This window comes from Anser anser (genome assembly GCF_964211835.1).
Source record: "Anser anser genome assembly, chromosome: 5".
NCBI lineage: Eukaryota > Metazoa > Chordata > Aves > Anseriformes > Anatidae > Anser > Anser anser.
Window position 1 is genome coordinate 45,494,286 of NC_139725.1, and position 576,716 is coordinate 46,071,001.

Genomic DNA, 576,716 nt, shown 5'->3' on the forward strand with positions numbered 1-576,716 from the left:
GTGAAAAACAGAAGTGCCACTGCAGCCTCTCTTTGCTTAGCCTGCCTACTAACAAAGGCAACTTGTTATATTGGTGAATGTCATTGTTAGTGCAGATAAAGAACTTTACCTATAAATACTGTAAGATTACTGCAGAGCTACAGCAAGGAGACTTGGGACCAGGACTCTTCCTGGTTTAGCCACAAGCTTGCATCTTTACTTTGGCCAAGACACTTCATATATGTGAAAATTTAGCCAAAAGTTAAAAGTGGATATCCCTCCTTACCTACCACATGAGAAAAAAGAGGGCAGATTTAATTACTACTTTAACATGTAGGAAGAAAACCTGCAGAAACAGTATGAACAGTAAAATACTTTGCAGAAGTACCAGCTCACTGAAGTTATTCGTAGTAAGCCAGGGCCAATTTTTAGAAGATTATTGTTGCTCATAATACTAATTATTTTATTTATCAACCATCTCCATGCATACTCAGTATTTGGCATGCAGCATTAAAAGTATAATAAATAATAATTAAAATTTCATCAAGCACACAATAGAGAAGACAAGCAAACGTTAAACAGAGTAATAAAGCATTGAAAAGTAGGCTTTTACATCTCATCCCCTATGTAGCTTCCAGCACCATGCTGGGACATTGTTTCGGTACTGACACAGATGGAAGAGCAACCCCTGTTGAGTCACCCACATCAGTCCTTCTGGCACCACGGAGAATACTGCTGTCAGCACCGACTTGAGTAAAGAACAGCTCCTCCCTACAACACCCTCTCTGCTGCCCATAGCATAGATACTGCTAGCGGCAGGCCAAGACTCTGGTGGTCATAGCAATTGTTAAGGAAGAACACTCCTATACTCCACAAAACAATGGACTTCCCCCAGAATTACCAACTTGGAACAAAACTTGCACTCTTCAGGGTCAGACAAGATGAAAACACTTCCAGACGGGCAGGGATCAGAACTGATTTAAGAGCCCAGTTATACGCAGCAGTGGTTGCTATTTTGCAGATTAAGTTTTGTGTATGCTTGAACAGAATGTGTTACAGGTTTACCTGCACAGAGCAGCATCTCACAAAGGGAAGTTCTTTCCACTTTACAGCAGTCTGCTGGGATCCCACGAAGATAACACGGGCTTTGAATGCCAGTATAAAACAACAATTGAATATAAAACATCAATTGTCTACTGTTTCATAAAAAGATGCAGTTGCAGTCACATACCTGACTAGTCTAGGCCATTCATCCCCACCTTCATTCAGAAAAGCCACTTTGAAGAAAATAGTTTTGCTAGGTTCCAAATGTCTTCTGTCCATTCGTTCTGTTCCAGCTTCTAAAACAGCTAGTCTCATTTGTTTTATTAGCTGACCTTATCTGTTCAGCACAGCAGCCCCAGTTCCTCAGTAAAAAGAAGAAAAAAAAAAAAAAAAGATACTTTCTCAAGAAGGTGGACCTGTCACTTTGAGACATCTCAGTCATCAGAGATCATGGAATGTCTGGTTCATATGTTGTCTTTCAAGTGCTGCAGAATAAAGCCAGAAGGGTCTAACCTCCCTCTACTAACTAATCACTCTATTAAAAACTCATCCTTGTTAAAAAATCCCCATCCAGATGGGATCCTTGCTGCTGAAGCACTTCTAATACTGAGCAGCAACCACAGAGGCTGACCAGGAAAAATATAACTTGTATATTTTATTTTCTATGTTAATTTTAGAAGAGCAAATTTTAGGATACAAGAAGGATCTTCAGGAGAAAAAAAATAATCTATTTTACTCTATTAAGAATTATATCATTTGAATTAGAAACTTGCAGAATGCAAGGGTGACAACACCCACACTGCATGGTCAAGTAGCAAAGCTCTGCTGAAGAATCTTATGGATGTTATAAATTGATACAGATTCAAAATGTTTCAGCACAAATTCATGGAAGAATGAAGAAACCCTGAGGCTGTTATTAAATAAAAAGTTATCACCACCGGTTCAGGAACTCCATGAAACAAAAATTGTTGGTTGCTAGGAAAATACCCTGAAAAAAAAAACCCACGATGTATTTGCACAGTTCTTGGTATTGTTCCTTGATATCCTGAGACAGGATTCTAGAGTAGATGAAACTTTTGCTTAAAATTGTACCACTGTTCTTGTGGTTTACATTCCTGAAAGAGTATTTATTGCCTTACTTTGCATTCAGGTACTTTTTCTTTCTAACAGAGTGTTTAAAATCTTGAGTGGTTTGCTCCAAGCTCATTTCTTGCCAATAAATGTATGATGAAAGCTGGATAAATCAGGGGTTACTGCCAGCAAGTGCCAAGAGTAGCCATAGCATGATGGTACAAGCAGGCAGTGATTGAACACGTGGAATAGCTAGAATCGGGCAAGAAGGGTTTACGATCGTGAATCTAACCAGAAAAAATCTGAAAAGAGCTGGGATATGTAACATTCCCTGGATTACCCAGAAACTTCCCTACCAGAGGGATCACGTGAACATTAAGTAATGATGTGACAGAAAGAAGAAAAAAAATCTCTAATCAACTTGTGACTAGTTAATTGACTGCTGGTGGAAGAAGAGGAGCTGGCTCCACCAAGGTCAGAGGCTGCAGCTGAGAACAGGAGGCAGGGAAGAGAATTGGGGGACAGACTAGAATGGCTGACAAATAACAAACAGGAACAAGAGAATGAACAGACACAGACAGGCACATGCAGATAATCCAGTTGAGCTGGAGACTTGTGTACTCAGACCCTGAGGTAAAGAGTAATTAGCAGTGCAGGAGTTTACCTGCTCTGAAAGGAAATGGAATTTTGAAAAAGAGCTTGAAGAGACAGCATGATGGGGCCCAGACACAACCAGGGATGTCTTGTGGACCACTGTGAACCCTCAACTTAGAGCCAATTCCTCCCTCAAAGACTATGAAGGTTTGAAGCAAGAAAAAAAAAAAAAAAACGGTTAGAATAGGTTAGAATAACTATCCTTTCTAAAAAAAATAAAAAATAATAAAAAAATCTTAAAACCTTTAGGTAAAATGGAGTAAGATTGATAGTATCTACAAATTTCCTCCTGCCCACAAATGAGTCCGTTCTTTTAGGCATGGTCTCAGACCAGCGTCATGGCAATTTTCTGAGCTGCAGCAAATGCTGCACAGTCCCTCCTTCTAAGTCCCCAGGAATGTTTATTTCTATCACCTCTTCAGCTTGGCAGTGTCTCTTCCATGCTTCTCTCTGCAATGTCCTACTTTTGCCTCTTGCTGAGCTCTCCCTCTCTGAAAACCCCACCCCACGTTCTGAAAACTCTCCCTGAGCGCATTCACTTACTCCTTGGGGAGAAGTCTTCCTGCCTTTCTCCAAAGGTTCCTGACCCCATCAGTCTCTTTTTAAAGAAGCATGTCATATAAACTCAAACAAACAAATCAAATACGACCCATTGTACAAGGATTACAAGACAAAAAGTTTTAGGAAATGGAAAGTTGCATGTGCCCTGAGGTAAGATCAACAGATGAAATGCCAAGAGAGCAACTCAGGAACTCTGAAAAGATGACCCAAAACCTAGCCATGAAATCTGAAAAACTATTCTCCTAACTTCATTTACGCTGGTAAGATTTATTATATCTGTATTTGGTGGATGTCCTAATGGTTTTTATTCAACAATTTCTACTACAAAACAGAACTTACATTAGGCCAAGAGGAATAATACTGCTTTTCTAGACAGGGTGGATGTGGGTTGAATTTTTGGGAACAACTCTAGTAAAGCCAGATTTAGCTTGTTCTGTCTCTATTGCTGTTGTTGGTTGCAGCAGTCTGTGCTAAGTGCTGCAGTATGTTTTATCATTGCCTTTTGGAAGTCATCACAAAATTGACATTTAACTGATTTTCACATTGCTCCAGAGCAATTCTCAGATTCCAAGATAAAACCCAAATTTTAATTTTCAGCACTTCTTATTGTTCTCATTTCACATCTCCCAGGAACCTTTTGTAGACCCAGTCTTGTACTCTGGTTTAGTTCCTAACTGAATTTGAGGCACCAGGAGGTAGACAGGGGCAGGTCAGGAAGAAATACCGCTTCATACTTCAGTGGCATCCTCAACCACAAAACAAGCATAAGGTGAGACCCACACTATTGACCTACAGCTAGATGGAGCTTCTGAAAAGGTAACAAATGTAATTTCCTGATACTACCACTGAAATGTTTCACTCTTTCTATCAACCTACCTTCCTTATGCATTGAAAAATCTTGTGTGAGCTGTAATGCAGCGTGCAAGTGCATCAGACATACTGACTTGGCCTCATAGTCATCCTGTTCTGTGGAGATCATTTAAGTTTCGTTTTTCAGTTGGCCTTTTCCAGACAGTGTTTGCTAGTGTTTTTTTTTTTCAGTTCTACCTAATGATCACTTTATTAAGGTATTCAAAAGGAGACTAGAATAAACTTCTTGTTTTAAATTTGTAAAGAGGCCTGCAGGTTATTTGTCTGCTTCGAGAGCTGTATTGTCAGAGGATAGATCTCAGGCTGAAGCCTCCATTAGCAGCTGTAGCCTGCTGCCTCCTTCAGAGGCAAAGAAGAGAGATCTCATTACCGCAGGACAGTTTATGAGGCCAGTACACAATTCTACAAACCAGGCACACAAGAATGCCTCACTTAAAGCTGATCTGCATCCAAAACTGCCAGCAGTTCTGACTACCTTCCTTCCATGCCTATTGCTAACGGGGAGAATTCTACAACCCATTCTTTAGAGCAGGTGAACTGAAACAAACTAATACAAAGCTTGGCTACCCATTCCTACTTTTGGAAGTTTTTAAAAGACAGCTATAGTAAACTTTCTTCTCTTTGTGGCATTTAGCACAATGGGATCCAGGAGTTAGGCCAGTTCCTATGTGATATAATAATGCAAACACTCTATAGGATGTTCCTGGCCTTTCTTTTCTTTCTTTTTTTTTCCCTTGTGGATCCTACACTACTTATTATTCTTTTGGTAACCGTTTCTTCTTATAAAGTGCCATCAAAATTACAATATGTTCTCCCTGGAGTACCTGTGACTTCAACTAACAATTGGCCTTAAAAAGCATTTAAAAATTTAACGTAACTGCTTTGTGCTGAATATGTTCACTAGAAGCTGCAGATAGAAATAAGGAACACTCTAGTTGATTTGTACATGCCTGAAACATCGACTGGAATTAAACACCACAAAGAAATGAATAAAAGCAAAGTAAATATGCCATATTTAAGCAGTTGCAGTGTATATACATTGTATATACAGCCACATGCAACACTCGCAGCTCCTTCTCCATGTTGGTACTACTGCAAGACCATATAATTTATATATAAGCAATGTGATTAAAAATGTGGACCAAAACATATAATGACATATTTTATTATAGATTATACATATTACATAGATATAATACCATTATAGTTTTATAACCAGATCAATGGCCCTGTGCACCAGAAATCAGCTCTGAGAGACAGAAAATTTATATACCTATGTCAGGTATAGAGGATGTAGGATAGGACAGGTCTAAGTTCATATCACAAAGATTCTGTTTCTTTTCCCTGCCCTTATCACTTTAGACTACTCTATCCTTCCTCCCAGAGAAAACAGGAGTGCAAAAAATGTAACATTGATACAAAAAAAGAACTCCATATCTCAGTGAAGTGCTAGAGGGGAGACAAAGTGTATGTAGCAAATTAAACCGGAATTTGGCAAGAGCTTCCAGGTTAAATCTTGGATGCTGGTGAAGACTGTAAGTAATCTCAGCTGACAGTTATTCTAGCTCATTAGCCTTTAGGCCAACCCACCTCTAGAACCCCATAAAATTAGCAGTGGGGTAGCAGGAGCTGGAGCCAAAAATCACTTTTTAAAATCCAATTACAACATACTACTAGTTAATGTCAGTTACTGTTCATTTGAAACATCATTTTGAATGCAAGAATGTGTTTAAAATATATTGCTGTAAAATAGCATCTCTCTGCTCTTATAACATCTAAAATAGTCACAGTAAAATTTGTTCTTGATGCTGTTGCTGTGGCGTCTGTGATTACTCCTATGGCTTTACTGCTTGTGTGTATGAAATCTTGTAAATTCATGATTTCAGTTGACATCACTACAGGACACCATCAAGTAACAACTCCTTTCTCAACCTTGCTGACTGTAGTTTTACAGGTAACACTAGAATTTACCTGCTGATGATAGAGAAAAAAATAGTCTGAGAAGGAAAAAAGATGCTTGCCATAAAAACAAAACAAAACACAACTACAACAACAACAACAACAAAAACCACCTGCAGATCATGTAACTATGTAAAAGACAAGCAAAAACTCTTAACTGCAAGAGGAAAGGGAATACATAATTGAGGAGAACTGAATTAATAAAGTAATTACAGGCTTTCAACGAGCAATTTCTCCTGATATAAAGAAAGTGTAGCTTGGCCATCAGTCAGTCAGTCAAGAGAAACCAGAATGAGAAAATATCTTTATATGGAACAATGCAATGTGTATGCAATACACTGCAATGCATATCATCTTATTTTTGGTTTTACTTTGTATTTGAAAATATAATGCAAGGCTTTGCTTTTCCATGAAATGCTTCCATAGAAATTTAGATCTACAGAACTTTTCAGCAACGATTTTTTTTCCCCATTAAATACTGTAATAGCTCAATCATTTTGAAAGTTTAAATGCATCCAGTCCCACTGATTTCAGTGATCTTTTGTTTAAGGCAATAAAGGACTTACCATGGAATCCAGAAGAAACACTCATGGAGAGACCCCACTGTGCAGGTGGACACAGTGAACCCCACCTGATTTAAGTGCCTATGCAAGCCTATGCATTGAAAGTAGCTGTCTGGTTTCCCTTTTTCTCCCCCAATGGAGATCTAGTGAACACAGTTAGTGCAGGTGGCTGCAATTCATTTGATCAAGCCTTAGGTATTTCCTTTGGGGCAAGATGAATCATGCCATAGGTCCTGGGTACTCTGCTAACTGCAAAGGTAGGTTTGTTTAAACAGAGGCATGTATTCTGTACAAACCCAAGTTTAGTCAAATGAATTTCATTTACACTTGGTATGAGGCTTGTCCCATTCAAGGACACCTCTGAAAAAACATGGTGATTCACGGCCAATGTAAACACCCACCCCTATTGTAAGACTACATGTTGCCAAATTTATTTTTTGTACCATAATGGCTTATAAATCTTTTATCTAAATAAATGTTTTAAACACACCCTTCTAAAGAAAAATATTGTCTCACCTCAAAACTACCATCTTAGTTTTTAAGCAAATTTTACAGTAGACAAAAGAAAACAAATCAAAAATCCAAGAGCATTTTGTTGTTCTCAGAAGCAGGCTAAAAAACAAAATCAGACAAAATAAATCCACATCAAGCATATAGATTTCATCAAAACAAACAAACAAAAAAAAACAATTACATAAAACAGGTTTTTACATGAATTTGGCAGTGTTAGGCAAATGAATACAGATGCTATGTGCTGCTTGGAAAAATAATTTATTTTGTTAGCTTACAAAAATGACAATTCATGTTACACTTTAAATTATGAGTAAAGCTAGCAACTTTGAACCTGCAAAGGCACTAACAGTCTCCTGAGATGCGATAAACACTTGTGATCTTGCTTTCAGAAACATCTTGGTGTAAGTCCAAGTCAGCAAATAGTAATAAAGATTGATATTTTTGTTATTATCTCATTGGCTAACATTTTACATTCTGATTGCAGAAAGTAGGTACAAATGTTGATGTTACATTACCATACGAACTTTCTTGGTAGAGTCATAACCAAACTTATACATAAACATACCTGCAGATCCTATGTCAAGCCACCAATTTACAGCAGCATACTCAAAGCACAATATAAGGCTTTCTTATACTTTGAAATGTCATCTACATGATCTCACCACTTAGTATTCTGCCTGGTACTTTATTTAAAGCGAGATTTGATTCTCGCTGCATGTTGATATAAATTAGGCATAGGCATACTGAAGTCAGTGCAACCATACAACAATAAAACTGGTACGCTGATGTGACACGAGTCAGACCTCATGCATGTAACCGAGCACTGCAAACTTCGCAGGCTGACAAGGACACATGCTTAGAAATAACACAGAATGAAATTTCTCCTTTTATACTTCCACAATCATTTGTTCCTAAATACATGAGAGGTGTTCTGAAAATGCGAATTGTAGATTTAATTGTACATGCATCCATGCAATTCACAAAAATAATAGCCAAGAAGTAATTTAATTCATTATGTAGTTTTTAGCACTGCTGAGATGATTTTTTTCCATCCTAAAAGATGGTAGCTAATGAAAAAAAAAAAAAACACCAAAAAAAAAAAAAGATGAAAATATCTTGGAAAGCAACCTGGTATCAAAGCTATCATATAGCCAAATGTTGAAAGACTTACTGCAGAAGTTAGAGAATATCTGAAAAATAGACAAAATTGTTTTTATTTCAGAAGTCTCTTTTTCAAAATAAAGAAATAAAGGTATAGCAATAATGTTGCTCTTTAGATGTAAGATATAATTAGTTTCTGCCTACATATATGAAAATTTTAACTTTAGGTACTTTTTGAAGTACTGTTTTTTGTTGAAAAACTGATGTGAAACAAAACGTAGTGGTGAGTGTTGTGAAATATAGCTGATACATCTTAAAGAGATGAACTATCCCTCCTTTAAGGTTTAATTATTATTTCGAAAAAGCTGTAGTAACCCACAATAACAACAAACATTTTTCTGAATTTCTCAAATTTCATAATTTTATATTAAGGGCATTTAGAAGTACAGTGGTTTTCATTATATAATTGAATTTTAGTCTTCTTGAAAAATAAAAGTACTTATATGAGAGCCCAATTGAACCCCAAATCTTATTTCTGAGATTTTTTTTTTGAGAAAAATTCTAGTTTAGAAAAAAGTGATAGTGTGTAATTTTTCCAAATACTTACAGTCTGCTAAGAAGATATTTTGATAAGATATGGATTTTTTAGTATGTATTTGTTTGCTCACTGGACCAACACATATAGTGGACTTGGAGACCTCCAAAATGCAGTGAAATATAGGTTGAGAATATTTTTCCTTCTCCTTTCTTCAAGCTAACTCCAGTGATATTAGTGACAAGGCCTCTGCTAACTTCAGTGAGGTCTGGATTTCAAAGCACAAAGGATTAGTTTTCTTTTAGGCCAATAAAATTTTACAGTGTATGATCATAAATGTTTATGCATGTCTATGACTGTAAGCTATGTAATTATGTGAACAGGACTATACTTGATGTCTACGCAGCTATTGCAAGTCTCAACACACCTTTACACTTTGGAAATCAAATATGGAAGAAACTGGTTACTTCAGCAATGTCAGATTCACTAAGCTGCCTCTCTACTACGTTTTAGAGGAATGAAAAGTAACTGTAAGTTTATACAGATGCACAGAATCAATTCTATGAGACAGAATAAATAGGATATAAATTTAACAAAGACAAGACATACACATTTTTTTACAGAGGTTTTCCTAATACTCTGCTGAGAGTTGAATTTATACAGGAACGTGGTCAGGTAGCCTTTTATATTAAATCAGGAGCTGGAATCCTCCTTGCTGAACTACTACTGGCAATGGTCTTTCAAGGACTTTATGTCAGGGAACAATTGCTTGCCAAGGAATTTCATTCCAGTATGCCTATCACCATTACATTAACAGGTAGGAGGTTTAGAGGTATCTAACAGACCTTTCTGACTTTATACCAGTACAGAGCACCCTGCACACATCTAGTTCAGTGGAATTCCGAGATTTTGTGCAGTCATTTTACAGCATACTGCAGCAGCAACACTAGGATGTGTGGACTAGAAAATGGGGACTAGAAAATGTGATGTAACATGTCCACTGTCACATGTGTTGGATGCTTGGGCAACCTGAGTTTGAGAATTTCCTAACAGAAATGCCAAATCACAAGATTCATTTTATTTCACTTTTAGAATACTAAATATGAAAAGCATTGTATTTTATTTGAATTAAATAAAAACAAAAGATCTGAATGAAAATTACTCATGCAGCAATTAACTTAATTAGGAGAGCCTGTTATGTGGTATTGGGATTAGCTGCTTTTTTATTTATCCCTAAATTAAACAGGAACTGGCAGCATAAAACGATAAAACATTCCAGAACCGAAAAATGACTGTTTTTTTTTTTCTTCTCACATATTCCCAGGGGAAAACAAACAAACAATACCCAAAAAAAAAAAAAGCATTTGCTAATAAGCAAATATATAAATTTCAGCTTCAAAAGTGATTCACCTTCAAAAACAGTGTTACACAGCATGAACACTCTTGCGTTACCTGCTGTCTAAATGCCTATTTGTCACTTTTTTCCAGCGCACCTCATATAAGAGAATTGCCCAAAGTATAATCAAGTCTAAGACAATGTAAGTGAGTCTCTAACAGTAAAAGATGATATGAGATGGGACTGATGCCTATTGATTAATATATTCAGGGGCTAGAAAGGTAGTCTATAAAAGGCAGTCACTCCAACTTAAGAAATGACTTGCATTGCGGAAAAACGAAGTGTTTCTTGACTTTGAGACTTCCTTTTTCTGCTTTCACAAAGATATTTTTATTTTACAAGAAAAATCCACCCCACTTTTTTTTTTTCTTAAAACTTTTCTGATCAGTGCTTCATTAACATATGGATCTCTAATCACACAGTGGACAGCATGCTAACAGATCCAAATTCCATGGCTGGAGAGCCTGCTGATGTATCTCACACTGACTATGGATTCTGTGCTTTTTAGCTTTATGACTTCACCAGAGACCTCTCTGGTGAAGACAAAACAAACAACTCCATGGTTTCTGATGGATTTACTGACATTCTCTTAGTCAAAACATACAACAAAAATTCTGCCAGCTACATGATGTCTTCATGGTTGCAGCTGTTTGGATGAGATTGTGTTGTCAGTGTTGGACCCGGCAGCGAAGGCCTCGCTAAAAATGGTGCACTCACTGAGCTGCATATACAAAATAGGTTATTCCACAGATGCAAACTGTTCTCTCGGCCAGTAGTAAAATACAGCTCATCTTCATCATTTTCCACAGTAAGTCCAAAACTGGGTCACTGGCGGTTTCTGTGAATAGCCTAATGCCAGTACATAAATTAGGCTGACTTCCCAGCTTGCTTAACAATGTGAGTGACACAGAAATGTACATTTGCAGAATGATACTGTGTGATCTCCTTTAGCAAATTTTAGTATTGCTTCTCAAAAATATTTTAGATATCAGCAACTGTTTCTACTGAGAGTACTGAAGGTCAGTAATAATACTGACATACTGAAGAAAAATTCTTTGTAATATGAGATTTTGTGGTTCTACACTGTTCATAGGCAGATCTCCTGCATTAGTCTGTAGGCCTTTTTAGGCCTTTTTTCTGCCTGGAATTAATAATATTTCAGGATTACCACAGTAATGTTTATCTTCCGCTATTTTCCACTACAGACTGACAGTAAAATGAATGATAACATTTAGAAAAATCTCAGCAAACCTAGTAAGATAAATTTCCTTTTGCCTGTGGGATAAACTCTAAAATTAGACTTGTGATCTGATAATAGTTTACCAAGTAAGCTTTATTCTGGCAAACAGATAAAAGTGGCAGAATTTACAGGAAAAAAGATGTTATAGGCAACAAGTGCCTTCATAATTACTGTCATTCCCTGGGCATATCAACTACCAAATTATTAATGTGGAGTAAGTGCAGAAATTATGATATGTATTCTGACATACTAGTGCAATGTAGATGACAGATGAGAAAAACAGTCCAAGATAAAAACAATTCTGGTCTGACAACAGATGAAAATAAAACAAAGGAAAAATTCCTGACTTATTCAAGCAAAACACCAACTAAGGAGCCATTTGCCTAAATAAAGATAGCAGAATTAATCCTAATAGAGGTTTATTTATACAGTTCCTGTACTTAAATATAATATTTTAATGAAAGCATGTTATAATCAGATTCCAAGATTATTTAGTTTGAAATAGTACCACACAGGTGCTTAAATAAAATGATGAGAAATTAAAAAAAAAATTGTCACTGCATATTTTCTGATGGCATATGATATTTCAGATCTTACCACTATTATGGCAAGAAAAAAAAAGGCTCATTCCTACAGGCTAAGTAATGGCAGATTTGCAACTCCAGCTTTGGAAACATGACTGCTATTGTTGTTAGTACAAATGATAAATGCTGGAAGTTGCTGTATTTTAACCACAGTAACCTCTTTCATTTTTGTTGTCAATGTTCCCAGAGGCATTATGTTCAGATTTTTTGAAAGACCAAGGTTATCAGATTCTGCCCTGCTGTACTTCTGTATACAGTACTAATATGTTTTTCAGATTTAAAATCTAATTTAGTTCTTTATATAGTAAAGAAATAAAGCTCCTAACAGCTCCTAATGCTTATGGTAAGAGGTTGAGATGAGTTGTGCTAGAGTGGAAAATATTTTAATATGTAAAGAAAATAATTCATCCAAGATGGGTTCTTACTTAGGGATTGCTTTTATACAGATGCAGATGCCAGTTCTAAAGCAGTTCTTAAATTAAAACACCAAGAACAAAAGTGTTCTGAAATTCAAATCATAAGCTGCTTCCCATTCCTTGTACTACTAGGTTTTCTCTGTATCTGCTTCTAAATTCTTCAATTAGATCAAAAATCTGGAATGTGTGTTATATTCTCCTGCAACCTCAGATACTGACCTGCAGCTCTCACTAGCTTCAGTATCAATTACTTCTGTGAGGTGAAGGCAGGGCTTAGAGAGACTTAAATGTGTTACTAATGCAGTTTTACAGAACCATGGTAAAATTTCACTGTAACAAGCAGTCTACAGAAGTGTATGAATGAATTCTTCTGTATATTATAGGTATGAGAATGTATTCAGGTCTTAAACTACTAACTTGCAGCAATAAAAATGGTATCTGTATTACAAAAATACACAGTTCTTTACTGTAATAGTAACATCAGCATTTTCATTTATGAAAAATCCATTCAGTGCTATACAGTGCAGACGCTATGCCTTGTAAGCCAGAGATGAACTGATATGCAGATTCCTTAGCTCAAAAAAATGGACTTTAGAGAATATAAGAATAGTATTTCCTTTGTTCTAAGGAATTTTATCTTCTTTATTGACATTGGTGAGATAGCTGAAACAAAACTAGTAATGTGGCTGAGGTCTGATTATTCAAGTACTTTCACCATCACTGAACATTGGCTTCTATGAAAATTTTGAGACATGTAAGAAAATTGCTTTGTTTTATATCATAATTTAGTCCTGCTCCACTTCACTCCACAAGGGACAGACACTGCCTCCTTCTACTTTTATTATGAAGTTTTTTCTTAGGATAACAATTACATAATTACTAAATATTTAAAAGAATTTATTTTTATTATCTTCTCAAAAGTAATTAAAAATAAGTACTCTTAAGTCCACTGTACATCACTAAAGAACTGAAAGACATTACAAAATTTAAAGGTTACTGTAGTGACAATTATTTGATGCTGAAATGAAGGTCCAGTGCATTTCTGAAAGCCTTATATTGAACCACTGTATTCCAGGACAGCATTAAACAACACAGATGCCTTCTATTAGCTTGTCATATCCACTAATTAGTACATATATACAACGTTACCTCGTTTACCAAATACTGACCAGAATAAAAATAAAACACCAATTTAGGTGGGGTTACCACATGTTTTCATTATCAAAAATTACTGCTTTAGGCAAGAATGAAGGAACAGGTCATTAGAGGGTTAAAATCAATTCTGATGACCAGAAAGGACAATAATTTTTAAGATACGAAATATAAATATGCTTTATACAAAAATGATCTGGTTTTCTACTTTAAAAAACTGAAACTGGTCAGAGGAATATTATTTCAGTCCAATATGGAAAAAATATTATTTCTTAAACCACAAAGGGACAGTTTCATATAATGTCATGAATGGAACTTCAGCCTTCAGTAAAAAGGAAACAAAATTCACTTCGTAATATGAACCTCTATCAAAGGTGGAAGAGAGACAAATATTACATGCTATCTGGATTGCCAGGCCAAGAGGGTAAATTTAAGAAACAATTTCCTGGCTTTGGAAACTATAAGCTTACTCATTAAAAATTCCTCTTTGTGTGTGTGTGTGTGTGTGTGTGTGTGTGTGTTTGTGTGGTTTGGTTTCTTCCCTTCTATTCCATTTAGAAATTTTTTTTAAAAAGGAAAGAAAACTCTACTGTAAACCCAGTCACACAGCTACAGGCAAATATACTGAGCACTGAACATACCGAATTTATTCGCCTAGCAGTCATTTCTGTCCTGCATTGTTAAAAAAATGATTTAATACTTTATGCAGTAGTGAGGGAGTGCAGAATGCTTATCCATAGTTGTCAAACACTACAAAGTAGTAGTGATACTAACAGTTTTAAGGGAAGATATTTCAGATTTGTGAGTTACAAGTGAGGAAAAAATGTATAAATACATAAAATGGTAAGAGCAATGAATATCCAGATTTTTTACAAATTACTTAAGAAAAAGAGAGGATGCTATTTTTCATATTGCTTCTCGTCTGAGACTCTTAGACCATCATTCATTTACCAACAGGTGCTTTAGTTCAAAATCTATTTCAGCTTCAGTAAAGTGGGTTGGGCATACACTTAATCCATCAGCAATCCACGCATCAGACTCATTTGAACATGATGTAATTTGAGAACATGATTTACTGTTGTATAATATATTTAAAAATTACCTTTCTATATTTTTTGCCATATTTTTTAGGTACCATAAAGTCTGGAAGCTGGAGACATTTTATTTTGCAATTTTCTAATATTTTACCAAACCAGTTAAAATATTTTAAACAGTCTATTTCCAGCTGTGCTCTGATCTAATTAAAAAAAGAATAAATTACACATGTTGGACACACTTAAAGTAAGTTTAGTTTATGGTAACTGTGGCCTGAGTTAAGCACTGCTTCATGACTTCCACACTCTTTGTCGACCATGACACAAACAGGTTTCTGTTTGTCTTGCCTTCTCCAAAATAGATTATTTGTTTTTATTTTTGTCCTGGCCTTGTCATTGCTGTTGAGATCAGAAAAGATGAATGTGCCTGTTTTGCTTTCCTGACCTTCAATTAACAGATGTGCCAGAAGTCTGCAAAAAGCCAATGCCAGCACTACTATGCATAGCATTATACACATACAGAAGGTAAAATGTTTTAAAAACCATGTTAGAAAAAAAAAATTGTATAGAAAACAAAAGCAAAATTAATTCAATATTTTCTTATTTTCTTGTCCAATTTTGTTGTTCCCAGCAAGAAGTTCTGTTTGAAACAGGCTGAATACATATACATTCTGACAAGCCCACAGAACCCAGAGGGACTTCAGAACACTTCTTCAGAAACTTAAAAAAGATAAAAAGGTCCTATTTCCAGGTGGCACATAATGACCTGAGCATCTACAGTGCTAAAAAATATAGTTTTTCAGAGAAACACTTCTTAAGTATGAAAAAGCATACAAAACAGAATTGTTGTAATGGTGTTCATGTCGCTACAGTACTCTGATAGATTTGGCAGGGTTTTTTTAAGGCACATCAGTAGTTATTCAACCAGAAGCACTGGAGAAGGGAAATAAAACCAGGACCATCAAAAACACTAGCATTTCTTCTGACAGCAAAAGATTCTGCTGCAATGTGCTGTTTGAGATCACAGTAATCCAGAATTGTACCTTATTTGTTTAAAATAGAGACATCCACATGAATACAACCATGCAGTATTGTATTTCCATAACATTTTAAATTCATTATGACATCTCTTCTAATAGAGAAGAAAACAGAATAAATAAGTGATCGTTAAATGTTGCTATTAAAATTTTCACAGCCACATGGCAGTGCCCTTCAACGTGCTTCATACAGACGGGTGAAATGCTGGTGCTGTTAAATGCCTTACCACAGGTTCCACAAGGTCAGATTTGCCAAACCTAACAAAATTATTCTGATCAGAAGAATAGCACTAAAAACCTTACAAGTGACAGACATATGCTGAACCTGAGAGCATCATATCAATTTCCACTGATTTTGAGGAAATTTGGTTTTGTTCAATATTTATTGCTTCTTCCTTAAACGATTGTTGCAAATTGAAGAACCTGAAATCATAAATGTGTCTATACAACACTGCATAATGACTCTTTTAATAAATATTAGGACAAAGTAATTTCTGAATATTTTTTGATTATTAATAGTGTTATTAAATCTTATCAAAAAACAAATGTCCACACTATTCCTGTGTAGGGGTAAATACGCTCATAGCAAAGATTAACATCACAGTTCTTTCATTTCATAATATTTCAGGGATACAATAAAATTAGTCTAGGACTGCAGAAACAAATGTAAGAGGATACCATAGTCCCAAAACCACTTTGGTGCACAAGTTACATAAATTATCACAGGAGCTCATTAGACTTGTTCCTGGGGCTGTTCCACTTTGGCAGGGTTTGGCAATTGCTGAGTCATTAAGAGTATATCCTCCTACAGCAGATGAAATTACGACTGCTCAAAAAGAGTGAGAGTGAGATGGAATTTACCACAGAGAAAGCTTTTGTATTTTTGTACAATGTTCTACTGCTTCCCTCTTTCTGCTTGCAGCTTCGTTTCATTAACAGCAACGTTAATGGAATCTTCCTTTGTGGCACTTGTATCAAAAGGAACCATTCTTTTCAAATGTGCTAAAAATAAGAGTCAGACAAAAAAAGTAATTAAACATCTTTAGAAAAACACATATTCTCCTTTCTGAGCATGTATATGTTTATTTGAAATATGTTTCATGATGTAATATTATCCTTTACACAGCTATAATATGGTATTAATAAATATTCAATATTAATAATGGTATGAATTGAGAAACAAATTTATTTTTCTAGAGGAATATATTTTAATGCTATTTTCAATCACAGAATAAAGCGGGGTTGGAACAGACCTTAAAGATCACCTTGATCCAACCACCCTGCCATGGTCCTACCACACCAGGTTGCTCAAAGCCCCATCCAGCCTGGCCTTGGACATTTCCATGGATGGGGCATCCACAACTTATCTGGGCAACCTGTTCCAGTGCCTCACCACCCTCATACTAAAGAATTTCTTCGTAATACCTAATCTAAATGTACCCTCTTAGTTTAAAGCTGTTACCCCTTGTCCTATCACTCCACTCTCTAACAAAGAGTCCCTCCCCAGCTTTCCTGTAGGCCTCCTTTAGGCACTGGAAGGCCACTGGAAGGTCTCCCTGGAGCCTCCTCTAAATGAATTTGCATTTTGCAATTTCCAATTATTCCAGGTTCTTACCACTGTGCAACACTGGAAGGTTTTGTTCTAGAATGGCGTCTTACAGCATTATGGCATTATGTCTTCTTAATTTTAATTAAGTTAGTTATTTATAAATGTCAATTCAAACTGTCTTAAGAGCTTATGAAAAAGTATGCATAGAGGGATAAAGAGAGACATCAGCATACATTGTGGGAGTTAATTGTCATGACAATAAAAATCAACATTTACAGCAACTTGTTTTTATTCAGCCATGATATCATTCCTACTATATACCATGTTGAAACAAGAGTGTTGTTTATCACTAGGTCCAAAGTGTCAGAGAAGACTGTGATCCTAGATACAGAAGTCTGGAAAACTGGTGGCTATTTTCTTCTCCATAAAGTCACAGCTTATGAAGCCCTGGAACATAAATTCCCAACAACACCAGAAAGCCAGAAAGCCATATGGCTGCTGGGAAAAGATCCATGTTAAAACCTTGAAGTGATGAACTGTACAAAGAGAGAGAGGAACCAATTCACAAAGCTAATGTAAAGCATCTGTAACTCTTGGGACCTTTGTGCTATAAAACTGAAGAAAAGCACAGTGGCCATGAAAAACAATTTCTGAGGATTATTCTTTAGATAACAACAAATAGTAAAATTTTAGACTAACCATTTGGTCTGATAATAACGTAGACTGCAAACCATGTCTAATGAACAATTCATTGTATAAATTATGTCAGTTAAATATTGTGCTTTCTAAGAACTACTTCTATAAACATGAAGACCAGACATAAAACTGTACTAACTACTCTTCCTTTCACCTTTGTGCTGATTGGCAACTTTATGTTAAATGGATGCAGACTGTTTTTTCTAATTATTCTTTCATATTTTCTTCCCTTTCTTCAACCAATTTGGAACTTAGATCTCAGGTTTCCCCTTGAAGATAAATTAAAGTATATTAAATGCATCTGCTCTCTCCAAGTCATATGAGACACACATTGGGAAGAGACTTTCTAATACTGCCTATTGACTCTATAATCTGTAAGGTTTTATGAGTCTAAGAGAGATGTAGTGGAGATACACTAAATCACAAAGGCTTGCAAACCGCTCTGGAAACTGAATTTAAAAAAAAAAAAAAAAGTCTTCTATTTCTGAAGGAGTAAGGAGATGAATTAGTCACAGCAAATAGGTGATGACACTTACAGGTAGATTTATTAAAAGCTACAGGAGGCTAGAAGCAAAAGACCTCAAATTAGACTTCACTGTCAAAGCCTAAAATTATAACTAATTAATATCATTACTGAAATTAAAAGTTCATGGAGTTTATGTGAGTAAGATGAGTGAAGTAGCTGATTTTATCATTTGCTGTTCAGTGCCAGTTACAAGAAAAGCTTCTTGTAACATTAATATCACTGCAGAACTTTCACTCGAGAACTATTGCAACAACTTTAAAATACACTTTAAAATTTGAATGGTGGAGTACAGGGTCAGCATAAAACATTCAGTCACTAACTAATGTCTATGGATTCATTCAAATGCCTTAAAGTATCACAAACATCCACAAAGGGATTCAAAAGATGTGATGGGACTTATGGGAAATCTGTGCCTTCCTGCAAAGACACCTAGACAGATATACTAGAACTTATAAAATACATAAGATATCTTCAACAGGCACCTGACTTGCTCTCCTACTTAAAAATTGAGCACAAAGAACATACAATAGCACTTAGGTGAAAAGAATCATCAAAGTGAGAAATTAAAAACCTTTATCCTATCACAGTCAAATAAAATCAGAAATAGAAAAAAAATATCTTAAGACTACTTCCTTGTTTTAGCCTCAGAAAATCTGACAAATGGATTTGTAATAGAATGCAATTAAGGAACTAAAACTCCAAAGATTTATTTTTTTTTTTATATAACCAGTTCCTTTCCCTTAAAAATGAATAGGAAAAAGTAAAAACAAACAAACACCTCAGCACCACTCTGGGATTTGGAAAATATTGGAAAATATGAAATATGAAGATCTGCTTCACTTGTGATGTGGAAAATACCTTCCTGAAAGTTTTAGACAAGAAAAAAGTCCCTTAGCCATGACTGAATGCAGTTTCAAACAAAGCCTTCCTCAAATGCTTAAGACTTTGCAAATATTTCAGAATGATCAACATTGAATCACTACTGTCTTTCACTCACCCCTTGTCTTTTAAATCTGGAAAGCTAAGTGTTGGTAAAAACCTCTCCCAACTGAATTAGAGAAAAAAATGGTTTGTCAGGTTGGTATTCTGGTTCCCCACACACAAACTCTGCTGTACCTTGGGCTCTCCTCTTTCTTCCCACAAATTAGAAATGTTAGAAAATATCTCTTTCAAGGGCTTGTTCAGTTTATGTCTTTGTTAAGAATGCCCATCAAGTACTGGAACATTAAGAGGATAGAGTTTGATAAGAGCATCTTTTCCACAGGAAATAGAGAGAATGATTCATATTTACTACCACTACTCAGAATAAGCTACTGAAATAAAGGAGTTTTAATCCTACTATCAGGCTCCTAACGTAGCATTAAATCCAACTAATGCTATAAGCAATGTGTGTAACTGTGATTACTCTTAATGTTTAAAAGAAAATAATATTTAACCAAAATAATAATGAATTGACTACATACACTTCAGTGTTCAACCCAAAGAAACATCCCTGTTCCTGATAATAATATTCTTTCCTGTATCAAGGAAGCCCCTATGAAAGATATTATATTTTTATGCAAATAGCAATACAATCCTGTTTCAGTTTCGAAACTATAATCCACCAACATTATGTCACTCCTTTGTGAGGCTGATCACCTTTAGCATTTGTAAGTCACCGTATTTCATAGAATCATGGAATCATTCAGGTTGGAAAAGACCTCTAAGATCATCTAGAAAAGACCGTCCAAGATCATCTTTAACCAGTCCACCAACTTATTCTATCAAATTCAGTGCTCTTTGCTGGTAGAAAAAACAGAATAGAATAGCTTCAGTTGAAATGGAAATTATTTCCCATTATTCAATTTATCTCATTAACTGATCAGCTATATAAAAATAAAGTCTACTTTTCTAACACCACTATTCCATAATTGCCTCATTTGACCACATCAGAAAAATGTTGCAAGGACATGACAGCACCTTATCAGGCACTTCATCCAGCAAGTTTTTGCAGCAGGTTTACAGAATCAGGGAGGTACTGAGGTGGAATGGACCTCTTGGAGATCATAGGATCATAGAATGGCTTGGGTTGGAAGGGACCTTAAAATCATCTAATTCCACCCACCCTGCCATGGGCAGGGATGCCACCCATTAGATCATGTTGCCCAGGGCCTCGTCCAACCTGACCTTGAACACTTCCAGGGATGGGGCAACCAAAGCTTCTCTGTGCAACCTGTTCCAGTGCCTCACCATCTGAATTACGAATTTCCTCCTAACCTCCAATCTAAATCTCCTTTCTTTAACTTAAAACCATTCCCCTTTGTCCTATTGTTATCTGATTAAGCAAAAAGTCGCTCTCTATCTTTTTTTATAAGCCCCCTTTAAGTACTAAAAAGCCACAATGAGGTCACCCTCAAGCCTTCCCTTCTTCAGGCAGAACAACCCCAGCTTCTCAGCCTTTCTTTGTAGGACAGGTGATCCAGCCCCTTGATTATCTTCATGGCCCTCCTCTGGACCTGTTCTAACAGTCCAACTTGCCTGTAAGGTATGGTTTGTATATTTTTTTTCTATACCCCTACCAGGCTGAGCTGCACTTTAACTTGGATGACAATATTATTGACAGGGATGATATCAAGGAAAATGGAAAAATAACTCTGAGTTGGGGGAAACTGTTCCTGGAGTACAGAAGAGACTGAGGCTTTCACTCATATGCTTTGTTGCTATTTTTATTATTTAATATAGTCTGCAAAAAGATATTAATCACAACCTACAGATTTTGAGAGGAAAAGAAACCAATTAGCTTTAACCTCATCAGATCAACTCAAGATTTATTGCTGATGACTAGTAGTGTACAGTAGCGTACTCATTCCATGACAAAGAGGTTTGGAAGTGCAATGAAGCCTGAAATAGGACTTTCCATGACATAGAATGGAACTGGTTCCACTCACAAGGTTGCCAGAATGCAAACTGGCTATATTGAAAATAAATGGAAGGTGATATCCTTCTGAAGAAAAGTTTTTCATATCCATGTGCTGATATCTGGTGCGCTGAAAAAAAATATTCAAGAAATTTTTCCTAAGTCAGTAACGACACTCACGGAAGGATGTTCCTGCACCTGAGAAAGATCTAGTATGTCCTATCTTTTACTGAGCAGTTCCTAGCTGTATCAGAGATCCTGTAACCTTTTATGACCAAGTTATATGTACACTAAGGGACAGAAAGAATAGTTAAAAACAAATTTTGAAGTACAAGCAGAATTAGTGAATTCAACTCTTACTGTTAAACTGCTTCAGAAACATAAGATTAACCAGTACAAATGAAAAATGTGGGAAAGAACTTTTTGGCTGAGGATGTGTCTTTGGAACCTGAAAAGATACACGACTTACATGTGTATGATTGTTCATGCAGAGATTCAGAAAACAAGTGCAGCCTTTTTATTTGGGCTAGGTTTGGATGACAAACAGAAAATATTTTGTTACCCAGTTAAAAAAAAAAAAAGTATCACTGTGATGTAAAGTATTTCCTAGACAAAGACACCCATCTGGTATCTAATACTGAAATACAGCAGGACTCTTAAGATGGTTCTTGCATTTTTTGTCAAAAAGTAGAATGTCTTGCTCTTGCAAGTAAAACAGCATTAAAAGAGGAAATACATTACTTGTGATTTTTTTTTCCTCTGAAACAATACTTACAACCTGATTCTGAGAGCAGCGAGGTGGACAAAAAACTGTTTTGAGTTCGCCAACTAGAAGAGGGAGCAGCCATTTGTATATCAGAAATGTCAGCATCCATTTCCACATCCTATGGAAGCCAAATAAAAATAAACAAACCTCTTTATATTAAACAGCTGTAATCTTTAACAAAATGCATACGGTAATACATGGGTATATGCTGTGATTTCACACATCCTGGAAAACACTGTTTTGAATTCTCAGACTAAGTATTGCAGTTAGGATCAAATTAATTTGCTCATGAGTTTCATGCCTGTTCCATCACTACAAAAATCTTAGCACAAACTGCTTTGCCTTGAGAAAAGCATTGGGAGCACTGCAAGTCTTTGTTAATATAATAATTTGTTGCAAGAACATTCTCTTCTCTGTTTACATAACATCCACAGTGCAGGGCATATTGGCATGGCAAACATCAGGAAATAATGAATTTTTCATCAATGAATAGTCTACATTAATTTACTGAAATTCAACCAGTAAATAATAACAAAACTTAAATACATTTTGCCCACCACTGAAGAAACTAACTTCACTGATTTTTCATAACAATATACCTCAAGATGTTTTTTTCATTTTTTTCTTTTAGACATTAAATAAAGTTTGAATCACAACATTAGTATTTACATCTAGACCCATACAACACAGCTTTTTGGTGAGCAAAGTCATTTGGTCTATAAGCTAGAAAAAGAAGATAATTTTTAAAAGGCCATTTAAACAAAAATCTCTGTAAATCTTTATCAACAATACAGCAAGCAGTCCACAGTTGCATTACCTTCCAAAATAAGATTAAAAGCTTGGCTTGGTATCCAAATTACTCAGTTTCTTGAAATGAGAAGACATAATAATGCACAAATGCATCAGTACATAAAACATGCTATTTTGCTACTGAATTCTTATCATAAACACCCTTGGAGAATTTTGTTAAAACATCGTGCAATTTATTATCCTACTGATACTAAGATTTGAAAACCAAACAGAAAACAAAAATTCAACATTAATTTAGAGATACAATGAGCTTTTGTCCCATCAATGAAGAGGGATTTACTTCTATTAAGACTAATGGGAATTATACATATTAATCCCCTTACGTGCCGATGAGAGACTTAATACCTAAAATGTACATAACACAATAACAATTTCAGAAGAATAAAAAAAAAAATTAGTCTTTTCATTCAGCTTCCAGAAATGCTATGTTAAAGTAGAGCTTTTTTTTTTTTTTTAAAAAAAAGGCACTTCTACCAGCATCCACAATACACAATGCCTTTCTCATTACAGAAATTTCAACTTTCATAATCCACCTTTTCTCACACATTTTATTCACATTTAGGTGTGTTTGACTAGATCATAGAACAGTTTATGTTATATGGACCTTAAATATCACCTAGTTCCAACACCCTGCCATGGGCAGGGACACCTCCCACTAGATCAGGTTGCCCAGGGCCCCATCCAGCCTGACCTTGAACACCTCCAGGGATGGGGCATCCACAGCTTCTCTGGGCAACCTGTTCCAGTACCTCACCACCATCTGAGTAAACAACATCTTCCTAATGTCTAATCTAAATTTACCCTTTTTTAGTTTAAAGCCACTCCCCATTGATAGTTGTTGGTCAGATGTTTATAGCAGGGAAACTGTCCTAAAATATTTAAATCTATCCATCATAACATTTATCTTTTGGTTTCTTCTCACTTTTTATTTTGATTTTGCTTTAGTTGGTATTCTTTATTATTTATTTTATTATTACTGTTTATGTTTACCTTCTTTTTCCCCAATTTCTTCTTTAGCTACTATCCTTTCTTTGTTGAAAATCACTGTCAGCCTCCGGCCCCCATTATTAGAGGAAATATTACATTTTAACCTATACAAATAGCAATTATGATTTTCCCAGGCTTCTAAGCAACAGGTATTTCATGGACATCTGACAAGGCTATAGCAAACTGGAAAGACTGAGGGGTAACAAATCAAATCATAAGGAAGGAAGAATAATAACTGTTTTTAGGAGAACTTTCACATTGGTTTCATTTTTGCTCCTTAAAATGAAAGAGGCTAGGACATGCGATTAGTTAATATCTGTCTGAGATTAGTGCTTGCAAGCAAGCTGAATGAAGTGTGTTACAAGAAAGGTTAGGAAGAAGATCATATCTGAGGAGAAAGTTTAACAATTCTGGATAAATTAGTTGTGGAATTAATGTAAAATATTTTACAAAAAACTCCCTTTCTTAACACATATATTTTCTTATTTACCAAACATATTTGTCAGCTTTATACAGCAGAAGCTCTACATTGTGTATAGAGCATGAAACAAAACCATCAGAAAGAACGAACTTTGATGTCCTTGACTATACACTTCTACCAATCAACTTTAGAGACTCCTTACTGACAAATCATCAACATTTTAAAAACATGAAACAACAATGCATTTGAATTAGTTCCAAGGGAGGGTAAGAAAGGCTAGCATTAAAAAGGGATTTTTTAGACTAAGCCAGCCTGATCACTGAAATCAGATTAGCACCCGTCTGTTACTTGTTTTTGAACATTCTGTTCTATTTGTAACAGCTGTGACAGCAAAGAAGACTGTATGTCATGCAAAAACCCAATTAGGCCTGACTAAAAGAAAGGCATTAAATGCTCCCTCTTGTCTAAAGAAAGAGGAAATATTGTTTTGAAATCAGCCTTTTACGGATTCTGAACATAGAGTTCAAATCACACGATTCGTAAGCTCAGTCAGCTTAGTGCAATACTATATTCTAACTCTCAGCTGATTGCATTCCACTTAGATTTTCAATATTTTCCAAATTTCAGTGGCTATTGAATTAGTAACTCTTGTGTGAAGGCAACACAAATTCCAGAAATTGAAGATTATCAGTAGCAATAGTCTGAAAGAGAATCTGCTTTGTTTCTTGCTTTCTTACTGAAGAACAACATGGCTATCTCAAGTAGCTCAATACTTTCTTACAGCAGCAACTCACTAAGCTAAAATACACTGTCTTCGTTTTACCTTTTCTAGTTTTTAGAAGACCTACTGCTAAGTAGGTCAACATTTCACAGATCAAAGACTGCTGCAAAGGAGGTGGGGAACACAAACAGCTTGAAGTTTTTCGAAACATGGTGCTTGATCCTAGACTTTGAGCTCAGCTGCTTAGAGACACACCTGAAAATACATTGCTAATGAATCTTGATTCATTGCAGTAGCAGAAACACTAGCACAATTCTTCAGTTCTGGTCATTTATTTGAATCACTGCCTAGTTCTGTACCATAAGAAAATGTAGTTGTCCTAAAGTAAGGTGCTATCATAAGGACATGCAGTAATATGAAGTAATATGATAAGGAACAAGCTAATATGAACAGAAAGAAAGCATGTTAACAACTGGAAAGGTGGACTTGTTCCAGGCAATGGTTCTAAATTAAGAGCCCTGGATTTGTATTTCAGGGAGTCAGGAAATTATGCTTAACCCTGCTATTAGTCAGATGAGCGACCTTTAGCAAATCACTTCGTTGTTTGCCTCAGTTTTGTTTACGTATGAAACAGACATGATCATTTGTAAATCATGCAAAAATGAACTAGTGAAAAATCATTATATGTAATCTACAAATTAATATTCCCTTTAATGTTGGAAACAGGTTTCAATATTTACCTTCTACATGAAAGGAAAAGCGAAAAGTGAACAAACCAAGTCAAAAATTGCTGTAGAAGAAATTTAACAAAGCAATGGCATAAGTAAACACTTGAAAATAGTAAGACACAGGATAGCTTTTCCATGGAATTTTTAAGATTTTTTTTTTGGAAATTTTCACTTGGTAATGAAGACACTTCTGTCACCAAATTTTACACCAGCCATAGTAGCTACATAAAATTCTGCCACTCCAGGACAAAGCAACATTCATGTATGATTTATTCTGTGTTAATACTATGAGATAATATTACATTAAGTAAGCTCAGACTGCTGAGTGAAAGTAATCACAAAACAAAAGTGGAGTACACACACATACCTTGAACTGTTGGACTCTTTGTTTTGAATCTTCCAGCTGCTGCCGCAGAGAACTCACAATTTCTTTATACTTTGTATACCTTTCCTCAATCATTTCCCTTCGGCAGTGGGACTCCTAGAAATGCATCGAAACATCTAAATGATTTTGTAATGTGAAAAACAGTTAGTAAATGTTGGCTGGCTATTGTAAATACAGGTATCACCCAGAATTTTCCATACAGCAATGAACAAATGAATCACTAACTTTTAGAGGCTGAAATACAGGGACCATATGAAAGCATGATGTTCTGTACAGAAGAGTAATGCTAAAATGAATACAGGTTAAAATGTGAACATTTTAACGCCTCATCCTTAACGGGTAAATGATATCTTGTAACTCTTTCTAAAACTGATTAGTATCATAGCTTCTAACAAAGAATTGTGTAATGGAGAAAAATTAATTACAATTCTTTAGAAACAGATGGTTCAAGAATAAAGTCCAAGGATATGGACTAAAGCAGTATTTCAGAACAAGAAAACCTAATGCTTCTCGTAAGTAGCTAAGGATTCACTTCAATGAATACAGCTATCCCACAACTGGTGAGGCATTATCAGATGAAGATTTACTTTGTTTCCTTACACTTACAGTGAAAAAAATAAGGGAACATCTTGCTAACTCTGGAAAGTCATGAATGGCTTTGAAATACTTTATTCATGCATACCACTTGAGAATAAAACATGCTAGATATGTATCATACTACCATAGGACATTGTTATATAGCTCTTTGGCAGGATCTAGAACACTTCCTATTGTACAAAATATTCCAATGCATTACTTCAAATAGAAGAATTAATGGAAGCTCAAAACTGACATAATTCTCACAACTAAGGTATAAAACTTACTTTCCTTGAATAATAAATGCATAAATGATAAATTACTTACTAAACAACATACACTTGTTGGCAGGGTCTCACGTTAAGAAAGCAGTCTTTAGAAAACTTAAAAGTACATGGGAGAGGAACAGAGCTCAAATTAAAACAAAGGATTGTGGTTCCAATCTCATAAATGCTGGCTAAGTGATAACTAAGGCGAACTAGAAAACGACAACATAATTTCATAGTAACTTCAAGTAAAGAGTGAAACTGCGAAGGAGATCGTAGGAACTCCACATTCACGCTTCTGTTTTGCCCAGCTTAGAGCAGAATTTTTGCTACAGCTAAGTAGAACCATCAGAAACAGAAGACAGATGTCAACCTCTGTCAGAGCAAAAGCTCTTCTGGGGATACTTGGAAACATGAAATTGAAGTTATACATCCCAACAATATTTTTCTATTAAAAAAAATCAATTAGCATTTTTGTTCCTAACTCTATTGATAATGACATCAATATCACACCATAAAACAAGGTCTGAATCTGCTCTAGTATGTCTTAACACATGACCTCATGCAAGAGCATTTTGAATAAACAATGTTCCAAACAAGTATGTTTTGAAAGGTTTGTGAATATGTGAGGAGGAGAAACAACAAATGAAATGCGAAATGTTACGCATTTATCTATGATTTAATACTGATTTAAAATTTATTTTGTCCAGTGAGAACCCAAATTCTCTTTTAGCAAACCACTGACTTCATTCATGGGAAGCAATGATAATGCAGTGGTTAAGCCACCCAGCCACTAATTTAAGGCTATATGTTCTTGACAGTACCTCACTGCTACTGTCAAAAAGTTCCACCGACAGTGATAGTGAGAGAGAAGATTTGACAATTGTAAACAAAAAATATGTTTTAAAATAATAATAAAAAAACCATCTGTAAAGCTCCTCTATTTTCACTCATTAGTTTAAATGTTGAAAAAAACTGGTAGAATGTATTTTATTACAGTATTTTGAATGTTAAACAATGAATATCAGAATTCAACACTCAACACACATACTCTGAGTCAGTAATTAGGCCCTGACCTTTTACACTCAGTACTCAATGTTTGCTTACTATATGGAACACCCCAGCAGTGGTACTAACCAGGACTAAATTAATGACATCAATAAAGCTATATTAACAACAACAACAAAAAAGGTTTACCGTATGGTTTTTTCATATGTAATTTTATATATCTCATTAACTGATTTATCTATAGATATGGGGAGGACATTAACTAACCAAAATAATTTAGAACTACTGAAAAAGAGTTAAGTAAAATATTTCTCACTCCAGTATCTTTGAAATCTTCTAACAGGCTTAGTTTCTCAGGAACAGACTCCAGATGGTCTAAAGCAACTCGAGTACTCTAAGGAAGAGAAAACAAGAGAAAACATTAAAAAAAAAAAAAAAAGAGAAAATAAAAAAACAAGTAAATCAAAGAATCATACAGTTTTTCCTCATACAGTTGAAGTTTCATGCCTTTGATCATTCTTATGTCAGATACACCATCAATTTAGAAGCAATTACATTGTCTGTCTTGTTGTATGTTTCTTTCCTAAAAATTCCTAACATTGTTTTTAAGGTTGTAAGAGATACGCTTCCTATTAAAAAGGAAGATCAAGTTTCAGACCAAATGGGATTCATTTGCACCTCACAAAAATGAACCTGAAACCAATATTCAGGCCCAATAGACCAAATTGGCTAGTGAACATGAGACAGTGATTTCTCTGCTTCTCTAATTATTTAGTTTAATTAGGAAAAAAATGTACTGGCAGACAATGATATTAGGATCTATTCCTATAAAACAATCACTTGGTTAACAATTAACAACCACCTTGCTCTCATCCCACTTCTAAATTCTGCACTAGGAATGGAAGATTCAGTAGGACAAAAAACAGACATACACCTGGCTTATCTTTAGATGAAGTCTAAAATACGGCTCTGTTTTCTGAATAACTTCTGCTCTTCACACAATGTACAATGAAGCAGGAAAACATTCCAGTCAATGGTGCTTGAAGAATAAGAACATTGTCACCACAGGTAAGAGGAAAGAATTTTGAGAGATGGTTAAACAAGAAGCTCTTGAAACTTGCTGCTTTGAGAGCAATAGGAAGAGTAAGTGGAGAGCCTACAAAATGGGGGAAAAAGGATTGGCCAGCAAGGATATTTTACATTTGAGGAAGCACAGGAAGAGTTGTCAAAAGTGAAACAGAGTAAAACAAAGATGCCTTAGTCATTTAATGAGAACAAGAAAATAGAAATGAGACATGGAAAATAAAGTGGAGATAATCTAGGTATAAAGCTAAAACATGAAGCACTTTTCTTTTATACTAAAGCATTAATTTTGTTAGATTTAAAATCTTAATTTTAAAAATAGTACAGGAATTATGTAAGACTGCATATACGGAGATATGCCTGGATGACAAGTAAACCACTTCCTGCCCTGGGAAGCATTGAGGACACCCAGTACGAACAAGTCCTTAATTGCAAGGTTGACATCTGACGATGACTAATGCTGACAAAATCCTGTAAGGACAGGAAGGTGCATACTTGGGCTGATCTCCAGTGAAGAAAGTAACTCCAATCAGTTTCGCAAAATTCAGTCAGAACTAATAAAGTTTTTTGACTTGTAACAAGAAAATAGTACATTCTGTCTCAACAGCTGCATGAGGTGTTAGTAGATTTTGCATTTGGCTAGCTGTGGTTAGACCAAACTAAAATTTATCATCATAAGAAATCTTGTATTTTAATGTGCAATTTAATTTGCTGTCAAGCTTTTTTTTTAACTTACAAAACTCATCTACAAAGATTTATTAAGAGAAAAGTATTATTTTTCCTGTAACATATATGGCTGTTTACCAGAAAAGAATTATAGAACTTGCAGATATACGTTAATAATGAATGTATAAAATGGATTCTTCTTCATATTTCCAGCGTGCAGTCAGCCAGGAGGCCTACATATAGTGTTTAAAGTGTTTTTCACAGATTATAACATAGAATTTTTTTTATAGCTATAAAATACTTTTTTTTTTTTTTCCAAATGTGACTATACCTCTCCACTTCAAAATGCCTAGAGGTATCTATCACTCACTAATGTTTCCCTCTTCTAAGTATCAACCATTTCACTTTTACCACAGTAAAGCCGTAGTCATTCATATTTCATGCTTCATTTACAGTGGCCTTATCTTCATCAAAGCATTGATTTTCCACTACACTAATTTATGATGAATTGTAACGTTTGCTGCTTCTTTCCTGAGTAACCCCTGGTCTGCATGCATGCTTCTGAGGCTGAGAAATATATGAGAGACAATAGACTCTAAGCAATCAAATCTCTACCTGGTCTCATGAAATGCAAACTTAACTATATGTGAATCAATATATTGATTCACAACATTCAGCAATCATCCTGCTATCATACAGATACATGTCCATGAAGTTTTTGATTCTGAAGAGCAAAATTCTCCCACCCCTTCAGAAACAAACTCCTTCCTCATGGAAACAATCCAAGAATTGTAACAAAACACCATCTCTTTTCTTGGTCCAGCACCAAATTAAACTATAACTACTTTATGCTTATGGTATATATTACCTAACACATTTGCTGAAGGAGTGAACTGCTGGAAAACAGACATTTGAGATGTCATACAGAATTGAAATAAAGCTGTAGGGGACGCAAGATAAATTTAACATAGTGGCTCCTCATGATGCTATGAAGTATATTCAATTTATAGCAGTTTTCTAACTACAAAGATTTTTTATTCTTTTTTAATAAAGACCTGTAATCTTTTCTCATCATAAAAGGAACTCAGGTACTAAGTGTATGCCCACGCCTTAAGCCATCCCACTTGTCAATTCCTTCTCTAAATTCCAGTGACAAGACCTTATGTCAACACACACTGTAAATGAAGGAAGGTGCTCATCATTTCTCCTCTCCAAGTATCTCCTAAACATATCCCATCTATTTCACATACTACTTGTGAAAAATTTTAGCTGTGCCTCAGCTTGTGTCGTTTAAAGCTACTGTTACGTTATTAAATGTCATCTTGACAGCAGAAGACCAACCTTTGGGTTATATGCATACTCAGTCCTTAGTTTCTGGGTCTTATCAAAATCATGTGGATAAGGGTTGATATAGGCTTCTTGGATTTCTGACAGTTTTTTTGGCTTCAAGAAATGTAATCCTAACTTCACACACAAAATGATGGGTTCTGAGCTAACAATTACTGAGCAGGAATGAGATCATGAGGTAAACTACACGCAGTTCCAAGAATCTGCTAATTCAGTGTTCAATAACAGTTAGAAAAGCTAAATCAACACAGGACATAATTACGAAAGGAAAAAAGCAAGCCAGAGAACATAACTATTCTGAAGTATGACTCCACAGCAAGCTCGCATCTTGCCTACTGAGTGCAGCAGTGGGAAGCTGATACGAAGAGAAACAGTTAGAATGGGGAAAGCTCAGAGAAGAGCAAGAAGATCAGCCAAAGCCATGGAACGCTTCTTCCACATGAGGAATGATTAAATACAATCATTCAATGGAGTAGGACTCTTCAGAAAAGACAACGGATGCCTGAGGGGAGAAATGACCAATTTGCTTAAAAAAATCACAAGTCACACAATGAGAGAAAATTTTATATGGGTTTAAGCAGAATTCGGGTCAGTTCATGAATGAGAAATCTCAGGAAATGATTCCAAATGCATAGAAACTACATCTACGTCCGGAAGTCTCTGAGCTTTGAATGGCTGGAATCTGACCAAATGAATGAATGGGAAACAAAATATTTGCCTATCCTGTAACATACACTCTTCCCTAAGCTTTATATTTGGGTCATTGTTGTAATTTGGTTGCTTTTACATTCTAAAATTGTCTTTAGTTTTCTGAGCAGTTTGTGAAGTGATTTGAATAGGACAACCAGCATATTCAGAGACAGAAATGTGTGGCAATGGCCACAAGATAGAGCACAGGAAGTTCCGCATCAGCATGCGAAAGAACTTCACGGTGAGGGTGACAGAGCACTGGAACAGGCTGCCTAGTGAGGTTGTGGAGTCTCCCTCTCTGGAGATATTCAAGGCACGTCTGGACGCCTACCTGGGCAGCCTGCTCTAAGGAGCTTGCTTTGGCAGGGGGCTTGGACCCGATGATCTTTGGAGGTCCCTTCCAACCCCTTCGATTCTGTGATTCTGTAATGTGTTCCCTTTTCATAAAACCAACCAAGAAAATTGTGATGTACAAATAAAAACAGAAAAAATAAAAAGCAAAGTTTCCTAGGGAAACATCAATAAAGAAGAAGGAAAGAAAATAGTATGTTGAAAAACGTGAGAGAAAGGTGATGAAAAAGCTTTTAGCTGCCCCACAGAAATTGGTCTGGTAATTTAGTGAAATGCACAGCAACCTCTACAACATGGATCAAATGCCACACTTGTATCATTAATGACTTGTATCATTAATTCTATTAAGAGAGATGGATTTAGCCACACAAGATAAAATATGAAAAAGGATGTTGGAAGCACCTGAAACAGAGGGCATTTAAGTACTGTTAACTTTTTTCCAAGAAACCGGAAAGCTATATGCCATAATGCATACAAATAATCCTAAAGAGAGCAATCACATCTGTCTGCTCATTATTTAACAGGGAACAGAAGGTACTGATGGAACTGATAAGAGGAAGAAACACCAATTGTACTGAGTGAAGCTGTATTCATAGTATTTTGCTTAACAGCAGACTCCTCCATAGAGTGAGTGCTATTAATCTTCATGTTTTTAAAATAAAGACTATTTATTTTGAATAGGGGCGTTTTACGTTTTCAGAGAATGATAAAACAAATTACTCATTTTCCACAACTTCATACAAACATTTTGATGTTCAAACTGCATGTGAACAGTTAATCCTCCTATACTGATGTATTCTTGTTGATAGACTGTTTCACACTATCTCGAGGGACAGGTCTAAACTGAGATCACATACACATATTGTTTTTAGTCTTGAAGCTTCAATGCTAAATTCACAGAAATCAAAGCAGGTTTGTGTATAGTTCTCTTAAATTTTGTCTTTATATTCAACAGACTGAAAACATAAAAGAAAACAAACTTCACTGACTTTCACATATGGTGCTCTTTTCTGAGGTAGGTAAAAACAAATGACTATCTGTATAGCACAGATATTTCTGAATATTAGAGCTGACTTAAGTAACCGTTAGCTAATCCCCAAAGAATATCCATAAAAAGACTAAATGCAACTATAAATTTAACTGACTGCGATGCATTTCATCAGGGAGTTACACATAATTCAGACGAAGGATGTAATCTTAAAGGTGACTTATGATGACTTATTTTTAAATTGACTTAGCATGTTGTATACCTAAATAGCAAGAATAGGATGTATCTGGCACTTTTAAAAGTATCTTTTGCTTTCCCTGTTAATCTCTGCAAAACTGTGCATTATCAGCTTCCATCTCCAGAACTAGACTGATGCATGTTAAGCTCTTCTTTTAACAGTGTGTGGTTCTATTTAAGAAGCCTGAGTTTGTTTGTTGACCTTCATATACCAGGCAAATTCCACTCTCAATGGGACATTCTGTGACCCAGTACATCTTCCATATGGAGGGAACTTTAAGAGAAAACAATATAAATATTGTATATCATTATATTCCACTTATACCACTTCTCAATTATACCATTGTTTTGATGATTTCAGCATATTAAGAAATCAATTTACGTTTATGAAATAAACAATAGATATAAATCTGAGTTACACAACATAAAAGTTCAATGGACTTTTATTAAACAATATTGTTTCATTGATGTTCAAGCTAGCAAGACTTTTTTTTAAGCAAAAATTGCACTTGTACTAATGAAAAACAGCAAACCTTTGCTAACAAAGCATTGCAAATGTCAAACTAACTGAACTTTTAATCCAGACTCCAGATGATTTTGTATAGGGTGGACAACATTTTAATTAACAGAGCTTCATGGATGCTTAATTTAACATTCACAGTGACACGGACCATCTCTTTTCTCATTCATTATCACTTAACATCCCTATGGTAACTACAGGAATTGTTTATAGGGAAAAACATTAGATAAGTGTTTCACAAATTTTCAGTTGTTTGATGCATACTAGTAGCTGGAAATGTGGAGGAGGTAGTAAAGTCTTCTGGCAAGCCAGCTGTCTGTGAATCATCAGCTAGTGCTCTTAGTACTACAGGGGTACACAGAACTAAATTTTAAGAATCTGTTCTTTATCATTTACTAAGATTTTGATCAAAGATATCCAGAAATAATTACAGGATATTAAAAGAAATATAACATATGAGGCAGAGTGCGTAATATAAAGTTAGTGGGCACAGATTCTTAAAAGGTAAAAAGACTTCCTTGTCATTCATAATGCTAACATCAAATTTCAGAAGCTTTGCAGACTAAAAATCTTTACATGTAATTTACATTAACTTTTTTTTGTACACTAACAGTATTCATTAAGCCTTTCAAGAAAACATTACCAAAATTAATTCACAGTCTCCATGGACAAAAAATATTGTTCAAATTTATAGCTGAAAAAAATCTGAATGCAAAGAGAAGTGATTTAACCAAGGTTTCAGAGCAAATTAGTGTCAGAGTAGGAAAAAAATTAGGAATTTAACTCATAGATTTCCCCACTTTAATCAAAACTTGCATGACATTGAAAAAGTAAAAAACACTACAGTAGCATTAATAGTTCTAACTAATTTCTGTGTTTCTAAGGTTATAATTTGACAGAATATAAAATTTAAATCTAAAATGAAGGCTTTGCAGTACATTAGAAACATTCTAATAAACAAGACAATTTGTTGTCAAACAATTTTAACTTTTATGATAAATTAAGTGAGAAAATGCATGCTATAGCACATATATTTTTATCTTATCACACTATAAGCATACTATATTCTGTGAAAGAATTCACAGATGCACCCTCCCTCGATGAAAGGTCAACATTTTTAAGTGGAAGAAACAGGACTCCACTTTAAAATTACACTTACATGCATATATATTCACACTACATTAAAAAAAATCTTTGGTGATGACCATTGTATATTAATATTCCTGGGTAAACTAAGAAATAACTTATGATATCTAAAAAAATTAGTCTCTTGTAATAAAGATTTATACTGAGATTTCTACTTTCTCTAACAGAAAAGCAGGATTATTTTGGTTTATCAAAATCTGGCAAAAATGTTCAATATTTGCAACTTGTAGAACATGTTATACTATCTTCACAATACCAAAAGGAGCTTTCTGCCTAGAGAATCTACGGGCTGTTAGGAGGAGCATTGCCAGCAGGTCAAAGGATGGGATGGAATGGGAGTCATTTAGGTTGGAGAAGACCTTCAAAATCAGCAAGTTCAACCATCAACCTGACCTACTCAGTCCCACCACTAAACAATGTCCTTTAGTGCCATGTTCACATACCTCTTAAATAAAGGAGGTGACCCTTCCCCTATACTCAAGGCTGTTGAGACACATCTGCAGTGCTGGGTCCAGTTCTGGGCTTCCCAGAACAAAAGAGACATGGACATACTGGAGAGTCCAATGAAGAGCAACTAACATTGTTTAAAGGACTGAACCATCTCTCTTATTAGGAAAGGCTGAGAGAACTGGGATTGTTCAGCCTGGAGAAGAGAAGGCTCAGGAGGGATCTCATCAATGTGTATAAATACCTGATGGGAGGTTGTAAAGAAAACAAAATTAGGCTCTCTTCAGTGGTGCTCAGTGACAGGACAAGAGGCAATGGGCATAAACTGAAACACTGGGGGTTTCATCTGGACATCAAGAAATGCTTTCTCACTGCAGACACTGCACTGATGCTGCAGACAGCAGCAAGGAAGAAAAGGAAGGTGAGTGCCAGGAGAAAAAAAACACCTGGCTATGAGTGCTATCAGGCAGCAAAAGTTACTTGATGGGAGTGAGCAGAAGAAGGAATTGGGGAACCTTGGGAACGTTCTCTACCCTCAGAAAAAGGAAGTGACACACTGGGCTACTGATGAAAGGAAAGGAAAGGGAGAGGCAGGCAGGATGGAGGATCTCAGAGTGCTGCTCCTCTCCCAGGCGTTTGTATAAGATCAAAGAGCTGCTGTATTCTGGGAGGACCAGAAGGCCTTTGATGTAATGGTAGTCTTGGCAAGACACTACAGAAGCAAACCAAGAACAGAAGAAAGTATTAACCCTTAGATTTAAAATGTCCTAAACATTCACGCATGCAAAGTGTGACAACCATGAAATAGTCACAAGAGCAAATTGCATGGTGTGCTTATTGATGGAAGGCGCATTGAGAGAGAGAGAGAGAGAGAGAGAGAGAGAACAAAAAAGAAAGAGAGCCCTAACATGAAGAGCGTCAGGCAGTCCACAATCTCTGTGTGAGATGCACTGGGGACAGCCAGCCTTCCTGTTCTTCTTTTAAAATGGGTGATAAATCAGAAAACTGATGCAACACTGAGCCTGTTACTACAGTAGAAGAATCTGGTAGCTTTCACATTTCTGAGTGTGTCCAGACAAATTTCTTTTTACTGATATTCAAAACCTTATTTTCATGAATATAAAACACAAGTTAAACTAAAACACACAAATGTTCATACTGGAAAGGAAATTTATATTAAGAAAACAATATTGCAGAATACTTAGAAAATTACTGGAGTTGTCCTAAATTTATGACTTTAACAAAAAGCTGAATAATGTCCAGAAAAGTCTGATCCAAATAGTTTATGCAAGTGGTATCCTCAGTTCTGGGTTCTCTACCAAAAATGCAAGCTGTCTTACTGATCAAAGAATACATAATGCATATGTTCCTTGGAATAACTGGTTGATTTCAAATTCAATTTCCCAGTATTTTTAGTACTACTAAGGCAGAGGAATCTGATTTGCAGTTTATTCTCACAAAGACTCTGATGTAGAAACCCACCAAAGTCAAAAGCACCACACAGTAGCAGTGTGTTAATTATGAGGAGTAGATACACTTCCCATTGCAGCTATACCTGAGAACGCAATACAGACTTTTTTTTCCAGGAAAATCATATAGCTTTATATGTAAATAACATAGGACTAAATTCTATACGTAAGAACGAAGCGACACCCAGGAAGATACACTTTACTAAACTACACTTTACCTATAGAGAAATCATACTCATTCTTGCAAAATGCCAGACTACATACTGATTACCAAAGTAATCAGGAAAATTACTCATTAATAGCTATGTAATATTTAAATCCAATGAATTGAACAGTATTTAAAAAATCCGAACAAAACACAAGTGATTTGCCTGGCATAATAAAGGAACTTTACAGCAAAAGTAAAATCAGTGCCTTGGGAGCATTCAACAGCCTTAGGGACAATCATACCTTTCTTGCCTGAAGTCTCAGTGTTTAACATTACACATCTTCCTATGTCAGCAATAATGAAAGAATTGTTTGACTTCAAGTGCTAGGATTTAGTATTAAAAACCTGCACTCAGATGTTACCTCTCAGTTTGCAATATGAAAATGATATTTTACTGATAATAATCCTCTACCTCTTCTATATGAACGATAACTTGAAACAAACAAAAATATCAGGAAGATTTAGAACTAAATGGAGGAGATTAAAAGTATTAAAAAAAAAAGAAAGACTTCAGAAAAAAGTAGAAACAAACATCATCACCAAACACACATTGAATTTGCATGAAATTTTGCTATTTGCAAGCAATTACCCTCTGCCTGTGCCAAAACTGGGCTTTAGGAGCAGAAAGTACATGGCATTTGCAGGCAGCTTGACTCATGGTTCGTGAGAAATGGATGGCAGTGGATACATGACTGACTAGTTGTCATGAAAGCAAACCATGATTAAGAGATGCTTCTGAACAGAACTAATGTCCTGGCAACAATTTACATTCACACAGCACTATGCAAAGTGCCAGGCCTCTGACTTTGAGCATTAATTCCCTATTCCTACAAGGCAGGAGTTCCAACACTGCACTCTGATTTACAAAGGGCCTTTTATGTGTGAATGCAAGTTGTTTGTTTGTTTGTTTGTTGTTTTGTTTTGTTTTTTAACATATTCAATACATTTTAAATATATTTTTGAAATCTGAAGCAGTTTTCAAAGACAACAGTTATCAAGGAGGATGAAATAATTAGCACTAGCAAATTTTAGAAGTCTATATTTGCAGACTTACACTGTCTCATTACTGGTTTCTTTACATGAAATTTTCTGAGTTTCCAATAAAAAGAAACTATAGTTCTTACAGATACTATTGTATGATGTCTTATTGGAGTTGCCTATAAAAGAAAAAAAAAGCAGACCCATCCCAGCTAGTCCGCCTGGTAGACTTACTAGCTTGAGTCATGCGGATAATTGATCCAGCTGCATTCATGGCACGTACATACATTAAGGTTTTTGTCCTTCAAACTTATTATCTTAAAATGGTATTCCTCCATGCTTTTGGTTCCAGTGCTAATGTGGGCAGATAACTGATTCTGTCTGCACATCCAGTGAAATGCACACACACAAGTCACTGGAGTGATTATATCTAACACATATACCTCAACTATTTGGCAAATAGTTTAATTTCTCAACTATGTTGAAGAAAAGCATCCTCAGTATGGCTCAAATCTACCATATTTCTCTTCCTAGGGATGTGGACTGAACTGCACAGAAAAATACAACCTTACATTTCATTTGATATAGCTGGTGTTCATATAGCAGTGAAAATACTGTAGTGAAAACCTCCACAGGAAGGTGCAGTATAAAACTACCATGTGTCTTCATCTTCTTAAAATGACAGTTAAAAACCCAGATGGCACCTTTTTTTTTAAAAAAAAAAAAAAGTACATAAAAATCACATTTTTGATCATCAGTAATCTCGCTGTGATTGGTTTGAAAAAGAATTTAAGAAACTTACCATTTCTAAGGACATAATCCGCTCCTACAAATAAAGTACAAGTCGTGGTTAGAAAGTAAAGAATATAAATGCAACATAAGGTGAACAAGCATGAAATGTTTCATTTTGGTTTTTTTTTGCAGTTTGTATGATGTGTAATGATTTTGTTAAAATGTCACTTAAAAGGAACTGCTGTACCTGATTGGACCTCTGACCCACTTATCAAACTAACTCACTTTGAAATTTGCTCTGAAGTAAAAGAAACATCCTAGAAACCAAGAATTTAAAAACATATTTACTCCAATATATATTTTTTTCAAATAGTACTGTTAGATCTTCAATATTGTTAATTTTACTCATGTATCCCAAAGTTTTCCTTCCCTTTTTGATGATCTGTGGCTGTAAATCTAGCATACTTTGGAGTTTATGTCATGTTAGCATCTGTTTTAATTTTCTTTTAGGCATTTATTTAGAAAACTAAAGTATAAATTCCATAGCATTATTCTGTTATCCAGAAATAGCTCTGAAGAACAACTAACGTCATCTCATTATTAATAAAACAGTGGCTAACGTCAGACAGAAATAAAATGCAAGTAAAATAAACTTGTGTCAGTTTTAATTCAGTACAAAATACAGGAAACATAGAACTTGTATATATTTTAACATTCAGTTTTCCATTTTAAATTATCTTTATGAAAAAGACGGAGCTAGTAAAATCAAGATAATGTACTCTGGCACTATGTCCTGACTGGACATAGTATTTTAAGGAATTTGAGAAAACGTACATTTAAGTGTTTAGCTGAGCCCACCTGACCATTCAGACAAGGATTCACAAGAATTCTTAATTTGATCACATATTATCTTTTAGAATGTGTGGGATAGAATAGGTTTTTTTGTTTGTTTTCTCCTCCTTTCTGGTTAGATTAAGCTAAGAATCCTTACACTTTTTCCTGTTCTTTTCATCCCTAACAGTTAAAAATGATTGTAATAATCTGGATTTATTCTAGCAACATCCAAAGACAAAATCCTGAACTGGCTTCACTAATTTGGAAACATTTTCTTAGACCAATGGAAGAAAGTGGGAGCCAGAAGCAGATCCTGTTTGCAAGAATGTGAAAGTAATTTTCTTTTTTTAAGCCTAGGTGAAAATGAGCTACAAAGACTCTTCAAGAGTTATTACTGTCTCAGAAAACTGTAAAAGAATGGTTATGTTCACTAAATGAACAGGTGTGTAAAACCAACATTTACATATTGTGTATTTACTTATTTGTGTAAAACCAGCATCACTTGGAGTACTGAAAAGCTAACTTTTATTCATGTAATCTTTTGAAGAAAACACACAGTTCACCCTAGTGAAATGTTTAAAGTTCATTCATTGAATGATCTCTGGGGTACGAATGATTTTAGTTTTCAGCATCAGCTTACAGAAGTTTTGCCTTTGATTACAACAATAAACCATGGGCAGAAAGAGTGAGAAAACATACTGTAGGAAAAACAACTGTAGTAAGTGAGGATGAAAAATATAAAGTAGTATCTGGAAAAGACTGATTAGTTTTGAAGATGTGCTAAAAATAACAAGCAAGACTGTTCATGAAAATATGTAGGTGGAAATATATAAAGGGAAAACAGCAATGCACACACAAACAAGTTTGATGGAAATCTAGTACACTATTAAATACAACTGTTTAAAAAAAATACTGACATTTTGCCAGTAAAATGTGGATGACTTATAGTGGATCACTAAACTGGCTGATACTGGAACTACATGGACACTGACATTAGTGTGTCACTAATTCCACAGTAGATGAAAATGGTTTGCAGTTGTTTTCACAGAGAACATACATGCAGTTGAATATTCCTATTATCATGCACAGTATACTATTTTCATTAAAGCCATCTTTTGTACCATGAAACAGTTTTCGCAAAAAGAAAGGTGAAAACATTCAGAGGCTTTTTCTTCCAATGAGGTAAGAAAAGAAGTGAGGTTATATTCTTGGAGCAGCCACGGAAAAGCACATAGAAAATGTTCCAGACTCCTCACAAGCTAAATATTATATGATTATGTATATGACTGCACATGTAACAACAGAGTAAGCATATATGTAATGAGAACATACTGTCTAGAATATATCTAAGAGTTTGTGTTACAACTATATAAACTCTCATAAATTTGTGTATAACATAGAGATTCTAGGCAAAAAAAAAATGAAAGAAATTGAAGATGCAAAACCAAGAGTACAGTGATGTCACCCAAAGCATCAGTCTCCTAGCTCCTAAAAAGCCCTGTATCAAAGACCAGCATATAGGTTCCATCTCCACCACATAGTATAAGAAAACAGTCAGGTCCACGCAGTCCAACTTATTACCTAAGCAGAGGAAGACATGAAAACTATGTGCCCAACATTTCCTTGAACAATCTTCATAAAATTGCTCTTTTCTCTCTGTTAGCTGATGGCATTGCAGAGGCAATGATTTTACTCATCTATATCTGAATGAGGAATACCGGTTATTTTCTGAATCTTTGTTTGGGTAACTGTAAACACATCACTTCCTAAAAGGGAAATTTCCACTGGGGGCAAAATAAAATCTATTTAGTTAGAACCTATTAAGCCTCATTCAAATTATTTTTTAAAAAGGTGATGTTTGCCTCCCCTCAAAAAATGAGCAAATGAAAAATACAATAAAACACACATCCCTAGCTCTGGGGAATGCTCTTGCTACTTGATGAGAAAGAACCTCAAAGTATCCCCACAGTCACCATTTCTCCACGGCAATACATGGATTTCTGATAGATTTCCTTTCTTCTCTAGCTTTTCTAAAACTATGATTGGCATTCATGGCTTAAGTGTCAAGAAGTAACTCCCTCAGCCATGATAACCTGGCTGCTTTCAATCGTTTGCCAGCAGTCTAAAACATAGGCTTTCTGCCCACCTGTTTCCTGAACGTGCTTTATACATACATTCTATTTAGATGCAAAGAAAATGCATCAAGGATTGACTTAATACACACAATTCTCTGTACATATACAATGTTTATTAAAACAGGACCCCAGGAACTGTAGACAAACTGTTTACAACAATCAATATCACCTGTTGTCCATTGAATCAAGGACTTACTGAGCAGGCCCTAACACCCAAGAAATCCTATTTAAGGCCTTATGGACAAAGAGTATTATTTTATACGCTAGTGGTCATTAATAAGAAATAATTAAGTTATAGCAATCTACTTCAATGAAAGCATTCATACATCAGCAATCCATACATGTGCTTTGCTGAACTGGGGCTCAGAAGTAACAAATGCTCCATGTCAACTGGTTAAAAAGGGTGAGAGTTTCGGTTCTATGAAATGTCACAGTTAAAAAAACTCTCACCTTCCTCTTACTTCCTATGCTTTATATATTGAGATGCAACAGCATGGGGATGTTCAGTTGCAACTACATGAGCTGTTTTTTACACCTATTTTCTAGCAAAGTTTTATATATTCAGCCACTGAAAGATTAGAATAAAACATTACAATAACAGAGCAAGAACAGAGCATCCCAGACTGGGACCATTTTGAAACATATGGACCATAGTGGACAATTATTATCTAGAAAAGTAATTGATGTTCTTGCTGAGTACTTCAACTGTGAAAGCACATGCATCTGAAGAAGTAAAAAAAAAAAAGAAAAACAACAACAACAACAACAACAAAAACAAACAGCTATCAAGCACTTGAATACAAATACAGCAGTCAGAGCAGTACAAGTCACATGCTTACACAGAACGGTCAGTTAGGGAAGGGCATAGAGTAATTCAATCAGGAACTGGTCAGACCTTCAGAAATACACACAAGTACATACACACACACATATATATATGCACACAAGACACTAATTTGACACAACTTTTCTCCTGCATAATATTCCTCATTCAGTCAGAAGGAACATCATTAGAACAATTTGTCAACTATAGTGCTTCACAGGAAAGCAGATACTGAATTTCTTCACATGAAAGGAGATCTTTTTACATTGATGTAACTAGATATGCACCTGTGTAAACTGCTTGCGCAGACAAGCTCTCAGCCTTGTTGAACTTGAGCTGCCAGAAAGCTAGGCCAAGATTTTTGTTTGAACAGGAAACAGCTGGATTGGTGTGTTGTGTAATTTTTGGGTCTTGCAACTTGTCTCTTCTTACTGGATCAAACTGTTTCTACACTAACTGTTTGATACTTCTAGCCCTCAAAATGCATTATATTTACTATATGAGCAGAGTCAGCATACCTTCAAACAAAATTCTTATGGTCAAAAATAAAGATAAACAAAATTACTTTTCTGACCTAACAGCTTTAGGGTCATCAATTGCCTCATAAATGTTCTGCTTCCAGTACAGTTACAAAATCCTGTTCCACTGATACATTATTCTTGTTGTATCTATGCTTTTTTATATTCATGTTGGGCATTACTTGCTGCGATTTTTTGTTAAAAATTTCTTTTTTTCACTCTGTATTCTGAAGAATACATGCACTACCATCATAACTTCCCAAACCTCACTGTTTAGATATTCCAGCTTGGTTTTGCGTTCCTAGCCATTTTCATTTCAAAGGAGCACATGTTTTCTTTGACTGTAATGCTTAAATATTATTCCAGAGCTGAGTCTAGGGTAACTCTCACTTTCTAAGCACAAATGTAAAGAGCTTAACACTAGCAGCTTTACTGCTAGATGCCATACAGTGAGGATTTACTTACGTTGTATCAAGTCCTAGCATATATCAGCTGGTCCTTTCTTCCTCAGGATGGTGATAATGGTAATGACATTTAACATTTCAGAAATTTGAAGCACTTACTTCAAATCTTTTTCATTTTTTTCCCAAGGTACAGAAGAAAGCAACATACTCCAGAAAATCTATCACAACCAATGAAGTAGAATTTAAAGCATCTCTGCAGTTCTGAACTCAGATTTACACCACCTCTATTCCCATACAGTGAAGCCAGCAGTAAGACATACGACAACAACTTCAGTATATACTGTGACTTGAAAGAAGCATTCTTTTCACTAAAGAACTAGATTTATTGACTCATTGGAGAATGCTAACTACTTTAATCTTCTCTAATGTGCAACTTAATCAAAGGGCAGAAACTCAACAGTGAGTCTTACTAGCTATCAAGTCTGTATTTGGCTGCATATATTTCCAAAGCTGAATTCAAGACACAAGCAAGTTCAGAAATTTGTAATGCTCTAATACAATTTAATAATTTCAAGTATTAACAAATTAATAACAAAAAGTGTAGCTAGTTAATAATACAGAAAGTATACCTGGAGAGCTCCCATTTCTTCCTCTCTTCTGAGAGTCTTCTCTAATAGCTCTGTAAAATGAAAAATGGAACGAGTAAATTCACCTTCTTGCCTTGCAGCCTCACAGAAAAAATACTGTGTAAAATAGTCTGAGGTTTTTTATTTTACAGCTTACACAGCATTCCTTTTGACATAATTAAACTAATTGCTGAAATGTGTAAGTGATACAATTGTTTCCAAGCACAGGCTCTTGAGGACATTAAGTTAGAAGACAACAGTTTGATTCAGTAATTACAGGACAAACCTCCTTATGCTTAAATCAATATTTAAGTGTGGTTTTAGATTTGAATGAAAGAAAGAAGCAGAGATTCACTCTGAAAATTGACTAAAACAGCAATACATCATCAAAGCAATGCAATTATTTATCAACATTTACTCTAGACTGCTTTTTCATCAACAAAGTTAAATCCTCTGGGGAAAACAGTGTGAACAATCTTGATTATTGTCAAGATTATCAATATATCCTCTCACTAAAATGGAGTAAAACAATTGTGATGACAGAAATAGCCAGTTCACTGCAACAAAGATTAGAAGAGTTTTTGCATTTTTAGTAGTCTTTATACCATAAAATCCCGCTAATTTATATTCATAGCAAATATATAGATAGGCACATACGTATCAGTTCATGTTAGAAATTAATTTCTGTTTGAGTTCTGTGGAATATGTCACATGAACTCCTTTCCTATTTTGTTTCATTCACATACTTTTATGATTACCATTATGTTTCTGATCAAGTGCATTGTATTTAGAATTCTGGGAATCCTTAAAGTTAAAACCCAATGGAGAGCAGAAAAAAAAAAAAAAACCACCAACCTGCTGCAGGCTTATTACTACTTTAACTATCAGAAAGTTTCTTAAAATCTTTGCATGAAATGAACACTGCTGTAACTAAGCCAGTGACTGAATCAAGATGTGCTGCAGTTTCCTAGCAATTAGGAGAGTTATGAGATTACAACATTGCCTTAACTACCCTCAGAGGACTGAATTCTGACTGTTAATTCCTTCAGCATCCAAAGACACAATACAGCTAACTGAAAGTACCTGTGTACACCTAAGAAATAATGATTGAAAATTAATACACATAGTTCAGTTATCAAAGATAAACTCAAATGATGTACAATAAATACTACTTAAAATATTCTACCAACAAATATTTGCCTTCTTCAAATTTTCTTCTTTTTTTTCCTTCTTCTGTTTTACTTCTCTTCTCTTTACTTTTCGTTCTCCTTTCTCATTATGATATCTCCTCTTGATTTCCCTAACCTGTTATGTTTATTCCTGTATTTCATCACCCATTTCTGATTACATGCAGGTTACCTGAGACTTGTTTTTGGACACTAGTCCTTTCAAAGGAATATAGATAACATACATAAAATTTTAATTATTTCATTCACAAGCAGACATATTGACTTGCTGTTCTTCCTTCCTAGTTTCTACACAGTTTTTTCAATTCTTTTCTTTAATAAAATAACTGTTTCTTCACTTTCTTTTGGCATGTTCATATGTTTCTGTATTATCCTTTTGTATGCTTTTCAGTACAATGATTCAACTGCCATGTAAATTACTGTAGCCAAATGTGCTGCCATCACCATTAGTTACTAAGAGATTTGGGTTTGGAAAGTGGCTGCCTTGTATGTTTTCCTTGGGTATACTCCAGTATTGTAACTGACTTGGTAAAAGTTAGTATTGTAGTACTAAATTTAAAAAAAAGGAAATGAGGAGGGAGGACTAAATCTACGAGACAGGGATGGGAAATGGAAGATTCTTCCCTGCATTCCATCTGATCAAAAAAAAGATTTCTATACTCAGCATTGCTTTATTTTAATTATAACGCAACACTTGACTTTCCATTGTACTGATATTACTGTTCTAAGTGAAAAGGATGTTACTACAAGGTTCTTTTCAAAGGAGTTTTATAAATGTAATGCAAACTGATCTGATTTCTGCTCTAGATTTGAAAGTTCTGTATCTGAAAGTAGCGATCTCAAGAATTCATTTTCTTTACTGTACCACTGCCTAAATTGGCTGCCCTGCAGGACGCTTCACAAAACTTTGCCCCAGAAGAGTAGGTAGTTATTAAAGTGATGTTATTTAAATGATAACATATTCATACTTTACGGACTTGCCCTCTATGACCATATATTTAAGAATCAAATTCTGTACCAAAACTGATGATTCTGCTTAACATTTCATCTAAGAAAGCAAAGCTGAAGCAAAAGAAAAAAAAAAAAAAGAAAAAAGAAATTAAAGCAATACATATGAAACAAAAAACTTTACAAAAAAGTCCACTAAAAATGCAGCACATCGCATCATTCTTTTAAACATGGCTATTCATCATGACAGAATATCTTTGCCTACTTGATCTAAAAAGCTCTGTTGATTTATTTTACAATCGATAAAACATATCCTGTATTTAAATTCCTATGCAAACATATTTTAAATGTTCAGTGCCAAAAAATAACATTACAGTAAAATATAGAGAATGCATCATGTCTGCAATATAACAAAGACGGTCACTGGCCCTAGTGAAGGCTCCTTCCATTCATCCAGTGAACATTCTCTTGAGTTCCTCTAACAATACCTTTCTTCTTAAAGGAAGTTGCACTGTGCCATGAGTTTCTGCGTCTAACAACAATCCCGCTATGACCATCTTTTAAGGTCTAATGCAACCACAGGATTCTTGGTTTTTTGTAAGCAATATATCTTCATTTTCATGGAGCACAGAACACATCGATTTATAGATTGTCTAGAAGAATCAGCAATAATGAAAAAGCATTACAAAGGCAGCTTCAGTCATCAATGGTTCTTCTCAAAATATGTCTCATACATGGAAAAAGACAAGAGAAATTACTTTTATAAATAAAGGTATTAATCAAAATATTTCCCTTTTTTATTTTTAGCTCAGTAAGAAGCATATAATCCTATAATGAGCAATAAGCTAAAACCATTCAAAAAATCAAATATGTTTCAGTTGTTTTAGTAACACTTAAAATCAAGAGCTAATTCAGGATATTGTGTGGAAAATTAGGGATCATACTTTGTGTAGTTTTACCAAAAAAAATATTAAAAATGGTTAAACAACAAACCATCTAAGGTTTATATCACATTTAGCTTATGAACACCAGTAAGCACAGCTGAATTCCTTGATGTTATACCACAGCATTTTAGATTTGTCTGATCAAAATTCCAGGAAATACACAGGTTACAATTTAAAACATTCCATCATAACTTTAAATAAATGACCAAAAAAAAATATGCAGAACTAATTCTAAAATGTTAAAAAGTAGCTCAACTCCGTTATATCTATGCTGGGAGCAACAAGCTGGGAAACAAGACATTGACTCTGCACAAACTGGAGCAACTTCCTAAAAATTTGAATTAAAAATCAGAGATTTGTTTCAGAAAGGAGACTGAACTGCCTTCATTCTTTATTAAGTAGTAGGAACTGGTTTTAAACACTGCATGACCTCCCATTTTAAGAAACTAAAGACAGTGAATAACTACATTCTGCTTCATATTCTCTGTGAAGATTAAAGTGTCAGAGAAAAGTCAACAAATCAGATAAACACCAGATTTGTACATATACCACAACACATTATAATTTGGTATCTTTAAATTCCTAACTTGTCCTAGCAAAGGCAAATGCCCAAATACAGATGTGTACACAGAATTAGTTCTTACAGTCACAGGTATCTAGTTGTAGAGTCCAAGGACTCTAAAACATATAAAATTTATGAAAAAAATAAAAATAAAATAAAACAAAAGTTGACATTTGCACTTGAATTCAGTTCCCCATACACAGCTAAGATACCATAAACTACGCAAGTTATCTGCATGCTGAAAGCGGATTAGACGCAGGACTCTCACCCCTCTTAAACAGCTACAGATTACACAGGAAACTGTACGTCAACCCACACAACACTAAACATCTGTCTGTGGGCCACTGGGGTTGGCAGAATAGCTGCCTAAGCTCCGCTGACTATGACTAGGTCTCGACTGACTGTAACAGGAATTCAGCCAACTAGTTTAATGTAGCCACCTGCAAATAGATGTCAATTTCAAAATGAGTCCCACCACTAACTTCCCTGAGTGAAATTTATCTCTAATGTAATACTAATAGGAATTAGTATTAATGAGAATACATTGGAATCAGTATATTGGCAATATACTAATACTCGTTTGGTTTTCTGTTAGTTCTTCCACCTGTAAAATGGAAAGTATGTAGTTAGCTACCTTACGCCTACTAATGAAACTATATTTGGAAGTTATTTATTTTTCAAAGAAAACAGTAAGCATTATTAGCAAACCGTAGATTTAAAAGAACACAACTGCACGTTTAAATGAAACAGACTTCAACATTAGTTGGGGTCAGTCAATAAGGAAGGCTGCTATGCAGGCTCTGCATAACCATGTTGTGGCACTCAAAGAAAGGGCAATCTCAATACTTCTGCCATGTGGTGGTAAAACAAGAAATCCAGGCTATTGCCAGAGAATAACAGCAGTTTGGAGAAAAGCATCAACATATTTATCTCATCATGCTAAAACCTGTTCTTCTCCAAGACACAAGTCAGGAATTTCAGTTATACATTAGTAAAATTATTTTTGATTTCCCCAGGTTTGCAATCTTGGAAATTTGTATTTTATGTTATACAAGCATACAGGCAAGCTCTTGAGAAATCACTTAATTAGGTATGCTGATAATTTCATCCTTAAATTTACTTTGATCGAAAATTGCTGTGGATTTATTTCAAGTCTTCCATATCATTTTGACTTCAAATATACATGCTATGGCTTTCAATCATCATATGGATATATTGCCCAGAAAGCCACTGAACAGATACTGCAGCATTCTTGTAGATGCACTAGGCAGCCAAGCAGGTTTCCATAAAGCGTGAGGGAATTTTCAAACAGCTGAACAAACCAGTTTCTCCCAGATATAAATTACTTATCTCGCATATGCCTGCAGAGCAAAGTTGAATCATATATTATGCTACTTACAAATTCTTTCCTTCACACAATGACTCTGACATTAAGGCCCTGTTTTGGGGGGATGAATTAAGCTGTTTCTAAATGAATCATTTTAAGCTAAACGTTTCACAATGCATACGCTCATGGCTATTCCAAACAGAAGAACTGCTGTTTTGCACTGTATCTATGTTGGTATGGTTTTGGTGAATGGCTTCACAATATCCTGACACAGGTCCAGAAACACTGGATACTGGAAGATGATTCAGTGAGTCTGGACCTTTGTACAGTTGTGCTGGACACTACAAATAACCTGAGCATTATATACAACCGAGACAAAAAACAGTATTGGGACTTGCTTTGAACAAGTAATTGAAACTGTGCTTGCCATCCATGTAAACCATTAAGAGAATTTCTATATATTTTATCTTAGAAGAGCTCTAGAGAAATAGGTATTTCTTAGAAACTTAATTTTTACTAGTGTAGAACAAGACCGATAAATTATCAATACAAGAACATTTCTAATAATCCCAAGCAAGATATTTTTCAAAATGTGAAATTATAATTTGGACATAAAATACTGAATATTTCTATCCTGCCACTTTCATCCTTACCATATGCATAGGTTTAGAACACAATATGCAGAAAATAGTATAAATATGAAAATAAAAGGATAACTGAATGAAAATCACTTACTAGATTGTCTAGATTCTCTGCATCCCCTGACTACAGGCTGTGCAGTCTTCAGATCATAAATTACTTTAGCATGCCTGCAGTACATATTACAGTAATAATAAATTTTAAAATATATTTCTTAAACTGCAAATGAATTTACAACAGATTTCCAACTGCACACTGTTCATGAACATAAAGATTTTTTACTATACTAATCCCCTTTTATTAATGAACTTTCTTCTTTTAAGCACTAAAAATTTATAAAAACATTGAAATGATGAACAAAAAAACACAGTGAAATATTTTTCAACTAGTCAAAGAAAATAAAGCAGGGAAAAACCTCAAAAAAGTATTTTCAAGTTATTTCCTTTGGAATTATATTCAGATGGTCAATGTTTGTCATAGCCAAACTCAATGGTCACCGTGGGTTTTTTTTGTTTGCTTTTTATTTGTAGCTCTGCTAAACTTAAAAATTCTCAAATGATTTTTAATACTCATTACAGCTTACTCGTTCATTAGCAACTTTTTATATTTGCATTGAGCACCTTACACAATCTTTAAAGATTGTAATTTGGTTACTACCACTGCAATCACTGCAGTGCTCATCACCAACAAGAGTAAATCAGCTGTTTATCTGAATCTAAATCAATAGTTTCCTTATCAACATGTAGAAAGACCTCCAACCTCAAAGGAGTACCATTTTTTAAAACGGAATTTGTTTTTGCTGAATTCTTTGCCTCAACAAACTCTTAAACTCTAGCAATATATTAGCTGCTGTAGTCTTTAATAACATAATATCTGGAAAGGAATATAGTTTACACAAACTTTTTTGTTGTTTTAAACAAATTCAGTTTTGTGAAACCTTTTTGGTATACACTGTTATTTTCACTATGGAACTTGAAAACAGATTCTTAAATCTACAGTGGTGTGTTTGTTCACATAAACCTGAAGTAGCACCCATGATCATAACATAAAAAAGAAAAAAAAAGGCATCTGAAGCTGAGAGAGAAGTTTAGTGTTCAGATTCCCCACGAAAGAGACTTATTGCTATGCAGAAAATTGTACGCGCTGTGCTTTCTTTCCACTCCCTGAGGCTTTGAAAAATATTTCCCTATCTTCACAGAGCTGATGTGAGACTTAAAGTGCACTGAACTCCATGCAAAAGATATCATTATCACTGTAAAAGGTGATAACAGCGCAATCATTTTGTCTTAGCAATTGCCTAACTTATCAGCCGAGGAAGATGTTAAACTACATTGACTGTAGTTATTTTGAACCATATTCATTCTAAAATGAGAGCTAGTGCAGAAGGAGCAAGAGGGAGGGCTGTGAACAGGAATATACATATATATGTATATGTGTCCATCTTAAAGAACAGCTATAGGTAAGCAAATTTTCATGACTTTTCTGTACCAACAGACAAGCTGCAGAGGATTCCAAGCAGCACCTGAGGGACCTTAGTTAAATAATGACTGAAGAAAACTTCACAAAGAAAGCATCACTTCCTAGATACTTCACTATGCTTGAGGAAGAAACTCTTGAAATATGTTCACATTTTTCCACGGACATGGAAAAATCAGAGGGCTAACCCAGAAGTGAAAAATAAAAAGGTTGCCTTATTCTCAAAGACCATTATGAAAACACGATCAAGGTTTAGAATAATGGGGGTCTCCATGCATCAGTGGTCTCAAAGTGGGGCGCACACACCTCAGGTGGGCGTACCATTGACAAATACAAAATATTTGAAGTGTTTACTTTAACTTTATCTCATCTCTTTTTAATTTTTGTTTTGTGTATGTTTTATAACATATTTATTAGTACAGCAATACCTATATATAATGAGATACATGAGAATGCATTACAGACTTTCCTGTTTTATCAGGCATAAAATGATACCACCATAGATTTTTCTTATCTGAAGCCTTCATAAAATCATGAGTCTACTGACACAGAAAACAACAATGGGTTAATATTATCTTTAGACATCTATTTAATGACTTATAACATTTTAGTCATATATATATTTCTCAATTTTTTCAACAGGAAAAAAATAAATTGTCTAAAAACAATAATTAGAGATGTTAAGTATAGTAGAATGGAACAAAACCTGAACAAATACATTTAAAATTGATTCAGTAAAGCAAAAGTTTATCACAAATGCATCACTTCTGCCATGATAATTAAAAGATGACACAACAGACACAGTTGCCAAAATTAATTTTGTATCACTGTTTTTTAACTAGTGTCTTGGCTGACTGTTTTGAAAACTGTTTAGAGTTCCAGGATGTTGTTTCACAATTACAAATTAAAAATCTACTTCTGAAAAATACATCCATAAATCTGTAGTAAACACGTTACTGTGAAGATTAAATATAAGTCATACAATCATTGGTTGAACCTATCCTCAAATCAATGATTTAAAACATATAAAATGTGCAGTAATAATTGTGAACCACTCCCATCTTGGGACATTCTTTATGGCCTGTACAAATTTAGATCCATCAACAATTATTGTAGTAACCTAATAAAGACGCCAGTGAATAAAATAATCAGAAATCCACAGTGTCAGTGTCACATTATTTTCCATTTAACACACTCAAGGTTGTAAAATTGATGGAACATAGCAGGAAAAATCAGTATTGCTACTGCTTGTGCCCTTCTCTCACGTGACCATTAACTTAGAGCATTGTCCTGTAACCGCACTTCAACACTTTTTATCAACTCAAAATCCAAATCTGAAACATTATGGTAAAATTCTGGGCTACGTCTTTTACTCACAAGTAAAAAGACAGGTTTGTTTGTTTGTTTTAAGTGTAAGATGAACATTTTTCATGGGAAACAAAATTCTTAGCACTATTAACTGCAGTAATTAACATACTATTTAAATTTCAGTACCAGGGAATACAGGTGGTACTTCATCTTGCTTATTGTCGGAGATACATAATCCATAAGAGAACATACATTAACATGCATACATACATTTGAAAAGAAACATGATTTGGAGTAAGCTGCAATGCTTTTCTTATCACTCTTTACTGAAAAACATATCAAAATATAAAAGTAGAGACTACTACTCTTCCTTTTACTATCCTTAGGTTGGCATGTATTGACCACAGTCACAGAAGTCTCTCTTCACTTAAAACTATGCAGAGCTTCTCATGAAGAAAAAGCAAGATAAAGAACACTAAAAAGAAAGATAATTGAGGGAGACAAAGAAGGTCATTGAAGTCAACTGAATTTAGACTTATTTTGACATTTGAGAAACTTAAAGGCAACATAAGTCACCTTGAAAATGTCAAAGTGGGGAAAAAAATACTTAATTTACTTTTTGCAACCATCTACCAGAAGATTGTGAAGGTTAGGTGAAGATGCTGTAAATCAAGTTATTAAATAGTTGTTAGAGACCATACTGATATTATCAACTCTACAAAAGACTAATAAATAGCTGTTTTTTCCTCTACAGGTTTACAGAATCTGACAGTATATAAGAAGCAGAATCTCCACTAAATGATGAGATGAAAAAGATCAGTCAAGATAACCATGGGAACTTCATGAAAACTCCCTATCTTTATATTTCATTTTGGTATCTTGAACAGCATCAACCAAAATGATTTCAAGCTTCTTCTTGAGAAGGTATAGATGCTCATTTTAAAACAGATTTTATCACAAGTTGTATACAATTCTATCATCTGTCCTGGGGTAAATATGATCTTCCATATACCACATAAGGGTCCAGTGCAGGGGATGTAAATAAACATGTCACCTTTCCACACTGCATACTCTTGTTGACTTGTGAATCATTCAATTTTAAGTAGATGCAGATACCAGCTCCTTGCTGAATTACTGCCATTATTTTGGGAATTTTTTTTTGTGAATATTATCAATGCTTCTAAAGCCCCAATGCCAGTGTTTCATTAATGACTTGACTTGATTCTATTGTGTAGAACAGAAGCTAGTGCAACCCCAGCTGACGTGCTGGTACTAAATGCTCCAGTTCCAGAAGATGTGGTCAGGTCACATCACACACTGCATTTGCTAAAAGGTATGGAGGTCTTCTTGCTCCCTGCTTCTGCTCATGTACTGCTCTGGCATGCTTAGTCCTGGCTCTAATGGTCACTGAACCTTCAACAGGGATGACTGAGTTTATTACAATAAGAATAGTCTATACTGGCACAAAAAAAAAAAAAAAAAAAAAAAAAACACAGATAGCCGTACATGGTTAAGAATGAGAAAAAAATGGTTACAGAGGGGTCCAATGATGAGAAGACAAAAAAAAATGGGGGGGGGAAAGGAGTAAATGCCACGAATGGGAGTGATAAGGAAGCAAAAATTTAGCCTTTCGTCTGCAATAAGAAATTAAACAGCTCAGCTAAATGTGAAACTATAGTCTGACCCTCTAACTCCTGATCTAGTGGAGGGTATCTCTGCCCATGGCAGTGGGGTTAGAACTACACAACCTTTAAGGTCCCTTCCAAGCCAAACCATTCTATGATTCTAACTCATGATTATTTTGGATTTGAGTATGCGAGCTGTAATCACGCTTCTGGATATAGTGCAGTGCTATCCAGGCTAACTGATCAATGGCTCCCCTATCTCCCCCCCGCCACACACACACTTTTGATTAGAAAACATATTGAATAACCTGGGGAAAAAAAATCATTACATAAAACAAATTAAATATAATAGGAAATGTTCTCAAAGTCAGGTCTTCAGAATAGTTTATATTTTAAACAGAAAATATAGATGAACATCCTGTTTTGTTATTGCATACAATATAGAATTGAATTTTTACAATTCTCTCCTAAATGGAGAAACATTTCCTTTCTGCTGATGAATAAAACCTCCCAGAAGTACAGAGAAAGAAATTGAAACTTAATTTGTTTTCATTCACCAAGTGCAAGTGTGAAAAGATAATTTGTCATTTCTTGTTTTAGAAAATTATGTTGATATGTTTATGGGCATAGTGGCTACATAAAAATTATGGTATGGCATATATAAATGACAAAACAGGAAATTGAATGCCACTTTCTTGACTGAGATCTCTGACTTAATATCTTATGTTTTTCTTTTTCTCATGTTTATTATCCCAAACATATTTATGCATATCAGCAGATTTCCTTTTGGCTACATCTGAAAAACAGCTGTGTATCTTAATACCCAAAAGTACAGAGAACTGATCTTGGACCTAACAGCTAAGGACAAGCCAAAGATTAAGGATAACAAGTTTTCTGAAGCAGCTAGTACAACTCATTCAAATTGTAGTAACTGGGAATACTGAGGAAGGCTATCAGCTGCGACATGGAAAGTTTTTCTAGCAAAGGACACTTGTTACTTGAGCTGAACAATTGTTTGGAGCTTAGAAGTGTATTTTTAAGCAGTCCATTTGAAGATCAGAGTGAAACAAGCCCTGCAATGTTTTCAGCAAAGGACAGCAGGAAAAATAGAAGGCTGAAAGGTGCTAGTCCTTAACATTTTTTCCCTACCTATGTCAGGAAAAAAGGGATCTTTCAGCTGCTTGGGCATGTTAATAAACAGGCAAAAGTAAAGCATGCAACAAAAGTTAGCTTTGTGGGTTTCAGTCCTTGATAAATACCATACGCAAGCTTTTAATTCTACCTGGTTTCCCTATGTATCACTAAGACCCAAAGATCTTCTAACAAAACACTTCAAACAAACATATGCACACAGAGGCCACTGTGTCCCATCACAATACAGACAACTTCCAAAAATTCACATTAGTTCCTACTAATTAGATAGCTATTAGCAACTGCAGTTAATACAACAAGCAGTTATGTTAACTATCTGTCAACTTGTGCTTTAGAGAAAGAAACTGTAATTGTTTATCCCATTCTCCCACCACTGCATAATTTCTACAGATAGACAGATATTCAATTAACGTTTAGCAAAGAGGTGGTAAACAGTTCATCACAATCCCACAAAAAAGCCAATATAAAAGGGAGAACACTGTATAACCCACACACCTAATTCTTGTATTTATTTACAACATAGTTACATTATGTCTATTAAATCCCTCCAAAATGCTGGAATGAACTGAATTTTGCAAAGCTGATAAAATGTTTGATATGATTTTATGATAAAGGCCTCTTAAAACACACTTTGTAATGTATATTGACAAACAGAAACCTAGAAAGTGACTTTAATAGCGGGGGCATCATCCCCTAGATTAGGGATGAATTCTCAACAGTATCAGGAAAGGAGAGAAACACCAAGCAAACATTAAGTGTTCTCCACTGGGTATCTCCTTAAAGCGTGCAACTTATTACACATACATTAAAATACGCATTTACCTGCTCTTGCCAACTGAGAACTTTCTACAGGAAGTTAGTCTCTGAAAATATGCACTCAGTGTTGAAAAGTCATACTATTTTCATACCCCTTAGCAATCTTAATAAACTGCTAAATTTGTCTTTCCTCATGTTTTTTATGTTGTATGAGATAAAATACAATAACAACATATTAAAGGTCCTGAGCCTAAAAGTAAAGGTTTACAATAATGTTTTGCACTGTGATTCTATTATTTCAACAACTGGACAATTTACATAAGTTAAAATGATATGTTTACAACCAGAACTTGAGTGAAGATCAAAGCTTTACTGTGTAGTTTATAAAGTGAGCAATGAAGGTCACTTCATTGGTATACGCTTTTCAGAAAACTAGTAAAATTTTCATTAGCTAGAACAGATTAGCTAACTCCAAATCAAAAGGATCCGAACACATGGGGTAAGAAGCATGCATATAGAGGGCAAAGCTAATGACAGTTCAGTAAGGTGTTATATGTCCATAGCTTTTACAGAAATATTTACTTGTCTCCAATACCGTTTGTATTTATTTGTGAAGTCTTTAGTAATGCATTAGGAAATGATCCAGCTCTCTGAAAAAGAGCATTTAAAAATCACATTGCTGTGGGTATTGAACACCATATAGAACTCTGCTAATAGCTGCCCAAATGGTATCTGTAATTTTGACATCCTAATTTAAAAGGGAGTGCACGTTGCAGTCAATAGCTGTATCAGCCAACTGCAGATCAACATTCTGTTCCTAGAACAGCTCTGCTAGTGAGTTTATTTCAGACTTGTAATTCAAACTTCTATGAGTTATGAAACTTAAGAAAAAATATGGTTATAAACTTTTTCAGAAAACAAGAAAATAAACAAAACAAAGTAGGCTTTGCTTTTCAGAAACTGTATTATGCCTCTTACCCAAGAGACTGTATCCTTTTCTGTGGATTCCTAGCATAATTTCATGTTGATGTGACATTACATTTTTGCTGCCAGCATACTTATTCCAAAATGTCTTTTATGCAACATAAGGAACAGATATTTTTTTCTGTATGACACAACAAACAATGAAAATAAGATACAAATCATGATAGACAACTTTTAGTTTCAAAATAATCTTGGAATTTAATCATGCTATATTTATCTGACTATATCAAGTTTTCTGACAGCCTCTTTTCCAGCTCTATTCTTTACTCATAGCATAATTTCTCAGTGCAGCACATAACTGGGCTTCTCCTGAACACATTTGACCCACAAAGTTCATTTCTCCTCATTTCTTCCAAAGAACTAACTTTATCTATTACTGAGATTTTTCCCACTGAATAACAACTATTTTATATTGTAAATGTCTGTCTTATAGCTGTCTTTATGTGTATTTTATCAAACTTAGGCTGAAGGACAACAGTATCAGAACCTCTCCTGGAACAAAACCTGCTTCTGTCAGGTCTCCTTTGCTATGCTGAGAAAGTGCAAAGATGACTTTAAAGCCAGCTACTTAATTGAAGAAAACAAATATTTTCTTCTACAGGCCTCAGATTAAGAGCAAGGCTCATGAAAAAGAATAATGTGAGATACGCAACTTGAAGCCCATCGACACATGCACTACACCACAAGAGTACAGAACATATGCAACCAAGTTTAATGTATGAAAAACCTGATACAGCTTTGTCTCGACTCAGTGACTTAGAATTGTACAGTTGTATCAGTGATTCAGATTAAGTAAGAAGCTACACAACTTTTGATGACCACATATTTCTTATGCAGCTCAGTAAACATGCCCCAGAACTGACCATAATTGGTGGCCTTTCTTCTAAACCCAGGTGCAGCATGAGTGGTTCCTGGATCTGTCCAGTACCATAATAGTACAACTCACGTAAATTTGATTAATAGAAGCCAGCAAATCAAAGTGCACTGTTTGATTCCTAAATTAATCAATAAAAAGAAAACAAAAGGAGTAAGTTTCAAAAACTAGACAAGTAGCAGAAAATAAAATGTGCACCAAATTATACCTTACTTCCATATAGTACATTTTGAAGAAATATGAAACTACAAATTTGTGAAGTAAAAATATTTGTGAAGTAAATTTGTGAAGTAAAAATATTTCACATCAACATATATCAGGTCAGCATATGAAAAATTCATAACCATGTTACTGAATGAGCTGTACAGACATACCATTGATTCTCAATCACAGTGAGGATGAAAAATTTTCATCATTACACAATAATAATAGTAGTTTTATTGTAAATGATTCTATAGAAATCATAATTTCCTTCCATACAACAAGCATAATACGTTGATTACAGCAAGACTACATAAGAATTATTTTTATTTAATCAATATATTTTAGAAAGCAGAATCCAAAATGTTTTAAGATCAGATCAGAATAAGCATTCATGTTGCACTGTAAACATACTGAATTTAAAAACATGGTCATTCTCCTCACAATGAAAACATCTATTATGTCAAAAGTCAGTTTGAAGATGTTATGCTATATACGCACTATATACAAAATCCACATATAAGGAAGGATAGAAAAATTTGGTATCTCCAAAACTATTTCAAATTTGAAAGTTAGAAATAGTCCAAGCTTAAAGATCAGGTCTTAATCCTATGCTGTTGTTTATTTTCTAGCAGCACATTTCACTGTAATACATACAACATCCACAGTACCTCATTAAACCAGTTCTGTGTGCGTAAATCTCATTGTGCAACAACAAAGAATTGAAAAATATAGCATCTCCAGCTTTTAAGTAGAAAAAGCACACACAAAATATTTATATTCCACTCTTACTTAAGAAGCTGCTTTAATAATAAAACATAACCCAGCATAATCCCTTTAATGCTCTTGAAATGCATCAGCTCAACAGCCTTGGAAAAGGAAGTCCCTTCTTAGTCTAAAACAGACGATGTGAAGCTACACAATGCAAACTTCCTCCAAGTTCCATCACACATCTCATGCCTTGACAGAAGCAAAATAAGTTCAGAATCTAAAGAAACTAAGCCCTTTGTCAATTTAAACAGGTACCTTGTAAAAGTAGCAATTAGTAATATTCTTTTAGAAGTGAATAGGGAAACCATGGATCACCAAAAAAGCTAAGATCATGACAGAACCCACTTCCTTCCTTAGCCTGATTTGGACAAGAATTAAATGACTTGAAAGACAATAAGACTTTGGTCAAAGACTACCCTCTGACAGCTGGAATTGCTAATCCCACTACATCTCTCCTAGCTATGCATTTGCTAATGTATCCTTAGATGTGTTCAAGGAAAAATAGAAGGATAGAGACCTACATGAAGCTACTCAGTTTAACGTTTCTTCATGCAATTAAATGCCTGTGTTGATTGACAGAATCAGACTGATACAGCAATTCAGTAACGGAGTCCACATTTTCTGAAATAAATTACCTACTTTATTTTTTCTAGTGTAAACTAAGCTTTAAATTTACTTCATTGCTTTATAAGCAAAAAAAAAAAAGTACAGTTAGATTTTTTCCTTCAAAATTCTTTGAACCTTGGAATTAGTCTTTCAGACTATTTTCAGTTCTAAACAATCTCTGGACAGAAGAAATTTATAAGGAATGAGATTCTAAAGGGGGCAAAAAGCCAGACACAAGAAAACTCTTTAAACTAATGTCATTTTTCAGCATGGATTAAATATTTACAAATGCCTCAAAAGATAAAGAAAGTCAATCTAAGAAAACAAGAAAGACATGAAAAAATATATAAATATATTACGTATGATATATTTATTTAAAATTATGCTTTTCTATTGAATTCTATTCAAAATAAGAAGCATGATCTTTGGATCTTAGGTTTTCACCTTTATTTGGTACTACTTCAGACATCCAACATAAAAAGGACATGGACCTGTTGGAGCAAGTCCATAGGAGGGCCATGAAGAAGATCCAAGGGCTGGAGCACCTCTCCTATGAAGAGAGGCTAAGAGAGTTTGAGTTACCTTATAGTAGCTTTCCAGTACCTAAAGGGGGCCTACAGGAAAGCTGGGGAAAGACAGCTTCAGGGAGCTTCAGCTATCAGGGAGTGTTGTGACATGACAAAGGCTAACAGTTCTAAACTAAAGGAGTTTAGATTAGATACTAGGAAGAAATTCTTCCTGGAACAGGTTTCCCAGAGAAGTTGTGGATGCCCCATTCCTAGATGTGTTCAAGGCCAGGTTTGATGGGGTTTTGAGCAACCTAGTCTAGTGGAAGTTTATTGGACAGGTGTATTACTTGTCCATGGCAGAGGAGCTGGAACTAAGTGATCTTTAAGGTCACCCAAGCCATTCTACGATTCCCTGATCTCACCACTAGACCTTTGCTAAAATCTGTAAAGCATACTTTTATTGACAGCATCTTTAGAGTGTAGTATTTTGAGAGGTGGGTGCTTCCACTCAAGGCCTCCGAAAACCACCGCTGCTTGAGCCAAAAGCCACCATAATGCCTTCTCAAGAAGTGAACCAAAATTCAGCTTTTTTGTTTTTTGCAAAGTATATATTTGATTGTGCATGCTACTGCCTTCTTGACATTGTCCTATGTCAAAATGGAGATAAAAGAAACATTCTGAACTCAACTTCCTTAAAAGTCACAGCATTTCTTAACCAGAGAGCCAAATGGGAGCCAAAATATGATGAAGAAGAAAGTGTTTGAAGGGCATAATAACAATAACTGAACAACAAGTGCTACTGCTCTTGATAGCACACATTGCTACCGAGGGACAAAAGTTTGGGAAGAAGAGAAAGTTTCTATTACACGTTTTAAAACAGTAACATCTTCAGTTTCTGATTCTGAAATTATTTTTTAAAAATGGCCATTTTATAATCTTTGCATTATACGCAAGATTGTGTTAATTTTCCTTTCAGCTCTTCTCTAATTAAAAAGATGCTCCATGAATTCCAAGTGTATTACAGTAAAATAAATTGCTTTCATTAGGGTTTGTTGTTTGATATAGTATCTTGCAAGATGGCATACTCTCTAGTCATTTTACTTTGCAAATGGAAACATTTCTCCTTAAGTACACCATTTAACCATTCTTTTCAGAAAACGCTATTCTTAGAGCTTCAGAACAATCAAGAAAGTAGCATTTTATGGGCAAAAAGTTTGATTAACATCAGAGAAACTTTTTATTTGGGCTGCTGAATTATGTGCAGCATATGTTGATGAAGTATGTACGTATGAATGAAGTGCATATATCTTTCAAAGAGTGCATTTTCTTGGGCTTGTACTTCTTTTATCTTTCTGTATCTGAATTTACTAGCCATGCTTAAAACAAACATCAAAATCATATAATTGTGAAATAATGATTAACATGATGAATAATTTTTAATTTTAAATGTTTTCTGTCGAACAGAGATTGAGATACCGGTAGTATATAATGTTGCCCAAAGCTGCTGGTCAAATACCAGAAAATGAGGACTGCAATATAAAAATTTTTATTTAAATAAATAAAATCCTCTTAATAAATTAGACTGAGAAATAGGATACACAGCTTTATCCTCAGTTCTACTTTGTTTTTATTACATAACTGCGACCAAGCACATTATCTTTATGACTCAGATGTTGTACTGGTCCAGCAAGAAAACAGTATCATACAGCAACAATGTGTTAAATAACAGAGTTTAATAATCAGCAAACAGACTTCTTTATAATATAGGCAAAAGTATGCAAATCATGTACAAGACTATGTTATCGCCTAATATTAATGGCGATAACACACCCAGACAAAAAAAATGCTGTGACTCTTGGTCCCCCAGTAAAAAACAGAAGGTTCAAATATAAGTGCCCATTACTACAAGTGGATTTTAAATGAATAACTGAGACACACTATTTCAAAAGAAACACTTTATAGATTTTTGTTCAAATCATTGATAGTATATGAACTATACAGTTAATTTGTTTCCCTTACTTGGCTCAAAAGCCAAAATCCTTAAAATTGCTTTTAATTCAAGTTTTAAATGCTTTAAAGATTTTGTAAAGTACAGTTCCCACTTTGTAAAAACTCAAACCAAGGAGACTCAGTCAAAACAGTAAAGGAAACAAAAGCTGAATTTCAGATACAGCTCACTATTACCTTGAAGTTACTAATCAGAGTTCATTAAATTGATTAGAATACAGCACTTTATCATATTTAAACCATTAGATGGAAAACAATGCAAAACACTTAATTAAACACTTGTATTATATTAAAAAAAACACAGCAGCTTGTTTTCCCTTTTACAAGGATTCACTTATAATGTCTGTTCTGTAATCAAAACTATTTTGTTGTTTACAGTCAACATTAAGAGAAGGCTTTACTGGTGTCTAAAGCTCTTCTCAAAGAATTTTCTTGGTACTGAAATAGAACTGAAACTTCAGTTCTCTGAACACAATATCATTAATACTAACTCTAGGAAATAAAGGGTTTTAAATAGCATGTCATCTGAAGACAAAAGCTGTTGAACTTATCAATGAACTACACTGAACTACAGGAGTTTTGTTATATTAAAAATCGTACATGCTCAGCAAGTTTGTTTTCATTTCTGCTCAAATTTCCAACATGATTCACCTGTCTTTTAGATGAAAATGACTTGACTATGGCAATAGGTGGGAGGACCACAGAACCCTTGGTTCAGATTCATTTCCTGTAAGACAGTGTATTATTTAATTAAAACAAGCATCTTATCATATATCAGTTTCCTGGGAATGTTATTTCTACCTAATGAAGACTGAGTGACATATAGCATATTTCTGTTATGTAACTTTCAGGAAATTATTCAAGACAAGTTTGAAAGCACCTATATTTCTTTTTTAATAGTTGTAAATCAATGATACTTGTTATATTATTTCTTCAGTACTGAAGAGTATGACCTGAAAACCTGATGAAGCCTTCCAGAATAACACGATTTCTAATCAAGCTGTACAGCTGCTTACAAGATTCTCTTTTTCATGTAGTGTTAAAGCAGCATTACTGTATCCCTGTGATGATACACACTCTTATGCCATCAATTCAACAGCTGGAGGGGTAAAAAGCACAATATAGCAGTTCTTAGAACACCAGCTCTTTAGCCTGGTTTAAAGAAAGAATAATTCACAACAGGAAAAAGAGAGGATTAAATAATATATTCTACCTATTTAATATGCATTAAATCCACATTCCCCACGTTACTTTTGTTAATTTTGATTTAGGTTCCAGTATATATAAGTAAAATTAAGAGGTAAAACTAATGATTTTAGCATCTTAATGTCCATTACAAACTCAGCAATTTAATATTTAAAGGACACATCATGCTTCTTAAACTATAAACCTGTACATGAGTTTCAAACAAGCATTTAAAGTATGTGATTGAGAAACAAAAAATCAAAAGAAATCTTAAAACATCTCAGCTACAGTTTGATCCCATGTCTTACCTTCACTTTTTCACAATGGCAGCCATATTTTTATGATTGCATAAAAACATAATGGCAAATAAAAACAGTTGCATAAAATATTAAATAGTTAGAGCAGTGGATATCCAGACTGTTATTTCCAGATTTTCAATACAAAGAAACACAGAATAAGATTTCCAAATGATTTAGGTTTACTTCCATTCCTCTAAGACTCTGAATGCAGGTTCATTTTGGCAAAGTTTAAAATAACTTAGAAGTCCTCCCTCCTCCTTCCCCCATCACATTAAAAAAACCAAACATTACTTAAAGGGCAAGAACACTATTAAGAAGAAATTAATTATTTGAATAGTAATTGTATTTCAACTTAATGCATTTTCAAGCTCACCATAAAAAATATGGAGAGTTTCTCTGAAACCCTTCTGATTCTTTCCTTTATGAATGCTTAGAAAGACTTTTCTTTACCTGATGGTACCATTCACTAGTCGATAAGGAATGACATTAAAACACTATGTGATGTTTCTTGTTGCCACAGAAAAAATTGTGTTGTCATACAAGGACAATATGAGATAACAAGGAAAAAAATAAAACTAATGGGAAAGAAACAAGGCTGAAAACAAGGTTAAAAGGTAAATAAACAGTATATGCACTTCTCTATTCAGAAACAGTGGTTCATAAGAGAAAGATTTTGCAGTATTTTTATTTTCACTGATATTCTACTATTTTCTACTTTTACTTTTCTCAGCTTAAGCAACAGAGATTGTTCATTGTCAATATATTTGCACTGAATGGACTGCATGCATACAGTCTATATTTTGAATTGCTTATACTTTCTGCTTTAGTGTTCCACGTTTAAACAAAAATTAGACTTACTGACTTCAAAAAGACAATAATAATAATTTGAAGGACAAAATTTTGTCCAAGCAAAGTTTTATCTAAATTTAGAATCTGCTTTAAGATAATAGCCTCTTTGAATCTCCATCTTCCACTGCAATTAAATCAAAAATCATCCTGGCTGGACATAAATAAATAAATGTAATCCCAAAACATTAAAATGGATGCTTTGCTTCAGAGACCATTTAAATTATTCAAAATCATTGTAAATATAACTTGATCTTCACAGATGATGAAACTAGTAGCTAACTGTATGATTAACACAGATGACATTGCCACTTACAAGCAGCCAAAAATGTAAGAGTCTCTTCTGAAATTCTATTTTCTATGCTCAAATCTAAGACAATGCGTAGAAAAAATAATTCTTGTGACTCTGGATTATAGTGAATGTAATTAGAATGAGAACAGAATGAATAGTTAACATAAAGCATAAATGCATAAATCATAACACCTGACTTGCCTGGTATAGTTTTATGCATGTGACAAAACCATGCAACATAAACCTATCCTAATTCAGGACTACAATCATTATACTTCCTAGGCCTTACTTAATAAGTATAATTTGGATCAGAACAATTCTAAAAATGCAGTACTTTAGATGTGAATATAGACTGTACATGCTAAAAAGTCATACAGAATATGCCTGACATCACCTGGGACATTACATAAAGTGTTTGCATTACATAAAGAGTGTTTGCAGAATATTTATACTATGTCTTTGTGATAAATTGCATCAGTATAAGGTCTGCGTATTAGAGCAATTCACCAGCTCTACTTACATCACTATTGCTTCACTAACTTTACTTTATAAAAAAATAGACAGAGCCTTGCCAACCATATCAGGCCTCATTTTGCTAAACAAAGTCTCTTTGTTGACCATACATGTCTTTATTGAGTAACAGTGTATTATCCTGAAACAAAAGAGTTATGCAAACAGAATAACAATTTTCTTTTTCCTATGCCATATCTAACTTCTATATATTTCATTACATTCCAAGATTGATTTTCTTGGAAGGACTGTGTTCCAAAATTTCTTTATATCATTTATATCTATTCATACCTTTCCTCTCTGTACTCATTCCCATAGTATACATGAGCCTTAGTGTAACACGATAATAGTATTGTTGTATGGAAGAGGTTACATATTTATTTGTGTAATATCTGTTACTTAAAATCACATACTCTTAACACCTTTAAATAAACAGTTATGCCAATATTACATTACCTGTAACATTTTAAAGGGAATTAGGCAATAACAGAAAAGGATCACTGCAGCTTAATGTTGCTTTTTCTTTTAATCAGCAACTTGAACAACACTATGCATACAGGATTAGCTGTCAAGAGACTAAATTTGAGATTATAAATACTCCAGCACACTGACAAATATGGATAAAGTTAGTGAAAGCTCACAAAGCAAAGATGGCAAGATCACAAAAGAAGAGAGAAAGCTATCCATCTGAGCTAAGGCTAGCAAAATACATTGCTAAAAACATTCATAATCAGAAATTAAGAATTTCAGACAAACAAAATGAGAATAAATTACAATCGTGTATACATAAATAATAGTTTAGAAGGAATGAATGAAGATGGTGAAAGATTTAAGGAGTTTGGGTATGTTTTCCAAGGAAGATAATGTTCTGCCCTTGATGAACACATAAAACTAATACATTCTTTTGACTAAACCAACCAGTAACTGAAGCAGATCTAAGTCTGTAAAACCAATGGATGCTCCAAGGCTCAAATATCAGCTCTAACCAATTTGGTATGTTAAGCTTTTCACACTACCTAAACTAGTTAGATCATATAAATTTGGGTAAACAAAATAAATTTGGGTCAAGTTTTGGGTGTGATTCATGAAGACAGCATTTTTCCTACCTACAAACATTTCTCTGTTATAACAATAAGATCCCTGTAGCTTGAACTAATTTCGAAATACAGTTGTAAGAACACCTCCCCATACTCAGTCATCCCACAAGTCAAATGAAAGTTAGATAGGAAAACAGAATTTATATATTGTCTTTCCTCAGACACTTTCAACTTTGTTAAAATACTGAATACCTAGTGCAATGCTCTTAAAAATGAATTTGAACTGAGTTTGAACTCCTAATCAATAAGAGAAAACTAAGAAAATTTAATTTCTGTCCAATTATTCATTTATTCATAGAAATCATGTTAAGTGGGATGCTAGATAAATAACTTTAGTTAACTGTATCCAAACGGCAAACCCACTAACTTGAAAACAGTATGCATATCACCTTCAGTTCTTAGGTATTCAGAAATATTGCTGGTCCTCTGAATTTCTCAGCTCTCCAAGATGGTATGATCATCAAGACAGGAGGACAACCAAAGCCAATCTCAATACATCACCACAGAGCTATGGAACTTAGGGTACTCAGCAAACACTCTTGAGATTCTATACTACATTATTGTATTTTCCTTCATTTACTATTTTCCTTTTCAGGAACCTTGCTTTTATTTGTCAGGATTATAATATTTAGACGGTCAGTTTAAATAATAACGCTTCTACAGAATCATGGAATGGTTTGGATTGGAAGGGAGCTTAAAGATCATCAAGTTCCAATCCCCCCTGCCATGGGCAGGGACACCTTCCACTAGAACAGGTTGCTCACCATGACCCAGCAATGTGCACTTGCAGCCCAGAAAGCCAACCATACCCTGGGCTGCATCAAAAGAAGTGTGGCCAGCAGGTCAAGGGAGGGGATTCTCCCCCTCTCTTGTGAGACCCCCCCTGGAATACTGTGTTCAGCTCTGGGGTCCCCAGCACAACAAGGACACAGAAGTATTAGAACGAGTCCAGAGGAGAGCCAAGAGAACGATCGAAGGGCCAACGCACCTCTCCTATGAGGACAGGCTGAGGGAGTTGGGGTGGTTCAGCCTGGAGAAGAGAAAGCTGCAGGGAGACTTCATTGCAGCCTTCCGGTACCTAAAGAGGGCCACCAAAAGCCTAAAATCAAGAAAGCTCCTAGGTATTTGCATATGCTTCAGTGAAGAAAGGAAAAGGCAAAAGACTATGTATTTAAAATAGTTTTAAGAGACTTATTAAAGTTCATAAAACTTCCTGAATCATGTTTGTCAATAAAGCAGTTTAAATAATCATCCTACCTACTGTATGTCCACAATAAATCTCTTTTTATTTCCCATGAAATCAAACACAAACAAGCTGTAATATAAGATCCATAGAACGAAACATCAACAAATTATTTTTTCAGGTACACAATTTGTCTTGTTTTTATAATTTTTTATTTAAATTCATGAAGTATTTTTTGACTACATTAAGTACTCAGACAAGTGTTTTGTGTTACGCTGTTAGTAGAGGCATTCAACCACATCCATGGATATTCACAGAGTTGGTCTTGTAAACTTTTCATCTAAAATTGAAATCATTCCAAATGCAGAAGAGAATAGTTTTAGCCATTTGCACAAAATATGACTGAAAATCCATTTTATTAAGAGGTACTGTCAACTATACTTTGGTATCCAAAATGAAAAGAGTGGGGTGGCCTTCTTAACAATTAGAGAAAATCCATTCTGCCTTCATTTGCTTTATTCCTGCATCTGGGATTTACCCATGTCACCACTGATTGTCTTTATGTTCTGTAAGAATGATTTCATCCATTATTTTATCTTCAAGCAACAAAAGTCAAACAACATCCTGTCTCCTTCATTTGGATTCTCTATCACTGTTGCATTGTTTTCTCCTTTCAGCTTAACATCTTTTCTATGCTATTAGTAGTGTTCTCCTTTTCCTTTGGGAAAATATCTTTTCCAATTTTCTTTTCCAAGTCACTTATACATTAAACTATTAACAAGTTTACATTCTATTAGTTGCATCACAGTTAAAAACTGGGCTTTTATGTAAGAGTATTTGCCATTTAAATAGCCATAATTTGTCCTGGAACATTATATAAAGGGGAAGAAAATTATAAACATTTAAATGCATCACTTTATGAATAAATTCAAAATTGGTATAAATAATGGTACAAAGAAATTATAAATTTAACTTCCTTCTTTGGCACCAGGTAAAAGCAATTAAGCAATCCCATGATCCACTTTCTCTGTGTATTAACAAAGCCAACGAATTTTCTAAGGCTTCAAGTGTTATCATCATATTCCTTACTCTCTATACTAAGCTAACTGATGAAGAAAAGTGAGTACACAGAGATCTATAAAACAGTATTAAATAACCCCTTCACTAACTACCCATCTGTCCCTCAGAGTAGCACGTTCATTAATCTAATTTATAGTTCTTATATTTAATTATTTCCTACACGGTCCCACATAGGAAGGGAAGGCTATACAGGCTACGTACTATGGCATGCTATGTGTTCCGCTACAGTTATCAGCTAGTTGGTAACTACCAGCTGTCTTACCAAATGAAAGAAATACCAGGATGCTGGGCTTAGATTACCTGTAGTAAATCTCTGTCATTTTATTTCCATGTTTCTAATTATTCATTCTATAAAAGTTTGTTCTAAAGCCTTGAATACTATTAAGAGTGGAGGACCCACTGTTGGAAAGCCTGTGACACCACAGCATCTAAAGCTAAATAAATTCATTGCTACAAGGCAAAATTGTATCTTCACCTGCATCCATGAAACCTGTCGCCTATGAGACCTAATCAAATTAGAATGTGATTAATCAAATTTTCACTCATGAAGACTATGCTTAATTGTGTACATAATTAATTAGCTTTGTAGATGGAACTGCCTGCCTTCTTTCTCCAATCCTCCAACACTGTTTTTGCAGCATTGTCCAAAAAACAAAACAAACCACAAAATCAACATTTTAGAACTTAAAAAAAAAAATCATACACAACCTGGTTTCAAATTACATCTCTAGAAAACAAGTGTAATGAATTAATAAAGTGCTTGGTATGTACCTGCAAACCAACCTACATATTCTTGACCATTTCGCTATAAACAAAATTACCAAACTTATAACACTCCATCACTAATTTAAGTAAGAAATTTTTTAAAAATCTTTTAGGAATACTTCTAAGTGAAGACTGCGAGGGGTATGTTTTGGGAAAATCTATCAATAGTAGTCAAAGCTAGTTAGTTCATCTGATCTCTCCTCAGTTCAGACTTGATTAGCAGTTTCTGGATCATCAACACCCTTTCAGCTCGACCACAGTATTGGCAATGCTTTGCAAGAGTAGAAGTTATAACTATAGCAACGTATGTGGCTACTTAAAACTGAAGCCTTTGATTGTTGCTCCAAGTATGTCAGCTGGTATTCCTGGTTCCCAATATTTTTATCTTTGGTTGCTAACCTCAAATTGGCTGTAAAGCTAATGCTGAGCTGCAGGGTCTGCATCCTGTGACCTTTCAGAAAACTATTTCTTATACTGTATTTGTTGGAATTTTAAAGCATGTTTACTGTTTTGTGTTACATAGGAAACTAATGACTATGTAACTGCATTTTAAAAAGTATTACTTCCTTTTTCTTAGCTACTTATAACCAGCATGTTCCTATAGAAGTAAACAGAAAAAAACATTTTTTCTTAAAATTACAAAAATTATCACGTCAAGTAATGTGCAAATGTGCATGTAATTGTGCATATTTGTAGGGAACAAATGAATGCTCTTTACAAATAAAAGGCATAAGATTATATACTATCTTTTGTGCTCTGTGAATAGATGATTAATTTTCACCACTCTTTTCCATATAATATTTAGCCATAACTTTGCCTATAGCTTGAAATTAAAATGCAGGCTGAGAATTTTTGAGAAAGCCTGAACCAGATCAGATATAATAGAATTAAAAACTAAGTAAGTTTTGCTTTATGTTCCTATGCACTTAAATTAAAAATGGTGAATAAGGCCTCAGGGAGATCAGCTTAGCAGATAATTACTCACTATTAATATACCAGGGTCTTGGTGCTATCATTTTAATCAAATAAAGGATAAAAATAGAAATGTTCAAGCCTGAAAGATCAAAGCATGTTCTCTTTCAATGTTCTTTATAAGTGGAGGTAGAAAATCCTGACAGGATCTTACTGTTCTTGTAAAACAAATAATCTGTATTGTTCTACGAAATATTTACGATAACACTTTGCTTTTATTTGTTATTGCTAATGTTGTTTTGTTATTGTTTTACTTTTGTTACAATATTTCACAAAACATTTTTAATAATAAAGTCAGCCACCAGAAGCTATAACTAAACTTAAAAGCTTTCTCTCATCTAATCTGAGTCTACATCAAATCTAAATACAAAATGACTAACCAAACAATTAAAATATAGTACTTACTCTGTCTGACAATAATTGGCCCATAATTATCAGTACTGAGTCTTGAATGAAAGCCAGAACAAAGTTTTTAAAGAAAACATATGAAAAGAACACCTTATAGGTAATGTGTTCTGCTAAAACTGAGGGAATAGAATCAAATGAAAGATTTATTCAGGTACGAAATAGGTTTAGATCTTGAGATATTCAAATACTAGTCTAAAATATTGCACAAAGACACAAAATAGATGACAAGTCAGTCCTATTTATAGACTATATCAACTCATAAGGCATGTTAATAGTTCTCAAGGTTTATCTACATGATAACTTTCAGTAGAAGTACTTTATTCTCCTCCATAGGTCAGGTTAGCTCCATCCATTTGTAGATGTCAAAATACAGTCTTCTCACCATGTAGCCCTTCATTTTTCAGGCTTAGTTAGATCCTCTATCAAAAATTTGTATGAAAGAGGTGGAACCAAAGAATCTACTTCAATATGGAAATTATGATGACTATAAAATCATTCATTTTAATCAGATCCAAAGCTTGTCTTACTCCATTTGACAACACAGAAGAAAGGATTGGAAAAAAATTCTTTGTACATACGATGGAAGCAAAAGAGAGTAACTGCAAAGGACTATGAAGTGCTTTGGGCTCTTTCATTCTGACAGATAAAAGCAGCATTACCAGTGCTGCCTCAGAAGTTTCTGTAACTTCTCCCTAGGTCATGGAATGTCTCAGGCAGTACAACTGAAAAATAACTGCTGCATCCACTGCCTATGTTGCATTGTATTATTCAGCCTGTATTGGGTTGAAATGCAGTTGTTGACCAAAAAATAAAAGGCAAATGTAACAAATAGAAAACAAACAAAAAATAATTGGGTTTTTTTTGGTTATCACTAGCAAGTCACCAAATCAGAGTTTGCAATAATTAGTTGATAAAATACATCTGAATGCATAGGAATTATAACTATTATTTTTTAAAATCGTTCTTTCATTAACAAAAGGGAAGCAGCAACATACCTCTCTTCTCTCTGTGAACTTCTTCCAAAAGTCGTTCTTGCTTTTTTATCTGTTTAAAGAGAGACTGATGTTCAGACTCCTTCATCTGTGTAAAGTGCTTAAGCTGTTCTCGGCTCTGCAATAAGTAGCATCGCAGCTTTTTTTCCTTACTTTCTCTCTCCTTCACCTCCTCACACAGCCACTGAAGTTTAGTCTACATTAAAAAATTGGGACAATAAAAGAATTCTAATAAAAATATTAGGACATAAATGTTAATTGAGCAAATTACCTTTGGAATTACAGCTTATTTATTTATAGCCATTACTGCATAACAATAATAAAAGGGAACATTAGGATATATTACAAGGATGTATCTTGAGCCTTGAAGAATCTCTAAAGAGATATATTTTGGCTGATAACTGTATGTGAAGATGAAATACACAGATTTTATTTTTTTAATCAGGAGCAAGAATTTGCTGGTGTGGGTAAGGAAATTCAAATTTAATTAGGGTATGTATATAGACACCAAGAGGTACTCCCTCCTTTCCCAGCTGCATTAAAAATTAAATGACATCAATCCCTTCAGGTCAGCAAAAGACAACATTTAAGGTTCATATAGAGGAAAAAGAAAAGAGAGCTTATAGATAAGATAGATAATGGTCAGGGTGAATCTAAAAGCAATAGAAGACCATGTATAAATACATAAATGGCCCAACTCTTTGATCAGAAAAGGGCAAACTTAAATAATATATTGCTCTGGACTCAGAAGAACATAAAAAGTTATCCTTATCTTTTACCTGTAGAACTTAAGACACACAAAAAATGAGACATATTCTTCTCTCTGGTAACCAGTAAATAGGACCCATGGGAATGGCATGAAACTGCAACTAAGGAGGTTCAGACCGAATACTGAGAAAAGGTTCTTCACTGAGAGGGTGGCTGGACACTGGAACAGGCTTGCCAGGGAAGTGGCCACACCAGCAAGCCTGATGGAGCTCAAGAAGTGTTTGGACAACACTCTCAGATACACGGTTTGATTTTTGGGTGATCCTGGTTGGAGCCAGGAGCTGGACTTTATCCTTGTGAGTCCCTTCCAACACAGGGTATTTTATTATTCTATTATATTCAAATTATTAACTATAGACCTACATTACTTTCTTTCCATACTAGGAAACAAATTTTTCCCCTAAATTTTTTCAAATTCATGCAACTTGAAAATACATGTAACAGATCTGAACAGTACAAGACAGTAGAGGAGATTCAGCATACAGTCACATGGACAATGTACTCCTGAAAGTGTGGCAGTCAGCAGCATCATGAATAGTGATGCATATTTTCCCCTTAAAAATTTATGCCTAAAAGTACTTGCAAGATCTACACAACTTTTATGAACGGGGAGAGGGTATAAGGCACAGAAGATGGAAATGGGCAGGATCATTAGCACTATCAACTGGATGAGATGCTGATTTATCATCAGAGGACTTGAGAGAACAAGTCACCGCTGAAAGAACTCAAACACTTACTTCTTCATCTATGAGACTGAATGCTTATTGTGTAACCTTTATTCAAAGTGTTCTCACTCTCTTTCTTGCTGACTAAATTTCTGTTACCATCAAAGAATCAGTCAAATCAACCAAGACAGAATTGGAGTTTCAAATCTCATACACAGAGTAGGCGGGGTGTATCAGGATCCATTCAAAACAGCCAGCATCTCCTCTAGTTAATGACTGGCTCTGCTCTGGTACCTCCGTTTCCATGTCGCATTTACATTCTATATATTTCAAAAGTCCCAGAATGTACCATGTTATATTAACTCCTACTGGGAAGATGTTTTGCTTTTTGTCAAATTCAGCCACTTAAGAAAACAGGAGAAAGAGTCAAACAAAACTCAGAATTTGAGGACAGAGAAGCAATGACTAGCATGACATTTATGTACAAATGCTGGTTATAAGCTACTGGCAACAATTATTTGATTTGAAGTCAAACTGATTGACCTTTCTATGTCAGTAAAAGCCTATAGGTTTGAAAGTGCTCTGCAATGTAAATTTGTTAATTGGTTAGATGAAGTGTTGATCAGTAAAAAAGAAATCTTCCTTCTGTCTTAGATAAACATTCTTTTTAGATAATACCAAAATACAGTAATCATAATAAAATATACTGTCATCTCTAATTTCTATCCTGATTTTAGCAGTGAAATATTAACACAATTTCTTTTTGATAAAAAGAACTTTTTTTCTTTATATCAAAGTTTTCTTTTTGATTTCCAGAACTCAAAAAAAAAAAAAAAGAGGGGGGGAGGGGGCAGGGCAGAGGAGCAGTTTAAGAGGAATGAGGAAGAAGACAAAATCTGCAGAAATTCTAAAGGCAAGCTAACCTGAGTAAAGGGAAATGTGCAAGTAGTATGGTGAAACGTAACACAGCAAACATTTTGAAAGTAAGGGTATCCCATAAAGACAAAATCCTTTTTTTCACTTGTTCTGCTTCCAAACCTCATACTGAAACCTAGGAATCCTGCCAGGAACTGATATACTATATCCTAAATTCATCGCCAATTCATATGTCTTTAAAATACATGAAGAATCTTTCCAAAGAATGAGTTGGAGCTACCTAATTTCAAACATTAGTTCTAAAAAAGGCACTGCAGGACATTAAATATCTCACAGCTCTAATCCCCTTTTTTTGTAATGTAACATACCACAGACAATAATAGAGCATCTTATAGCTGGTGTTCCCATACCTTCTGTGGCAGTAAGTACTGTATCTGAAACACCTGTTGTCGAGAATAAGCCTTTACCACAAATTCTTAGTATAATCTCTGCAGAAATACACAATGAGATTCCTCCATAATGAATTGCAATTATCATACTGGGATATTATAAATATGGGATTTTCTTCTGTAATTTTTACAGTGTACTTCTACATTTTAAAAAGCCAGAAATTCGTATCAGAATTCCTATTTTCAATCAGTAAAAAATATTAGTTCACAAACATGAGGAAATTAATGAACTTTCTGAAAGGCTAAATAATCTTTTATTTTAGACCAAAACTTCATATTATTTCTCAGAACAGTAGTAACCTTAGAACTTCCAAAGATTCTTAATTTAGACTTGATTTCATTTAAAGAACATAATGGAAACAAAAGGCATCAGAAAAAAAAAAGTTTAACTTTGACATGGATCAGGAGCTGTCATAACTGCAGAAGGGAGCATCTCTCCTCCCCAGCTATTTAAATTAATCTCTTTAAAGCTGCAGGTTTTGGTACTGCAAAAGTACAGCACTTTTCTAAAGTGGTAGTTGTTATAGCCTCAATGCACAAGCAGTATTCCCTCACACAAACTGAAATTTCTACAACACTATTAATATACTCTACAGTTCGTTCCCATAAACTTTTCTTCAGTGGAAGCACTCAGCACTAGAAACATACACAGCACTTAAGGTTGATGTGGAAAATGTTACGAAAAATGCAGGGACCAAAATGCATATTTAACACTAAAGTTCAGAAGTTGTGTCTCAAAAACATTTGCATGTGAAGCAAGTTTTTTCCTTCTATTGACTGCAGTAGCTGAGAGGAAAGTCAAAAGACAGAAGAGAAGAAAACCAACTCTTAAAAAGGGATGATTTGTAAATACTTCTAACTACAGAAGTATCTGAAAAAGTGTGCACAATAATTATACTACAGAAAAAAAATCAGTACTGAGGCCATTATTATTACATACAAATTTTGCCACTCCTTGGACATGATGTAAACAATTTCACTTTTAGGAATTTAGGAGAAAATCAAAAGACTTCAGGTTTTGAATACCTATCAGCAGTTGCAATAACCCAGAAATAGAAATGTGGTTAACTATTATGGCAAGATATTCCCAGATTCACATTATTTTTTTTTCATTTTTAATGAATACTTTCACTGCTTATTTCAACCAATAAAAGAAAGGGTGACACCAAGTTTTTCATTCATTCTAGACTTTCCTATGGTAGCTAAAGAAACGTACATGAGAAATGCATGCAAATAATTATTAGTTGTACTTTAAAAGGTCTTTTTAATATGTCATTGTCACTTTTTAAAGTAATGAAAATGCTTTCTGCGTAACATTTCTTTTTTGATTCATTTTATCTTTGTTATTTATACTGGCAATCTTTCTTGGTCTACAATAAACCATACATCAACAATAACCTCATGGTTCTTACATGGAGACAGTTGCAACTTCTCCTTAAGTTAATTCTCCTGTGGCAGTCCACATGAAGAAGAAATTTTCATGTATTCCACTAAGCTTAGTCCTTTTAAAAGATACTGGAAGTGAGTCTGTGTGTGTGTACTGGGGGGAAAGGAGGGAAGCAGCAGAATGAAAAACAATGGTTTTAAGTTACTAGTCATCATTACTGAGAAGTTTTGAAGCGTGTATGCACCTGCATTATAGAATTCAGAAGCTTTAAGCAACGGTGGAAGGAAAGATCATTTTCCAGAAATCCAATCTAAAAACCTTTTGATTCAATAAAAAACAGCCTTATTTCAAATTATTACTTGCCTTATTATATATCATCCTGTAAAACAGTTGACTACATTCTCATGTTTTTCTTGTCTCAAAATAATTTATACAGTGGGAAATTCAGATCTAAAGGCTATCACTGCAGATACTTCAATGCACTTTTTTGGTATAATTGCTATTTATTTGCCTATAGAGATATTTATTTCTTGTTGATAGGAAAATCTATAAAATTATTTTATCAGTTGAAATAGTCTGATAATATCATAACTGCTTCCAAAGGAATGGTTTTGTGTTTCTTCCCCTTTAACTACCTTTTCAAACACACTTTCTACTGAATGATTATGAATGTTGGATATTACATTATTCAGTAAGATTTCAAAAGACTTGACTATTACCTTTGTTTCTGCTAACCAGCGATGAGGATCATTCAGCACCGTTGGTGTAAGTGATATTGCCTATGGAGTAGTGAGGGAGAAAGAAATATGCATAAAAAGGGTATTAGACACAAAAAGGAGAAACACTTTCCAGCTTACTGAAAAATCATCAACTAAATATTCTCTGCTAAAAAAAACAGTTTGGAAATCATATCTGTAAAATGGTTTAATAGAACTGTAACTATAAATTAGCCACAATTAAAAGCAAAATAAACAAACTCATTGACTTCTTTCTGCCTCAAGGTGTATAGTCTCAGTTTGAACCTATGTGTGTTTTTTTTTTTGAAAAAATTATAACATTTCCAACTTAACAGCAATTCAATTGTATAAACCAAACAGTATAAACCAAAAGTAGCATAACCAATTGTTAGTCATTGAATTGTTACCAGTATATCTACAGAAATGCTACATGCAGCATGGTAAATGACTGGTCACAAAGTGAAAAAGGGCAAACCACAAAAATCTTAAAATATTTATGTTTCACGGTGATGGCCTTAGTGTTTTCATGAAAAAGAAATCACTTGCTTGGAATATTTCATAGGTATAAAAAGAAAAATTATAAATTTAACTAAGTTGATAAAAAAAGAAGAAACTTGCACTGGCATACTTCATTAATGCTCCAAACAACAAGAAAATGTGATATGCCTTTTTTCTGCAAAGTGAATGTTGTTAAATGTTTCCAAAAAGGTACTATTACACGTTTTCTATATTACTTACTAAAAAAGTGGTGATAATGGATTTTTTTCATTGTTGTAGTTTGCAGATAAGGGAAAAAATGTCTTATACACATCTCTCTCAATTGAAACCTATTTAAAATGAAGCTGACTATTAACCTTATGTCTAGCTCATACTTTATCTTATCTGGCCCTATCTCATGATTGCCTTGTGCCTTTCTCTAATTCAAGCAGGATTTTTTTGTTTGGTTGTTGGGTTTGTTTGGTTGTTTTTTAGGCTTTTTCCCCCATTTGTTTTTTAGCACATTTTGAAATTCAGTGTGTATTTATGTACTTTTTGGACCAGGGCTGATAATTTTTATAACAAGCATATTTCTTTAACAGGTATTTACAAGGGCTTTATTAAACACCAAGACCAAAGAAGCCTAAGAAGTACCAGTTGATTACAGACTTCCATGTTTTATATGAAAATTATCACCACAGAAGGACACAGCTGAAAAAAAGAAAGATTTATCAGGCATGTTGACCACAACGAAAACAATGCATAACCACCACTTGTGACTTCCATGGCAGCAAACATGATTCTTTGCCACAACATTCAAACAAGGAAATATACAGTTCATAGTTTAAGCATGACTGGTGTAGTTATTCCAAGTGTAAGATTTCTTATAACAAGAATACTGGTTGGAAAAGTAAATCTGAGCAATATATGTAGAATTATTTATATTCTTTGTTTAGAACACCAGTATATGGTGATTTTAAAAATTCCTAAATTCCGGTTTATTTTAATTCAGGGAAGATTAAGCCAGGTGTTTATTTTACAAGTGTTTATCCACTCCTTCACTGCTCACCTCAGTTGCAGTGGCAAATCCTCCCTGAAGTAAAGAACTTGTCTGAAACCTTGACAATAACTAAGTACTGGGGAGAGGAACAAAGGGAATTTCTCACCTTTTTTTTTTCCTAATTTATTTCTCAGACCAGACACCACAAAGCTGTGTAACATTTCTATTCACATGTCTAGTCAAAAATTCAATTTCAAATCTTTTAAGTTTGCCAATAAGGCAAATAGGGGCATATAAAAGGCAATAATGAAACTAGATAAATTATGAGAATTATGAAAAAAGGAACAGCAAAGCTTTATCCAGAAAACAAAAAGTCTGCAGGAGGTGGGAAGCAAGTCCAAAAAGGCATGGTCTGATGTTCAAGAATATATCAGATCACAAAGGCTTAGTAAGTAATAACAGATCTATAAGGACACAGAGGAGAAAGCTTGTTTGTCAACTAGAAAGATAAACTTCAGATAGAAAACAAAAAAATATTAAAAAGATAATGGATTTTCAGTGTCAATGCAGAAAAATGTCTATTTCAAAGGCAGCCCAGCCAAGTGACCATGGACACCAGATCAGAAAGCATGCTCTGATTAAATGGCAAGACAAGAACGGGGTAATCTGAGTGTACTCTACGGTTACAGCCAAAACCAGTAGGTCACATGTTGCAAGTGACCATAATGCCAATGGGTACAGGAATAGTCTGAGTAGGACTATCCATTTTTATTCTCAACTATGTATAATGTTAATTCAAGAGGATCAGTCAAATATTGCACCCGGAGGAAGAAAAAGAGGGTTCTGTACCTTGGAAAATGCTCAGGGGAAAAAAGTTAATGGGAGAAAAGGGTTGCAGGAAAATATGTGAAACAGAGTGGAAAAAAAAGTACAGCAAGTTAAAAGTTTGTTGAAAATCAGAGCTTGAGTTTTGGAAACAAGGACCTGCTCCACAAAATGGAGGATATAAACTCTTTTCACTTCCAACATTTAATTCTCTACATTAAAAAAAAAAAAAAAAAAAAAAAAGGTATCTAAATTAATTTTAAGGGGGTTTTGTTTGGTTGGTTTGTTGGTTTTTTTTGTTAGGCCTTTCTGGGTGACTTTCCTGTAAGGACGATATCTAGGAAAACCTGTCCCGAAACTCTGGCTGACAGAAAGTGATTTTAGACAAGCACACAATGAGAACTATTGCTCACAAAAAGAATGTAATTCACAGAATGTAATTCACAGTAATGAATAACACATGGACAGATCTTCACAGTATCTCATTCTAATACCTAGTAACCTGTACCTACATCAGCTAAATATCCCTAATCCTACTGTCCCTAAATTATCTACACCAAATGGGTGATATGTGATAACAGTGCACACAAATTCTGCTACAATCACCCATTAAGAAAACAACAAAATCTGCAGCATAGTTAAAAACTTAGAATTACTTTGAATTTCTCCATGGAATCCCGAGAAAAAATTTCACAAGCAGCATCAATTTCACTTCCTATCATGGTGAGAATGGATTTCTGTTCCATTTCTAAGTGATGCAGTTGATCCTTAAACTGCAATCTGACTTCATCCATCCTTCTCAAATGATCTTCTTCATAACTGATCTGTTTATTCTGCAGTCAAAGGTGAAAAAAAAACAAATTGTTGCATTAATATCATAACATGCATAAATAGCAATATATCTTTCAAACTTATAATCACACTGTACTCAGGCACTGAGTTCAGTTCTTTGCCATGGAATATAATACATTCTCACAGGACACAAAATCTTCTACTGATTCTTCTTATTCACCTGGAAGTCTCCTAATTGAAACCACACCAAATCCAAACCCAACAATCGCAGACCTCAATTTCAGAGTCAAAACTGGACATTCTCTCATGAAACTTTTTTTCATGAGTAGAAAAAGAGCCCACAATAAATACTCCTTTCATTTCCTAATCCTAGTACTCCTTTTGACACTAAGGTCATGACCCTAATACACCTTTTCATTTCCTGAACATTTCTCACATCCCCTTCTGACAACCCACACTCAACACAAGGAAATGGAACGCATTGCTACTACTTTATCTGCATTTACTTACAAAGGCTTCTTTGCTTAAAAATGATTCTGTCCTTAAAAGCTTCTCCATTCTTTTTCACGTTAAGCATAAAAGACCACCCCAGTCTAAAAGATGTATTTTTCTAGTACTACAAAAGTTGGAACTAGTTTTCAACTGACTGCAAAAGACTTCTACAGACACATTTCCTTAACAATAAATAGTATAGTGCTAAAATCCCAACGTAGACAAAACATATTTTGAATTGGAGTACTTTTTATTAGCCTGAAAAGTTGAACTTTTAAAGAACTTCCTGTTAGTTTAACAAAAGCAAGCTAAGAGAAAGGCCAGATTTCATATTCATGTCCTGTAAGTCTTGGAAGCACTATTTGAAAATTATATGAAAATAATTATTGTAATAATAGAAAAGTAATACGGTCTTTTGAATTCATAGGAAAATCTAATTTTAAAAAAAATAATTCATAACTGATCCTAAATATTTGCAGAAAAAGGAAAATGCAGGAGGTTGGAATATTACAGTAATTCAGTTAAACTTCTGTTCCAATATTTTTTAATCCATAGGCATTTCACTAGCAAACTATGAAAATAATAACTTATACAACAGATTTTGTACCCTGAACAGTTCTACCTAAACAAAATACACTAAATTTTGGGAATACAGTTATCACAACCAAAGAGTTGATGCAGCTAATAATACTAATGTACAGCAAAACCAGCAGCCTTCCTCACTGTTTTTAAAGGCTTTTAAGCAGCATTTCAGCATATAAATTAATGTAGTCAAATTCAGCATTTAATTCAGCAGGTTATCAATAAATTTAAAAAGTCTGATATCCTTCTCAGACTAGAAGTAAAAATTGGCAGAGAGCAAACTAAATTATGTCAAGAGTGTTTCATTCCATTCTTTCAAAAAAGAAGAAAACATTTTTTTCTCAGGGCCAATATTCACAACAAACAGTCATTATATGCTGAAGATAGAAGAAATATGACAAAAGGAGTTAACAGCATTTTGGAATAATCCCTTTACCTAAACTATACTCAAAATGAACTCATTAGATTTTAAGCTCAACTTCTAGGTGGTTTTTGTACACTTCGTTTATAGTAACAAAATATGAGTTGAAAATTAAATTGAAAAACCTGAACAGCCATAAGGGACCTACAATATCAATAGGCAACTGTTACCAGATTTAAATAGTTTGGAACTATTAACCCAATGAAACTTACACGTGCAATGGATGAATAAACCTCTTGTATCATTTTAAGATAAACACTTATATCACAGAATTAAATGTCACACAGATGAAAAAATAGTAATCTGACACAGAAGAATAAGCAGCTAGAGGCTCCATTTTTATTTTTTTTTATTTTTAATGAGGATAGAGTGCACAAAATATGTATATGTAAGCAATTTCCTGCAGAATGCTTTTTTTCTTTAATATTTTCTTGAATTTTAATTTAGGAAATGAACTTAAAACTGTCAAAGATGAGAAATAATCAATGCTGTCTTAATATGAATTAATCAAATACTGACAGATACTTTATACTGGAGAAGGTAAAACTTCATCCATGCACAGAAATACTCATCTGAGATCACAACATTGCAGAAAAAAATAAGATATAAAAATTGCATAAGGTAAAATACATTTGTGTTAAGAAAAACATTAAAAAGCAATGTTGTAGAACCAATCATGGAAACAAACAAACAAACAAAAAAAGAACTCAAGAAAGCAGTAAAAGGAGTTACAACATATAATGACTTCAGCAACTCTGAATTTATCACTAGATTTATTAAAAAAAGAAAAGCTGACAATTGCAGGTAGTGAAACTGCAAATTTATATTTGATAGTAATTATTAATAATAAGAACATTAAGCAACAAGAATGGCTTGCAGAGAGCATCCATCTCTAGAAATACAATGCCAGGATAAGAGAAGAATGTATATTTCCCTAAAAGCTTGCTGTGTTTAAAATATTCAAGCAGGAAATAATTTTTATCAAGATATTTAGAATTTATTTTACAGTGATTATCTGGCCTATCTAATTCAAATTTGCTCTAAATTATTCGTAACTTAACTGCAACTCCAGAGAATGTGACAAAAACTGGAAGAACTTAAATATTTGTTAGTTGCCCGTGTTAGAAGTATAGTATCACAGAATCACAGAATCATCTAGGTTGGAAGAGACCTCCAAGATCACCTAGTCCAACCTCTGACCTAACATTAACAAGTCCTCCACTAAACCATACCACTAAGTTCAACATCTAAACATCTTAAAGACCTCCAGGGATGGTGACTCAACCACTTCCCGGGGCAGCCCATTCCAATGCCTAACAACCCTTTCGATAAAGAAGTCCTTCCTAATATCCAGCCTAGGTACTTAAAATAGTACCTATATTCCTACTCTGATAAATTATTGATATAACTCACTGATAAATAGTATCAGGGTGTCTCTGGAGGGATACAATTCATGACTCAACCAAAGCACTTTTGCCTTGTTTGATTTGTGTGGAAACTTTGTACTACAGTATGACTGCATATATTCTTGAATGTGTATATGTATTCTTTGCATTTTAGATTCATCGCCTAATTCTTTAGTTCACAGTTTATTTTAGATATTTATCCTAAAGTTTAAATAAAGCTGAGAGACTGATGAATTATGTTTACCTTTTTCTCCAGTTCTTGTTTTACAAACTCACATTTTCGCCTGAGTTTTATATTTTCTTCTTCACTTTGGGTTAATTCTTCTGTCAATTTATCACATTCATTTTTTATCTTCTCCAGTTGTCGACATTGAGTCTTGACTATGCTTTTCTCTTCTACAAGTTCCATCTGGTGGTAACAGATGAACAGATGACAAAGTCACTACTATATGGGTTATTTTAAAATATTCCCAGACATTAGAGCTTTAAAACCACAGAACATGATCATGGAAGAATAATTATCTTTAATTTTTTACATTTAAGTTATATTAAATGCAATCACTTATCTGAACATGGAAAACATGTATCAAAAAATTTGAAGATAATGATCAACTCAAGAACACATAATGAAAATAAAATTATTGTACAGTGACTTAATATCACTTATTACTTGTTATTATTATGATTTATTAGTGCTGAGACAGAAGTTAAATGATATGGACTTTCCCTTTAAAGTGTAGAGCTTTCCCACATTTTACTAATAATGCAAATTTAGCTGCAAAACCAGATCAATCAGCTTAGAAGAATGTTGATGCTTGCCAGGTATGTTGTAAATTTCTGCAAGACACTGCAGCACCATACATCTTTTTAAAAGCAGTAAATAGAAATCTCAGATTCTGCATTTCAACTCTGCTACATTCATCAGCTGACATCACCTTAAAAAGTTCAGTATTTATGCAACTTTTCCATTACTGATATAATTTGGAATCAGAAACTCCAAAACTCATTTAATTGCAGGACCTAATACTAAATTTATATCTGCATGGAAATAACTTTAAAGATTTGGTTATTTTTTCATATCTAGAATTGCATGGGTTTAACGCTATTTATGAAGATATTACAGGTGAGAATGAAAAAAAAAAAAAAAAACTTCTAAGGGTCCTAAGAGCCCTAAGTAGTTAAGTGAACAAAACATTGGTTTCCAGTGGAAAACACGAGACCTGTCTTTCTAATTAAGAGGTTTGCTGCTCATTCAACTTACTGAAGCTGACAGATTTGAGAAATTCTCCAGAATATCTACAAAATACAAAAAAGTAAACAAAGCTAAGAAGAAAATTATACACACATAATATCATTATCCAAAACCAGCTTCGTATAAGGTGAATTGCAGATGCAGTTACACACAAAAATAAACCTGCAAAGTAAATTCCTTCTTGAGGAAAATCAAAAATTCTGTTCTTCTGATTAGACTATAAATAAGACTATACATATATATTTTATGGTGAAGAAGCATAAGAAAAGTTTTACAAGTTAATTTAGACTTAGGACACAAACACAAGCCTGCAGTGCTCAAAATATTTTCTGTGAATAAGTTTATAAAATCCTCTTTTCAGTTCCTACTAAAGATAGGCATATAATAAAATTTATACAGATGGAAACAATCCAAGAAACGGATTCCTCCTGTATATTATCTTTGAGACATAATGGTGAAAATTGTTATTAATTTCTAATATGGACAAGGCAAATGTGATCATAATTTAATTGATCTAGTTTTAAACCAATTTCCACTTCTGATTATTTTCAGGAAAAATAAAACTACACTCACTTGTTGAATTTTAGAAAAGTTAATTCAAAAAGAAAGACATATATATACACAATTTTATACGTATCTCTACATAATCATACACTAAATACGTAACTTGAAATTGCTGTCAGCCATGGGTAAATTTTATATTTCCTTATTCTAAAAATACATGGATGTTTTTAAAAGTAAATGAGGGCAGTTAGTAAAATTAGGGGACAGATTCAGGGCTTCTGAATGCACAGTGTTTGGGAACCACTAAGCAAACTACTTCATTTTCTCTACCTAGTTTACCTATCATTTTGAAAAAATTATAGACACTGTGACTCCTGTAGGAGTTCTAGCAGAAAGAGAAGTAAAAACTTTAGCACCAGAATCTCAGTACTGAGACAGTAAGATCCTTCTCAACACTGACATCTCATACGAAATGCTGAGTGCTTCTCCAGTTCTGCAGCGACATGCAATATCCCTATGCTACTGCCCCATTACATAAAAAATCCTTAACTACCCTATATTTTTTCTTTCTTTTCTTTTTTTTTCTGACTTTCTTGCAGAAGAGACAAGAGAGGGAAGAACTATAAAGGATCAAAAGGCACTTTCAACATCAAAATTCCTTCTCTAGTTCAGATTAGGCTTTGAGTCTTAAGAAATGTGTTCAATTTGCCCTTACCCCTACTACATGCCTCCCAACTGACTTTTATCTTTAAGACTTTGCCATTAACAACCTTTGGACAGGGTTATGTATATTTTTTCACAAAGACAGTTACAAGGGTCAGAGAAGGCTGACGTGTAAATAAAGTCAAGATTACCTATGTAACAGACAGTTGCTCACTGGGCATAAAAAACAGATGAAACTTTCTTTTAAATTTCCCTAAACTCTAATCCTAAAATCATAGTATTTAAATATACTTTGATAACTACCATGCAAAATTTACCTTAACTTGGAAGACAACTCTATCCATAAAACTGAAACCCAGTTTGGATTGTGAAACAGAGAAACAGGAGGAGGGCATACAGGTCTATCAACCTGCAGTCTTTCCATCGTCCAATGGAGTTGTTGGCATTTTGACTACTAGTGTTGTCCAAAGCTTGCCAGAGGGATGGTATTTGCAATTAAATGATGAGTTCAGACAAAAAGAAAGTCACCTGTACGACATATTCTTAACAGATTTTCCCAGGCAAGAGTGACTAGATATTTCATTGCTCTTACAATGTTTGAATCAAGAGACTATTTTGAATTATCACTGTGTACTTCTAAAAAAATAAAGTCGCCTACCCAAGTTATCTTATAAAATTCATTCCCCTTAATCCCTCCATTCCTCTGTTTCAGAGAGATGAAGCTGTAAAAAAAATGCATGTATATTAAGGATTCTGGTTAAGTCACAACTCTGTAAATGAAACAAGGAAGTGAATTCTCTAAAGATTCTGTTTAGGTACAAAAACCAGTATCAATATCAAGGTCCATCCTATACGACTGACTTTGCCTTCTATGCGGAACACATAGTCACAGTCAACTCATTTTTTGATTACTATCATCTAGAACATATTCCCCTTCCCTCCCCTTGACATTAAATGTACAGTCTTAATTGCATTTTCATTGTCAAAGAAAATTAATCATATTTGGATAGATCACTTAAATAACAATACTAGACACATTACAAATTAAGTCCCTAAAATGTTAAGCATTGCTGTCAAAATATTTTCTATTTTTAATGATCCTTCCACTAACAGCTACCTAGATTTTTTTACTATCTTCATTAAATGCAGTGCTTATGAAATATTATCAATTATATTATGATTGATATAATAACTAACCATCCCTTTCTAAGTAACATTAATTCATAATTGCCAAGATGCAGAAAATATGCATTTTGACTGACTCTGCATATTCGTGTGAAAAGAAATAGACTTGTTTATTTTACCTACGATGAAGTATACCATGAATCACTGAAGTTTTGATTAAGGATTTTATAGCTTTTTATGATTAAATTGGCAGAATTTTGATATGAGCAAATTTTAATTAAAAATATCTGATGGGACTGAGGGAGAAAGTGCATTTATACTGCTTCCGAAGCACATTCAAATTATATTGGTAATTTACAGCCTATCTGGAAAACTACTGCCTCCACTAATATGTCCTAATAATAATTTGTATATTCATAAAAAATACTATCTTACATATATATTTAATCATGCAATCAAACTGCTTCAATAACAGTGCAATGTTTAGCTTATACACAAGTTTTCATACAAGTGTTGACAATTAACTGTGCTATTTAGAGTGTCCATTTCAACTTAACTTCTTCAATTCTCTTTAGACCACTTAAGACACTGAAATACTTGTTTTCTTTCAAATGCAATAGCCTTGAATTATTAGCAAAGGATGTGAACTAAAGACATGAACTTGTTTCTTAATGAATAAAATGCTACACTTTCATAACTTACTGCACATGTAGTCACTTCCTTGAGGAATTATACAGAAATTAGAAATTCTAAAAAGCCTTCAAAATAGAAGGAGCTACAAAAATTTATCTTAACGAGATATATTATCACTGTTCACATTCTGAAAGTTCTTCCAGGTACACCAGCATTATGCAATTTAAACATTTACAAAAATGCACTATCCCTGAAATAATACAAGTTCTATAGTAGAACCATGAAAATAACTTGTTAAAACAGTAGTTTAAGAAGAAAGGATCAAATAATGTTAAAACTACAGCCTTACACATCTCCTCCTGTTCTGATCACTGACATACCTACTGTCATTACTTCCAAACTAATAGCTTTTTCCCTTAAACTATTATGAGATTACATTTTCGACCACTAATTTTAAACTTTTATGATAACCTGCAATAAAGTGTGTGTGTGTGTGTGTTAAATGTTTTACAGCCCATATTTCATTACTTTCATCACTCTATAGGAAGAAAATAGCTTACTTTTGGAATTATTCAGAATAAGTACCTTTAGCATTCTAATCTGAGCATCTGCATCATCCTTTTCTTGTTTAAGGAGTTTCATGAGCTCTTGAATGTTTCGTTCATGTTTGATTTTAACATTCTGTAACTCTGATCGAAGATCTGCTAACTCCTGTTGGTGAACTTCTCTTTCCATCTTCAACTGCCTGTTAGCTGAAGTCATCTCTTCATGCTTAGAGTCCTGTTGTTTCTGGAGATCTGAGAGGCTCTTATGTAATTCTTTTTTGACTTTCTCTTCTTCTGCTACTCTGTTTGTTAGTTCCACACGTATGGCACTCAGGTTTTTTACATCTGCTTGCATTTCTAAGAGTCTTTCCTGGTCTTTTTCATGAATTGAGTTGCTAGTTGCAAGTTCTTGCTCCAAGTGTTCCTTCTCAGCTTGCATTTGATTTTGTATACAGACTTGCTTTTTCAATTCATTCTCCAATTTATTTACAGTACCTTGAACTTCTTTAATCTCTTCTTCAAGGCACAACTGTTGCGATTTCATTTCATTCAGTTTTACTTCTTTGCAATGAAGTTGTTCTTCCTGCTGGGCCCTCTTTGTAAGTACCTCATTCAGCTCTTTCTGAAGGTTTTCTATTTGGTGTATAGCAGAGAGAAGTTGACTTCTGAGGTCATCCTTTTCTTTGAGGATCTAGGAAATACAAAAAATAAATCCAATGCCACCTAAAGTAATTAAAGAAAATTGTTGGAAACTAACATCTAAGGAACATGTAGGATACTCTGTTCTGCAAAAACACAATTCAAATTGCTTCAAATGAGCTCAGTTATTCAGTATATTAAATTTAGGTGCAGTACATTTATGATCTCAAAGTATACCTGTCCTTAAACATCCAAGATGCCTAAGCAGGGATGCTTTGGGTTAATACCCAGTTTCTCCCATCCTCTTGTCTGACTTAGATAGTCTTATTTGCAAATTTTTCAAGTAGCAGTACGGAACGAGAAAGGCAATACAGTAATGAAGAACAACATAAGGAAAACTACTGGCCATATATACCTTACCTATAGGTCTATTTTATAGCCTGGCTTGTTTTGCTTATTTTCTAAAATATTACATAATATTTTATTGCCTTTAAACTCTGAAACTACACTCTGAAGAGTTCATATGAAAGCTAAGGAATGAAGACTTTAAAATGAAAATCAGACACATTTAATAAAAACACTGCTGTTTTCCTAAAGAGCTTAATGGTGTGAGGTTTTGTGGTTTTTTTCCCCTCAACATTGATATCTCAGGTTTAAAAAAAATCTAGAAAATACTTGGATGGAAATATTTCACATTGCAAGTGCATGAGTTACTAAATCATAGAATCATATAAATTTAACAGAATGTGGTATTCTATGATTCTGTTGCACTCACCATTCCTGATTCTTACTTATCTCAATTTAACATGTAATTTTTTAAACACTGTCTACAGTACATTTACCACAAGTAACACAATTGCTACTACAGGGAAAAAAAAGGTAACGAGATCTTCCTGATGTATCATACACTACTGTATAAAAACATATTTAAAAGAAAAATTATTTATAAAAATAAATGGTAAGGTTACAAATAAGAGTCAATCTTACCTGATTATTCTTGTCCATCAGTTCATTGATAGTTTCATTTTGTTTTTCCACCTCACAATCTAGTTTCTTACATTTCAGCTTCCATTGTCGGATGGTTTCCTGTGCTCTCACCTTCAAATCTTCTCTTTTTTTCTCAGTCTCTAGCCTGAGTGCCTCTGAATGCCTGAATTCAGCGAGGTACCGTTCTGCTTCCTTGGTACTCTCTTCAGCTTGTTGAGCTAACTCAGCCAACTGGAGTTCAGTTTGCCTACGTCCATTCTCACATGCCTTGTAGCAACTCTGTATTTCCTTTAGTTGGTCTAGCATTTTTTGCTGTTGCTTCTCCCTGTTTTCCAGGTCAGATGTTAACACCTAGAATCATCAGAGCAAAATATGAAAATTTCATCCCTAAAGATATACGGTATGAAACCTTACTAAACTACATACAGCAATGCTTACATCACTTTTCTATCTAAAATATGAAGAGAGTAAAAGATCTCTGACTATCATGTTAGTACACAGAATCTCCTGCTCTGCGATGGTAAAGAATTTCACCTCTGGATATAAAATACATCAACATTAGCAAATATGCACGAGGGGAAAAAAATAACCTTGACATGACTATGCAAATATAAATGTGAATTTTAAGGTTTTATGTTTACTATTAACAAAAATAAGATTGATCTTTTCTAACAGGTTGCCCTTCATTCAGAAAAGGTAAGCAAGCACGGACCCAAAGCAGTTGAGGTAAGCTGAAAAATCGCAGCACACCAACTTTTCATGAAGCCTTCCCTACAAAACAAGGGGGATAGAGAAAGAGCAGGTCTCTACCCCCTTTACTTTCATATTTTCATAACTGGAATCCCAAATGCACCTGTACTTTTGAATTCCTATTGTGACATATGATATTTATATGTATATCTGTATGTTAACCTGCATGCAGTTGTCAAAATTCTGTCTGATCTATAAGAGTATTTAAAACATTAAATAAACAACTTTTCAGATACAGACTGCCGTGAAAAAAGGGAAAAAAACACCTTTTATTAAACTATATTTATAGTTTAACATAATCACAGAATCTTTAGGCGGGAAAAGACGTATAAGATCATCGGGTCCAACCATTAACCTAGTACTGCCAAGCCTACTGCTAAACCATGTGATCAGGTTACCAATAATTTTCCCAAACCTCCCTCAAGATGTGGTGCATGTGTTTATTCATACTGTGGGAACAGACATAAACAAGCACTATTTGTTGGAGGTGGTTTTTCTTCAGCATCTATAGTAACACATCTCAAACTTCACTGTCCACATATGCTGTGCTTAAGGGTCAATAAAAAGGACAGGCTGTGGTCCGGCCTTTTGGTTCCTTGGCAAATCCCAACACAACATTAGTTTCTAGGCATTCATTGAAAAGAAGGAGGAGAATTGATGGCAAGCACAGTTTTAGATAATACTTCTAACAGAACAGTTACAGGTAAGTAATGTCTTTGACATTTGTCATTATCTGTCTGCACACATCAGTGCTGATTTGAAGCAACCTTCCACTGCAACAAACATCTGTAAGTCCGAAAAATCCCTATGAAAGATAGGGCTTGACTGAATGACTTAATAATTTGTATGTCCCCCTATGTGCTCCGAAATAGATATAGAGGAAGATATATCATAGCCTATAGCTTTGTGTTCTAAGCTAATTTTAATGCCAGAATTATCCTACATGAGTTAACTTGAACATATTAATAGCTTTCTAGCAGCGCCTAATGTTTTCTTAAGGAATAATGTGGGGTTTTTTATCCTTAATCCTTAAGTATTTAAAAGTAGTTAAATAAGATTTTTTTTTTACTTTACATTTATTTCAAAAATTAAGATTTAAAGTTCTGAGTTAAGGTTAAAACATACCGTTAGATCTCCAAAATAAATACCAAATATTCCACATTTTTAAAATTGATATGCCAAGAGCAAATGCACCTTCTTCAAACTCTGATAGTTCGGTAACAAATGGTTACATTGGTACTTTAACATCCATACCATCATTTAATGAAAACTGTCCTGTAAGATGGTTCTGATTGGAAATAACAATCAAAAGGGCCAGTAGAGCATGCCTTGCTAAAGATGATACCCCTTTCAGACAACCACTGCTCAGAAAATGATTACTACTTTTTTGTGGAACTATACTACCAGCAGACAGTATATGGTTAATACAACACATCTAAAGTTCCATTAAACAAGCTAAACTATTATGAAATTTTAAAAGCCGAATTTTGATTTTATGGGAACGAAGATTGTTTTGATAGTAAGGAGTGATTATGTAAATTACTGTTGTCATTGGAAGAACATTGTACTTGGCAGTGGTAAGCTGTGAAAGCATGACCATACAGTTTCAATTCATAAGCATGACATTAGAACCTTAGCTTTTAGTTGTAAAGGTTGTTTAGAAGGAAATGAAAAGTAGTTGATAATTAAGCTGGATACATAGCATCACATTTTTCAATTTCAGGTTATTTTCAAAAACCATTAGATTTCATATTTAAAATTCAGAGTGCTGGAGCACCTCTCCTATGAAAAAAGGCTGAGAGAGCTGGGCATGTTCAGCCTGAAAAAGAGAAGGCTCCAGGGAGACCTCATTGCAGCCTTTCAGTAATCAAATGGGACTTGTAAAAAAGATGGAGATCAACTTTTTACATGGGCAGACAGTGATAGGACAAGGGGGAATGGTTTTAACCTAAAAGAGGGGAGATTTAGATTAGATGTTAGGAGGAAATTCTTCATGCAGAGGGTCATGAGGCACTGGAACACATTGCCCAGAGAAGCTGTGGATGCCCCATCCCTGGAGGTGTTCAAGGCCAGGTTGGATGGCAACTACAGCAACCTGATCTTAGGGGTGGCATACCAACCCAAGCCATTCTATTTTTTTTTAATAAATAGCATTTGCCTATTTTTCATAAGTTTGTCAAGTTCTTCAGTCCTGAAAGACATCCATTTTCACTTCAAATACAAAAACAAAATATCTTGCATAGAAGGTTTATATCTACATCCTACTGTGGAAGCACACACGGTCAGTCTCAACTATTCTCAACTATTAATAGCTGGAGTAAATAGGTGCCCCCTACTTCCCATCATGTTTAATATTTGCATAAAAACATCTGTAGGAGTCTCATTCCACAGTTTCCCTTCATCCTTCCTATCCTCAGTTTCCTTCCAGCCTTGGTTGCAGGGACACGAATACAATACATCACAAAATGCTGTCCTTAGTGTAAGGCACAGAGCTTGACTATTTGCTTTGCACAGCTGGTTTTGTGCACATTCTATGGCAGCTGTGGCCAGAGCAGTACTAAGTTCAGCATAGCCTGAAACCCAGATAGTGGCTGGTTCAAACACTTTGAGGACATTCTTGTATTATAATCGAGTGTGACACCACAGGATTTTCTTGCTGTGTTTTTGTTTGTTTAGGAGGTTGGATTTTTGTTGTTGTTGTTGTTGCACTGAGGGTGAAATACTGTGTTATCTGTGGGAAAGAAGCAGTCCTATGATACCACAACATCCAGAAGCTAAAGAAATTCATCCTTCAGAGCTGTGGGATTTGAAGGAACCAGTCAAAGAGAAAAAAAAAATCAGCCCTTACCACAGACCACACCTTAACATAACTCCTGGGTCCATTTAGATTTACAATGCCCAGAAACCTATTTGAGCTAGTCAAGTTACAGTTACAATAGATCTCATTTTCCACCTTTACTTTAGTAATATAAGGTTTATACGGTTTAATAAGGCTTAGCTCTTGAAGTCAGCAGGCTCATGTCCAAAGGAAGATGTCTGAAAATATCCTTGAGTTGTGTTACTGAGGCCTGGACAATGCCTCAGCATCACAGTCATGTGTGCATAGTGACAGGGGTTCTACCAGGCATGGCCATCTGCCTGAGCCTTGCATACTGCCTTTTTACTAGGGCATAAGAAGTTGGCAAAGTAATATTTACTTAACCCTTATAGACTATATCAAACTTTCACATTCCTGTCTTCCTTACCCTTGTAGGTAATTTAGAAATTAAATATTTTAAGGATTTGCACAAGACGGAAATATAGAGATGTGATTTATTTATTTAATATTCACCCAGCTTTCTCTCCCTCGTTTGTGACTGCAGCAAACAAGACTTAGATCATCTAAGAGAAAGGACAACAAATATCAGGAGGTTGCACTTACTGGAGAAAAAAAACAAAACACATTCCTTGGACATCTGAGTTTCTCTTCCAAGTAAATTACTAATTCTGTGATCCACAAAAACTTCTAGACAGATGAGAAATGCTGCCTTTATAGAATAGGGCCTCATATTCCAAGGAGTACCCCGTATCTTTGATGGCTCAAGGTTGGTCAACAGGAGACCTCAGTGCTCTGAATGTAATAGAAGCATGACCATGTTCCATGGCATGTATGGAGGTTCTCTTGACAGGAGCAGCCCATGGTATTTAGAACAGTTGCTTGTTAAATGTGTTCTGAAGATCTGTACAGGTTTGTTGTTCTGTTTTGCTTTTAAGTGTTTTCAGCATTGCTCTTACTATAGAAAAGCCTGATTTGGGCACATTATTGCTTCTCAGTCCTTACACAAAACAATTCTGGGTCCCAATTTTTCTAAGTTGACTAAATTTATTTCTGCATTTTCATTGATCTACTGCTTACAGAAGCAAGGGGAAAGTATTAGAATACTCATGTTAACACATTTGCCACCAAAATAATATCAAATAACCTCCCACCAGCACTAATATCTAAGGATTTTTATAAAAGGGAATTATTTCCCTGGAACACTTAAAAATTCATTACATTTAATTAATTGATCCTGGGGGTACAGCAAGTTAATGCTCTAGAGATCTGAATGCAAGCATTATTTTCAAAACTGATGAAACTTTGTATCATCCCTCAGATTGCAGCAGCACCATGAACACTTCAGTTGACAGACTCCGTCTAGAGATGATTCAGAAGAGAGGTGATCAACAAACTCAAAGATAGATGCAACATTTGCCCTGAGTAAAACAGTTGTGCTTAGTACTTCTAATTTACTGCATAACCAACATCCAAATATATAATCCATCTTTCAACTTTCACAAGAAATTGAAGGCAGCAGAGAAAGAGATCAACATTTTCCAGTTAGAACTAGTTATTTATCCAAAATGTAAACTAATCAACATAAGCTCTAAACACATGATTAGTGCAGTTCAAATTTCCAGTCCCTAGCTTGACTACATATATTGTATTTTTGACCTGCATTTTCAACAGCTCATTTAAAAATAATCACCACAAACTGCAAAAGAAATTCCAGTCTAGGTAAAGAAAATAAATCACATCACATATTCAGTGTAACATTCCTTAAAACTTTCATGAATACTTAAAATACAATTAAGGATCATTCATTTCGTACAATTTGCCGTAATTCAAGTTAATGCCTTAGACGAGTTATGATGTGCAAACATTCTATAATGATAATACAATAAAACACATTTCACCCCAACCGCACTAATTATGTTGATCACCTAAAGTAGATCCATATATAGTGTTCTCTTTTTCTATAATGGGTCTCAGCAGTACAGTCACCAGTTTCTAACACTACGTAATCATACTGCTTGTCATTCGTATTGTTTTCAACAATGTTATCTAAATCGTGCACCTAATTATTTCTCTTACCAATTTTTTACAGAATACAGGGCTCAAATATTTCTTCACAATCTGATCTGCATCTCTTACTAAAACATAATGTATCTGACCATGAAGAATCATTGATCCAGGAGGTTTAGATCTTTTATACAAACACCAGTTCTATGAATTGAAAAATCAAAGATGCATATGGTCAATCAGTCTAGAAATGTATTCTTTCAGTAAAAGGTATATTGTACAAAATCAACTGGTTAAAGAGGTACCTTTTCCATACGTTCCCTAAGTATGAACTGCTACTGATTCTGATCGTTAATAGTTTATATAAAGATACAGCTGAAACATCTTAAATTTTTAGGTTGATTTGTGATTTTGAATCAATTTTTAAAAGTACATATGCTAGTCACTTTTAATAAAGTTTCTGTAGCACTACTTCAATGTTTAAAAACCATTTGACACAGCAATACAGGCTAGTCTATGCCAAAGGTATGGATTTCTCATATTTTGTGAGAATTTCTGTTTGAGTTTATAAAAGTGGGTTATGCTTATTGGTTTCAGGTATCTTAGCTGACCTGTAAAATTAAAATTGGCTAATAGTGTCATCTTCAGTGAAAGAAAAGCCATAAAAGAAATTTTAATAAGGCTAAGAATTTATATCAATCTTCATAAGATTAGAAGATTTCTATTATTCATATCTTAATTAAACAAATCAATGTTTCTCCCTCAGAAAACTTGAAATATTTTTAACAAACTGACTGCCTGCTGTTACACTCTACTGGACAATACTGGAAGACTCCATTGACCCAATTAGAATTAGAGAAATCTTCAGTAAATCAAAGGATTTCACAAGCATAAAGAGTCCATATAAGCTTATGGAGAAACTAGCTTATTGTATCTTTACAATTTGCATACACTGTTTAATTCTTATCCATAATAGTCAAGTTGAACCAAGTTCTCTGTTAGTTCCATACAGAAAAATATATTTAAAATAATGACATACATTTCCAAGTTCTTACAGAAGGATCCTCAGGTACACTACAATAATTGAAATTTAAATTTTCTCTATTAAATTTAGAAAACTAAAGATTGAACTCACTTCTAAACATGAAATTATAATCACATTCTTAAACTTTCTCATCCAGTCCATTTTATATCATATTGTGATTTTATGGCAACAGGGACTAAGTGTACAGCACAACTCAAATTCTTTAAAACAATAACATTTAAATAAATCAAAAGAAATTTCTAATATCACATGTACACCAGAGGCAAATACAGTCACATCCTCCCCACTAACCAAAGATAAGTTACACTCAATTCAAACATGACTAGTCACTTCCAACTGGGAATCAGACTATCTGATAGGAGCAGCTGTTAGAACGGACTTGACAAAATGCTTTGTTAGTACATAAGTTTAGAAATTCACATCCTTGTATTCCTTGATGTTTCATTAAAAGAAAAAAACCTAGCTATTTTCCTGTTGCTGCCTCTGTAGGAGAGTGGCAGTGGGAAGCAGATAAGAAGTACAAAGTATTTTCTGTTGAGATAATCAGGGAAGTCTGATTTCTAACTTGCAGCAATGACAATGACCCTGACTTAGCCCTCTTCCATCAGTATTTTCACAGAGCAGGAAATTAGTATTAGAACATCATTCAGACTCTTAAAAAACCATGTTTTACAAACAGAATTTAAAAGATGTTTTTCTATTTGTTTGTATCCTACTAACTCCCCCCACCCAAGTAACTGGAATTTCTCAGACCATAGAAATTTTTTTAAATATTTAAAAATAAAAACCAAATTTAAAAAAATTAAAATAAAGATAATAAAAATTAATTTAAAAAAATTAAAAATCAGCATGCTTCACATTAGTGAAGGTACATTAGAGGTATATTGGTCAGCCAGAACACAAATGCTGAGGGGCATCAGAAATGCATTCTGATTGCTGTTTTCTCTTGGGGGCAGCCTAGATCTTCTGAAAGCCTTTTTAACAGCCAACTTACACAAAGTGTGTAAGAACTTATTTTGAGACTAAATTTTTTTCCTAACACAACTTGAGGTATTTGTTTGATTTAAATTAGTACAGAAGTTGACAACAGAACGGTAGAAAACCAGCCAAAAGTAAACGGAATAGTGTAGGCCTGTAAATCTATGATAACGCACAAAAAGTAGCTCCCACTTTTGAATTTCCAAAGTGATACAACATTATTTCAAAGAGCAATACCTTCATTAGAAAAATATACACAAAATACAATACCTCTGGGTTACTAAATACCTCAATACAACAAACATTAAGTGCTCAACTACTGAAATTCCTCATTGGGTTCTAAAAATATCCTCATTTTTTCTGACAATCACTAAAAGACAGTAGAGAACACTTACTGTCCAGGGATTTCACTACAATAACAAATCTAGACAGGAACCAAAACCACAGAAATGTCCTGTCTTATAAAGGCTGCCACCTCTTACATCTTAATGTTTAAGTTAACAGTCTCCCAACTGAATTCCGGTGACATAGACGCTGTTATTCTTTGTACAAAGAAGAAGAGAGACATTTGGGTTGAAAGGGGACCTTTAAAGATCACCTAGCTCCAACACCCCTGTCCTCATCCCTAGGTAGGGACACCTTCCACTAGGTCAGGTTGTTCAAAGTCTTGTCAAACCTGACTTTGAACATTTCTAGTGAAGAGCATCCATTCTGGGCAACCTGTTCCAGGTATCTAACCATCCTCACAGTAAAGAATTTCTTCCTAATGTCTAATCAAAATCTACCCTCTTTCTTTAAAACCATCAACCCTTGTACTATCACTACATATCCTTATAAAGAGATTCTCCCCATCCTGAAACCCCAAGAGTAGTTCCCCTTTATGTATTGGAAGGCTGCAATAAGGTTTCCATAGAACTTTCTCTTCTCTAGACTAAACAACTCCAACTCTCTTAGCTTCTCATCACATAGGAGATGTGCTCCAGCCCTCTGATCATTTTTGTGGTCCTCCTCTGGTCTCGCTCCAACAGGTCCATGTCTCTCGTGTTGGAGGCCCAAGAGCTGTATGCAGTACTCCAGGTGGGGTTTCATGAGAGCAGAGCAGAGGAGGAGAATTACCTCCCTCAACTTGCTGGTCACACTTGATGCAGCACAGGATATGCATGATTTCTAGGCTTCAAACACACATTGCCAACTCATCCACCAGTACCCCCAAGTCTTCTGCAGGGCTGTTTTCAATTCATTTACCACCCAGACTGTATCTGTGCTTAGGATTGCCTCAACCAAGTTACAGGACCTTGCACTTGGCCTTGTTGAAGTGCATGAGTCTCACAAGGGCCCAACTCTTGAGCCTGTGAAGGTCCCTCTGGATGGCATCCCTTCCCTCCAGTTTGCCAACTGCACCACTCAGCTTGGTGCCATCTACAAACTTGCTGAGGGTGCACTCAGTCCACGTCACTGATGAAGATATTAAACAGTACTGGTCCCAGAACAGACCCTTGAGGGACATCACTCATCACTGGTCTCCAACATGGACATTAAGCTGTTGATCCCAACTCTTTGGATGTGGTCATCCAGCCAATTCCTTGTCCAGCAAATGGTCCATCCATCATACCCATGTCCGAACAATTTAGAGGAAAGGATGTTATGTGAGACCATATCAAATCACAGTCACGGAACGGTTTCAGTTGGAAGGGACCTTTAAAGATCACCTAATTCCAACCCCCCTGACATTGAAAAGGATACCTTCCACTAAATCAGGTTGCTGAAGTCCCCATCCAACCTGACCTTGAACACTTCCAGGGAGGGGGCATCCACAACCTCTCTGGACAACCACCCCCAAACATTGTGTGTGTTTGCCATAAATAAGTATGCTAATAATTATTACTATCACTGCATCACATCTAATAGTGAAAAAAGAGAAGTTACAAACTGTTTTTTTTTACTGTACTTCACCATTTCATAGAACAAGGGATTCCAGTTTGTTTGGAATTACTCTTGATAGAATGGAGGCTAAGCAAGTAAAAACTAATTTATGAAACTAATTCCACAAACCACTATTAATGGCAACTGATGACAAAATCAGATCACCTTTATTTGGACATCATAAAAAGACAAATAATACAAACCATGAATTCAGGGGCAACAGTAAATACTTTCTTTCTTTGGTTTATTAAAGAGGTGGGAGAAAAAAAACTTCTGCAAGCTCAGATCACCTTTCAATGTTATTCATAGAATAAACTCAATAGGGCATGACAGTCACTCAATTTTAAAGGTTGCTCCCTAATCTGGTATATCACATATCTTAAAGATATGGGAAATGACTTACAAAGAAAACTTACCTCTATGCGTGTTAGAAGCTGTGCCTTCTCCTTGTCCTTATGCTCTATGCATCTCTTTAACTCTTCTACCTCTGACATTACCGCATTATGATTCAGCTTTGCTTTAAGCTCCAAAATATGTTTCTCCAGTTCTTGCTTTTCTTTCTCATATCTTTCAGCAACTATAAAACAGTGGGAACAGAACAATATGCCCAGCAGAAATACGAACTTCTGGAAAATTACTTTTTTCACTCATTTCTCTTTTGGCAATTTTCTTCTTTACATGCGACTATTATACAGCTACTGATTTTATTTGAAGTATCTGTGAAAAATGGCTATAGTTATATCATAACCTTCCACTGAATGACACAGTATTTTTGGGCCTTATTATTATCCAGTTATTTTAGAGGGGTTCCCTCCCATATCCCCCCTGCCTTTTACTGGAGAAAAAAAAAGGAAGAAACTACTGGGGATGTTCAGGTGAAAATGAAAATTTTCCACAAATTTCAAGGCCAAGGTTTTATCCCATCAATGTGACTTCCAAGTCAGGAGGTGTTACTATCTGTGAATTATATGTTTCAATACTACAGAAGAAGTTCCTGATGAGAATAAGCTGTAAATATCCTCAGCCAGAAATTCAAAGGTTAGTAGTTGTTTATGGCTAAAGGAGGCAAAAAAAAGTCTGTATTCTTTGCATGCGTCTTTAAAGAAAAAGAAATAATGCAGTAAGGAAAAACAATTGCTTTAATTTTCATTTCTTGCGTGTATCTCTTAATAACTCCAAGTACATATTTTTTCATGTTTTTACACAGCACTTTTTATAAAACAAACGGAAAAATAAAATATGCTTTCAAGACAAGCTAAACAAGAAAAACAGTTACAAATAAATTTCCTTTTAAGCAGATACACTAACATCCAAGTGACTGAACAGAAGAAACTATTAAAATGACTATCCTGTATTACAGCTCTGAACCTAAGCCACATACCATTTTCCAGGACTCTGGATGAGATTTGTTAAAAAAGGGAGTCAGAGTCCTGTTTTAATAATCAAGATAATTCAATAGCTGAAGTCATTAACCAAACCAATTAAACAATTAAACCACTAAGACACTGTACTAGTGCTACTCAAGATAATAGAGGAATACTGACTCCATTTCCTTGTTAATGAGGAGAAAGACAAAGAGGTTCTCCAATGCATTTTGATTACATTTGAAAAGTTTAAATACAGATAGATATCTAATAATATAGTCCTCATTAAAGCTGTAATTTAATTCACCATTACATGCTGAAATTTTTTAATGAATTTTTCTTCTAAATATCATGGTTCCATCTCTAAAATTCTCACAAACTGCAATTAGAAGCCCTGGACTGAACAATACTTGCATTTATAAATACTCTGGAATATGTTGTTACTCATTAGAAATTCTACCAGAAGTTCAGCAGCTTGTCTATAACCAGCTACGTAATCGACTTCTGTTATGATTTTCAAGATGTCAGGATTTAAACTGCAAATGGACTGAAACATAGAATTTCAGAAAAATTAGTATTTAGAAATTGTGTAAACATACCATCCACTCTCCTTTAATTCTCTGTAATACACTTCATTTGTTTTAACCACACAAATCAAGGTATTTCATCCTAAATTTTAACTGTCATTGATATTTATTTGTTAAATATTCAGGCACCGGTACTTATTAACTTAAAGCTGAGAACTTCATCAGCTATTTTAGTTGAAACAGTAAAGGAACTGAAACTTCAATGACAGAATTAATGTCCAGGTTAACTAATTTGCAGGCATCTAGTGCAAAATTTGAGAGCTGTACCTGTTCTAACTCTCCTTTCATCTTCTTGCACATCCTGGGAGCTCTGGCGGTGCACAGCAACATGTGAAATTTGACGTTGCAACTCTACACGATCTTCTTCTGCTCTCAGAAGTTGGGAACGAAGATCCTCAATCTAAAACACATGTAGAAATATCAATTTTTTAACAAAAAACAGAGTGAAGGAGTAAACAGGATATTTTTATTAAATTGTAAAAGAAAAGAGACTGTACAAATAATATTTACAAATAAATTTCAAGAGTGCTGCAGATGGTAAACGATAGACAAATGACGTAGTTCCTAGCTATAGGCCAGAAAGTGTTTATTCAATCAAAACGAATGATTTTAGTCTTTTATGTTGACCATGGCTGAGCATCAATTTCTTTAGATTAAAAATAATAATACCATTTTATGTGTTTCAGTTGACTTTCTACACTGTTAGTGAAGATATCTATGTAAGTGTAATAAGTAATATACTTTATGTAAATTCTTCTCATTAAAAATACATTATTGATATTCTCAGGAAACATACAGGGGGGTTACATATTTATTTTTTATTATATACAGTCTAATACTTGCAACAATTACATTGCATATGGGAAAATAAAGGAAACAGACACAATTTAGCATGAATTGAAGGAAAATAACTCATATTACCCGTATGTGTTACAGTATGTATGTATGTCATGCACAATGAGTTAAATTCAAAACAGTAATATAGCCATCTCAATTTTTTTCTAAATACACAAGTGAAACAACTATTTCTAACAGGTAAGTACACAACTTGCTCCTTCCCTATCTATTTCAATATTCTTCTTCAGCTCCTCTGAAAGAAGGATGGGCTAGAAACATTTAGGAAAAAGGACATTTTTCTAATGCTATAATCCAAGTTCCTGCATCTTCTAAATTCAATCATATGTGCATTAGTAGGTATTGTTTAGAATACATTTTTGATTGTTTTCCCGATGTTTGTCTTCCCCGCCCCCCCCCCCCCATATGAGAGCACGCAATACATCTATGTCACTGGTTTATCTGAAGTCATGCAATTTGTATAATAATAATAATTACTAATACAGGAGTTGTTTTAAAGCACACTCTGAAGGGTATTTACAAATACTGTTTATGTATGTAAGAAGTACCATAACTGCTACTACTGTTCTTATTATTAATACATGAACATATATGCAAGAAGGTCTGGAAAAGAGAAAAAGTATCAAGAGCAATCAGTCTCAGTCTCTTTTAGACTCAAACCTTTCTTTCTGTATCTCCTTCTCAAAGCAATGTTATCAGAATATGAAAAAGGAAGATTAATCAAAAAGACTATGACATAGCCAAATACGAAGACTTTAGGATTTCCACCACACCAAAGCAGTTACCTGATGCAAAAGAGCTTCTCTACTGCCTTCTGATTGATTTAACTTTTTCCGGGACTGCTCCAATTCTTGCTCAAGCTTTCATTACAGAAAAATGATGAAGAAAGAAAATTGAAGTATGCATCAACAGAAAAAAAAATATACCTTAACTAGTTAATTCTGGTGCAAATTAATCAGTATAAGCAGCTGCTTAAATTAAGATATAATATTCACCATATTTTAATTTGTCCAAAACTCTAAAGCAAGCTTTCACTTGTACTGAATCTCTGCTATATTTATTTAAATTAGACAAGGAAAATTTAACTTACAGTCTATAATTTTTATATATTTTTCTATAACACGTGAAGATTCAAAGTGATGTATATACTCCAAAACGAAACAAAAAAGCATGAAAGCAACTTTTTACTAGGTTAAAAAAAATAAAAAAATAAACTTTTAAAAACTGTCCCAGGGTTTGTGCCATGCATTCAAATTTGGATAAACATTGAGAATGAGTTAACATTTGAAGCCTTTGTTATACAGTTTATTCATAAAAATGTTAAAGATGACACTTATTGGTACAACTGGTAATTAATAAATTCTGTTTTTCCGTGTTGTGCAAGAAGATGATATAATTATTCTGGAAACAAGACGACTCAAAAATTGAAGTGCCAGGACTTTCAGACAATTAGAATTTTCCCCAAAATATAATAAAGGGAATTTAAAAGCATGTAAACAGAAATAGTCAAACTGATTACCATTTCCAAAAACAAAAACGTTATGAAATATTTTGTGAATTCTGCCACAAATAGCTGAAAGATTGCAAAGATGCACATAGAAATAAAAATAGTTTTGAAAGCGGAAATTGTTATTGCAGAGATAACATCCTCTTTGTGATTACTAAGAGGCTGGCAAACAGGCAAAGTAAATAGGACTAGAAGTAATGGAATGAAGAGGGTAACAATACATAGATTGCTTAGAATAAAAGCTTTAGCATAAACTTTGGAAGTATTGACAAAAAGGTTAAACTTTATATAAGTGGGGAAAAAAGCCAGCAAAAGTGCAACATTGCACTAGCAATCTGCAGGAACAGAAATATAAGGAATTTTTTTTCCTACAAACAGGATGAAAGCAATATGTCAACAGATACGTCAGTAAAAAAAGTGTTTAATAGTCACCAGGTTTCAAAGATACCAAAACACGCATTAACTGCTGGGACAAAGAAAAGCTGCCATAAATACATGACGGCAGACTGCATCTGTTTGTCTTTTCAACAACAAATCAAAAAAGAAATCAATGATAATCTACAAGTTATAAGTTTGTTTATCTGGCAGGATGGAGTAGTTTTTAGAATAAACACAATATAACTAAAAAGCTTTGCAGGAAAGACAAGTTCAATATAGTTGCATTCACTGCATGTCTGATACAACAGAAACCGCCATGTCATCTTAAAGGATAAAGAAAGTTTTATCTTGCTGCTTTCTCTGAAAGAAGAAGCATATACTACAACATACATTTAAATAAAAAAAGAAAATTAAGACTTACTCGGTTCTTTTCACTTTCATATTTCTCAAGTTTACTTTTCATGAGCTCTTCTGTTTCAGCTGTTTTAGCATCTCGTTTCTTTAAAGCCTTTAAAGTGAAAAATATAATGTGAACGTTATTACAAAAGTTACAGAAGTCTTCCTTATAAGTATGTTAAAAGAAAACAATCTACTCACACGTATAAGAAAAGATCTAGACAAGTGCTGACTTTGTCTAATATTTCTAGGTGAAGCCAATGTACATTGTTATGAAAAGATAAATACAAGTCCATGCATAAACACACCCATGCACAGAACTGGGCCAAATACAAAGTCAAAATTAGCATTAACATCCTTCCGATGTATAGATTCCCAGATGCTCAAGACTGACCCTAAACATTGTGAGATGAAGGACTGAGAAGCTGAAGAGAACCCCTACAGACAAACAAAAAAAATTTATTTTTATCTGAATCTTGACAGATGCTTAGATGTGCAGTGTTAAGGCAGGATCAACTGAAACATTCCTGATCTAAAGTTACTGACACTGTCATGCCTTATTCCAAAAATAAATAAAGAAACCAACCAACCACAGGGACTGTCCCCTTTCTAACTGAAGAGTCTAAAACCAGCTACATATATTTTCTAAAGCATCTTATAAAAATAGTTACCTTGAACATCAAATTTGAAACCTCTTGCTTCTTTAAACCAACATTTTTTGCTGAGCATATACCATAACTTGGAAAGGAATGTAGCAGATATCAAAGATATGAATGACACATTAAATTTGCAACATAAATAACTCAAACTTGGGCATGCCAAGCCATAACACTGCCATTGGCTTATCATAAATACCAGGTAGAAACACAAGGTGATGTCACTAGCCATGCTGACATAATTTGCTCTGAATTTGAGGAATTGCGTCAAACATGTTTGCTGTCAACACCACCAAGCAGTTTTCACTCTAGAATTTCATTCACACTTTGATTAGAGATCCTTAGACCTTTTATTTTCAAACCAGTATCGCACAGCATAAGTACATCTGGCCTTTCCACCATTACTTGGTGAAACTGCAGCCAAACAACAAAAACACAGCCTGTCCAGAACGAAATGCCTTTTTTCCAGTCTATTCTTTTTGAGCAGCATTTTTATTTTCATTTTAAAGGAGTATCTCCTTAAACAGATACCTCTGAAACTTTTCCCTGTCATTAGTGCAATATCATTCAATTTTTGAACATTTTCTCTTCACCAAAAACTGAGGAAGGTTTTCACTTGATCAAAAATTCAGCTGTAGAAGTTTTGCTTTTATAAGTAGCTTTGTGGAGAAAATAAATGGATGTCTATACAGCCATATATCCTCATCTCATAAAACATAAGGGTTTCAGTATATTTTGGCTTCCTCTCCTGCCTGAACAGTTTATACTAGAAACTGAGATTGTGGAAGCTATTTATTATAACTATGCCACTGAAAATATTATGCTACATAAGGAATTAGGCTTTCGTCTTACTGATTCATAATCAGACACTGCAAGACTGTAACATATTTAAGGTATTTCTCTAACTACTCAGTACAGATTCAAAATCTATCTTACCAGTTAACCTATATAACTCAACACTGCACACAAACCAGATGCACCCATTTCGCTCAAAAAGACTCTATGAAGAACCCCCCCCAAAAGCTAAGCAATAGGGGTAAAAAACAAATAAACAATAAACCTAAGATCAACACTTCAGTTAATGTCATTACTGCACACAAAATTGTTGTTTTAAATAACTAGAGGTACTAGGTTGGTCTACTAGGGATGTATATATACACTAAGTGCAATTCAGCTTCATTTTTCAGCAAAATTAGAAGCTTTGTCATAAAGAGTCAACTGTATGCCAACCTTATTTTTGGTACTGAATTAGTAATTCATTGTAAAATATACATATATGCAGATTTTGTTATGGAAGTCAGCATAAAAAAAATTAAATTCAGTTTAAGAAAAATTAAGCTTTAACTGAGATGGAATTAGAAACACTGGGAAAACTTTCAAAGATGTCCCTACTAAAGGCAAAAAGTTTGTCTCAGTACCAGTAGTACATCCAAATTCATAGAATAAGCCACAGAAATCAATGTCGTTTCAACTTACCAGGATCACTGAATGATATTTAGACTATTAAGTATAAATAACATCACATAAAAAGGCAGTATTTCATATCACTGACACTAAGCAAATAACATTCACTTCTACTTTCTGTATATAGTTTAAAAAGCCCATAACAATTTCATTATTAAAACAGCTCATATATATCAGTTAAAATACTATAAAAAGAATGTGGTTTTATAATAACATTAAATATATCAAACATGCACTGCTTCAACTGTGAAATACAAGTTTTTCCACTAGGTGCTAGATAGGCCATCAGTTAAGCAATCAATATGTCATTAAGAAACAGATATTTGGTCATCTGGAACTGGACAAGCAGCAGATCTTAATAATGGTTGAGAAATTACATAGGTAAAAGTTAATTTTAAGTTTGCCCTCCTTGTTGTGTTCCTTTTTAAATAATTATCCCTAACTGGCTTTTGTCACTCTTCTTTTTCTCCATTAAAGTTTTGTCTGTGAAAGGATTCTCTTGGGAAAGGAAGGGTAAAATAAAAATAAAAATAAAAATGCCATGTAAAGAGCCAATTGATTTTATTTCATTTGTTATCTCCAGAGACTGGGGGAGTCAAAGGGTCAAACATGGGAACTAGGAACTGCAGTACTCAGCATCCCCTTCCAACACACTCCTGCCAGATGTCTTCCAAAAAGTGGGCAGGCATGGCCCAGGGGACCTCTACCTGGAAACACTGAAGCACCAAAGAATGGAAACAGGTCTACAGCCCTGTAGATTCTCCCATCAAGATCCTCCTCTTGAAGACTTTAATATCCAGGCTGCCCAGCAGATGGTTGACAAGGAGATTATGTAACTTGGTGAGGCCCTGGAAGCAGCAGGCAGGTTGGAGGACACAAGAAAGCAGAGAACATGCACACGAAGATGTCTCCATAGTATGACTTCAGGATGGGCCAGCTAGATGTTCTACATCCTGCTCAGACAGTTAGAAACAGACTATCATCTCTGACAGGCTAGACAAACTTATGATTTGACCCAGGGGAGCAATTCTTAAGGTCTTTTTACAGACTTTACTAGCACAAAATAGAATCAGAATATCAACATACATGGTGTACCCCAGCTCACCTTACCTCATCCATACATCAAACTTCATAATTTTAATAAGAAAATCATTTATTCCCTACTCTATAGAACTTTTCCTCTTATATACGGAGAAAACTGTGCAGAGGCCTCTGTAACAAAACTTCTCAATCATTTGCAACATGCAGAAATAACTTTTACTGATATTTAAGCCTACTAACTTCTCTTAGTTTGTTGTTGTTCACAGAAAATAGATTTGAAAGTAGTGCCCAGACCACAAATTGAAATCTCTTTTTACAAAGTGAGACTGATCAGAGAAATTGATTGATACTAGCCGAAATATGCTAAAAAGACCAACCTTGAGCTATGTTTTAAAATAAAACAAAAGTGTACCTCATCCTAATCTGAATTTTTTTCCCTAACCTGCCACATTAGCAGTCCATGTTACTGCTTCCTTAAATGCAATGCATTTAAAGACAGACTGCGTAGATAATTCAGTGACATATGTATGAGACCTGCTTGTGTTCCAATGCAGAGATGCGAGCCAGACAAACTACAATTAAAACAAAACACACTAGCCATAGGTGGCATAGCACAGAGTCAAGGGGAAAGTATCAACGATGCATTAAAACATCCAGATGTCTCAGAGCACAGATCAAGTTTATGTTTGTCTAAAAGGATCACAGAGAAGGTCATTCAAAAAGAGAATTTTTCAACAACATTTTTGACCAGTCTACTCCACCCTCTGTTTGAAGTTTGCCAGTATCTTGCACTTCACAGTACGTGCAGTGAGAGTCAAAGAGATCTAAGTATCCAGTTGCACTAAGAAATGAATAAGTTATTAGCTTAAGACATACTCATAGTCACTGCCTTAATACAGTCAGCGTGTTCAAAAACGTTTTACAAATATGATACTGTTCACCTAAAGTGAGTAAAGCATGAACACTGCCTCATTTTACCAAAATCCAGAAAACCAAGCATAGGAATTATTGAAGCCATCCAGGACACCCTTTGCATATAACAGCTGTTTAAAGGCTATTTTTAAGAACTATATTTGTTTTAGAAAATGGAGGCATATATGCAAACAAACAGTACAAAGTGGATGGTATCTTTATATTCAAAGCAAAGCACTGAAGAATCTCAAAGTAATCTTAATTTAGACAACAAATGTATTTTGTTAAAGCAATCCATATATACATGTCAGTAGTACTGACAAGATGAACTTATTTGTTCTCCTTTCAAAACAGAAAGGAGTTTCTATCAGGGAAACAGAAGAAAGTGAAGATGCATGACTTGCACTAATTTAAGATTTTCTTTATAAATAGCGTTTAAGCACACCTAGAATACACGTCAACTCGAGATACAAAAATGCAGTGGAAAATTTTTATCCACCTACACACAGCACATATTGAATGCAGATTCAAAAAAAACCTCAGTTTTACACAGTAAAGATGCAAAAATTATATGTCAAGCTTTCTTTATAGTCAGTTTATAACCAGATATCATCTTGGTTAATGATCAGACCATGATGATGATAATAATGAAATAAAATTAAAAAGTTTGCACATCAAGAGAAAAGCACAGACAAGTCAGACAAAAAGAAACACATGTATCATCATGTTCAGTTAGATCCTGAAAACATATAATTAAATAACTGAGATTTAGGAAGATAACTCTCTTAAGGTGGTAAAATACTGACAAGTAGTGGTCAGTTATGGACACTGCACTTTCCCTAAAGATAAGGGCTTTTAACTTTTAAGCCTCACCAGATTTCTTAATTAAAAGAACTGCTGATCAAATCCAAAAGTTAAATTTGATTTTGTTGGGTTTGAAGTGTAGTAACAGGAAAGCTAATGAAAAAAATGTTTCATTAAATAGCCACAAATGCTTTAAATAGCATTTCTTTGTAAATTATCCAGGCCATATTGAATGACAGGATTTCAGAACTCAGTCCAAACACTATCCTCCTTCCAGTAATGTTACTTGGGAAGAATCTTGGAGAAATAAAAAAGGACAAAAAGACTTTAATAGAGCATTAAATCCATGCAATGGTCACCACAAGACTGAGGCCACTGACAGAGTTAAGAGTCCATCTAACTCGTAATTCAAAGTACAAAGGACAAGAAACAGAATAACGAAGTAAAAACCTCCTTTTTACAATGATGTAGAGACATGCTTCACACAAATAACTTCAGAAAAATATTTAGCTATTTGCTTTATTCTCACTAGGGTATATGCAAAAGTACACACAGCAATGTGAGTTCAATCCTATTAAACTGTTTCTAACGATTTAGTGATTAACAACATTCAGTTCTCAAGCAATTGCTCACACACATATTTACACGGGTGAATACAAGCACCATTTGGAGTGGAGACCAAAAACATTCCAAGACCACCACTATCCAGGTTAGTGTTATTACTGAAGATGAACACCATTAAAAATGTTAGGACAATGAATCCTAAATTGTTACCACCATCTCCAAGCCTTCTTGCAGTGGACCAGCACAGATATTTACTATTGAGTTTACTGGCTTGGGTTCCATGTTTTATCCCTAAATGCATTCATGTTTCATTAGTGAAGAACATTCCTCACTTATTGGAAAGCACCTTGGCTGCTTGGTTCTAATACTGCTGATAATTCAGGCCAAATGGAAGGCAGAAGAGGAACAGCTGATCAAAAGGTCAAGCTGCAGAAAAAGCTAGGGAGCTAGCCTCTCCCTGTGTAGATTGTGTTCATTAAGAATATTTTCACCTACAATGTCCCCTAGGAATCTGAGCAAGTACAGAGTCATATCAATGTAAAAAAAAAAGATCCAAATTATTAAGTAGCTGGTCCTCGATATCATTCTGTACATCCCGTGAGAGGTCAAAGGAGTGCACAAATGAGATGTGCAAACTTGAGAAGAGCATCTGCAATAGCTGAGTTTCAAAGAAGTATCAAATGACAAATGTCACAATAAGAGAAAATCAGCAACAAATATTGCGTGAAGTTGCTGTTCTTAATGTGCAATGAAGTCTAATGAATGCACAGTGTAAAACAGTACAGAAATAAGTAAACTTCTATATTGGATTCTCTGAGAACCTCTGGTCTTGAGACTTGTCTCACCTATCAAGCAATCTTTGTGGCAAACGCTACTGTTAAGTGATGGGTAGTAATAAGAAAAAGGTAAAATGACAACATGTATTACAAACAAAAATCTAACATTTATCAGGAATTTTTTTTGTTGTTTTTGTTGCTGAATACTTACCTTGTAGGCTTTGCAAAGACTGCCTATTTAAATATAGGATATAAAAAATTGTGAGAAATAGTGTAAACTGAAGAGATCTCTAATGGTAAATTTAATATTTCTATAATACAGAAAAATAGAAAAATATCTTAGCACAATACATCAAACAATTACACTGATGCAAGCAACGAACAAATTAGCAAAAAGTCAGCTAGTATTCAGCTTAAAAATACATTGTTGACAACCTTATAAAGCTATTCATAAATTTTAAATGCTTCATAGTCACAAGTTATACTATTCACTCTATTTGGTTTGCCATACTGAATCTATTCATCTGTATCACCACATACAAAGAAAAAAAAATTAAATAGTCAAAAGATACAGCTCAAGAACTCAAATTCTTAGACTGTTTTGTTGCTGCCATACATATTTTCCTCTGCTTGTTTTAAATTCAAGATTAGATCAGTTCTAAACCTTTTGTCTCCTTAGAAACTCTCATGTTCCTATTTCTTGTACAATTCAATAAAGTAAATTTCTTCACAAAACTCACACAAAGAAGTCTCGGGATGGTGGTACACAGAGGCAACATATACAGAATTCCTATTATTTTGTTCTCAAAAAGTGTTTTCCAAAAGGTAAGGCCTTACTTGGTCTAATTTGCTTTTCTTTCAGATGTTTGTGCCAGTTACCAAAAAGGTCTAAAACAGTATCACGATTCAGAGCAACATCACAAATAACAGAGACTACTCGTCACCAAATCGAGAGGAAGTGTGTTGGATACAGTTAAAAGAACCTGCCAAATATATGAGCATTTTTGCCAGTTTGACAGGTACAAGGTCACAAATACAGAAAGATTTTAATTTAAATTATACATATACAGGAAGTTTTCATTTGCATACCTCTTGTAATTGAACAGACATCTGTCCCAGTTGGTCCTGGCGCCTTTCTACAAGCTGTCTTTCAGCATGCATTTCTTGTTCTATCTCCTGAAGTCTTCTCTCTACCCGTGCTGACACCTTCAAAAGGAAAAACAACCTGCAGGAAGTTAGGGCGCATTTTTACCACATACTGAGATACCAATGGAGAAAATAGTAAAGAGCATGGGACAGAAAGAAAGAAAAACAAAACAACTTGTATTTTGTGAAGTAAGATTTAGAATGGTATAGAAAATAACCAGAGATATAGCACTGAGTACTCAAGCAAGGAAATGACCTGCTATTTTGTTAGCAATATCCTCCTTTACATTTATGATATTTTTATTTACAGTGGTGGTTCTGATCAAGTGCTAAATATATCAAGTGTAGTGCAGGCTAAGCTGAGGCTGCAATACAAACATCTTGGCTTCTCTGCCACAGGTCTGGTTAATCTTTGGAGAGTCACTCCTGTCTGTAAAACAGACCACCATTTGCCTCCTTCTTACTCAGAAATCCATGACTGACAAGCAGTGAGATGAGCTAAGTATGAGAATGACTGTAATAGCACAAAATACTTACATCAATAAGACTTTTCCCCAATATTTTTTCAATTCACATTCAACCTAATGTAAGTAACACCAGTCAATTGCTAAAGCAATCTGGATTACAGACACAATGATTCAACTTTGAACTACAACCAGAAATACTCTATTTTTGCATTTCAAGCTGCTAGCAGAGAGCACCCTCTTGTGGGCAGCAAATTAAATTTATATCATTGAAGTTAAAAGACTTCAAGGAAAAGTTAAAGACTAACAAGGAAAATACTAATATATTGGTTTCCTCCCTACTTCAAAACTAACAGCTTTAAAGAGTCACTAGAAAGCAGTATAACTAATTACCAAATGGTATCTAGATAAAACAAAGAAAGACTTAAAAGACTTGTTCAACTACAAGTTTCTGATGTATGTGGAGGAAAGCAAGTTCTCATATGTACTTCCATCAATAAGCATGCTTTTACTAGCATTTCCACATGTGTATGGATATAGAATTTTAACAGGAACAACACAGTTGTGTAGAAACAGATACATAGTTATGGACACATTCATACTTCATGAGTACCGTAAAACATTAGGTTTAAAAGAATGAAACAGTCATTTTGTCTTGTGGTGCTTTGAAATGGTTTCTTGTTTGCACAGCCAGATGAGTAGTTGGCTCACAACTTGGAATTTTCTATTTTCTCTTAAAACCATCATAAGTTCAAAAAAATGTACTTCATCAAATCATGTTCTTTCATGTAAGTTATGAACGATCTGCAGCCATAATTAAAATAATTACTGCAAACTAATGCATAAAAAATAATGATCATGTCACAACTCATGTATTTCTATTGTGAAATCTACTACTTACTGTTACTTCTAATAATTCACAAAATAAGCTAATGATAATATCTAACAGTAACAAAAAATAACACTATCATTAAACTTGTTACATCTCTGCAGAAAATTAGGGGATTACTGCCATAATTTTCTTCATTTGTGTACTTTAAATACACCAGAAATAAAGTTGTGGTTTATGTTTTTAAAAAATCCTAGTTACACATTTCTGAAGGCAGCAGCTTTCTCAGCTCTCTTAGACATCTGCTTCAAGTAAAGTTTGCAAGGGAACGCTAACGGTATTAAGAAATAAAACGTATGATTTAGGCTTGACAAAGATTGAAAAGCAACATTACACTACCCTCAAAAACATTCAAAAGGAGAATTCAGTAACTCCCCCACCTGCCTACTTCACTGTGCACAGCAGCTCACATGACATGAAGAAGCACAAGGCAAAGCTTCGGATTCCTGCAAACTTAGATTTCATTGCCACTAAAGCAGAATGAAAAAGAAAACTTTTTGCTAACTACACGATATCAAGTGATTGCATTGCCTCTTGCTTCTTTCAAGTCCCTCCAGAAGACAATTGCCTTCTCATCTCTAACAAGGTAAAGAAAGAGATATATGTGTTGTTTTTGTCAGGTGCACGGAAATTTCAGAGTTACAGATACAATCCTCTTAAGAAAAAAAAAAACCACAGGAGTGCCACACATTTTGATGCTACTTATAACTCACTAAAAAAAAAGTCCATCAAGAAACTATAGTATATGTAGTATGTTGTTAGTTCACATTTTCTGTACTGCACAAACACATGGAAAAAGGTGGCTGGAATGGAGTTCAAAGGTTAGCAAACTTGCTGCCTGACTAGTCGCATGACTTTTTTTTTTCCTTTAAACTGCTCAAAAACATTCATAGAAAACTTCTATAGCCTCCTGGGACAGTTTATTGCATAGTCTCTAAAATAATGTTTTTCCTACAGTACAACCTTAATCTTTCTTGTTGAATTTTGCACCTATTATCCTTGTTCTACCCTCTAATCCACATCCAAGGGGGGATATTGGATTTCAGTTTTCATTTTATTTTATTTTTTTTTTTACTCATCTGAAGTCCACCTGCAAACATAATAAGCATCTCTCTCTATTACATCACCTAAACCACTAAAAAAAACTTGAGAGAATCAGATCAAGTGTGTGCCACTTGAGTGTGCACCATGAGTGCCAACACACTTCAGTAACTCATCTAATTTTAACAGTGAACAGTTTACAAGATACACAGATATCTGAACAGTCGCGTTCAGATTTTCAGAACAGTTTTGCCATGTTTTACTACAAAGCTTATTCTATTGTTAAGATTATTGAAAGACTATTCAAAAATGAAATTACATCAAGACAGAGTATTGCTTCTGCCTTTTAAGTTCATTCCATGATAGGAGAGCATAGTTTTGCTTGACAAATCAGTGTCAACTGCTGCTGAAGTTTCTTGTTTGCTCTTAGATATATTCCAGTCAAGTTCTGGACAAATAATCAGTATTTTCTCCTTTTTTCCCCCTTCATATTTTCCCATTTTCAGTATTCCAAGAACAGTTTTTCTAACCTTACACTTGCAGTTGTCTATGAATACTCCAAAATAGCCATTAGTGGTTTCAAGATCACTTCAAACAGTTATTTAAGTATCTCAGTTAATCTGCACTAGGTGAGGTCAAAATATTTTAATTTTTACTTTCCACATTCTTTTTCTTTTTTTTTGTCTTAAGTAAATTCAGAAATTCTCATTTAGCCAAATATGCATATTGCTGTACTCTACATTTCATTGTCATCTTTTTCTAAGAGGATTTGCATATAGTATTCTTGGATATTTGTCCAATTCTCATTTCCTCCAAAGACTGAAGTTTTTTCTGCACGTAATGTCATTTCATAAATACAAAGTTCGCAATCACAAACTATTCCAACTACATATGAAATAACAAAAGACATGGCAAACAAAAAACAAACCTTAGACTATACGCAAATTAATTACGTAATAACGTTTCCATCAAATTTATGTTTATTTTTATTTTTGTAAGATAGAGCTTAGCATACAGAATGGTTGACATAGTTAAAGGGGGTTATTTTAGGTTAAAGGAATAGGTAGCACATTGGTTAACATTTCTTCAGAGGGGAAAGTGTTTTCTGGGAGACAGAATGCTTATTATAAAACATTTTCATCAGCTCTGAAAAAAAGGAGGATTAAACAAAGGCAGCCTCATAGCTTGCTTTATTAAGAACAATATTTAGGAGACCAATGTCTTTCATTTCAAAACTCTTTTGAAATTGGCTAAGATTCAAATGCTCAGCAGTGCAGAGCTGTCAAATGTATTTAGACACTGAGGGTTTTCAAAAAAAAATAAGATCTTCAACACAGGTGATTTCATAAATACACCATGCAGGGAAAAATAGGGAGAATTCCACCCTTATTTGCTTTGGCTGTCAGCAAAGTGCATGCATTTAGTCTGAAACGAAGCATTTGGCTATTTAGTATTTAAAAAAATACATGTAAAAAATACATATGTTGGAAGTATAAGGAATTAAAGGTAGTGGGGAAGTCAGCATTATGGAAAGAAAGCAACATGGCATTTTGGAGGACTAGCATGGTGAGGAAGCATAATATGGGAAAAACATAGGAGTTCTTGTACAAGGATTTACATAGCTAGGATACAACAGAAGTTTTTGTAGGGTGGCACAAGTAGTCAGGGAGGAGACTAGGCAAAGAAGGAAGAGAGCACACAAGTCCACAGCAAATCAGGTTTATTATGTTGTATCTTGCAATAGTGCAAAAGAACCAAGTACTATCATTAGCAACTTCCTCTGCATTCTCTGTGACAGCTGCTGTGTCACATTCATGTCCTAGCCATGCTTAGTAATAAGACTTTCTGGAATGCAGTAAACTTACCTTTTCTGTTTTGGAAAATTTAGTATCACCACAATACCACAAACTGGGTCACTTATCACCATATTTTCTAAACTAATTATCATTTATGTTATGGAACAGCTGAACTCCAAGCACAGGTCCCTCCAGATCCAACACCAATCTTTTCACGTGTTTCTATGCTGGAGCTTTCCAGAAGCCTCTCTGGTAAAAATGGATGCTAAACAAGGAACAGATTCTGTCTCCTATCCTCTCCACAGGTGTTCTCTTCTCTGAGCATTTTTTCTCATTTAATATTTTCTCCTAGTGACACTATGGCATTAAACAGGGTTTATCAGTGTGCGTACCTTTGGAACCTCTTCGTCAAACTGTTTTTAACCTACCTTACTCCGTTTTTATATTTAGCTGATGAAGTTTATCTAACCTTTCTACTTCTATCATTTGGCTATAACTTCTAGAAGGACTTTTTACCTTGTGTAGTTCCATCAGATATCTTTTGATTTCCTTCAGACCTTCTAACGCATTAAAGTCATTATTGTAGTGTATTCCAATTTCTTCTACATTGTCTTGAACTCTTTTACCTTCCTCATTGCCTGACATTTTTCAAATAAGCTTCTTCATTTTTGTGCAACTCCCTTTTAGAAATCAGATGTTATTGTAAAAAGCTTTTTTTTTTTTTTGCTCTGGTAGGGGTGCCAAACTTATGTTTGTTGTTTTGGTGATTGTTACAAAGCGAGTCTTTCATAGATTAAAAGCCACATGCAGGACTTGGTTTATAACAAATAACTGCTTTTTCTTCTAGAATAGTTTGTGATTATTTGCTCTACAAAGTAGTTAATATACTACCTAAAAATGTAGTTCCCCCCCAACATGACAGTTACCCATCTACAGTGGTTTAGACATTATCTTCCATGAGAACTATGTTTCCTGATTTTGTAGCCTCTCTGATCTTCCTTGGATTGTCACAGAACCTGTGACATGCAACAAGAGCGATAACAACAAAAGGAAGATTAGAAGCAAAGGCAAGCAAGCAGTAAGTTGTATATGAAGAAGAGACTAAAATTCACTTCTCTTCCTCTATCCTAAATGACCCTCATTCAGGACAACATTCCTACCTGAACAGTACACATCTTGTCCCCAGATCAAAAGCCGTAGTGCAGACAAGTGATTCGCTGAAGAACAGTAACAAGGAACATGGAGGTTCTACATAATGACATGAAATGCTAAAACTAAATTATTGCATTCAGTGCATATTAGAACATGATTGAAGGATGTATTTTCAGCAACACAGCCTACCTGAACAATAATCACGACACTAAGAGCTCTATCTCTGTGTTAGGTTTTCAAGTAGCAGCAAAATCTATGAAAATGGATTGGGCTATCAAAAAGTTCTCTTATCACCAATTAAGCAAAAAGAAAAGAATGTCCTGTTTAAAACCAGGGTGACATTTAAGTCATGTAGCTAAATTTAATTCTGTGGAAGACGCTGGATGCCTAATGTACAAAAAGCAGTATCCTACTTCTTGAATTTCTCTCCTGTTTTTCAGCTTTCCACTGTTATTTCTGGTGCAGAAGTCCTGCTGACTGAAATCTATTTCAACAGATTTTTTTTGCTTTTGTTATTATCTATTTTATCATCAATGCAGACTTGAAGCAGAAGTCATAAAAACACAAAAATGGCAAAGTACTTTCACAGATTTCATTCTGAATATTGAGTTAAACATTCCCCTCATGGCAAATGCTAATGCATGAAATGCATTTTACAACAGTCACCTTTGGAAGGCCAAAAATCTCTACATCAGGTCTTCTGAAGGACAGTTACTTATCTAAAGATAACCTTGTCTCTCTGGGATATCTTAACCACATGAACTCCATGTGAGATTCATTTTACTTGACATCTCTGTCTTTTTCCACAGACACAGCCTACACTAACCTTCCAATGGCACCATCTCAACTAAGCATCTACTTACTTTGAACAACTCTGTGCTTTGGAGCAGTTGCTTTGTATGCTATTTGGGATGAGCCTTTATATGAGGAGATGGCAACAAAATATCCAAGAGGGATACCTTATATAAACATAATGTAAATAAACATTTTTTCATCAAAAAGGCTCTCAAATGATAAACCTCTAATGAATAACAAATTCTAAGGAAGTAACTCAGACCGACTGTATCAAAGAGACCTTAGACCTTTATTATCACATTTATATAGTTTATATATAAGCAATTTTCATACAGTACTGACTATTCTGAACAGTATAGCTGTAAGAATTTGGTTACAAGTCCCTACAGAAATGAAGGCTTAAGGACACTAAGCTGAAACAAATGTTCCTGCCACAAACTCTGTCAAATTATTGAGATTTCAAATTGACAATTTACAGTCAAAAACCCTAAAACAGAATGCAAATAAAAGGATGGTAATGTTGAAGATGATAAACAGCCTCTCCGAAGTGAAGTAATAAAGACATGGAGGACATAAGTTCCTGCACAACTTTTCATAAGTTATAAGAATAAAAGTATTTCTTCCTACATAACTCAGTCAACCAGACTCATCAGTGTAACAATACATCATTAAGCTTTGAACAAGGGAAAGAGTATTCAGACCCAGTTTTGGAGAGCAGAGGTAAAGCAAGCAGCACTAGCCTACTACTGCTAGCCTTTTCAAATGAGGTGGAATTGCATAGCTAAGAGTGTCGACACGTCAGAATTCTTCAGCCTGAGAAGAGGAACCCTGTGAAGAACCTTTGAATAATCTCCTCCAATGAAAACTAGACATGGAAAAGCAGATTTAAAAAAGAAATAATGAATAAATAGAAATAATAAAAACACACCACATGTGGCAGCTCTCTCCACAATATGTAATCTATCTGGATAACTTTCTAAAGGAGGAGAGGTAACATGATAAAAATATGCAATTTATAGCAAAGACTGGACAAGTTCAAAAAAAAAACACAAAAAGCAAGCAAATCCACAGAGAGATTCCTAAGTACAAAAAGTGAAAAGGTACCACTTGCAGATCAAGAAATTCCCAACTCACAAGTAAAGTAGTATTGTACAGAACTATCATTAGATGCATTTGTATCCTAGTACTGTTCCCTAGACATTTACTTTGTTACTTTTTGATCTTCCATTATACAGGGCTAGGTCTCTCCTCTTTGCATAAATCTTCTGCAAACTGAACAACAGCAATTGCTTTAACCTTCCAGAGAGGTATCTAAATGAATGACCTGCCTTCTCCATCCTCCACCCTTCTGGTTTTCCCTCCATTTTGCCCGTGTTCTTCCTACAGTTAATAAACAGCAATGAGCAGAACATCCCTGTTGAAGTCTTATTAGTCCTACCCAGAAAAACCATGTGACGGCAGCCAACTGCAGAATTTTTGTCTTCATTAAAAGTGTTTCATTAAACATTTCAGCTTTCAAAGCTTTATGGGATGATAGTTTCTCTCACAAATAAAAGACTTATTTTTTTTAACGGTAAGGGGAATATCAAAGAATACTGAAGGCTTCCTTGTTACACTACTTCTCTCATCTTTTGCTTCTCTCAGATAAAAATCGTAGCAACCAATTTCAAATCTTGAAATCCTGCTGTAGGAGGTCACAAAAACTAGTTATTTCTTTCATTTATGTAAAGACAGTGGTTGCCAGCATTCCAGAGGATTGAGGAGGAAGGATTGTTTCTCTCATTCAATGGCACAGAACAGTTGTGGCGTAGCCAGCTGCAGCAGCTGTTTTCTTGTGAACTGTCCTATTTAAAACTTAGAGCTTGCTAATTTCCTGGTACATGAGAGAGAAAAAAAAAAGTATACTGAGAAGCAGGACACAACACTCACAGAGAGTTGCAAGTATCAAAGAATTCCTTACCATATAAACAGTGCTAACATCCTAACAAGGACAGTCTGTTAAATTCTTCTACAAAGGCTGAACAGGAAAGTCTTCTTCCCCTGATGGATTCTATCATATTAAGTGTATAACTGGTCTCAATAGATCATAGCCTCTTGAATCCCTCTCTTATTTCATCTACAGTCAGGAACTTACACAAGCACAATTACTAGTTACAATTACTGTTGGTGCCAAGAAGCAGCCCTCGCCAACAATACTGATATCAATGACAAACGCATCACTAAAGCTCTTGCCAGGTCGTTTAGTACCAATTCATGCAATTTTAGGGAAGGATGATCCACCTAGGAGAAAATAACAACACTTGTTCTGAGATGTTAGCATGGCTACTGATATCACATTAGCATGTACATAAGGCATAGACTCAAGTCTTCAAGTCAAGAACTACCTACAGGATTTTCACCTCCTAACCAGTGAGGAGATTTTCAGCTTCTCTTGTGTCTATAGCAATACTGCTTTGACTTCCATCTCAAGAACTGAACTCTTCCATATTTGAGTGATATAGACTGCAGTATCTCCTTCCAGCTGATACAAGAGGCAAAAAGTAAGAGACTATCTATCATGGCTGCGCTTCCTCCTTTGATACATTTGTCAGAGCCTCCAGCAAAGAGTATAGCCAGAAGAGACATTTCCCTTTCAAAAGGCTTCACAGATAAGGACTGAAAAGGACAGGGAGAGAGGGAGGAAGAGGAATCAATATTATTACTCAGATTTCATGGTTGTTATGGAAGTTCTTCAACGTGGAAAAAACTAACATGTATATTTCAAAAGCTATCTATCACACTTTAAGTGTTAAAACCAATGTTCAAAGTTAAACAGTTTTCTCTAAAAACATGATTTCTGAGAGAGAAATTCAGTACATACACATTTGTAAAACATTCACTTTCAGTTTAAGCAAGTATCTGAGATACAGACACTTGTTTTGCTAATTTCATTATGGAAGGGTAACATTATAATCACCAATCCTAGCCTAGATAGAATCCTGTTCAGATATACGCTAATACATGGTACTAATTACCAAAACATACATTATACTAGTAGCCCACATCCTGCTTAGACTGTTAAATAAACAGACATCATCTTTTCACGTTATTCACACTCACCGTTTCTTGTCTTTGGGACTCAGTAAGCTTTTCAGACAATTCTGCTAGAGTTTTTCTCATTTCTGCATCAGTCCTTCACAGAAAAATACAGGTAAGACTTATATTCTGCAGTGCAAAAACTAAATATCAACTATGATAATTTTAAGCAACAACAATTTCATGGATTTTTAGGTTACTCCAAGTCATTCTACAGCTTCTAAAACCCTAGCATAATTAGAGACCAGCCTCAAGTGGAAAATTCATTATAGAAAGCATTTCCATTCCTCTAGTGAAGACAGAGCATCTAGGTAGAAATGCTAGGTATCAGGTCAACAAGTACAAAATTATGAACATGTCAACACAGTCCTTTTGAATAGGACTAGTTCTTACTAGGAATTAGAGTACTAATTCCTGTTATTGTGATTAGACAAAGCACCATATGTTGAGACAGCACATACTAAAAAAAAAACCACATTATGGCCTGCATAAGAGCTTATCCTCAAGAGACTCCAGTATCAAGAAAAATAAATGAACAAAGTTTTACTAAAAGAAATTCCCAAGTCCCTGTCTTTTTATCCACATATAAAAAGAGGGAGATGGCCACATATACTATACAAATTGGAATGTGTGTGCATCATTTATATGTATAAACACTGGACGAGATGATGTGTAACAAACCTTTCATAGTACTGGTTTCATCTGTACGTTGTATAATACCACTCTCCAACATTATTTTTTTAATACAAAAGAACAAAAGAATTTAAAAATTATTTATTCTCATGGAAGTTATATTCTGTTTATACCGGTTTCTTCTTGAAAGCTCCCGACTGATGTCATCTCCTAGACGAACTTGTTCACTACTGAGATCTCGAAGAGACTGGTGGAAAGAATGCAGCTGTAAATTAAAGTACAGAAATTATGCTAAAGTTTAAGGATGCTTTTATCTATGATATTCCAAAAACACATATATACACACTTTTAAAAAGAAACTATTAAATGAAGTGCAGCAGATAAAAATAATCTGGAAAATAACAAAATTGCATGAATTGAAGATCAGCCTGAATGAAGCCTGCGTGCTTCTGATTCTATCAACTCTCCAAAAAACTTGCTCATCCAGTTTAATTTCCAGTACATTATTTGCTAAACCAAGTTTCTTGACTATATTTTTTCTATCCTTCAGAGCTTGTTCATTTCAGATACCTGACATTGTACCATCTTTTTAGCTTAATGCAAGATAAATTGAAATATCTGAACAGGTGGCATCAGGACAGACGTTTCCTGTTAATAAATACTAGTATGAATGAGACAAAGTTCTGCTCAGCTACATATACTACTATAGAAACATAACATGTAAAACTGCAAGCGACCAAGTAGAACACTACAATGTTTTCAGAAACTACCAAAGCACTGAGGAATTTTATTTTATTTTGCCCAAGATTTCTATATACTATCCTAGAAAGGTTTTTTCAGAGTTGGAAAAAAAACAACAAACCACTATTTTCCTCAATAGAACATCACATTTAAATTCCTGTTTCCCTTATTTAGCAGACCACGGTTTATAGACCACGGTTTAACATTATAGTCATATAAAGTACACAATAACATTATAGTCATTATAGTCAAAGCTTTTAAGGGAGATAATAGAAAGGTAATAGGTCATCCACCCTTCATGGGAGGAAAAAAAGCAACAGTTCAACCACCAAAGTGCTGTAAACAGCCCAGAGGTTTGGGCCACCGTCTGGGAAAACTGTCACTTATAACATCTCCTTGTTCTATATCACAGAATCACAGAATCGTCTAGGTTGGAAGAGACCTCCAAGATCATCTAGTCCAACCTCAGCCCTAACACTAACAAGTCCTCCACTAAACCATATCACTAAGGGCTACATCTAAATGTCTTTTAAAGACCTCCAGGGATGGTGACTCAACCACCTCCCTGGGCAGCCCATTCCAATGCCTAACAACCCTTTCAGTAAAGAAGTTCTTCCTAACATCCAACCTAAACCTCCCCTGGCGCAACTTTCGCCCATTCCCCCTCGTCCTTTCACCAGGCACGTGGGAGAACAGACCAACCCCCACCTCTCTACAGCCTCCTTTAAGGTAACTGTAGAGAGCGATAAGGTCTCCCCTGAGACTCCTCTTCCCCAGGCTAAACAACCCCAGCTCCCTCAGCCACTCCTCGTAAGACTTGTTCTCCAGACCCCTCACCAGCTTCATTGCCCTTCTCTGGACTCTCTCGAGCACGTCCATGTCCTTCTTGTAGCAAGGGGCCCAAAACTGAACACAGTACTCAAGGTGCGGCCTCACCAGAGCCGAGTACAGGGGGACAATCACCTCCTTAGACCTGCTGGCCACACTGCTTCTTATGCAAGCCAGGATGCTGTTGGCCTTCTTGGCCACCTGAGCACGCTGCTGGCTCATATTCAGCTGCCTATCAACCAGTACTCCCAGGTCCTTCTCTGCCAGGCAGCTTTCCAGCCACTCATCTCCCAGCCTGTAGCTCTGCTTGGGGTTGTTGCGCCCCAGGTGCAGGACCCGGCACTTGGCCTTGTTGAACTTCATGCAGTTGACCTCAGCCCATCGCTCCAGCCTATCCAGATCCTCCTGCAGAGCCTTCCTTCCCTCAAGCAGATCGACACACACACCTAACTTGGTGTCATCTGCAAACTTACTGAGGGTGCACTCGATCCCCTCATCCAGGTCATTGATAAAGACATTAAAGAGGACCGGCCCCAGCACTGAGCCCTGGGGGACTCCACTAGTAACCGGCCTCCAACTGGATTTGGCTCCATTCACCACAACTCTTTGGGCCCGGCCATCCAGCCACTTTTTAACCCAACAAAGCGTATGCCAGTCCAAGCCACGAGCTTGGATATGCAAGACTTTAAACTGAATCTTCCACAGCCCAGCTGATTGCCCTCAATATTCAGGCACAGGCACCAGCCTCTCCCCTGTGACAGACCAGAAATTTCAGCCTGGCCCAGGAGACTTTCACAAACAGGATACATTTTCAGAATGTATCAGTTTGAGAAGGACAAAGATTCAAATGTGTCAAAAATCCATTTTGCTAGAAAATTACCTTCCCAGAAGCAGTCAGAACAGAAGAAAGGGACTGTGGTTATATAAATAAGAAAGAGACACAGCATTATTTGAGTAGTTTTATTGAGCTTTATTTGAGTAGTACTACTCTATCTCTGCCCCAATTTCTGCCTATGGTCATAACAAATGGCTATTTCTAGAGAGTTCAACATTCCTCAAAGCACTGTAGTTTTCTTACAAAATAGCTGATGATCCAGTAAAGCTGTATTCACTCAATGAAAAGCAAGGATAAGGAATAAACTAGCAGTCATCATCAAAAAAAAAAGAAAAAAGCTATTTATTTACACAGTCACTTAATATAAACCATTAAAGTAGTTAATTCATATTTTCTGAAGAGTCTGCAAGTAGACATGAGTGGAGAGGGCTGAAAATCACCCATGCCATACACGTCCTCTCCTCCTCACAACAACTGCCTGAAGTACTGAGTTAAATTACCCTACTCACAGGTCAGACTTCGAATTAAAACAAAGAACTAGCTGTCTAAAGATCAGTTCAGGCTACGCTGAAGTGAATGGCAAAAGCAGTAAGACCCAGTGCTATTAACTAAAGAAGAGCAATCCCCTTTATAGCCACACCAGATTTCAGCATATGCATAATGCTAATTAAATATTCAGAGATTATTTCTGCCTCATATGTTGCCCAAAAAGTTACAGAAATCATTTTCATAACTTTTGGCATCACTACCATCCACACCTTTTTATCTATACATTTGTATGAAACTTTGTGACACTGATAGATACGATAGATGACTGTCATGAAACACAGCACAGGACACTGAAAGGACACTTCACAGCTGAAACATTCTTAGTTTTATCATCAGAATAACTTCATTTGATTTAACATTAAAGAGCCTGGTAACCATGTATTGCCTGTGTGGGGAAATAGCTTCCATTACTGCTCTTACCTGGTCCAAATTATCTGCCTCATTGACAAATCGAACACTTGCAGATCTAGACCTTCGGTGTCTACTATCCTGTGAGTCTCCATAATCCCTGAGAGGAGAAGTAGGCAGGAAGTGGCGGTTCCCTTTATGAGAGAAAAGAAATAAATAAGAAAGGCAAAGCTTTGTACAGGAAACGTTTAATTTTGCTTTCAGAAAAACTTGTGTTTCACTTGCCAATATGAAATATATTATAGACAAAAGAATTACTAAAGTTATATAAAATGCACAGACACATAGTTGAAATATTTTTTGAATATTTGGATATACGGGATGGGCAAGAAAGAGAAAGAGCTTCCCTTTGTTCCTTCAAGTAGGTAGATTTTTTCTTCAAATTTTATTTGCCCAAGCAATGTTTTTTCCTCTATTTGGATCTACTACAGTTTCAAACTACATCACAGATCTTACATCAGAAAAAACAGAAAACTTTAAAAAGTTTTCTACTAAAATATATTAAATGCTATTTTTGGAAAGAATATTCCTCTCAAATACACCTTTCCCCCCCCCTCCAAAATAATGAAATTTAAGAGAGATGTAGAAGGAAAAAAACTACTTTTCTGTATATTATACATTGGTTTACTTTTTTCCTTTTCCACTAAGCCTTATAAAACCTTATACAATTTTACCTACATACCCATAACCTTATGCATTTAAAATTCATTTTTTCATTTTGCTGTGAAGCAAGCTTCAGAAGCTGCAAAACATTTTGGGTTCGACTTTCATTTACCTACAAGTCATGAAGTGGGCAAGACAGTTTTCATGTATCAATGTTTCATTTGACCTCTTGAGATATCAGCAAGAAAAAACAAAACATGCAATGGAAATCATTTACCAAATAAACAACTGCTTAGCTTAATGCAGGTGTCACAGATTTCTAAACTGAATTTCTTTTCAATAATCCATGATATCTCTTCATGCCAATACCTTTATATATTTTTTATTTCCTCATTCAATACAATGTCAATATGACATAATTTAAGTACACTCAAGTACCTTAAGTATTTTACCTGACACTGCTTCTCCATCCAGATCACTAGGGTACAAGCTTGAGAGAGAAGCACTTCTCATTCCAGAGTTTCCGTTTAATCTTTGACTCCTTAACTGACCTATAGACTGTTCCAGTGTTTCTTTTAACTGCAGAGAAATTACATTTTACTGAAACATGAACACAGCCACATATGAAAACACATATGTGAAATATTTTTCAGAAAAAATGGTCATTAAGATAATCAGAGCCCTTTTTTAGCCAAGTGTCATTATGGATTAATAACAGCTTTTCTTATTTATCTCATACTATACTACCATACTATAATATAAACTGGTTTATGCTCCAAATAGAAGCGTAATAAAGCTACAAAAATTGCTAGTTTCATTATATAACAAACTACTATAGTTTGGTTTAGACCGTTCAAATCAATATGAAAAGTTTCTGTTCATGTCTTCTTAACTCTTGATGTATTTTGCATATCGCTACCAAGTTTTAGCTATGAATGCTATTAGGTTAAAAAAAAAGATTTAAGAAGTTAAGATAAACTGAAAGTTGCTCACAGTTGCTATTGCTTCCGTTTGTTCCTTGTTGTATTCTCTGTAGTGTCCTAGTAAACGGTCAACATGTCTCAGATTTCTGTTGGTATCCTTAAAAAAAGTTTGAGGAAGGAAAGTCAAAATAGAAACTTCCAACGGTTGTCTTTACTATTCGTCATTTATGAGTACATCAATAAAACAAGTATTATTTTTGAAGGGTCTCAGCATTCCAAAATTCCAAATCCTAGTCAAGTATCACAGTATCACAGATTTCTAGGTTGGAAGAGACCTCAAGATCATCGAGTCCAACCTCCGACCTAACACTAAGTACTCCACTAAACCATATCACTAAGCTCTACATCTAAACGTCTTTTAAAGACCTCCAGGGATGGTGACTCCACCACCTCCCTGGGAAGCCCGTTCCAATGCTTAATAACCCTTTCGGTAAAGAAGTACTTCCTAACATCCAACCTAAAACTCCCCTGTCGCAACTTTCGCCCATTCCCCCTCGTCCTTTCACCAGGCACGTGGGAGAACAGACCAATCCCCCACCTCTCTACAGCCTCCATTAAGGTAACTGTAGAGAGCGATAAGGTCGCCCCTGAGCCTCCTCTTCTCCAGGCTGAACAAGCCCAGCTCCCTCAGCCGCTCCTCGTAAGACTTGTTCTCCAGACCCCTCACCAGCTTGGTCGCCCTTCTCTGGGCTCGCTCGAGCACGTCCATGTCCTTTCTGTAGCGAGGGGCCCAAAACTGAACACAGTACTCAAGGTGCGGCCTCACCAGAGCCAAGTACAGGGGCACAATCACTTCCCTAGACCTGCTGGCCACACTGCTTCTTATGCAAGCCAGGATGCTGTTGGCCTTCTTGGCCACCTGAGCACACTGCTGGCTCATATTCAGCCGACTATCAACCAATACTCCCAGGTCCTTCTCTGCCAGGCAGCTTTCCAGCCACTCATCTCCCAGCCTGTAGCGCTGCTTGGGGTTGTTGCGCCCCAGGTGCAGGACCCGGCACTTGGCCTTGTTGAACTTCATACAGTTGACCTCAGCCCATCGCTCCAGCCTATCCAGATCCTCCTGCAGAGCCTTCCTGCCCTCGAGCAGATCGACACATGCACTTAGCTTGGTGTCATCTGCAAACTTACTGAGGGTGCACTGGACGCAGTAGTCAGAACCTGAAGATGTACAGTGCAGCTAAAGGAACAAAACAGAACACTTCATATGTAAGCGAGGACTCAGGTTCAGACTTCAGGCATGTACATTTTCAGCCACTCCCCAGAAAAATATTTTTATCGAGAGATCTTAAAGTAACTTAATTCTATTTTACGGGCAGGTAAACTGAGAAATAGCAAATTTTTGAAGATGAGCATATTTAAGCTAAGGTAAGGAACTTCACCAAGCAGATAACAGAAAACAGAGCTAGAGCAGATATTCCAAAGTCACCCGTTAAAACATTCACCTCAAGAAAAAAAATTAAGAAATTATTAAGGGTGTTAGGTGACATCCCTCTGATGGCAGGAAATGGGCCTCTTAAATAGGATTTAAGAGGAAATAACTGACTATGTTAACACACTCTCTGAAAGCCACTGCAAGATAATTCAGCCCTCAAGACTACATTTGTCTGTGCCATGTACAACATTTGTCACAGCCTGTAACAAAGCACAAAAAGTATACAATAATGGAAAGGACTGCCTGGTTAAAGATAACCAAGTCAAAACATACTTATTGCATTCTTTACTGTGGGACACCTTGACCAAGTTCCATCATTTAGTTTATATAGCATAGTTTCTTAGCAGTTCAAGGCACCTTAAACCAGACTGTGACAGTCCTACCCTTCCCTTTAACATAATTTTGCCTTCTCCTCCTCTATACAAGCACGCCTGTGACCAGATGAAGAACAGAATCAGGTAGCAGATCTGCTAAAAAGCAGTACACAGAAAGCAATTAGCTTAAAATCAGATTCTTAGAAGAGCAGCTAGAAAGAGATTAGACAGGAACAGGACAACTCTGAAGACTACCTTTTAAAAAAATATTGTCAGCTTACATTCTTATTACCTCATCTCTTTCTAGCTTAACGATCATTTTCCAGACAAAAAGTTCTCAAATATAAATTAACCATTGAATATGGATTTTTCTCTTCTTGCACTGTATATATATAGGCCAAACAATAATTAAACACAAGTGATAATGCACAAGCCCTCTAAGTCCTCAGAACTGTCAGCTAGAACAGGTATTCTCACCATACAGGTTATTTTTTTTAATTTTTTTCCATACTGAAGAATGTGAATGACTTCTGAAGTGACAAATGGTGTCAAGAGAGCTAAATGTCTCCTCCCACATGCAAAACAGATTAAGAAGCCTCATCTGCTGCCTCCACTGAAGTAGCAGGAAGCAGATGAACGCTTTCCTGCTCAGGGATGAATCCATTACAAGTTTACAAGTACTGCTTCTCACTATGCTGTTCCACATCTCAAAATTATTTCAATTGTAAGCTCTATTATGAGGAATAGAGTACCTACATCTTTTCTTTAGTTAGAACTTAGAAATTTTATACAGTACAAGACAATGAAGAGGGGGCTGGAGTTTTCTAGTACAAAATTCAATGCCTCTTCTGACAATCTGAAAAGGTTAATTTTGCATTATTCATTTTGCTAGTTTTATAAACAGCATTGCCAAACACATCATTGTTTCTAACGATACTCTATTACACTTTCATACAGTTATTTCAGGCCATAGTAAGCCATCTACTTTCAGCTCAGAGGCAAAATGATCAGTTTCATAAAACCTGGTTTGCACAGAAAGCAACATTTCCCATCGCTGCAGTATTTTGCAAAACTTCAGAAGTGAAAACTAGACTCTATTTTACATGTTCTAAATATACTTTAAAACTGTGTTTTGTAAGCAACCTGTAAAGTGCTTGCTAAAGTATGTATCTTCTCTGTAACTTCTTCAGCACCATAGTTCCGAGCTCTGTTGAGGGATGCCCTCAAAGGTGGCCGCCTTCCTATTCGACCCCTAGGAAAGTCATCTGAATCACCGGATGAGTGTGCCATTAGTATCTTGAAACCTAGATAGAAAGACCAGAAAAGGTAATAAATGTTAAATCCTGATTGTAACTGAACAGATTCAACTTGCATAACATTCCCAAAGCAAGACTACTACATTAGAATCATATCATAGAATGGCTTGGGTTGGAAGACACCTTAAAGACGATCCAGTTCCACCCCCTCTGCCATAGGCAGGGATGCCACCCACTAGCTCAGGTTGCCCAGGGCCTCATCCAACCTGGCCTTGAACACCTCCAGGGATCGGGCATCCACAACTTCTCTGGACAATGTGTTCCCACGCCTCACCACTCTCTGAGTGAAGAATTTCTTCCTAACATCTAATCTAAATCTCCCCTCTTCGACTTTAAAGCCATTCCCCTTGTCCTGTTATTATCTGCCTAAGCAAAAAGTCACTGTTCATCTTTTTTATAAGCCCCCTTTAAGTATTGAAAAGCTGCCATAAGGTCACCCCTGAGTCTTTTCCAGGCTGAACAGCCCCCGCTCTCTCAGCCTTTCTTCACAGGAGAGGTGTTTTCCATTCATTAACAGGATGTACTTTTGAAGCAGGATGTACTTCTGGAGCTGATCTACCAACTGTTCCTCAGTTATTATGCTTGTTCACACCATGAAGCAGTAGCCAAGACGCAAGAAGCAGAGCCCATTAGGACAGAATTAAACTAGTAGATGCACCCTCATCACAGCCAGGTGTTCAGTATCCAGGCTAAGACCATAGCCCAAAACAAATTCTCCCTGAAAAACATACAATGAAGACATCAGAAGAGCAGAACATTTGATGACGAAGCCCTCAAGAGGCCAGGCAGTTGGACTCGATCTTTGAAGATCCCTTCCAACTGAGCTATTATATATTTATTCTAGCAGAAGCATTCCTCCTTCCCTCACACTAATTTCTAAGCTATATTCAGACTGGCTGGGCTCAACTAGAACAGTAACTCCTAATAACCAATTGTGTGAAGCAACTCTAAGAACCAATCTCTTTAAGGACTTGAGGAGAACTGGAAATACTATGGAAGGAGGCAATGCAGTGTCATTAAAAGAAGGGAAAGGAAAGAAAATCCACTTGAAGTTAGATGGAACTTTTTTCTTAAACTATTACACACTGCAGCAGTTTGCCTAGAGGTCACAGGATCACCATCAATACGATTTGTGTTGACCACGTATGTTTGGAGAGAGCCTGAATCTACTTTGGGGAAAAGGAAATAGGCCAGCAAACTTTTGAATTCCTTTTGGTCCTGTAGCAGACCAAAAAAACCACAGTAAAGGTATCATTCTTCTAACCATTAACGCAGAAGTTTCCCAGTGGAACCATGGACTAGATTCAATTCTTATGCTATATTTCTTATACATGCTGCTCAATGTTTTTTCAGAGTCATATGTTGCATTTTTACGACAAATTCCTGTCTGCCAAGCTTGTATAAAAACCGTTTGAACATGAAAGAAGAGTAAATCAACATAATCAGTTTGTGCTCAAGTACACCAATATTCCTTACAGCTGTTTTCTGAAGTGATGAATTTATCACATCTTCCCTGCCCTTATCTCACTAAAGCCCATTCTGCCTGCCCATATCAGCATTCACTGCTCCAGAACCTCTCACTCTAATCAGCTGAGATGAAGCCTAAATATGGCTGAGGAAGCACAAACATTGCATACTGGCAAAACAGTAACATGGAGTATTTTGAAAGAGAAAAAGAAAAGAAACAAACCACTGGTAGCAAAAACAACAGGTAATCATTTTCATTTTTACCATGACTTGCTAATCACTATATCAAGCTTTATTTTCCTTGTCAGTCTTTACCGGAACTTCACGTGGATATCAGTGAGATCCCCATTCTAGGGCACAAACCACAAGTATCACTGATAAGCATGAAATGAGACTTCTCTCAAACAGATCTGGCATCACCTGTTCTAGAGGAATTTTTAAGTTCTCCTATAACTGCACTGTCAGTTCTCTGGGCTAAAACATCTCTTCCTGTTCTCATCCACCATGCACAAGAAGCAGCACAATCACTCAAAACCCAATAAACAATGGCTTCAACAAACAGCTTCCTCAAAGCTTAACAAAGGTTTTCAGTTTCAAAGCATTTTTGGAAGATATTTTTAAGACACCAAGCAAAGGAAAGATGTAATTAGAGGCCACATTAACAACGAAGCACGAGATCAGCCCCATCACGGATCAGGAATTCAACCCCGAGACACCAATCCACAGGAATCCAGCCTTCACCTGTTCATGTACCTATGTACCAGCATATTTTGCCTAACCCACACTTAGAGTTGAAACACATTTAATTTTAATGATCACACCAATGGTTGATGGTCTGTGCCTGTCATATTTTTTCTCAAGTACACAGTCATAATAAATGTTGTTTTGGCAAATTAGATTCTTCAAAACTGCAATAACAGTTTCACGGGAAGCAAATTCTCTTTTCCTCCCAAACTGTGCAGAAAAGCATATGTTGGATCTACTCTATATGTAGAATATTGCACAGCAGTACCCCATGAGACCTAGAAAAGCAATCTCATACAGCTTGTCTGAGTTGAACAGTTCTAAGATTAGGCTTAACTCTTATTTCCACCATGTCACATTTATTTCTAGATCCACGAGCCCCAAAATAACATCATTTACAACATTATCAGTTTTGCATTAGCAAAACAGTGTTTTTAAGGATACCTGAGTAGAAAGAGAAATGTCAGAACACTGAAGTAGTCAGAAGTGTTTTAACTCATTTCAAGATGAAATGGTGTAAGCCAGCAGAATCCCAAAGGCTAGTTATTGCAAATCAGCTGATGGGAACTACATTCTTAAAAATTTCCCAAACTCAAAAGCAACTGAGTCTCTGAACACAATGCTACATGTACCTCTATGGAGATGAATATGGCAACTCATGTCAGAGGAGAGACAGGCACTGATAAAAAGACAATGAAAAACAATAGTTGACTGATATGCTCAAAACGTAATTCTGAGAAGTATCTCAATCATAAGAGATGCACAGAAAAGCTATGACACTGTAGGAAAAAAAAAAAAAAGGAAAATGAAGATTTACAGCAGAAGAGATCAATGTTTGTTTTCAGCTGACCAAAAACAGCTCATTAAGGTACTGGTCAAAGTACCGAAGAAAGGCTAGTGAATGAAGGAAACAGAAGAAATGCTATACACAAGGACACTTGCAGAAAACTTTCCATTTACGGTTAAGCAGCATTCCTCTTTGTTCCTGCGGGCAACCTAAGAGGAACCATAGGCAACTTTTAAGTTGGAGAAGTCTCACTTCACATAAAGCAACATCCTCATTTTAAAAGGAACTGCAGAAGTTTCATTCTAGATAAAGAATAAAACCATACAGAAGAAGAAGTCTGTACAAATATTCTGCATGGATTTTTGCTGTATTAACTTAAACCAAAAAGAAAGTATTATCACTCTTTCTAAACACCTAAACTGATTTCAGCACACAACCATACAGCCTACCTGACAGTGAGAATTATTGGTTGCTTTTTTGTCTTTTATTGTTATTTTTAGTCCACCTAGACATCTCTCGCACTAAGGAAAACATCAACGCTCAGCATCCGCCTTCCCTGTTGGAACACCGGCGTTTCAGTTTCGTGGGGACTTTCCTGATAAGAGCAAGCACGAAGGCAGCTGACAGTCTCCACAGCAACCGCTCCAGCTCAAGCGAGCAAAAGATGAACTCGGTACACACAACCTCATTACTTCTCAAGGGGTTTTATTTGTTTATCTCCACATACGCTAATCCATCGCTAGGTAACTGTGGCTAAAGCCGCGTTTGGAGCCTTACAGCTAAGGCTGAGCTTGACATAAAAACCTTTATGGCCACAGCAGAAGGGGACAACAGGACAGTCCCTTCCCTTCAGCGCTTCTGCTCGAGCCGCGAGCAGCTTGCAGGCGACAGGCAGGTCACGCAAGACGGCCACATCCCCCCCGCCGTGCTTGCAGGGACCACCGCTGCATCCTACCCTCCAGGCACGGCCCCTGCCCGACCCACACCCGGGCACGGAGGGCGACCCCTCCACACCACTCGCCCAGGTAACGCGCCGTGCCAGCCTCCCCCCGCCGTGCGCCCACCTAACCCTAACCCTACAGCCCACCCCAGCCCCGAGGGACCCCCACAGGCTCCCTCCCTTTCCCTTTATCCCCCCCCTCCCGGCGCAGCCGCCCCCTCCCCAGGCACGCGGCCCCCGCCCCGCAGCACCCCCCTCCCCTCCCCTTACCTCGCCGCTATGGCAACTTGAACTAGCCGCCTTGCCACCGGCGGCCGCGGCCGTCTTCCGGGAGCCCGGGCTCTCCCGCAAGGCTCCATGGGACGTGTAGTCCTCCAGCCGCCTGTTGGCCATGGGGGAGGCATAGCGAAGGACTTCAGCTCCCAAGAGACTTTGCGGCGCGGCCGGCTGAGCCGCGCGGCGGGCGGCGCAGGGGTGGTGACTGAAGGCCGGCCCCGCCCTGCGCGCCGGCCCTTGGCACTTCAGAGGTCGGGGAGGTTGGACTGGGGCCCTTCGCGGGCCCGGAGTGGTGTTTATAAAAGCTTGTAAAAGCTTTTACAAAATGCACGTTAACGTTTACAAACATTGACATTTGCCAAACATGATAGTTAAATAAACAAGAAGAGCCGAAACAAAAACTGTTGCTCTGTCAAAGCGGGTGTACGTGCCACACGCCACGGGCGTGAGGAGACTGACGCCTGGCTGATCCACCTCAAACAGCACACGTTTGTGACGATGATACCTCTGTCCCTCTCCCACAGCTTTTCCTGACTTGTTTCTTTAAGCCAGACATCTCCCTGGTCATAAATGTTGTATCTACTACCCGTGTGTGCAGTAAAAAGGAGCAAAATGCTATAAATTACTGTGCTAAAAATCTTTAAAGAGAGAAAAAGTGCTTTGAATGATCACAGGAAACATTGACTGTGGCTCTGAAACTTGGATGGAGCTTGCAACAGTCCTAAAGTCTTGAAATTTGTCTGCAAGTCACCTGTAAGCAAGCACTCAAGCCCAAGGTACATGCAATCTGATTTTAAACCAACGTGTGTCCATGCTGCCTTTGGAATCCACTCCAGTGAGCTACCCCAGGCCTCTAAGCACAGTCATAAAGTGTGGCTGATATCCATACCGGCTAGCTTCATTCCTGACCTGCAGGACTGTTTGTTGACTCCCCCACAAGCCTCTAATGCAGCAGGCAGGACTGCATGCTATACGATTACAGCACACTTGAGGAGTGAGACAGGCCCCACACGCTGGCAGCATCCACCAACAGCCCTGACAATTGCTGCTGGCCCCTGCTGCTGTAACTTTGATACCTGAGATGAAGGCAGGTGAGTTACTCTGGAATATAAAACAGAAATGGGCTGGTATAACTCATTTCACTGTGAGCTGAAGCATTAGTGAATAATTAGTGAAGAAATGTCATCCCTGGCTTTCAGCACGTGACCATTGCCAAGGCCTTTGCTCAGCAACCTGCAGCGTGGTCAAGTTGTGCTGGCAGACCTAAATACAGGGCAAGAGTCAGAGATTCTGCTTCTCATCTCATCTCATCTCATCTCATCTCATCTCGTCTCGTCTCGTCTCGTCTCGTCTCATCTCATCTCATCTCATCTCAACTCATCTCATCTCAACTCATCTCATCTCACTTCATCTCATCTCATAGGCTGCATATGGAGGTCTCTGGGGAACATGCCCTAAAACTTCCCAAGCTCTCTGAAAGCTTTCCTCTCCTCCCACCTTTGTACCTGGCAGTGGGCTTGCTCCTCCATAGTCTCCCAGAAGTCATCCATATGCATATTTATTTTCCTGACTCGGTAGTCTCTCAGGCAATCACAGAGTGGTTGAAGCGGTAAGGAGTGTGCCCTGGATGTGGCTGGAGCCAGGAACTAATTTTAAGATATCTATAGAGGAGAAAAATAAAATGATGAATTATTTGTTTACTTTTGTAATAAAGATATTAAATCTAAGTGCATAGGATTGCCACAGAATTTCTCTTCAATTTAGGGTATGTGTGAGAAATCAATGTTTTAACTACATTATTAAGCTACTGTACCAGGCATGTTTCTAAAGAAGTTTAACTTTTCAAGTGCAGAACACTTTCATGTTATATGAAATCAAAAATATAAATCCCAGCACTCTGTTATCTAAAGCACTGAGTTGCAAGAGTCACTTGACAATGTTTGCTTTTAGAGAGGCCAGCATTTTCTTTTTCTCCTTAAGGCTAGTGCTGCTTGTTTAATGTTGTTGTACCCCTTGACTCAGAAACTTAAGAATGAGCATCCATTTTTAATAAAAGGGAAGATTATTACAAACCAAGACTAGCCATTGGAAATCCAAGGCCTCAGAAACCAGGGGGAAAATCTGGAGCAAGAAAACCAGGAGGAAGTCTGGAGAAAGGAAGACTTATCTTTGGTGGAAAAAGATCAGATAAAGCATACTTGACAGATGTAAGTCCTTGGCCCAAATGGGATGTGCTGGGGGACCTACTGACAGGCTGAGACAACTAGGAGTATTCAGCTCCAGAGGTAACTCCAGAACAGAAGTCTCAAGGGGAATCTTATCAATCTGTATCACTATCTGAAGGGAGGGTAAAGGAGTATTTAGTCTTCAGTCAACTGAGTAGTTTTTTTTTTACAGCTTTTTCATGGCTTTTTTGTGTGTGTGTGCGTGTGTGTGAAATAAAGCAAAAGGAGAAGCACGAGAGTTCCTTAAGTCCCATAATGATAAAATTCTATTACTGTGTGTTCTTGAAGTTGGAGATAAATTGGTTATACGATGAGAATCTTCAAGAACCCAGAAAACACTCCTTCATGTGGCTAGTCAAACAGTTGGACTGATGACTAATGCTACATCAAAGCAGCATCTCTAATGTATTTTTTTGACAGAAATTATTCCAAATATCGAAATAGAAAAAGGTAGTAACTAGCATACCTTAGAAATGTCTAGAATGGCTAAATTTGTTGATTAATCGAAAAAAAAAAAATCCCAAGTCTTTATTTCACTCTTTACTGAATGATTTCCTCAGTTTGAACACTTCCTCACACAGATATTACAAGATTTAACTGTTGACATCTTGTAATCCCGTGGGGAATTTATGTAGAACAGCAATTAGAACTAATTGCTTGTTTGGAAGAACCTGTTGTGGTTTATCTGATTTGCATGTTAAACATATAATCAGTGCAAAGATACCCAAGATACTGTATCAGATCTGGCAGCAAAGAGTAATGTTATTTTTTTTTAAATTACCTCCAAAAACAAAAGGAATTCTGAGCCTTACAGTGCTTGGGATAAGTACACGATGAGTGACCATGGCTGTCACTAGAGGGAGTGTCTGTAACAGTGGAAAAATATACTTGTCAACTTTTGCCATGGTTAACATAATAGGTACTGGGGGGGGTGGAAGGTAAGCACCAGGAAAACGATTGCAATCTGCAGTTTTACAGCTGATTTCTGTATTATTTGTTCATTAGGACTGGAGCATAAGCAATATCCATTGCTTAAAACCACATCATTTTGTTCTACTCAAGGCATACGGGATTTTGAATGTCTGTTCTTAGGATGTATACATAGCTGTGTATGTACAAATGTGGGTGATACTTTTAATATGCTATGATCTTTAAGCATAAAAGAAAGGAACATTTATTAATAATCTACATGGTATGGCAAGTTGCCAGTCGATCTGAGCTGTTAAATGTCACTTTTCAGAAATGAAAACTACTGATCATTGTTCTTTTCTACCTTCTAAAATATTTGAAGTATTGCCTATGCTAAACGAAACTCTTCCATAATTCCTTCAATGCAGGTTATGTTCGTAATCCTATTTTCCTTATTTACTACCCTCTGAATAATCCTCAGTATTTTTACATTTGCCTCGGCAATTAGTGCACAAACCCAGATAAAGTATTCCAAATAACTATAAATTCAAAGTAAAGTGGAATAATTGAATGATATTCCCACTTTTCTGCCAGGCAGGAGGAGTCTTCTTGCATGTAGTTACTTGCACTTTTCTCTTCTGGATTAGAACCTGTTAAGCTACCAAAGTCATTCTAAAATCTGATCTAGACTTCACACACCTCACTAGCCTGGGGTTATAGGTAGCTTTACAACTGTACTTTTTGCTCTGCCATTCACCAGCCTGTTAAGGAAAATGTTGAACAGAAGAGACAGGAGGCGTCATGGGGAAGCTAAAGCATGGCTGCCAAGGTGTGTAGGGCAAGGACCAACAGGTAGGGCCCATACCATCGTGCCAGCCAGGAGCAGGGCAGCTGAGAGCAGCCCCAGCCCCAGGCACTAGGCACCTCCCTGGGGATGAGGGCCGGCAGAGGCCAAGCTGGGACATCAGTCCGCTATCAGGCCGGGCTCATTGAGGCCCGAGGCTAGGATGTTGGGGTCTGGAGACTGGCCTGGTGTGGCATCGCTGGACTGATATTCCATCCAGCAGAAAGGACCAGAGAGAAGATCAGAGACAATGCGACCTTCTGTATAGGTCCCAAGCACACCCAGGGAAAACAGCCAGCAGCAAGATCTGCAGGAGTCAGGCCTGGTTCAACCTTTATATAGTTCCTGCCAAGTTCAGGTGTCCAGGCCTAGGCTGGCATGGAGCCCTGGGTCCTGTGCAGAGGGTGTCTGGCAATGGGGTGGGGAGGTTGGCCAGGGGAGAGCCCTGAGAGAATGAAATAAATTCTGGTTGCAGACTCCTAGCTGGCAAGGTCCTTATACATTTCGACCTATGTGAGAAACCGCAATGTAAACAGTGTCATCTTGCTCAGAACATAACTTTTCTGAGAGCTAAGCAAGTGCCCATGGAAACACAATGCAGTTAGCAACAGCCCTTTTTCTCCCCAAACTCTTACAGTGGTCCCAGTTCTGAACATGCAAGCCAGGTCTCAAAGCCCAGGAGGCAACACACCCAGACTTGGAGCTGTCCCAAGGATGAAGTTTTGTACCTGTTTCCTTCAAGGTTATCAGGCCTTGAATTAGAGGAATCCAGTGCTTCTGTCATTCAGGTTCAAGTCCAGAAAACACATTATGGTTCTTACTCCTTTTGAAATCTACTTAGAACATCTACAACTTCAATGTCAGCTTTGCCATTTCTTTGGTCTGCAGCCTTTAATAGTTGCCATTTTGGATCTGTTAGTAATAGCTAGGGAGATATTTATTCCTTCCATTAACACTTTCTGGACTTCTGTGGCTGCCACAGAGCAGCTGACATAACAAAGTTTCTAATACCGATATCTGTGTATATGCTTTTCTTCCCACTAAATAAAATGTAATTCAAATTACTTTGCCCTCAGTGAAAGAGAATGAAACAATTTAGCCATCTTCTAGTTAAAGAGCCTGAAGCACTATTACTATGGAGTAGCTAATAGAGTAGCTTGTTAGTAAAGACAAGTAGCATAAGGATATCTTTAGTACACCAAATGAATGAGTGTGGTTGGGTTTATGAAAACCTACTGAAATGACTCAAATCTTGGGGCTACTTATCTGTCCCCCAATAAAACTATTATTCTTTTGCTTAGTTCACAAAAAGTACATAAAAAGTAGTGCTGAAATCAGAATATAAGTGAGGAAGAGGAGTTTGCAAGAGTGCACACAAGAGGTTGCAACAAATCACCCCAGCAGTGCTGTCATTAAAGAGGGGATGCACCTCCCCGCTCTCTTCCTGCTAACCAGGTCTTGCTCATTGTGAAAGGCAAGGACTCTTCTGTTGTGCTCCAAGTAGCATTGGGTCTTCAAGATCAGTTAAGAGAGGACAGAGATTAAGCTGGAAGAGGAGTTTAATGCTGGTGCTCAAGTTGACAAGCTGCCTCTGGCAGTGTCGGGCAATGTTATTTGCTGTGTGAAACAGCTATGGCTTTTACCCACTGCCTGGAAATCAAGTGTAAAATAGACTCATGACAGCTAAGAGCATTGATCCAAGAGAAGACAGATTCCTCTGGTGATCCATTTGTTTTGCTAGATGTACTCCTCTGTGTCAGCCTGTGTCATCCAAACTATTTCTTTGCCCAAGCCAAAACGTATGAGATTTTCATGTCCAATTGCTAATATGGAATACAGTGTCCCCAGGACAAGCTGGCTACTTTGGCAGTAAGAACAAGAAAACTAGCAGAGAAGTTTGATATCCTAGGAACATCCTGTAGGCTGCTGAAGCACTGTCTGAATTTTATAACCCATAGAGCATTAGATGAAACTAAGTGGTTGATTACTGTCTTTGGGTAGAGGGCCCAAGCCAAGCCTAGCTCTACTTCACTAAACTTTTCTTCTTGTTTGGTCTTTGATGTATCTGCATTTCATTTTTTAAAATTATGGCTGTGTGGCTACAACAGTATAAATCATGGAAACCATGACAGCATGGAAGGGATAAGGAGGCAAGCCCGGAAGATCCTGGCACAGTGCCTCTTTGGAGGGTGGGTGAGAGACAGCAAGCCAGAACACATTTGTAACAATCTCCAGCAACGTGATCTGCCTTTCACCATTCTCAGTCTCCCTCTCTCAGCACTGGCCAAAGTGGAGAACTGGTACAGAGCTTCATGTCTGACTTTGTGAAGCTGAATCACACCCTCTCCTTGGCTTGTGCCTCACTGGAGTGCCCAGCACACTTGTTGGTCTGCCTTGAAGTTCAGTGAGCTGCGTCTCACCTAATTTTTATCTAGATCAGTACATACACCATGAAGTGGTGGCGGATGCTGGCTTTTGGGGCGGCAGAGTGAGTTATAGACACGAGCAGTCTGCCAGAAGGACATGCCACTAGGGCACAATGCATTTGGGACAGCCAGCATTCCCAAAGGAATCACAGTCAATGCAGTGTAAGTTGCCTAGGGCACTCCAGCTGTGGAGGATGCTTCAGCTTCCCTTACCCTCACTGGGCTGTCCCAAAGAATACCCTTAACTAAAAAGGATAAATGTATCTGATGAGATGCCTCACTTAAACACGGTCTAGGTGCTAACAGGTCTGCAGGATTGGGATTTATATTTTGTTTCTTCATGGGCATGGTATTATTTCCTCACCTTAAAAATATATGCTAAGGGTATTAATTATATTTGCGGGTGAACTGACTTAAAATACTGGTAAAGAGTTACACTAAAATAACATCTGCTGTTTTGTACTCATATCTTTCTGATACTGCTGATCAGGCTGCAGGGGAACTATCTACCCAAAAACATCATTTAATTTTTTACTGTGAGTAGGTTGCCTTTTTCAGTTTCCTCCTCCCTCAGGAGTTACAAGCGTTTTTGTTGACTTTCTGTTGGCATTTTTCTTGTGCACCTACATATGCACAAGATCTGCATGAAGGAGAAAACACTGGCATTTAGATGAAAAAAAAAGTAAAATGAATTGAGGCAAATATTAGAGCTTCCTTTTTTCCTCATTGAATTCAACGATCTCTTTTTTTTTTTTTTTCCTTGTCTTTCTCTACTTTTAAATACCTGTTTTTAGGAGAAGCATCTCTTGTTTATGAAGAAACCCAGAATTAAATGAACATCACCAGATTTTTCAGCTTTCACTGTGTCTGTTGGACCCAGGTACAACTCCTGCACCGTGGGAACCTCTGTATCATGCCCATTGCGTACCAGTGTCCCTACCAGTGACCACAGGAGATTGCTGCTGGAAGGGGCAATGGTCCCACCCTGTTTCTCTCAAGGGTAGATATTCCCCCTCTCTCTTTTGGCGTAAGGATGTTATCTTTTCAGATCATTCGGGAAAAGTTATTCTTTCCGCTTTGCTCTCTTTTATCGTGTGGCTTTCAAAACCGCTCGCGGCAATTTCTAACACTGTTTTAAACTTTTGCACTTAGTCCACGGCTACCTGGCAGCTAGCGGGCTCCCACCTGGTGAGAAGCACAGCCCGGCAGAAGGGCTGTGCCTGGAGGGGCCCCTCACGGACCACCGGGACCACCCCTCCCGGGCCGCCCGTAGCGGAGCCAGCCCGGCGGTGGGCAGCCCGGCTCTCGGCCCGGCTCCCCCTCGGCAGGTGGCCCCGGGGCCCCGGGGCGGGCCGGGCGCTGGGGATGGGGCGAGGCAGAGGGATGGTGCCCCGAGGGGAGGGCGCGGGCTGCTGCCAGACCTTCCCAGACCCCGCAGAGGGCGGAGGCGGCGCTGCCCAGCCCCGCGGTGCCGCCTTTGCCGGGCGGCGCCCCCCGGCCGGGCAGCGCCGGGCGCCCCGCGGCTCGCCCGTCTCCTGGCGGCCCCTCGGAGGAGCGAGGGGCAGAGCCGGGGAGGGAGCGGGCAGCGAAGATGCTGTGCCTGCCGGTCGCCTTCCAGCTGGTGCTGGTGCTGGTGCTGGTGCTGTGCAGCCAGGGCACGGAGCGGTGCCCGTCAGCCTTCTGCGAGTGTTCCGACTGGGACGACTACAAAATCACCTGCAGGGACATCCACTTCATCCCCAGCCTGCCGGAGCACACTCAGACCCTGTGAGTTCATTGCGGTGGTTTAAGCCTGTCGTATTTGTACTTTGCAAGCAGGAGATGCTCTGAGCTAATGCCCTGGGAGAGGAGAGAGGGAAGTGGCAAGGGGGGAAGTGCTGTAACTTACCTGGGCAGCACAACATACGGGGAACGGCAGCGCACACAATCTGTGTGCGTCTAGCAGACCTAGGGAAAGTGTCCCTCAAACCGTACAGGGATGTGAAGAGATGCTTGACTTTAAAAGTTCAGGGTAGGATATGGGAAAATTAGTCACTGGACTGCTTGTGAGCAAGCTGAATGGAAGGCTGGGTTTTGTATGTCCCGTGCGTGGAGGGGACACACAAAAACAGTTTTACAATATAAAAAGAATAGGAATTGGATGTACCACGTCGCAAATAGTTTTAAAAGCTTCTGTACACTTTCAGCTGCTTTGCCAAAGCCTGACAAAAAGAATCCATGGGAACTGGGAATCCCAACATGCCATCTGGAAGACAAAGTACTTCAGGAAAACAAAAGTGCACAGTATGTGATCAGCAAATTTGGGGCTTGCCAAAGTGATAGACATTTCAGAGCCATTCAGGTACCTAAACCATAGCGTTTAGTACCATTACAGGCACTTTAGGCTATGTTGTCTGGATTCTCACTGCCAGTCCAAAAGAGTGCTACATGTCGTTCCTATCTGTCAGCTCCATACAGGTGTATGAGACAGATACTGTGGGGAAACCGAAATGGCACCAGTCAGCTTTAGCTAAGCAGCTGAATCACTCCTTGCCTTTTACTTTGTCTCCTAAGTTACAAAAAGTTTCTAGTCTCCAAGGGGAAGTTCATTTGTAGTAAATTACTTCCTGATGAAAGAAACAAACTCAAACTCATTTGACTTAACTGCAAGATAAAAACATTACGGGTTGATAGTTTTATATCTTGATAATGATTCTCAGGACTCTATTTTAAAATAAGAACCATGAAGTTTTTTGAAGTTATTTGAATGGGTTTCTCAAGATGCACTTTAACACTTAAAAGTAAAGGCTTAGCAAACTAACCAGTTGACAGAAAACTCATATGTTATTTCCATTACTTATGCATGTCTTTAGGGTTTTTTGGACAGTTAGACTGCAGATATGCAAGTGTTTCAATTGATAAGTATGATCTTAAATTAAACATTTTCTATTTTACTTTAGACTTTTGTATATAATGTTTATTAAGCTTGAAACTGCAGTAAGGTTACCATATGTAGTATATAGTACATTCTTTGAAATCTGCTACGATAAGCTAGAAAATAAAGCAGTTTCAGTTAATAGGAGAACTCCATCTCTGTACAGGCATTTAAAATAGTTAATAGAAATAATGAGATCACATAATGGAATCGGATGGTTTCTATGAAAAATGCTGGTATGACGACCGAGAAGTACCTCTCCATATACGGCTTCACAGGTAAAGCCCTGGGCTGTTGCACTTCTAATGTTTTATTCAACAATTTAAACACTAAGGGACACTAAGATCATAAGCCACTGATTAAAAATAATAATAATAATAATAATAATAATAATAATAATAATAATAATAACCTAGTGAATATCTTCTTTCCATGAAAAAGTACTTGATTCTTTTATAATTATTTGGCATTTTAATCATCTGAACCAATTGGAATTATCCTTGCAAACTGAAGAAGTATACTCCCTAACATAGCCATTACAAGACAAGAAAAAAATCAGCTAATGACAATTGTTATTTATAGTATGTACTAGAAAAGGTAGAACATGCACTGTACAGTCTGTTTGATTTGAAAATTAACAGGAAAATTCTCTAACAAAATAAGGAAAAACACATCTCTTTTCACAAAAAAAAAAAATCTTTTTTCACTTCAGTGTATAGTTTTCTCTCTGAAGAAAGTGTGTACATTCTCTGTGTTATTATCTGAACTACTGAAGTCCAGTGGACTGTGTCAAATACTGTAGTCCCTTCCTCTTAGCAAATGACTTTCTTTCCCTCCATATATTAAATGGAAGTTATAACAGTTATTTTCATCTGTTATCCATTCAGTATTTTCAGACACCTTGGAATGATTTTCACATAAAGGATAAAATACAAACCATTTTCGTGAGGAATTGTAAGATGTGTGCTGCTGCTTCTGTCGTGTTTTGCATCCTTCTGCCTTACAACTGACCACAGCTCTGAATTAGAGACAAAAGATTCTAAAATAAAGTTTCTGTTAACTGAAGCCTTCTTTTGAAGTGAAGTGCATATTTGCTCATTATATGTTGAAAATATCTAAAAATTTCCCCAAATTCAGCAGCTTTGTTAAGTCAGGTAAAGTAACTTCGCTTCTTGGTTGTTGTGTGTGAATCTCGAGATTACTGATTTTAAAACTGTCTTATGTGGCTATTCAGTTTTGTAGAATTTGTAAAGCTCAGCAGCAGTGGTGAATCTAGGAACACTTTGCCAGCTTTTGGAGACGATGAGCTCTTTTCAATGCATGGGATCTTGAAACTCCAATTAAAGTTTCATTCCAATTATTCAGTCGGGACTGTTCTCATTTCTCTGCCCTACTTTAAAAGAGCAGTGTGGGCCTTTTTTTTAACAAGCTGTGCTTATAAGAATTTGCGAAAATGTTTAATTCCAAACTCATCTACTGGAAAAGTGTCATGAACTTCAGCCAGGAATGAGTGTTTGATTTAAAGTGTTTTTAATGTATTTGTCCAAATACAGTTAATGCAGGTGCTTATCCAGAATGGCTAAGTGCATAGATAATTGCTTTTGGTGTTGCCTTTTTTCAGTACAAGATTTCTATTTATTTATTGATTTTCACCTTGTTGAGTAAACTAAGTAGAGAGAAAAAGGTTTTGTGTATTATGGGCAGAGCTTGCCTTGTTGCCTGATGTTAAGGATTACATCCCCATACCATACTATGGTAGGAGAGCAGGTCTAAATGGCGTTGAAATACAATACTAAACAATATGAAATTAGGTGTTGATAATTTTGTGATAGCTATAATATTTTTGTTCCTCTCTGCACAGCTGGCAGCCTGGCCTGGGCTGGCCCCATTTTGCCCCTTCCTGGCCCTCCTTTGCTTCTGCCTCTGCCTGTCCTGCCTCTTCCTTCAGGCAGTGGCAGTACACGCACAGCAATGATGGAACCCCTGTCCCAGCCCCACAGATGGCAGTGCTCTTCACTTTCACCAGCACAGTGCTGGAGCAGAGCAGTGGTTGGTGCTCTAACCTCTTCCCTGTTTGGTGGAACATGCCATGGGAGATCCTGGCCTTTCAATGCCAGCAGATCTACTAGGACATGGGGGTTAATGACTGCTAAGAATGACTTTAATTTACAGATCACCAAACCACCACTGAACCTTTGTCCAAATATGTGCTTGCATCATAATGCTTGGAGTGTTTTTCAAGTAATATCTTGAAAGCAATATCTTTCTTGGCATCATTATAATGAAATTCTCGGATGGTGTCTGAGTATCCCAGCATCATCTCAACAGAGTTCTGAATGCTTTTCATTTTATGAGTCTATTATTTCTTGCTGTTAGTTTTTTTCTTTGGCAATAAAACAAAGTTTTTCTTGTTTGTTTGTGCTCTAGATCACCTGCATTCACTTACTAAAATAAATTCAGCTCCTCTTCCCAGCCCCAATATTCTCAGTATCCTGGCTGGTGCACGACCATGTTTTCCTGCACTTCAGCCATACTAAATCAGTCCAATGGCCCTCATCTGATGCAATATCTCATCTCCAGGGTTTCTCTTCTCTTAATTTTCTTCAGGTGTCTGGATATAGAAAAGATAAGTGGTACTTTCTTGAATAGTGTCACAACTTTCCATTATTTTTTCCCCATGGGAACTTTCTAAAGTTAGTGTAGTTTTGACCATTGCTCTTCTGTGTACTTATTCAGTTGTCTCTTGAGCCCATTTCAACATCCATAATATCCTTTGGCAATGTGTTCCATAAGGATAACTAAACTTGCAAGAACTTACTTCTTTTTGTTTTGTTGCTGAAAATGTCACATTGTCCTCGCTTCAGCGGCTTGCATGCACATCTTCAGGCACACATTATGTCCCTTTAGCTTGCTGACAATATCTCAGCTCCTCCCCATACCTTCTACAGCAAGTCAACAGTAGTGTCCTGTATTTGCTCCCATAAATGTTTCTAAAAGCAGTCTCACCTGCCTCCTAAAACCAGTATGAATGTGACTGGACAAAAGGCAGCACCTCCTGAGGCTAGACCAGATCTGTGTGAGTGCTGAATGATTGTTCCCCACAGAATGGATAAGGGCTGGAGCCCTCCCTGCTTCCCCACCCCCCCTTTTTTAACAAAAGAGATGATAAATAGGTTTCTATCCTCTACCCAGATGCTATTTTCACATTACCACGATCAAATTTGGTAGAAATTGGACAAAATATAGCTAGGGGAGAGAATGGAGCTGCCAGATAAATAGACACAAAGACAGTACATTCTTTAGGAATATGCTTTTTACATGGGGCATTAAGCTACCATTCTGCATCTGCTCCAGGATGTTGGCCATATGCATGATACTGCTCTTTGATAAATGCAAGGTAGCTCACCCTTCAGGGACAAGGAGCCCAGATGTACCTGTTGTTTGTTATGTTGGTAAGGGTGAGCACGTGGACACCAGCATAACAAAGTGTAGTGAGTCAGTTCGTCTGTGTAGTTACCTTTGCAACTGTCAGCTTCTGATAAAAGAGATATGATAACTGTGTAACTTATTTTACACATTTACGATCTTATGTATAGAACTATTATGCCAAGTGTTCATAAATACGTATTGATAAAATGCTTTTTTGAACTGCAGAACAAAATGCGTAGGGACTTAACAGTTTTACCTGTGATAACTGCATCACTGGTACCTGCATTTTTAATAAGCTTAATGAGTAGTTCAGAACATTCTGAGCTCACAGAAGCTGCAAGTAAAATTGAAGAAGATGGTGTCTTTATTTTATATTAAAAACTAACTGATTTAAAATATATTTTTCCCAAGTCTTTGTCTTAGGAACTGTCTGAAACTCAGAGATATTGTGATTTCAGGTAATTCTATCATGATCTTTTTGTACACTTCATTACTTCAGAATTGAGTATGGAGTCTCATAAATGCAGCTTCATAAATAACCTCGCAACTTAAGCACATAATTATTACCTCTATTTTAATGATGAAGTACTGAAATTCTGAAAGAACAGGAAACACACTGACATGGTGAAATAGCTGACTGGAGGAAGCTATTAGGGCATCCTTCGGAAAACGGAAGTCCAAATAAGGGAATCTGTGGGAAATGAAAGTAATATAATACAAAAAGGGTTTTGAGGAGAAACATGTCAGATCTTAAAAACTCAATATATTTGTTCAAACACAAAAGAGAATGTCTGGAAAAACTTCTATCAAGCTTGAACTATCAGAATAAAGCTTGTTTGAAACAAACTGGGAAAAAAAAATTAAATTCCCTGAGCCAGATAGTACTAAAGTAAGAATTCCAGAAACATTAAAATACAAAATTGCTGAATTATGTACAGTAGTATGGAGCTTATTGTTAAAGTCAGCTATGGCACCAGAACAATGGAAGGTCACAAGTGTAGCATAATTCTTTAAAAAGGAACTGTTTAAGTGAAACTGCCTGTGAACAGTCACATGATAAAATATACTATGATAAAATAGTAGGTGCTTCTTTGTTAATTTCATTTGTTTTCCTTTCTTAGTAAGTTCTAGATACATAGATTTTAATGTCAGGAGGGTTCATGGGATCATCTAGTCTGACATTCTGTATGATAAAAGCATAAAACATCTCAATTGTTACAGTTACTTAGAGGTCTTTCTCTCTCTCTCTCTCTCTTTTTTTTGTTGTTGTTAGAAAAATCTTACATTGTTGGTTTTGAAGTAATATTAACAATAGTCACATACAATTCTTGACAATTTGTTCCAATGGTCAAACATCCTTGCTTCTTTCTGTGTTTGTGGTTATTGCTGTGTGGTACAAAGTGGAGAAGTGTATTTAGGCATTGAATTTATTCACTTTTAATTGCCACTCTGGAGGCACCAATCACTCTGCACTGACTCCAAGAAATTCAGACTTCTTATTTTGATGCACTGAACTGCACATAAGGACAGTGCCAGAACTACTCTGGAGTAACTAGCTGGGATAAATCCTTTCTCCCAGAAGATGGAATCTGTGCAACTGTATCTTTACACCACTAGATTTTGTGGGATCTTTACCTGTCAGATGAAAGCGTCCTGCATTCTCACAGTTAACGTTGTGATCCAATCACTCCTTTTTGTTTTGATAAATTGGGAAAGTTAAGATCTGGTATCTTACACTCTAAGGCATGTTTTTTCAATAATTTGTTTAACCCTGTGATCCTTTTACATACTGTCTGCAATATTTCTATCTCCTTTTTCAGCTATGAATATTACAATTGAACTACCCATATGTTCTATGAAACATTTTTGGGCATAGAGTGCCAATCAGTCATCAGTTGAGCATATCCCTTAAGTTTTTTTCATAGTCTTTGTTATTGAGAGTAGTGTCTGCTAAACATGTACAAAGAATTTGCAGTTCACTGTTCTTACATTTTTTTCTGCTCATCTATTTTTAGTGTATATGGTCTGCATGTGTTCAGTTTACCAAATTTACTGTTTATCCAACCACTGTTTATCAGTGTCTTGTCTTCATAATTTACAATTCACACAAAATTTGTTATCTGCTTGAGTTACATAATTCAACACCAATTCAGCACATCAGGCGTCTGTTTTCCTTTATTCTTGTATCTGACAATAGCTGCTTTTACTGTAGGGATTGCACACAATATCCTCCCCTCATCTTCTTTCTCTTTCAAACTGTTTTACTCTATTCAGCTCCTCAGATGAAAATTTTCACTTACCAACTTAATAAAAACAAGATGGTGCTTAATAAAAACAAGATGGTGCTAGTATTTAAGAATCATTTATTGACTAGAAACACTAGAGTCTAAATCTGAATATTCCTTAACAATAAAAAATATTTTAAAATCACAATCTAAAAATCTAATAATAAATGTTTACTGAAACTTTCAAATCTTCTTATCTTTGAGATAAGTTTTTCTTCTGACAAAGATAACCATTCCCTTCAACACAAAAACAGAAGATCAGTATAACAACACTGTCACTGAAAGACACTTTCACTAAGAGTTGATCACATGTCCTTTTTTCTGTCTCCTCAAATTTTCAGGTTTCCTGTCCACCTTCCTCTTGTAACTGAATTATTTGAAAAGTAGCCTATGACGTCATTAACCCATGGAAAAAATACTGTTTAAAAATACCTCAAAAGGAAATCCTTTTAAAAACAGAGGAATGGTTGTACTTGGTTGGGCCAAAAGTCCACTGTCCTGCTCCTGGTAGGGTCCATAAGTAGGTGCTAAGAAGAGTTTAAAAAAAGAGAAGTGAATATTATACTTTTCCTCTAATACTCTCTTTATCTCTAACAATAAGGGGATTCATGAGCCAGGTGTTCTTCTTGTCCCTATGCAGAATCATGTATCTTCATGTTATTTCCAGAAGATATTTTGTTCTTAAAAACATTCAGAGATGAAGTCTTTACAGGTTTCCCTCAGCAATCTTCTCCATTACTTCACTGTCTTCCTAATGCTTTTCTTTGGATTCTTTCCAAGTAATCGACAATTCTCCTGACATATGATGTTCCAACATGTATCAGTATCTGTACTGTTTAGGTACTATGAGTAGAATTGATATTGCTAGGTGTAAAATGACACATGTAGGGAGGTCAGGAAGACATATATTTTTCCTGGAAAAATAAAACAAACAAACAAACAACAACAAAAACATTTAACTATTTCTAGCTGCTATGGGATCGAATTAGCAAAAATTCCATTACTTACCTAAATAGATGTTTTTGAGTTATAGGAGTGAAGTTAGTCTTCATCCAAACCAGAAACACTGATTTATTAGGTTACAGCTATGACAGTAAGAACATAAGAATAACCCTGCTGATTGAAACCAAGGACCCATTTCACCAACTATCCTCTACTTGAGAGGGACCACAGATAGACCAGAAAGATACAAACAGGTCAAGCACATGTTAATACTTTCCCAGATTCTGAACTATTTCAACTGAGGGCATTTTCTGAGCCTGTTCATTCACAGAACCATAGAATGGTTTAGATTGGAAGGGATCTTAAAGACTATCTAATTCCAACCCCCCTGCAATGAGCAAGGACAACTCCCTCCAGACCAGGTTGCTCAAAGCCCCATCCAGCCTGGCTGTGAACACTTCCAGGGATGGGGTATCCACAGCTTCTCTGGGGAACCTGTTCCAGTTCCTCACCACCCTCACAGTGAGGAATTTCTTCCTTATATCTAATCTAAATCTACCCTTTTTCAGTTTAAAACCATTACTCCTTGTCCTATCACTACACTCCCTGAAAAAGAGTCCCTCCCAAGCTTTCCTGTAGGCCCCATTCAGGTACTGGAAAGCCACTGTATGGTCTCCCCAGTCTCCTCTAGACTAAACAACCCCAATTCCCTCATCCTGTCCATAGGAGAGGTGCTCCAGCCCTTTGATCATCCTCATTGCCCTCCTCTGGACTCATTCAAATAGGTCCATGTCCCTTTTGTGCTGGGGGCCCACAGCTGAAGGCAGTATTGCAGGTGGGAACTCATGAGAGCAGAGTAAAGGGGGAGGATCAGGCCATGCTGCTTTTGATGCAGCCCAGGATATGGTTGGTTTTCTAGGCTGCAAGCACATATTGCCAGCTCATGTTGAGCTTCTCATCAACCAACACCCCCAGGTCCTTCTCCTCACAGCTGCTCTCAATCCATTCTCTGCCCAGCCTGCATCTGTGCTTGGATTGCCCTGACCCAGATGCAGAACTCTGCACTTGGCCTTGTTGAACTTCATGAGGTTCACACAGGCCCACCTCTCAAGCCTGTCAAGCGATGGCATCCCTTACCTCCACCACTACACCGCCTCAACTGCACCGCCATTTTTTGCCTATTCATTGATTCTTAGTAGATCTCTCTTTCAACTGCATGTCCAATTTCACCTGGTGCCCATAATGTCTTTTGACAAGGAATTTCACAGGTCTACTTCCTATTGTATGATGAAAGATTTCTCTTTGGTTTTGTTGTTGTTTTTGTTTGTTTGTTTTTCCTAACTTTCTCAACTTGGTTTTCTTTGGCTTCATACATATGGCATTTTGTTCTTGTTTTTGAAGGTATTCAAAGTGCAGGCAAACCCTGCATTTCTACAGTGGCATAAGTATTTTCTCTATCCCTTTCCCAGTATTTCCTAATATTTGATTTGGTATTTCTGACTGTTCCTAAGCACTGAATCCATGTTTTCGTGGATCTAGCATAATGCCAAAACCTGTTCTGGAGTGAAAATGGTGAGCTCTGAACGTGTCATTTTTTATATATGCAACAGAAGAATTAAATTTCTCCAGTTACATCTACTGGCACCAAGTTTCATTTACCCTTTTATTTTCCGACCACTCAGTCCTATAAAAGCCTTCTGAAATTCCTCACAGTCAGCTCTTAGCATTACTACCATAACTTTCTAGTATGAGTAAACATAGTTACCTTGCTGTTTGCTCCCTTTTCTAGGTCATTTATGAATGTATCAAACAGCATAAGCCTTTATGCAAGATCCTTGTGGAACTTCATTCACTCTTATCCTTTGTTTTCTATTTTAACTAATAAGTTATTTGCAGCATGTTTATCCAAACTGTCACAATCTTGGAAATGAACTAGATTTTTTTTCTCCAAGGGGAGAACTAACTTTTCATTGTATACTAAAGTGTCTCCCTCATGAGGAGATAAATACATAAACTTGTTTTTGATATGTAAAATCCTGACATAAACATTTATGCATGATAAGAGTAACAGTTAAAGCTATTTCTTAAGGAAGATCTAAGTGAAAATAACAAAAATATATATATTTCTTTAGGAATTACTGAATATTCTCTCTTTGATTTGCCTCAAACCCTGAATCTGTTTAGCTGTATATTATCAGCCTTATCACATAATTGCAATACCATGTTTGCCATCTTTGGCTCTTCATCTAAGATTTTAATTTTGTGGATCAAACCCCTGTAACTGTAGGCATTGTACAAGGACAGGACGTAGATGGTTCCTGGCTTTGAAAATAATGGAGGACTACAGACAGATATAGACAAACATTGGGGTGAGGAGGTATGGCATCTGTAAGACAGTGGAAAGCTGTATATTTACATATATAATATATGCAGATTTCTAGAAAAGTTTTTTTTTCCTTTCCCTAAGGTAAGGCTCTGGCACTACTGTAATTTATAAATGGAAGTCCTATACACTAAGGTAATATGAAGCCAAAATTACTATTTGTGTTTGTTTTCAGCAGAAATTCAAGCAGTTCTGAAGTAACTTCCTATGTAATTTTATTTCTAAAAGACCTCTGGTGAATCTTAACAGTATCGTAACGAAAGTTTCTTTACATTTTCACATGGGCTTTTAATGTTTGTCATATGTATGAAAGAGTGGATTTGAGAGATCTTTCTGAATTTTAAAGTATTTCTGGCTGTTTATAAAGGCCTCTAAGATTTTTAAAGCCTGTTTCCTTTCTATACATATGATCTCAGCACAGAGTGGCTTTCTTTGTCTCACAAAGCCACATGTTACTTCTTTTGTTCATATGGAATTGCAGGAAGTTTCTTTACATTTGAAATTTAAAGAAAATTATTAACTAAAGCATGCTGTTCTATAATCCCTGTTCAACTGGTCAGATTCCAATCAAATTTGCTCCTTATTCCCAAATAAACCTGCAAAGATTTCTTTAAAGCTGGTCTTTGTTGGAAATACAACCCACCGTAGCATTGTCACAGTCTAGGGGGATGGCTTCTGTACTGTAACTACTTTTTAATCCATATGTCTGACTCATAGGGAAATCAAGAAAATGAACATGAAAATGAACATTTAACGAAATGAAAGCTGAAAAAATCTGTAGTATATAAAAGTGGTGAGAACGAAGGGCTAAGTAGGAAAAGAATACTTAATTCTGGTGGAGAAGATGAACATTTTCTTGTGGATCTGTAGTAAAAAACTAATGCTGTGGCACAGAGTTATGATTTTGCACTCCATATAGACACACATGTTCAAAATTATACTGGGAACAAACGTTTTGTTGTGAGCTACACAAATTTCAGAGTTGTCATCAGGATTGTCTCAGCCTTGGTTGCATCTATGGATTCACGTTCAGGTATGATAAAATATTGTAATGGAGATAGCCTTTGAAGACATCCTTGAATGATGTTTTCTTTGTAACTGAATTTACCAATAAAGGAATAAAAACATTTCTTCATAGCTGTGTTAAGCTTTAGGCTTTCATTTTTTAGCCTTTGTTCACTCTCTTTTTGACAGACACTTCCCCTTTTCCCACTTTGCATCTTGCCCTTGTCAAGGAAGGGAGAGGAATTTCGCCATTGCAGAGAAGTTCGGCAAGAAAAATTTATTTTGTATAGTTCTAGTTCGTATTACCGTTCGTGGAAACTCTGTAATTAGATGGCTAAAGACAAAACTGCATTTTTTAACACAGTCTTTTTCACTGTTTTGGTGGGCATTTCCTTTCTGACAAAGGGGTCTGAGTTGAAAGCAGCTTACGTCATTACCTCCTGTGGGACAAGTGTGTGTACTGAGTCTTTGGAGTGTCCTGGAGCAGAGAAATTTAAGAATTATTGTACTGGGGAGCTTTTTGATGTCATTGTGAGGCCACTCTTTATTACCTTTGAAAGGTCATCGTGAACATGGAAGATTCATGATGGCCGAAAAAGGCAAACATCACACACACCTTCCGTTAAGGCAAAACGGAGGATCTGGGGAAACACAGAGTTGGTGGCTCCTATGGAGTAATTTTTGTATGGAAGCCATTCTGTACTTTGGAACATCCTTTTTCAAGTGCTATATATGCTGCCTTTCCAGTTAGGATCCATACAGTGGCAAAACAATTTTATCTGTTTTGTTCTTTATTTCTGCTGTGGTAATTCCTAACATTCAGATTGCCTTTTTGACCTCTGCGGAGCAGCTGGCAGCAATTACAGGCACTTAGTGGTCCTCTGATTAGAAACAATAGTAGCCAGCAATTACAGCCTGTTCTTGCTCTCTTTCCTGTAGGAAGTGAACCTCTTCTGGCTGCTGTTTTCTGAAATTTCACAATCCCATTTGAACTTTCTTTGTAGCCATTAATAGACTTTTAGCTTGATAATTTAGAAATGCATTCAGAGTGTGCGCTCCATCCTGCACAGGTGGAGCAAGGCAATGGGCCCTTTGAGCAGTGGCCAGCAGAGGGGTCCGTATTGCCAGGTAGAGCCTCTCCAGCTTCAGTTGGCCTCAACAGGTCACCCTGGTCTTTAAAGAACGCTTGGGTGCGAGCTGAGGCTGTGAAGAGCTTTACAGCAGATCATAGTGAGCATATGCCAGTATTTTTATGAAACTGTTATTCTTATTAGTAGTTGTCAGAAATAAATCTAAGAACGAAATATTCTTCCACCTATGGGACTCTGTCTTAGATATCAGGGATAAGAGGTAACACCAGGGGAGAAATCTGCACTATTTCTGTAGTAGAAGATTGAGGTCTTCAATAGTCTTAAAACCATCATTTTTTATTCTTTTTTTTGCCATTACGCTAAAGACATTAGTAAAGAAATCTAGGGATTTTCATTAAATTAACGATTTTCATTAAGTGGCGATAGTAATTGCTGTATATATTGCCACATTAGTTTTTATTTCAAAACAAACTCAGAAGAATTCCTTAAAAATAATCTATGATGCTTTCTGTAGATCCAGGCAGATCACATGCATCTTTGAAATCAAGAGAGAACTGGTCTGATTTTAGCATGTGTCAACAGCTCATTATCATATAGAGATTTAAATTGCAACAAATTCACTATAGGTGCTTTCACTGGGTTTACTTCAGTTAGGAGCACTGGATTTTGTGGAATCCTGATTATCATTGCTTCTCATTAGCTTGGGTAGGGTACTGGGGCCCTGGCTGGATTACAGAATCTTCAGTAGAATAAAATCTCTTGACAAAAGATGGGCTTTTTGCAGATATGACCACTTTTTATTTCTCAAGTAAAACAAGGTATTTTTTGTACTCTAAAATTTTGGTTACCAATTAAGATGCATATAAGTGTGGCTGAAAGGCTGCTATGCTATTTGCAGCTTTACAACTTAATTTGTTAGATTTTTTTTGTGACTCTTTAACGTTTATCCTGTCAACATGAGGATGTGCAAGGGCTGACTCCAGCAGAACACAAAAGCACATGTTTAAAGTTAAGATTTTGAGGAACTGAGATTGTGCTACATACTTCTCATCCCTATTTTGGTAAATCAGCATTTGACAGTAGTCTATCTGTTGTACATGTGAAATTTTTCCATAATAGTTGTTGATGAAGGCAGGTCATTTATATTTCCCTAAACCACTTCCTGACAATGTCCAGTTTTCAAAATATAATCGCCTTTTTTAGACTATTTTGAGGTTCTGTAAACCCTTGTTATGGAAAATAACAAACATCTCTTGATTTTGCAGATATATAAAACATCTGCACAAATCAGATTTGTGAAAAGTTGCTTTCTTAACTGATACCAACAGAAAATATATATACTATTCTTAGCTTTTTACAAAATGCTTCGTAAACAGCTCCTTAACAGTTACAGCATTTGGTAATCTTCAAGCTTTTTCTTTCCTTTTACAGTTATATCAATAAACTCTGTTTCTCAGTTCAGAAGAAGGCTGTTGTGTGTTTCTGAAGTGGAATGGGTTGGAAATTTAAAGTCAAAAGAAAACAACATAATGAAAACTGACTGCAGCAGCAATTCAAGATTCAGTGAACTGTAACACTTATTAAATGACTCTTGAAATACTCTCCTAAGGTAGAGTTTTTAAATTGTAGTGAAAAAAAATTCTTTGCTATTGAGATGATCACAAGTAATTATCTTCATAGACACTGAAAAGACAAACATAAGTTTCTACTGCAATATCACCATTGGCTGACCTCATTGTCCATGAGGTCAGTTCCCTTCTTACCGTTCTTACCATAGATTTCTTAAAGCCTGAGTGCAGGAATAGTCCATGAGACGGCACAGTGCAACCATAGGGGTGGAGGGAGCAGATTCAAAGTTCAGGAGACAGTAAAAGGGAAGAAAGAACCATCAGACCTTGTACTCGTCCTAGAAAAAAATAATATTCAGGACTTGTACGTAAGGTGGAGTTCTTCAGTAGTCTGTTGTGAATGGAAATGATCAAGTGTAAATAAAAAGTGAGAGACTCTGGGGTAAAATCTAGTGTATGTAATAAATGATACTTTAAACTAGTTGCTACATAGTTTGTACAGTTTTCTTCCCAGGGCAGATCTGGGAAATCTAGTGCAGTACAAATGTTGAATTAATCTAATAAATATCAGAATTAAGTGAACAGTTTAATATTTGTAGTTAGTCAAATATTTCTATTTGCATTACAATGTGTATTTTCTAATGGGGCAGTATTTGGTGAATTTACATGCTTGAGTAGATGAAGGTGCTTGAAAAACAAGAGTTTTGTTTGGTTTGAGGGTTTCAGACATGCAAATTTTTAAAATACTAAAAACTAATTCTGGGTTGTTTTATCATGCAGACCAATCATTCGAGTTACCTGTAAGAATAACAAGAAGGAGAGAGTGTACATCCCTAAGGTTATCTGATCAATGACTTGTCAATTGGGATGCTAAGGCAAAAGGAAGTGATAAACAAAACATACAGAGATGCAGACCTGACAGGAATGACAAGAACAACAAAATAATGACAAGAAACCAGCCCGGGCAATCACACTAATTGATGAGCTATCAAGAAACTGCAGGCATCGCTTCAAAGAGGGGCCAACCTGGACTTCATAACTGATAAGCATGCAAACCCGGGGGTCCTGCATATTGAGGGTGGGAATTGGCGGAACCATGCAAACAGATCAGGCAATGTGCAAGGGAAGGGAGTTGGGTGGAACAAAGGAGGAAAACACAAAAAAGGGGTGTACGGTTAAGGTGTAAAATGGGGCTGGTCAGTATGTTTGTCTGACCAAGCCTAGATCACTGAAATTTGCCCTATCTACTTAATAGATAATATCATGAGGATTTACTAAGTTATATTTGATTTTGCTGAAAAATAACAACTATGTAGAATATGAAGGTCATATTTATATATGGTACAGACATTAATGACAAGTCAGTATGGATAAAATGACAAGAGGGGAAGGAAGACAGCAAATAAAAGGTTTACTTTACCATGCTTAGTTTTTCCTCTATCAGGGTGCTGGAAAGCCAAAAGGGGAGAAAGCAGAAAACTCTCACAAGTAATCATTACCTTGTGTCTATTTTGAAATATTCAACACCTACCACCTGTACATTTCATAGGATTAAGGAAGCCTGTGCTGGGATGAGGGTTCTTTAGCATTGAACTTTGCAAGAGCTCCCCATGCCCAGTGGCTTGCACACATAAGCACAGAGGATTGGCTGTGCAGGATCAGGCCGTCTCCGTCTCTCCACCTTCTGCCTGCAGCTGTGACCAGTAAAGTACGCCCCATGAAGAGTGTATGATACAAACATGCAGTGACACTGTCACAGAGTACTGCCTCAGCCTATAATAATTTGTGGTTCATGCACTTACTGAACCCAAGGTTTTGTATTCTCTACACCCAGATGTATTTTTCTTCCATTAATATGTTCAGTCAGTTTAGAATCTGGTATTTTTACCATTTCTTCTGGTACTTTGTCATCTCATAAAAGGCTGAAAGGAACATGTTTCATTTTTTCTATCACCCAGGTCCCTGGCCAGTGACTTAAGTTCATATTCATATGCTGGGCCTTATGAAGGACAGCTAAGAAGTGAACACCCAAATTCTCCATCTAGTTTTACCATTATATTGTAGAGGAACACATTTTGACTACCTTAGTTAGATCTACTTGCTAATGTGCACCAGACTCCTCTTGCAGTTTCTCCCATCTATTATTCTGCACTTAAGCGTCTAGGTTCTGCATTTACCACGGTTTTCTGTGGTTTTTTTTTTCTGGTCTGTAAACTCAGGTGATGGACATGGCTATTCATCCTGATCTGTGCTTGGTGTAGGGTACTGGAGAATGGGGGCAAGAAGTCATGGTACACGTTGTTTAAAGAAAACATGCTCTCCTGTGTCATCTATCACCACCAGGTGTTATCTATCACCAACAGGTGATAGATATGAAGGATTCCCTTCTTCTGCCCTGTATGAACAGTCTCATGCTTGGGAAACAAACAAGCCAAAAAGAGAGAAAGAGAGAGACTCTTGAGAAGCTTGTGGTTAAGTACCATTGTAAACATCTTCTAAAAAGAGCACTGTTTTTTATAGATGGCTTTTAGTGTAAGGCAATAGATATCTTACATATGCCTTTAAGCTATTGAGGGAACTTCAGCGCTGAGGGAGGATTCATCAGCAATGAGAAGTGAAGCTTCCAAGTGATTCACCAAATAAGGCAGAGAGCAGTAGAAATGTTTTCTGTTTAGATTTTCCTGTATTCTATCAGACCTAAGTCTGTAAGTCCTTCACACTCTGCCAGTATTTTGGCTACATAATGCTGTTAGTGCTACTTACCAGATGAAGAGGTGTTGTTAGAGTGATGTATACATTCTCCCGTTTTTTTTCTCTCTAACACAAGAGATTAATAAAATTGATACAGTCAAACACAAGTAGGCAGAGGCTGCAGCAGTACAAAGTTACACCCAGATTGCCTGTACCTCTCAAATGGAAAATGGCTTGATGTTTTTCCTCTGGTCCTGCTTGCTAGGTGTGTCTGATATTCACTAATCTCAATGTTTGAAAATGACCACCTGTGAGAAACAAAATACATTTCTATCAGCATTTTGAGTTTAACCTCCTTATATTCTAAACACTGACTTTTGTAAGTCATGGGCCAGTTTCTATTCTTGTGCGTGTATGCATTCAAAAGAAAACTGAGATCATCACTTGAGTTTTGCTGTAACTCCTTAGTACTAGTCTTTCTGTAACTGTATTTAGTATTTAGTGAAAAAAATCAGCTGTGCTGCAATTTTGACTTAAATGCACAAATGGAAGTGAAGAACTTCTGGCTTCTGAAATGAAACTATAGTTTTACTTAACGTTAAAGTAGAGGACTCCTAAATGGATAATCAAGAACTATAATCTGAATAGTTAGTAGTGTTTCATATGTGAGCAAAGCTTTTCTCCTACTTTTTTTTAATCTTGATTTATTAGTGGAATGTTTTTGTGAAATTATTTCTTATTTTTATTATTATTATTGCCTTGTTTTAAGCCATCTGTAAATTGCATATTTTAATGGTTCCTATTTAAATATTTTGAAAGGTACAGTGTAAAAAAAACAAAAGAAAAAATGAATGTGATACAACCAAATATACTGAGGACAATTAACATTAATTACATTGTAAGTAACACCACTTGCTTAGTTGACAGATTCATTGTCTCATGCATACCTAATGCTGCCTACTGTTATGGCTCTTAAATGATGGGACTAATTAATACAGAAATCAACAAAATATTTATTCTTAGGTAGCTCCTACCTGATGGGAACATAGGCACCAACAACAGCAAGAATAGAGTTCCTTGGTGCATTATCAGGTAGGACACTAGATTAACTGTCATAGAAGAGCAAAGCAGAAATAATAAATCAGTGCTTAGTAGTACTCAGAATGTAGTGCTTTAAAGAGATATGATATTATATACTAGATGTGTGGGTAATGCTCTGTGCATTGGTACTGTAAAGTCATTAAAATGAAGCAAATATGCTTAATTTTGAATAATTCACAGTCCTTGTACTTGTATTTCTGTTAGTCAGAAACAGGGTTGTTCCTATGCAGACATAAAAGATTCTAAAGTCTATCCATATGGTCTTACATTAAAAAACAAACATACAAACAAACAACAAAAAACATTAACATTAACACTAACACTAATTATTTTGCTTACCAGTTGTTCAGGTAGAGTGTCTTTCAGGACATAGATTCTTTCAGGAACATGCAGGGTAAACTTTTGGTGTAAATATCAAAGCAGAAAGAAAATTTAAAAACTTCAACTGACTGTCTGACCTGTGAAACTAGGAAATGCAAACTAATATCAACCTACAAAACTTAAAATGTTTTATTCAAACATTTTCTTGCCATTTTTAAAACAACTCATTTACTAAAAATGTGGTTTGTATGCTTTTGCATCTTTGCAAATCTGGATGGCAAGTTTATAATGAAAATGACCTCAGACTTTGGGTTCTTCTTTTTGAAAGATTTTATGGAATACAGTCTGAAGATTTTTTCCAGATTTAGTATTGAAGCTTTCAATCTGAATGAGAAAATAAAAGTAGAAATAAATGGAAATACTCAGGAGCAATTTTTCATTAAATGAGATTGAACATTCTAGTGTGTGTTGTCTTTGCCTTAATATAGAAAGGAAATTAAACGAGCTATTAAATGTGAGCACTTATAGTTACTTTTTTTTTTCTTTCTCGCATGGAAAAGTAATGTATATTTTGCCAGTAAAGTTTTTTCCTTCATTCGGAAAATCTTACTTTCTTAATGAAGACCCTGTGGGTGTCTAGATACTGGACTCACTTGCCAATTTGCAAATTGGAACGTTCAGGTTTAAAAACAATTTCTAATAAATTTCTAAATTTCTAAAATAAATTATAAAAAAATAAATAAAATTTCTAAAATAATATTTTATCTGTGTAAATTAAATATAATTATTATAATCTTATACTTCATGTTACAAAACAGAAAACATTAATGCTTGTTCATTTATTTTCCACTGAACTGTTCAAACAGCAGCTATGGGAAACATTTATCATTTGTTCTTGGTTACTCTTCAAACTGTTCATTGACTATGTATTTTGTAAGTGTATTCCCAGATGTACTGGAAAACCAAATATGCCCTCATCCAGCAATGACATGTTGTAACTTTAAATCTAACAGACATATTCTCATTTTCTAAAGCATTTCCTCCTTTTTTTGTTGTTGGTTTTTTTTTTTTTTTTTGAGCAGTCAGTCTGCTAGGAATTCATTCTGTTAAGAACCTGGCTGTTGATAGTGTCTCCCTTAAATATTGTCTGGTTTTCTGAAACCTCTGCAGATGGGTATGATACATATTTCTATTCTCACCTGAAGTGCAGCTTTAACTGGGCTTGTTAAAAAATGGCAATGTACTCTGCCATCCCCACATCAGATGTTTATGGAAGAACAGTGTATTTACTACAAAGCATAAAGAGAATTTTATGGAGGTAGCATCCAATTGCTCTAATTGAATTTCGGCTGGTGTACCTGAATTTCCTGCTTGGAAGCAGGGATAGGTCATCTCTGAAGAGCCTAAAATGGTTAAAAGAATGCTTATACTCTTCGTATTTCATTTACTTCAATGGACAGATACGTTTGCTACTAATGCTCCAGGTTTTTGGAAGGTCCATCATTACCACTGAATGCTGAATTCCTGGGTGAGATGATGCAGAAGGTTCTAATTTAGATTGAGAGAGGACACCAAGCAAACCACAATGCATGAAACAGGAATAATGTGAAGGTGGAAACACTGAGAAAAGGGAAGATAAAAACAGAAATATTGGAGCAGAGCTGGAGTTGTGTACGACTTTTTAATGTTAAAATGTACTTAACAGGGGATATTAACCCAAACTTTTATTTCTATAGGAGGTTTATGGAGACTCATCTAAGAACAATTCCAAGTGAAGCTTTTTCCAATCTCCCCAACATCTCTAGGATGTAAGTTCTGTTTCTAATATTATTCTATTAGCTCTTCTATTAAAAATCATGTTTCTTCCCCTCCTGTAGTACTCTTGCACATTTGCTACAGCACCACTCACATTTTAGAACTGCAGGTAATTATCCAGTTTTTTATAACCTGAACTGGCCATAGCAAGGCATGCTAGGCATTAGTGGATGAGAACTTATCTTTATTGAAATAGATGTGATAGATAAGTCTTTTATTTTTTTCATTCAAAAAATATGAGAAATGGTTTCATTCACAACAAATGGCATATTCTACTGCTGGTCCAGACTAAATTATTTTTTTTAGCTCCCAACATGATTTTTAACTCATTCTATTGAAGAATCTATGGCTTTTCTAGAATAGGAATGAATTTTCACAAAAACATTAGTACTTTTGTGATGCAATAAGGACTTCTGTTGTGTCACTTCCTTTATATGTAAACATGCAGGGATACAATCCATAAGTGGAGGCCAACAGCCTCTACACACTTGCCTCAGATCAGCTTTTGTTACAAGTTGGTACCTGCTTTTGCACTGCCCCATTCATTGATGTCAGCAGTCTTGAGGCAAAGGTGTCCCAGGTTTATTAATTCTTGCTCGTAATCCTGTGTATGGCCAGTTGATGCAGAAACTTCTCTGCCCTCTCCCAGTTCACTCCCTAGAATCATGTAATTTGGAAAGGACCTGAAGAGGCCTCTTGTCCAACCACCTGCTCAAAGTCGGGCCAATTATGAGGTCCAACCGTGTTGCTCAGAGCTTTATCCAGCCTGGTGCTCAACATTATTTGTGTCCAATGTTAACTAAATAAACCACCACCGCCAGCAAGAAGCCCACATTTTTCTTATTTCAGCCTTTTATTACTAATGTAGTAATGTGAGCCCTTCTTGTTATCCATGACATTCCTTGCAAGTCTCATCTCCAGCTCAGCATTGGCTGAATGGCTGAGATGGATTAGTAATTAAGAATTTATGAAAATGGGGAGACCTGGAGGTTTGCCTAATTATGTTTTATAATTTTACCCAACTGTATTGAAGTAATTACTTTCTGAAATCCTTAAAAATAATTGTTCTTGAATATCTGCAGCCTAATTCACCATCTCAGTTTTATCAGATAGATGGTGTATTGTTTTGGTTTTGTTGGGGGATATGTTTCTCATATGACTTACAGTATCACATGTAAATCTGATAAACTTTGTTCAAAACATGCTTTTATTAAATGTAAAAGGATGTCATCTCTGCTTTGGCTTTGAATAACACAATCTGTTGCTTAGAGGCCTTTCAGATTACAAAATTCTCAGATTGTAATAGTTATGAATTTGTAAAAGTATAGGTGTTCATTTAAAGAATTAATTGAACTCTTCTCTAAAGATGCCCAATCAATGACAACCTTTTGCCTATACTGTTCGGTAGTAATATGGTAGCAGATAACCAGCAGATAATTTAGTGAAAAGGAAAGTCACATTTGCAAAGTCCTTATGGCCTTGAATGAGATAATAGGTGCTTTTTACACACCTTGAAATAATCCGTTGACATCTATGTCAGTTTATCTGGTTGGTGATTTCAAGGCTAGCTGGGCAAACTAATGTCAGTATCTTCTTCAGAATTATTCTTCAGAGATATTAACTGAATGTAGAGTTTTACCTTCCCCCTGTTCCACATTTACGTGTAGGAAAATAACTTATCATAGAATCATACATACAAATAGCATACATACAGCATGCATACAGTTGATACAGCAATAACCTACCTAAAATTATGACCTGACATGGTAGTGTTACATTCTCTCTCCTACCTTTAGATGAAACGTGCCTGTTCTCAGTCTTCCACTTGGTGCCAGGGTGCTTCATGGTAGGAAGGAACAGAAAAACAAAGATGCTCCTCCAGAAGGCATCAGTGCTGGGCTTCTGCAGTGGAATTCTTTCTGAATTACAACATCTTCTGTTATTAATTTGTAAAAGACTGTGAAGAATAGACAAAGATTTAAATTTCAGTAACATCAATGTCCTTCTGGATTTTTCTTATAGCATGACTACGACTACAAATCATGAACTCTCACCTTCTTGTTAAAAATTTTGGGTTAAGGAATTAGTACCTATATTTTAACTACAATTCTTGTGTGTGTTTTTCTTGGCCTCTAATATACCACACACCTCATTTGGCTCTCCCAGCCCATAATTGCCATTAGTAATGAAAATTACCAGATCATTCCTTGCTTTGTAAACTCATAGAGAAAATGTTCTGAAGTTTCACTAAGATGATATAGACCATGTTTACTGTTCCAAATATACTTTGTTTTGCTACATGGTTTCTACTATACAGTTTCCACAAATAAACTTTCTTTTTTCTGAGCTGAATAAAAAATTTAGTTGGCCTCCTTATGAACCTTGTTTAAACAAGAATTTTAAAGCTACTATTCTCTTAAATTGATGTGTCTATGTACTCTTGATAGCCAGAAGTAGAGATTGTTTCCCTTTGCTACAGGAATGAAAAAAAAAAAAGCATTTAAATGAAATGCTCAAGTGCAAAGCTAATTCCTATCAGGAATGCATCAGTGCACTCAGGTACATATGCTTCATTCTGACAATAACAACACTGAGAAAAGTGTTTTATAAGGTATTCAGATGCAATAGAAATTTCTCTTTTTTTTTTTCATCTTAAAGTTGAAAAATCTTGGTAGAAAGGCTTTGCCTGGTATTTCCATCCTCTTCTGACTTAGGACAGGTGGAACATACAGTACTTTTAAGGTCAAAGGTAAAGAACTTTTTTCCTGGGCTCAGAGGGGCTGAAGAGGACATGGATGATACTTGGGGGTTACATTTGTGAGTATCTTATAGACACCTGCTGCATACCTCCCCAAGCAGTTTTCTCCACAGCTTCTCCAAACAAGGCAGCAGCCCTGCACTGCACAGCTCCCTGTGCCAGTAGCCCCACACAGAGCATAACATTTCTTCTGTGCACTGTGATTCTCCATGCAATTCCTTTTTCTTTCCAAATCTCCAGTGCCTTTTCACACCCCATATACACTGCTCCCACACTGCACAGCACCTCCCCTGCTCCCCAGTGCCAGTCCCTATGCTCCCTGAGGCACCCCACACATCATCGAGCTGCCCTCCAGCAGCACCAGATGGGAGCTGGAGCAAGTGGCAGGCAGCAACACAGCACAGGACAGGGAGCGCTGAGGCTGGAGAAAAACAAAGGAAGGTGGAGAGACAGAGAAAGAAGAACAGTGAGGGCAGGAAGAGGCCCTCGTGGCTTCTACCACAGGCTTGTTTAAAATCCTGTGCGCTCAGGCTTTTTCTCAATGGTGATTAAAGTTATTTAACTGCAAAGAGACTTTTGCCAAAAGAGAACTTGTGCACATAGTGTTTAGGTTGTGACTGTACTCATGATGGGTGTCAGAGGCATTTTGGAATCCTGCAAGTTAAACACAGCTGGTACAGAGAGACAGTGCTGAATTACCAAATGTCTTCAAACTGGGAATTTCAGCACACTTTCCCTCTCTTTCCTGTGTAACTCCTTATGGTTCTGATTGCTGGGATTTTTATTTCTTGCATTTAAATGTGTTTTATTATGTGTTCATTAGCCAAGGCACTGGTTAGTTCAGAAGCACTCTGAACACTTGGAAGTAAATATTTACGTACAATTAATACTTTTCAGTTTGATATTTCTTTCTCAGAGGAGATTGTATATTTGTGCATGTTTATCAAGTGTTGATCTAGGTGACACTAAAGCAAATAAAACTACGCATGTCATCACTGATACCGTCATTTAATTAATATACACAATTTTACTTGTTTACAAAGCAGGAGAGCGGAGGTCAACACGCAAAGAAAATAAGCCATTTCCTTCCCACTTTCATCCCGCAGCTGTAAGATGTAAAACTGTAACTCAGCCAGCTCCAAGCCAGCCAGTGTAGTAAAAATGTGACGTGCAGAGCACTGGGAAGTCACAGCTGCAGGCGTGAGGGAGGGGAGGAGGAAACACCATCACCACCCCTGCTGCTCTTCTGCCTCCTCTCATATGTGAGAAAAAGGCACTCACCTGCCTGGGGTGAGCTGACCCGTTCTGACCATGGGGCACATAAAAAGTGCTCTATAATTCCCAGCCCCAGCTGCTTGGCATGAGGTGATGTTTGCTTATTCTCTGGTTTTCATTTCATTTTCTGTCAAGCTGATTTATATACAGCTATTTGCAACACAGAACAGCTTTTTATCATCATTATTTGTCACTGATATCACCTATCTTTTGGTATGTTAAAATGTAGGCTCTGCTAAAATGGAATAATTATTTTTTCTGCTAAGACTGGAACTTCAATTTCTTGGGCAGTAGACATTTACTGCTTACAAGAAAACAAAATTAAAGCATCTCACATAAGCATCTAATTCTGCAATAATCACAGAGATACAGACTGGAAATACATTATTGTATTCCTCTTTTTTTTTTTCCTTCCTTTTGGAGGATCTGAGTAGCTTTTTAAAAGTAATGTTACCATGGAAAGAGAATCCATTGGTCATGAAATCTCCACTAGTAACTCTTCTGATATCTTTTCAAACATTGCTGACTACATCTCCAAAATAAGCAATAAGAAGTAGATCTCATGTTAGAAAAGTTAAAAACAGCTCAGGTAATATGTCTTTAGCTCCAGCATAGGCAGGACATAAATTCCCTTGAAACAGTGAGTGGTATTCCCTAACAACCAGCAGATGACTAATAAGCTGCTCACAAAGTATTGCTTCCAATTTTTAAAAACATTTCAGGTATTTTTGAAATATCCATTGAAAGAAGTTAAATTTCAACTTTCACAAAAGCTCAACAAAAGAATAAAAATCTGATCCATTCTGTCTTGCATTCTGTCAAATCTGTCTTGCATTTAAAAGCCCTCCTGAGTTAAAAGATCATATTTATATTTCTATTTAACATTGTTAGATTTTTTGCTTTGTTTTGGTTACAAAACACAACACAACCCATTTAGAATAAATGCAAAATTCCGGTTAGATAATTAAGATCTGACTCTGGGTCTTTGCAGGCCTACTAAAGAGGAGGAAAGGCATATAATACTCTGTTTATTATCATATTTTATTCAATTTTGACATTTAAAATCCACTTCTAAGTCTCTTCTGGTCAATTTAATTTAAATTTAATATTTAAAATAATGGCAAAGTTGCTCAGAGGATGTGTAAACATGCAAAATATTAAAAACTGAGTCAGTAACTTCAATTGGAACCAGGATTTTTTTTTTTAAAATCTTTTAACATTACTTTTGTAGACACATGATCACGTGACATTCAATTTAAGAAAAATGTCACATTTTTAAAAACGTAATTTTTTTTAATTTCTTTTAGTTAAGTAGCAAATTAAGTAAAGATAGTTAAATATTTTAATATAATAAATATAATGAATATGTAAGGAATTCCAATTATTTTTAAAGATATATAGATTAGAAATATATGAAATGTGATTAGAAAAGTAAATAAAATACAAGAATACATCATATAAATGCTATTCCAGTATTGATCAATTTTTAAACATTTTTAAAATTTTAAGAGATTTTGAATTGCATAATCCGAGTAGTAATGCCAATGTTACTCTGAAAATTTGCACTTGTTAGTTGTATTGCAACTTTATTCACACTTCAAAGCCTTTAACAGAGTAGTTCCAGTATTACTGTATTCCCAGTGGTGATGGAGAAACTCTGAAAGGCTATTTTCTCACCACATTCAGTAGATCACCAGCAGTATAATTGCTATTCAGTCTAAACTGTTTTGTAAATTAACATTTCTTAAGCTTGTTGTTTTGTTTTGGAGCCACATTACACCTTATACCCTTTATGACATTCACTGCATGGCTAGAGCTTCTTTCTAAATTCATGTTACAGCATATTTTTTTCCTCAGCAATTAGTAAATCATTTGCCCTGATGATAGAGAAATTGTGACAACTGTTGCAGTGATTGGCCCAAGGACCACCTTCGTCTTTCCTTTTTTTAATTCATGTATGTAGAAAAATATGCCAATTTACCTGAGAACTAGGTCTCCTTAGAAAACACTAAGGTGATCTTTGTTCCTTAGAGAACACCAAGGTGAATACCAAGTGGGAAAAGGGAAGAATACCAAGTGGGAAAAGGGAAGAAACATGATTCTAAAATGTGAAATCTGAACATTTAGTGCCTATCACATTGCTGTTTTGTTTTTTAATGGTAGTATAGTATACATCTAGAACATCAGCTCAAATCAAAGTCCTGTTAAAAGTTCCTCTGTCAGACAACGTCAGTGCCACCTCCCATGAGGTGGATGAGAAGAGAGAGGAAAAATAAAGTGGCTTGTTGGGCACTAGCCATTGCTTGCCAAGGTCAGTGACTTGTTTCTTTTTCTGTTTGCTGGTGTTTAGCTACATCTCCATAGATGAAACCCTTCAGAGTCTGGAGGCCCATTCCTTCAACAGTTTAAGTAAAGTCACTCATATGTAAGTACTGCAATTAATTAAACGTAAATAAATGAATGCAGTGGTTCAAATAAATTTGAAGATGTGTGGAGTAACTTACATGTTGATTTATGAGTTGTCATTCTCTTCTCCTCTGTAGCTAAATATTCCTTTTCTCATTTCCTTTCTCCATATTGTGGAGTCGGTCTATTTTTTTCCCTTGTGCTTTCTTTAGTTCCCTTGCTTTTCCATATCCTCCTAAGTGTAAGAAATTTAGTGAAAAATACGTAGGACTGCACTGCGAGCTCTGGCTTGATGGCAAGTTTATTTAAACTGGCAGCTAAGAATTGATTCTGTCAAGTTACTAAACATAAGTGTAAAACATTAACATAAGCATAAGTAGTAAGGCCATAGCACAGAGCAAAATGGCACTAGCAAGAGACATGAAGAGTAACAAAATCATTCTGGAAGTGCACTAACAATATAACAGAGCATTTGTCTGTTTATTAAATGGAATGGGGAATGTTATGGGTAAAGGTTTCTGACAAGTTTTCATACTTTTTGTTCTTATCAGTCCTCACCAAAAAAAAAAATCTACCATAAGTGCAACTAATATCAAGGACAAAGGGAAGAGATACAACTTAATGTTCTTTAACCTCTTCTTTCCTTATTCTTACTTATTATTTTCAGATTGTGTCAAACGAACCTAACATTAGGATGTTTAAAGTCCTGTATGAAACAAAGTCAGCTATCTTTGAGAACTTGCAGAGGATAAGTGAGATACCAGAAAAGAAAGAAAGGCAAAAACTGGGTCTGTCTTTTAAAAGAAGCTGTGATGAAAGCAGATTAACTTCAATTCCTGAAAAAAATCTGGAACCAGTAATCAAACTAATTGTGTGTAAACACAAAGAATACTATAAAATGAAATTACAAGCTACATGGATTTAAGAACAAATCAGATCAGGCTATCTAATTTCCTTCTGCAACAGGAAGGTGTCAAAATTACAGTACTATGGCTTTTGGCACTATATTGTATGACTCTACACTATAAAAAGGCTTGCAGAACAAGGCCTAACTGAAATAGTACTGGGGCAGATATAAAAGTAGCAGGATACCTGCACCCAGAGAATTCTTGTCATTCAGCATTACCTGTCAAAATGAGAAGTTAATTTACTGAATAGGGCTTCACAGGATCCATCCTGCACCTGGTTCTCAGATCCAAATGAGGGCAATGCAAAGTGTGTCAGTATCAAAAAGCTCAGATAAGCTGCAGTTTGGCACATTTTAGAGATTTTCGTGTGCAGAGACTCCACGGAAGAGCAATGCCAGTCATTAAGGGTCCAGAAAACTTTATCTGAAAGAGTTTCTTGTCCAAAACTAGAATATGACAGAGGCAGATACATCTTTTAAGCATATAAAAGGTTGCTGCAAGGGATGAAACTATTATCCATTTTTCACACTGACAAAGCAAAACTAATAATAAAATTAGATTAAGGGGCAATCTAGGAAAAGCTTTCTTATGGTTGGCATAAATAAATACTATTACTTTCCTAGGGAATTTGTTTTTGTCACTGGAGGCCTTTAAGTCTGTAATCAGAAACTTCATAGGTCTATTTAACCTTCACTCAGAGAAAAAGATTGAACTAGGTGATCTCTCAACACTGCTCTATTTTCTATACTTTTCCTTTTAATTTATACAGTATGAAACAGAAGGGTTAATAAAAATAAAGGAGAAAATATAATTACTCTTACTGTAGATAAAGAGCAACTAACGCTGGAAAATGGAAGTGCCTACCCTACAAATCCCTGGCAGATTAAGTTAAGAGTAGAGTCCAGGATCCTGAGACTTAGTTTAGTCCAATAACATGTTCCTTTAATATTCCTGAATTGGTGTCATAGAAAGCTTTGGTGTTATAACAGTACTTATCTTTGGTTTGAATTTAGCCAGTCTCTTCTTCTGTAGATGGTTTTTCCAGGCCCATGTTACTCATTCTCCCTTCCTGTTTCACAGTTGTTGTGTCTTTAGGATTTCTTGTTTAACAAAAAAGAACATTTAATGAAACACTTACTGGCATCCCATTTTATAAGTAATAAAGTATTTGGCACTACACACCTTGTGGTTCACCTTATGAGAAATTAAAGACAATAAAATACTCTCGGGCCATCTCATTTCGTTGAAGAGCTCTTCCATGCAATACCCAGGGTTGTATCATATTTAAATTACATGAATATAAAGTTTTCTTAAGGATGGCTTGAGGAAAAAATGAACTAGCTGGTTAGATAGCTACTATTATTTCTGTATTAGATTCAAAGTGAATAATGGATTAGAAATGTCTACCTCAGGATGTTAATTCATAACACAAAAAGGATCTCTTTCAAACGGTAATGTAAGCTTTTGCATATAAAAGCCACTTCCATAAAAATGTGCATCTTGAAATGTGACTAAAGGAGTGGTAGATGGAGCTATAGTGTTTTCAGTGCTGCCTCTGGCAGATGAAGGCTCCCCTAGAAACCATCCATTGCTCTACAGAATGCTTCAGCACAGAGCACCCAGCTGGCTGGCTGTAAGGCACTATATCCACACTCACTCTACAAGCCTTCTCTCCCAGAAACCAGGTCAGAGCACAACAACAAGGTTTGAAGCCACCACATTATCGCACCCATGTCAGATCCATGGCCTGCACATGCCGTCCGTGATGCTGCAGCCTGTGTAGGAGTCAGTGGAGCTCAAGGGCACCTACACCTTCTGCACCTGTGGTACAGGCTCTGGGGAGGGCATGGCGGGGAGGAGTTTTCCTCATTTGTTATAGAGGGTAATGTAAGACCCCCTATATTTCTCACAAGGCACTACCAAAAAAAAGAAAATGTACATAGACAAACTATACACATATAATTATGAAAGAACCATAAATACTTCTCAAGACAAGACACCAGAACCAGAAGCTTACTCGCAAAGGCAAAACCCCAACCTCTGCAGCTAGCCCATGAAGAAGGGCTAACTGTACTACTCAAAAGCATTTATACACTTTTAAAATCTGTTTGGAGGTAAAGCATACACATTATTTAATCAGAGAATACACAAACATCTGGCAAATTAGGCAGTTGCATATAAACTGGAAAAGAAAGCTATTTATAAATTTGACTGTTTTTCTGAATTGCTTCCATAAATCCTCTGATTTGTTAACACTTCTCATTGTTGGGTTTGATTTACTTTCCAAATAACAAGATTATTCAGGGATAAATGTATATGTTGTGCTATGCATTTGTTTAATGTTCTCCACTTACATAGTTATTTTCAAAGAATTATTGCTAAAATAATACTGGATAAAGAGTAGTATAGGATATGTTAAAAGAAGTTGAAGTTACTCTAACAGTTTTGAAAAGAAGTCATTTCAGAGAGGTTAGCTTTCATAGGTTCATTTTTTCATGGACTTTTCATAGAGCACAGTTTTATGTAAATAATCTTTTTACCCTAATTTAAACTTATATACACAGTTTAATTTTTAAAACATTTATTTTTCTACAGAGCTTCTTATGAGAAAATTTAGTGTTTATGGAAAGGAAGAACTAATTGCTCGGCCTGAGTCAAGTGCCATGTGAATAGGCATCCTGTGTTCGTCACCACTTCATGCCAAGCCTGCTAGCGTGCCTCACTTTTGATCTTCAGCACTCCATTTTCCTGGTCCTTGTTCCGTTCTGCTTCTGTGCCTCCATCTTGACTTCCTGTTCCCTCCAGACCTTAGCTGCATGTATGCAGCTAGTCCGTCTTCCCCATGAGCCATCTCTGAGCATATATCGTATTTATATGAACCTAACCCGTTTGAGTGCTGAGTAACTTCTGCAAAATGAGGTACTGATTAACTGCTGTGTTTTAATGAGATGGATCTCATTTCAGTTGTAATTAATTGCAAAATTCCCACTCTTTTAAGATTAAAATCAGGGCCAAGACTTTGTATTAATTTTTCCCCAGTGATGTTAAGTTGGTCTAACAATATTTTCTTATTCCTTATTTTTGTCATTACTGTTTCTAAGTATGTCTGCGAGACAAATTTAACATGTTTACAAATTCAGGACTGTCTTTCCCATACAGTGACAAAACTGTATTGTAGATACAAATGTGAAAGTGTCAGATTAGCAATGTCTGTGTGTGGATATCTTACTAGTGTGCTGTAGCTTGGTAGCATCAGACTTGAGAGCTTTTCGAGCTAGGTCTTTTTTCTCAGGAAAACATTTTCATGTAAGGAACTCCAGAAAAGCTTTCTTTTCCCCCTTCCCTGTGTCTCTGCTCACTCTCCTCATCTCTCCCTCACTTCTCCCCAACTCCTCCCTACTTCAAATGCTCTCTCCTCTTGAACAACCACATGAAAAGCACTTTGAGCGTATGGGAGTAGTGCCAAAGGTTGTGGTTCAAGTGGCTTGCCCTTGTATATGCAGCGTCATTTAGAGAACTTGCACGGCCTGCTCTCCATCTCTGCACTGGGCAAGCGTTGGGGCAGCTCCCCCAGGCCAACGCTGCACTTCTTGCAGCCAGCTCAGGGAGCCAGGTCATGGGATATCAGGCTGCAGAAAAGAGATGATTTTATCGAAGGGTCAGAGGCAACTGGAGAGGAAGGCTGAAGAGGGAAGAACTGGCCCTAATAGGAATCTGAATGAAGGGGACTGCTGTAAACCTGCAGCGAATTTCAGGGCACTGAAACTAGTGCTGTGTAGAAAAATCTTGTTAAAAGCTTATGTCTGGAGGTGGGGCTGAGGAAATTTTTTGGAGCTAGCAATGTGAAAGCTTGGCAGGTGTGTGCAGGTGGAATGCCACGGATAGCTGCATTTGGGGGGACAGCATCTAGGCTGCACAGGGAGAGGGAAACGTGGAAGTCTATGTACAAGTCAAAGAGGCCAGGGAAGCTATAGACAAAGTAAATCTAAGTGGAGAGGGGTCTAGTTATTACAAGAAAAATAAAACAGATGATTTAAAACATTTCAGAACTGCTGACCTAGATATCCTTATTATTCATACATGTTTCAGCACAGTAGCATTATATTGAGACTTTGCTCTGATTTGCAGTATCTGAGCTCTGGTCTTGAACAAACTCAGGGGTACATCAATATTGCAAAGCAAGTTTGAAAGATACGTCTGGTAAATGAATTTTAGAAGCCACATAAATATGTGAATGTTTTTGCTTTTTTAAATTCATGTAAGATGTGAAGTACCTTATTAATCTTTCTGGGATTTATTTTGCAAACTTGCAGCTCATTAAACCAAGTAATTCATCGACTAATATTCAAGTAATGATTATTAGTTTCAGTTTTAGATTAATTTTGATTTGGAACTAAATACTTGTGTCTGTTTATAAGTATGTTATTTATAGGTATTTGTAAGTATTATCACAGGACCTTAAGTATGCCACTAAGTAGTTTTCTTTGCACATCTGTTCCTAACTCTAAAAGGTTTTTAAAGTAATTTCTTTAAAAAGCAAAACTTAAGTGCTATTCATGGACAATAAGACTTTGGTTTGATTGTGAACCTAGCACATTTTTAATTACTAGTCTGAGGGCCAGAAGTGAAGTTTAAAACTTTGTCTTTAAATCACACATAAGCCAAGTGTACATGGTTTCACATACTTTTAAAAAGTAAAACAGAATCTGAATATTTTGTATTGTAACTTTCAGTAATTTTATAAGTGTTCCATAAATAATTCTGTTATCTTAAGGGTAGATAGCATCAGCTTTCTTTCTTATTAGCATTTCTAAGTAATTTTAGTTAGGATTGTGAAGTGAAAGATTTGTTCAGGACACCTTTCACCTCTCTGCATAAATGCTCAGCAAGGATACCTATTAAATATCTTAGTTTTTTTTAATATCTTTAAGCACTTTGCTCCCAGAAATACTCAGAATTGTTACATTGCTGCTGGGCACAGAATTTAAGCCCTGTATGCTAAGATTAAATTGTATTTATATTGTGTATCAAAGTTCCATTTCAAAAGTCGCCTAAAGTCACCTCTCACAGGCACTTATATACCAGGGAATTAGCCTACCAGACATTTTTAAGTATATACTTTGGCTGTATCTGCGTTTTAGGCAGCTAAAACTACTAATATTTTTTTCAGAGCTACTTTTAAAAGGAACCTTAAGTTTCTAAATCCGTGTGTTTCAATCTTTTCAATTCACTGATTCAGAAAAGATTACTGATAGAAGTGCAAATCCGGTCTAATGAATCTACCGATACTCAACAATCTTTTCTTAATTTTTGGAATCTTTAGAAGTAATCCTTAAACCACAAGAGTCTTTTGATTACAATTTGAAAATTGCTATCATATAGCATTTAGGCAACTTTGAATGTGTACTATTCATGATTGATTCACGTAGAATAAATTATGAAATCTATCTTGTGTTATCACTATCCTGTTAACCGATGTGATCAGAACTATTTAATATCTTTCATCCTTTCAGAATTACTTCATAGGCTGCAATACTGATGGAGCTACAGATATCCTTTATGTCTGAGATTTTAGAGAAGATTCGTTCCAGTATTGTGATATTAATGATGTTTGAGTATGCAAAACAAGGACAGTTTCATGAACAGAACTAAATTTGAAGATCTTTCTCTTTTCCATGCATATGAAATGAGAGGCCAAATATTCAGCCAGTCAAGTTCAAGAAACACATTTGACTGGACTAGAAGCAGAGAAAAATGAATTTTTCTCCTGATTTTTTTGTAAGCTTAACATGCACTTGGGTCAAATCACCTTTTCCCTTTTTATACCTCTCTAACCCACTTTCTCATCCATTTTGAGAAGAGACTTCTAGGCAACTGTTTGTCTAAAGTGCCCACAACGGGCCCTTTTTGTCCTTTCAGACTATAAGAAACCTCTATAATACAACATCTAGGATGAAATGCAATTATAAAAATGTATTATATTTCAAAGTACACTTCTTCCCTAATCCCAGCATCACCAATTCAAGGAAATGGAACAGCAAGGGCATAAACCTTTCCCCATTGTTCAATGTATATATTGATTTCCTCACTAACAGTCTTTAAGCTTTTCTCCTATTACTGTGCCAAATGTCTCATCTGGCAATTTTAAATCTTTTATTCACAGATTAACTAGTATTTCATTTTGCTCTGTTAAACAGCACTTGCCCTCTTTTGGCCTAGTTACTTAATAAAATCTGCTTGAATCTCATTCTGTTATTCTGTGCTTCCAATTTTAGTACCATCTGCAGATTTTGATTTCTTACTTTCAATACCCTCCTCCAAACTGCAGAGTACTATGAATAGCAACAAGCCAAAACTCAATGACTCTATGATAGTCCAATATATTATGCATTTCCAGACTGAATGTTGATCTGAAAACTCTTTCCCTGGAATACATTTGGTCCACAACAAAGGAATATGCAGCCAAGAAGCTCCTGACTCCAACTTTTCAAATGTAGCCAGTGATGGAAAAAACATGTCAGTTCAAGTTTATGGAGCAAATTCCACTGTTGGGAGTATGATTGCTACATAACTAATAAAATAATTTGAGAGAAGCAAGAGACTGACAATGAAGATTTCTCTTAATAACAGAAACAGTACTGTTCAAAGAAACTAACAGACATGAAGAACATTTGAATACGGTGCTATAGTAGTAGTTTTATAACTATTAACTACATCAGTTTAACATACAAGTAGAAGCTAAACCCTTGTCTACCTACAATGTAAACAGTAGAAAATGAAGGCTTGGAAGATGGAAAACTGTTTTCTCAGTAAAGCAGCATACATAGAAGATGAAGTCTTGGTATCTGTCTCCACATACTGATTTATATATTGTCTTATCTTTTCCTACTTTCATTTCTCAGATAACTTGGTTATAAAGATTTTATTATGTAAGAATGATTCCAGTGGCGGAGGTATTCTTAAAATCCAGCTTCCTGATACCCTGTGTTGTCAGGACTGATCACTGATTTGGGTTACTTGGCAGTGCTAAGGCATGCTAATTTAAATACTACTGTTTTGCACGATGTCTATGCCCACTTTTTGGACTGACCTAAAACCAGAACATCACCCACAAAACCCACACCATCATGCCACCCATTTTAACTTTCATTTTAACATTGCTGGTTTCTGTTACAATAAAGAAAGAAAGAAATGATTAATCATTAATTATCAATATAGTAATGTTCTCCTTTCTTTACAGTGAAATTCGAAATCTTAGAAACTTGGATTACATAGATCCAGATGCCTTTAAGAACCTCCCACTGTTGAAGTATCTGTAAGTACTTAGCATCTGCAAGTAGTTGGCACTTAAGCCTTACAGATAACTTTTTTTTTTACACGACAACAGTTTATTTGCATTTCATTTTGGAACTAGTTGCAATGCTTTTCCATACTTATTTTAATGACAGACCACCAGCTATAATAAGGGGTTGGAACTTTACTTTTGCAAGAAAGGAAAAGGTACACAAATTCATCAGTAATTTCACTATTCTTGTGATCCATTAAATGTCTTCAATACACAAATTTTTGCCTGACAAAATTCCACAGCTAGTATTCTGCTAATGATAGTGCTGTCATACTACATTTGTCTAGGGAATAGTGGGAAGAGAGATACAATAGAAATTACACATCTTTTCTATTTGTTGGATATTTATATAGAGTTTTAAAGAATATCCATCAGCTACATGTGACAAATAAGTCTATACCTGATTTCATATGACTCCTATGGTAGAAAGGAGTCTTGAGGGATTCTCTATATCCTAGTGAAGAGCAGCACAGAGTAACCAAACCATAGAATTATAAAATTATTGCACAGGAAAGAGAAGATAAAGAGAATATCTTATGTAATTTTTAGTAACGTTCAGAAGACTCTGGAAAGGGTTGCGTGTGTGTGGTGGGAATAGCAGCAAGGAAGAAAGATTTTCCAGATTTTTGCTGTATATCTGAAAGCGATTAAAAAAAAGGTGGGGGGGAATGTAATCAAAACTATTGAATTTCAAAGTAGTTTTAAAATTTGAGAACTATATTTCCTGAACCCTACGGAATTTCAGAAATAAGGGGAATTAACTGTATTCATGTTAGAAGACTGTTTGGAAGACAAGATTTTTCCTTTTTAGAGGTATTTCAACAGCTCTGAGCCTCAATGAAAGACAGAGGATTTGGGGCCCAGACAATAGTCTGAAGCAGCCTTAATCTCACAAATGAGCGCAAAATTGTATTTTTTTTCTCCCTACTCACTTCACAGGCTACTTCCCTCTGCATACCTACTTATCTTTTATTCTGTGTTCCCATCTTTTAGATTCTATCATTTACCATAAATTTAGTATTCTGATTTTTTTTTGTTTTTTAACTTCTTCCATCCTTGTATTTTGGACAGTTGATTATATGTGAGTTGATTGACAATAGAGAAATACTGATCCTGCACTGTTGAATAATTTAAATACACTGTATGTCTTTATTTGGTGATCCACTACATGTAATTCTTTCTCCTCTGCTTCAGTGGTATTTTTAATACTGGACTCAAAGTATTTCCTGACCTCACCAAAATCTACTCATCTGATGTGAACTTTTTACTGTAAGTATCTGTCCTCACCGTTAGAATTCTGCCATCCTCAGATCCCAAGAAAACCTACAGTAAAGGCTTACATTTTAGAGAAAAATACCAAATAAGTCTGTCAAAGTACTTTTCCTCAAGTTGTAGTTCAATGATCATTAGTATCAAATCTGGGAAATGCCAGGTCACCTAGCACTAAAAATTTGACGTAGATGAGACACACAATCTCATTTCTCTTAAGTTACAGAAAGTACATGATACGCAGTTTCTATAGGTCTTTTGCTCTTGTTTTTACGCTGGCTGTGCAATATCTGAATCAGCCTGACATCAGAATAGCATGGGACCTAGTCTAACATGCAGCCTGCTAGCATGTAGTCAGCCTGTCAACATCCTTCTAACAGATTTGTGCTGGCATGGTGAGCTTGCGGTACACATTTTTGGATACTAGCATCCATTAATGTCCCACATTATTGAATCATAACCTCAGCTGGCTATCTGCCTTCTTTCTTTTGAGCACAGACAGCTCAAGAGCAGGAGAACTGGAAAATCTTTAAAGCAATTGTTTATTGTTACATTTCTAAAAAAGGTCAGAGTTGGCCTTAACCTTAAGGAAGGTTTCACAAGAAAGAGTTTTAAGGAAACCTTCACATTTTCATGAAGGTTTATTTTACTCCAAATATGTTGCTTCATACAATTCATGTTTTAATACAGAAAACCCCAAAACAGAAAAGGAGTTTAAAAAAAGCAAATTACCAAAGGTTGGAAATAGAGTTTCTAAGTCCATAACTCAGGAGCACCTTGGTTTCATGACAATGAGGTCAGCTCAGGCTGGCACATGTGTGCATCCATGCGTGCAGCCCTAAGAGTACTTCTGAACATCCTAAATGTCTGTGCTACAGCAAATACCAAAAAGCTTTGGAAAACCTGGGAGGCCACAGCACAGCATGCTGTGCCTTAGCTAATTTGCACTGTTTCCTCAGCTTGAGCCCATCACAGGCCTCCTTTATGAGACTGAGTTCACCACATGCTGTCTGAATTCACACTGCTCTTACTACGCCAGTATAGTCACAGGCAAACACCCATAAGTTTGGGAAAAAAAAAAAACAAAAAAAAAACAGATCTGTGCTGTAGGAAACTAGTAGCAACTAACATCAGGCACAGCCACTCTTTATCCTAAGAACCTACTTGCACTGCTGAGTTTTAATTATTGTATCTCAGTGCTTCTGGACATACATTACCAGGCCTCAGACTGTGGTTGATTGTTAACGAGCTGCTAACACTAGTAAGAGCCCTGGGGCTCTGCAGGAAGAGCTAGCAGTACCTCTAGCATGACAGCAATCCTACATGTAAATTCATATCCTCAGCTGATGGACTCCATTAGTCCTGACTGTAATATCCTTATTTCATAACTGCAACAAGCACACTTCTCCCTTCCCTAACATCACAGGGCTCCTTCAGGGTCCATCACTTTTGCCCTGTGTGTATATGCCTACAGCACACTGAGGGGAATTGACAATGGATATCCATCACAAGCGGATGCAGCAACCTCCAGCATAGCCTCTTGTGTCCATAGACATTGATGTAATGCTGGTAGCACCAACACATTTCACTAGCTCAGATATTCTGAACTCCTTTCTTTCTCTACTACTTCCAGTCACTTCCCTTCCCCTTACTTTTCATACTTCTGCCCATAGTGTGATGGATAGCAAGTCTTCTTTCTGTTACCAAAACATCAGACAGCAGACTGCCAGTACCAATTCAGTCAAGGCAGAAAAGCCTTTCACCCAGAAGCCTCCTGTGAACAAAGAGCCACATCTTTCCTGGAAACTATTTGGCTTCACTGTGAGAAGACACCCTTAAGAAAGGGTGCCTACCTCCTTTCTGTCACTCACCTGGTTTCACAGTAGTTGGACGAGGTACAGGTCTTCTTTTAGAGTCACAGCATAAGCCTATATGAATAGATACCTTGCCTAAATGCTCTTGCCTAACCTTACTTGTACAGTCATATTTCAAGCACAACTCTGTTATCCCACTGAACAAGCAAAACAGGAAGAGTGATAATTCACTACTTTTAAGCAAGACCTCCTAGGTGGAGCCCTCTCTAATTATCTACAGTCCTCAGCTGGAAAGAATTGTCCTATTAGCAAGCTTCACCAATTTACTTGGGTTTGCTCACATAAAGCACTCCTACATCACACTAAAACACCTTAAAAACCATTTACTTTAGCTGAATTAAAGACCTCTTCTTCTGCCCACCTTTCACCCCTCTTCCTTCCTCTTCCCTGATGGCTTGAAGCAAATTGCAGAATGGCTTCTTGGAAAAAGGGAGTGCAAACCTGGCAGGGGTGGTGTATCTCCCACTGTAATCCTTAAAGGTATTTCAGAAACAAAGAGTACTGCTCTTAAAAGAACAGGCATTCCTTTCCATTTAGAAAGCAAACCCTATTTCTTTCTCTGTGCCCTAACCTGCAATTTGAGCCCAAATTCAGGGTTGCAATCAAGCCAAGGAGGAAGAGCAGCTCAGATGAAGACTTGCAGGCTGGTAAAAGTATCTCAGTCACTACTTAGGTGTTACAGTCTGTATATGGTAGCAGCATTCAGACAGAAGAGGCTTGACAGCTAGATGGACTAAGTAAGAAGCTATTAAAAATCAGAAGTATTATTCTAGAAGGTAACTTGCAGAGACCTGATTGGTGGAGTACCTCAGGTGTTGTTTCAGTGCTGCTAAGTGGTGTTCCTAGTCCAGTTAGAAAGAGCCCAATGTAGGGCCACCAAGGTGATGAAGGGTCTGAAGCATTTCTCTTATGAGGAAAGGCTGAGAGAACTGGGACTGTTCAGCCCGAAGAAGAGAAGGCTCAGGGTGTATCTTACCAATGTCTATAAGTACCTGAAGGGAGGGTGCAAGGAAGACTGATCCAGGCTCTTTCTAGAGGTGCCCAGTGCCAGTGCAAGAGGCAGCAGGCACAAACTGGAACACAAGAGGTTCCGACTGATCAACAGAAAACGCTATTGCTATGCAGGTGGCTAAGTACTGACACAGGTTGCCCAGAGAGGCTGTGGAGTCTCCCTCTTTGGAGCTCTTCAAAAGCCACCTGGACGTGGTCCTGGGCAACCTGTTTTAGGTGTCCCTGCTTGAGCAGGGGAAGGGTTGGACCAGATACCTCCAGAGGTCCCTGCCAACCTCAACCAGTCCATGATTCTGTGAATGGTCGTTGTCCCTGCTGTATTCATGGTCTGCCATTGGCAAGGTAACCCTCAGAACTGGAAATGCTGGCTGTTTTGCTGAAGAGTCTAGACCTGCAGTAAGCAAGATTTTACTTCCTAAGGATCTTCTGAGAGTAGAGGTAAACCTTGTGCTACCTCCTGCTCCATAATCTGAAGCTGCTACGTTTGCCTTAGCTGTAGGCCTCTAGGATGGAAATCTGAGTTAGCTAGAGCTTTGAGTGAGATATATTTAATTTGAAGAGTTACTAGGGAGATCCTCAAATATCAAATGGGCTTCAGCTTAAGCATTATTGTATTGTGAATTAAACCCTATCCTTACTATATAGAGAGAAACAAGTAAACAAGCTCTATGAAACAGAAGTAAAAGTTCATGCAACCATTGCGTCTGTGCTTCCAACTGAGTAATTTGGCCTCATGGACACTGACAGAAGTGTCCCAACAGTGCAACTTAGAAGAGCTCAGCCCTCCCAGTGACAGCAGGGTTTAACTGAAGTGTCCTGATTGCAGATGCTTTTAGCCAAGATTGAGATTATTACTTCTTGGAATGACTCTTACACTAAGTGAAAGCAGAACTGGATATCATCACTGTTTAGAAATGCCTATCTTGAAATTGCAGGTGAATGCTTTAATGAAAAATAATCTTTTCACTTCTATCATCAAGAAAAAGAACCTACTCCTGAAGAATAGTAGGTTTCGAAGTGATATATAAGGTATAGCTGGGGAAAAAGCATTTGTTATATCAGTATTCACCTTTGTGGTTGTCCTGGTTTCAGCTGGGATAATTTTCTTCCTAGTAGCCAGTATAGTGCTATGTTTTGGATTTAGGATGGAAATAATGTTGATAACACACTGATGTTTTAGTTACTGCTGACCAGTACTTGCATAGCCAAGGACATTTCTGCTTCTCACACTGCCCTGCCAGCGAGAAGGCTGGGGGTGCCCCAGGAGCTGGGATGGGACACAGCCGGTACAGCTGGCCCAGATTGACCAAAGGGAAGTCCCATATCAGATGGCATTGTGCTGAACAGTAATATGGGGGGAGTTGGCCAGGGCAGGGGGCTGCCATTGCTCAGGGACTGGCTGGGTGTTAACTGGCTGGTAGTGAGCAATTGTGTTGTACATCACTTTCTTTTTCTTTTTCTTTTTTTTTTTTCTTTTTCTTTTTTTTTCTTTTTCTTTTTTTCTTGTTTTCTCTTTCTTTTTTCTTTTTTTTTTTTCTTTTTCTTTTTTCTTTTTCTTATTAAACCATCCGTATCTCAACAATGACATCTTGCATTTTACCTGTTTTGATTCTCTCCCCCATCCCACTGGAGGGGAGTGAGCAAACGGCTGTGTAGTGCTTAGCTGCCTGCCAGGTTAAACCACAACAGTGGCCTATAAGCAACTTAAAAGTAAACACTTGTTTAGAAAAATAAAGCAATCTGAAAAATGCCAAACCAGAATAATTTGTGATGGAAAACAGCTACTGGTGAAAACTACATGGAATGAAGATGGTTGTAGTACAATTCAGTGTTAACATATAATATGCACAGGAAAGGAACAAAATTGTTCTCATCACATGAACTATTGTTAGGACTTCTCGGCTGATGTACATTATAATCTGGCCTTAATAGATCATGTCTCATCCACAAGAATGTCATCTGACAAAAATAAAAATGTGCAGAATATTTCATTTTCCAGACTGTAATATGATTCAGGAAAAAGCAGGAAAGGGACAATCAGACACTTTTGTTTCTGCCAGCTTTTTCCTCCTCTCCATTTTAGTCATAGGTTTTGTTTTTTCTTTGTCTCTTTATCACAACAAAGTTTTGCTCTGAGGATACAATTTTCTGAAGTATTTCTTTTATTAAGGTTATTTCTTTATTAAAGTATTTCTTAAGTATTTCTTAAGAGTGGGAATTAAGTATTTAAGAAATGACAGACGGTGAAACACTCATTTGGACAAGAGTTGAGAAAATTCATTAGGTTACATCACACAGTAAATTTTTATTTCACTTGTGTTAGATGCAGTTCTGTAAAGTGAAATGCCTGTCCTGAACAACGTATTATCTGATGGCTCAGCCGAGCATGGCTAAACAGCAAGATCTCAACTCTAAAGTCATTTGGGTTGACCCAATTGACATTGCAGCATTATTTACTTTGCTAATTCTTTGGCTTTTGGGAAAGTGGATCTGTCTATGCTGTTAACCATGGGAATCACACAGGCTGGCACACCTCACTAGGACTTTAAAACCCATCTACTTCACAAGCTCACTTCCTGACTACCGGAACGTGCTTGATTCTTAATCATCCCACTTGTCACTTCTGGCCGTAGGTGTAACTAAACAATTATTCTACACCTTTATCTATTATCAAGGGAGAGAAGAATTAATAATTAGACTGTTCTGGAGAAGCTCTATTAGGCAGATGTTTGACTATGATGTTTTGTCTCCTTTTCCAGTGAAATTGCAGATAATCCTTTCATGACTTCAGTGCCTGCAAATGCTTTCCATGGGCTCTGTAATGAATCTCTAACCCTGTAAGTCCTTCCAGTTTAAGACACAAGGCAATTATTTTGTCTTGGTCTCTCAAGCATATGGTAATGTTAAAAAAATAACTTGGTTCTGCTCTCTAAGTAGTTACAGAGAACAGTAGTAACAGAGAAGAATCATACGTAGTATCCGTAATCTAGTTTGCATAAATCCTCTACCGTGACAGTAATTTGAATCAAGCTGCTTTTCTTTAAACTAGCTTACTAAAGCATTCTTGCTTTTGTATGACAATGGCAAGAAATGGTTATACTGGAGAAAATCAAAGGCAAAAGCTTGTAGTTTTCCTTCTCTAAAGCTACAGCATGGTTAGAATTGTATTTAACTTTTTTGCAACCTAAGTGGCACGTACTATGAGAACTAATGGGTGGCAAGTGCCAGAAGTCCTATTTAAGAGAAAAAATGTTCAGAATTATATTTAAGAATAATAATATAAGAATTATATCTAATTCAGTTATGCAAGTCATACTCAGTGTGAGCCACAAAAAAAGGACTGAGGAGAGGGGAGAGAAAATGACTGTAATGAGTTAGGATCTCAACTAGGGAGGATAGCATTAAAAGGCAAAAGAATGAATTCTAAAGAAATTTGAAATATTCAGGCAGGTCTTATAGTAAAACAGTACAGTATATTGTATGTATTATTTCCTTAATCAGTCCTTGCAGAATTCTGTTTCCTTGTTTTTAGCTTGGGAGTGGGAAAGCTATGCCAAACCATTTTGGTCTAGTTCTGTCTTTGCTGTAAAAAGAAGTAAAAAGATAGCACACCTGCCACACGGTATTCTTAATTCAGCAAGAATGCTGCTGGGCATATGCTTGACCTTGCACTATAATTGCTACTTCTTCAAGATATTAAAATTAACTCATCCATAAATGTACTGTTGCCAAGGAAAATGATACATAAGATGACAGGTATTCAGTTATCGAAGCATCCCAAAATTCACTAATTTTTTTTTTTTTTTTTTTTGCTTGCAGCAAACTCTACAATAATGGTTTTACCAGCATCCACGGTCATGCTTTTAATGGGACAAATCTAGATGCTATGTAAGTAGCAGATCATTTTCTTCTTTCAGGGAAAAAATAAAACAACAAACAAACCACAATTAATACTGTATTCTTGCTGGAGGCTCTCAAATGCATATCTTATTCTAATTGTTTTTAAGGAGCAAAAAAAAGCATATTAATTTCAGCCAGCAATAAAAATATGGGCATTTTAATGTCTCTTGCAGTGTGCTTTGATTTGAGGTATATATATATTAATAGCTCAGAAATAAAATCACGGCAGGTAATTCCACTGTGAATTTTGTTTAACTTTCTGGCTTGAAGCTATAATAAAATAAATTATGATCAGTAAGATTTCTAAGAGTATTTCAAAGACAATTATGCTGGTTTACCTACAAGGCAGTTTATTTTAATAAGTGTAATACTGATAACGGTAGCAGCCATTTCACAGAAATCTCTTACCTGAAAAAAAAAAAAAAAAAAAAAAAAGGTGCTGGAAGCAATAGAGAAGAAACAGTCATTTGCACTAGAAATAAGGGATGTGCATGTCCAAAACATGAAGCAACCATTCCAGCTTTCCCTTCACCTTATTGTAGTTTCTGGAAAACAACTATCTAGTGATTAAATATCCGTTTTACACCGTTCCCAAAATAACCTTCATCAATCATTAACACATAACACATCTCAAAAGATTTCAGAGGCTCCGTTCAGTTTGGCAGAGCTTACTCAGCTCCTACAGAGGCTTGACTGGAATCTGGTTGGCAATCTATCTCATGAGTTAAAGAGCTTTTTTTATAGCGAGCTCTTAAGTTAACCAGAGAGGCATGAGGATACACAAGTATTGTCAGTACTTCTTTATTTTAAATAGGACTTGAATTGTATAAAAAAATTCTGTAAGACCATTTTTCACATGGTCTGAATCTTTGCAAACCACCTTTTCTTCCTTAACAGCTAGCTGGACTTCTTGAATTTTGATAAGATTCAAGTTAAACTAAAAAAATTGGGATAGGTCTTATTTTACTAACTTTAGTTCAGTTATTGACCTTTCATATGAAAAAGGGAGTTTTTCATGGTGACATAGCGTTTGTACTAGTGCCTACAAAAATCACAAGATGTAAATATGGCTAAATGCATCCAGTGTCTTGACCAAATCCCTCTAAGCTGTATATGAAATGCTTAATACCTTTCTAAGTATTAGCCAATATATGAACTGTGCAGCTCTTCCACTTTGACAGTTTGTAGATGATTTTGTAGAATTTTTTCTTTTTGCTTCTCTGGTAGTGTGTAAGGGCTATTGCTTCTGGTCTTATTGGAATTTTCCTTATTATTATCAAGTGAAAATGTAGTTTTATGTGATTCAGTGGCTGAAGCATCTGCTTTATTGAATTGGGTGGAAGTAGAAAAGGAGAAAACACGTGTCAGGTTCTGCAGATACTGCTTACTTTTTTTCAGAAAAAGTTTATACGTAGTATTTTTTCAGTGAATCTTTCCAGAGACTGGTTATGATGTGCTAGTTAAAAGCATTAAAGAAAAAAAAATATACTAAAGAATTAAAAACAGGCTTACCTTCAGGGTTTTGTCTACCAGCAGGAAAAATGGTTCATTACAACAAACGGTTTTCTCCTAATTAAATCATATGACGTTTACCTAAAGCAAAGCACTACTCCAGATTTACAAGGCAAACTACGGGGCAGAACATCAGTGATGAAGTCTTTATCTGTTTGATAAAATATATTGAAATTTCTAAACTAATTTTCTGAAGTAGTTTGATTACCATATGCCAAGATAAGGTGTAATTCTGTTGAGTGCAAGCTTGGACACTTGTTGTTTCTAACAGCAACATTAAGTTAATGCAAAAGGCAAATATTTCATTTTCTGTATTCTGACATTTCTGATTTGAACTCCTGTTTATCTAACACTGAACTGCAAAGAAAGTACCTGTTCTCCTTTGGGTCTGATGCGAGGCCCTTTGGACTAGATGTAATGAAGAGCGAAAAAGAGTAATAGAAAGAGATTTTAATGGGTTTTGAACGATGACCTCAAGGAAGAAAACAAGCAAAAAAAAAAAAGGAAAACATTGGGATTTTTTTTTTTTTGAGAAATCATTCAAAGATTCCATATACCATCCATAAATTTTAAGAAATTTGGGGTATCTCAGAGGATACCTTCTACAACGTAGCGTGTCTTTCAACCACTCTTGCAGTATTGACTTACATAATTCAAGAAGGTGAAAACAACTAACGCAGATATAGGTGTGGAGTTGTGCATAAATGATTTCCTTCATCATATTAAATAATGGTGCTACCTACTAAATCTTCTCATTCAACAAGGATTTGTGTTTTAGAGCAAGCCACAGTATATCTGTACTTGTTTTATAAAGGCAGGGAAGTAAAGGAACATGAATGAAGAGGTGAATACTTTTACTGAACAGTGTTCATCTGAAAATTGAATCCCTCGTCTAACACAACATTAACATCCAGTTTGAACTGTGTCACTTCTGCAGACTTTCTCAAAGTGGTGCTCCTGCACCAATGTTTATTTCTGCAAGGAAGGAAAGACATTCCTTAAAAATATAGTTCCAGTGAATGGCAAAATATATTTGAGATGAGCTTTTACAGAGCTAAATTACTGAAACGGAGAGTGTGCAATCTCAAAATCTAATTACAAAAATAAACTCCAAAGGAATATATTTACCTTGGTATACGCTCCCAGGAATCATTTATAATGGTTGGCTGAGCTCAGAGTCAAGATAAGCAATGGTGCGGTAAAAGCACATGATGAATCCTTAATATTGCTAATTTACCAACACACGTCTTTTGTCTGCTCGTCATTTCTTTAACCTTCATTTCATAAACCAACAATATTTAAACAGACTAACATGTTACATGTCCAGAACCCATTTAATGCTATAATGCTGCTCTGTAAATGCATGGCCAATGTTATTTTGTGGGTTTGGTTGTTTTTTGTTTTCCTCCCTGTTTGTTAAAATCTATGGGCTTACTTTAAAACCAGAAGCTGAAATGAAACTGTAACTTTAGTTGGTTTTAACTAAGTGATCCTTTGGAAGAAAATGTTGAAAAAACTCCCTTCTTCTCTAATCTGTTTATTCTTATTCCATCACTCCTTGTGCTGATAAATTGGTTGTAGGACTGCTGTAAACCTTGTCACTGAAATAATCTAGCTTAAAAAAAAAAACAGTAGAGAAAGCTGTATCCAGCTATAATATGGGGGATGGCATAAATGACCTTGGACTATGAAAGAAGAGAAATAGAAGTTTTTAAAACACTTTCTGAAAAAAGAAAGGTATGTGGAACTATGTATTACTTGAAATATCTGGTCAGTACTTTTCATTCATATCCTTAACCCCCAGAGGAAAATACATTTTTAGTAAAAATATTTTGTAAAAATATCTTTGGACCTGTTGGCATTTTTCATTTTTTCATCTCAGTTGAGGAGTTTGAATATTCAGTATTTTGGTTTTCTTTTACCATCTCATGTTCTTCCCATTTGCTCTGTATCTCCAAAATGGTATCCCTAAATAGTTCCCAGAACGCTTGCAGTAATTTAACTTTTATACCTGCTCCTTTTGTTTACTTTTAAAGAACTTTTCTCATACATATATATTTCTCCTTTTTGCAGACTCTAACTGTGGTGTATTCTTTGGCTTTTTTGGGCTGACAGAGTTGCTGATTATCAGTACCTGGTGGTTGCTCTTACAAAAGACTTTAGACAGTAACATTTTGAAACAGATCCCAAGAGCCACCCAAGTTGAAATCAAGAACTGTTTTTCCTCAGGTGGACTCTCTAACTTGTTGCTTTATGAAGCATGCATTGATAACGTCTTAATTCTCATATCTTTGTCATGCCCTGACATGACATTGTCCTATTTTACACAGCAGTTTAAATGCTCTATTACTGTCTCATGTCCTCCTAAGGTCTCTTGATGCTCCTCTGCATGCTACAGTCACATTGTCCTGATGGGGCGGTGGTAGTGCAGACTTGAAAAAATATATTTCCCACCTACCCCTGGAACCTGAGCCCATCAAGATTCAGTATTAGTCATTGGTTATTAGCTTATCATTAGCTTATTGATCTGATTTAAAAACAAAATGAACAAAACCCCTCCTTTTACTGATAGCACTATGAAACCATCCGCTTATCCTACTCTAGACTTCCTGTGTACTTAGCATCGTGATGTTGATGACATCTGATTGCCTTCCACCAATTTTCCAAAACAACTGTTATTCTAACGTCCCCACTGAGGGCAGATATTCCACTTCACCCATGTGATTTGTTAGCCTTTCAACCTTTGTCTATACACATGGGTATCACTATTGTGGTTTTCTTTTCTGCACTGCATTTAAATGACATTCTATACTATTTGGCAATGCGTAAAAGCGGAATTAAAGGAACTCTTGGAAGGAGTTATGCTGGCTGTACATAAACTTTATCAAATAACTATTCACTAGAGTCTTATTTCTTTCCATTTTTAAAGAGGTACCTATCAAAATAAAAGCTTAAACAACTGAAATCAATTAGCATCAGGAAATTGTACATTCTGATGCGCCTGACTCATCTGTGTGGAAACTGGCAGCTAACACTGTAGCCCCTCCTTGGTAACACATGGTTATGACCTTTCCATAAGTCTCCACCTGGATGTTTCTATTTGTAAGTAAGACTTTTATTGCATACGTAAATTATTATATTTGAGGTTTATCACTCACTATGGTGTTCAAATGTTGGGGAAAACCTGGCTGTATAACAATGTCTAATTATTAAAGCAGACAGGTTGTATTAAGCAGGTTTTTCTGTCCTTCAAAACTACAACCTAGATGTTGAAATCTTAAATTAATTCTTAGCTCTTGCTCTGTTTTTTATTTTTGTATTAATTTGCAGACAAAATCATGAGGAAGTTTGCAAACTGAAGCAAAAGTTCAAATCAAAGGTGACTAGGCTGTCATTTACAGAATATAAAAGTCTGAGTTCTGAGAAAGCACAAACGTAAGGTGATACTATAATGCCACATATTTTTAAAGAAGCAAAGCTTATTTCAAACACCAACAGATAAGGATAAAGAATAAGCTATTTTTCTCTCTGAGAAGCAAGGCTTTAGGCATGGGCAATGTCCAATAAGTAACATGCCAGAAATTTTATCCTGGCATGGCTCCCTAAGATTTAGTGTTGTATAACCCAGCTGAAGTGCATTTACTTCTGCTCATTTCTCACTATGGTGATCAATGTAAGCTTGTATACAACAACTGTTATGGAAAATTTGCCAATGACTTCAACTAGGATGGGATTAGAATTCTTTCTTGATTTTTTTTCCAAACCAAACAACAAGTGCTTTGACTTTGTTTTTACAGCCAAACCCCAGTTCACCTATCTGAATTTGAAAGATTCTTCCAGCACAGAGGTAAAATGGTGGTCTTCTGCATTTTCTGAGTTGACTGAAATATCTCCATAGCCACCATCTCAAATGGTGTTTTTGTTACAGATGTTAGAATTAATAAAGGTTTGAGAGGGAATATACCTCTGCCACTAACTGACACAGTGGGCACAGCATCTTCATTGACACCCTCTGAAAGCAGGTGTACAACCTTCCTTTTTTTTTTTTTTGTCTTACTAGCTACATCACAAGCTAGCTTTAAGATGTTTATAATAGTTACAGTACCCAGCATCCTGACATTTACCCTCCCTCTTCACCTTTAGTATTACTGCCTGAATCAGTAATATCAAATTCTTTACCCTTTCGTGTCATTTAATTTCTATAATAGGTCTGGTCTGGGTATCTTATCATTTCTATGCCAACAGCACTCTGAAATTTTACAAAATTTCTCTTTTTAAGATAATCGTAATTATCTTGACAATTCTGAACAATGACATTCTGAACATGACAGGTGACATTCTGAACAATGTCACCTGGCTTCACGTGGGTAAGGCTGTTTCTCGCCTCCTGCTTCTCTCTTTTTCTGTTGAACGCATCATTGGCAATCTTCTCTGCTTTTATCTACCCTTTCAAACATGACCTCCATTAGGCAGTCTGTCTGCAGTCCTTGCAAGGTTTCTGTCCTTTAGCTGGACTTAGGAGGAGCAAGATTTTACCAATCATCTGCTGTCATCTTTTTCTTCATCATTTTTGCATTGCAAGACCTCCACCAGCCCTGTGCCCTTGTTGGCAATACATCAAGGGATTCCGTCGCTTGTTTGGCCTGAGTGACCCACTGTTGTCCCACTCATGTCAGTAGGAGTTCCTCTTCCTGCTTCTGCTGAACCTGAGCTGCCTGTAATACTGCAAAAGAGGAAACCCCTTCTGAGTATAAACAGGATAGTCACAGGTGCCTAAGACACTATGTTCCTTCAGCGCCTTTATAGCACTGATCATTTTACCATCTTTTCATCAAGGGGAATCACACATTCCCCTTGGCAATTTTCTGTGTTCTCTTTAATGGATTGCACTGCACTTCTGCCCTGAAGCTCAGTCCTGCAGCTTTTCACCATCTCCACTGCTGCCTTAGTTCAAGCTTCTCTCAGAGGTCTCGACTTACCATAGTACAGAAACAAAATGCTTGGACTGTAGTGTCTCATTGCTTATGTAGTGCCCCTCGGCCAAGAGAGCTAGATGTTCGTTCATCTTTCTCCAGGGACTACTATATTTGGTAAATGACTGCCATTGTAAGACTTCAATTTCCAACTCAATTAAGTTAACAAGCACAACTAGATTTGATGCCTGCAAGCTATTTATCTTGTAAACATTGTGACAGAACTTGACTGAACTAAGTAAAAACACCATGTAGGTTTTAATCGCTAGTTGAGGGAAAGAATTATCACAGTAAGGTCCTACCTGTATCCCTACGTGTATGTGTGTGGGGTGTGTGTGTATATATGTAAATAGACACACACATGCATATTTATGTATATATCACCACCTCATCTTCAGTCTCTCTTCATTGCTCAGCAAATTCCACACATTCCTGCCTATGTTTAGAAGATCTGGCTGCCTGCAGTCCTCCTGGCTAACCAGGGGGGTAATGGGATTGGCATTGAAGTTCCACCTTGTCAAGGAAATTAGCGTGCCCATGGCGTTTTGTGAAGCACTTTTTAGCTGGACAGTTGTTCCAAAACCACATTTTTGTTCTAACTCCGTGTCAAGTAAACCCAACTCACACACAAGCTGGCACCATATGCATAAAAATAATGCTTGTTTTTCCACTTCATCATGTTCTGTATCTGCTCTTTGCAGAATATCATTAAAAAGTGCTCAAAGCCACACATCCACTGTGACTCCAGCAGAAAACTAGGATGCTGGTGCTTCTACTGCTCCTGAAGGTTTTTTATGCTTTCTTTTTGTACACCTGCAATTGTGGAGTTACAGAAACAAAATATTTCTCCCAGGTCTTTCCACAAAAACTTCATTAACTGTTTTAGGCCATTGGAAACAAAGTCTGAGATAAATATAAAGCAATTTGGAACTTGACTGAATTACCTCCAATAGTAATTCATATATTTTTAAGCTTCTCAAACTACAGTTTCAGACCATGGTAAACAGGAATTCAGCTTAAAAATATATATATATTTAAAAAATGTTCTAATCCATCATTTTAAAATGTAATCTAAAAACACAATTGAATTAAAAATTTATTGTTCCACTTGGGTTGTATTAATTTTTTGAGTTCTCAGTAGCACTGCATTACCTGCCTTCAATCATGCACCTTCAACTCAACACTGGGACAAGGTGGCCCTTTACGTATTATTTTTGTAAATCTGCTAGGCAAATAAACTGAAGATCTTTAACCCATGGATAACTATTTCCAAATACCTGTGTTTTGTCTGTTTCTGCAGCTATCTGCACAAGAACAAATACCTGAAAGTTATCAATGAAGATGCATTTCTGGGAGTGCACAGCGGACCAACTCTACTGTGAGTATGAGAAAAGGAAGGAGAGAAAGCTTTAAAAATAATACAATGTCAGTTGTACTTTCTTTCCAACTGTTATCAGCAGTAGAGCAGCAAGAGTGGGAATGGCATGTTTACAAAAAGATGATCAGCAGCGAAAGCTGTTCTTTAGGGGACTCATTTATTGTTAGAAATAGTGTTCCTACAGGTTTTTCTTCTGAAAGACTCTGTGCTACAGTCTGTCTCCTGACTATACAACTGGAGTACAATTGTAAAACTAAGGACTGTAGTAGCATGTATGTAAAGGAAATGGAAACAGATTAAAAAAAAAGGAATTTTAGACAGAATAGAGTTACTTCTGGTGCTGCCTTTTCTTCTTTCTCACATAACTCGGCTTCCAGTCTTATTTCATAATCCTCCAAAAACTCTCCAGTAAAATTAGAAATGGCAATATGGAGTGACACAAACAACTTTAAGAACTTTAAGAAGAACCATATCGTCTGACTCCGTTCATTTAGTATTTAACATAGCATGTAGAACCAATCACGGGGAGAACTGAGGTGCCAAAACTGAGATTCCCTCCTCCACTGCAAAACCAGATGGTGCTGGCAATGCTCCTTCCATGTAAGAATCAGTTTCACTTTCTGTTCTTCAGAATGGCACCTTTACATCAGCATAATGGTGCGTGGTTTCCATAAGGAATCCTAGTAATTAGCTATAGTAATGAAAAAATACAGATGTTTTTCTCCCAGAATCTTGCTGACTTCAGAAAATCAGGCTGGCTACCAGCTACATGCAGACATTTCAGATATAACCACTTTATGCTAAGGAGAGTTGTGTACCTACTGTGCAAAGTTGCAGCAGACTTTGATAGCGAGGTCATTATCAAATCTCTGATTCTCTCTGTTCCCTGCATCTAAATGCAGATGCATTGTGAGACCTGTGTATGGATGGTAGCCTGTCTTCTGCTTCAGTTGTCTAAATCACTAGGCCTTGTTGGATGAAGAGGAAAATCTGGCTGAGGGCCCACCTTTCAGGGCCACATTATTCTTCCACATCACTCTCTACCACAAGGTCCACTGGAGTTGCTAGCAGGGAACAGGGTCTGAGGCAAGCTCTGGTGAGTATCAGGTTTTCTTTTCACCAGCTTGGGGAGAGGGAGAAGCACAGACCATGCACTCCTAATTCTGAAGCAGATACTCGAAATAACTAGACACTGGAGGGGCAGTCCATAACAATCAGAGTCATTCCAACAACAAATCATGCCAAAATACTCCCGTCACACAGGGATTACATTTTGTCTGCTTCACTTTCCCAGTGGCACGTAATGCATCACCAGCTACCCCCTTTCACAGCAGATCAGAAAGAGGAAGCACCAAGCCTACAGTCATGCTCATAAGGGCGCACAAACCAACTCTTCCTCCCGTCCTCTCACTCCTTTCACTCCCCTTCCCTCTGCAAAAAGGTGCTGCAGGACTACATAGGTCAATAGGGGTAACATTATGCCACAACCTTCTCACCTCAAAGGTGGCAGCTCTATCTGCTAACTGGTGGGCCATGTCAGCCAGTGCTTCTCTCAAGGAAGCCGGCAAAGGGAGGAATCTAGTCCAACCCTTTTTATTTTAACTTGCAAAGTCCTTGGGATACAGGTAGGTATGAGAATAAGTAAAGGCAGTAACACACTGCACTGTGCTTCTCAAGATACTGCCAAAGACAGTACTTTTTTGCTTACTTTTTTTATCCTGTCACTGAATCACCTGAGGGCTAAACTTCGGTTATGCCAAGAGTGGACAAATCCTAAGACAACAACGAGGAGGTTGTGTTTTCCGACTGGTTCCTAAAAGTTACATATTCCGGCCAAAAAGAGTACAATTGAGATCAGGAATTGAGGAGGAAAACTGCCCATTTAGGCAGAGCAAAAGAGGGTACTCTGGAATCAGAAGGCAACAGATCAGGAGGGAACACTATAAAAGCTCACAAAGAGGCTGTTAAACTTCCTGCTCAGGGAACCTTGGTTGGTAGCTGTCTCCCAGAGAAGGCGATTGCTCCTCTGCCTCCCTGCTGGTTGGACTGCCTTCTACCTTCCAGGAAGGCTCAGGCCACCCACCCCTGAACTGAGGTGGTTATGGTAGTAGAACTAGCAGGGGCTGTGTTGGTGCTGAGTCAGCCACTATTTTCATTACTAGTTGGCTGATGAGGTCTTCTTCTTAATATTGCACATGGCAACAAAAAATCCCTTTCTCGTTTTGTACCTAACCAGAAATACATTTTTCATTTGACGTTACCTAGACACCATATTTTCATTATGATACTACTTTGTCACATGCAATGTACAGTCTCAAAACAAGTCGCACTCTCATGCTATGTTTGAGGTCTCATACAGCTCACTGCACATCTTCCCTCCGGGACTACAGGTGGCACAAAGGGTTGAAAAGCTCCTCCTAGGAATGGGAAAAGAAAAAAAAGGGAGGTGAGAGCTTGCAGCTGCAGATATTGACTCCTGGAGTTACTGTGGGCATTTAGAGCAGCACTGTCATTGTTATGCCAGAGAGGTGTACAAGTGATGACATGCTGCAAAGGGTCGTGGGTTAATAATATACTGTATGCTGATGTATGTAAGCTACACAAACCTCTTGTGTCAGGGGCTAGAGATCACTTCCCATGATATACAACATACGCAACTGTAGAAAACTGCCTCCTCACCCTCTCTTTTTGAGACAGATTTCGCAAGTGACTTGAAAGTTTTCTAATCTTCTGTAATTATTGTGCTAGCCCAGCTGTCACTGATCCTCCATCTCAGGGCATGTTTTACATCTGCATATCTTAACATATCTTAACATCTTAACAGCCAGTTATCTATCTCCCATTAGAATGATAGACTATAGCCACAGTACTATTTATAATTAAAGAGGGATGTGATACTACAGTGATATTATAGAATCATAGAATGGTTTGTGTCGGAAGGGACCTTAAAGATCATCTAGTTCCAACTCCATGGGCAGGGATACCTCCCACTAGATCAGGTTGCTCAAAGCCCCATTCAGCCTGGTCTTGAACACTTCCAGGGATGAGGCATTCACAGCTTCTCTGGGCAACTTGTTCCAGTGCCTCACCACCCTCTGAGTGAAGAATTTCTTCCTTATATCTAATCTAAATCTACCCTCTTTTACTTTAAAGCTGTTGCTTCTTGTCCTATCACTACACTCCCTGATTACAGAGAGAGGTATTATTCTCAAAGGCAGAAGGTATAAGATAGCATACAAGCATCAGTATATCAACAGTGATTAAAAAAGAGTATTTCGCATCACAATCTTTTGATTTACTAGTACTAAGCTAAAGATCTTATGAAAAGTGCAACAGAGTATTAATTTTTAATTTAATTTTAATGGAATTGTAGTAGCAATTTTAGAGACTTCTATTATCTGTGAATAACCAGGAATTATTCTGCATGTGTTATGCAGGAAGAGTTTGTTATAAAGCAGATATCTTCCAAAACCAATTTACAGCAGAATCCTTCCACCTCCACAGATCTCTTATTTGATATTCAGAAACTAACAGGAAAAAAGTTTCTGAAACTCCCACTTATGCGCTTCCTTAAGAAGGCTGAAGTCAAAATGGATGAGAACTGAGTGAAACACTGCGATTTATCATTGTGTCATATTGAGGGCCAGTAACATGTCCCACGGGGAACAGAAATGTGCTTGCAATCAGCACTTTATTACACAACCCCGCTGTACCATCAAGACTAACGTTAGTGAGTTATAGAGAGATGAGAGATTTGTTAACTTGCATAATAGCCTCAGAAGTCTGACCAATATGGCTGTTCCATATGCCACTTGGGTAGTGTAAATGACTTGGCTTACTTTAATAAATAAATTAAGTCATTTTTGGTTCAGGCATCTCGCTGTTGTTAGCTTCGTTAGCTGGCATGGGAATTTGTGGACATTGGATCTTCCTCAAGAAAAAAGTTCCACTTAAATACTCTTTCCTCTTGAAAAATACCTCCATGGAAAATGATTGCCAGAAGATAAATATTCCTTTTCCTGGGGCAATGAAGGGCATTGCCTACAATGGTAGCAGTATTAGAAATAAAAAATGGGAGCATCTATGGAGCTCAAAAATGAGATTGTCTTTCTGCCTTGCCTTCCTACCAAGCTGTCAGAACTCATCATCTCTGGAGTGTCTTTTATACACTCCTGAAGTGAGAGAATTTGTGGTTGATGGAATGAATATCTGTGCCACAGATCTATTGTTTACTGCTTTTTTTCCTGATCAGGATTTCAACAGCAACAGCAACTTAAAAGATCAAAATAATTACCTTGGATCTACCCTAATAGGGAAATTTTCTTCCATTTTAACTTTAAAGAAAGCCAATAGAAAATCTTTAGCCACAAAGAATTATCTTTGTTTAGATATGTTACATGAGTTTGGGCATGCTCTCAGACCACCTAGTTAGGAGGTATATTTAAGTAGATATTAAAATTTAGGTACTTTTTTCACGTATTTGCAGTTTGCAGAAGCAGAGGAAGTGAGGAGTAGGATCACTGAAGACAGAACACATGCCAGTCATTCTGATTCCTCTGTCACTGCTGTACATTCAGATGTATACATAGATTGCTGCCTTTGGAAAACTATTTTAGCAGCATAATGACACTATACTGCTCTTCACCTGAAAACAAATTCTTGGCTAGTATTCAGAGATTCAGTGGACCTGATTTACTAAAATACATCAAGAAGAGCTGCTGCCTAGAACACAAAATCAGTAAAATACAACAAAAATATAAACATACAATCAGGCTTATTGTGCAACTGGCTTTCACAAAACATGCAGCCCATATTCAAAACATTACTAACTGTCGCATAGGATACATGTGGGCAATTTATCATCTTTAGAAAGCAGGAGCATTCTTTAAAATATTACTTCCCAGTCTAGGAAACAGTCCTGCCTTTGGAGGTTCCACTCTGTTCCTGCCACTGAGCACAAGCAAGTCTCCAAGGAACGGGAACACCCTGCATTCTGCTAATCAAACAGTGCGAATTTGTCGATTCAAAGACTATTTCAGTAAACAGAAAAAATATGAGGAGTCTAAGCCCATCTGTTATATATCTTGTGCTTTTTAAACTATTATAGTACTGCAATACTCAGAAATATATGTGTGATTAGGTAAAAATTCTTAATTGTGCTACAACGTATTCAGTCTCGTTTTCTCAACCTTTTAAATTCTTCTTATCATTTGATTTCATACTACAACCACACTTCTGGCTGTGAAAAAGATTATTGAAAAAAGCTATTACCCATTACATCTAGTTCTGAACTTCATAAAGAAATAGTCCAAAAATAATAATCCAGAAAAAAATATAAGACAAATATTTAGCTGCCCAGATTTAATACTTGTATCATACATACAGTTCATTCAGAAAACATCTCCTAGGTCATAAACTATGTTTTACTCTCATATTCCTCTGAAGCTCATCCACGTCTCTGCAATGTTCAATCTAACGTGCAAATTTCATGTAAGTTAAGCAACAGCTTACCTTAGAAATGTTGAGACATTACCCAGAAATGTCTTGAGATTTATAAGAAACCATGAGGAAAAAAGAAACTGCTAACAAGCCACGGTTTTAGAAGTGGGTGAGTGCACTTTGGTTACTTTTACACTCCACAGTGCAGAGCTCTGTACTACTGAAGATCGACCACTTCCAGTTACCTGAGCAGCTCTATATCCCAGCTAAATGCTGAAGTCTGGTCCAGATCTGGGCTAGCAGGAAATTTTTCCAGCACTTCAACATAACCCTGAACATTTGGTGTCTCACATAAGGCTGCTTGGTGGTTGCTTTATTATGTATTAGCCTTTGGTGGCGGTTTGTCAAAGGCCTTGTGGAAGTCCTAAGAGACTCTAAGAGCAATTTTTTCTTACAATGCTCAGAGAGATTTCTTTCTAAAGCAGGACTTTACAAAAGCCCTTTACATGCTGACTTCCCTCAGGTATATCATATTAACCCCTATCTTCATTAACTGGACTTTTTGCTAGAATTTCTAGGAAAAAGCCCAGTGCAGACATCAGACTGACAGGCCTGTGCTTCCACTGATCTTCCCAACATTTCAAGAATTGGTGGCTCATTGGCTACCTTCCTATCCTGGGACTACACACAGCTAAGTTGGAGGCAGCACACCTCTTCTGCTAATTTGACCGTTTCCTTCCTGACTCATTATCATTCATTGTCTCAGTTTTCTTGCCCAACCTCTTCTATAGTCACTTAATTTTGTGACATATGCTCTTGCTGAGTCTAGCAGACCTCTTGTATATTCTCTTGTGTGTCTTTGAGCCAGCTACAACCTAGCAGTAGTAGCAGGATACTCTGTGTGTTGTACACATTGCTGTGTTTTAATAATGTCTTAGTTATCTATGTAAATACATATTAGTGAGGCTGTCGTAACTGCAGTCACTTCCCATTTTTCGGAGCCGCCCAGAATAAGGGCTGATCATACAGTGAAACAGAAGAAAAACATTTAAGAAAATTTGTCTTCTATATTAATACAGATACAGATTCAATTATCTGCCTGATAACTCTGACTTCTTGGATTCACATTGCTCTGAAGATTAATAGTTATGATTAAAAACCTTTCCAATCCCCCTGCTTTCTAGTTTCAAGACAGCCGCTGAGCTGTTTGAAGTTGTTAGAGAATCTGAACATATAATCTTCAATACTGGATTGGTAAGGTAAAAAAAATCTCGACCAAGCCCACATTTTTCCTCTGGCCAGTTGACACGCTCTGCTAACAAAGCGTGGGCTTAGGTAGGGTAACTACAACGTTACCTTCCACAGGAGGACAAATTATCACCAGGCTCCCAAGAGGGTTTTCCATTTGCAACAGCAGTGGTACAGACAGGTGATAAGACCTCTCGGTGGCAGACACAGTACCAGTAGTTTAGGGACTTCCCTAACTGGGGACCCAGGAAACTTCCAGACTTCTGAGCCTTCTTAATCAAGTTTCTCTATCTACTCCTTATTACTTCATAGAGGAAGTATTTGATACTTCTGATCATCCTTGCTGTGGCTTTCTATGCTTTTCTACTTTATTTACACACTGTGAAATACATGTAGTATTTACAGAACTGCATACAGTATTTAAGATGTAGTCACGTTAGATTTACAGTGATTTTTTTCTGTTCTATTTTCTCCTTCATTCCTAAAAATCCTTAGCATTCTATGGCCCTTCAACGTTACTGAAATTCACTGAGATGACATTTACAGTGAGGACTCCAAGATGTTTCCAGAGTGATAGGTAAATTAAACCTCATTGTCATCTACGTACTGTTAAGATTGCTTTTCCTAAGCACACTTTACGTTCATCAGCATTGAATCACATCTATTATTTTACCACTCGGTCACTTAGCATTACAGGATCCTTCTGCTCCTTTTCAGTCAGCTTTAGCTTTCACTACTCTCTATTATTTTGTAGCAGGAACAAACTTCATTGCTTCTACTCATTCTCTTTTCAGACTGTTTATGAATATTTCAGTATTACCAGCACTAACTTAGCTTCTGTGGGCCTCTGCTGTGATGATGTGTATATTCTGATACCAGTTCATTTTCTGTTCTTATCCTAGTATGAATACTTCTCACAAGGTACCAAGCTACTCCCGTACTTTTAAATTTTTTATTAATCCATGAGAGAGATTCCTCTTGTCACGTCACATCTTAGTTACCTCAACTGCAATTGGTATCTAACTGTCAAGGCTTTTGAGAAAAAAAAAGTTCATTGCACAAAGAGCATCACCTTTCTCCCTATGTTTGTGTGAGAATACCTTCAAAGAACTCCCAAGAGTTTGTGATGTGTCACTTCCCTTCCAAAAAGCATTAGCATTTCCCATCACATGACATTTAACCATGGTACCTTCCTGCAGTTAGCTGCCACCACCGTGAGTACTTGATAGGGGTTGCCAAACAGCCAGCTATGTCTTAGTAAGGTCTAGTCCAAGATCTGCATAAACAAGATGTTTTGCTTCAGAAGGTGGTCTACATAAAATGAGGAAACTAGTGAAGAATAAAAAGGTAAAGGTAACTAAGTTAATAAGGGATTAGAGCATCTGTCATTCATGAAAAAGGTGAGAGAGCTGGGAATGCTTAGCCTGGAGAAGACTCAAGGAAAACTTAGCAATGTCTGTAAATAGTTGGAAGGTGGGGAAGGAGCTGGGAAGATGGATCCAGACTCTCCTCAGTGGTACGCAGTAACAGGAGAAGAGGCAAAAAAACACAAACTGAAATACAGAAAAGTCCAGTTCAACATAAAAAAAAAAAAATCCTTACTGTGCAGGTAGTCAAATGCTGGAACAAGCTACCCAGAGAGGTTGTAGAGTATCCATTTCTTGAGATACTGAAAACTCAACAGGACCTAGCTCTGAGCAACTGTCTCTAGATGACCCTGCTTTGAAGATGGAGGTCAAACTGGATGATCTCTGGATTCAACAAAAGATAAAATGACAGTAGGCAGCATTCAGACTGTTCTAAGACCCATCTCAAGGGCTTAGCAGAAACATGTACAATCTACCAAAAACGATCTGAGAGAACAAAAAAGAAGTTGATGTTACTGAAATCAACTACTTGTGACATATTTGAATATGTATGATAGCAAAGAAGCTATTAGAAGTAAACAGCCCTCCTTCAAACAGTGGAAGCAATTTCTAACTTAATTATAAACAAACACTAGCAAAACCAAAGAAAAAAATAAGGCAGAGTAAAACCAAGAGATTGAGAAGTAATTTATTTAAAGAATATAATTAGTAATAATTTTCTTCTAGACACAAGAAACCAGCCAGAGTGGGTAAAAGACAGTGACAAGAACAGCACTCTTGGAAAACAATGCATAGAAAAAAGCTGAACTATTTATTAACATGGGTGTTTATGATGCAAGAGCTTAGTGTTCCTCCTACACTTTAAACTTTTTTTACTGATTTATTTCTTTACAGAGAGGTTTAGGGACAAAGCAAACAGATGAATGGAAAACACTAGCAGGATCAGCTGGCATGCACCTGGTAGTTCTAAAGGAAATCCAAAAACTGGGCAATGCAACTGCTGAGCTGAAATCAGAAAATAGAAAGCATCAAACATACTAAATTTTCTGATACACCAAGGTAGAGAAACTTAATTAAGGTTATGAAGAACATTGTTTTAGCAATTATAGTGCTATCTCTTGAAGTATCCCAATAGGTTAAAATGAGTCTAAGCCCAAAAGAAAATAGCTTTTCCAGTGGAAGATCCAGTTTCATCGAAGAATTTTTAGAACTTTGTTTTTGTACATGCATTACATGGTTGGCTCTAGAGGTGTAATTTTGAAAGTCCTAATATTTCTTCATCATGTCTATTCTCCGAGACATTAAAAATAACTTTAAAACACAGAGAAAATCATAGAAGGAATTAATTTTGTACTTGAATTTGAATGGCATCAGAACCTAGCAAAGTGATATAATAAATCTTTGAAACATACTGACAGCATGTGTACATTCCTGGAAGGTATAAACAGTATTCCTAATGAAGGAAATGGAAGCGTTCTTGTACATAAAGTTATTTATATGCTAAACTGTTAGTTGAATCTGAGCCTGTGAATTGATTGAATCAGTCCCTGGTGTCAAGTTAGGGTTTATTTAGTTCCTAAGAATATGCTGGAAAATACCCGTGCAGCTTGCTAAATCCCCACCTCCCCTGGATTTGATTTTTGCTGTAGAATTCTATGAAATTCATAAATCACTGTAAGAATCTGAAATTTCAGATCCAGTACTTAATTTTCTGAAGTTTGTCTGTTTCTTCCTTTACCTAGGGATATCTCCAGAACAGAGATTGTTAGTCTTCCAGCCAAAGGACTGGAGAGCCTTAAAGAACTAATGGCCAAAAACACGTGGACTTTAAAGAAATTACCAGCGGTAAAGATTTTTCTTCAACTAATGCGAGCTGATCTGTCCTATCCAAGTCACTGCTGTGCTTTCAAGAACTGGAAAAAAGGCAGTGGGTGAGTTTTTAAAGGAATTAAATGAAGACAATGTTTTAGTACTAATATATAGTTACATATATTGACACTTATATGAACATTTTTCTAGGTATAGAGAACATTCTTTGAAACAGAGGTTACAATTCCAAACTGAGGGAAGAAAGAATTTTTGATATAACACAATGTGTAGGACCTTTTTCTTCCTTTTGCTAAGCCTAGAAGGAAAAAAATAGGGAAAAAGAACAAACAGAATATGCTACAGCAAGGACTAGAAAAATAAGTTTTAGAGGGTTTATAACCTCATGTTTCAGATGTTTTCTAACTGAAAAGCCAAGGATATATGATATTCTGTAGTAATAATTTTAGCAGGATTTCCAGCTTCCCATCAGAAAAGGCGCTGATAGCTTCTGGAGGGAAAAAATACATTTATAGATGTCCTGATGCAACACAGCAACTCATCTGCTGCATGGGGGGGGAAGGGGAGCACATAAGAGGGAATGACTTGCTGTGGTTAGCAGCAGCATTCTACTTCAGAATTCAAATTCAGTGTAATTTTCTACAAAATTGAATAAGGTTTAGAGCCATGAACTCTTACTGAGGCCAGCCCTTGATTCAAGAAAACAGCCTCAATCTTCAGTAATGCAGTATTTGCCATTGCAGTGTATAGTATATTAAAAAATATGCTATGATAAGTGCATGAATTATTCAAGAAAAAACTCACCAATAATATTCACAGTTAAAATGGACTGGGAAAATGAGGACAATCAAATAAGACGGGAGAGAGATTCAAAACTTGGACAGGAAGAATGTGCAGAAGGAACCCAGCACAACCTAATAAAAAAACACTAAGGACATGCATGTCTATTAGAGGACATGAACATATCTCAGACTGAATTGTACGCAATCTTAAATTTTAAGCAATTTCAAATTCTAAACAAAAAAAAGATGCTGAATTGCAACTTTTTTCTACTAATAAATATAAATAAAATTTGACTACAAATGCAGGTGCATCACACCATGATGCACTGTATTCCCAACTACTATGGTACTAGTTAGCTGTAAGGAAAGTAGAGGAAATATACAGAACAGAAATGAAAGCTATGAAAATTCTGGTAGAAACTGATCTGTGAGTAAAAATGAAAAGGAAAATAACATTGCGTGTATTATTTAAGAAGTTATAAACAATCTTGTGAACTACTACCAAGAAGGAAGAGGGATTATAGATGGTGGCAGGCCAATTTACTACTGGGGATATCTGACAGCAATAGAGAAAAGAAAGATGTAGACTGAAAAAAACTAGTTATTGTGACAATGAAGTCTCCTGAGATGTTTGACCCCAGAAATGCTCAAGCTTATTTTGTTCACTTTATGTTAACAAAAATATGTCTGATTACACTTTTATAGCTACATTCTTATTCAGTGATTTGTTTTTGAAGGGTTCCCTTTGTTTACCTCAGGCTGTAAATGCCAGTGGTAATTTTCCCCTGTACTCTTTCAGAATTCTGGAGTATCTGATGTGTAACCAGACCAGCAGTCACAGCTTTCGTAAGAGAAGATCAGTCAAAGCTCTCAGAGGTCCACTTCACAAAGATTATACAGAAGAATACACAGACCACACTGATGCTACGTATGACAAAAACACTAAGTTCAGGAATTTTCATGAAAATTCCCAATATTACATTTTTTTCGAAGATCATGGGGAAGGAAATGTTGGGTTTGGCCAAGAGCTGAAGAACCCTCAAACAGAAGACATGCAGACCTTTGACAGTCATTATGACTATCCTGTCTGTGGAGGCAACGAGGACGTAATATGCACTCCAGAACCTGATGAGTTTAATCCCTGTGAGGACATAATGGGATATCAATTTCTGAGGATTGTGGTATGGTTTGTGAACCTGCTGGCCATCCTAGGTAACATTTTTGTCCTTTTCATCCTTCTGACCAGCCACTACAAATTGACTGTACCACGCTTTCTTATGTGTAACTTGGCCTTTGCTGATTTTTGCATGGGGTTATACCTTCTCCTGATTGCTTCAGTAGATCTCTACACCAGGTCAGAGTACTATAATCATGCTATAGAGTGGCAGACAGGGCCTGGTTGCAACACAGCAGGCTTTTTCACAGTCTTTGCTAGTGAACTTTCTATATACACACTCACTGTGATCACCCTGGAGCGCTGGTATGCCATCACATTTGCCATGCGCCCAGATCGGAAGATTCGCCTCCGGCATGCCTTGGTTATCATGCTGGGAGGTTGGCTCTCGTGCTTTCTTCTGGCCCTTATGCCACTGGTTGGAGTCAGCAGCTACAGCAAAGTCAGCATCTGCTTGCCTATGGACACAGAAACACCAGTGGCTGAAGCCTACATTGTCTTTGTTTTAATATGTAACATCATCGCTTTTGTCATCATTTGTGCCTGCTACATAAAAATCTACATCACTGTGCGAAACCCTCAGTACAAGTCAGGTGACAAAGACACCAAAATTGCCAAACGGATGGCTGTGTTGATTTTCACTGACTTTCTGTGCATGGCTCCCATCTCTTTCCATGCTTTATCTGCCATTATGAACAAACCATTGATAACTGTCACTAATTCAAAGATTTTGCTGGTACTCTTTTACCCACTCAATTCTTGTGCCAACCCATTTCTATATGCTATTTTCACCAAAGCTTTCCGAAGAGATGTGTTTATCCTGCTAAGCAAGTTTGGAATATGTGAGCATCAGGCTCAAGTCTACAGAGGTCAGACAATCTCAGCCAAAAACAGCAGTGGCTCTTACGGGCAGAGAATCAGCCGAGGTGTAGGTCAGATTCTTACAAGCGTTCAAGACCCGGTCAATGATTACCTTCCTGCTATGACAATGCAAAACCAAATTCTTGTGGAGGAATCCAAGCAAACTGAGCTATGACATCTCACAGTATCACAACCACAATCTGGTCAACAGCTGGCTGTGCATACAGAAAGTTGAGTGAGAAGATAACGTTTTCTCCTTATCCTTTTTTCCCTACCCTATCCTTGTGATGTCTCAAATAGCTTCTGAAAGATGAGTCTTTCACTTGAACCTTGTCTCACATTCTTATCAGTGCAGGTGACAAGATACTGTTCCAATGATGCTGCTGAAAATTCAGTCTACCCAAGTCAAGTTAATGTTGTTCGTATTTTTTTGATGGTTGAAAATTTGATTGTACTAAATTTTAATGCAACTCTACATTCTTCACCTAACTTCAGTACTGTTTAATTTGAACATCAAAAAGCTCTTTACTGTGCAGATGACCGAGCACTGGCACAGGCTGCCCAGACAGGCTGTAGTCTCTCCTCCTTGGAGATCTCCAAAAGCCACCTGGATGTGGTCCAGGGCAACTTGCTCTGGGTGGCCCTGCAGGGGGTTGGACCAGATGACTTCAGAAGTCACTTTCAACCTCAGCCATTCTGTGATTCCATGAATCTGAGCATGTTTATGTCGAACACTAAGTACTGCTCCCTTACCACTGCTGTTCCTACTTACTTCTCTCTTATGCAGCTAGAATGACTTTCCTTCTAGCGCTTGCTATGCTGAGCTGCCTCAAACCTAGACTTAGACAGAGGGTGTGGATCGTGCCTTCAGGTTACTTCATGCCCTTCGGTTACTGAATTGAAGGTCAGCTGCTGGCTCCTCCAACATGTTTTAAGAACATCTCTCCATCTCGTGGGGAGATCTGTATCTGAATGTTGTGACGTCTGCAGTACAGCCACATACACCACGTGGTTATCTTTTGGCTGGCCACTGCATGCCTGCAGCTTAGGTGCATACTCACCACACTGTGCTTAAAGAAATGCAAGCTCAGACACAAGGAACGCTGCGCAGGCTCTTGCTACAGCGAAGCACTAAAGCACCCTTCTGGCACACCAGCTGCAAAATACGGCCAAACCTTAGATCAGGCTTGGCTGTGGTAAGTTCACGCACATGCCACAATTAAATGAGCCGGGGCCTGGCTCTTTGCATCTCCTGCAGAGATCAGGACTCGGGTTAGGAGCTGCTCTGCATCAGCTTGTTAACACTTGTGCGGCATGAGTGCCTGGTTCTGACAGCAGGATCAGACCTGTTCTCTGCCAAATGTAGAGACTAGCTCTGTAGGACTGGTACTGAGAGTGCCATTGATTATTTCATCCATCTATTTGGAAGGCCTACCATGAGAACAAAGAATACTGAGTGAGTCTCTGCCTTCAGGTGTATTTTAAAGATTATTTTTGTAGTATCTATACAATTTTAATGGAGTTACAGTCTTTGGGGAATAGTGATTAAATTGAGCAGACAGCAGTCAAACCTTTTATAATGAGTAGGATCCAGACGAACATAATGGTAGAGCCCTTCCAACTACGAGCTACTACAGCCAGTAACTGCAGGATTGTGAATGCCACGTACATACTCGTTCGAACACAATTTGATTTCACATTCCTAATTATAAATAAAGGCTGCTTCAGTGAACAGAAAAAAGGGCCTACCATTCACTGACACTGCGACACGGTCTTATAAAAAAATTATTCCATCACTGTTAACTCTATCTTGGAACAGTTGCATTCAGAACGCCCTAGTCCTGTCCAAGAGTAGCATACACAGCAAGCTGCTACAGTTGCAACCCCCTGCCCTCAGATTCTGCTATCCTTCTGATACAGAAATGATCATGAAAGGGAGAAACGGTTATCCATCCATACTTTCCTGAGTGCCTTTATCACTTCATCAGAAGCAAAGACAATCAAGTTCCACGCACATACTATATATTTATGCTACAAATTCCATATGCACTAGTGTACCACTGGGGGGGGGGGGTGGGGTGGAATCCAAGCTTGAATCATATCCTTTTCAAAAAAGAGAGGAAAGACTAAATCAATTATAATTTTTAAAGTGTTCTTAGAAGTACCACAGATCACTTATTTCAAACATCTTTTCACCTTAAATGAAACCAGAAGATTCACTCCATGGAAACTACTAGGACATTGGAAGGACGTGGAGTTTTGGACCGCCTGCAGTATGATTTTGAGTTAATAAAGCTCTTTGCTGTAGATGTGCATTTACACATTATTGAACTTTATCTCCCACCACTGCATATATTTTGTCAATTGGAAAGATTCTGTGATACTGCCGTTATGAACAAAGTTAGATATTTCTGTTTTGTCTTGCATATTCCTTCTTGTGTTTATCTTGATGAAAAATATTTAAGAAGCTATGGGAAATATCCATGTAGTAGACTTCAAATAAATTATTTTTCATATGTTTATTTGTAAATAGCTGTATCCTGTAGATATTCTCTTGCATTTCTGCTCTGGTCAGTCCTTTCAGCCATTTTTGGTTTTGCATACACCCTGATGTATACTTGCTATTTTAAATGTCTCAGCAAGATGTACTATTTCTGGCAGTAAGCACTTTTTTTTTCCCTTTCTCTAGAATACTTTAGAAATAACACAGAGCATTGGAATAAAATGTTTTGTTTGAAATTTTAAGAGGCCCAGTGAGCTTTTCTGAAGGTTTTTAAATATTTTGCCTCTAAAAGAAGTTAAGACTATTTGTTAAGACTATTTCTTCTGCATTTAATTTAATTGTTCTCCTTGGCTAGCACACAGCCAAAAAAGACTGACACTATTTGACAGAGAGTTTGGTTTTTTCCCCACAACTAACAGGGAAAAGGTTGTCCTAAACAGCCATTTCAGTGCAGCAGAGATGGAAAGAGATACATCAGCATTTTACTGAGATTACTGCTGAGCTCTGGGGTTCCAAAATCATTACTGAATACATTCAAGATGGTCAGAAAAATCACCTAACAGCCATGAGATCATCTTCAAAAGACTAAATCTGGTATCTGACCTTTTTCACACTCCTTTCTAAACTTAATTTGTATGTGACAGCCACAATGATTAACAATTGGATACTTCATGAGAAAACACGCACAGTAAGAAAATTGTGTGGTAGACAGAGACTGCAGCAAGAATTCTCACATAGCTAAACAAAGTATCAGTCAAGTCTTGACATACCCTCCCTGTCCTAAAAAACTCAGTTGACTTCAGCATCTGTGCACCATGCCACATCTTGTAATTATGCTTCTCTCATGAAGCTTTACGGCTCAAGGAATCTCTTTCTCAGTTGTAGATGCTAACTGGGACAAGTAGGCTAACAAATGACCATGAATAAATAGTTCTTTCCAGGAGGCCTGTGCTGTTCAGCATGTGCATAAGGGACCTGGAATAAGGAATGAACAGTAAGGAAAGTTTGCAATAATACTAAGGTATTCAGAGAACCAAGAAGAACAGATATGACTATGAACAACTGCAGAAAGACTCCTTAAGACTGAATGACTGGCAAGAGAAATTCAGCGTAGATAAACCGATATGCAGGGCAAAAAAAAAGACAAACACACATCTTAAGCGATTTGCTCTGAGCTGAAAACCAGTTCAGGAACAAGATCTTAGGGTTACAATAGATACGTCCATGAAAGTCTCAGCACATGCTTCCTACACATCAAAAAGGCAAATCAAATGACATTATGAAGAAAAGTGCAGAACATAAAGCAAGCAATTACTGTATCACTGTATAAATCTGCATCTCATCTACACCTTGAATAATGTGCAGCTCTCATCTCTGTAACAGAAAGATGTAAGAAAACAAGATAAGTTTCCAAGTGGGGTCGCAAAGAGAACCAAAGGCTTGGAAAACTTGATAAAGTTGTGAGCAGCCTGGAGTAGCTGAGTTACTGAACTTGTCAAAGCATGCTGTGGGTAGTAGAAGTTTAGGGAGCAATTAAGAATTCATGGAAGATGAATCTGTGGAAAGATAACTTAAAAACACCGAAATTCTGTCTCACGATACTTCCAAACAGCAGTTGCATGGTAGATGGGTGCCCTTGGGAAGTGAATCATACATGCTTGCCTATTCTTTTATGCTTCCCGCACCACACCTCATTAGCAGGTAATGATCAGGATTTTGGCACAGACAGACTCTAATCTGTTCCATATCAGCCACGTGGCTCAAGTGCAAGGGCACAGTCTGGCTGTCCTCACTCAAAACCCTGCACAGAAATGGCAAGAGCCACAGTCTTCAGGACTTTGGCTGGCTCTGGGATTTTGGATGGGAGAACAAAATATAAAAATCCTGTTTCAGGGTGGCAGAAAATGCCAATATTTTTTCTACATAAACTTGTGAGATTGTATTCGCATAATTTATAGTGCCAATACATACACAATGAAAGACTTCCTCGTTCTCAGACACAAAGAAGAAAAAAGCTGTAAAGCTGAGTCGCAGACTTGGTTGTGAGACTTGGAATTTTCTGTGAGCAATTTAAGCTGGCTATAGTTGACCTGTGCCGATCTCCCTTCTCCCCACCCAAGGACAGACACGTTTTCTTGTACGAGTAGACAGATGACACTACCTGCAATGGGTCAGCTACAGTCAAAGTAAAGCACACCCTGCTATGAAATCCTGGAATCTGAAATAAGTAATAAAAGGTAAATTTCAAATCACTACCATAGCTTTTCAGCTTACAAACATAAATGAAATGCACTTCCATTTCCTTTCTTGCCAGATATTAATGCTTACAACATAGCCTGTGGAAAATTTGTATGAAAGAACTCCTTAAAGAGTGAAGCTTGATCTGAGCAGGCCTCCTATACTCATGTGTTAAAATGAGCCAACCCCTCCTTTCCAGGCTGTTCGGCAATAGCAGCGTAATCTGTATTTTTTTTTTCCTAACAGACGGAAGGCATCCTTGGTCTAAAACCGCTCCGTAATCAAATGGTTTCTGGCTTGCAATTAAAATTGGATAGGGTAAGGCACACAATTAGTTGAACACCTAATCGTGCCTTTTTGTTGTGCACTCCCCTCCTCCTTGGAAGGGATTGTGAAAACATGACACTGCACTCTGATGTAGGCTTTGTGGGCTAAGGCACAAGTTGTGAAGGGCCATTATCGTGCCCTGGAACAGAAGGCGGTTAAGAGGTCCTGGTGACGCACACTGAGACGTTCTGACAGCACTGCAGATCTAGAATTCATACTGGGCCAATAACACATCTACATCAAAACTGAAATACTTTTAAGCTGTTTAGTTTCTTCTATCTGACCGAACTTATTTTTGTGTGACTATAGTGACATGAAAGCAAACAAATGGATGCTCTAAAAGGTCCATACATGGACCATTTTATGAACAGAACCCACCAGTTTTAACCTCCTTTCCCCATCCTGTACCCAGCAAGTGCACACACGTTGGCGTGAATTGCTACAGTACTTCAGATTATCTCAGGGTCTCAGATTAGACAGAATACTAATCCCATGGATTTTTTTTTTTATTGTTTATAATTGCCAGTCCTTATTTTCCACCCTGAACATCTTGTGTCAGTATTCAAAAAAAAATGGAAAAGTCTCATCAACTGCAGCATAGGACTTGGATCTCTTTTGGGCCATAGTGAATTTACTTCTTTGAAGAGTTCACCTTCTGCTTTAATATGAATCAACCCAAGCTTACCCTATTTTTGGGTAGTAGCACTCCATGTTGTTCTGATTCTATACAATGCCAAGCCTTGTATGTGCCACCTGAAGCCACATCTTTACTGTTGTGCATCTGTGTGGTTTAGCCAAAGCTTATGGAGCTTTGTTAATGCATTAGGTGAAGAAAAGCACACTCGTTTTGGTTCTCAGACATTCACTATGCAGCTGTGGTGAGGACAAATAGAGAACCCTTTAGTTCTTTTTCTTTTTTTTTTTTTTTTTTTTGAGGAATGACATCTGCTGTGAACATCAACTTCATTCATAATATGTATATAAGAGCTCACTAAACAGTCATTACAGTGGGATAGGAATTGTTTGACTGTTCCTTGCATATATATTGTGATACTTTTTTAAAGAACTACTTTGCTGCCTCCCTGTTGCCAACACTGAGACGGTTAACTGGCTAGACTGTGAAACCATGCTGGTTGTCTTACAGCTGAAATGACAGTGGCTTTTCCTTGAAAAGGTAACAGAGGGAAAAAGACAATACTCCCTGTCTTACGTGAAGGCAAAGCTGCAACAAAAAATCCAAGCAGTAACGTGGGTTTTAACAAAAAAACTATCACTCGAATTTCTGAGGCTCTAATTGTCTGTCCTCCCCATGGCTCATTGCTGACTGGCACATATAGGATAGCACTGAAATACCAAGCAGCAAGACGATTGTATTTGTGCTGTACCTACAGTGCTGTTTGTAGGCTGACTGTAGTCAAAGAATTCCCTAAATCATAGGTGGATTACTGCTGCTGCCTAGAGGGAACTGGGGAAACAGCAGAACAATTCTTTGTAGCTAGCTGCAGACTTCCAATTAAACCCAGCAACAAGGTGTATTTTGATAAAAGAGAATTGGAATGGATGGGTGATGCACTGGCAGATGTAATTTCCCAAGAAAAGTCCTGGAAAAAACCAGTTTTTTGTTCCTTACATACACTTCTCTTTCTACCACTAAGTATGTTTGCACTCTCTCAGATTTTGTAAAAAGTCTGGCTACCTTATCCTTATCCTGTGTTCTCTCAGTTTCCTCCTTCCAGAGTCTCTTTATGACTCTTTCCCTTACCACAGCAGAAATCCTGTGCTCTGTATGATGTACTTTACATTTTCCACATACCTATTGTACAGAACTGATTTAAGCTACATGGCAACATACAAACAGCCACCTCAGGGAGAAATTATAGGAAGCTGCATACGGGTATGAACAGAACAATTCAGAACAAAAAATTAAAGCCAAAATTTATTCTATATATACACTAAGAGCAATTTGATCTCTTAAAATTAAGCGTTGCTTCACTTCCTCTCTGCTCCCTTCCAAAAACAACCTCTGATAAACGCACAAGTGGCTGCAATGTCTTCTTTAACTGAACAGCTTTTAGCATTAGCATTGCATCATCGCACTTATCAAGCAATTTGTTAACTCTCCATATACACGGGAAATTTTACTAGCTGCTGCTTTAGTGTTTTAAGATTAAAACTATTTGCTGAAATCAGACAAATTCAGGTCACAGAGAACAGTACATTAGAAATCTTATCCCCAGTACAAACCTTTTCATCTTGTTAAAAGCTCTGACAAGGTAAGCCCAGAAGGAAAGAACTTCCATCCTACGAAAATTTTCAGAGAAACAAGCAGCTCAAGACAGAACAAAATCTACAAACAGAAGTTCCGCAGGGTGAATTCTGCCATGTATCATCTTCAGAAATGCTGTACTCCCTAGAACACTATTTCTCAGAAAACATTACCTGCTCAATCAGGGCAGCCCACCTGGAGTTCACCGGTTCCTCCGAGGGGAAAGGTCTGCATGAAGTCCTCAGGCACTGGTCAGGCAGGACACGTGGAGGAGCCCTGTCTGAAGGGACCTTGCAGCAGGATCCCTAGGAGAAATGGGAACAAGCCTTTGGAAAAATCAGGAAGCAAGGTGGTTTGGTAGAACAGACTGCCTTCCTCGCTTTGATAGTCCAAACCATTTCCTCCATCATCATCCTACGCCTGATAGGTAGGAGTTTTCTTTACCTTGGCATTAAATCCTGCCAGCTCCTTCACTGACTCCTGCAGCTTGAAAAGCAGCACCCCGGCTGCTGATTCCAAACACGTCTTCTGTTCGGGTGTCTGGAGGGCTTGTCTGCAGTGCAGTTCTGCTTCATTTGGTACCTCTAGCAAAAGAAAAGCATTTCTAACATGACACAATTGTGTGTCCACACAAGTTTTTGGGTTTAAAGTGTTGTGTTTTTTTTTTAGTTTTACCATTTATCAATAGCTTTGAATTTGTTATTGAAATACACTTGTCTGAATTAAACACTGTTTTCAACAACTTTTTGTACAAAAATGAACTAGGAATAAAAACTAAAACAAGAAATTGTAAACCAAATACACCCAGCTGTAGTTTTAAAAAAGTAAGCATCACTAAAAGGCACTTTAAAATACCAGCTCACCAGTATCCATCTCCAGAGAGGGGATTTTAACTATGGAAGCTGATGGGTCACTTGGTATCACTTGGAAAGCAAAGTGTATTTTCAGCACTTTGTCTCTCTCCATGCATTACCTTGTTATTTCAGATTATCCTTCAAGTCAACCAAGTACATGCATGTTTATACCATGTAAAAAGATGTAATTGTACAGGCATTTCACATCAAAATAATTGGTAAAGTCTTCACTCTAAGGAATAATTTGTCATAAAAATACTTTTGTGATTTTTAGATATCCACAATGAAGTTAAAAAATAGTACAGTCAAATGAACTGCAGTTGAACGACAGATGTCATTACATCTGAAAGGATTAGAGTGGTGTTGGCGTAATCCCATTAGTGGTGAAAAAATACTTTGGAAAAAAAAAAAAAAGACTGACAGAGCCTGCTCTGACAATAAGCAGCAAGATTTACAGTCTTCAGCCAGGCTTCTAACAAACGAAAGCCCTACTTCAAAAAACAATGCAAAACCCAGACTCCAAAGGTAACACAGTTATAAAACAAGTAGTAAGAATGATACCTAATTGAGATCAAATGGGGATACATTAAATGCTATGCTAAGACCCCTTATCCTCTCTTATTTCAGTAGTTAAAGAATAAAGCCATAAAGAAATCAATTAGAAAAAAGCTGGTATTTTAAATACATTTCAATTGTCGAATAACCACCCTTAAAATACTTTGCTCATGCACAGCTGGGTGAGCACAGTTAACATTCACAATAGTAATGCTTCTATCTTTAAGGGATGAAAACAGCTTGGGTTTTGTTTTTTTAAACTTGAGGCTGCTACTGATTTGTCACTGTTCTGCTTCCCCCCCCTTTTTGGGGTCCTTTTGAAAATATTACGGCCAAAACTACAGGCTATTTTTCCAAGCTATTTTTTTCTTACACAGTATGCAAACTCAGACAGCAGTGGTAGGACTAAATAAATATCATAATTTCTGATACTTATTAAGAATCATCTCCATATCCTTTAGAAAATAGTAAATAAGACAAATTTTATGGGAAAAGCAGTATGGTTTTTCAGACTACCCAAAACTAAGAAGATGTCACCTGCTTACTCTAGGAAGCTATTCTGTCAATCAGTGTCACTGCTGAAACCTTTCTGATCATCCTGCTCTCCTCCAACAACTCTTTATTTGTGGTAGTCTTGCATTTTCATTTACAGGACTAATACTCCAGATCACACACCATGTTGTTCAACCAATCTTGTCTCAAGACACGAGTCTCCAATTATCATAGGGCAATAATTCTTAAATGAATACAGATGTCTGGCATCAAGATTAAAATGTGACTTTTTATGACATTCTGATTATTTTAAATAGAAAGCCTACAAAGCAAGCTCAACAAGTAGGTGACAGAGAAGTTACTCGTGTGAAAAAAATAAATTCAGAATCTTCTGTGTTATTACAGTAATAAACATTCAACATTGTGTATAAAACAAATGCACATGCAAGATAGTAAATGAAGTGGCAAACATTTTTAAATAACATCTTTAATTAAAGTTTTTGCAAAGGCAAAATATTAAACTTAAAATAGGTCTTAGTACATCAAAATACTAAGTTCTCTAATTGTATTCCAAGCATGGCCTTTGAAACATAATATCCTGTATATCACAGAGGAGCAACCTTGATCTGCAATTGTACAGAATGAATTTTACAAACATAATAAATATATTTACCCCCTTACACATAACAGTATATGTACAACAGCAGTTGACAATAGTAGCTCAGAACAGCAAAAAAGGATATTCCCCCACTCCATGTTCTATTGGTACCCTATGCACTCTGGAACATGTCTCATTGGATGACTGTACATATAGCTAACCCAAGGTAGTTCACCCTGTTAAAAAAAAAAAAAAAAACTCCTTTTGTTCCACAATGTCAAATCCACCAAATAATAATTAAAAGACACACTGCATGAACTCCCTAAAAAAAAAAGTAGACAACAGGGAAACCAATGGACTGTTTTGTTTTTTTTTTACACATTTCCCACACAATCACAGCAATGGGAAAACAAGACTTTAGATGCCAGACACCAATACAAAACAATGTGCAAGTTTCTTCGTCTTTTATAGTCATTACTCTCCAAGTCTGAGAACAACTCTAATTTCAGTTGGGTGTGTGTGGATGGGGGTGCAGCACACAACAAACCCCACAACGCTGTGTACAGCAGCCCAGTGTCAACCAGTGCGCATTATCCTAAAACCACTCTTCACCTCCTGAACGATGTTTTATTGCAATCGATTAGGAAGCTTTTGCTTTGGGAGGAATTTTAGCTTTTCTCATTTTGTTTTTAAAGGATTTTTTTTTTTAAAAAACAAGTTGAGGAGATTGAATCAAAATGAACCGTAGTTAACAAGGTCTCTAACTGCTTCACTGGAATTAAGGAATTTTCCTCTGCTAATGTTTTACGGTGACATAATTACTCCTAACTGTCAAGTGGTGGAATTATTTCACAGACAACTAAATTTACTTTTAACATTCCTATTCTGCAGCAGGAATAGAAAAACGTTTGTAAAAAACCTGTTCCATGATAAAACATGCTCTTTGCTCTTTTCTAGAAACTGTGCTTCAGAATCAGGTATCGCTCTTGGAAACTAACTCAGACCACAATTATCACTTCAAATTGTGTTTAGGAAATTGAATGATGCTCAAATGCAACTTGTGAGTACACTGAGGGAACGAGGAGTATGAAGCCTCAAAGAAATCTTGTCACTAACCAGCAACTCAGGGGGAATAAAATCACATTTTTATTTAAATAGTCCAATATAAAGTTCCTTAAGTGACTAAATTATCTATCATCTCCTTAACAGAAAACATATTTCCATTTGTTTTCAACTTAGATGTTTTTAAATGATTGCACACACTAGAACCCAACAGAATTAGAGCAAAAAAGTTGCTTTTTTGATTGAAGCACTGCAGGAAATTTACTCTCTCGGGAAACCAAAAAAAAAATAAAAATAAAAAAATATCATACTGGCAAAACAGGTATTCTGCTGAAACTGAAAAGGCACAAGACTCCAAATTTTGCCCAGTTGCTCTGCAAGTTTCCATCAGCCATCGTGGTTATAATTATGAAGTTATCTTTCCCCATTTTTTCCGTCATAAAAAGGTGCTCCATTATCTGTGCAAATTTTAACATAAGCCCTCTTGAAATCATTAATTGTTTCCATAATACTGAACTATTTGAAAGAAAAGAATCAGCAACAAAAAACTATTTCAAAGGAAAAAAAATCATTTATGAACTATGAACATGGGAATCCCTTGCCCTCTGAAAGGAATGGTTTCTGTGGAACCTAGTGAAATGGTCTGTTCAGTTACATTGTTAAAACCATGATTAAAATTCAAGTACAATAGTAAAATTAAGCAAACTACATTCTTACAGCAAGCTGCTACAATAAAATAAAATTAAAACATGCTTTTTGACTTATAAAAGGAACACTTGATGTAGCAATAAGAGCACAGTTTGGTATGTTCATGTCTGACTGGCTTTCAGAAAGCTTCACAGGTACTTGTATTTGAAGACAAAACTTATCTGAAAAGCATACCATACAATTACCTTGCAAGAGACTGTGCAAGTTCAGATAGCTTCATACACCCTTTAGAATAGTACAAGCTTAAGTTACCTGTAATGTTCTGCTATCCCTTAAAAATAAATAAAAAGGCTATGCAGCTTCTAGTATGCATATGTGGGTGAAAAAATGACTAAGATGTATGAAAATAAAGTGTTGTCCACGTAATCTGGGTTCCAGTAGCATAAACAGGTATCTATAAAAAAAAGTGATTTTTTTCCTTTTGTTGGTTTGGTTGTGCAGTCTGATGGGAATTCTTCTGAAGCCCATTACTTAAGACTCACTGGCAATAGATATGGAAGAGGCGAGGGAAGGAATTAGTTGGTAAATTATTGACTTCATTGCCGTTGTACATAGAAGTGTCAACAGTGGTAAAAATAAAATAATAAAGTATCTGCTTTGTTCAGAAGAAAGCAAACACCAGTTCGATATACCTTGAAGCCCCGAGCCAAAAATGTACTCTAAATGATGATGACATTACTTAAGAATGAATTAGAAAAAATACCAATTAACTTATCATAAAGCTTATGTATGTAGATAGCTTACTAACAACCACATGGTTCTAGACATGGTCTACAGGCAGTTTTAGTCTTTATCAATGAGAGCACAGGTGTACAAAATCACAGCAAAAAAACACTCCTTGCAATGTATTTGGAGTTTGTTTGTTTGTTTCTTTTACACACTATTGAGACTATGAATGAACATACCTGAAAGCACATAATTCAGAATGAAAATTAGGGCAGTGCTTATATACTGCCAAAATACACTTGTAACTTTGTTAAATAACGTTTAGTAAATTTCATTCTCAAGATTAAAAATAAAGTCGGAACTCATGGGTCAAATGTCTGCTTCTGTAAGTCTTCCCCAATTTATTTAAAATCGTCTTTGCTGTTCTCCATTTCATTGCCTTCCCAAGCACCCACTGAAAAGACATTTTTTTGAAATGGTGAGCCACATGAACATTCCCTCCTCAACAGTTTCTGAAGTATAATGCCCATTCCCTCTCTTCATCCAAAATTAACTGAATTTCTGAAAGCAGGGTTTACAAGAATAACCTATGCATAAAGAAAAGGTGTTCAAGTTCTCAGGAGGAGGGGAACCGGGGGAGCAACCTTGTTGCTTTTCACACACACCAAAAAAAAAAAACAACACATACCTTTGGAAAAGAGAAAGTCGCTACACAAGATTTAGTGCATCCAACTGCTCGATTTTCTGTTACCAAGTCAGTCTAAGGATGCTTTAACAAAATTTGTGTTCTCAAAAGCTGTGCAGCTCTCTTTGTGAAATTATATGCCACCTGGAAACTTTAGAGAGATTAACTGCTGCAGGTAACTTATGGCTATACTTTTCAGTAAAGCTGATCTTTGATTAACACAGTTGCAGCCGGGATGTTAGAATTTTTATGTTACTTCCTATATTAAAAATTTAGTCTTTCTTGTGTTCTGTTCAATTATTTGTGGATGTCTGGACTACAGATGTAGTAAGTAGGTAAAGGAATGCATCTATTATGTGATTATCTACACATCTGATTCAAAAGCTCTCCAAAGCATTTTTAAGAAGTCAATGAAAATTGTATTATTCGTTTCAGTTCAATGACGCTGAACCACCACCAAACAGCAAGAATATAGTTTAAAAGTTAAGCAGTCTGACTTTGGGACAGGGGGAACCCAGAGCTACAGGTGCTTAGTATTTAAAAAAAATACAGCCCCAAATGAAAGGTATCACTCACATAAAATAATTTTGAAATATAAATGATCATTTTACCATTTTATAATTGCTAGGAACAACAACTCGTTTATGGGGAACTGAACTGAAAACAACAAATAGATATTATAATTAATGAGCATATCAGAATTAAAAATATTTTCCTTATACAAGTTATTTAAAATTTAACACCTTAATTCTTACCCTTCTGTACAAAGCTTGCGCGCAGTTTAAGTAACATTCTGACCATCCTCACTACCAAAAGGAAGTGTTCAAAGCAAAGATTTGTACACACAATAAGCATTTTCAGATTAATAATCTATCAAAGGGAAGAGTTCCTTCAATCAGTGGAAGAAGTATTTTAAAATCTTAAACCAAGGGAAGAAGGGGGGACAAAGCCTTACATGCTAAATACCAGCTGTAGGTACCTGTATGTAGAATTGATAATTAAGGTATTCCTAACACACAAAACCAGCTCCCAGACAATGCTATAGCTGCTACAGTCCATGGCTTGCTCATCTGAAGTAGTGTCTTTGTTGCCACATTTTACCTTTGTTCCAATACTTTTGTTTATGCTTTATTTCTGATGTGCAGATACACATTTTGGTTGGAGTATAAGTCCAAGTCTCAACCTTTCCTGCATTTGATTTTTTTCCTTTTACAGGGAGTTTTTTTTTGTTTTGTTTGTTTTAAAAACTTCACCATTCTGCATCCCCAATGGCTTTGGAAAATACATAATCTCTTCCATTAAGATTCATGATGCCATCTTTGAGATGAAATTTCCATTTGTTTTTACTTCTATGGATCTAAAAATAGGGAAAAAAGTTGAAGTATTACTCTGCATCAGAAATGGGTAGTAATACATAAAGTACATTTTACAGGCAAGAAAAATGAAAATAACAATTAGACACACATTACTAGATTGCTATAAACATCTCGAAAAATCAATTCTGCATTTAACTATGAAAAACAAAGCCTAATGATGCATCTAGCAGCATTTTTAGCTTCCATTTTTTAAACCAGGGAAGACTCTAACAGCAACTGATGAGAAACCATGCAACCACAAAGGCATTGTAAAATCCAAAGCACATTTTCAGATATGGTTGAAAAGGAAAAATGAGAAGTATATATCCACTTCTGCTGCTTTCATATGATTAAATTATTTTTGATTGTTACATGAAACTCTACTTGAAAGTCAGATATTCTTATTTCAACCACCATAACAAAGACTAAAGTTTTAAATGAGTCCTGAAAGAGTCAACCACTAAGTTCATTCTTTGCATCTCTTGTCTAAACTCCATTTTGCTTGCAAAATGGTTTGTTTACTTTATGTACAGACAATTAACATATTCAACTTTCAACTTATAATATTAGAGTTTGACTCTGGGATTTGGAATGTTAAGTATTGGTTAAAAGGCAAGATTATTTACAAGATTTTCAGCCTGAAAACCTCTACAATAGAAAATGCACAAGATGATATAGCTGATAACACATATATGCACTAGTCTTATATTCTATACTTTTTCCTCAATGGTAGGTCATTTTATATGATTTACACTCCAATTCTCATCTCAAAGTGTCAGGTGAGGAAGGTAAGATCTCCAGATGGAGATGATGGAATGAAGCTGAATGTTCAGAAAGATTCTAGCTTCCACTTTAGACTAGTCTTTCCAGTTAAAATATTAGACATTTAAGGTGTGTATAAAAGAAATTCATAAAGAAAATTCAAAAAGAAATTCATAAAGATTATGCTGGCAGATTAGCCCAGCTATCTGCATCAGCCCAAGAAAGACTGAGATAGAAAAAAAAAATGAAGACATTCATTCCATTCCTCATCTACAGCGAGTCCCTATCATGACAGTCTGTGATATAATGGATATTCACATTATAATAAGATATTCCAATTACCATAGAATAATAGAAAGAATAAAACAACAGCTTTATTCCTGTTCGCTTTACAAAAACATCAGTGCAGAATTAACTCTTAATTTCTTCGTGCCTGTTCGCAAACCAGTAGTACCTGACTAAAGGAAACACATGACCCATGCGGTCAAGATCAGAAAACATACATGGACATGAAATAGTAGTAAGTACTACTGGTACTACTAGAAGCACTACTGCTACCAAGAGTAGCAGATTTCAATTATCTTATGCCTTCTGAGTAAAGGTCAATGTGCAGCACACTGGGGCTGTTTTAGGTACTGTGAAGTTCAGTCCTACTTCATGAAGAAGCTAATTCAGGACCCCACAGAACATAGAACCATCTTCTCGGTCCAAGACAGTGAACTGAGGGCTTCAGTCAGAAAACATTCCCAGAACTGACAACAAAGACGTAAGACAAGCATTTTCCCTGGGCTAATAAGTTGGCAATGAACACCCTACAATGCTGTATATGTAAATTTATGTTCTTATGTTTAATTTAAAACTAAAAGAAACTGACCAAAATTCAGTCTGAAGGTAGAAGAGTTTTTGTACGTTTTTTTTTTTTTTTTTTTCAAAAGAAAGCATACTGTAAACACAGAGCAGAAGATCACCAGTACGATTAAGCAGCAGGACAACCAGATATTCAAAGAAAGCAAGGATCTTTCAGAAAGCTGAAATGCTGTCCAAAAGAGAAAAGATCATTGTAAACTACACCAGATTAAACAAAAGTGTCCTTAAGCACTCTTAAAAAAAAGTTTAGGAAATTTCACAAAAGGCATATAAAAATCAAGGAAACCCCACTGAAATTTTTCCAAGTTTCATCAAGGACAATAAGTCTCATCGTTTATTATTAATGCTGTAGAACTACAGTACTCAAACAATCACTAGTACTATTATCTGCTCTGTGGTCAATTTAAGCTAAGTTACTGGAATCAGCAAATTAGCTAACTAGAAAAAGACTGTCTTATATGGCGTACTTGCACTTCCAAATGGCACTCAACACAAATCTCTCATCAGAAACTTTGGAGTTGCTGTAAGGTAAGCAGGAAGGTCCTCTGATAAATTGGTAAAAGATGAGAAACCAAGAACACTGTTACTACAGTGAAATGAGATTATTCCAAAAGATATTTGTGCTGGCTGAAGTGTGCATAGTTTAAGAATTCACTAATCATCTGGAAAATGACAAAACATCACCGATCATACAAAGAACAGTTACTGAAGAGCTGCAGAATGACGCCACTGTCCTAACTCATTGTGTAACAAAACAATGGTGACATTCAATGTATATTGAAGGCTGTATGGATGAAAAAACAATTGCACAGATAGAAAAAATGATAGGTTTGAGTGGACAGTTACAACTCAGGAATGAGATCCCAGTGTTCCAAAAGACTTTTCTATGAAAACATCAGCTTTGTGTCCAGTGGGGTCAAAAGCACACATGAAATACTACAGGACACTGTTGCTCCACTTCATAAATGGAAGGTTCAACTGTAACTGAATAGCTCTGATCCTCCCTTAGCCTTATCCACCTGTATCTAATAAGTTACAGAAGGATACAGAGGAATAAAATACCTCTGGAGAATGAAAGAAAGAGTAATCAAATGTTTGGACAGCTGTACAAGTAACAGCTATCCAAAGCATAGTTCTGATTTCAGAGACAACTGAGGAGGCATACGATGATCTATGTTACCGTATGAGGTACCAAGGATAGCGGAGTGCTCTGTGAGCATCATCGCTACCTGTTCGCCCTCATTTCACTGTTCAAGATGCACCTGCTGTGTCAGCTGATGCAGGACACAGTATGTTGTACAAGACAGCAACCTTTGTTCAGAACAACTGAGCTGTTGGTTTTATATTTTAGAAAAACAAACTGTACAACGATTGTTTGATAAGTGAAGTGTTTCCAGAGCACTAGAGGCTTCACGGTGGACACTTCCCTACTGAGTTCGAGTTCTTAACTTTGCAGAGGGTGAGTAGTTCTTGTTGCTCAGCTTTAGCAGCTCCCAACAAGCTTTTCTAACTGCTATTCGAGGTCCCTCACTGCCTTCATGAACTGCCTTGAAACTAACAATTCCAGAGTACCATCTGGAGGAGAAAGACAGCTAGGATGTAGATATTGATATTACTTTCCTCAGTCTGATGACAAGCACAAGTAGAATACAGACATAACTGAGTATTTTCTATTAAAGTCGTTCTTTGCAATGAAGGGTTTTTTCTTCAACAATCTTTTCTCTGCTTTTAAAAGGATCCTTATTCCTCACAGTGCAAGTAAACTCTCACAGGCAAAGAAAGAAAATCCATATTGAATGATCTTTCTGCATACTACTTCAATAAAGTGCTGAGAGCCTCTGGACAAATTTAAAACAATTCCAGACATAAATGTATCCTCACATATTTCAGGGCAAATATAAAGAAAGAAATTAGTCATTCAAGGGAAGACAGGACAATTCAGCGGAATTTAAAGCAAAATAAGTATAAGCATTCCATGTTGCTTTTTCAAAATAAAAAAAAGCATGGCACAGAAGGAACATCCTCCTCTGAAAACTATTTAGTCACCATGAAGAGACATTTTTAGTGATCAATAAGTAGTTTTCTAACAAGTCTAAACTTAATGACTACTACTTTCATTTGTGGCTACAAACTACAAAACTTGCAAGAGTTCACTTCTCATGAGCCCAGAGGACTAACCTTTTTTTAAAAAAATCAGTCAGACATGATAAAGAAGAAAAAAGAATTCAACCAAACTTTTCTAAGCTTTCCTCACTACCACCAAGTCTATCAAAAAACACCTTCCAGAGACCCATTTTAAAAACAGTTGTCAGTTCTTACATTAACATTCATGTTGTAATCTTCACATATCTACCTATACTTGACAGTCACACAGATATTTTTGTGTCACTTAAAAGGTATGACTTGATAGGAAGAACAGAGAAATTAGAACTCTCGCATTTATATTTTACCTTATCATACTGGCACACAACAACATTTTCTGTATCGAACAGTTCTTGTCCTTCCTCATCGCTCACATCATCTTCACTGTTAAGAGGCTCCTGGAAGAAACGTGTGAAAAGTTACTGTAAGGTTATTACTGTTACTTCCATTACTCGTATCAGGCTACAGTCTGTCTATGAGCTATGAACCTAAATAAACATCTGACACGTGAAGTATTAGGCTTCCCAGTGGAGGAATCAAGTACATTTCCTTTATCCCCTCCATGATGATTCCTCAGGAGATGTCCTTAACAATTTCAGTGCCCAACTTCAATGTTCAAGCCAGATTCTGGGCACTGTAGCCTTTTAGCACCACAAACATTCTTACTCTTTTATTGCAAGTGTTCTGGTGCTTGTCATTTGCTTTTACAAAAATCTATCACTATGCAGATTTTCATTTTTCTAAAGCCTCTAAGCAGTGGAAATGCAACATTACCCACATCACTCCCTACATGCCACTAGAAATACAAACTCCATGACTTAGTCGTGTTTGTAACAGAAACAGACCTCAACAAAAGCAGAAAGCTTTTAGGGGAGAAAAAAAAGATGTTTTTAAGATGATCTTGCATAGATACATAAAAAATAACTTCTCTAGATGTTCTACTATTTTCATGTTCCTTAAAAATTACTTTCAATTTTTTCCTCTTTCTACCAAAGGTCTCTCCACCTTTCAAATCTTTCTAAGTTGTGCCATTTCCTTTATCCTTTTACTATTTCTATTTACTACTTTACTGTGCAAGTCTTATGAAGATAACCAAATAGCTTCACAAGGATACTTACAAATATCACTACTCAACTGCAAGTCTAATTTCTTCTTTCCAGCACGGCCTTCCCACCTGTGCTTAAGAGGATTGTCTTAAAGCTCATTTCTAAACTGCATACCTCTTCCAGATCCTTCTTGCTCCTCTCCTCAAGCATCTGGCAGTTTGTATTGCCAAAACCGAATTCTGATGCACTAAGTTCTTTTCAGTATGGTGAGAATGGTACAGCTGAAGTTTGTTTCCCCCCCACGTCTCATCTAAACAGCAAATATTTTGAAAGCTTAAAACAACCACTAATAAAAGCAGAACAGCTTTTCTTAAGACTTCCGTGTAATCCTCACCTTCCCACCTGCCCCAAAATATATAAGCTATACTAGGGAAATGCTAATGAGGGAAGAAAAAGGCGTACTAGAAGTCCTAATTTCTTTCAAACTAATGTTATATTTAAGTGACTCAAAAAACTTTTAATGGACTGCTCTACTCATTAACTAGCTCCTGATAAACACAGGGAGCAAAAATAACAGGGGCCCTCTGGCATGCTGATAATAAAGCCTTAGCATATAAAAAAAATAGCACTAGCATTAAAACAATATTAAATAACACTTGATATTTAAGTATGATGACCTACACTTTTAACACATTCAGAGTGACATCTGTGCTGGTGCTTAGCTGCCTGCCGGCTTAAAGCATGGCAGTCTTCGTGTGTTATTTGAAAGAAAACTATATACCTCAGAGAATATTCCCATAATCTTGAGAATATCACTTCTATCCCTGTATTTCAGTTTATTTCCCATATTGAGGTGGTGGGATGGGTGAGAGAATCAGGAGGGGAAAAAAAAAGTAAAAGCTCATGAGTTGAAATAAAGACAGTTTAATAGGCCAGAAAAGGAGGAGAAATAATAATGATGGTAATAATGAAAAAGGTCATGTGGATTCAACTTGTAATAGAAAAATGTTGTTTGACACCACTGTAAATATATTACAGAAAAACTGATTTAACTCCTTAATAAAAAATTTAAGTTTTATCTGCATATAATATAAGAGTGATACAGATGGTGAAATGCTACAACTGCTCCTCATACTGGCATTTTAAATTATATCTTAAGATAATTGGAAAGGTTGCAGAGAACTGTGGAAGTGATCTGATAGTTCAAAATGCATTTTAGGGATAGATTTAGGAAGTGCTCCATTTGCTGTCAGAAACTGAAATAAAAGTACTTTTAGCTTATTAGGACTTTTTTTCTGTGTGGCTTTTTGGTGTAACAGAACAAAACCTGGTAAGAACCACTGGCTCAAGTTCAAAACCAAGCAAATTCAAAGTCTAAATTAAGCACAGTGTTAAGAAGGCAGCAAGTTACTAAGAACATTCACTCCTGCTCCTGACTTTATTAATCAAGGATGTGCTTTTAAGAAGGTGTTTTATAATCTGAGTTCTTGGGCTCCTTCTAGTTTAACAGAAAGCAACTAAACAGTGAGTAAGATACAGGCCAGACCACGTTACTTGTCTCCTCAGTGTATTAAAAATATGCTCTCCTTTTGTCATTCTTCCTAACATCTTGCAATTATATGCACTCAGTCCCAAAAGCAGTTGACTACTTCTGTTTGCTTGTGAAGGTTTCATGGCTGATCTTTCCACAGCATCAGAAATACTACTGAAGTTTTCAGAAGGATATTATAATTAACAGTATTTTCTGTTCCCTACACACACCAACTGCATTTCAAGGTGCTCTGCTAACAGTTTCCACAGACTCAATATGGGAAATAAAGAAATTTAAGTACAAGGATAGAAGTGATATTCTCAAGATTATGGGAATATAACATTCCTTGAGGTATATAGTTTTCTTTCAAGTAAGACTAAAAGACTGTTATGGTTTAGCCCAGCAGGCGGCTAAGCACTACAGAGCCATTCGCTTACCACCCTCACGCCCAGTGGGATGGGGGAGAGAATTGGGAGGGGAAAAAAAAGCTCACAAGTTCAAATAAAGACAGTTTAATCAGACAGAAAAGAAAGAGAAATAATAATGATAATGATAATAATAGAATATACAAAGCAAGTGATGCACAATGCAATTGCTCACCACCCACTGACTGATGCCCATCCCCGAGCAGCAGTCCCCCCAACTCCGGCCAGCCACTCCATATAATTGTTCAGCATGACACCGTATCATTATGGTATGGGATATCCCTGCAGCCAGTTTGGGTCAGCTGAGCTGGTTCTGTCCCCTCCCAGCTCCTTGCACACCCCCAGCCTCCTCACTGGAAGGGCAGTGTGAGGAGCTGAAGAGTCCTTGGCTTAGAGTAAGCACTGCTCAGCAACAACTAAAACATCAGTGTGTTATCAACATTATTTTCATTCTCAATCCAAAACACAGCACCATGCCAGCTACTAGCTGGAAAATTAACTCTAGCCCAGCTGAAACCAGGACATGGGAATATAATTTTTGAGGTATATAGTTTTCTTTGACATACTGTTGAGAAAAAAAAATAAAAGCTAAATAGATGCATACTTCAATCATCTAAATTAGGGTTAATTTTACCTCTTCAACCTGGCCATCTTCACCTCCATCTTTTTCTTTGTCCTCCTCTTCATCATCATCATAGTCTTCTTCCTCATCTTCTTCTTCTTCAGACGATGTATCTCCTGCTCCATCAACTTGGAGAACAAGCGGTGCTTGTGGTTGTGCCTGTTGCTGTTGTGGTTGCTGCTGACCAGCTGCAGGAATCTGTGCTTGAGCTGGTGTAGGGGCTGCCACTGTTGTAGGTATGACTTGTGTTTTATTTCCTGTAAACAGGATCTGCTGAGGCTGAATAATTACTCCTGTCTGCTGGGAAATCCCTCCAGGGATAGGAGCCAAAACCTGATGAAATACCATTGCAAGTACAGTGACAACAGGCTACCACACTACTTACAAAAAACGATTAAAGCACATCAGTCCAACTTGGACTAATTAGAATAACAAAAGTTACAAATACTCTACCTATATTAGATAATTTAATCTTCAATAGCAGCTTCTCTCACTACTTGGTGTTCACTTTCTGCACTTTGTGTTGCTAAACCAAAGAAAACCTACTGTCTCATTTTCCATTCTAGTAGCTAGCACTACCATAATCACCCCAAGTTCTAAGCACAGTTAAGAAATGTTTAAATTCAAATAAAAAACTATTTTTAAAGCTTCTTCATAAAACACTAAACTCTCTACATATTCTTATTCATGTCTAAACTGCTGAACTCTTGACACAACACTAAATTCAATGCCAACACATTTTGGACGCACAGTTGACCTTGTAGCTGAACAAAAATCGTGGCAAAACATACTGTATTCAGTAATAAAACGTCCGGTTTGGGGTTTTGTGCTTTTTGTGGGGGTATTTTTTTAAAGGTATTTTCTTCTGTATGTTATGTAACACAGAATCATTTTAACTGGTAAACACATTTCTGAAAGGATGCAGATTAACATTATGCACACAATATAATTGTCATCGGAGCCACATAAAAGCATTTTTAAACTAAGGCCAGTCGAAATTTTGCAAGAATAAAAATGACATTTAAAGCAACATTTCAAAATTATTAAGAACACTCCTAATGAAACTTTCTTTTTTTTTCCAATATATTATTACTGTCTTCGTACTCCATTTCAATTTGCCATCAAAAATGCAAACTTGATTAATTATTACTATCAGGTTTCTACTTTCAGGAGTATATATTATTTTTTTTCTTTACCTGCTGTATAACAGGTGCTTGTACACCACCAGGTTGCATTTGTGGTATGACCTGCTGCTGTAGAACAACTGGCTGCTGTGGCTGAATGATGTACTGAGCTCCATTTGCAGTCCTAACTACTTGGAGGATCTGGCCTGTAATAAGATAAATAATTATCAAATGAATCAAAGAGCAGAAATACCCATTTAAAACTATTGCAGTTTAGAAACTTGTTTCCTGGAAGAACACTTGTAACAATTAAAGAGCATTTGTGGTCTGTTTTCACCAGTGAAGACACTAGACTATAGCACCTGTGTCAGAAACAAAGAGCTAATAAGGCTGTTTACCACTTCTGATTATGAAGTATGCAAGCCAAAAATAATTTACGCATGCAATCCAAGACTAAACCTTTAAAGCAGCACAGTATTTCAAATATTAGTTCCTATTTATGAACATACCTTATGTTTTAAAAGATAAATTTTACAGATAGAGACAAGCAAATATATACCAAACCAAGAAGTACAGGTACTTACACCACTGAAGGTTTAGCCACTGCTAATGCTATGTTATTTCCAGGGTCTTGTCAGATGGCCCCCCATTCCCAGACTCCAACTGGAGTCCCTCCAATTACCACACTGTTAGAAATTCTTCCCTGCATAACTTTCCTTACAATATTAACACGCAGCTGCCTTTTGGAAAAGCCTGTCCTTAAAGTAATTATTCATTTCTCCTTCCTTTTCCCACAATACCCACTCCATTTCTTTAATTACCCTATAGCTTTATTACACCTGTCCTCACTTCACAAAACACAAAGACTCGCCTTCAGAGATGGCCTCCAACTCTGAAAAGAGGGAGCCAGGACATACTTCAATACACTTTTTACATTTCTATTCAGAAAGACAGGAGGAGGAGGAGGAGAAATGAAATTAGATAATCCTCAACTTCACACCTTTCCCCTCAAACAATGATTTTTTCCTGTTCTCCCTCCACAGCAAAATGTTTAATCAAACAAAAAAATGTCCTGTTTAATCAAACAGGTAAGTACATCTGGAAGAAGGAAGGAAGTACAGTTCTGCAGGCCATCCCAGTCCATTCTTCAAGAAAACACACTGCAAACAATTTTAACTGAAAAAGAAAATGACCATAACAAAAGTAACAAATATAATACTCCTGTAAAGCACAGGTGTGCTTCCTTAAAAACTGGAAGGACTTAAATTTCTAGAACAGCTACACATTTCAATTTCATTTCAACTACATATCCATTAAACATTCAGATGTTTAAAGCAGGGAGGCTAAGTCACAAGTGATTCTGAGTAGACTAAGTGAATTATTCTGGCAAGAGCACCAAGTGATTCTAGAAAATTGAGCCTTCTCAGATCTTCCTTTACTGTCAACACAGAGTCTACCTAGAATCAAGCTTATGCCATCAGCATAATACATGTACAAGTACATAAAGCATCAGTTAGGCTGTTCATAAAAATCACATTTATATTTTAAGTGTACAGCATGACAGTATTTAAACATGATAAATCTAAAATAAAATTAGCATTGCCAGCAAAATTAGAAATTCCACCGTGTGCTTAGCAGATACCCAAAACTTTAATACACTCCTCATCTGCAGTGACAGATGAAATGATCCTGATCTTTTATAACCAGTCTAGTATCTCTGCTCTGATCATGATTCATAAAATTCAGAAATATGCAAAGGGGAGAGACAGCAATGCCTGTCTTCTTGCTTCATGCACCTGTCTAAAAAGCACAGAAGACGTGCACAGAATCTAACCCAAACCGCTGTTAGGTTCATAAGACTAACCAGTTGGCGAGCAAGAGTCCAGGAGTCTAGAGAAGAGATGACACTAGTGGCTAAGGGTTGATTCCCAGATTTTGATTTTTATAGCAGGGAATAAAATCCATGATTTCTCCCTCCCAAGCACCCACAAAACCATTGTTTGACCTCAGTGTTACAACAGTTACCTGAATTTGTAAGTATCTGCTGAACAGGAGTAACGCCAGCAGGGAGAGCCAACGTAGCTGCAGTGGCTGCGGCACTCTGAAATACAGGAAAAGCTTTTTAACCACAAGTGTTATTGCCAGTGTTCCACGTCACAACATACTGCCTGAAAATACATACCTTTTTTTATATTGCTATTTACAATGTTTGCACACATACAATCGAAAAGCAGGCATTAATCAACTGTGTATTATACTACATATAAAAAAAAATTCCCTTCTTCCTTAATAGGAAGAAGACAAGTAACAATCACTAAACATCACACCTAAACCCACCTGCACAGTGTTTCTTGGTTTGTCTTTATGCTCAGCAGATTTTGTTCTCCTCTGCCCTGGCTGCTGACCTAATACAACACTGCATTGCTAGGGTGGCTATTTTACTTGCACACTTTCAAATCTGAAGGAAAACACTGTACTTAAACAAGGATCACGTTCACTTATCTTGTTTTCACAAGGAGTTTGCAATTTTCTTCATTCTACAAATGATTTGCATTTCAAGTTCCAAATAACATACCTCTTTTGTGAGAATATATGCATACAGTGTACTGACTGTTAACAGAATGACTGATATTTTCTCTCAAGACATGTGGCTAAAAGAGAAAGCCAAGGACTCTCAATGGGTAATGATTCTATCTTACAAGGAAATTGAATTCCAACACACTCACGTGAGTTCCAAACATAAAAATCCGCATTAAGTCCTTTACTCACACAGGGACATAGACTTCTCCGGAGGCTTCTCCATTTCAAGGGTCTAACTTCAATTACCTTTTGAAAAGCCTCCCTTCCCTCATCATAGAGGAACCATGGGAGATTACTGTCTGCTACAGAAAGGATTTAAACTTTGTTACTGGGTAGAGCGTATACCTCTTGTTCCTAAGAAATATGATCTCCCCTTACCAGCTGATCCATATAGTAGTTACAATTTCCGAAATAAGAGAACACCAAACAAAACTTGAAAGTGCTTTCCTGCATCCTCATCTCCCACAGGCAGATAAATAAATTCTCATTCGTCTCTGCACTCCAAGATACTCAAGGTCAAATCCAGTCTCTAATACCAACCTAAAAGTCTATTAGAAATACACAATAATTCCAAATAAATTCTGTAAAAGGGTATTTATCGAATAGTACTCTTCTGCCGTATACAATTCATCTGCATTTTGACAACAGCAGAGTTTTAAAATTCCTGCATACTCATTTTTGCCAAAAGAGATCTAGCTGAATGGAGACAGGAAAAGAAAACACAAAACATTTAACCTTTGTACTATGGAAGTTACAAATTCAATTGAAATAGTTATAAAACATTTTAGAAAAACGTAGATATTATTGTGCTCTCAGCCCCTGGGTAAATCATGCCATTTAAATAATGAAGTTCACATTCTTTTCTATAAGGTAAGCAGCTAATGGAGAACTGAAGCTTATGCAAGTTGCTGATGCTTTTTGTCTAATCATGAAACCTTGTTTCATGTGCTTTTACCATAGAAGTGGCAAAAAATATAAATATATAATTAGGATAAAAATTCACTATTACTAGCTGTTGTTTTCAAGGACCTGCAAGGGCATTTAAAGCAAGACAAACAAAATTAACCTCTTGAGATAAAAACTGAGAGAAATGGATAAATAACGAGACTGTTTTATATCCTCCTATAAAATTCATGAATCTAAATAATGAGACCAGAAAAGCTGGATCTGAGTTGCTAAATAATCTCTAATTTGCTACAAAATTAAATTTTCATAACAGTTAATGTTGTTTCCTGCATCTAGCAATACTTTTGTACCAGTTAACACAGCTGTGTTGGTATATGACAAGCATATCATCATGCATATTTTCACCAAATTTCTAACTTAAATAAAGTTTTGGTTTAACCCACTTAAAGCAGAATATCAAGGTAAGTCCTAGATTAGTTACCAAAACCACGTCCTGGGTTACTTCTCCTACACTATCATTACAGCAGCAGAACTCAAAGATGACAGACAGCTTTACCGATGTGTCCTACTTCTCTGATGACTAATACCAGATTCGTGTTTACTATTTAGTCAAAACAACTTATATAATGACAGCATATATGTGTATAAACTTTGGCTTTTCTTACCATGCCCGATGTATTCATGTGTGGTATCAGCTTGGAATCTGGCACAATAACTTGCTGCTGAGGTGCTAAAACCAGAAAAAAAAAAAGATAGCATTTCATGAAAATGATGCAGTTGGCCCAAAAAAAACATCCAAGCCAGAATAACTTGACATTACACAAACATCAACTGGGCTTCAGAACAAAAACAGCTACTGAGCAGCCTCTGACCTTAGTAAGTTTTACTGTGAAGGCAATACATAAAAGCAGCTCTGAGAGGTGGTATGGCTATTTTGGCTTTACAGATCTTATTTCAATGGCATCAGTCTGATCTGCTCTGATCCTATGTAAAGCAAAATTTAAAATATATTTCTGAAATGAAAGGTATATACGAAATTTTTATAAATTAGCTGACGTTCAGATCCAAGTTCTCCAAAAACATCAACTAACAGTGATTAACTCTTAAAACAGACTGATTGAAAGGACTGCTGCAAGGTGAAGAAGAGTATGTTAACAGGACACAGCAGTTAGCTTGAGTGGTCTAGTTAGCACACCTGTCAACACACTTGTGCTCTTCACTGGTATTTTTGATGTAGTAAATGAAAAATCATCAAACACCTGTCCCATACAACACAATAGTTTTGGTGTGCTACACAAAATAGACGGCTAAACTATGTGAACAGTCTATTGGTCATCTGTAAGTGCAAGTGTCCAGAATGCTATGGAACAGATTGTGAGTGCCACCATCAGTGACCGCAAACTGGAAAGTGACAGAACAATATGAACTAATCATCAACAAGGTATTTTCCACGCAATCCTGTAAAATCCTGTAACCTTAAGATTATTGAGGTAACAGAGTTTCTGGAAAGATTCTGGAGAGGGAAGACCCACAACACTACACCAAGATCAAAGGCCATCTTTCCAACTTTTAGGAAGCCATGACCCTGCACTAGAATCACACACTGCACAGCAGGAACGACCATGCTGACTGTCCCAGCCTCTCTCTGGGACTGCACCAAGTTGTGTAAGGAACCACTACATCAATTCACACAATCCTCCCACTGCACCACCTCCACCATGGAACAGGGAAGTCACGTAATTCGTTAAACTGCATGTATCTGTGATCAAAGAGCTTCAATATCCAAATTCATTTAGCCTCCACATTGTAATTTGGTCTTAGGACACAACATACGGCAACAATTAATCAGTTTTAAACATGTTACTGTAGGCAGGACTGTATTCTACCCTAGGAAACGAACTGGGGAACAGGGACCTCCGTATCAGTAGTGGGCAATGCAATCAGTAGCGTCACAGCTATTCATCTAAGCAGCCACTAGAGGTCTGGGTAAACAGATTCTGTAACCAGAGTTGAGACACCCAGCTCATTTCAAGATGCGTTAGGGGGTCTTAAATCTCAAAACAAATTTTATACCAGCAGTCCAAATTGATTTATTTCCAGCCAAAAACAAAGTAATATTAGAAGAAAACAAACAAAAAACAGTAACAAGTTATTTTCACATTAGGTCTTCTCTGTATTGAATAGAAACTTTTTTGGGGGTAGGGTGGAGCAGGGGAGGTCAATTTGTAGTTACCTCTTGTGCCTATGACAACATAGGTCCTGACCCATGAAACCTGATAAAAAGACTGAAGTCCCTGACTAAGACAGATAAATATTTTTAACCAACAATTGCAATAGCACACTGAAAACTCAGCTCATGCAGTTTAGGGGTAGCAGATTTGTTTATACGGCAAATTTGCAGTAGAATCCAGTACTGTTCATCTTATTTATTAAATGAAATTGTAAATGGTGAAAATGTTGTTTCTATTATTAATGGAGAATACATAAGACAATCACTACAAGAAACAATGCTCTTACAGCTAACTCAAATGTACCTTGAACCCCCACTATACAATCTGCTACAATCACATGAAAAATAGCCATTAAGCTTTTCACTTGAAACCTGTTCTAACATGAAAACATCTACTATAGATTCAGAACATTATACAGGTATTTTTCACATCCTAGCATCTACTTATGCTTAACAAACTCTTTAAATGTTTTTAAAAATAATTTGCTCCTAATGACATTACTGGCTTCGGAATAAGCTGCCAACTGCATACACATATTGTCTTGAAATTACGGAGCTGTTAATGGATTTTTGCCACAACCTGAAAGTCATGTATTTTGAAAACATATGTTAAATAGTAAGAGAAGAATTCAGCTTTTCCAAAATCTTCTGAAGAATATGACTAAAAGAAACGCAAAGATACTTTTCCAACAAGACAGCTCTCTTGACCCATTAAATAGTCAAGCAGAGGCAAAGTCTGACATAAAGACAGCTATCCACGAGATAAACATCCTTCCCCTAGACTTCAAATATGCTACAGAAGGAGTTGGTCTAATTTGAGAGTCTTTCACCAGAGATGTTAAAGAGTAAGTCTGACCTTGCTGAGACGTTGGAATAAGAACCTGTTGTGGCTGAGACTGCTGCTGCACAGTCTGCTGTGGCTGAGGTTGTGTGTGATGATGGTGGTGGTGATGCTGTTGTTGCTGCTGTTGCTGCTGCTGCTGTTGCACCTGCAACAAAAGCTGCTGCTCTTCTGAATGGAAGCCATCTACAGCCTTGGACTGCATCAGCTTGTTCTCCCACAGCTAGTTTGAGAAAGAAAAGAGAAATCTTTCTGTACCATTCTTACTCAGCAAGACTTGTAACAATATAAAGACAGTACTACATAATTGAATTTGTTTTCACTGTTTATCTTGTGCAGTCTATTTAGCCAAAAAGCCCCCAGCAAATACAGATTGAAGAGATAACTTCACATAGGTAATGTTTTAGTAAGAATTAAATAATCCCTTCAGAATCGTCAGTTCAGGCTTTAACATTCATTCTTTCTTTCTTCCGTTTGTGGAAGGATCTTAACAACCCTAACAGAAGAATGAATGAAGATCAACTGATATCTTTAAATAGTTTTCAGGTTTGCCACTTCTCTACCTTGTTTCTTTCTTTTCTCTTTCATCACAAAAATCAATTCTTTATTACAGCTTTCCCCAAGCCATTTCTTCCTGGAACTTCTCAATACAAGTTGCATGAAGACTATTACCTGATAACACGCTAACAGAAACTACCAGTGTACCTAAGATAAAGTCTCTGTACATGCACTGGAAGTTTCTACTACGGTATCAAACAGCCTCTTCAACCCTGCAGCTCGGGATGTCAGTTGAAAGCTCTCAAGAAAAGCCACAACCACCAAAGCAGCAGCTCTTGCAAAAACAGTAACATGAGTATTTTGTAACACACTGTAGTCAAGGAGACTATGGGCACCCAAGACTCCTGATCTCAAATCCTGCCCAGGACTCCCTAAGCCTTCCTTTATTTCTCTTCTCGCCACTTTCTTCATTGAATCTTTTCTGACATGATCTGCAGAACACACCTGTAACACAAATATCAGGTGCTTTTCTTAGAGCGCGCACTCTCTCTTTCCCTCAAGCCAGGTCACAGTTTCATGGAAAAGAATTCTTCAAACGTTTCCTTCTAACCAAAGTTCATACGCCACCCATTTTTTAATACTTTAAAAATACTCATGATGTAGGACATCCAGTTTATTGAAGGAAGCCTTATTCAACAGCTGAAGTAAGTAGGCACCTACTTCCTTTTACTTTATTTCTTCCCTTTTTTTCTGCCTTTTCTTTTCTCTTTTGAAAACTTCCTACTTTTGCTCAGGAAGCTTTTGGAGAACGGCATGGCAGACCCAGTACAGCTCAGGTCAACACCATGCCTTTTTTTGGCCCCTTGTTAACAATTCAAACACACTGTATATGAAGTGAATACTCTGAATCAGAGGTATTTGGAATAGTGTGACATGCACAGTGCGATTTATTGCATACCACTCCCCCAAAACAATACTTCTGCAAACCACAAACAGTATCTGCAATAATCTGGCAATGGAAACAAGTCAAAAACACCAAGCAGAACAAGCATTTTATTTTTCAGCACGGAAACCTTAGGAATTGTTTTACCTCTAAAATGAACATATTCTCCCTCCCTTTTCCTTTTTAAAGCAGTGATACAGTTTTTCAGGGACTGAAACAGTTACACTGTGAACTCAGATGCCCCTGGTAGTTTACATCAAGTTTGACATGCCAAATTAGGGAAAGTAAACAAGGTGGGCAGACCTCTTTCTAGAGCAGTATAATGCAAATGATGTGGGGATACAGACATGCACATCAATACACTGCTTTGATCATTAAAAACTAGTATTTTACTGCGTACAACAGAAGACAGATCCAAGAACTATTCCGTGCGTTGGTCTATTTAAAAAACTTTTCAGTCGCAACTTACTGTTTTGAGTTCCATAAGAACTTGTTCATCCACTCCTTCATCCAGAAAAACTTCTCTGACATCATTAATGACATCTTCAATTACAGACCTGTACAATTTAGGCTTAAAAAAAAGCAAGTAGTCAGCATTATTTTTGAAAGAAATTTAGTAGTCTAACATTAAAATAAGATTTTTTCCAAAAAAAATAAACCCTCTGAAAAGTGCACTACAGAATATGCTGCACATTTGAGTGACTAAAATATGCAAGAAAGTATAAATCAGCAAAAACAGCTCAAACAAGGTGAAAAGGGAAGGGACCGTTCACTATCTTGTGTCACAAGAGTCTTCAAGCCATGAGGAGTTTAGCTCAAAACAAGGAAAACAAGATTGTTTTCCATTTAGCAAAATTTGTTGCCTGTTTGCCAGTGTACATGCTAAATGTGTAAAATATATATATATATATATATTTGCATGTGTGCAAAATATTTAGGTTAAAGAAAGCCAGGAGTTCAAAAGAATATTAGGTAAATGCATAGAGAAGAAACTCATCAGTGCTTGCTAGCTGAACAGGAATCGATTATGGCTCAGGATGCTGCTGAGCTGAAAAATGTTGAAGCCTCAGAAAACTGGAAGCGTTCATATATGAATGTCCCGTTCTTCCTTAACACATCTATTTACAGAAACTACTGAAGACAGAATATTAGACTAGACAGACTTTTCTTTTCACTCAGTACTTATGTTTTTACACTACACACTTTTCAGGGGGCAAAACTACACATACTCATTTTCTATTACACTGATTTCATGCCTAAATTGTCATTGGCAAAGCAAACTTAATTCACTTTAGGTTGCCCAGAGAGGCTGTGAACTCCACATCCTCAGGGACGCCCAGAAGCTGCCTGGATGCAGTCGTGGGCAAGCTGCTCGAGCAGGGGGTTGGACTAGGTGACTGCCAGAGGTCCCTGCCAACCTCAGCCACTCTGTGAAGTTTAAAACACGGGTACAATTTTAAAAAGAGAATACTTAACCTTACCAATTAATGCATAACATTTAATTCATAAGACCGTAGGCTAATTGTACAATACAGTTGCTGTACCTTTTAAGCAGGTACCACTGCTTGGACCTCTCTACATGTGTAAACCTCAATGGCACTTTGGTGGGATATTTAATCCCTGCTATCTAACTGCATGGTAGAACTTGGAGGTCTGAATTAGAGTTAATCAGCCTGTGAACTGCTCAAGGCTGTTCCTTGGCTGAGTACAGGCTGTTCCTAAACTAACCTGACAGCAACTGCAAATTTCTGTTAGCTGACATCTTCCTCCACCTCACTCCCTGACTTCCTGCCAAAAATCCCAAATGATGCCACACATCAGATACGCTGCACACAAGTAAAACAATCATCCTGCACTTGTACGGTGGGTTTCACCCTCCAGGACGGCTGTCCCTCCAACGGAGGTGTAGGAAATCTGCACCGAGCGCACACAGCGAGATAGATCGGCACCGCTGGAACTACACAGATTTACTGCATGCACTCAAAACACATCTTTAATGCACGCACAGTTGCTTAATGCGTCCCAGAAGTGCTGAATCCGTTACAGATATGCTCAAGATTACACTGCACACGTTATGAAACAGAACGGTTACACCTCCGTTATGGAATAAAGGAGGAGGGAACAGCACATGATTTACCAGCCCTGAACAAAGCTGAGTAGCCAATAAGCACAAAACAAATCGAGTACCTTTGCCTTTAAATGTTTAAAAAAAAACAAAAAAACAATACCACTACCACTCTGGTCAGAAAATCCACCCCCAACATTTTGGGGAATGGCATGCTATCAGCACCCTAGTTTTTTTTCATTTCACATTTCATCAGGTTGCCCCTTTGCAGCTTCAAAACAACACCTGTCTCTGCAAAAACTTTCTGGCCCCAAGTAACAGGGGATGTTTGCCTTACCTGAAAACTACATTTACAGCACCTATGTCCAAAACTCAGTTTCTCCAGAAGAAAAAAAACCAGCAGATTTGCATTTTTTTCTCTCAAAACAGTACAGTACTGCATGCCTACATCTCTAAGTTGCAAGTACAGCATTATTTGTGCTTATAGAGACGTTTGAAACAGACTTTCAAAAGCTGACTACTCTTGTGCACTAGCATTTTAGTTCTGTGCAGTGAGGAACTTAGAAATACCAAGCATCATTAATAAGATTATTTCTCCACTTAGATTTAATGCACAGCAGATGCAAAAAGACATTGTACTTAATAACATTAAGCCCTATTATTTCTATAATTAAACAAATTGCATAAAGCTTACACAATTCAATTAGAACAGAAATGCCACTTGACCTATTCTGCATATTGTTCCTCACTGTATTAAAAGCATCTGTTTCCTAAAGACAAAACCACACTCTGCAAATAAACACGCTGATCTGTAGGCACGTGAGTTGCTTCACTTCAGTCAATGGAACTTCCTCTACGCCTGAAATCACGACCCAAATTCCTGGAGGCTGCATTTTCTCCTTCAATCATCTATTGGGTCCACTTAACTAATAAAACAGATTTTACACGAACAGGCCCTACTGACTTCCACCAGCAGTTACATCCTCCTGTCAGGCATTCCTGGAAGGTGTGCTTACAAGGCTTTCTTGGAATATAAAGCCCTAGGAAAAAATACTAATATTCAGGTACAGCAAACTGACCTTACAGCTCAACAGTCTGCTTGGAAACATTTTCTTTTTTTTTTCTTCCTGCATAATTAGGGGGAAAAGCAAATGTGAAGACCCGGATACTGCCTTCTTGAGCTAAGCACCAGTGTAGCACGAGAGCAGAAAGGCTGGCTAGGAGCACAGGTGTTGGCTCTGCCATTGACGTGGTGTCCCCCTGGGGTACCTCCAGCAACCCAGGTGAGCAGCCGAGACCTCAAGGGCACCACAGGCGTGCAGTGAGCCTGAACAAATGGGGCTCAGGAACAAGGTGGTTAACAAACCCACAAGCCGTGTGCAGATGCATGCCTCGCTTTGCATGAGCTGTACAGCACACTGGACCTGATGATGGGCCAGAATTTTGGGGCACTGGTCTGATCAGCCAGTACCACAATATGCAATACAGCCACTGTTATATGATTAGCAGAAAAAGGAAAAGAGCGCAGAAAAAGGAGAGGAGCAGAGAAAAAAGTATCCATGCTTTATGATGAGATAGTGTCTGACCCCCTACATTTCCCAATTTTACATACACATTTCCACCATACTCAGACAAATCTTGGCTTGGCTGGCTGAAAACATTTTCTGTATATGCTCGTACTGAACATGCAGTCGAGAGAGATGCAACTCCTATAAATGGAGCAGCAGTGCCTTTTTCAAAAGCCATCCATTGAGGAATTTTGAAAAATACCACAAAATGCTCTTTTGCTACTTCAACAGAAGTAAATCCAGCAAATAAAAATCACAAAACAGTCTTAAGCCCTGACCTTCAAAAGGAAGCACGCTGTATTGTTTTAGATATACACTAACTGTTGGCTTCAAGTATTATTTACAGGATGCTCAAGTTGCTTATATAAACCGCCTAAAACTCTGCAGCTGAACGACAATCTTTTTCATGCAATACTCACGCACTCAAAAACCAAACAGAGGAACACAATTACTGAGCGAGCCTACAAAGATGGGACAGCAGGTGAGCTAAGCTCTGCAATAAATTTTCACGTTCAGTCAAAGAAAGCAACGAGAACATAATAGAAACTTAAAAGATCGCTATTAAAATAATCGTGCTTTCATCTGGTTTATATTAAAGTGCCTCCCTCATAAAGAGAGCATTACTGTAAACTTCGAGCCCTTTTAAGCGCAAACATACTCAAATCACTCTTCAATAAACACTATCCCAAACACTTACCATACATGAAAGACAACAATTAAAATTCCTGATTTATTAGATATAACCGCAAACACACAGAAAAGATTTAAAATCTAGTACTTTCCCCTCTGGGAACATAGGGAAATGATTATATTTCACTTTCTCTGTACATCTTGTAAAGAAAACTCTGAGCATGGTGAGACTGCTACCCGCGCATGCACACTCTCCAAATCCGAAGAGCAAGCAGCTGGCTATTTTAAGAAATGCCACATGCCTTTGGGGGCCTACACTTCCTACATTCCACCAGTTCCGAGGGCACAAAACCTGCATCTCTTTGTCCTTGTTATCACACCACTCGGGACTCGGCAGCTTGGGTTTCCAAGAGCCAGCACATCACAAAGAAATAGGCGCTGCACGCTTTGTGCGTGTGACTGCACTTTATTCCCAGTTACTTCTGCAGATCCCCCTGCAATGCTGCCAGCCCCTTTCTCCTGGGGTGGAGATGCAGCTAGAGGCCAGCTACACCACAGCCAGAACAGCGTGCTGCAGAGGTAACTAATTTCAGCCACACTTACATCAAAGAAGAGCGTAAGAAGAATCAACATATAAAATCTACACTGTAAGTCATTAATAAAACGTGCTTTTTCTTTTAAACATTGTCGCAGACTTTTACAAGTAATTACGTTTGCCAGCTACAAAACTTTACACTGCATACAACTGTTAACATTTTATATCGGCCCTTTACTAGGAAGAACAGCTGTCTAGCAATCCAGATTTGATAGGATGCTGATGTGATACTAGTGCACACCAGGCTCCAAATCTGGCTTGCTAAAGCCATCGTCTGGCTGCAGTGCTTCCAAACGTTCCCGCTCCTCTTTGATAACCCGGAGGTAAGCACCGTTACCATTGCTACAGAGCAAGGCCTGATTTTTACCACAGATTGCGAGGTTTTACTACTTTGTTGAAATTTAGCCTAAAGCACGCCTACTGGAGTCAGGCTCATTTCAATTTTTTTCTTCTCCAATTCTGAACACCATGTTCACACACAGACACCTTCCAAGAGAGCTCTACAGAAGCAGAGGTGCAGCACTGATAAGCCTTAGAAAATGTCTGAAATAAAGTTATTTACAAGTGCTCTGAAGATTATTCTGTACATGTATTATCCTATTCGGTAATGGCTTGGTAGAAAAAGAGAAGTGAAACCTTGGATTTACTACACGGAGACAGACCCTTTTCATTCAATAGGAAAGTAAAGGCAGCGGTCTTCGAACAGGACAACTAGCAGGTTCAGATCACACGCAGTCGAAACGCATCCTGTCAGCACTGACCTGCGCGTAATGGCTGACTGCTGTCCGAAATTTTCCTGATACAAGACCTGACAGAACGCTACAAAGCAACGCCACTCCTTTTTGCAATTGCACGACCTTACTTCACAGGCAGCCTATAAAATTTTGGATTTGGAAAGGAAATCCTTGATGCTTTGCACGTGCTTTCATATAATGTTTTGTAGGATATGAAATATTGCCATTAACCCAAATATTAGTGAAAATTCCAAAGTATTTATGAAAATTCCAAAACCTTTGCCCTTTTCAGACTGCAATAAAATCTTCTCAGACTATAGCAAAATCCGCGTGCATCCATCATCTTTAGTTACCAGAAGCACGTAAAACTCATTAGGCAGTATCTGCGGCCCAGGGCCCCCAGACAAAACTTTAATATTAATGGTACTTCTGGTGCGACAGCTGTAGGCAGATGTTGGCAAAGCGCCACGCAGTAAGTACCACATCTCTCCGTGACACACCGCGGAAGAACCATTTCAATTCTACTTTCCCCATCCAGCCGAAAAGCTCGGTGGAAGACCGTGCGGGCAACACGCGACTCTGTGCTAGCTGGATGCTAGCTAGTGACCATAAAAAAAAGAAAAAAAAAAATAGGGAAGAATGAAAGAAAGGGGGGAGAGAAAGGTGAATGCTTTTGGAAGGCGGGAGAGGCTGGAGGCGAGGGGAGCGCAGCGCGGAGCCCGGCTGCTGCGCGAGGCGAGGCAGCGGCCCCGGTGCCGGTGCGGGGAGAGCCGGGGCCGGGCGGGCTCGGAGGGACAAAAAGCCCGGCTGGCAGCCGCCGCCGCGGATGCATGCACCTCCCAGCCCGCGCTCGGCGGCTCTCTCCCTATTTAAAGGCTGATGTGGTGTTTAAATGGAGAGGCGGTGACGTGGGGCTGGAAAGCACCTTCCCATCCTAGCAGAGTCTATATTAGAGAGCGGCAATAGCTCTATATAAACAGGGCAGCCACAGGGAGGAGGAACACAAGGAGCAGGCAGGCAGAAAGGCAGGGGGAAGCCATGATGGATCTGAGAGCCACAAACAAGGGGGCCGAGCCTGCAGCCGGGACGCCGGGTTTGTCTCCGCCAGCGTTTCGGGGCGGGGGTCGTGGCCGGGGGGCGGACAGCGGGGGAGAGGAGAGCGGCGCTGGGGGGGCTCGGTGGCCGCGCAGGTTGGTGTGACTGCTTATTGCGAACCTGTGTGAGCGCAAGCACAGCAGCAAGCCACCCACGAAGGTGCAGAAAGCACGAGAAGGGACACGGGGGGGAGAGGAGAGGGGAGGGGAGGAGGGGAAGAGTTTGTCTTTGTAAAATAAATACTGCCTCGCTCGCTGCAGAAAAAGTTCCGGGCTCGCGCCCGGCCGAGCCGCCCCGACCCGCGGGGCTGGGAGAAGTGCTTTTCAACCATCGTCTCCTTCGGATAAAGCAACATAAAATGGCTCCAGCGGGGCGCGGGCCGGGGCCGCCGCCGCACCGACACCGGCCGGGGGCTCCCAGCGGCGGCGGCAGCGCTCCCCCGCCGCTCGCCCCTTCCCCGGGCGGCTCCCTCCGGCGGCGGCGGCGGCGGCGCCCCCGGCCCTTCCCTTCCCTTCCTTCCCCTCCCCGCCGGACCCCGACCTCGCCGCCGCCGCCCCGCGCCCCCCTCGGCTCCCCCCCGGCTCCCCCCGGCCCCGCTCCCGCCGCCCCCGGGCTCCGCTCTCCGCCTGCCCGGCGCCGGGCGCCACAAGTTGGCTGCCCCGGGGGGCTGCCCGGTGCCGCCGCCACCCCTCCTCCTCCTCCCCTCCCCGCCGCCCCCTTCCCGCCGCCGGGCCGGGGGCAGGGGAGGGGGCCGGGGCGGCCCGAGGGCAGGCAGCGCGGGGGTAGGGGCCCCCCTCGCCCCCCGGCCCGGTCCTTACCACGGGGTTTGTGTTAGTCGAGCTCGCCATGTCCCGAGCCCCCCGGGACGCCCCCAACCGCGGTGCGGGGGGGTAGGGGGGGGAAGTCGCCCCTAAAACAATAAACCCGCCCGGCTGCCGTGCCCCCCCCCGGCCTCTACCCCCCGCCTGCAGAGAGCCCCGCGGGCCTGGCCCGGCCTCGTTCGCCGGCCCCGGGGGCTGCAGCCGCCGCCGCCAGCCGCCCGCTCTGCCCGCCGCGCCCCTTTATATAGCGAGAGCCCCGCCGCTGCGCGAGCCGACAGGGCGAGAGGGGGCCGCGGGCGGGGGGTGGGGGGGGCCGGCCCGGCACCGCGAGAGCTGCGCGCGAGAGCGCCGCCGCGTCACGTGGGCCGCCCGCCCGCCCCGCTGCTGCCGCCGCCGCCGCGCTGAGGCGGAAGTGGCCGCGCGCGCGCGCCCGGGTTTTACCGAGGCGGAAATGGCGGCGCTGCCGCCCTCAGGGGCCCGCGGCCGTGACGTCACGGGTCGCCCTGAGGGGCCCGGCGGCCCCTGGGGGTTGAGGGGCACCAGCCATAGAGATCGGCCCCGTCCTGCAGTGCCCCACCGGCCCTCACTCACGTCCAAATTCGCTTGTTTTCGCTGTTCCTTAAGAGCCCACGGCCACAGCACCTCCCAGCCGTGCAGGGAGTTGCCTGAGCCCTGCCAGTTGGCTTGACTTCCATTTTCCCCTCCTTACCGCCTTCCTTTTCCATTCCCTGTCCCCTCTCTCCATGGCAACACGTGAGATCCATGTAATACAGCAAAAATCTCCTCAACCATGAGCATTGCTCCATCAGAGTTTGCACTTCTGAATCCAGCTTAGACCTCCACCACTAAGTCGCACGTAAAAGCCCTGCTCAAGCATAAATGGAAAGCAGCACTAAATTCTGACTCAGTTCATTACATCGCTTCAGCACAAATACTGCACTACAGGCCAACCCTGTCACGTTACCTTCAACCTGAAGCCCTGCCTATCAACTAGCCCAAGTAGCAAGTTCAGAAACTCCTGTCTCGTACCCTTTGACAGGAGGGGATTTGTGCCCCTCCACTCCTTCAACATCCTTCAGTTCTGTGGTAACAAATACCTCCTCTCCCTTCTGAAGGGCTGACTTTGTATAGGGACTTGACTAATTACAACAGACCACCTGATAAATTCAGTTTATGGTGCATACTGCTGGAGCTCTGGCAGAAAAGTTACATGGGAAAGAGTCCACAAAGTTTTACTATCCTCAGCTGTCAATTCCACATTTTTGCTGGAGATTTCCACTCTCATACCCCAACCAACAGGACTCGTGAGGGGCTGCCATCTCAGCAACCATAATTCATGATCTGACTTCAGCTATATTGAATGAGCAAGGGGAATGAGGTGCTAGTATTACTTCACTCCTGATGTAGCAATAAGAAGGTAGCAATCTCTCACAGAGTATTTACAAATTGGGCCTGTAAATTGTCCAACACTCATGGCCTTCTATTTTCTACACTTTAAATAATTGCACAAACAGTCACATAAAACTCAAAGAAATTGGCAAGGGCACTCACAGGCAGAGTTCACAAATAGTTTTAGCTGCTGAAGCAACTGGCACACCACCAGGAATGAATCAGACTGCCATTCACACCCTTCCTCTTTTCAAGATGAAGCACTGGATAGATTCAGTTCCCTTCCCTGGATAGGCCAGAAACCCCACTGATTTCCAGAGTGACTTGCTGTGTAATTCAAAAATCAGCATGCGGACATGAGCAGTAACAGCTCAGTGGGGTATCGCACTCCTTTCTGCAGTTCAGCAGACTGTCCCCCAGGAACATCGGGCCTGCAGGGCATAGCCCCTCGCAGTTTCTCAGACATCACTATCAAGTTACTCTGCGGCACCGGTAACCCCCAAGCTCCTCTAAAGGATGTTGCTGCGAAACAAATCAAGCCCCCACGAGAAATGCCCTATTGAGTCAAGTCAATGGTCCATCTAATTCAGTTGCAGCTGACAGAGAGCGAGCAAGTTAGCTGGTTTCTGAAGCCTGCTCACCCTGCACTTCCCCAGCACCTCGGCTGCCCTGCTGTATTGATGTTAGTGGATTCGGCTTCAGCATTTTGTTAGGCTGGAATAACATACTTGGGTATATATACGGTATATATACACACTGCAGTAGGAGCGTTAATGATCTGGATAGTCTCAGTAGGCATGAATTACACACAGCATTACTACTACAGCTAACAGTATTTATCCTTTGTTTGCCAGTCAGTAACGGATCATATTAAGGAAAAAGACGGGATAACGCACAAGCTTAAGATTTCTACCACTGCCAACTGCCGGTGGCTTCACCAGGTATGGCAATAATGCCAGTTTTACTGTTGACATTTTAGCTTTGTACTGTCTAGACTTGAACTGCACAGTGATACATATTGTAGCACTTTCTACCCAAAGCCAAGCTGGTGATATTTAGGTACACTCCATCCTTTACTGCAAGCAAATAGTTCCAAAGAGGGAGTACTGTAGGGGGAAAAACGCGTTTCCAAAATCAAAAGCTGATCCTTGGTGTGCTGGAGGAGGAAATAAAGTTCATGCTCAATCCTAGGCAAAAGCAACTCTCTCTCTACCAAAACATTTGTGACAAAGACATACAAGTTATATTTTATAGCCAACACCATACATGTGCAGGTGTACACAGTCTACTTTCAGTGCCCTGGATGATTCTGTCCTGTTGGTACAAGATGAGTCTCTTGCTTCTCATCAGAGGAAGAAATTGATGTACTACTCAAACATTACCTTGCTAAATTAGTACAAATGTCAATGTTCTTAGTTCATCTCCTTTGTGGCCTATCAGAGAGCGACATTGTTTAGAAGAGTTTTTGTTTGTTTGGGGTTTTTTTTGTTTGTTTTTTAAAAAAACACTTGTGAGAAGGAAGCTGGGTAGCAGGGTCTATTATGAGTTTTGGGTTGATCGCAATTCCATTCTAAAGTCCTTCGCAAGTCCTAGTATATTGTTCTTAATATGTATTGCTCATGATGTTTTGCAAAAGGAGAACTGATATGTAAGTATTTGCTAATTTGGGAAGTGGGTGTGGGACACACTTGAGTCTAGAAACTGGAAGGTGCTAAGTACCTGTGATTTCCACTGAAAACCACCAGCTCGCAATTCAGCTGAAACTGAGAAGCACAATATCTTGATGCCAAGTCAAAATAGAATAAATTTATCTTAAAAAAAAAAAACTACATGAAGAGCTTTTTTTTTTGTTCATCTGAAAATATTAAAAAAATATGAAGCTACTGTTCTGTCTCCCAAGAGTATGCAATGAATACACTTAATCTCACACACCTGGAGAAACCCAGACCCAATCAGCATCAGAGCACCCTCATTTCTCTGTAAGAACATTTTAGATCATACACGGAAACAAAGAGCACTCACTGTACCAGAGTGTAAATTTATTTATAACGCGAGTTTTTATTGAAGTGTTCCTTCAGACCTGAAAAAATACTAAGTGTTTTAAACCACAACTCAAAATTTTGGGCACAGGCAGAAATTAATGGTGGATACATCACACAAAAGCTTTTCTGGATACAGCCAGCCCTCTGGAGTTGGAAGAGATGCTGACAAATAACGGAGCTTATGTAATAGTAGTTTCATTCAGTGTTCAGGTATAGTATTCTTTAATCAAAAGCTATGTAAAATCTTTTGAGTGACATTTTCCTTCTAACAGCCTGTTCCACACAATCTAAAAGCTGGAAACAAGGGACATTAAGCTTACTCCCCTTTTACCTTCAGCACTAGGTTTACACCCCCCAAAAGCAAGGCAGAAATGGAACGCAATAGGTCCTGTCAGTCTTATTCTAAGACACCTCTGATTTTCTTGATAGATTTGCTCTCGTTTCTGAAACGTGAAGCCTGGCACCACACTTCACCAAAGCACACCAACGCCAGTTTTCAGACTCCAACACAAGCACAAAGCAGCTGCCTTTACCACAGCGAGCCAAACCTTGTCATTCTAGAGTAGCAGGGTTTGTCTCCAGTGACCTCTCTAAGGGCAGGGAGTTCACAACTCCAATTGCTACTTCAGGCAAGGCCTGGCCAGGAGCTTGCTACACATTAAGCTTTTCTGTCAGGATTAAGCTGTTAGAGTGTCAGGCTTGCCCTGTTCACCAAGTGCTTACTCAAGCAAAGTAGGAAGCACAGAGAATTTTGCCTTAATACAGTTTGAGACTCTTTACCATTCAAATAGGTATAGTTGTTTGGAAGCAACTTGTATACACCTTGCTCATTAAGGCATGTCTAAACAGGACGCCAGAACCGTGCACTTAGTTATACAGCCAATGCCACACAGCTGCCTACCAACATTAGAAAGCCATCTTCCTCCAAGCAAGACACATCAGTTGCACCCTCACTGAAGCCCAAGTTAACAGAGGACCAACTACTGTAGTGACTTTGTGTGACTCTAACTCCTTCCGTCCCCACCTACCTGTGGATCTCTTTAGGTCTTTGTAGGTCTTTAAAGACTGAGGAACAATACCATCAAAGTCAGAGGCCAACGCAAAGACTTTCTGCTAAAGTTGCCACTAACCCTCTCTTTTCAACATTACAATTTCCCCTGTAGCAGAATCACAACATCCTCTCTGTTTTAGTACAAACTCCACATCAGATTTTGCAGAACTACTTGTTTTCTAGGACTGCTCTTACCACCTTTACTTTGAGTATTGATTTTCTTTAACCTCCCTCAGCCTACCCCACTCGAAAGTGGCACACCTGCCCCACGGCCTTTATAGCAGCTGTTTCTAGTGGCACAATCAGTTACAGCTGGAGGAGGCAACAAGCTCTTTTCTAGGCTGTTGCCCATAGTGTATTTATTTACACTTTAGTAGAGATTTCTGATGGCATAGAGTTGTAATCAGAGATAGTTTCCTTCATATCTCTGGTTGACAAAACTGCACTAAGTTTGTAAAGGCAAAACATAATTGAGACACTGACCCCAAACACTCCTATGACGCCAAAACACTCAGTGAGAATGTGGATTTGGGGCATTCATACCTCCTTCCCATGCCACTCTGCTTATTTCATCCCTGTGTGACTGTGCTCTGCTTTTGCAGCTGTGCCAGTTCCTTGCTGTACTTTTTTTTTTCCTGCGGCTAATTTTTAACCTGGATAGGTTTCCTGATCTGGTTCATAGGGTAACCCTACAAAAGACACGTTAGTGCAACTGCAAGAGCTGACAGGAGTAGACATAAGTGACCAGGAGAGGAAATGCTACAAAACAACATTGTTGCCAAATGCTTTGTCATGTAGAAAAGCCTTCAGGACTCCTTTCATTGAAGAAGAATTGTCCTGTGCTGAAATGCCCACCCCACTTGCTGTAGGCAAGTTGTAATGTTTGTAATAGGAAGACTGCTGGTCCTAGGGCAGAGACCACCTCTTTGTTTTTGCACGTGTATATATGTTTGCCTACTGTTTAGGTTTCTACAGAATGAATGAATCATAATTTGAATGCTGAGCACTGACTCTTAAATAGCTAAAAAAGCCCCTAAAATTCTGAAGGTTACAGCATGTCTGCAGAGGCACAAGCTAAAGGAGTGCCTTCAAGTTACACATTCTGTCTGTACTACCTTGATTAAGTACTTTTTAAGCAGTAAAATTAATCACTCAGTCTGCAACTGTTGTGAATCACAGCTACTCAGCTGTGATGAGGTTCTGACAACAGCCAAAATATTGCTGGCTCTGAGCCACGAAGCCCGGAAACAAAGAACTCAGGTAACAAAAACCCTGCACTTCAAACACCGATTGGATTCTCCCTGCACGCAGCATCCTGCGTTACTGACTCTAAAGCCAAGCGTTACCCAGCATGCTGATAAATGTTTTCACTGATTACTGCCGTATATTCCAGCTCTTGTGTGCAAAGGTCCACAGCAAAATTGAATTCACTTCAGCAAAGTTATTCCTGATTTATGCAGGCGTTGGAGAGTGAAAGATTCATAGCAAAAAATTTGCACTGAGTGATCTATAGAGTCATTTCGCGAGCCTTACATACCTCGGACTCCACGTGGTGACTTATGACAAAGTAATCACCGCAGAGTATGCCAGAATACAAACACGCCGCGTGTAACTACGGCAGGGTGCTGCTCTGCGTCGGTGATAACGCCGTGGATCGTTTGGCAGCGCGTGTGTGCAGCCCGGGCTTGTCACACTGCTGCAGGTGAGAGGCTGCACATGGGCAGCCACTGCTACGCGGTGATGTGCTGTGGTGTCTTCTACCCACTCGTTTGTCCCATGTTCATGTGTTCACGTGTCCATAAACTAAAAATGCATTTATGCAAGGCAAGTTTGCTCTACTTTGGATGCTCACTGCCTCCTAGGTAATATATCTGTTCCTCCGTGCCCAGGTGAGTGGCCTTGCAAACCACACAAAGCCTCTGATTGCTGAGGATCACTCAGAGCTGCTTTAAGGGCAAGCAGGCTACAGCTTTCATGGAAAAACATGGGTGTGCCCTACACTTTACAGCCCATTCAGAGGTGATCGTACATCCCCTCCGGGACCCAGCACCAGGGGCATCAGACAGGCAAGACAAATTTTTGCCTTTTTTTTTTTTTCCTAGATGAGTTGTAGGTTTGTTTTCCACAGGACAAGATGGAAATTTGTAGGAAACAAGTTCAGCTCGGTTTTGGCTGTGTTCAGGCTTCCTAGCGAGGAACAGTGAGCATGAAGTCAGTTGTGGCCATCCTGTGGCTTACGAGCAATTAATGTGCAGTTCCCATGCTGGGGCTAATTATCTAAATGGTAAAGCTGTTCTAGTATGAGGACTGATGGGCAGTCAGGGACCCTGGCTTTGAGAGAAAGGAAAACAGCAGGAAGGAGCCAGCCCAACTCATCTTGTAATGGAGCTAGAGGGCCCTAGGCCTATTTATTGCCACTTCCAACCTGTGACCCATTCCCAGAGTTCCTTTCCACTTGAGTCTCCATGGTAAATGGTGTGTGACCTGTGAGTCTTGGGCATATGAAGATTTTGACAGCTGCAAACATGTAAAAAAATGTGAAGCTTCCCTTACAAATCTGAGCTCATATTTTCCCTTAGCTGCTTGTTCCTACTCCCTGCCTTGCTGCTTTAGATGAAAGATTGTTTTTCCATCTTAAGCATTATCCTCCACTACAAATCTTCCTATATTTGCGATTTGACCTACTGTCATCGGCCGTCTCATTTTTCCCAGAGACAGACTCTAGGCAAATTAGCAGCCAGCATGTCTATGTCTCTATTTTCTAACATTTCTCTAACATTTGTAGTGAGGCATTCCATTGCACCCACTATACCTGCAATTTTGCTTGCTGTTTTATGGTATGGGCAGAGCACACAGTGAGCAGAAAACAATGCTTCCAGTGTAGTTTTCAGGCAGCTGTATTTGTGCTGGAAGGACTGAAACCATGCTGTGATCCATGCTGCATCTCAGTATGGCTCACTAAGACGTTCCAGAAGGGATGAGGCACAGATGGTGTGATATCTGGGAAATAATGTGGTATCTGGGAAATAACACCTTGTAGACACATGGGAAGGATGCAGTAGTGGCCTTGCAGCTGCTTCAAGCTTTGCCTGGGGTTTCCATGGGGGCTGGCTCATCTCAGCACCAAGAGGCTGGCCCCCCAAAATCGCCCCGACACAACACGCCCATCTTCTTGCCAGGCAGGCGAGTGAACACCCGCATACACTGCAGCCTGGGGAGCCAGGTGACATGGTGCTTGCCATCCCACACATGGTGTGGTGTGCTCCGGCTGATCCAGCGGAGATGCAATTGTGCCCGAGTCTGACTGAATTTGTTCTTCCAAGCGAACTGTCCAGATGCAGATGCAGTATTAATGGTTACAGAGCAAAGGGCCCACAGCGGCTGTACGAGATTCCTGGTCTGTAGGCACCAGGAATGATTTTTCCCAAGAAGTTGTAGCTGTTGCTGCAGCCAGCCCCTGGCAGTCTGCATGGGGCTGGGCTCAGCTCCCATGAATGTTTTTACTGGCTGACAGCCAAGGAGGTGCTGATGGGTATCATTTAACGTGAAGCAGATGAGAGTACGTTCAAAGCCAACGTGATAATTAATATCTCTATCCATATCACCCGGGTAGTTACATAAACGTGTGAGTGGTCAAAGCAAGTCCCTTTCACTGGTGAAACTGGAGATGAAGCTGGAGGATGCGACCAAGAAACAGTGGTGCAGAACTGCAGACTCACTTTCTTTTAGGCCTAACAAAGCAAGAAACGCAGCAGTGGTCTTTAAATGGTGCAGCTCATTCTCTTTCCATTCTCTGCAACAAGTTTCCAGGTCCCTCTTGCCCAGTTTCCAGCTATGGCTTTCAAGAAACAATTCTCATGAGTGTTGCAGTAGGCAATGTGCTGTATTGGTATCAGTGTGAATTGTTAAGGAATGAAGAATACAAGGGCACAGAGCAGAGACATTCAAGGTAAATAACACCACACGTGGTGTAAGTCTGCTAAGGACCTTGAAGGGAGAAGATGTTCTTGTGGATTAAGGAAACAATGGAGGGGCATTAGATTTGTGTTCAGTTGGGGCTCTCTCATTCCAAGGTAGCAATTTAATGCTATCATAGCTTTCTTATCATCTGAGAGGTACGGTCTTTTATTTCAGTCAGTTCTTGTGGGCTTAATTTCTTAATGTTTGGAAAGGACTATGCAATTCTTAAAGGGAATGTGATCGGGAAGGACAAAGAGATATCCTAAAATGTATAGGCCATGAGTTTTTGGAGGGTCATTGCGTCAAAGCAGTTGACTCCAAAGTTATTGTCTAGACTTTCCAGCACAGTGTGAAAACATTACATCACCTCAAATATACCGTCTTAACTCCTAGGTGGAGCTCGTACATTTGGCTAACTTGAATCTGAACATCCAGAATCAATTACAAAATGTAACCAGCATGAATTACCACTGATTTTATCAAACATGTTCAGTTGTACCCACATGAAAGTGAAAAAGAATCTCTCCCTGAGGCAGAAAAATTTTGTTTGGGATATTCCCAACATAAGGGGTCTTTTCTAGCAAAATTAAGGAGAAGGCTTGTATCAGGAGGGTAACTATCATGAACTCTGGCTGTACTGAGGTAGTTTCTTTTCCAAGTTGAGAGTAAAAACGTAGCCACAAGAGGGAGGCAGGAGAACTCCTATGCTAATATACTAACTCCAGCAGAAAACAAACAAACAAAAGTCAGAGAAACGTTTTCAAAATTTCCGTCTTCGTGCTAAAATTTTTCAATAGCACTCTCTTTGAGAGCAATGACTGTTGGCTGTGACTTCTATAAAAGTATTTTCATAATGCCCAATTTGTCAAATTATCAATGTAAATTGAAAATTGGTGACTAGTACATCTTTTGATGAAACCTAAAAAATAGCTAAGAAATTACTTTATGACAAGCTGAAACCGATTTTTGTGTGGGTGCTGTGAAAGAAAATAGCCCCCATGCTATAAGGCATTTATTTCAAAGGCGTATGGTTGTATTATTGCCAGGCTCTAATACAGAAAGACCATTTTACTTCAGGTAGGAGACTTTTTATAACAAATTACTTCTTAGAAACTACAGCAGAAGGATGTATTTAAACACTTGTATTTCCTTTGCACCTCAGTGAACAGTTAAGGTACTGTCCTCAAACGGTGCCATTACTTACCCCAAGTACTTTGAACATGCAGAAGGACTTCCAGGTTCAGCGAGCTCAGCAGAGAAAGATATGTCTGGAGGCAGAGGGCAGGTCTGGATTCTAGTTCCTGCTCCAAGGACTATTTCCATAATTTACTCAACAGCTGTAGAAATTGCAGTCGAGGCTTGACAAACCCAGCCAGCACTCTGAGCGCTCAAAGTCTTCCCTCACTCTTGTTCTGTCTTGAACTGTCTCCACCTCTGGCAGGAGCAGAGCTGCCTGTCCTCTCCTGCCAGGTAGCCTCAGACAAGGAGAAAAGGGGAGCCCAAAGCCCTTTGCTTATCTCCAGCATAGTGCCCTAACCACTGAGCAAGTTTATAATGCACGATATACATTGTCGATACAACAGCAGATGAGACCCCTCAGGAGGGAGAATGCGGGAGAACGCTTGGCTTGAAAATGCAGGTTGGCTTTCGCTATTTAGCTGTGTCAAGGCAGAGGCAGTTTGAGGCATGCACAGGAGCTGAGCTGTAGCTGCACATAGAAATCTTTCCTACAAATTTTTGAGAGCTCCTGGGAATCCTGGTACTTTCAGGCTGAGGCAGCAGCTGCTGGGGGTTTGCTGATGGGATTACTGAGCTTGGCTGCCCAGGCTCGGACCTAGTCCCACTGGTATGCATCAGGGAAGGGTGTCTGTCTTTCTGAAGAGCGCCCGGAAGATAAAAACATCGCACTGCTGGCCCTTCCACCACACAAGGCACCTCTGCCTATGTGTGCCTATACAACATACACATAATTTTGGTGTTAAATAGACAGTAGATAATAGTTATCCTTTCACAGGATATTTTTTTTTTTTTTTAGTTGGAGATATTTAAAGTGCCTTACGAGCATAAATTTAAGCTCAGTCTTTTGATAGGATTGATTCTCACTATCCCTGTTTTCCAGAACACTCGCAGGCCCCAGCTTTTGAAGTACATACTGCTAAGGCTGCTGGCAATGGCTGCTGCAGTCTGTGCTTTTAATGCCTGGCCTGACTCTGCGCATGCCTGGGCTGACAGGCAAGGGCTGCTTTGGTGAAAAGAGCCGCCAGCACCACTGAAAAATCTGTCTGTTGGCCTTTTCTCAGCTAAGCACAAAGCAGACTGAGGTACTTATACCCTGTTTTGAAAACCTGGGCCTGGCTGATTTGCGGTGTCTCACAAAGGGCCAAACTCTGCACCAGGCTCACAGTCGGAAAACCGGTGAGAGTTGCTCTTCTCTGAGGCTTCCTCCTCAGTGGGTCAGTAGTCGGTGAAGCAGGCAGCAGTGACCACCAGAGAGCAACAGTCCCTCAGCGCCCGGGCAGCGGGCTGGGCCACCGGCCCCCTCACCCTGCAGACCTGCAGGCCACGGCTGTAGGCAGGCCACGCACCACAACCCCACGGCCTGACGGGCCACAGCTCGCTCACGGTTTCAGCACCCCGTGTATTTCTGGTTCTCTGTCACGGTGCTATTTGACAACTGATTTTGACATTGTGGTTCAGTTCCAAACCCAATTATATTTATTCACAAGCCTTCCTCCCAGTCTTTCTTTCTTTTTTCTTTTTCTGACTGTTTTTTTCCTTTGTTCCCGGTATCGGTGTTTGCAAACTGCGAATCCTCAAGTCACATTTTTTTGGTAGTTCCTGACTCATCACTGGACTTTGTGAGGTATCGCTGCACATGTCTGTCTGTTGAGGTTGTAACTTCAGTATACCCTATTTTGCCACCCGCGCCCCCCTGGTTGCTACTCTCACACCGTCACCTCCTGCCTGCCAGGGACATTTCTTCCTCCTGTGCAAAGGGTGGAGAGAACAGCCTGGGGAGAAAATAAAATAATCCTGCGTACTGATGCAGTTCAAACAAGATTTTGATTCAGCTGGAGGTGGAGACAGAGGAAGCTGCCTCTATTCATCTCTTTGTTGAAAACTGGCTGCAATTTTGCTTTTGTTTCTCTTGACCAGAAGACAGAACTCCCCAACAGTTTTGCCTGCATCTGGGAGCTGACACGCAGTTTTCCCAGTTTATCCCCTTTTCATCTAAGTACTCTCTGTACTAATACAACTGCTGAACTGACTGTGCCCTAACAAGTTTCTCAGCTTCCACACAAAGAAGTAGATCTTTGCTTTTCTGTTCTGCATACAGGAAACCTCTACAAAAGAGGCTCTCCCCTTTGGAAATTACTTTCAGCTGTATTCACACTGTATTCGTCCTCTGTCTTCAGAAACTCCTTAGGCTACTTTGGTTGCTCCTGGTTTATCGGCAGCACCTGGGGCAGTAGCAGCTGAGAGCCAGCAGCAGGCTCCTGGACCAGGGAAGGACCAGCCTGCCCCAACCCCTGCACCCCAGCACGGCTGCAGGCTCTGCTACAGTCAGCCCTCTCCATCAGTCAGGATTCAAAAATACATCATTCATATTCGGTGTTTGAATATGATTCCATATGATTCCATCTACCTTTAAAAAATATATATTTATTTTTTTTGGGGGGGGGGGCGGGGGAGGGGGAGGGGTAGTTGCCTTTAGGCTTCTAATTCTGTGACCAAAAGGACAGGTGTGTTTTTTTCAGAGACTTGTGAGCTTTGTGTTTCAGGCACATCTGCTGTGACACAGAACTGTACCCAAGCTGCAGCAGGCTTCTGGATGAGAAACAATGGGCTGCTTCTTTATCTTTTGCTTTACCTCAGCTAACCTTCAGCAGGTTTTGTCCTACTCATAAATTGACAACGTATTTGAGTTAGATGCTAAGGGCAGTCATGGCAACTAAGAGCACTGAAAGAAAGCTCTGGTGCTTTTTCCCTCCAAATCGCCCTATCACACCCCAGTGATGTCTTTTGTTTAGGTACACTTCGCGCTGGTACTCTGAGGTCTCCATCTCTTTTAGGGCCATATTTTGGCTTGTCTTGAAGGACTGAATTACTGCCAAGGAACTTTGAGCTGCATGGTTTCAAACTTTGTCTTCCTTTTTTTTTTTTTTTTTATAACTCTCCCCCTTTTTATCCATTTTTTATATTATGAAGCTACGACAGTTAATCTAATCCTACCCTCCCAATTTGATACTATCATTTCCAAATGTCACTGAATATCTGAATAATAGTAAACAAACTGCTATTACTAACAGTTCCTGAACTTTCCTATTTAACTTTCTTCTTTCTTCTGGCTGATTTTCTTCTGGTTGATTTACTCTTGAATAATGAGCATGAGGAATCTTTCCTTGTGTGCCTCCAATTCTTATATTGTAAAATGATTGGCTTACTAACCATGAGTTGTACTGAGGCATGCACTATGGAGAACATATTGGGCTCAGAGCGATAATCTGAGCAGCCCTTATGACGGGTGTCTGATTTTCTTTGGTCAATGAGACTGCCCAGCTCTTCAGTCCGATTCAGGGAGTGCTTTTGAGAAAGTGAAGTTGAGAGAAGTGGAAAAATGTATGAAATGATATATGGCTTATTCAAATTTGAAAGAACACAAAGGGTCATACCAGAGGTGTTTAGACCTTATCCTTATTATTGCTTTGCAAAAAGATATTCTGATCACAAGAAGACATTGCTCTCCCACTCATGGCTTTAGCAGTGAGAGAGCAGAAATTCAAGATGAGCACTGAGCAGAGGCTCCAATTCTCAATTACTTTGACAGCTACATTCAAAGTGTTGGATTCTCTGCTATATTGCATGGTCTGTGTTACAAGGTTCATGCTCTAGGCCTGCTTCATTTTGTTTGCAGTCTATCTTTCAGTCTGGGTGATCAGATGAAATAATATCTTTTCTGTAAACAATCCTGTTACTTGTAATTTATGTCCTTCCTTATACCATTCAAAACACTTCCTCCTCTGAGTTTAAGAGGAGTTATCAGGCTATACAGCACATACTACATACAACTTCGATTTCAGATTGAAAACGTGGATATGCTGTTTCACCTTAACATTTATTTAAGTTTTCCCATAGTTCAAACAAAACATTACATCCCATTTCAACTCATAAAATAAAAAGAAAAAACAAACAAACCAATTCTACAAAGTCAGCCAGTGTATAGACTTTCTTATTTTACAAAAAAAAAAAAAAAGGTAGGAACATGTTACAAAATAATCAAACCGATCAATGTCAATAGTGCAAAGAATGAATTGCAAGTAGAGGGAGAGAGGCAGGGTAGGACGGATGGGTGGATGGATAGATGGGTAGATGGCTGAACAAAGCAAGAAGGCTAGGCACAACAACACCTGTTATCACAGAAAATTCTGTGATCTCAGAATTGTATTATATGTAACTGTTGTATCTGAGACAACGCATGAAGTAGGTTTAACTTCTTGGCAGAAGAGGGTAAGTACTTCTTCTGTAAGTGATCTGTGTTCTGCACAGACCAGTTCTGAAGATGAGTACAGCTACAGAAAGGGCTGCTAAGAGTCACAGACAGGAATTTTCAACCTCTGGAACAGAGGTCACCTATCAGGGCCTTGATTATTTTGTGCGCATTCAAGAGCTGAGGAAATTACTGAGAATTTTATGCAAGCAACAGACAGAATAATTACCTCCAGGCTGAACTTTGTACACCTTTTCTTATTGCTTTCAAGCTCTTATGCATGAAATTGTTCTCAGTCCTGGGAGTCGAATGACCAAGAGGGAGTTTTAGCAGCTACTAAGTCATTTGGACAGGTAGACCAACAGGTCTTGGATGTCGTGCCAGTATGTCAGCCAGCAACCCACCAGAAAAGGTAAACTATTTCTGTGATGTTTCTTATGATACTGCTACAACGAAGAACCTAAAATCTGTCTCCTTCATAGGATGACTAAATTTGAATCTAAATAAAATACTTTAAAAGATAAAAATATCATCAGTCAGTTACAATTATTTCTGTAACTTGTAATATCTCAAATTTACCCATTTTCCTTTGCTAGCAGAGTATCCATAGTTAATAAATGTAAGAAGAGTTCACTAAAATAAGCTCAGCTGCCTGGAGATGATGTTCATCTTTACCCCTTGTGATCAAAGACCATTTCAGTTTATTTTTCTAGGCAAAATTCCCTGCAATACCTCAAGTCTTACCACAGTACAAAGTGAATCAAAATTGTAATGAGATATAGAAGGAAGGTTCAAAGTGGGAATAAGCTTCAGGGAGTAAATGTATGCTTACCTTGAAGGCACATTTCCTGCATGGAGTGTTTGAGTACTACAAAGCTTTCAAATAAACCAAAGACGGCGATTATATCTTTATCAAAAGGAGTGTTAAACTGAAACTATTTAAAGAGATTCTTCCCCAAGATTAAAAAATAAATAAAAATAAATCACCCCCACTACAGGCCTATCTTGTATCTAAACCATCTAAACCAGTTCTGCTACTCTAAAACTGACAAAACTCTCCGTTCCTTTCCTCTCACCTCCAACAGCAGTCTGTCCAAATTACTGCTTTACCCCTGTGCATGAAGAGCATACAGTTCACATACATGAAGTTCGTACAGTGGCAGTATCTAACACCAAAGAATTGGCACTGTTTAATCAAGCAAGAACAGTGGAAGCCTCAACAAGGGCACTTAGGAGCTTAGTGTTCAAATGCTCAACGCTCATAATTGGGCTGGATGGAAAAAAGCTTTGAGTGGTGACACTTGGTAGTATCAATATTAGATTTTCTAAAGATTTTGATTGTTAGTGCTCTTTTGAAAAAATCCAACTACTGACACTAGTGCTTTGATAGGAAGTAAGATCTTTTGAAACTCTGGCTGAGGTATTCATACCTCAAAAATTCATGCTCTTGAAAATTCAGTGGCAGGAACATCACAAAGATATGTTTCAGAGATCAAAATGAATTAATATAGCTTTTTACTATACAATCCTCCAGTTTTGTCTGCGTAACCCCATTAGGCTTGGAAGAGATGCCTCTGTCATACAACTCACTATGTAAGAGAGATTAGAGTCAGGCCCATACTCTTACCTTCATTCATTAACCTTGAACTGACAAAAGAAAGAATCAGTGATGAAGAAGAGAAATGAAGCAAATCCACAAAACTCCAGTATGGTAATCCTTCAATTGTTGGGTCATGAAATAGTCTATGGTTGGAGCATGATAGAGATTGAATAGTTTGGAATTCAACAGAGATAGAAAAAGATATTCCTTTGATTTTTTTTCCCCCCGTTCATTAAGGAGTACAACATAATTTTGCTTATTTGCTATTAATTATTTGTGTTTTCAGGGTCTGAGGGAAAAAAGGCAAAAGTTCTCATACTCTGCAGATCAGAGTTGGAAATCTCATAACTGGTTCGTTCACAAAACATCTCACACTTCCTCAGCAACATCTCAGAACACATTCAGTTTTGCCTTGTTGGGTTTCTTGCCAGTCCTTTTCAGAAACTGTACACTAGGAGCAGCAGTGAAAAAACAGGAAATACACCCAAAAGTTCTTCGAATGCCTTTGAAATGTAGAGTGAATTTTGTAGAGAGGAGTTGACATGAAACTCATCACAGCTAGTGGTTGCAGAGCTGAGAATCAGTCATGAATTCACCTCTGTGCTGTCAGATATTTCGCAACCTATATACATTATTATTTAATAAATAATTCGTAGCACTTTATCAATAATTTTCATCCATGGATCTCAAAATGCTTCATAAAAGTTAATACCATTTTTCAATTTATAGAAAGACGTTACAAATACTTAGTAGTAGATGGTGTGCTCAGAGGAGCTCTCTGGGCTTCAGTAAGATTACATGCTTATGAAGAAGCCCTAGAAGGACTGAGACTTTATGTATTTACAGCAGTGTACCTTTGCCAGAGGTTGTGCAGCAACATGGCTGTGTAAATATTTATCAGTAGGTTGATCTAAGCCCGAACTTCAGGTGCATACAAAAACACATTTAGAAATTCCCTATAATATGTGTTAAATTCTCCCACTACCAGTTATAGACTCATATAGTTAATCTCACGTTTTATTTGGGACTTTAGCACTGCAGTGATTTTTACAGGAATCACAGTGAAAGTAGTAAACCAGGGGTGAATATTAATTTTCTTTCGTATGAAATGTAAAATAAAATAAACCTATAAATTTATTAAAAATGCTTTTTAATTCATTATGATTTTAAATTACTTTGCCAAGGCTTTCCAAATTTATGACTTTAAAGTCAGTAGTAATCTTTCAAAAGATAAATGTTTTAATAAATTATGTTTTTTTTTCTTCACATTTAAAATACCTTGAGACAAAATATTATGCAAGCCATGGAAACAACTACAAAAAATAGGTGTTTCAAACACTCTTTTATCTGAAAATTTTATCTGAAAAAATATATATGAATAAGTGATTTTTTCCTTCTGCATTTTTGTTTAGAAAGAAGGCTTAAAACTTGCTGCTAGTTTCAGGTAGTTGGAGATCTAAACATCTCAATTAAAAAAAAATATATTTTTGGTCTCAGTTAATGGGGATTTTATAAAGATAGCTGCACAAAAATTACTTATATTGTCAGTTAAAGATAGAACATGAAAGCAATATTGTGCTGCAAGCAAGGGCAGACTTCCAAGGAGTACTGGGAAGGCAAACAACATTGTTAAAGTAATAGCACTCTGACATTTTCAATAACCATCCACACTACCCTTTCAAGAAAACATAAAACTAAACAGAAGAAAACAAAACAAAACGAAAAAACAAACAACAATGTGTTTCCCTTAAATCTTTCTAGGCAGGAATGATCTAATTTTAGCAAAGTCCCTTCTGTATCATCTCTACTATAACACACATTCCCTGTTACTAGCAGCTGTAACCATGTTCAGTCAAGATAACAGAACAGCCCAGACTAACACTTGAAAATTTTAAGAAATTGCAGAAACTTTCTTGTAGCTTGTCCAGACCCCACAAAAATGTGCACAACAACAATGTAGTTCAGAGAACAAGGCAGGAAAGGGTGAATAGAAGAACAGCTACACGATTAGCTGTACTGTCTGTAGTTCGTCCACTTGACATTTACCATGTGTAAAATGCAGTTTGTTGATTCTCCAGAATGATGCTCAGGGTTTTCATTCTGTTGACCACTTCAGAAATGAGATTTTGTATCATTTTTCACTTGATGCTCCCTGTTTGGTTTTTTTTTTTTTTCTGGCTGTTCGGAAGGAAGTGAATCTGCTGATGACTGAGCCAAGCAGCATACAAGAAAAATAACTCATTCTGTCAATACACCAACAGTATTGGTGATTTATACTTAAATAGTTCTAGCAAAAGCCCATGGGTCCACTCCAAACAAAGCACTGGTGAGCTTCTTCTCAAAGTATGGATCATCAAGAAGAAAAACAATACTCTTCAGAGCATTATTTTAAAAGCAATATTCCATACCTTTAAAAGAAAAATACAAAAAACCTGCAAGTCCTTTCTTCCGAGTATGTTAATTTGACCACCCCTCTTGGGACTTGAAAACTGATCTTCCTTCACTGTGTGGCACATTCATTGAGATTTGCAGTATCTTCTCCCTTCAGATCCTCATTCAGGCTTTTTTTCTGCTCTATTTCTACCTGTCAGAGGAAAAAGAGGGAGAACACTGGTAATGAGAAAGAAAAACAAAAGACTGAAAAATCTTCCTTAGTGGTTACTGCTCAGGTGAAGAAACACTTGGTAAACTGAGAGGCCTGTAAAGAGAAATAGGCTGAGGAGGAAAAGCTGGATTTGATTTACTCTAAGGGTTTTAAGTCAAATCCAGACAGTTTTATGATTCAATAGTGTCATGACATCATTGTCCAGAAGAGACAATATCATGAAGAGAATTGGTCTCACGTGATTTTATATTCATCACCATCCCCAGCTGTACTTTGAATCCAAACCCAGAACCAAATCTGCAGAAGATTAGGTGGCTTTCAAAGTGACAGCAGAAGACCAGCCTCAGTTTTAAACCCTGAGAAGATCAATGCAAAGTGTTTGATAAAAGCAAAGAAATTCGTTTACAAAATGCACATTTACTTATGTGTTCTAAATTTCAATACCTCCAAAAATTCAGGGATAATACAATGTTTAATTCTTAGAAGGGATACTTACTTAGGAAGATCAAATGTCATCTCCAGGGAATTTAAGTGACTACTAAAAATGCAATTGCATTTAACATCAGAAATATTTGCCCTGAGATTTTTTTCAGTATCTCTCATCATTACTCTTAAAAAAGGCAGGTAGAATGCCAATTTCTGTGCTGAGTGATCAGCTACCATGCAGATTTGGCATACTGAGATTCTTGGCATGTATATACATCGTGCATTTTCCCATCTGCTCATCTCCTTAGGGCAGGCAGGAAAAAGCAATATTTAAGCACACAAATAATGTGATCCTTTTGTCTGCTGTAGTACTCCCACTTTAGCACTCCCACTGCAGCTACTACAAAGAGCAGCAAAACTCCATGTTCACACTCCTGGCTTATCAGCTGCTCCCCAGGAACTGAATGTCTGTCTGCATGCTCTTTCACAAAGCAACTGTAAGTAAGTTTAGTCCACCTTAACGGAGGGATAACCCACTGCTTATCTGCCATGAATCAGTAGGCTGCACGTGGGTAGCAACTGCACAGAGCCTGACAGTACCAAATTCCCACCTCATCTGCCCATGGTATTTCATTTGTCTGCCCACACTTTTCAAGACAATGTACGCAAAGTAACCATGGTGATTGTCAAATACTCATTTTTACCTTGTAACTGTAGTGTGCTGAATAGTTGACCCACTTTCTCACATCAGTCTTATCCTCAACAGAGATGGACCGAACCGTGGCTTTGGACGCAGAAGTGGTGGGCATGTCGAATTCCACATCTACGTAGCGGATAAAACTGGAAGGCACTTCCCGGTCAGAGCCAAGCTCTAGGTGACAGAAGAAGCAGTGAGGATGGCCAGAAGCTGGAAAAAGAGAGCAAACAGACATGAAAGTTGTGTTGGTTGGATCAGAAAAGACCACATCTAGGAGGAAGCAACGTCATGGAACAGCAAGAAACTGATGATCTGCCTGGGGGAACGAGTTTGTGGCAAGCGACAGTATCTTACCTGTTTCAATGCCATTGAAACTTCATACTTTGGAGTTTCCAGACCAATTAAACAAAATAAACCACTAAAGTGACTGCCAATCAGTCTAGTTTGCTTTCAGTTGGTGAAAATTCAAGACGTAAATCAAGCAGTGTAGGAAAAGGTATTACCCTTCTTCTGGTTCCCCCAGCACATTGTGGCACATCCTTCTAAAATGCCATGGATTGATAGGAAGTAAAGGTGGCTTTGGCAGATATTTCATGTTTATTTTTTGAAATTGTTATCCTCATTTATTGGGAAAGAAAACATACTGGATAAAACTAAATCACTTTCCCAGGTTCAAAAAGCTAATTTGTGCACAGCTTGGAAATAACTGCTTATTCTTTATTCTAACCTACCACAAGATGGCTAATCATTAAAGATGAAAAGGTGAGAAAGTAATCATGTTTAGCTCTGCCATCAGTAACTGATTATTTTTGCTATTATATTTTTCCCTTTGTTTTGCTGACAACAGTGATGTTTAAAAATTAAAATAGAGACTGCTAGTCAAGCTAGGTCAGTTTTATGTCTGACTGCTCTCAACTCCCTAAACTCTTGAGCAAGTCATTTAAGTTCTGTGCCTCAGTTTCTCTACCTGCAGAATGAGGACGAGAGCATTCACAGCCACCTTGGGATTTCTGATTGAAGGCATCCTACTATGTAAGTGTGTGTAAATAAAATATTGTGTAAATAAAGGAGAGGAATCCTTGTCTGCCACTAGTACAGGCTTTAGCACTTCTGACTACTTGCTCCTCAGGAAAGTTCTTCCTCATGCACACAGCTCAGCAAGGTGCACAGGAGAGAGACAAGGCAGGAAGAAGGCAGGCAGAGAACTGGGTGGGGAAAGCCTGAAAGCTCCCCATGGGAAGAGCAGGGAAACATCTCGTATGAAAGACTTGAAAGCCTGGGCTTTGAAAGGAAGTCAGCTCCTCATCCAGAGCTTAGCCCAAAGTCAGCCTCATTGAGCTGAAGCTTGAAAAGCATGATGCAGGATTTTGAGATATTACTCATCCTGACAGGATGTGAGCACTCTGAAAAGGCTTGGGCATCACAACATCCCACCTAACTTTTAAAGTAGGCTTGTGAAAAATAAATTAACCTGGTGTAAATCCTATACCTAGAATGAGCTTGGTATTTCTAAGCAGTCTAGATAGTTTCCTCACAACTGGAAGCATCAGAAACTTCTGTCTGTGCATCAAATCCAACAGCAGTCCAGCAGAGACTGCAGAAATTACCCAACATCACAGCCGCGGTCAAATTATGAATGAGTGGATGCAGTATCAGGCAGATATAAAAACTTGGGTTCTGTAAGCACTAGAACACCATTACCTGCATTTCATCAGGATGAATTATCCTAAGCAGAGCACTGACTCAGTTGCCCTGGTTCTACAGGGGGCTAGGACCTCTCTCTGACAGCACCTCACAGCTTCTTCATAGAGCACATGCTTTTTGTGGATAAAAAGCACAGCCAACCTTCAAGGTGATCCCAGTCAAAGCGGGCTAGCAGCAGCCCCCAGTGCAGCAGCTCTGCCTCTCACTGAGAACATTGTGCCCACCCACACTGCAGGGCTTTTGCTTCTGCCCAGTTCTTGAGCTCGCTTCAACCTCTGTCATGGGACAGAGGGGTGTCACTGCACGTACCTGGGAATCACTGCAGCCTGGCACTGCATAATGAAGTTGACTAAAAATTAGTCACTTCTGGCTCAACCCCCCTGTGTTCAGAATTCACTCATTGGCAACCAACTAATAGTTAGCTTTGCTGTGACGAATTAAGTCAAATATCAAGGAATATCTGAATTTATTTTCAATTCATTTAATAACGCAGTTTTTCAATAATTTAATTTCTTCCAGTAGGAGTACCCACTAACAGAAAAGACCATGCACAACACTCAGAAAAATATGGAAGTTATTCATTTAAAACAAATCAGCGTGGTAGACAACCAAGTGAACTGATTAAGAGAGCAAGTTCCACCTATAGCTCAGCTCTAGCAAAAATACTGAGCACATCAGCGTTCATCAGTGTCCTGAGTGTTAGGCACACAATGCACAACTTCTGTATTCCTTCTCTTTGCTCAACAGGCTGATTCGGTGCTCTTTCTCTAACAGACAGAGGCACTTTTCTAATAAAATCAGGAGGAAATCACCAGACTGGTTTTCTCTTGAGCCTCTTGCATCCTTGAACTACTGGCATTTCATTCTGACAATCAAGGATCTCATCATGTAATTCACAGGTACACACACTTGGGTTACTGTGATTGCAGGGAATCTGCTCCAACATCCTCTGCTGTTCCAACATGTTTGCATTACAGAATTTAATTACTCTGCTGCAGAAAGTGTAGCAGGCAGCATGCCTGGGATCCTCAGCCAAGATGGGCCAAAGTTCAAATATCCAGATCCAGACCCAGCTTAGAGGCTACAGCCCTGCCTCGTTCGAAGAGCGTTTTCCCACGATCGGCGGCTGGGTGGATGTTTTCCTAACATTCTGTTGGTGGATTGAAAAAAAATACCAACATGTGGAGCCCAGCCAGCTGCAAGTGAAGCTCTGCAAAGCCTGTAAATAGGCTTTCTTTATCAACTGCTGTGATTATATTAATTGTGAATAAGAGAAGGGCAATCAAGTTTACCAAGCTATTTTGGAAAGGATTTCAGCAATGTGCTTGGTAGAATGCAGTCCATTTGTTTCTTAGGTCAACTCATGGTCAGAGTACACACAGTTCTTCATTTGTCATATGCTTTTCCATTTCTCGTCATAAGCAGACATTTTGGCTACAAAATAATACAGACAGTGCAGATAACAATTTCCTATAGCGAGAGTGCAAAGGGCCCCATCCCATTAGAAAGCACAAAGAGAAAACATTTGGGTAAGACAGTGAAAGCACTGAAATAATTCTTACCAAGTCGGGTGCTGGGATGCTGCAATGTGACTGTGAGCATCTGGTGGGACCCGCTCTCCTCCCCAGCAGTGCTGTGGTACCAGCAGTCAGGGCAGGGCACAGCCAGGGCTGGTGGTGTCACTCGCTTCACGTCTACACACGTGCCCCAGGCCGTGCGGACAGCTCGTGTGGCCTCTGGAGGCGGGCTGGAGATGGGGACTGTGGCCGCCCGCGGCCTTCCCCCTCAGCTGTCTGCCTCCAGCTCTGGAGTGCCAGGCACCAGAGCAGCTCCTTAGCTCTGGTGCCTCTAAGGAGGAACAGGAATAAACCTCCCTAGTTCTCCCTGCTAAATCAATGGTGTCGAGTGGTTCCGTTTACATCCCTCTTTGGTTGCCATCTACTTCAAGTAAGGAAAGCTATGGAACAAGCAGAACTTTGAGAAATGTAAATAGCCCTTGAGAGGCAAGATCGGATTTAAATTACATTTAGCGTGTCCTGTCATCACCCTGGGATTCCCTCCCTCTCACATATCCTGTGTGTCCTGGCCAATACAGCGCTTGCAAGGCCTTTCCGTTCCCTGAAATTACATCTGGCCTGACCGGAGGGGTGAGGACACTCTCTTCCTCTCAGGATGTAAACAAATATTAACAGCCCTGCATTCTGCGCGGTGACACTGATGGATAGATGCTCTGTGGCAGGCCTCCAACAGCAGCGCCAAGTCTGCTTCGTTTCCCCCTGACCCAGGGTATGTATCGGCAAGCCTCACACTGGGAGAGACAACAGCGAGGAAGCGAGAGCCACAGATAAACATCTCCCTCCCGGCTGCGGTGGGTAAGGCAGCATCACCTCGTAGGATGCAACAGAGCCAGGAGTTCTGCCTCTTTTCCTGGTTTGTTCCTGGAGAGTTCTCGGGTTGTGTTAAAGTCTGAGGGCTTCGTTGTCCCAGCTGTAATGTCTATACAGTCAGTATACAGAGAGAAGATGCTACAGAAGTCCCACTTTCACAGCATCTCCTTCCCAGAGCTTATACAGATGGTGCATTGAGATTTTCCTCACAAGCATGTTATTGCTCCTACACAGCCTGAGGTTAAATTTTCACTGCAATATTTCTCAGGTTCCCAGACTTTCTCTTCTTCTGCCCTGCACTACAGAAAGCACAGACCCCTCACTTCAGTCAGTGATATCCCTCCAAATTTGTAACCTACAGTGCAACCTGGTGTCCTTGGGCTGAAACGTGATCCAAAAGATTAGAAGATTTGGATCGATGTTTTGCTACTATAGATTAAACTCAGGAAAACAAATGTCCTTAGAAAGTGGCAGATCTGGTGCAACACTGAACTTTCTTTCAGGAAACACCAAACACAGAAACCCACCCAGTCACACAGCTACATTACTACAGCATTAATACTAAAAAGTACACTTGGTTAGTAAAAAAGTAGCTTAGATCAGACAAATCAAGAAGTAGAGTTCACTATGTATAAATATAAACCTGAATTATCTAGTTTTATTGCCCAGGATGAACAAATAGTGGGGACAACCAAAGGGAACAGTAGCTTGCTCATACTACTTGAGTGTTTAATTACTAACATGTTACAAGAAATACAAAGACTTGTGGATTTAATGCTGCTATCTTCTCTTCGGGGTTAAGCTGTGCTCACCTGTCTGCACTGATTCCAGACACATAGCCACAACCTGGCATTTGCAAAACATTTTTTGTAATGGTTACACAATACCTTCTGTCCTCTTATGACTGTTCACTCTAGACACTTTACAGGGATTAGTTGCAGTATATGCGTCAAAATACATAGCACTGGCCCAGCGTGTTTGCAAGGCAATGGCAATGCAATGGATGGAAATGCATGGAAAATGAATCACATGTGCTGGCACTGCAGTAAATTATCTGGTCCTGTCATTCAGTCACATAGCATAGGGTCTTGCCTTTGCATGTTACCTGAATGAGCCCTGCTTTCAACAGCAGTGCTAAGCATATAGAAATGTTTGACACAGAAGTCCCATAGTGTACACTCATGAAAGCAGAGACAGAAGGCATATTTTTGCATCTGGAAAATCCCAAATGTTTTTATCATTAGTAATGTTTGTAGGATGTATAAACTACTGCAATTAAGGGTAAGATAAATGCTATATGCAACAAACTGATGTTGTTTGATACACTGCGAAGAATGATTTATACCTCAGCATGTTAACCCAGTACTCTGTCTTCCAAAATACATAACCCCTTTAAGCTTACTCCTGCAGAGATCGTGTGCACCACTCACCTGAGTTTTTGTCAGGCAGTCGGTTTATCCTCCACACAATGGAGTTAAAGGCATGCTCGTATTTGGCGGTTCCCAAAGTAACTCTCATGACCGGCTCAGAACCAGACAGGCTGGTTGATCCAAAACTGGCCCCCTTGTTCACCTTGGCTTTCAAAGATTTCTCCCCCAGGACGCTCTCCCTGCGGAAGTTCTTCACCCACTCATTGGGCACGGGGTAGCGGATCATCACATTTTCGCAAGGGACCTGAGTTAAAGGGTCACGGTTGGAGGAGAACCCAGTGGACATCATCAGCCAGCTCTGCACCTCCACCTCAGCACCGTTGATGCTGGCTGCTGTCCTCAGAGTAAAAGGCAAAGTTTTCTCAGCAAAGACAGTTCGGAATCGCATCAGTTCAAACCGGCAGGCATCCAAGGGGTTGAACAGGATAATACGGGAGTTATTAAAGACATCCTCATCCACACATGAATGGAACCGACAGCTGTATAACTTAATCCACTTAGTGGTAGTAGTAGGCATAATATCCTGCCTTGCAACTATTTCATTCCCTTTGACTAGGATATCGTTAAGGCCCAGTCTGCATTCTGCCAGGCCAGAGAGGAAGCTGAGAACATAGATATGGGTCAGCACACTGTGCTGGAGAATCACACTGTCTCCTTTGGCCAAGATGCCATGAAACTCATCCCTGACATCAACAGTGATTTCTTCCTCTTGATAGTTTAGTCCCACCGTGCTCAGATCTGTTGATGAGGCTGGCAAGTTCATCAGCGTGTCCTGCACAGCACTGATGAAGCTAAGGAAGTCTTCATAGTCTGTAGTCCCAAGCTTGATGATTTGCTCTCTCTCTGCTGTGTGAGCAATGGCTGGTTTAGGCTGATACTTCTTTTTCTCCTTGTAGGTTGTGCGGTCCAACCGCACGCTGTGTATCCTTCCATTCTCATCATAGTTTTGGAGTTTGCGCTCTGAAATCTCATGATTGATTTCCAGTTTGAATTCCCGGAAAGGTTTCTCCAGTCCTTTCTCATAGAAAAGCTGTAGATATCCACTGTCAGTCAGCTTGACGTATATTGGTCCCCAGTGCCTGGATGACATAATATTCTTCTTCTCTGGGATCCTGAGCATCATTGGCCATCCATCCTTTGGCTGAGATGGTGCCAGGTTAAATAAGGTGGCATCCAGATCATAGGGCATCATGGGGTCATCATCAGGCAAGGTAGGGCTGCTCACACGATCTGGATCTCCAATCTGGAGTTGCTTCAGCTGCTCTACAGCATCTGTGTGTGTTATGCTTTTGTTTGCCTCTTGGAAGCTGATGGTATCAGGTTCTTGATGGAGAATAATGAGAGATTCTCTTTGGCTTTTGCCTGGAGCACTGGAGACAGAAGAGCTTTTGGAACGCCTGTCTCGCTCCTCAAAGAATGAGCTGAACGGATTGATGGGTGAGGGCTGGACATCCCGAAGAGATTCATCCAGGAAGGGATTAGTAGCACTCCAAGGTGGTGTTTCAACAGAAGGCAACTTGGTTAAGGAGGAGAGATCGAGTTTTTGAATTTTGGAGAGATCACCCAATGTGCTTTTAGGACGTTCCCTTTTCTTAAAGGATGCAGTGAGGTTAAAGTTAACATCTGGAGTCTGTGTTTCTGCAGGTGAAGTGTCTATTTTCAAGGGAGAAAGATTCTGCGGTGAACCACTGACTTCATTGTCATCAAAAGTCACCCAGCTGGGAAAACGAACTGTGGTTGGGGTAGCAGAATGCCCATTCATGGAGGTGTTGTTCAGCTGCCAGTTGACAGCCTCCATATCTACCTCTTCATCTTCCTGGAGAGATGAGGAATTGTCTTTAAAAAAAGAGGGGAGGGGAGGAAATTTCAGCTAATTATTCTGAAGTCAGCTAGTTCTCTCCACTAAAAGAAAAGCACAATCTGCACAATAGTTTGCATGCTCAAGAAAGGCCTATTCGTACACTGGGTGAGAAAGACAGTCAAAAGACTTGGATAAAATTCTGCAGAATCAGGCAATAATTAATAAAGAAATAGATTCAGCCACTTTTAAATGGACAGTTGAACCCAGAAAAGGAAAGCAGGAAGAAATTCAGAAGGAATGACAGCAATGATTGTATCTCAGCTCTCATTCCAACATAATAACCTAAAAAAGAAACAGCCCATGTGTTGTAGTGGTATTTTTAAATTTCCTTCTCTAAACTTTCACTTTTGACTTTCTTCACCTATTTTCTGTCATTTGTCTGTTTTCCTTGTTCATCCTTGTTCATTTTTTCTTCCTTCTGTCCCCAGTACTCTGCTTTAGAGAAGAATCTAGTGGGAAGAGGGAATGAACACTGAGGAACAGCACTTCTCCACTCCATCCCCACACGCTTGTCTGCATATTTGTTATTATGACAAAAACACATGGGGATATGGTGAAGGCACCATAAAAGGTGCCTAGGTGGCATTTTTACCCTAGATGTGTTCAGCAAAGATGCTTTGTGGCTTGCACAGTGGGAAACAGTCTAACAGTCCTTGGATGTCTCTGTAAAACCCCTTGGAGAAGCTGTGATCTAGAAACTTACATTAGGATACAGTTTAGACTTGTATTGTGGAAGCTGTCCTCACCCCCTGTCAGGACATGGCACCCTTTACACTTTTCTCCTTGTCTTGGGCTCTGCCAAGACACCTCCCCAGAAGCCAGCATCATACTGTGCTATTTCAGCCTCAGCTCTTTCTGGAGGAGATAGCTGCAGCAATAATAAGGTGTTTTCCAAAATGACCATCATTTCTCAGAGTTCAGAGTTTAAAGTCTTTTTTTTCCTGTTTTCTTCCCACTGGGCTGATTAATCAAGAGTAGTCCTCAAAATGAGCAGTCTACGGGTTATTATAATTGTGAATTTTATATGAAGAAGAATGAAAACAATTTATTTTTCAAGCCACATAATAACAAAGCAATAACAAGAACAGATAGCTTCTACAGACTATCCATACATTAGAAAGCGTATTGGACAAGAAGTGGCACTATCTCAGTTTCTCAGATTTTCTTCTCAGCTCTGTCCTTTCACTCCTAGCTTTGCACAATGCCTAGCTGTAGTCCCTGCTGCTAGTTGCACCACTGGGTGTAGCACTGGGTCCTTTATTCATTACGTTTTGCCACAAGACTATAAATAGATCTGTGGGTTAAAGAAAAAAAAAAAAAAAAGATTGTCTCCACAACCACACCCTAAAGTGAGCAACAGAAAATACTAAGAAAAAACCACCAAGACTAGTCTAATGTTCTGATCCTCAGGTCCACACCAATACCTTCTATGATGTCTCATGCCTTTCCAGTGTTTTGGTCATCAAGCATGTAGTTTTCTGAAGCAAAGCAAAAGCAATAGAAGGATGTGATAAGAAAGTCACATTCTTGTTTTTTTATGGTATTTCTGGGAAAACATTAATTTCTTTTGGACTTCAAATAGTCCTGTGTTAACAACATCAGGGTTTCTAAAGAGTATTAAGAAATTCTTATTTTTTTTTTTAATTATTCAGAACCTCTTCCCTGCCTGAAGTTATAATTTTCCCCTTTCCTGTATCTTAACTTTTGAATTGCAGAAACCAAGTACAACTCCACAGAAGTATTAACACTTCAGGTAAATTTGAGAGAGGCAGAGGAGCAGACCTTCTTTAGAGTCCATATAAAAGAACACATAAAATTCACCTGAAAACATTTCTTTATAAATCAAAGAAGTTTTATAAAATAATTTTTTTGCTGTTTGTTTTGATTGAGATGCCCAGAAATACCACATTAAATGAAGATGGTTTTGTAAATGTAAGCATTTGCATAATTTTATTTTATAGAAAAATCAATAAACTGTTATTTGAATTGGTATATGGAAGTATCGAATCTGGGAACTGAAATAATCTTTCTTTCTCAAACTAAAATCAAAAGTACACTCTTCTGCTGCCAAAGAGCCATATGGTTGGGTTTACAAATATTTGAAGATTACAGAAGTGGTTCTAGAAAAGACAGTTTTTTAGCTTTGTCTGTAAGAATATGACTAATGGCAGGGACATAAAAATAATAATATCCTAATGCAGCTAAGCATCCGAAGTTCTCTCTTTGGAGGGCTAGATGAAACAGTGTGTATATCCCAAGAGAAATAGTGGAACCACTGCTGTGAAGGCAAATTATCTACCTCACGGTGAAAAATCCTGACATTGCCAGGCATTGGCTTAGACAACGATTTGAGGTTTTTCTCATCTTGACTTTTGATGAGTTCCTGAACACAGATGATAATGTTTAAAGCACAGATGTCCTTCAATCTGGCCACACACCAGTAGTTCTGTGAGAGGGCACTTCAGAAAGCAATTCCTCAGATGACCAGCTAAGCTCATTGTTTTACTGCTCTGCTTTCTTAAGTATTCTTAAAATTCCTTCCTAGAAAATAAATCAAGAAGATGGCTTGCTGACAGAGTGCAAACAGTCTTGCACCCAGAGAGTGGCTCCTAACTAAGAAGGGTTAGATCTGCATTAAAAAAAAAAAAAAAAAAGGAAGAAGTGACCAAAACAGAGCTTGTGTTTTTTCCTTCTTGATTGACCGATTTTGCTTTCCTAAGCAAATGACTTTGAAATCTATCTCCCTTTCCAGTGTGCATCTTCTATGTGTCTCTGCTTCATTCTCTCACCTATGGGGTGCCTCCAACGAGCACTGGCTGTGCCTTACTACATACGTGCCTGAACATCATTAAGACACTATTAACTAATTTGCAAACTTAAATTCCTGGAGAGCAATAAAATGCCAAGCAGCATCACAATTTTTTTTTTTGTTTGTTTTCCATCCAAAGGCCTCCTAATGTTTAGTTGGCTTTACAAGTGTTCAGTAGCAAAATGTTTAATCATTTCCATTACATAAACTGGAAAACTGTATTACGTTGTAATGAATGTCAAACATTTCACTATGATCAATCTCTTGTGACTGACTACAAGGAAAGACGGCTTTGGTTCTCTCTATTGCTTCATCTTTTCGTTTTTTTGAGGCCCACATCACCAGGTGGTATCACCTTACTTACGACTGGGGCAAAGGCATACATGCAGCTGTTAGAGGACATTGATACCTTGCAAACCGTTTGTGAGAGAAACATGCTCCAGAAGTAGGAAGATCTGAAGGCACTACAGATGTGTCAAACAAAGGCAGATAAAATTACTACTTTAAGGAATGGATTTCAGCAAACTCCTGGATTTTCAAATCTCAAAGTACTTGTCTATTCTGCCTCTTGACAGAAATTAGCTTGGAGCTTCATGGTGTGCCTATTTCTGTTACCTGAATAAATTAATTTACGTGTAACTGAGATAGCTCTATTTAACACTTCAGTCCGCAGCACAGGCATGCCCTCAGTACGGTCACTGCTTCCAATGGGTATGCTCTTTGTTAATGGAGATGACACCCTCAAACAAGGTAAGCGTTGCTAAGTTTTCTGTTGGCATAGCTCAATCTATTCTAGGACTCTTGCTGGGAAATAATGCAAACAAAGGCAGTCGTATACAGCAGACAGCACTTCAGAGTTGGCCTTTAAAGATCAGCCAGGCCAAGAGGATGCCAATTGCAAAAACTGCAATCTCTGTATCCTAAGTAATGATAGAAAAGCAGAAAGTGCAGAGAAACAGAATCTGGGAGATACTACAGTACCCAGCACATTTCTAGGACTTCCAGACACTATTGGGCATGTCACAATTTTAGTCTAGAAGGAAAAGTCCCAGTTCTTCCAATGTGCAATCATTAAACTCCTGTCTAATAACTCAAGACAATTAAAAATGGGTAGTTTATGTCCTGAAAAGGTTCACGCAAGTTTTTTCTAAAATCTAAATAAAGCACCTGTCATGCCAAATTTTGTCTGAAATGACTACGCTTACCTCACACGGCGTAAGTGTGCAAATACCACATACGTTATAAAGCTATAAATTGGTTCATCAGATATTTCTGTTTTTTCTATGCACTTGTGAAGTGTTTCAAGTTTGGCACACACTATGAACCTAGGCCTGCTTTAGCAAGCTTTCCTGTTTATCACAGCTCTGCAAATGGCAGAGAGTCAAATGTGTTACTGCTGCAGCCATCAGTCTAAATTTCTCTAGCAATGTCACTAAACAAGGCTACGGTACAAAAGCACCATGGAATTTATCTGTAAGAATCTGCAACCCAAAGCACCAAAGGTGTCTTGTCAAAGGGAAGTTACTACCTGTTGATTTGCCCAGAGGATACGATATCCCTGTGAGAATAACAGTTATTACCTCCATATGTTTCCTGTGTAACTATGCTATCAATCAGCACATGGTAACATTCAGGGAGTACTTAGAAATGTTCTCTCCCATCTTGCAGGACACTGTCGAAGAGATACACAATAGACTTTGGAGGCAGGAGAAGAGGCAATCACCCCTTCACGGGTTAGGACTACGGGGAGGGGTCAGAAAGCCTTGAACCCTTTGAGCACCAACACCCAACAGGCTGGATGGGATGTTTTGTAAATGTTTCTGCAGATTTTGGGTGTCTCTGCAAGATCTGATGTGTGGAAGAGATGAGTGCCCTCTACTGCCCTCTACTCCGTGCCCTCTACTGCTGCTGCTGAACACACCACATAGAAAATTTCACAGCAATCTGGTTCTCCAGTTTGTTAAACTGTCAATTAAAAGTCATGTTTTTAACTTGATACTTTACAGCATAGCTAAGAAGTGTTTCAAAATGATCACAGACCGAGTAACCAGCAGGTACAAGATGAAAGACCCAAGTCACAGACCTGCTCTCTATTGTTCCCTTTCTTAATTCTTCCTCCTCCCACCCGACAGGCTACTCAGATGATGTTGAATGGATTCATCCATAGATAACTTTTCAGTTCACCATACTCTGTCATATTCTATCACTACATCTGTTTGAACTTGGGTATCTAAATGTAGGCCATGTAAATTGATGGCCTGATTAAACCTAGTGTCATTCTATCCCAAATCTGCAGCAGTTCTAATCTCAAGTACTAAACGGTTTGTTCCCAGCAGTGGGTTAATGACTACTTAAATATGATTCCTCTTGCTCGGTTAACTATTGCAAATTCATCACAAGTCTTAGAAGAAGTTTAATCATTAAAAGAAGTTAAATCATCTGAAGTTACAAAGAAGCTATGTCACAGAGCTTCCAGCTCTATTTAAAATACAATGAATTTCATCTCTGCTCAATTAATTCAGCCCCATGAGTCTCTAATCTTTATATGAATTGCTATATTTCATTTTAAATGTAAGCCATCATGCAGATACTAAACTGAAGATGAAATACAAGCAGATTATGATTCAGCCTCTCACAGCTGGATTGCACCAGCCCTCATACTGCAAGGAAGCTGCTGAAAAGGACCATCTTCCATGTGCCACCCTACAGGACCCTAGAAGTCAGCATTGCTTTTATGGACTTTGTTGATACTTCGACATTTCCTTATTATTCTATATCTACAGAAACTTACAGATTTATGGGAAGGTAGGAATACTGCACTTCAGGCACTGGTGCTTGCTGTGCTTCATTGCCTTGAATTATTTGCCTCGTGTCTCCTTTGCTGACACCGGCTCTTGCTACTTAGAGAGGGAAGAGAACATCTTCCCAGCAGCTGAGCCTGACACAGCCATTGGGTCTATCTAATACCACACTACCCATAGAACAGTGGTAGTTGCAGCTGGAAGCTTCACTGCAACCAGCTGTGTGTGATGCTACCTGAGGGCCTTTTTTGTCTCACTTGTTTTCCTTTCCTCTGTTTGTCTTCACTCAATTGAAGAAATTCATTAAGCTTGAAATTCAATCAGCACCCTGTCATTATACCTTGAGTACTGAAAATGTTCAAGGTAACAAAATTAGTTTACAACTTAGAACTTTCTGGCACGATTTAATTTAACAATACTCAATATTTTCATTGTGTTATATTTATCGAGTAGTTAAACTCTGACTTATGAAACAAAGCTCAAACATTTCAGACATGGTACAGAATAACTGGAACAATATTTCAGCAACTCAAAATCTATGTACAGTTAACTCCATTTTTCCTTCTACAGATCTCTCAGGTATGCCACCTGCCCTCAGGTATCACTGGAGCTTTGTAAAAGTTTCTTACAAAGCAGCCTGCAGCCTGTACTACTCAGTAAATTAGATAACCAGAATGGATCTGTGTAGTCTTAAAACAAAACCAAGTATCTCTAACACACCTAGTGCACAGAACTGGTACATTAGATACCTACAGCAGATAGCTATAGTTAGAAAATGTGTTTTCCAAATATACTGTTCAGGTTTTAGTCTGAAAACACTTAGAATTTGTACTAACACTCTTAGAAAGAATTACATATAGTGTACAATAAACCATAACTTATCGAGAAATCACCAAAACATTGCACCAAAAATAAGATGTGTAGTTGTGAAATAAAATTGCCTGTGTGCCTGAGGCCACAGCAAGCAGAGGAAAGATGAAGTCTCCAAATAATACATTTATCACTTTAACAGTAGATTCCAAATTAGACATAGTTCATGCAGGTCACGGATAAGGTTGTTAGTGTCTTGAGGAAACTGTTAGATCTTCATGTCAGGTAGGAATTATGACTTTTTAAGCTTTGGGATTTAGTTTCTAAAATGGTGGGTCACGCCAAAGATTCTGAAAAACTGTAAAACACTTAAGTATTAACTCTGATCCTAAAGATATATTGGTATTTCTTCTCAAACAAGGTACCAGGTCAGTTCCTTCCTACAAAGGAATAAAAAGTAGATATAGATACTCACTATAAGCATTTACATTACCAAGGAAAATTCTTACTAATTTATATTGTTTATTAGCTTTAACTTTTGGGATTCACTAGAGGAAAAATGTGAAAGTAGAAGACAAAGGTGGCAAAAGGGTCTAATGCTTTGAAGAAATTAAAAAAAAAAGTATATATTATCGTTCATGAACTGAACTCATTTCAAGCGAGCACCCAACTTCTCTGAAAAGTTTTCCTTGCTTTGCATTGTTCTTCCTTCCTTACACAACACAGCACAAACAACTGCAGTTAGAGACCATCTACAAAACATTTTAAATCTTTATTGCAATCTCAATAAACATTAGCAACATTAAAGCTTCATGTAAACAATATTTATCATTATTACAGCTTTTCCCAACACATTTATATGTTTATTGATTAAGAGTTTAAAATCCTGGCTGAAGTTCATATCCAAGCCTTTTGCCTCCTGGATACATGAGAAGAACACTAGCTATTTCATTGAAGCCTGATGAAACTGTCACTGCCCAGTCCCTATAGGGCCTCTATCAGTCACTCTCAAGACTGTGGGAAGAAGAAGATAATACTGTAGTGGAAGAATTTTCTGGTATTAGAAAGCTAAACATATTTGAAAGTTCCTTAAATTAAATGTTATCAGGGAGATGAGAGCAATGCAACTAATTTAGCTACAATTTACCTCATAAAATCACAGATGACTATCGGCTATCTCAAACTACTTAGCAGCAATAAAGAATTCTAAAAGGGAACAAAACTTTTTCTAGAGATAGCTAGAAGACGTTACTTACTTTAGGAAAATGAATTATTTATCATTTGGAAGCAGGTTTCTTTTCTTTTTTTTTTTTTTTTTTTTTTTTTTATCTTTCAGTAAAAAAGGCTACTTTGTAGAGAAAGTGGAGCTCTTCTCTTACACATGCGAAACAGTGATAGGGAATGGGCCCAAAAACTCTTCCAGAAAAGAAAGCTGTTTCATTTAAACCCTTCTGAGAGCCACAGATCTGGAAAGCACACGCTTTTCCTGAAGATCAGTTCATGTGCTTCCATTAGCTGGCCAGAAGGTGGTACATTAAGACTAATATAATTAGAGGAAGTCTTTAAGATCTTTACAAGATTTAGACAAGTCAACGTCTGTTCACAGAGTTCAAGATATATATGTGGCATAATACCATGGATTTATGACTAGGAATCATTTGAGCCAAGTTATGAACAGATTTTAGATAAGTGGTGGAGAGAACATTTAAAAAAATAAATAAATTTGTTTTTCCTTAGAACTTATTTCTATTAAACAAACACAATATACTCATAAAGTAAACACATTAGCAACTAAGCATACATGCATGATTCATGAACCATTACAAAGCAACTTCATTTCCACCCTTGAAGACACAGCACGGATGCGACTTGCATATTTTTACCACTCTGTCATCTAGCTTTGTTCTCAGCAAGGTGTGCTCAGTCTAGAGGTTACCAAGACTACGACTACACCCCAGTCTTAGCCATTATTACTACTAGTGGAATACTTAGGCTCCCAGTTGGAATATGGCTAAACAAAGCCTAGCCAAATGTATATGAGGGGACAGAGCAGAACTGGGAAATACAAAGCCAAACGTGGTCCAACAGAGGGATCAATCTGAGAATGACAGGTTTTCTGGAGAAGAATGAATTACTTTACACTTTTTTTTTTTTTTAATCCAAAAGAAGAAAAAGGAACAAATGAGAACCACGGAAGACACAGGCATGACATTTTTAAAAAGCAGTTCCTTTCAAAGTATGTTGGCTAAGATAATTGACGACAGTTTGCCTTTAAGCGTACTTTGGACTTTGCTTCTACCCACAGAGGTCTACTTCCCTCTCTGAGTTCAATCTCAGCAGTGCATACACTTCAGTAGTGCAACTGGTACTGAGTGAGAACATGGAGCTTGTGGAGCAATACTCTGAGTGCTAATAAGGAAAAAGAAAGCTACTGGTAGCCCAAGAAGTTTCAGGAAGTTTGTGATATTTGTTAAGCAGAACAAATTGGTAGCCAGTCCTAAAAATGCAAAGACAATCCCACTCGATGTTGCAGGAGCTGATGGCAGCATGTGTTGAACAAGCTCTCTTTCCAAAGAGCAGTTATGTAAGTCTCTTGTATGCAGACGATAAGGCACACCATTGTGTTGTATTTTTACATGCAACATGTGATGGACTGGTAACAAAATGCAAAGGTCTGCAAACCTCTTACATTTCGTCTTCAGAGCTTGAGATAGTACCATGCAAGATAAGCCTGATATTTGCAGCGGCAGACTGCAAGCAGAAATGTGCCAGCTGATGGATCCTCTCAGAGTTTGGTGTCCCACTACACAACATAACCTCTGACTACAGTGCAACACACTGTCTCATTTATTAAGTTATGGGACCAAAAGACAGTTGCATTATTGTATAAACGTGAGTGTCTGAGTGCTTCTGTTGAACATATACAATAAATGTTTCCATACCCTTAGGAAAATCAGAGGTAGGAGACCATTATGTGCACTAGATGTCTGAAACAGGTTTGCTACTGCCAGTCCATCTGTTCAGAAACTGTCCTGGTAGCATCCACATATGGTAACACCAGTTGAGGACAACTTAGTAGTCAGTATGAAATAGCTGGCTGACCTCTGGTGTCTAGCTGGGCAGTTCCTGTATCACTGAAGCCAGGTATCTGCCCAGTACAGTGCTGATTCTCTTGCAAAAAAAGGTCAGTACATAGTCAAATAAACCTGTACCAGTGCTCAATTCATTGCTTACAAAAATGAACAGTGATGTCCAAATCTGTGCATCATTTTGGAGGAGGCAGGACAATGTAAATCAGGGAGGGAAGGGATGTGTTTTGTTTAATGACTGATATAAAATGGTACAAAAGTAAAATTTGTATTTACATACAAAGATTTCAATCTCTTAACTGCAGAGAAAAAAATGAAGGGGCAAAGAGGAGAAAAAACAGACATTTGTATTTTACATCTTCAGAATGCATTATTGCCCAATGCTTTTGGCTCCCCACAACATTTAAAAATAGTAGCACTAACTTCCTGATTCCTGCACCCAAGGCATTTCCCAGGATCGAGTTTTATATTATATCAAGTCAGCAGCTCAGATTCTGTCTGCCAGATTTGTCTACATATCTCTGGTTATCCGGGCAAGAGGTAATCTCATGTTTATACACTGCTGCTACTCTGAGCAATATCAAAATGATTTACAAATTATGCCACTGCTGTTATTATTAAAAAAAAAAAAAAGAAAAAAAGACACGTTTCCCAATTGCTAATGTAAGGCTCTGTGTAAACTTAAACTTCAGCCATGTGTTTTAATAATTTAATTACCTGATTAACTGCAAAGACAGATTTATTCCATAAACGGGGTTCTATTAAGCAACATAACCTCTGATTGCAAAGCAGCACACTCTGGTCTCATCTATATCCACAGCAACATAGCTGATACATGTAAGTTTGGGAAGTTAACAGTGCTCTACTTCTGCCTGAAGCTTATGCTAGTATTTTTCCCCCTCTAATTTATGCAAACATTTTTTTTTTGTTTGTCTGTTTTAAAGTACAGAGAAGGACATATAACTATGTGCAGGTAGCCAGCTTTGCCAGTCCTTCCTGACTGAAAGCAGGCAGGACCTCCAGGCTACAGTGCAGTTTTATGAATTAACATATGAGGTGCTCATTGCAAATGTCATAGCAGCTATAGCAAAGTCATGTGCAGGTTTTTAGTTTGTTTGTTTGTTTTTAATTCCAAGAGGGATTTTTGCCACTTAACAGAAAGGACTGAAGGAGACTAGCTGGAAATAGTGTGAGGAAACAGCCTGATCTGTCTGTAATGCCTGATCCATGTAGATGTCACTGAGGATCTACCAAAGCAACACCTCCGCCCTCAACAAATGGTGATAATTACAGGTGCGTGAGAAGCAGCATGATGCAAAGGATATGATATAGGGATGGGCTGCAAAAGGCCTAGGTGGTAATCTAACTATGTGATTGTCCAAGTGACCTTCAATAAGCAATTTATGCCTTCTGTTCTGCAAGTTTTCTCTCTGTAGCAAAGGAAAAATAATAGTATAATGGAAAGTGTTACTGGCCATTGTCAAGTTTCTTTAATGAATAGATCATAAATCATATTAAAGCTTGTGGGCTTTCTAGGTACCTTGCAGGATAAATTGAATAAGCAAGGGAACTCCTTTAGGGAATAAGATAACTGGAGACAGTAGAAGCTATAGCCCATGGCTGAGCAAAACTGAACTCATGCATGCCATGCCAAAGCATTTCCTTGTGCACTGGCTACTTGTGCACAGATATACCTACTGCGTGCAAGTAGGTGTATCTGGATGTAAGCAAATAGAAAGGTGGAGAAGCTGCAGTAAGTATATGGCTTCGGGACCAAAGGCGGGATGCTTAAGTACAGGACTGTCTGTGAACTGAAAGGAGAAATTTGCTTCCTACTTTTGTTCCTCCCTGAGGCTGAGAAGCAGAGCACTGTCCACAGTATTTACAAGCAAGAAGTATTCCACCAAAACTATGGGAGGTAAGCCAAAATGGACTCTAGTACCAGTCAGCAATACACTCTCCTGAGATACACTCTCAGCATGACAAATGCTATTTGTTTGAAGGGGAGAGAGTATATGGCATGGCTCCCTCTGCCAAGACTGACCTAATATTAACTGGGGAAAAATTGATCACAATTAGAAAGAATACCTTTTATTGGGTCTTGATGGTGATAATTTGGAAATTATCATATGAATTAGTGATTTAAAATTTAGTCATTTTTGAAAGCATCTGCCTTGCAGAATTTTGGAACAGTAGAAATCATGTTCTGGTAGACATGTTCTTATACAGCAACAAAATACAGAAAATATCCCTATCTTTTTGTTAGAAAAACCAACCAACCAACCAACCAATTTCCTGCCTGATTCTGCTTCGGGTAGACAGCAAGGAGCGGGACAAAGAAAGGCCTAAGACACTAAGATCAAGTGGTCAGGCGGATGGAGAACATTTATAAAATAGGAAGAGATTTGGGAACTTTTCCAGAATTGTGAGGTGAGCATGTGGCTGCTCCTCACCCTGTGGTGGTAAGGGCACAAGGACTGTTCACATCTGCTCTTTTAAACTGTATGCCTGAAAGACCTAAATATTTGCTGAGACAGAAATTGGGATGACAAAAGTAGGGCCTATGGAGCTGCTCAGAGATCCCCAACAAGAAAAGCTTTGCATTGAGTGAAAATACTGAGAGAAACCCTCAAGTTTCCAAGCAGTACAGAGACTTGGAAAGCAAATTCTTGCTGTATTAGTTACTGAAATGTGCTTGTTACAGTCAGATAGGTACCACTTTATTTCAGAAATAAACTACAAGTTTGTCCCCAGAATTTTTAATAAGCTTGCTTCTTGCTGAAGCAGTTGCAGGGTTGAGTAGGGCCTCTGCAGAGACAATTTTCACCTCCTGAGACCTTTAAAGATGTGTTTTGGATATATGCTGAGCACGAATGTTTTAGGGAGACAGGCCACAAGAAGAAGAAATATTCCCACTTGTGGTAACCCAACTTTACCCTCCTTTACTGTGTGTGACACTTAAAAGACTCACTCTCATTTTTTTGTCCATCCAGAAAATTTATAGTGTTATTACAAGGGCTGCCTTGGAAAGTATTTCTAACAGCATGGTTGTATCAGCAACCACAGTTCACATCTGCCCTGCCAGGCTGACAACCACACGAAGACAACCTCAGCCAACTCTGGAAACAAATGGAGCTGATCCAGCTCACCCTTCATATATGCATAATGCAAGGATTCCCAAGGATGACAGAAGATACAGGAAACAAGTCAGCACGTTCATCTAAATATATGTTAGTTAACTGCTGCTGGTGTAAGGCAGGACTCAGTTTTAGAGTCCTGTTACCATCCCGTGATACAATCAACACTTCATCTCCAACCTCGAGGCAGCTGCCGACCACTCCAGCAGGCTATTAGGAGGGAATGGCTGGTTTTGAGACGTACTGCTCTGACTGATGAGGCCATTCCCCCCTTCACACACTCACCTGGTCCAGGTCTGGGACTCCCTTAGCACAGCCTTTTCCTTCAGCCCAGGCTCCCACTATAAAGGCCCAGCTGTTGTGCAGCTACTCACAATTGCAGGAAATGAACAGAATCCAATACTGGGCTATTATCTTTCTTATGTCATCTGAAGTTTTGTTTTTCCCTTTTGTGTGTGTGGAGCCACCACAGTACATGGGGTATTTAGGGTCACGCCACAGAAGCACCAAACAGCGATGATCCAACAAGCCAGTCCTTCCACCCTCCCTCGGGCCATGCTGGTATGAGTCCAGTGAAGAGAAAGGCTTGGGCCTTACTGTTAAAGGAGAGAGTCTGACCAAAAGAGACCCAAGCAAGCAGAAGGGAAAGAAGTGGCCCATAATGTTATTGCAGCACTCTGTGGTGAGAAGTGAAAAGGAAACCCACGCTTCCTTCCTCTCTGCATGAATTTTAACTTCCCATCTTCCCATCTCTAGCAGGCATCTTCCCTCCAAGCTACAGCTCTGCCCATGGGTAAAACACACGCTAGAAAAGGCCCCAGTTCCCTTATGCTAGTCCTGCACAACTTACCAGCTCTGATGATTTCTTGTCTTACAGTTAAGTCTTAGCTTCCCTCCCCCCAGCCCCTCACACACTGTGTAGCCTGTAGCCGAAGCTGTATGTCCTCTTTCTTTCCCAAATGATGCTCCGCATTCTTTTGATGGGGGTGCAGAGGGAGGGGAATTCAGCTCTGGCTTAGCCAAGTCACCTCTTTTTCTTTGCAAGATAGAAACAAAGGGCAGAAAACATTGAAATAATCCTGTGGAGAAGTAAACAGGAGGCCTGAAATGCTCGCCATCTCAGTAAGGTATGAGAAGCGAGCCCCACACCATATGTGTGTATACACACACACACACAAACACGTATATGAGAGAACAAACTGTCAGCTTTGAAGGTGACAAACAAGGAATACTGAAAATTTGTCCTGGAGCAGTAGTTACTAGGAATCAGGCAGGGTACAGAGGCTGGATGGAACATGGCTCTGACAGCGTCAGGGCAGTTTCTGTACTCAGTATACCACAGGAAGCTCAGTGGAAAGAAACTACTGCATTCTTGAAATATGGAAGAGACCTAGCAGGTCTTCAGGGTATAGGACAAGATGAGGAAAAAAAAAAAAAAGGACAACGCGATGGGAAACCTTACTGTCTTTATCTGGCAAAGCGGAAAGTCCCTCCAGTGCTGCATAGCTGATTTGGTGGCCAGTGAGAGACAAGGACTGAGCACAGAAAGTGACGGATGGGAAGGAAAACAAAAGGGGCCCCACAGCTGCTGTGCCCTCTAAACAAAGCACGGCTTTCTGAAGCCATGTGAGATTTTGCAGAAGAGCCCTGAAAGAGTTGAGGTCTGCCAGAAGGAAACAACAGTGATTAGAGAGACGAGAAACGCGGGATAATGGGATGATAAGAGGACTTTAACTACTGAGCGTGAAAAGAAAGGTACACAGACTATAAACTGAAAAATAATTAGCAATTTATTCCTATAAAAAAAATCAAATAGGCATTCAAAAAATGAATGCCCAACAGACACTTAACACATAATGAAAGCACCCTGCAGCAGCTCTCTGTTAAGCTGTGGCACTGCCTGGTTGCACCAAAAAGAGCAACACTGCTATGGACAAGAATGACTGCCAGTGAGTGTCATATTTTAATGTTTTAAGAAATAAGTTGAGCACTGCCAAGGAAAAGGGGATTTTTTTTTTTCTTCATAAAGATAATGCTGAATTGTTTTTTTTTTTTTACATGGAAATGGGGGGGGAGGGAATTTCTTTTTTGCCCACTGGCTTACTTGGATATGGTACGGGTAAGGTGCCAGAAATAGAGGTCAGATGAAAACATACCATCAGCTGCCTTCCACTAGGTTAACAAGTGGAGAAAAAACATCTACTGGGTTTAGGAAGATGACGTAATTTGTAATCTGGGCTGCATCTCCCCAGGGGCTGCAGTTGGCAGGCTCCAGCCACACACCTAGGTCACACTGAGGACAAACGGCGGAAACAAACAGCCTGGTCCCGTGGACAAGGAGATGCACCTTACAGAAAGGTGAAATGGTATTTCTCAAAGGATTTGTTAAGGAATGTGTTTCTGACCACTTGAAACCATGGAGGAGAATTCTGCCCTTGTTGTGGCTTCATGAAAGCGTGTTTCTGCTTGGGACAGGCAAAGAGGTTGTACTGGACGGGAGTGTGTTTACTTGAACCAGAATTTCAGTGCTCTAGAAATGCTGACAGCTTGGAAGATTAAATCCTGTATTTACTAACTCAGCACTATCCTCCCCCCTAAATTTCCCCATCATCTGTGCACCACAACATAAGGGGGCGGCCTTGGAAAACAAGATACGTACCTGGCATGTGGCTAAACCCGTGGCTGAAACCCGTGGCTGACCCCTCTGACCTCGACACGAACAGAACCGTGCCTTAGCATCAACGCAGCCCATCATTTGGGATATGAAAATTGGATCACCCCTAAAGCGGGCTGAAACCCAACTCTTTGACCATAGGATCCGAGCAGCTGTCGGATGGCAGCAGCCTGACCTTGCTGGGGGAAGGACGGTGCCACAGAGCGCTGTGGGCGAGCCAGGCTCCTTGTAAAGAGTTTCATGAGGCATCAGGAAGCAATTACCGAATCCCAGCAAAACCTAATTATGCCCCCTCTCCTCCTTCAGAAACCATCATTTAGGAGAAGCCAGAATTATTTTCCTCCTCTCTCCCTTATAGTTAAAACGTAACTTAAGGATTTTTTTTTTTATTTCCCTTTAAACTTAGTCCTGTTCAGTCCCTTCTTTGTGCCGGGCCTTTTGTCCTCGGGAAGAAGCCGCTTGGCCGGGAGCTCATGGGAAGAGACCGGCGGGCAGACAATAAAGCTGTCTGCAGAGCAGACGTTTGTGAAGGGAGGCGGGATGGATGGATGGCCGGACAGAAGAATTTCCAACCTGTTGCTATAGCAGCGGGGTGAATGCCGAGGCAGCGGCACCCAGGCTGGTGGCAGGGCCACCACGGGGGCTGCTGCAGCCCACAGGCCACGCACAGAGGTTAATGAAGAGGAAGAGATGTTAACCCCTGCTTGGCCTCCACCCGCCAAGCAGAGGAGGCAGGGCTGCCATACCGGCGATCAGGGGTGTCCTCTCTAGATGGGGGAGGCAGCAGACACAGATTTCAGGCGCCAGGTTGGAGCAGGTTAGCTGTGGTGAAAGCCACCGGGGACTATTTGCTTGCAGACAAGCCTCAGCACTTGTTACAGGACTTGAAAGATCCAGATCACGAGCACCAAACAGGTTAATAGTTCCATGCCTGGAACTGGCATTCTTCTGGGTCCCCCAGAAGTAACAACAACGTGAGCGCAGAAATGCACGATGTCCTTCGTTGTTGTCATTTTCCAGGGATCTCTGGCGGATCAGGAATGCCAGCAGTGGTTTTACAGCTTAAACATATGGCAACAACTGAACCTGCGTATTTTATTTTATCTCTTCCTCCTGCACAGCATGCTACAGCGTGAAACATTAGCAAGTCGTCAATGCAAGTGGCAAACAATTCCCGAGCAAAGAATAAATATAAATAGCATCGGCAGTATTCTCCTTTGTAAATCCACGTGGAGGAGTGCGGTTACTGGAACTGCATATGGTGTAACTAACTTCTGCCTCTCTGCATCGAGGCTGTGTGCATGGGCAGCCTAGAGCAGGCACATCCGCAGATGCCACACCAAGGACTCCCTGTCCAAACTGAAAACTTCTAATTAATTTTGTGATAGTCAAGGCATTTTTAGATGATATTTGATGGGGAAAACAAAATCAATTATTATCCTCTTATTTCCCTTATTATGTATCACAATGCGAAGATACAGAAACAGAGGAAAAAAACCTGCAGCAGAGAAAAAGCAATTCCCTTTTCAGCCAGGAGCAGCCTTATTTTGTTTCAGCTGGAGGAACAAGAACTCTGCCTGCAGCAGCTGCCTACTTCAATAGCTTGTAAACTACGTTCATACAAGTACATTGAAGGCTGGCTGTTCCTTCATAACCTTTTTGGCCTCCAAAGAAGAATGAAAATCTCCTGAGAACAGGAGCTCTCCTGATAGTTTCTGAACTTCAGGTCAGGACAGAAAGTCTCCTGGATCTGCATTCCTGACAGCATTTCAGTGATTCTCCATTGGTCTCAGCTGGAACCTGTACATGCTGAGGCAGCTGCAAAGCAGACAAGCTAAGTGTGACTGAACAGTTTCCAGCTTCTGAAAAGCTCTGGAGTTCAGCTTACATTTGGGAAGGAGAAAGTTCAGGTTGATTCTTTTTGTCTGCATTACTTCATTCATTTCCTAGCAAGGGACCACCTGGAAAGTGGATTGCCATGGATGGCCAGATGCCAAGCAGATTTCACTACTCAGTAACACTCCTTGGATAGTCAGGCACTGTGCGCTTTTTAGGCTGCAGCAGATGAGATGCAAACCAGGACTCCTGTATGCTGTGAGCAGCAATTTCGCTAAGGAGCCACTCTTGCTGCACTGAGCCAACAGGAGCCACTTAGAGATGGAAATCATTTTATAAATATCATTTATTGTTGTCTCTAAATATGTTTTACACAATAGTGTGTTCAAATAGTATGTACTTAGGGACAGTGTGTGCGGATTTCACACAGGTAAGGAGGGTCAGCGGTAAGTAGGGCAGCTTTAAAGGATGGAGGGAACCTTCAGAAGCAGTGATTCTGGAAAAGGTTTGGATGATTGTCACCTGTGGTGCAACCCTAATGGTAAAAGAAATGATGTAATATTAGGATTTAGGAACAGAGAAACATGAAGCAAAACAAAAATCATTTTGCTTTGTGCACGTAGCATGGCCTGGCTCCTGGTGGAACACAATGACCTAGTCTTTCATCCAGAATTCAGGGATGTAGAAAAGATGAGGAGGACTCAGCAAAGATCTACCAGAACTATAAAGGAAAAAAAATCCTAGTAAACAGCAAAAGACAAAAGCTCATCTATTTAATCTGCTTCACAGGAGATTCAGGAACAGTCAGTCTGTAAGCACCTACACAGAAAATTGTAAAAGAAGAATCTCTTTGATCTAAAAAGTGATATGTGATAGTTGGAAGGCAACATTGAGAAACTGAGATTAGAAATCATATGCAGATTTTTAACAGCTAAAGAAACTAACTATTGAACTGATTTACCGAAAACTCTGTGAAGTCTCCGCATCACTGGAGTGCTTTAGGCAGGTTCGGAGTTGTTCTAAAGGATTATTCTTGTTCTCACGGGAACTAAATCAGGGATGTGCTATGATTTGCGATATGCAGGAGCTCCAGCTACACGATCACTTTAAAACTTTTTGACCTTTTAATCTGCAGAGTGACTAGTAAATTATAAAACAGCTGTTCTTGTAACTATGCATGAGAAAAATTATAGCAACTGTTATTTAAGGGCATTCCCCTTTCCTGATGAATTTAGAAATAGCTGGATGAATGTCAGTGCTGCTCCCTCACAGAAAAGCATTAATGTAACAAGATTAAGTATGGAGAGCTGATGTCGAGTTGAGCTCTTTGGAACGGGCCTTAAGGAGTGGAAAGTAAATGTTACAAAGAGAACCAGGACAGTATTCAGGAGGCCTAATATAACTGTATCCGTGAGGATGTCCTCACAAAACCTGAGCTCAGAGTGCTCAGACATACAAGCTCTTACACATAATGATACTGCAGTATGAGTACTATTTAAAAATAACATAAGAGGGAAAAAGAATTTGTATCAAATTATCCTTTCCTGTAGATCACAGTATACTTAGCTGAACTTTGCTTTTCACATTTCAGAACTCAGTTCCAAGTGTATACTTATTTGTCATTCCAGCTGCTTTTTCCTGCACACACGAGGGCAAAGCATTTCTTGTGTTTTCAACAAATACTGGAACACTGAAGTCCCTGAACAATGCAGCACTTGACTAATCTGAATTGCTCACTCACCCACTGAAATTCTATACAGAGCAGCTCAGAGCTGTTGGTCTCACAGCAAAACCTGCTTCCAAACCTTCACTTTTCTGAACACCTAAGTAGGCACAGACACGGATTTCCTTTACCCCTTCAGCAATATTTGGAGAAAATTAATATAGCTCTTTTTGTACGCTTCAATTTATCTTCTTATGGCACAGAGAACACCTTTTATCAACAAGGAAACAGCCTACTTTTCTTCCGTCTGATCAGAAAATAACCTCCCACAAAAGTTCATGAACCACACTGCCCTCCTCCCCCACATCCTTCTCGATTTTAAAACACAGTGCACTTGCACCAGCACAGCAGGCACTGTGAGCACAGCACAGGAGGACGTTACATGCTGGTTTAGTTGTATACATACAACTTAAAATCCCTCTTTTCAATCACTTGTTCCTGGAGGACCAAAAGTCAGCCCTCTGCCTCATCCTACCAGTTTCACAGCACCTAAGTCTTCCTGGAAATAAAACTTTCTCAAGCGAGAGGTATTGTGTCACAGGTTCCCTAGAACTCCACAGGCTGAGATTGTTCCTTCTTCCAGTCTTCTCTGTCTGTCCTTCATCCATCAGCCATCCTCCCACCTACCCACCCACCTACCCAGCCACGTATTGGCCCCTACTGTTACAGTACCTTTCTTCTAAGTGAAGTTTACACACTCCTCTTCCCACTGATGAAAAAAAAAAGATCCAGATTGCTCGGATGAATGGATTTTCCTCTCGCTGTGCTTACCCGGGGATCAGATAACTTCAGTTCTGCAGTGCCAGCCCCCGGCTGGCTGGCTGCGCGTGTGCCTGTCCATGGCTGCCTCCTGTGGGAGTTGTGTGGGGAGGTATGCACTCGGCGTGCTTGAGCAGGACCCGTGGCTCTCCGCCTGCCAATCAGCCTGTCCTGCTTGTGTGGGCAGGGCAGATATGAAAAATGTGCAGGTTACTTCCAGATCTGGCACACCCAGAAAGCAGGCGGTGGGAGAGAGACGGTACGGCTGCGATCAACAGGCTGAACGGGTGGGAAACTGCAGGTGGAACTGTGCAAGAAACTGAGCCTTTCCCCCTCTCACAGAAAAACTAACTTCTCTTTCCTTCCTTTTTTTTTTTTTTTGAAAAACCAAACCCCCAAACATTTCAGCTGATCACCTTGGGAGAGCAATCCCCAGCCTGCTCCCTGTGTCAGCAGCTGAATCACTTTCTCCAATTAACTCTTCAAGTACCAGCTGGTTTTTAGGACTGAAATTTTCTTTTTTGCTCTCAGGTGAACTGGTTTGGATTTATTCCAGATTAGGTAAATACAGAGACAACTTTTAAATGCAAAGTACTTACCATATTTTAAAGACAACCAATTTCAATCTCTAGTTTTGTACCTCTTTGTATTTTCCTATGTCTCTTTCAAAGTAAAGGGCAGAAATTAGGAAAAGGTTTCTGATTATTAAAAATAATATATACATACATTGTATACAGTAGGAATATGAAGGGCATGAAAATCCTGTTTTTTAAGACCATGCACAACAAATTTATGACCGGGAAACAGGATGCATCCATTCGTGATAGCAGGGGATTAGACTTCACGGTCCAGGAAGTTTGTTCCAGTTCTTACCATAGAAGCCACATTAAAGAAGGAAATAGAGCCTATACACCAAGCAGCCTGATTCACCAAAACCAAACATGCCATCTGCCAAATACCCCCCAAATCTTGCCAAACCTTGAGCATAGCCTCTGTTGTCTCTGTCATTGCTCTCCCCTCCCATCCCAAAAAGTTTGGACATAAGACTCAAAATAACAGGGACAAGCTGTCAGTGACCCTGAGGAACGGCCAGCATCCTTCCTCTCCATTGTGACATTTTTAGGGTTACTCATTTTTTTTTTCATATTCTCTTAATGGTTACTATGGAGAAATAAAATTTATTTGGGATTTTGTCACACTAAGGAAAACAAACAGATTGTCTGAAGGCAAGTTTATCTGGATAATTTGGAAATCATGCCAGAAAGTATCTGGCTTACCAATAAATTACTGATTTGACATCCAACCATTAAAATAAATCAGTACAGAAACCATTTTAAGTACACTGAGTTAACTGAAGAAGGTAAATGGTTTTATAGTTTGAATAGCAGTGCATGGCAGCGTGCAGAATCAACAAGGAAAGAGCAAGCTATTTTTTTATTTTTTTTTTGGTCTAACGAGGACCATGAATTAAATGATGAAAGGGGGACTAGACGATGGAATGACTATAGTGGGTAGTGTAGGGACAAGTGTTATACACAAGTCTTTCAGGTGGGAGAAATGCTGAAGAGCATGCAGCAAAGCTGGTGAGTGCCAACCTGCAGAAGAGACACGACTGCCTTACTGATGGGGTGCATTTGTTTTGGCTGGTGAGGAGGCAGTCAGTGGTTAAATGCTCCTCCTTGGAAAGAAATACAAATGAAGAGCAGCCACAAAACGTGCCCCCTTGTGCCAGCCTCTCTATCTAGGGCTTTGGGAATTTGAGCCTGAAATTAGGTAATTAATAGCATAGCCGGATCATTTGTTTTCTAACAACCCCAGCCATGAAGCCATCCCTTTTGCAACACTGTCACTGCTCACTTCCCTCCTGAGCCTTGTGTAATAGCTTTAAGTAGCAGATAGGGCTTTCTCTACCTGTGTGAAAAAAGGCACCTTTTGTTTCTGAGGCTGAAAATTCCCTGGCCTGTAGCAAGTTGAGGCTATAGCAGTATGAGATGAAGAAATCAGCCCAAGGACAAACTGCTTAAGCAAAAACTGTAAAAGGTGTAGGGCTTAAACAAACACCCTGGTTGGAAAAGATGAAAACTTGAACCTGCTCTTGTGACTTTCCAAGTGAACAACGATCCTTTCTCATTTTATCCTTCCTCTCCTCAGCCAAGTGAAACCTTTATGTAGATAATTTTGTCTACTGTTCTGTCTGTTGTCTTTCTGTGTGAAACAGCAAAGATGAACAGGGAGATGAAGTCATCTTTTCCTAGACTCTCTCTTTTGTTTCTTGTTCCCAATTAAAGTCCCTAATTAATCTGGCCACCAAGATGGAGCACTGCATGGGATTCTACGATGTTATGGCAATATTGAAGTAAACTTGTTCCTCAGGCAACAGATAATTTTTCTCTCATGTGGTATTAGTCTTTTGACCCTTTTCTGATAAAAAACTTTTAAAATACGCAGTGATTACCTGAAATTAGGAGTAGAATCAGATTTGTGGAAAGAAAATACCGCCTTCCAAAAAACCCGGGCATTAAAAAGCTGTTATCATCTCCAAGCTGAACACACCTTGAAGACTCAGCCTTTTTGAAAAATCAGAGGGATAAATTCACTCAAAATGTTTGTTAGGTTGGTGACTAAGGCTTCCTGTTTGGTTGCAGGAAATCCAGGTTCAAGTTTATTCTTGTTTACCCAAGGCAGAAGCTGGAGCTTCACGCCCCTCACCCCAGAGAAGAACCCTCCCCACAACGCTATTGCTAGTTCAGGTCCAGTCTTTCAAAGCTTAACCGTGAACCTTGATGGAGGTGCTGGAAAACCAGTACAACCACAAAACTTTTCCAACAGCCCCAGCAGAACAATTAAAACCAGCTATTGAGTTGACCCCTTCTACGACAACACGACTGCCCTTCTGACAACTAACCAGTGGTGCTTTTCCCCTTAGCGTTGAGGCCTAGTCCGGCAGCCTAATGGATCTCATCACATGAAACCACAGGCTCTCCTGGCTACCCATGATCACCAGGTCTATTTTTCATCACAGCTCATCAGGCTTTATTCATATTCACCCTTACAAAAGATGAAACCTGGATCAAAGTCTGTTTCAACTCGTTTCCTGAGGCATTTAAAGTGTAGATAACAGATAAGGATTTGCTCGTAAGCAGTATCTTGTCACTGCTGGCCCGTGCTCATCCTGCAGCAGTTGAGAGCGAGAACAAACCAAAGCCAGCCTGCACAATTCAGCTGAACACAATCCCATGCCAGCCATGTTTGTCTTGTGTTTATAACTTATTTTGCAACCAATGACTTCTGAACAGGAGCCAGAACCCTTTTCTTGGGAGGAAAAGATGGTAAAATGAAAGCTCAGTGGCCCAGAATGCATTTCTGGAGCACCATCCTGGCAGGATGGACAAGGTGGTTTGGGCCAGGATATATTCAAAGCAGAAAACAAAACAAAACAAAATAAATACGAGGAACAAAGCTTTAAGGAATGAAAGGCATCAAAATACAGTGGGAGGAAAGATTAACTGCAAGCCAGATAATCCTCAGCTATATAACACGAGGCTCAATCCAGCCACTCATCAGAGCTAAATATGGCTTCTCATGACTGAAAATATGAATAGCCAAACCCACTAATATCAGGGAGCTCTATGAGCCATGGTCTCAGATGAGTCTCTGCTTGTTACATGTTTCCACATGTTGAATCAGTGTTTTGCCAGTAAGCATTTAAGGTCTGTGAGAAAAAGACAGTATAGAGAAGTTCACAGGCCTCAGACCGATGCCCAGCTGTTCCAGTTTTTATGCTGGAAACTCTCAGAGATGCCTTCTTCGCTCCCAGCGGTGTCCTAACCATGCCATTCAAATCCACACCAAGGTTTCCATTCTTAGACAGATCCCTTTGAGTGCATCTCCTATCATATGTATCCAAACCATTCTCTAAATCCGAGTTGCAGGCAGGAGCTCTGTCCCCCTCATAGATGAGCTTGGCTCAGAAGAGTTGGAAAACAGTCTTTTCCTCACAAACTGGTGGATGACACCTAAACAGAAAATGGTCTGCCTGGTGCTGTGAAGCCATGCTTCACACCGAAGAGACCTGGATCTGTGTGTAAGAGGTATGAAGGGGGACCAGAAAGCAAGGATATTATTCGTAGCACTGTTATGAACTGCTTGATTCAATAACCACTCTGGTGGGTCTGCCTGATGCTTGCCCCTCCCTTCTGACAATAAATGCTACTTAGATTTTGTTTCATGTCATGCAAGAATCTACAAAAAAGGACATGTAGAAATGCACACACACACACACATATATATATAGAAATGCATCTAGTTATATGCATACACATACGTATGTGCACACACAAAGAGGGAGCACCCTGCCTTACCTGCTGCATGTTTCCTCTGTGTTGTGACTTTAAGGCACAGAAAAGGCAAAGGCCTCAATGCTGCGTAAGCCAGTGCCTGGGGGAAGAAACCTGAAATCTTAGCTCCTGACCATAATAAATGGAAATCATACCACTCCCTCCAATGCAGTAACGCTGAAGGGGAACAGAGACCTAATTTGAAGAAGCAGCAAAACTAGTGCCAAAGTAAATGCATCATCCCCAGGATTTATGATGAAGAAATACAATTTAAATCTCTGGCCTTTCATTCTTCTGGAGCAAAGCAAACTCCAACATGCTCAAGGAATTACATATCTGTAAAGTATCTCCTAAGGCTTTCATGACTCTTGCAAAAAGCTGTTTTATTTGGTGTTGTTTCTAATAGCTTTAACTTCAAGTGGAAGATGACTTTCCATCTAAGACTTGTGTGTAGTCTGCCATGATACATAGAAGTCATACCTGTTGTAAAAAAGTTATCTTGTTTGAAAAAAGAAGTGGTAAAGTGGTGAACATCTGGACAACAGTGCCTGGAAGTGGGGAGCAGACTCAGTCACCTCAAGGACAGACATATTGCACGACCAAGTTTGTTTATATCAATTTAGAGGAAATTTTGGCCTATGACATTTCCGAGCAGGTTGCAGGCACAGGCAGTACAGAGCGACTGTGAGAGCTGGATGTTACTGGCTTTATCCTTACGTACCATGGGACAGGGAGTTGCATGGCTAAAATCACATGGGACTGAATCACTTGACGGATGCCCCTGGCAAGTCAGTAAGAACAGTAGCTACACCGAGACACTCTGTGACCCCACCTTGCCCAAGCAGACAAGCTGCAGAGCTACTAATTGCGTAAAGAATGTGAGAAGACAAACAAAGGCCTTTCAAATCTGAGGCATTACGGTTGATTTGTCTAGGTCATGGTCTGAGCGGATGGTGGGGCTGAATAAATTCTCCAGTCCAGGAACATGAAGTTTAATGAAGACTTGTTCAGTCAGCCTTATTAGCAAAGAACTGCAGTGCCTAAGAAGGAGGGGCTGTTCTGCTTTCAATAGGACACAAAGGGTGTTAATTTTTAATCTCTGCTACATTTGATGCTCTTTAAAATTCATAGACAAATTATAAAGCATCAGAAGCTGAGAAAATCAACATGCAGCTGATAAAGGCAGCCTTTGCATTCGAACTTCTGTGGGACAAACCATAGAGAAGAACCTTATGTTGGAGGATCTTCATTGTTCCCGTCTTTCCTCTTCACAGGAATTAAAAGTGACTTTATCCTTACAGGGCTAGTAATAAAGAGAATTATCATCTGTCCTGCCGTTCATCACAGAGGACAAAGAGACAGCAAGGAACATATCATGTCTGTTTGAGTCCCAGTTCATTGCCTTAATGATTTTAGCAGTTATTCTTCCTCCTTCATCAGAACTGGTATGGCCACCATTTTGTACAGCTGCTAACTTGAAATTTACTTTAAAATAAACTATGCTAGCAGATTCGACATATGGCTTGGAGGTTTTCTTAAATATTTCTGTATTTATATATCATTTTTTTCCTCTCTTTAAACATCTTCCCTTTGGGATCTATGTAGTCAAGTGGAAATTGACTTTGTTAAACACATTGCAAAGCCAGCTCCATTTATAGAAAGAAATACAGAATACTGCATTTTCCAAACATAGCTGTGATATTCTGAGTTGAAGGGTTTTAAAAAAACAAAAAAACACTTAAGGAATATAGAGGCAGCATTAGGTTTTTAAATTTTTGAGGGAAAAACAGTGAAGAATATTTACCTCCAATGATTACTGCACAATTAGTTCCACTTTCAGATTTCTGTGAGTTGCAAAAATTATCATCACTGATGAAATTTAAATGACATTATAGGGCACTTCTGTGCAGGATTAGCTACCACTAAAACTGGTATGTATTTTTTCAAGGAGTACCATTACTTCATTACTTTGCATCAGTGCTACTGTGATTACCAAATCAATGAACAGAAGTTTAAATTCTTAAGCACATTATAACGAAATTCTTCCCCATGTAGAGGGGTCTTCTGCCAAGTAAAGGGAGGTGACAGTCCCTTTGCCCACTTTACCTTCACTGACAGAAGGCAAGATGTTCACCTGCTAAGAAGAAGCTGAAGTAACCAGTTCTGGTACGATGGTGTTTGGAGTTCATACAACAGTCTGCTGGAATGTTTGGGAAATGTCTTCAAGGGCTTTACTAAAATCTAGCAAATGAGGAAGGCTGGCACTTCTGGAGGAAAAGAATGACCTCACTTATGATTTTATCTGCACATAATAAGGCAGTTTCCAACTAAAATGATCCCAAAGCACTGCATGGACTATGCTAACTGAAGAATGAAATTTATAGCCTGAAATAAGAGTCCCCTCTGGGAAAGAATACAAGATTGCTCTAGAAGTGTACAAAGACCAGCAAGTGAAAATAGCCTTTTCTCCTTAAAACTGCAAGAACATGTAAGGAAGCAGTATCACTTACAATTATGGTACCCAAATAGAACTATCTTTCACCAGGAGGCCTTTGCTGGCTCTCTTTTTCTCTCCAAAGTACTGGGAGTCAGGAGGCTTAAGAGTTACTTTGAAACCTCTCCATAAAACAGTGGATGGGCTGGAGCATATGTATTAAAGCCATTCCCTACTTAACAGGGTAAAAAATAATTCAAACTCAGAAAAAAGGCATAGGCTACCCATGTGTCCTCATATGTCCTTGCTCCTCATTTCTTCCCTGGAAAAAGAAGCCCAGATGGCCCGAGCTGAGTTTCCAGGCACAAAAGCAGAAGCGTGCCGGGACCCAGTCACACGCTCTCTGACTTGAGATGTCCTTGGCAGCAAGCCCCCAGCAAGCAATGGGTTAACCTCAAGTGCCTTCCCGCACTGAAGGGCAGCTCCTCTGATCTGCTGGTCTCCACTGCCCCGATTTTCCTTTCATCCCGCACACAGGGAGCTACTGGCTCCGGCCAAAGCCCTCTCCCTTTCCGCCTCTCTCTTCACACCTGTTTGCTCCATTCGTTCAGCCGTGTGGTTGCCCAGTGCCCAGAGGCGTGAGACAAGCTGGTTTTGTTCTGTGGGTGCAGCTGGACTGTCAGTCTCCGCAGGGCACAGCTAGCCCTCCGCCGCAGCCCCCCGGCAGGGGTATGGAGGGCAGGGCCGAAGCCTCAGTGCAGCAACCAGGCCGGCCGAGGGACGCGCTGCCCCCGGGTGCAGGGGGCACGGCCCTGAGCGCGTCCACTGCTCTGCAGTTCTCTGTATTCCTGCAACCCTCTTGCCCTCCCAAAACATCCCCTTACCACCAGCACCATTGTCATGTGCCTCATATCTGACTCTGCTCTGTTACTGAGATGCCATCTGGTGTCGATGCCTTAGCTACTGGTGCACCGACCTCTCAGCTAACCCACCTTGAGCTTCATGGGAGCTCAGTTCGTCTGACACTGTCTGCCTCTGGACATGTACATGACTAACCAAGAAATAAAATACTTTTCAAAATGTTTTAACTATGCTGAGACTGACAGGCCGGTCCCTGTAAGTCCAGGACACAAAGCAGCCAAAGGAGCTGAAGCAGGTTTCTGAGGAAAATCAGTGAGTCCTGTAATTTCAAATTGAGCAGAGACGAAACGTGTACCTACAGGGTTTAACATCATGGAGAGGCTCTCATAATACTTGTTCAGATCTAAAGAATTTGCAGTGGCACTGATTTAAGCATAGATATGTGACCTTAGCAGAGCTCTGAGTACATACCCGTGTTGCAAATCCATGTCACTGCGTCTTCTCTGCTTTTGTGGCCCTGCCAAATCAAGCAGAAAACTGCTCATGAATGACGCAATCTTTGTTTACTTTAAGGCCAGACATACCCACAAAGCCTGAAGTCTACCATCCGCGAGGACTGACCTGTGTGTACAGAGATAACAAGTGCACAGCCCTGCTGAAACCTCTGCAGCTAGGCATAGTAGACTGCCTGGTTTCAAATACAGCCTTTAAGGCAGTGCAGGTTGGTTGTTTTACCAAGAAAATGATATTCTACTGCCTGAGATGAAGAAGCACGATGAAGACTGTGGAGTCCAGTTACAGCATTTGCCAGAGAGACACGCCAACATTCAAAAAAGGGGAACAATGTACACGCAACTGCGTCAACAGAGTGAAATGCCTTTTTGTCTCCCCCTCCTTGGTGACTAAGAATTCAAAAGGTTTGCAGAAAATCCTGCAGGTCTCCCAGGATACACCATAGTTCACACTAATAATGTGTTGCTGGAGGCAACCAAGCCTGAACAAACAAATCAATCCGGGGGAGGAGGAGTGATGGGCTCGTGAAAGCAAAGCCTCCAGTAAAGCCCCCCTATTTCTTTTGTGTAAACTTTCCCACCCAGAGCCTAATTCTGCCTGCCTAGTGAAGGGCCTGCCGCCGAGGAGGCGCAGCGAAGCACCCTGGGTGAACCTCATGTCCCACTTTCAGAGACAACTTACTGTGCTGGAGACCGAGCTCTGCAGTCCCGAAGGGTAGTGAAGCAATGAAGCTGGCATCCCGGCTGGCGTGTCAAATAAGCTAACACCCTCCAGTTGTCTGCTCTGCTGGCAAGACCCTGTGGCCAGAATACTCTCTGGACCCTGTGTGCTGTGCTCTGCTTCCGCTCAGATCCCTCCACGAGACTTGTGCCTACCATGACACATACACATGCGTGCTTAGTGGGAGGCAGGATATAGCAGGCACAACCATACAGAAATCCTTGTGCTCTTTGCACTGAGCAAACATTTCTGTTGGGCTTCTCTGGAGGAGGACCTCGCTGTATGTTTTGCTGAAGAGAATCAAGACCGTTGTTGGTGCTTATGCAAGAACATGAATTTATTTCACTTCATTCAAAACTGACAGTCTTACCACATATTTCTTGTAAGAACATGTACATCCCAGCACTACACTCACCATTATGCAACTGCATTAAAAAAATCCAAAAAAGAGGATCCATATCAAATTGGGGACATATTAAGAAAAAGCATATGCAAAATGGACTAAAGCTTGGCAGCTGCCTGTGCTAGGTACCTATCCTTTATATGGAGACACAGTTGTACAGATAGAGATTATTTTAAATACTGAAAGACCTCAGCAGTTAATGACAGTACAGCATATACCCCTACTTTTCAAAAGACTCAGATCTATCAGATCAGTCTGAAACCAGACGCAGATCTATGCTGCTCCCTCCAGCCATGCCAATGCTGCTGTGGCGGGCCATCCTCTTTATGTATTGAGCCAGAAAACCAGGACTTCTAAAGGTCTACTTTAGCATAATGTGAAACCTGGGAAAGGGGCAAGTCTAAGCTTACACCTTATCTGCATGTCAGATAATACTCAAAACAGCTACTTACTAAACACCTACTTCAACATGTCCGTTTTATATCACGAGTTACCCTTTGCTAGGAACCACTGACCTCCTTGTCCTACACTTTACTTCTCACTTTGGTATGGAGCATTGAAGACACCCAAGTGTTAATTTGTCTGCATTTATGCTGCTCAAACATTAAATTAATCCACTGCCCCAAAATCTGCCTTAGGGTGTTTCAGGAAACAGTGTGCTTTGTAATTGCTGTTCCATTACTGTGCTTGTGAAAATGATCAACTAACCCTGGGGCTGGAGCCAAGAGGTGTCTATTACAGGCACCTACCTTCTCAAGTCCTACTTACACAAAGATTTCAACCAGCAAGGAGATTCCTACAGGCAGTTGCATCCACAGAGGTCAGAGTCTCACGGCGAGCACAGTGAGTTACGCCTCTTTCAGGTGCCAGCGTGCTTGTTTGTGTGTGCAGACACAAAGACAGTGAAAAGCAAAACGTAAATGGCAGCCAAAGGTGCTGGACTGCCAGGTGTGGCAGATTGCTGGCTACCCTATGCCAGAGGCAGAGAGTGCTTGCTCTGCCTCCAACAGCTGATTCCTACCCGACAGCCCTCTGCTCCTTGCCCCAGTCCTGCCAAGTGTGTGGGCAGCTTTTCCTGCCAGCAGCAGTTCCCACACCCCTAGCAGCAGGCAGAGCAGAAAGCCTCCCACTCCTGCTCCTCTCCAGGGCAGGCAATGTGGGCCCTGTATCCTCATGCACAGTAAGGCAGAAAGCAGCAAGGAGATGGAAAAATGGTGACCACAACCACAGCTCCCGGTGACGTCGGAGCCCCCACCTGCGCACAGCCCCTCTATCCCCACACCATCAGCCACCTCTGCCCACGCTGCCCCACTTCTGGCAGCTCTCCCCACGTTCCTCACCCCCGGGACCTTCTCCACTGGCATGGTAAAACTGAACCCATGTCCAGAGCCAGCACTTTGGGTACACCAGCTAAAGTATGAGCCGGTGTAAAATAAATGTTCCTGACCACAGAGCACAGTTGTGGAGTTGTGGACAGTGGAGTTGTGCCACTGCGCTGGTATAAACACTGAAGATGCATTTCTTTCCTTCCTTCCCAAACATGAATTTAGTTATGCATGCACTAATCAGCACATAAACCTGACAGAAAGCGATCCTGCCCTAATCGTTTGATTTTCCAAGCAGGTTTAGTTTCATCTCTGGTCTAATGTCATTTAAGCAACTGAAATGAAGGATATTTTTGTTTGTGTTACCAAGTTGACTTATTTTGTCAGTATCTCCATTATGTTCTCCCCTACAACTAGAACTCTTACTGAAGATGAAAGCTCAATAGAGCCAATACAGGACTGGTCTACCTGGAAAGCTGAGGCTTAATGGGCCCTACCGTCCTCAGAAATAATCTTTGGCAGTAATGTTGTACACTGGATCTAAAGCAAACCACACAGGTGTACATATAAAGAGCAAGGAAGTGAGGCTGTGGTGATAATTAAACATTAACACACCTAGACATTGCCCCAAAGCTAATGAATACTTTGCTACTACTCTTTAATAAGAACGATGATGCAGAATGTAGTGATAAGAGCACAGGAGGCGGGATAGATAATCAGAACGAGGGAGTGGAAGAGGAAATTAACCTTAATGAGGTAAGAAAACATTTTGAAGAGGTTACTGTACTCAGATCGGGAGGTCTGATAAGCCCCATCCCTAAACTTTGCAAGAATTGACATATTACAGCTCCGATCACGAGGATTTTAAAGGAATCACTTCAGATGGGACCGGTACCACAGAAGGGGAGAACAGCACACATGGTAACTATTTGTAGGGGGTAAAAATGACTTTGGAAAACACAAGGCTGGAAATCAGACTGCAACACTATGCAAGACTTTGGAATGAAAGAGTGAAAAGTAGAAGATGAAAAAAGAGATGGAAACTAGTTTTAAAAGAAGTAGTTTGTTCCAGCTTAAGCAAACAGATTTCTTTGACAACTGATTTTCCAGACCAAAGATAGATCCGTAGGCATTAGAAAAAACATATACTGCAGTGCCACCTGGGAAAGAGTTCAAATGGAGACTGATACTAGTATTAAGACAAAAATAAGAACCCATCTAAAAGGAAGATGGCTATTACGTTATAAGAGAAATATTAGGTTAGAGCAGCTACAAGTAGAATTTCTTTAAGACAGACTACTTTTATCTGCATTTTAATTAATGATAATGGTACAGAAAAGAGCACGCTAATGGTATTTGCTGAATGCACACAATTAGGAGGAACTGGTTATATAAAGGAAGTTCTAAATACCATACAGAAAGGAGCAGTTCATCTTGAGGACTGGAGCAACAGAAATGGGATGAAACGTAATAAACAATAAAAAGTTCATAATTCGGGCATTTAAGGACAGATACATTTGTAATGATGAAGGAACTCACTAATTAGATATGAAAGAGAGTGATCTAGGATAAAGCATGTCAATCTGAATATAGTAAAAGGTACTTGCCTGATGAACTAGCATAAATTAAAATAAGATCCTGGGGTGTATCAAGGAGAGAAATCCAGAAGATAGGGAAATATTATCATGACATCAGGCTATGGTGAGACCTTAGTCTGTGCAGTTTTGAGTACCACATCCGAGAAAGATTAATTCAAACAGAAGCACCAGAGAGAAACAGGAGAAAGGAGAACCAGAATACTGAAGAGCTTGTCTTGTTCAGTACAGCAAAATAAAAACATTGAGGGATAGGATTACACTGTATAAATACATTAAAGGGACTTACATTGGAGAGGGCAAAATGCTATTTAAAAGGCAATATTGGCATGGGAACAAGTGGATAGGAAGTGGTCATGAATACATTTACAGTTGGTGTCCTGGGAAATAGCTTCCATTCCTGTGATCTTAAGTGAATCATGTTTAAAGCTCTCTGAAAACATCTACTTGTGAAAATACACCCCATTCAGTGAATTGGTGAGTAAAGTCTGCACTTAAATGGCATAACTTCTGCAAAGTCTGTAAGGGGAATGAGGGCACTGAACTACAGGATGTATGCTGAAAGGATCTCTACTATCCTTTTACCTACTAATCTAAATAGCTAGATTTGGAGAGGAGCATATTGAGCTGCAGCTATTTGAAAATTATGCCATGCCAGTATATTGGACTGCCATACATGTCCCAAAATCCAGGTTCACAATTCTCAGTCTTAGTAACCAAAATCAGAATGAACAAAGTAGCCTGAAATCTCCTCTTGTTGTTGGGTAACAAGCACAGTCATAATGCAAATATCAATTTATATCTGTTCTAAGATTAGGCAAGAGGACTTCAGTCTCATCTGCCAACACTAAGGACAATCAATCCCAAATTGCTTCTAATAACAAATGAGCAAGCTCGTTCTACACCATTTATGTCATATCTGTGCTCCAACACATTTGGTTTGATCAAGGGTAGACCAGCTAGAAAGCAGACATGTTCAAGCAGAGGCACACACCAACAATCTCCTTACAGTGCTCTCATCCAACTGTGGTCACTTCTGGCTTGAATGATCAAAAAGTGTCATTTTTTTTCCCTAACATTGGGTCCAAATAAAAGAATAAAGGAGGCAAGAGTTCTGATAAAAGTGAACATCAAAAATAATTAAGAAAAGTTTCTAAGTGGGCACAAAAGAATAAGTTGTCAACATAGAAGCTAGAGGTTTTGTTTAAATAATTCCTACATTTTTCCTGTTTTTAACAAACCTGCTTCCCATTTTATTCCACACTGAGAAGGTGACTCTGTAACTGATCCTCTAAAGGCGTTCGTCAGCACTTCTCCAATTCCTGTGCTGTCCAGTGATCCCTTGAACCTTTGTTTTAGATAATATCACAGTAAGGGAGAAACAAGCAAATCTATACATTTGGGCATAATGAAATCACTCATTCTTACTTGCTGTATGCTTCAGCCAGACTTTTCACCTGCTGTTTTACATTGCCACTTCTGTTCAGCCCCTTCTTATTCAGGCAGGAAATTCCACACAGAACTGGGACAGCACATCTCTAATTAAGAGCACATGAAACAATTTACAGCTCCTGTTAATTACTACTACTGCTGAAGCCTTGCTTATTTTTCTGCTGCTTTGAATTTACAGTGTAAAAGGTGCGTTCCCTGGTAGGTAACTTCTCTGCACTGTGAACCCAGCTACCTACCGCTTGACAATGGCAGAAGCAGTGCAGCCAGCTCCATGGGGCGCCAGGCACGTCACTGTGCAGCACGAAGAAGGTTGCCAAGAGAAGCTGTGGATGCCCCGTCCCTGGAGGTGTTCAAGGCCAGGCTGGATAGAGCCTTGGCCAACCTGATCTAGTGGGTGGCATCCCTGCCTATGGCAGGGGGTTGGAACAAGGTAATCTTTAAGGTCCCTTCCAACCCCATCCATTCTGTGGTTCTATGACTGCTGTATTGCTACAGTACTGTTTTTGGCTTCTGCCAGTGGTACAGCAGCACGCTGCCAGGAACTGAACACAAAAGGTGAGATAATGCTGTTGAAGATTGCCACTGATGTGTTCCACTTCCATACTGTACCAAAAAGCTTGGTGCTGGGAGATGCCTCCGTGCTCTTCACTCCCAGTGGCTTTAAGTTCAGAAGTAATTTAGATTGCACAAAACAAGCCTAGCTTTTCTTCTTTCAGCACAGATGGCCACTGCATGCAAGTATTCCATCTCCAATTATGCTTCAAACTGAAATGTCCTGCCCAGCTGCAAAATCTCTGAACTCCTCCAGCTTATCACACAGGCATGTGGCTTTCTGCACGGCATTAGAGAGCAACTGGAGCCAATGTAAACAGAGGGGCTGAGGAATCGTAGCACTGCAAACACAAACACAGGGCTTCGCACCACCTAGTTCGCCTCACTGGCATGAGATAAACTACAAAGCAGCTACCCACATCTATTCTCTCGGGATATTGCCCACATAAAGGGAGATCAGCAGCTCAGTCCCATGACTGGGGCTGGAATTCTGTCCGCTTCCCTTTCACTTGCTCCAGCTATGTAAAAACATCAGTGAATACGTGTGGAAATCGTGACATTCATGTAGAACAACGTGTAGGTTCAGCACTAAGTGCTTTTTTTAACAAAGTATAACTGGTACAAATTCACAGTAACCGTGGTTTGCACTTCAGAATAGCCATGAGGAAAAAAACGACTCCCAGCACCTCAACTGGGAGATGCTCCATTGGCTGTTTGCAGAACAAGGCCAACAGCACAGGTGGAGTCAGAACTGACTCTACCCTGGCAAACAGGCAAGAAAACAGTTAAACAGAAAAATGACCATATCTGTATGTTTTATATATATATGTTTTAAAACATATTTGTGTATATATGTTTTTAACTGAAATGTTCCTACACAACAATGAAAATCAGACCCAGTTCTTTCAAACCATCACTTTCTCCTCTTTTACTCTGCCTCTTCCCTCTCCTAGACCTGATGTTTTCAGGGATGCAAAGGAAGCCAGACTAATTCACAGGAGAAAGCAGGATAAGACAGCCTAGTAGGAATGAGTAGGAACAGACATTTTTGACTTTTCTTCTAACTCCTTTATTCGTATGAGAGCAATGTTATATCCTCTCCTCCTGAAACTCATCAGCATTCCTGAAGAACAAGCAAGAATCTGACAGTCCCACAGCAGCTTACACCATTCTTCTTCGGAAGGCAGGGAAACAGAGAAGATAACTAATCAGAGTTATTTTTTAGAGGACAGATGAAGCAGATACTGAACCTTTTGAGGTTAGTGGACTACTTTTAGCCTCAGCTGAGGTCACAAGGGCTGGCAGAGCTGAGCTCACCGACATCTCGATTCTGCTTTAAGTATTATCACTAGGGCAATCCTTTTTGAAACTTAAAAAGTTGCATGTTCAAAACACTTGGAGTTTTGAAGGGCTGGAAATGGCTGAACAGGGGCAAGCTTTGCTGCTGTTAATATTAATCAGAAAAATGTTACGGAGATACTTGCTCAGAATATGCAGTATCTCAGACTGTGGTTATGGGTTGGGTGCAGAAAAGACTGGGTGAGGTTCTTTGGCCTGAGATATGCAGAATATTATAGTTCTCCCTGCTGATCTTAGAAGATGACTGCAGACCAAGCCTGTTTCATAATTCTCTCAACATAATAGATAGAAATATACTTTGGCTTGTTGCAGTACTGATTCTTTCCTCATTCTAACATTTCCCTCTCTCACCTGACAGATTTCCTGTGCCTCTCCTTCCTGCCGTAAGGAAGGACAAAGACAGTGACTCCAACAATACCTTTGCAGAGGACACTGGGATATTTGGGTTCCTTAAAGCATTCGTGAAGTGTTAAAGAAGAACTTATTTCCAGTACGCAGATCTGATTTGGGATCAGAACTTCTCCACTGCTTGAATTATCTAGACTTAGCTTTCCTGTTCTACCTCACACGTGTTAAAGAAGTTAGAAATATCTTAAGAAAAATATTGGATTAAAACTGGTTTATAAAATTCCTGAATTGCTAGCTGCTGGCTAGTATTGGATGTGAGGAAGAAAAAAAAAACTTGCTTCTGGCACTGAACAAGTGCAAGAACAGATTCTGGATGCTATTTCCTCATCGTATTCCTGAGTCCCCTCCTCCCTGAAGGCAGGGTTCGATGCTCCTCTGTGCAGTCTCTCCAGCTGACTTTGGCAGGCTCTCCCACCTAGAATTTGTCCTGTGTCTGGGACTTGGAACCAAAACAAGTTGGTTAATATTTACACAGCATCGCTGAAGTGCAGTTCTGGGCAGAAGGCGGTAACTGTCAGCATATGCTATTTCCCCTCTGGCCTGGTTATTAATGTTCAGTACCTCCAGAGCTTGTAACAATGCTTGTAGCCAGTTTCTTGCATTCAATGCCAACACACTGCGCAGCTGTATAATCTATTCAAAGCTGCTTGTTTGAAACCTACAGAATACTATTCTTGCAGTCATAATACCAGGACTCAGTATCTAGCAGGCTAAAGTCAAAGAAACAGTATTTGTATGAAAACTACTGCATATAAGGCGAGGAGGAAGGTTTGAAAAGTTCAAACTTCAGCTAGTACTTGCCCTCCATCACCTTCAAGAACTAGCTGAAGCTAAGCTTGCCAGAGCTGTCATCTCCAAGTTTTAAAAAGAAAGCAGCAGAATCCCCTTAAAACACACAGTTTACTTTTAAAATAACAAAACTCTCAAAGTTAATTCCTTGTGTTATTTGTTAACTTTCTAAATGTTGAGCCATTCGGGGTCACACATGCAACCTTCTATCTCCAAACATGCAGATGTTAGAAAATAATAACGGAGTGATTCCCTCACAATCCCCAATAGTCCTGGAGTTTTAGGAGAACGCCAAACAGGACAACTGCTCAGCAAGCTGAACTGTCAACATCAAACCTGGCGTAGCTGCAGCTCTCCTTAGATACCAATCAGAGCATAAACAACAACAGAACTGGCAGTAAAACTCCTAAAATATACAGCAAACATCTACACAAGGGTGTGTGTGTATGTCTGTATATACGTGTAAACATATATCGTATATATGATAATTCTATGCCTGTATCATACAAAATCAGAGTAATATATGCCATATATAATATATATAATGCATATGATTATATATGAACTTCATGATTATATGTAATATAGACTTTATTATTCTATTAAATATTACATGTGCTAATGTATAATACATCTTATCTATTTTAGTTACATACAGATCCTACATATATTAATTTTTAATAAGTCAATATTTATTTTTAATTTATATAAATAAAATTATTTTAGAGATGAACAGTGAAGTGCGGAAATCCAAGCCAAGCTATGTAAGGGACACACTGTTCTAATGTGAAACATTTAGCTGTGAGGTAGTTGTGTGCAACTTCTGAACAGATCTCAGGGCTTCCAAATCTCAAATCATAAGGAAAACCTCTCCCTTGTTCCCCTTATGTGTAGATATTTGGTCTTTCTTTAAAAAAAATGGAGGCAGGCATCCATTTCAGAATGAATAAATACTTCAATTGTATCAGTAACAGAGATGTCCTATGTTATTTATCTTGCAGAGTAGAGCACAAATGCCAAAAGTGCTTCTCTCCATGCTCCTTGATCCAAGCTGAGCAACACAGCAATGCATGGGAGGAAGCTCTGAAGCTACAGGCCACTGCACCAAATACAGCTTCACAAACACTGTGATACCCTAGCAGTTCACAATCCCTGGCTTGTAAAGTTCTTGTTGTTATAACGGTATAAAGATGCCCGTGTTATATGGACAGTCTGAACCACATTTATTGGCTAGCTGCTGCAGGCTGGAACAGTCCCTCATATAACAAAGGTATCGTAAAAGGCTTCTTGGTGCTGGAGTTCAAACCAGCACTGGCAATAAAGCACAACATCTTCTAACTGCTCTCTGAAGAGCGAATCTTTGCTTTCAGGTCTGCTCATGCTGTATTTACCTTCACTGCTGTAAACCTCACTGTCTTTACAGGATATCACTGAGCTTATCCTGACTCCATCAGTCAGGAGGCTTTCTGTGGTCCCTCCCGTAGTGAGGGTAAACTCCCAGACTGGGATTGCTGAGGTCTCTACCATCATTCTAGGATATCTTCCAAGGTCGTATCTTACATAAACACATGCGCTAGATAAAGCTCAAGCCCATGGAATGGTTTTGCTCCTACATCTTGTGTAAATTGAGAGAAAGTTGATTGCCAGCTAGTCTTACCTGCTTATAGCCTAACAGCCCTGGACACTACAATTCTCACCACTGGGACTCAGCTCTGTGTATGCCTGCATTCAGACCTACCTCAGGCTTTCATCTGTTCCCTCGCAAAATGCTGTGCCCTGAACTTTGACATACAGTAGATGCTTAAGCATTTTGCATGCAGCATAAATTCAAGACCGGTGGTGATATGACAGTGGATCCAAGATTATCTTCTATGGTGTTTGGGCAATAAAAATTCACCATTGCTAACATAACTTTTCTCTGAGTACTGACCAGATTTTTTCAAGCTTTTCTCATCTATACATTTTTCTTACTTGAAAAAATATTGAACCTGATCTACTTGCATTGTCCTGATCATCACTAAATAGATCAAAATTTGATTTCTTGTTTTTGTTGATTTTTTTTTTTAGAGCAGCAAAGCACATCTGTTACACACATTGTTACATTCACCACCTAAAGCAAAACACATTATTAAATGTCTTACTTGTCTGAGCTATTATGGCACCAGCAAATCAATTTCCATTGAACTGGGTAGCCACTGACTGTCCTCAGACTCATCTGGATAGCTTCCAATATACTGCAGGTGCTCCAGGAATTGCCTGCTCCTGGAGCTACTTGTTTCTTTCCTTTTTGTGTTCTGACATGGCAAGCCCAAGAGGAGCTCTTTTTGTGCTCTGTGAAAGTCTGCTTTATCATGCAGGAGTTCTCATCATCCCAGCTCTGCATGACTTTGATGGCACCACTCTGCTATATTTCTCCTGCTTCAGAGGTTCTAGAATACAGCTGAGGTGCAAAGAGCTGCAATGCCACACAGCACATTTCTCTGCAGTCAGGGCATCATCTGGCATGAACAGATCACTGTAAGGTCAGCCAATATCCTTAATGGATCAAAATCTGCTGCTGAACCACCACCTGTCATCTCCTACGCTGTCTTTTTATTATTCTACAATAACAGTGCATCCAGCAGCCTAGATCTGTGTTTTGGCACTCACTGAAACTGCAGGAAGTGTGGAGACCTGGGCCTGCCTCAGCTGAACACTTTGGTGAATTAAAAACATTTCTGCACGGCAGATCAGGAAGGGCACCGGACTTCTCCCAAAGTATACTGAAAGCGAGCTCCTCATATACCAAGAGCTTAAGCTGATGTGGTATGCAAAAGAAATACTGCAGCATTTCACTGAGCTAAGTCCACCAACATGTACACAGTTGTGTTTGGCTCTTACTTTGGCAACCTGCACATATCATGGGTGTGCAAAATCCAAGTGAGATTACTTGGGGATTGGACCTTAAAAAAAAGCATTAGTTTGCCTAATCCTTGAGTTTGTTCTGCTTTGGATGCATTTCCTGTAGTTCGATTCTGAGCACAGTGTCTGAGTAACGTCAAAAAGATTGAGACAGAAACTTGAAGCTCCCCTCTTACCAGCTGAATCTGCTGCAGATGTTCCACCACTAGTCAAGTCCTCAGTATTAACTGACTGCAGATCTGTGTAGGATGGAGCGATGCTGGGGCTGCTGGTATCCTCTGAGTTGGTTGTCCAGCTGCTCTCCGATGCATGGGCATGCCTCTCAGACGAATTGGAGGAGGGGGAGGTCCAGCTGGGTGCTTTTGATGGAGACACTGGATGCAGGAAACAAACAAGCACCAGTGAGAGACTTACAAGGCTATTTATCCTCCAGAAGCAGATGATCACTGTTCCAGAGATACACTATACCTTGTACTGAGACTCTCTTAAGTATTAATTCCAACACCCACAGCAACACAGTTATTTTATAACAAACACACAACAACTTAACGAGTGCGTGGCACTGTTAGCCTCCACTGGATGGGAGCAGCACTACTCATCTGTCTGCCTTACATCCCGTACTGCTGGCAGCTATTAGTTTTCCTGTTGTTCAAGTATCGTAGAAGCAGTACCTTTTCAGAGCAGTTAGATTTCATGCTTCTGCCACTGCTGACAAGATCTGAGTATCTGTGTTGTGTGACACAGTGGAGTTCTTTTAGTACCATAGATTTTATAAAGTAGTTTTATTATATTTCATTAAGCATTCTGTACCTGTGATGCCCATTCAAATGTAGCAGTCATCTTAAGGAAGCTACATATGGGATTAGAGTATAAAAATAAAATGACCTATTGATGTGAATTAGAAATGGCTTGTGTGTCTGAATATGCAGAATGAAGTGCCCCAATCTGAATAAACTGAATAAAATTTCTGCTTAGTTTAGGCCAAAAATCCCATTCTGCTTTCTTGCCAGAGTCTACGTGTCAAGCAGTAAGTCCTGCCTAACCATCATCCAGAGCTGATAAAACAATCTTATACGTGCACTGCTATGAATTTATCTTGTATACTCTACCCACCGTATCATTCACATTAACATTTGAGTTAACAAATGGGTGACTCTAGTAAAGAGGAAAAAAAAAGATGCAGTAAAAATCTTCCTGAACTAAAGAATTTCTAATTTCTGATTTAACCTTGGCATAATAACTGTTTGCTAAATTAGTAAATCTATGTTTATCTTTTAAACCAACAAATATCTCAATGCACCTCAAATCTGCATTTATAGAACATCCTGAGATACAGAGGTTCCTGTCTCAGCATGTAACACACAACCAACCTTTATCAGGCTGACAAATACTTTGGAAGAAAATGGCAAATTAACGTTGAAGAGGATTTCTCTCTCTCTCTCTCTCCATCAGAACAGTGTGATGGGACACCTCCTCGTTATGGAAAAACATACCTTTCTGTGTGCATAGAGGTACTATGCAAACAGTGCTCCCTGCCTTGCCAGCTAAGAAGTGTAAATTTACTTTATATAGCTGTGCTGTTACCCTCAGGTAAGCAAGCACTAATCTATTTATATTTGTACAGCTGTGAGCCTATGTACTGAGCTGCTTCTGAGTAGTCATCCTGAAGGATGAGGAGCTGAAAGTAGATCTATCTCCTTATCACATCACACATACTGACAACTATGTTATAGTAACACAACCTAAAAAGCCCCACTTCTCCATTCAGTAATTCTGCACTGTGTCATGCTTGATGCCTGTCAAGAAGTGATGACAAGTACCTGATTATAGTCGGCCAGCCCCTCGGGCCTTTTGTTAAACATTGTGTGAGGTATCTGAAAAGAAAACCTTAAAACTTTACCTGAAGTTGCTTTGACAGACAATGCTCAATTGGACACAGAAGACAAGCTTAAATGCTGATCTCCATATGTGAACCAGTAACAAGACACACTTTTTCTAGGTGTGTTTGATAAAAAAAGATCTTAGCTGTAAATTTGCAGTGGTGCCTTTTTTTTGTTGTTGTTAAAGTCAGTCAGCAATATGAAAAACCGGCTAATTTAGACACCCACAGGATTTAATAATTCATGTACTTATATAATAATAGTAATTCTTTTTTGTTTGTTGCTTTCCAAACCCAAATTTTGTCTAAGGAGTGACACTGATTGGAACATCATTGCAGAATACTTCTAGGGCAAATTAATTTCACTGCAGGTAAGTTGTGCCACTTTGGAAGAATATATTTTTTCTAAATAAAGTGACTTTTATTTTGGAAAACAGTAACCATAGAGAGCTTTTCCTGTAACAAGCATTCCTTAGAATCTTACTACAGTCAGCTTCCACCTACCACTGTTAGGTTCCTGAATTTGAAACTATAAAATTTTTGCCTATACTGAGTCAAACAACTATCAATCTCAAAAAGCAAGACAAGCTGAAACAAACATCTGCACGTTTAGGCCTGTCTTCAGATGCTCCTGCTGCTCTCCAGCCTCCCGGAAGTGCTGAAACAGAAATCCTAAATGATGTAGGTTTTTTTCCAAGAAATTTGGAATTCAGCCTCCAATGTCAGTGGATGCAGAGGCAAAGCCTTCCAGTTGCAGCAGTTCTCAGAAATCTGTTTGTGTTAAAAGACCAGGGACAGAACTGTTCCGAAAATGCAAATCCCATAGCATGCAAAGAATGGTGAAAAATCAACTCCTTGTTTCCCAAAGTGTTTCCTTCTGTGCTTTCCAATGTTTCCTTCTATTTGCATTTTTATTTTTCTGCATCCATTTGTTCTTAATACATTGGCTTGGATTTTAATTAGCAGATTTACTTTCAAGCATTCGTTCCTTTTAGGTGTTTTGAGGACATATTCCTTGATCCCTGCACTGTATTCCCATAAACCTTGTTAACATAAACATTGTTTTTTTCCTATCACACAGGACCTCAGATTTTCTTGATTTTAAGACAGCATCAAAGTTGTCTGGTTTTCAGTTGCTGACCTCATGTTGCACGTACTTTCCATTTTCAGACAGAACAGCACAAAATGGTTAAACTGAGATTTGTCTCACTGTGGGACAGCCTCTCCAGGGACACAGTATGAGACCAAGTTACTTGAGCCATTTAAAACTAGACAAAGCTCTCGGGAAGAAGGAGTGGGGGTGGAACAGATGATGTAATAGATCTTGCCTCGCTCTAATTTTGGTGCTTTGCTGAATACCTTATTGAATGCAAGGGTGCAGCTAACACCGATAGAATATGAGATTGCTAGCTGAAAGCCCATTGTATAACAAATGCAAATGTTATGTCACTGGCTGGCTGTGATCATTTACTGATTATGTAACATTTGTGATAGGAACATTTGGGTGATTTCTAAACATCCCAGTTTTCATTTTTGCACTATCAGTTTGACGAGGCTGACTAGCCAGATAATAACTATGAGAAAAATCAGGTTTCTTCTTTTTCCAGCAAAAGGGAAATGTAGAAGAGGGCACCACAATGCATCATTTCTGTGACCTCACTCAAGAGCTACTGCTTCCCAGGAGAAAGCCACATGACTATGCAGCTCTCAGTCGCCTATGCATAAACGTGAAAGGCAGAAGTATTTTGAAAGTAAGAGATTTTGCTTTTCAAATGTTTCAGGCATTTATTCGGTCTGAAGCTGGTAGAATGAAGGGTTTACAAGAATGTCCTAAACAAAGGCAATTTCTACTCTAAAGCTCACAATGTATGTTTTTCATTGCTACACCTCAGCCTTTACGCTCTTTTCATCTTCTGAATTCTTTTCAGCTCTGTTTCTTGCTATCAGTCCCCCTGGTTTCTGCTCCCTCAATAATGTTTTCACTTTTACCAGAAAAAGAGTCCAGCATTAGATTTGCTTTTCTTTTAAACATATTTCTTACAGGATAACCACCACGTGGTAGCTGCCTTTTTAAAATAATTTTTCCAGATGGTGATCACTTTTGGACAGATTCTCTTTCTGAGGAACCTGTGCAGAAGTATAGTGACACTAAGGTTAGAAGAAGGTAGCAACTGTCTCTCCTAGAACCTGTCCTCTCTGCTCTTAAGGTGCTCTGGAAACATCCTTTTGTGAGCCTTTTTCAAAACGTGCTTCCAGGCAGCCTGGCCATCAGTCAGGGTAATTGTCTAGTCAGCTGTGCAGATGCTTCACTGTGGAGGGACAGACAGACCATTTCCTAAGTGCTGGAGCCCTGACAGGAACACGGCTGGGGATGCTGAGACTTCAGGACATCGCTCTTCACAGCTGCCTACACAGGAAACAGATTTCAAACATCTCCATCCTTCTCACACCAATCTGTCTGTTGATAGTCGGTGTTCCTACTTTTCCCCTCCAACTGGCTATTCACTATTGTTCTCATGTGGGCTGTTTGCTACTGGAAATGAACAATTGCTGTCACTGCAGGCTTTCCACAGACCGTGTCAGTGTATCATGGTTGTAACAGAAAGATTCTGGCTTTGCTGCTGCCCACAGAAAAAGATGTGACTGCAAATTAACCGAGAACAAGTCTGAAGTTTATCCTACTTCTGGCTGTCAAAACCCCCTCAGAGTAGACAGCCAGCAAAGAGCTGTCATCTCTCCTGCTCTGTGACCTCCCCTTTGGTGGCTGTCAGCTGTGCTGGTCTGGCCATTTAAATGATGGGGTCTTGAATAGGAGTGGGACTGCCTCATAAATATGGATTTTATACTCAGGTTATGCACATCACCTCATTTTAGAAAAAATCTCCCTAGGCTTCCTATATAGTAAATAGAGAAAAGCAGCCTCCCACACAGGGACTACAGGGAGTAACAAAGCAAGGCTCACAATATGCACGCCCCGGGAACCATCCTCCTCCATTAATCTCAGTCTGATGCTGAAAGTTAGAGTGCAAATATCCCTCCAGTGGCATGGATCACTTAGGCCAAGCCCTCACAGGGCAAAAATGGGTGCCTTCTTTAAAAACAGCCATGTTTTTGAACAGTCTTCTCTGACCACCTCTTTTGGATATCCAAGAGCTCTGCCTATGACCTGTATCCTGTGACCAAAAATACAAACCAAGAGGCACTGCTCCTGCTAAGCACAGACCTTGAAACTCAGCCACATCCCTTTAAGAACAGGAAATCAAGTAATACACCATTACATTAGTTTTATGGTTTTTTTTTTGTTTTGTTTTTTCCAGCTACCTTTCTTTAATCTGATCAAATATTTTTTGTTGTTGTTTGGTAAGAAGGTGCACTTAAGATTTTCCAGTCAACAAGGACATCACATTAGGAAGGAAATGTGGTGTAGGAGCAACCAACAGCTACATTTGAAAAAGTACGTGGCTGTATGTATCTGTGTGAATAAGAGAAAGGAGGAGGGTCTGTATTGTTTTCACCTAACTGTGAAATTAGCTAATAGAGAGGTAAAGCACCTTAGTTTTACAAATTTACAGTTGTGAGTGCTATTCTTTCTCTCCTTTTCACCAGGATCAGTAAGTATTTACAACTAAGAGCAATTAACAAACAAACATAAAGGTAAGTAGGACTTATGAAGAGCTTAACAGAAAAATCTTTGCCTGAAGATTCCCCCACCTGTCCTGCACAAAAGTCTAACCACTGTCTCAAGTGGACTAACCTGTAGGACACACAAAAAGAGCTGATGGAAAACAAAAAACTTAAAGCCCAATTCAAAGTTGCTAATCCAAGTTTTCTGACAGAAGCACTATTTACGTTGCAGGGAATATTTGATGGACTCAGTGAGCAGAATAAAACTGTAACTTTTAAAACCACTTTAATAACTAGAAGTAACCAAGTGGTATTGTTAAGAGAGTATCTCAATTTAGGCATGAAAAAGTAAACTAAATGTTTTCTTTGGGCAATTACTCAGCAGTCTCCTATAAGAAGGGACAGAAGCGTGTTCGTACAGAAAAGCTAGAAGCTTATATAGCTGTATGAGTTAATGCAAGCTGAGGAGGTAAGCCAGAAGCTTTGCATATATGTTTGAAGCACGTCAGAAAGAACTTTTATATTGGAACAAAAACATATGCAGTCCTGGAGATAGGCTCAACTTCCATTGTCTTTGTAAATCTCAAGGTGCTCGAGCATCAGAAGACAGCAAAAAGTACTGATGGAACTGGCACACCAGCAAGCAAGCTTCTGGCAAAAGCAGTGTGGGGATTTTGAGCAGATAACAACATCAAACATAGAGAGGAATCAATATTCTTTCAGTTCCAGATTACATGGGCAAATACATCTCAAACTTTTCAGATGGCTGTTCATACCTCTACATAACAAACATCACTACTACAAGTACCACTGCATTGCTTCCCCAAGAATGCATGTCAGCACTCTCCAAGGTCAAGATATAGGCTGAATGAATCACGGAAGCTTTTCATTTTTTTTCCTTGAAGAAAAGACATTGTGTTTTTGTTGCTAGTTCAATCCAGAACTATGTCATAATCCCTTTTTGAAACTCTGACAACATTAGTTGTGTTAAAATACAGTACACAGTAATCAAAATTCAACCTCTGAGAAATCAAAGAGGAAGGTAAAAATCTGGTAGGCTCTCACTGTATTTTGTTAAATTACTGGAATGGACCTTTTCATGCATGTGCCTCACCTGCTTGTGGATGGGTGGTTGGAGCACTGGTCCATGGTGCATCTTCAAACTGAACCCAAGCTCTGATAGATGATGACAGATCAGCTCTGGGACACACATGGTTCCCAAGCACGGTAGAATCCTCCTTGGGCTTGTCACCTGCATCATCTGTCTCTGTGTGGGAGAGGTCCTGAAATTCTCCATCCACATTATGGCTCTCTTCTGAGGAAGTGTCTGAAGAAGAAAAACATTTTTCCAGAGGCTCCTCAGTGCTACCTAAAATGGAGAAAAAATAGAAATATTAGTAGGAATGACCATTACTTCATTGTTTTTTATTGAGATCTCTAAAATTTGACTTTGAATGTACATGCAAAATTTTCCTTCACCTAATACAGTTTTCAACCTAACACTGGGCATAGATTTGCACTTAATTGTAATGGGTGAGATTTCCTTCGTGGTCGTATCTCTAAGGACAGACCCAAACCCTATAATAGATCTGTGCTAAGAGCTGGGAAGTGCTTTACATTTTTGGCCCCAATTCTCATATTACATCAGGGTAACAAGACATAATTCAACCCTTACTCATATCACTTCCACTTAGAAAACAAGTTATATGATCCTAAATGGTATGATAACTCGCTATGCTATGTATATGATAGTATAATTCAAACAAAAAGTCTGAAACAATTCAAAGAAAATCAGAAGTACCTTACCTCGTGGCTTAACCGGGAGGAGCAACTCATCTGCGAAGGACACCCACTCAGACTGGTTGGAGGCAATGACGCTAGTCAGAGACGTCATATTCACAGCAGGCTACTCATCTTCACTTGCTGATTATAAGGAGGAAGCAGATTGGGAGAGAGGCACAGTGAAGATAAGCCAACAGAGGGAAACTCTTCCTTTGTGCTTTCTTTTTTTTTTCAAATGCTGTTAAGAAAGGATTAAATAATGCTTTTTAGAAAATTAAATGGGAGAAACCGGTGCCAATATTTTAATAATACAGAATATTAAGACACTTTATCTATCACAGGCACAGTACTGTCAAAATGCTGCCACCCTTAAGAGAGGAATGTCACCTGTGACTAGATGAAGGCTACAGTTGAACAACTCCTTGATTAAAGCTTCCAAGGGTCTTCAAATATCCTCATGTTAAAACAGTCAGTCATCAAAAACAACAAGTCCTTACTCAGGGATCTATGTCTCTCAGAAACCCTGTAAGAGAGGTTATCAGGGAATTCCCCCCAGTCCAATGAATTTTGGTTATGATGCAACATAGCTTCAGTTCCAATGTGTTGTCATGTCCTTGTTCAGTTTGCCACTTATATCTGATCCTTCTCAAGAGCTAGCAATAAGCTGCATGCCTCATTATCAATAAAATTTAAGTATCCAGTTCTGGAACTGGGATGGATCGCCCATGACTCTCATCACAGTCTGGGCATAAAAAGATGCCCTTTCAGATAGCTGCACTTTCAACTGTGCCACTTGACTGGAATGTCAGATTTTAAGTTTAAAAAACAACGTCTTAAATCTTGCCTGGAGTTAAGCACAATTTTACGGTAGCCCAGCAAACACTTCTACAAAAACAGCAACTTTATTCAATGGGATGTACCCCACACAGATCTGTGAGTCTGCTAGAGTGGATGGGACACTGCCAAGGACTCTGCTTGTCAGCTAATAGCTGGGAAGGTCAGGCCCAGAGAGAGAAATTCTCCTTTTACAAGCACCCGTGACTGCCTCAGATTTGCAGAACACTTCAAAACTCTCAGAGGACTATTGCCTCCGTCTAGGAAAGAGTGGGAATTCTGTCCCTAATCACCTCAAGTACTGAAGCTACTGTTGCCATGGTATTTAAGTACTTGAAAATACTAAAACTCAAACTTGGTTATTTTAATGCACTTTACGAGGCATCTCTGTCTCTCACCCAAATAGCATATATATTTTGTGGTGAAATTTCATGTTGGTGTACAAGAACAGATATTTTACTGAGGCTTCTCCTTACCCTAAACATTGTTTAGGTCCAAAGGACAGAACAATATTTAAATACTTTTACTCTTGAAGCATTTTCTGCAGGAAGTAGATCATTCCATAGCTCCAGCATGATTATTCTATTCAGGGCCACAAAGTTATTGGACTGGTAAAGGCCGATCAGCAAATAAGAGCTGCCTTAAAGAGCTAAAAACTTCAGAAGTCTGAAAGTCACACAACAGCCTGACACCTAATAGAGAGAATTCATGGGTCCATATTCATTTTCTGAAGCATTCTGGTTTATGCCCACTGTCTCTTGTCCTGGCACTGGGCACCACTGAAAAGAGCCTGGCTCCATCTTCATTGCACCCTCCCTTCAGTTATGTATAGACATTGATAAGATCCCTCCTTCTCTTCTCTAGGCTGAACAGTCCCAACTCAGCCTCTCCTCACAGGCGAGGTGCCCCAGACCTCTGATCATCTTGGTGGCCCTCTACTGAACTGTTCCCAGTATGTCCATGTCTGTCTTGTGCTGGGGCCCAGAACCGGACACAGCACTCCACGTGTGGCCTCACCAGTGCTAAGTAAAGCAGAAGGACCACCTCTCTCGACGTACTTGCAATACTGTGCCTAACGCAAGCCAAGAACACTGTTAGCTTTTTCAGCAGCAATGGCACATTGCTGACTCACGTTCAGCTTGGTGCCCCCCAGAGCTCCTAGGGCCTTTTCTGCAGAGCTGCTCCCCAACTAGGTGGCCCCCAGCATATACTGCGGCCTGGGGTTGTTCCTCCCCAGGTTCATTCATGTAGTATGCAGGCCTTTCCCTGCCTCAGACTGAATTGACTTCGGGTGCTCTTAATAAAAAAACACAAAACTAAGCATAGAGGTGAGCTAAGAGAAAAAGAATAAACTGACATTTAGGGTCCCAGGGACTCCAGGTGATGGAAGGAGAGGCTGACCTTGCTATCCTGCTCTCCTCATGAGATCAATTAAGTCATCTTTTCCTAAACAACTGAGTACTGGCCTCTCCTTTCTCCTGGAAAAAACCTGACGGAAGCATGAAATGACAGGAAATGAAAAAAGAAAACAGTTTATTTTGCTTTTAATGCACACAGACGCCAGTAGAGCTTCTTTTTTTTTTTTTTAAATGTCAAGGGAAAAAAGTCATGAAACAAGGCAAGAAAATGAACTGTTTCAGCTGTGCAGGTATGTGGGAGAATTATACCATTATTTTAGCATAGATTTGCCTTTTTTTTTTTTAACCCTACTTGGGACAAGCATACTTTCTAAATCCACTCAATACCAGACAGCAAAACTTCAGTCTAGAATAGCTGGCTGGAGTTGGATTTGTTCTGTTTGGTTTTACTCCTAGGTTTTTACCAGGCACCCTCTCATTTCAGCACCACAGAAACCCTCACGTCACAGCATGAGAAATGACTGCCCCTAGCCCCAATTCCAGATCAAGCTGTTGGATGCAGTTCTGGGTCTCCACACGAATGCAGTATATACTGCAGACACACACCTTACAATAGATAGTAAGAACGAAAAACATCAGGCTACCATGAAGCGCAGCATTAAGTGCATACTCAGATTATACAATTTCCCCACTGATAGAATTTTGTACAGAATTCCCAGTTTGGTGCATGAAGGAGAAGGTTGCAGATGACACCAAGCTGGGGGGAAGTGTTGATCTGCTGGAGGGTAGGAAGGCCCTGCAGAGGGACCTGGACAGGTTGGATCGATGGGCAGAGGCCAGTGGGGTGAGGTTCAACATGGCTAAGTGCCGGGTCCTGCACTTTGGCCACAACTCCATGCAGCGCTACAGGCTTGGGGCAGAGTGGCTGGAAAGCTGTGCAGGGGAAAAGGATCTGGGGGTGTCGGTCGATACTTGCCTGAACATGAGCTGGCAGTGTGCCCAGGTGGCCAAGAAGGCCAACGGCATCCTGGCTTGTGTCAGGAATAGTGTAGCCAGCAGGAACAGGGAGGTGACTGTCCCCCTGTACTCTGCTCTGGTGAGGCTGCACCTCAAGTACTGTGTTCAGCTTTGGGCCCCTCCCTACAAGAAGGACATCGAAGCCCTGGAACTTGTCCAGAGAAGGGCTATGAATGTGGTGAAGGGCCTGGAACACAAGTCCTGTGAGGAGCGGCTGAGGGAACTGGGGTTGTTTAGTCTGGAGAAGAGGAAAGCTCAGGGGAGACCTTATTGCTCTCTACAACTATCTGAAAGAAAGGTGTGGGGAGCTGGGGGTCGGCCTCTTCTCACAGATAACTAGTGATAGGACTAGAGGGAATGGCCTCAGGTTGCGCCAGGCGAGGTTTAGGTTAGAAATTAGGAGACATTTCTTCTCAGAAAGAGCAGTCAGGCTTTGGAACAGATTGCCCAAGGAGGTGTTGGAGTCACCGCCCCTGGGGGTGTTTAAGGAAAGGTTGGACGTGGTGCTTAGGGACCTGGTTTTGTGGGTAATATTGGTAGCAGGGGGACGGTTGGACTGGATGATCTTGGAGGTCTTTTCCGACTTTAATGATTCTATGATTGTGTTGACTTAGCAGGGTTATCACAGCTTTTAGACAAGCAGTCTGGAAGCAAGGAAACACGGTCTGAGAAGATTATTGTGTCAAAGATTTTCAGAGCAGAGGCACTCTGTGGATGCGTGTTAGGATGAAAAAAATATACAACATAGAGCATTTTGCACTCTCTCAGCTTTCAGAAGAAAGCTCTAATCCCACCACCTGACCTAAATACTTGTAACAGAATTATGAATAACATGAAGCTAATTCCCATACAGATTACAAGTAATATACATAATTTCACCTCAAATTATTTTTACTTCTCTTCGCTTTCCAAAATCATCCTCAGGAAAATGCCCCAAGCCAACCCATTATGAAATGAGGAGCTTTAGCCAGCATGCTACCAATGCCACTACACATTCAGTTGCAGCCAGTTCTGCAATTTGCAGAACTACTACAGAGGTACATTTTCTTTAGGGGATCCATTTGACAATACGGACAAATCTGCATCTTTTTCTTAGCAAAACAATCAGCACCCACTACTTAAACAATGCTGAGAACACTCTATAAGATAATTTTAAAATTTTTCTCCCTATCCTTTAGACTGCCCAAACATCTATAGCTATTCCTAGAGCTATGGATTTTGGAGCCTAGATTGGGAACAGAAGGGTCCTTCTTTACTTTAAGGGAGCTACAGTTAAAGCAAAAGTTTATGCTGTGCAGCTCAAACAAAAGGAGGTAGAAACACATTTCTTGGATCAAAGTATTCCGAGGCCAGCAATACACCTCTGTACGTAAATGAAATTCACGTCGGTTTAGATTTTGTTACTTCTGGATTTGCAGTATGTGGATTAAGCTTTTGGTGCAGAATTGGAAAAAAAAAAAAAAAAAGAACTAATTTATCAGCTTTTTGTCAAAAGTTTGTGATTCAAAAATTTGTGAAGGTGTTTGACTACTACATAGTAAATATGACACAAAGCTAGATGTTATATGCGCTGATCCCAATGATCCTTACCATCAATTCCAGTGCAGCGCTTTGACCACAAGATCTCAAAACTCTAACAGGCTTAAATCTCTGCTTCAAGTTTCCGTTTTTTGCTTAACAGTTTCACACTGGGGTACGCAATTCTGAGTGACAAATGGGTGACACTTATTTCCAGTTCTCCAAATATCACAGAGCTGGAATAAAACTTATTGGCTGTGTAATCCTCCTGATGTTTTTATTGATGACTTTACATAATCCCTTTCTAATACTGATGAATGTTCATTTTAAAATGATAGACTGCTTTGATAACTAGAAACTTCTCATTTCTGATCTCCGTAAATTCAGTTTCTAGCCATTTCTTCTCGTGACACATTTACTTGTCTCTCCTTTTGTATACCTTTGCTCTAGCAACAGATAAAAGGAAATATCCTTCTCCATTTCTTTGCTAAGCCAACAATATAATATCTGAGCAAGTTATGTAATTATCTTCTTAATTATCAGGAGTGTCATACCCAGCACCTTGTACACTGAGCCTTCACTTTAATTGGAACTTTTACCACTATGTGAATACAAACACTAACAGTAGTAGCAGTTCATGGCACCACTGAGACACTTTAGAATTAGCTACAATTACGCGGTATATTTACAGAAACACTATCAGGATAAATTAACTACTCACACAGTGAGACAGCAAACTCAGACATTGATTCTCAGCACATTTCAACTGCATTCAACAGAAACAGCTTAGCGCATTTAATCATTTTAAGCACTAAGGATCATTTCTTCAACTGCTTCAAGTTACATACGTATGATGCATACTGCAGCAGGCTTTATCACCACTACCCAGAGCTCACTAGAGTACAGTTAGATGGGAAAACAGAAACAAACAAACGAAATAGAATAAAAACCTGAGATGATTAAACTCAGGTTTTGCTTTTCAAATGTAGTATCTACAGCAAGTTTCATCTAAATTTATAAAGACTAAGTATATTGTCTTACATGGCAGCAGCACTAAAAAAATCTTGTGATCCATACATGATACAATTTTTCTTGCTTATACATTCCCGTACAATCCCAAGGACCTAAACAATAACTGGTTACTGTAGTTTGCATTCAGTTATTGTAGGAGACCATGGAAGGGAAAAAAAATAAACAAGTTACGTTACAGGTAGCAGAAAAAGAAAATAAGCCACAGGGACAGCAAAGAAGAAATGACTATGACTTTGGCTGTAACAATCAAGTTTCATAAACTGCATCAAAGTCTCAAGGAAAAATACGTAATTTTATCTTGACCACGTCTGTTTGGCAAACCTCTACAGACAAAACAACTGTAATAGCATGAACTGCAGAATGATTGCTGCCTTGGGCATATTTCCAAATGAGTGAGAGCTCATGTTTTTTCCTCTCAACTTGGCGTGCAACAAGCAGCGACCATCAGCACATCATGACCTGAATAATAAACAAACTCCAAATTGGAAATCTGTTCTCAAGCCTCAAAAGAAAGTTCCAAGTACATCAGGGTGCCACAACAAAAACAAAAGCCAGTGATAAATGACAAGAAAAAAGATACCTGAAAGAAATGTAATGAAATAAAGGAACCGAATTTGAATTTTATTATTACTGAAAAATCATTACACGAACTTCTGTCTAAATGCCTGAGAAAAGATTACCTTATGAATAACCTAGATAATGACAAGAGTAAGTCATGATTATTCTACATATTTCCTGATACTGACAGTCATATTTTTTCCACGTATAAAGCTCCCCCAGATCATAAATTGCCCTAAGAAAATTTCTGGCACGTTTTAAAACTTGACCCAGTTTTACTTACTCTGGTTCATATGTGACATTACCCAAGTTCCACGATTTCAGATTTAGCTTTAGAAGTTCAGTCATTATCTGTGCATATGAGACTCATTATATGAAAGTTCTCAATAGATAGGAAGAATTAGGGCTCAAAGGGAGCCAAAACAACTCACTTGTGAAACTCCTCCAGCCTCTCTGGAAGCAGCAATGGCTTTGCCCACTACAGATTACTCCTAAGGGAACAGTAATGCGAGCCCTGATAGCACTCCATGCTCAGAGCTTGGCCAAACCCACTTTAGGCCATTACAAGGTAGGTCACTGCCACTGTCCCATGGATTGATGATACAGATGGCAATTTTAGACTGAGATGGAGCGAGGCAGAGTGTGGTACTGAAGGTAACCAAAGCCATCTGGCACAACGGATGACAGAAGAGTGGTGAGGGTCTCTCTCAGCACAGGACCTAGTGCAGCCACACTAACAGCTATACCCAATTACTCCAAAGTGATCTGCCTACATCCAGACTGCAAGTCAGTTACAGAAGCAGTGTCAAAGCTGAGGTGACCTGAAATATCCTTATTTTCCCTTGACCACAAAAACCCAACCACACATACAACCATGCCCCACAAACATACTGCTCACCTTTGCTGGAAGCTCACATTCAGTGACAGTAAGAAAAGAGAGCCTGTAGGTGACGTGCCGGTAAGAAAGCCATAAGCATCTCCCTCAGGAATACTTGTGCCAAGTCTAATATCTGAAAGGTCAACAGCTGCTGTTTTCTCTAGATCACAATTTATCTGTTGCAGAAGCTCCTCTGTTTTTCAGAGGGAACATCTAAGTTTCTCTCCTGCTACCAACACCAGGATATTTAGGCTGTTGAGAAAGCAATGGTCTCTCTTTTTCTCTGACATATACTCATTTTACCTTGTGAAAGGTTAATTTATTCTGCTTTGGGACGGCAAATTTGCAGTAGTCACAACTATTGCTCAACATAACACAGCAGGTTGAGGGAGGGGATTGTCCCCCTCTGCTCTGCCCCTGTGAGACCCCACTCGGAGTACTGCGTCCAGGTCTGGGGCCCCCAGTAGAAGAAGGATGTGGGGCTGTTGGAGCAGGCCCAGAGGAGGGCCGTGAAGACAATCAGAGGGCTGGAGCACCTCTCCTGTGAAGAAAGGATGAGAGAGCTGGGGCTGTTCAGCCTTGGGAAGAGAAGGCTTCATTACAGCCTTTCAATACTTAAAGGGAGCTTATAAAAAACATGAAGAGCAGTTACTTTTTGCTGGACAGATAATGATAGGACAAGGGGGGATGGTTTTTAACTAAAAGAGGGGGGATTTAGATTAGAGGTTAGGAGGAAATTCTTCACGCAGAGGGTGCTGAGGCACTGGCACAGGCTGCCCAGAGAAGCTGTGGATGCCCCATCCCTGGAGGTGCTCAAGGCCAGGTTGGATGAGGCCCTGGGCAACTTGATCTAGTGGGTAGTGTCTCTGCCTATGGCAGGGGGTTGGAACTTGATCTTTAAGGTCCCTTCCAACTGGAGTTGTTCTATGGTTCTACGATAATGCTATTCTAAGAGACATTCTAATCTGTAATATGGGAGGAAAATGGCTTTAAAAACTGGTTTCTTCTTTCAAACCCGATAAAGTGATTCATACAAGGAGCATATTTATCAAAAGAAAGCTCCTACTGAGCACCCTTGTTTGCACATCTGATAGACACCATCATATGTCTACATCATGTAGCCAAGCAATGCAGATATATTCCATTTACTAAATCCTCCAAAAGCTATTGTACTTTATTTGCTGCTGTAACGATTATCAAGGTGTGTTTTTTCTTTATTATTTCTCTCTCTTTTTTTAAAGTTATCTAAGTCAAATTAAAAGCAGTGTTGTACAATTAATCACCCCTGAACCAACTACGTCGTCGCAGCCTGCTATCACTGAAGACAGCTGTCATGAGGTGAGCACAGATCACAAAGCCCTGCCTGTACATATCCTTCTTCTAAACTGGGACTAATAACAAAAGAAACAGGGAAGTAAGTGATCATAAGTTTACTGAAATACAGCACTGGACGATAAACATTGTTCTAGTAAACTCCCATCCTGGCTTGCACGAAATGTCAGCCTGTTCAGCCAGATGCTAACATCTTAGCATTGCCTACAGACCTTGCAACAAATTACTGCTGTACCAGTGTTCACTGTGTATCGCCTCCGTCAGTGAAAGGAGAGCCCGTGTAATTCTTCCAGCACCTCAGGACTGGTTCCAGTCGAATTGCAACTAAGGTCATGCTGTGGTTTATGCTAGAAATTAGGTGAAAAAAATCTTTTTTAAAAATGGTGAGTATGATTAGTTGCCATCAATCGGTATTAGTTATACTTATTTTGGACTAAGGGAGCATGAAAAAAAAAAAGTCAAGCCCTCAAACACTAGTCACATTCAAGACAAGGCAGAAACCGGATTGTGTAGGCAGAGATGCTTCACTGGAGGCTGAACGCCAACATAGAGGATGGGTATTCATCTAGCTGAGCTGTCAGTATGTACAGAACAGGAGAACAGATTCTGAGTGAGCGAAAAAAACAGAATCCAACTGTGAAGCAGCAGAAAAACAAGGACCATTGAGGAAGCGATGCAGCCCTGAAAGAAAGCAAAGAAGTTTGCCTGTGCTAAATGCTGGCTGGAAAAGGGGACTAGGAATGCTGAGCCAGAAAGCCGTGTTCTGTTCAAGTTTTCTCTATATTTCCATATAATTAACTATATCAGCAAAAAAATTCTATGTAACTATACATCTATATAACATCTTTGATAACTTCAAAACAGTAGCAACAATACCTCTCAAAGGAATCAAGTTTAAAAAGGGATCTTCACTGTAAGGGAGATACCATTTGAGGCCTACGTAAAAAAGCAATCTTAAAATGTGAGGCTGTCTTCCAGTTTGAGGAATTCCCTCTTAATCATTTAAAGCCAGACAAAATACAATAATCTGGAAGAGGTATCACAGGAAACAAGCTTGCCATGGCAGAAAATTCTTTAGATGATCCAACTGGTCCTTCCTCATTTCCAATGTCTGGAGAGCCAGCTGAGATTATGCAATTTAGTATGATGCCAGGACACTGCAGTCCTTCAGGGCAACCCACAAATACCATGTTTGTTGTCACTCTCTATTTTAGACACCCTAAATATAGACCCATTAGACTTGATGGTGCTGATCATTTAGCATGACTACCCCATTTCAAGAGAAAGAAAAGCATCTCTGGAAGAAAAACATGCATGAGCAAAGGGACCCAGCATTTTATATGCCATTAGAAAAAACTATATACAAAGTATAAACAAAGATCTTGACAAGTCAAATTCATGCATGGTACAAAATAGTATGCTTGCATTACTACTGTCTAATACATTTGTGTGCAATTGTATTTGTTTAATAATGGTCAAAACATGAAATAAGAGTGTGTGGTGTATTTACCGTGTAGAACAGAGCGTATGAGAAAGCACATTGGTGTCAATAAAAATAAAACTTGTTTCAGCGGAGAAAAAAAGAACCTGTTTTGGAATATCTCTGTCAGCAGGCCCATACACAGACAGCAGGGTCAATAAGATAGCAATAGAGGTACTACTCATTCCCCAGCACTACTTACTCATCTCCTGGAAGTTCACAGGGAATAGAACACCAAAGGTTTCTTCTCCTCAGGTGCAGAAGGGCAGAGCCTTTTGCTGCATATGAAGTTCAGAATTCCCTGCTTTCAACTACCAATTCTTTGGCATCGTCCGCTTCAGCGAGCAGCAGCTGCTCATCACCCTTATGGTGCTACTCCTCTGAGAGCTAGCTGTGCTGGTGAGGCAGCATGCAGCTCCACGCATTCCAGGAAAGGAAGCCAAGATACACTGCCATGTATCCACATGAGGTCATGTAAATTCTGCAGGGGTACACGGTGAGAGGTGGACCCCTGTGGCATATGGAGGCAGCAAATCACTTTTTATTTTTTAATTACACTCAGCATTTTGCTGAGGAAGCTACAAGAGGAGCCACTGCAAGCCTGCGTAACAACAGAAGCAACAAGGACCAGTTTCAGCTCATGCTCAATAGCATCAAGTACTGCAGGACTGAGTTAATGCCAACTTTATGGTATGGCTTCCGTGAGATGCTCGTCTTTTAATCGGGTACTCATGTCCAGTTGCAAGGCATTCAGGATGGTGACACATGGGCAGTATTATGCGCTGAAATTCATGTAAGCCAGCTCCCAAAGGAATGGCTGATACTAGCCCCTGGTCTCACAGGGCTTGCAATGGCTCCGACAGTCACTGTGCCAGAACACCTGTGGGCCAGCAGTCAGCAGATCATAAAACAGAGTGATCAAGGACGAAAAAAGGGAATAGACAATGGCTACTCACTCATCAGCTAGGGCACTATCGCTCAAGAAAACTGTCAAGAAATGGAATAGCAGGGAGCACTGCATTACAGGCACGCTGACAGAGCTGCGCAGACACGTGGGGGAGAAGGTGGGCTGTGGAGCGAGCTGTTTGCTGGGGGTGCTTCTGCAGTGAGTGACTGCTGCTTCTGTGCCTGGCTATTGCCAGTGGTATACAAGCACTGCAGGTCCACGTACTCATGTGCATGATGCACAAAATATAAAATTACACAAATAATTATTCAGAGGTACAGGAAAAACTCTCCAGTTTTCAGAGAAATGGGAATGTCATTTGATCTTTCAAAATTCCACTTTTTGAGGATACAGAATACTTCAGTTGCCTATACCAAATCAATTTATCATTAAATCGTGTGAAGATGAACTGTATTAGGCGACCAGGCACTCTGTATATCTAACAAAGTATGTTTATCTATATTTTCAAATTATGCATGAGGAAACAAAAACATTTACATGGAAGTTGTGTAGTAGGACAAGTGGAGTCATGAACATATTCAGCTCTCAGCTGGACTCGGCTAATGGAGTATTTTGCCTCCCAAACTTTTAGACAAGAACTTCATTCATGTTACCTTTCTGGGTACTGTTAGACAACACGTATCCCCAAAGGTAATGATCCTTAAATAAAGGCACCAGGTCTGATTTACACACAATATGTTTTCTGATATCTCTGTGCTTAAGTAGAGCAACACAGTTAAAAAAGTAAATATAAAAAAATCCGACACCCCCTCCCTCCCAGACCCACAGAAGTTTAAGGCAGGCTTACTGTTGTCTTGAAGACTGAATTCTGCTCACAAATACAAAGCAGAAAGAACTTCGTGAAGACTTCACTCACTTCACTGAGAAATCACTGCAATGCACCACGGACATGGAGATGGCTACTGGACACTCAGGTCATACACGCAAGGCCTCTACTAGAATAGGTTTAGAATCTGAATATTGCCCTTTACGACATTGCTATCAGGTAGTGTTAACAGAAGTGATGTATGTTTGACTGCGTGGCTGCTGAGCCTGCTCTTGAAATGGAAGTAATACAGTCAGGTTACCCCACCTCCGCACCCAGCCCAACACAGCCTTAAGCAAACACGGCCATTCTGCTCCCCAGCCCATGACAAGTCTCAGTCGCACAGCATGACGATATCTGGAAGTGATATAATACACCTACCAGTCCAAGGTGATGTTAATGCAGTATTACAGCTCTTTCCAGCTCTTGGGAACCTGACTTCAGTAACTTTTTGGCAAAGACCCTCTACCCAGTGTACCAGTTTTGAAAACGGGATGCAGACAAGTAGATTTAAAAATATTTGAGATATTTACCTCCCTCTTTCACAGAGGCACAGATCCACAAAGGGACCGGGGCTCTCAGCTGCTGTTACCAGGCCTGGCAGTGACTCCCTGTAGCAGGGCTGTAAACCTGATTCCAGCTCCATTTACACAGAAAAACAAAAGCATGTTGTGAACTAGTGGAATTCAGCAGAATTAGAAGAATTTATTTTTCTTCAAGACAAAAAAAAAATCATGAAAAGAAGGGATTAAAACTTGAAAGTTAGCACCCATTTCAGTGTCACAGGAAAGTTTAGTCCAGCTGTTTGGAGCTGCAGCTCCCAAAAGACCGTGGCCACCCTCAATTTGTCTTAGCTCCAAGCATTTTCCTATCAACAGCCTGGATTGAATACAGGGAGTATTTGCAATCTTTTCTGGAAAAAAAGAAAAATAAAAAAGAAGTGAACACTGATATGCTGGTGTCAAACTCTGAGCACCCATGTAGTGTGATAAACCAATACAGCTGCCTCCTTTTGGAAATTTGGCCAATCACATTGTGGAAGTCACAGAGACGAGTTACTTATGAGGAGGGGAAAAGCCTGAATCTGCCCAGCCTATTCTACCACAGTCTATCTCCTTCAGTGACATTTGAGATTCTGGCAGTGCATACCAAAAAAACATGTACCCAGATACCTTCTGAGCTCTCATTCCTCATAATTCCTCCAGAACTATGAATACCTTATAATTTGGAATGATATGTAGGAACACACACCTGATGTTTGCCCCACATATAATTTTTACATATGGGATACAATTTTAGCCAGGCAAGTATTTAAACTTCAGTGAACTGGAAATAATACAGCAAGGATGAGAGAAGCTGGAGCATTTCTGGTGGTAAGTTTCTGTCTTCAAGGAGCAGCTAGTAATTAAACAGCAACTAATCATTAAACTTCATAGGCCAAATTCTTCTCTACAGCTGCTCCACTGAAACCACTTTATTAGAAAAATAAACTGGCCCTGTGCTATGGAGCTTGACCAGCTCAAGTTTCAGTTATGCAGCTAGTAATACTTATTCTCTTCCAAAATGCTTAGTAGGGCTATTTCCATGCGCCTCAATCATCCCCATGACCACAAAACCACCACGCAGTCCTGCAAAATGGTACCTTCTGTTCACGAGAGGCCTCTGCTTTAGACAGCAAAAAAAGAAAATTACTATATCGCATACTCACCCCCATTTTCAAGAGTAAATTAAAGATAAGTCTTTCATTTCGTCTCTCAGCTGGCAAACCCAAGAGCCCACAGCTTCTATAAATATTCACATCTACAAATGCCAGCTAGAACTTGGCCTAAAAGAGCATAATGAAACAAGAAACAACTCCAAAACCAGATCCTATTACTCCAGCACACCAGGCAGGTCTGCTGCCCGTGGACCACAGGAGCTCTGCTTTGAATCTCTGCTCCAGCATCCGCTGGCTGCTCTTTGAATACGACAACCGTTTTGGACGACTACAGCACCCTCATAGGATCTCGAAGCGTACCAGTCAATTCTATCCTCAGTTTCAAGCCAAATGGATTGTGCTGAGACATTTAGTTTGGTTACCTTAACAAACGGAGATGAATCACATTTCATTCAACTCCGGACACCCAGAGTTAGACATCTAAGAGTCATCTGATGCTCTGTTTATAGTTAACACAAGGAAGATGACACCCCCAGAGTACCCTTCGTCTGATCTATTTTAGAACAAGATGAATCCCCCTCCAGAAAGCCTAAGGCTACTAACTTAGGCTTGCATGTCTTTTGCACGCCTACATTAGGGCACCTGAAGCTCAGCCAAAAATAACGTTGTACCAATACACAACTTCAGCATGTTTTTCAACATTTTAGGAAATACTTAGTGTCAGAAAAGCATGTAAGAAGGATTTGGGGACAGGTGAGGACAAAAGCTCTTTAATTTATAGCTCCCTTTCAACAGCTGTGTAGAACTGATTTTAAGAAACCTACACATCTCAGTAACCTACTTTCTGTAAAAGTATATTCTATTAATAAAGCACTATTTGTTTGTATTGCTTTCCAAGGGACACGCGTTAATTTCATCTCTTACTTTTTTAAAACCATTATGCTTTGATGTTTTTCCCTCATATTTTTGTGTAAATATACATCAAGGATTATGTTAAATAAATAAAAAAGTGCAAACAAGCTGCTCAAGATGATATATCCAAAGCTTACATTAACCTTATCAATAGGAGCAGAGCTGTAGGGTGAAATACTTAGCATTAAGGGACAGCTTTCACATTACTTCTTAGAGGCTTTTACTTCAAATTATCTCCAGTCTGATCCTGTGGATTGAATTTGCATTAGCACTTGGAGTACATTAAATGAGCGCCTGGAGTAATACATCTTCTGGCTTCGTTTCAGCCAAAGCAAAATCAGTTGATGTACTCTGAGATGCAAAGTGAAGTGCAGTTAAGCGTGGATTATCGGGACATTCATTTCGAAAGCGTGCTCCTGTTGTAACCAATGCATTAATGTAGATGCATCCGTAGTTTTTCAGAAAGGGATGGCACTTTCTCTTTTTTTTTCCTGTCCAATCTCAGTCTATGAAATTTTACACCCTGAAGTTTTGAAAGTGATAGGATCTTCCACTCAGCTCACTTTATTTGTGCATTTAGAAGATGAACAGTGAAAATTGATAGCATAAGTAAATAGGGATTTGTAAACCCCACCTGGGTGTCTATAGATAAGATTGCTCCCTTCAGACGAAATTCTGGCCCTGGTTGAGATTCTGGCAAAACTTTCACCATCTAAAAGGAGCAAAGTCTAAATCCCCCTCTTGACAAACATCCAGATGTATGAGCTGTAACACTTGTAGCTGTGTTTCCTAGGATTCAAATTCACCAGGTCACAGTTACAGCCATACTGCTGAAGACAACATGTGCTTGTACCCACTGCATACAAAGACATACATTCCTTTCTTGAGGTTAAATGGCTGTAAAGTTATTACATCCATTAGCAGAACTCGCTATCCTTTAAGATACTATCCAGCATGGTTATGCAACCAAGAAAACATATTAAGAAATCAGAGGACAAAATACATCTGGTTTTGCCACTGAGTACCTTATAGATTTCTTTTTTTTTAAATAATACAACTAGCATTTCAGAAAAAATTCCCTGAGAAGTTCCTTCTAAAGGCTCTCCTTTCCCAGCTGACAGCAGAGCAATCCTAAGCAGTTGGCTCAGACATACCCAGCTCTTCAACTTGGCAAGATTGGGTTAGAAGATTGCTGCCACCACGTGAATCTTTATAGGTGTGGATACCTTCTTTGATGATGATGCTTTCTTCTTCTCTTTTTATTTAAGCTTTTCCATTTTCAAAGAGAAAGCTAACGTTGTTGAAAAGCTTCAGAGTGATGTTGAAGGCTTTACTTTCACAGCCTGCCTTTAGGCATAGGGCTTTTCAACAGTTTAAAATTCATTTACTCTGTTCGTCGTCTTCTGGCGGAGACCGTGATGCCTGCTTTGCACAAAGCCTCAGCGCAATACACGGGTTAAAGGCTGCAAGGGGAAGCAGGAGCAGAGCTCCAGAGCCAGGGAATCTACGAGCTGTGGTCCTTTAGCGAATGCCACCTCGGCAACCCCTTGCTGACTGGAAAAGTCATCGCTTCTGCAAGAGGGGCAACAGAAGCCTGGTAGAGCAGAACAGCTTGCGAGATTTCTAACATACATCGATACTATTTCTCAGCCTCGTTTGCTGATGCCAGACTTGAGATAGCTGAAAATTAAGGACTCTAAACACGATGTGTTTAGCCCACTCACAATATGGTTTTAACCCACACACAGTCTGGGTTTCTCAACCAGGGAACCGTACCAGCTGCTACTTCTTAACAGGGTGGTAGCTGGCAAGGTAGCACAAACAAGGGCTCCAGAGTGAAAACTGGGCACTACTGAGATGCAGCTGTCACTTTTGCACATCACATCCCTTGGACTTTTACCTAAACCAGCCGCACAACAGAACAGTAATTATGCCACCGATACAACTAGGGATCCAAGGAACTCACACGAAGGAGAAATCTGCAGTTAAAGACCAAGATGTGCTGGCAAGTTCTTAATGATAACTAAGGGTGTGAACCATAAGAGGCTGCAGCTAGTGTGAACTGAGACACGGTGCAACGTGGGAGAGAAAAGAAATTTGCCATTTCTCTTCTCGGAAAGTTTAAAGGTCATGTTCTTGATGGCTTTCATATTTTAGAACTAACTTAAAAGCTGCAAGCATAAGAAGAGCAGCGATCATTACATTTGCCAGCTGCGTTCCTATATGTAGGCAAAATGATGCATTAGCTCTTTGACTTGCTTTGTACTGGAGATCTCCTGAGGAGTTATCACGAAATAACTAACGTTTTACAGAAAACCACAAAGATTGCTAGCTGACAAAGTCATGATTATCACAGATCAAATGTAATTCATAACAAATACCACTTTAGGTTATAATCAAGCCTGAAACTTTTAGAGAAGAGATAAGCTAGCTATTTGGAAGCTAAGTGTTTAAGAAAATAACGTGCATTGCATAATCACACATAATAGAACCCACTGCAGAAGGGGGTAACTGGTCTTATTGGTGGTAACACAAACCTGATCCACTAACAAATTTGTTTAACTGGAAAATATTAAGGCAAAGTCCAGAGCTCATGTGCATATTACACAAGGTAAATTTCACTCAGCTAGGCAGAGAAAGAAAAAAAAAAAGAAACCAGAGTCACACACAACAGTTGGTGCATGTAAGCGTTTTGCAAGCATCCCATGGTTTGCAATTTACTTGCCCAAACTAGTAAGTTTACAAAACACAATTTTGCAGAAGACAAGAATGATTCACGGATGATTCACGGGTACAGAAATGCTGATGTTCGCCAAATTTTTCCTTGAAAAAACTAAAGATGCCCTCAAACCAGTACCGTGAACTTATTCTAAGGATAACTGCCATCAGAAAGCCCAAGCAAGCCCTGGAAGAAGCGAGCTGTGAAGCATCACCTGACCTCGTCAAGCTGCCCGGCGTTATTTCTTCATTTGCTTCTCTTTGTAAAGCTACGGTCACACACGCAAAAAGATCGTACCACGGGACAAAAGCTGAGCCTGGTAACAGCAAAGCAGTCAACGAAATTATTAACAGAAACCAAGGGAGCGCAGCGGGGGCAGCGAGCAGAAGGGGCGTTTCGCTCAGGGAAGCGAGGAGCGCAGGGGCTGCATTTCAGCACGAAACGGCACCGCGCGCGGAAACCTGCTGCCCGTGCCTCCCCACCCTGCCGTTCACACAGGGTACCGGAGGCAGCCCGCAGGAGAGGAGCGGCAGCGCTGCTTTCCATCGCAGCACCCCGCCATGAGGACGCCGGTCGGAGGGCAGCCCGGCTGAGCACGGCGGGACCCCGCCGCTGCCCCGGAGGGCCGGGGGCTGCCCGCCCGCCCCCCGCAGCCCCGGGGCAGGGGCTGACAGCCGGGAGCCCGGCGCTCGCCCCCCGGTGAGGGCGGAGCGGGCCCGCGCCCCCCCCCCTCCCCCGGCCTCCCCCTACCTGCGCGGGGCCGCTCTCCGGGGACACGCCGCCGCCGCGAGGCCGGGCTGGGCTCCGCCGGGCTCCGCTCGGCTCGGCCGGCGCAAGCGGCGGCGGCGGCCCCCGGCCCGCCCCGGGCCCGGCGTCGGCAGCGCGGGGCCGCCGCCATTGGGCGCTCCCCGGCGGCGCGGGGAGGGGGCGGCGGCGCCGCATTGGGCGGTGAGGGCCCGGCCCGCCCCCGGGGCGGCGGGAGGGCGCTGAGGGGCCCGGCGGCGGAGGACCGGGCGGCGTCAGGGGACGGGACGGCGGCGGGGCTCGGCTCCGTGTCCCCAGCCACCGGCAGCGAAGGCTCCCGCCCGAGGGCAGCCCCCCCCTAACGCCCCTGTGAACATAATACAGAGGGAACAGCACTTTAGGAACGTATAATAAGAATATAAAAGCGGTCTGTTTCGGGGCGTTCAACAGGAATGCTTGAATATGTCAGCACTTGTTTACAACCGGCCCTAGCCACGATTTTTTATACCAATTTCTACAGAGTAATAGGTGCCTCAAGGCTTATAGCATTAGATGGGCAGATTTCACAGCTCAGCTGTCATCCCCAGCTCCTGCATTTGTCAGGATTAATAAAATTGCAATGCCTATGAAACAGATTTTTTTTTTTTAAGTGTTGAGGTGTAGTACTACAGGCCTAATGATACAAATCTAAAGTATTCACTTTATTTCTGTCTTTAAAGATTCCAGATTCCAATGTGCATATGCAAAAGGCTGTATGGAGGCTTTCATTTTTAATCCTACTTCAACTTCAAGACTGTTAAAGAAAAGCAAGTTAAGGAAAAGGACCTGGGTACCACCCACCCCCCAGCGGGGATGCAGCTGAACCCAGCCCTTAGCAGGTTTAGGCAATTACTTCTGGGAGCTGAGGAGGTAGCATCAGAGAGCTTCCTAGAAAACTGAAGCATGCAAGCTGATAAATGTTAATAACCTTAACAGCTGCATGATGGCAGTGTTTAACAGCAGTAATTAATATCAGAGAGCGACTGAAAACACAAATCACACAAGTTTTACAAGAGATCACCTAGGGAGGAAGGCAGTGAAGCACTCCTGTAGAACACTGGGAAATGCTCAGATGACAAGACCAACAGGCTCACGCCATTAGGGTGACCACAGCATGCTTGGCTGTTGAGCGTATCTGGTTTGCCCTATCTTGCATTTGTCTTGAAAGGGCTTTCAGCAGGGCCTGAAGGTGTGCGTTACACCCCACCACCCAAAGCAAGGGCCACGCCATGGGGCAGGTGCGGGACACGATCTGGCTAGCGGGCTGACAGGAGTGCCAGCTTGAGCTGGGCAGGGGAAAACACACAGCTTGGACACTTTCGAACCGTGGCTGCAGACCCTGCACAGTCCTACCCAGCAGCATGAAGTGTTTGTTTCCCAAAGATAATCAAGAAAGGTGGATAGGAAAAGAAAGGTGGACTTCGGATGGCAGCTGTAGTCATTTACACATGTAAATATAATGACTGACTACTTTACAGCAAGGACAGAGGATGGCTGTGCCCAGGTACAGCTGCTGTCTTTGTCTCTCCTCATAAGTCATTTATGAAACAGAAGTACTATGGATTAGCAGCTCCCCTCTACATTTCACAGATTCACAGATTTCTCTAGGTTGGAAGAGACCTCAAGATCATCGAGTCCAACCTCTGACCTAACACTAAGTCCTCCACTAAACCATATCCCTAAGCTCTACATCTAAACGTCTTTTAAAGACCTCCAGGGATGGTGACTCCACCACCTCCCTGGGCAGCCCGTTCCAATGCTTAATAACCCTTTCGGTAAAGAAGTACTTCCTAACATCCAACCTAAAACTCCCCTGTCGCAACTTTAGCCCATTCCCCCTCGTCCTGTCACTAGGCACGTGGGAGAATAGACCAACCCCCACCTCTCTACAGCCTCCTTTCAGGTAACTGTAGAGAGCGATGAGGTCGCCCCTGAGCCTCCTCTTCTCCAGGCTGAACAAGCCCAGCTCCCTCAGCCGCTCCTCGTAAGACTTGTTCTCCAGACCCCTCACCAGCTTGGTCGCCCTTCTCTGGACTCGCTCGAGCACGTCCATGTCCTTCCTGTAGCGAGGGGCCCAAAACTGAACACAGTACTCGAGGTGCGGCCTCACCAGAGCCGAGTACAGGGGCACAATCACCTTCATTTCCCATGCATAGACTGGGCATTTTCCACATGGAAAGAAATTGCTCAGGTGTCCAGGCACCCTTGTTTTGCCATATAACAGCAAACCAAAGTGATCAGTAGCCACAGAGAACACTCTGTGACATGAGCAAATGAAAAGCTTGTAGGACAGTAGTACTACAAGTACTGCGTTCATTGTAGGATTCTGCAAGCGTTAAGTGCTTATAATAAAAGTGACAAGCACAGGAGGAGTTATAGACTTCGCAAACATGTACATTTATGTAATTTGAAAACTTCCTTCCCTGTAGCTGCAGGAAAATCTTTATGATTTCGCATCTAGAAATCCTGAGGAGACAATATAAATTTATGTTTTATTGTGCTTAAATAAGGAATAGTATTTTTAAATGACAGTCTACCTTTTGTCCTAGTACCTTTCACAGAGAGCTCTTAAAGAACTAATGAGATCCTAAATTTGAAATGTTACAAAGGAAGCTTATTTTTAGCTTGCAAAGTGATTTATTTTCCCCCAACTGCTCATTTTCAGTATTTACCACAGAACTTTTTCAGTTTTGAGCCAAAGGAGGAGTAAATATGAGAGCAGTATTTTATGATGCTGAATATACAGAAACATTTAAAAATAATTCCTATCAACCTATGCTTTGGAGCTGAACTAAGAACAACAAATGTAGTGAAGAGCAAACTTCTGGGGGCTTGTAAAGTCAACGTAATATTTAGGCCCCCATCAAAGAAGAAAGAAATTTAACACATACAAGACCTTTTTTTTTTTTTAGTATCTTTGTGGAGCTCTTCACTGAACATGCAAGGTATGCCAACCAGAGTAAGTGAACATCGTTAATACACCATCACATTCACTAAAACGGGTAGCTGAGACATACATTAATCAAGAACCATTTATTTCTTGTTCTTTTTTGAGGAGTTCCTACCTACTTGCACCTTTTACCTTCCACTGAATAAAAGATTAGATTCTTAGTAGAAAATCCATACAGATGTTTATTTAGCAAAGGGGCAGAAAAAGCCAACACAGCTGTGTGTAGTGAGATCACCACATTTACCTCACTGGGTTTGAATTCTTACTATAGTCACCTCCCTTCTGTGCAATGTTTCCCAGAGTTCAACAATCAAGTCAGACTCAAAATTATTTGTTTAAGATATGAAATCCTTTAATTACCCAATTGCAGATAAGCATTTAGCCTTATATTCCATTATAAAATTTATACTATTTTTTTGTGTAACAACTATTCCTAATGGACTGTCCAGAGCAATAATCAAGTTGATGAGAACCAGAGAGTAAATTAAATACTACATGAAAAAATTTAACCCAAGTCCTCTTGATCTCACAGCATCAGTAATGAAGGTAATCAACTGCTGGAAAACTCAACAAGCATATAGATTTACAGGCCTTCAGTTTTGAATTTGAAGGTGGATCCTTTTTATAATTCAAATGCATTATCTGTAGGCTGGCACATGCCAGATATTTCTTTGGTAGTTTTAACACCGGCTATAATGATGTTAAATTATATGAAATGCATTTTTTCATATATCCATTTTTAATAGCATTCATGTGAAAAATACTAATGCAAGTGAGCTTTTCCATTAAAATTGTCAATAGGTCTGGAGAAATATAAAAAAAAATATTTAAAAACACTTAAATGCCATTAATTAATGCATTTGCAATATATAGTAAACTCCAGAACCTATCAAGCTTTAAAGTAAGATTGGTGAGAAACAAGTATTTCTGTAAAGTACACATTTGAAGTTATTTGTATAGCTCAAATATTTTACCAGATGGCCTCATTAACCAAAAAAATGATTGTTAAAAAAAGATCTCCACCTGCTGCCAAACATTTTCACTTGCTTTAGTGAGAAAGAATATGCACTCTACGAAAATCTAGAGTTAACTTTGCAAAAATAGCCACTGCCCTGGAAGCTATGCCCAACTAGTCCACGTTGCATCTGCAAGTAGTATCCCAAGAGATGTTGCAGTGCAAGAGAGACTAGTACAAAGAGTTATGAAAAACTTGATGTACAGTAAGCTATGCAATCGATTTAAGGTTTTCTTTTTTGCGATTGAGTTTACAAATGGACCAGTTTCTTCTGTCTTTTAGTCTTTCTGAATTTTTCTGAAGTTAGGAAAAATATTACAAATAAAATACATTTTCTTGGCATAGTACGTAATATGCAAATATATACTGCTCAGAACATTTAGCAACATGCTACCTTTCACATTAGTGTTCATTGTAACGGTACTTACATTAAAAAGTAGACAATGAAAACAAGTTCTAACTGACAGCAACAAAAAGGAGAGTGAACATTAGAGAAAGTATTTATTGGAAGGGAGGAAAAAAGTATACAAGCTAACTTAAAGTGCAAAAAATCAAGCCTAACAAATGTTTTGTTTACATTATTAATTTTGATTAGAGGAACATTAATCGCACCATTTTTAAATTTTAAATAAAGATTTGTATAGGGAATACCTGTCCTAGAGCAGTCTGCTCTTTGTGAGTTCACCTTGTAAGTACAAAAATGTAAAGATTTTATACATAAGAATAACAAAGTTAGAGGACAGTATAGTTACAGATTATTTCTCCTCTACTGCTAAGGCTGTTGTGTGCAGTTTTAACACAGAAAAGGAGAAAAGAGCTGAAAAATACTTGAACAATATCAGACAAATGCCTGATCTATCAGGAAAATCAGCTCTTGAAATTATGGTCTCATTTTCAGATAGGTAGCGAAAGGCATCTGAGTATTTGGATTTTTAGCAGAGTTGTTAGCAGTCTAGCTATACTCCAACCACAAAATCAGGCACAACAGGTGAAGGAGAAAAGGGCTATAGTGGGAGAAGCAGCTTTCATGTGTTTTTGCATGAAAGACCAAGGAGGAAGAAAACAGAGCAAACTGAGTTAGGGAAGAGCTTAAAGACAATTATATTGGCTGATCTCTGAATGAGAAACAAAAAGATCCCTATTTGATAGGGATAGGAGAACAGATCATAGATTATGCTTCACAGACATAAGAAGCGAAAAAAAGGTTTGACTGGTTTATAGATCTGTCCAGTCAAACCCTGGACAATATTTTTGAAGAGCTTCTGTGTTTCTTTTTTTTTTCCTCCTTCTAAAATAGGTGCTATTTAATTAAGACAAAGAAAACAGACTATTTTCTTTGCAGGTATTTCCCCATCCCTCTTCAAGCACAACATGGTAACACATTCTTCTGACTTAATCATGTAGGAGAGTGAGATCTGAGGGGCATACGCTTAGATGTAAATAGTCCAGATGGAGCACTTGGTACTAGCAGGCTGACAGATAGACATATTACACAAACTTTACCAGCCCAGGAAATTTAAGTCTTCAGCAGAAGCTACAGTGACCTTTAAATTTTGACTTTTACTTATTAAAAATCAGTAGCTCAGTATGCTCAATTCTCATATTTGTAGAGCAAGTTCCTGAAGCTCCTGCAACCAAATACTTAGCTTCGTTCTCTCAATATATATACATAAACACACAAAAATCCTCCCACAACTTGACAATATCTGAAGGTGTGGAAATTACTTCTTTCCTAATCTGTGATATGCCTGAAACATTTTTCCAAGAGGTTCAAGTCATTATTTAATATCTGATGCCCCCCTGTGGCTGCAAACAAGCACCCCAGGCTTAAACATTCCTGCAGCAAAGGCAATTAAATAGAAACAATTAAAAAAAACCAAAACAATGTTAGTATGAACCTTGTACAGAAACAGAGACATACAATAGAGGAAAACCTGACTATCTAATTATACACTACAGTTTAGGCCTGTGATTAGAAAGAATGAGTATCAACAAAAATGGAAAAAATGGGACAGGAAATACAGAAAGTATTAGACAGCAGAATTGAGGAAATTTAAATATTTTGTAACAAAAAGAAATTGAATTTTTTTCAAGTCATTCTCAAAAATCTGGAATTGCAATTAGTGTTATGTGGAAAGCTCAGGAAGTTCAGCTGCACAGAAATCCAAGTGTGAACAACCAATTTCTTAGGTGAACTGCCTGAAATATCATCGCACTCAGAAAAGCTTACCAGAATAAGCAGCACTGATACCTTCAAGGTTAAAAGCATTCCCTCAGGTTTACTACAGAACCCAGCTACTGTGCTGCAGAACTTAAATCACATTTACCTCTTGCTACCTGAACTACAACTAGAGCAGTGCTCCATCTCCACTTATTTTTCTTTCCTGTAAATGAAAGAGAAGACTAGATGCTAAACTATTCACTACCTGGATAGGTGGCATTCCATCACAGCTGAGCTTTTGGAAGACATCACTTACAGTCTTCTGACTTTGTGTTAGAGGACTAGTCCTTGAGTTTTCCCACCACAGAAAGCAAGTCCATGTTGCCTACAAGCTTATCAGTCTGCAAACCAAACCCATTCCACAGCTCCCATGAGAAGTGCTTTTCAGGTAGTCAAGTAAAATAAGCTGTCTACCTCTGTCCCCACCTCACCTGAGCACATCAGCAACCATGTCTTAAAGCCATAGGTGATCCTGGAAGCCTACATCCCTAAACTTGAGCTACAAGAAGCTCAAGCAGGTTTTAGCACCAACAGTTCTATTTCCTAGCTACCTGCAACCAGTACTGTCAGCAGCTTTAACTCACTACAACCTGCTCTCCCCTGCCTCCTCCACCCCGAGCTGTATTCACATACTGGTCTCTGTCACCTCTCAGATGATATGCGAAGCCTCCAAATACTTCAGATAACTATGTAACATGGGTCGATGACTGGGAGTTTTGACTATTGATTCCTTTCACAGTAATGGTCTTGTTGCTCCATCACTCTTTGTACTTTCCTTCTCCCTGATTTTCTTCCAAATCAACAAGCACATCAGAAGGCAAGCCAGAAGAACCTATTTTGCAGGAGGACAGTCTCAACAGGTGTTGAAAGGCTCCTCAACAGATGGAGCCTGAAGGGACAAGTACATGCAAAGAGGGCTGAAAAGGAAGCGAACCTGTCAGGCTCCCTTCTCCAGTATCTGCTTCTAGTCACTGTGTTATCCACGTAGTAGTATGGAAAATGCAGTAGCAATCCGAAAGTTATTAGCTGATCTTGAGTCACACAGCAGTTCTGTCTGCTACAGACAGTGCAGATGTTGTATACACTAGAAAAAAGTGTCACACAGAGGGCAAATCTCTAGCATAGATGAAAATACAATGCATAATTTTCCATCCCCCTTTCTATGCCTCTCCTAAATTAATTATATATGTGTATGTATATATTTTTAAGAGGAATAAAAAGTGAAAGAAATGTGAGCATCCTTATAGGAAGGGAGGCATTTAGTAGTGGCAAACATCCATACATATGATTAACAATTGACATCCTCTGTTACCATAACCACTGTGAACACTGAGGGTAACCACACAGGTGGCAGCTTTATTTCACAAGATTAAAGATACAGTACAAAATGAATCTGTACATCTTTCTATTAACAGAATTTGTTTACACAATTATATTACATTTGACCAGCCTTTATACTGATTTTAAATACAAAATAAATTTACAAAAGTCCTACAAGACCCTTTAAAGAACTGCAGCTGATAAAAACAAAGGGACTATTTTTTGGGGGGGGAACCCTATTTGCCATATGCACTTGCAGTAGTTCTTAAACCAAACTAAGTTATCTTAGTTTAATATTCTCTGAAACAAAAATAGAGTTTCAATATATTGTTGCCTATCTAAAAAGGAAACAACTTCCAAAGGTGACTGTAAACCCCTGTAATATAATCCTTGTAGGTCAAAGCTAGTATATAACAGGTGGAAACAAGATAATGCATAGTCTTAGAAGTCCTTTCACAACCCATAATTTAATGTTCTTCTCAAAGAACATTTCTTTTCCCCCACTTTAAAGTTCAATAAGAGAAGATGACCAAAGTCATGGAAGATGACTAAAATGTGAATGAAGTTGTGTTTCATAAAGTCTCATTGTGATATTTATATCAAAGGCCTTAACTGTCATTACACTGTCCTATGATGGACATATAAAGCCAGGAAAACTATTTCAATAGGCTAAGCTCTGGGGCAAGCGTCAAAGGAAAGAACTAAAACTTTGTTTTCTCAACATTTCAATGTTACTTTCAAACTGCAGGAACAGCTGATGTGTTTGATTAATAATGTGAGATGCAGAACAATGTTCTCCCCCCATACCTTTCCACTGTATTCTTGTACATAGAACTCCCGCTGACACCTGTTACTGCTCTGCAGATCCATCCTCCCCTGCAGGGAGAAGAGAGCAGGTGTCTGGGAAGGTCAAATAGGCAGGCTCTGGCCTACGTTCCTACTGACAAAGAACACAGTTTTTCCATTTAAAGAACAATCACATACCTAGAAAGGCTTCTCTTAAAATCAAGTTTCTCTTCTAAAATAATTCTGCGTATAAGCTATAAGACAACCTGTGTGCTACCAAAAGGGAAGAGCACTTCACTGCAATCAACTGAGCAACCCAGTTCCTTTAGGAAAAAAAAGTTTGATAAACCAACAAGAAACATTGCTAGTAAGAGTTCAACACACTTCCCTCAGAATGCAAGTTTCAGAACAGAATAGCAAGGGATTGCCACAGAAACTGAACTGATGTTTAACAACCAATTTAGAAAGTATATTAATTTCTTTAATCCCTGAGTTAACTTATTACTCATGGTAAGTACCTTTTACTACCACTTCACTCATACAAATGTCATCTGAAAAAAGTTAGTGATAGCAATTTGATGGAAGTGGGGAAAAAAGCAGAAAGACTTCCTTATTGCTTCTGCAAAAAGCAGTTCTTAAAATGAAATAACTTACTGATCTTCAGCCATGTTTTTCTGTTGATTTCTTAGATGTAAAAATGCATCAGTTCAGTGAAAAGTGAGCTGTAAGACTCGCATGGCAGTAATGATGAGAGATTCCCATGCAAACAGAACTTTTAGAACTTAGTTCTCGTTGATTAAACAACAAAAACAATTTTAATAAAGCAGTAACAAAACTGTTAAACATCCTAAGAGACCAATGAACTAGTGGTAGTTACTGAAACATTTTCCATATAATCTTTAATTTATTCATGCTGAGCTAAGAAGAGCTATTAAGTGACAGAGGAAAAAATACTCCAGAGGAAGTGCTCAGAAGTCACAGATCTTAGAAATGCAGCTGGGGAGTTGCTATACATTTTAGACACTACATTAAGATTCAATACTGTTGCATCTGATGATGATGATCAAGGTTGAAACAAGACATTCCTCTATCACTTGCTGCAACCCTCAAACTTAAATGGGAGATTTGTCTCCATGTAACCAGCAAAGGCATTTTGAAGCATTGAAAAGCTCTACCTATATTTTAATACTAAGTCATCATGACACTTCAGTTTACAGAAGAGCGGATTTCTTATCCTCTCCCCCAAGCTACAGATATATTAATGCAATGGTCGCCTTACAAATGCATTAAATATAAAAACAGATCAAGTCTCAACTCTACAGCGTATGAATAGGTTGCTGCCAATCCACTGGAGGAAAAAAGTGTATGAAAGGAAGCTCTTAACCATTTAAATGCAGCAGATTTTGACAAAAAGGTACAACCTCATTATTCATATTTCATTCTGCTTTAAGACAGCATATTCAGAGGGTTTAATGCTAGTACAGAAACAAATATTTAACTGCCTTTGCCAAATAAGAACAGAAACATCTGTATTTGTTACACCTAAGCTATTCCCTCACTGCTTCCCACCCTCAACCCCTGAAATTATAGTTCAATGAAAAATTGTCACTAACTCAAAACTCTCCTTGCAGTCTAAAAACATCATTCCACAGGTCTTAATCTTTATACTCACTAGAAAGTCTTTGCACTGACCTGGTGGGATCAAGAGGCCATAAAACATTAGTTGTCTTTATCTTTGGATTTCCTTGTTACAAGGGATCCTCAGATGGCACAGCCATTCAGAAGTGTTGTTCTGACTTTCTCGTGTATGCCAGGTACAAGAGAGGCAGGCCATAGCCAGAGCACTGCTGTGATCTAACATATGATTTTTATCAGTCAACCAAACTTTGGAGTAGCATCGCTGGCATAAGTCCATACCCTTCTGCAGAGAGTATGCATCTCTGGGGCCCCTTCTCTGCAGATACATTAAACAGATGCACGGGTAAGATACCACATACATTTCAGCTGCAAGACCACCTTCTTGCAGTGCAGAGAACATGCAGGATTGTTGAAAATTAAACGCAAGACTCCCACTACTAAAAAATGAGTAGGCTAACTCACTGACCTTTCTGGCTCTGTCATTCCTTCAGTGTCCACTAATACTTGTGCTTTCTGCAATCTAGACTCAGTCTCTCTGCAAGAGCAAGGTTAAATTATTTAGGAACATTACCAACTTGTCCTTATGTCACTAAGGACTGCAAATTACAGTCTCCAAAAAAATTTTAGAAGGATGCAAGATCTGGGCACTGCAATAATAGCTTTCAACTAATTATCTTCACAGACCCAATCCATCCCAGCCTGCCTCCTGGGCTACAGACAGACTCCTGACAACTGCCTACTTGAAGGGTAATGGAGGAAGATACTCAAAACAAAAAAGCACAAATGCAGAGTGACATGTTTGCTAGTGTAGTTTTACAGTTTATAAATAATCCACATTAAACCATCCAGGACAGCATAAAAGACTGAAGTGTAAGAAATGAAATAAAGATTGTAGAAATACTTGGGATGCAGATCAGAATGTAAGTTCATACAGCTCTAGATTTTTTAGACTTTGAATAAAGTTCAGCTTCTTGGACTGAAATTGACCATAAAATCATTACTATTATTTTTGTTTTTATGGGGCAGCTGCTATCAGGCAGGCAAAAACCTTCCAATGCTAACCTTCTCTCTCTACAAGATGAAAAGGACTTTGAATAAAGAGGAACTAGATACAGCAGGCAACATTTTTGTAGTAGCACACTTCTGTGTTTCCATGAAAAAGCCATAGTGTTATTCCATTGGCACTGAAATAACATTCAAATCAGTTTCAAAATAATTTTCTTATCCCTGAAAAAAGGCATCATTCTAAGCAGCTTTCAGACTTTTTCCTTTATAAACTTCTTTGTGCCTCTTTTGTGGGAGGGACCGTTGATCCGAAGTCCTAAATCACAATGAAAATTGTTCCTTGTGGAAAAATCCAGTTCTTTCACTGAGGCTCTTGTTGCTATTGCGGTGGTTGATGCTCTGGTGGCGGTTCTTGTTGAGGCACAGCTGGCCGCAGTCCTGCTGGTCTGGGAATTGCCTGATGTTGCCTTTGTCTGTAAGCTATAATTGTTCCCAGAAGCAAGGTGATGATGGTCATAAGGTAAAGGTCCCACTCCGGTCCCAGCAGCTGGTCCATATCAATATGTGAGAATACCTCCCTTATCTAAGGAAAAGAAGCCCACAATCATCACATCAAAGTAATATCAGTAATCTGCATAGTAGCTTCTGTGAGCACTGCATGAATATTGGCTCAATCAATTTAGAATGTTTTGATTGTCCACTGCCAACAATTTTAGACTTAAATTCTGTCAAACCTAGCTGGATTGCCTGAACTAAATGGCAATAACTTTCCTACTATTTGAATTTATCAAGTAATCCAAAAGGCAGTTAGACAGTAGAACACAAATATTTAAGACATTATATGCAGAAAAGTCACCAAAATTCCATGTAAAGGATTTTTCAGTGCCATCATTAAGCACATATCTTAGATAGTCCAGCTATTGTGCAGAGCAACTTTTCCAACAGGAAAAAGGATTCACACAGGATTCAAACAGGACTTAAGTGTTATTGATGCAGCTGAATATAAAATTCCTTAAGAATAAAGGCTACAAAAAATTATTTTTTCTTAAGCAGTTATTACAATAATTTGCTCAACTTTGATGGCAGATGCTCATGGATAGGAGCTGTCAAACAGGTTTGAGAAATTGTCTTCAAGGGAAGAGTAACACTGAAGAGCACTGGCTGAGCACATTTTAGTTTCTCATAATTATGTAAACAAGAAGAATCATGGCTTCAGTAACTTTAATAAACAACACCAAAAAAACTATCAAGTTTTCAGATGGCTCACATGAGATTTCTACTCAAATAAGAGCTCTATTTATAAAAAAAGATTGAGTTGCAAACACATTTTTTCCTCCCTTTAATTCTACAGTACTTACATTAATTTCTCGAACATACTGCACAGAATAAATCACTCCAAGCTTGCAAAGTGCTAGGAAGACTGGAACCTGAGCATCTGGGCTTGCTTCAGCTGCCATGTCATAAAATCGTTTTGCAAGATGAATATCCTACAGTTAAGAAAATACAGAACTCAGTTCTGAAAAACTCAAAGTTGCCATAAGATCTAGAGGTTTTTCTAGAAAAAACTTACTGTCATTTGAAAATAAGTATTTATTGGAAAAAACATCCAGTAAAACCCTTCCCCTTTTTGTCCCCAAGGGATGTTCATCTCTGAAGAGGCAAGTAACGGGAATAAAGGGAAGCTTACATCTGAGGATGAAGCTAGCATAACTGATGTTGAAATTGAACCTAATAAAGAGATTAGTATCAATATATTCAACCCACGCAACGTAAACTAAAGCTTATATTTAGATCATATACAGATATACAGACTGTACTCTGGATCTGCAATGCCACACCAAGTATGAAAAGACTAAGAAAACTGAAGTCAGGTAGGAGATCATAGTGACAATTCCTCCTAGTTATACTGCAGTATGCCTGCAGCTTCCAACCATTTCCGCACGTATTCCCAAATTAGAGTCTACTTTTTATCCTAAACTGACCTAACTCACATTAATGATGGCAGTGCGCCAAAAAGCATGAGCACCAACAGCCACTTGGGGGATGCCTAAATTAGTGCTCTCTGCTGGGGAAATTGGAACAAGAAGGTGACTGTATCAAGAACAGAGGATACATGTAGCTATGTAGTTCAACTTTCCTTGAATTTTTGGCTCTGCTTCAGATACATACTGTGCAAAATTAGGATATTTGGATACAAATTGCTTATGTTCATTCACACTGATGGGAAGAATAGGCCTGTATAATGCTTACTTCTGGAAGCATGCAAGGTTGGAAATTCGAGAGAAATCTCCATGCCATATATTAATTTCATCCTGATTGTGGAATACCTTAATCATTTTCTGCTCATTGATACATCGAAGCTTAGTTTTATGACATACATGGAAACAACGGTGTGAAAATCAGTATGTGTATGAGCTGTATTAGATCACATTTTAGTATTTTAGTTCCATAGAACAACGCTTGAGTACTCCTTGAGCCTGAAAGTCTGCCTGTTCTGTAACTGTTCAAAAGAATTTCCTTATGTCCTTTGTAATATGCTAATATCAGTGTAGAAGCAGATCCTAGTCACGGCTTATTTTCACTTCTAATTCGCAAGCAATTTGTTCTGTTTATATATTCCTCACTCACTTGATACATGAGTGAAAACTGCAGGAGTCCAAGCTTTAATACACATAAACCACTGAAATATCATCCCAAATCTTACAGAGCACCATGAGAAAGTAATTTATGAAAATTATTCTTATTTTTAGCAGCATACAATTTTCATTCTGACATTGGACAACATTAAATCTACAAAAAAAGTGAGTAACAGTGTATGTGTTTGAAATTTGTGAAGAGGCTTAACATTTGGCTTTGTAATAGTACGAAAACTATCTACATATAGGAAGTGCAACACAGAGTCCTATATGTAAGAGACTATTTATTCAGTAAGTAAATAGTGAATAAGGCAAAAGCTGTTTCGAAGAAATACCATATTTACTCAGGATTCTCCCAAAAGAACAGTGACCTGAATTGAAGTCATGCAGGCCACACTCTTGGGCTGTTCTCCGTGACTTTGGGCTGCTTGCAATCTTAGTGACATGGATGTAGGTAGAGAGAAAGAAGTATACAACTCTTTCTTCAACAGTTAAAAGTCCACAGTTTGTTAGATAATGTTCACGCTAAAAATCTATATAAGACCCATCCACAGGCCCCCAGTGAAGGAACAAATTTGAGCAGTACACATTATCTGCTACATCAAGAAACATGCCTCAAGCTGCCAGTTATATAGCTATTGGAGAAGGTACTGAGAAGTGGCTATGTAGTAGTACCTACAGCTTAACTCACCTGCTTGATGCCCAGTCCCTTCTCATGCATGTAGCCCAGATTAAACATGGCTTGGGCGCTGTGCTGTTGCTCCGATGCTAGTCGATAGTGAATAAATGCGGTTTCATAATCAACATCGGTACCAAACCCATAAAAATGGTAATCTCCAAGTTTAATTCTTGCAACTGTATATCCTATAAACAGAGAAAATAGCTAGGCAAAGAATTCCTCTAGGCAAAGAAAGCCTCTTAGTTTCATATGAAGATGCACTATAGGCTCTTGTTATTAATTTCTACAGTTTGCACAAAGTTTCTATTTATCCCTCCCTCACAAATTTTTATTTATCTATTTTTTAAAGAAATACTTGACTTTAAATAATCCAAATCCAACTCTTATTTTCAGAAAAGTACTTCTCCCAGTAATCCTACCAACATTTCTATTACAATTTAGTGATATCAGTTGAAAAGCTATATACTGACATTCATAGTCACTTATAAGGAAAAACTTATTTGTTTTACGATCATTAAGGGCTACAGATTTGTTTTTAAAAGAGACAAAAACTTGAAAATTGAAGTTTCTGTTCATCATTTGTTAATTGATTTTTAACTATACTATCCCCTCAATTTCTAATTTTCCAGTAAAAGCCAACACTTTGTCTGAAAATCTTTAGGCCTACAATCTCATACTCCAATTGCATGATACCCTCTTAAGTAAAAAGAGAGAAAAGTCAAAGAATTTGCACTGAGATGCATAACCTTTAAGTTTGGTTTTGCTTATTTTACAATACGATCACAAGCATCAGTTTGAACTCTGCCTGGTTGGATAACAAGGCTACATTTTTGATCACTGAGCTTTGCTTGCTTTGAATAGCAAATTGCATTTCTTACTGATGACAAGTACCAAAATTTTCAATGGTAACTTGTATCTATTGTTCAAAGTGGATTTTTTTCTTTTAGGAAAGTCAGTAAATATCTGTTCCTCATAATACTGCTCTATAATAACATATAAAATAACAAGAGAAGCACAAGAGAAACAAACTATATTTGTATTTCATTCTTTTTACTCTTCAGGATCTCAGAATGGCTCATGACTGCAAGCATATTGCAGTAATACAGCTACCAGTGGAAAAAGAACAGCAACTAGGATCATGTAACTAATGCTGAACAGAAACAGATAAGCTTTTCCCTCCTTCCCCATTTTATAAAAAACAGAATCAGACATCAGTAGCTCTTCTAAGAATAAGCTAATTGGAACTGTGTGGTACAGACTTACCTTGAGAAGCCGCTCTATTCCAGTGAAGCAAAGCTCGAGGATACGTTTCATTTTCTCCAACTATGCTAGCTTCTTCTAGAAAAGAAATTAATAGTTAAGTGGGAACTCGGTATGCACTCGCAAGACACCCCCCTACTTATAATAAGCATGCTAAAATGAATTAAAAATTGAAATATGTGCTATTGCCCAAACAAGATTCAGCCTGTCTGAAATTAGTAAGAAAAACTTTAATTTCAAATTAACAGAACCAATCAACTCTCTTCATCACTGCTTCAAGTGTAGAACAAGTTCAAAAGCAGAAAAAAGTTGAGCATTTAGAAAAGCCATTACAAGATAAAGAACAAAGGAAACTGAACCTTGTATGCATAGCAAAGTCCAAAGGTAAAAACTAATGCTACTGCTATGTTATAGATTTAAAAACAAGATGTTAAGGCTGTGTTTAGGAAGTTTGGAGAACAGACTTTACATCACTGTACCAATTTCTAAAACATTCCCTTAAAACCCCATTTTTAAATCCCAGAAGTCAGATTTTAAATGTATTCTAACCTTTAGGCCAGGAAACTATAGAGGTGAAAAAAAGACTGCTGATTTTCCAGTGTAAAGAGCAGGAAAGGGGATAGAAGTCTCATTGAAGTGCAAACTGACCAAGAGCTACTGAAACACATCTTCAAGCACTCTGAACTCTAAAAAAACATTTCAGTACAAATTTGAGTTCTTACTCTGATCAAGTATGAAAGCAGCATTGCTTTGTGCAACTTCATAGCCTTGTTCTGCCAAAAGAAGATACTGAACAACAGCAGAATTTGAGTCACCATCTTTATAGCTGTTGTAGGCAGTCATAAGTCTTTCAGACCAGCGTCCCCGTTCGCAAACGTTCTTAAACAACTGCAGAGGAAAAGAAGGCGGGTTGTCAGGAACTTCAGAAATTGAGATTTTTTTTCTGGCAGGAGGTAAAAAAAAGGAGGTAAGCCTTGACATAAGCCTTTTTTTGTAGGAGGTAAGCCTTAACATTTGAACACCTGTTCCAAGGATTTGCATTTCACAGAAAAAGCTCAGTAGACAAACACATTACTTAAGACAAGCTTACTTTAATCAGTTACTAAGCGAACACACCAAGATTCAGGTGCTTACTCAAAATTATATTTAATGAGCTTTCTAACAGCTTTCTATTTCTCAGCTTAAATGTAATACTTGAAATCACGTCTAAACAAAGAATTCAGTACTAATAAAAATACTCATGTTTGCTTTGTACTACATCCTTCCGATTTTTTTCAAAGCTAAGGAAACTATTACCAACTCGCCATACCAGAACAAGGAAAATTAAAGATTTTTCTCATGAGATACAAAGGTTGTCATAGAATATATCACTTTTCCTTATGATAGCCCTGGCTCTGCAGCCACCAATGGATTTTAGCTAAGACAGATTTCCTATGTAAGCTGACATGGTCATATCCAATCATTTGGAAGTTAACATTTTATTTTTATTAACGGATGACCTTACCTCAACAGCAGTATGACAGGATCGCATCACTCCAGTGCCAGTAGCGTGCATCTGAGCCAGATTATAAAAAGCCAGAATATGGCCACCCTGGGAGGCCAAATTAAAATACTTCAAAGCTTGTTTATAGTCTCTCTTGACTCCAATACCATCTAAAAAAAGATTAAGTCAATGCTATTCATTTCTCCTAACAAGCAAGGTTGTATGAAATATAGTACACATTTACTCTCAAAAAAAGTTTTACAAGAAAGGTGTTGTCAAAGTGTTAGAAAAAAGCAGATAGAATAAAATATAAATGCAGTGCAGTAACAACTCCACATGCATTATGTCCGTACTTCTAATGCCACCTAGCGAACAGTTACTGAAAAGGCAGTTTATACTTGGCAAATCATCATTTTGATTGCCACTTACTGTAATACATGGAACCTAGTTGAAGTTGTCCATCAACCCATCCCTGTTCTGCAGCCTTCTGGAAATACTTCAGTGCTAGCTCATAGTTCTGCAGGAAGATTGGGTCCAGTCATTAGAGCCTTACAATACAGCACAATTTAAGTAAAGAAAGAACATATCTATGTGCAAAATGAAATATCGATAGACCTATATCATCATAATGAATAAAAGACATGCTAGACATACTGAGAAATTGAACAGGTTGCTCAGAGACTGTGGAGTCTGCCTCCTTGGAGACACTCAAAAGCTGCCTAGACATCCAGGTCCCAGGCAACCTGCTCTGGGTGCACCTGTTTGAGTGGGGGTTGGACCAGGTGACTTCAGAGGTCCCTGCCAACCACAACCATTCTGTAATCACTACTGGCTATCTGAAAGCTAGCACCCACATACAGAATTACAACAAATACAACAAATAGTTTTAATCAGCAGAACTGATGCCTTGCTCTGTTTTTAAAGCAATTAACTCCTTTCCTCAACTTCTGCTAATTCAACTGTTTGAGTATCTGTTTATATAGCTAATTATAAAACATCTGATAAAAACCCTTCACATTGGAAAAGCAACATAGCAAATGAACTAATTAAAAGTTTGAAAGTGTTTCTCCACTTTCACAAGGGAGACAAAATTGGGGCACTTAAGACCTGCTTTCTTTCACAGGAAAAATTAAAGCTAAGTATAAAACTTCAGCTAAAGATTCACTTTGCTCTGTTTTTCTAATAGCTTCAGCAATATTTTCAAACTTGTTAGAAGAAACTCAGCAAGTGTTTAATAGCTGTTAACTCCAGAGTGATTTATTTATATTACAAATTTCTTCATGAAGTTTACAGTGCAAAATAATTCTTCATAATTAAGTCTTCTACAGTATTTCCCTCCAGAGAAAAAGCTTGTAGACAACAGGAAGTTGCACAATCAGCTAGAATTAGAAAGATGACCATCAAAAGCTTACCACTGGAACACCTCTTCCATACAAGTAAGCCATTCCTAATCCACTCTGTCCAACTGGATTACCCTGAAACAGGAAAATACTTCTGAAAAGGAAGTCAGAGCCTACAGTTATATATTCCAAATTTGGTACCTTATCAGCAACAATACAAATAGTGCTGGAGAGAGGAGCAAAAATGCAAAGCCAATCTATTAAGCAATAGTTATTTAAGGAGAAAATAGCATCTTTGGTATTTTTTATTCAGTAACCACACAGGTGATTACTATGAGGAAAAAAACTTTCAATGCTCGTTATGATAGTCTGTGTACTTCCAAAGTGTTGCATGGGATGTAGAACACTTACCCACAGAAAGCTGGGGCATTAATAACTTATTCATCTTTAGTTTTTCCAAGTTTGCAGTGTTCTAGATGCTACAGAAACTCCCAAAACAACTGATTTAAGAATCTGTCTTAAGTTAAGGCAGGCTGGTGGCTGCCCTGTGGGCTGTATTATTGACTAGCACCCCTGTAGAAGTATGTACCATTGTATTCCTTCAGCATCAGGAGAGGCAATGTGGCACATCAGAAACCTTCAGTGAATGTATTAAGTGAGCAAGTGAAGAGATCCATGACCGGAGCTGGAGGCAGCCTACAGCACCTTCGACAGGCAGGATTTAGTTACAGGCTAATCTGGGACAAAAGCGCAAGTATGCACATGGAAGTGCATAAAGAAACATTTGTAGTACTGCTGAGCTTATCAAATTTTATAGTGCATTTGCCGTATTTCTAGCTAACAGATAATCATACCATATCAGCAGCTTTCTTGAAATACTGAAGAGCTGTTTCATTGCTCTGAGGTACAACATCACTTCCTTCTGAGTACATCTGAAGGAAAAAGGCATTATTGATGAACACCTGAGAAAGTCAATTCACTGTAGACATAATGAAGCATTGGAGCATTAGACAATTCTAGCTATTATTTTACAAAATAAATAAATTGCACCAAAACAGAAGACATGTCTATGCTGTAAACTTCAGATTCAGAGGGTTTAGCTTCCAATGGCAAATTAACTGCCCAGAAAAAAAAATTTGAGTGGTAATACCCTTCACTTGAGTTGTACCAGTGTGGAGTCAAGAACACAAATCAGGCAAAAAATCCTATGAGATCATTGGAAGCCAAACTGTATTAGCATTTAAAATACTACTTGCCATCAAAGAAAAAATCGTTGCAAGACCCTTATCCTAGCAGTCCAGAAAGCAGGAAACCACAAATTTTCACGTCAGGTGCCTTCACCAGCATACTACCTTCTTTTTTCATGCTCCAAGCACATGAATTTTACATCCTCTACTGCAGTGACAGCCTCAAAGAGATAAGCTAGCACTGCTACATATTGTAGCCTAACCTTAGCACGTACTAAATTGGAGTAATAAAGATTTGACTCTTAACAGGGTGAAGGTAGCTGACAACCCTTTCTGATCTCTCTACTAGAGATCAGAAAATAAGAAATACCTATTATTTTTTTCTACTGAAACAATTTGCTTACTTTTGAGAAAGCACACATCTTACCTTTCCCAGAAAGGCCATAGCATGTGAGTTACCAGCATTAGCTGCTTGATTGAAGTACTCAAATGCTCGCTGTAGAGAGGAAAATGTATTTTAGCAATCCTGACATATGATTTGAGTACCTTTTCTTGCAAATACAGCACGAATAGATGGCTTGTCAAGTTATCAAGTTGGGGACAAGAAAACACTCAATCCCAACTAATTCAATATACATAATGCAGCTCCCCACTTACATATAGTCTGAATATTGAGCAGCAATTCCTCTCAGTGTATTCCAAAAGGCAGAGGAGAAAAAAATTAAAAACAACAAAACAACAACTGCTACTACACACAAGCTACACAAGTGAATCTTACTTCCTTATTGTACCTCCAGATTCAGTTTGGAAGACAGGATATCTGGAAGTTCCTGTTCCAGTTTTACACAGACCTTGCATGTACTCATTCTGACCACTTAATGTTATCTCTGAACCCATACAGAACAGACATTTTAAGGTATTTTAAAAGTGATGGCTGTTAAGTTGTTCCTGGTTGGCAGTAATCCTCAGGCCAGCACATCCTCAGATCTCCATTTTTTCAATACATATTTAAAGAGGTTAATTATTTTAACTTCTGTAAGTAGTAGCTAGGTTAGCTTACATCAGCTGAAGTTTTATTTTCTAAGCAGATTTAATATCTTTAGTATTTAAGGTAACACTTTTGGCTACACTATTTTTACAAGTCACATGAGCAGGAATATCATCACTAACGTGTGTGCAGTCCATTATGAAGATCCTACTACATGTGCAAAAGCTCAACCAGTTTCAAATACCACTTAATGAAAAGCAGGTCTTTGTTTTTTAATTCCTCATTTCTAAAAGCATTAGTCTTTAACTATGTAAGAAAATCAGCTCCATGTACTAATCACAAAGATTAATTTTTGATGTATGGATTACGTTAAATACCTTATGGCATATCTTAAATGCTTCTGCTTCATTGTGGTCTTTGCTACATTCTTCTCCCCCCCTCCCTCCCCATGCATCAGATATACAGAAAGGCTACCTGATGATTTTGCTCTACTCCTCTTCCTCCATGCAAGTGCAATTGTCCAAGACCAACCTAAAAATAAAGTTTACAATAAGTCTGAAGTCATAGATCTGCTTCATTAACTACAGTACAGTCCTGTTTTTTTCCCATATTACTCTCAGATGAAGTGGAAATTTATCTGAGATAAAAAAAGTTATGTGATTGTCCTAGATGCAAAATAAAGATTATTCATTTAACTTATACCTAATTCTCAAGCCACATCTGACCAAGTTAAATCATGACAATTTGCCTGTTATTAGCATCCTCTCCTCCTTCTGCGTTAAGAGTTCTAGCTTGCAGCATGCAGAAGTCATGCAAAGAGAAAGAAATGTAGGTCCCCTGGCAGTGCCAGTTCTTTTGATAAAGGCATCCTCCACAACATCTCAAACTCTTAACTAGTCTGGTTTCTATCTAGTGAACACCAACATCTTTTCTAAGATACAGAAGTGGTAATATTTTGGATTTATTTTCCACAAAGAATTACATTTTTTTCTCCAAGTTGTACCTTAAACATGCTAAAATAGAAGACTTTTCTCATAAAAACTAATTTGGAAATGTAAATCAACCCAAGTGCTAAGTAACTGAAAGCTAAAGCTCCAGTATCTTTCTATATTTCGTAAAGCTATTCCTGTAATTACCCAAACCTCTGCAAACCATCAAATAACTTTAGTTGTACCTGTGCTTGTACATCTCCTTTCTCTGCTAAAAACTGGTAATATTGAATCAAGTCTTCTTCCAGCATTCCACTTGCCATTCCTGGATTTTCTACTTCATCTGCTAAGCGAATTCGCTGAACCACTGTGCCACCAGTCAATGAAATGTCACTAGCAACTGGAAAACAGATCAGTAAAATTTTCAGGCAGCTTTGTTCAATACAAATATTACACCACAACTTTAAAAAAACAACAAACAAAAACAAAGAAAACACTAATCTCTACAGAGCTTCAAACTCTTATTCAGAAATAATAAATTACCTTAGCATTCATTAAGAATTAAGTGCATTTCTATAGAGATTAAAAGGCATACAATTCAGACCCAAACAATTAACTTAGTAGCAGGAATACTTTATTTTTTGCACTTCTAATGTTGACACAAGGAGACTTTCTAGGCATTTCCATATCATTCAAAAATATTAGAGTAGTAAAAAGTTTTACCATGATTAGCTACAAGTCTGTAGTGAGTGAGAGCAGATTCACAGCTTTGAAGGACTCCTATCCCAGCCCAGTACCGGTAACCCTAGAAAGAAAATATGAAAAGTATGGGACTTATTTGACAACGCACTACTTGCCAGGTTACAAAAAATTTCACATTACTTGAGCAAGTTTTGATAGGACAACAGACAAAATGAAGGCCATTCTACCTGCATTAAAATCAGCTGACTGATACCATTAAAGGTTAAAGTGCATCCAATAAACCTCAGATATTGCTCAGAGAAAAACAGGCTGAAACTTATGAAAACTTAAAGAACGCCTTTCTACTCATACACATTGCATCATCTTAAATACCACACTGACTAAACCAGCATCTTCTGTAAATCTTTTGCAGTTTTAAGCTACAAAAATTAAAGGCTCTCAGCCTACAAAAATTAAAGCAGTTGACACGTCTGCTTTAAGTCAAAAAGGATATAAACGCAGTCAATTTAAATCCATGGTGGTATACAGCTTAAAATGAGCAGACTTTTCCTTAAATTAAGGAGGAACAATGTGAAATATACTATTGCCCACTTAATAGATGCATGATGATCTAATTTTTAAATTAAAAATTTTAAGAGTTTAAAAAGGGGAAAGAATAATGACTTTACACATACAGGAAGTTAACTGGGAAATCTTACTTACCAAGATCATATGGGCTATCAGATTTCCTCCTAAAGCTCCGAAAGTGTAATAGACCAGGGCCTTAATAAACAAACAAAAATCACTGGTTACTTAACATCTGCCTCTGAAGATAACAAGAACCTTCAGTGTGCACTCATTTTACCTTAGCTTGACTAGAATTGACTCCTAGACCAGATGCATACAGAAATCCAAGAGCCTAGAAATAAAAATAAAGTTAGTCAGCATATCCTTTGAAAATTCCAGGATTGGCTATTCCTGGCATACATAAGAATAAAGAAATACAACAATTCAAAGCTGCAGAGAACACACCAAGCTCTACCTTCACTTCGGTGTTTTCTTTATCTAGGCCCTTCCCTTCCTATTTTTGAATACAGAGTTACTAAGTTACTAGCTGCCTAAGACACTACTATAAACATCTCACCACAATTCAGTTTAGTGTACCAAACACAAGGAAGGAACTGCTACTTCCCTACATGCCTGCTGTAGATCCAGAGATACTGAACAGTAAAAACGCACCAGTTTAAAGACACCTTAACTAAAGATGAGTTACGTAGGCACCTTGTCTCTTATACACCAGTGCAAAGAAACACTAACCATGAACTTCTAGAGAAGAGTTTTGTTATTTGATTCACTGTCTGAAAGATCCTATGAATTTAATATTTTTGCATCTGTTCTGCCATGAATTAGCTGCATTTTATGACTATAAGAGTAAGCAGTTAGAGTAACAAGAGCTGCTTGGCTAAAGTTTTTTCAGAAGTTATTTTTATTCTTAAAATTTACATAAGTACTGCTCTATCTCTAACACCTGTTACAGCTGTGTGACTCAGAGAAACTAGTGGCACAGAAGATAATGCATATGAAGGTGTTCATATTGCATGATGCACTACGACTATTCTAGGCAGTTCTGAAAGCACAGAAAAAACATCTCCTGCAGACTGTATTGAATTCTAGACTGATGAAACTCAAGGTTTTATTAAGATCAAGTCTAGAAAAAAACACTTTCTACTGTAAATTGTTGCTCCAACATCAAATATGTAACAGCAAGAGACTTGAAAGTGTAAGAACTGAGAGAAATTAGGTAACTCCTAAAGAAGCTGACACTTCCAAAACAAATTCAAAGAGTAAATAAACATATGTAGATACTGATGTAAATTGACAATAGCCGTATTTTACAACATTACCTATGAACAAGTCCATATGAACAACTCCCTAACATTCAAAGGCACATGGACAATGGGAGATCTGTTCCACTAAACGGCTTCCAAGAGTCTTAGGAGTTTATTACTTCCTAGATTATAAACATCTTCCCCCACCTGCCATAAAACTGCAGATGAAAAGCTACAGTATCTGAAATCCCACACAAACCACAAATAAAAACTGACAGTTTCAGAGCAGATTTGTAGGCTAGATTCACCTGTAACTACTTAGTTTGATTTAAATCTCAAGTCTAGTCAGTCATATAACAGATAAAAAACTAAGCAGAGACCACCATAACACTATGTTACTGGTAGTTTAATACCATTTTTTAAAACTAAGAGAGAACCTGTTTCCATTTGTTTACCTTGTACTTCCATAAATATTTACTTAGTAACCATACAAACACAAGCTGTTCCTTTACACAGCTTTTGTCATTTGTTCCTTCACCCTCTGTAATGCTACCAGCATTTGGGGAACAATCTTTCAACCAAAGGAACTGATGAAATTTAAAGAGGTAAAGCCAATGAGTAGTCAGGATTGAGAAATACTTAGGCAAGCACTAGTAATAAAAAAAATATTTCCTGAATAGAACTCCAAATTTGATGTAAAACATTTGGTTTTCAAACTTAAAAAGCAGCACCCTTTTATCTTTTTTAACTAGGGAACAGGTACTGTTCATTGTTCTTATCTGATCTAGATGGAAGAACAATCTATATAACCAATTTAAAACAAGTACAATCTATAAAACAATTTATAAATCTAACAAACTTCTGTAGAATTTAAGGACATACATACCATTTGTCCTTTGGGAGAACCTTCTTCTGTTAGTTTTTCAAATAATTCTTTTGATGACTGTATGTTCTGCTTCAGATAATCCCCGAACAACAAAGCATAAGAGACTTTCTCCATTGCCTTCGTATGATTCATGTCAGCTGCTTTCAGGAGATACTGATATGCTCTAAAGGAAAAGAATCTGAGTCACCTTGAAGCAAACCAACAGGTTCCATTCATAAACCTAAAAAGATTTGGGGTGTTTTTTTTTTTTTTAAAGTCTGTTTTCTACAAATGCATCTACAGTCATTTGTTCCAGCTGTGAACTGTCTATACCATGGAACAGCTCACAATTTAGGTAATAGACAAACCGGATTTTAACATTCACTCTATTCCACATGCAAAGCAATATGCATTTCCTCCCCTGCAAGAGGCTTTAAAAGTTAAGGTCAAATCATCACATTTTTGTAGCAACAATTTTAAATCCTGTACTAGATATCTAGTAGAACTACTACTCTAACAGCTTCACAGAACACTGCAGATTAAAAGAAGCCTGAAAAAAACTATGAAGTCTCTTTTAGTGCAAAGTCACTCAGATGGAAATACTAAACATTTGGTCCAAGACAACTGCATATGTAATTACTTTTGTGATGGAACCATCATATTAACCATGAGAAAGTTCTCTGGAAACTTGTTTCTATTTCAACCTCAGAACTTAGAAAAGTAATTTCACAGCTATTTCAAACACTGTGACCTCGAACACAATATATAACATGCTTCAGTTTGATTCGTTACAGACCTTTGATAATATGCCAATATTTTTCTTTACTTCTCTTGCTTTCTATTCTGAGACTTGTTTTTTCTTCGTCTTCCCTTTCTTTAGGTACAAGCTGAGGCACACTTGGTTCCTCACATGATTTGATCTTCTAAGAAAATGCAATGTGTTCAAGAGAACTAAGACTGTTTCAAAAATTCCTATACTTTTATATAAACATTACCCTTTTCTCTCACACAATGCTAGTTATTAGATTGTTAATTATTTACTGAGAATAGGTTTAAAACTAATTTTTCTGCTGAGACCATCAGAAAGCAAGAACAAAAACAGAGCAGGATAAGAAATGCTTATCTTTCCTGTTCATTCATCTTTGAAGCAGAATGAGAAAAAGACCATAAGAAACATATGGAAAGGGGCATGTCAATTGCCTCATATCACATTCTCAGTTTCTTTCCTGGCAGTTTCCACATTTAGATTGTAGCTAGAAAACTGCAGCACCACCTTGCATTAAACTCACTGTTTTAAAAGACACCCACTCTTCAGAAATGCGTATAAATTTTTGTGTAGTTACAGGAAAGCAAACAAGTATTCTTTCTAAATGCCCTCAATCACTTAATTTTCAGTAGCATCACTGCCTAACATGATGCTAAGTTCCATAAAGTGGGTAAGTGCCAGGAAACTTCATTTAGGTTAGTTCTTAGTTAAGTCAGACTGATCAGCTATGTAGTCATGTTCTCTTTGGGGGAACGGAGAGCATGGACTTACTCTTTCTTCTGAGCCTTTTTGCTGCTTTCATTAAGGATTTTCATTCCAGTCTGATAGACATCCTCAGCTTCTTGCATTTGCCTTCTCTTATTAGACTGCTCTTCAGCTTTTAGAAACAAAAACAATAACCTCAAACATTAAGATCTCCAATTATACATCTTCAATCAAGACTATTCACTCAAAAATTCCTATTTGTTCTAAGGGTAAATACAGCCAAAATGGTGTTTCTGAATACCAATAAGCAACCCCACGTGATTAAAAAAAGCTATGTAAAGGATGCGTTGAGTATCTTGGGAGATGGTTTCCTCCCATGTGATCTCTCTCACAGGAGTTTGTTGTTAAAGTATTTCTTTCATTGCTCCCAAGCAAGATGTGCAAAGAAAGATCCTCCTTCAGGACAATGTTTGCTAGAAAAGTGTCGCCTGTGTACAACACATCAGCAAGTATAATGGGGAACACTGTCAAACCCCTATAGTTCTACAACCTCTGAAATCAAGTTTTACAGGTGCCTCCACTGCAAGATATCACAAAAGTTTTGTAAGTTCCATTTGCATTACAATATTTTCCAATATTTCCCATCACGAGAACTTTGCCTTTATAATTTCTTATACAAGGTGGCCATTAATACATGACCAGGACTTCTAGACCTCGTAACAGGGGACATAAGGAGGTATGAGAACGCTGAGTTAAGAAAGCATTCATTGGACAAGAACAAAGACATCAGGCTACTTACTTTCACAGAAGCCCCACTTTTGATCCTTCTTGTAATCGTAGGTTGTTGCGCACCAAAGCCTGCCATCTTCCCTCCCATCTGCAGTGCACTCTGCATACTCCTTCTCCATAAACAAAAAGGGGAAGCGACAAGGTTCACCATCCGCAGTGCCTCCAATAGCTGTCAAAACTGAAAATAGATACCCAGGAGTAAGACTGCTTCCCTTTATTCTATAAAGTCATCACTATAAATAGTAAAGGACTCCTGTGTCGGTATTAACTTCTGTGAAGTTAAAAACTGCATTTCATCAAGTTTTCAGTAAAGTTTCTAATTTACCAAAGCCTGAAAAAGCAGTCACTTTCCTAAAGAGCACTTCAAAAATATTACTGTTCCATTTCTTAATTGAAAGTAAGTATGCAATTTCTTCTATTCCTTATTTCTAAGCAAAGAAAATATTTTTAGAGTGTAGAATGCAGATCAGTTATATATATATTTTGCCTACCATAATAAACAGCCCTTTTACTTTCACTTCTCTGTACTCCCTTCCTCATGCAAAAGACTATCCACCGAGTGCATTCCAGTACATTTATTCATTTTAGCCATAGCGCAAGACGTAGACATTCAACAGAACTATTCACTGGACTACTGAAAATACTTGAGTATCAGCAAGGAGTACATTTAGAAAATACAACTGTAAGAAAAGACTACGAAATCACTATGAGCCCACTCACTCTTTACAGTTGCACATACTTGCATTGAAGTCTTTATTTCATTTCACCAGTTTAAGTTGCATTCAAGAGTACTTTCAGCACTCTGATTTCTCAAGCACTAGACAAAGGTTAGTGATTCCAGTATTGCAGTATTTTAAGTCAACCTTCTATAATGACTAAGAATTATCTTCAGTTTTTGAAAATGAAATTATTTCCATTAGCCTTTTATAAAGTTCTTTGTTTCGCTATGCTAAATCCAGAAGTTAGCTTCAGCTTCACCTGAAGACATCTGCAGAAACCTGCAATTGAGAATGCCAATTCCTGTTCTTTCAAATTAAGTTTCTAGTTCTTGTGGCTGTCAACAGAGCTAGTTTTTTTTCTAGAGACTATGCCATTTTCATAAGGCCTAGAGACCATACCATTTTTTAAATGAAAAATTCTCTAGAATTAGATAGCTTGCTCAAATTGCTCTTCAGAATTCGATTCCTTGGCAGATACCCTCACCCAAGTTTATTACCTCTTGACACACAGAACAGTTATTTTCAGAAACTGGAAACAAATAACATGTCTATACATTATTAGCTTTGAATCACTTCAGACATCTGTTAGCCATTGGGTAATGCCCAAACTCATGCTAAAAGTACATGCAACTACAACAGATGGGACCTCTTATCGCTATGAGCAAACTCCAGCTCCAGGATGTTAATACAACTTGGAATTTGAAACTTTACTTGTATAGAAAGTATAACACTACCTCCTGCAGTGAAAGCAATTGGACATGAACTATTTAGACAATGCTGTACATAGGAGTTAGCTGTGCACTAAAAGTTGGGAAATTATTCCAACCCAGTCCTCCCTTTTGCCTTTTTAAATTCTAAATTCAAGCATAACGCAGTTTTCCCCCCACATAGCCACAAACATTAACTCCTAAAGCAACACAACAGTGCTATTACAGGATAAAATGCTAACCACAGTTTATCATATACTTAAGGAATGATAAATACATATAATTTACATGAAGGATAATTTTTTGTCAAATTGTGCACACAAATAGGGATTTATTCAGACAGAGCAAAACAGGCGTACACATGGTGTTTTATCATGTTGTCCTTAATTATTTATATTTCATACTTTACACTGAAAGAAACCCAATATAGATTTATAAAAAATTACAAAAAAGTACTATCACTGAAAGATTCCTCCAAACAAGACGACAAATGTGGCAGGAATTGCCAGCTCTGTGCAAACTAGTGACAGTTTTCAACAAAAACTCTAACAATCCAGTTCCGTACTAACAAAAACATGGAAAATAAGAGCATGATTTTTTTTTTTTAAACTACACACTCAAGAACTCTTCACTGATTAGAAGAGAAAAGGACCCTGAAGAGGAAGAAAACTTTTCTTTAAAAGGAAAGCCTTAATAGTACTAATTCTAACTTTCTGAAGATGAAATTCTTCCCTGCTCAATAACCTCCAAAATACATGTGGAAACTTGAAAAATATTTTTCATGCAATCACCATGCACATGAGCAAAAGATGTAATGTATCTGAGGTAGACTCCTGTCCTACTCAGTTAAAAAGCCTGACAATGAAGTTTCCCTTTAGCAGTTTTTTCCCCCCCCTCTCACAGAATACAGGCATTTTTCCTTCAGAATTGCATTACAGATAAAAACAGTAATCCTTCCACCTGCACCACTAACTTACTCATAACAGGTTCAAAAGAACTGAACAGTACAAGCTCACAGTTCAATTTAAAGTCACCTGCGCACAGTATTTTGACAAGCATAGTTAAAAACCTTAGTTACAAGCAATACTCAGGAGCAAGCCATCTGGTCACAGCTTTCTCATGTACGAAAAAATTCTTAAAGTTTACTTTTGAAATAGACTGCACTGTGTAAATACGGTGCTTAGCTCACTGCTTTGTGGCAGAAAACTATTTAGTGGACTTCATATACTTTTTCCCTGTACAATACCACATCTCTCAACAGCAGTATTTAATCCTATTAGTGACTTTTTACTAACTGTATACTAGTTCTGCATCAATAAGAAACGCTTATTAGAAAATACTGAAAAACAGAAAGTAACAGAGACCCTATTCATTATTCCTGTTTTCTTTTGATATTCAAGACATGAGTTAAGAAGATAGGCAGCTTAGTATTACCATGTAACTGTACTTTTTAGTTGAAGATTTACTTTTTATGAACAGGTAAAAAAAATATTTGCTGCAAAGGCTAGAGTACTCAACTGTACCATCTAATTATCATCCACTACTAATTACAAGTCCAAAATAATCATATTAAATTCATATTACTGTAAGTAAAAAAAGATATACTAGGCTTTCCTGGTGAATTTAGACACAAGAACACAAGGTTCTACCTGTATTTGAAAACTTAATGAAGTTTACACGCAATTCAGGTGTTGCCCTATTGCTAAGAAATTTGTCATCGTATCACAATTTGTTCCCTCTGTCAACCCATTCTCCAGGCACACAGCCAGTAGGCTAAAACACTGATGCAATTTATCATTCTACAGTTACTATATACACACACAGAGTCTAGTATGTGTACCTGAGTCATATATGAAGAAATCCGTACTTTATCCATTTGATAGTTAAAGCTTTCCAGGAAGATGAAAACAATAAGAGTTATGAAAAACCTTGAAAACTAATATAAAAATGAACACTAAGACTTCAAACAGTATTTTTGAAAGCGTCATGTTACTTCCTGATAAAAAAGGCACCAATTACCATTCATTTCCGGAAAAATTCAGATGCTTGGTTTTTTAATATGTTCAAAATGACTATTTGTGTTTATCTACATCCCACAGTTACTCAGATGTCTTTCTTGCCACTTGTTCAAAAGCTTGTGAGCAGTTACCTGGACTCTGTATTTCTGCTTCTTCCAAATCCTTATTTAATAGGTTGGACATTTCTAGAGAGTTCAACTCTTCCAGTGAATTGTCTTTTTCTTCCTCTTGACTGTGAAAGTTCTCTTCATCCTCAGATTGAGAGTCTGACTTCCCTGATTCAAGGAAGATTTGACCTGCTACCACTCGAGTTCCTGTGGAATGGTCCTTTACCTGGTCCTCTGCCGCTAAAGTCTGAAAGAGAGCAGCCATGTATTTTAGATTAGAAATGGAACAGCAGCAGTTGGAAAAAAAATACTTTTTAAAGATACGACATTTAAAGAGTAGTACCAGAAGTAAATTGAGCTACTGCCACCAGCTCTCACTGATTCCCTTCTAGTTCTGTGAAAAATACACTTCAAAAGATACAGCACAACATTAATTCTTCTGTTACACAGAAGTTAATGAAAACAGTGAAAGCTACAGAGCATTTTAAAACAAGAATCAAATCGTAGTTCTGGAATTTCAGACCCTTGTTCTCACTCCGCGAGAAAAAGACAGAATGACTAGAAATGTATTTCCTTACCTTTGGCTCCAGGGATTCATCTTGATTTCCCTCTTCATCTACAAAAAGATGTTACAAGTCATTAAAAACCTTTCCCATAATTTTTTTTAAAAAAGGTATTACATTTTACTATTTTTCTGAAATATACAATTTTGTACAATATCCAAAACATTTTTTAAACCCAAAGTAATCCTCTAGATTAACCATGCAGTCTGAATTGTTCCAGTTCAGGTAAACTGCTTGAAAAAGAACATAGCAAGTGAAAACGACCTGTGGAACCTAAGGATTTGAGTTACCAAATCAGCTTTAGTATAAACAACTTCATTAGTGACCAGTCACATTAGCACCACCTCACTTAAAATGAAACATTACTCTTCACAGAAGAATACCAATTCATTTTGCCTGGCCAGCATACTCAAACCTTTGGGTAGAGGTTTCTCTTAAGAAGAGAAGCTGTGAGACATCACTTTAGCTCTAAGGTACCATTCAAGAGATGCAAGCCTTGTTTAACTGTTACCTTTCTCACCTGAAAGGGCTATCTAACTGGTTAGAAAGACTGGGAAGAGAGAAATAGTAAATAAGAAAGGCAGAAAACTACTAAAAAGCAGAAGGAATGGAGGTAAAAGGGAGGGAAAAGATCATCAGAAAAGCTTACGTATGACAGTTTTACCACCGTTTTGCAGTTGTCTCTGAATTTTAGTTCTTGTAATTTTAAAGGGCTACCCACTGCACTTCAGAGAACTTTATTTGCACTATCATCTTGATGGAAAGCCTCTAAAACTATCACAGCTGAAGCATGACTGATCCAGTCATCAGGATCTGACACCACCTCATTTAGGTAAACAAGAAACACATCAAAGAAAATGCTATAGGCCTCCCTCTCTCCTGTACACAACTCACTGAAGCAAAAAGCTAAAAACCTAAACAAGCAGCTAAGCAGAAGTGCCACTAACCCCTACTACATTTAGGAATTCCTCCCCCTGCCCTGAGATTTTGGGTTGTATAATACCTTATATAATACCCTACAGAAGTGGCCAGACGCTGATGGGCTGGAGATCTGCAGAAGTAGAAAGATTACCTGAACTGACAGCAACTACGGACTTGTACATGAGGTACACCAGTTAACATGTTATAGCTCGCTATCAAAGAATCCCCGCACAAATACTGAACATCAGCAAAACTCTACAAGTTTACAGAACTCTGATGACTCCATGTAGGCATTTGGCAGCAAGCAAAGAAAAAACTTGCATACTTTTCATCCTCATGCAAGTGACGTGTTTTACCAGAAATCAGTCATCTCTGACATGACAAGCCATGAATCACCAGTTTCATGTTTTGAAGATTGTTATCATAACGTTGCAGCTGCAGGTATTTGCAATGAAAAGGCAAATCTTGGAAGCCAGATTTCGGAGACTCATCAAATCATTTCTATTCTGTTTTTGAGGTTTAATCTTTGGTTAGAACAGGTAAGTGAAAACACGAGCATCAACTTTAAGCTGTGGGAACATAACTTAAAATGTTAAAGACTGATAAGCGAAGCTGCAAAAGTGATGCAAGAAGTAACTCAAACAGATCATAGTCTACCGAGTTTACTGAAGAGGATGCAGAGCTCAATGAGTTTGACTCCACGCAGACACAGGATTCAAAAGGGTTTAGAACAGCCTGTGTGGGTAGGCAGCTGTACTCTACAAGGCCAAAAAAGAAAGTGTGAAGAGCTCTTCAGAGAAGGTAGTGGAGACAGCACAGAGTATTCAAGATGAAACAGACCCTGCAAGCAGCAACCAGGCAACCAGCCTAAGAACAAGCACCGAGTTGGAAAAAATACCAAAACAAAAAAAACCAGGCTTAGCTACATTTTAAACAGAGATCACCATGCTTCCCAGCTTGAGGACTCTAACAGAGAAGAATGACTTTAAGTCTGAAGTCCTACCGCTGATCATTAGTACTTGAGACTACCACATAACAGTTGGTCTTTGAATACATTAAGAAGTATGTACGTATCTGGGCTATTTGCTGGTCCTCCCTGTTTGAAAGATGTTTGACAGATAGAAGTTTAACATGTTTCCCATGAATTACATTCTACTATTCTAAACAAATTTGATGTAAAGCCAAATGCCATCAATGCAATTTCAGGGTCTAGAGTCTGTCAAGAGAGTCATACATGCTTCTGCAGTGGGGAAAGAGAGGGTTAAACTACCTAGTAGACTGTATACTGCTATTAATAGGTACAAAATACTTACATGGTGCTTGTTTCTGTAGTAACAAACACGTTATTTTTAACAGTTATACCAGCTAGGGAATTTGGTTTTGTCTGGTCAAAAATAAATAAAATCAAAATCAACCTCCATGCCTGACACAGCACTGGACCGTTCTGATTTTTGGTAAAAGCTTTAGTAATTGATTTCCATTTCTGGAAGGTTGATTTCACCACAAAAGAGACATAATGACAAATATAAAAAGGGTATGTTATCCATGTACATATACCAAAGAACACTTTTATTGTGACTTCATATTCAAGGCAAAAGGATTACCAAACTGAAAGGCAAGAGACAGCTGATCCAGACCAACACAAGCTAGAGCTCACTACATCTGCTCTTCTTCCTTGAAAGCAAGTCCCCTGTTTCAGTTGTATTGCATCACCTAAATTCCCTCTGAAGGAGCCAGCGCTGTTATTGAGAAGTTGCACTTTAACAATTCGTTCCAAAATAGAACTAAAGCAACAAGCTGAGTTTAACTGTTCTTGGCTCCTAGACTTCCTCCTAAGTAAAAGAGAGAAGGTTGCAGTTATGACAGATAACGTGACTAGAGATCACTTACAGCAGTGTTTCTCCACAGGACTGCTGACTAATACGCACACGCTACCCATAGAGGTTTGTCTACCTCTAAGAAACAGTGGAGAAAACTTCTGAAAGTGTTCATGAAAGATCTGGGGAAGGTCACAGTTTGACCTAAGAACAGCTTATTAGTCAAGGCTCAACTACTGAAGAAAGCCACAGATGTTGTGTTTGCACACCTGCTTCAGAGATTACAGCTGATAGTTTAATTTGTTTTTCCACAAGCAAATCCAAAAGCAAAGGTAACAGACAGTTTTATAGAATTAGGCAACCTTGGTAACAGACCCAATTAAAAAAAACCTTCTAGGAGGAAAACTGGAAATCAATCTCACCATTTGCTAAACAAATTAGAAAGACACTAAGATGTATTAAAAGGGAAGGGTAGGCAAAAATACTTGTGCCTGAAACAGGCAGCTGATGAGATCACACAGAGCTTCGCTTACGAACAGTGCTGAACTGGAGGCACTGCTGGGTGCTCTCAGGCTCTGCTAGGATTTTAGGGCACTCCGTACAGCTAAACGCTTGCTTCAGGTATCCACCACTTCATGTATAATTAAAATCAGCTTTAACAAAATTATTTTTCTTCTATTAGAACTAGTGTTCAAGCAGCCTATTTAAATACAGCAGAAGTACTCCACCAGCTTATGCAAGATAAAAAGATCCCAACATTTGCGAGAATTGCCATTTTCAAGAGTAGTAAGGAGAGAGGGGCAGGAGTAGCAGTGCAGTGGGATTCAGAGAATGTCATTAGGTTGAAAGAGGCCAGCAGCTCCCATGTTTTGGTGCAGTAGAAGAACCGACCAACTGTCAGTCTGTGAAGCTAAAGAGCTGCTACTCCTACCAGACAACTAATACTACTGCTTTTAACACTGGACTGGTTCCTCATCTTTGGGAAATAACTAGAAATTCAGTTGCCCAAGCAGTGGGCAATCTCCCAAAGATCTGACAAATGTCCTAAGCGATCGCTGCCAGTCAGTTCCCTTCCAGTTTTTGCCAGGCTTTTCCAGTTTCCAACACTATCACAAGGCAACCAGCTAGGGGAGTACGTGTACCACAGGGGGTGTGCAGAACAAGCCTTTTTCGTACCATTAATAAAACAAAAATATAGTGTTTATGTCATCTTTACCTCATACTTTTTCATTTCTATTTCATACACATGAGGTGCATATAATCAGCACACTGTAAATATGTATATTTATTTGTAAGTTAATGGATGTTTAAAAAGTTTTTTTTTTTTTACTGATAGGAATGCATGATCAAAAGAAGTTTGGCAGCCACTATCCTAGAGATTTTCTGTGGCACTGTTACTTTTCAACATTCTTTTTGTGCCAGTGTCTAGTTAGACTCTGATACAGAACGCAAGCCCTGTTTATCCTACTTTTGCAGGAACAAGGGAAATCTTAAGATACAATTACCTAAGACTGCTCCTTATCAATTTTTCAACTGTTAAATTCAGAAAAGAGATGGACACCAGAGCCAGTTTAGCGCAGATGCTCTTCCTATAACATGAACCTCCAAAACGTGAGGTAAGTTAAGCAAAATCCTTACGTGGCATCTATTTAGCAAGACTAGTTTCAAATTATCCCTGGCAGCAAGTAAATCATACCCAGCTACAATCTTTGCAGCGTCCTCATTTTAGGGCAATTACAAGATTAAGATATAGGTCAACCCCCATCCTGAATACAAATCTTTTTTCAGTCTCCTTGCAATTGCTGGCTAGCTGTTTACAAAACTTACGCTGCAGCAGTCCCTCTGTAGGAACTGATATTCCCAAGAAGGCAACAAGTTGAAGAAATGTTTTCCAGCTACGTAAGAAAAATCAAAAGGGTCAGGAAAGCCACTGAGCTCTGACTTTTACCAGTACGGACGCAAGTATCTATTATATGCTTGTACTCAGTTGTCCTACCAGCTAATACCAGTATGAAAAAGCTCTGCCTAGCACTGACACGAGCCAAGGAATGTGCAGGGCAGCCTGAGCAAGAACCACTTCCTCTCCTCAGGCAGAATGAAGGAACTTCTGCCTCCTCAGGCCTGTGAGCAAGGCAGAATACCAAGAATCAAATAACACCTGCAATCAGAAACAAATAAGAGAAGGCTTTTTTTTTTTCCCCTAACATTCTTAATAAATGATCAACAGAAGCAGAAGGCCATCGCTGCAGTGATAAACAGCAGATTGCCACCTCTCACTGGAACAGGAACAGCTACCATTTTTAGCTCCTTTTGCCAGTGCCACACAGACTCCTTCACATTCTCTCCCAGGACCCAACTTTCAATTTCTTCATTATTTGTATAAATATTGTATCTTTAAACAAATAGCACATGTTTTTTAGGCCTGAGTTTACCTGTGTTCACCTTGAGTTTTCAAGAAATTGATTTAAACAGACAATGACTACAGATGGAATTTAAATCTACAGCTGAGTGGCTGACGAAAAAAAGTCTGTATTAAGACTGCCTTTTGAGTTAGAAAATAATAGTTCAAACATTTTTCTTTAACCTTTTTAAAATCTCTCCCTTCAATATATTTATATTCCAGATAACCATTTCCAGACACTGGCAATGACCAACTGCTCAAAGACCCAGTGAACACAGCTGCTAGGCGTGCATCAGATGCTACCAGACAAGGTGTTACTGCTACTGCAGGAAACCCAAACACCTATAAAGCAAACCTTTTTTCTGCTTTAAGAACAAAGACAAATTAGGAGCAAGAAAGGCCTTCCTGTTATAATCTAATACTCTCCTCTAACCATTTCTGGGTATTAATGAACGATTTTACCTCAGCAGCGATTTAAACCTGGCAAGAGCACCCCATCTGCCAGGCATTATCCCATGGGCTGCCCTGGGCCTATTAATTGTATTAGTTCAACTGACTCTAAACATACTTTTTTTTTCCAAGGCTGATGTGGGCTGTAAGAACCTCACACTCACAAACACAGCTACGTGATAGTGGCAAAGCAGTCAAGTCAGAAGACCCACATCCTATAAGCTACCACAGCCACAGCTGTACAGTTAACAGCCCGTGTTTTTGACACGTAGCTTCCATGTACGTAACAGATGGTTCATTTCACTTGAAGAGTCTCCTCTCATCTCAGCTTTTGCCTTTAGAGATGCTATCAGGGAGAACACATCATTCAGACAGTCTCGGTGCCTCCCCTCTCTGGCTTCACAAACCTTGTACGTGTCTTTTCCACATTCTGGGAAGTGCTCTGCTGGCTTACAGCATTACATACTAAGCTCATATAACTACGCTTGATATCCCATATGAACTGCAGTAACACAGCTTAAAAACTTAACTTCCTACTGCACTCACGAAAACAAACCCCAGACCACTGAACTTCCCTCTAGAGAAGAGGTTAGGTTACTTCTTGGCTTCTCACTGAGAGCCCAAAAGCACCCCCTGAGCAGCCCCAGACAAGGCTACATGTTAAAGGGGTTCTCACAGGACCTACAGGCGCTCTGCGCAGCTAAATGCCCCGTGTGCGCCTCCCCCCCCGGGGAGAGAGACCCGGGCAGGAAACGGTGACAACACTCCAGAAGCACCGGGCAGCAGGAGGGAGGCCCTGCAGGGCCTGGCACCACCCGTCCCGGCGCTGCCAACCGCTCGGCCACGAAGCGCACACCGGGGAGGGGGGAAAAGCCACGAAGGAGGGCGGATTTCGGCTCCCCGCGGCTGCTGCAGGCAGCGCCGGGCCCCCGGGGCAGGCCGCACCCCCCTCACCCCCCCCCAGCACGTCCCCCTGCGGCAGGCCCGGGGGCGAGGCCGCGGCCCGGCGGGGCGCAGCGACAGGGAACGGGAGGGACCGGGAGGGACAGAAGGGAGGGGAGGAGGAGCCCGGCACTCACCGGCTGCCGCCAGCGCGGCGGCCCCGAGCGCGGCGGCGCCCAGCAGCAGCAGCAGCAGCAGGCGCAGCCGCCCCATCCCGCCGCCGCCGCCTCCTCCCGGCCGCCGCCGGAGCCGGAGCCCGAGCCCGGCCCCCTGGCCCCGCCCCCCCGTCCGGCTCCACCAATCCGCTCCCCGCGCTGACGGGAGGCGAGCGGCGGCTGGCGGCGGTGCTGCACGCAGCTCGCCCGGGGAGCGGCTCGTGCTACATGGCCCGCGTTTATTGGCCGGGGGGAAGGGCGTTGAGCGGCTGTCATGCTCGCCCACCAACCAATGGGTTCGCGAAGAGGATTGCGCGTGCGCCGACCACGTGAGAGGGTCTTCCCAAATAAGGGCTTCGATTGGCTCCCGCGCCCGTTCCTACAAGGCCCATGATGAATTGCGAAGGGCGTCACCCCGCCGTCCGTCACAACGAGGCCGCGGGAGGCAGGGACTACATTACCCAGAGTGCCCCGCGCCGAGCTGTGCACGGGCCGGGGGAGGGGGGCTGGTTGCGGGCCGTATATAAAGGGCGGGGCGAGGCCACCTGTGGCTTCTGAGGGTGGCGGTTGGGGTGGGGGTAACCGTTAGGGGCGGCAGCGGGGAGAGGGGGGGAAGAAGCTGCTTGTGGTGGAAAGGAGGCGTTCGGGGCAGCCTGCGGCTGCCCTCTGAGGGGGCTCTTCCTTTGGGCTGTTGTGTGGGTGCTTGTTTTTAATAAAATAAAAATTTTTATCTTTAATTTTGTCCTTCGGTGTGTGTGTGTCCTCTGTCAGTAGGTTCCTGTATCAGCCTTTATTCTCTGAGGGGAAACAGGTGTGTGCCTTCAGTTTGTATTTAAACGTGCTGGGGTCAACTTTCAGACAACAGAACTCCAGCCAACTGAGTGCTTCCCTGCTCAGCTGTGGGGGAAGTGACAGTCAATTAAATGTATGCTAAATGAGCACAGCCGAACCATGTGGAGATTGGAAAGGCTATCATTAATTGAAGTTTATCAAAAAAGTCAGCTCTGGGAAGGATCTGAGAGCTGTGGAATGCAGCGCTTAAGTTCTTGTAGGCATCGTGTTTTCCTGTAGGCCAATAAAAGCCAACAGCAAAATAAGGGGGACCGGTGTCTGGCTGCAACAGGCTGAGACAGTTACCATGTCACAGGACTGTGCCATAATGCTGTGCTGAATTATACAATGTACTTGTCGCAGCCTGCCCAAAGCACTGAGCCCTGTCACCCTCCTGGCACCGTGGCTGTACTGTCTGCAGGGTGGGAGCAGCGAGCAGTGGTGGTGGCGGTGTGGGGCAGACTTGCAGGGCCCCCAGGACCCTAAGTACCTCCAGGGGCCACAGGCAACCCCACAGCCATCGGGCAGTGCAAGCCCTGACCCGGGCACCAGGCAGCCTTCGGCAGTTACTCCTCACAGGCCTTGTTCAAGACCAAAGCCGTGTGCGCAGGGCCAAGTGGCACGGAGGAACGAGAGAAAAAAGTCAAATGGCTTTTATTTTTTTTCCGAACTCATCAATCACATTCAAAATAAATAAATAAATCAGATAATATTGTAGACTGGGTTAGTTCCAATTAATTTAGTATATGCTGTAGTGTAATAGCACGATAAATTTATTGCCGGTTTTCCATTTACGTGTGCATCGGCCATAAAATTTCCATTACCTTTCTTAATCAGTTTTGCGTTTTTTTTCTTCTGTGAAGCTTTGAATGGATGCTTATGCATTTTTGCTATATAACTCCTATTTATTCTATGCCAAAATACGATGCTCTCTTATGTATCTTGGAAAAATCTTTTGGTTTAGATGGGGAAGTAAGTTACTGCGTCAAGTGACCACATGAATAAGGGCTCAAATTTCCTCCTTTGCTTGGTACGCTTGGTTTTAGTTTCTCAAGGTGTTATTTAATCTAAATGTTCAACAGATTTTTGAATTCTACCTATTTAAATACTACTTAGTACTTGTATAGTATGATATGGTATTATTTATTTCCCAGAGGTAAAAATGAAAGTTCTTATATGAATTAAGGTTTGAGTTATTTAGTGATACGCCTAATAACTTTCTGAGTATTTCTAATACTCCGTTGATTGTCTTCTATTTCTATAGTTTGATCACACAACTTTCTTCTTTTGAAGCAACTGTGACTTTTACATGATTTATGAAAACTTCCCAGTGTTGTTATATTTTTTTTAAATGTAAAACTGTGGAAGTGGGAGAGAGATGAAGCTTGGTACACCTGAAGATTAATTTCCTAAGAATCATCCTTGCAGAATATTCTCACATCATTTGTCAGGCTTGCTTTAAAAAAGTCAAATGTAAGAAGCTTCAGGGACCTCTGAAAGACAAATTATCTCCCAAAATGTACAGACTTACTGATGGATTTTTCTGACAAAAAGGAAATTTCTTTCCTGTTTAAGTTTTGTGCAGACTCATTTGGAAGATCCTTTTTTTGCTTTTCTTTGTGTTAGTATGTCCTTCTCAAGTTTCTGGCCATTTCCTTCTGAGGAAACAATCGCAAGGAGAATAATCTTCCCCAATCTCCAGTGTTTGTGGCTGTCAGAGTGTTATGATTGTAGCAAGGGAGGTAGAAGGAATCTGCAAAGTAAGGGACAAAATGCAAACATTAATTAAACATCCTTAGGGGGCAATGGCAAAAATGATCAATCCCCTTACTTGTGATAACCAACTGCCCAATTACAGGGAGAAAGGGGAGGAAAAGCAGTGATGGAGAGAGGAAGGAGTATTCTGCCATCTTGCTCTATCCATCTTTACGGCATGCTCTCAGTTGAACTGCCTAACCCGTTTTCAGCCTCTGATTTACCACTACCCCTTGCATCCTGTGAGAAACTGATGGCAACTAAAGAACTCTCAGGATAGAACTGAGCAGGCTTTACGTCCTGATCTGACACTCACACCTTGAATCTCATACATCCCCATTTATGCGCATCTATTTGTCCAGCTTTATGTGCACACAGCTTTACAGCACTAGAATAGACTAACACACTGAGAATATATGAATATACCAAGGACTGTACTGTGCAAGTTCAATGAGGTCAACATCCTATTCCTAGGAATGGCTTACAGAAAATGTTTAAGGAATAAAGTACTAGGAGCAGAGCTGCTTTTGGTCCTTTCCAGCTTTCCAGAATCAGAGAACTGGGGACAATTAATGGAGAAGACCAGATGCACGTCATCCACAGACCTGTTCTTTACAAGCTTCTTCACGCTTTGTCACATGAACTCATGGAAACAATTTCTGTTCTCATTCATTCCATGCGGTGTGAAAAAGGAACCTCCTCCTCGAATTTTAAACCTCTTCATCCTTTCCGTGTGTGCCTGCTGTGTTAGAAATGGTGAGTAATCATTCTCTATACCTCTTCTACATGCTACTTGTGATGTTATCTTTACATATTTGTTTTTTCAATTGCCTCTTTCCTAAGACAAAAACTTCCAGTCCATTTAGAGTCTTCATGCTGAATTGTTCCATCTTTCTGAACATCCTCAATTCCTTTGTACATTCTGTAAAGTCCTATTACACCCTTTTTGAGATATGGTGAACAGAACTCTGCAAAGAGCCTCTTTTGTCCTTTAGCCTTCTCTTTCTCTTGCATTAGATTTTTTGGTTTAAAAAAAGAAATATGCAAAATTGTCTCTCTAGCCTGAGCAGCATGCAGTGAGAATGAAGTCACTTAACCCTGTATTAGATTATATGAATTCATGAATGTCAAATTCAGTATAAATTCAAGCACAGCACACTCACAATGTGGGGTGCAGTGCTTTAAATTTCATGCACAACCCTCTCACTTTGCAGCTTACACCTGCGACTACAGGTAAACCATAAATAGGGGCAGCTAAACCGTTAGAGAAAACAGTTTTCTAACAAAACCAAATATTTTAAATAAAAAAGTCCCCCAAAAGTTCCCCAGGACAGCAGTCGCGCTTTCCTTCAAGTCTCAGATGTTTATCACAGAAATGCCTGTTAAATGGCCTCTAGTAAACAGAACAGTGATCTTCACAGCCCAAATGAAGATTAAGAAAAGCACAATGTTCTGCCAGTGCTGATTTTATTCCCATGCTCCCTACCATATGGTTTTATCACCAGCATGATGTCTGAATACTGTAAACAGGCCAGCTTGTTAGTGCAGCAGGGGCCTGACATGAGAGAGAAAGACAATGAAACTCGTAACAGAAGAAATTCAGTGTGAATCAAAGTGACAATATCATTTGGTGGCAAGGCAAGAATGGTGCAGGCTTTGCTGGAAGCAGTGAAATAGGGCTGTGCAGCTAGCCAGCAGACAAAGATTTTGATCATGTCTTTTTCAAAGTGGACATTCTGCCCGATAAGCATGAGTCTAGTCATACCACCTCACTCTTGACAGTTACACAATCCACAGTATAACAACAGCCTGATCCTGCAGTGGGGATGTTCTCCTCAAAACGCGTCCTAATATCCCTTGGCAATACCTGGGCTGGTACTCCATTTCTGGGCATCACAGCCCAACTCATGCACCTCAGTTCTAATCTCCCGTTTTTACACCCTAAGTTAGTTCTCTGCTGATGCACTCCATATAATCTTGGGTGGGCTGATTTCTATCCTAAAATATTGATTTCTTACTCTATCAAGTCTTAGTTTATTTTAGATGCAGATAAATTATTTCTACATATGTTTCTAAATATTACATATTACAGCTGATTGGTTTTTAACCATTTCCTGTTCCCAAATAACTTCAGAAAAAACAATGCCTCCCCCAGCCATGTTCATTACTTACAAGTGTGTGTTGAATCATTTTTTCTGAATAAATTACACACTGCATGAGTGCTAGGATTGTTTATTTATGATTGATAGTTTAAATCCTGTGATTCTTTTATGTTCTTCCAGCTGAATGACTCAAATTTTCTAACCAAAGAATTATGAACAGTAAACAACCATACTTACAAGCTAACATTGCAAAAGCCCCAGAAATGACAGCATTGCCACAATGCTTCTGTAAACACAGACTAGATATTCAAGAATTCACACAGGCCGAAGGGACAGTCAGTATAGCCAAACAACATTCTCAAAGATGCATTTTTTCTCTTCTTCATCTGACTTTGTTTTCCCCAGAATTACAGCTCTGTGGATGTTTCCACGATTAATGGCCAACACTACTCCCATAATGAATATCCTGTGTACATCTTTTCCTGCTCACCTCTTCATTGACCAGAGTTCTTGCTTTGGTCCTGAGCCTGCAGTCAACACAGAAAGTTTCAAGAATGGGACTCCCAAGCTTGGAAGGAAAACATCGAGTTCGGATCCCTCTTACCCCTGGAATCCATCCCCATCCTGCACTAGTTACGTTCTCTTTTACTTCAAAGCCTGTCAGTTCCTTTGAGCTTTTCTTATTTTAAAGTAATTCAGGTTACATTAGAGACTGCCATTAATACAACAGATAATGCTATGTCCGTAAGTGCAAGAAAATCCAACATATATAACATTTTTAGGCTGCAGACAGTTTTAGGAAGATGTTGGACATGTCACTGCAACAAGTTAATTTCTTTTAAACTGTTCCTTTCCTTCAATATCTGCACCACAACTCACAAGACGCCTCTCAAAATCGTGTCAAAGACATTGTACTATACCTAAATTCAAACATCTATGCAGAGGTACAGAAGAGAAGCAGAGTACCTCATGTTATTTCCAGTTACAGATCCTTAACTGTGAGACTGTGTTTCTTCTAAATGAAACTATTTTTCTTATTTTGCCCATTTTCCTTAAGTATAGGGGCTAGAAAAGAATTCTACTGATTTTTACACAGCATTTCTTCAATAATTAAAATGTTTTAAAGAGTGTGAATGTTATGTTTTCATCAAATCTGTATGTAGTTTGGCCTGATGTCACTACACTTTTTCTCTAGAGTAGGCTGGTGTTCATATGCTGTAACACACTGCAAGATTATTTGTTTGCTCTTCCTTGTCATCTAAACACAGGACCTTGAGCATATAGCCAAGCAGATAACATTATTTTTAGTGCAAGCACAACAGCTGCCCTTGCTGGAAGGTTTTCATGCTAGACATAGAGCTGAGGTTCTTGGCACAATTCAGAGACTTAAGAAATCTATAAAGGTAACTCCCGCCCCTGGGATTATAACATTACAACTCCGGTAAGCACGTAATACTCAGGTTTCATTAAATCCTGCAGGAAATCTCACTGAAGATAACTGGAGCTCTTCCCCTGCAAAAATAAGCAGTAAAGAAAAGCAAGTGATAGCAGTAACTCAATAGCAGAGTTTAAACCAGAACCAACACAAAAAGGAGCATGATTCCAGGAACTTAAATGAACAGCATCATTTTTCTTGTATGCCATCGTCGGTACAAGGAATGTAAGAGCACCTGGTCCATTAAGTTATCTGGTTAAGGACTATTCAGTGTAATAGAAATAACAAGCAACAAGAAAAGTGGTAAAGCAAATACGCACAAACCTTAGCGAATAGGTAATAAGTGAGGCAATAACAACGAGGAGAACTCAGCAGTCATTGATGGGCTGTTAAAAGAAGCTACTCAGGTGTAATCTTGACAGAGGCACCACAAAATCAAGGTTATCATGTGATTAGATATTTGAAGTGGGCTGAGCTGTGGGAATGTGTGAAAATATGGAATACTAGGAAGAACTTGTAAGGTTTTGTAAAAGTTATGGGATGTTTATGGGAAGGGACAAAGGTACGGAAAGGGAGGGATAAGGGTGGGCAGCAGGGGAACATACCCAGCACACTTTTTAACTGAGCCATGACCAGCACAGTCTGTTCCATTGTCTTACAAACTATTGAGTTTCTTTGTGACCTCAGCAAGTTCACAAACACCACCAAGTTAGGTGGGAGTGTCGGTCTGCTGGAGGGTAGGAAGACTCTGCAGAGGGACCTGGTTAGGCCGGATCAAAGGGCCGAGACCAGTTGCATGACATGCAACAGAGCTCAGTGCCAGGTACTACTGTGCTTGGGTCGTAACAACCCCGTGCTGCGGTGTAGGCCTGGGGAAGAATGGCTGGAAGGCTGCCCAGCGGGGAAGGACCTGGGGGTGCTGGTCAGCAGCCGGCTGAACATGAGCCAGCCGTGTGCCCAGGTGGCCAAGAAGGCCTGCGGCATCCTGGCCTGCATCAGAAATGGTGTAGCCAGCAGGGCTAGGGAAGGGATTGTCCCCGTGTATGTGGCACTGGTGAGACTGCACCTCAAGGATTGCATTTGGGTTTGGGCCCCTCACTACAAACAGGATATTGAGCTCAAGTGTGTTCAGAGAAGAGCAATGAAGCTGCTGAAGGGACTGGAAAACAGGACTTAGGAAGAGCAACTGAGGGAACTGTGGTGGTTTCCCCCAGCTGGGCAGCTCTACTCCACCACTCCGCAAAGGAAGGGCTTTGGGGAGAAAGTATGATGGGGGAAAAAAAGGCTTATGGGTTGAGATTAAGATAATTTAATTAAAGGAAAAAGAGGAGGAAAAAAAAAAAAAGCAAAGGCCTCACAGAAGCAAAAAGAGAGAGAGAACGATTATTCTCTACTTCCCATATGCAAAAGATATTTGGCCATGTCTTGAGGGGCCTCAATAAACAGTGGTTGTTTGAGAGGACAGCCATTTTTTATTGAGAATGCCCCTTCCCAACCTTTTATTGCTGTGTATGACACCATATGGCAGGGAATATCCCTTTGGTTGGTTGAAATCAGGAGCTCTGACCACGTCCCCTCCCCAGCTCTTGCCCCTTCCCCAGCCTCCTGTCTTTGGGGATCTGGGGGAAGGCTTGGGGAGGATCTTGATGCTGTGCCAGCACTGCTCAGCAGCAGACAAAATGCTGGTGCGATACCAGGGCTGCTCTTGCTACACATGTGGAGCAAAGCACTGTATGGGCTGCTGTGGGGAACGTTAACTCCATCCCAGCCAGACCCAGTACAATATTTGTGTTTGGACAGAGCTTCAGGAATTGTCTGTATGGAAGCTGGGATCAGCATTATAACCACATCCTGGACAATAAAATATGAAAGAATGTTAGATTTACTTTTTATTTTTGAATAAATCAGGGTGCTAACCCATGCTGTGGGCTGTGCCACAGGTGCAAAGCCTTCATTTGAGATTGCAGTAGATGTTTTTGTAACATATGGATCCCAAGCACAACCAAAGCTGGGTGTGTATGCTTTTGTTTCTCCATTCACTGGAGTGTAGACACACTTATGATTTTTTGCAGATCCTGTATGAAGTGCTCAGATTGGCTTTTGGTGAGACAAGCTACAATAAATATACAACCACAGCTTAAAAGTAATGATACTTTAAAACATAATTGTGGTGTCATTGCTACTTGCTTTTTGGTCGTGTGGAATGATTCATAATGTTTTCAAGACTTGCTTTACAGCTGCTGTGGTTAGAAACTTCAGGAAAAAATAAATCAGGATGCTACTGTCATCAAAGGCCTCCAGCAGCTGGAGATTTATGATATGCAATTAATGTCTTCAGATTCTGATATTTAAGAAGGAGCTGGAACTGGACTCTGAAATTCTGGTGAAAAAGGGGCAGGAAATTTTGAGCCAAATTATTGGGATCATGTGTCAGATATTATTTATATTTTTTTGCTAGGCAATTTAGGCATTTTTTTTTTTTTTTTTGGCAATAAAAGATGCCAGCTTACTAATACTGAGGAATAATGATGTCCTTCCAATACTTATAAAAGATATATAGGATCTTAAGTGGTGAAGCATATTGAATTGGAGGAAATGAAATTAATCTTCCTCTGTCATCAGTAACAGTTCTTGCAACTGCTGATTGCCTGATTAAGCCTAGGAGGAGCTCCTACCCTCACGATTCCCCCAGCATTCTGCAGGAATTTTTTCTTATTCTAATGTAACGCGTTCCTCCTACATCTTGGTATTAAAAGCAGTCTTGTTAGGCACAGAGGAGATCATTCTAGAAAGTGCTCATTAAGGCTAAGTGCCCTGTCTGCCACCCCACACAATCTGGACAATTTACAAATACCTTTCACACCTCAGGGAAGAAATCCAGTATCTCTGGGAGGGAGTAGGGAAAGGTTGGTTGTTTTGTGTTCACTTAATCGGCTTCTGTTGGTGTGTGAATAAGGTAAGCAATACACAGACTCCTTTGCTTACTGAAGAATCAGTGTGTCGCCTTACCAAGCACATGGGTGGAAAACATTACTGTGCCATGTGGCTGGTCCCTCCCAGAGGGACAGAGTCTCTGCACTGATCGCATTACTGCTGGCCAAGACAGACCGTGCCAGGGAACCCAGCTCATCTTGTGTATTCAGCATGTTCTGAGGGGATCAGTTACCACGTAACTATACCTAGTCTCTCCGACAACAAATTAAAGCCAACTGGCAGCTGCCTGACTGTATCATTATAATACTCTGTTCAACTTTGTAAGCATGGCCTGCAGTGAGGTCATTCTCATGTGGTTACACAGCTTTTGGCTTGTAAGTGGCTGATGTTTCAAGTGTTGCAAGTACCAGTGTTAGTTGCTGTGCCTGTAAGAGACAGTAGGGAAATAAGTTGGAATTAATCTGGCACTGCAGTTTTTTTTCCCCTCTGTGTGATTGTTAGTGTTAAATATTTGGTGTGTCAGGCTTTTCTGGCTAGATGAGGGCAATTGTGTTGGTGATTTATTTACTTCAGTCATGATCTTGGTTTTTGTCTGTGAAGCTGCTGAATAACCCACAGCACATAAACAGGAACAGGCTGCCCAGAGAAGCTGTGGATGCCCCATCCCTGGAGGTGGTCAAGACCAGGCTGGATGAAGCCCTGGGCAACCTGATCTAGTGGGTGGCATCCCTGCCCATGGTAGGGGGGGTTGGAACTGGGTGATCTTCAAGGTCCCTTCCAACCCAAGCCATTCTATGATTCTATGATAAAGCAGTTTTGATGGAACGCAATGTTCATGTTACAAACTTTAATATGCTCAGCTATAAACTGAATACATTAGAGATCCTGCTATCCAGGATCCTGCATTGTTGTGCAGGAGGAGCATTACAGTTAAGGTTTAAGAGGCATTTTCACTTGAGCACAAAGCTGTCTTTACTGTTGCTTCTGCCATATGTCGCAGTAAGATTAGTAATTGGGCATTTTTCCTCAGCAGTGCATGTTCTATACATTGAAGTAAAATCTTAGCAAATTAGAGGAACTTACTTGGGTTGTAAATTAGATTTGTACTGAGTTACAAGGGGTCAGCTCTAAGTTCTTGATTAAATTTCTTAGCATAAAAAATCCAATTCCAGATACCTCAAAGCTTCTAAAGGCTACGGAAGTGGGACACCGCAGATACAAAGCGAAGGAAAACGTGTTATTTTCATGTCTGGCATAAATTCTTTGCCACCCACTGGAGCTCGGCCAGCCTGGCTGCTCAGGCAGGATGAGTTGTCATTTGCCCCTCCAGAGCAGCTGAAAGCCCTTCTCGCTCACTAGATGGTGCTGCGGCATTAGCTTTGAACTGCCTGCAGTCTCTGCAGAGCAGGTAATGCAGCCTAGGGGAGGATGGATGTTTTGGAAATGGCTTTACAAGCAGTGGAATCGGGGAATTGCTGGAGAGAGAGGAAAGGTTCTGCAGTTCACCACAAATTCTGAAAATCTGGTGGTTTTGGAGGGGTGGGCTTTCCTTGTCTGTTGTATTATCAAGTGATAAGTATAAAAATTAACTCTGATTTTTAGTGTCTGTCTTCAGTAGTGTTCAAGGTGTCTTAAAGACTGCTGGGTTCTGTAAGCTTCAGCAAGGGGTACTGCTGCTTATGTCTTTGTACTAAAGGGCAAAACTTTTCTGGTTCAGCATCCACTTTTTGACAAGTCTTATCTTAATCTCTCAGGACTTCAGCTGCCCAACTGTGAAAGAGCATCAGTAATGCTTCCCTTCCTTACTGACCCAGAACTTGCAAGTGGAGCAGGATTCAGATACTTTAATAATAAAGCTCTTTAGGTAATCACCACAAAGCAAGGAAATGCAAGGGCAAAATTAACTGCTTCAGTACAGTAAATAACATGTAGCATTGTGCACAATCTTCCACACCAAGTTGTGAAGAAATACCTCTTTTCTTCATAATGGAGGCGAGTATGATTTGGACTTGGACATGTCAATCTCTAAGCATGATTGAACTGTCTTTATCTCACTCCTGGGACAGGGTACTATTTGTATCAGATACGAACATCTGAGTTTTGTGCTTTTGTGAGTCTGTGCTTTTTCTTTACTGTGAGTTTTTTAAATCCAGTGAGACTGACCTTCTCTAGGAACTTTGCTTTTGTTTTTGGATTCTGAGCAACTTTTGTCTTGAAACAATTTTATTTTGAAAAAAAAAATACTCTTTTCTGGCTTGGGACTGAAAATCAGATGAATGTGTGATTCTTCTTTGTTCTTTTTTTAATCACATTCCAGACTAGCTGTTGCTAAGACTTACTGTCTAATTTAAAACTGGTCTTTCAGGATTGCTGGGGATGTAGCTGAAGCTTGATGTTACAAATTCATCCAATTTCAGTTTTGTAATGATTGGGGTTCTTTGTGTCAAGTTTTCTCTTTGTGTTTGGCTGCTTATTGGCTGCTAAAGTGAGTCAGCATTTTGCAAGGGCAGGAATGGACCAGCATCTAACCTGCACTGTACCTGCTAACACTGTACCTGGCCTAGTTCTTCTACCTGCTGGCAATGGCAAAATAGTAGCACACATATAGGGTATCATAGACCTAGTTCTCCTACCTGCTTTATGTTATATGGCAAAATTATCTGTTTGTTCTGTACATTTCTTAGGGATATAGATATGTATATATATAAACAATAGATATATAAAACAGATTAACAGAAGTAGTGGTTAGAATAAGGTACCTGGCCACACTTTTTCCTATGATATCCATGGTCTAGTCATACAGACCACAATTTCAAAAAGTGGGCTCCTTTGATTGTTAGCCAAAGGATATGTTCCTTAAAAAAAAAAAAAAAAAAAAAAAAAGGAAAAAAGAAAAGTAAAAATTGTCTTTACATTCGAAGATCAAGGATCTGCGGTAGTTTCAGCTATCAATGTGGGTATAATTGTCTGACTATAGGACACCTAATTTGAAAATGTCAGTGATGTCAATGTCTCTATATGTAAAAGTTGGAACATGAATTAGGTTACGATTAGTATATTTGAAAGTCTTGTAATCTTGAATAATTTTATGGAAATATAATTATTATTTATAAAACCTCTCATGTCTTAAAAATTTCTTTATGTCTTTAGAAAAGTGAGTGTTGCTGTCAATTTTCCCCCCTGATGCTGATGTTTGTATTTTGGCCAAGAAAAAAGAAACAAACAAAAAAATACGACCTTGCAAAATAGAATGTTTGTGAATGACAAATAACCTTCCCATTAGGGCTGCTAAAAATCTTAGAAGTTTGGTATGAAAATAGTGAGTCAGATTTACCAGGGTGGAAGGTATCAAGCACTGTAACAGTTAGCACGGTGACAAAGAAGGAATGTGTGCCTTGGAGGTTTAGTAATAGGATATAGCACCTTCTAATTAGAGGTCACTGGTTTGAATCCAGCTCAGGATAATTTAATCATTTAGCATCATTTGGTTTAGAGGCCTATGTGAAATGAGTCTCAGGTCAGTATTACTGTATTTTTAATTATCTGCAACAGTATTTTTGCTGTTTTCCTTAACTACATGTATATTTTCAGCAATAATTTTATTAACTTCTCTAAACAGACAATAAAATGTTAAAATGAAAAATCTTTGTAGCTGATGGCAAGGGAGAGAAGGACTGAACTTGCATGTGATAGTCCTCTCATTCAGAGAGCTGGTGTCAGTAATATTGGATTAATGCAGAGAGTTTTATCACGCAAGAACTTAATTATTTTGATATTCTGAAGCAAACTTTAACTCTATCCTAAGCCATGTGAAGAGTCTTCTGGAAACACATTGCATAGTACGTATAAACAAAGTTGGTGTTCTGAGTGGTTTGCTGGGTCAGATTTTATGCAAAGAGGTCCATTATTAGGAAAAAACTTTATTAGATCAGAAACAAGTACAGATTATAGTGCTCTTCTTTACTTTCTCTTCTGGTTTGGGGATCCATGGTGTCTGGTGACTGATAACCTAATTCTGAGATAGACATCTGGGACAGTTTGGGAATGATAGTGTTTTTTTAATCTATCACTTGATGTAACTTTGTCATCTCTGTTCTCCAAGGTCAAATTACAGCAAATCTTTTTATTTCAGCATCTAGCATTTGAACAATGTTTAGAACTTGATTTCTACTTTGTATCTCTAACTTTATTATCTTACAGAAAAGAAAGTACGGCATTATGAAGCAGTCTGATTTGTACAGAATACCAAGTTTTATTAAGGATCACTGTATCTTAAGCTGTTCTTTACTATATGCACATTTGTATTGTCCCAGAAAATCATAGTCTTGATGTAAAAGGGATATATTTTCACTGGGACTCATTCTAGAGGAAGTGTGTGTGTGGAATCCCAAATCCTAGTGCATTTGTTTTCTTGCATGTTTTTTTGAACCTGGTCAGAACTGTGGCTTGCATCTTACTTGTTTTGAATATATAAATCTAGCACTGATGGCTTCTGTATGTTCTGTGGTCTGTTCTGCATCTGAATTTAGGGATGCTTACTGGAATCATGATTCAGTGTTACTTAATTCATAGATTCAGGTAGCTCTTATGTAGAAATATCGCTAAACTGGATGTGGTTTTGTTCTAAACTCTAGTCCAAATGAGAACTTTAGAAGCTTTCCATCACTATTTTTAGGTCAGCTTTGTTTGTTGTTTTGATTCATTCCCTATTGGCAGTTATTCCATTAGATCATACCAGATGACATATATATATGTGTGTGTGTTGTGTACTACTTGTGTTTTATATTAGATTCTTCTAGTTAACATGAACTGAAAGTTAGGGAGGGCACATTAACTGTCAACATTTTGACAAGAATGAATGCTTTGTGAGAGGATTAGAAAATATAGTTGCACAAATACATTATAGGTGCAGGAAAAATGTAGAAAGAGAGTGAATCTGAGACAGTGGTCCCCTCCTCCCTGCCAAAATAGGCAGTCACCCCACTTTCCCACAGAAAAGGATGCAGAAAGGGATCTTTTTTCCATTGTCAGATGAGAAAATTACAAGCACAAAAATGTGAGATGGAGCAATTTTCAAGTCTTTGAGTCTTTTTTCTTTTTTATTCTGCAGAATTGCAACATTCGTCTTATTAAAAAGAATGTCCAAAGCCCTTTGTATCACCTATGCACTGCCTCTTCTTTTACCTTAGTCTGACAGAAAAGTGCCTTGAGCTGTAACAGCAGTGGTATGAACTTACCTGAATACATGAAGGCCAAAGTATGTCTAATATAGTGCTCCAAGCTAGCTGGCTCCGGTAGGGTGGTTATTCTAGTGCAGCAGCACAGAGCCTGAAGTAGGTAAGTTTCTGCTCTTTCCTGACGGATGAGGCCAGTCTTTGCTGAGCTCCATGCCTATCTGATAGTTTACCACAGTATCAAAGTTAAAGCCAACTGGAGTTATTTTGTGAGAAATGCCAGGCTCTATCGGATCTGCACATTTGGAACATGTGTGTCTTAGTAAACTTATTTTCAGTTTCTCTGTTTTCTGTTGTTTTGCATGAATCTTCTCTCCCTACTTAATAAGTGTGCCTTGGGCAACAACCAATTTGGTTTCAGAAATTTTGCAGTCTGTTTCTGGAAAAGGCAATTGTGTTGATGCAGCATAAGTCTTTGAGGTCGCAGAGAAAATTGCCAAGTTCTTTCATGGCCCATTGGCTTCAGTAAGGATCAGTGAGCCTGACCTCATAGGACTGCAAGAAAAAAAAAAATCAATCTAAATATTTCTCCGTTTCTTCTTGATCAGTTTCCTAGAGTCCTGGGACATAACCCCCAATAGCTTTATTTTATTTTATTTTACTTTATTTTATTTTATTTTATTTTATTTTATTTTATTTTATTTTATTTTATTTTATTTTATTTTATTTTATTTTATTTATTTATTTTTAAAGCATAACATAAATCCTTCTAAGCTACAGCTTGGTATGAATGGAATGGGATGTTCATACAAACTACAGTGAATATATATCACATTACCTGCATCATGCCTGGTGTTTTTGGAGCTGAATGAGAAGTCTTGAAATCAAATTACATTTAGAAAATCAGCTACATGATTCTTTCACACTTGCACCTGCCTTCTAAAAAGATAAATCTTATTTAGAGAAGAGATGTTTTATATATATCTGGGTTAAGCTTTTGAGATGCTATCTCAGAAAATGAGAAATTGAATTTCAACTGGTAGAGGAAAGGGACAAAGCAGATAGGACAAAAAGGATCAATTCTACGTGTTTTATTCATCACTGTCCACTAAATTCTTCTACCACTGCCTACTTTTCTCCTGTGCTTTAAAGGAAAGTTGGAGAAATAAGTGAAACAAACAAACAAACAACAACAAAAAACCATGACTAACTTCACAGTAAAATCCTGTGGTGGCAAGTTCACATCACTTGTGAAGTATACAGAAAGAACAGATCTTTTTGTGGTAAGGTTTGTGTAGAAATAACCCCAGACCTGTATATCTCAAGACAGTACTTGCAAAAGTTTGTAGTTCTGCTAAAAGGTTAGCTTCTGTAGCTAAGCAGTAGCAGCACCAGCATCTGACTTGTCTGATCAGTCTGTGTTATCACTGCGACCTCTGAATACTTAAGCCAGCGCTTGAACTGATGCCGGTTAGAGGGAGATAGTTGTCTGGATAATTGCAAATAGCAAACATCTGTAAAAGTGGTGTGATCTTTGTGGACAGTTTGAATATTGGAAGAGCTATATACGGGGACTAAATTGTTTATTGTGAATTGCTCTCCCATCTCCTCTGGCGAGTGATTTCATTTATCAACGTTCAGTGCCCTCTCAGATAAAACGGGCTGGCTCTGTGCTGTTGCCTCAATTCCATTCACATGCTATCAAGTTTAACACCAGCATACATCTTCCTCTCCTTGGAAAATATGAGGATGGGCAGTACTTCGTTATTACATTCTTTCTCTTTCCTCCTCTTAGTTTAAGTAAAGCTACCCACACAGCACAGAGATCGTGCTTTTTTGTACTATAATTGAAAGTATCAGTTGCAGCCTTTCTTCTAAAGAATTATATCAAGAAAATTATTTTCTAGCCTTTTCTTGAGTAATACCGGTCACCACAGGAACTTATTTTGTTTATTTATTTATTTATTTATTTACATAAGGAAATTTCACAGGCTACTGATAAGAGTAGGAATGTTTAAAATCACATTTAATTTCTGAAAATAAGTGTCACATTGCTATATTCTCCTGAAGCAATCACTCTGCACTGTCACACCAAGTTACATGGTTTTGCAAAGATGAACAGATCAGAAGGCAAGGGCTGTTCAAAGATTAATCTCATAGATCCAATAGACCCATAAAGTGCTCATGGGCTGGAAGGGAGTAAGGATTATGTGGACAGCTATGGCTAGGTATACACTTTCACTTCTGAATTTGAACAGATGATTACAAATATATAAAACCTGCATCATCTAAGTAATCTGCTCTCAGTCTAGTTATCAGCAAATGTTTGAGAGGTTTGGGCAGATGGGGTTCATACTTGGTTGAAAGAGGTCAGAGTGTCTATTATTTGTAGTAATCTTGTGTAAGTATTGACTTGAATGGAGAACATACAGCATGATTTATTCTAGTGGGGCTTTGGCATAAACGTAAGGGAGAATGTGCTCCTGTATGCTTTGCTGAATCAGGGCCAATAGAAAACGTTGCTAATGATTGAAAAGTCATCAAAGACAAAAATAGTTCTGTTAATTTGAATCTTTTCATATATACTTATTACAGTCATGTGTTATATCTAAATGGTAACACAGTAGTGAAAGTCTCAGAAATCAGGTGCTTAACTTCTCACAGGGGGATCAGGAAAATTCATTATACTTACTGTGGAGTGTCTGGAGAATATAATTCTCCAGACTTTCCTTTGATCTGATCAAAATTTGATCTGTGGAGTGCTGAATCCCAAGTGGATGGTAAAATGTGTTAGACTGTGGTATAGTCTCCCAAAGGGGGAGGAGGAGGGAGAAGCTTTGTCCAGCGGGATGCTTACAACTGTGCTGTGAAACTGCTGAAGAATTAAGTTCTTAAATCATGGATTCTTCTGTAACGCAGACACAAGGAAGTAATCCTGAACCTGGCACCAAAGGTTCCCAGAAGAGCAGGGGGAGAAGCCCAGACTTTCTTCAATTGAAAATATATTGTTTTTATTGGCATAATTCAAAAAGGCTTCAATTTCTTCTTTCTTCTTTTGTGGGGAAGGAAAGAAGGGAGTGGGCTCTCCACACCAAAGACCAGGCTTTGTTGGTCCAATTGAATTTCCTTCTTAGGGTGTTTGACCACGCTGAGATGGAAACAGTGAATGAAATCTCTTGTGTGAGATGTTTGCGTAGTTATCAGAGATGCTACCTGGGAGAAGCCTGTTATCTTCAAACCACTAGCTCGGGAATGTGAATGCTCTACCACTGGTTGGGGAAAAAAATCTTTGAAGTGAAATATTTGTCTCGAAATGGGATGCATTTCAAGAGCAGTTCTTTTCAGTTCTTTTAGGTTCTCTCCGGTGTCTTACTCTGTAAAGTACTTTCATGAGGGATCAAAAGGTTTGCTAGGCTTTCCCTTCTAACTTGTAGTCGAGAATGCAAACGTTTTAGGGTGATACAGATATTGAGCTCAAGATCAGAGTTAAAATTGATCATGATAATTGGGGTAAATGACCAGACTCAATACAAAAATACAATAAACATAGAAATTAAGCCCTTTTTCATGTGTTCCTTTGCCTTTGAGCTTGCTGACTAGCTCTGACTTTCCAGGTCTGTCATGTGGCTTCGTATAGAGCATTGATGTTGTGCCACAGCATTTTCTTAGCCCATCCAGCCAGTATTCCACTCTCTAGTCTGTTCTCTACTAAGCAAAAAGGAATAATTTCTATTCTGTTTTCCATTTTGATGGATGTGACGAACATGGGGAGCCCTGTAGGGAAGGAGTTGTCAAATGTACAAATACAAAGTGGGAATTAACTGGTCAGAAGATAGATCAGATAAAGGAGTTGGGAAAAATGGCAAAAATATTTAGTCCAGAACTAAATATTGCTCACCATTTAAATAAGTTTGTTAATCTTTATAATACAGAGATCCCAGAGTAATTTGCAGGGGATTTCTAGATAGCTCACAAGGTTATTATCCACCATTAGTGCTTACTTTACTTGCTCTCATTTTTTATTTTTATTTTTTTTGTAGGATGTGCAGGCTTTCCTCTTTACCTGTTGGCATGGGAGGCCTGTGCAAATGTAGTCATCGCAATGTATTCATCTCAGGGTGCTTGGAGTAATGCCATCCAGGGAAGAGCACTTGTCTTCAAAGACTGTATTTCTTGTCTCTGATTCCTTAGTCCAAAAAAAATGGAGCAGCATGACTGCTTTAGGAAGGGTTATGCCTTCATGTGGCACCTAGTAGTCAGTCTGCCTCCCTGATGTCTATCTGCGAGGTGCAGACATAATTCAGGAGAATAACAAAGACCCTTAATTTCCTGTCCCTGGATAGGAAAAGCTGCACAAGTTGCATAGAGTTGCTTGCTGGGATTTCAGTTAAGGTGAATAACTCTTTAACTTGAACTTCTCTTTATCAACCAGATACAAAGAATTGTCTGATAAAATACAATTAACTAGCCCCCAGAAAAAAAATAAAAAAAGAAAAAAAGACTTTTTATGACAGAATATATTGAAGACATCTGCGAAGCGGGACACTGCCAGCCCCCGGGCCATATGCTTCATGTCCCTGGCATATGCACAACTAAGCACAACAGCACTGAGCATATTGGGAGAGGTATGGATGCCTCTCCACCATCTCCTCCCACTCCTCAGAGGAACAGAGCAGAAAAAAACTTCTTTTGCTTTAAGCAGAAGAAATTCACCAGCCCTTAGGCAAGAATGTAATCAAGAGAGAATCAGGACAGCTCTGTGTCTGTCCAGCTCTGGCTAACATCAGTGTCCTTTTTAATGAGCTGCAACTCGGAATATGCCTTTCATTTCATTTAGTGTTAGAAAGGGTTAGGGTGGCACAATTTGCCATCTCTTAACTCCATGTATGCCATTTCAAAACTGGAGAGTATATCAGAGAGGTTGTTATCTAAGATGTACTATTTTCTGCTTCTCTTAAATGAGGCTTTGGCCGTGTTTCTCATAGGCATCAGTTCTATTTTTACATTTTAAAACAAATGATGAACTTCTAGGTCTATGTATTTGCCTCTATCTTATCAAAAATAAGAAAATTCTCAACATTTGGAGAGTGAGTCAAGTGAAAAATATGGGAGAAGCAGTTCTCTAAGTTTGCTTGCAGTTCATTAGATTTTTTTCAAGGAAGTGCGATTTCTTCCATGCACATGGTTGCTTAGACAGTCTTACTGTATCTTTTTCCTGTGCTTTCAGGATAAAGCTGACATGAGCAAATTTCTGTGTCTAACTTAATTTAGTCTGTGTTGCTGCATTAAAGCAAGCCACAGGGAAGAAGGTGAATGGCAAAAGCTATTAGGATTAACAGTAAGGTGGCATTTTAAGTTGTTAGAAATACCTCCTCCTCCGAGCTGATTTTAAATTGGGTCAACAGATTTATTCATTGCTGAACTGAGACTAAAATTATAAATAGTGATACAGAACAGATAGAAATGTTCAGCAGCTGCTTCTGCTCTTTTTTAACCCTCCTATGGTATTATGGATAGTATAAATTTATTCACTGTGGTAGAAGTATAATATGGAGAGCATCAGATAAGAGCAACTATTTTATCACCTGTTCTGGAATCAATGTTTTATTTTTTTTTTATTTTTTATTTTAAATAAAATGTGAGTTCTCCAAGCCACTAACTGAATATTAAAGAGTTTTGGAGAATGGGAAAGCTCTGTGACAGTGTAGCATTGCCGTCAGTCCCACTATTTAAAAGTATTGTAAGGAACTATACAAAACCCAGGAGAATAGCTCCTCTCACATAAGTCTTGGCAACAGAGCAGAACAGTTTGGATGCCATCAATGAAAGGTTAGAGACAAAGAGCGTATTATTGTCAGTCAAGTTGGTTTTATGGAAATGTGTCCTGTCAAACAAAACTGTCATCACTTGACAAGATCACATCTCTGGCTGATAAAGACGGCAGAATAAATATAGTGTACTTGAATTTCTCAAAGGCATTTGTCTTAGCACTGTAACATCTTGATTGGGGGAAAAAAAAATCATAAAACTTGGAACTAAGAGGTTATGTACTAGATGGCTTAAAATCTGTCGTCTTGGCAGTTCTAAAAAAGATTGTTGGGAAGAAAGCAGGGAGTCTTTCTGACAAGATCTCAGGAACCTATTTGCTTCTATATTCAGCATTTTAACGGTGTTCTGAAACGTAAATAATTTACTGGCAAATAATACAATTAGCGCACTACTTATTACTGAAGAAGCTAGACTACTGCTGCATTATTACAGAATAATTCGAATTTACTAAATTTCACGATTGAAAATTTTATACAGACAAGTACAGCATAGTACACATAGGATTAGAACATGCTGGCTATACCTAATCAAACTTTCCAAGAAACTCCTGGAAAGGAATAACTTAGCGAAGGATTTAAAGTAGATAACCATCTTAATATCAGTCTTTATTAAAGTGATGTGCCAAAAGTATCTGATAGGAACAACGGAACTTTGAAAGGGGAGATAGCAGGTAAACAATAGCAGCAGAAGAAATTAGTCTCTCTTCTGTATACAGCACTAGTAAGGTTTCTGCAATCCTATGACCAGCTCTGGAATTTCTACTGCAAGAAAGACATGGTAATATTGGAGAAGGTCCAGAGAAGGACACAGAAATGATCTTTAGCTGGAAATGAGCATAAATACACTGATGTATTCCACCTTTCTTGAAGGAAAGTCTGCAAGTTGACTTAGGATAGCTTAATTTGGAATAAAAGATGCCTTAGTAGGGGGAAATTGTCTGTCTGTCTTCTAATAATACAATGAAATAGGCCAGTTTAATCTAAAAAAGATGCAATGTTTAAGTGAGAAGATACTTTCAGATAGTTAACTAGTGAATGTGGTGGACTCGCCATCACTTAGAAGTTTTTAATATTTTATCTTGCTAAAGAGCATGCTTTACCATTACTAGAAAGTTGTACTAAAACTGAAAGAAATCAAGCTGAATGGATCTTGCAAGTTGGAAAACCTGTGAAGACCTGGGGAAGCATGCTGGTTTAGTTGAGTAGGTCAAGGCTTTGTCTGGTGGCAACCTTCTAAATAGTTCCGAGGAAGAGGATTAGGGAAAATGAAAAGCTGCATTTTGGAGAAAGGAAGATGAAACTGAAGCAGCAAGGAGGGAGGAAGAGAATTGGTGAGATGGAAAAAAATCTAACTGGCTGGAGAAAAGGATAAGAAGAAAAGATGCTAGAGAATGACCTCTCCAAGTTTGCCCCAGTTTTAGCATGTACATATTTCATGCCTGTTAGTTACGCTTTGCTTACTGCTATACATAGTACTTTTCAAAATGGAGAAGAATAAAATGCTTCATGTGGGAGCAAGACTTCACTTAAGTTGCCACATGTGATACATTGGTCATTTCAGTAACTTGCCTTTGGTGCACATGGGACAAAGGAGAGCCTTGTTTGCCAAAGATAAGAACCCAGGGCTCACTGCTTTAACCCTCTTTATTCCTGCACTAGTGAGCATATCTTCCGGAGACTCATGAATTTCTGGACACTGCTTTTATGGTGGGACTCTCTGCATCTGAGAGCTAGCCTCATGCAAAAATCTTCAGCTGCAATTGTAGCAGTAGCTGTTTGTATTTCTTCTCATTTTTTATTTCTACTATTGCAATGAGAAGTATGTAATATGTAAAAGATTTAGCAGAAATTTTGGAGTCCAGGGCAGCCCCATGGACAGCTCACATAGCTCCTTTTCTAAGATTCTCTTTAAACCACAGTTCTGGTTGGCCATGGTTTAAAACAAACAAACAAAAAGCCCCAAACCACAAGCAAAAACCAAACAACAACAACAACAAAAAACAAAACTACCCATCCATTTTGTTTCTTGGGAATCTCATCAGCTAATTAACACTATGCCTAATTAGCAGAGCAAATTGCACCAATGGCTACAAGAAGACTTGATGGAGGTGTGTTTGCATGGCATGCCTAGCACATGCGTTTTTGTGTACAAAATTTTTAAAAGATGTGAGAGTTGTTCTGTATCAATGGTGGGGTGGGTGGATAGGTTGCAAGTGCGCACTCCTTCAAGAAAGGTTTGTCAGTTTGTATATTTCATTTATCCTTGAGTAGCTAGAACTTGTTAGAAAAAGAAACTTGAAAGACGGATCAAAATTGCATTCATATGCATGAAAGGCTTTTGAAGCAGAGTTTTTTTTTTTTTCCTAAGTTAAACCATAAAGGTTCTAACAGAGAAAGAGGAAAGCACTTTTCTTCCACGGAACTCTCCTTGTCTACTAAGATTGTTTGTGCTTTTGTAACCAGCTGCAAGCTGATGCCTGCTGTTCTGGACTGAATTGAAGTGTGCTAGGCTTTTCTTCTAATTTGAATACCTTCATGTTTTAGCAAAGGCATGTGTGGCAGGCAAAACAGTACATCTCAGGGAAATGACCAAAAGAGGTGATAGCTGCTGTGTTTCAATTCTTCACCTAATAGGTGAATGGCAAAGCCATAACCATCCTCTGGAAAAAAAAAAAAAGAAAAAAAAAGAAAAAAAAGGTCATCTGCTGATGAAAGCATCCACATAGGGCCTTTATCTGAGAGATGTCCAGGCATAAGGTTTTATTGCAACACAGGAACTGTTGCAAACAGTTTCCAAGTGCAGTTAGTTCTTGGCTTGCTTTATGTCCACATGCAAGGTCACAAAATCCCAGGAAACTTGCTTGGAAGGGACCTTTGAGGGTAATTGCATCCAGCCTCCCACTGGGATTAGGACTGTTGCTACTGCTAGACCAGGCCAGCTGCGATTTTGTCTAAATGTAGCTCAAATTCCACCATTTTGCTGGATTACCTCCTTGATGCTGCACTATCCTAGCAAAGCAACTGTTCCTAATGCTCACTGTACTTCTCAAGCTGCAAGTTGTTCCTTGCTAAGTTGCTGAACTTAAAATGTGTTCCTTGCTGTCTTTTCAGCAGCAGGAGAGCAAAAATCTCTTTCCACTGCCTCTCCAAGCACTGCCTTCTCAGATGGCTATTTATGAGCATTAATGGGCTGTTAAGTCTCCGTGGTCCATTCGTTTTGCAGGCAAGTCTTCTGGGAATGACAACAACGTGGCCAATTTTCAGTGTTAAACAATTATATAATATCTATAGGCATCAATTTGACAGGAGATTACTATTAAGAGAAATGGCTGTAATATTCTTGCCATAATCGAGCCATTGTGCCTCCACTGTTAATTTAGCTCATTTCGTGTTAGACATTCACTGAACTGGCCAAGATAACTTCAGACACTTGATCACTGCAGTGTTATTAAATAGTTGCATACTAATGCACTCAGATGACTTGTAAGCCTCATGTGATCAGAGGCTGGCTGAGCCATCGGAGCAGGTTAAAAGGAAAAGACAGTTCTCTCTTGCCTGCTATAGCTAGTTTTTATTAAAATAAACGAAGCATTTTTTTAATTTGTGGTGCGGCGGTACTAGGTTGTCAGCTCTGGGATTGATGTTCCTTGCTTCTGGCCACAGTGGAAATCGAGTCCAAGTATATGTTCTTCCCAAGGAGTCTGTGTATGTGTGTTTGTTTTGGGATGGGGTGTGGGGTGGGGTGGGATATAGGATGGTGGTAGTAGGGGAGAGGGTGACAGGAGTTGCAAAGGGAGTACTTATGGAGTATTTCTAAGCCTAGATGTTAAAGACTCACATTTCTGCTCTGGGAAGAACATAATGCTAATTAAAAAGTAACACAGGATTTTTAAAATTCTTTTTTCTTCTGTTTACTTCCAGTTTCATTTTGCATTCACTTTTTACCAAAAAAGAAAAACACCTTACTTCCTGAGCATAAGCACTTGAGCTCTGCTCTTTTTTGTGTCAGTCCACACTTAGCATGAATGTGATGCAGAACAGTTCTAGCAGCCATCCTCCTCCTGATAAATCCATTTCCAGTGCAAATAGTGCCTGTACACTTTGCATACCTTCTAAGCAGCTGCTATTCCCATACAGTACGCCAGCATATTCCTTTTAGTCGCTGATTGACGGCCTCTCCAGGTTGCTTTAATGTGGCTGGTAAGCAGAGGCGGGTATGAAGTACCTTCTTTTTCTATTTGACAAGCAAGAAATCTTGACCATTTCAGGTCGTTAAATATTCCATGGCACTTCTCCACGGAGGGAGTTGTTTTTTCAGCCCAGGTGTTCTCCAAATGTCTTGCCAGACTTCTCTTGTGATTTCAAATTAATATAGCATTTTTTTGACATACTAAAGTGTAATTTAATACAGCTCAACTGCAAAATGCAGTGTCTCAGAGATGGCTGAATTTCAATATTAAGTGAGCCTCTCACTGGTGCTTATATAACTTACAAAGCATGCTTAGATCTCTAGGGAAAGAGAATCATTAAAAACAGGGACTTTTGCTATTATTGCTATTCCTAAAAGTAATAATTACCTCTTTCTTTCTGGGAATTTTGTATGGCTTTTTGCCTGTGGGAGCTGTCCCTGTCTTGAGGTTTTTCCAGTGGCCTTTAAACTTTAATCTGGAGCCTTAGTAAACCTTTTAGGTACAGGCTGAGACAGATTTTGTTACTAAAGTAAGCCCTCCGCTGATGGAGCTGTGTGTTCGATTCTTGGCAGAGCTGTGGAAGCACTTGGCTTGGTTCACTCGCTGTTCATCTTTTTCATGTAGTCTTGTGGGAGATGTTGATAATTCTCAACTGCAGATTAAAGGAAAGAGGAGCACAGCGGATTTCAAAAATACTGCCGAAATTATTCTATTTGGTTAAAAAACCCTTTGGTTTGAGACGGTTTTTAAACACGGTGCAGTTCCTTTTAGGAGGGGGATTAAAAGATAATGTAGTCAGGCTTTTGGTGAGGTCGGTGAGATACATGTCTGCACACAGTTAAAAATGCATCTTATAAGAAATCACTTGACTGTTAGCATTTGGTTTGTACAGGGAGGCTGTCAAAATGAAGGAAATGCTATACCAGCGACTGTAGCACCAGCTTATCTTCTGTTGTTTTGTTGCACTTATGCGTTAGTCTTTAATTACTTTTTGAATGTACTGGGTGCCTGTCGGCAACCGGAAACGAAGCAGGCAGCAAACTAGTTTTGCTTCGTTATGTGATGGGCTGAAATTAGCAAAGCTCTCCTGATGTCAGTGGATTTATGTGAACTTACATCTGCCAAGGACTTGCATGCTTTCAGGTCAGTGTGTCCTGGGCCCAATGCATTTCTGCCTCACAAATATTTCTTAAATCATTGCAACTTGTGCCAAATTCTGGGCATCTAAATATGAACGTTTATCTCAGAGTAGATTCCGCCTGTTCCCTAGAAGCTGGGCTCTCTCAGGAGGCAGCAAGAGCAATGTCATTTGAGGTGTAGCTGAAAACTGTCTCGCTAATTCTGGTATGCCTGTCTCTGGACAGCGTGAGGTGATTAACCTTCTAATTTAGGCACCTAAAACCAGATGACGTGAAATCTGTATCGTAGCATACGTCCGTCGCTTTTGTGGCTGTTCTCTGAAGTGGAGCACATGCTGCCAGCATGGTTGATTTTGGCATCTCTCAAAACACCCTGCAGTATCTGAATCTGCCTTGGATGTTAATGCTCCCACGTGCTGCAGCCTGCTGCTGATGCGCTGTTAGGACGCAAACATGCTCCTGCCAAGCAGTGCTAATCGAGCAGTGTCCCTGTAGGACGTCACAGTGGCACATCACATCGTCACAATGGCACATCACATCGTCACTGGCTGTGGTCCTCTGGCACAATCCTAGGCAGGACCTTGTGGTGAGGTGCTATAATGTCACCATCAGATGCTCCTGCAGCCATCTCGTAAGAACTGAACTGTGCAGCAATTAGTAACAAGGAAGTTTGACACCAACCGATGAGGTTTTTATATTGTGAGGCTCACTCACCACCTTCCACCATATTGCTGAAGCTGCGGTTAATCATCTTGTGTGCCTCGTGCAACTAGGCCATGATCCCAAATGAAGCTTATGTATAACAAAGAGTAAGAAGGGAATAACAGTACCCATGATTTATGTCTTCCTTTCATTTGAAGCCCTGTAATTTCTGTAGAGAAACATTTAATACTCTTAAAATAGTTTTGGATCTGGGAGACAGCAGAAGAATAAAATCCAACTGCAGCAACCTCCCTGAAAATTAATTTTGTTTCATTTTAGGAGCAGTGTTGGTGCCCAGGTGGGTGGAGGAGGAACCTGGCATGTAGAAATGTGCTAGATTCATGACAGGGGACAGGTTATAATGGAAAGTCCAAAAGGCTGCACGCTGTATCAAGTAATGGGAAGAAAAGTGCTTTCTGCCTCTGTATGCATTATTAAGAATAATAACCATCTGGTGGGTGGAGAACTGGAAAAAACTTTACTTAGTGACTCTCTGCCTTTAGTACTTCATAACAAATCTTAAGGCTGAAATATTTGAAGTTAAATGAGTAGCATAAAATAGCTGGAAATCGTTTCAGCCTGGTGGTAAGTGCCCAGTTAATTTCACAGTGGAATTACGGATGGTTTGTCAGTGCTTTTTATCACTAGCATACATTCTTGTACTAAAAAATGAGGACTTTATCTTGCATTACCTGGCTGAAGGATTTCGGAGTATGAAATCTGTCTGAAGGGCAAGGGTGGGATGCCCTGCTCCAAGAATAACGGACGTCAGGGACTGCAGGTAGCATAGGGGCAGAGGGCACTTAAGACCAGAGAAACTTAAGGTTCATCCGTCCTGTTCATTGTGCTGCAGGGAAAGGAGCAGCTTTCACTGCAGGACTGCATTGGTAAGTAAATGAATTATACTCAGCTGGAAATTCTTGGAAGAATAGCAGATGTTTCCAGTATTTGCCCATGCTTTAGATCCATATCTGGATTTTGGATTGTCTTCTCCATAACCACCAAGTTTAAGGTTACTTGGATTTAAACTGTTAAGTAGAGGAGCTTATTGAGGAATTCAGGAGCAGGTTGATTTTGGTATAAGTCTGGATATTAATATTAGGTCTGGATCTCGGTTCACATCTGACATCTTTTCCCAGGCCAGTTTGTTTCTTAGGCTGTGAAGGTCTTAAGCAATGGACTGCCACTGCGGATTTTAGAGGACAGAATGCGTAGGTGGTGCTTGTTGCATTGTCACTGCTTCTTTCCCACTGAGTATTGGCATCCTCCCTTCCCAAATCTCCTATGCACTTGCTGTTAGATGCAAAACTCTTCCTCCCTCCCTTCTGGTGAGCACTTAAACTTCTACCACGTTCCACAGAGTGGGACTGGAGGGTAAAGTTATCCATTCATTAATCACACAGTTGATGTGACATATTCGACTTAAGTAAATTAATTCATGTGTCTGTCTCCTTCTAGACTGAAGTACAGCTTCATCATATTTTTGTCTTTTCTGGCCCAGTGATGCTGCTTCTTCCATTTTATCTTTTTCTGCCTTGACAATTTTTTTTCCTGCTGTTGATGAGACGTTTGGCTTTGATAAGTTACCTTTTCTACTGTCCTAAATGTAGACATTTTAGCAGTTTCTAATCGAAGTCACAGGCAAACTTCAAGAGATGCTAACAGTTGCAGCATCATCCATATCTCCTCATCACTGCTTTGTCCCTGCACCTACCTCTTACTCAGACAATTCTTCCTGGCTTTCTTTTCTTATGCATTGTTATACAGCTCAAGCAGGTAGCCTATGTGGTGTTCCTGCAGAGGGAATTGCAAATTTCTGAAATTTTTCCATTTCCCTCACCTACTGTAATGTGAGTTTTTGCCTGTCAGCCACCTCTCCTATTAAACGAAAAGGTGCTATTCTAGGGGAGTTTGGGGATTTCAGCTGCTGCAGAATCACATATAGGGCTGGGGTCTCTGAAGTTCCTTGGACCAAACTCACAATGGGATTTTAAATTCGTATAATACATGGGACAGATAATGACTGGGACAAGTCCTGATTATGCATGTCTCTGGCCAGTTTAGAAGTGTGTTATCTATGTTGGCTGGGCCCTGCTGTTAGAAGTGCTTGATGGTCTGTCAAAGGAAGAGTGTTATGCACAACTTGTTGGATAGATATTCTTGGTTTTCGGTACATTTTCCTCTGTGTGATCTTAAGTACTTAGCCAGAGCAGGTTGTCACTTTGTCCTCTAACTACCAAAGGAGATGCACACCCTCTGTTGTGTCACCTACTAGTTTTCCAGAATCATAGAAGAACGGCTCAGGAGAAGACCTTGCACTAATATAATGTGTTCCCATACTCAAATGGGGTCAAGGAGGAGGAGTAGGTCCTTTTCTTTTCAAAGACTACGATCAGGGCTCTGCCTATAGCATACTCAGAAAACCACATACGTGTGGTTATCGCCACGGGTATAGCTCCAGAGACACTTGGATCATCTCAACCTCAGTGTGTCCCAGAGAGGAGGGGCATCATGATTTACAGTGCCAGCTCCGTATGTGTAAACTGAATTATTCCCTTGCTATTATTTAAATAAAAAGGCATTTTGAAAGCATTGACCTCTGAAACTCTACTGTGCCTTTGTTGGATGTATTTACAATGGCTGAACCTTGACCTTCCAACACAGACCGTAAGAGACAGAGTGTTCTAGCCAGCCAGTTAGCATCTGCTGCAGAGAACGGCAGCACACAGCAGCATTTCTCCCAGTGCCTGCCTTCACACACAGTCTGCAGCCAGCTGCCAAAACATGAACAAGTTCCTTGGTGCCCGAGTTAATGGAAGCATACTCAGTAACATGCAAAGCAAATTTGGACTCATAGAACATAGGTGATACCATTTGATGGTGACACACTGGTTTAACAGACAGATCAATCTCATTTCCATGCCATTTATCTAAAGCCCTTGCCTGAAATTCATTGACCGGAGGCAATCAGGGGAATAAACCTTATGTTAAAAATCTCTCAAAACCTCAAAACTTCCCTGTTACCTTGGAGTTTGAATATTGAAATGACAGGATATCTTTGTCTACCCAGGAATATCCTTTCTGCTGCCCCTTCAGAGCCAGCTGTGCAGTGTTTCTGAGCTGTCTTGGGGCAGGACATTGCCCAGGGTGCTGCTGGCCAAGAATTCAGCATTGTTGGCTCTTGTGGCCCCGGTGCTACTGTTAAGGAGGAGCATTCCAGTCTGGACCCTGCTACCTTTGGGCTTCACCCTTTTTACAAGTTCTAAATTGGACTGGAATTGCCCTTTTCAGGTTAATTAAAACTACTGGCACAAGACTAGGCACCAATTTATTTTGTTTAGCCACTGGCCAAGGTTTTGTCCTTCAGCTAAGTGTGCATGACAAGAACTAGATTAACCCGACAAAGGCAAGGAGGGATACATCTGTAGTTACATGTTCCTCCTGAGCCCTGTGCACTTCTGACCAATTTTTAGGTTCATTCACAACTGGTGTTTTACTTGCTGAAGTTAACCTCCTCCTTTCTCTGGAAAATGTTTCTATGCATATAGGTCTTCAGATAATTCAGATTAATATATCACTGTCTAGTCGTGGCTTAATTTGCAGTCTGGTGACAAGCTTTTGGGGCACGTGGCATACTGCTGGCTGGTTCTGAGTCTCCTGGTGTTTGTTTATTGGGTAGAAATGCTATTCCAGTTACACAGATATCTCCACGTTACTTCTGAATTTGCTCCTAAAATATGACTATTGGAATTGGGAATTTAGAACTCTCTTCCTTTTGCTCATTTTAGTCTCTGTTCAAATATCTTCATGACCATCTTTATCCTTCTTCCTCTGCATGTTCCCCACTTGATGGCAGTACAACAACATGTATGGAAATAGGGAGTGCAGAAAAGCTTAGTTCTGAGGGTTGCACCTCAGCAGTGGTGAAAATATGTCCTTTATCGTAACTGCTTACTTAAGCTACTATGTACCTTGTTTAAGCTGGCTACATCTGTGTAAGTTCTACCTACAAGGCCCCATCTGTGAGATTTAGGTAATATATATGTGCTATTTAGCTCAGCCTTCCAGAAACTAACCTTTTAATTGCTTGTCTGTGTTTGTAGACATAGGCATTACCTTTATACAACAAGCAAGACTCTTTAACTAATAAGATGTCCCCATGTCCCCTAATTTGTGAAAGCAATGCATCTAAACCAGCAGTTAAATTTCAGAAAAAGCTGGAAACTAATCCCTAAGAGCAAAATTGGAGAAAATGCAGAGACTAAAGCCATATCAATGACCACAGCAGACCACTTCTGCTTCTGTTTGGGAAAACTCAGTGGCACATATCCAGCTGTCAACTCAGTCTAGGGGGATCTGATGCACCTTGAAAACAATCTTGTTCTGTTTCTTCAGCTGCTTTGATCTTTTGTGCTTAATTGATACTGACAATTTCTGGAGTACATATCTGAGAGGGCAATGACCTCTTCTTCCCATTTGTCTTAGTTTAAAACTGTCCCTATGTGGGATATAAGTAATAAAGCTATTTACATACTGCTTTCTGTTCCAGCGGATCACTAGGCAATTTTCAACTTCATACACTTGGCATTAATAAAAATAAAGCTACTTCTGGCATGGATGTTAGGGCTGCATTGGCTGAAGTTATAAACGCAAATCTGGACTCTATGAAAAGTGCCGGGGATCTTTTATGGATTAAGAAAGAAGACGAAGCCTCTCATCTGAGGCTTTTTTACAGAAATGGTTCTTGCTGTAGAGCATGTTGTATAGAACTGCCTACAGCTGCCTTAGAAGGGTGAAAGGTTGAGGCAGCTCTGTGAGTATTTGACACTGAGTCCAGGAATCTAATTTTGTCAAGCCTGATGATGAGACTCTTAAATCATCCCCTCTGGCCTTTTAATTAAAGCAATCGGGCACAAGGCTGGCAGCAGAACCACTGATGGAGAGCATTTCCAGCTGAGACTGAAAATTTAAGAGAAAAAGATGGTGTAGAGCATGGGAGAAACAACTCTATCTTTCTTGTGATCTTGTGATGGTAAGGAGGTAGGTTGGGTGAGAAGTGACGTTAGGGTGAGGATTCTCAAGAAATGGAAATGTTATTCTAAGAATAATCTGCAAGAGTGAAAGGTTGTCCTGCGTTCACTTTTTTCCTTCACTTTGCCTAGCTTTTCCCACTTTCCTGTCCTTCATTCTTAGATAGGCCTCCCTTCAAATCAGGATCTGATGAAGTTGGTGAAGCTGTAAACAAACAAAAAAACCAAACAAACAGAGTTGCTTACAGGACAGTACAAAGGAGAAGATTCAGTTGTTTGAAGGGAGAAGGTGTGATGACACTCGCTAATGGAGTGTCTCCTGAGGATTTGTAAGGTATAAGGTATGTATTCAGGTGGGTAAGCAGGTGGGTTTTGAAAAGCTCCAGCTTTAAAAATGTCAGGGACAAGAGCTATTCAGTGGATAGCTCTTATTTCTTGTGAAAAGCTGGATCTAAATCCAAACTTCGCAGCTGATACCATTTCTGCTTCACAGAACTGAATTGGAAGATGCAAGTTGAAACTAAAGTAGATTACAAAGGTTTGTTTATAGTTTCTGTTATTATGTAAAACTTGATGGAATTTACTTTGGTTTTAGGCTGAGTCAAACTCAAAGCCATTGCTAGCAGCTTCAGGAATTTAAAATGAGGATGCAGATTCTCTTTAATAAATGAAATGAATACTGAGATCAAAAGATGACAAAGATGCCAGTTTTTGACTTGTCTCCTTGTTTCCAGACTTTTAAGGTAATCTCTGTGATGTTTTCTGCCTTACTACTAGGACTAGAAATCTGTCTTTAGAAATATGAAAATTGGGATGTCCATCTTTCCATTTGAATCCATAAATTGCAGTTTTAAAAATATCAAATAAAAAGGAAATTCATAAAGGAAAGTAGGCAATCCAAGGTATGCAAGATATATTGGAAATTATCAACAAAGCAAAAGAGAAAAAGTTGTGGGGAAAACATTAGGCTCTTCCTAGACTTGTATACACTGGAAAGGCTGACCTCGGCCCAACTGCATCCTTGAACATTTCAAGCTAAGTAGGGACATTGACACTATGGATTTATTCTGGGGGACCTGTGCTGGTTTCTGCTGTGCAGACTCTGGCCCAGAGCAGGTATACCAGTGTTTGAATTTCTTGTGTTGTTTCATGTGGTGTTTAATTTCAGTAGAATGAAGAAACTGTCAAAGCAGAAATAATGAATAAATGTGCTCTTTATGATTATTTTTCTTCTGACTGTGGTGAGATTAATAATGTACTTGCTTGTGGCTCATGCATCATTTTTGGTTAAAAAGAAATGCAATATCACGCACTGCAATTCTCTTTTCTTTTTGCTCTTACCTTTGTTCTTTAATGGGGACCATTTTAAATGTGTTCATTTTGTGAGGAGCAATTATCTTAAGATCACACAGGAGACAGAATTCTGTATGGATCTTTTTGAAGGTGTCACAGGTGACAGAGTAAACAACAAAGCATGTTGGATCTGGATATGTGTTGTTTTTATGTTTTTTTTTTTTTTTTTTTCCCACTGAGAAGCAATGACACTAGAGCTTTTTCCCTGCTTGACTCTCTCACTTGCTTTGCTGCCCAGTCCCAATATGAAGAACAAGGCTGACTGGGTACATCAGGCAGAAAGTGCTCTCCAGAAGAGCAAGCAGCTTGAAGTTTTGGCATATAGTAATGCAAGTTTGTATAATTATGAAAATGTCTGCCTGATTTATAGACAAAGTGGTTGAAAAAAAGATTTTCCTGATCTCTGGGAGATACTCTTCAACCTACCTCATTGAGGCTTGCAAGTCTTTTTGCAAACCTGGTGAGTCTGAAACATTAACACCCTCTTTCTGGTATCTTGTTCCTTTTATTTATTTATTTTATTATTATTATTGTTTTAACTATATTTAACTCCCTCCTTAATCTCTTTAATATTTGCATTTCTTCCTCCAGGATGATAACCCTTTTAACAAAAGAAGTACAAAACGAAACAAAAGTAGATTCTGCTATTGAGTCTTATGTTCGTTTAGCTGTGGTTATCTCAATCACTAAGAAGGAACAGATTTCTGGATTAATCAGGCTTAACTTTACTACCGCTGTTAAGGTTATTCCTGGAAGCAAACTTTAAAATTTTTGAACCCCAAAGTAAGGTACTAATTTTAATGAATTCAGCAAGTTTGTTAATGGGTGACTATTTTATTAGTTCTAGTTGGAGTACACTCCAGTACCTTTCAAAGGTCACTGATGAATTATTGGCAGACCTAAGAATAAAACCCAGTTCTCATGGCTTCATTCTTGGGTTTAATATCTCTGTCCTTTTCTGTATATATGCAATCTCCTGCCTGCTCAAAATATTACTGACCTCTACAGAAATAGAATTGGGGTTGTACGGGAACACTATTTCTTATAGTGTTATTTCTATAGTTTCTTATTTCTTCATTCTATACATTGAACAAATTCTTTTGTTATAAGTATTCTGCTTTGATAGTAGGATTTGTGAAACTCATTTTCTCCTCAAATCTCAAGCAAGTATCAGTTAGTTCCTGTGAATGCTGTTAGTTTCAGGATTAAAAAGTCTCAAATATCAGGTCTGTGATCCTCTTGATGAATGTGATCAGAATCATGAGTTTGAATAAAAAACTTAAGAAGTCAGTAAATTCTATGTGATTCAGGGGTTTAAAACATATTATACAGCATCCAGCAAGCACAACAGATAATTGCTTGCAAGGAACTATCTGAAGTGGATCTGCCAGAGACTATAATTTATAACTGGTATTTCCCAGTCAGCTGTGAATAGAGCCTTAGGTAAAATATGTCTTGGCTCTTAGGTCTGGAGCCTGGTTGCTCCACAAAGCTGATCAGGATTTGGTAATGTCAGAATTTGGGATTAGGGAAAAAGGCAGCTGATCTGGTGAAAGTCCATTGGATGTAGAACATCAGACAAATTGTCCACCTCAGGCAATATACCGAATTCTTAAACTGTGGAATGAATAGTGTAAGATGCCAGGATAATGAGAGGTTTATACAGGTGTTTTCCCACTTGCCAGGTTAGTTTTAATTGCCATACGTAGAAGCCAATTTGTGTTAAAGGGAAAAAAGCAGCACGAGCCAAATTCAGAGGTGACATAAATAGCGTGTAATTTACACACGGCTACAACAGTGTACGTGCTCTGCAGACTTATGTGAGCCACAAGCTGTGGGGCACCGCAGGCAGGCTGCAGGCTGTGGGCTGTACTGATACCTGCTGCAGCCCTGCCCTGCCTTGCTTGGAGTTTAACATCATCCAGGCCATGGTGGTGCAACCGGGCGGTGCGTTTTCACTGGCAATTGGACTTCAGCTCTGAATTCACTTCATTCCTCCTCCTTTCAACTCAGGTTTTTGCCACCTGTATAGTGTGGTCCAAGAGTTGGAGAAATAATATTTGAGAGCAATTGATCATCCATATTATTTAATAACCACCTAAATGCATCCTGCATGGAAACATGCAGCAAGTCAAATACAGGCTGCCTGGTATCAAAGCTGTGATGATGAATTTCCATCTTAAACTCTGGCTACTGCTGAAAAGGCATCATAAAAGTTGCAGGTTTTTATTCAACAGGCAGTGAGATTAATTATACCCCAGTGTCCAGTTTTGTACCATCACTTAAAAATGTTGAAAATTGTAGTAGCTCATCATCAGAACAGAATGCTTCAAACGTACTTTTGCTAGATTTCGATCTTTATTTTTGTTAATTTAAATCTTGGCCTGAGGTGTAAGAGAAATTAGAACTAGGTCTCAACAGCAGCTGTCTAAAAATACTAGGATACCATCTCTTTCTTGCAATAAAACAATGAGGTAATAGTTTGGTGATTCCCCTGTTAGTGCTGTAGACCTAATACATCCATGGGACAGTGAGACAGCTGTTTTGTCATGTATACTGTAAGCTGAACTCAGCTGACCATTTGGTATTTCCTTTATTACTAATAAGAAGAGACAAGAACAGCAGCTTGAGTGGTCAGAGACAGCAGAAGTAGTTATCTGACTTAACGTCAGCACACTTGAATTGGGGTCGATGAGTCTTTGGAAGCCCCGAAGCATGTTGACCGCTGCTTTGCTGGCAGGGGCCAGTCTGAGTGCTGGCCTTGAGTATTGTAGGTGCTGGCAGCTGAGAGTTTTGAGGATGAGTGGAGGGAGGTTTCACTGATGATAGATTTCCTAAATGAATTAATGACAGCTCATTATTTCCTCCATAGAGGAGAGAAGAAAGTGTGTGTGTATGTGGTCTAGAACTTAAAGCTGTGAATCGTTCTGTAATTACCACTGGTATCTATTCACGATCTCTTTGCTTTCTCCTTCCTCACCCAAAGCTGTCTAAGCAGGAAATTCCCTGTTAAGCAGGAGCTTGCTCCTTGCTCCGGATGATTCTGGGTGAAAATTGGTGACTAGGAATCCACTGTAAAAGTCATCTCTCCTTTGTCTTCCCTCTGCATCTGTTTTAAATCATTGGCTATGGGACTCTCGCAGTATCAGTTAACATCTGGTTATAAGCAGTGCCAAGGAAGATTAGTGAGAATGTTGCTGGGGAGAAATGAAATGAAGAGTTCACTGTGTATCAGCAAGAGTAGTGGTATCACAGCCAGCTTTTGGGAGAGCTACTGAGCTTTGATTGAGGGTGGACAGGAGGAGGAGGATGAAACTTAAGGATGAGGAGAACGCTTCCCACAAGCTCTAAGCATGCTTTTGTGCCAGAGAGAAGATGAGAATGCCAAGAAGCTTGAATATGTGCTGGCAGCTTGTGCCAAAGATTAGAAAACCTATCAAAAGGAAAATTATACCACTTCTTGAAAAACAAAAAGGAAATTTTATCTTCCTTCCTGTACTACTTATTGAATAGGTTGGAAAGGAGAAGGAAGCTGTTTCACTGTATTAACAAAGCAAAAAAGAAAAGCATCTGAATTCTCACATCATTTGAAAATCTTTATTTAGTTTCAGCTGGAAAACACTTATTTTTGCTTCTAAAGATAAAATACTTTAAATGAAATAGAAAATAGTGAATGTGTCTTCATATGATGTTCCTCATTTCAGAAAAGAGGTTTAAAATGTTTAGTCAATGCTTTTGTTTAAGTTTAATCGAAAAGGCAATAATACTTGTTAAATATACTCTTCAATAAGAAAGCAAAGGGATAGATCATTGCCTGCAGAGAAGGAAATCTGACCAACACATTTGTGCTTCTCTGAAGTCTTACTTGGCTCATCCATCAATTTCTGGCGAGCAAAAGTGCCCTCACGGAACAGCTGAGGTTGGCAGGGACCTTGGGATGTATCTGGTCCAACCACCTGCTCAAGCTGGTCCACCCAGAGCAGGTTGCCCAGGACCACGTCCAGGTGGCTTTTGCAGATCTCCAAGGAGGAGACTCCACAGCCTCTCTGGGCAGCCTGTGCCAGTGCTCTGTCACCTGCACAGCAAAGAAGTGCTGCCTGGTGTTCAGATGGAGCCTCCTGCATTCCAGTCTGTGCCCACTGCCTCATTTCCTGGCACTGGGCACCACTGAAAAAAAGTGTAAAGTGTGAAAAGAGTGTAAAGACTCTGTTCTCTTTACTCTGTGCCTTCAGGTATTTGCACACATTCAGATTCCCACCCCCAGGCCATCTCTGCTCCTCTCCAGGCTGAACAGCAGTCCGAGCACTCGGCCTCTTCTCACAGGAGAGGTGCTCCTGTTCCTTAATCGTCTTCATGGCCTTTTGCTGGGCTCTCTCCAGTATGTCCTTGTCACCTGTACTTGGCGGGGACCAGAGCTGGACACAGCACTCCAGGTGTGGCCTCACCAGCGCTGAATAGAGGCAGGCTCACCTCCCTCGACCTGCTGGCAACACGCCTCCTGTTGCAGGCCAGGATACCCCGAGGTTTCTTTGCTTTAAGGGCTGGCTCATGGTCGATGTGGAGCTTCCCAGAGTGCCCAGGTCCTTTTCTGCAGAGCTGCTTCCCAGGTGGGTGGCCCCTAGCACGTACTGGGGCCTGGGGTTGTTGCAGGTGCAGGACTTTGCACTTCTCCTTGTTGAAGTTCGAGGTTTCTGTCAGCCCATCCTTGATCAACCCACTGGCCTGTCAGCCTCTGTTCCATCTCAGCTGGTGCTATGGCTGTTTGCTCAGCCAGCATCTGAGCTAGGCACTGGGTTCAAATCTCTTTGCAAGATCTTGTTACTAAACTTACCAGTTTCCCTCCAGCCTATACTAAAATAATACCAGTAATTATAAAATATACTAAAATAAACCAGTAATAACTCCTGTCTACAGTGGGAGACGTTTGTGATCGAGACTGTTATTAAATAGCAGAGAATAAAGGGTTTTGTTTTTTTGGGGGAGGCTGAGGTGGGAATAGGATTGGGAATACTGGGAATGGTCAATACTAAAGGTATTTCTTAACTCCTGGAGCAACAAACAAGTCCAATAATATCCTTATTATGCAGAAAAGCACTTAGAAGTCAGTCTCTTGACTTTGCATTTAATTTCAAGGACTTGCTGTCTGGATTCCAGTGAGCACCTGAGCAGGCATCACTGATAGACCTTTGTGTGTCCCTGGTGTGGAAGTGGTGCCAGAACTGCTGTCTGTGGGGCCAGTGGCAGCAGCACATTGGGGCAGCTTTTACTGCTCTCAGAACTGTTCATCCAGCTTTTTTATTTTATTTTATTTTATTTTATTTTATTTTATTTTATTTTATTTTATTTTATTTATTTTATTTTATTTTATTTTATTTATTTTATTTTATTTTATTTTATTTTATTTTATTTATTTTATTTTATTTTATTTTATTTTATTTTATTTTATTTTATTTATTTTATTTTATTTTTATTTTATTTGCATTTTGGCAATAATTTTGGTAACAGCTTCTGTCTTCATTCCTTTGAGCCTGACTCTAGTCACAGGAATGAGTTTTCTCACATCTGCAGTGGAGGAAAGAATGCAATCAAAACTGGTGCATTTTAATCTGAATATATTCATATGGTACAAGCAATACTGCACTTACCTAATAGCAAATGAAATAGGGTTAAAGGAATCAAATCTTGTCTTAAAAGAGGCAGATGATGGGAAGAAGATGCACTTTGTAACTTTTTATCATAACAGCAACTCTGGAGTTCTTTCAGTAGTCTGAGCAGAAATAAAGCTTTTCTTCTCTTTATGCAGAACTCTCTGAACTTGCAGAGTAATGCCCACTCCGTCCTGAATGATTACTTTGGATCTAGGGATTCATCCTTGCTCTCCGTGTTGGTGTGTGCATCACAGGCTTATGAATGTCTTGAGAGATGAAAAAGCACAAAGCTTTAGCAAAAAAACCAAAGATGGCTGGGTCCTGCATTAAATAAACATCTTGCAGCATTTGCAGTGCTAGGATAAAAGGCTTGTTTTAGTGCTCACGGAAGTGGTCAGATGTGAGTTGACTAACATGTTTGTATTGCTAAATATCTACAGAATGAAAAAATACATATAGTACAGTTTTTCTTTAATTAGAGCTTTCAAAGAGAAAGGAAATATTTTATTTTAACCTTTAGACTAACAAGTACTGCTTAAAGGAAACAGGCATACTTTTCTGAAAAGGGATACTTTTCTCTTTTGATTACCAGCTGTTTCTAAGAAGCAGATCCATTAAGTACTGGATGGCTTTGTCTGAATTTTATAATGCTTTTCTGTTACCAGAGGTGTCTTTTTCTAGGTGTTAAGTCAGCTTCATTACTACGTTTTTGAAGGCCTTGTAACCTTGAGGTAAAGCCATTCTATGCCTAACAAGTAGAGCTGTCTTGTCTCGAAAAATGACTACAGAGGAAGCAAAAAAACACACCTAGAAAGTGCTGCAGCCCGTTTCCCTACCCATTGCCTCTCCCCTCTCCTGGGTCTACGAGGACTGCAGATAGTCCTGGTTATAATTCAGAGTCATTTATCATAAAGTGTGGGGCTCCCTCGACTAGCTTTATGAAAAGTATTAATTACTGCTTGATGCTTGCACTTTCCTGGGATGAAGTCCACCCACAGCAGGCTTTTTTCCCTCTGATAATTTCCTTTGTGTGTTTGCATCATGTTCCTCTGTCTCTGTCAGTACAATTTGAAAGAACCTAGTAAAATTAATGTTTGCTGGGAATTATTTTCTTCATTGGTAGTATTGGTGCCTTGTGGAGACCAGCAGCTCAGCTTTTATCCTTAGATTGGTGTTTCTCACTTGCCAGGAGCACAACCAGGTATTCTGGTGTTGCATTGGAGGGATCGACTTCCCCACTTTGCCTTGAGGGGATTCTTGCTTTACTTGTGCTTTTGCAAAGTTACAAGGAAGGATTAAAGCAAATGAAGTTAATCCTGTGTGAAAAATAAGATTGAAACATCTCTGTCTGAAGTTTCTGTGCTAAAACTGCCACCATCAAATGTGTTATGGAATCTGTGCGTAAGAGGTATAGCTCTGGCTGCTGCTTTCAGCTTGGAGGCAAGTTACCTATTTATAATTAGCTTTATTAGTTCATTGATGTGACTTCTGTATCTTTTAAATTGGGACCTTATGCTTCCAACAATACCCAGAAAACTAAGAACACATCAGAGATTGTGCAAAATCATATTTTTTTTTTGTAGGAGACCCATTGTAATAGTTGAATCTTATTTCCTTGGTTTGGACTGAATGGATGGAGGCAGCAACTGCATTTGCAGTGAAGCATGTGGGAAGGTGTAGGTGTTCCTCAGGCTGTTGGACTCTTTAAGCCCAATACCAGTAAACACTAAGCTGGCATTAAGCAGAAATCTAAACAAAAGTTTCCTGAGAGCTATAAACTACTCAGGCCACTTCCCTATCAGATTCCCTCTCTTTGGTTACAGTCCTTAGTTCCCATGTGGTTGTTTCAGCACCTACTCTGCTTCGTGATTTTCCTCAAAACCTCATCCTGACTTTCCCTCGTCCTGACATTCCCTGTGTCCTGTCTGGCTTGCAGGCTGGTCTCTGCATTTTTTCTTTTGGACTGATCTGTGCATATTTGCTGGAATCCTGGCTTGGACTGAATGTTTGTGTTTTTCCAGTGTTGGATTGGTGCCTTCCCCTCGTCTATTTCCCGCCCTTGGCTCTGTGGTCCTGTGACCCAGACAGCTTGGTTTTGCCAAGTGCTTGCAATAGCCCTCAGACTTTCTAGTAACAAATGGCTGTACCAGACTCCAAAACTTGCTAAGGGTTGTCTGGTCTTTAAATCTATTGTAGCTTAGTTTTGGCTGTACGTACAAGAGTATTTAAACTTTTGGGCTTACAGCTTGTTCTGGAATCAGATCACTACTGTCTAAGCTGTCCCAGCTCTAGTGGCAGAATTTTCCAGTAGTAAGGTCTGTTGCCTCTCCTGTTGTTCTGAGCTTGTTTTGAGTATGTTATTACCTAATTCACTGATTTATTTTGCTTTTGTGCATTTGTGTGGTTCTTTCCCAAAAGATATCATACCATGTTGTATTGTATCATACTTTGAGCAACCTGGTGCAGTGGGAGGTGTCCCTGCCCATGGCAGGGGGGTTGGAACCAGGTCATCTTTAAGGTCCCTTCCAACCTGAACCGTTCTATGATTCTGTGATACCTTATCTACATAAGTTGTTGTGGCATGAATAACCCAGAGAACCACTAGGAAAAGCAAAAATATAACTTATTAACAAATGTAGGTTATAAACATGTAAAAGTAACTTAGAGTGGATGCAAGACCAGGGAAAAGAAAAGTCACCATAAACATTGTTGTCCTGCTAGTTGACAACTCACTGTACTTAAAAGATGAGATTATTAAAACATTAAACTAACAATAAAATATTGTTCTTGGATTTTCATAAATTATGTCCTTTTTATTGGCCATAAGGAGATTTTGTAAGTAACAGCTCTCACTGGTCTGTTGGAGTCTTATTCTTATTTACCTGGAATCCAACGCAGTGCAAACGCTCTAGGTAGAATATAAACATCCCCGCGCAGAGCCAGTACTGTGTGAGTAAATGGGCAGTTGCTTGGAGCAGCAGTGTGGGTGGTGGTAAAAGTATGGTGGTAAGCAAGGAAGGAAACACTCTTCTAGTGGTGACCAAGTCTGTGTTTGGTCTTCATCAGCTCAGGGTTGGTAACTAAGCAGCCAGAGGCACTGTCCTCTGTAAGTGGCCCTAAGTTATGAGAATGAATATGTACTTGTGAAATAAGTGACCACAGCTGTGCTGCCTGCACCATCACTGCTGGGAAGAGACCAGGCAAACACTGGGAGCTGGCTTCAGCAGCATGAGTGGTGACAGGATGATAGGGAGGGCCGGAACACTTCCCATGCCCCCTGAGTGCTACTCCTTCCTGCATGGCAGCTCTGCATTTTCCGGGCGTCACAAAGCAGGTGCCTTCAGGGCTATCAGAAACACACTGGGGGCAGAAGCTGATGGCATCCTGTAAGGGGTGGGGAACTTGCCATTTGTCTTTGGGAGAGAAGCGGTGATTTTGCTCTGTGGCATCTAAAATGCTGTGCATATAGAATATTGAGTAGAGACCTTGAAGCAGAATATAGCTGACATTATCCTATCCAGCATATTTCCATGGGGAATAAAGACAACCCCTTTAGAAAATAAAAGATATAAATAACTTAGTTTTCTTGGATTCTGTCTCAGTTTTCAGACAGAGTTGGAACATCTGAAAGGCTGTTACTGCCCACTTCAGTGGCCTGAGCAATGTTGCATGTGAGAACAAGAATACAGAGCCCCTAGAGAAAAACTGTTGCTGGAATCCCAAACTAGAGATTAGAGGATTCTCTAAATAAAACATTTTAAGAGTTCAGAGCTTGTATGTTGAATCTTTTGACTTGTATCAAGTCTCTCTCTTAAACAAAAACAAATATTTTGCTGAAAGGGATGGATTGGTCTCCTTCACCTCCTGCTTAGACTAGCTACACACTGTTGCTGTATGCTGCTTTGCAGCTAATGTGTTCTTTAAATAAGTGGCTCCACTTAAATGCACAGTGATGGAGATTTGTGTTGTGGAAGAAGATTGTAAGATTCATGAAAATGTACTTGAGAAACTTTAACAGAATGCTGAGGTTTACTGCAAGTATAGTTATTTCAGCTTAGTAGGTTCAGGGCCAAAACTGCCTTTGTTGGTCTTTACAGTGCTGTTCTACTTAGCACATGGCTGCAAGAAGGCTTCGTTAAAGGGAGGAAATCATAGCACAGTCCTTGAGCTAGCATGCCAAGATGTTTCATCTGCATGTATGCTCTCTTAAAGTCACATAAAGGAACTAGAGTTATATTTAGTTGTATCATATTTCTGATGAGATATTTTTAGCAAGTCTTTTTCATTGCCCGCATCACAAAACAGCTGGGAGCCTAAGATGCTGTTCAATGTCTTTTCATTAAGGCTTCTTCCATCTGCCAGATCATGGAGCTAATAACTGTGACCAAAGCAAATCTGCCCTCAGGCAAGGAATAATGCTGGACACGCAGCCATTCATTCTCACTTGTCTCCTTGTGAGAAAGTTGAAACTTAACTAACTTACAGCTAGAAAAGGATAAATTTATTGAGGCTGTGAAATGGTAATCAGTTGACTCTTGGCTGTGCCTAGTGGCTGGGGCTGGGGCCAGATCCTAGGCGCAGCTCTGCACCATGTCACCCTGGCTAAATTACAAGATGAATACAGAGAGGCTAAAGACTGCTGTGGTTGTTGCAATGCAATTCTGGGTAAGGAAGCCACAAGAACTCAACCACAGCACTCAGTGGCATAAAACCAGACATGTATTTACTAAGCAGGTGGGTAGCAGGAGGAAAACATTTTTGTTCAAGCAGTTTCTGTTCAAGCATGCACATGTGCTTGCTCCTTCCCTCTGTACAGAGTACATACCAGTCAAAATCTCTGTTTCATCACGTTGGCATCATGGCCTTAGGGGAGTGGGATGCTATTTCCAGCTGTTTGACATATCAGAGTCCTCACTGGGTCTCAGCTGAAGGACTGGGACTGGCAGGCATCTCAGCTACCCCGAGCAGGCTTATCTGATGTTAGAGAGATGCTGGAGGAAGGTCAGGAGAGATGAACGCAGACAATTAGGAATTTGGAGAACTACGGGAGAAAAACGTAGAAAGCTATACTGAAGATTCTCTGTGAAGGAGGGAGTGAGGTACTTAAGATGAAGGAGGGAGTGAGATACTCAAGATCCATTTTTTTGTGCAGTTGAAACAGAGGTGTTTCCTGGATGCTGGAACTTGTAGCCTTCTATCTTGAATTTCACACCTTTGCTTTAGAAGATTGGGGTGACTGTATTTGAATTCTGAGGACCTGAGAGGCTGAAGAGCACAATATGTCTTCATGATTGCATATGAACAACACAAACTAGAGAAGCAACAGAGCAGAATACTTAGAGGAACAGGCACATCACAAGTGTTTGCAAAGAATTAAAGAACTGCTGCACAGTCCTTAAATTCACAAGAGCTGAATGTCCAGGAAGGTTCATGATACAGCAGTGTTAGGAGCCTAAGGCAAGTGGATGTGAAACAAGAACTGGTTCTGCTGCTAACTTGGCGTGGTCCTAAGCAATTTGATTCTCTGCTCACACCTCAGTTTTCCACATTCGTTCATTTCACATGTGCTTCATTGATACTGCAAGGGCCTAAACCTTTTACTTTGACAGTATTTTGTGGCTCACAGAATATTATTGGGACTTTCACGATATTATTGAGACTATCTCTCTCTATATTTTTTTTCATTCACAATTTTGGCAGAGAGGTAACAACCAAAAGAATAATTTTGCTTTTTCATCTGGAGATTCAGTCCATACTGTTTTACTTCTCAGACTTAATGTCTTAGCATGCTTCAGTTCAAAATATTGTCATCAAGACAGCAGTAATTAGCGAGGTACACACAACCATTGTGTGTCAGAGCTTGGAGCAGAGTTCCTTCCTGCTCAAACACTTTTAAATAACCCTTTCTGATTTATGTGATATGCTAGTGAGTAGGAGCAAATTTCTAATTCAAATACTGCTGAATTTGGTCAAAGTTTGGTTTTGGATTTGAGTCCCTGTCTGTCAGTCTTACTGGATAGAATGTCTTTTCGAAACATCCAAAGCATCTTCTGCAAAGCCTGTTGAATCCTATTGTGATCTTGTCAGACTTTACATAGTGATTGGTGGTGGAGCCAGAGCCTCATGTTGTAATCAAGTATTCTTGTTAAATGTTGCTGCCTGATGTAACTTTGTCAGGCAGCACTACAGTGATTCTTCCCCAGATCTAGTTTGTAACATAGCTGAGGATTTGGAGGGGAAAGAAGGATCTAAGTCCCATCAGTCATGAAGTACCTTCCAGGTTTCTGATGTTACCGGGGAAAGGCTAACTTACACAGCTATTCCTGCAGCTAAACAAATCGATCATTTCAGTATACACGTCACAAACTCTTCTCATCCCTCTACATTATAAGCAGGATCTATATATTAAAATATGAGATTAAGCAACTTTTATCATGAATTTAATGAGCTTTAAAACTGGACTTACCTTGACTCTCCTGTAATTCAGTGGGAACTGAACTCACTTATGCCTGCGATGAAGTTAGTCCATTAATCAACTGACTGCTATAGCATTAGTCTTCTAAGGTGAAAAATATGATTCACATTTTATGGATAAGACCCTGGGAAAACAGATGTGATGATGTCACTTTTGTTATACTTGCACACATTTTTAAAGCTTTCCTTTACTCAGTATATTGGGTGGTTGGGATATCCCAGAAAACACAAGTCCAAACAACATATGCCTGATAGCATTTGCTGGAGACTAGATGATACTAAAAGCATTTTGGCCACACTTGTGGTGCTGTGCCCTAATTTATCATCCAGCTGGACGTGAACTGTCTCCGCGTCTGTGGCATAGGCAGCTGGTAACCTAGATAACCCAGAGAATAGATTAAGAAGAATATCACTTGGCAGGTGAGGTAGAAAACTCTGCTCTGTCTTCTAATGTACTTTCTTTAATCACAGGGCATCTCTGGCTACCTACCTGCTATGAGAGGGAAGTTAGAGAGTTTTAGAGTGTGTCACCATACCCCAGGAACATCAGAAGGGCTCAGTTTGGGTCTCATCCAGTGCAGTGTCTTCTCTGCATTCTTGAAAGGCAAGGTTGTGGCAGATGTTCTTTGCCTTTGAAAAGTGGGTCATTTAATTTGTTTCTGCTGTTGGCTTCTGAGGGCAGGGGAATCACCAGATCTGATCTGGTCTGGGTCTGTTTCATTCTCTGCTCTATTTCAGAGTCCCCAGATGGCTCAGGGGACTTTTCCATACCCAGCTGCAGACAGACAAGTGGTGTGTTCTTCCTATCCCTACCCTTCAGACTGATCTTTAGCTGCTAGCTTTGTAGTCATCCTCATCAAATAAATACTTAAACCATTCCTGCACTGTGTAAACCAGAATCCTGTTGAAATAATACCAAAGTCCTTTCAGAGCCAGGTCTCTGATATGCTTAGCACGGTGTCATCTGCCTGCCTCACAGGAGGCAAAACGGCTTGAGTGAGGTACGGAGTAAACTGGGAAGGGTGGGGGGGAATAGGGAGGAAAAAATGCAATCTGCAGCTTAGAAAAATCTAATTCTCTCAAGGTGGATTGAAGTCTGCAGAGCAGTTATCTTTCTGAGCGGCTCATAGCAACCAGCATTGTATCCTTTAATAGCCTTGGTGAGATTGAAGTTTTGGTGATTGTAGTCACGTTGTTGGCCCTCATCCTCCTTTTCTAGGGCCTTTCAGCAGTGCCCCACATCAGAGCTGTTCTTTAGCTAGATGGGAGAATGAGTGGCCTGACAGCTTTGAAGGAAACGCTTAATAAAAATTGATGGATACAGCCCGAGAAGGTCCCCTTCCATTATTCTTGCTGGGAGTAAAGTTATTAAGCTTTGATGGAGTCATGCTCTCTGCTGAAGTATTTTTTGCCTGTGATACCGGAGTTTACTGGGTTTGAAGGGAGATGGAAGAGAGGGAGATAGAGAGAGGGAGGTTGTGAAGGGAATTTGTAAGCAAAATTTGTACTGTAATTGATGGGAGGTTAGGAAATACTAGCAAAAAGAAATGCTAGCAGACTTTAAGGTGGGGGTCTCTCCTTTCCCCATAGGTATCACAGATAAATATCTGCCCTATCAATTAAGTATCCACCTTTGAGGGAGATATTGCCTATGTTGTTTTTTCTTTGTAGGCAAAGCAGGAAATGGTTCTCTGAGTGAGAAAGAAATTACACAGGCAAGAGATCATTTTTACTGTTTAGTTCTGGTGCCAGCTCTCCTGTTGCAGATTACCTCCGCTGGGTGGTGGGGAGACCGCGGGGTGCAGAACAGGCACCAGGGCGCCTTTCCCTGCGGGCATGTGGAGCCCAGAGGAACAGAGCCAGGGGCAGGTCTCAGGTGGACAGTAGACATGGCTGGGGCAGCCTGGCTCTCCAGCAAGCCTTCCTCCCCTCAACAAGCATCCTGTTCCAAGGCTGGCCTGCCCCTTGCAGCCCTTTAACAAGAGAATGAAGTAGCACTTATTTTGAATCCCCTGAAGTAGATTTCAGAGGATTGGATGCATGGCATCTCTATGGCCTGTCCCATCTCGGCTCTACCTATATACCTTTCTCCATTTGTGCCCCTCTTTTCTCAGTTTAACACTGAAAATAAAAATACATTCATGCACTTTATGTCTTGAGCAAGAGCTATGTTAGAGTCCAGCAGCAACTCTCAGTGAGAGCAACCAGTTTAACCTTCCAGTTGGTCGGTCACATCTACCCCTGCAATTCAATCTGCCACACTGAATGCTGGATTTAATAATACAGTTCTTTAGCAAGCATTCTTCTCTAACGCTTTTGTTGTTCCCAGAATGCTAAAGGAGTCTGGTTTGTATTAGCAGTACTTCAGGAGATCTAACTAAATGTCAAAGTGAGGGTTTGCAGTATATGCTGTAACATGTGAAAAAGCTTCATCGTCAGGTTTGAACATCACTTGGTCTGCCATAAAAGTACAAATTTACCTTACAATAAGTGGATGATTTGTTAGTAGTTATTAATAGGGCTGAGGTGGTCAGTAATTTCAGTAAAAAGAACAAGCTCTAGGCAAACAAAACCTCTCATCTGCATGGGCAGGAAGGTGTTCCCATCATCTTGTCAGCTGGGCAGTACTTAATAAAAAAAACTCTTTGGAGCTTATGTAGGGATGGATACATGCAAGACTAAGTCTCTTACTTCTTCCACTGAAAGTCCTGCATTTTCAAAATCTGTATTTGCATTTTGCAAGTAAGTTTATTTTTATCCTATCTTGGCTTGTTTAAGTTTTGGTTTTCAAGATTGTCTTCTGTTTATTGTGATTACCTGAGCAGGGGTACTAGCTTACTCTCACAATGTCAGGCTCTTCAATACAGAGTAACATCCAAGGATAATGTGTTTCTTGTCAGTTAGACAGGCTTAGGGGTTGGTAATATGAAAATTGGTCAGAAAGAAATGTCTTCTGATGAGTGCATGCATCTCAGTGTTTTCAGAATATGGGATTGTGCCCTGTAAACACACAGTTTTTTTCAAAGTTTTAACTTCTTGGCATCCTCAGCCTCCTGTGGAAGTGTATTCTGCCATCTGTATGCATGTTATATATGCATGTATATATAACTATTTCCCTTTTAATTTCCACCTTTCACAGTTTCACTGCACATCTCCCTGTTATGTAGTTTACGGAATGGAGAACAGAAATCCCTATCTCCCTTTACTAGTGCTGTTCCTTGTTTGATGTACTTTTATCATGTTCCCTGCTTTGTAGCCCCCTTTTTAAGGCAATCAATTGAAGCTGCTTCCATGTATCTATATGTGATCATTTCAAAGCTCTTGACCATTCTTTTCACCCTTCTGTGAACCTCTATTTCTGTGATATCATTCTTTGAGGTGGTAATACCAGAGGGCATACACAGCAACTGTATCACATTGCAGATCATAGTGACATTTGTACTCACCTGTTGTCAATATTTACCTGAAACCTCCCAGAATCATATTTAGATCTTTGGTCTTCATGTTACATTAGTATCTCATAATTATGTTGAGATTAAAGAGACACAGGTACTTACTCCTCCTTTTTGGGCCAGAATTACTAAGTTGAATGTTGAAACTAATCTTTGCGTAAATTTGCTTTTAATATGCTTGGGACTTTCACTGCCCTTTTGGAAAGACATGTTTCCCGTTAGGCATCTGCTTGCAGTTCTGATTCTAAATTTCGCTTTCTTCAGCTCATCTTACATTTTCCCATGTTCCTGCCCAGAAATCAGAGTGTGTATTGCGTTTGGGGAATTTGAGCAGCAGCAAGCTGAAAGACTTTCCAAAAATCCTTTCAAGCTTTCTGCCTGCTTCTCTTTTAATGCAATGGAATTTAGAAAGCAAAGCAGAGATCTCTTGCTGAAGTGACAGCAGTTGCCAGGTTGGTAACAGACCAATTGTTAGAAAGCTCTGGTGACAGCAAAATATTAAAGGAAACCTTTAGAGCATGAGAACCACATACTGAATATTTCAAATTAATAAAGCTCTACACTTAAGTGCTGGGCAAAGGCAAACATTATCAATAAAACAAGAGCTGCTTGCTGAATCTCATGAGTACTGCAGTGGTAATAGCTTGAGGAAATTTCTCTTAGGCTCAGGTTGTTCACCCACGCTTTCGAATCAGGCACAATTGGACTTCTGCTCCTTCTGTCATCAGGTGCTTTGGATTGTCCATAATGTCTAGTGTACAGACATCTGAAAAACACTGGCTTTGCTTGCCTTTTTTTATTTTTTTCTTTTTCCCCTAAGTGTCTAAGAAAGGTAAGCAATAAACTTGCGCTTTGTCACTATTATTTCTTCCTCCCTTCCTTTGTAGTTAAATGAGAAGAAACTCTTTCAACAAATTCCATTACTCTTCATTTACAGAAGAGGATATGAAGAGGATATGTCTCATATATTAAAAGAAGAAGAGGATATGTCTCTTACTAAACATCCTACAGTGGGAGCTTCTTGTAACAAATAAAAACATTTTTTTTCCTTTTCCTTGCAATTTTTATGAGCTAGTAAAGAAGAATTTGGCTGTAAAATGTTCTCCATCCCTTCAAGAAACAAATCCTGAAGAGTTTCTGGAACTGTTTTTAAATGTTGTATTTTGAACGAAATGTAAACTGACTGCTTATCTTTAGCTGTATGGTATAAATTTATGGGCTTGGTTTTCTGTATTTGTTTCCTGTGAAAAATTCCTGAAGCATATGTATGCTCCCATGGACTGATTTGGGAATCCTTTAAAAACAGTGTTAATGTGTACAGAGAGGGCAGGCATACAAAGAAGGCTTTGGTTGTTAAGGTGAGAGAAGAAGTGATTACTATCTTCATCTCTCAGTGAGACCATTTGCTTGCAGAGAACAGTATATTTGTTTAAATAAATGAGGATGAAATGAGTCTGCCTGATACTGCTTTACGTGTAAATTTCTGCTGTGCACTGTCTCAGAGGAACTGCCTCTGAAGTGAAGATTTGGGTAGGGCTTATTTTGTCTCTGTGTCATCTTGAATGCCCTTGATGTTGATGGATCTGGTACTTTGGGCATTGCAAGAGTTGCCTGCTTGATTGGAGTGTGATTCATTAGCCTGAAGCTGAAGTGTGGCCATGGTTGAATTTGGATATTCCCAGCAGGAATTGGATACATGATTACTATTTGTGAAGAGGGGAGGTCTGGTATGTGCCTGATCTTAAAAATGGACTTCCAGGACTCCCTGTCCACTTAGTCATTCAAGTGACAGGATTCCAGCTTGCAGGGTTACAAACCCAACAAAAACCAGCTGATCACCTTGAGCCACTACTTAGTCCTGTAAAACACTCCCACTCCAAAAAGCTAAGTGGTGGACACTAGGGGCCGGCATGTACATTGGCCTGAAATGCTGAAAATCCTTTTTAGGAGGTGTATTCGGGGCATCCTTAGGCAGTATTCTCAGTGACTTCTGTTGCACTTTTGCTGTATTAGGAATGATAGGACTGGGTTTCAGCTGTATTTTGAGGGAGTTTGCTGAGAGACTTGAGGTGGCTCTGCTAGCACGGATCTTTTCTTTGTGGAAACCACAGTTTGGGTACTTATGTGTGTCATGGGAGAAGAGTCTGGCGCTGTCCACACCATGTTGAGCAGATATGCAGTATTGCAACATTAGCAAGGCCTGGATGCAGATGTGAGCTGGGGCTGATGTGAGGGACCGAGGAAAAATTGGAATATCCTGCATGTGGCAGGTCAGAGGCAAGCACTTTGGAAAAACCATATGAGGCAAAGCTTGGATAACACTTGCCCGGATTAATGTTGGATCTAAGGCAGTCACTTACTTTCTAGAGAACTGCATTACTTTATTTTAATAATAAAAAAAAAAAAAAAAAAGTGGTCCCTCTTGTGCTATGGTAGCTACTGTAGTAGAAATGCGTTCGTTCAGTACTGAAGGCATGTTTAAACTCCCTTTGGCTTCACTGAAAAAAGACTTTGCAACAGTACAGAAACAGGTGGAAGGAATATTCTGGAATTCCATTTATTCTCTCGAGTTTGGTGGTGGTTGTCTACTACATGAGACAGCGCTAGTGGATGCTTCCCTCCCTCCTCCCAGCACGCCCTCTAGTAATTCTGTAACAAGGGGAATTTAAAACATGGTACACAGGTTTCAGAGAGACACCCTTTAACCAAAGCATTCATCCTTAGCAAAAAGGAAAAAGGCACAACTTGTAAATCCCTGGAGGAGAAAAGAGGGGAAAATACTGGAAGGGAAGGAAGAAAAAAGCACTGCCTGGTCAAAACATGGGAGCTATCAATGTCCATTAGCCTACAGCACAAGAAAGCTTGGCATCATTAGTCCTTAGTAACGTCTGCGGCTCAGTTACATTTGTTTAACTAAGAGGGAGTCCAGCTAACAGAGATGTAGCTGGAGAGCGATGGTTCCAAGTAATTCAGACGTGGCTCTCTTCTGTGACACATTATCAATACTCTGTGGCAGTCGTTTTTCCGTGGGTTTGACAGACGAGCAGCACAGCGCGCTGGGCCAGGCTGGGCCTTTGCACACAGGCAGCGTAACCGGGGCAGTCTGTGCGGGTGTGCACAGAGCTGGGGCCGCCCCAGGGAGCTTCCCCTCCTGCGGGCCCTCGGCCTGGCACACTGAGCTGCCTGCTTCTTTCTTCTGGTGGTGCCGGAGTGTGCAGCCAGCACCAGCGGCGGTACTTCTCTGTGCAGGTTTGTCTACGAGCATCTAGGATACGGCGGGGAGGAGCTTCATCCGCAGCAGGGAGGAATACATTTCTACATCAACGTTTTCTTCAGAAAGGAATTGGAGAAGTTCCAGTGACCATTGTGGGCTTAGAACTGTTCTACTACATCTTTATCTCCCATGTTACTTTTCAGAAAAGGGAACAAGCCCCAGTGTGGTAGCTTTGTGTATCGGTTTCCAAATAAAGGATAAATTGCTGGTGTTCAGGAAGGGACTAAAACTTTGAAGCCAACATCAGTTGTTTCATTTGCAGTATTTTCTGAACACTACTGAGGACCCGAGGGGAAACTTTGGGTAGTACTTTATGACAAACAAATCTGATATTAAGGATAGGACCTCACGATGGAGCTTTCAGTAGGCCGCTGTTCTCCGCTTGTGAGCGTGGGGACTCTTGGCATTAACTGAAGGACAGAACTGCCACCTGGCTGGAGGGGAAGCAGGAGCTGGGCGCTGGAACAGCAGTGGCTGCAGGGACAAGCAGTGGGAGGCTGTCACGTAGCGCCCCACCGTGAGCCACAGCACCAGGTACCAGCAGCACAGAGAGGCCTCTCCTGCAGCTCCATGGTCACTTCCCACAGGACAGGAACGGATAGACTTGCTCCACGCAGATTTTCCAGTCATAGGTGATTGTTTTTTATTTCTTCCTCCCCTGTAAATTCCTAGAGGTGATTTTAACTATAAGATGTTGACGAAATTTTAATGTAGTAAAATGTTGCAGGACACCACAAGTGTTTTTTTTTTTTTTTTTCTGACAAATGGAATACAGTACTTTTTTTTTTTTTTTTTTTTTTCAAGTGGTTAAACTTCATATACCAAGTGATTAAAGTTAGTTTAACGGGCTATCTTTAGAACTCCTTTTTAAACTTTTCCAGTAAATCTCTCATTTACTCATTTACTTTCTGCTGAGCAGTTAGTTAGTGCCTCATTAAAGTCTGGATTAGATCAACCCACGTGTTATATAGCAGGTTACCAACTGTTAATATCTTAGCAATTGCTGCCAACTTGGCTAACCAAAATCTGTGATCTCTAGTTGAAATCTGATGTTGCTTAGTAGCTTCATTTAGCAATATTTCTGACTTCAGTGTCTTCGTCACATTTCAGCATGTAACCCTACAAGGATGCACACAGGAGGATGTAAATATCAGTTTATGGTAAGATGACTGAGAAAAAAGGGAGGGAGTTATAAACTGTGAAAAAGTAGAAATGGGCATGGGCAATAAAACAGTGAGGAAGCTTACCAAGTGGCAGTCCCAGAGCTGGCTAGGACTTATCCATATCCGTGCAATACTGCAAGCCTGAAATGTCATTATTCACAGGGAGTTCTGGAGTATAATCCATCATCATTCAAAACAGACCAGCCGTTCTCTGAAAGCTATTTAGGTCATGAGATGTCACCGCACCTGACCATAAAATCCATCATGCTGGGGAAACCAATGGCCAGTGCTTGGCATTGTGAAACACTGTGAGGCAGAAGCTGTATTTATCTTTGTTAGAATTGACAGATCGCCCCTGTAGTTTCAGGTAAGCCCACGCTGACAGATCAGCACAATGTATTACAGTCCATCAGGGTGATCTCCTTTGGAAGAGACCAGCTGCAACTATAGCTTGCGGATTTCTGGTTTTGTCGGTGGATTTGAGACACTGAGAAAGTATATAAGAAAGGCCCCTTTTGAAATGCTAAACAGCTCTATTCTTTAATCCTAGCAATTGTCTCCAGTGCTGGATTGTTCCCTCCCCCAACCCTCATATATATATATTTTTTCTTGAGTCTGCAAAGGAATTTTATGCTGGTGAAAGTCTTCAGCCTGACAGCTTTGCTTCCCTTTAGGCAGTAATGCAGCACAGCCTACAGCAGTGCAATCTACATCACGCCTTCAGGGTCCCCAGAAGACTGAATAGTAAGTTCAGTGTCTGTAACTCATTCATTCCTTGGAGAGTCTTCAGAGCTCACCAGACTTCCAGCAAAAATCATTGCCTCTATGAAGAGGATGCTTGTCCATCAGCATTGCATAAACTTTACATCTGCTGCAGTATGTGTCAGACCAGAGCTGACTTAATGCAGCAGACTGACAGAGAAATCTTTGCTACACAAATGAAATAAAGAAATATTGCTTTCCTACACTAAGATTTGGCTCTTACTGATAATTATTTCTGAGGCAAAAGATGGAGCTTTCTTTCCTTTGACCTCATTGTATTACATAATTAAAAAATTACTAGGTAGTAGTAGTGGTCGATAGTGAATGCCAGAGGACTGTGTGAGCAGGCAAAACCTAGAGTATACTCCTAAGTATGGCAGAAACTACGGAGTCAGCCTGAGGCAGGCACCTGCTGTAGAAAACTTCATTCCAAGCAGTCTGAAGTTTGACAAGGTTTTTATACTGAAAAATGAATTTTACAGGAATGATTAGGCAACCTTCCTGTTGTTAGCAGTTATCAGCTCTACTTAAAATTGCAGTCTGATCCAAAAATATATGTCTGGATTTTTTTGTGACCTGCCGTACCTTATTCTTTTAGATCTTATTCTTGTGACAAGGTGCTGTTACTGTGATAGAAGCGGGACCTTAAAAGACCTTAACAGACCCTAAAAGTTGCCCAGTAAATAATAATGAGCTTGTCACTGGCAGTATTGCTAGAGGAAAGTACTCCACTAAACTGAAATAGCCCAATATGCTTCAAACTTCCTACCAGGATAGCTTATAGCCAGCTGCTCACCACCCACTTAAGTGCTGGCACAAACATTGCTGCTGCTTGAAGCATATGGTGCCACTGATGGGGGGCAAGAACAAGCTTCTGAAACCTTGTGTTTAGGAGATCTGGTACATGTGCTTGAGGAAAAGCCCTCTAAGAAGTGAATGAGTTTTACTTTTCATCCTGGTGCTGTTTATCATGTTGCCTTATCTAAGACATGAGAGGCACAATAAAAGAAATGCAACTCCAGTGCTTTCCCCAGTGCTGTGCCCAAGTGTAGCCTTATGGCTTAACAGCAGACCAGGCTTCCATGTCCTGGTATGCCACCACCTTGCTGTGTAAATGTGGATCAAGCTGTTTCACTTCTTGTGGCTTTAGTTCAGGTTTTTTCACCTGTAAACAATGACTGAACTAACGGAGATGCTGTGAAATATTGCGTATTGATATTTATTGCGTATTGATATTTATTGTGTATTGATATTTATGATCTTTGATTGTTCAATTAAATGCCTTGCAAAACTCATCTTTTTCTGGTAGATGGCTTCAGATATGATTAAGCCGAAGTTTGAAGTAGGACACACAAAAGTTTTCATCAGAGTTGAGGTTGTTTAAATTTTGATTAATTTGACCTCTTGCTAAGTAAGTACAAAGCAATACTATTCTCCGTCTGTTGCACTGAACTGAACAGATAGTGAAAATTTAATAGGGATGGAATCAACGAAAGGATGATGGAGAGAGTTCTCTTTTCAGCAGTGTTTATTTTAATTCTCTCCCTTTCCTTATTTATCTTACAGATTTTGATGAACAATCAGCTAATTCCTGGCATGTTTACTGAATTCTCTTTCAATTTTCTTTTGTAAAGATGGAACTACAATGTTATCAGTAGATGTATATAATTTTTCTTGCAAATAGAGAAAAACAGAAATGCTCCTCAAAAATTTTGAAACACTCTTTAATCAGTGATGGGAAATGGCAGTTTCGTAATACCCGGTAACAGATCTGAGTCTGGATCAGTTAGGTAGCAGCTGCAAGTGAAAGCTTCCAACATGTTTTTAATGATATATGTGAAAGGAGTCACTGGATTTTTTTTTAATAGGATATGAATACATTAGAAATACTGCCTGTTACAGTAAATGAGCAGTGTAGTTACTTTTCTTTTATGTTTCAGTAAGATTGAAAGCACTAGTATAGTTAGTGATGCACAAAGGCTTTCTCTCAAAGAGCAAACATAAGTGATAATAGCAACTATGTAGTTGTCCCAGTAGACTTTGATAATTTCCCCAAAGTGATTTCACCATCTACTGTAGATGTAGCCCTAGTGGGATGTGCACCCTTGTGGTAGGTAGCATTGTTCTGATTTGCAGACCAACTAATGTTTGTAGTTGTGGAACTGGGACTGCCCCATGGAAACTAAACTTTTCCCACAGAGATGGATTTTCCATCAGCTGGGAAGAACCGAAAGAATTCTGTCTCTCTATTTTTGTAGACATGTCAAACTCAGAGGACTAAACTATACCCACACCTAACATTAGCTCATTTAGCTTTTTATATCTTTCATGTATTTGCAGAATAAAGCCTTTTCTTTATGCTGCTTTTACTTGAATTCCTTTACTAGGGAGTCTGTGCATCTCATTCAAGCCAAAGGCAGTCTGTAGAAAGGCTCCCAGTGAATTTAACAGGATCAAAATGGAAGAAGACATATAATAATTTATGAAGAATATTAGATGTGCCAGTAAATCCCTGAAAGTCAACACGGCTTCATGGTTAATAATAAATGTTGCTGGTGTATTTCATTAATGCTGTGACCTACGCGTTGTTCTTGGAGCCTTAAGCTCAAAGAGGACAAGGGAAAGAAATTAAAAGAGTGTTCTTGTACCAGTTTGGGATTGATTTGTATTGCTACTTTCCATGTTGCAGTTTTCTTAGTATTCTTATTAATCTGGAAGATATTCAATGACTAGATAAGGTGGTGGATGTAATTATATGGTTTTTATCTGTACTTCAGCCAACCGTGATGAAAATATCGATCTGTTTATTTCTTATTCTTTGGATTAAGGTTACTCTTAAGAATGACTGCTGGAATAATTTACTGTAGTCATAACTTGTGTATGCAATGGGTATAGTGCAGCTAACTGGAAATGTGTTAAATAATTTACTAGAGCTAATAGTAATAAAGACTGAAGAATCGTTAATATATCATCTTTGGTTGCATAAAACCTCTTGTCACTAAGGGACCTAGAAAGTTGCAGCTGTTCTTTGTTACTTCCCCACGTACATTCTTAACCTCATCAGTTTTCTCTCATGTAGATATTTAAGCACTTTGCAAATAATTCATTACACCATTCCTTCTTTTACAGTTACAGTTTGGTCACTTTGTATTATTGAAATGACACTTGATTACATGCATATATAGTTCTGTAAGATACTTACATAATAAAAGTTACTTCAAAAATATTTCAGCAGAAGGTAAAGTCTCTTAATATACCTTCAGTATATGATATCCAATAGTTAAAGACAATACAGCTCTACGATGTTGTGAAATCTCCCTGTGACTTATTAATGCTGCCTGATCACTTTGTCTCAGTTCATTACCATGAGAAATTTAGCCCTTTCAGCTACCACTCCTCATTATGACATTTTTAGGCTTATTTATCTCAACTCTGCTTTGCTTATTTTGCAAGTTACAGTGAGTGATTTAATAAATTACATCACTGTTGTAGAAACCTGATACCATGAATCTTTATTATTGGTGGTGGTGTTTGATTTATATTCTTAAAACATAACAATGGGACAATGGCTTAGTCATCTCTAGAATGTTTACTGCTTCCTATAACATAGCAATTTCTATGGCAAGACCTGGAAAAGGTGGATGCCAGAGCAATCAGAGTGATGCCTTCAGATACAATAGTGCCAGCTGAACATAATAATGCACCTGAATCAGATATTGCATATGAGTCTCATCAGCTGTTATTTAACAAATTTAAAATGGAGGAATACAGTGCAGGCTGAAGGTTATAATTCAGAAAGAAGATTAATAGCAAGGTATATGATAGATACCCAGAAATGTGATTAAGTAATGGCTTTTTTTTTTTTTTTTCCTCATACAGAAAGGAATTAGAAATTAGGGAAATTTGAAAGAAAGTAAGTGGAATGCAACAACTTTTCTAATAATCTGTAGTGGGGATTGTTACATCTTCTTTCAAAGCATTTGGAAGTGTCCATGGATATTCTTGGCATTAGCAGATTTTAATGCTTAAGCATGTTGACGAGCAATGTGAGTAAATTGAAATAATTCAAAGGAGATACAAAGTGCACTGAAATCTTTAAGAATCTCAGATGGTTTTAGAGAAGGACTAGTTTAGGCAGAGAACTGAAAACTGAAGGTGCCTTTCTGGAGGTTTGACTGAAGATTGGAACTGTAGCCTCTAATGGAAAACTTAAACTTTATCTAAGAAAAAAAAAAGACTCGAGTCCTAATCATTTCCCATAACATTTTTTACTCGTCTATATGCTTAGTCAGTGTCATCATCATTCTTTTCTGTCTGCAGTTAATATCCTGAAGGAGGTGAGAAACCTTTATCTAAACATTATTATTGTAATTTTTAAGAAACTGCTTTAGAATATTACCCCCAGTGTTAATGTAGTCTATTATACTTGTAACTAATATCCAGTGTGAATCAAAGGGATGATGTTGCAAGCTTATGAAATATTGCTTAGTTTATAGGGTATGCCAGATATCAGCAAAATTGTTCTGCAAGAAGCTTAGTTCTTCACTTACATGGAGAAATATAAAAGAGCTAACAGAGAATGGATTTATTGTACAGGCAGTGCATAAGAATAACCGTACTAGGTCAAATCAACGAATCACCTGTCTCAAGTCTGTTTTGACAATATCCATCAGCACTTGTCCAGAAAAATATGCAAGGACAAAAGAAATTGCCCCCAAATACTCACCTAGCTTTCAGAACTTTAAAGGTTTTGAATCTTTCAGTGGATTAGTCTTCCAAAAATATGTTCAGAAACTTGCTTTTCTGAAGCTACCTACATCTATTTAGTTAGCTAATTAGTTAGTTGGTTTTCTGCAGGCTTATAAAATAAAATTGAGGACTTGATTAGGTATCTGGCAAACAAAATGGTGGGCAGAAAAAAAGGGTGAACTGGAGATCTTGATCGAAGGAGAGACAGAATTGTTGATATTGCATTTGGGAGTTTGAAGTGGGAGGCAGGCTATTTAGGGAGACTGAACGCTGGAATAGTGCCTTTCCCTGTGTGCTGCCTTTTCAGAGGCAGTGCACCAGCTGAGCTGCTGAAAAGCTGAGCAGGCTACCTGGTAGGAAGCAAGAAGGGAGGTTTCAAAGCTGGAAATGACAAGAAAGGTCCTGTCAGAACTTCTTCAAAAACTGAACTCTTTGTATCATGTCTTCAAAGGACCAGGAACAGACTGACGGGTGACAAACAGAACAAACAAACAAAAAACAACATCAAAGCAAACAAACAAGAAAAAACAGTGTGGGTATTTTTCTGGGTCTGCATTTTTTTTTTATGATCTTTAAATGCCCCAAAATGCACTCATGAAATCTTGTACTTTCTGTCTCAGCTGAGCCAGGGCTTTCAAGGTAGCCAGCTCTGGAACATACCTTTCCAAACTCATCATTGTTGTTGGCAGTCAGTAAATCCAGCGTGCCATCTCTTTGAGTCAGAGACTTTGTTTCCTGGGCCATGGTGATTTTTGTTATGTTCTCCATGTCCTCACTCAGACAACATGCACCGAACAGCAGCAAAGTCCCTGTCAAAAAGGTGGCGTATTGCCTTCAGTGGAGTAGAGCACATTTCAGCAGTAAAGATCCTGTTTTCATATAAATATTCTTCATTTAGAAAGTGGAACACACACACAGAATGCAGAAATAGTATGTTATGGGAAGCTTTTATTTATTTGTTTTTATGAGACCCTGAGGCACTTCTAGCTCTTCAAATTGTTATTAACCAGCAAGACCCTTTTACTTTCATATGCAGAAGTAAAGAGCTGTGTAGTTGTTTTTTTTTTTCTCCTATTATTTATTTTATTTTTAAACAAAGCAACCTAGAGAGATAAAGATTTGTTTCCTTCCTTTAGAGACCAATGGTTGTTTTCTACTCAGGTCACGCCAGAGATTGAGGGTAAAAAGAAAAAAAAAAGAATTTTTAATAGTGCTGAATTGACTATTTTTGTTCATTTTACAGTATCATGCTTCTCTGACATGTTTACTTTACAAATGCTTCAGCTCATGGCCATGACTTATTTTGAATGGTAAAGTATATAATTAATGTCAAGGTGAAAGGCGATTATGCTTGTGAACACTCCTCTATGCCCTCCAGAAACCACTTATGAAGCCAATTTAGGTCACACATGGTTCAGTCTCTCGGAAATCTTTCTTAGTAAAGCCCCGAGGCACTCTCTTTTACTGAGCAATTAACAGAAAGCCAGCTCCTTGTGCTATTGTGGGGAAATGATAATTTGTGGAGAAGGGGGAAGGACTGTCTAAGACACACAAATGTTTCTTCATATAGCTCTCTTGAAAGCTGAAAATGCAATTTAAATGGGCAGTTAAGGTAGAGAGCAACAAACGTCCAAAATGCCAGAATGAAAGTGCTTATTTGTTAAATACAGTATTTTGAGGCTTTCCATCACCTTCTGTTAAATTTTTCCTGGCTATTTGAACAGATGTTTCTGAAGAAACCCCCTCGGCAAGCCACGCTGCAAAGGAATAGTTCCCAGATCTTGGCATATCTGGATGTACTGCTGCACCCTGAAACCTCTGTGCAGGTATGTGCTGACAAGCTTAGAACAGCAAAATGGCAATGAGCATTAGACTCAGTTTTGCAGTTGTCATTTTTCAAAAGCCAGTTTGAGTCACCCTAATGATACGGTAGTTAGTTACTAAAACTTGGTTCTTGCCAGTGTAAACAGAAACAAGCTATATATGATAAGACTGTGCAATATCTGTGTGTAATAACCATGTCTTATCATGTGGTACTGGAGCATTTGTTATCAACTAAATACATTTGGATTTCAGCTTGGGTTTCTCAAGCTGGCCAGAGCGGACTTTTCCATGAAACATCTGCATGGTGTTTCTGCCAAAATGTGGATTTGTCAGTTATTAGCTGCTGAAGACTCTGGACAAAGAAAATTCCTAGTAGTACGCTTATTAGTCAGAATCAATTATATTAGTCTCATAATCAGACACAACTGAGTAAGTACCCCGCTTTTTAAACTCTTCAAGATGCAGATAAGTGCTGTGACTGAGCCAAGGCCTGATTGTTCACATTTAGTCATGGTACTGGTGTAGTCAGCATTCATGAGGAAAGAAACAAAGATTTACTGTAGTTGTGGGATTAATTATATTTCTGCTGTTTATTATGGTATCAATTTGTATGACAATTTCATTTGTATATAGGTATGTAAACCTATTCACACAAGATGACCAAAGCTTGCAGTCGAATAGGAGTTTGAAAGTCTGTGGTTACTCTTGTGTTATACACAGAGTTTAATTCGCTGAGGTTGTTGGGTACAAGGCAAAGCTGTTGCAACAGTGCCTAATGTCAGAAGGGAATACAATTCACTGTACTGATGTGATCAGAAGGACTGCAAAATAATTTGTGATTTATTTTTATTTATTAAAAAATAGGAATCCATTGGCCATGTAGAACAAAAGGCAGAGTTAAATACCCTCTACTAGAAGGCAGAAAACAGGAGTTGATTACTGTGAGCTGTTCCCTTTGGGCTTATCATTTACCTCTTGTGTCCCTCCCGAGCTCTCCTCTGAACACACAGCAGCAGTGGATGTCAGGCTGGGGCTCAGCAGGAGCCTTCACCCTGTCATGAAGTTGAGAAGCAGAAGTGGAGAGCTCTGGCGTCCTCCTGCACTGACTCCTCTAGCTGATCCCTGGTGCCAGCTCCCTTTGGCCTCTCTGCAGCAAAAAGGGGGCAGTGCTGGCCTCCCTCCCAGCGCGGCCGGAGGACTGTAACACATAGTACCTGTCATTGCTAGGTGCAGGTGGGCAGGTGACGTGGCTTTAGACTGTCTGAACTACTTTCTCTACGCAGCAGCTGCTCTGAAGTTCGGATGGTCAGTCTCACAGCCTGTGGCATAAGCAAGGTGGGAAAGTAAGGGTTGATTCATGAGATGCCAAGCTGGTAGTTTTCAGTGCAGTCTCCAGCTAGAAATACTGCCTGCGAAGCTTCCTTCTGCTAGTGGTGCAGAGGAGGTACCTAGATACAATAATATTGGATTGAAGGGTATTCATTAGTATCCTCTCATTGTTGATAATTGTCTTGTTAGGGGCCTCTTCACAATCAGAGGAACAGGGGAAGTGAAATTCCTCTTTCCATGGCACCTAATGTCCCCTTTAACTTAAGCTGCTTAAATATCTACCTATACTCTAACATCTTCCATACCACATTGCCCCAAGTACAGTTTACTTCTCTGGTGTTTGATCTCACGCTTCAGCACTGACTGGCTCTCTGATCCGTTTCCTCTGCAACCATCTCTGCTGCCTGCTACATTCTGCTTGTTACATCTAACACCCTCCCTCCCCCTTTTGCTTCTGAGCTCTCTCCTTATGCAAAACCCTTCTCTGAACTATTTTTGTGGCGCTGACAGGAAACGAACGAACAGTAATGAGGCAGTTAGATGGAGCTGACAGTTCAATTATTTATTTTTAAAGAACGCATATATTAAGACATTAAAACTGGATGGGCCAGATCCTCATCTGCTACTGCTCTTTTGTGCTGAGAGTACCTCTGAATTGTGCCGGAGGAATCTCTCTTAATATGTGCTTTTTGAAATAATGTTGATTTTTCGGTGTCTTCTAGCTTCTGCTGGTAAGATATTTTCTGGGTGCTGTTTCAACTTGAGTGATAATGAAGAAATCCTGTTGGCATCGATTCTGACCGCAGCACGGAGGGGGCTGCCCCAGCTGGTGCCTGCAGCGCTCAGCAGGGCGGTGCTGCCTGCTGTGCTGGGGCACCGTGCAGCACAGCAAGAGCGATTGGCCTGACTGCTCCTGCAACAGCAGCAAGTGGAGCCAATACCAAGGGTGTATGCAGCTTCTGGCTAGTGATGAAAAGTCAGCAGGCCGCTTGGTGTTGAAGTAGCGCGTCCCGGGCATGTTGTTCTGCCACTCCGAGCCCTTAACCAATTCACTGTGCTCCTCTGCAGAGTGTATTCTCCATGAAAGAGTCCTCTCTGCAGTGGAGATCATGCTAGTAATCTATCATTCAAAAGTTTTAATAGCAACAGAGTGCTATAATTGAAGAGACACATTTGTCTCTGTTCAAAATAATACACATGCTTATTATTTAGCCAGGGCCAGAACAAATTGTCCATAAAAGCACATATTTTAATAAATGTTCTCTCTTGTTTCAGCAGCATCCCAAGCAATCACAAGATAAAATTGCATGCATCCTTGGCATCTTCTAGTACTGAAATGCTGCATTCTCTGTGTTCTGGATAAAGCCTGCCTTAAGCCTGTCCTGACCTTGGACCAGAACACTTGTTGTCATTCCATCAGCTTTCAAAACCAGAGCTATTCGTCAGTTCTGCTTTTGACTTTGTCACTTAGTTTTCAGTCACTTCCTGTGAACTATAGGATGGCGAATGAAGAAATGACAAAACTTTTTATGAGGACACTGAGACCGGTCAGCACCTTTCTGAGTTGAAATCCCCTTACACATCTAATTTGAAGACAGCTGAGGAGCCAAAGCAATTTCTCTCATAAAACCGCTTGACAAAAGGAGTTCTAGGTGATTAAATCTGTCTGTAATATGCCTGTCCTTGTTTGTTTTCCTTTTTCTGTATAAGGAACAGAGAATCTTTTAGTAGGAGGCATCTGCTTGATGTGGTTAATGCTGTAATTCTGCACCTCTACCCACGTTGTATGCTTTGAAGCTGTGTTTCTGAATCTTTTAAAGTTCCCATTGATATATCGTTACTGTGGACATGTGAGGAAAAATCAGGACAGCATACAACTCAGGTAAACTTCCAAGCTTGTGTATGGGAAAGATTGTATTTTAAATTATCATTTATTTATTTATAAGTAGGGCAAGGAACTGCTTGCAGCTGAGCGTCTTCGTGCACCATAGGTTTCTAGTTCAAACGCAGCCCAGGTCACCAGTACTCGTTCAGTTCTTTTTGAGTTACTAGGAAGCAGGAGTACATACCACTGCCGGACCCCTGGCTGACACTGTCACCTGAGAGACAAGAGAGGTCAGGCATTGGCATGGGCTGCCCAGGGAGGTGGTGGGGTCACTGTCCCTGGGGATGTTTAAGGAAAGGTTGGACGTGGTGCTTAGGGACGTGGTTTAGTGGGTGACCCTGGTGGTAGGGGGATCGTTGGACCAAATGATCTTGGAGGTCTTTTCCAACCTTAATGATTCTATGATTCTGTAGAATAAACTGAAGGGTATGAACTCCTCTGTCACTCTCGTAGCTGGTCCCCTCTCACTAGACAGACAGAATCGGAGATGCTTGCATTGTACCCGGTTATACTTTACTTGACCAGTGGATGGAAGTGTTTAGTCCCCAGCTCCCCAGCTAGAACTATCAACCAAGCATGAAAGTGACTTTTTAAAATTTTAAGCCAATTTATAGCTCGCTGTGGTTTTAATTTTATTTGAAGACAATTATCAGTAGAAAGGTCGTCTGCATGCTTGGCTGACACCATGTCCGGGCTACATACACAGTAAGCTGAGTCTCTAGTATCAGCACTTTTAGGAGCTCGGATATACTCCATGTCAAGGATTTGTTCTTGGAACATAAAACTTCTCAGAGCCTGTTCATGACACTAGGCAAAGCAGATGCTGGCTGAATGGCATGAGACTATAGGGCATAGCTGCTGATCTGTTTTGCCTCTGTTGGGTATGGAATCGACTGTACCAGCCTGAGCAGCGATGGCTTCTCCTCTTGCTGTGCCCGCTTCCCCTACTGTTTCTGCTTCCCACGGTTAGGGTGTGCCCTGGGGTGAGAAGTTATGAGGTGGGGTTACAGCCAGGACTATTAGTTTTTCCAGTCTAGAAAGTTTATGCTCAGTCTGCTCTTGAATGGGTTGCTGCCAGGGTGCATTTTCAGGTTCCTCAGTGCTTTAGTTATGTTTTGTCAGGGAGAGCAGAGAACCAAGACTATAGCAATGCTGATGGGACACTATACAGCTGGTGATAAAACCTTAGCCTGACTTGTAACCCTGGGAATAGCCCCAAGCAAGGCCATGTGGGAAGCTGCAGAGCACTTTGACATTGGGTTGAATGTTACTACCAGAGGTCAGAGAAGTAAAACCTCCCTGTGCTGTCATTTGGTTAGGCTGTAATTCACTTCTCTCAAGGTATTGCACTCAGTTGCTCTGTGCTATTATATGCCATTGAAGCAGCTGGCTAAAGACAACCTTTTGTTTGGTTCATCGATCAGTTTGTATAGTGCTTTTAAGGCCATTACCATGTGTAAGTGAAGTAAATAATGTTAGGGTCATTGATCCTGATATCCACACAAGGATTTACAGGCTTCTGACTTCACTAGCTTTCTGTTCTGCCCACACTTTAAGTGCAACCACTGATAATCAGACAGCTGCTGATAATGAGAATTGAAGGGGATAAAAAAGGCTGATATGGAGAGGGAAGACAGAGTAGGGGTTTATTTGTTAAATGTAGAATACATTTTAAATTACCTAGATGTAAAATTTAGGAAGTTGTCCTACTTGTACCTTCCTACACTATCCATCTTAAAGGTATTGTCAGAGTGGGTGGTATATCACAAGTATGTGTTTGTATTTTCTTCTTCATTATTTGTTTTCTACTAAAGGGAAGCTGATATTTCTGCTTCCTTTTTTTCAAGATCTCTTGTATATGCTTATGAGTTCATTTTTCATCTTATCATAAACTGAACTTGCAAAGAAAAGATGTGCTAATACTATTTTTGAGTCAAATGAAAAATATTCAGATATGTTTCAAGAAACAAAGTCATATTTCAAGATGCCTTTAGACTAATTTAGTAGACAAAAGGAAGGAAATGAAGTGGACAGAGATGCAGAAATTCAGTTGCTGTTGGTTTTACCGTCACGTACCCAGTTCCTGCCAGCCTCAGCCTTTGATCCATACCCATGTGGGGCTGCATGGGCCTTCCCTCTGCAGAGGGAATTCAGGTAGTGTCAGAAGATGGCCACTGGTGCTGCTTATGGAGGAGGAACTTCTGTCCTCAGTGCCCTTTGCATCTGTCCTGATCACTTTTCTTCATGACACACCATCTCTGCAGAGTTTTGATTTGTTTCTGAGGTGATATCACATCAAGAAAAACAAATTGCCAATTATTTTAAAAGGGTGAATCTTTTATGTTTAGTTGCTGTTTTGTAAAGGCTGCTTGATGTTTCACTGTCCAAAATAACCCTCTGTGGGTCTTTTTGCCATTACACGCAGAGTCCTTCCCCCAAATCTGGGCTGTCAGAAGCTGTCAGAGCTGGGCTGTGTCTGTGTTATGAGAGGCTGTGAAAGTGACTTCTGTCAGCTCAGTGGTCCTGCAGCCACTTGGGTAATACTTGATCTTGCTTCCCTGATTTTTTCACTTCTTTTGAACCTTTGGTTCCAGTGGCATTTATGGGTATCTCAGGAACACAAAACTGAAGGGAAGGGAGGGGGGAAGCAATCAAGTTGACTTTCAGGTCACCAGTTTCACTATGTCAGAACCAAAAATAGAACAGGAAACATTGTTTTCAACTTTAACATGAAAAATTAAAATCCACTTGGCTGAGTCCATGGTATGGGGCTTTTTCTGTGTATGCTGTTTGTGTGTCATGAAATATTTACTGCTCAGAATGACCCAAATTCATTTTTTCAACCTGAAAAAAGATTCCAAGTGTGCTATTGTGTGCTTGCTCCCTCCTGGGCATGAAAAATTAACACCACATCACCTCAAGAGTTAAGAGGGGCATCGGATAAGGTATTTTTTCAACCAATCTGTTGCTACATGTTTTTTTGTCTATTTGAAATACACACAGACAATTCAGAAAAGAAAAGAATTGGAGCCAGAGCCCTCACTAGGCACAAGCAGGCCTGCAAAGTATCAGTCACATTGCCCAGCTCAGCCGTTCTGATCAGTGGCTGAAGCTGCCTTGTGACTTGCTCTGCCAAACGATGTGCTTCAAGCTTTCAGTTTTAAGTAGCTGCAAGAATATATAGGATGTTTCCTGGAGTTTTTGCAGCTTTGGGACAGACAGTAATAAATAAGTGAATGGGGGACTGCATGTGTATGTATGTGTGACATAAAAAATTAGGATAAGGTTGTGCTTGCTTTTTGCCAGAAGTTTCCCAAAAAGTTTTTACCCTCTCTCCACAATTAGCTAATAACTCAACTAACTCAAAACTTAATGCACTTGATAAGCCAGTTTAGTCTGCTCTAGAATCTTTAGCAACCCTATATATATATTTATATATATATGTATCTTTGTCCTACCCAGGGCTTGTAAAAAATAAAATGAGAAAATAGTGTGTGTCATCTTGCACTTAGAAGCTCTTCTACAACAGTAGGTTATTTTTTGTGCAGTAGGTTATTTTTTGAGCATAGCTCGATGTTACAGGACAGTGTGTAACATCCAGTATGTAGGAGTAAACAGTACAGAGCCAGCGTTCTCGGGCCAAGGGGCAGAGACATCCCTACCAATGGTGCAAGTCTTGAAACAGCTGATGAAAACAGCATGTCCCCTTCAGGTAGCATAATAATAATCAAACAAAATGAAAAAAAAAGTTAGAAAAAATGAAAATTGCTGCAACTACTATCTGAATGAAGGAGAAAATATCTTTTTCACCACAATTTTTACACATAATGCATTTAGACTACTAGAAATGCTTTTCCTATTAAATGACAAAGTTAGTCCAGTACTTGTTAAGCTTATGAGCTCTATCATGTGTTGGGATACAATATGGTATCCCCAGGTACAATAGGCTGCAACTTTACAGCCATGAAAGGGCAGATCAGTAAGACCATACGCAGGTTATACATCCTCATTTATTTTTCATTATTGATGCTATTTTGTATGTGTGTGACTTTACTTACCTGTGGGGCAGTAAAATGAGAGTTGTCAACTTAATGGCTAGTACCTGATTTCCTTAAGATTTCTGTCTTGTACATGATGCCAGGTTTCTAATGCTTCCTTGTAGATAAATTGACACCCTTCAGGGAAGGGTTTAACAGTAAGCCATTACTACTACTTGCTAATCACAGGTGCACTTTAAGGTTAACAGAACCTCATTTTGATTTTGTAAAGCTAATGCATTTATATTTATTTATTTATTTGTATTGTTTAATGCTCTTTTTTATTTTTCCCTTGAAGAAACTGAGTGCTTGCTGAAACACTGTCCACCCTCTGTTGTGCTATAGAAAGCTTTGGAGTATAAACACTTTTTTCCCTCTGCCTCTGAGTTTGGCTGGCTGGATTTACTGTGCCTCCAGTGCATCAGAAACCTTCCCCGCAGGCTTAGAGAGAAGAGGGACTTGGTTGTCTTTGTTATGTAAATGATGGGCAGAGACAATTGTTTTGTACAGCCAGAACCTAGCATGCTACAGGGATTTGCAGTATTTTCATTCAGGTATGTTTTGATGACTTCAGTCCCCAAACCCCTGTCCTCAAAAATGTGAAGGCAACATGAATATTACTGATATAAGGAAAAACCCTTAGTGCTAGAGACCCAGAAGACCAGACTTCCTGCACTGATGATTGGTGTGATCAGTCTGTAGCTGTACAGACTTTCTTTAGCTATAGTTCTCTTGGTTCAGGTCAACCTTTCCTTTGCAAAATCCCTTTTTGTTACAGTTCTGAGACTGTTGTAGCTGTGCCCCAGGAAAACACCTGCAGCATGGCAGCATTCTCTCGGCTGGGCTACAGGCTCTTGGCTCCATGCCTTTCACAGACATTATTTTCATTGATGCAGCTATGTTTGCGGAAGAAGTTACTAACCTCAGATATGCTCCTTTGCTCCTAGTACTCCTGCTGTTACTTCTAAAGTCAATTAACACTGTAAAGAAAACACTCCAGGACTTCCTTAGCTTTAGTGGAAGAAGAGCCCAACATAAGATAGACAGCATGCTGCTGTACACGCAGCCAATTCCCCACAGCCACATCAGGAGGAACCTCCTCTCCGAACTCTGTCAGCCTGAAGAGAAAACATCCATTTTGGAGCATAACCTTGCACTATCAAAATCCTCTGAAGTAGTTTCTGAAATTGCTCTTTCATTTGCTAATTCAAGTAATATCATCTAGATTAATTCAAACTATGGCTCATAATAATGTAAGTGATTTTGTCTGAGAAAATAAGGAAGCATTGAAGGCCTTAGCTGGCAGATCTGTAGATGTTTTTGCCTCCAGCAAATGATAAGGAAGACCACAGGAACCATCCCCTTCTACTGTGGGGATAGCTGGATCCAGCAGAAAGCTGTTGTGACCTTCAGTTCCTGATTTTTCAGGGAACAAAATTAATTTGGGGTCTCTTGGACCCAAACAGCATTGTTCTAGACTTCAATCACAGCAATCACTAAATCTAAGTTCTTGAACTCTCTGCAGGAGGATCTGGATAGGCTGGAGCGATGGGCTGAGGTCAACTGCATGAAGTTCAACAAGGCCAAGTGCCGGGTCCTGCACCTGGGCTGCAACAACCCCAAGCAGAGCTACAGGCTGGGAGATGAGTGGCTGGAAAGCTGCCTGGCCGAGAAGGACCTGGGAGTATTGGTGGATAGTCGGCTGAATATGAGCCAGCAGTGTGCTCAGGTGGCCAAGAAGGCCAACGGCATCCTGGCCTGTATAAGAAGCAGTGTGGCCAGCAGGTCTAGGGAAGTGATTGTGCCCCTGTACTCGGCTCTGGTGAGGCCGCACCTCGAGTACTGTGTTCAGTTTTGGGCCCCTCGCTACAGGAAGGACATGGACGTGCTCGAGCGAGTCCAGAGAAGGGCGACCAAGCTGGTGAGGGGTCTGGAGAACAAGTCTTACGAGGAGCGGCTGAGGGAGCTGGGCTTGTTCAGCCTGGAGAAGAGGAGGCTCAGGGGCGACCTCATCGCTCTCTACAGTTACCTGAAAGGAGGCTGTAGAGAGGTGGGGGTTGGTCTATTCTCCCACGTGCCTAGTGACAGGACGAGGGGGAATGGGCTAAAGTTGCGACAGGGGAGTTTTAGGTTGGATGTTAGGAAGTACTTCTTTACCGAAAGGGTTATTAAGCATTGGAACGGGCTGCCCAGGGAGGTGGTGGAGTCACCATCCCTGGAGGTCTTTAAAAGACGTTTAGATGTAGAGCTTAGGGATATGGTTTAGTGGAGTACTTAGTGTTAGGTCGGAGGTTGGACTCGATGATCTTGAGGTCTCTTCCAACCTAGAGAAATCTGTGAATCTGTGAATCTGTGAACAATGCTCAGCAAAGACTCACTTTGCCATGCGTCTTTCAGTTGGAATGGGGCAAACTTTGCAGTGTTTGTGAGAGCGTTTTGATTCTGGCCTCTTCTCTCTAATCCTGATGTCTAGCAGAGAGATTCTAGTTGTTAATTCTGCTTTGAAGCACAAACAGGTAGGCTGCAATGTCAGATCTCATTTTACCTTCTGAGTTTGTCACTGAACAACTCAGCATCCCTGAATTATTCACAACACAGAGTACTAGCATGTGTCGAGATCAGTAATCATCAGCCAAGCAAGAAAGAGATCCAGGCTGCTGTTGGTGGTTTTACACTGACAAGAGAGCCTGAATTTGAAAAATCAGACATTCTTGCTATTTTGTGTTCAGAACAATTCAACAAAAACGTAAAACATAGGTTTGAGCATCTAGGTGTTCTCTGGTTTCCCTATTTATCCCATTAAAAGAAAAAAAAAAACGTTTTCATAGCTTTACTAAGATTGGATTTCAACTGAAGCATTGTAAATGGTTCACTTTTGCACTGTAAATGCAAAATAACGTCACTGGTGGTATTAGAGTCTTTTGAGCTTTATGTAGATTCAGCAAAAGTTAAGTTCTTGTTCCAGCATTCTCCTGTCCTGTGGATAATTCTTGCAAAAACTAAAGTCTAAGGACCACAGCCTAGGTGGTCTTCAAGATTCAGTGCTCTGCTACTGTAGCAGGCCTCTCTAAACCAGTCTAACTTAATGCAGCTGTAAATTTTGTTTCTCTGGCAGGGTCTGTTGTGGCTCATCGCGAAACTATAAAATGATGGGAAATTTAGGTGATTCTTGAAAAAGGATTTGCCCTTTGGCTGAAGAAAAACAACTTAAAAATAGTTTGAAATCAGGAAATATTATTTTAACTGGGAATGTGGAAAAAGGAAAGTCCTACCAAAATGAGTTCTGATCATGCATAGCAGCCAGTCTTTCTCTGGGTTTATGGTCTGTGAACAATGTTTCCACTAGGCAGAGAGGATGAATCAATATTTGTAAATGCTGCGTCCTTTAGATGAGCCATGAGAAGGCCGAATAGCTTTTTCCACGGGAACAGATCTCCTCATCAATAATTAGAGTAAGAGCTGTAGTCAGGCAGTGAGGTTGGTAGTACACGGTGATCTCGTTCGTTGTGACAGAGTGGCTTGGGTTTATTTAATTCCCAAATGATCCTTATTTCCTTAAGGTGATAATGTGATTCCTGCTCTACAAAGTTGTGGCTGATGTGGCTGTGGGGATTCAGATGTGTGTACTGGCTCTGCAAGAGCGTATGAACTTTGTATGAGCCCTTTAGCACTAGAGTGAGGAAACCACAGCGGGTGTTCTTTAACACAGTGGTTGACCTTATAACGACCAGGACTGTCAGTGTCTCTTCTTTTCTGGTTTCAGTGCAGGTCTCGCTGGAATACAGAGAGGAATGAATGGGAGGGAAGAATGAGAAGTCGTCTTTGAAAAATAACAAAGCCCAGACCAACCAAAGAAACCCTTCCAATGTCATATTTCTCCTACAATGACAAGAAAAAGAGAGAAATCAATAGCTATAATTTAAAAAAATTGAGTGATTCTTGGGCTTTGGCAGAGTCATAAAAGTAGACAGATAGCAATGGAGAAAAATAGACTGGGAACTTTCATATCCCTTCAACAGTCTGGTAAATAGAGCTATTACATACAAGAGCTCCCTCCTACTGTTTGTTTGCCACATGCTATTGCCCCCCACATACTTGCTACCTCCCTTTTCTTTTGCACTTTACAAAATTTAAATGGATGTCATAATATGGAAAAAAAATCCTTTCTCAACTAATCAAGCTTTGCTATTTGTAGCCTGTAGTGTTATATTCCTTCTGGTGTTTTCCAGTCATTTTCACAGAATCTGTGGAAGAACAGTGCATTGGACTTAATTTGTTCTCCCCTCAGCCCCAGGTCAGTGCTCCTTTTCACCCTTCCCCTACCCTGCACTTCTGTACAGTCCTTCAGGACTTTATGTAATGGGAACGGGGGTGGGGTGCTGAAATACTATAAGCCCATATATTCCCATTTCAGGTCATGCTTATCTAGAAAAGAAAAATTTCAACTCAATACATTTTCAGCCTCTGTTATCAGTGCATACCTGCACAGAGAATATGATGTGCATAAAAGGAGGAGGTGGTTTAGTAAAAGCAATGCTGATGGGAAAGGAACAAAGCATGTAAGACCTGATGCAAAAACATATCATAAGCAGGTAATGAGGAGGCTGCTTTGTATGAAGAGAGCAGAATTCAAGTGCATAACATGATAGCTCTACAGTTTATGGCTTACTCTGCCTGAACTCAAAGGACTTGGTGTACTTTATGAGTTAATGAGTAAGGAAGTCTGGAACTTGCTGGGCAGATGAAACTATAGTAGTTACTGCTACTTATAATGAAATAAACTTTTATTAGGACTTCAGAGTTCTGCTTTACTGCAGCTTTCTTATTCTTTTGAGCATTTTTTCACATAGCATGTGAAGGCCTTCAAGAAATGCCTCATGTCTTAAGGTGGTGTAACAAGGGTAGAGGAGGAACACTTGATGCAAGGGACACAAGGTTAGGAAAAAAGAGTAGCTGTGTTGCATCCAGTCTAACAGGTTATAGTCACAACTGTGACAGTCCCAGTGAGAACGTGTGTGTGTGGAGTGGCCTAAACCAACCCTTCAACCATCCCATAGCTATGTAATGGAGTGGGAGAGGGGATGCTTGTTGGAACGTCTCTGTTGGTGCCTGAGAGAGAGCTGTAGGCAGGACACAGGCACACAGGCCTGCCATCTAGATTGCTCTAGTTTGCACAGAGGACTAGATGTTTGTTGCCTTTCCCTCTTTGTTTCTCTGCTTCTTGGCTTTCTCTGTATTAAGAATCAATAATTTGCCCAAATCACTTTTTCTCCTGAATGACCTTGGTAAGTTAAAGGCTGGCATTTGTCACCTGTAATCAAGCTAATGATCACTTCACAAATAATTTCTCTGACATTGATTGGAAGTAATCACAAAGTAAAATGTTTCACGATGCAAGTAGAGGGGACAGGAATGAACACTTCAGGGCATTGTCAGAAAATAAAGTTAGAACAAGGTTAGAAAACAGTTGATGCACACACATTGTAAAACATAGTTTTCTGTGGGGGGAGGTAATTTTCTTGCTTCTCTTTATCTCCCATTTTTTTTCTTCTTGCCAAAGGATGTAAAAAATAAAATGGGGGGGGGGGGGGTTCCAAGCTTTTTGTTTGTTTGTTTGTTTGTTTGTTTGTTTTTTGTATTTACCTTTTCTTAATTTCTGCAGTTTTGGAACAGTTACCCAGAGACAAAAGGAAGCTGTTAGTCTGCTCAAGGAATACAAATGGGACAAATGAATGGAGAGTAGGGGGGAAGCAAAACATTCCCCAGTAAATGAATGTGTCTGCCATACCAGTTCATAACAGCAAAAGTGGCTAATGTGTCCTCTTTGCCATAAGCAGAACTGAGGATTAATTCAATGCAAGGGTTTATTACGGAAACACAAGGTACTGAATGCTTTCTAAGTGGCTCTTAAGTTTAGTGATGGGATGCAACTCTGTTCAGAGTAATGGGGAGTTAAAGGGCATTTTATCTTGAGGCTGTTAATGAAGGATGCCAGTAGTGGATATGGTACTCGTTGCAAAGGATTGGAGTACTGAGCTACAATGCTAAAAAGGTTTCTGCTGTTAGAAATGATTGACACTAGGATCTAGGCACTCATGGCTCCAGCAGACTGTGCCAGTACTTATGGCAGTACTCCTGAGCTGTATGCATCATGGGTTCAATATTTTTTGTTACCTGTTGGTTTCTGGTGTGTGAATGAAAGTATTTTACCTGCTGATGCAGGAGCATTTTGGAGAAAACATGAGAGTTTGAACTGAGTTCAAAGAGAGGTTAAAAAGTAAAGAAAATGCAGCATTTTGAATTCAAGGAAATATAATGGACTTAACTAAGACTAAGAATAAATGAAATAGAAAATATGCTTAAAGTGATAAGACAGGAGAATGTGGGGCTTACTGCCTTAATTCCTTGGAACTTGTAGTTTCTCAGTGTCTGTTCTGGACCATGCAGAGGGGCCAGGGTCTTTATCTGATTGTTCCAAAAAGATGTAAATAATGCTGTATATCTTAGATCTGGGAGATGAAAAATATTCAAGGCAGCAGTATGTCTAATATAGGTGAACTAATTTGTTATTCTGCTCAGAAACTCTTTGTTCCAGAATCAAAATGATGGATCAAAAAACGTAGTTGTTTACTAACGGGCTTAGAAGGGCTTTATTCTTTAACAGAATGGGAATTATTTGCTGTAGGTGAGCTGGAGAATATATTCACATGTATTCCTGGGGCGGTACATTTTTTTTAATGAGTGATCATAAACTCGTCTTTCAAATGTCATGTTTAAAAGTCTGCTCTTACCACGAATAAACTAGTATGTGGCTTGGTGATTTCTGCTGTATTCTGTTGATTTTAAACACATGGTCTCTGCTCTGTCCTTAGGGAAAAATATGGTGGTGGTGGTGATAGTGATGCCTGTCAGAAATAGCAGTCTGCACTAAGGCAGCCTCTTTATGGACTGTAATGCTGTCCACAGTCCCTGTGATTATGAATGCTATAGTTCTCTAGGGTATATATGGCTCCAATATGATGGGGTTAGAGAACCGGACAGATGCAGCTGTGCCATGTGATAGAGGAGGGCTTTACTGCACTAGCTGTCCATCTCCCTGTGTCACTCTCTGTATACTCCCAGTATCCCCCTCTGCTACATGCATCAGAGCTCCTGAAGGCTTTCAGGGGGGTAGTATTATTTAAGCACATCTAAAATGCATTGGGTGAATTACAGAGCATATTATCTCCTCTGATTATAGATGGAATTGAACCTATTAGCTTGTATGTAGATGCTTGCAGGGTAAAGTCTATAAAGACTGGATAAACAAACACTATTACTGAAGCGGAGGGGACCATCCATCTATTCATGCCTCATTTTGGCATTTGTACCACGCTCACCACCAAAGCCAATAGGCTGCATCTGAAGACTTGCGAGGTTTATGCGAGGAAATAGCATTTGCTTGACTACAGACCATTACACATATGGGTTGCATTTCATCAGCCTGGTGTAAAATTGAATTTTAGCTCAATCATGGAAAATCATAACACAGCAGAGCTGGGACAGAGCTCAGGATGACTTGTGGTCAGTCCCCCTGCCCAGTGAAGAGCTGACATTATGGGTATACCCGATGGGCTTGTGCCGCTGTTATCAGTGCCCAGAGCAGGCTGGCCACCAGTTCTGTGGCAAGTTCCATGGATACGCTACTACCTGGTAAGGCAGCCTTCATGGTCTCTAAATGACAAACCAGTTACACGTAAATGAGATAATAAATACTAAATTCATCTGAAATATGAATATTTAACCAGTTGTGAAGAAAATGCTTTTAGGTCTTACCTGTTTATGTTGATTTAAAATTGTGCAAGCAGAAGGGTAGAGGAGAAACAGTAGGAGCAGGAACGCTTACTAAGAAGTTTTGCAAAGGAAAAGGGCTCCGGTGATCTTCCAGGAAGGTAAGGAGCTCAAGAGTTTTACCACCTATACTGTGTGGAAAATGATCACCCAGTGAGGAAGGTGGGTGATCAGAGGATCTACTCTCTTCCTTTTTTCCAATGTGTGTGGAAAGTTGGCTGTGGCACCTGTGAATCTCTGTCATTGATTGCGGAGAGTAAGGGGAGTCCAAAATCCACAGCACGTAGAATAAAACCTTGTTTTCCTCCAATTTGGAATCCTGATTTAGAACTTTAGGAGTTGGCCCCATAACTAGAAGGTGAATTAACAATATAAAGCTTTATAACAATAAATGAATGGGCTTGAATAGAAGAATTGTGTGGCTGGGAGCATTTTGATTTGCAGTGCCTGATACTTGAGGTTCATTTTGTCAGACACAGGTTTCCACTCTGCCTAATATGCTACTTTCCCATTTCTAGTATTCTTCAGGCATGGTTGAAGTAAGATTAAATTCTTCCCGTTCTTCTACTGGTGGTAGTTTTATTCTTTCTTGTTATGTATAACAAAGCAGGAGGATGGAGTGAAAAAGTAAGCAAGATTTTAGTCTTTCCAGCACGATCCTGCATTGTGCCAGTTGCATTGCTTCTCAGTGCTTCAGTTTCTCCAGCTACAAAATCACTCTAATTGCGTTTAGCAACCTGGCATAATGGTATGAGCTTGTTTCATGAAAGAAGTACGTGAGTATTAAATGCAGATTATTATAAAACTTCTGCTGATAAGTGGAGGGGAGATTGTAAAGAGCATGCTAGATAGGATAGGATGGTGGCATTAATAGGACATATTTTCAAGATTGCTTTCCAGTTGTTTATGCTACTGGGTTATACCAGAAGGAAGTCTATCCATTTGGAATTTGTTTATTTTAAAAGGAAAAAAAATCAGTTGCTGAGTTCACCGTGTGGCACTGTTGTGCATCCCCGTCTGGTGGGAAGCTCCCATAACCAGCACGGATGATCATGGAGCAGGGATGAAATGCGGTTCAGGGCAGCCCTGGTACTTTCCAGAATGGAGACTAGGACCACCTTCAACCCATGTTTTGCTGTTGCAGCTTAATAGAAGCACCTTTTGGGGTCTTTGGACTTGGGTAACTTTCTAACTGCAGCAGCTGAGCCATCTCAAAGGAGAATGGCCGTTAAGAATCCCTGAGGAGAAGCGAGTACTAAGCTGACGGGTTGGTGCTCCATGGAAATGCATCTTTTTTTTCAGAGAGCTGAACTCATTGGTACTGGTGCATTTAGAGTAGAATATTGCAGAAGTGGGAGTGCAAAACCGAGAGAACACACAAGAACATTTTAAAAGTCTAATTGTCCAAGCAAAAAATGCTTAAGGTGTAAGAGACAGGACTCATAAGTATTTGTGGCATTACTTTTAATTGCTTTTGTAAGAAGCATTTTTAACTTGCTGGCAAACATTTGGAAAACTCAGTCCAGGGGGAAAAGAGATTTCTGTGTGTGGCTATTTTTATTGATATTGCATAATGCACAAAACCATTTGTCCCCTGAATAGAACTTTGTAATTAAAACAAATTAGAAAGTAGCTGAGAGATTTTTATGGAGAAAAAGTATATATATGGATTGGTTGGCTTTCCAAACATGAGATTTTTTTTTTTTGTAGTTTCTTTATAATAGCTGAATTTCCCTTTAGGGGTTTACAGTGCAGGGTATACAATTATTTACGGGATATTGGAGTATGATAAATAGAGCATTCTGGCATTAAAAAAAACACCCAAAGGAATCTCAAGATTTATATTGCATCTGTCTGCCTTGCATTAACCCTGACCTTCGTTATGAAACTCAGAATAATTAGAAATACAAAAGAAGTTATACTGGTTATATATAGGTATATTAGCATAAGCGTGTTTAATCTGATATCCAGAGATTACATATCTTGTTCTATTTTTTTTCACAGCTACCCTTTATGCAGGCATTGTAAATGTTCAATTTCTACTTCATAAATCCCGTACTAGGACACAGACACATAGAGTAGGAATGTATCACCAGGGTCAGTGAGTCCAGTCCTCCACAACTCTAATAGACCTTTAGTCTAAAAAAAGTCTGGGGAGCAGCCCTGCCTCAAGCCAGTGCACTTCACAACAGCCTACAGAAACTCTAGTTCCGGGGGAGGCCAAAAGCTGTAACCCTGACGAGCTCCCAGTACCCGAGCGTTCTGCTTTGTCAGAGAAATATGAACGATACCACCCATGGTAACAGTTCCTTCCTCGTAATTTAAAACAAGTCTGGCCACTTGAATTTTTTTTACAAGAACCATTAAAAGTGTTGAAATTTATTTCTATAAACACTCTTTAAAATCTTTTGAAAATGTTTTTAATGAGGTCATTTTGCTACCTTGTCAACGTTCTCGGGATGAGCTGTCTGCAGCGCTCTCCCTACACCCTTCCTACATCTTTATGGGTTAGGGAACCTTTGAGCTGGCCTTTTCCACACTTCTTAGATCTAGCATAGCCAGCCTGATCCACTCCGTGTGAGCTTTACATTTCATTTGTTCTGCACGTTCCCAGCTGTTCCATCTGTATCTCAGATACTTGCCGCACAGCTCCCGTGGCCTCTCCCCTTCCTTGTCTTTGATGTTGTGTAACAGGCAGTTGGCTCTGTGCTCTGCTGGCCAGAGACACCGGCACCTGTGGCCATGGTGAAGGAGGGGAGCTGTGGGGCTTCATTCCACAGCTGTGGGTGAATATTCCAGCCTGGGATCACCGGGGAAGGTGCACTCTTTGCTGCTGCTTAATGCTTTGCCCTCCCCACCCTAACATGATGCCATACACAGATCGCAGATGTATTCCAGATGCATACCCAGGGCATGAGGGAAGTCTTGCATGCCAGTAACAAAACAGGTCTAAGTGTCTGCAGAACCCCATGAATGAGCTCATTTGAAGTGGCTATGATTTTGGATCCTTACCCTCCAGCTGCTGAGGGAGGTACACGCCTGCAAAGGTTTATCTTTGCTTTGCAGGCACAAAAGCCATGTCACAGGGCTGTCTTTTGTAACCAATTTTTACACTAATAACTGCTTTTTCTTGTACTGTCACCTTGGTTTGATTATTATTTTTTTTTTTTACTTTTTTTTTTTTTTGAGGAGAGGCAGTACCTAGTGTTTGGACACAAAGGTTATTTTTTTTTTAAGCTGACTGTTTTTCAGTGAGCTTGTGAGTGTGTGAATGTTATGCGTGCATGTATTCTTTCTCTGCTTAACCAGAGGACACGGCACTGGAGAGGGACAGAAACATTTTTCTTTCTTTGGAAGACAAAGCATGATAGAAAGGTCAGCACTGGAAACATACATTCCCTTCATTAGACTTGCTTCATATTGTCTGCACAGCCACTTCTGGAGCCACTATTAATTGGTAGATATTGTTCTGTACATTTTAATATCAGGGTGAATGTTTTGCTGTGTGGAACTTTTAGAAATCATAAAATCTAATGATGCTAAAAAAAAAAGCCTCAACTGTCAACAGCCTCATTATACACCAAGCCAACTGAATGAACAAATATGTGAGTAGAATAAAGAGGCAGGATTAATGCCTAGAAATGCACTGGCATTCAGAACAAAGCAAAATACAATTCAAACAGAAGATTGCTGAAGCTCTTGGAACTTATTTTAAAAATACAAAGCCAAGAAAATGTATAGTTAAATGCTAAAAAGCAGGCTAAAACCACCAGATATTTCTGAAAAACAGCACTCCACTCCCACGCTAACATTAAACACTAAATTTGTTAATCTGCGAATTTTCTTTGAATGCATAGAGCTCGTAGCGTGTGGGAGGCAATGTTTCCTGCTGAAGTTCTGCACCTATTCTGAGTGTGCTATTGCATTAATTCCTTCAAGTTTATGGTTTTCCACTGCAACCCATTCTGTAATATCCAGAGGCCCATGTACTTCCACAGATTAGACGAGATCTGAGTAGCACCAGAATTCTAAGCTGAGTAACAACATGAGGAGAATTTAAAGCCAAAATCATGACTAGTGTTAAATGACTGAAGTACGTCCGCTGGGTAGAATTTGTAACGAGACAATACAGGTCTCGGCTACATGGTTTTCAGGACCATCTCCTGCCTCCTCTTTGGTGTCTCATTAGCTGCAGGGACAAAGCGCCGTGCTGCTTCAGAGAGCAGGACCCAGGCTTAGGGCGTCCCTCTCCTTGTGCACAGCTTCAGCGTCCAGATCACAGGCATTAGCGGGCTGCTACAGCCTGTAGGCCGTGAGTCTTAGCCTTATCTGTGTTAAAAAATAGCACTGCTTTAATGTGATTAGGCATTTGAGGGCACTTCTATACATACAAATAAAACCTATGATCTTGGCCTGTTCTCTGTCCTGTACTTTGCTGGGTCCTTCTGAGGGATGTCTCTTCACGTCCTGAAACAGGGTGGGTCCTTAGCAATGCTGCTAACATCCCCGGCCTCCGTTCACTGTTGCTATACTGAGTTATCATGAAAAATCAAGCTAAAGATATATGAATCTTAAATAAAGCCCAATTTATTTTGTAATGTCCTCCTCCTTCCTAATCTTTCCTTTCCTTTTTTTTTTTTTTTTTTTGGGACTGGGAGTCCCAACTCTCATCAGGAGAAATGGAGCAGAGAGACTTAAGAGTGATGTGAGGGAAGACTGGAACTGGTTTCATTATTGATTAGATATGGTTCAGATAAGAAATTCCTCAGCATGGATTACATGTGTCTGGGAGGAGGTTAGCAACGTCTACAAAACAAAGCATTAAGAAGACTGTATGTCATCCCTGTTTAGAAGAGTTTGGGTGGCTGACTACACAGTCTGGGGGTTTTGCTTACACAAATGAAAGGAACACCCTTCTATGTCTGTTAGCTCATGCACAGACTTTTTAAGGTGGTTCTGCTACAAAGAAAAAGAAAACAGCAACATATTGGTGGTTTTCTGTTTTTAATTTTTTGTAATCCCCATTACAGGGCAGAACCTGCTTTAGCATCTTCTGTTGTTTAAATATAGAGCATCATCTCTCATGGGGATGACTAATCACAGGACGCTTGATCAGGTGTTCAGGTTCAGTATTTTGGTCCTTATAAAGTCTTTCTGGTACACTCTAATAAATGTGAAAGCTGAACCATTCCTGAGAGGGAGGCATTTCTCACACACCATAAGGAATTGGTCTTATTAAAGTGGGATTTATTTACTTCTACCTTTGTGACTTGTGTTGTGAGTTTGGATGAGTTACTCAGCCTCTTCACACTTCACTTTCCATATATAAAATCAGCATGGCTAACTTTGTATGCTAGAAGGTTGTCAAGTGAATACTAGTGATGCTGTTGGGAATCTTGTGGCATTAACTGAGCTCCAAAATCTGATGTTAAACATTTTTTCTTCACTTTCGGCCTACCTCATATTTTTAAACTATGAGATCTTCTAGGATTGTCAGAAATGTTTAATGACCTACATAGAACAAGACACATTAATGTATTGCAGGGAAAGCAGAGGAAGCTTTGAATGTCTTTCTCTCTGTGTTTGTTTATAATGTGATCTGTCTATTAAATTTTCCTATGCACACACCAAAAATCTGACATGCATGCATCTAAAACTCCGCTCTCTCAGTTCTGCCACTTTGCCATTGCAGTCAGTCACAGTTTTCTCACTGATTCCTGGCACAGCAGGAGAAAAGGTTTCTCCTCCATGGAGAGGAGCTGTGGAACCAACCAGTGCCTGCCTTGTGTAAGGAAGGAGTCTGTTCCTGTAAGCCCCTAAGGGCATCTGCTCTCTCTGGTGATCCCCTCTCATCCCTCCCTGTCTTTTATCTCCTCTCAGGGGAGAGCTTCTTTCACAAGCCATTTGTTCACAGAAGGCACCTCAGCTGCCAGCCCTTAATGCTCGCACCAAGAGGAGATTTGTTGGTGCGAAATACATGCAAAATGTAGCAGGCATTATAAAATATTGAACAAATCTTCATGAGAGACAGGCACAGAGAATTTCCCTCTATTTCTCAATTCCTTAGTTCTTTCTCCTTGCTTCTGGCTCATCTAGTTTCGTGGTAACACAAAGTTACTTCCTTATTTTATTGCATTATTTACACTTTCAGATCTTTGGAGGAATTACTATCGATGCCTGGATTTAATTAGCACAGGACTTGGTAACAGCTTAATAAAACCTAAATTACTAGCTACTCATTCTTTCTGGAGATATATTAAGATTTATTAGCAATGTCTCTAAAATTAATTAGTTTAAAACTGATACTTTTCAGAATTAAACTGGGAAACTTTGTTTTGTTTATTTTTAGGGTATAATTTTGTTGAGTATGTTTTGTACTTGAATTAAACTGTCTTATTCAGAAACATATTTTCATTACATACCATTATACATTTATTGATAAGAATACTCTCAAAGAAATCCCATATTCTTTCCTGGAATCAAATGAATGTCTGTGAAAGATGAATTATGTTTCCAGAATGATTGCAAACAAGAAGGAAAAAGGGAGCTCAAATTGATTTTTATAATCAAATTTCATTAAAAATAAGGAATGATGATAACTCATTCTGTACCATAGTGAAATTAATTTCTGCTGTAACGGTGGGAATCACAATAATCTTGTTTTGTTGGGAATATCCCAAAGGATGAATTTGTTCTTAGGTAAATACTGTAAATCTTTTGAATTATGAAGGCCTTTACCTAGATTTGCTATGGCCAGTGCTACCTTATTATACCTTTTTGAGTTCTACCTTGTATTCCACAGTAGCCAGCAGCCCTTTTGTCTCTGTAATATCAGCTGTTAAGACTAGTCTTTGATGTATATTTGCAAAACTTTCCTCAAACTTTTGTCTTGCCTCTCCCATCCATTCCTTCCATTTAGGTTTTAAAACTAGAGATGTTGAATTAGTGGCATCCAGCTATTTCATCTTCCTCCCTGTCATCTCTTCCTCCTACTTTTTGCTAGCAGAAGCAAACAACCGAATGGTTTCCTTTTTGTTTATTCCTTCTTTTTTTCCTTCTCAGTGGCATTTCAAGACTTCTGAAAGACCTTCAAGACTTCTGAAACGCTGTGCTGTCAAAAAGGAGTATAGAAAAGTGATAAGAAAGCAATGAAAGAAAATCTGATCATTGTTTAATCTATTGCATTCAATTGCAAATAGGAGTACAAGAAAAATGTGAGAAGGGGAGGGAAGCTGCAGACCATGAAATTCTGTTGAAGCATATTTTGTTAGTTTCTGATGGCAAGCTGGGCAGGGAATTTTGTCTTTTAAGGTTATGATTGGGGAATTCTTCACACAAATACTTGTGATGTTCCCACTGACCTGCCCCTTCCCCCTTGTTGTAAATTAGGACTCCATATTATGTTTTAGCCTTTCCAGAGGTTCAGTGAAACAGAGAATAGAACCCCAAAGGCCTCATTTTTACTCTCAGTTGTTATATAGGAATTGCTGATGTGTGTGAAATGCTAGCTCTTCTATCAAGCTAGGAAATCTCCTGGGCAGGGGAGAGCATATATTAAGTTTTAACCCATGGGGAGCATGGGTAATGGACTACGACAGTGATTCACCATTAGAAGCAACCACTTACCCATATCTGCTACTGCAGATAGCAAAAATATGAATAGCAATGCAATCAGGTTTCTGGGCACTCTGTCTTCCTGATATTATTCATTAAATACAGTGTATTTTCTCTGAATTGGTCAATTACTGCTGTTAACAAATGGTTTACTAGCACATTAACCTGCGTTAATAGAAAGTCTTGTCTGTTAACTACTGGAGATAACCAATTCCTCAAGCTTTACAGTGATTTCATTAATCAATCTATGCAATAACATGTACAATTTTTTTGACTGAAAGAATGGAGAGGATTTTCATAGACCTGATTGTGAGAAGTATCTGTCAGTATGTGCTCTGTAGGAGCCCCTATGCAAGAACAGAGAAAAAAGTTATTGTAGGAGAGGAGGAGAGAAGAGTGAAGTCTGTGCTTTCCATTGCCCTAACCATCAGACAGCCACAAGTATGCTGAGTAGGAAAAGCCAAGCCATACAATTCATGATGCAATGAGAAGAGAGACTGTGAATATGGCATAGGTTGTGAAAATTAATACTCAAAGCCAGCTAGAGCCACACGGTTGCTTTTGTGGAGGTGCCAAGCAATGTATATATAACCTCTTTCTCAGCACTCCAGAAAGAAACTTCAAATCCATTCCCACCTAGTTAGTAAAGTGAGATACAGTAATAGGAGGAGGAGATGATCTGTAGGCCTCATTTGAATAATATTTCCCTTCTCTCCAAAGGATTTTTTGAGTCTGTCACAGAGTCAAGTGATTATGCAGATAGTTATGAAAATATTCTCATGAATATAAAGTCACTGCCTAGATGAAGATGCTGAGCAGACCTTGTGAAGCCAAGGGCAGTAGTCTGTGATGGAGGACATCACAGACTGTTGCAAATTTGCAACAAATTGTACTGTGCAATTTGAATTGCTCAGGTGCTGTGGCAAGGTTTTGGTCTACTGGTTGTGCTGGGTGAAGGGAAGGATTCCTTGTATTTTACATTCACATTGCCCATTTACACACTTCTGGCAGAGAATAGATTTTAGGCTGGAAATTTTAAGAGTGCCCAAGTGATTTTAGATAATGAGCTCAAAATTTGGCCTCCTGAGTCATTCATATGTCTTTAAAACTCCCAGAGGGAACCCCATTCTGTAAGTTTCCATAAGTAATGGTGTTTTCTTTAGTATTTCCTGAGTGAAGTATTTCTCATCTGCTTCTTCTTGTTGCTTTGGATGGTACTTAGCAACTAACTATTCCTCACTAGCCTAGACCAATTGACTTGTTAAACTTAATCTCAATGAAATAAAAATGTGAGCTCATTAATTACTAAACCTGACCCTACTGCTAATTGCCATACTTAGCAAAGGGTTAAGTGTCATGCTATTTTACTTTCATAGCTGGCTGTAGTTTTCTTGCTTGGACTCATTAGCACCAACTGCCTTTGAAAATGCCTTTCGGTTAATATAATTTTCGTATATTTCTTCACCCTCCAATTATGTTGGAAAGGATCTTGATCAGGAAAAAATTGTGTTTGATGAGAACTGTGGAATCAGGAACCATCACATAACTCATCACAGCTTATTTTCCAGCAAAGATTTTTTGCATTAACTTTCAATCTAATTATATTAATAATTAAACTAGACAAGAATTTTAGTGTGTTTAATGATGTTATTAAATGGTGTTTCTGCTGTACTTACTAGGTGTGGAACTTGAAAACACATGGGCAGTTTTTCAAGTCATAGGTGGGTCACAGCTGCAACTGATGCTGAATGAAATTGCTTAGAAGTTGAGATGACAGTGGAAAACAAATTAATATTTGAAAGTATTTTCAGGGACTTAAGGACTTTGATTTTGTATATTTTTTGGACCTGGAATATTCTGCCTTCTACACACATTTCAGTGTCTCCAACACAGAGAAGTTGCACGTGGTATTCTATCAGAACAAATTTCATCCAATTCAGCTATTGTAGGAGTTGGCCCTGTGGTCTTTTTGTTAAGCCTAACAGCATATTATGTGACCAACTAATTATTCAGCAGTATTCTTTACTTGGTCAACATTCAGAACTGGAGCACCCTTCTGTCGTGCTTCTTCTCTGATCGGGTCCTTCTAAGAGTCCTTTGGTATGTCTTCTGTTATTCTGCATATTACCGTTGAACAGTAGAGCTGTTGAATTTGCATCCACTCTAATATGTAAGATCTCTGATAACTTTCAGGTGTGCTACTATTTTTGTGCATCAGCACAGAAGCTGTGTTGTAAGGAATTCAGAGATGATCCAACACTGACAGGGATATGATTTATATTTTATCTAAATAGGTACCTATTTATTGCAGGGTTCCCAAATGGGATGAGAAATAACCTCCTTTAAGGAGCTGTTGAGCCCTCAGTTATATGAAGTCTTCAGAGAATCTTAAGTCTTAAGAATCATCAAACTAAATGTAGTAGAAGGAAACATATTTGTGCATCATGACGACCTGAAAACCCTCTCTAGTTACGATTCTTCCGTAGAACTTCTGCATTTGTCTCCTTACATCCCTGTTTTTCTCTTTGCTAACAGAGGCAGAGCAGCATGGCTATGTCAAAAAACAAAACAAAACAAACAAAAAAACACACAAAAAACATTCCCTGTTTGAAATGACGATGGAGGTCGAACACCCTTTTTTACAGCATCATGAAGCAGTCAGAAGCATCATGCAGCCCTTCAGTGTAGCAGTTTAACTGTGATAGGATGGAGGAGATAGGAAGCAGCATTATTTCAGTGAAGGGAGATATACATCTAAGAAAACATAATGATTTTTTTATCTTTTAAGTTTGGAGCCTCTGAGTTGGAATTGAGGCCTCTAGAAACTGAAGATTTAAGAAAAGAATCAAATATCAATATATGCATCATAAAATCATAAGACAGTAAAAATGCAAAGTACAGAATAACTTTTATTCAAGCTGTGTTGCCAGTCAATCTATTCAGAACACAGATCATTTTAAATGCACTTCATTCTTTTGAGGGGAATATTCCCATTTTTGAACTCTCTGGAACAATGTGCCTTTCTGAATTTGGGTTTTTAGCAATTTCCAGCAGTCATTACAGTGAACCTCTTACTTCATGGAAAAAGAAGTGAAGAAAAAATGTGTATTTATATTATGGTTTTCGAAAGTTGATTTTTTTTCTACTTTGTGGAACTTTTGACTCTAAAACAGAGCTGGGAGTGCTCTCTAATGTCACATCCTCATCAGAGAAAATGTTGACACGCAGCACTCTTTGATCACTTCCGAACGAGACTCAGTAACTTGATGCGTGTATTCTCTAAACTTGATGTCTTATTGTAAATCAGATTAATGCATTGAACAGGGAGGAAATGAAGAGCTGAAGCTGTTGATTTATCTGGCCAAGGCATCAGGAATCAAAAACTCTAATGCAGCTTCTACAAAAATTACTTTGACATCTCACATCTGAGTTGGTACACAACACAGTGGCAAAGTAGCGTACACATGAGTCAGTGCCGTATTTAGATTTACCAGTGACAGCTGCCGAAAGAAATTAAGCCTGACTAAGGGAACTCTTGGAGGCACTTGTGATACTGACTGGGCTTTCATGCTGTCTACATTTAATTGATTTGTTTTTCTTTTGGGCTTTGCAATCTCTGTTTCTTCCCTACAGACGACATCATCTCCTGAACACGGAGTTGCTGTAGACCTCACCACCGAGGTGAATTTGTTACTGCCACTCACTAGAGAGAGAAGGAGCTCCCGCACTGTTGGCTGAGGTTACCTGTCCTGTGCCTGTTTGGCTCACAGGGGATGTGGGACAGAGATCTGCAGGTGTCTCAGTACTCAGGAGCCTTATCTCCAAGGAGATTTTTTTTTTTAAAGAGCTTCTCAGGGAGCTACAGCATTTCCCCTGTCACAGACAATGAGTCATGCAGAGCTGCTTTAACAGAAAAGAATTTGCAGTAATCTGGATGTAATGGTTTTCTTTCACAGGAAATAATGAACAAGAATTCAGTTCAGCTGTTTATAACAGCGATCAGAGGGACTTCTCTGGCTATTATGGCAGTTCAGGGTGTAAGGCAGTCCAGTTAACGTGCCAGAAAAGAAATAATAAAGATTTCAAGAGCACAGTCATCAAATCATTGGAGTTAGCAGATGACCATCGGTCTCATAGACCCTCAGCTGCAGAAATATCCTTTCACTTACAAATCAGAAACTCTTCTTTGAGAATGGATGAATTTATTCTGCCTGACATTCACGGTTCTTGTTATTGTGGTGGTTGATGGAGACATCTGTCCCACCTTGGGTTCTGGTGGCTCTAATGAAGAACACAGTAAACAACTTGATTCCAGTTTAGTCCTTTCTCTACTAACACTCAAATATCTTCTAATAAGAGAAACACAGTCTTTAAAATACAAAAAAATAGATTTTTCTTTATAAAATGATTTCTATACCACAGCTATTTATTAACCCATTATATATGTATGTACTTATATATATATATTTAACTACATTTACATGTATTAAGGGTTGTTTGAATGATGTGAGTATCTGAATAACAGGACTGAAATTAGCAGTTGCTGCATTGGGCACAGGCTGGATGTGAGAAGAGCACCTACCTAGAGATGATGGTATCTAGAACTGGTAAACTGTGGAGAGGTTAGAGTAATGAGGGGGAGGTGTGGCACACCCAAGCAAGGGCAAAAAGCAAGTATTTGAGTCTTTGAAGTACCATCAGAGGTTATTTGTCATATATTAGTTCCATGTTAAACTTAGGCATTTTTTTCTGGCACTCCTACCAATTTCTGATTGGTGAGAATTGTTCCAGAATCTCAATGCCTTAATAGGTAGAATTCATTTTCTTATTTCTGGGCCACCTATATTTTCTTCTGGTTTGTACAGATTTTTTTTTTTTTAGCTTGAATAATTAATTTTCCTCCTCTTTATATTTACAGATTCCCAACAGTGTTTTTGCTTGGACAAACAATTGCTATTTCTTAAAACAACTCCTCCTTTCCCTGAAGGAATATCCTGTCTCTGTTCTGATTTAAATGATTTTTTTCTTGAACAAGAATGAATAGAATCACAGTATCTGCTATTGTCTTGTACAATGCGATTGCAATACCCTTCTGTTACACTGGAAATAATGTGCCTTGTACATATCTTGGAATTGAGTTTGTCATGCTCAAAGACACATTTCTTGATAAGTGATAAGGTGATACTCCCAGACCGTTGCTTGTTTGTTTTATGTGATGATTTTTCCCACTTAATCATAGAATTCCAGTTCTGGTACAAAGCCTAGAGGCACAGCTTTGCGCTGTGAAACATCATTTTTTTCAATGCTTTTGAATCTTAGCAAGATCTCCCAAAACCAAACAAATAAAACACAAAAACAAAACAACCTACCTCCTAAAAAACCTACCCCAAAGAAACAAAACCTCCCTTTTGTTTATGTTGACAATGATTCTCCATATTTTTGTCACTATAAAATATCATTAGCATTTCCACTTTGTGTCTTGGTAATTAAAATTTTACAAAAGACTCCCGCAGAGCTGTAACCACCAATTCTCTCATCATGCTAGTTAGTTCGTTACTTATTCAGAGCTACACTGTACCTTCTTCATGGTAGATACCAATTTTCCATCCAAGACCATACTGAATGCTTTCCCTAAATCCAATGGATTAGATCTTCCCTAGTTTCCCCAGGAGATCTGTTGCCCTATAAATAATACCACATTGTCCTTCATTATGCTTCATGTTTACCAGTGCTCATTCCTTCATATTTTTCCTAATTGAGATCAGGCCTTGTGGTTGCCTCTTAAATAATAGCACATTTCTGCTTCCTGACTTGCATGTTTCTGCTTCAGATTTGACATAAACTGAATTTGTTTATGCATGTTGCTTTCTCTTGCTTTAGTGCCATATACATCTTTTCTGAACAGCCCATTTTATTCAGCGCAACATCCATAGTAAGTCATACTTACTCTGCCTTTATGTTTACAGTAATCCAGTTTCATGTCCTGGATCAGGACTTGCTGTTCTTCCTTCCAGTAGTTGCCTTTCTTTGCAATAAATCTAACATCTGTTTGACTGTTCTGTGTTTGTCTGCGATACTGATTGTGTTACCAGCCTGACTACTGCTCCCATCTGGCATCCTTCTGGCCCTTGCTCATCTCTCTGCAAAAATCCATTGAGCCAATTAAGGATGTGGAGCTTCAACCGATTCTCTGCAAAGCCTTTCTTCTCTGCATGGTCAGTTAAAATCAGTAAGAATCTCTCACCCCTTATGTTTAAAAGTTTCTGAAGTAGATTGTTTTTTCTGATTCCTTCATGGCTCATTTCTGTGAGTAATTCTTGTTCTGAAGCTTATTCACAGTCAGTTGGTTCATATGTGTTGTGTTCAGAATCCCAGCTGATTCATCTGAGATGTGGGTGACTGTGTTTTTATCCTTTATTTTGGTAGCTGAAACTAAGTTTCAGTGCAAATAATAGTGACAGTAAATTATAATTTTAGTTGGAGGAAGTTTATGATATTGTCTAGAAATAGCTGTTTTCATGACTAAATCTATCAGGAAGCTTATTCATGGCAATATGTCAAAATGGTAGGCACAGGGGAATGGAATTGATGTAGAAATCTAAATAGTATGTCTGGATTTCCTTTCCTTCCCTTCCTTCCCTTCCTTCCTTTCCGCCTAATTCTAATTAACGGAGATATGGGATTGGTGCTGAGAACCCACTAAAATCTATTCTTGGCTTATGCTGTACACCTTCAAAAACTTCTGGCAAGTAACCTCGGGGGGTAGAGGGAGGAAAACTTGTATTTCCTTGAAGTAACATACAATGATCTTTGGCCAAACAAATCTACACAAATGCTACAAATCCCTATCCATACAAACCTTCTGACAAAACACAGTCTTTGGCTCAGAAAACACAGGATGCTGCTCAATAAGGCAATGCTGATGACAATAGAAAGAGTTGTTGTAGGGGAAGAGGGAGTACACATACATAACAAGGATGTTGCAAGTACATGGAAGATACAAGCAGTCCTGGGTCTTTCATTTTTTATGCCTGACACAACGTTGCATTCCTTTGCAGAAAGCCCTTGGGCTTTGCAAACAGTGAAGCAAGTTCTGCCCTTAATTGCATCTCTCCCTTCATTTCAATGAGACAGCCGTGACGGAATTAAGTCTTACAACCACTTAACCTGAAGAGCAGCCAGGCAGCAGGCGGGCCTGACCTGCTGCTCAGCATGCACCGCAGCACTGGGCAATGCTGCCTACACCCCAGGCTGCTCTTAAACCACCTATTTTATTGCCATCACGAATGTCTTCCCAGCTCTTGGCATTGTTGTATTTCATTCTGAGATTAGGAATTGTAAGGACCAAAACTGCAATGATTTGAACTGTTACCTGCTTAAAAAATAAGAAGAATGACGATAGAATTAATTTTTAAGAAATGTGATGGGGGAAAGGATTCTCCTCTTTCAATGACTAAGTAACCATACTTGTCGCCATGGGAACTGCAGAGACAGCCCTACAGTTTAAGGATGCTGCTGTTTGTTTTCATGCTGCTATGTGCTATTCCCCAGTGTTACTCTGAACAGAAAAGAAAAAAGGTGATGGAGAAACCTCCCTCACACTTAGCAACCCTTATTAATTGGCCACACTTGCACTTGCATGTTGGTTAACCTGTAAAACCAAAGTGGTGTGCACAATTCCCTTCAAACTTTCTTTCCATCTCAACCTGCCAACCTGCATTAGTTCTCTAAATTACCACCCGTAATTATTGGAGTTTCCCACAGTTCTTTTCAGCCTGAGCTTTCGGGTCAGAATGAGGGCAGACTTTTGAGCTATGTGTAAGACTCATATCTCTATGATATTACAGGGACTTTAAATTGATTAACAGGTTGAGCTCGTGTTGTGGCTTATTCCTTGTCTTAGCGGGGAAAAGTGTGTTCAGGCAGTACATTCCTAGACTGTTTCATTCATAAATGTTTCCAGTCTTGGACAGATTGAAATGACTAAAATGGCAATGTACCAAAGCAACAGCAAAGTGTATGATTCCCTAGTGCCCAGAAAGCAGCTCCGCTTAAAAGCTGTCAGCCAGCAAATCCTCTTTGCTTTCTGCAAAACTGTTGTGTGTTTCCATCAATTTACTTTGCCTCCAGACCACTCAAATGAAGGTCACTCTGTCATTCTGTTGACATCTCAGTTTTGCATCCTCAAATGAAAATCAGCATTGATGTGGATGTGTCCAGATTAAGAGTGATTGCACCTTCATTTATTACACGTGAAAGTTGTACCTTTTGCTATGGTGGAAATGCATTGCAATAGCACTTGAGGTATGATACCAAGCACCCTGAAAAAGTTACTGTGCTCCAATTAATTACCTTGAATTTCTCTTGAGTCAGTTCCAACCTTATAATGTGAGAAAGCTATTAGTCTTGTTGCTTTACCACTTCTAGCACAGCAAGATATTCCAGGTCGTGACTTGGACCTGTGAGAATGAGGATTGCCCAGCAATTCATTTCTGATCAGATAAACCCTGAAGGGTTCAAGTGCCTATCCAAGTGCATCCAAAAATCTTTGGAGAAGAAATCTCATTAGAACAGACTTTTGTTTGAGCTTTTTGACATCTCTGGATGGCTTTGAAACAGAACAGAAATAGCCTCATTCATGGCTTTGTTTTCCAGTAAGTTTTGTTTTCTGGTATTTCCATTTGTGGCTGTGAGTGAAAGTGGGTAACAGAATAATGTGAAACTTGAAGAAAAAAAGAACATAATTTCGGAGGAAAATCAAGCAATGGAGCTAGCCAAAGGACTGGATGAAATTTAATGTTGATGCTTAATTGTTATCTAACTGGACCCATCCTTTTTCGTGTCCTGTTGTCACGGTGTTCATAAGTGATGATTAGCCATTGGAGAACTTGTTTTAATAACAAACAAAGCGATGTCCAGCTTCTAAATTAATGCACCAAATCTAATTGTAATCACAAAGATTTAATGTTATTCTGCTTTTGCTCTTCAGTTGAGTTTCATTGATTAGCAAAAATAAGTCAGATGATGCTTTTTCAATTCATTCAGGATTTTGAATAGTTTGAGTGTTCACATGAGTAAATGTAAAATTTGCTTCCAGAATACCAGCACACAGCTATGAAATCCACTTTGCACAGTAAATGAAGTTACATGAATATTTGTGTAAGTAAAACACAAAATCTGAGGAGGAAAAGCAACAGCGTTCCAGGATTAATTTGGTCTTTCTCACAAGTTAACAAGTTTTTCTTGCTTACGCATCCATCCTATTTTTATTTCATGCTAAAAGTAAAGACTTCAAATAAGTATGTTGCTAAAACATAAATGAAAGAGATCATGGTTACTCCTTTGAATGCCTTTTTTTCAGCTTGCTCTTTTGAGCCCTTTACTTATGCATCAGAGTAATTACACCATTTCACATCGCTCCAAAATCTCCATTAAAACTTTGCTGTCTACAGATTTTTGACAAAATCTCAAAAGCTTATCTATAATTCTGTCAATTTATGTACTCATTTCCCTGTTTTTAACATCACAAAATAACAACAACAAATTTACTGTTACATCTATGAATGGATATAACTTGCTTACTTGTTACAATTTTAAGATAAGATTGTTTGGACATCAGAAGAAGTTCTTGAACAAGTTAATAATCTTAAAAGATAAATCAATATTTTTAGATGCAGCTCACAAGTTCCAGCACTTAGGCAATTTCTTCTAACTACACAATATTCTCTGAATCTCTAGGAAAATAGAATTTAGTTCAGTGTTTTGCAAGCTTTCTGGAAACAGTTTGAGGAGAGAGCTTGTTCATCCATGGCTCCAATCATGAGATTAGCTCCTCGAAATCTTATGTCCAACAGCACTTATTCTATATGGCAAAGAGGGAGCCAAAGCTGAGACCCAAAGTGCTGCTACGTAAAAGATTCCTAGTGAAAGCTCCAGCAAAGCAGCCTCATCTCTTCCATCAGCCTTCTCATGTAGGAGCTGACATAATTCATCCTCCTTCTCATCTGCTGCCCCTCATTATCCAGGTGGCCTGATGTGCCACATTACACCCTTGGTAGATCTATTCCTTTTCAAAAGCACACTCCCTAGATCAGAGCTGTTTCTTTTGATTTGCTTTCTGACTTGCTGACATTTACAGAGATATGCCAGTGCATCTGAGACCAAAAACAAGAAGGTAGAAAACACACGAAGTTCCTTTTGCCTTTCATCTCATCAGCCTTTGTAGTCAGACAAGATTTCCATTACATTGCCCTTCCTTTTCTTCTTTCCTTTTTTAAAAAAAATTTGCTTTCATTTACCCTGATATTAAAGTTGCTCAGCTTTTTCTTGAGTCCTGCCAGCAGAGTTCTTAGCAAGTCTCCTCATGCTGTGACTCTGTGTAAAACATTCTTTAGCACTTTGTCGCTTGAGTTCCTCTGAGCTGTATTCCTGTTATATCAAGATGCACTTGATTGAAGCTGGGGACGCAGTCTTAAAACATCACTGAAAAGATTTATTTTTTTCAAACCTAGACGTGTCTTTGGAGGGTGTTGTGGTCTCCTTACTCCATCTCGGTGTTAGCTTTTGTCAGTCTCTGATACAGAGATTGCTCTCTGTCCTTTGTGTTGTAGTAATGAGCTATCAGACAAATTATTGGGGACCTGCTTTTTCTGCTTTAGACTAAGAAATTGGCTGAATAAGTCTGAGGCTACCCTTTATTTGTGGCTTGATCCTAAAGCAAAGCCTTAAGTTGCTACATCAAACTAACAGAGATTATCAGCAATTACTCAACCAGTTACCTATGCATTAGGTATCAGTGTTTATAGAAGGTCCTGACTTGCTATGCTTCATCTGCCTGGCCTAATCTACGATGAGTACCAGTGTAGGTGTAAACACACCTACATGCAGTTCATGCTCGCAGCATTCATTTCCAGGAGGACCAGAGACTCTCAGTAGAATAATGTCATCAAGGCAGACTTGATAACGGTCCTGAGAGATGTGCTTATGCTTTCTGCAAAGATTCAGGCCTCATTGGGCAGGCAGTTTACGAGCTGTGGCAATACCATGGACAGGACAAATGGTTATCTGAGATCCAGAGAGCAGAACCGCATCTTGTCTCACCCTGTCAGACACTGTTCTTCCCAGCACTTCATAAACCCCTGGGGCAGTTGCAGTGCTGAAATCTCCTTTTGCCCACTATAATCAAAGGCAGCAAACTTCTGTTATGCACATTTGAATCTGGCTTTTCTTTGCCCTGCAATTACTGAAGCCACAAATGTCATGCACTAAGAGTTTAAAACTTGCTGTATGGGCTGCTGTAAATAAATGTCACTTGTTGATAGAGTATTAAAAATTTGTTGTCAATTATATTTGTTCAGGGCTGTGAAATGAGCAATTCATGTGCTACTTGCAGAAAGGTCCCAAACACTGGTTACAGTTGGTTGGATTTTATGTCCCAGGTCAACTCCTTTTTCAACTTTCAGCTCTTTGGTCTGTAGCTTGACTTTGTAAGATCTCCATCAGGAGGTGAAAGAAATTTTCATTACATGCTTGGGTAAAAATGTAGTCACAAGAACCAGTGTTTGCCCAGCTGTTCTGAAAGCATGTGATTTATTTAAAGGTTGTTACTTGTCTGTCGTGTTTCAGCTGGACAACCAAACTCCTCTGTCATCAGCTGGGCTCCAGCTTGGACATGAAAGAGCCTGACAAGCCCAAGCACTTGCGAGCTGGCCTGCTGGGTGATCTGCTCCATCCAAAGGGGTGTAAAACTTAATCCATCAGCTGGGCAATTATCTCCGATTTCTGGTTCTGACCAGGACTTCCTTGCTCCTTTGTTCTAGTGTCCATTTGGATTTTTTATTCTCTGCTGTTGCTCTTTCCTTTCTCTTTTGGAGCTTGACTCCTGACTAACTTTCCTGTTCTGCAAAACAGCCTTTGTGGCCATACTTGAATCTCCATTTTTCTGACCTTTGTCATTGTTTTTACTTTGCCTTTCAACTTGGTATCCACCTTAGTTTCTCAGTTCCTGACCTTGTTTTAACACTTTGTTTACATCGGCCTGTCTACAGCCTGATCCCAAGCACTGGGCCTCACTCTGCTGGATCCCCTTGGTAGTTCCCGTATCTGAAACATCCTCCTGCACAGTTAAATTTCTGGGCTGAAGAGCTCAAACAGCAGAAACCAGGGGACTGTTTAATGCCGTGTAGTCATTTCTACTACAGGTCCCATATGCACTTTTCTTTGTTTCTGATCTTAGAACAGTCAAACTAAAAGCATTATTTTCTAAGGGAGAATGACTCTGGAGGCTTGGTTAAGAGCTTGGGTTTTCAAATCTGCTTAAAAAGGAAAAAAAAAATCTCCCTACTCCTATCCCCAGACTAAAACATTTTAAAGGTAGGAAAATAGGATAGTCTTCTAGCAAAAGGATGCTCAGAAGTGATGGCAACAGAAGGTCTCCAGTTCACCAGGGTAGGGAGACGGGGAGGAGGATGCAAAAATTCTGCGTTCAGTCAAAGCCAGCAGGGGAGAGAGGAGACAAGGTAAGATATTGCTCCATGAGGAGAATGTACAGCTTTCACAATAAAGGGTAGTAATTATATGTGTCTTGCTAACTTTTCTTTTCTGGGAGATCATCTTGATGATATATTATGGAAGACAAGATGGCATTAGAAGTTGTTTTTTTGTCATGAATAAACATTTGTTTTCTCCAAGCCAACAATGCAACACTCCAGCACTCTGACACAAGTAGTTCTCTGCAGTATGGCAGTCAGATGAGTCATCTTGCTGCTTTATTCTTTATTGTTGGAAGTAATTACTGGAGGCATGGATTTACTGGGAGAGAGTCTTGGGAATGTCTCTCCTGGTTTTGTGTCCATTTGTTCCTTCCTGTATTCCTTACCATGGCACAAAACTTGTGAACAATAGAAGGCACCAGGCCACCAGAGACTAGGGGTTGCCCACAAAGTAAAACAATGTTGTAAAGAAATTTTTGGTGCTCAGACCTTAGAAAAGGAGACGTACTGCTAGTGTTACCTATGGAAAAAAAAATGGAGTTTAACCTGGGAACTGTCTGAACTTGAGAGAAGTCTTCCAATACATCACGGACCAACTGAAATATCATTACATGACCTTTTTGAGTCTTGCAGGTGTTGAGGTGGTTGGAGAAAGGATGTCTCATATCTAAACTGTGTACGGTGGGGGGAAGACGATAAGGTGTTACATGAAAAATGGATTTATGGTGTGTGATAGTACATTACCCATTGCCTTTGCCTTTGAAAGTCACAGAAATCAAGAGATACAATGTCAAATCAGTATATTTGTTTCCTGTTGACACAACCAGGCATGATGACATCAAAGGTACGTTCTGTGAAGAAAGAACACAAAATAGTTTTATGAACTGCAAGGATGACACCATGAAGAGAAAACAATGAATAAAACTAAGTAGCTGGTATTGATAGTACTTTCATGGAATTCTTGAAGTCAGAATAAATTGACCAAAGGTCATAGGCACTAACTTTGTTCACTTGGCAGCTTCTTTCAGAAGAATTGAGGAAATAATCACGTGCCCAACCTGACACAAGGGAGATGACCTGCAATGTAAGAGTTACAGCATCAGCCACCTAGCTCTTAAACCAGCATAGCTCTGGATTTCATACCAGAGGCTTACAACTTACAGAAAGGAGACAGTAGGGTAAAAAGTCACTGAAAAATAGGTGCATTCTGCACCAACTATTTTTAATAATTCCCATATTAGAAAATGATGTGACTGTGTCCAAAATAAGTATATATTTTATATAGATTTTTAAAAAGTCCATGATAATATTTCTTGTAAGATAGCTTTTTGCTGTCATGAAGAAAACTTGGAATCCTTATAATGTTATTAAGATGGTCCATCTTTATTCATGCTTTGAGATGTATAGGATATATTTTCAGTATTTATGGTATTAAGGGAGATATAAAACAAGTCTAATGCCTGGGGTTTAGGACTAGGATCTTAGAAAACTTCTGCCAGTGTTGTGATTCATCTCCAGTTCTCTTCATTAGAAAGATTCTGTAAAAAATATGTAGTACCAAATTATTTAAATAAACATTTATATTCCTCAAATGTAGAAGGTCCTTGCCATTAAAAAGGATGGCATCTGGACATTTTATCAGAGATGCAGAAACGCATTAATTGAGTTCTCCTCCCACCACAGTAATCTGGGTAGCTTCACTATTTTCTTTTAAATTTCAGCTTAAAAATGATTAACAATACCTTTGTTAGTATAGTTAGAATTAAACAATGTGCAAAACATGCTCAGCTGGCTGAACAGAAATGCAGAGAAGGAACAAATTTAAGACCAAGTTTTGGCAAATGTTTCAGCTCATTCTTCTGTTGAGCTTTGCTAATCTCTTTTGTGTATAGCATCATTGCATTAAGTAGTGGAAATGCTCCTTCTCATAGGATTAGTACATTGTCTCAGACGTAGAATTTCTCTAACTTAACACAGCTTCAGTGACAGGGTCCAGATGTCAAGCAATAGCCAGAATGCAGTACACCTCTATTTTTATTCCCTTGTGGCCCAGAAGAGGCACAGTTCTGTAATTACAACAAGGTGTTCAGGTTTATACTGAACACAGACCCAACCTGATTTCAAGTCAAGTCAACGGGAAGTGGGTTAATAGCTCAACTCGTTGTTTATAGTTTGTGGAATGAAGAAGAGCTTTTCACTTCCAGTCATGGTTCTTTTAGAATTCCCTGCTTGTAATTCACAAATGTTGCTGTCAACATCCCTTTTCTTTTCTGCTTTTTCCAGATGTTTTTGTAGTTATTTACACAGTGCTTGCCAGATCACTAGGAGCTGAGGGCCTCACTTTGCATAACAGAATTTGGCTATACTTTCTAATCCAAGGTAGATTTTTGCTAACTCTCACAGATGCCTATCACAATTATGGTTCTAGAGCCATGAGCAAAAATGTAGGTGAAAGATTTAACTTGCATAAGCATTACTATGGCTTTATTCAGTGCTTTTAGCATAGTATCTTTAGGTATTTTGCAGGAAGTATATGAACTCTTCTAAATAGCACCTCTGGAAGAGATAAGAACTTTCATTTAACCTTTCAGAGACCAGGCAGGTAATTGAAAGTGCTTCTCTAAAGCAACATGGTGGAAAAACATAAAATGATAACTTTGAACATTTGTGTCTGCTCCTCTATTGTATTGCAAGGCCATGCCTCTCTGGAAGGCCACGTGCTTTTGACAGTGATTTGGACTGGAAAAAATAAGGAAAACGTACTCTATAGTAAAATGACCAGGGTGTCTCAGTATCAGTACACAAATCTTGAGCAAACTGCTAATTTACTGAAAACAAACTGCTAATTTACTGAAAACATTTCATTCTGTAAGACTGGAATATTTACTCTCCCATCATGTAAGTAACGTCTTTTAAAAGACATCACATTACTTTTAAAAGTAATGTCTTGACATCATCAATGATCAGTTGGATCACTGATGAATTTTGTAAGTACCCAGTACAGAAATGATTGTCACTCCATTATGATATAAGCCTCTTGCAGTTAAGATTTTCCTGACTGATTTTGAATATATATTGCTCATGTTTTGTGGTACCAGTTTGAGTTACCCAAGGAGGACTGAATTCCAGACAAAAATTGCTCAATATTTTGTGATTATAAGGTCTTATTCCAGTGTCTGAAAGGGAGAGTAGGTGTATGCAATATCATAAAAAGAAAACCTCCCTGATGTCTCTTAGACTTTAACTGAGACTTACTAGTCATAAAAGCATTTTCCTTCCAGCTGTTTTTATGCAATGTGAAAATGTTGGTTATTAAAAACACATAATTTGCTTCAAATGAATCTTTGAATTATATTCAATTGCAATTAACCTTAACAGAGCTAATCAGCTATGGTTACTTAACATTTACATAATTGTAGTTGCTTCTGCATTAAAATAAACAGTGTATTAGTGAAGTTGTATCTTTCTTCTATCTTTTTTTTTTTTTTTAATTATTTTTAAAGTTATAATAGAGACCTAAATGATACACTTGATAGATCTATTGTGATGATGAATTAGCAACATGGCATTTTCATGTTTGGTACAGAATGTGTTTTTGTAGTCCCAGCACAGTTTCAGAGCAACACGAAAATTTCTCTGCCTGAAAATCATGTGTGCTTGCATCCTAGTGCAGATAGAAAGTTTGTATGAACCAGCCCCTCCTCTAGGCCTTGGATAAGCAGCTGCTGATGTCTAAGCTGAAGTGCACTGGAGTTTATACAAAGTGGTCTTTATGAGAAATGACCTCTTAATAGCATTGTTGGCCTGAAAGAGTAGTGTTAGAAACAATCATTAAACTGGAAAATCTTCATTTCTTATCCTCTCTCTGTTTCCTCTCCAGTCTCCTCTGAAGCTAATAAATGCACCTAGCATCTTAGAGAATGATTTAAAAAAGCTTTTTAAAGGTCATAAGTTGCAATGGTTTTTGCACAGTGTCATTTTTAAAGCTTTTAGTGTAGTCCTATGCAGTTCTGTTTGAGTTTAGGAAAACCGTTTCAATATACGCACTTCTAGGAGAAGATTCTACCTTGGCTGTTCAATCCTTCACTGAATATCAAAGGCACCTTGAAAAGCAAAAGGCCATTTTTCATGGGTGTGGTATTCACTGTCATGCTTAGATTTTTAAACAAGACTTACCTCTCATTTAGATGACAAATAAGTAATAAGAGTTCAGGGAATACCACTCTTCTACTTTTCCTGAACCCCTTAGAGCAAGAAGGATGCAAACAGGAAACTGCAGTGATTGGGAACAGAGAATGAAGTTCTTAGGCTAGCATAGCTACAGTCTACCTTTATTCGAGGTAGATTGCAGTATTGTGTTCTATTCTTTAATATTTATAGAGCATTTTGTAGATGAATAGCATAATCCATAGCATTGTATTACTACAGTGATTGGGACTACTGCTGTGAAATAGTCTTAGTATTTTTTAATAAGGGTAGTAACTGGAAAATTATCCATTAGGGATGTAACCAAGCTTGAAAATGAGTAATGTGAATGATGCTCTTGAAAAAAAAAGTCCTCCAAGACAAATAAACACTCACTGCCAAACCCTTATTTTATTAAATTAGCTCCCTTTGGTTAGTACTTGGTGTTTGTCTTTTTAAATGTCACCAGTGTATCTTATATCTTTAAGAGTTCCCATTTGTGCCATCCCTAAAACTCAGCTGAGCCATTGTCTGAGGTGATAAAACTTTGACAAGCTTTTTTTTTTTTTTTTAAGTTAGAGCACATCATTCCCTTTGTCTTAATGTGCTTCTGTCAATACAGTTTATAAATACATAAATTATAGTAAAATTTGCATGTCAGATTTTGTGCCTGTAGTCCTTGTCAGGGAGACAGCTGCTTTCTCTTGGTTACTGGTGAGGCTGCAGCTCCCCACAAAGAAGGAAAAGTAGTTTTAGATTCTTGCATTTTATCTGGCTCTCAGGAAAAAAGTATGATTTTTTGTTAAAAGTGCAAAGATTACTGATACAGTGGGAAAAAATAGATACCCTGAAAGGAGAATATTGAACCAGAGTTCCTTCTTGCCATCCTTTAATCAAAGATAAGCTGAAAGGTGACATTGTTATGATTTTTACTAAGGTTTCATGTAGTGTTGGAGGTAAAACCATATGCAGGGATTGGAGACAATGGCTCTTAATGTATCCCGTAATTACTCAAATCTTACAAGAGGCCTTTCGTGATCTCTTCCATCTGCAGCAGCAACTTTCCATATGGTATTCTGGTGCTATATACACAGGATGATAATCCCCCACAAAGTGAAACCACAGCCTGATTGAAAATGCCAGTGTTCTGGTTCTGACTGGGCTCTTATCTCCTGTGAAGATTTTTATCTGTGTAATAGCAGCTTTCTGTGGTCATGAATGCTTGGTCAGTCCTGCCTTCTTCTAACAAGCAGAGCACACTGGATGGATTGAGTGTGGATGTCATATCACTTGTAAATGTTGTGGATAGTATTTGTTTATTATTATTTTGATTATTTCATTTTTTGATTTCTGAGGAGCACGGTGTTTTCAGAGGCAATCTTTTGTGTTCTTTGATATCTTCCATTGGTTCTCTTTCATATGACTTCAGAGGAACTTTCCCAGGAAGAGTTGTTGCCCAGAAACTCACCCACTTGTCCCTGTTAGCAGAATCTCATCTTGTTCTGATGAAACCTGCTAAATGGTAATGGCACAATTTAGTACAATTACAGAAAATCACCTCTTAGGGGTTGTGAGTTAAATCATGAATTAGCTGTTTTTCAGTGATCCTCTTTCAAAAGATATTGTACATTTTGAGGATTGTAATTTCTATATCTTGATCAAGGAGAATATAATTTCTAATTTATTCCCATCACAGCCCAGGTTTCATGTGTTTGCACAGCTGTAAATTTGGAAGAGATTAGTCCTGGCTTTCTTTTGAGCTTTTGCACTTATGCAGGGAAGTCCCTTGACCTCTTAATGTTTTATGTTTTCCATCTGTAAAATAAGGATAGTGATGCTTTTCTCCCTCACTGGATTTTGGGAGGCTTATTGACATCTGTGAAGAGCTTTGAGGCCTTTGTATGTAAAATTCTGAAAAGGATGTGAGTGTTAAAGGTGAATTGTGGGGTTTGGAGGAGCACAGAAAGTGTGTGGTTCACAGAGAGACATATTATACAGTTACTGAAGGCACCAGTGTAGATAAATGTGATTGTCTGTAAGTGCTTGGTTGAAGGACGTGATCTTTGACATACTGAAGAGATGTGTGATCCAGGTCATTTTCTATTAATAACAGTGGGAGGTAGCTAATTTAGTCCTTATGGGCTGTAGAGATTTGGGAGGGGCTACAGGGGACACAAATTGAGCAAATAAGTGGGAAAGTTTTGAGGAGATGGTGGAGGAAATGGAATGGAAAGATGCAACTCCAACAAGGCCAAGTCCTCTGATTCATAGTACCGTGCTGATGGTGCATACAACAGAGGAACTGGCGGGGTGGGTTTTGTCTTATTTCCTTGAATACCAAAGCGTTGACTTCCAAATAAACAGCAAGGAGGAACTGCCATTAGAGAATGCATAATCAGGCTGGATTTGTGCTCTAGGGCTGAGGTAGACGTTAGCTGAGGTCTGAGAAAAGATGTGAGGATGCAGCATCGTTTTAGAGCTGATTTAGGGACTGTAGCACAAATATACATCAGAAGAGTGGATTTCCTAGGTGGGAGCACATAGACCTTGGCGTGAGCTCTGTTGTCCACTTCAAACAGGGTTTCACGTGGCATAGCCGAGAACATTTGCTGCTGTTCAAGGTCCTCTATTTTGGACAGGCTGCCCCAAGGCTAAGAGAGAGAAAAGCAGCATAGACTAAGGAGCAGCTAAACTTGGCAAAAAAGGCCTTGTTTAAAGGCAGAGACTTCACTTGAAAGTTTATCACACGATAAAGTCATGTGGCATGTTTCTTACAAATGCACAAGCAGAAACACAGACAAATGAAGATTTCTTCAGCTAGTTCTGAATTGCCCCCTTTTAATACACTAAGCTATATGAGTTAGTCATTAATTTTTCTGTTATGGATCAAAGTTCACATATAAAATGACGAGGCTTCGTAGGAAGCTGTTGACACATGAGAAGCTGACACCCCAGGGTTTTTAGGCAAGAATAAGTCATTACGAAAGTTTTTGCAAAGCAATATCCTCAGCTAATTAGATTTTTCCCAGTTACATTTGCTTGACAAGAGGAGGGAGGAGGAGTGGAATAAAATAAATAAACACCAGTGAAAAGAGGAAATTAGAAGAGCAATTGTTAAAAGTTGTTAATTGAACCATTAAGTACTTCATTATAAAGCAGCACTGTGATAATAGAGTGCCCTATGCTAATTGTTTATGTTGAAGCAGCACTAAATGACCTGGACACAGTCATGAACTTTGGGGATGCTGAAAGGGGAACATTCATGGACGTGTGAAAGCAAGTGTGTGTGGAGGAGTAATTAAAATCCCTGGCTTCTGGCTTCTCTTTAGTATGTATCTGTAGCTCAGTTTCCTTTCTCTGTTGTTCTGTATAGGTAATAAGGTCACGTGTGTGTCTGTCCTTCTGTCTATCTGTGTGGCCACACACAACCTAGGTCTATGCCTCTAACTTTTTTCATGCCCAACCAGACGTAGCCTGTGCCACATACATTCATGCGTGGCATCTGCAGGGAGGCACTCAAGTTATGTTCTCGTGTTGCTCCTGAAAGCCCTTCTCTTTCAGTGCATCGTCAGCACACTGCAGTGGTCAAGCTCTTCACGTTCGTCAAGTGCTGAAAGATCTTTGGCTGAAAAATGACAGTTTTCTTTCTGGGTTACGAGTGGGTGCTTTCTTGTTGCAGGCCTTTGATGAAGCACACTGGCAAAGTAAGAATAGGACGTAATGCCATCTATAGCTGACCTCTGAAATACCCTATTTATCTGTGTCCCTGCTGTAGTTCACAAGCAAGCCTTTCCCTAAGCACTTGACATATTTTGCTGATACTGCACCACAGGTCTTGTGCTGGAGTAGGTACAGAAATCAGCTTAGCTTGAACCAATTGTTTTTCAAAAGCAAAGACAGAAAAAGCTTGTTAAGAGCTAATTGTTAATACTGGTTTGGAAATTGATTAATGACTTTCCTTGCTAAGTAGCTCTTCTAGAGCTCAGATGTAAAATACAGTTGTTGATGTAAAATGGCTGGGATATTTTCTACTGAATGGACTGTAAAGGAACAAATGTTTCATATTCGAAAATACAGGCGTAGCTTTTATTTCCTGTAGAAGATGCCTTGATATTGTTCACAGATATTATGTTTCTCTGTCTCCTCCCAATATTTTAATCATAAATTCACTGTCTGTGAGGAAATCAAGATAAGTTGCATCTGCAGTTCTCCTCCCTTCACATATGACTATGTGCTATGGTGAGACATGAATGCAGGACCAAACCTCATGGTGGCAGTGATGCTCCCTGCCCTTTATACTTTCCACCAACATGGAAGATTTCTGCTAGATAAATCTAACAGTGGTATTAAGTTGCTCTTTGACATGGATAACAGTGCCTGCTACTCCTTGCCAGCCCGCTCTGCTGACCTGTTCAGCTTTATCTGGTTATCCTTAAAAGGCTCCGAGACTGGAAGCAGACCTGAGCCTGGCCTGCGCTGCCCCGAAGGGCTGTGGTGTGGGCTACTCTAACAGAGAGAGAAAAATGAGACAAAGTTTTAAAAAGAAAAGTGGAGACCTCATAGGGAAAAAGGTGGAACTTTGTTCTTTAAGCACTCTGTAATCTAATTTTCCATCTGAAAAAGCAGGACCTGTCACATGGTTGCTTAAAGAGTAAATTAATTTACCATAATGGCCCTGTGTTCTCTAACCACAGATTTTAATTTTGTCACACATCCACGCTTTTTAGTATCAGATTTTCTTAATGCAGTTATATTTCTATTATTAATTAGACATCTACAAATGAGTGAAGTGGAAATAAATTTTATCCTGTTTGATTCTGCCAAAAGTCTGAAACAGAGGTTGGGGAAATGAAAACTGACCCATTTCTCTTGGTGGGGAAGACTGTGAACTCCGTAATTGCTTTGCCACCACAATATGGCATTTTGTCAAGTACTTCAAAACTCAGTGCCTTTGTAGTGCACGTTACCGTTATCTGCCTTCTGGCATCTGTTGCTTTAATTTCTTAGTGCCCTGCCTGTGGGCACTATTCTGACCTCACACTTCTGAAATGCTGACCTCACACTTTTTTCCAAGAGAAGCTGAGAGCGGTACAGTGCTGTGTCAACCTACAGCCTGCTGGGAGGGAGCTAGAGGTTGTGTGATGCCAAAGAGCAGGAGAGGAGCAGAAGTTCACTTAGTCGTCAGTGGTGGTGTAATGCTCCAGATCCTGGACTCACCGCTGAAGGTAAGCACTTGCAAATTGTACACCAGCAAGTATGTTAGTCTGTAAGCAACAGTGGATGTCTTTTCTAGAAAAGATGGGACTATGACTGAGACATAAAATGAAATTAATTTGGCAGTGGAATGTGAAGATGGCAGTAAACACAGTTTTGTACCATTGTGTTAGAGAGTAAAAATGCCCCATGAACTGAGAGCTGTTCAGCGCTGTTCTGCATTGTCATCGTCTCTGGATGGCCGTGGTTCTGTGCTGCCTGTGCCAGGTTCTCATCCTTCGTGGGGGCAGCTGCAACAGAGCTGTGACTGTACGTAAAAGAAGAGCCCATGTTAACATGGAGAATGCTCAGTCCTCCTTAGAAATGTGTCCCTAACGTATGAGGACCAGACTCTTCTCAAGAGAGTAAATCACGCCAAGTTGTGGAACAGTATTTTAATCTGTGTTTGGAAGAGATATGCTAGACCATTTTGCTTGTGACTTACAGCTAAATCATTTAAATTGTGACCTTAATCTTGAGGTATTTTTACTGCATGTTGTTGTTTAAATAATGAAACTGGCTTAACGGGAGAAGAGTTTATTAAATTGAATTTCAAATAAGGGTTGAAATCCTGTAGATTGCGTTTTATCTCAGTTAATGGCAATACTAGCTCAGTTTCTGAGCTGCATCATAATATGGAGATGAGATTTCTGTTTGAGATTGCAGTGGGTATTGCCAGGTGATTGATGACACTAATTTTCTGGCACTTCCACTGCATGCCTACTGTATTAATTGCTAATTGTTTTAAGGTACACTATTATGTGTTTGAAGTTGGGGCAGGCAGAGGGTTGTCCTAAAGTGGCAGGTAGTGAGTGCTATGAAGGTGAGTGCAGGTGTTTAATGTACTCGGTGCAATGAGGCCTTGGATGTTGCTTTCTAAACTGCAGCATTTTTCACTCAGTGTCCAGCTGTTCCCATAGCCTGACTGAAAGCTTGTTAATCTTGATGCCTTCCAATTTACTAGACAATAAGTAAAAGGCTTAAGAAGGATGGAACAGGACTTGTTTACTCAACTCTCAGCTGCCGCTGACAGTGCACTTCATTGCCTTTCAACTGGCTCTGCTCTCCGGAGCTCTGGGCTGGCAGGGCTCTCACATCATTGCCCTTGCCTCTCCAGGCAGAGCACCCAGGCTCTTTAATGTGCTATTGCTCAGGCTCCTTCAAGAGACATTTGAGCTGGTCCGTACATTTGTACGGCTGACAGCCAAAGACAGATTGCCCTCTAGATGACAGGGCTTTGACTGCCTCTTGCCTTTCCCGTAGTTGTCTAAACTCAGGCAAACTGGCCATAACATGCCACCAAATTGGAAAATTAGAGCATAGTTCTCTGTCATAGCTGTGCCAGCAATAATAAATGCAAAATGCGCATCATTTCCAGTCTGGTAAAAGTTGTCTTTTGGGGCTTTTTTTTTTTTTTTTTTGGCATTGGTGTAAATGACAATGGCAGAACACTTTAGAAAATTGGGTCATGGATAATTCTGACTAGGTTCACTTTGTGCCCATTTCCAAAGTATGGTTCATTAGCAGAGGGTTTCATGAGCTCTATGTGCCCCACTACTGGGGGTGGTGGCTTCTGTGCCTGTCCTACCACAGAAGTTAGGAACCCAATGGCTCAACTATATACACATTGAGAGAGCATATAAATAAGAACAGAAGAATCTTTATATGAAGAAACCTTTCAGATGTTTGTCTGTATTTATCTTAAAATATTAAATCTACTTGATTTGCCATTGCAAAGAGATCTCTTGCTACTCATCAAAGTATAAAGAAGAAAAGTTTGCATTAAATGTTCTCCTAATTTGAATGATAAAACATATTGAAAGATTAAAGCAAAAAAAAAAAAAAAGTTTATTAATCTTGTCTACCACAGTGCCAAAGTCTTACATTTTTGTTTAAACAAGCATTCTTGTTTTTGTATTTCTGACTGGATAATCAAAAAAAAAAAAAAGTAAGAGCTAATCAATAGAAACCCTGCACACCACTTAGTGATGCCCCTGAATGGCTGGTTATTGGTTATCTATTTAAAAACCTCACCATACAGGCAGGTCAGTACTGAGGTGATCAGGAGTGTGGCTTCTTCCAGAAGTGCAAGTGAATGCATGGGAGCCCCACCACATTATCTGTGGAAGAAGTCAAATATACATTTTTCAGAATCTGTGTCCACTGCTCAGCACTGTCCGTATTTCCACTGAGGAAGGCAGGCTGTGTGTGTAGGAGCTCTGGTCTGTGTACTCTGTCAGCCTCACGTTTTCCAGACATCCTGGAGTCAGCACTGGCAGTCAGGCCACGCATCTCCTATGTAGACAGGCTTTTCATTACAGGAACAGTAAATCCAGAGTCTAATGTTGTCTACACCACCACCATTTCTCAGAAAAGCCAGCAGATTGCTGCAAAAATAGGTAAACGGTGAGTTACAGCTAAAAACAGTAGTCCGATGTCTAAAGCAGTATCACTGTCAGACGTGCTTGCCTACTGCTGCTCCCAGATAAGTGAATGAAAGGAAAATCAAATACTGCATTTTCTTGTGTACTTCTCTGTATCATTTACTTTTCTGTGCACACCAAAATGAAAGGAAATTTGTACATCATTAAAGAAACCTAAACTCTGGATGCAGAAATTAAAGGTAAATGTATCATTTCAGAACATTTCTCTCTTCATTTCATGGAGATACTGATCGCGAGGTTCCTAATGTTAAGGGTTTCTCTTGTACTTTCCCATCTAAAGTAGAGCCACTGAAGCTGGCAGACTGCACTGCAGTGCCAGCACTGTTCTGATGACAACTATCTGCACATTCACAGTGACTTCAGGTCCCTTTTTACCCCTCTACTGTCTGAGGAAGAACCTCGGGGACTGAGATGAGAATGGCTGTCTAAGACTCCATGGGCAATGAGGGATATGCAAGATGCAGTGTTCAAAAAAGTTGTACCAAGCGTGATCTGCCTTCTCCTGTGTTAGTTATTTGGCTGTTGTAACTGTTGACAATTTAGGGACTGGGGAAGGAAAGTGTGTCAGATGAAAAGCAAATGCGTGGAGGTGGCACCAAGGAGTCAATTTAAGCACATAAGACAAGAAATGTAACTCAAATTTTAATTTCTCAAAATTTAGACCTTTTGATAAGGAACCATTTGATTTTGTAATATTTTTATTTTATTTTATTTATTTTTTCAGATTCTTTCCTGCTTTGCAGTAGTTAGAACAATCTTTCCTTTGGTGATGAGATGTCATTCTGAAAAAGTAGGCTGTAAAAATCTTTTGGGGTCCTCCTCTTCGGGGAAATGCTACATGAATTGTGTGTTAGATTGCAAGGTAACTGCCAGGAAATGAGATGTTGCTTCTGCTTATTGAACAGCCAGCTTGCTGCTGCTTGCTTCCCTCAACACATGGCACTTCTCAGCTATTGTCATACAAATCTTTTCACTTTGGTAGAAATAATGTGTTATGGAATAATTCACTGTACATGCAGTAAGCCTGCTGTTACCTATCTTGGCTTGTGTTTTTATGACAATATAAAGGAATCGCGTGGAAACTCCTACTAGTCCAGTGCTGCTGTTGCTTACAAGATGATGTATCAGTTCCCTCAAATGGGAAGGATACATATTGCCTGATCAGGAGCTGAATCACAGACTGCTTAGCTCGTGGTTGATAGCTCAGTGAGAAATCGGGCACACGTAATTGCTAGATAACATTCTGGCTGGACTGCACAGTGCACTTTCCTTGGGACACAGTGTGCAACTGTGCTGTGTGGCTGGTGATTCTGCAGCAGTGTGTGTCCGTCTGCTTCATTTCCTGCCATCTCCAGAGGCTTAAGGAGCTCACTTGATTGCTGGTTTTTTACTGACTCCACAAATCAATCTCGTGGCAGTATGTGAAGCCTCTTGCACTGTCCTTCTGGCAGGAACTTAGAAAAGGTACTATCATGAGGATGAGGTCTAAAAACTCCAAGAAAAAAGACTTTTTGGTCTTATAAAAGATGACATATTCACCAAACATGGCCAGACACTCTGCTCGTATGTCTAATGCTGGAATCGTTTTTCTCCATGCGCCATTGGATTATAGTAGGGAGAGAAGATGGCTTCTCAGCTGCCTTGGGGCTGAGTATCTATGTGGATATAAGTGGCTTCCTTGATGCCAAGCATGAAAGACCTCATACTCTGAGGAGAAAACACACTTGTAGCAATTTGTGCACACTGAAGTTAGTGGAGCCGTATCTGTTACCTCTTCAGCAGGAAGTGTGATAGGCATGGTAGGACATTTAAGATAGCCCAATGTCTTACTAGTAATGCTAAATGAAATCCTAAAGAGATATCCATAGCTGACCTCTCAAGTCACCAGTTTTGTAATGTAGGACAGGACAGACCCATATCAGACAACAAACCAATCTTTTTTTGTGTTACAAGTAATGCCCGTAATGAGCACAAAGCTCCTTTTCCTGAGCAGAGCAGTCTCTGCTCCTCCCCTCTCGTCTTGACGCTTTTCTTCACACATTAAACATTCCTTTGGCACCAGATTTCATTGTTTCAGTTTATTTATTTATTTATTTTTCACTAGGCTTGGGAGTGCAGTTGCATCAGCAGGTTTGCTCTCTGGCTTGCAGAAGGAACCTGCTATTGCTCTCCAGTGACCAACTATGAGAGTTACAACTAACAGCAGTGTTGTGCTGGTTCCCCAGAGTGAGGCTTTAAACATGCTGTCAGTTGATAATGACTGTAGGTCGCTATTATTCTGGCCTAGCTGTGAACCAGTGACCTAGAGAAGAAAAGCTTGATGTGTCTTTACCATGGCCCTGAGCCATTCAGGCCTTCTTCTCAAGCTATGTAAGGAAATAATTTGCACTGTTGTTCTATTTATATATTAGTGGAGCTAATGAGAAGCAATGTTTCTCAATTTTTGCTCCCTATTTTCAATAGTGCAGTTCTATTGCCCTTGGTCATGGGAGACCAATGATTAATGGGCAGATAGGAAGCGGATGGCTAAAACTTGCCTCCATGAGAAGGCCAGGAGGTCTATCCAGCCAACCATTAGAAGCTCATTACTACAGCAATAAAAGGATTGATCCCTTCATAAAGCTCCCTCAGAACTTAACAATTCACCCACGTGCAATTACATACTGGCAGTATAAAGAGGCCACTGATAAATCACATTTTTTATTTCTAAAGGCAAGAGGGAAGAGAGATATTAATACACTGCAGCATATGGAATTAATATAAATTAGGAACTAATAAAACAAGCTGCTAGGAGCAGTGCTGCCATTGCAAAATTTTGAATAACTTGACAGTAGCAGTCAGTTCATTGCAGGGCAGGGACCAGGTTCTTCCCATATCAGGTGATTTGACTCAGAGGAAATATGCATCTTAAGCAGATACAGAGGGCAACAGAAGTGGCTGGCAATACTGAAGTTACCACAGCTTGAAGCAGTGCCCTGAGAAACAAAGACACTAAAGTGCAGAGAGTACTGCATCGTTACATGCAAACACAGAACCAAAACGTAGCTCCTTCTCCCCATTGTTTAGAGTTTGTAGTTTTCTAGATTGTAATGTGTGACAGGATAAGTAATAGATCTGGTGAAATAAAAGTTGTGAGGGATAAGGGAGAAACAGTACGGTGAGACGTTGATTCTCTAGGCTCTCTCTGTCTTTGCATGTAACAGAGGGCAAATCTGCACTGAGATGAGACCAGCTGAATACCATTAATTGCCTGAAATCTGCTCCTCTGGCCTTAGTCTTCAGAAACATCATTAAAATACAGGTCTGCGACCAGAGTTGTTTGCTCCTCCCCAGATAGTCTTACAAGATAAACACTGCTTATGCAAAGGAAATAAACCGCGATAGCAGATTGATACAAATAGACCACTTCCAAGAAAGGGCTTTTTAGCAGCCCCACTTTGCTTCACATAAGAATAAGCTGATAGCCATGCTTCTGCTTATTCTTCCTTTGTGTCCCCTTTCAGACAGAGCAATTGACTGCTCTGAAGCTCTCCTCAGTGCATTTCATAGGGCCCCGTAGTGCTCATCATAAGGCTGTTTAGAAATCAGCCCAGGAAATTCACTTGATGTAGTTCTTCGGTTTCCAATATTCTCAAACATTTTACCTTATATAGAGCAACGGGGGGACTTGCACACTAATTTCACTTCCAGTTATGTGTGCAGGCCTTCCCGTAGGGTGCCACGTGGTTCAGCATTGGATTTCAGCAGCATGCGTGGTGGTCTTCCCTGTGAGTCAGTGCTAAAGCAGTGCTCAGGCATAGTGCTGCATGGGCCGTGGATTTCTGTATGCCTTCACAAGTGATTTTAGATGCGCTAGCATCTTTATGATGATAGATCAGTAATAATATCACTTGGTACTGGCTCTGTTTGCTACTAGAAAAGCAGAGTAGTTTTGCGCAAACCACAGTTCAAGAAATGTTACTAACTGGAGGCCTAATTCTTTGATAGTCCAGATGCCACTAGATATGCCACTCTGCACTCCAGACATCCCAGTCCATTTAGGATAAACGAAGTACAAATTTGAGTGAGGTAATATTGCAAAACGGGAGCTTTTCTTCCCCAAGATGTTTTTTTTCTAGAACTGTTTTAAAGCAGCTATGGAGAGCTGATTGAATAAACCCTGATTTCTTCTGATCCACATTGACCTGCATTTATTTTCCCTTTTGGATTTTACAAAAAGTTGCTAAAATAAATGGGCATTGATCTGTGTGCTTATTTAATTGCATAACTATATGTTTTCCTCTGCTTTCCGTATAATAAGCTTCATGGAAACACAGTTGTTGTCACTGAATTTTTGCAATTTATGAACATCAGAATAACTGACAGCAAAGACTAACAAATCATCTTTTTGTTTTCTCATTCCCTAAATACATATATTTTCACTGAAATATTTGAGAAGAGGACTGCTTGATTTGCATCGTAAATGCAAACAGTTTTAATGTCCAGACTGTTTTCTGTTTGGATTAGAGTCAAAAGTTTGATTACAAAATTATAGCAGGAAAAAAGATGCGATGCTAAACAAAAAGTTTTGAAATTCTGAAAAAAAAAAGCTGTAGAAATTTTAGATTAAAATGCTATTTTAACAGCAAATTTTTTGTCATAATTTCTTTTCTTACCAACTTCGGTGATAGTAGGGGTTTTAAGAAGTCAGCAGAGTCTTAGTTTATAACGCAGCAAACATTAAACACTTAAGACATGAATGCATTTTATCTAAAATAAAAATCTGTAGGTGAATGTAGGCCATTTGAGAAGAAAACTCTTCTGTGCCTCGCTGTTGGTTGATCCATAAAAGAAAAGATGATGAATTTAGGCGAGTTCATAGGTCTAAAGGAGGCAAGAACTGCTGTTAGCCTCTCTAACCGTGAGGGTCTCTGCAAGGTTAGCGTGAGAGCATGTCCTCTCCTCCTGCTTCTGAATAGCAACTCTCCCATGCATAGATTCAAGATCTCCACTGACAGTGCTGTGGCAATGTGTGCATCTACTCTTAGCAACTGCTTTCTTTTCATTCTCCTTTCATGACCCGAGTTCCCCTCGAGGGATGGATTGCATATTTTAAAGGCATAGTTTTAAAGCTACAATATCTGGAGCATGAGAGAATATTTAGGAAAGTATTGCTATGTGCTTGCCCTAGTTTTATACTTCTCCCTGTGCATTTACTATGTCCCAGGAGAGATAATACTGAGTTAGATTAACCTTTTGGCTGACCAGGATGATTGTTATATCTGCATGTACCTTCATTTAATGTATACCCGATTTTAGAAGTTAGCAGTACTCCAGAGATTTCCACAAAGAGTTGTTTTTCTTTGCAGGGCATCTTCCTGAACGTTCACTTCTGTGTGAAGGTTCTCTGCGTTACATTTGCTGTCTGTGGCGTAGCAGGCAACACTACGTCTTTGCATCTTGCACTCAGAGATGCAAGGCTTGAGGTCTTTGGTTACCCTTGGAGGACAGGACATGGAAGAAGAACTCAGGCACTCACTTCTAAGTGCGTGATGGCCAGATGACACACAGTCTTCCGGAGTTTAGATATAAGTTGCAGGCATCACCTGACATTTTTAGGTGGCATTTCCATAGAAAGTGATGATGGGAATTAGCTTTAGTAGTCTCTGAATAGTGTTAAGTAGGCATCTACAAGCCTAGGGATTTATAATTATAGTTCTCCAGAAAACAGCTTTGTTTTAGCCCACATTCAGTGTGGGGTTTAGTAGTTGTACAGACTTAGCAAGATGTTTCACAAAGACACAGTGTTGTTCCCAGGCAGAGGCATATCCTGCTCTAGGAAATGGAAAGAACATTTTTCAAAAGAAGAGGCAGGTGAGAAGTACTGACGTAGCTGTATTGTTGGTTAGTTCCTCAGGAGAGGAACTAAAGGCGGCTCATAGAAGAGCAAAACTTCAAAAACCTTCACTGAGGATTGGAATTAGTGAGATAGAAGATCTTCCTGTGACCATGCTGCATCAAAACAGGCAGTACTTCCAGCTACACAGTGTGTGTTCAGTGTATTCAGAGCTGAGTGACATATTACATCTTCTTTCCTAAGCAGGTATCCTCTTTCCCGCAGCCATTCTGTGGCACGGTTCCATACACGGTTGTACAGGAAAATGCAGGGAAAGCATTAGTGCATTCTTCCATCCTTCCATCATCAAAATCCTCTTTTCTATAAGAGGATAGTCCAGGACCTATGACAGAGGTCATGATGGAGACCAGAATGTGGCCAGGAGCCTAACAGAGTGTGATAAGCAGCAGATGTAAAACTGCCCCCTACAGACTACAGCAAGCTGACTTGTCAAAACCACCGTAATGTATTGTACGAACAGTGCAGTCAAAGCACACGTCTAGCAGCAAATTCAGTATTACAGAATACTGTACAGGCTCAGGAGAGCTGAGTTACGGGTGTTGTGGGAGCTATAACAGTGACTTTTCTGGCTTTTTTGCATTTTCATGCTTCTTCTTCATGCATGCATTTGGGAGAAGAGCCGTTTCAGAACCTGAAAAAAATCTTTTTTGCAAGAAAACCATATCAGTGAAAGGGAGCTGTTATAACCTGAGAAACTACAGAGACAAGGTAATCCTTAAACTCAAAAACAGGGAAGATTTCATCCACATCTTGGTATGTGTTTCTGCAGTGGGCTGCCATTATGAGTCTCAAGACTCCTTAGTTCTCTAGAATAAAAAAATGCCTGGGTAGTACTTCAGTACTATTGTATTTATTACCAATGGAGCAAGATACTAAAAAAGCCATAGAAAGCAATTATTTTCCTCTTACCTCAGTCATCAGAGGTCTCAGCACAGTTGTGTGACCGCTTAAACCTTATCCACCAGAATAATCCCTAATGATGTGAAAACCCACCAATGTCTCCTGCCAAATGATCTGCTTGAACAATAGTAATAGAGGTATTCTTTACACAAAATACCCCATTTCCACCAAAACATGAGTCCCTTTCATTTTCATGTAATATTCATCAGTGTGTAACTTACCAGCTCTGTACTCTTCTCACAACCCATCAGAACCACCCCTCCCGATGCTTCCCCTTAGCTCACCAAGCCAGTACTTCATGCAGCATCTCCTGAGCACCTTATTTAAGCCATTTCCCTAACAGCTGCTCCAGAGTCACCTTGCAGGTTGGCCCTGGCTGAAGGGCGCTGTGTTAGATAGGGAGGTGACAGGTGAAAAGGCGAGATGGGAAGAGCCTGCGTGTGCAGACAGCAGCGAGCAGAGGCATGTGCAGCAAGTGCAGTGGCTGTAACTGGTGCAGCATAAATGCCCAGTAGGCCTGGTGGCAGGTTCCACAGCAGTGACAAATACTTTGGGTGTGCCTGACTGGTCTGATAAGTTATTTCCAGTATCAAAGCAGGGTTAGGCACTGTACCAGCATCAGCTTAATGTTTAAGAGCTCTGAGCAGGATATCCAACCCAAACCAGCTTGTTGTGGGCTCCATTTTGAAATCACCTGCAACCAATAGTCCTAATTTCTCAACAGGATAGAAATTAACACAGATTTCAAGGGCCATTCTAATACAACTTTGAGACTGTGCCTAAACTTTGCCATATGCTGAAACTGAGGCCATAGCTCTGTTATGGATCAAGGCCACAGGTGAAAGTCCTGCCATATTCAAGCCAGAAACCCACTGGGCTTTGTTTTGTTTTGGCATTTGTTCTTTATCATGTTGCTCCAATCACAATACCTTTTTCTCTAGTACCATTACCAACAAATACTTTGCTCAGTGCATTTCTGTATTGTAACTTCTTTTTTGTTGTCACTGGTCATACGTGGCTGTATAAATAATTCTTTCCTTAGACTGAGGTGCTAGTGCTCAGAAAGCACTGTGCTGGCACATCAAACTACACGCTGCATCTCTGCCTCTCCTTCCAGCTAAAGCTGGGATACCATCGATATGTTAATTCAAGGCAGCAGAGAGCAGAACTCCCTACCTGCAGCTTTTTAAACTCAAACATCTAATCAGATTCCTAATTGGGACCTAGGGGACCCACTATGCTTTAATAATACATTTGACAAAATCTCTCTTTTTCTTTTAAAATCCTTAATTATGAGGTGCATTTTAAATGAGTTTGATCAGAGTGAATGTCTACATGTTCCAGGCTTCCCCCTCCCCCCCCTCCTTTTTTTTTTTTTTTTTAAAGATCAATACACACAAATGCTCTGGTGTCAGACATGAAATGCTCCATATGGACAATTTATTTAATCCATCCACTGTATGGATCCAGTCACTACACAATGAACTTTATTTTTGATTCGGTTGTTTTTTTTGTCTTGGCTTCTTCAGTGACCACAGTGATTGATATGTGTTGCTGTGGTCAGATTGATTTCTGTCCCAGACATTTTGAAGGACTATATAAGATACTGCATTGGAATTTTGGAACTGACAATATAGACAAATAATTTGTGTGGTATACGTTCCATGGACACTGCAGGAAAATAAATCAGTTCATCACAACGTTTCTGTAGGCAATTTCTCTTACAGAAATTGCGATTGGTGATTGGCACCATGTAGTGGGTTTACGTGGCACGGTTTTGGTAGCAAGGGGCTGCAGGGGTAGCCTCTGTGAGAGGAGTCCAGAAGCTGCCTCATGTTAGATAAGGGACAGTTTCAGCTGGCTCCAAAGGGACCCACTGCTGGCCAGAGCGAAGCCAATAAGCGATGTTGTTTGCGCCTCTGGGAAAGCAGATTTAAGAAAGGGGAAAAACAAACAAACAAACAAAAAACCTGCTGGACAACAGCAGCTGAACGAGTGAGGAGTGAGAACCAGCCCTGCAGTCCCCAAGGCCAGTGCAGAAGGAGGGCAGGAGGTGCTCCAGGCACAGAGCAGCAGTTCCCCTGCGGCCTGTGGAGAGGCCCCTGGTGGAGCAGGCTGTCGCCCTGCAGCCCATGGGTCCCACACGGAGCAGATCTCCACGCTGCAGCCCGTGGAGGAGCCCCCGGTGGAGCAGGTGGATGTGGCCTGGAGGAGGCTGCGGCCCATGGAGAGCCCCCACAGGAGCAGGCCCCAGGCCGGAGCTGCAGCCCGTGGAGAGGAGCCCACGCAGGAGCAGGGGCCTGGGGGGAGCTGCCGCCCGTGGGGGACCTGTGCTGGAGCAGTTTGCTCCTGGGGGATGGACCCTGTGGTACGGAGCCGTGTGGGAGCAGTTCTTGAAGAGCTGCTGCCTGTGGTCAGCCCCCACAGGATCAGTTTGGGAAGGACGGCATCCCGTGGGAGGGACCCCACGTGCAGCAGGGGTAGAGAGTGACCATGAAGATGACGGTGGAGATGAAGCGTTAGGGACTGACTGCAGACCCCATTCCCCGTTCCCATGCGCCTCTCAGAGGGAAGAAGGTGGAAAAGGGTGGATGGCGGGAAGGTGTTTTTAGTTTGTTTTCTTTGTTTCTCATTTCCCTAGCTTGTTAGCAATAGGTAATAAATTTCTCTAATTTCTCTATGGTGAGTGTGTTTTGCCCATGACAATAATTGTTGAGTGATCTCCCTGTCCTTATCTCAACCCTTGTTTATTTTCTTCCCCTTTGCCTTTGAGGAGGGGGATTGAGAGAATGGTTGTGGTGGAGCTCGGCTGCCCAGCTGGCTAAAACCACTACACACCATGTAGTCCCTGAGCTTGAGAACTTTCTTCTTGCACAAAGATAAAAGCCTTTTTTTTTTTTTTTTTTTCCCCCACATAGCCAGGCACAAGCAATAGACAAAAGTATAGGAGGAAGCTCATATATATCCACAAAACCAGTGACCTCTGTTGCATACTCTATATGCTGATATACTGACTGGCCAGTTTGTAAATCATCATCTTGTTGTTTCTCAGCTTACAAGGTGAAGACAGAGTCTTATAACACTTACACAGCTATGAATTTTGTCAGTCAGTTTGATTTAATTTCTAAGATACTGATTAAACTCCAAGCCAACATAATTTTCCTGTGAAAGTTAGATTAGATCTTCGCAGGGACTATCCTGTATTGCCTTTTCTTGAGTCCCAATGAAGAATTCAGCAACATTATCCGTAGGACTTCAGTGACTGTCTTCATGGTTTCATTTTCAGTGATGCCCATGCCAACTCTTAAGACTGGAAATCGCTGTAGTCTAAATTAGAGTTTTGCTTTGCTTTGTGACTATTCATAAGAGGCACAGTAAGAGGTATCAACACAATGAAGCTCTTCTTGGTATGTCTGTGGTCTGCTTATGTCCTGTATTTTGCTGTTTGTTAAGTAACTGTATTTTTTGAAAGAGCAGTTCATCTCAGTCTTTTTTTACACAGCCAGGAGGAATACCATCTTCTCAGTTGTTCTAGGACATGCAACATATCTTGATATGGCTGGCTTGCAAACTTTGTTTTCCTGCTGCAAACACAGGCAAATCAAATATGTATGTCCCTGACACTGCTTGTTCTGCCATCACCCGAATTGGGATAGCAGCTTTTGCAAAAGAAGCAGCAGATGTCAAACTGCATGACACATCCTCTTAAAAGAGAAAAGCAAATCCCTCTGTGTGAATAATTGCATAATAAATAAAAGCTCTTCTTTTTCAAAACTGTTGACATTCTGGGTCAAACCTCTCCCTGGTGTAATACCCCTTTCTTCAGTGAATTTACATGAGAAGAAAAGTGGCCTTCTGTTTAGATGGAGGAAATTCTGTCCATGCATTTGTCTCAAATCTTGGAAAATTAGTGTGACCTCGTCTGTATGTGCCTGTGTAAAATATATACGTGTGCATGTGCAAATGCATGTGTGTGCAGTAAGAAAAAAAAAGGAAGTAAAAAAAAAATTCAGCTCTGTTGTAAATTTCAGTGTTCTTATTTATCAGCTTAATTGCATTTGGATCATCTGCTAGGTCCATTACCTGCTGCAATTTGCCTATTCGCTCTTGATGTAAACCTTACTGTCCCTTAACTTGCAGTGAAACAGGGTTCTCATGGTAATTTTTAGCATTAAGGATCAAAACACTATAGATAGAGTTTAAGTACCATAATAATCATAAAAGGGACTATAAAGCTGCAACTTCCTCTACAACTTATCTGCTATTTTAGTTCCTTCAGATTGTAGCTGCTGAATAAAATGAAGTTTTTTTCTTCTATTTTCCTTGTAGCCTAAACATAACTACAGCAGAGAGAGAGGAAACCTTTCTGCCTCATAGAGATCAGTTCAATGATCAAATTTTGTTTCAAATACTTTTTTGGGGTGTTGAGGTGAGAAACAACAAATGCCAACTGGATTGCAAAATGCTGCAGTTGGCTGTGAAGCATTAGAAAAAGGGGAAATAATAAATTTGTCCTCAAATCGGGATAAACTTTCAGCTAATTAAAAAAACAAACAAATAAACAACAAAAAAACACAACACACACACACAAGCCCCCAACAAAACATTAATGGTTACTTCTCTAGGTTTTCATTTCTGCAGGGAGAGAGCACAAGTATCAGTGTCCTGCACAATCTGAATTGCCTTCCTGTTCACCAGAAAGAAGGGTAAAGCCCATCTAAATATATTTCCAAGAAATAAAGGCTATCTTACTATTTGGACCAATGGACAGAGATCAAAGCAGATAGAGTGGGTAAAAACGAGATAAAATAAGAGACGAGCAGGTGGAGAGCTGATGAATTTGTGTATCTCTGTTAGAATTCAAGGCTGTTGAACAATCTCTCTGGGAAATGCACATATGCAGCAGAAACATTCCTCTTTAGTGCTCTGATGCACATTTTTTCCCTAGTATCTTCATCATTTGCTTGCAATTTTAGTAATATTAGAACATCTCTATAGAAGAATTTATCTGAAAGTTTATAGGGAAATATGCTGAGAAATTCAAAGCAGAGATGATTGTTTTTCACACAAGTGATTAGACCATGAAAATGACTCTGGCAGGTCATCACTGAAGGCAATAGCTTCTCAATATATGAGAAAAGAATATTCAACCAGGTAACAAAACAACCTGAAATTTTCATAAGTACCACCAGTCTCACATTTTTTTTTAGGGGGAAAGGTTCCTGAAACTTCTTCCTCGAGGCCTGAAGCCAACAAATAAAGTTAAAAATGGAGGCTGAGATGAAGGGGGAGGAGTCGACTGGCGACTGGAGTCAACATGACGCCCATCTACAGGAGGGGCCGGAGGGTGGACCCGGGAAGCTATAGGCCTGTCAGTCTGACTCCGGTGCTGGGGAAGCTCATGGAGCAGATTATCTTGAGTGTCATCATGTGGCACTTGTAGGGCAACCAGGTGATCAGGCCCAGTCAGTATGGGTTTATGAAAGGCAGGTCCTGCTTGATGAACCTGACCTCCTCTTATGACAAAGTGATGCGCTTGGTGGATGAGGGAAAGGCTGTGGATGTGGTCTACCTTGACTTCAGTAAGGTTTTTGACACCGTTTCCCACAGCATTCTCCTCAAGAAACTGGCTGCTCTTGGCTTGGACTGGCGTACGGTTCGTTGGGTTAGAAACTGGCTGGGTTGCTGGGCCCAAAGAGTCGTGGTGAATGGAGTTAAATCCAGTTGGAGGCCAGTCATTAGTGGTGTACCCCAGGGCTCAGTACTAGGGCCAGTTCTCTTTAATATCTTTATTGATGCTCTGAATGAGGGGATCGAGTGCACCCTCAGTAAGTTTGCAGACGACACCAAGCTAAGTGCGTGTGTCGATCTGCTTGAGGGTAGGAAGGCTCTTCAGGAGGATCTGGATAGGCTGGAGCGATGGGCTGAGGTCAACTGTATGAAGTTCAACAAGGCCAAGTGCCTGGTCCTGCACTTGGGGCACAACAACCCCAAGCAGCGCTACAGGCTGGGACATGAGAGGTTAGAAAGCTGCCTGGCCGAGAAGGACCTGGGAGTATTGGTTGATAGTCAGCTGAATATGAGCCAGCAGTGTGCTCAGGTGGCCAAGAAGGCCAACAGCATCCTGGCTTGCATAAGAAACAGTGTGGCCAGCAGGAATAGGGAAGTGATTGTCCCCCTGTACTCAGCTCTGGTGAGGCCGCACCTCGAGTACTGTGTTCAGTTTTGGCCCCTCACTACAAGAAGGACATGGAGGTGCTCGAGCGAGTCCAGAGAAGGGCAATGAAGCTGGTGAGGGGTCTGGAGAACAAGTCTTATGAGGAGCGGCTGAGGGAGCTGGGATTGTTCAGCCTGGAGAAGAGGAGGCTCAGGGGCGACCTCATCGCTCTCTTTAGGTACCTTAAAGGAGGCTGTAGAGAGGTGGGGGTTGGTCTGTTCTCCCACGTGCCTGGTGACAGGACGAGGGGGAATGGGCGAAAGTTGCGCCAGGGGAGGTTTAGGTTGGATATTAGGAAGGACTTCTTTACCGAAAGGGTTGTTAAGCATTGGAATGGGCTGCCCAGGGAAGTGGTTGAGTCACCATCCATGGAGGTCTTTAAAAGACGTTTAGATGTTGAGCTTAGTGATATGGTTTAGTGGAGGACTTGTTAGTGTTAGGTAGAGGTTGGACTCGGTGATCTTGGAGGTCTCTTCCAACCTAGATGATTCTGTGATTCTTAGTAAAGAAGCATGTTACTCCACTCTGTCCTGCTGTGACATGCTATGCAAGCCTTTTCAGAGCCTGGGACAATCTGAGAGTTCAGCCTTTCACCATGATCTTTGGGCTTGAGAAAAATGTCTCATGTAAGGCTTCATTTGGAGCATCTGATGCCAATCAGTGGCAGAGACAGAACACTAGCTGGGTAAGGTTTTGGTGATTTTCATGTTTCTCTTAGCTGGAAAGCTTTAAAAAAAACCATCATCTTTACATTTTATAAATAAAGTTTTAATGTGTGTTTTCTCTTCTGTACCTCTTTAATATCTTTATGTGCTCTGTAGAGGGGATCTTGCTGTAAAGCCATAATACTTCCCTGTGATAAATGCTGATGTTTTCATAATGTGTAGTGTGCTTTTTACACCTACATATAATTGTGGCTGCTTGATTAGAAGCTGTATATGGAAGAGGGACAGTATTAAAAATATCATCTCTATTTTATGTACTGTAACGTGGAAGAAAAAATGCTGAATTGTAAATGAAATAAAAATGGTTGAATTAACACTGTATCATGCCACCCCAAAAGTGGCTGTTAGATGTACTGCAGAAAGGTGGCTGCCTTGCATATTCTTCAGAATATCAGATTCCCCTCCACCACCCAATGAGTGCTGATTGTTAAATCCATTAAATATAAAATGAAGGTTAAATTGGTCTTTGGCACTCGGACCATAAGCATAAACCATTATCTTCCTTTCTCACCTAAGAAGAAGCGGATATTTTTGCCCCTAATTAGAGTAGGGGTTAATTCCATATATTGGGCAGCATAGGGCTGGGAGAGGTAGTAGAGGAGACAGTATGCATTGAATAGAGGTCTCTAACAGCTCAGGATTAATGCAGGATTTGATTCTTTTAAGTGACTTTTCCCTTAAATAAATTAGGAAAGGTTAGAGATTTGGTGCTACCAGACCACCATTCTGCTGTCTCCCTTCCCATTTTCCAGTGCATAGACTCACCCAGCTTGTGATTAATGACTGTGACTAGTGTATTCAATAGGCGTTTTCTATGCTAGAAGCTATCATACTACAAACTAATTTAAAGCACTTCATGTGCAATGTAGCTTTTTTCCCACTGACATGAGAAAGGTCTGAGGGAGAGCAGTGACATGCTCCAGAGAATGGGAAAACCTTTTGAAAAGGTTTGTGATAAAACTAGTTTTAACGTTTTTCAGCTACTGTCTCATGAATATCACATCCAACTAAATAGGCTATAAAACAACACTGAGATGGAAATGAGTATTTCCCTCGTCAGTATGAATTTAGTGTAGCGTAGCCATTCAAACACTTCATTTAAAGAATGGATTATCTCAAGCTGAATCTTAAAGCTTCTGAACTACTTTTTGAGAGCCTTTGAAGTTCTGGGGATGACTGTGCAAAGAAGGATGTATGGGTTACTCTGGCCTCACTTGGACTGCAGTGGCTACTTTGTTCATGAGAAGGATGTTTGGATTTGATCCTGAGTTGGCAATAGCTGCTCCCTCCTGTTTCCCTGCCTGTTTCTCAAGTAGGTTGTGTTACATTACTGATATTTGAGTTAATTCCTTTGATACAACAGTGGTAAGAACTGAAGCCTGTATTGGTCTTTTTGGGAGAGAGCCTTTGGGGGCTACACAGTAAGACACCCTCTGTGGTGAGGCAGCAGTCTCTTTTTTACATGTGTTAACAATATTTCCCCATCCCACTTCAGTAAACACAAGGGCTTGATGCACACAGCAGGTATTTGTAAGGCTTCAACATGACAATGCCACTGCTTTAAAACTAACTTCAGTATTATTGATTTGTCAGCAGGAGAAAGATGACAAGTGGAGATAAAATATTATTTATGTTGTGATATCCTGTTTCCATTTATTTGTCTGCTTTTGTGAGGGATGCTATGATGGAGAATAGAATACAGTATCTATCTTCATTTACCTGAGCATAAAAAGTTGCATTTACAGACTCCACAGCAAGGCAATGCATTCTGTTCACCACCACTCCATAGCAATTTTAGACTAACTCTAATGATTTCTAGAAGGCTTCTTGAGATGATAACAGAATAAGAGAGCTTAACCTGTCTAAATAAGATGACAGTGGGATTTCTCCAGTATTCAAAACTTCCTTTAAAACTCAGAACTCTGTACAGTTAGCACTGTATTTGAGAGCAGCTGCATCAAATACAAATTAAATTGGATAACTGTGTTAAATGTAGTCACATCAGAATTTTTGTTGTCTGCAGAATTGGGCAAATAAGATAACCTCCTAATGTCTGCTACACAGACTGATAACAAGATACCAGGGACAACCACAACAAACACCTTGTGAAACCTGCCTAAATGAAAATGTTTATTCAGTTGCAGCCAACTCTTGGGAGCTATCTACAGGTGAGGGAAAGCTCTGCCAAAAAGAGGTCACTGACATTCTTCGTGGTTGTGTTTCAGACGTTGACAGTTTTATATATTTAACTTTAGAGCTATGACCTGCTCTCAGCCTAGCATGACAACAGGTCTGAGCAATGTTAATTGCCAACAGAAAAGAGAGATGATCAATAAGGATCTGTGCCCACAAACTCCCAGTACGTGTGTTTATCTCCATCAGTGGGAGGGTCCATTTAAAATCAATGAACCAGGAGCAATTGTAAACCTAAGCAGATACACGCTTGAGAACCTCTGAGATTCTTCTTTCAGCTCATGTAATAGAATTGTCTTCATTTAAAGCAGAGAATTGGTCCTACGCTTCTGTGAGGTGTCTATGATGTTTGTGGTCCACAGATTCATGATATATAACAGCCTAGACTTTTTTTTTTTTTTCAGTACTTATATTCAAGCACAGATCCAACTCCCAGGATGAATAGGATTTGGTCAGTAGTGGAATTGCAAATCTCTAAAGAAGTCTAATAAGGTATAATGGTGCTGGGCTGTTGCACCTCTTAGCTTAAGGTGACAATACTGTTCTATCTAGAGTGCATCTCACCTGTTGGGGAACAAAGACAGTCCTGGGAGCAAGGTGAAAGCCTGGCCCTTTAAAAGGCATAGATTTGTTTTCCTGTAAGATGCAGAATTGTCAGACTGCCTTTTGCAATGCATTTCTCTTTGTTTTCTTGCCACTCCGACTTCCCACTTTCTCAGGTCTGTGGCAGCTTAGAGGAAACGTTTGACTGATAAAATAAAAGTAATTTTTATAAATAGGGAAGTTTAGGAACAAAGCTACCAATGCTTCTCAGAATTGGAAAACTATGGAATGATATTTAGAATAAAGTGAAGTTCAGATAGGTGCTGAGAGGCAAACAGGTTGTGGCCCAGCTGCGTTTGCAGCAGAGCAAAATAATCACAGAGGTCCAATGGCCATTTTCAGCTCTGAGGAAGCAACATTTCTGGGGGGAGAGAGAGCAGGTAATTTCATTTTTGTTTCTATTTTTTTTGTTTGTGTTCATCTGAACTCACTGTACACCCTTCACTGGAAGTGTTTAAAGATTTGGCAGTCTTTGTTGACTGTTGGAAAGGCAGAAACATTGATTTATGGTATGTGTAAAAGGATCATTTTAGTCATCAATGAATTGCATCCATTTCTGGAGATAAACACAGCAGGTGCTTCTCTGAACACAGCAATTCTAAGCAATAGCATGAGATAACATCAAGAGCCTGTCATATTGTAGAAGAGCAACAGAAAGAATGGTAGTAAGAAAGAAGTAATAATTGGGGATAGCCCTTTGTTTCTAAGAAAAGCACCATCGTGAGACACCGTAAGTGCTCAGAATATATCAGCAGAGTGCACCTTATAATCAAATTGTTAGTAACTTGGAAGAGTGTGACCTTTATTGAATTTAAGAATTCATAAATTCATTGAACCTGAAACCAATTCATATTAGAGGTGGCTTTGAAAATGTCAAAATTGAATACCAGGAGAGAGGCAGAAGTAGATCTCAGCTATATGACATCGGCCTTCCTCTTTTTCCTGTATTCTTTTATAAGTGCATTCACTTTTATGTAAATGAGGTGGGGAAAATAAATAAAAATACCCACTACACACACAAACATAAGCTGATAAATGAAACAGCAGAGGCAGAGCAAAAAAATCACCTCAAAATTTGGAGTGCCCTAAGTATTTTAATTATAGTCCAGCATAGTAACATTTTCTTTCACCACAGCTTGACGTGGGTAGCCAAGGGTTTTTGATCTTTTGATCACCCTGAATTGCCCCGTGTGTCATAGTTCCAGAAACACCTGCAAGAATCCCTCTCTGCTGATTTTTTGTTACAATTCCCAGTGTTCAGGTCCTTGATTTGTTTCATTCCTCATGGCAGATGTGATGGTCTAGTGGTTGTGCATGGGGTAACAGTATACAGCATGTAAGCATAAAACACATTTTTTCCTGCAACTGTAACTGTCAGATTTTAAAAGGGGAAAAAAAGGCTTTTTTTTTTTTTTCTCTCTCTTTTTTTTTTTTTTTTTTTCCAGTGATTAACACTTATTTCAGATCTCAGATGCAAGCAAATACAAAAACTCAAACTGTGCAGAAAATGAAATCCACAGAGATACTTCCATGGTGATGTAAAACATCTAGTGAACTGTCCAAAAGGCTTTCTATGACACATACTGTACAGGTATACACTGTGAATAGTCATCAGTGCAACAAGGGATAATTTATAGTAGCCGGTTAATTCTGTTGGCAATTGTATTTGTGTAGATGGTTCGTTTCTGTGTGCTGGCTCATTGCTACACAGCATTTTTTTCATTATTAAGTATCTGCATTAATTCTTTGGGATTGCATGTATTATGATCTGTTAGGCATTGCAGGTGTTACTAAGGAATGACAGAGGACCAAATTGTGTCCCTTTCTTACCTGTAAAATGGGGCTAACAGTACTTTGCCCATCTTAATTAAAATTTCACAGCTTTTGGGACATAGCCTCTCTTACACTGGATTTATTTTGCCTGCTGCAGGGAAGCATTGACTCGGGCTTCAGATTCTGAGTGCTTCACTAGTGTGGCTGAGTTTCGCCCACCATCTTTCATTAACACATTTTCTCTACAAAAAGAATTAATGGAAAAAAAATGCCATAGTTCATCTAGAAGACCACAACCATCTGGAACAAAACTGAGTTTGGTATCAAAACCTGTACTTTAGCTGGAAGACTGCTCATCTTGAGAAGTGCCACTGCAATTATTCAAGGTTTATAGCAGTATAAATGATAACAAAATCATATCTTACATTGAGTATATCCCCCTTGGGAAGGTTCCATGGTCATTTTGTTAAATCATCCTTGGATATTATCCCTGTAACCATGGGTGGCAATAGTTTTGCCACCCATGTTAGGTGGAGAGGCAAATCTGGTATCTCCTGGAGAACATGAAAGAAGAGAGAATGACATCCTGGGAATGCTCTGCCAATGTGGAAAGCATTTTGACTTCAATCACATTGCTATTATAAATTATTATAGTGTCATATTTATAGTGTCAATAGCTATAGTGTCAGGGCATAGTGTCAGTGTTACTATAAATTATCTTTAAGTATTTCATTATATAATAGATTTTTGTGTAGAATAATGATGATCGCATTCCTAGATATGACATTCTGATGGAGTCATAGTACCAGAAATGTGTGTTAGTCATACCGAAGACAGGATTTAATTGTATTTGAAATGATGTAGAAAAGTGCCCACGTGGTGTAGCATAGCTATCAGAGATAAATGGTATAAGGAACAAAAAAAATTATCTTAGCACTGTGCTTAGTTAAATCAACTGAAAATTATTCAACCGTGCACTACAGGACAGATAGTAAAGACAAGTTAGAGACTGCTAAACTAAACTGGCTTAAACACTGAGAACAGTCTAACAGGAGCTGCACAGAGAAGGGGAAAGGGTAATTTATTTTGTTTCTCAGCCCCTTGCAACTACTCTGTAGCTTGGTAGTGCTAATGAAGACTGCTATATAGCATTAACAGGAAAGAAATACAAACTGATCAGGAAATCTGGGTCTGACTTTTGCTGCCACCTGCAATGAGAAGTGTGAAATTCAGAGGTTATGAAGTCCAGCACATCTCATGCTGGGTTGTAACAGACATGCTATCGTTCCAGTGCCAACACTTGTCCTTTTCTTTCCAAAGTGAGCCTTTCAAAATGCATTCTGAAAACATGGTTCCCTTCCAATTTTCTTTAGAAATACCTGCAAAAACTGAAGGCTCCTCTATTATCCAAGTCTTCCTCCATGTGAATTTAAAGCTGGGATCAGGTGCAGGATTTCCATCATCAGCATCTGAAGCTATCTGCTCCTAAAACAGCCGTAACAGAGGTGAATGAATTAGGCAGCTTGAACTTACCCCAGGCTTCTTTTAATTCCTTAAGTTTCCCGCTGTGCAGGTCATTTCATCATGTAATGGGAGCTGACCACAGCTGTCAATCATGGCACTTAAACTAACAACCTTAAAGGCCCTGGGAATAGGTTTAGGTCACTGCATGACAGAAAGGTGGCTCCAGATGTGGGTTTCCCTTTCCCTTTGAAAGAAAGAGCATTTTCATTCAGGCCTCTCTCCTCAGTGTGGCCTTTTTTTTTTTTTTTTGGTATATCTTCAATAGATAAAGCTGTACTTGGGGTTTTAATCTTGGCTGTGACGCTTTCTCCCATCCCTTTCTCTCCTTGGAGCTATTTTTTCTTCATTGTCCAAAAATACTTCATGTCCTGACATCCCCTCCCACCCCCAGTCGCTTTGCCAGGGCCCAGGAGGGGAGCTCAGCTCCTGGCAGTGTAGGTGACAGTAGGTGGCAGCAGCAGTCCACGGTGGGAGCCCTGAGTGGCAAAAAAGTGATGGGAAGCAGAGGGGCTCACAGAAGGCTGGCGTGTTAAATAGCATCTTTTCTCTCTCTCTCTCTCTCTCTCTCTCTCTCTCTTTTTTCTTTTTTCCCTCTGGCACATCTCTGGTTCTGATTTTTCCCCCAGATCGCCTACGTGTTCTATAACAATTATCCAGAAGGGCTTTTCATTTTATTTGCTGTTACGCTTCCACACATGGGTGATCAATAGAAGCCTTGGCTGCATACCCCTCAAAACATAAGCAAGAAGTGAATTTGGGAGGCTCAGATGATTTCTCTGCAAAATGCAGCACTCAGATTTATTCTTGGTTTTCCTAACGCTTCGCTCCCCACATCCTTGCTTAAAAAACAAGGTGCTTCTAAATGACTTATTTGGATCCTTATGCCTCTGAAACTGCCATTGTGTACTGCAGCACAGAAGCCTGGAGAAACTGCTTTCTTTCTTCTGAACACTCTAGTTTTAATTGCTACCTCAGTAGCGTGTCTTATAATGAAGGGAAAAAGTAATTTTCTTTCATTATGCCAGGAATTAGGGTCCCAGAGGACAAAATGATGGCCTTCTTGTAATCTTACATGCTAATATAAGGTTTTATATTTATTTAAGTGTGGTGAGTTTGCCCTTGTGAGTGACCCCAGTGGGCAGGGATTCAGCCATACAACCTGCTGAGTGGCTATTTCCTCCAGAAGTAAGTTCCAGCGTTGCTCCAGGTTTCAGGCCTGTAGGGAGCTGCCTGAGGTGCAAACCCCATGAGCCTGGAGCTCACAGTGTCCTTTTTCCCAGCAGTAATGGTGATTTCTTCACACTCCTCTGTCACATCAGACACCTCCTTCCCAAAAACAACCTGTAGATTAACAGCTTCACAAGTCAGACGTGTGCAACAGCTACAACCACGCTGTCAGAGACACAGTAGATGGGATCAGAAGTCTAGAAAGTAACAGCATTTACCCTACCAAGCAAAAGCAAAGAGAGAGCATTTAACAAAGAGCAAAGTAACTGCAAGCCCCTTCACTCCTGATGGATTCCGAGTGCTGTCTGAGTCCATGAGGGCAGGGTTATCCCTGCTTCATCAAACTGATTCTCTTGCCACTGACACCTGCACAGCCTCTAGCTTGTGAAAACTCCTTAAAACAGGATAGTTCCTGTCCTCCAGGCAGCGGCTCTTGCATCACTTGCCTCATACATTCATAGACCTTTGCTGCTGACTTTGTCAAAAATGACCCCTCCCTCACAAATTACTCTTTTGGATGTGATCCAGCCTGCTCACTAGGGCTTGCATGCTTAAAAAGAGAGCTGCACAAATTACTGACACTTGCTTGTTAAGCTTTAGAAATGTTTGTTTCGGAGAGAAGCAGTGAGACAGAGGACAGCACCGCATAATGCAAAATGGAGTCTGCAGGTTTTTGAGGATACAGACAGGGAGTTCATTATTTCGTATAGAAATCATAAATTGCATAAACATACTTCCTGTGGCTCCACCTGCCATATCATTACTTTTCAAATGCTGTATTCTCCTGTTGTTTTCACCACTTTTGTCACAGGCTACCTTAAACCTGGGGCAGGCAGCAGGGCTAAATGCAAACATCACTGGAAGACCTATTCAAATAATAATGAAATGATAATGTATATGTTGTTGTAACTGGTATGTCCCTTCCTCCTGTTTATGACTAGAAAAAAACACTGGTTTTGGCTCTGGAGGATAATTACATGCTGCCCTTGGGAGGCATATTTGAATGCTGAGCTGTGATATAGAAGAGAAAGAGCAAGCTGAGTATGTTTTGCCATTTTTGTGATTTACATTGTATGCAAGATTAGAAGTGTTTCCAAGAACTGGATAATAAGATAGGAGATTATAAGGAATTGTAAGGTGACAACAGGAGTTGATGGCTTGAGTTTTCATTGACTTACATAGTAAAGCAGAGCTAAAGCCAACCCCTTGTTTTTAGACTATTTGCATAACTTATAGTCTAAACACTAAGTGTAGTCTAAAATGGCATTATTTGTTTGGTAAGATATCTGCCACCTTGGATGTTGGAAGTCTGACTTCATGGCTTACTTCTGAAAGGCAGCATTTTCCTTTTACAGTTTGATTTGACTGGGATCCAGAACTGAGGAAATTAGTGTCCAAGCTTTCATTTTTTGCTTTGAGATCATTTCTCTTGACTTGAAAAGAAATGTATACCTGATGTATGGATGGCAATAGAAGTGATGAGAGTAACTCAGGATTGCATTTGATGGTTCCAAAGGTTGGCAGGAACCTGGAGTTGTTCAGTCTCTGAACATTAACACCGGTTCTGTACTCAGTAGAAATTATGGTCTTCACAAACTTACTGTGATGAATGAAGACACAAAGCTTGGTGTAAGTTTCTAACACTGTTCACAGCAAGTCAGCAGTTGGAGACACCTATCTATTGTCTACTGCCAAGTGGTAAAGCATTTCAGTTACAGTAAAAGTTTCCAGAAGTATTATTAGTAACAACTTTGAAGGGGGTTTGAAAGTAACATTAAAAATTAAAAGGATTCTAAAGTATTCCTTAAGGCAGAATAATCAGCATATCTCACTGCATTGTCCTAAGCACGGTGGCTGGACAGCCATCATTACTAGCCACACATCTTCATTATCCTGACTGTCTCTTACAGGTGAAAAGGTCTATTAAAACCCACTTGAAGAAGAAGTTTGTGAGAAGCAATAGTAATATCTGTGAAGGTTCTACTGAGCAGCTTGAGTGTAAAGAACAAAATTAGCCTTCCAGCAATGGCAATTTCCATCCTAAGACATTACTCCAGATAATTCATCCACAGAATTATTCATTTACATAATTAAAAGGGTAGCACCCCCTAGTATTGAGTTTTCTTGCTGCATAGCAATTTGGAAAAAAAGGGTTAAGAAGTGTTTTAAAATACACTAAAAGTCTGGAACTTTCCTTGGTGTATCTGAGGTTGGTTCACAGATGTATAACGCAAAGTTGACTATATTGTGCTGTCCCGGAAAGGAACTTTAGAAAATGATAAACAGAAACAAGTATAAATGAGAGTGACAAAGAGATAGTTGAATCTGGAAGGAAAATGGAAGATAAAGTCTGCTTAGGTGATAAAAACTGTATCGAGAAAATCTTTGAAATCTGCACAGGAATGGCTCAGCTACATTCACTGCAGAAATAAAATAATAGTCTGCTTCTCTTAGATAATCTCTTCCTTTACACAAAGTGAAGATCTCTGTGGATAGCTAGAGAATCTGTCCCTCTCAATAGCAATAGCAGTTCTATTTTTTAGACATGGAAAATAGGGCTTAGATGTAGATGTTGGCCAAAATGGTGGTCAGCATGAGTATTCTGGGGTGTATTATAAAATTTTGAATATTTTGTGTCAAGGAAGAGAGAGTGGATTAGGATGAAAAGACACAGGGAGAATATAGGTAAATGTGTATTTGAGTTTCTGGAAGTGAGTGAAAAAAGCATCTATTGGCAAAACAAGCCGGTAAGTGCAGGAAAAAACAGGAATTGAAATCAAACTGAGCTAGGTCTTGCACAGGGCAGCAATGTGTTCTTCAAATATTTTTTAAAGAAAATGAGAAGACAGAACTCAAATCATTCTTCAGTGAGGATGAGACTAAACTAATAATATAGCTAAACCTCTAAACAAAATTCTTTGCTGTATTTTTTGATAATGATGGTGATGTCGATATTAAGGATGCAGACAAAGACTAGTATGGGTGAATAAATGAAAGTGGAGAAGATTGTAGTGATTTAAAAGCAAAATTCAAGAGCATTATATGGTTTAGTCGGGATATTGTACTCATATATACTGAAGACCATGTTTCAAGTCCAGGATCGGAAAAGGTACAAAAATAATACAAATAAAAAGGGTGGGAGGGGCTGGGGGCCGGGGGGGGGGGGGTGGGGGGGAATGCTGTATGAGCAATATATATAGCCTGTTAGTAAAAATATTACCCAAAACCATAATTAAATGCATGTAGGCAAGTGTGAGATGGGATAAAAATGAGAGATGATTTTCATCACATATATCTCATGCTGTTCTAAGCTAGATTTCTTTTTCTTTCCTTCTTCTTCTTTTTGGCAACAGAGGGTTTGGGATTTTGCTTTTTTTCTTTATGATGGCAGCAGTTTCAACTGAAGAAGAAACAACATGTTAGATATAGATAATTAGAAGACTTCCTCAAAGATTGGTCTTACAGCTAATCTTCTTTGATATCTAATTAATAGCTGTGACAAAAATACAAGAAATTTTCTGATGAAACAATGCTTGTAGGAATATATTCGAGTAACATTTTTGGTCAAAACATCCCCAAAATGAGTGCATGACTAGAAACAGGAAGAAACATGGAAATAAACCCATGGTCAAACGTGAGGATCAGATAAGCTAGTGATATTGCTCAACCCATTTCCAAAAGAAGAGGGAAATCATTACTGCCATTGCAAAAGTTACTGGTGAGAATTTGCATGGAGATGTTTGTGTAAGTTTCTGACTCCCTCCTACAAGATTATATAAACTGGAACAAGGATTGAGCAGGCTGTTACAGTTAAAACAAATAAGGGAGAATAACACTGATGCTAGAAAGCAGATGCTGAAGGAGCCATTTAAGTTCTTAGAGGGGAAGTGCAGTGGCTGGGGCTCCTAGGAGAAAAATCTTACAGGGTGCCTGTTCATCTTTAGTTAAGATATTTAAAAGCAGTATCAATTCCCTCTCTGTCAAGCTGGCAAGTAATAATAGTGTAACAGGAAAAAATGCTCTGTCATGGAGACATTACTGAATAGTGGTGTGTTCCAACATGTAACATGTTCTGCAGAAACTGTTGGCTCAAGGGACTGAGGTGCTGGTACCAGAATCATGGTACTGGTGAATGTGTGCATACAATGATCTGCCTGTATGCAAGGTAGGCCTACGTAGCCCAGAGAGTGGCTCGTTATGAATCATATTTGCTTAATAGCAGAAATACAGCAGTAATCCTGGAAGCACTCATACTCAAGCAACTACATTGATGTTCTGGTGGTGATCTGCACCAAGAACACTGGATGACAAGAAAAACAAAACAAAACAAACAAACAAACAAACAAAACACAAACCAAAACCAAAACCAAACACGAATGGGTTATACTGCTTTTCATTATCTATTATACTGAGAGGCAAAAACCTGGAATTCAAATGGGGCATGCCAGCTTCTTTGGTCTGTCCTTCAAGTGATTCTGCATGTTTTAACTGAGCCCACTATTTGCACCTGATATTTAGAAGCATCAAATAGAACAACAACAGAAAAATATAACAACAACATGGAAATAAGTCAAAGGTATAAAACCAGATCCAACAGTGTTCAATGTCAACATGTGCTGGGCAGTTTCCAGACCTTGGAAGCAGAGGTGGCAGGAGGGGGCATGAGAGGAAAATGCTGTGACATTTAAAACAAAGTTGAATTCACAAGGGAATCTTTTTCTCCTGAAGGCAATTATATTTTGTGAAGTCTTCATTTCTCTCAGTGCCTCACTTCCTTGAGATTATCTTAATTAGATATGAGCTTGCAGGGTAATATAGCAGCAAAGTAAATTTTGGAGCAGACAAGAGTGGAGCTGGCAAGTAGCTCTACTGAGACTGCACCTGGTGCATGGTGTTCAGTCAGGTTATACTAGAAAGACGTTAAAAAACAGGAATATTCTGATTTCATGCCTCATGATACTTAACTTTATCCAAAAGGATCCTCATTATGTCAGGAAGCTTGCAAATATGTAGAAGATCTAGATACTGACTTGGGTAGCAACAGTCTTAGTGAAGAAGGCAGAAAAAGGAGTGGAGGGATTAAAAGTAAAAAAATATAAACCCTTAAGGTCACAGAAATAACCCAGTGATTAAGCCAAAAAATGTAACCCACATTTTCCAACTTCTTCTTAATCTCTAAAATACAAAAGGAGTTTTCAAGCTTTTTTTTTGTTTTGTTTTGTTTTGTTTTGTTTTGTGTGTGTGTGTTTGTGGTGTCTGGCCTGCAGGCCGCTTTGGGGTCAGTCTTGTCCCACTGCAGGGCTGGAAATGCCCACCGCCACGGCTGCTGCTGACTCTGGCAGCTGGGGAAGCCTGTTGCTGCCCTGGAGTAGTGCCTCTTACAAGGGTCTTCCCGTTCAAGCCTTCTTGCTCTTCTGCTTGTCTGCAATACCTAAAGAATTATGAAAAGTGAGGGGCTGTGGTGGGACAAGAGAGATTACTAAAAGCCAAAAGTTAAGGCCGCTACCACTTAGCCTTACTTATTCCAGTCCACTTAATATTTCCCATTAACTGCTGAACAAATTTACATTACTGATTTACATTACTGATTATTGTCGATTATGACATTATTTTCAGCTAAAATAATTATTTGAAGGGTATCATGTGTTATCCACTTTCAGTTAATTATCCTAGCCATCCTGTAGTCTTTTACTATGCATTTGCAAATCAGTAACCTTTGACTGACTTGTTACGAAGGCCAGAGAAGACAAATCTGCCAAAATGTTATGATATGGATGATGGCATGCTCAGACTGAGGATGTACAGCCATGTGCCGTTCGTAATGAAGCTATGTGTGTACACGGGCCTGTGCTAAGCAAGAGGCTTTTTTCCCTGGCTGCACTTACTGTTTGGAAAGGCAGGGCCTGCACTCAAAATACCCTATCTGTATGTGTCACAGGTACCACTACCATGCCTGCTACTGGCTAACAGCTGGCTGTGGTAAAAGTGCAGTAGGAGCATCGTCTTTCTTGCTGCCCTGTAACTTAGCTACAATCACCGTGTCATAAAATCATGAGCATACAGTATCCATAACTGAAACACATTTTGTTGTAAAGTGCCCTCACTACTGTCCACTGTTGGGCTGCTGGATTATTTGGATGAAACCAGAAAGATCTGTCCAGTGTGACACCTGGGTTCAAAGTCCTGTGATGTTGCATGTTTTCTGGTGCATTAGGAAAGCACTGGAGTTGCTGTAAAGGGAAATTAACAATCTCTGACTTCTGCCCCCCTTTGAATTCTCAGCTCCCTGGGCTGCCTTTGTGTTGTGCTGCCTCCCCGCTTCATAGTGGTTCATAAGGTCTTGTAACACTGCAGAAACAGGGATGATGCAGGCTTCATGATAGATAATTTCCCTGGAAACTTCCACTTTGCTGAGGATTTCTCCCTAGCTGAACAGGGAAGGATCAGGAGACTTGTTAAACCTTACAGTTTTCACTTCAAAATCAATGAGAGACAAGGAATTTCTCTGCAACTAAGAGGTGATCTACTGAAAACTCTCTCCCTTTTCAGCTGAATTCCCTGGAAGGAGCAACCTCCTCCAGGATTCAACCCTTCCTCATCTCCCATCCCATGGAATACAAACTTGATGCTTCCTTTTCCTATGCCTTTGAGGTTTTGTAGCTGTCTGAGTACCTCAGTACCTAGCACTCATGCAGTGTTTTAGCGTGTCATGAAGATTAACAAATGTCTCCTCAGTGTGTGTGTGGTGAAGGGAAGCTTTATAACTTCATCTCACAAGCAAGCAACAGAGTTTTAAAGAGGTTAACACTGTGGCTGGACTGGGAATTGAGTCTCCATCCACCGAGTTTCAGATCCAGTGAATTAATTAAAAATTGATTCAGGCCTTGACAGTACTTTCTATCTTGACAGGAAGAAAACAAAACAAAACAAGAAAGAAAACAAAACTGCACCCAAAGTAGAGTAAGATCTTGCCTGTCAGTGCAGGTTACGTTCTCATCTCACCCTCTGCAAAAAACCTGTAGGTAGGCGCTGTGCATTGTCTAGGTGCTTGTTGTTTGCCATTCTGTGGCTGTAAAAACAGACGACATGTCAGATCAATAATCTTGTATCCTTGAGGTATTTATATCTCATCTAATCTCCATGTAATGGATTAAACACTGTACTTGCACTAGGGGGTTGAATTTCATTATTCTTATTAAGATGTCATTTCCATTGCTGCTTCATTCATTTTCATTTTACAAAGGCCTGTGCTGAAACTTTGGTGGCTTTGCTAACCAATTACAATAATGTCTTTCAATTATGTTACAAATAGAAGACTGCGGTAGCTAATATTTAGAATGTGACATGTTCGTCTTTTATTTGGCCTGACACTTGAGATATGCAAACATCCTCTGGTACTATTGTTATTCTAAAATATTTATAGAGTGGAATCAAATCACACACATTTTAGACACATAGAAAGAGACATGTTACCTGCCCCAAGGAGCTTATATTTTAAGATAAGGGAAGACAAATACAAAACAAGACACTTGACAACAGATCAGTTCAGAAAGTGTCTGGTGGAGGATGGAGAGAGGCAGGTTGGCAGATAAGCTCCAGAAAAATGTTTTAAATGTAAAGCAGCATGTGAGAAGGCACAACACCCGCAGTGGGAAGTGAAATCAGGTGCAAGAATTAGGAGCTGTGACTGGAAGCAAGGGATAAAGGGAGAGCTGCACTTTGCAACAAGCTCATATGTGGCCATCCTGTCAGGTACTGCTGTCAGGGTAGCTTGCTTCGGAAGTGAGAAGCAGCTGCATTGTCAGACAGGCAGGACATGGGGTAAGCCCAAACTTGTCAAGGCATTGAACCCAAAGTTCTTATGTCACCTTTCATTCCACGTGAATTTTCCTCCTATTACTTCTGCGTTGGTTACATCTTGTAGGGACAAGTCCAGCAGGGGCTAGGAGTCGATACTGAGCTGACTTCTCTTTGCAGCTCATGACTTGATTGTGTCCACTTAGACCTGGAAAGCTGAAATCCCTGCAGCCCCTTGTTTTTTTGTGAGAAAAAGAGAGGTAGAAGACAGCAACTGGGGACTTTGATTCATTAGCTGCTTTGTGGCATGAGTATTACTAGTTTGAAGAATGAAATGGAGAGACAGACAGTAGTCAGCATCAGATCTGTGACCTTTGTGAGTCCTTGGGATGAATCTGTCTCTTTTTGATGCCATTTTTGAATGAACAGCTCAGCCAGGTGAACTCTCCAACCATATTATTGTTTCAAGAGTGCCATAGGTGTGACTGACAGTTAAAAGGCACAAGATGAGAACTGTATCCTCATGAGCTTGCACGCTGTTGTTTCACTGAAACTTTCTGCTCAGAAGTGACAACTCTCTAAGGAAAACTAGCTTATCTTTTTGCATTATCTTTTATTAATTTGGCATGAGAGGATGACCTTTGTCTCAATTAAATAGGATCTGGGGAACGAAAAGCTGCAGCAGGCTCAGCAATGCTTGCAGTCATAACAACTCTGCTGTGCTTATCCCACCTGCTGTCTTAAGGTCTGAGACCCTTACATGTCATGGAAAGAAATGCAGGGTTTGGTCTTAACAATCTCGGAGAACTTTATGAATGTTAGTAGTTCATGCTAAATGTCTTCTACCACTGAAGCTTGCAAGGGGGCTTACATTAAAGCTTGTGGTGGCAGTGCTGTTAGGACGGTATGATTTGTGTTAGGGTCCTGTCAACTCCTCTTGTGCTGTTGGTGTAAGAAGACAACCCTGTTCTTTGATCATGGTGGAGAGAGTGACATTGAGCATGGAGTGGACTTTCTCTTTTTGGCTGAGGATGGATGGCTCTTTAATTTGGGCTGGGGCTGCCCTCATAAGTGGTATGGCTCATGCTTCTGAATTTTAAACTGATTGGTTGAAGCAAAGGGAAAAGCATAAGTGGATTTATTAGCTACAGATCTGTGAAAGACAAGCTGCCCTTGCCTTCATTAATCATCTGCTGTCAGGTTACCTGCAGTGATTATTTTGCTAACCAAAAGCAGAGGAAGGAGAGGAAAGATGGAGAAGTTTTCCACACTGCACGTACAGGGAGGGGGGAATGCTATATGGATAGACAAAATTGCAAGTGCTAGTGATACAGACAGGTACCAAATAGTTCCCTGAGGACATCCAGATTATCAGAACGAGTACAATTACTGATGTTTTCATATGCCAGAGGTGCATGTTGGTTTCAGTGTGACAGTGAAGTTATAAAATATACCATAACAGTGAGAGAGTAGTCAGAAGTCAGGTAAGTCAGGCTATCACTTAGGAGATCTGGTTTCAAGTGTCTGCTTAGCAGCTTTCTAGAGCAAATTGCTATATGCCTTTGCACCTGACCTACCTGTGAAACGCAGATAACATTTGTAGTGATAGTAGTTGCATTAGAAATTGAACAGCCCTCAAGTGCTATGCTTGCTATGGGTTCGTAAAATGAGGTCTGTTGGCCCAGGCCAGGTAACAGCACCCTGAAGGGATTCTGGTTTCACGAAAAAAATACCAAAAAAAACCCAACAAATCTCTAATACATCATGAGGAAGAAATAAACAACATTTGATATGAGTTTGGAGCACATCACTGAGAATGATGAGATAACAGCTACCTCTAGCTAGGAATAGTAATTATCAGGGAATAGTCAGCTATTACTACTTCTGCCACAAATATGCCACAGATAAAGACAAAGTTTTTTCTTCTGTTCTGGAAGCTTGTGGTTTTCTGAGTCTCTGTTCTCTTTTGAAAACAGTACACTTCCTTCTCTAGAAGAGAAAAGCCTGAGTTATTTTTCTGCATTTAAGACAACACCCTTTAAGTATAAAAACATATATTTTGAGGAATGTGTATGCTACCACAAAGAAGGAAAAAACCTGCAATTTCATAGCAAAATACACTTACAGAGGTGATGGGAGGTGGTAGTCAGATCTACCATCAGATCAGAGAACATTTCTGGGACTTTTCACATTTTCACACTGTTTGCAGTATGACTTGATTTACTTTAGAATAAGAAAATGCCTCCTTTAAATTTACCTACTCTCTTCTGCCTGCAAATCTCCCCAAATGGCTGCTGCAGTACTGGAGTACTGGTTATAACTGCTTTTACAATTACAGTTATATGTATTCAGATAGAAAAATTGTATATACCTACCCTCACTAATCATTGTTTATATCTTGCTTTAAGGCTTTTCTCTCTAGTGGTGGAAGAAAGGAATCCTTAAGTAATTCATGAGGCAAGGTAAAATTGCCCTTAGCAATGCTACAGTTAATATTTTGTAATACTTTTCTCTGGAAAAGTATGCAGCTTGGAAGTATCAGTGTCATTTATTGCATTTCTCATATGTGACACCATACTAGCATTTTATTTGCTCATTAATCAAAAAACACAGAGTTTCTTTTCTGGAATGCCAGGGACCACCTGTGACTAAGACTGGAGTAGGAAGAAAAATTGCTAAAAACTTGCAGAAGAATCTTTGATGGAGGTTGTGTGTTTGTAGCCCTTGTGCTAACACTGCATTTTTTGTTTGTTTGTTTTCTCTGCTATTTTATCTCAGTTAGCTCTGAATATTATAAAAATCAATAAATATTCAAGACAAATGCTAACCATATTGTACATCTTACAGTTTACAAGTCTATTTTAGTTGTGTAATAAAAGTGTAATAGTAACAGTTCTGGCAAAACCAGAACACCCTCAGGGTGCTGATAAGTTCAGAAGAAATAGAATAAGACATCAAAAAGGGAGAAGTCTCAAGTTTTGTGGACAAACATTGAAAAGACATGAAGTGAATATATTTTAGATATACTTGATTTTGAGCTTTCATTTTTAAGATATTTCAGGACTTGATAACAAGCAGTAGATATTTTTGCATGTGTGTGTTAAGTTTTTCAGGATTTCCAGTTTCCGCGCATACATTTAAGGGCTGAGGATAAGATTCCCATGACTCCCAGCTTAGCAGCTACTGCAAAATAGAAGGTTATATACAGCATGGCATTTGCTGTAATACTTGTTGAGATATATCCTGATAAGCATTTGAAAAAAAAAAGAAAAGATGATCAGGGTCATCAAACCTTATTCATAGTAGCAGTAAAGCGTCAGCAAGCCAGACGGTACAGCTTGTGCTTTGTGCAAAAGATATGAGATATGCTAAGTAAAGGGTGAAGGATGAGAAATGAAAATGGATTATTTTTTGGCAAAATATTAACTCTGAGGAGGCATAACTAAATGGAAGCACCCTACCTGTTAAGCAAAAAGAAGTCTAGAAGATTCAAATTGACACATGATTCATCTTTTAAACAGAGTAAATGCTTTGGTGATGGCCTCAGGAGGCAAACTCTTTTCTAGAAAAAATAAAAGAGCAGGAGCTTGGCCATGAGGGACAGTAAAGCTAAGGGGTATTTGCTGACCAGAGCAAACAAACAAACAAATGCACAAAAAAAAACACAATAGGGAAGGCTCAGATGACATGTTAGAATAACATATCCGGGGAGAATCTGAGGAGGGGATGCTCTGAAAATCCCTCAAAATGTCTCCCTAGTTGCTAATAACGGCAGAGAGCCTGACGAAGAGGAGAGAGGATTTTTTTTTTTTTTTTTTTTTTTTTTTTTTAGGGGAGATCTAGTTCCTCATGGAGACAGAAAAGCTTTGACAAGGTCGGTGAAGATTTGTCTGGATGGCAGAGCTCAGAGGGCTGTGCTTAGAGGTGTGGAGTCTACTTGGAGACCTGTAACTAGCGGTGTCCCCCAGGGGTCAGTACTGGGTCCAGCATTGTTCAACTTACTCAGCACGACCTGGATGATGGAACAGAGTGCACCCTCAGCAAGTCTGCTGACAACACAAAGCTGGGAGGAGTGGCTGATAACCAGAGGGCCCTGCTGCCATTCAGAGGGACCTCGACAGGCTGCAGGGTTGGGCCGAGAGGAACCTCCTGAAGTTCAACAAAGGCAAGTGGAGGGTCCTGCACCTAGGGAGGAATAACCCCAAGCACCGGTACAGGCTGGGGGCTGACCTGCTGGAGAGCAGCTCTGCAGAGAGGGACCTGGGAGTCCTGGTGGGCAGAAGGCTGACCATGAGCCAGCAATGTGCCCGTGTGGCCAAGAAGGCCAGCGGTATCCTAGGGTGCATTCAGAAGAGTGTTGCCAGCAGGTCAAGGGAGTCAAGGCCTCCCCCTCTACTGGGCCTGGTGAGGACTCACCTGGAGTATTGTGTCCAGTTCTGGGCTCCCCAGTGCAAGAGGAAGGTAGAACTACTGGAAGGAGTCCAGAGGAGGGCTACTAAGGTGATTAGGGGACAGGAGCACATGTCGTACGAGGACAGGCTTAGAGAGCTGGGCCTGTTTAGCCTGGAAGAGAAGACTGAGGAGAGACCTCACCAATGTGTATAAATATCTGAGGGGACGGTGTCAAGAGGATGGAGCCAGCCTCTTTTCAGTTGTGCCCAGTGACAAGACGAGAGGCAACGGGCACAAGCTGAAGCACAGGAAGTTCCGGCTGAATACGAGAGGGCATTTCTTTCCTGTGAGGGTGACAGAGCGCTGGCACAGGTTGCCCAGAGGGGCTGTGGAGTCTCCTTCCCTGGAGATATTCAAAACCCGCTTGAATGCCATCCTGCGCAATGTGCAGGTGATCCTGCTTGGCAGGGGGTTGGACTAGATGATCTTCAGGGGACCCTGCCAACATCAGCCGTTGTGTGATTCTGTGAATGGCCCAAGCACAGGCACTGGTAGAGAATGAGACACAGAGGGACTGAGCATATTGTGACTTGGGGCAAGAGGCTGGATATAATATGAAGAATGTGGCTTTGTCAGTGTGAGGCATATATGGAACCAACTCCTTTTTGAGGCCCTAGACAAAGTGATATAGCAATTTGTTAGTGAAATGAATAATTGCAAGGTTATATTCGACCATGTTATTTACTGTTTGATAGTTTGATCTTTTCATTGAAAATAAATGAAGGGGGATTTTCTGACATTGATTTCTTCAGCTGGACCAGTAAGCTGCTTTAGTAGAATAGAGGACTTCAACTCAGTCTCAAATTACATCTGCTTGTAGTTGAGGTTGCAGAGTTGTAAATCTTGTTCCCTCTAGCACATTCCTCCACAAAAGGAGGTAGAGTATAGCAGATCTAAGTAACTTCCTTGGTGACCCGTGACTTTTGTGCTGTCCTGTCTCTTTCTGTTGGTGTCCCAATGGATGCAGAAATAGCAGCAAAATAGCATTGGCAAAAAAAGCTTCAGGAGTAGTCAGGACACTGGAGCAGTCAAACTAAAAAGGCTAGCAGTCAGCAGTGTGGCTGCATTTGGAAAATATTAACAGATCCAGCACTGTGGTGGTTCTGTAAAAGGGGGATTTTTTTACACTCTAAGACTTGTTCCAGTTATGTACATGACAATCATAATTATAGACGTCTGGATGGGTAAAAAGTTGTTTGGAGTAAAATGTGTTTGAGAGTCATGCCAACCACACAAGACTGTGTAGCTGTAACTACATGTGCAGATTACAGTGCCATCTGTTTGAGCACAGCACATGCAAGCACCATAGATCTGCTTCAGCATGCTCTGTTGGTAGTTTGTTAGGTTATACATGTGAGTTTAAGTATCTGATAACCAGACTAAAAGTTTTTGTCTTTTCCCTTATGGAGCAAGCAGCCATAACTGCCAAGGGAAGCACTATGAGAAGTTATAATTCACATGAGTGGATTCTTTGACGTAGTTCAGTGGAAAGAAATATTCTTGATGACTTGATTATGGGCAGAAGACAGGCAACACATTTTAGTCTTTCTGAAGATCCTCATGGACCTGGAGCTCCAGAGATGCACACTTTTATAGTGCATATGTTAGAGGCTCACCCGGCTCCTTCACTGCTGGAAAGCTGCTGAAGAATTTCACCTCTCAGAAGATCTGGCATGCACAGAAGTACAGCTTCTAAGTGCTCTGTTTAGAAACTCTGAATTCCACCTGTGAAACTTTGCAGACTCCCCCACTGCTGGGATTTCAGAGGTAAACGGGTTGTTACTGTTTAGGAATGACTGATAGTAAAGTAAGCCAGTGGTAGGTTGGTTCTTTACCTTGTCTGAGGTATGGTGGAGCTGCTGTCAGTGTGTTTGGAACGAGTCTGAGCTACCGTAGAATTGGCATCAATGTGCTGGAGAGAAAAAGTGGATTTCTTGAATTTGTTGGAATAAGACTTCTGGCTTGCATAAAGAACTGGCCTTTTAGTATGTAAGTTCTTTGTAAGCAGGAGCTAGAAATTTACACTGGTAAGATGATATAATAATCCTTTTCAGTCTGTCTTTGTGGCTACTTAGAGTTTTATGTTCATGGCGCATCATAGTGCTTCTTCCTCAAAGCAGGAATAGCAGAGGTATTCATTGCCATCTGTTCACTGGTCACTGTGTGTTGAAGGGAAAGAAAATATTACGATATGGGTTTCAGGGTGAGTGATTGAAAGTGAGTCATTTTTAGATGGTTATGTTGTAAGTAGACTGGAAATCCAGAGCATTTAATTTAATATTGCTTTTTTTCCAAGGCTGTGTCTCCCATTACTTGAAAACAGAGTGAAAACTTATAAGGGATGTGAGATAATGCCCTTTTTTATTACAAGATACAGAAAAAAAACAATTATCTCAAAAGATGAGAATGTGCCAGTAGAACTAACTGGGAGCACAAGCAGAAGCACAAGTATGGCTGGAACTGGGCTTGGAGATGGGGGATTTCTCAAAAAGAGACTTCGTTGTCACAGCCGTTAGTGCCCAGGTATGTACTGTCTGCAGAAAGGAGTAATTATATCCTTCTGTGCTACAGAGATAAGCCTGGTGATGACTTCTATTCATAACTGTTTTGGTACTCCATTTTTTTCTGTAAGCAAAATCAAGCAATATTATATTGGACATCTCCAAACTTTTAATGACATTTTCCCTATCCTCTGTTATTTTGGGAATCAACAGCATTAAAATGTGAAACATCTCTTTCCACTTGCATGATGAGAATGGCAGATGAATTTAATCAGTGAGCCCCACTAAATGCCAGATTAATAAATTGTTCTAAAATTCTTCGTATAGTATAAGCATAAGCCTTTTCTTTTTCAGGACTGTCATTGATCCCAGTAAATGCTTTTACTGTTCTTCCTCCCAGTAATTACCAGGGTTCATTATGCCACTGTAGATATGATGAAACGGTTTGCCTGTCTTTGAAGCATGCCAAAGACAGTTACACATTAGTAATAAAAACATTTTCATAGCCCATTTCACCCCTGCTTACAATCACTTAGCACTTTTTTTTATATAAAAGCAAGATCATTGCCAGTACCTTGACAGATGATTTGACATTCATGAATCACAAGGGAGGCTGGAACCATCCAGTGGGTGATTATTTTAAGGGAACTCATAAATGAGATCCCAGAAAATCAACACATCATGCAGCATGTGTCAAAGACCAAAAAAGTATGGGTAAATGTCAGGTGGAAAGGCTTGTGTAAAAGACAGGGGGGTTTCTCTGAATGAAGAAAGGTCAATTTCAGCACTTTTGGATGATTCAGTCTCGGATTGTGGTGCAGCTGTTAAGGGAAACAACTTTAAAAAAGCTAGAGAGACTCTGCGGGTGTCCAATGTTAAGAGCACAATGTGAAGAGCACTACCAGGCAATAGAAACAAAAACACCTTAAGAAAAATCCTTAGTTCAGCAGTCTTCATAAGAGGCTTAAAACCAAAAAGATAAATCATGGTCTGATGGCTTTTGGAAGTTGGTATACATTGGAAATACCTCTCTTCTGGAAATTTTCAGGGACCACCAACTTTGGTAAAAGATATTTTATGAAAAAAAAGTATAGAATAATGCCAAGAGAACATTGTTAGGACTGAGAATAGAATAAAATAGAATAAAATATTGTAACAGTTGGCAACCTCTGTATAAAGACATGATTTATAAATATCCCTTTATTAATACTACAGTGGGCTTATCTTTTGTTCTGATTAGTCAGTTGTTCTTCAGCCATGAAATAAATATGAGTTATTGTAGATGATTTGCTGTAGTCTGCTTGTGAAAGTAATGAAATGAAGAAAATCTTTATGAAGTATGTACACCACAGGAAACTGAATAGCAGGTGGGTAGGCCAGAACATTGTCCCTGGGAGAAAAAAAAGAGAAGTTTTCAGCATTAACTTGAACACAAGCCATATTTTTCTTTTTAAAAATTCCTGGGGTGAGGTGCAAATAACAGCTTCAAGCAAATTGAAGTATTCTGGTAGCATTTAGTTCTTTTTTAAAAATTTAAAGAAATGATCACCAAAACGTTAAACATTGTGGTTAATTGCTGCTGGATTTAGATGCCCTTGTACCAGAAGCTTGTAGATTAAGAACAGAGCTCTTCCTTCAGATTGGCCAGTGGTCTGTATATTGAAAAGAACTACTGCTGGGTATAAAATGAATGTGCGGGAATAGAATCTTTTAAAGCCTGAGTCTGCTGAAGGAAAACATGTCCAGCTGTGTCAAGAGGAATATACCTCCCTTAAAACAACTCATCCAGTCTTTTCTTCCCAAAAGAGAAAGCTACACACAGTTTGCTCTCAGATGATTGAATAGCAACCATTTCAGAAAGGTCCTGTAATATCTTAACAGGAAACATTCTTTTGATGGGACTCGAAATTGGGGGTCCTTAAAAAAGGGTAAAACCCATATGAAAAAGCTGAGGAATAGAAAGCTCTCTCTTGAAAGAAGCAATGGCTGGTGAAACAGTTGGGGGGAAGTTTAAAACAGACTGTTACTAAATTTTGCCATATTTTCTGCTTATTGGTTTTAATCTGAGACAGTAAAATGAATACAGAGAACAAAACAGATCTGGAGTTCAGTCACAAGAGAGATCAATGAAGGGCTTCTCTTGCAAAGGGAGAAAATAGAACTACAGCAGCTCAGGTCCTGGCTGTGGAGGTACAGGCTATTTTCTAAGGACTAGGTTTAAGTGAATTTGATAAAGCAACATCTTCCTTCTTTATGCTTCAGAGATGTCTGACGTTTGAATTAGGATTATGTGGATAAAAGAAAATTCAGTATGTTTCCTCTAAAATAGTCAGAAAATAGCTTCAGTACCTACCTTGTAAGTCAGAAAGCCTTGTATTTTGTGAAAAAAAAGAAGGAAAAAATGTCTATTCAGGAAGATGTACTGGCAGATGCATTTTATCTCTGCATAATAAAGGGTTCTCTTGTTAATGGTTATAATATGCACAACTTAGTTTGTTGTGCCCTGCAGACTCTAGTCTGTGCCATTAAAACCTACCTAATGCTGGGGATGCTTTTATGAAGCATGGGGGTATTGGCACGAAAGCACTGCTCTGGCTGAGGAACTCATCTTCTGCCACAAGCAGCAGCGCTGAGAGGGTCATATTGGAACACCTGGAATGTCAACTGCATACTAAAATTCTCTGATATAACAACTTCAAAGGTGAAAATTGTTTAAAAGTATTGTCTTTCGTTGTTCTTTTTTTTTCTTTTATAATAATGTTCATATTTACATAAACCTTTCCACTTTTCCTTAACATGTTCTCTGTTGTTACAGAGGATTTCTGTGAGCATCTAAATATAAAACTGTTTTTCCTAAGCAGCAGTGATTCTTCATTAAGGAGTGTGATAATCATAACCTTGCAAAGGCATGACTGGATTTGTTGGAATGTATCTTGAAATGACTGTCAAAAACTCTCTCTCTGTAGTACGTAGCGTATATATAGCATATGAAGTGTATATAATAGAAGCATTTACTGCAGGTAGATTTTCTACCTCTATAGTGTGTATATATATATATATATATGAGTAGCATCATTATTTTTTCATAATAATGGTCAGAATATGCATTGAAATGTATTTAGAAGACAACCTTCTTTTCCTGTGATAGGAAAAATATGCAGGTAAAAATACAGAAGATTTTGTAATCTAGGCTGAAATATGGAACTCCCAGTATTTCTGTATAAGCATTTCATAATCTTTCTAGAAAGCAGAACACTGAGAACAGGGTTGGGGGCAAAGGTTGCTACTGTGAGTCAAAAACATTTTGAAATAAGGACTTTCATATTAGAATTTGCCTGTGAAGTTTGAATTAGGTGGAACCCATTTTCACGTCATCAAAAGGCATTTTCTGCTTTATGCCAGTATTAGAAACTTCATACTTGACAACATAAAGCAGAGATTGATAAAGTTCTTAAGAAGTGTGTTTCTTCTCTAAAGTTCCACTTTTTAATAAGTGAATAGCGTACACTGCTGATGGGCAGGCAAGACAGATATGATATATTGTTTGGCAGACTCTTGCCAGTCAGTGAACACAGTCAGATCTTGCAGTTATTTATATATATAAATGCCTCGTGTCAGCTGCCTATATCCTGTAGTACTGCCATCAGTGTCAGAGTCTGTGGAAGCGCTTGAAGTGGTTGTTCTCCACCAATGTGACCAAATATCTCACTGATGTGAAGAATGTAATAGCATCTGTCTGAAGTTAAATGGATTTATAACAGTGTTTGTGCTAAAGGAATAATTTTCTGTGAATCTAGTAAAAACTCTTTTAAGCAACTGTCCCGAGAATAAGTTTTCCCAGTTACTGACGTGCTTGCCAAATAGTTTCATCATTCTTGGTCCATGAGTTAGCCGTTTGAGCGGCACCCGCAGCTTCTTCACATTTTTTGAAGAGAGGGAAGTGGGTGTTGTTGCAGTTGACACTGACCAGCTGCAAGGTCACTCCTTTGTACCGTAGGTGCTTTAACGTGAGGTAGTTCGCTTTTCCCTGTCTTTTTGCTGTGTCTGGGCTGTCAGGTTGGCATGTTCCTCTAGAACCATGCTGCTGCTCATCCTTCAGGGGGTTGTCAACCAGAATGTCTTTAAAAGGAGGCTAGTCACAAGTTGGGTGACCAGGGTGCAATGGCTCTAATTGTGCGGCAGGTTCTACAGAGGCTCTGTGGGCCTGCTGACAGGGTGACTGGAGCTGCTGAAATGGCAGCTCACATCCTGCTGGCTGGAAAACACTTGGGGAAGATTAGTTTAATTTAATGCCAATTAAAGTGAGATGGTGAGAAGCAAAGACAAAACTAAAAACTTCTGCATCCCCGTCTTCCCAGACTCAACTAACTTCACTCCATCCCAGCTCTTCTACCTCCTTCAGCCCAAGCAGCACAGAGAGGTGGGTAATGAGGGTTGCAGTCAGTCCATAACGCTTCATCTCTGCCACTCTCTCCTCCTCACACTCTTCCCCTGCTCCAGCGTAGGGTCCTTCCCACGGGATACTGTCTTTCATAACCTGCTCCAGTGTGGGTCCCTGCCACGGGTTGCTGTTCTTCGGGAACAAACTACTCCAGCGCGGGTCCCTGATATTTCGGTATCAGAGGAAAATGATAATCACTACCAGAAGACAGTTCCCAGACAACTTTTCTGCTTGACAAACTTTATCAGGAACACTTCAGGAAATGTAGAGTGATTCATCTATAATTGCTGAAGGGTTGAAAATAGCCTCATCACATGAATATATTCTTTTTCCTGTTCGAAAAAGAGATTTGAAAAGAAATTAGTTTACTTATACCCTTTCAGCTGTAGGTGTGGGGTACTTCTATCAAAACTTTCTTCAGAACTTTGGATTGCCAAATCTTTAACTGTAGAGGGAAATCACATCATAAAAGTGTTACAACAAAATAAGAGCAATGGGATTTTTTTGCAGCTGCATTTGGAAGTATCATCTCTGAGTTTTTTTTCAGTTGATGAGTTAAGCAAACCATGGAAGACCCTTGACTAGTTTGTCTTTTGTCAAGAGGACTTTAGTATGTTTATATGTTACCATCAATTTTAGAATAGGTGGGGTGTAGTACGAGATAGGCAATACGCCACACCTTTCTTCCAGTCTGAAGGCTTCTTCTGAACTCCTAGCAAAGGTGCTGTGCCGGCAGTAGGGGCTATACATCACTACAACCTGTACAGTAAGGGTTGGCATCAGGTTGGGAGGTCCAGGAATGGGACTTCTCTTGTTGGTCCTACACTCATGTCACTTTTGTAATACTGAATAAAAATACTGATGTGAAATAGATATAATAACTATTCCTTTCTAGGCAGTTGGAGAGCTTAAAGCTGGAAGCTGAACACAGTCAAATCAAGTAAAGGCTTTAACTTAAGAATCAATGATTTAGAATATTTGGAAACAGGAGCTCTGCTGTTTATTTTAAAAACTAAACTCCTCCCTCTTTGTGGTATCAAAACCATGCAACTTGAATACAAAACACTCAGAATTCAGAAGTAGATTGCTTGTCAGTACCCTTTATGAACCAAGTGAGAAATAAGAACTTTTTAGTAAACTTAAGCATCTTAACTCATGGAATCATAGAATGTGTTGGGTTGGAAGAGACCTTTAAAGATCATCATCAACTAATCAAAACTAGTGAATTTAGAGCAAAAATAACTTGGACTCTGGGTTTGTAATGTTCATTTGTTGTTGGAAATGGGCTCAAAGTAGAGCCAGACATGAGGCATTGCAATATAGAATACTTGAGTGCTGCCATGTGAGCTTACCTAAGAAATATAGTTATTTTTTATTATTGTATGCAAAGTTCAAGAATTAATGATTTAGAGGAAGAAAGAATCACTCCTTGGTGTGACTTTTGAAAGGAGATATATTCTCTGTCTTACTCAGTGCCAGATCTAGAAGATCTACTGTGAAGCAGAGAGGAAGACAAGCATCACTAGGACTGAAGAGGGATGTCAGAGACTTCAGGGTATACAGTATTTGCAAAGAAAGGGTTGAGGTTCAGGGGGCATTTATGTATTCATTTCAAAACCATTATGATACCAAAAAGTAATGTATGCCTTCATTTGGGAGGGGGCTGATAAGGGCCTTAGTTTAGCTTCTTGAGAGTTGTTTTCTCTTCATTTCCCATTCTTGATCAAAAAACTTGATTGAATGGAAGTTAAATTCCTTTTAACTTCAGTGAGATCGGGACTTCCCTTATGATTGCCAAGTTTTATGTAAATTATAGTTCTCAGGCACAAAAGCTAGAAATTTTCTCAAATTGTGAGTGAACACCAGAATAGCCACAAATAAAAGAAGGAAAACTATCCCACTTATGTGAAGAGATCAGCTCTCCTCTCTGATGAAAAGACATTTTTCCTGCCTGCCACTGGAATCTCTTCAGTCTTAGAGACTACGTCAACTGAAAATACATTCATCTTTCCACACCATTTAGGCCATTGCCTACTTAATGGAACATATAATGGGTTGAAATTGCCACCTGGTGGTTGAGACATGGGATGGCTCCCAAGGGTATAATTATATAGGCTGTTTTTTAGTATTCCAATGGTTATAGAGATGTATTCCTGACTCTGAATTTAGTTAATATTATGGCTTGCAGAAATCAGTGGCATTATTTTGCTCTGCATTTTCCCTAACTGTTGGCCTGAAAAGTCTATTTCAAACATGAATTAAATGTATGTATGAGCTCTGGGCTATGGAGCTCTGGATTGAAGTGTGGTTGAAGGAGCAGAGAACAGAGGGTAGTAATGAACAGTAACATATGAAGTTGGAAACAGCTAGTGTCAAATGAAGTGTTGCACTAACTTGGTTTTACACAAGACATACAAGCTGAATAAGTTTTTTATTGAAATCTGAGGGTGCTGCCAACACATAATATTAAAATAAACCCAGATATTTGACAGTCAAAAAGCCCATCCTCTTTATTTTTGAGAGACTACTAGGGCAAGGAAGAAAAAAACTTAAGTGTTGAAGGAAAAAAGAGAAAGAGACGGCACAACACCTTCAGTTGTCTTTGTTGAACTAGAAGAGTAAAAATTGCAAGGCAGGTAAGATGATTAGGCATGAAGTCAATTACTAGTCATGAAACAGCAGGTCCATTTAAAAGGCACCTCAAGAGAGGCCATCACTTTCATAGATACATATCATGACAGCATGAGTGGAAAAATGCATGGAGTTATCATGTAAGAAGAAAGAGAATCTGATGCACATAGTAGGAAAGAATCAAACACATTATCTTAGAGATGCAAATCCTTGGGAGGTGCAATGCCAAAATATATGGCTAGTAATAAGGTGCATCTGAAATTGCATCTGAGTGTGATATGGCAGGATGTGGAAATGTTCCTGCTGAATCATCTTGTCAAAGAACAGAGAGGGTAACAGGCCAGATACCTGTAATCTAATTTTTGCGTAAGCACTACTCTGAGAACTTCCACTGGTTTTAGGTTGATGCAATGGCTGTTTGCATGGAGATGAAGCGTGGTGTATATGGCATATGATTGCAATGAAGTATGATGTTTCCTTTTTGTGGTCAGGAAGATGTGATCCTCAGAAGGTTGAGGGGCTGGGAGAAGGTTCTGGCTGAGCTGCCCTTATCATCAGGAAAACAGGGAGATGGAGGAAAAATAAAACTGCTGTTCTGTGACGGGAAGACAGCTGTGAAGGGTCAGGGTTGCTGTTCACTTGAGTGATTGATGGTGGGGATCAATCTTGTATTGACTGCTACTCCAAAACTTCTGTTCCTATATCCTTAAATTTTTGAAATTGGTGGTGGCAGCAGCAGCAGCAGCCAGCCTGGGTAAAATAAGCAGAGTGGCTGTTTGATCCTTTGGATGCTTCCTGACTACTCTGGGCAATAGTTTACTTTGCCTAGTTCTTATGGAAGATTGTAATTATTGTATGCATTGACTTTTTAAGAAGGATTAGAGTCTTGATGCAAGGCCATGACAGAAACTTATTCAGTATAATAAATGATAGCCCTTCTGGAGCTTCTTCCATGCCAGCAGTAGACACAAAATATCCTCCCAGAACTTAACAGCAACCTCCTCATATCAGATTCCTTAACAGGTTTTGCTCTTCAGTACTGTGTGTAATAAATTCAGTCTCCATCCCTTCTATGTTATTGCTTTTCCTAACCTCCCCTTCCTTCCCATTTCTATTTCTTCTTGAAATTGCTAGGTTAGAGAACATCCTTAGAGATTACATTTGTGTAGCATTCATGATACAGTGGCAGTGTTTCAAAGATAGCTAACGGCAATGAGAACCATTCCTGTGGCAAATGTGAGACTGCAAACACCAGCAAAGAGTGTAGGAGAGGGATGACTTTGAATTATCCGATGAAGTGGATCTTAGGTGCAATAATTGTGAATAAAACTCAGAAAAGATTAGACTGAATAGCACTGAGAGGAAAAAAAACCACACGGTTAGCAGCAGTGAAGTCTGCTAGGTTCTGGAATTGTCTCCTGAGGAACTGCTCCAGTCACTTTAAAGTGTACTGAACACAGCCCTAAAGAATATACTGTTTTGTACTCGTCTCCAGGGAGACAGGCTAAGTGTAATCTAACAGGCCATTTTTATCTCTTCCTTATGTGTCTCTAGCAGCTCTAGCCATGCGCTTCATTACTTCAGTAGCTGAGTTCACAGAGTGCTATCAGCAATCAGCATTTCTCCTGCCAATCTGTGGGTTTAAGCACTCTGTTCACCATTCTGCTCCCTCCTTTCCGAGGAGCAGAAATGTGAGGAAGGAGGAGGGACGGGACAGGGAAGCTGCGGAGTTGAAGGCTCACGGTTAGTATGCTGTGCAGATAGACAAATCAATTGGCCCCTGCCCAGGCATCTTAATCAGAAGCGTGTGGTTCACTGCAGTGGTTAAGTGCTACCGTGCTGCTGATGGCATCTTCTTCAGAGACACTATTGATTGCTCTTCTCTCTCTTCTGAGCAGAGATTCCAACTGTGTAGACAGCACCAGGGAGAGAGCTGGTGGAGAAGTGGCCTCTTACAGCTCTACAGGATTAGGATCGACAGTTTAATTTCCCGGGGGGCAGGCAAACTGTCACTCTAATTCAGCTAGACTAGTGTGGGAAAGAGGAAGGAGGTGACTGATTGAAAGGTCCATTGATTATCCGAATAAGCCCAGTGTAAGGCCAAAGATGACGCAGTGCAAGAACCATGCAAACTGAGGCAAGTGAGCATGTGTTTGGGAAATCTCTTTTGAGGGAAAACCACTTTCAGAATGAAATGGAAGCGTATTATAGAGAGACCTTTTATTGGACTGGAAGAGAAACCCAGAGCTGGATGATGTTGGGGCGGGGATGTTAAAATGCTCTAGCAATGCTAAAATACCAGTGTTACCAAAAAAACCCACACACAAACAAACAAAAAAAAACACAAGAAAACAACCCACAAAAAACAAACAAACAAACAAAACCAACCCACAACACATGAAGCAGAACATGCAAACAAACATACATGATATTCAGTGTGGGAGTATCTTCTGGTGACTGCATGTTTGACTGTATGTGCAAACATCTACTTATGTGTACTCCATTAATAGTCTAGTGATTTTTGAAATGCAAGTGTGCCGTAATGGAGTGTGTGATGCAATGTTGACAGAATGTATTTTCAAGAAAGGAGGAGATGCCTTGTGACCACACATGCCATTATGCTGTTATGAGAAATTTCTTTAGACATTAAGTAAAGCCAAAACTTGCTTGTACAAAAACGTACCATGCTGATAAGAAATGAAGTCTGCTCAGTTAACCGTCTAATTTGGGCTATCCAATGTGTCTTCCACATCAGTATCCAGACTGCAAATCTTCTGGGAAGCAGATAGTGTAGTCTCCTCTGCTGTGTTTCATTGTACGTTATCATCAAAGATGAAGACTGCAAGGGAGGCTTTATAGTTTCTGTTTTGAAGAGACTGTCCATGAACGTACTAATTAGTTGCCAGCTCTGTGCAGATTTAGACCTGAGTTCTTGTTGCCAGTCACATTGCTGTGCTGAGACTGACCTCATTATAATGTAGAATTCTCTCCCTGGTTTGTTTAGTTGTGAAATACTTGTTGTTTTCATTTGGTAGCTATTGAGAGAGTTAGTTAGCCAGCTATATCTTTCCCGGGAATAGGAATTTTACCCAAGATAGATCCCCAAAAATGCAGCTGGTGCTTCTAACCCTGAACCCCCACAAAGAAAGCAGCTTGGTGTGTCATATAATATAAAAACAGGAGAGGGTAGGGTTTTAATTGGCAGACAGATGCGGTAAGTCAAGTTTATCAATGATTATCATGATGCAAGAGAATTGGGAAGGCTAGCCAGCAAGTACTCCAGTGAGCAGAACACTGGCCACCTCTTCACCAAACAGATTTGGGTCAAACTGAAGACATATCAGGAAATCTATGTTTATCAAAACTACAGATAATTCTACAAAGCTAAATTCTACCCATGTTCATTAAAACACTTCCTCAAAGATACTGCTGATTTGCACTCATGTGAAGAGCAGCAATGTGTTAACTGTGGATGTATGTGTGAATATGTAAGGGGAAGGGAGTGCTATTTTCTTCACATTTATCGCTTTGTTAGCTTTTGTTTCATCCTCCACACCCGTAAATCAACTGCCAGCCCTTGCTTTCATTGCTGGGTCCCTGTTGCCTCTGCAATGGCTAGCATGCACTTGTCTGTGGGAGATCACAGAGTATAAAATGCTGAGCTTGTCCTACTTAAATAACTTCTTGTTGAAGCTCTTGCTGTTTTTAATGCATGTACAAAACATTGAGGAAGCTGAAAAAGGGAACTGCTTTTTGAGAACTGATTGACTCTGATAGATGTGACTCCAAAGAGCAGCTCTTAGAGAATCCCAGTACTGACAGTGGTAGAATAAAAAGGTGGGAGAGGTGGGGAGCTAGTGGAAGAAGCCCTTGTCCCATCCTGTTTGGCTGAAGGTGCAGTGCATGGTGATGTAAAAAATCAGAATTGTTCAGTAGTGGTCAAGCATGGAAATATATTAATTTACATGAGCTTAGTGAGAGGAGACATGATTGACCATTTTTCATAAGCCTCTTTCGTTCTCTAGGTGAAAAACAGCCTTTTAACAATTCGTTTCACTTAGCATCTTTATGGCCAGCATCTCTTTTTAGTGAAGCCTTTTCCAAACGTATACTTGTGATTCAGCCTCAGCAGTAGTTCCAGACCTCACCATAACCACGTTGTTCAGAATGAAGAGGCGCAGGTAGCTACACCTGACAACAAAATAAAACCAAACCAGGGAACAGCATGTGGAATGGGGAACAGCTTTTGAATACTGTCCAGATGTACAATGCTGATACTAAAGCATACTATTACTGACTGCTGATAGGTTTAAAGTATGTGTTTTGTTTTTTTTGTTTTTTTCTTTTTTTTCTTTTCTTTTTTTTTTTGGTGTTCTGTTTTGTTTCTAGGTCTGTACCATGTTGACAAGTTGTGTATATTTCGAGAAGTCAAACGCTCTCTGAAATTAGAGATGGGAAAGCCCACCATAACAGTTCTGTCTTTCCTATACTGTTGTGACCTATCCTACAGGCCCTAAGGTGCTTTTGGACTCTCTTGTCATCCAGTACTTCTGCAAAGGAAGTTGTCGCATCAGCCTGGGTCTGACTGGGAGCTGGATAGGGTTTTGTGTTGATTCATTCCATTGCAGGGGCTCTCACGCTCATGAAGCGGGGCTGCTGCTGGGTCAGCCAGTCAGTCTTCATTGTCACGTATCGGCAGAGTAAAGCATGGGTCATATCACAGAAAAGCCTAGGGCAGAGACCAGAGAAACTCTGCAGGTAATTTGCTAGGAGAGTTGAATTAACCCAGCAAAACTCACCCAAGTCAGCCCAGTAGTTTGTGCTAGACTAAGCATTTCAGCATTCAGAGACTAAACAGTTGTAACTCTTGGAAAAGAAACACATTACTGCAAGTTTTCCTGCAAGCAGAGTCTGTAGGGTATTACAACACGTCAGTCCATCTAAAGGTGATAAATATTTTAGTTACAGCTCGGGTTGCAGCCAGTGGGCTTGCCAGCAAGGCTGGACCTGACCTGAAGGGTGAGAGGCTTGTCCCCTCTCCAGTGCTGTCACAGGGCAGCACGTGTATTCCCTGAGTGTCGGTCACGGCAGGGCAGCGATGCTGTCCTGCTGCTGTCATTGGGCTCTGATGGGGCAAGCTGGATCAGGCTGCTGGTCTCAGAAAGGTGAAAATGCTCCAGGCTCTTGAACACGAGACTCGGGAATTTACTTGTTTCTTGCTCAGAGGAGGTAGCTTTTTGGAGTGTATAGAGGTTAAGCACAGTCTGATGTTTTATTCATCTTTGGATTCAGGGAGGAAGAAAATGTGGTAGGTGTTGAGCTATACAAATGAGTGGACCGTAGGGTGATGCCTCTGCTGTGATCTTGTCTAGCATGCCCTGCAAAACAAGCTAATCTCCATGAAACTGAATCTTTGCAGAGCTGTGAGGATGAACTAAGTGTGTTTTGCAATGCACTGAAAAACAAAATCTAGATATTTTTTATCTCATTGTTCTTAACCCATGGAATTTGGGACAAAGCTATCTATCTCTTTACTATAATACTCTTCAGTCACTTCTAACCTGTTTTGATTTTTTTTCACCCAGAACTGCTGGAGCTCAATTACACAGCAGGATTTGGTCCTTATTTGCCTGAAGCTGACAAGAAAATGAACATCTGATGAAGACTGAATCAGTGTAAATGCATAGTGAAAAATAGGTTCTTTCTGTGGACAAGGTGGAAATAAGCGCCAGCCCTGCTGCAGAACATTTTTGTAAGCCAAGGAGTTTTCAGTGTATTACAATGTGACCTCCCATTCCCCCTCATTATATTCCTCTTATTAACCCTGATCTAACTGTTATTGATAGCTCCATTATTCTGCTTGGGACAGCAGCGATGGTCTCACTGACCTTGCCCCGGGTGATCAGAAGCTCATTTAATGCTCAGCATACTCTTTACAAAAGTATGCTGAGGGAAAAGTATATTCAGCATGAGAAGCAGGCACGTGTTTTTGCAAAGATCTCTTCTGGCACTATTAATTATCTCAAGAGGTGGACTGTGCTCCACTAAATGTATCGAAAACTTGACTAAATGCCTCTTCAGTCTTAGAGATAAAGGTTGTTATAAGAACAAGAGAAGAGGAATTGTTAATCTGTGATGCTGCATGGTTTTAATTGTGGGAAAATGGTCCAGGAAAGCATAACTAAAGGCAAAACCAGGGGTGTAAGATTATACTTGCTTGCATGGTTCTCTTTTTCTAGACTGTCTACCTTTTTGGCACTGTCATTAGCTGCTTTCTAAACACTCACTGTTACACAGAATAAAATTTCACCTTGCACCCACAAACTTTGTTTAGTCAATTGTTGGCAGACAGGCAGCACTTCTGTTTTATAGAGTTATATAATCCAGAGATTGCACTGCGCCAGGATCCTGAGCACTTGGATGGAGAATAGTTAATCCTCCTTGAGGAAAGGAACGAGCACTGTGGCTGTGTAGTGCTTCCCTGAGGACTGGAGTTTTATAATACCACTCAGGTGCCACCGAGGCTCAGATTTCTGCATGTGATGTCGGGACAGTTAGGCTATAAGAAACAATTCTGTAAGTTTATGTTGATTTCTTCCCGCTTATATGGTCATATTTAGTTTTTAGGAATTTATAATGTATCTTTTTGTAATGGGAATGGGTTAAAAATTCCTTTTCTCTGGTAATTATTTTCTTCTTCTATATCCCTCAGTTTGGGCAATGGAAGTAGTCAGCTTGTTGATTAATCATTGGTTTTAATTTCCAGTTTCTGTTCCCTTGCATGTAGCTCCACTGCTTGCATCGCATGTACTGTGCAGGAATATTTAATTGCTTTAAAATGAGATCACTGATGGAATTAAAGTGGATGCACATTCCATCTGCTCACAAAAACATGCATACGAGTGCCTTGGTTTTAGAGAACTGATATTTTGAAAATCTACTTTCAAGATCAAACTACACTTCTTAATCTTAACAATAATGATAATATTTTTGGTGCGCCTGCTACTTGGAGGCAGGAAGGATGAGTTTTTCTGAAAGCACTGGCTAAATTGCATACGGACAAATGAAGAACCCAGCACATGTTTTTGTTTCATTGATACTTCATGTCATAACTCCTCATGTCAGTAGCAGAAAATTTATTAACAATAAGTCACAGGAGGGTGCAAATTAGCATTTGGTGAAAATGACAGGACCTCAGGTGGTGTTTTTTATTTTTTTTTCTTTTTTTTTTTAAATAAAAAAGGTGTCCAAGTGGTCTCTCCAAAATGTAAGTGTATATCATAGTGAAAACCTCTGATGTTCATTTACCCTGGATAAAGAAATAGCAGGTCTACGCAAGATGGATCACTGCTAGAACTGACCCCACGGAAGTGCTCTTTAATGAATTTCTGATTCTTTTGGCTTTGGTTTTGTGTTCACGTTCAGGTTTATTCCACTGCCTCCTGATGCTTTTTGTTGTTGCTGTTCTTACTCACTTTCCTGTGACTTCTGCAGTATCTACATTGTAAGAAGTTAGCATAATAACTGAGGGTAGAAGCATCAAAATGTATTCCTCTTAGCATTAACATTTCTCCTTGTGGCCTTTCTGGCATTCCTGTGCTAGGATTAATTGGAGACAGACATAGCCAGATTTAGGAAACCATATTTATACAAAATATAACAGCTGGGCACAGCTCAGTAAGTGCTGTCCCTGTTTATGTTGGGGCTGAATTTGTCTTTGAAAATTCTGCTAATAAGTAAGCAAGGAAAGGATGGTTATCCCACAAATAAGGAGGAATAAATTCAGACATGAATGATCTGTTTGCCTTTTGGAAACATTGAAAAGACCTAAATATGGTTTTCTGTAGGTATTAATAAGGCTGAGCAGTTAGAACATCACGGTAGGAAAGGAAAGAAATGTGAGGAGAAGAAATATGAATGCAGAAATTCTTGTATAAGAGAAATTGATCAATTATTTAATCTATGATCCCACCTGCTTCTACCTAGCTCTGTATCCTTCCTTCTTCATGAAAATAATTTGGCTCATTGGCTGCTAGATCGTATCAGAATTTCCCCGTGTCTGACCTGTCAAAGGGTTTTGCTGGAAACCTCATTTTATCCAGTGGCCTCTTCTATTAAGTCTAGCCTAAAATATTACTAATATCATTTTTCTCTGGAGTATCATGGCACTTTAATTCTGATCTTAGATAAATCCCCCAACAATTGTGGAACCTTATAGAGCCTTCGAGGATATGTTTTCTCTTTTGTGGATAAAGAGTTTTCAGGAAGTGAGGCTCTTGCTTCTAAAACAATTCATTCATGTATTGTTTTTGTGGCCAAGCTAGTGCCTTTTCCGGAGAACTCACTGTTCTGTGCTCATGTTTGTTTGCATAGGGTGATTCTAAGATTAACACGCTGGTTTGTAGGGTCAAAATCTCTAGGCTGGGTGTCTTCCTGTCTGAATCTAATCTAGTTCACCTTGCTATCTTCTGTAAAGTCCCCCCAAATATTTTAGGAACAGCACTTTATTGTTGCTACCCCAGTTCAATGGCATAGTTGACTGACATATCTGAATGAAAGCAGAGCTGCCATAAGTGTGTGTGGTGGTGGGGATGACAACTGCAGCCATGTGTCAGGTCTCCTTCTGACTGTGCAGCTAGGAAAACCTTGAAGCTATGAGAATGAAGTTTTGAATTGCATAAGGCACTGTGATCACTTGTCCTCTTGTTAGCTCACTATTACCTCTTCAATGACTACCTCTGGGAAGAGGTGGCAGTTTTGAACTTTGAAATGTCTTATGAACTATTGATTTCTTCATTGCCTAAAACAAGGTAGTGTGAATTTCAGTAAGGTTCGGAATTCATTATCTTCCATTTGATGCTTGCAATAAAGTTGAATATTAATCTATCACTTTTTTTTTCTTCTCTTTCCTCCTCCTGGTCATCTTCCTCCTCTCTGATCTCTGTGGGCTGTTTCAGAATTGTACTGCCCACATAATTTTCCAGTCTCCTGTCTGTTCACCCTCCATGCTATATTTATTCAATTACATTTACAGCCCATTAAATTAAGCTGAAGGTACAATAGCTGACCTTTAAGAGCTTATAAGGCCATGGCTATACCAAGTTAATCAATCTGAGTTTGTGTAAACTCCCTATTGTGCTCATTGTCAGGATTTTTGGGTGAACTTTCACCAAACTGAAAATATCAGCTAGTAGCATATATACCCTTCCCTCAGCTAGAGTCAGTTGTCAGTCTTAACCACTATCATTACCTCTAAACCTGAAGGCTCTTTTGGATGAATGTTCGAAACACTCATCATGTTAGGTTTACAAGTCCCAAGTCACCAAGTCCCAAGTCCCTTAGTGTCACGCCCACATGTCTCTTAAATACCTCCAGGGATGGGAACTTCACCACTTCCCTGGACAGACTGTTCCGGTGCTTGGCCACTGTCTCTCTGAAGAAACTCTTCCTAATATCCAATCTAAACCTTCCTTGGTGCATCTTGAGGCCATTTCTGTGTGTCCTGTCACTTGTCACCTGAGAAAAGGGACTGTTGCCCTCTTGGCTGCAACCTCCTTTCAGGTAGTTGTAGAGACTTATGAGAAATTAGAGCATTAGACATGCTAACCTTAGAAGGAACGCAGAGTTCCTATTGTAGAGAAGCAGCCTGGTTCCTAGTATATCATGCTTGTAGGCTCTGACAGGACAAAAAGGTGATAAAAATGAAATCTAGATCTGTGTCTTGAGGGTTGTTTCAAATCTAAGCATGAGTTAGGAACTGGATTTAAATCCAGAATATGTTGTCCCTATACAGATAGTGCCACTTGGGAAGCTAAGAGTACTGAGATGGATCTGCTGTTGCTTTGACTGACCACCATAATGATCACCAAAGGAACTGATTATATTGTAGCTCTTTCCTAGGGCTGACATACAATTACTTTGTTTCTCTGCACCAGAAATCTGGAATGTTTCTGCAGTGAATCTGTGACACTGTTTTGAGTGCAATGGAATCATTTTATGATTGCCCAAATCATTTTATTTATGCTGATGAAACTCAGATAGAATCAGATCTCAGGACCCATGCTGTTCTGGTTTGGCCATTTAAGGGCATGAACCTAGATGCAGAGAAGAAGGGGGAAAAAAGGAAAATACTGGAAAAAAAAACACTTTCTTGGATAAAATCTGTACCTACTAGAATGGTTCATTTTCTAAGAAGATAAATCAAATATTGATGTATTTGTCTTTTCAGCTCTTCTGTGGTTCCTCAGGTATCCCTGAACTCCTCTCCTCATTCTTTATTATAGTGGTAACTAACTGAGGGATCATCGAGTTTTTAAGCAGTTTTATTTGCTAACATTTTTCTAAATTAATTTTTTTATCTTTCAGGAACTTTGGACATTTCTGGCATTGGGTATCATCTTACTTTACTGTGTGACTAGGGGAAAAAGGAGCAGAAGCTAAATATGTCAGAGGACATCACTGAAAGATTACAAAGGTAGTGAAGAATGAACCGCCTTCATCAGGTATATAAAGTGCATGTGTAGTCTAAACATTCCTTCTTGAAACCCCAATTTCTATGAACCACTGTTGGTGTGTGTGAACAGTGCAGAGACTCTAAGCCCAAGAGCCTCCAAGTGCCTGGAAAATTATCATTAGAACTTTCAAGTTGCTAAAGTAAGTCCCTGCTGAGCATGAAAGCTGTGGTTTTTCAAACACTTGGCTAAATGATGAGAAGTTTTCACAAGGTTCATAAAGACCACCTCTCTGATTGCAAAAGAAACCCCCTGGCTTCCTTGCCAAGCTGCAGTGCCTGATTCAAAGCAGGAAGGTAATAATACATTTCAGAGAAAAGAATGCCTCAATAATATTTTAATACAACCAAATATTTTCCTGTGGATATATTCTCAGAAACAGCTGAATGGTTTCAGTCAACTTCTTTTCCTTTGTTAAACAGTAGTAACAGTGATCAGCCTGGCAGATACCTGGCACAGAAACTTAAATTCAGACTGTGTAAGTGCTGTGGCATTGTAGCCTCTAAGATTGCCAAAGAATTTTCATTATAATGACAGGCAGCACTGTCAACTTGGTCTGTAATTAATCCAGTTTATACAGTGCAGCCTGCTATTTCAGGAAAGAAATGTAGATGTTCATTTGTTCACAGAAGGGCCAGACGTCATTTTCCTTATTCCATGAGAACAGCTGGAGTTTTGCCTGGGTAAGGATTGCATTATTAAGTTGACAGCATAGAATAGAAATAGGAGGTGGCCTTTTTCAAGGGAAGCTCCAGAAGCTGTGGAATCACAGTCCAGTAATTTAAGTGTTCTGTCATTGTGACTCTCTGCATTAAATTTTCTTCAAATTAAGAATTTCATCAAAAGACAAAGGAGTCATGTCTTGGATGAGCTTTTAGGAAGGGTTTTGCCCCAAATCCACGCATAATGCTGGAGATAAGGAGTACTCACAGATTTCTTTGGCCAGGAAGGATCATTCAGTCTGGCTTTTTGTATACCATGGGCCAATTAGACTCATGCAGTTTTTCTTGCACTTTGACTGAAGCATATCTTCTCAAAAAAATTGTTCATCAAGAAATTGGCAATCTGCTATTTCTTTGGGTAGTTTTTTTTTTCTCATCCACACTGTTTAAAAATGCTTATAGTCTTATAGTAGAAAATACTGTCTTCCTAAAAGGAATCTCTGTGAAACAATCAAATTATTCATATTATTCTGGTGATTAAATTGGTTAATATGTTTAGTTTCATTAAAAATATTGCTGAAAACCCTTTTTTCCTGGTTCTGTACTCATTTTTGTAATTCTTCTCTGTGTCCTTGCCTCCTTAGGGAGGCCTATCTTCTGTTTCTGTTCAAGTTATTGTGAGTCAAGGGACAAGTATTGTTGCATTAAAAAGGAAATAAAGATGACAACTTTGTTTAGACAAAGAAGGACACTATACCAAAATGTTTAAGCCTGAATTATACTTAGTGTTTCAGTGGTGAAAAAAAAATCACTGTAATCTGCAAATCTTAAGGAATAGCTGAGGATGGAGTATACATTTCTTCTGTGTAGTAGCAAACTACCGGACAAAGCATTTTGAGTGTCTTGCACTTGAATGTACCAAATGTGATTTACAGATACTATTGGGCAAACTTTACAGCATTGTGTTGACAAAGATAAAATAGTGTCCTTTTTATGCAGAGGAGAAAAGAGGCAAAGACAAAGTGACATTAGGAAGTTGGCGTCAGTCAGAGGAAAAACAACCCAGAAGCCTCCAAGTTTCTTAGGTTCCCTAGTTGATGCCCACTAAGAATTAACCTGTCATACATTTGACAAATGCCACCTGGCATTTTTTTCTTGGAAAATTGTTACTTTGTGCTAAATATAGAATTATCATATCAGTTGTGAGATCTTCTCATATAAGTGAGAAAAGGTGCAAAATTGCCACGATTCTATTCATCGTAATTTCAAGTTTAAACCTTATTACTTTTCTTAGTATGAGTCTGTTCTTGGATGTAGGTGTAATTGATCATTAATGCAAGACACACTGCTGTTAGACAGAAAGGCAGTTCATCTCATGTTAGCTTCTTTATTTCAAAGGCATAAAATACTTCAAGTAAGATGAAAATGAGGTGTTTAAAAATCCCACACTGTGAATCACTGATCATTGCCATACTTTCTCCATTTCCAAGGGTGAAGGATATTATTTATTTTTAAGAACATTCAAAGATTTCAGCTGTGATGAAATAGCCACCTTGTGCTTTGAAAAGAAACCTGGGACAGCTGATGTTCCATCATGTCTTAAAGGCACTGAGATGGCAAGTCAGAAGACCAGTAATTAGTGTTTATGCATGCAGCAGGGAGCCAGATAAGAAAGGAATAGCAGCCGATGAGAAAATGGTGATATAAGAAACTATCCATATTAACTGAATTGTTGATACTATGATGATAGCATATAGGTAGAGTGATCTGATCAGACACAGCAGGGATGTTCACATGTCACAGAATTGATACCAATGAATACGAGCCTTCTGCAGTTATAAAATAAGTGCTCAACATGTTTTAGTGCAGTAAAGTGTATTGTAATGATAGTTTCTGGCTATAAGATTACCCAAAGCATTCTATAAACTGACAAATCCATGCAAGGCATGTAGTCAAATTTATTGTTGGCATTTTGGAGATGAAGAAATAGAAGTACTAGGTAAAATTATCACAAATCACAAAAGAAATTCTGGGACAGAATCTAAATTCTTCACCTACACTACTTGTAAAATGTACTAGAGAAATGGAATTGTTTCTGTTCCCCAAGGAGCAGCAATTGAACCGCTTCTAAACCAAACCAAACAAACAGAAATTTCAGTTGATTTCCAGCTGATTAACCTGCAGATAGAATTGAAATCCTGCTTGATGTTGTTACCAGGAATTACCAGAGACTTCTATCTTTCATTCTAATCTGCATGAATTCAAATTATTCAAATTAACTTTAAGGTATTTTTCGGAAGAAAGCTTCAAACTTTGGGGCAGAAGTTTTAAGGACTTTAGAAAGCCCTGTGGAAACACATTCTATATTTATACATTTGAAAGCCAGACAAGTCCTGTGGCTTTGAGTTCCCTGTCGTTGCTCCTATGGCTTTGTGGACAGGCTTGGTATTGTGATAGAATGAGGGACACTGTTTCAATGGGAGCCTTGTTCTGAAGAGATTTTTGGTAGGTGAATTCTTTCTGGAAATCTCTAGGTATATGACAAGGACTCCCTATCTTAATTTCCCTCTATAGTGGTCTCTAATATTCAAAGATATGATGAGACTATTTGCTGGACTTGATTATCACAGTGCTTTTAGTAGGTAATTAAGTTACTTATAGCATGGATCCAAACAAAAGAGCAAATGGTACAAGTCATTGGTAGTTTTCATACTGCAAATCTTCCCATTTAAAAAAAGAAAAAAAAGTAATCGAATCAAGTTTTTCAGACAAAAGCATCATTTTCTGTGAGATACTGAGTTGTTTTTTTTTTTATGGCAAGAAATATAAAAATGAAGTTTTATGCATCAAATAGAATTTTAATTAAAATGTACTTGTCATCTTGTTTCAGTGGAAACAGCTGCTTCATTTCTTTTGTTTAAACAATTAAAAACCTCACAAACCAACAACAAAAGTGCTCAAATAAATCTATCTTCTACATAAAAATGTCTATATGAAGTTAAAAGTTTCATTTAGTTTTATCAAGCATATGCAAATTCTTTGACACTCCCTTTCTCGCAAATTTCCATGGTGTTTTCTTTTTTTTTCTTAAAACAATCAAGCAATTTTTTTTTCCTGTTTTTTTTTTTTTTTTTTCTGAATCGAACAGTCTACGTGGTATGAAAACCCTTCTGCATCTCATGCTACCTTTTTGAAAACGCTGGTGATCTTAGAGAAGGGAAAGTCAGGTTTTGGGGTTATGCATTCAGCCCATTTTGAAGCTTGTTGCGCAGCTTTGGACAAATCACTTTCATTTCTTGATCTTCAACTCCCCAAACACAGGAGGGAAATAAATGCTTCCTTCCCTCAAGCAAATGCTGAGAGGCTCAGGTGGAAACTACTAGAGAAGGGCAAAGCACTGTGTAATATTATTAGCCTCGTTAATCCAGGTCAGCCCATTTGTTTCTCACAAAGACTGCAACAGAACTGAATTTTCTCTGTTCTGCTATTTGTATTTCCTCAGTGTTCTCCATCCTGTCTCCAAATGGAGCAATTTTAGCTGTTGCTAAAGGGTTTAAAACTCTTGATTTGTGGCAATAACTCCCACCAAGATGCATTATGGGCACTGAAGTGGTTATCTTGAACAGGCAGAAAAAGGAACGCTAACTGGCAATTGCATTCCAGTGTCTGCCCCTCAGCCTAGCACCTGCTTTACACACTCACAGCTCCATCGTGGAGAGCTTTATGCATTAGTAAGGGCCATTCAAGCATTTAATGGAGCTCTTTACATTGAAACAGCTTTGTTTGCTCCCATCTATCTTTTAGGCTTCTTTGCTGAAGACAAGTCCTTTGAAAGGATTCAGTTTTGTTATGACTCCATTCAGTGAGCCTTTCCGTACTGCCCTGGGTAGCTTTGCTGCCGTTCACCTGCCTGCGGATGGAAAAGGTACCCAATAAAGCAAAATTGTAGCTTTTTTAAAATTTTATTTTAATTTTTTAATCTCCCAGCAAGACATTAAGAAAGTCCATGTAGTTGCTGCATATACTACAATGTTGTTGTAAAGGTTTCTTTTATACACTGTGGAGGGGCTCGAAGGATTTTAGAAGTCTGTGGGTTTTTTTTCTGTGTATCATTCCTAGGGGTTTGGACCTTATTTTTACCTGCATGCACACTCTAATATTAAATATAACCATATTTTGTTTTTTAATAGACTTTTAAAACTCTCAAAAATGCAGCCCCTGAGCATGGAGAATAAGATTGTTCAGAAAATCCTAGGAAGTGCATTAGTTTAGAATTAAAGCAGAATCACAAAGCAAATAAAACACTGGTAAGAACAATGGCAATGGTGCATTCAAATGAAGCATAAGCCATTTAATTGAAAAAAAGTAAAATGGAAGCACTATTAATTGAAAATCCACATGTAAATTCACCTCTTTTCAGTCTTGTGAAAAAAAAAAGTATAGACAGTATGATTAAATTATGAAATTAATCCTGTTGTAGGTGGAAAAAGGAAATAAACCCTTAATAAGACAGCAGGAGCCAGTTGATTACATAAAGAAGCAACTTAATGTTCCCAGACCTAGAGATTGCAGTCCATCTGGGTGTAGAAGTCCCAACGGTAAAGTCCTATGGACTAAAAACTTATTTTCTGTTCAAGGCTATGAATGTTTTTCTACTGAGTTGTAGCTTTGGAATTTATTTCAACCTAGATAATTAATGATTCACGTTTATTTTTCACTAGTTAGCTTCTGAACAGTACCAGTCTCCGAGTCCTGGTTACACCATATTGTCTCTCTGTTGTGATACACAGAACTCTTTTGGTCTTCCAAACCATTGATATTAGTTTTTGAAGACTCCGTTCTGATCCTTTTGAAATTGGCTTAATGTTTTTCTCTGTTAGGGCTGACATTAATTTTGAGGAAACATCCTGTTAAATATGTAGAAGTAAACTGCCTGCATATTTCTTTCATTTTAGACTTGACTCTTATTTCTTTAAAAGATTACAGGCAGTCAAACCATGTATTCAATAGTTCCATATGTGTAGGGATAAGGGTGGGGGATATAGCTTCAGTCTGAATCTTCCAGTCAAGTAAGTTCAGAACTTGACTAGCATTCTCCAGTCCATGGTTTTTTTTTTTTTTTTTTTGCATCCCCTCCTGTTGTCCAAAGTCTGCTCTAAATGGGAGCGAGACATTCTCTCCAAAACACTATGAAAACATTTATTGATGTGTAATTACTGTGTAATAAATGCAGTTTGCCTTTGTCGTTGTTGAATGGTACTAATCCATGTCATTCAGACATGGTATTTAATTTTTAACATCTGTATTTCCTTGCACTTCTTATTGAATTAGGAGTACTTTTTATTAATTTAAAAACATGTGCCAAAGCAGATATATGGGCCAATAATAGTCTATTAACTTTTGCATCAATATTATAGCTTTCCAACTGGACTGAAATTAAATTAATATTTAAAACACCAAGCAAATGATACATTATGGTGATAGGCCATTTTTCCCCCCCTTAATACAGCATTTACAAAGTCAGTGATGTTACTCAGGGGATGAATTTGGTGGAAAAAGCCAGATCTTTCTCTGGTATAAATCAGCCTGCCATCTCTAGTGGCAAATAAAAGCAAGTTTTACTATACCATCTTTTATGGAAATAACCAAGGAAATAGTGTGGAGGTGGAAAAAATATCTGTTTTTATGGAATTTAAAGTCTTTAAAAGCATGTCATGAACCCATTTTGTGTTTGAAATAGTTGAACAATTTACTGGCAGCTGCTCCTTGTCTCAGATACTTGTGGTAGCCAACTCCTTCTGATTAAAGCCTTATCAAAAAGCCGGTGGTAACTTGTGTAGTTTCTCTCCATTTGAACAGTTTTTCACATCTGGATCTAACTGCAATCCATAAAACCCATAGATAACATGGAAACAGTATTCTGTTAATCTAGGACCAGTTTTAGCTTTAAGGATACAAATGGAGGCTTCCAATTACTGCATAGATTCATTTTTCCATTCTGCTTCCTGTAGTCACTCATCTCTACCAACTGCTTAAGACTTCAGGGGGGTCACAATGTTTGCTAGCAGTGTTTATGGCCACCTGCAGTAAACATGGGCTTGAAATTACACTCTGGGAGACCAGATCTGCCTGGAAATATGAAAGCCTTGTTTAATTCTATAGCTTTGACTGTCTTAAATTCATAACAAGAGTTGGGCTATGCTTCTGACTGACTGTGATTCGTGTTCTGCCAGATGGGTAGAAGCCATCATTTGCCAAGAGGAGCACAGCATGTTTGAAATACAGAAAATCACTCCAAACCTGTAAGTCAGAGTGCTTTTGACTGAAAAATAGACAGGTCTGTATCAGGGACTTATGCAGCTGTTTCCCTTTGGGTTATCTGTTTAGATCGATGTAATGTTGGGATGGATCAAACAGATCATTTCCATTTGAGTATTGTCAAGGAAATGTTTAGATTGACTCTAAGAGATTATTCTGTTTATTGGCTTGAAATGGTATCTCCGAGTAGGAATCTGTGCATGTGCACAGGCCAGGAAAGATATTCCCCTATGTTACATTTGGCTGGTATTACTTGTTCTACAGTACATAGAAGCTGTTGCTTTCTCTGGTTGTGAAACCAAGGAACTAAATTATTCACAAGATTGAAAGATTGAAAATTATACCTTTGGCATTGTCTTTTCCGTTGCCCAGATTTCACCTGGAGAATGAAACTGGAACTCACTGTTGTCCAATATATTTTTACAGAACTGTGAAAAATAGTTTAGATAATGTACCTGGCTCATATTTGTGCCTCTCTTCAAGCTTTTCCTGCGCTGTAAATTCTTCTGCACTGTTTGTTCAGCAGCTGCCTTTCTTCATAATGGAGTTTTGGCAAAGAAATTGTATCAAGTTAGCATACAGTAAAAAACACATATAAAAAAAACAACAAACAAAACCAGTCTCTTTGCATTTCTGTTTATGAGTCAAAATCAGATAATAAAGAAGTCTGTTCTTCAAACCAATGAGGCCATTCAGTAACTTTGAAGACAGTTCTTGGATATATCTATACACAATCTCTCCCTTGTGGAGTTTTGCATGAAAGCATTTGTCATTTCAGTTCACATAATTATACATCAATGAAATATGAAAATGCCAACAGTTTTTCCCTATTTTCTTGGCACTGCAGCTGATTCACAGGGTTCTGCTTTCCTTCAATGTCATTATTAGGAAAAAAGAAGTGTGAGAAATGAAGTAGAACTTCAGCATTCAGATTTTGGATGTTGAATTTTCAAAGTTCCTCAGAAAGGCTATTTAAGTTAGGAGGATTTATGGCAATACTGAATTCTAAACACATAACTCTGCATTTTTTCCCTTTTGGTCCATCCCTGATTCTACTGGGGTTCAGCCAACATAATGTATTTCAGAGATTTCCAGAAAAGCCACATGGATGATCATTCCTGGCACATGAAAATGACAGTAGAGACTCTGCTATCCTGAAGAGCCAGGAGACTGCAAATTGACTGGGACGTTGCATTTTTTCATAATTTCTCACACTGAAACAACCACCACCATAAACACCATCTCTTCTCTTTGTACTTCTGTCAGGAAAACACACAGGTAGCACGAACAACACTAGAATTTACATTGTGTGTACGTGAAATGCTTAGATGGGATACAGCATCCAAGGGAGAGGTTCCTGCCCTCTCATTTCTTTATCACATTTTTATTCACGATGATTTCTTTTCTGAATGCCTGACTAGATTTCTGTTCTCTGTACAGCAGGGCTTGGGTAGTGGTTGGAGCATAATCTTTACCCCCATAAGTCCTGGTTTCCACCCGAAAGGATACTCCATGGCTTTCCAAACTGTGTGGAACAATTGGAGCAGATTTAGGTTTCATTTGAACTTGTTTACTGGCTGATCCTGTGGGGAAGCTGAGTGGCATAAGGCATCTTTTTGTCAGGGAGACGTAAAATAAGTGCTATGATTAAAAGAGGGATTGTTCAGAGGTACTTCCAAGTGTCTGGGAGAGGTGGCAGCTACTTTGAATGGACTTGGGCCTCAACTTTTTTTTTTTTTTTTTTTTAAACAATGCTACTGAACGTTGTTGCCATGTGGCTATGATGGTGCTCAACGAAGAAAGCAGTGATTTTCTCCAGGACCAAGCAGCTGCCAGTTTTTCTAGTTTAATACACATTCATCTTTGCTATATTCAGAGGAGCAGGTAATGAAAATCACCATATTAGTTATGAGCTGTCTGCAGCAAAGAATTTCAATTACTGTCTTAGAGTGTCAGCTTACTGCAGAGAAGGGATACAGCATGACACATCAGAATAGCAAACTTGTGACAGATCCATTTTAATTGCCTTTCTTATCTTTACTTAACCTCTAACGTTGTAATAAAAAGGAGAAGGGAAGAGAGGATCTAACCTTCTTTTCTTAAATACAATAGTGGAGGGTAAAGCAGAGGATGGAAAAGCAGCCAGCAGTTATTAACCTATGAAACAACACTGTCAGGGAGTTCCTCCACTGAGACTGGCTGGTGTGTGTTCCCTGTCCTGATCAAAACAGTTTCCATATAATCATCTGATTGGATATTCTTGCTATTAGCCACTGCATTATTCATCAGATGAAGAGGACCAGCTGGTGATCTTTTGTCATAAACAGGGTTTTGAACAAGGTAGTAATAGAAGCTCTGCCAGTGATTCCCCATACTCATATAGGAGTGTGTTTAGGTTGCTGCCTCTAAAGCAGTAAGGTTTGTTTTTTGTCCTCGGTCTGTCCTTAAACTTTTCATCTTCTCTGATCCAGAATTATCTTTACTCAGGTAGGGGAAATGTTTTGGTTGTTCAGTGATGTCAGGTTATTACCAGGCTTGCTACCCACCCAGCTTGATTCTGTACAACTGTGTTTCACTGCACAAGGATATTTCCTGTCAAGTATCTTTTGGGCAATGACACAAGTTCTGAACTCTTCAGTACTCATGATCAATGCCATACTGAATATACAGTGGTAGGCTTTATTGGTGAATGCTAGAAAACAGGATGAGTCCAGGTGGAAGTGTTTGAAAAAATCAGTAAATCATTGTTTGGGAATAATTTTCTCTTTGAAATAAAAATGTCTTTAAAAGTGAGAAGACTTCTATAACATGTCAGAATTATAATTACTGTGTCAAAAGGATGCCCTAATCACCTCTAATCCATCCCATGTCTACAAAATATAGTTTGAATTTTAGGTGCTGATTCTTGCCATCTGTGCTGTGGGCAGAGCAAGATCAGCCTACTGTTGTATTTCAAAATGACTGAAGGGTGCAAAGTAAACAGTATAAAAGATGAAAAAGCAGCCTGGAACTTTGAATGGGCTCTTGGGATCTGACTCATGATTTCTGCTTGACAGTAGCCTTTTATGTTAGTCTAAATATGTGACATAAATATTCATGAACAATCCTGATGAAACATGCAACACAATTTTTCAGCTGTGTTTGTAGATTCTTCACCTGATTCCTTAAAGATGCTACTGGTATGCTGTTCACTTAGGTTATTTTATTCATTATGATGGTGTGGATATAATGTTTCAGGATATAATCAAGATTTTTTTATTATTATGCACCTGTACTTGCCTCCTAAATATCATTCTTTAAAGCCTTGGAGAATTTCTAGCGGTTTTTAAAAAGCACTTGATTTTTAAGCACATGAAAAATTACTAATTTATTAACAAAGGCTGGATTTGATAAGACTACTTTATGTTTCATGGGAACGTCCTGAGCCTTTTTTGTAATTACTTCAAATTTCTCATTTTTCCAGTGAGACAGGAGATTTAACAGACATTCAGTCCTAAAAGAGAGTTCTTTTCTCTGATGAAAAGACCAAAGTTTTCTTTTCCAAGTAATGTGTGCAGCTTATTGTGCTGTGCTTCCTTGATTTCCCACTTGGTCTTAGTTGCAAAGTTCTTCCTGTGCCTACATTGCCAAAATGGTACTGTGCCTTAAAACACTTTATTATGGACCAGGAGGCTGTCTGTGCTGGATAAATTCCAATTCAGGATTCTGTCTGTTTGATCTCTACTGTGAGTTCATCTTTTCTTGTGCCGAATCCCCAAAATAAAAAGATCAGTTCTTGAGCTTCCTATGAGTTGCAAAATCTCCTGTACGCTCATGCTCTTTTTGTAGCCTCTATGGTTCACTTTGCCTGGAATCCATGTTTCTGTATTAGAATTTCATAAATGGTCTCCTGTGCTTGAGATAACTGAAGCTGCTAAGACACATCAGATGGTTCAAGGATCACTCATTGTCAGGCACAAGATACGTTGATTTTTATTTTTTTTTGGTATTGCTTGCCAGTATAGCACACACAACTGTACAACTACTTGGGTATTTTGCAGTTTTCTGCAGTTCTGGAGAATTTAAGCTCTTACAGAGCTTGGAACTGCTCCTTGCTTCCTTCATACAATTCACTCTAACCCCTGGCCACATGCAGTCTTCAGTATTGTGTCTGAACAGAGAATTTGGCATCTTCAAAGTTACGTGTCTCAGTCCTTTGATTTCAGTTCTGCTACACAAACTTTAACTTGAGACTCCCACTACCTATGTACTTTGTCAAATGCAATTTCACTGTCCTTTTAATGAGTTGTAAGACAGTGCTATGAAGATCACTAAAGCTACGTAGGGAAGTGTTGACTAACCAAGACTGAGACTTACCTAGATGCTGAAATTGTTCCTTGTTTTCATATCCAAACTTGAACTTTCTTTTAACTTTGCAGTACTTAGGATATATTTCCACTTCTGAGAAGTAAGGCTCAACACAGTTTCCAGGTTTAGTTACAGTTAAAGAAAATCCAAAACACCTATTTCCAGTTGGCTGTCCCCTGGTTAAATTTCAAGTCAAACCACATAGCGTAGTTTTTACAAAAATAAAAGCAGGGAGGGGATGCGGGAAGAGAGAAAAAGGTTTCATCTTTTATTTTCCTTGAAAATGTCACATTAAATTACCAAGTGATAAGGTTCTGCTCTGTATCCTTCACTGATGTGCAGAAAACTACCATGTACTTGTCTGCATGATTAAAGTTGGAACAAGGGTATAGGCTACAGGTCACACAAGAACCAGGTACTTTACTGTTCAACGTATTGTAACTCCTGGACTATTTTTGATCCACAAGGCAGAAATGGAATTCAGTCCAAGTGAATGATTAATTATGTGTAAAAATGCAATTCTGTGTTAGTATTTAGTATGACATTTGTGGCTATCCACTACAGAAAAAAATATCCCTGTATTTATGTCCAAAGATTTAAAGTGTGAAATTACTCTGAATAATGATGGCATCATCCTAAGAGATCTCCTCTTAGAGTGTACTCAAAATCAGTTTACCTGGCTTCTGAGATGACTCATTAATGCATTTTGATGGTATGCACAAGGAATTAAGATTATGTGGTTCATTTAGTGATGGCAATTGAAAGACAGAGTTTGGGGAGAGTAGGAGAAGAGAGTATTGTGTATTAGAAATACAGCTGTATTTTATTTGAGGATTACTTTCCTGGGGGGGAGAGGTGGAACAACTCTGTGCTGAGACTTGAACTTTAAATCAGCACAATTACCGAGCTGCTTTGGCAGGTACAGTCTGTACATCTTTTAAAAAGACTTAAATGGGCATACTGGCGTCCTGAAAATCAACTCAGGCAGTTTATTCCATAGACTGGAGACTCTGAAGTAGAACATATGAAGTAGATTATGGCAGATTTAAATGAACAGCTTGATTTACAGGGTAGTGGGAATAACAGAAGAACAAAGATCAAGTCACAGAAGTAAGCTGAAACAGACAATGTGAGTGTGCAGCTTTTATGGAACCTGAAGAAAGATGAGTTTGGATCCATTTTAACACATTTGGCACAGGGCATTCTGCCACCTTCCCCTCAGTCGCCTGTGATCCTCAGAAGGTGACAAAGCAACAGGAGCACCTAGATCATAACTGTGGGATTGCAACCATGTTATTCAGATGAAGATGAGGCTTTAGCAAGTCTTGATGGGAATGGCATCCTATTAGAGAAAACAAAGAAGTAAACAAACAAAACTCCCCTGAAAGTGGCAAGCTGGAACTGTCCTCACCAGCCACTGAGAGAGGCTGTAGGTCTGAGGCAACCTCCCTTGCTCCTCTGATTCAGCTTCAGCACCACACAAGGCATCAGGCAGCAGTCCAGACCATCATGAAGTCCACGACTAGGAGACAGGTCCAGAGTCAAGCTGGAAATGCAAATTGGGATCAAGCCTAGTGAAGGGAATGGGAGGTGGATACAGCCCTTGGCTGTGAGAACAATGAAGGTGGCTGCAGTCCTGGTCTGACAGAGCAGCCATGACCTTGTAATATAGCAATGTGCCATGTTTACACCATTAATTTAGCTTTAACTGCTTTGCATTTAACATTAATCTCCTGATTGCCTGTTTGCTTTGTGCTGTTTTGGCTCCTACCGTGATTCTGTCATTGGAGAAATGAAGTGATTAATGACATTTAAATTAATTAAATCAATCAATTAATTAAATTAATCAATTAAAATTAATTAAGATGATTGGTGAAATTAATTCCAGTAACTCAGATCCCACTGCCTGCTTTACCTTCGTGTCCTTGGTGCTGGGGCACATTGTGGTGACTGCCTGGCAGGCACCAAGAAGAAGTCTCCTACGGCACAGATCCACTGCATTAATCGTCAGAGGGCTGCAGAAGCCTCAAGAACCTCTGACGTGCCTCAAGTGATTTGTTTAGTTTTTACTTCTCTACCCTGTTCCCCACTTACCAGATTTAGGAATGGTTAAAGAGGCTCTGGTTTTACTTTTTCTGAGGACTGATGTTTATCACCAAGAGATTGCTAGTGTCTCCTGTTGTGTTGACATCCTGGTAAGATCTCTGGGACCTAATCAGAGCAGCCTGCATTTTTAACTAAGTTTCTGTTTAGACTGTAAGTGGTTCTTTTGGCATCAGCACAACTCTAAGAATATTTAATGAATTCAAGTAATACACAGTACAAATGTAAGGAAAACTCCTCTAAGATTATGGCATAGAGTGGCTGCTAAAAACCCAAGCAGTTGACTGACACCAAATAATAACATTACAAAAGGGGCATAATTTTATAGATTCATTTAACTTGTAAGGTGGATTGAAAGCATTTTGGAATTGCATCATCCCTGGCAATCCCACAGAAATTTTCTTAGAAAAAGGTTTCTTGATAATTCTGTTGACACACAGGTGAGGAATCTTCGTAACAAAATGGTTCCTTAATATAAAGGGCTCCAATTTGTACAGAAAATATTAAAAGACAAAGGTCATTAGATTTTTTCCTGCTGAAACTTTGTTGAATTTTTGCAGATTATAAGACATTTGTTTGAACAGTTTGCACAGTCCTAATTACTGTTACTTGTGTGTATACCCTAACAGTTTGCTCATTAAGCATTTTGTGCCTATTGTGCCTAACTTGAGAGTTACAATCTCAATAGTTAAGATTAAGAACAGGAGAAAAAGAGTTGCTGAAGGCAAGAAATAGAGCTAAAAGTCAATAATGTTCTGTCTACACTGCTAGGTAAGGGAAGTTCTAAGAGGCTGCAAGTGCAGATTGCAAATGGGCAAATGAAGACTATATATGGATCTAGGCTATATTTTCTGAAGCACACAAGGAGTAATGTCGTCAAATATACTGCTAGTACATGAACACCCTAGGACATACAGCATCTCTCCAATTCATCTCCAAGACAATGATTTGAAGAGGGAATGGTCTGAGGCAGAACTTCATTATGCCTTTAGAGACTTCTGTTTTATAATGTAGCTGTAACTGATGATCACATGAAGAATTTATGAATCAAGTAATCTCAGATCTTTTAAGTCCAAGTCCAGAGTCCTGATCTTTTCTTTTATAGAAAGTTTTTCTTGTTTTTAGGTTCTTGTAGTCAGTGTTCAAGTTTGTGTCTTAGAAGCCTGTTAAATGTTAAAGTACAAGGTAAATACATTCCAAACAAGTTCTTAAAGCACATAGCTCAAAACTACAGGATTAAGGAGTTACTTGTTTCTAAGGCATATACAGTATTCATATAGCATCACAGACAAGCCTGGAAAACATCAAGGGACTAAGCAGAATACAAGAGTTGCCAAAACCGAGAAACCAAATAAAGCAGAAGAAAGGATGATGTATCCTGGAGAGGGCTGATTACTGAATCTGTAAGGAGAAACAGCATAACTTTGTCAAATAACACAGTTTGAGAAGAAGTTAAGGGCATTGAAAGGAGCTGGATGATGTCTCCCTGGGCACCTCTGGAGCAATTAGGGAGAGGAGAGGATTGGGAAATTTATTTACAGATGAAAGACAGTAAGAAGGTCTAAGGCTTTGATTGTAGGATTAATTACTTGGATATTGATTTAGGTAACAAGTATGCAAAAGCTAAGGAGGATGTGTTTGAAAAAATACTTCTAAGGGTTGTTGCCTTAAAGAAATACATCAAAAACTATGTAATCTGAGGCAATTGGGGGTTGCTAAAATCATGAAATAGATGACAAGATAATACCCAGTATTTTCCCACAATCTTAATTTCTTATAGGTCTCAACAAAACTTCCTGCACTGAAAACCAGATCTGCCATTTTTGCTTGCATCCAGAGTCCTGTATTCTTGTACTCTTAAGTAGTAGCTTGAAATAAATAGAACTATTGGAACTCAGTGAATGAAACAGAATTTAATCCTCAGTTTTTACTTATACACTGGCAAAATTCCTTTTCATTTGTGCAAAAGTAAGGACAGAACAAAGCCTTCAAGTTTTGGTAGTGTTATTTGTTAAACAGAGACTTAACTTCCATGTTTGTACTGCAGTGATGCTTATATTTCTGTTAAGTACAAAGAGAGGAAGAAAGCAGTGGATGCTTGTTTTTATTCAGTCCCTGCAATTAAGCAAAAACTAAACACAGAAGATCTAAGACATCTGGAAAGAGGTGAGGTAATGACCGGACATGTTCTGTGGTGTCTGAAGCAGCAGTGGAGGGGATTATTGGTAAGAGCAAACTAAGAGCTGCAACAGAGAAGTCTTTTAAGAGCCAAACCAATCAACTCTGGGGCAAGAGAGAAGGATGAAGGGATAACCGGGATGAAGATTATGGAAGTGAAGAGTGAAGTCTCATGCTGTCTAAAGTGAAGATGGACCTAGCCATCTTATTTGAAGCAGAGGCAACACTTGGTAAGTAATATTGCCAGTACAGCTTTTTCATCACACACACACACACACACACACACACACAAACAGAACAACAAAAGTTGCTGAAAACAGCTTTTCTGTACAACCTGTACTTCCAGTTGAGAGTTTACACTTTTTTTCTTAAGAGCTTGCATGGTACTAGCATTCTCATTGGTCTACTCTACTGAACTCTATCTTGTGGCTACCTGTATAGCCAACAAAATCTGCTCTGCAGGTGTCTTATGCGGGTATTGCCCCTCTTTCTATCAGTTAAATGCATTTTCTGTTGGCATGGAGTTTATCATTTACCAGTAATGACAAATCATTCTTGTCTTCACTTCCTTGCTTTCAGATGGAAGCCAGCTTTGACACCATTACTATTTAGGTTTTTCTTGTGTTTTACCTGCTTTACAAATAATTGCCTCTTGTAGAGTACAATTTAGTCTGAAGGTGATGAAAAATCCCTTTATTCGATTAGAATCTCAAGGGACAAACTGTAAGGAAACAGATCATTGGTGGTAATATACTTTGAATCACAAGAACTAGTCATTAATAGAAATAGTTTTCAAGGAAGTGTAGAGTTGTACAAGACACTGACTACAAGTACTAAATATTGCTTAAGAAGCTCTCGATTTCCATTGCTTGCTAGACTTGTCATGCAACACCCTGTCGCCCCTTCTTTGCACCAGCTCAACTGTTGTACACACAGTTATACACTGTGTGTTCTGGATTCAGCTCCTCTTCACCTAAAAACGGTTATCTTCAAGCTGAATTGTTTCAAAGAATCAATTTGTAATGTGATTTCCCAAATAGCTCTATGAACAAAACTGAAGCGAAGGGGGGAATAGAAGACCTTTTAGCTATCTTCACCATCAGAGTTACAGCTTAAGCTTTTCTTGACACAGAGGAGATTCTACTGTGTGATCTTTATGTCCTACTAAAGCTTTTGCAGTTTCAAATGGTGTATTGCCTTGAAATACCAAATGGGCTATAACCCAAAATGGATTTCAGTGAAAATTGCATTTGCTGTTAAATGCTCATACAGCTATATAGCATTCTGCTTCATCTATGAAATCCAAGACAAAATATTTAAAAGTGAGCTGGATGAGTCTTGAAGATCTTCTTCCTCTAAGAAGTCACCTGCTTTCACGTAGAGGGTGTTCTGCAGTGCAGAAGGCGTTACAGAAAAAGATGGGCATGGGTTCATTGCATGGGGGAGGAAATGAAGGGTTGAGCTGTTCTCTATGCATTAATATCTGCTAATGTTGTGCATGCTATTATGTGATGTGGTAACACCCACTGGCTGATCCCACTTTTCTTACATACCTCGAAGACTATATAATGTGGGTCTTTCAGCAGATTTTGTAGTATCATTGCATGATAGGGCTGTCCCCTCTCATTTCTCATCTTCCTCATGCTGTAATCATCCTTGGATCCAAAAGGCTTGTATGAATGAGGTTTCTGCCACATACAACATGCAAGAGAATGGTAAACATAAACAGTAACATGATCTGAAAGTATGTGTATAATAGGGCTGGAAACTGTTCTCATACCCCAAGCTTTGGTTAACATTTTTCAATAGAGAAAAAGATCGGAAAAGATGGTGAGAGTAGAAAATATATATGGCCATATCCAAAGTTGACACAGATCAAATTTGTTCAACTGCAGAACTTGGAGTAGTGTCGATTTACCCCAGGTTCTGGCAGAGAGAAAGTTTGTAAATGTCACTGCAGAGGTTGGTCAGGCACAGTGGATTGGGGGTGCTTCCTATCAACACCACCACAATTGTGTGTTGAATTAACAAGCAAGACACGTCAGGGCAACTAAACAAACATAATCTGTGACCTGCTCCCTTTAACTGGTACTTCAGTGTGATGAGCTCATTAAGGGTAAATCTGCTAACACTCATTTCATGCTGGCAGAAGACTGGTTTGTGGTGCATGCTGTCATCTCAACAGGAGATCAAGAGATACCCAGCTCTGACATGACCCATTATTACTAAATAGCAAATTTGTGTAGTTACTTGTGTTTCATGAAAATGCTTGATGCACATGAAAGAAAACCTTTTGAACCCTAAGCTCATTATTTTTTTTTAATTCATCAAATTTGCAGGCAGACTGCTGTACAGTCCAGCGCTCAGCATTCTCTTGTCAACTGTCTAATGAATATGGATGTTATTTGTGCTGCTCTTTTGGGGCAAAGGCCCAAATCCTGATGCCTGTGTCTCCCCCTTGGCATTAACTAGATTTGCAGCAATTAGGGCCCAATCTTGTGAAGTGTTGAGAGCCCTTAACTCCGCTGATTATAGCAGACTTGGCATCCTGACCAAAAAGGCCATTATGCCAATGGAAGTAAGCAGAAGATCTTGGCATGGAACCAGTTCTATGCAGTCATTTTTCCAGCTTTTTGTGTACAGTTTCTGTTCCTAAATAAAAAAGAGTTAGTATATTTCCATTCATTCAACAGCAGTTCCATTTTTTTTATTTTTTATTTTATTTATATATATATATTTTTGGTTGGGACTGATTTACTTTCCTGAAGAGCATAGATTTTTTTTGGACTGAAGTCTTAGCACAGAGAATTGATCAATCTCTGTAGGTGAATATGTACTGGATAGACCAAATGCTTGATATGTGGAGTTACATATTCCTTACTTTCCAGCTTAAATGTATTCAGCCTCAGCAGTAGTTCACTGCCAATCACTAATCAAATGGTAGCAAAAATGAGCGTTTTTTTTTTTTCACAAATTTTCAAAATATAATGCAAAATATGAGCTTTTGTGTTAGGCTTTTTTTTTTTTTTAATGGCAATTTAGTGATAGACATATTATTAGCATAGCCTATGGGAAAGATAGTCTTAAATCTCTTGTAGACAGGGAATTTCAACATCTTTATAAGATGAGTTGCAAATCAGAGAATCAGAGGTGCTCTGGATAACGAAGACAAACAGCAAGCAATTAGCATTGTTTCATGTAGCAGTGCTGTGCACAGTGTAGGACAGGCTGTTATGCATGGTTGTAATCAGCAGGCTTCCAGAGAAAACTTTATCAAAGCTCAGGTACAAAAAATGTGGTAGCTGCCCTTTGGTTATTCACCTTGTCCCTCATGAGATCCACCTAGTCTTCTTAAATATGGAGTGGATTTACTCTTTCCTGGCCTGTTGAGTCACGTAACCAAAAGGTTCTAGTCAAAGACAAAATCCAGTTGAGCAAATGAAAGATACTTAGAATTAAAAAAAAGAAAACAACGAAGAAATAGTCAACTGATGACTAGCGACAGTTATGGTGAGAAGGGACAAAGAAGTGAGTCAGTAGTAGAGCCTTACTACTTAGTAAAAGTAAAGGAAAATGAAGCACTGGAAAAATAATTGTGAAATCTTTATAATTGCAAACATGGCTTGATCCTGCTTTGATTTGGATCTCTTTTCTGGGTTTTCCTTCCAGACCTATTTTCTACCATTACCATCATTTCACCCACTGAAACAGACAGAAGATTCCAGCAAGCCCAAAACTGCTGGGTGCCTTATTTGTAGTCTGAGTTTCTGCATCTAAGCTTTCCTGGCTCCAAGGCCCAACACACACTCATATCAATCAACCATGCATGTAATTTGTTACTGAATTTGTTGCTGGGTGTGCTGTCAGGGCTGTCTCTGGAGCAAGCCAGAACAAACTCGGCGGGCATGCCACTCGAGGGTGCGCTTGGCTGTTGTACACATTATCTCCAGGACTCTGCCCAGATGAGCAGCTCCTGTCTAGTCCATCTGCTCTCACAGAGGTATTGCATGGCTGATAGCCAGCAGGCCAGATGGTGCTGAGTACTTCCCTAGAAGAGTCCCAGCATCAGCTGCAACAAGGATAGGAGGAGTTTCTAAGCTCTCTGAGCACAGGCCAAGCTTAACTTGCCTCTAACACAGCGTAGATGGAAAATGTCAGGTTTGGGGAGTTCTCTGGGGCAGGTCAGGTCTAATGCATGTCAGTTCTACCATATATTGATACAAGGTCAATTTGCCTACATTCAACTTTCCTTTACATTAAAGAGCCTACACAGGGAAGAGATTCCGTACAGTGACTGATCTGTATTTTGTTAACTGAGATGGTCTGACTTTCACTGACCTTTTCAGACATCCTCCAGCAAAAACGGGCAGTTCTTTCAGTTGCTGTTTTTGAAGTAAATGTTCATTCAGGTCAAAAACCTTTGTTTGTTTGTTTTAAAATGAGAAGAAAAAAATATCCTTTCTGCATCTTTCAGCCTGTAGTTCTGTTTGACACCTGGTGTTGAACCTTATTGTCAGTCTCTGTGCTTTGCAAATTCCAAGTGCAATAACCACATCCTTAACACACCATTTGGGCTAGCCGAGATACAGACAGAATCAGCACTCTCTTTTCCATATATGCCATCCAGTATGATTTCAGAAGCCTAGTACCATGTTTAAAGATCTGAAAACAATTGCTTAAGCCTTTTGTTTTGACAAAAGGGAGGGAATAATAGTTATACCTGAGACTGCAAGTGTCATGAAATAAAGGGATAGCTTAGTGGAAATGTAACTAAATGATTCATGTCAGGGGCTACTAGAATTTATAAATAAAGCTGCTTTTATTTAAAATATACTAGAGCAATGACAACAATAAAAAAAGACCAAACTAAAGATTTCCACCTCGTCATTAACATGTAAATCAGTATCTTAATTAGAATTCTATTCAATAAAATGTTTTTTAGTCCTTATTCCTATGTGTTTTCAGTATTATTGAAAATCATCAATTAGATTTCTTTTCCTGCTTTTAGTTGTTGGAAAGACTGAGCTGGCTTTTATTTTGATTTATTTATTTTTTTAATTCTCTGAATAGCAAGAAGGGATGGAGAACTGAGAGATAAGATCAAATGTTCCCAGTGCTTAACCTATAAAAACTAACAAGGAATATTGATGACTTTGTGTGTGGTATTGAAAACATGATCCAGGGGAGCAGTGTTTTGCAGCTAGACAGTGTGAGGACCAAACAAAAAAGAGCTTTTCTTTTATTTCTTTTTCAAAGCAGACCTGTCAGGTCTCACACTGTTCACAAGCAGCTGCAGTCTCATGCAGAGTCCTAAATCAGGGTCAGAGAGAAGTAGCCCCTGGGCACACTTTGTGCCCTGTTAAACTATTAGTTCTCATCAGCCCAGCTTCTCCTTGTATGTTCTTTCTTCCTTATGTCACCCATTGTGGACCAGAGAGCCTGGGTAACATGAAGCAGACATTGATTTTGCAGGATTCAGTCTTGTTACAGATGGGTGGAGACACAAAATCCAGTTTCCAAAGCATTATATCCCTCTGACAGGTCTTGTTTCTTTTGAGATTGGGTCTGTGATACCACAGGAGTCAGGGTTACTCTGATCAGCTTGCTTGCTGCTGACTACTAATGGATACAGTCAAGGGTGAAGTGTGCTGTGGAAGCAGAATGAACAATACACTAACTAAAACAGAAATCACGGTCACTCATTGAGAACCGAATTCCACAGATGCAAACCTCCACTACTTGAGCAAAAAAATAAATAAATAAATGCCGTGTTGGGTTTGCTAGCATGTTATCAGCCCCAGTCAGTTATCCATGTGAGACAATTGCAAACACTGAACTTGCAGTAATTCCCCTCCTTCATCATCCTTTGTAGTCTGGCCACCACTGATCTGCCAAATTCTTGCCTTGAAGTGACAGCCTCTAATCATCATTCTGAAGCCTCTCTCCTTATGCTGAATTGTATTTTGTGCATGGTAGTAGTGAGGTTCCTGAACCTACGTTTGTCTAAGAACGTAACAGAGGCAAGTTTTGTGCCAATAGTGTCTTTTATTAGATCAGTGATGTGGTTGGGAAAAGCAGACAAGCTTGCTGAGCTCCTAATGTCTTCCACAGGTCATTAGAACTGCATCTTCTTCAGCTAGGAAGCACTCCCTCCTTTTCCTGGCAAGTACTCTTAACAAGCTACCTAACTTCTCCTTCATTGTAGAGTTTTTTCTTTATTATTTGCTGAAGGTATCATTGTCTGCTGCTGACAGCTTCTTTTCAACTGACATTCAGAAGACTTTCTGCCATCTGTTCCAGACCTTTCTGCTTTGGACAGAATTTGCATTTGAATTTTTGCATTCAGAATGAGCTCATATGAAGAAAGCACAGTTTATCATTTTCCTTCCCCTGAATTAAAAATTGCAAATGATCAAATTCACTTAGAAAAAAAGACAGTTCTTTTTCAGATCTTTTTTTTTTTTTTTTCTTTTTCTTCCAAGGGAAGCATTAGACCTCCAGGCTTCTTCTACCTCTGCTCAAAATAGAATTACTGAATGATCTGAAATACATCTACTTAAAAAAAAATATAAAAAAATCCACATTTAAAAGTTTTTAATGGTTCTTTTGAAAATCTTCCTGTTTTTCCCTTCTTCTTCCAAAAATGTTAGCAGAGAGCAATCAAATCTCATGTCTATTTATACTGTTTATCTCTGCGTTTTCATCAGAATTGAGCTGATCCAGAAGTGAAGCTTGAATTAACACACTCAGTTCTTTTTCTTTAGGATTGTTTTAATATATATTAATTTTGTAAGTTAAGTATCTGTTTAAAATTGACTTGTCCTTGATGAGTTGTGCTAAATTTATTTTTGAAGACTGAAGTTTTTCATTTGTTCACAGGAATGCGGTTTAGTTAACAAGGACATTTTTTTTCCCTCATTATCAATGCTGTACTGAAATGCAAACACCTTGAAAACTCACAAATGAAAAATCTTCAAGTGTCACAGCAGAAGACTGAGAGCTACCTTTTTTATAACATTTGGTGACTTCAGCCTTAGGTGATTGTGAGGTTTGTGATCAAATCAGAAATTATATTATTAAGCACACTCAGAAATGCTACAAGTGGTGTTATCTGCCAATCAGTCTTACTGAGGCTTTTGTGCTGCTCAAGATAGAATAAGACAGTTAATCATATTACATGTATGACATTGGTTTTTCAAACCAGTGGAGGCGATCACTGTGAGGAAATGTCATCTGGCAGCATGTTATTCATAAAGCTGACTTATGCTGAAAACTCAGCAGGATTCTACAATCATATTATTCCTTCTTTTCTGCACTCCCTTAGTTGGCTGGTAATATTTCTCAAGAAGCTCAAGCTGTTATTTCTATTCTGCTTGTTGCAGCCTGAAAAACATTTAGAGAGCAAGCTTAGGAGGATTAGAAAGGAGAAGATGGGGAGCTGGGCACAGATGGCATTGATAATAAAGCAAAGCAGCTGTCAATATTATCTCAGAATGAGTTATTAATGATTAGCACTCTAGTTTGATATGTTGACAAGACCAAGCTTGCAGTTTGGAGTATGCTAACTTGCATGCCAAGAGCAATATGGCTAAAAGCAGAGAAAAAGGTATAGCCTTTAAGAGTTTCTGATTGCTAACACTTCCTGCTTTTTTTTTTCTTTTTTTTTTTTTTTTTTCTTCACTAGGAGCTGTAGTAATTTGCTGTAATGACTTATATAATGAGCTTACAGGTATTTGAAAAATGTAGGAAGAGAAAGCATACAGTAGAACTAGGTCATGAAATTGGAACAAGTAACACCTGAAACATTTTGAACTTTGCCCTTTAGTCATGCTGAGGTCAGCATGCATCTGCAAGTATGTTGTTTATACAGACCAGAAAAGAATAATACATCATATAGTGATGGACTTGGTCAATAGCTTTCCATTCTCTTTAAGTACTAAGTGTGGGCTTTTTCCAGAGCCAGGATATTGGACTAGGTAAACTGCTGGCGTGACACAGCTTAGTTCCCCTGCATGACCTTATTTATTTTTGAAAAGAGTGTTTATTTATTTATTTATTTATTTACCTCTTTCTCACCTAACAGTGCCTACTTTAGTCTCCTACTCTAGTCTCCTACTCTAGGTATTTAACTACAAAACAGTTACTGCAACTGGTCCTATTAGCCTGAGTGTGAGCCTTCCTGAGTTGTATGGTATGCAAAGGATATATTATGCTGTGTTGTACAGAGCTGGAGTCTGAATGTCTCAAAGGAGTGCACTGAAACAAATGTCTCTATTGCATGCTTGTGATGAGCATATGCCGTACTGTACTTCATTTTAAAAAAAGAAAGAATAACACAGAGGTGACTATATCATATGTCCATCTGAAAAACTGTGAAAGAAATGCAAGTGAAAAAGGAAAATGTATAATCTTCCAGAAAGAAGAAGAAGAAAAATATTTTCTTAATCAAAGAGCTTTAGTTGAAGTGCTTCATGTCTGTCTGTCTGCGTGTCTTCTCCACAAAGTACATTTTTGCATTTATTTTTTTCTCGAAGGTATCGAAGACAAACCCAGCTTTCCTGGGGTAAGATTTTTTGCTTAGATTTGTTTCTTTAAGATTATTTAAGTACACTTAACTTTACAATGTTCAGTTTACTTCTGAAATTGATGCTTATAAAATAAAACATTACATTAGAATTTCTTACAATGCTACATAAGTGCTGTGGAAAAATCCAAATATATAAATTCATTTGCCTTTAAACAAGCAACCTAGTAAAAGTTACAGGAAGTGGAAGTTTTATGTGACAAGTTCTGTCTGCCTTCCCTGAAACCCATTTTTCATTTCTGTTGAGAGATTTTTACATCATAGCATTCTAGTGTTTTGCTGAGGATGTCTGAGGCTGCCTGGTCAAGATTTCTTATTGTGATTATTGAGATTTTAGTTGCAATTCTTTATCCTTTGATTTTTCTTCAGTTTTCAGAGATGATTACTAATTGGCATTTACAGTTTAGAAAAGCACTTACACTGATTCTCCTAAGACTGCTGTCAGGTCCTTGAGTGCATCTCCCTTCTAGAAGTTCAGCTGGCTGAGTCCAAGATCAGCTCCTTTGCTGATAAGAGCTGTTGTCAATAAAGCTGTAAGTGAGACCCTGCCCCTCCTTTCCCTTGGGAACTGCTTTTAGTGGAGACTTTACTGCTGTCCCCACCCATGCTACACCACAACTATGCAGCAGCTACGTCTGTGCCTGCTGTCTCCGTGATTGTGACCCAGACCTGCTGTTTTTGCTTCCTGGTTGGCCTTGGATCTGCCTCCCTGCTCCTGACTGTCTGAGTGAGCACTGCGCTGTCTGACCCTGACCAGTCTCTGGACTCAATCCTGACCTAGACTTGCTCTGCATCCTGCTTCTTGGTCAGTGGGGTCAGTGCTTCCACCAGAACCACGGTCACGTTCAGGTCATGACTCACCTTCCCATGCAGAGCAGCCAGCCCTCACTGCTCCTGAAAACCATTGAGTACAACCTATCAAAGTCAGTCAGTTTGGAAATGTTTTGTCTGAACCAACGATGCCTTTGTTGTTTGAGCTGATGGTGACTTTGTTGTAGATGATAAACATGATGCTCTGAAATTTCTAATATGGGGGTTGAACTATCATATCACTGTATACAGTAGCAGCTGCATTTGGAAATGGACACAAGTAGAGGGTTTAAAACCATGATTTGAAACCATGGTACAAGTACCAGTAAGCATGATTTTTTGTTCCCAGTCTCGTCTTTTGACGGTGTTTTTTAGGTTTCTGTGGTAGATCTGGGCTGAAAGGTAAGACAAAATAAATGGTTTGGAAAGAGTATTATCCACATGGTAAATGGGTATTTCTGACTTACTGATTACGCTGAGAAAGGTTTACTCTGCTATATAAGCAGTTGTTATCATCACAGAGCTTCTGTGATGGCATGTAATGCACTGAATAAAGCACGTTACACTGTGGAAGAGCTTTGAGATGGGAGTGAGGTGGGTATGAGAAATGCATTGGAAGGTGTTGCAATTTTTGTTTAGGCATGGTCTGATTCAATTTGGTATGAGTGCGTGTGCAGAAATCTGTTTCTGTGCAGTTTGAAAAAGAAGAGCTTTATTTGAAGAAGAGAATTTGAAAGACAGATTCAAGTTAGGTCTTCTTCCAGAACAATTTATAGTTTGAGGATTGACTTTCTGTACATGTCCCTGGCTAGGACAGTATGTGGTAAGGTCTTTGGCTTATAATATGATTGTGTACACTAAGGAGAACTTTATGCAAAGTAATCTGTTAGAGATTACCCACTGTCTTGGTGGGTAGGGGTTATCTTTAGGTAGTTTGTGTGTGTTGTACGCTTCTCCCAACAACTGCACTGCTGTCTGCAATGTTTAGGATGAGCTAGTTGTTCTGTGGAGGCATCGGTTTGTGTATTTTGTATGACACCACTTTTGTGCTAACCGCTGGCTCTGGAATGCTGCTGCTGATGATTAACCTGTATTTTAGCTTTTTGCATCCTAGCAGCAGCTGGGGGGATAGTTTTGTCCTGTGGTTATCTAATAGTGCAAAGTGCTAAGTGTACAGTCCCTTTTAAGTCTTCCATGTTTTTCCTCTTGAATATTCAGGGACTGGAAAAAAAATGGCTTGCTTCATTTTGTCAAGTCAGATTCGATATCCAACTAAATTTTCTCACCTGGATCTATACCAGAATTTAAGAATTTGGGCCCAAATGACAAAAAGTTAAAAGCTGAATTAAACATATGGAAAGTCGATGGAGTTGATGGACCTGATCCATTTGTGCAGTCTACTTACTAGTTTCCCATTTTCCACTGCATACTGCTCTTCTTGTCACATACTTTTCCATTGCTACCAAATGTCCCAGAGCATTTGGTCTTTTTTTAAAAAAATGTGCCTGTATCTTACAGACTGGTTTCAAGACAATGGTTCTTTCTGTATGTCCTGTTTGGTGTGTTTCTGTTATTATTTCACAGGTCTTCACCTTCTACACTTGCAAATACAGGAGTTTCAAAGATATTTCCACAATGTCCAAAATCATGAGATGTCTTAGAAGTTAAAAAAGAGTCACCAAAGCTTACTTAGTTTTCTGCTTTAAACCAAACTACTTGGAACCCCATGACTGAATGCAATAGCTGTCAAAAGTTGCTGACTAACTCTATATCCCTTGGTGTATCTGAAGTCAATTAGATTTTCTATTGATGATGTAGTTTTCCAGGTAGGAACTAATGTATTCTATATGAATGAGTGGTTTGAATTAATGTCTCCAGGAAAGAAGTTGTCACCTAAAAAACCTTAAGCCCTTCTTAGGTCTCTGTCTATATAGCCAGGTGAATGTTGTCATACGTGCCACCACCATCCAGAACTGCAGCCAGGAACAGAAAGGAGAACATGACTGGGCACTGCTTTTTCTCTTGTTCATAATCTGAGCAGAATGAGGGAATAAGAAGGAGCTTCCTTCTCAGTCAAGAAGTGGGGAGCAGAGATGCTGTTCCTGCTGACAGATTCCATTAGAAACTGCTCTGGAAGACAGCTGAGAGTTTTACAGATGGTTCTACTGAAGTGATTTACTTCCAACATAGACCTATCAGGTGTCCTATTTTTTCTTTACTGTAAACCCTTTTATGTTCACATTGGTCATTTCAAGATTATGCCGTCTTTTTCTGCGTAGAGAGAATAACTTTCACCTTATTTTGACTCTTTATTCCTGAGAATATCAGCCCAGAGCTGGTTTGATTAGAACAGACAGACAGTTCTATGTGCCCAGATCGGATACCAAATTTGCAATGAGTCTATTAGTTCTGTTCATCACTGTGTGTTAGCCCTGCCACGAAATCTGTGTTGTTCCTTTACTTTATGCAGCGACATTTTTTTAGAAAGAAAAAAACACCATACAGCAGTGAAATATATGCCCGTGCAGATGACATAGAAAAGCACCACCAAAAAGTGCTGATTTAAACAATTCAGGAATGTTCTTTCACTGGGATGAGAGCAGTTCTGATAGTCTGGGGAAGACATATTTCAAGTTTGAAAACTGCTCATAATACATAGATGCAATGGAGTTCAAGATACTTTTCATGAAACACTGTCATCAGAAAAATATTTGCTAGTCAAAACATTCATTTTCACTTAGAATCCTAGGTGGCTGGGTATAACTTAGATTAGAAGAAGTGTTACTGAGTATAGGATGAATTTTTGTGGGATAGTGCAAAAAGGAAATGATATTGAAGCCTCATCTCTACTATTGGTTTCAGACCAATAAACTTATTCAGTACTAAGTGACTTTATTCACTGTAGTGACTTCCAAAAACATCTGTTTGTTTTATGCTGAAGCTCAACCGAATTATTATGCTGGAGTAGTTCTACACTATGAAAAAAGATACAAAAAGGAGAGATGGACATCTTCAGTATTGTGTCTTAGGAATGAGGGAATTAATGAGGCTTAAACAGGACAACTTGAAGGAGGTTTTTTCCAAATAGGTAATTAATCAGAATGTGGATAAATGTCTGAAACTGTGTCTTTCTTAGCTCAGCAGGTGTTGGGCTGCATCAGGCTTTTCTTTCTGGAGAGAATTTTGAGGATCCTGATGTCATCAGAACATAGAACTTGAAGTTTACTCGAAAATTTCCTACCCAAATTTGTGAGTGGGAAACACAGTTTCCTTTCATTGGAGGCTGAACAGTGACCATGACATGATTCTTGTTATCATGGATGGAGTAGCTGGCCGCTTGAGCTTCCTTACAGCCTTGTTTTTCTATTATTCTCTCTTGAGTCCTACTGAATGTATTAATTTCCTTCCTAATCCCGTATACATATAATTAGCTGCTTTTTATCATTAGTGAGTTTATATGTCTTAATATTGACACTAATTGAACTCTTACTTATGTACTAACAGTTGATGTAACACTGAATTAAATTCTGAGACTCAAATACAATAATTTTTCAGATAAATAGGAAAGGGACACTTAAAACTGTGAGAAGCTAGATGTGGAACATTATTCAGGCCAATTGCATATTCAGGGTGTTTTGAGGCCAGCCCTACAGATTACAATCAGCTGAAAATTTTCAGAACTGGTCTCCTGGATTTTTAGATTTCCTACATCTGTTCTGGTCTAGCTGTAAGCATTTAATATACATGTGCATCTTCCTTCTGACCGTTAAGCTTATTTCATAAGGTCATTCTGTTTCTGTCCATCAATGTGACTCTCCTGCACTTGGTATCTTCTTTTCACTTGTACTGCCTCAGACAACAATTCCTCCTTGACTACATATTTTTCTGCCATATATATAAGAGTAAAATATCACAAGATATTTCTGCCAATATATGCTCATATTTCAAATGCACTCACTTTTCACATGCTCACACACCTCTTGCGTAGTTTTCTGTGAATGTTTTAGAGATTCAGCTGACAGGCATGAAGGTACTATGTATGGTATTCCATACATAAGCTTTAAAAGAAAATGAAAGTTAAATTTGGTAATACAACTCTTTAATCCAGAAGTATGTAAACATTTATCCAGTCTGGGAATAAAGATCTCATGTAGCTTATCGGAACAATTAGCTAGTCAACAGTTCAGTAAGCCCCAGCTTAAAGAACTTGCACATGTGAATAACCCTGAGCACAAAAATCTATCAAGCTCCATCTTTGGTACTTTCCTGATTTGGAACTATAACAAATACCAAAATGCTCACAGAAAACTACTCAGCCCAGTTTAAGGAGCTTGAAAGTTCTGCAGTTATTGATTACACATTTTTTTTTTTTTTTTAGCAGATTCAGGAAAATTCTGCCATCATTGTCACTGCTGTTCCATTCTCAAGAGATGTCTGATAGTATTGATTTCTGTTTATTTTTTAGACTTACCTTTGGACATGCCCAACTCTCCTAAAGGCAGACAATACAAGGGGCAGCATAAAGAAATCTGTTTCACTTTTATTGTAATGAAAGGAGGAAAAAGGCCCAAATCAAGTAAAGGGCTCACTGAGGTAGGCATGCACGAAATGGGGAAAAGAAATATCCCAGTATCTTACTCTAGATAGAAGAGTCAGTGACAGAAAAGTTGGAGAACAGATGTTTCTTAGGCTTGGGTCATTAGCAGAGCTTATTTTCTGTTGTGCTGGTTTTATAAATGAAGTTTGCTATTTATGATTCTGCAAGAGATGGACTTGGTCCTATCTGCTGAAGATGGTCTGCTTAAAACAGAAATGGCAGAAGCCTCAGCACCTGTTTTTATTTTAAATGGTTGTAGGTACAAATCTTGGTTTCCTATAAATGCATAGCTTACTGCTGGCTGTTGCTGTTATCAGTTGACATGGGGTTCATTAAAGCATGAGCATAGACGGAGGGTGACCGTTGCCTCTCTAGCCATGTTAATACTGCTCAGAACATTGTGCTACATACTCTGTATGGAGAAGAGATGCAGTAGATGCCCAGCTAATCCCTTTGCTGCTGTCAGCCCTACACTCAAAAAGTAACTGGCTCCAAATACAGGAAGGACAATGATTCATCAAGTAGATGAACTAAGGGAGAAGTTTCATATTGCTCCCCAAGGGGTCCAATAACAGAATGAGGAATTAACAAGAAGTATTTACCTATCTCGTATGAATAGCCTTATTTCCACTTATTTTTCCCTTAAGGAACTGACAGACGTGGTAACAGAAGAAACCACAGTAAATGAGATAGGCTGTTGGTATTTCTTGGTACCATAGATCCCATCATTTGAGTTAATTCATTAGAAGGAAAAGGCTGTTGTGAAATTGTTCTGAAACCGGGTCTTCCAATCTACTGTCAGAAACCAGTTGCCTAAGCCTTTGTGACAGTAGTAAATATTCATTTTAATTTGTTTGATTCTGATTCATATAGAGTTTTATATTTTATTTTATTATTTATAGGCTTGCAGCATGAATCAATATGACATATTGCTAGATTCTTATAAATAATGTACAGGAGGATTACACAGAGTGATAAAATTATGGTGATTTATTTTCTGCAGCTTGATAAAGAACATGCAACTACAAGGAGCTCAGAGAGAATTTAAAGCATGCTAAACCTGCTGTACTCTTTTGTGTATTTATCTTTGCAATGCTCCTGTAAACTAGTTCAGTATTTTTATGTGTATTTTAGAGAGAAGTAAGGGAAGAAAAGAGATGAAGTGAGTGCTGAAGTCAATAGACATGACGGGAACATTGGCTTCCTAGATTAAGGCTTTAACTTTCTTCTGTAACTAGGCAAATTCATATTTCATCAGGTTCAGGACAGGTAAGTTACTGAAACTAACATTGGTGAAAAGTTTTATTGTTGTTTAATTGAATTATTGTCTAATGGAACTGAATCCTATTATATTTGATTAAAATAACCTGAGGTATACTTGATATTGAGATAAAATGTCCACTCTAATATCATAGCTGATTTTAACATCACCTGTGCTTGGGGGTTTATTAGATTAAAATAATCCTCTCTTCCTTCACCTACTCTTCTTTTAAGTCCACAGAAACTTGCTTTCTCCAGGGACATGTGTCCCATAGCTAGGAGGTAAACCACATTTTCTCTTCCTATTATTTTTCAAGTGCTTACTTTATTAGGTAGGTTTTTTGTGAGATCACTGTTAATTATCTCTGGAGGTAATGATTTGGCAAAGGTTAATGACTTGCCTCATATAGGAAAAACTGCAATTGAGTTCCACCTCTAAATGAAAGTGTTGATTCCTACAGGCAAAGAACCTTTTTGGCTCAACTAAACTTTAAATGGAATAATGTAATGACTGAGACACCTGCACTCATTTGGAATATTTTGAATACACACCCTTAATGTATTTTCTAGTGTATACACACAGCAGAATAGGTCTACATAAATTTATTTTTGACTAGAAAGCATAAATATTTAACTTGTGTAAGAACTGTGACAACTTTTATATGTAACAGTCCGTTACTCTGCTGCACTAACTTTCACAGAAATCAGATCTGAACAGTATGCAGCAAACATTACTAAATTCAGCTTCACTTCACTATCAGAGGAAACTAGGGTACATAATAGTGATTTATGCCACCTGTGTTACGGGTGGGGGCCTTGCCCTGTAAAAATGTTACAAACAGAAGTAGATCACAGTTTGTCAGGCAATCTGCTAAAGATATTGTAGAAGTGGAGCATACAATAATATGCTGAGTTCCTTTCCATTTGGGCAGCCATTCATCAAAACCCCTATTTATTATTTATGGTCCTTTAAATAAACAATTTCTGGAAAGTGTGGGTCTAAGGAGGAAGCAATATCAATTTCTCTTGAATGTGCACATTTTTTTTGGCCATGCAATTCAATTATACTGCAAAATCAGAAGCAGAAATTCCTTGATTAATTCTGAACCTAAACACAAGTGAGAATCTCCTTCTTGCTATATTACACAATACTGTATTTAGCACTGGACAGCATAGAGACACCATCATATATTTGCCATGCTACAGCAATATAGTTACAAATGCATCTTACCTTGATATATGGCTCATATAAAATTTTTAAATGGAGGAATTTAAAGTAAAGACAGTTTTAAAAAAAATACAATACAAAACAAAAAAGCTATTTATTTTGCAAGAGGTATTTGTCTCACAAAATTTCACTTGTTACACATAGGCATAATCACTTCTCATTCCCTCCTGTGATGTTTTGGCTTCCAGTATTACACGGGAAGTCAACATTAACGAAAACAAGACTTTTCCCAAACCTTTATTAAAAATAACAAAAAAGTTGGTTGTAACAAATCTTCAGTTTTTCAGCAAAATTTAATTTATATCTGAGCTACTTAAGAGTCTATTTATTTTGTCAAGCAAAGTATTTAAAGCAACTCATCAGCATGGTACCTCAACACCAAATATGGTTCCAGCTTCCACTAGGGTGATCAAAACCCACATTTTTAACATGATGTAATGAGAAGTGCACAGTTTTCTTTTCCCTCATGTTCTACTGTAATATCCCAGTTCTTCTTTGCCTTTTTTTTTTCTTTCTATATCCCCTCTTCCTTTGGCACCCTGAAAGAGGAAAAAAAAAACAAGCAGGCAAAAAAGGCAAGAGGGTATAATATGTTCCTTTCAACTTCTGCTTCACGCACAATTCTGGGTAAAAATTTTACATGTATTACTCAACATCAAATACAGCCAGAGGTCAAATCAGTATTTAAACAGACATTTTAAATGGAAATGAGCTGCAAGTCATTTATATGTGCTTGCTGCATGCAGATTCCACTCTCTCAGTAACGGCGTGGAGATGGAGCCTGAAAACAAAACCTGTAAATATTACTTTGTATACTTGAATGCAAATCTGGTGCAAAGATATTTCATTATCTCTTGCCCATCCCTCTCACAGTGATAAAAACGTGAGTATTTCCTTGTAGTATGTATGTCCAGTCTTAGTTTCTGAAGTGATGGCATTTAAGCCTTTTTTTTCCTTGAAAATGCTAATTCTATGGTCCAACATACAGCATATTTGTACATTATTACTGCTATCTCATTTAGTTTTCTTTTGCTTAGTTTCACTTTTTATTTCTATTCTGCAAATGAGTCCTTATCCCAATACATTTAGTGCTCATTATTGGTTTTCATATGCTGTCTTCCTTCAACTTCAGTTGCCATATGGCCGACAGCTCTGTAACCAGTACCTGTTACACTTCGCATCCTGGCCATATGGACCTTTCTACTGCTAGCAGGTTAGAATTCAGATCCTTCTGCTCAGTGTGCTGGCTGGCTGACACCCCCTGACCTAAAAGATGTTTTCTTCTTGAAAATGGGGTCCTGAAATAGAACCATCCCCTGAAAACATCCCTTGCATTTCTGAACACGATGTTCTGTGACTGTTATTGCCCCTTTTGTGCCTGTCTTCCAAAAATATTCTAGGAGGCAAGCTTGCCAGTGGAGATGTTACATGCATCCTCCCGGGAACAAATACACACCATGTGTTTGCTGTAGCCTATCAAATCTGAACAGCACAGCTGGAATTTCAAATAGCAAATCCTTACAGCTAAGTACGTGTGGATGAGCCACTAAATTTATCTGGGAAATAAGTTTGAATAGCAAATTAATTCAACAGAATCATGATCTGCTTGTCAAGTCAGAAATGGGGAAAAAGAATACTTGTCAGCGTATTCTTTGGAGCATTTTTGCCTGTGACTGATACATAATTAAGTAGTTCCAAGAATTCTAACACCGATATTAGTCCATTCATCAAATCTTTGTCTTTAAATCAGTCTCTCCATCTGTTTAGTTCTCATCTTTTCCTAGGTTCCCTTTGTTCTTTCAGGTCTTTTTTGTTACTAAGCACTCCAGAACTAAATCTGGTACTCTCAATGTGGTTTGACTGAAACAACAGAGAAAGAAGCTATTAACTCTTTGCTTTATAATACAAAACTTCTGCATATGCTCCTTTTCCTTTCCTGCATTCCTGTTTTTCATTTCAGCTGCCACAACTGCAGATTCTATCCAATAACAGCAAATAGAGACAGAGCCTACTATGAGAAAATGCATTTCCAAATCATTAGGGGCTCATTTTCAGCTATTCAGTGAAATTTATTGCAGCTTGCCACCTTCAGAATATAGTTTAGGAACTGTTATGAAGATTCTCTCATTACTCAGTGGTGTAATGAGAAGCTCTCTCAGCCAGTCAGAGACCAGAAAAAGAGGTTTGAACAAGCAAGCTAGAATTTTTCATTGCTCTTGAATGTGTCTGATATTCTAAACTTCCCTGGTCTACAAAGGATATTTTCTAAAGGCACAGTTGGAGAGAATACGTACAATTAAATGCAAGCCCATCACCATAGCTGTTTTTATTTGATCAAAAAAGCTGTGTTTCCTAAATCCCTGTTAGACAGGAAGCAGAATTTGAGTTAAAGTGACAGGGAATTGGTTTCCTGAAGCAGGAGAAACTGAACAAAAGATGTCATTGTGGAGCCACAGATGACTACTGGGCTACTCAGTATGAACCAGGTAGTCATAGATTTGTTGCATATAAGAGGAAAAAATGGAGCAGTCGGTAAAAGTGATAAGTTATTGACTGTTAACCAAGAACAGTAGTAGAGAACCTGTTCCTCTATCAAACGCGAGCTACACAGTAGGGAATTAAATTGGAAGGAGAACAAGGTAAAAGAAATGAGAGCTACCGTGCAGATCTAGGAAAGAATTTTGCTGTACTCTGTTCAGTTTGTAGCATTTTTCACAGGTGGGAATACTTGGAATTGTATGGAGTTTAGGTTCAGGTCATTATTTTACTGGTTGTAAGTGTCTATGCCTTTTTATTTGATATAATACTTATATTTATCAGAAATTATAGTTACAAATCTTCTTTAAAAAAAAAAAAGACACAATTCTCATTTCCTTCCTTTCATCTTAGCTCTTCTTGTATTTTGTTAATGAGCTAACTATAAACTGCTGACTGGCCAAGTGGAGAGTCCCTAGTAAAATACCTGAGCATTGATTTTTATGTACTGTCTGAAAAAGTACTAATTGCATGGCAAGAGAAATGAAAATTCACTTTCAAGTGACCGTTCATTTTAAGGACCACTGTTCTGGGGTTCCTAAGATGAAACCACCTTGAGAGGTGGGCCTGAGCAAACAAGGCCCAAGTGCAAGGTGCTGCATCTGGGCTGGGGCAATCCCAAGCACAAATACAGGCTGAGCAGAGAACAGATTCAGAGCAGGCCTGAGGAGGAGGAGGACCTGGGGTTGTTGGTTGACAAGAAGCTCAACATGAGCTGGCTACGTGTGCTTGCAGACCAGAAAGCCAACCATATCCTGGGCTACATCAAAAGAAGCACGGCCAGCAGCTCGAGGGAGGTGATTCTCCCCCTCTACTCTGCTCTCGTGAGACCCCACCTGGAGTCCTGCATTCAGCTCTGGGACCCCAGTACAAGAAGGACACAGAAGTATTAGGATGAGTCCAGAGGTGGGCCACAAGGATGATCAAGGGGCAGAAGCACCTCTCCTATGAAGACAGGCTGAGGGAGTTGAGGTTGTTCAGCCTGGAGAAGGCACCAGGGAGACCTTATAGTGGCCTTCCAGTACCTAAGGTAGCCTACAGGAAAGCTGGGGAGGGACTCTTTGTCAGGGAGTGGAGTGATAGGACAGGGAGTAAAGGCTTTAAATTAAAAGAGGGCAGATTTAGATTTGATATAAGGAAGAAATTATTTACTCCAAGCGTTATGAGGCTCTGGAACAGGTTGCCCAGAGAAGCTGTGGATGCCCCATCCCCGGAGTTGTTCAAGGCCAGGTTGGATGGGGCTTTGAGCAACCTGGTCTGGTGGAGGTGTCCCTGCCCATGGCAGGGGGATTGGAACTAGGGGACCTTTAAGGTCCCTTCCAACCCAAACCATTCTATGAGTCTATGACTCTATGACCATGTAAAGAAGCCTGTATGTTCATAAGAAGCAAAAGAAAATCTGACAATTTTCACGTAGATTTTGTTGAAAAAAAAATTGTCAGTATGAAATAAAATCAATTTTATAGTGAGTTAAAGTAAACAGTCTGACAGATCTAGGCAAAGATCTCTTTCTTAGGAGATGTATCTCATAGTATTTTTGAACTTATCATTCGTAATACTAAGAACTCCTAACTATGACCACTGAAAATACTGCATCAAAATACCTCGATCAAGACGCACAAACTTGCTAGTTATTGGTGAAGAATTTCCTTGAGATCTGTCAGAGAAAGCATGCTGTGGAATATTTGACAGTTTAAGTGACTGCAGAACATTCCTAAGTTTTGTAAAACACACCTTTTCGGTACGGTTGTCCTACCAAAATCCATCAGATAGAGTGATTAAATCTGCATCAATTATGTAATATAATTAATCAATATGGCATAGAGAACCCTGGTGCAGTGCTGATTAATTTGCAGTTTAGGTGCATGCATTTATTGCTTCCAGCTCACCTGAGAAGTACATTAATCAGCTATGCTGTACAGACAGAAGTTGTTAAACAAAGATGCCATAGCTACTTCTAGTCCTTCTGCTATTTACTAAATATCGTGCTGTCATCCTTACAAAATCTCTTTGCTACCCATTGTTTTGTAGATTTGTATTTGTAGAAATTGTATTTTCGAGTATCAATGTCCAGAACAGGCTTGAGGCAGGAAAATGAAATTTAAGATCAGGCTTGCAATCCCAAAAATCCTATTCCACTGCCCTTTAATTTCAGAAGGCTTTAAATTCCCCAAATATTCTGCTTATCAGTTCTCCAGGCATCTGACATTGTCCTATTCATGCATAAGAGTGCTATGGTCAGGAGTGCATCCCTGTAGTTTACTTCACATGGAAGAGAAGAACAAAGAGAAAGTAATCACATAGCTCTCCACGGCTACAAAAATATGAGTGAGCCCCTGTGAGGGGGCTGTAACCCCACAGGTTACAGACTAGATAGCTTGACCCCATAGCAGCTCCCAGTATCTGACATTGACCTCAAAGTGGCAGGAAGCTAGAGGAAGGAAAGAGATTCATGGAATTATCGTAGAATGATAGAATGGCTCAGGTTGGAAGGGACCTCAAAAATCATCTAGTTCCAACCCCCCTGCCATAGGAAGGGACACCGCTCTCTAGATCAGGTTGCTCAGGGCCTCATCTAACTTGGTCTTAAACACCCCCAGGGATGGGGCATCCCCAACCTCTCTCTCTGCCTTCCAGTGGGAAGGCATGTGGGATATTTCATATCTATCAAGACGAGTTCTAAAAATGTTTTCTTGAGATGGTTTGAAGTTGTCAGCCGTCTGTCCCTCTGTCTGCCCTATCTCTTTAAGAACAGAGACATTCTTAAAAAGGGAAATTCTTTTGAGATTGAAAAGGAGGAAATTGTCGGTTCTGGTTCTTTTGTTTCTAAAAATAGAGATGAAAATCTCTGAGTACACCATTCAGTATTTTCAGATGGAAAGGTTTCTATTCTACTTTTTAAATGCTTATTCCATTTGTAAATTTAAATCATAATTATTGTAAAGTACTAAAGAAAGATCATTTGAAGTTACCAAATTGAAATATTTTGGAACAGAAAATATTTTGTAATCTCAGCATTTTTTTCTGGGTTGCAGTCCCTCTCTCTACTCAGTTCTAATTATATGTGAGAGGAAATTACTCTCATCAATGGGGAAAATATATTTAGTCTAATTTATACATAAGCCCTGTTTCTGCCTGTAGCCTGTATAAGTCCTTCATCCAAAAAGGCCTCTTACTGTAAGACATCAAGGGCAATCTGCTGGGGTTTCTCTTGCACACAGTGAAGCTCTGAGTAACGTTCTTCCCTGAAAGGAGGCAACATGAGCATGTGACAATGAAAATATTAATTAGTGAAAGTGATGCATTGGTTTTACCTATTCTAGTCAGCTTTATTTTCTTATTGCTATAATGCAATTCATTTTGAGAAGTGCCTTCAGCAACATAAACAGCACCTACTGCATACAGCTTTTTTTTTATTTCTCACTCTTTCTCCGTTAACAGTTACCAATTCAAACCTTCCCATGGGTTGCAAATTAAACCTGATAAATGACCTGTTACGACCTGTATCTTCTTCCTCCTCCTCTTCAACCATTCTCCCCAGGACTGCCATCACAGAACCATGTCTTGTGAACTGTAGAATTTTGTGAAAGACGAGAGAGCAGGAAAAAGAAAGGGGAGATTTTGAAGACTTGCTTACTCTCTTCCCCTCCCCCCCATACCTTGCTTGCATTTGGATTTGAATAACAAACACAGAGCTTTAATCCAACAACTATTTGATCTCCTGTGGTCTAATAAGACAAAGAAAATACATGTGTGCTGGAAAGAGTCAGCAACCTGACCTCCCCTTTGGTCTTGGAATCCCAGCTTTCTTTGTAATAAATTACCATTTTTAATAGCGTATTACTTTTGCAAATGTCCTTCAGAAATTAGTCCACGTCAGGAGTCATTAACTGGTTTGTATCCCCAGACACATCTTCCCAAGATCTCTAGCTGGCCAGAAGAAAGGGCTTAATGCCTTTTCTTTCTATCTGAGTGATAAAGTAGAGCCTGAGGGAAGGGGACCTAGAGCTGAGAGCTGAGAGCAGACAAAAGCCTAATTCCTGTTGCTACAGCAAGTGTAATTATGTATGCGTACTTAAAATAGCGACTGAATGGTTCCTGTAGCTTAATGAAGCATTGATTTGGTAGCTAAGTCACAAGCTCTGATCTTTACAACACAGTCATTGGCTGAAAACTGTTACTGCACAGTGGCTGTCAGAAATTAATTGATGGTCAGTCTACTTCCTAACTGACAGCCATGAAATCATAGAGTCATTCTCATTAATACCTCAACCTTAACAGGGGAGCTTTGAATTAGCAGAGCCGTAACTAAATGTGGAAATGGTTTGCATCACTAGAAAAGTGTAGAATATCAGTGGTAAAGTGCATTAGATTTTACGCAAATGCTCCTCTGCCCTTCACCTACTGATTCACTCTGAACTTCCAGAGAAATGACCAGGCTTGACAAACTGGAATTTTGCTCATTTCTATCACCTTTCCCTGCAGGAGACAAAACTCCTGCTTCCAAAATTAGATTTTAAGAGCTTATTAGAAATGCAGCAAAACTGATAATTAGACTGAGTAGCTCCACTGCTGTCATTCATTTCCTGCTAATCAGAGTACCGGGTATGCTGAGGGATATTTATGCTATACAACTCCAGATTTCCTGTGACTGTTCTATAGCATTTGGCAAAGTAAAGTGCCTTGCTGTTGTTCTCTCCTCTTAGGATTTGTCCCAGGATGCCCTTGTAATGAAAAAGAATAAGTTTTGTGGCTGTGTATTATTTCTGTGAATACTTGAGTACATAACATTATGTGTACTGGAACTGCTCAATCTATTCAGCTAATCAGTGCAAGCACATATAGCTTATTAAATCATTTGTTCAGCTTTGCAATGTATCTTTTTCTTGTTTGAACTCAACCTGTCTGGATCTGAAAGCTTTGTAACACTAGAGGCTTTCAAACCTATGGCATTTTTAGCTCAGATATCCTAACACTGGTGAAGGGTGATCTTTCCAACACCTCTGTCATGGGGAACTTTTGCCGTTTGTTCTTAATGGAATGATTAATCCATACAGAAGGATAGAGTTAAAATATTTGAACATGCAATTAGAAAGACTGCTTCTCAGTCTTGCCAATCAGGCTGCTTTCCAGATGCTGGCACAGCAGAAGCATCATATTTTCCCCTCAGAATCATGATGGATAATTTGATGCATCTTGGATGAGAGGGAATTTTCTACAATTTGACTCAGAAATTACATCCTTTGGAGGAGAGAGACTGAGGGAAGCAGGTTTAGCATATTGAGAGTTGGGAGCATTTGGGCACACATCAGATAAGCCCTTTTTTTTTATGCTCACCTTTAAAATCCCAGTTGTGAAACACCCTACATTTGTGTCAATAAGGCCTTTAATTCTCACTGACAAGCAGAATAGAAAGCTGCAGCAGTAGTACTTGAACCACAAACCATCCTTCTTAGATCTCACAAATGCATATAACCGTCAGAGGAATGCCATTTCCTTTGAGACTTTTTCAAAACTCCAGCCTCCACTCCAACAAAGTATTTCACACAGTAGGCCTTTCTGTCTTAGCAAAACCCTCTTAAAATCAATAAGGCTTTGGAACATTGCTTTGTTATCTTGCTGCAAAGGAGGAATCCATTGATTTTGGTGTAGCATCTAATTGGGAAACAATGTACTATGTAGTCTTAAAATGAAGAACTGGTACCTGACAGTACACATGCAAACTTTTGTGATGGCAGAACTCTACCACAGAATTTAAAGTCTTTTCTGAGCTATATAGGAATCAAACACTGTCCTTGCACAGAATTGCTTACAGTTTTGAACAATTTTGCTTATGTAAAGAAATTTAGATAAACTAGTTCACACCATTATAGGAAGACTAGGATGTGAGCAAGCTTGTCTTATAGCGGTGAAACAGATTATCTGTCCGAAGAGTCAGAATCCTTAACCTATACTTTGCCTATATTTCTTCAATTTACTCTGATAGCTAACCAGTTCTAATAATCTGCTTGTGCAGTTTTGATTTTTTTCTTTTTTTTAGCTTTGTAGAATTGACAGAGATATTTCAATATGTTGTGAAAAAGCTGTATTTCCTGTTACATATTCACCTATCTTTCATCCCATATACATTTATAAGCCTTCATAACTATACTTGCTATCATTACATGTTCTAAATGAATAATGCCCCCCTGAAATACTTAGCTCTAATATGTCCTACATGGCAATTGTCTGTAACTATGTTAATAACATGTCATTATTTATTTATTTATTTATCCTAAATAGATTAGATACGGCTAAGATGAGGCCCTTTATGAGAAAGAGAAGGTCAGATGTAATTGAAAAATACTAATGATTACCAGGTGTGCCAGTTCAGCTTCTTTTGAAAGCTAAAATGGGGCTTTTTTTTTTTTTAATGTTAAGAAAATATAGAAGGAGTTTTAAGGAGTGCTTTCAGCAGAGGTTAAACTCTGAGCGAGGAAGGGGAGGCCTGGGAAAAGGAATGAAAAGTGATTGCTAATGGGCTGTCTAGAGACCTCAGGTTTGACTGTAAATAAACAGCATACACTTGGGATGTGTATAGTCAGAGAAGAAATAATCTAAAACTCTAGGGGCTCGTTCAGTCCAGTGTTAACGTTGTTCAGCAGGGTTGTAATGCTCTTGGAGAATTAATATGGTTGTGATTCAGGCAGTAGGCTGTATGGCTTTTGAAAGCTATATGCAAATTTTGTAAGATAAATTCTAAAGCTCAGCGTAGTGGAATATCACTACAGGCTTGTGCAGAGCAAGAGAGCATTTGTGAAATATCTTTGTTTTATTGCTGATTTATATATTGTTACATAAATAACATCCAAAACTAAAATTATTGTGAATTCTGGCAGAAGCCTGGTTTGGGTGCCTAGATTCTTTACAGGTGTCTCTAAGAAAGTTAGGCATCTTGGGACACATGTAGGTTACAGATCACAGTTCAGAGCAAGTATGTAGGAAACACTAAGTACAAGGGTGTCCCCAAAATTTGAGGGCTGAGTATCTTGGTTTCTGCTTCAGAATTCTTTCTTGAAAAGAGGTGCCTATTATGTGCTTCTTTTTGAAGAGTAAGTGTAATTTTTATTTCATGTGCCTGCCTGTTTTTCTCAGTTAGCATAGAGGTAATATGAGATTTGAATTTTAGGCCTCAGTTAACCTGAGGTGGTTTAAATGGGGATTTAATGATCAGGAGGCCTTGGGAAGGAACGGCTTATCTAGTTTGCTGAAGTTGTTGCACTATGCCAAAAATGGAAGACTTGAGAGAGAGAGAGAGAGCATGCACTGGTGGGAGCCTAAATCACTGGTAGTAAAGGAGAGAAGAGTTTGTGGATCTAGTTCCTGTTTCTCATGGTGTGCTTGTACGTGCTATGTGATCGCTGGACTTAAAAACACAGGAAGTGCTGGCTGTAGGGACTACCACATGTGAATGTCTTGATAATTACAACATCGTGTTATTGAAAGGACAGTGAAACCTGGGCTCTTGCAATGTTGTTGTATTATACTGCAAACATCTGGTTAGAGCACTCACATGCATTGAAAAAGAGATTTTTGTTAGACTTCGACTTATTAGACCAATATGTTGCAAGTAATGCTAGAGTAGAAGCTGCTGGAAATGTAAGCATTGCTGTGGAAGGAGTATGTGGGTACAAACTACGTCAGGAGGCAGCAATGTGGGGAGAGACAGCAGGTTCTTCTGGCTATTGGTGAGACGTTATGGAAGAAAGAAGACAATTCACTGAACCAGGGGTGGGTGGAATAACAGTTTTCTCTAGCCTCGCAGTTAGAGACCTGATCAAGTTTTGTGAAATACAGCCACTGAGTTAAATGTGGGAATGGTACTTTATTTCACAGGGCCTCTTAGTTCTGTGGGCGTGCAGCACCCTGATCTGTCCGGTACCTGAGCATGAATCTGACAAATAATAAACAGTGACTCTAGGCACGTAAGCTTGGAGACTGCCTTTAATTTCTCCTTGCCTGACTCTTAATTTGCTTGTTTTAAAGCCATTTCAGGAGTTATCAAAGCTTGTAGAGTTAAACATCATTTTGGACTGTGATGGGTGTTTAGTTTTGGTGAGGAGACAGAAATGTTTTAAGACTTGTTTAGGCCTATGACTTTATATTCCCTTTCAAACTATGTGTTTTATGCCCCCTCTGATAATATATATTGCTAATGTTCTTTGACGTTGTGCTCTCCAGTGCAAGGATCAGCCTTTTGTCAGCCCTTAAAACAGAACAAAGCTTTAAGTCAAAGAAACACAGTCATGTTATTAGACATTGCAAGAGGTCCAGGTAAAGCATAAAGTAAGATTCCCTTGCTCTCCTGATACAAATGATTCAAAGAGCCAGCTTTACCTTTATCGCTACTTTCACTAACAACCAGAAAGCAAATTTGAAAGGAAACTTTGTAAAGCAAATGTGAAAACAACTGACTGCTGAGAAGCTCTGTTATGCTCAGCAATAGTCATAATCTCTGTTGAATCCAGAAAAGAACCGAGGCTTAATGGGACTTGAAAATAGCCATGTTGTCCCTGGGTAACTGCATCCTTCAGTGTCTTTGTTGCCTCCCAGCTTTGGCTGTGTTGCTGTTTAGATGTAAGGCTCTGCTTGTGGATCTGCCTCTGAGTATGTCTAGCAGAACGAAGACATAATTGAGGCTGTGATTTTTCTCTGTTCCAATTAATAAATAGTGCACTCACTCAGCATCCATGTTATGTGATACAACAAGCTTGAATGTCTTCCCTTTCCTGCATGGGGGAAGCCGTTTCTCTGCTTTCCTTCACCTCACAGCATGTTGCCTTCATTCGTATGTGTGGAATGTGTGTAAGAGAGGATATTGTCCTCTCTGGAGGCTGCTCCTCTATTTGTTCAAGAGGGGGAGGCATAAACTGGGCCATTAGTGGGAGAAATAAAGCCTGAGCACACAGCAGCAACCATTTTTTAATGAGTCTATTTGTACTGGGCCAGCGGGTAGCCCTGACGTGGAGTCAAGCCTGAGAGTGGAGCTGGCAGCTAGCCAGTGTTCTGCTGAGAAGGAGCTAAATTATGCATCTTATTCAGTACATTTATTAAGAGATCTTCTAACATTTTCAGGCAAATGTCCCAAAACAAATGCTACTATCTTTTAAGAGCCTCGCACTCCTGAGCTACGTTCAATGCATCGCAATTGCCTCATAATAGCTTTCTGGTGTTTGCTGAGCTTCATCTCTCACTGATGTGTTATAAGTTGTTATTGTGGGGAGATATTAATGGGGGAAGGAGTTCTCCCTGGGCTGGAGGCGTGGAGGAAGATAAATGCCTGTGAGGCTGGGATGTGTGGCACTGCCTCCCAACAGGCCTAGGTTCAGGCATCCCATGTGCGACCTGGTGTTTCAGGTAGGAGGATGCCCAGTTCGGCCCTGACTTGCAGCAGGCCCTGGCACTGCAGCTGTGGTAGCCTTGTAGAAAGGCTGCTGCCACTTGGGTCAGGCAGTGTAGTGACTTCTGCTCACTTGACGTATGCTAACAGATCTCAGGCAAACACTGTGGGGCTATTCACACTCCCTAGCCCCCTTTTTCTTCTACCTTTTCAGTTCTGAGGAGGCCAAAGGTACCTGCTTAATTCTCTGTGAGCTTGCTAGCACTGTTTTGTGAGCATGGAGTTTCTGCCTAGGAAACAACCTTTTTTTCTAAACCCTAACATGGTCTGCTACAGTGTTTTAATAGGATACCGGGCAGCTGTTGTATAGAAATCCTTCTCTGATTGGAATTGGCACTGCGCTGAACCTTTTTACAGATGAAAACTATCAGATCTGAGTTGAGGATTTCAGTTTGTGACTAGAGCTTAGCTCACTTGCTAAATGCTCAGTAAACCCCATACCACAGAAAGTGGTACATCTTTCTGACCAACTCTTCCTCTTCCATTATGCCTTACATGCTTATTTTGCTTCTCAGCAACTGTCTTCCTCCCGCTGCAGGTGAGCAGTTTCCACAGTTGCTACAGGCTGGCCTTTCATTGCGGGAACTGCTGTATGCGTGTTTGACTGAGCAACATTCAGGCAGAGATCTGGGTCCTGACAGGGCCTGGATATAATTACTGGCTTTAACTTCCAGCCCTTTTAAAACCTTTTCTAACCACCTTGGTGTCTCTATTTTTTCCTTTATCCAAATGATCTCTCTAGAATGGAATATTAAGGCAATATTCCCTAGAGATGAAAAGATAGCATTTTAAAAATTGGTTTGAAACTCAGAAATGATCCCAACGTGGTGGAAACCACT

At 38.9% G+C, this 576,716-nt stretch overlaps 5 protein-coding genes and 4 long non-coding RNA genes across 40 annotated transcripts; 3 read left to right on the top strand and 6 right to left on the bottom strand.

The window, feature by feature from the left end:
- Nucleotides 1–7,451: 7,451 nt before the first annotated feature.
- Nucleotides 7,452–134,999, bottom strand: CEP128 (centrosomal protein 128). 15 transcript variants are annotated; one of them, XM_083839769.1, is made up of 25 exons: nt 133,010–133,069; nt 129,326–129,519; nt 128,629–128,789; nt 125,747–125,833; nt 125,206–125,332; nt 124,163–124,284; nt 120,963–121,054; nt 120,181–120,253; nt 110,888–111,004; nt 103,607–103,693; nt 102,086–102,160; nt 100,713–100,845; nt 98,911–99,071; nt 88,977–89,327; nt 87,391–88,041; nt 82,873–83,037; nt 79,592–79,768; nt 76,616–76,675; nt 71,755–71,947; nt 44,250–44,299; nt 38,977–39,000; nt 28,361–28,438; nt 26,177–26,290; nt 22,152–22,260; nt 7,452–16,711 (listed from the first exon to the last, which is right to left on the bottom strand). In XM_083839769.1, the coding sequence occupies exons 3-25, from the start codon at nt 128,773–128,775 to the stop codon at nt 16,605–16,607; spliced, it is 3,300 nt and encodes a 1,099-aa protein (XP_083695895.1). In that variant the 5' UTR covers nt 128,776–128,789; nt 129,326–129,519; nt 133,010–133,069; the 3' UTR covers nt 7,452–16,604. The 15 variants fall into 15 exon arrangements, with proteins under 15 accessions (XP_083695895.1, XP_083695891.1, XP_083695898.1 ...); XM_083839765.1 differs by having other exon boundaries at nt 129,239–129,519; XM_083839772.1 differs by lacking the exon at nt 133,010–133,069 and adding an exon at nt 132,249–132,388 and having other exon boundaries at nt 129,460–129,519.
- Nucleotides 132,714–217,221, top strand: TSHR (thyroid stimulating hormone receptor). 14 transcript variants are annotated; one of them, XM_083839779.1, is made up of 11 exons: nt 141,064–141,186; nt 158,751–158,819; nt 160,886–160,957; nt 167,348–167,422; nt 175,552–175,626; nt 176,851–176,925; nt 182,570–182,647; nt 183,630–183,698; nt 191,496–191,573; nt 201,370–201,558; nt 203,036–217,221. In XM_083839779.1, the coding sequence occupies exons 3-11, from the start codon at nt 160,893–160,895 to the stop codon at nt 204,444–204,446; spliced, it is 2,115 nt and encodes a 704-aa protein (XP_083695905.1). In that variant the 5' UTR covers nt 141,064–141,186; nt 158,751–158,819; nt 160,886–160,892; the 3' UTR covers nt 204,447–217,221. The 14 variants fall into 14 exon arrangements, with proteins under 14 accessions (XP_083695917.1, XP_083695910.1, XP_083695914.1 ...); XM_083839787.1 differs by lacking the exon at nt 158,751–158,819 and adding an exon at nt 142,500–142,611 and having other exon boundaries at nt 141,167–141,186; XM_083839791.1 differs by lacking the exons at nt 141,064–141,186; nt 158,751–158,819 and adding an exon at nt 132,714–132,824.
- LOC310900982 lies at nt 142,623–180,739 on the bottom strand. Of its 2 annotated transcripts, XR_014585496.1 has the most exons (8): nt 178,797–180,739; nt 162,755–162,921; nt 158,762–158,836; nt 157,943–158,035; nt 157,800–157,853; nt 155,241–155,374; nt 149,056–155,151; nt 142,623–148,961 (listed from the first exon to the last, which is right to left on the bottom strand). It is a non-coding gene; the product is annotated as an uncharacterized lncRNA (long non-coding RNA). The 2 variants fall into 2 exon arrangements; XR_014585497.1 differs by lacking the exon at nt 178,797–180,739 and having other exon boundaries at nt 162,755–167,341.
- GTF2A1 (general transcription factor IIA subunit 1) lies at nt 213,978–248,999 on the bottom strand. 3 transcript variants are annotated; one of them, XM_083839794.1, is made up of 9 exons: nt 248,625–248,999; nt 235,567–235,668; nt 233,672–233,879; nt 231,251–231,315; nt 229,125–229,200; nt 227,172–227,305; nt 225,988–226,308; nt 222,660–222,749; nt 213,978–218,582 (listed from the first exon to the last, which is right to left on the bottom strand). In XM_083839794.1, exons 2-9 carry the CDS (start codon nt 235,579–235,581, stop codon nt 218,475–218,477), a joined length of 1,017 nt encoding a protein of 338 aa, XP_083695920.1. In that variant the 5' UTR covers nt 235,582–235,668; nt 248,625–248,999; the 3' UTR covers nt 213,978–218,474. The 3 variants fall into 3 exon arrangements, with proteins under 3 accessions (XP_083695920.1, XP_083695919.1, XP_083695918.1); XM_083839793.1 differs by lacking the exon at nt 248,625–248,999 and adding an exon at nt 247,065–247,309; XM_083839792.1 differs by lacking the exon at nt 248,625–248,999 and adding an exon at nt 242,603–242,971.
- On the top strand, nt 235,675–262,069 carry LOC310900984. Its single transcript, XR_014585499.1, has 3 exons — nt 235,675–241,782; nt 244,849–244,935; nt 261,933–262,069. It is a non-coding gene; the product is annotated as an uncharacterized lncRNA (long non-coding RNA).
- On the bottom strand, nt 256,145–333,796 carry STON2 (stonin 2). 2 transcript variants are annotated; one of them, XM_083839775.1, is made up of 7 exons: nt 333,634–333,796; nt 315,842–316,055; nt 315,150–315,404; nt 308,709–308,906; nt 267,385–269,220; nt 261,871–262,073; nt 256,145–260,719 (listed from the first exon to the last, which is right to left on the bottom strand). In XM_083839775.1, exons 2-7 carry the CDS (start codon nt 315,927–315,929, stop codon nt 260,636–260,638), a joined length of 2,664 nt encoding a protein of 887 aa, XP_083695901.1. In that variant the 5' UTR covers nt 315,930–316,055; nt 333,634–333,796; the 3' UTR covers nt 256,145–260,635. The 2 variants fall into 2 exon arrangements, with proteins under 2 accessions (XP_083695901.1, XP_083695902.1); XM_083839776.1 differs by lacking the exons at nt 308,709–308,906; nt 315,150–315,404; nt 315,842–316,055; nt 333,634–333,796 and adding exons at nt 296,987–297,032; nt 297,710–300,794.
- A 7,382-nt stretch (nt 333,797–341,178) lies between these two features.
- On the bottom strand, nt 341,179–371,673 carry SEL1L (SEL1L adaptor subunit of SYVN1 ubiquitin ligase). Its single transcript, XM_083839777.1, has 21 exons — nt 371,521–371,673; nt 364,868–364,905; nt 364,314–364,536; nt 360,749–360,916; nt 360,016–360,121; nt 358,500–358,662; nt 356,650–356,703; nt 356,508–356,567; nt 355,827–355,908; nt 355,349–355,503; nt 354,649–354,705; nt 353,614–353,682; nt 352,854–352,931; nt 352,072–352,134; nt 351,089–351,176; nt 350,681–350,829; nt 349,899–350,064; nt 349,180–349,254; nt 347,929–348,101; nt 345,960–346,088; nt 341,179–345,184 (listed from the first exon to the last, which is right to left on the bottom strand). The coding sequence occupies exons 1-21, from the start codon at nt 371,594–371,596 to the stop codon at nt 344,981–344,983; spliced, it is 2,376 nt and encodes a 791-aa protein (XP_083695903.1). The 5' UTR covers nt 371,597–371,673; the 3' UTR covers nt 341,179–344,980.
- A 59,216-nt stretch (nt 371,674–430,889) lies between these two features.
- Nucleotides 430,890–536,754, top strand: LOC310899984. Its single transcript, XR_014584753.1, has 4 exons — nt 430,890–431,359; nt 433,965–434,338; nt 531,671–531,807; nt 536,283–536,754. It is a non-coding gene; the product is annotated as an uncharacterized lncRNA (long non-coding RNA).
- Nucleotides 463,290–498,449, bottom strand: LOC310899711. The gene is made up of 2 exons (XR_014584595.1): nt 498,266–498,449; nt 463,290–467,394 (listed from the first exon to the last, which is right to left on the bottom strand). It is a non-coding gene; the product is annotated as an uncharacterized lncRNA (long non-coding RNA).
- Nucleotides 536,755–576,716: the final 39,962 nt, after the last annotated feature.

What these genes read in the sequence shown, in the direction of transcription:
- CEP128 (XM_083839758.1), bottom strand. Translation starts at nt 129,038, where the DNA reads ATGCCCGATCCCTGGAGGTGTTCAAGGCCAG. An exon ending in ATGAAAGTGAAAAGAACCGA is followed by an intron (nt 102,161 to 103,606) that starts GTAAGTCTTAAT and finishes CTGTAATGAAAG; the next exon opens with CTTGAGCAAGAATTGGAGCA. An exon ending in CTCAGATTAGAATGCTAAAG is followed by an intron (nt 83,038 to 87,390) that starts GTACTTATTCTG and finishes TGTTACCACCAG; the next exon opens with ATGGAACTTGTAGAAGAGAA.
- TSHR (XM_083839778.1), top strand. Translation starts at nt 141,011, where the DNA reads ATGCTGTGCCTGCCGGTCGCCTTCCAGCTGGTGCTGGTGCTGGTGCTG. An exon ending in CTCCCCAACATCTCTAGGAT is followed by an intron (nt 160,958 to 167,347) that starts GTAAGTTCTGTT and finishes GCTGGTGTTTAG; the next exon opens with CTACATCTCCATAGATGAAA. An exon ending in TTAAGTAAAGTCACTCATAT is followed by an intron (nt 167,423 to 175,551) that starts GTAAGTACTGCA and finishes CTTTCTTTACAG; the next exon opens with TGAAATTCGAAATCTTAGAA.
- GTF2A1 (XM_083839792.1), bottom strand. Translation starts at nt 242,632, where the DNA reads ATGGCGAGCTCGACTAACACAAACCCCGTG. An exon ending in ACATGAATACATCGGGCATG is followed by an intron (nt 229,201 to 231,250) that starts GTAAGAAAAGCC and finishes CCTGTATTTCAG; the next exon opens with AGTGCCGCAGCCACTGCAGC. An exon ending in TTGTGTGCCAGTATGATAAG is followed by an intron (nt 218,583 to 222,659) that starts GTAAAATATAAA and finishes CCCTATTTTTAG; the next exon opens with ATCCATAGAAGTAAAAACAA.
- STON2 (XM_083839775.1), bottom strand. Translation starts at nt 315,929, where the DNA reads ATGACGTCTCTGACTAGCGTCATTGCCTCCAACCAGTCTGAGTGGGTG. An exon ending in AACCACCCATCCACAAGCAG is followed by an intron (nt 308,907 to 315,149) that starts GTGAGGCACATG and finishes TCCTGCATCCAG; the next exon opens with TGTCTCCATCAAAAGCACCC. An exon ending in CAGCACACTACAGTTACAAG is followed by an intron (nt 260,720 to 261,870) that starts GTAAAAATGAGT and finishes TTCCTCTGACAG; the next exon opens with GTAGAAATAGAGCAGAAAAA.
- SEL1L (XM_083839777.1), bottom strand. Translation starts at nt 371,596, where the DNA reads ATGGGGCGGCTGCGCCTGCTGCTGCTGCTGCTGCTGGGCGCCGCCGCG. An exon ending in ATGAATCCCTGGAGCCAAAG is followed by an intron (nt 364,537 to 364,867) that starts GTAAGGAAATAC and finishes GCTCTCTTTCAG; the next exon opens with ACTTTAGCGGCAGAGGACCA. An exon ending in TCAAGAAAGCTGCTGATATG is followed by an intron (nt 352,135 to 352,853) that starts GTATGATTATCT and finishes TTCCTGTTTCAG; the next exon opens with GGTAATCCAGTTGGACAGAG.